Source organism: Lynx canadensis, chromosome A2 (assembly GCF_007474595.2).
Source record: "Lynx canadensis isolate LIC74 chromosome A2, mLynCan4.pri.v2, whole genome shotgun sequence".
NCBI classification, from domain to species: domain Eukaryota; kingdom Metazoa; phylum Chordata; class Mammalia; order Carnivora; family Felidae; genus Lynx; species Lynx canadensis.
This window is the reverse complement of record NC_044304.2, coordinates 76,600,789-77,096,053: the sequence shown is the minus strand read 5'-3', so window position 1 is coordinate 77,096,053 and position 495,265 is coordinate 76,600,789. Positions and strand designations below refer to the sequence as shown.

Sequence of the window (495,265 nt, the reverse complement as noted above, 5' to 3'; positions counted from 1 at the left end):
ATTCATTCATTCATTCATTCATTTCCATAAATAGATATTAATCTTGTTTTCTGGCAATAAATCAGAAAACAAGATCGACCTTGCTTAGAGCCCAGCAACAAACAATGAAACAAGCAATTATAAATTACAATAAACTGAGATAGATGCCAACATGGGTAAGTGCACATGGCAGGCCCTCCCAGGGTACCTTCATTTTCATGCAGGGTGTTTCCCCAATCTCTGGGCTTTGTAGGTACAGAAACATGATCTGCTCCAATGCCTAATTCCATCTCTTGGGGATGGACACTCCCTAGCCAGGCTGACTGAAGTGATGACATAGGAAAAAATATAAGCACCAGAAGGTCAATTTATTGACTTACAGTAATAAAAATAAATAGAAATGATTTGAATATTTGTACTCTCTGAAGTGTATATTCTTTCATAATAGACAGATTACCATCACAAGATTACTCGAAGAGAATGGATCACAGCAAAGGGTGGGGGGGGGGTGGTAAACTGGATGATCTTAATGCCCAGTGTCACCAGGCAGTGGCTACCCCATGTGGTCACCTACACTCTTCAGTCAAGACCTGCCTCACAGTAGATATTGGTGTTCATGGGTCAGGGCACCATCCCTCTGGCCACTGCTAGAGGATCTGCCCTATTCTATCTTTCTCAATATCCCTTTTATAGACTCCCTTACTTTTATGTACACATTCATTCTCCAGACATGGGATAATATAATTAACTAACTGTAATCTTTCTTACATATAATCAACAATCAAGTCTTGCCCCCACTCCCATGGTGATATGCAGATTATCCAGATTAATATCTGGGCATTAAAATCTGTTGGGATTTTCCTATGTAGGTCTGATTTTACCAACAATGTTTGTTTTTTTTTTTTTTTTTTTCAACGTTTATTTATTTTTGGGACAGAGAGAGACAGAGCATGAACGGGGGAGGGGCAGAGAGAGAGGGAGACACAGAATCGGAAACAGGCTCCAGGCTCTGAGCCATCAGCCCAGAGCCCGACGCGGGGCTCGAACTCACGGACCGTGAGATCGTGACCTGGCTGAAGTCGGGCGCTTAACCGACTGCGCCACCCAGGCGCCCCTACCAACAATGTTTTAATTATTCCTATTTTCATGTTCAAAGTGTAATTTTAACTTTCTTTTGGGAATGTTCTGCCTATTTTCCATTTGTTAGATCTACTCTTAGCCAGTTAAGGTTGGGTTTGGCCAATGAATGGGACATCAGAGATCAGAGGGGAGGAGGAAAATGAGGGTCAGGTATTTGATCCCCCAGCTCTCTCCTTATGGGGTCACTGCAAATAGGCTACTTCTCTAGACCAATGATCACAGGTCTTGTTAGGAAGGTCCTCTCCATTCCTGAGTTTTGGTAACAGCTCTCATCCTTTTCCCCTTTTGGGCCTTGGGATGGAAACAGTTCCCCAGCATTGCTAGTCCCAAGATAATTCACTGTGCCTTGTTGGTCTCCCTAAATCCTGCCCACACCATTGTAACAATCTCTTTATTAAACTTTCCTAATTTTCTCCTTTGGACATGCCATCTCTTTCCTGTTGGGACCCTGACATATATTGGGGTTGACTGGAAACCCATATATTACCAATGGGAGTTAAAGGCTGGAGCACAAATATGTAGCCAACTAATTACGTAGTGATAGAGACCCAAAGAACTACAAATTTAATCTTTGGGGTTGTGAAAGAACAAATGTTAGGTATTACTTTCCTGAAAAATAAATGAATGAAGTAAATGAGCTTAAAAGAATGAACTTAAATGAGCTTAAAAAGAACCTTAAAGAGTGTCAAGCTTCTAAACAATGCATAAAATTGAGGCAAGTAAGGTTCAGTGGCTCACCCATAATCAAAGTCCCTTACCTACAGAATTGAGAGTAAATTTGGCTTTCTGGTTCCCAGTCCTCCGCTACTCGGTTTCCCCTGGGGATATTATTTCGATTCCTTGAAGAAGAAAGCAACATGGATGTCCTACAGTTTTATTTAATCAAACAAAAATTCCAAGGAAGAGAGAAAGAAGGAGGTAGGTGTGGTGATTTCAAAATATGTCCACAATCTCTTTGATAATTCTCCATTCAAGAGGTAAAACTAGATTCCTCTCCTCTTGAGTACACATTGGATTTACTGACTTGCTTCTAACCAACAAACTACAATGGAAGAAGAGATGGTGTATCATTTCCAAGACTAGGTCATAAAAGGAAATGTGACTTCCTCCTTGCTCTCTCCCTTGGACACTTGCTCTGGGGGAAGCCAGCTGCCATGTTTTATAGCAACTCAAGCAATCCTATGGAGAGGAACTAAGACCAACTGTCAATAGCCCTTCAAGTACACCACCTTGCAAGCAGATTGTCCAGCCCCGGCCCAGCCTTAACATGATTATAGCCCCTAGATAACAGTTTGACTTCAATCCAGATGCAGAACCACCCCTCTAAGCTTCTCCTGAATTCCTAACCTAGAGAAACTATGAAATAATAAATTTTTGTTGTTTTAAACTGCTAAGCTTGAAGGTAATTTGTTATACAGCAATAGTTTACTAATAAAAAAAGGAAGAGGAAGGAAGGCAGAAAAAGAGAAAGAAGGGAGAAAGAATAGGCAGAAAAAAATGCTGCTTGTAAAATATTCTCACATACCACAGCCAAAAATTGTTCAGAGAACAACTACATAAAACATAGAAGGCTGATGAGTTGGGGAGTTGCCAAATCAACATATTTGAAGCATAGCATATCATGGTTTCTAAATGAATACAAAAAAATTTCATAGTTTAAAATCTTATAATGTGCCACTCAGGTCAGATCATGGTCTGCATAAGCCCAATATTCTATTTACAATGGTGGAACAAGATTTTGTGGGAGAATATGAGTACTTTTTATGGCATTGATCTCTGAAACCAAGAGAGTGTATCCAACTAATATCAAATAAACATATATGTATGTATATAGAAAGACCTTTTCTTCATTATTGTTTTCTATCATCTTCTTTTTCCTCTAAAACTGCCTCCAAGCACTGAGAGTCAATCCTTCTATCTAAAATTCATGTGACAGTCTTTGTAGGAAGATCTAGGAGCCTGGAGGCCAACAGAAATTCTGCTAGTTCAATTTTAATATTTGGGGAGGGAATGGCTATCAGAGACTAGTAAGGCCCCATAAAATAACCAAAGTTACAGTCATAACCCATCTCAACAAGCTTTAATCTCATTGAAGATTGGTTGTCTATCTTGTCAATTCTATGGTTTGGGCCTTCACAAAAGACACAAGTTAGGTAGTTATTTAAGTAACCTCTACACCCAACCTGGGGCTCATACTCCTGACCTGTGAGATCAAGAATCTCATGCTCTTCCAACAGATCCAGCCAGGTGCCCCCTACACAAGCTCTCCTTGCTACGCGTAAATGCTTCCCTGTGAACCTCTGTTTCGGTGGCTTTATGTTACATCTAATATAGAATGAGCGGTTTTCTAACCCTTCTGCTGAAAGGCCCCTAACTGCTGCTTCTGATACATGGTGGATGTCATTCATCCTAAATGTGGATTATTTCTTTTGTAATCCTTGATTCCTTTTCCATTCAGCTTTCATCTTCTCAGGTTCAACAACAGACAAACATTAAAGGAGGAAAGCAAAACTAAACACGCATGGATATCATGAAAAGTAAAACTGAACACTGCAGTGAGCATAGCACAAGGCCGAGGTGTCCATCACCATCAATGAATGTAACATTGTGTGCCATCTCTACTTTGATAAAAGAAAAAAAAAAGAAGTTGAATTTTTTTGAATGGTGTAGTATAAAAGGGAATAATTTGCTTCCAAAAAACAAGGATGTATGGTAAGAGAGTAGCTGTGCTTCATGCTTGGAATCAGAAGAGCAGGGGAGTGAAATGCCTGAACCAGCATATGTAAGATTGAGGAACGACATCGGATCTTGATACAGAATGGCAAGGAGGAGGCCGGCAGACTAGGGCCGGGCAGGGTTGTGGGGGGGGAATCTGTGTGTGACACCAAGGAGGCAGCCAACAGAGTGGGAATCAATCGAGGAGGAGAAGAAATCACTGAAATTAAAGACATGTTGGGGCACCTGGTGGCTCAGTCGGTTAAGCAACCGAGTCTGATTTCGGCTCAGGTCATGATCTTGAGGTTTGTGAGCTCAAGCCCCTCCTTGGAATCTGCACTGACGGTGTGGAGCCTGTTTGGGATTCTGTGTCTCCCTTTCTCTCTGCCCCTCCCCCCCCAAATAAATAAACATTAAAAAATCTTTAATAAAAAAAAAAAGACATGAGCAAGCAAGTGGATGAAAGGTGAAGGAGGCACTGACTCAGGCAAGTTTCATGGTGAGACATTCTAACCCACATAAGTCAGATAAGGGTCCATGGTTGGATAGACAGCTGCATAGCTAGCTAGCAAAGTGAGAAAGTAAATAAGCAAGTAAGCAAATAAACAAGTGTCTGTAAAAAGAAAAGAGGAAACGAGTAGCAGAGTTTACCTCATGCTGTTTGTTTTCCCCAGAGAAGGAAGTCTGCAATATCTTGTGAGTGACACTGAGACTCCTAGGGGTGACCATCCACATGGTCCAGCTCTGAAAAGAGAGCCTCTTATGATTATGCAAGTCTTAGGGGGTGAAACAGGACTCTGTCTAATGCTCTGGGATTGCACGGTTTATTTTCCTAATGGGAGACTGGATTTTACGTGGCACAGGCAACCGTCTGAGAGCTGGAAAGCATAATAAAGTTCAGGAGGGAAAAGAGAGTTCCTGGAACAGACTGGCTTACCATTACATTTGCAAATAATTCCCCTACTGTCAAAATCAGCCTTTGGCAGATATATTTGGTTTGATTCTGGAGAAAAGGGAAATAATAAAATCCATGACACCAGTGCTTTTGACTATCTCATTTAAGGAAGCTAGCAAAAGAATAGCAGTAATTGGAGGTCCTCAACACTTTTGGATTCAGATTAAAATTTTTTCATAATTTCATTGCAAAGGCTATAGTGGTAGCAAGTGACAGAATCATAACTCTGGTCTAAAATTATGCTACACATAAGAAGATGATAGACTTGACTTTCCAGTATGTTCAAACCAGTAACAGGGTGACCAAAAAGGGCCTGAAGAGCTGCCTTTGTCTCAGGAGACAGTCGTCAATACAATGAGGCATAAATCACTTAAAAATAGAGCCAGCATATGGGTTGCCTTCTAACCGTGTGAAATATATAAAAACGCTAGGAAAATGTGATTAGAATTCCAATACATTATGGATAAAGCTTGAAATAAGGCAAGAATATTCATGCAACCCTCTGCAATATGCATAACAATAGAAACTGAAAATACACCGCATGGTAAAATGCCAATGAAACATTAATAAGCAAAAATTTCTGTGCATAATCAGTGAAAGTAGAGGGTTACTAAAGATTGGAAATCTACTGTTTAGGGAAAAGTAAAGCTGTATAAATAAAGAGGGCAGAATTAGAAATGGCGGAGGCAATCTGTTTTGTGCATCGAAGGATCAAGAGAAAATAATATATAAAATGTGATGCCAAATTTCTTCAAAAAAATAACAGCTGCTATCTCTGAATATTGGGAGTGTGGGGCAATTCTAATTTTTTCTTTATGCGTTCTTGTTTTCCAAATAATCTCGTGTATTATTATTTAAAATATTATTTTTAAAAACTGTGCAGCAGATTTAAGTCCACATATTATTGTAATGATGACAAGACCAGATGGATTCTGTTTTCATTTTGTAACAAACATGCAGGTCTAGATTCAGGGTAAACAACTACAGAGCAATGGAGACAGAGAAGAAGAAAAAATACAAAAAGAGTGACAAAGGAAGAAGTATCTTCATTAGAATTTTAAGAGTTATGTGTTTAAAAGGAGAAAGGACGAAAGACAATAACTGGAAGAGATATTAAATAAAAAGAATATTAGACAGAGTTGCTTTCCTATAGAGTTTAAAACTTTAACAAGTATGTACAGCGTATAGCATGTGAGGTGTTTCTATGGAGAAATCTATAGAATCACAGAACTCTAGACTTAAAAGAGAACCTTCGACATTATCTAGTATCAGTTCCATCATTTTATAGAAAAAGCTGGGATCCACAAAGGCAAAGTGACTCAAACCTAGTTAGAGAGAGTTTGGGATTTGAACACAGGGTTAAGCATTTGGGGCTCCTTTTGTCTGGTTTTATTGTAGTTCATGCTGCATGTGAACACTGTAATCTTCCTCCTACAACTTCCAAAAAAGAGAAGGAACATTCATTAGGGGTAGGACATGAAATGATAAATGCATATTTTAAAGGGATATGTTCAACTTTTCTGCAACTGAAAAGGATTGGGTAACTAACCAGTTACTGGAAGAAAGAGAAATTGCTTCTAGACGGAATGGAGAAAATGGGGGTGGGGGCAAAAAGGGATGTCCGTGAACTCAAACTTAGAAAGTATGAGGAAAAGATGGGGCACCTGGCTGGCTTGGTCAGTAGAGCATGCAACTCTTGATCTCAGGGTTGTGAGTTCAAGTCCCATGCTGGGCATGGAGACTACTTAAAAAAAAAAAAAAAAAAAGACAAGACAAGACAGTATGAGTGAAAGAGACTAACCAATCAAGTGAGACTGGCCTTGAATCAAAGGAATATGGGGTAGCTCTCTATAGAAATTTGATGGCTGATGAAAATAATGATGAAATCCTAGGTGCTTGGGTGTCTATGACTGTAGACAGATGGATAATCAGAAGTAATTTTTTATGAAGAGCCGAAGAACAAAGTTTTCTGAAAGTCATAAGTGGAGAACAGAAGGTTAACAGAATTCTTTTGTTCAGAGAAATATTGCTTAAATACAAAGTAGGAAGTAGAAAGCGGGTAGAGCAATCAGGAGGTTATGACCGAGGATACTGAACACAAGACACATAAATAAGTTCGATTTTCAAGGAATGATTTGACATAAAATAGTGAGTCCAAGGGGCAACTGGGTGGCTCAGTCAGTTGAGCATCCGACTTCGGCTTAGGTCATGATCTCACGGTTCGTGGGTTCGAGCCCCACATCAGGCTCTGTGCTGACAGCTCAGAGCCTGGAGCCTGCTTTGGATTCTGTGTCTCCCTCTCTCTCTCTCTGCCCCTCCCTGTTCACGTTTTGTCTCTCTCTCTCTCTCTCTTTCTCTCCTTCAAAAATAAATAAACATTCGGGGCGCCTGGGTGGCGCAGTCGGTTAAGCGTCCGACTTCAGCCAGGTCACGATCTCGCGGTCCGTGAGTTCGAGCCCCGCGTCGGGCTCTGGGCTGATGGCTCAGAGCCTGGAGCCTGTTTCCGATTCTATGTCTCCCTCTCTCTCTGCCCCTCCCCCGTTCATGCTCTGTCTCTCTCTGTCCCAAAAATAAATAAACGTTGAAAAAAAAAAATAAATAAATAAATAAATAAATAAACATTAAAAAAAGAAATAGTGCATCCAAGCCTTGGGGAAAAAGTCCTCTCTAAATGAGTAGAAATAAAAATGCACAACAACAAAAATGCATGAAGAGTTGAGGATATTTAAATTCAGGTTTCTGTTATATTGACAATAAATCTGAACCATACAAATGAATAGAAATTCATTAACATATAAATATAAAATGTAAATCATGAAAGGAGAAAAGATTGTCTTTTGATAAATGTTATTATGATTGTGAATGTTTCAAGTTTTCTCTCGTTTTATATCAGCTGGAAAAATTGTTTTCAGTTAAAAATATTTATGAAGTTTTATGACTAAATCATTGGCAGCTTCAAAGTTAAAAAAAAAAAAAGAAAAAATAGATTGTCAAGTGTTTTTATTATGACTAGTGCTAACCTGTCTGTCCCACTTTCCATGAGAATCAGAGGCTCTGGCAGTTAGATAGTAAAGCTGGCTGGGGAGGACCCCGCACTGCACACTGTGGAGAAACTGTGTTTTAAAGGAGGTAGTCCTATGGAAAAGGGCTACATTTTGCCAACTGCTGTCTCTGGAGCTTTGGCTCTGAGCCAGGGATCTGCATAATGGTATCAGCTGCTCTTGCTCTGGCGGCCCAGCATCTAACATTCTCTAGCTCTATTTAGTAGCAAAAGATGGGGTGTCTATACCCAATATAAGTAACCGGCAGTAAACAAAGAGGATGCATTTCCATTCACCTTCAATTTAATTAGGTCTCCTAGTTTATACTTTCTCTGACCATCCTATATTTCTTCACAATTGCGTAATTTATTTTCTATTTATTTGTTTAACGTCGGTCTCCCCAACCAGAATATAAAGATGGGAACATTTTACTTCTATCCTAATTGTCCCTTTGTGTAACTGTGACTCCAAGCACGGTGCCTTTGCCCAGAATAGGTGCTATAAATAATGTCGACTCCATGGGAGAATTTACTCTCAGATAGCCACCCCCAGTAACTAAAGGAAATATGTTCCTTAATCTACGGCAAACAGGTAACTTTCCATATTTTTTAATCCTGGAAGATGGTTGCATTTCAAATATCTTTCAAGGCTTATTCTTATTCATTTTGCTTAGTGCAACTCTCAGCATTAATATTTTTGATTCATTGGGATGTGCTCCAAAAATAGGAAATCAAATCTAAACACATAAATTGGCTCAGGAAGTAGCATCCGGAACATATTATTATTCTTATTGATGATGAACTCTCTTGCCAATAGTTTTCCATCCTCCCTGGATTATCGCATGCCAAAAAAGGCATGCTTCACACAGCCCTTAGTTCTTTAAGTGGCAGGTTCTATTTAAATACATAGATAAGACTTGTCAGTCTGTGCTGCTATTAAGCTGTAAAGTCACATTGCAGTAAAAACAATACTTTTGGTAGCTTTCCATGTTCCTTTTAATCCTTTCCCATTTTTTGGAAAGCTTCTGAATTTAGGGCCTGGTTTAAAAGAAATGTCAATGAAAAAAAAAATCAATAACTAAGGAATAGCTAGAAATGACATTACAACATTTACATTATCATACATGCAAGCCTAGAGAAGCAGTGCATTTGATATTCTAATGATGGCATGATCTACTTATACATAGTCCCTGAGAAATCATGGGGAATACCATATGCCCAAATCTTTGCTTAATACTTACATTTTGTAGAGTTTATGTGATTTGTAGCTTGTGTCCAACTTTTTAAGACAACTGGTTTATTCTACTAGCTCCATGGTGAACAACACATTTCCTGAGAAGACAAAATCTTTCATAGTCTTGAAGTACCAAACAGTGCCTGGAAGAAATGATTTTACAAGATTTAACCTTAAGTGCCCTCACTGAGTTACTGTGATTCATTTCAGATGTTATCTTGATTTTCCCATCAGCAGGGTAATGTCGTAAAAGACTAGGTCGCTAAGCTGCTCTACAAATACATCTTTCCAACTGATACAGTTTATATATATCTTGCTGACTCTGTTTCTGCTACTAAATAGTTGGGAAACCTTGGGAATGTCATTTTTTTAAATCTCCATCTGGCCTCATTTTTCTCATTTACAAAATGAAGGAGTTGAATAAGATCAATGGTTTAAAGTATTTGGCAACAAAACCCTTTCTTCAAATAAAAATATTTTGTCAAAGCCTGAGGTATGGAATAGAATATGGCTCCATTTAGCATAGCTTGAAAATCACTCATCTAAATACTATCTCATGTCAATTTGACTACGAAATATTAGAATTCCCTATAATAGTTTCACGGTTCATATTAAAAAATATTCACTGAATGTCTGCAGGTGTTAGTTTCGGCCAGCATTCTGCTGTACTCTATGCAAGCCAGGCCCTTACCCTTTTTTTCCAGCAGGTTATTTTCCAGAGGGGGAACCACAAAATTCCACAAATAAAATAAAAAAGTTATAAGTACAAAATGACGCACAAAATAGGGAGTGATTACTTCTGGCCAAGGGATCAAAGAAGTGTTCATTAGAAGGTGGCAGCATTTGACCAAGAGTAGGACTTTTGACTGGGGAAAATGAGTGTTTCCAAGTGGGGCAAACATAGTAAGCGAAGGTTTGGGAGCAGGGAATTGAAATACATGCTAAGAGAAAGGCAAAGTGTGGGGCACCTGGGTGGCTCAGTTGGTTAAGTGTCCAACTTTGGCTCAGGTCATGGTATCACATTTGTGAGTTTGAGCCCCACATCAGGCTCTCTGTCAGCACAGAGCCTGCTTCAGATCCTCTAACCACCCCCTCTGCCCCTGACCCACTCATACTCTCTGTCTCTTAAAAATAAATAAGTAAATAAACAAACAAATAAATACAAAGGCAAAGGGTTTCAGCTTGGTTGTGGTATTAATGGTAAGATGGGGACTTTGAATTAGAGCTGGGAAATTCGGCTGGAATTAGATTATCAACATCCTTGAATTTCATGATAATGAGGTTTGTCTTTATTCTTTAGGAAACAAAAGCTATTGGAAGTTTTTTTGTTTTGTTTTGTTTTGTTTGGGGTTTTCATTTGTTTGTTCATTTTTAGCAGAAACTGACATACAGTTAAGCATCTGACTTGCACTCAGGTCATAATCTCACAGTGCTCAGGTTCGAGCCCTGGTTCAGGCTCTGCGCTGACAGCTTGGACCCTGGAGCCTGCTTTGAATTCTGTGCCTCCCTCTCTCTCTGCCCCTCCCCTGCTCACTTTCTCTCTCTCTCTCCCTTAAAAAAACTGAACATTTTAAAAAATTTTTAAAAAGAAAGTGACATAAACAGCAACGTACCTAGAAAAGATTTCTCAAAATAATGTGTTAACTACAAGTGGAAAGATTGGAGACAAGGGGGTTAATTAGAAGAGAAACGTCCAGCAAGAAGTGATGAAAACCCAGCCTCATACAGTGTTATGGACTGAAATGTCTCACCCCAAAATTTGTATGTTGAAGCCCAAATACCTGGTGTGACTGCACTTGGAGATAGAGTTTTGGGTAGGATACTAAGGTTAGATGAGGTCATAAGGGTGGGGTCCTAATCCAATAGGATTGGTGGTCTTATAAGAAAAAGGAGAGGGGCACCTGGTGGCTCAGTTGGTTAAGCATCCGACTTCAGGTCCTGATCTCACAGTTCATGAATTTGAGCCCCATATTGGGCTCTCTGCTATCAGCACAGAGCTCACTTCAGATCCTCTTTCCCTCTCTCTGCCCCTCCCTCATTGGTTCTCTCTCTCTAAATAAATAAATAAACTTGAAAGAAAGAAAGAAAGAAAGAAAGAAAGAAAGAAAGAAAGAAAGAGGAAAAGGAGGGGCATCAGTCTTTCCAAGTGTACAGGTTGAGGAAAGGCCAGCCACATGAGACTTGGTGAGAAGGGAGCCGTCTACAAGCCAGGAAGAGAGCCCTCGGCAGAACTGGAACATGCTGGTATCCTGATCTGACTTCCAGCCTTCAGAACTGTGAGGAGCTAGACTTCTATTGTTCAAGCCACGCAGTCCATGCTATTTTGTTATGGTGGCCTGAGCAGACTAAGACAGACAGTGACATTAGGAATGGCAGGGAGAGGACAAATGTCAGCAAGTCACCATGGAAATAGAATCAACAGGATTTGACAAGAATCCACTTGGGAATGTGAGAGGCAGAGGTCAGCAGTGGCTCTGCGTCTAAGTCAGTGACTAGAAGGTGTTATGATGCCATTTGCAGAACCCGAGAACAGAGTGGGAAGAACAACACTGAGGGGAAAGAGCTTAATTTCTGTTTCTGAGAAGTTTGGTGATTGAATTTGAGGTGTTGGCAACATCACCAGGCAGAATCTTTGAGCAGCAGGCAAATGAAGCTGTGGGTTTGGCGGTGAAGAGAGATGACTGAACTGAAAATATAAATCATTTTGGAATCATCTGCAGGGGGACAACACCAAGGGCTGGTCATGAACAAAAACATTTGTGCACAACAAGATCTACATGACCCCAAGTCTACTAAGAATGATGCCTATCTCTATGTTTGCTACCTGGGCCTGACTTACATGCGATTTTTACAAATTCTAGAACCTGTGCTGTAAAAGAGAGTTGGAAATGTAGACACTCTACCTTTAAAATGGTAAATAAAATGTAGTTTAAACACCCCAATACCCCTTTCTGCTTTGATACATGTGCAATTTGTTTCTGTTGGCAAGAAGTCCAAACAGAATTTACTCAGCCATACAGTTCAACAAACATGATACAATGACCCTGACGCAGGGTAAAGGGTAAACTGTTCTTCAAAGAAAGCACCCATTAGCTCTATTAGCTCTAAAAGGATTGAAGGCAAAAATGGGACATTCTATTCCATTGGGATGAAGATTAGCAAGAGAATTCTACACCTGGGAACCTTGGTTCTTGAATTTCACAAGTGACAATGGAGTAACTACATTGGACAGAGACAACAAGGAGAAGCGGAAAATAACTGAAGGAGAACAAGATTATTATAAAAGAAAGTTTCATAAACATCCCACTAAGTGGGACAACAAATAGGATGTTTAGCAAACGAATACTGTGAGGGTCCTTCCTGTAAAAAGTAGCCAACTGTCATAAGCACAACTGATTTCTAAAATTCATAGAACTTGAAGATGCAGGCTTGGGACTCCCCACTAGACAGCCATTAAAAAAGGACTAGAAAATCTTAGCCATGGGTTTATTTCTGAAGCCAGAAATAAAGGAAGAGTTGCATGAAACACGGGGACTCTGATAACTTAATACCTGTTGTAGAAATTCAGAGTCTTTAACAAATATGTGTATGTATCATTTCCATTAACTGGAAGCAATGACTTTCGATTATTTAAGCGATTTCTTTCGCTATTTAGTAACATATTTCTAAGTTTTATATATACGTTACTATTTCTGGATTCTCTGATTTCGACATTTCTGTTGACTTCCTGTTATGGAATGTCAGGATTTAGTCCGTGCTCCCACAACACAGATGCAGACACAGACACACATTGTTCCCTTGCTCTTTTTCTGCCCAATTTGTTCAGGCCACACTTTATGGTTGTATCAGTTCTCATTGTTTTCATTGTTATGACTACATAAATCCTGCTCATGGCTGAGCCACTTGGTGTTCTTTGATTTTATTTCCTTTCTTGTTCAACCTTCTGTTATCCCTGGAGTGATTTGTGCTGTTTTCTTTGTCTGGTTTTCTCTGAAACTATTGTGTATTCATTTCCCAAACTCTCTGCCAGAGGTGGTGTTTTCCTCAATATAATCAAACACATGAGATAATTGATCAGTGCCTTTCTCTTACCTTGGGGACTTCCTTCTGCATGTCTTTGATTTTCTGCTTCATTTGGACCCAGCTCATCTCCAGACCTGCTGGATAGCTGCTCCCCCAGGTCCTTGTTCACGACAATCCTAAGAATTCCCTTAGTCTTTCCTCCGCATGCATTGCTCTCCCGCCACAACTTCTTTCTTTTCCCCCTCCTTCCTTCTTTTGACGCCATAAATACTGACTGCCCACTATGTTCTAGGCATTGTTCTCGGTGCTGTTGACAGAGCAGAACTAGTAATAAGGATGTCAGCATTGGATACGCTGAGCTGGGGTACCTTTCCTTTATTTTTATTTTTTCAGGTTTATTTATTTTGAGAGAGAGAGAGAGAGAGAGAGAGAGCAAGTGCAGGGGAGGGGCAGAAAGAGAGAGAGAGAGAATCCCAAGCAGCCTCCACACTGTCAGCGCAGAGCCTGACACAGGGCTCAAGCTCACAAACCAGTGAGTTCATGACCTGAGCTGGAATCCAAACCCAGAGTTGGACGCTTACCCAGCTGAGCCACTCAGACACCCCAGGTATCTTTTAAACCCCTCAAGGCAGTTGGACATAGAAGTATTGAGTTCAGAGACAGGTTAGGCTAGAATGATTCATTTGAGAATCATGCACATATAAATGGTATTTAAAGCCAATGGGCTTGATGAGGTCACCTGTGGAGTCAGGGTGGAGAAGGGAGATATTGGGAGGTTTCAACATTTAGAAACAGGAGGGATGAGGCATATCCAGTAAAAAAGAATGAGTAGATGTGGTCAGGGAGGTAAGAGAAGCAGCAGGAAACAATGGTAAACTGAAGAAAACATCTCCCATGGGCTTCCTCAGCATGGCTGTTTACTTCCTGAACTTCCTCAAGCCAGCAAGGAAACTCTCTGCCCTCAGGGAGGCCCCACTCTCTCTCTCTCTCTACAGGGTCTTTGGCTGATTACATCAAGCCCTGGATAAACTTCTTGACTAACTCAAAATCAACTGCTTTGGGACCTTAATTCATCTGCAAAATCCCTTCACTCTTGCCATATTTTACTGGCTAGAAGGAACAAGGAACAAGGACCACTCACACTCAAGGGAGGGGATTCTACAGGGCTTGACTAACAGGGGTGGGAGAGTCAGGGGTCTCCTAGAGTCTGTTTGCCACTAAGAGGCTCAGTTGAAAGGGAAACATTGATGATTCAGGAGAGTGGTGGCAATTGTAGAAGCAATTTCCTTGCGTTGGTCACAGGGAACAGGATGGAGCACAGGTAAACAGAGCGTGGACGTCTGAGTCAATAGGCAGAAGGTAGAGTATGTGAGTATAGGTGCAAGCAGGCTGGCTGATGTGGAGTTGGGGGCTTATGTTGGTTCCCTTCCCCTTACTGGATCCTCTATATCCCTATTCATCAGGCTATTTCCTTGTTTTCATAAAACTTATTTGAATTCTTGATCAAGGGTAATGGGAGTCTGTATTACATAAAACTTGACATGTCTGAAAATATCCTTATTCTATCTTTAATTTGCTGGATACAGAATTCTGGGTTGGAAATAACTCCTTCAGCACTTGGAAGGTATTGTTCCATTGTGTTCTAGCCTTCAGTGTTGCTGTTAAGAAGTTGGATGATATTCTGAGCTTTTATACTCTTCTGTTTATGTATAACTGTTCTGAAATACCTAAATTTCAGTACTATAGGCCTGGTGAGAGTGTTTTTATTTATTGTCCTATGGGCCTGCTCATGGGCCCCTCCGGTCTAGAAATTCACATCCTTCAATTCTGGGAAAAATTCCTGTATGATTTAACGATTTTCTCCATTTATCATTGATTTCTTTCTTGAACTATTATTGGATGTTGAACTTCCTGAGTCAATTCTCTAATTTTCTTATTTTTCTCTTTCATCTTCTAGATTTTTCTTTTATTTTCTGATAAATCCCCTCACTTTAATTTTGAACATATTATCTTGATTGCATTTTTGCTCTCACGGTTTTAATTTCTAGGAGTTCTTATTCCTTTCAAATATAGAATATTGGCTATGGAGCCCGACTGCCTGGGGTCCTATCCCAGTACCATCTGTAAGTTGGGTGCTCTTGAACAAATTACTTAGTCTCTCTGTGTCTTGGTTTATTCATCTGCAATGTAATAATATACACACATCATAGGGTTCTCCTGAACACTGAATGAGTTGACAGATACAAAGTGTTCTGAATAGTATCTGACAAATAAATGTTAACAATTATTATTGTTTTTACTGTATATCTGAGGATATTACAATGGTTTTAGGATTCTTCTTCTGTTTACCACAGTCTTTACTTCTCTGAGCTTATTTTTTAGTTCATTTATTTTGGTTATAGTCTTTCATACTGAAAAGTTTTTTTTTGGAAACCTGATGATCCCTACCTGAATTCACGTTTATGAGGTCTGGGGGGTGGTGGTGGGTATTGACTGGTGAACCTCAAAATGGGGTGAAAAGACAGAGAGTTGGGCCCACAAATGTCAGCATCTGTAGGTCTTGCTTCCTGAGCTGGCCAGTCGCCTAAAGAGGAATCCTCCGATTTCCTGCCTGTTAGCAGGTACATTTAGTTCTCAGAATTTTGGGAGTCCAGTGGGGGAAAGAGGCCACTGATCAAAATCAGAATCACCAAATTAGAATCAGTCCCCTTCTTGGTACAGCATCTTATCCCCACAGTCAGCTGTGCAGACCTCAAGTCACGCCCTCTACCTCCTGCTGGAATGAAGGAGCACAGTTGATGGTCTACATAGGGCAGGGGAGGGCCAGAGGGTGGACAGTGTTATCAGCTCCTTCTACAAACATTTCATGAGTCCTCACTCCTTATTCCCTTTCAAAGGCACCCAGTGTCTCCAGCTTCTGTGCTCTGTGATACGAATGTTGTCTCGCTTCTCACTGGCTTCCTCTCCCTGAGCCCTCGCCCAAGCTTGTGTTCCAGTATTCTCCAGTTTGCTAAGTTAGTTCCAAAATTTCAGTAGACAACTCTCATCTGCTCTTGTTTCTTTTCCCATTCCTTTCTTAAAAATTAAACAATTAAAACAATTTTAATTTCTAAAATGCATGTAACCAAATTTCCCATCTTAACCATTTTTTAGTCTATAGTTCAGTAGTGTGACGTCTACTCACATTCTTGTGCAACCAACCTCAGACGTTTTTCATCTTGCAAAACTGAAACTCTTCACCCATTAAACAGCTTCCCACTTCCCCCTCCCCTCAGCTCCCAGCAGCCACCATTCCACTTTCTGTTTCTATGGATCTGACTACACTAGGGACTTAGCATCTAAGTGGATTTATACAGGTTTTGTCTTTTTTTTTTTTTTTTTTTTTTGGTTTTGTCTTTTTTGACTGGTTTAATTCACTTAGCACACGGTCCTCAAGGTTCATCTATGTGATAGTATAGGTCAAAATCCCCTAACTTTTTAAGTCTACATAATTTAAAATTGTTTAGTATTATTTTTAATTTTTATTATATTTCTCTTGTTCTTTTGTCCTTATGAGTTTATAATTTTGTTTTTATCTTCCCCATTCCTTTGGCCATGGTTTCAGTGGGGCTTCAGGAAGCAGAGATAAACTTGTGAGCCTGACCTAGCCCTTAATAGGAAATCCATATTCTATTTATGACATGTAACATTTAAGGACATATTCTCTGTTGCTTTTGAGAATCTCTTTAACTGCATAAAGACTCCTTCAAGGAGAGCACAATAATAAAGTTGCATTAAGTCCTCATTTAACCAAAGAAAAACTTATGCTTTGATGTTAAGCAAAAAAGTTTCTCCAGGGAATTGTCTTCTCCGTATGAGCATAAACTCTCTGCTGGGGAATCTAGCATAGTGGATCTCCAAGTGTGGTCCCCAGACCTGCAGCATATGCATCACCTGGGACTTTGACAGAAATACAAACTCTCAGGCCCCACTTCAGACCTACTGAATCTGACAATCTGGGAGTACAAAGCTGCATGTAGAGATCAATCCTTTTATTTAGCCTTATAAGATTTCCAGGCTATGAGGTGGCCATCTGGTAGTAGGTAAATTGTGATGGTTGCCTATTGTACTGTCAGTGCCTATGTTTGGGACTTTTTGTTTCTGAAGAGTCAGGTCTCACCATGTATTTATACTCCCCGACCCCTTTCTTATCCTGCACCCCACTGGCCATACTGACTGAATCAGGAGAGAACCTCTCACTCAAGGCCAGCCAATCCACTGGATGGTCAAGACCAAACCAAGTGGTTCAGCCAGTGCTGAACTGCTAAAGGTATACAAAACTGAGAGTGATGGCTACTGCGAGCTCTGTGTAAGCACAGCCCCTGTGTCCCCCAGTTGGTCTTTTTGTCTTGAGTGGGTATATATTTCTTGCACCAATGAGGCATGATCAGAGACATATTAACTGTGGGTAAGAAATGCTGTCTGATTGGTCATAATTATGATTATCCATTGCAAAGCTTGCCCAAACTATGGCTTGTCTAGGCTGTTGTCTTGTGTTGGCAGCTCCATATAAAAAAATTGATGTCTCTGTCCGGTATCTATTTAATTTTCCATGTGTGAAAACAAATTTGGTAGCATTCTCATTTCATTTCGATGCTGAACTCTCAGAGTTCTTTGGCAATTGCTTTTGCTGCTCTTAGAAACTAGTGAAAATTGCTTTGTAAATCAACCACCAAAGAATCAATTTCAGTGATGTTCTTTTAAAGAATTCAAAGATAAATAGTTCCCATAAGCCACCATCACTGCACTCCAAGGTTCAGAAGGAAATATTCTGAAAATGAAAGCAAAGGAAATCACAGAATATTACCCGAACGGTTATGTGGTAGGGAATAAAAGCCAGAATAAGAGTTTAGAAGTGAACGTTTGTTCTGAGAACAAAATTAACATAATAGGACTACCAGGATCAAGCTTTAATTTTTCAGGTCATGGTTTCTGGTTTAAAAATTGATGCAAATAAAAATGATCAGAGAGCTGTTTGCAAAGACGTTTTAAATCCAACATGTCTTCTTTTAATATTATACTATTGTAGAACATCCCAGAATGGGAGAGACCATATAGGTCATCTAATCCAATTATGCATTTCATGCCTGGATCATTTCTATACCCCTAAAGAAATGACAGCCACATGACCCTGGCATTGTGGTTGATGACAGAGGCATCTACCAAGCCTCATATAGTAAATCTACAAAAACCAAACCAAAACCAACATAACAAAAACTACTTTGAAACACAAAATGTAGGATGCTACTTTGAAATAGGGTTCTTTTTTTTTTTTTTTTTTTTTTTTAATAAATTTTTTTTTCGACGTTTTTATTTATTTTTGGGACAGAGAGAGACAGAGCATGAACGGGTGAGGGGCAGAGGGAGAGGGAGACACAGAATCGGAAACAGGCTCCAGGCTCTGAGCCATCAGTCCAGAGCCCGACGCGGGGCTCGAACTCACGGACCGCGAGATCGTGACCTGGCTGAAGTCGGATGCTTAACCGACTGCGCCACCCAGGCGCCCCTGAAATAGGGTTCTTGTAAATGGATAAGGAGTGCTCTTTCCTTCTGTCATTCCTGGGGGAAAGAGTGTTATCCACAGTGGCAGCCGCTGGTTATTGTCCCCAGAACTGGTTCTCAGTTTCCAAATGTTTGCTTGGCACATGACTGCTCAAAATAAAGCTCACATTCCCAAGCTTTCCATATAGCTACGTGTTTCAGTCCTATTACTGTGCTACAAAGTCTCCCAAAACTTAGAGGTTTAAGCCTTTTTATAATAACAACCTTTTTATTCTACTCCCAGATTCTGTGGCTCGGGAATTTGGGCAGGGCGTCTGTCTACTTCTGGCTACTTCTGTTATGCTGGGATGACTTCTTTCAAAGCAGTAAAAACCCCATCCAGATTCAAGAAGAGCCGAATTAAGACTTCAACTCTTTTTTTTTTTTTTTTTAATTTTTTTTTCAACGTTTATTTATTTTTTGGGACAGAGAGAGACAGAGCATGAACGGGGGAGGGGCAGAGAGAGAGAGAGAGACACAGAATCGGAAACAGGCTCCAGGCTCTGAGCCATCAGCCCAGAGCCTGACGCGGGGCTCGAACTCACGGACCGCGAGAACGTGACCTGGCTGAAGTCGGACGCTTAACCGACTGCGCCACCCAGGCGCCCCAAGACTTCAACTCTTGATGGGGCAGTGGCAAGGTCACACTGTAGAAGAGCACAGGGACTGGAGATATTTTTGGAGTCACCTTTGGAAAATGCATTCCATCATGCCATGGGTGTAGCCATCTTGACTAAGCTCTGGCCAAGAGGGTATAAGAGGAATTGGTGTATTCAACTTACTGGAAGCGTTTGTAGAGGGGTATGCGTGTATCTGTGTGTGTGTGTGTGTGTGTGTGTGTGTGTGTCTAGGTGGGGGAGGGAGTGAAATGCCTTTTCTTTCAAATATGAATGAGATGACTGGAGATACAGCATTAATTTTAGACCAGAAACTGAGGATTACAGAGCAATGAGCTAGAAGGAGCCTGGGTACCTGAAGTTCATGGAACCACCATACCAGCCCTGAACTGCTTACATTTACATTATAGAGAAATAAGCTTCTATATTGCTTAAGCTACTGTATTTTGCATTTTCTGCCACTTGCAAGCAATGCTAATCTTAATAAAAACATCATAAGTGAAGGCAGATGATGCAAATTCATCTTAATTACTGGATCTAGGAAGATAACGCATATATGGCTTATATAATGCTTACATGGTTAAGAGTTTGATTAATATTGTCCTCTATGAGGATCATGGTATTTTATAAAAGCTTACCACTTAAAATGCTCAACACAATTAGAAGTACTTTACTATGTTTAAAAACAACATGCTATTATGAGGTAGATAAGGAACAGAAAGAGAGAAATACATTCACTCATGAATGCTTACAAGTTGGTTTATAAACAAAGGGTTCATATCAAGGTGAATTTTTGTAAAAGGAACTAGTTTGCTATATCTTGATTTCTAGACTTCGAATTTTCTGAGTCATGTATTTACTCTTTTTTTGTGAGTGGAAAGATAAATCAGAATAACTGAATTTGCCCTTGAAATATTTTATTTACAATATGATGGCCATTGTAGAAAATGAAGTATGCTTTTTAAAAAAACCATTTAATTGGCAAAAAGCATTTTTATAATTCAAAATTGTAAACATTTGCAGAATTAAGCCTCATTTCAGAGTCAAGGACTTCTACTTTAAATGTACACGCTTCTAGTTCTATTTCTCTTTATATCAAGTAGCCTATTTTGGAGATATAATTAAAATCACTCAAAGTTAAGGGAAAGGTTTAAAATAAACAATAGGAGCCTCATCAAGCAAAGCTTTTTTTTTTTTTTCTTTAGGACTATCTGCCCTGACCATGACATTTTACTCATAATGTTTCACTATCCTGTTTGAAGGGCATCGACTAACTTTCACAAGGGCCTCATAATGAATGGTGCATTTGTCTTCATAAATAGTAGTAAATGCATCTAGTGGACAATTTACTACTGTCAGTAAAACAAAACATAAACAGGATGTATGGAGGAAGGCTGGATAAAATGCAGCAAAAGAGAAAGAAAGGTGTCACAAGGATGGGGTATTATTTCTTCGTCCAAAAGACAACCAGTAGCACATATGACTTTAAAGCAAAAGACACTGCCAACACTTATTAATGCAACTAGATTCCCGGAGGAAAATAAAATGCCGCTACCGAGGTGGAGGCTGAAGTTTCGGGGCAATTCGCGTGGCAGCAGCTCTGCGCGGTTCCTGGTGCTGAAGGACTTGTGGAATTCGGCCGAGAGGCCCGTCCGCACCGGAGAGAGGACAGGTGGACGGCGAGGTACACCCCGGGGGCCACCTGCGGCCGTGCTGACAGGAGTCCGCGCCCAGCGCGCGCCCAGCAGCGTCGTCCCACCAACTCGCCGCCGCCAGCCGGCGTCTTCCGCACCGCAACCTTCCCAGCGGCGGTGCGCTGCACCCGCCGGCGGAGGTTGCCATGGTTTCCGGGGGTCACGTGGGCGCGCTCCGACGCCCCCTCCCGCGCGCGCGGCGCGGCGCGGCGCGGCGCGGCGCGGCGCGGCGCGGGCGCGGGCGCGGCGCGGGCGCGGGGCGCGGCGCGGGCGCGGGCGCGGCGCGGGCGCGGGCGCGGCGCGGGCGCGGGCGCGGCGCGGGCGCGGGCGCGGCGCGGGCGCGGGCGCGGGCGCGGGCGCGGGCGCGGCGGGGGCGGGGCGGCCCCGGTGGGGGGGAGAGGAGCAGCGGCGGCGGGAGCGGGAGGAGCCGGAGATGCTGCCAGCCCTCCCGGGGCCGCGCTCGCTCAGCCGCCGCCGCCGGACGGAGCAACCGCGCGCCGGGAGCCGCGGGCCGGGCCAGCCGGGCCGCCGGGGCCCAGAGCGCCGCGCTCGCAGCGGGTAGCGCCGCTAGTGCTGTCCGCGCTCTCTCGGCGGCCGCGGGGCCGCAGGCCGGTCCGGGGAGGCGGCGAGGGCGGCGCCCAGGCGCCCGCCGCCCGGCAGGCAGGATGAGCATCGAGATCCCCGCGGGACTGACGGAGCTGCTGCAAGGCTTCACGGTGGAGGTGCTGAGGCACCAGCCCGCGGACCTGCTGGAGTTCGCGCTGCAGCACTTCACGCGCCTGCAGCAGGAGAACGAGCGCAAAGGCGCCGGGCGCTTCGGCCATGAGGGCAGGACCTGGGGGGACGCGGGCGCCGCCGCCGGGGGCGGTACCCCCAGCAAGGGGGTCAACTTCGCGGAGGAGCCCATGCACACCGACTCCGAGAACGGGGAGGAGGAGGAGGAGGAGGAGGCCGCGGACACCGGGGCGTTCAACGGTGAGGACCCGACCCCCTGCGCGCCCCCGCTCGCCCGCGCCGTTCCCCGACTCTGCTCTAGAATCCCGCAGCTCTGCCCACCCGCCTCTCCCCGCGTTCTCCACCTAACCTACCTTCCATTTCGCCCACCCCCTCAGCATCCATTTCTGTCTCTCCCACTCGCCCACCTTCCTACTCTGCTTTCGTGTCGTGCCCTCCCCCTCGTGGGGAGGGTGGGGAGGTGGGGAGCTGAAAGGTGACGGCTCTCTGCCCAGCTGCCCCCTCTCGTCCTGGGCTCTCTGGCACTGGACGGCCGGTGTGGGGTGGGCATCTGAAAGACAACTTTCACTGTGGTTGGAGAGATTTCGCTGTACGGATACCATTGTGCGTAGAGGAAACCGGCCCACTTGGCATCCTCTTGCAGCCCTTATATTTATTAACGGGGTGTCCAAAGAGAAAAGGCGAGGGGTATTCAATTGGATTGGCTTTGCTGCCTTTGGGACCGCATGTTCCCTGAAAGGAGCATGGAATTGGACTCACTGGGGCAGATCGAAATTTATGGTAATAACTTTGACATTCTTGGAAACGGAGTGATCTGTTGTTTCCCAATTTACCAATACCGCGTTGTGTTATTTTTGGACACACAACAAAGGATCCTGTTTAGCCGGCAACTCATGGGGTCTTTGGAATGAGGAACCGGGCTAATGGTTTACTTTTTATTTAAAACAAATATTCAATGATTTGGTGCCTTTTAAAAAAACAAAGTATGTGAAAAACACTGTAGGAAGTTCTGAAAGCTTGTTGGTTGTCTTTAGAATGAAAAGCCAGTGAGTAATTGTAAGGACTGTGCCAGACACAAGCTGGAAAGAATGAATGGGAAAGAAAAAGGAATTTTCTCAAATAGCTGCTCCTGACAAGTCCCACCCCTTCTGCTTACAACCCTCTTTCCCTAACACACACAGACACACACACACACATTTACAGCCTCCTGTATTTACACTGCATGCCTAAATCCCGTCTTTATGGCATCCCAAGCTGAAATACCGTGGTGTGGAAGGGTTTTCTCTTTGTGGTGTAAGACATACGTGCATTTCAGCATTGCACCAGTGTGTATTTATTTACACTGCTTGTGGTTTGTGTGTCTGCAGTGTATTCTGTAGAATGAAAACCTTTTAAAGTGTTATTTCCTGGAGTATGTTCCTAGGAAGGTGTTTCTTTCCTTTGCAAATTTGTCCAAATGTGTTATAAAATTAATGTATTTTTAGCTGGCCTGAAACAATCACAAATACCCTGGAAATTCGTGTCCTATGAAGAGAAGAAGAAAAATTGTTACCTTAACAATTTTAATTTTGGACTTTGTAGTATTGCTAGGGATAAGATGATCATAGTCTTTATTGTTCTTTTTGCATAAGAATTTAATCAAGTGCTTTTCTTGCTAGAAACAAGAGAAAGGTAAAAGAAAGCATATTTTAAATTGAGAAGAAGCCAATAATGGATGACACAGAAAGGGCAGAAGCATTTTCTTTTATTCTCCTGACACATGCATGCAAACACATACATAACACATGCACACACACAAAGGAAAAAAAAAAAAAGACTCGTTTCCCAGATTGGAGGAAACTAGGAATTAAGGAGGTGGTAAGAAAAAAACCTGCATATGTTTGAGATGATATATTAATATAACTAAAATATTTTCTAGTATGATACTTTTGAAATACTTTGCATTGATGATTCCATTTTCTCCTTATAACAGTGTATATGGTACACAAAACCGATTTTATTACCATTTTGTAATGAATAAGCCATTAACTTCTAAGCAGCAGGGATCATTTTATATGATTTTTTATGTTCTCCAAGGCACCTTTATTGTAAAAATTACTCTGAGTTTTAATGAATGCTCGTTAGCCAATTGCACTATTTATTTCCCACCCCTGCCCTCAAGGACTTTAAAATTACTTTTTGACTACAGCCAAATTCAATTTGATCATTATCTGATAAACACACGCATACGTGTATAACAAAAACTTTGGCAGTGGTACTTGCCTCTATTAGGTGCACTAGAATATATCTACTAGAATATCTTCTATTTTAATTAATTCTCCCTTATTGTTACTATTTTTTAAGCATGTAAATTGTGTGAGATCTGCAGTTAAAAGAAATATATATAGACTACCAGGGGTTCACAAACCTTTTTGTAAAGGGCTAGACGGTAAATATTTTAGACGCCCTGAGCAACACAATGTCTCCATTGAATATGTTTTTCTTTCTTTCTTTCTTTCTTTCTTTCTTTCTTTCTTTCTTTCTTTCTTTCTTTCTCTTTCTTTCTTTCTTTCAACAACATTTTAAACACACATCTGCTCTGGTTGTTGGGGTTGTAGAAAATTGGCCACAGACCAAGGCCATAGTTTGCCTTCCCCTGGCTGGAGTGGGGGAAAAAGTCAAAATAGTACCATTGGGGGGAAGAAAAAATAACAGGAATGAGCCTATCAGTTTAATGTTTAGTTCCAAAGAATTTCCAAAATATAAAACATCAGGTACCGGGCAATTCTCCTAGCATAGTAAAGAATAAGTACTAGCTGGCGAGTCTTAATTTACTGTGACCCAGCACAAGACCAACTGGGTCGCTCATTCTTAAATTTTAGTATACATCTCAAGGAAGTTTGATTCAGAAATGAATATTACCTGGCACTACTCTAGGAGAGCTTTTGAATAGGTTGGTATCTTTTTTTTTTTTTTTTTTTAAACAGACCGTCTGGGTCATTCTTATATCCATAGTTCCCTGACCACACTGTGAGAAACACTGATCGACAGATAGCGATGATAATAATGTCTTTGTCTGACTAACATTTACAGAAGTAGCTACCGCTTATTGGCATTTGCTGTGTGCCAGGCATTATCTGAATACTTTGATTCATTATCCCAGCTTTATGAGAAAGATGAGGCCGCCACTTGCCCAGTGTTTCACAGCTAATGTGTTGCAGAACCAGGATTGAAACACTGGTGGACCTGGCTCCATCCTTCTCTTAACTCCCAGGTTAAAAGTTAAGAGGAGCTGGGGCCAACATCACGTGAACATCCCTTTTGTGTCAGATTCTACTTGAGACCCTTGATGTGTTTTATCTATAAGCCTCTGATAAATGAACGTGTCCAAGATTACACATGGAACTAGTTAAGTGGCAGAGCCTGGTTTCTTACTCAACATCTATCTGCCCCAAGACCATCAGAGAGTTCTTCCTAAATGAAATTTGTACAATGGACTGACTCACGGATCAGGTTTTCCTGGTTATTTTTCCAGTAATGGTGATGAATTTGCATGGATTGGTTCATACCCACTCTCATGAATCCCTTTAGGACAAGTGATGATATTTATGAGAGGTTGGACACATTTTTGACAGTGAGGTGGCTTCCCATTTGGCTCAGGTAGGGATCAAACATAGACTTTGATCTCAGTGTGGTGGTGGAAACAAAGAAGTGAGTCAGAGTCTGGTAGCCTGGTCATTGATAGCAGTAGGCCAAATGGTCAGATGGGTGAAGGTGGTCTTCTTTCCTGGGGATCTGAAGGATCCCTTTCTCTGCTGGTAGCTCTCCCATTCCCATCCTGTTTTTTTAATTTTATTACTTGTGTTACTTTCATTTTGCTTTCAATTCTGGATAAAAGGGCAACCTTCAGGTGTTAGAATGATAATGGCATATGGCAATAACCCTTCCAGGGAAGTCTTAAGTCCTTAAAGAAGCTATGATGGAGACTGCCTCCCTCTTCCCCATGCTACAGAAAGCACCTCAAGCATGACATGTTGCTTCTGAAAGGGTAGTATCCCCAGGCTTAGAATATATTAAAAGGGTTTACAGTAGGCCAAAGAGTTGGATCAGTACCAGCTTGGAGTAGAATCTATGATAATCAATGGTTTCACGTAGGCATCACTGTGAGGTCTTATGTTGCTCAATAATTTCTTCAGTGAAGTTGCTGAAATTATAAAATGAAGTAAATAAAATTCCACATTATCCCTATAAATTGACAAGTGGTCAGAAGAAAATTAAATTACTTATGGGTACATGAAGATCAAGCTGGAAAAAAAATAAACTGTATACAAAATATAGAGGACTAATTTTCCATATTTTAGAAGAAAAATCTAGAGTTCAAAGTGGGTACACAAGCCAAAAATATAGAATATCTTATAAAGCAAGCATGTCAAGATATATAAATAGAAATTCACCATGTAAAAACTATGACTTAATCCTCTTAACTCTGCCCTATGTCAAATCTTTATTGGAGAATCGTATCTACCTATGATTTTTTTTTACAATTTAGGGGGAATATGGGGAATTTATTAGAGATCCTTAAAATCACAGAAAATATTGGAGCTCGTAGTGGTGGGATGAGATTAAGAGAACAAATTTATACATACATGTATGGGCTTCCTAAGAACCTTCTGTGAAAGTGTTCTTCACCATGCTCATCCTGGGAGTAAAAAAAAACACTTCCACCTATTGACTTCTTGGCCTAATTGACAGTGGGAACATGTAGAGAGTAATCATAGGTTTAATGAATTGTTGCTTTGGCTGATGTATTAGGCTCACTTTTATCTCTGTGTCCTTATTTAGAGCTTGCTCTCTGTGGCCGCTAGAGATGATTATGAGACAAAGCAGCCAATTGTTAGTTCTTCATCAACCTCTTCAATACATTTAATTCGTTTGAAAATGTTCATGAAAGTCAGACAACACTTACTTTCTTTCACATCTGAAGCCCTGTGCTAAGCATACTGACGTATAATCACAGTAGTAGTACTCACCTCATAAGGTTGTTAGAGGATAAATGGATTAATATTTATAAGGGTCCCTCAGGACAGTGCACATAGCAAGCATTGTTTTCCATGTAAGACAAATGACCTCACTAACATGAAATCTTACAGGAGTGTAAACTTCTTGCAGAATAGCAATTTCATTGTATTTTGTGGAAACGAATCTAGTGTTTACACTTTTTAGAGAAATGAAGTAGGAAATGAGCTTACGTGGCAGTTCCACTTGGGATTTAATGTGAAGTTATGTTGCGCAGTAATAAAACCCACATCCTTTCAACTCATCATTTGTAGCTAAGAGCTCCAGACTTTTAAATTAATGAGACTTTATTGCCTTTGGCTATTAGAAATTTACATGGTAAGTTTTAAATTTATATGGTAGCTTTAAATCCTCCTGAAATGGAAATTACATCATTCATGACAATGGCTAAAATATTTATGCCATTATTTTAGTTATGAGCATAAAACAATAATAGAGAAGATTTAAAATTTAAAAATATTTTGAGTTTAGATGGTGATTTTTAGAGTAGAACAGGTAAAACATTATTCATTTTAATAGTAGTAATAAGGGAATGCTTTGGGGATTGAAATTGGGAAATCAAAGTACTTGAAATAGTGTCTTTTCTCAAACTCTTACCCATCTGTTACTTTAGGCTCAGGGAAAAGGGAGGGTGGGAGGGAGGGAGAAAGAGCAGAGTAAAATCAGTTGGGATTTGTGTAAGGTTCTTTGACTAATTTGTACTTTGTCTGAAGAGAGCACAAAAGGAAAACACCAGAACAAAAATTGAAGAATACTTTAATTTGTCTGCATGTCTTAAAAATCCAACTGGTCAACCATTATTTAACATAAGAGAGTTCTAAGCTTTCCCATTTGAGGTTGCACATAGGGATGTGCTGGGTCTTGGTAGGATGGAGTAAATATTAAATGGTTATTATTATTGAAATATAGTTGCAAATCCCTTGAAATATAGTTGCAAATCCCAGCCCTGTGGGTTCCAGTAAATTTCCAGCTGTCAAGATTTTGTTCCTGGCTGCCTCAAGAAAACCAAATGTGTTTCTTTTTCAACTGTGTAAATACTGACAAGAGACCTTTGAATTCCTCAGTGGGAGGCTTCTTTGTGATCCATTTAGAAAGTCATGTAATGGGAGTACTAGCAGTTAAAGAAGGCCTTTGGTAGAGGTTGGGGTTCAGTGAAGGAGATTGAGTGACTGACCACAGAGCCTGAGTGGTGTCCACAGTCATTTGATACCAGAAAGGGGCTGGGACCTGGGGTGACCTGTTAGGAGAAGGAACGTATGCAAATTGGAAGGTAGGATGCTGTACTCATTCTCTCATTTACTCACTGTAGAAATATCGATTGAGTGCCAACTCCTTCCTTTTTTTTTTTTTTTTTTTTTGTCTTAAAAAAGAAATGATTATTCTCTTAAGTTGACCATCTCTGGACTTCTGAAGAAACAATCCATTTGTGGGGGCTCATGGGTGGCTCAGTCAGTTAAGCATCCTACTTTGGTTCAGGTCATCAAGTCACAGTTCAGGAGTTTGAGCCCCGCGTCAGGCTCTGCACTGACAGCGTAATAATTTCCTTAACCCCAGTTTGATTGATTTTGGTCTTCTTTTTCATAGAACTATTCCTTACATTTTATGTGCTATTTATATTAACTTACATGTTATAAATTCTTTCTTCCATCAAGGTGATAGATAAGGTTTAACAGGCAGGGCTAAAGAGAAGTATTTTTGTACTTTTGTCTTCAGAATTACCAAATTTTTTGTTCTTTGATTTTTTTTTTCACTGCAGCGAAATTACTTTTAGACTTTATTTTTATGTCAGTTGCTTAAGGATAGGCAATGGGAAATAAAAAAGAGTGCAGTGATTTTTCTCAGTTGGATGAATTCTAATCACCATGTTCTTATAGTCCTTCCAGTCTTATCAATACCTTTTAGTTATGGTAGAGTTAGTCATAAAAACCCCACTATGATACTCATCACTGTCTTTATCTTATGGGAGCGAGTTTTGTGTTTCGGAAATTCAAAATGACTCAGACTGTTCCATTATGTAATTATTTTGTGGAAAGAATTTGAGCTAAATTTTTCAGGTCATGGCTTATATGAAAACAAAACAATCTAAAAAAAATCGGAACTGTAAACACAGTTGGTGTAACATTTATAAATGTTTCAGCAATAGGCATTGCCATGTGTAACTTAATATGTTTGGAAACTTAAAAAAAAAATCATTCCAGTTGCTGATGTTTAAAAATGGTTCTGCATTAAAAAAAAAAAAAAAAGACAAAAGGTCAAAATATAAACACATGTTCCACATAAAAATGAAGCCAAGAAGATATACTGTATACAGTTATTCCCATATCTGTTTGGCTAGGGACTGACATTGTTTAACTTATATTAGCTGTTCCAAGACAAAATAGCTCATGGGAGTGATATTGAGGTTTTTTGTTTTTGTTTTTGTTTTTTGATAAAAAAGAAGGCAAAAGCTTCCATTTGTTTAGATACATTTCAGTTGAGCCCAAAAAACATCTTTCCAAAAAGTTATGCTGAATTAAAAAGTGACTCAGCTGTTTCATTTCAGTTACTAAAGCTAATGTTTGTTAAATGATGCTCTTTTTGTTTAATTATAATTGTTAACATTTTTGGCTGCTGAAGTGCCAGACAGCAAGGCCATTTATCCATGTGCCATTTAGGCCTCTCCAAAGTAAGTGATGGAGTCAGGATTTGAACTTGACATTGTGAGTTCAGAGCCCATCTCCTTAACCATGGTACACCTAATTTTCAATAACTCTGATAGCAGGAATATGGTTGAAAAGAACCACATACCAAAAAATAAGCTATCTACTTTTAACTCTAGAAATATATAGTCTGGCCAAGTGTTGATCTGTCCCTTTTACAGTTGTTTTCTCTGTGTATCCCATTAAAATTAGCACTTCATATACTTTTACAAACTTGACAAAATATTTACTTTTAGAAATGAACACCTAATATACTGAGCTATTTAATTCTCAAAACTATTTATTTTTTTATTAATGTTTTTTATTCATTTTTGAGAGAGCAAGAGACAGAGTGCAAGCAGGGGAGGAGCAGAGAGAGAGGGGACACAGGATCTGAAGCAGGCTCCAGGCTTCGAGCTGTCAGCACAGAGCCCAATGTGGGTCTCCAACCCAAGAACCGTGAGATCGTGACCTGAGCCCAAGTTGGACACCCAACCGGCTAAGCCACCCAGGCGCCCCCTAATTCTTAAAACTTCTTTATTATATACCATCACTAGGAGAATGTATTTGAGTATGAACTCCCAACATATGCCTTTATAAATGCTATGCAGATACCAACATATTAACTTATTTTATACATGACAACTCACCCTACGATATAAACTTTGAAAGGGAGAAGTAAAAACTAATTGTAAACAAGTCCTAATTTTTTTTCTTTAAGCTGAAGGATTGCCTTATGTTCTTCTTGGTGTGCGTGAACCATTTTGGAGACCAAAACTTAACTTGATATAGTCTGTTAATGTATAAGGTGGCTGTGATGAACTTTGCTTTCCTGATTTAAGCTCCTACATTATAAAGGACCTGTAGGTAGTAGGGGCTTGTGTGTGTGTGTGTTTGTGTGTTTGTGTGTGTGTGTATTTTAATAGACATTCATTAGGTAAGTTAATTGTTTGACTCAACGGAAGTGTGGTAAAATAGAGAAGAAAATCCTATCTTATGAGAAAGAAATAAGATCCAGGCTTTTTTTTTTTTTTTCTTCTAACTTGTAGTCCTGTCTGCCTCTTGAAGTCCAACATAGATTGTAGAGTACTTGCATTCTTTGTGCAAATTTTGGGGATGTGACAAAGAGAAGCATTCTATTATAGGTCTTTAGTTCAGCATCACTAAATCATGGACGTGTCAGAACTAAAAGAAAATCAAAGTTTAAACAGTTTAAAGAAATGCAGTTTCAAAGAGTATCTCAGGAGGGAAATCTCTGGAGATGACAGTTGGTCAGGAGAGAGACTTTTCAATATCTCCTTTTTTGTAACTGAAAAAATGTTTATGATATACTTATATTACCTATTAAATAAATTTTAACTGTAAAAAGACATGAAAGAAAGGAAATTCTTTTGTGTCTATCCAGTAAGTAGTAAATAAAACACAGCCTTTAAAAGCAAAACACCAGGGTGCCTGGGTGGCTGTCTGTCATTAAGCATCTTACTTTGGCTCAGGTCATGATCTCATGGTTTGGAGTTCAAGCCCCGCTTCAGATAAAAAGAAAAAAAAAAACGTGAGCCCTGCTTCAGGTGAAGCCCGCTTCTCTCTCTCTCTCTCTCTCTCTCTCTCTCTGCCCCTTGTGAGATTCTCTTTCTCTCTGCCCCTTGCTCACTTGCACCTCCACTCCCAAAATAAATAAAGAAAAGAAAAACACCACCACAACCTTTAGAGGCATACGATACAGCACAAAACTGATATAGTCAAGTATTCTATGAGTTATTTTCTTGGTTCTTAGTGCCCAGTCCTCTTTCCTTAACTTTCTGCCAAATCCCACCCTTTCTCCAGAGGTTAACTTACATTTCACCCCACAAATAATCTTTGCAAGTGTAAGATTCCCTGGTTGACATTAATGCTATCGGAATGGCAGATGAATATGCCTTGCATCTCAGTAAGCTTTGCAGTTGTGAGCTGCCCTTGCCACAGGCAGGCAGGAATATGTAGAAATATGCTCTCTCTCCCCAAAGCTCTCCTGCCCATAGTAGGTGCTCCAGTGTATCTTAAATTAACCTCACTTGAATAGTAAATGTCCATAAATGTGTACTTCTTATGTGATTGAAACTTTCTTAAGGCATGTAAACATTTAAAATCGTCTTCTTTTGGAGCACCTGGGTGGCTCTGTTGGTTGGTTAAGCGTCCGACTTTAGCTCAGGTCATGATCTTGCGGTCCTTGAGTTCGAGCCCCGTGCCGGCTCTGTGCTGACAGCTTAGAGCCTGGAGCCTGTTTCGGATTCTTTGTCTCCTTCTCTCTGCACCTCCCCCACTCGCTCTCTCTCTCTCAAAAGTAAATAAACATTAAAAAAAATATTTTTTTAAATAGCCTTCTTTATTTTTTTTTAAAGTTTATTTGGGGGAGGGGGGAGGGCAGAGAGAGAGGGAAAGAGGCTCCCAACTCAAGCAGGCCCAATGTAAGGCTCAAACTCAGTAACTGTGAGATCATGACCTGAACCAAAACTAAGAGTTGGAGGCTTAACAGACTAAACCACTCAGGCACCCCTAAGATAGTCTCCTAATAATCCTTTACATTAATGCACTTTAAAATGTTTTCATTTCATAGCCTGTCTGCAGCTATGAAGGTTTCGACTTCATTTAAAGATGAGGCCATATTCTTTCAGGCTGATATTTGGTCACTCTGCAAAATGCAGAGAGCACACGCATACAGGCTTTTCTTGCCGGTAAGGATTTCTAATAGCTTTCTAATTGAGGATACATTCGGACCCACCCAGACTTCTGTGTCACTGCTTCTGCTTACAGGAGCTCCATGCCAAATCCGAAACTAGTCTGTGGCCCTGAACCTGCTTTGTCCTTTTCTTATCTCTCCCCCCTTCCTCATCATTCCTCCTTCAAGCCTGAATCTTGCCTACCTCCAAAGCTCCTTTGCCCTCCAGCTTTTCCTCAGGCAGCACCAGCACACCCATTCCCTTTCTTTGAGATTCAGATTGACGTGTCTGCCAGCCTGCTTACCAGCCACCTCCACTTACTTGTTCTTTAGGCGCCTCCAAATAATTTTGTCTTAAAATGTTTATTTTCTGCCTCAGTTATTGCCTGCACTACCTTGTCACTTTTCCCCCTCCACTAATGTAATAAACATGGTCAGGAGAGCCCCCTTTGCTTTGCCTCACATTTCTTTTCTTTTTTTTTTAATGTTTATTTTTGAAAGAGAAACACAGAGACCGAGCACCAGTGGAGGAGGGGTAGAGAGAGAGGGAGACACAGAATCCGAAGCAGGCTCCAGGCTCTGAGCTGTCAGCACAGAGCCCGACGCAGGGCTCCAACCCACGAACTGCGAGATCATGACTTGAGCCTGAGCTGTCAGATGCTTAACCAACTGAGCCACCCAGGCACCTCTCACATTTCTTAAATCCAGTAGTTTATGGAAAACAGATTGCTTTTAGTTGCTGAAAACTTAGTGACATGAAAAATCAGAAACAACGGAAATTAAACAAAAAACATGACTTACTTTGTCATGGGGTTTGGATTTGAATCCAAATGGCTGGCTCTGCCATTAATAACTTTTGGCACCTTGAGCAAGTTCCTTTGCCATCTGTGACTCAGTTTTCTCATCTATGAAATGGGAGTAACGATAGTACTCACCAGAGAGGGTTGTTGTAAGAACCGAATGAGTTAACAGTGTTTGGCATACAGTAAAGTATTATATGCACGTTTGTTGGAGGGAGAGTGACAGAAAGAACAGGCGACATTTAGAAGTCGGTGAGAACAGGACAGTTTTAAAAATGAAGTTTGATTGGAAATGTGAGAAACTAGAGATTGCTTTCAAAGCAGTATAGTAATAGTACTTTTAGAAAAAAGTTATTAGTGAAAAATATAAAAGTAAAGGCTTTAGATCGTTTAGCTAAGTGTTTCAGACTTTAAAAACCCCATGCTCCTTTAAATCTCAAGCACTTTAATTCTATTTGACATGTAAGGTAAATAGTCCGATCTAAAAAAAAAAAAAAAAAAAAAAAGCAATGGCATAAAGCTTTGCTTTATTTTCACACCATCTCCTCCCTTGAGAATCCGTGTTTAACTGGTAGAATAAATAAATTTGTGTAAACTTCTCCCAAGTTTATAGTTTCATTTAAGTTTTCACAAGTCATTTTAAAACATCTTAGGAAAATGTAGGTAAAAGTATTGAAAATAGTCAGTTGATTTAAATGAGGCAGATGCCTGTAGTAAAAATATGAATATGTGCCTAAAATATAAATTAATTGGGAAAAAATAGTTACATTAAATTGACAGCTTGTTGCCATTTCCTCATGTCATAATATTTATGAAAGTAAGCTCACGGTGGGACAAATTTCTGCCTTCCTAAGTTTTCCATTAAAATGCAGTTTTATTCTGAAAACCCATAATTCTATACTTGCTCCATTGCACATTGTTAGCTTAATATATTTTTAGGAGAAAAAAAAAGACCGTCTTTTTGGATACGTGGCATTGTTCACAGGTCTTTGATTTCCTAGTAGACTGTCACTAATGACAGTTTATCGATAAGGCAATATTAGGACTTTTGATTCATAATAAGTCCTTAAAATAATTTCCTTGTAATCCCTTAAAAAGAATCCCAAAGGCATTTCAGTGTTTGAATTCTAACAAAAACTCATTTGTAAAAAGAGGATTTTATGTAAAATATTTTAAGAGAATGTTTAGCATTAAAAGGGTATGAAGTTTCAGTTAATGAAAGATGAATGAGTTCTGGAGATCAGCTGTGCAGCAGTGATGATAAATACTGTACCGTATTGTATGCTTGAAATTTGCTGAGAGTATAGATGTTAGGTTAAATTTTGACACACACACGGTGGTAAATAACTATGTAGAGGTGATTGAGAAGTTATTTAGCTTGATTGTGGTGATCTTTTCACAATGTATACATACATCAAAACATCAAGTTGTACACCTTAAATATATACAGTTTTTGTAAGTCAGAGATAATAACGTTAAAAAAAATACAACATGAACTAATCTGGTTGCTCTGATAATGTCAGAACATATTTGAGAGATTTTTTTCTGCCAAAATTAAGTAGAGCGAACATTTTTTCCTTTTTTCAAATTGTGAGAGATTTCCAATGTACCGAAAAGAACAGAGACTAAGTAAGGAACACTCACCTAAGTCATCTTCTAGCTTCAACAAATTTTAACAATTATACACGTGAGGCTTTTTTTTTTTTCCTGAGGCTTTTTCTTTTAAGAAAACACGTGTGATAGAAGTTCCTTGTGTACTCCTTTCTTACCCCGTTTTCTTAACTATAGATCCCCATAGATCTCCACCACTGTGATAAATTTAGCATTTATATTTTCTATGCATGTTTTTGCACTGTTACTACATAGGCATTTATTCATAGCTTAGATATAGTGCTATTTTGCATATTTTCAAAGTCTGTATAAATTGCGCCACTTATAAAAGTTTCATTTATGTAAATTATAATTTTCCACTGTACTTTTGAGAATAATTTTTGAGATGTTATATTGATTTATGTAGCTTTAGTTCATTTTTTTAAAAAAAATTCTTTTTAACATTTATTTTTGAGAGACAAAGAGGCAGAGCATGAGCGGGGAAGGTGCAGAGAGAGAGGGACACACAGAATCCGCAACAGGCTCTGAGCTGCCAGCACAGAGCCCAACTCTGGGTTCCAACTCAAGAACGATGAGATCATGACCTGAGGCCAAAGTCAGATGCTTAACGACTGAGTCACCCAGGTGCCCCAAGTTCATTATTTTTTTAATTTTACTTTTACTTTTACTTTTTATTTAGACTGCTATGTAGTATACCTTTGTGTAAATAGATGCTTTATCTAGTCTTTGATAAATAACTTTGGGTGTTTCTAATTTGTTGTCATTACAGTGTTGTAGTGAACATTGTATGTGTGTATGTGTGTTATGCACATATACTAGAGTTTTTAAAGGTGGTTTTCAAAGTGTGTTCTGGGACCCCTTGAAGAATCATTCCCCTCCCAATTCTAGACCTTTTCAGGGAGTCTGTGGGGTGAAAACTATAATAATAACAGTGTTCTTTGCTTTTTACCCCCCCCTCATTCTGTCGTAAGTGTATAGTAGAGTTTTTCAAAGGGTACATGATGTGTGATATTATAAAACATCTGAAGGTAGAAGCTGATATGAGAACCTAATTGTCCTCTGTTAGATTTGCAAAATTGTAAAACAGAGTCATTCTTTTTACTGAATTTTGTTTTGTTTTGGAAAATAGTTATTTTCCATAAAAATACGTTATTTATAATAACATGTAATTGTTTTGTTGTTGGTAGTTTTAAATATTTTTTAAATTTATCAATTTTAATTTCTAATACAACAATTATCAGTGGATATAACCTATTAAAGCAAATAATTTTTAAGAGTGGAAAGAGGTTTTGAGACCAAAAGGTTTGAGGACTGCTGCTGTAGGTAGATACTTAAGTGTGGCAAGGCTGGTTGTACTGCACAGCTTTAACCACACCTCAGACTGTTGTGTTTACACCACTTTATTTTTCAGTAGAGGGGAAGAGTTCCTGGTCCTCCACATTCAAGGTAACATATGTTATCAGATTTGAACAAGCTTTGCCAGCAGGATGGATGTTAAAATCTCATTGTGAATTAAATTTGCTTTTTCCTGATTACTAGTAACACTGGGCATCTTTTTATTATGTTCATGGACCATGTTTGTAGTTTCTCTTCTGTGGAAAATTTTTTTATTCTGTGCCATTTTTCTCATGCTGCTAATTGTATTTTTCTTCCTGATTTATAGGAAGATTTCTTTCCTTCTTCCTTCTTTTCCTTCCATTCTTCCTCTTCCTCTTCTCCCTCCTCCTCCTCCTCCTCTTCCTCCTCCTCCTCCTCCTCCTCCTCCTCCTCCTCTTCCTCCTCCTCCTCCTCCTCTTCCTCCTCCTCCTCCTCCTCCTCCTCCTCCTCCTCTTCCTCCTTCTCCTCCTCCTCCTCCTCCTCCTCCTCCTCCTCCTCCTCCTCCTCCCCGTCCTCATCCTCCTCTTTCTCCTCGTTCTGGTTACTAATCCTTTGTTGGGTAACATGCATTAGAAAAATCTCACAGTCTTGAGCCTGTCTTTTCATGTTGTTTATGGTAATTTTGGTTGAGCACTTTCTTGATTTTAAGCTTCTTAATTCCTAAATTTTAAGTTGAGTTTCATACCTAAGGATTTAATACAGTGATAATTTATTTCTCTGTATGGTTTGAGATGGGAATTTCATTGCATTTTTTAAAATACACAGCATAGGGGCGCCTGGGTGGCGCAGTCAGTTAAGCGTCCGACTTCAGCCAGGTCACGATCTCGCGGTCCGTGAGTTCAAGCCCCGCGTCAGGCTCTGGGCTGATGGCTCAGAGCCTGGAGCCTGTTTCAGATTCTGTGTCTCCCTCTCTCTCTGCCCCTCCCCCATTCATGCTCTGTCTCTCTCTGTCCCAAAAATAAATAAACGTTGAAAAAAAAAAATAAAATAAAAAAATAAAATAAAATACACATCATAGGGGCACCTACCTGGCTTGGTCAGAGCGACATGTGGCTCTTAATCTTGGGGTTGTGGGTTCAAGCCCCATATTGGGTGTAGACATTACCTAAAAATAAAATAAAATAAAAAAACATGCATCATTTATTGACTTTTTTCCCCACTGATTTTTGAATATCAATTTTCTATGTATGTGTGAATGGGGGCTCCTGGGTGGCTCAGTAGGTTAAGCATCTGACTTTGGCTTAGGTCATGATCTCATGGGTCGTGAGTTCAAGTTCCACATCAGGTGAATTCGAGCTCCGCTTTGGGTGAGCTTGAGCCCCTCATAGTGTGAGCACAAGCCCCGCATCTGGTGAACACCCTTGCTTAGGGTAAGCATGAGCCCTGCTTTGGGTGAACCCCACTTCTCTCCCTCTCCCTCCCCCTTCCCCTTGTGGGATTCTCTCTCTCTCTCTCTCTCCCTTTCTCTCTCTCTGCCCCTCACTCACTTGCACCCTCTCTCTCTCTTAAAAAAATAATAAATAAAAGAAACATATAAACGTGAATGTACTTAGCATCTTTATTCTTTTCTGATGGTTTTTCTATTTGTTCATCAATATCTCTGAGTTAATATGACTTTCCATGGTCTTGATGTATGGTAAGTAACTTCCACCTTATCTTTCTTCAGAATTGTTTATTCATAGGTTTTTATTATTCCATATGTCTTTTAGGAGAAGCTTTTTAAATTTTGTGAAAAACTTCATTTGGGAGTTTTATTGGAATTGTACTTGATTTATAAAAAATTTTGGAGAGAAAAGACATTTTAATGATATTGAGTCTTACTCTACACGAACATGATACATCTCCATTTATTCAGTTTTCTCCAAAAAGGATTTTCCTATCTCTTCTTAGTTTTATTTCTAAGTAACTTATCAGTTTTGTTCTTATAACTAGGAATTTTTGTCTAGTACATATTCTGTCATTACTGAAAATATATAAAAGGAACTGTAAAACTCAATAATGAGAAGCCCCTAATCAAACCGAGTTAAAAGACTTGGCCAGTTTAATAAAGAAGACATCGGGATGACCAATAAGCACATAGGATGGTGCTTGGGATTTTTAGTTATTAAGGATATGAAAGTTAAAACCACAACACAACGCTGGGGCGCCTGCGTGGCTAGGCATCCAACTCTTGGTTTCAGCTCAGGTCATGATCTTGCAGTTTGTGGGTTTGAGCTCCATGTTGGCTCTGTCCTGGCTGCACGGAGCCTGCTTGAGATTCTCTCTCCCTTTCTCTCTCCCTCTCTCTGCTCCTGCCCATGTGCTCACATTCGCACGCACTCTCAAAATAAATAAACATTAAAAAAAAGCCACAATACACAGAAGAATGGCTAAAATAAGTAGACATACCCTACATTGGTGAAGATGTGGAGTAACTAGAACTCTCTTATATTGCCTGTGAGAATGTAAAATGGTACACCTAGGAAAAATGTGGGTTTTTATAAAGTTAAACATTTCCCACCTATAACCCAGCAATCCACACTATGCATTTACTCAAGAGAAATAAACACATATGTTCACGAAAAGGATTGTATATAAATATTTATAGACACTATTCAGAATAACCCAAACTGGAAACAACCCAAATGCCCATCAACAAGAGAATGGGTAAACAAATTATGATGTATTTATACAGTGGAATACCATCAGCAGTAAAAAAAAGAACAAACTATTGACCCTTTCAACAGCTAGAATGACTCTCAGGTTTTTGGTTTTTTTTGTTTTGTTGTGTGTGTTTTTGTTTTTTTGTTTTTTGTTTTGTTTTGTTTTTAGAGAGACTGTGTGTGCAAGCAGGGGAGAGGGAGAGAGAGAATCTCAAGCAGGCTCCACCCATGCTTCGCATGAGCCTACCACAGGGCTCCATCTCACAACAGAGAGATCACGACCTGAGCCCAAATCAAGAGTCAGCCACTAGGGGCGCCTGGGTGGCTCAGTCGGTTAAGCGTCCGACTTTGGCTTGGGTCATGATCTCACAGTTCGTGAGTTCGAGCCCCGTGTCAGGCTCTGTGCTGACAGCTCAGAGCCTGGAGCCTGTTTTGGATTCTGTGTTTCCCTCTCTCTCTGCTCCTCCCCTGCTCATGCTCTGTCTCTCTCTCTCTCCTTCAATAATAAATACAAAACATTAAAAAAATTAAAAAAAAAAAAGTCAGCCACTTAACTGACTGAGCCACCCAGGCGCCCCCTGAACCTCACGTTTATATGAAACAGATGAAATTCAAAGCCAGGCAAAGCTAAACTGTGGTGATAGAAATTCTAATAGTAGCTCCCTATGGGGTAATGAGGATTGACTGTGTAAAGGGGCTCATGGTGCCTGGAAATGTTTATCTTTTTTTTTTTTTTTAAGATTTTATTTTTAAGTACTCTCTACACCCAGTGTGTGGCTCAAACTTACAGTTCCGAGTTAAAGAATTGCACATTATCGACTGAACCAGCTAGGCGAAATGTTTGTATCTTGATTGGAGTAGTGTTGGGTACATACATGTATACATTTGTCAAAATTCATCAAATTGTGCATTTCACCGTATGTCAGTTTCATCTTGATTTTTTTTTTTAATTGGAAACATGGATGCTCTTGAAGTCGTTTTCCACATTTTAATTAAAAAGTGCCAGTGTTTTCTACACTGATTATCTTGTGAATTTTTTCATTATTTCTGTCGGACACTAACATCTGGGTTATGTTTTCATAATTATGAGGCATAAATGGGATTGCTTTTTGCTCCTTGTACAAAAAGCCAAAGGTTAGTTAAGCTCTATTGTTTTTAAGTCTATTTTGTATTTTCAGCCAATCCTGTATTTTCACTTACAGGTTTCACAATTTTTTTTCAGTTTATTTTTTTATTTTTGAGAAAGAGAGAGAGCAGAGGAGGGGCAGAGAAAGAGGAAGACTAGAGAATCCCAAGCAGGCTCAGCACTGTCAGCACAGAGCCCAATGTGGGGCTCAAACTCATGAACTGTGAGATGATATCCTGAGCCAAAATGAGGAGTCAGACACCTAACCAACTGAGCCACCCAGGCGCCCCCAGGTTTTACACGTTTAATACTTATATGAATATCACTTAAATTTGTCTATATAATGGTTAGGTGTCAGGAAGCCCACCTGTTATGTTAACTTCCATTGTCACTATTCATTTGGTATTTGTTGAACCTAATTTATTTCCAACGGTGTTTTAGACATTGGGGATACAGTAGTGAAGCAGACACACAAGGAAGGACCCTCTGCTCACAGAGCTTGCAGACTACTGGGGGAGGAAGCTGACAATAAACACAATACACTCGATGCCTTGAGATAGCACTTTGAGCGCTGGGAGGAGCTCTAGAAAGGAACTGGAGGGGCTGCTTTCCACTGGGTGTTCACCGAGAGGCTTCGGTGGTGACCTCCGAGCCAAATACAGGAATAGCAGGGCCATGTTCACTCTGTGAAGTCATGGGGGAGGGTTTGAATGTAGCTTTTTGTACCTTTATTATTAGACAGCCTTGATCATAATCCCTGATTATTTTCTCGGTTGGTCTTCGTTGTATTTTTCTTAATCACCCCTTTCTGAGTCTGGTTTGTGTGTGTGTGTGTGTGTGTGTGTGTGTGTGTGTGTGTGTGACTTTATGGTTGTGTGACACTTTGAACTCTTGTAGCTTTGGGTTTTTCCTGGTAACTAGTCTGGATTGTTCACTTTTTAAAAAAATTTTTTTAAAAAGTTTATTTATTTTTAGAGAGAGAGCAAGAGAGAGAAAGAGCATGCATGAGCAAGGGAGGAGCAGAGAGAGAGAGGGAGAGAGAGAATCCCAAGCAGGCTCTGCACTCTCAGTGAAGAGCCCAACACAAGGCTCAAACTCATGAACTGTGAGATCATGACCTGAGCTGAAACCAAGAGCTGGGTGCTTAACCGACTAAGCTACCCTGGTGCCCCTAGATTGTTCACTCTTACCAACAGACCATTAGTCTCCACAAAAATCCCCTTTGCATGTATTTAATCAAGTACATTTAGAAGAGACAGTTTCAGTACACACAGAAGTGGAGATTAAATTTATGTAGTTTTGACAATGGCCTTTCCCTATATCTTCTCTTCTGAGCCCACATTTCAGAATCCTAAAGGTGTTTGGGAACCTTTCTCTCGGCATTGTCGGTGTCTCAGTTCTGTGTGTAAATTTATGAGCTTAGCAGCCTTAGGACTCTGCTAAGGTTATTTTCTGCTCCTAAGAGGACATTTTGGGTAAAGTTGTCATGAATTAAAAAGTTGAGAATCAAGTTCATTCATAAGCAAAAGTAAGTAGGAGTGGTTTCTTTTCCTGGTGTAATAGTTATAGTTTATCATCTTGGTGTTTAAAAATATCAGTTATATTTTGAGGAGTTTGGTGTATGAATAGAAAGAACAAAAATGTACATCTTTTTAGTGGTCCTTCAAGCTGGCACTTTCTAAAAGCTCAAGTGTCTGTCTTTCATCCTCCTCTGTCCTGCCTCCAGCCAAGCTCCATATGTCCAGGTGAGTTGGACACCTGATCTCACGTTGTGTAATCAGAAAGGAAGAAGAAAATTGGTTCCCCAAATGCCTGCCCCTCCAACAGTTCCCATCATGTCTGATCACAAGTACTTGGAGGGCACATGGCTCATAATCTTTGTCTCCTGGAGACCCAAGACTGGGAAGCTTTGGAGAGTACCCTCCAAGTGTACCCAGGAGCCCCTCTAAAGGCCTAATCCCAGTGGGTTCGTGGGCACTGGTGTGTTTGGAAACCAACTCAGGCTCACAGGACAGCAGCAAGTAAGAGTATCTCTGAGGATTTGCAAATGTGACCGGGGGCTCATCTCATCATCCTTTGACAAAATATAGAAAATAAGTGGTCCTTCTCAGTGTCAGGAATTAAACATGTGTAAGAAAGTTTGAAATTGTGTCTGTTAGGTTAATTCGCAAAATATTCAGGTTTTGTTGTTTATTTGCTTTTTTGCTGCCAGTCTTAAAAAAGTTAATTCTTGCTCGGTTCAAGGGTAAGGCTGACTTCACTTTTAATTTTTGAAACACAAGCATAAGATAAATTAATTCATTTTGAGCTAAGTGTTTACTGTGTCAAAAATAATTAGCTTACATGGTCTCAATTTACATAATTTCCAGAATCTTTTATTTAGACAGTTAACAGATTCAGAAAGTGTGTATTGCTAGAAAAGGCAGCTAATAGGAGAATAGGGATGCTAATTATTTGGTTGATTCCGAGACTACTGTGTATATCTCATTTCAGGGTATATGAACACTTTTCTGCAAAAGCTCCATTTTGCTAATGTGGCTCCAATATAGACAGTGTGATTTTGTGTGTGTGTGTATTTAATGACCATAGACACAACTGAGGGCTCTTTCTTCTTCTTTTTTTTTTTTTTAATGTTTATTTTCATGTGAGAGAGAGAGAACATGCCAGTGCCCGAGTTGGGAAGGGGCAGAGAGAAAGGGAGACACAGAATCTGAAGCAGGCTCCAGGCTCTGTGCTGTCATCACAGAGCCCGACACGGGGCTTGAACCCACAAACTGTGAAATCATGACCTGAGCCGAAGTCGGATGTTTAACCTACTGAGCCACCTAGGTGCCCCAACAATAAATTATTTAAATTGCTACAATGTGTTCCATTACATTGTTTGAACCCATCACCATTAGTGAACCACCCAGGCGCCCCAAGAGCTCTTATTTCTTTAACTTGGCGCCTCCTTCACAGTCGTATGCTCAGAGATGTAAACTATGCACTTCTGTCAATCTGGCTTTCTGTTTTTGAAGACCAAACTCATTGGATCATACTTAAAAACTTAAAGAATTTAAGTTTATTTAAAAATCTTCTGTGGAATTTACCTGAATTTTTTGGTTGGGTAGCTGCTTGGCATGGTGTAAATCCTTCAGTCATTTTATTTGAAAATACGACTGGACTTGGTCAAGCTCTTCAGGGACAGGGGCTTTTGTATGTCCAGTGCCCTGCATCCACATTCTGTAAAGCAGTAAAATGAGTGGGACAAGGAGACTTGTTCTGTTTACTTCACAGAGTTTATTGATTCCTGCCCTGTGGGTGTTTACTTAGCGCCTTTTGTCTCAAAGCTTTGGCTTTGACCAAGGGCCTTGAAGAGGTGAGGAGATAAGCAGCTGCTGCTGGCACTAGTTGAGCTTGAGTCACAGGTGTGGGAAGCTGTTTTCACTGCCAGGAATAGAGAGACTCATTCAGGTTACCTCAAATAATAGAGCAATTTTCTTGTAAGGACACTCTGAGTTTAAAGAAGGCTCGAATCAGTTATACTTCTGGGTCTCCTGAGAGCAGAGGAATTAAGACTAATCCAGTGGAATATAGTCTGGGAATGGAGGAGATCACTGGTTAGACAAGCTTGTAGATACAGGAACATAGGACTCTTCAGTATTCCACTGGAATGGCAGTTGGGAGAAAGTCAAACCTATATGAATATTGCCATATTTTTCCTTGAGCATTCACTAAGATCGTAGAGAATATCCCTTAGAAGTGTTAGGAGTTGGTGATGCGTGGGTAGCTCAGTTGGTTGAGTATCTGACTCTTGATTTTGGCTCAGGTCATGATCCTGCAGTCATGGGATCGAGCCCTGTGTCAGACTGTGCGCTGAGCCTGTTTGGGATTCTCTCTCTATGGAATTCTCCCCCATTCACATGCACTTGCTCTCTCTCAAAAAAAAAAAAAAAAATGCTAGGAGTTTTGTAAATCATATTTGCTTGCTTTTTCAGACAGATGATACATTTCCTATTTTTTTCCTTTTGTATTCTTCTAGTCTGCAGTAGTGTGTGTGTGTGTGTGTGTGTGTGTGTGTAAGTAAATGCACACAGAGCATCCACAGACTAGGAAAATCTGAAGATGGAAACCAAGAGTCTGGGAAAACTTAATTTGACTTGTCATATTTGAAAACATCATCTGTTAACCTTTTCTTTTGTGAGTTTATACTGCTGTCTACTTACTATGTTTTGAAAAATGGTAATATTAAAATTGGTCATAGTAACTCACAGTAAATAAACATCAGTTTCTTATATTTGAATAGGAATTTAGAATTTACAGGCATTTTCAAAGATGTTTTCTTTTTTTAAGTTCTTTAGTTTGTTTTAGTTTTTTTTAATTCTTTTCTGAAGTTCTTAAAAAAATTTTTTTTTAGTGTTTATTCATTTTTGAGAGACAGAGACAGAGTGCGAGTGGGGAAGGGGCAGACAGACAGGGAAGGAGTTACAGAATTCGAAGCAGGCTCCAGGCCCTGGGCTGTCAGCACAGTGCCCAATACGGGGCTCGAACCCACAAACCATGAGATCATGGCCTGAACCGAAGTCGGGCGCTTATCTGACTGAGCCACCCAGGCACCCCTCTGAAGTTCTTTTAAAATTCTTTCTTAAAACCCCCTGTGAAAGGAAGCAGGCAGGTCTTATTTTTCATATTTTAGAAGTTGAGAATTGAAGTCAAAGTTACACTATCCATCCCAGGTGTCATGGAAGGTGTTGGGGCGTGGCCCCAGTTAGGGCAGGCCTCCTGACATCCAGTTGGTTACCCTGCCCTTGTGTGGCAGCCCTCGTTGACAGAGTTAACCGGATATTGGCAGTGTCCTTCCTCACCTCCCTCCTACTCCCCTTCTCTGTACCTAGTTCCTGAGAGAGAACACAGGCACAATGGGCGCAGATGTACATACATTGCTTTCTTCACAGCAAGACTCCCATTCTGAATCACAACCTTCTTCCTCATTTTGGTAGCTAGACTAAAAAAATCTAGAGAGATTGTGGAGATTATTATTAGTTTTTTTTTCTTAATGTTTATTTTTGAGAGAGCACGCATGAGTGGGGAAGAGGCAGAGAAAGAGGGGGACAGAGGATCCAGAGTCTGATGTGGAGCTTGAACTCACAAACCACAAGATCATGACCTGAGCTCCTGAAGTTGGATGCTCAACCCACGGAGCTACCCATGCGCCCTGAGGTTGCGATCAGTTTGCCAAAACTGTGCAAGAAACACTTGTGCTTCGTCCCTGCAAACGGGTATGGAAGGATATGGATATAAGGGATTGAGTTCTTGGTAATTGTTGTCAGAACCCAGTGTTTACCTTGACTACTACATATCACTTGCCTGGTGCTCTCATCTCCTTAATTGCCTTGATACCATGTCCCATTCACTATTGGGAGGTAGAAATGATAGTCCTATAACTTGTCTACTCACAATTTAAAAATTGATACAATTTCTAGCAGAAATTTATAAAGGAGAAATAAGGGAAAGTAATCCATAGTAAGTAAAATGTATACCAGCAGGTGTGGACTTCAGTATGTACGTGCTCATTTAGTACTGGTGACTCAGATACCTGAAGTGGCATTGCTACAATGACATGATTTTTTTTTAAATGTTTATTTCTTTATCTTGAGAGAGAGAGTGTGTGTGAGCAGGGGAAAGAGAGAGAGAGAGAGAGAGAGAGAGAGTCCCAAGCAGGCTCCATGCAGTCCGTGTAGAGCCCGATGCAGGGCTGAATCTCACAAACCATGAGTTCATGACCTGAGCCAAAATCAAGAGTCTGATGACGCTTAACAGACTGAGCCACGCAGGCATCCCAATGACATGATTTTTTGAAATGATGAATGTCTATTAGTAAAATTCAAAAAAAAAAACAAAAACAAAATACAAAAAAAATCCTACAAAATCTTTTTGATTTATGGGGTAGTTGTGGCAAATGTAATGTATATTAAAACTGTGTAGGGGCGCCTGGGTGGCGCAGTCGGTTAAGCGTCCGACTTCAGCCAGGTCACGATCTCACAGTCCGTGAGTTCGAGCCCCGCGTCAGGCTCCGGGCTGATGGCCCGGAGCCTGGAGCCTGTTTCCGATTCTGTGTCTCCCTCTCTCTCTGCCCCTCCCCCGTTCATGCTCTGTCTCTCTCTGTCCCAAAAATAAATAAACGTTGAAAAAAAAAAAAAATTTAAAAAAAAAAAAAAACTGTGTAAAATAATGGTGTTTATATATAAACATTGGAATGATTGAGGTTCTGATGGTTATAAGTTGACTTTTTTTGCCAATCTGAATGTCCAGTGGGATACTTGAAAGCAGTGCAGGACAGAATGGTGAGATTCAGGACAGTTGTTGGTTGTGCATTGTCCACCATATGCCAAGGACGTCCTCTGAATTACTTTGACAATTAGAAAAAAATGCCTCCACAAAATTAGAATACACTTTCTAGATGGTGATGGCACTTGCGTTGCAAATCTCTGCCTTAAACACTTCAGAAAGATGTAGAAACCTAAGGGATCCCAAGAGAACAAAGACTTCCCAACATTTCAGATCAGAAACTACTAGTGCTGTGATTTCATTGTCTCAAGAGCCTGGAGAGAGCAAGAGGGGAATGTCTACTCTATTTTTGCTGCAAGGCTGAGATAGGTTTTTTTGCCTTCCTCATGTCTTTGTTTGCCTGCACTATCTCTTCTCAGCATTCCTGGGGTGGAAATGTTTTGCACTCTCTCTGTTCTCTGTCCTTGGAGTTTGCCGGGGAGGCTTTCGAAATCTAGACTAGGTTCTGAAGGTGATGTGAAAAAGGGGTTTGAAAGTGTCTAAGAAAACTTTTTCCTTTATGTGGTAAATATACATAACATTCACTTTACCCGATGAAAGGTTTTTTAATAGAAGTAATTTGTCACTTTGCAAATATATGGTTAAATTATTGTGGTATATACGTAATGGTAACTATCTCCCTTGATCAGCTGGAAAGATAGAATTTTCTGTTAACTGTAGTATTTTAATCATAGGGCTTGTGAATTGTTTCACAGAATTAATCCTGGGACGCCTGGGTGGCTCAGTCAGTTAAGCGCCCGACTTCGGCTCAGGTTATGATCTCATGGTTTGTGGGTTCAAGACCTGTGTCGGGCTCTGTGCTGACAGCTCAGAGCCTGGAGCCTGTTTCCAATTCTGTATCTCCTTGTCTCTCTGTCTGTCCCTCCCCTGCTCATGCTCGGTCTCTCCCTCTCAAAAATAAACAAACATTTAAAAAATTTAAACTTTGAAAAAAAATTAATCCTTGGTAACAGTGGCAATCCACATGGAAGGAAATATTTACCTATTATTGTGTGATTTCAGGAGTTAGCAATTTTGCTTTCTCTTTTCTCTGAGGCAGCATTTTGGTGCTAGATGTGCCTCGGTTCACATTCTCCAGCTCTGCCACAGAGTGGCTTTGTGATCTAAAGCAAATGAGTATCTCTGAGCTTTACTGTAAAAATGTCCTCATCAGTAATATGGCCACGCTGATATTTAATACAGTTGTTGCAAGGGTTCCTGTAATACATTTGACACAGTTTTGTTCTAGTACAAGTTCCTACGCATCCACATTTTTCATGGAGTATAACCACGGTGCAGATAAAATTTTTGTCTTTTTAACGAATTTTTTTTGAGTTTATTTATTTATTTTGAGAGCACGAGTGAGTGGGGGAGGGGCAGAGAGAGAGAGAATGGGTGCTGCAGCCCAGAGAGATCATGACCTGAGCTGAAACCAAGGGTCGGACTCTTAACTGACTGAGCCCCTTTGGGTACCCCTTTCTTTGTCTTCTTTTTTAACCTGACCTATTTCCATAGTGTGAACAATTTTTATAATTATTGTTTTGAAGTATTAAAAAGTATTATAGCATATAATGACATTTTGCCACGAAATATACTGTGGACATGATGTCCTTTCTGTGTATAATATGAACCTTAACCTTACCTGCTTATCTCAAGAAATAAAGCTCTTGAAAACCTCACTTCTTGCCATAACTGTTAGCAAAAGCAGGAGGAAACAACAGGCCTGAGTTGAGTCTGGGCAGTGGGCCCATCGTAGGCTTCCCAGGTGAGAGATGCACGTCCACAGACCACCCTTTAGTATGCCGTTTTGGAGGCCATGACCTCCGGGCTGCACAGAAATGATCAGAACTATAAATATTAAATCTGAGAATACCAAAGATATACTGTGCTTCACTTCATAATGATTTCAGTGTAAATGAGCATTTTTCATTTTGTCTTCTCTTTTTTTTTTTCATTGTGAAAGTGATGCTGCTACATAGAAGTCTCCTGTCGACCAAGAAAGAATCCACTGAAGGTTTAAGCAGACAGACATTTATTTGGGCTAATTAGAATTGCAATTCAGGAAGCACAGATTCAGGGAGAAACCCGAATCCTAGGTTGTTGCTGGATCCAAGGAGGTCAAAGGACAGGGTAGAGTTATCAGTCAGAGGGCCAAGGGTATAGTTCTCGTTCAGGTCCTCTGTGCAGCACAGGGATTGAAACTAAATTACCTGGGATTGGTTGGGTTAATATGCAGATAAGGGGTTGAGTTTGTTCAACTGCATTGGCTCCTTTTGAAGTGCAGAGTGAGGTGAATTCTGGTGTCCCCTTGAGGAGGAAGTTCACACCCAGCTGAGGGCTTGCAGCTGGCCGAAAGGGTTTTTTTCCTTAAAGGTCATGGTTTTTCTGATGAGGTCGTGCATAGATTCCTCCTCCTCTGTGGCCCCCCAGCTCTGTTTTAAAAAGAGACTCTGTTAGCTAGGCTTGTTTCCTGTATTTTGAAATCTCCTTTTATAAGACATATTGATTTTTCTTTCCCTAGTAGTATTTCTGTTAGATAAATCTCTAAAAGTGGAGACACACACAAACCCTGCATGGTCCTTGATGTGATTGCCAAGTTGTTTCCAAAGATATTATGTAGATTTACATAGAGATCCCTAGTCAAGAAGTTTCAGCCATCCAAAACTTGGGATTTTTTAAAATTTAAAGTGTTTTGTGGGAGACTAATTTAACAGGTGAAATTTTAATTTTAATTTCTTGGCTACTAGTGAATTTAAACATTTAATTTTCATATATTTGTGACACTTCCTTTTGCATTATTTATTCTTATTTTTCCTGTATTAACTTATGTAATAATATGTATAATAATATGTAATCATATTGTTTTGTTTTTTTCTTTTAGCTCCGGTAATAAACCGATTCACAAGGCGCGCCTCAGGTAAGCCAGCCTGTATTGTGATTTTACTTATTAATGGTGACATTTCTTAACTAATGATAGTGGTATTGGACAAGAATGTATGGTGAGAATAATTACTATGGAGTAATGATTTATTTGTCGGTTATTTTCCCTGAAAACAACCATGTGATGTAATCAAGAACTAGGAAATAATTGGAAATGTCCTCTCAGTGTTTAAACTTATAATCAGACGGTGCATTGGAGCTAATGCACCTTTTTTTTTTTTAAAGGAAATCCCAGTTTCTTTATTATTGAAAACCATCAACTGGTTGTTGGAAGTAGGAGACTAAGTGAAGCCTCATACCTGCCCAAGAGCTTTCTCCTGAGCCCCACCATACAAAGGAACGTCTCAAACCTATGCCCTTTCCTCCCAAACTCCAAAAATTAGGGGGATTATTCAAAACTATCTCCAATGAGTAAACTCAGTGGTTAAAGGTTTCTTCTGGGGACCAGTGACAAAGTTAGCCTTATTAATGAAGGCCACAGACCAAGCCAGAAATGCCTAAAGAAGTAAGGGTCCTTGAGGGAAAAATCCTAGTACAGACTCCATACCTAGGCATTTTCTGATAGGTTTAATATAATCTAGGCAGACTGTGCAGGTCCACTAAGAGGAAGGATGAAAACACTGCCCGGTGGAGACATGTGAGTGGTGGACAGCAGCTGATACTCTGACCCAAGCTTGGAAGGCAAGCATTTCCTCCTCCATCATCAGAGATCTCTCCCTTCTTCCAGTGAAAGTTGGCGACAGCAGTGGAGGCCTTCCCAGAGGGTTCCTGTCAATTCCCTGAAAGCCTCCTTAAAATCAGAAGCAGCACCCTGCCTAACTGAGGCAGAGCCAGAGGGAAAACATAAATAAAAGGCCCAGGCCTCAGGCAGGGCCTGTGGTTAAGGAAGGGGCAGGACCTCAAAGGTGAGGAAGCACTGACAAGGCAGGGATTCTATTTGTCCTTCTTGCTTTCCCGTCTGGCGCTTCGGTGGTGGTTGGGGCTACAGGCTGCTCCTCAGGGATGTGATCTCCAGCCTTTGATAGCTTCTTGGCCCTTTGATACAGCTCATTCAAGTTGAATTCTCGTATCACATTCTCCTCAGAAGGTGCAAGAGACAGCTCATCCTTTTTTGTCGATCTGTGGCCGCCGCATGACCTCCTTGCCACCTTGGAACAGGATCAGAGTAGGGAGCTGCTTGGCGAGGGGCGACCTGCTCACTTTGTACCGTGTACTAACATCAGTGTAGCATCCAATGTCCACCTTCCCCAAATTTAGCCCTGTACAGTTGTACTTGAGGGGGAGGTAAGTATAGATAGGAGCAAACGACTGGCAGTCATTAGACCAATTGGCAAAGAACTCCACAATCTAGGTGACCCTCCTTTTCCACTCCAGCTCTTCATCAATGGTTTTGTCATTGAAGTACTTGATATACTCAGGGCCCATATCCGGCTGGGGGGGGGGGGGGCTTGCATGTCATCAGGAACACTATGCAAAGTGTGATGTAAAGCAGGCCCATACGAAAATCCAGATGGAAGAAAAGAATTGCATTGGCCACTTTACTAAACATGAAGTTGTTGCCTGTATGTTGCTCCACAGCGATAGATCTGTGGTTCTTCGTCATCCTGGTGGCACTGAGGAACATCAGGACCTCTCCTTCTTTCCAGTCAGAGTCACACAGGTTGCCGTCTTCGCATTGCGTGGGGAGACTCCCAGTGCACCTTTTTAAATGGAGACCCTCACCCCAGTTTTATTCCTGTTCTTGATCAGTTATTGTCTGCATGGTTAGCTGATGTACCAGCCACAGTTCAGAAGCAGTGATTTAGAAGATGGGTAAAGGACACCCTAGAAACAGTGGTGGATGAGAGTTTTTAGGAAGGGACAGGATAACTGAAAATACTGTGGGAGAACTTGTCGTCCTGTGGCCATTTGGAATAGGAGCTAATTGCTTTACATTTGTTAATGCCCCTGAGGCTCTTGCTGTCTTAGAGATATCATAGGAACCGAATGCCTAGTCACAGTGATAGACCTTCGCCACTCACGAGTGCTTGAATTAGATTCTTGGTACGGTGCACTACCTGCATTGGTAGGGAATACTGGACACAGTTGAGAACATTTCTGTCCAAAATGGTTTAAGTAAAGTGAGTTTGGGCATTGAAGTGGATCAACTATTTGGAAAAGTTACTTCCGTGGAGTGCCTTCTTCTCTGAAGACAAATGACACTGCTAGGTTTGATTTGAGAAAATTACTCTTTCTTTTAAATATGACTAGAATTTTTTTGTTGTTGAAAAACATAAGGTAGATGTTTCAGACACGTCATTTTTGACATTTACATAACACAGATGAGTAATTTATTTCATAAAATCACCTCATTTCCATCTGGGCTGTATTATTAAAGGTGTTTTAAGGTTAAGTTTTATTTTTTATCTGCTGGCAATTACTGGTACAATTTATTCTTATTCTGTAGTGACCAAATCTGTGAGGAAAGAGGCAGGGATTAAGTAGATGTGCTGTGTGGGGATAGTATCTACTTCATCCTCCTGAGCTTTTTGTATGCTGAAGACATACTTATTTTATTTTATTTTTTTTAATTAAAAAAATTTTTTTTTAAGTTTATTTATTTTTGAGACAGAGTGAGAGACAGAGCATGAACGGGAGAGGGGCAGAGAGAGAGGGAGACACAGAATCGGAAACAGGCTCCAGGCTCTGAGCCATCAGCCGAGAGCCCGACATGGGGCTCGAACTCACGGACCGCGAGATCGTGACCTGAGCTGAAGTTGGATGCTTAACCACCCAAGCCACCCAGGCGCCCCAAAGACATACTTATTTTAAATGTTGCAAACAAAGAGCGGATTGTAATGGCTTTTGTGGGATGAGGAATTATGCTTTATGTCAGCAAGGCATCGGACGTTACCCAGAGTAGAGCCATCAAGTGTGAAGGTGCTCCAGTGCAGGGATGTAGTCTTTTATGAGCAGTGGTGGCAAAAGAGAGGAGCAATAAGATGGAATCTGTAGTGTGGTACCTTTTCTTCTTGTAAAATTCTTTCCACAGCCACATAGTTTAGGAGTTTTAGATTAAATTGTCTCCTTTTCTGTATCAAACTGTGTGATATGAGACATTTATATCTGGGCAAGATGCATTAGTGTTTGTTGTACAGTATACTTATCATCAACTGATAAATCAGGGGCTCCAGCATGTAGGTAAATTTTGAAGCACCATTATTTTCGTATCTCTACCACCACTAAGTCTGTGTCTGGTGTATCTTGGGAAGACTTGGTTGGAAATGTAGAGAAGGTGGAATGCCAGCAAAGAAACACTCATTAAAGTCAAACGTTGTGCTTATTCCTAGAATCACGGGCAATAGGAAATGTCAGGAAACAATCTGACTTAAAGAAAAACAAACAGGATGATGTCAAGCTTAAGGGTTGCACTATGTACAGCAATAAGCCTCAAAAGGAGTAAAAATTGTTACCCTAGTAATATAACATGCTGAAACTCATTATGAGAATGAATCTTGACATGGAAGGAAAAGACGACCAGCTTTTGGAGACCCCCTGTGCTAAGCATTTTATGTACATCTTCAGTCTTTCAGGCAAGGAAAATAAAATTATATTTACTACCTTAGATAAAAAGAGCAGTGCTATAAGAAGGAAAAAAAGGAATGGGACCTGTTAATCATCTACATGTCTGTAATTTATTTGACTTTCTAATTTTTTTATAGAAGTTTGTCTAAAACTATTCCAGGAAAGAAGAATATTCGAACAGTCTTAAGCCATCCCGAGGAGGAAATTCTGTAGTTCTCTTTGTTAATTTAGTGGCTGAAAGTAACTTAATTTAGTAGTAGAGATATATGTCAGTTTGTTTTAAAGTATCATTTCCTGAAAATAATAAATGTCTACTTAAAATGTAGAACTTCATACTTGGTCATTAACAATAATTCTTAGGATATCTTTTTCTGATGGAGTTTTATTTCAGAAATAAATTTTCTTTTCAGAAATAAACTATAAAACTTATGTAAGACCTTGAATTTCGAAAAAAAAATAAGTCAGGTAAAATCAACCAGAAGCTTATGTGATATGAGTTTTTTTCTTATTCACTATTTTTAAATAATAATTACAACAGTAACTCTTGTGTAACATGATATAACATGCTATGGGTATTGCTAGGTAATCAGTTGCTGTTTATTGAGTGAAAACAGAGAATATGTTACAATATATTTCTCAACTTGTGGCTGAGTTCTCTAAATCTTTTAGGTTTTGGCTTTTACTATTCATACTCCATCTTTCAAAAATGAATATTTCAACCTGAGTAATTGGAATAGAACATTTCTCCTTTTTGTGTCTTTTTCATTTATTATAGTTCATGAGGATGAGGCAATGCTTATGTTAAAAAAGTATTTAACAAATACATCATTTAGGATCATTTTGGAGTGCCTGGGTGGCTCAATCAGTTGAGTGTCCAGCTTCAGCTCAGGTCATGATCTCGTGGTTCATGAGTATTGAGCTCTGTGTTGGGCTCTGTGCTGACAGCTCAGAGCCTGGAGCCTGCTTCGGATTCTGTGTCTCCCTCTCTCTCTGCTCCTCCCCCGCTCGTGCTCTGTCTCTCTCTATCTCTCAAAAATAAATAAACATTAAAAAAATTATTTAGGATCGTTTTTGTACCTTAAACAACACTGTTTCTGCTCAACTCTCTTCATATGTTTTTAGTGCCTGCCTACAAACCTGTCAGTTTTTATTTCTATACGTAGAAGGAATCTGTATCACCTAGCAATTTTCTAACAAAATTCCTAGAGTCTTTAAGAGCATGTAGAGGTTTCACGGCTTCATAAGCTGGTTTTCCACTAGGTACGGGAATGAAAGGAGTACAGTATGGGATGATTAGTGGAAACCCAGATGGGTGTTCGATTGGTTCAGTTCTGCAAAACATGACTGGAACTGTCAGGTGTCTTCCAAAATCCAAATGAAACATATCTTTGATATCTTCCTGACAAGCACCCCATAACCTTAATTTTATCATTTTTAAAAATTTTTATTTTTATTGAGATACAGTCGACATATGACGTGTGTGTATTTAAGGTGTACAGTGTGTTGTGGCACATGGGTGGCTCAGTTGGTTGAGTGTCTGGCTCTTGATTTTGGCTCAGGTCATGATCTCAGGAATTGAGTCCACGTCAGGCTGTGCACTGACAGTGTGGAGCTTGCTTGGGATTCTCTCTCGCTGTCTCTATGCTCCTCCCCCACTTGTACTTGTGCTCTCTCAAAATAAACCAAAACAAAAAAATTAAGGTGTAAGATGTGTTGATTTGATATATTTGTATGATGTAACATGATTACCCATAGCCTTATTTTTAAGCAGTACCCTGTGATCCTAGTTTCGAGCAAAAGAAATCCTACTTTTGTTCTTTTTTTTTAACCCATTTCTGCTCTTCATCATCACTTCTTTTTTTTTTTTTTTTTTTTTCAACGTTTATTTATCTTTGGGACAGAGAGAGACAGAGCATGAACGGGGGAGGGGCAGAGAGAGAGGGAGACACAGAATCCGAAACAGGCTCCAGGCTCTGAGCCGTCAGCCCAGAGCCTGACGCGGGGCTCGAACTCACGGACCGCGAGATCGTGACCTGGCTGAAGTCGGACGCTTAACCGACTGCGCCACCCAGGCGCCCCATCTTCATCATCACTTCTTATCGGGACATCTTTTTTTAAGTACACAGAAGTCATACATAATCTATTTTATAATAACATGAGCTATTTATTATGCGATTATATGTAACACACATAAAATTAACATAAAATACACATAATCTATTTTAGAATTTTGATGGCATTAACATTGACTGTTTGGAGTATTTTGGAAGATTTTTCTTCTTGGTGGAAAAATGGCAATATACCGTTTATTCTCATTATTAAAAATTAATGGTAGCAGTAGACACAGTCATTTGAAGAGTAAAACTTTACACAGACAGCAGCAGTCCTGTTGCATTGTTGTTCATCTAGTATATTATATGAGAAAGACTCTAGAGTGTGGGATTTCACAGACTTGAGTTCAGATCACCTGTTTACTGTTTGAATTTGCATGTAAATTATTTACCACCTTGAGTTTTACTTTTTTCTTTTCATTTTCTTTCAGTTTGGGATAACAGCTATAGTCAGTCTTGTTACGATGGTTAAGCTAGATGATTTTTATAAAGCGGAGTGTCTAGGCTGTCAAAAATGTTAGCGGTCAACTGTCTTTTCTGCACATAGTTTAAAACAAAACAAAACAAAACAATAAAACCCTCAGTGCTGTGCCCTAGCCTGTCATAAATAAGCCTTGGGGCGTCACAGCACTATTGGATATCATTCCTTAATATGGGTCATCTCTTTTTACTGTTTTCACATTATGGCTTTTAAAAAGATTATAATGGTTTTCCTCTGTGGGTTTGTCTCTGAATTGAAGAAAAAAGAAAAAAAAGAAATTTCTCTTTACTCTTGAGATAGTGCCTTGCAGTATGAAGTCAGACCTCTCTCTGATTTTGTTTAACCCCAGGATTTTACTTTGAAAAAAGTCAAGCCTATAGAAGAGTTTGAAGAATAGTTCAGTGAACACTTTTCTCTAGATTTCCCACTTGTTCCTATTTGACCCTTCTCCTTGCTTTCGTACACACGCTCATACCCACACTGTGTTTTTTTACTGAACCTTTTAGGAATTATGAATACTTCATGTGTATCTGCTAAGAACAAGGTCATTGTTCTGCATAATACTACACTCAAGGAATTTAACCTTGGTACAATGCTGTTATCTAATATATACAGTCCAGTGTCCTCAGTTGTCTTGGTATTTCCTCTCTTCCTGTATAAAGGATAGCCAAGCTTATTCAAGGATTTTATGTTGCTTTTAACTGTCATGACTCCGTTTTTCTGATCTTTTACAAACTGACTCCCTAAAATTTTTGAAAGCTGCTTGCTTGCTTGCTTTCTTTCTTTCTTTCTTTCTTTCTTTCTTTTTTTCTTTCTTTTTGCAGTTCTGGAGGTTATCCATATCAATGAAACTGTTCCCTGTATCACCAGTTGTGAAGTCTTAGCTCACATGGGCATGTCCACTGTCTGGTCACAGTGCCCCGTTGGTGACCGTGAAGCGTTTGCATCAAGTACTGCTTTATTTAGTACCGCTTTCACGGATACTGTTGAGCATTACTTGCTCTAATACATAATTATTTCTTATAACAGAAGTGAAAATGGAACTCCAAATTATGAATTTGGTAATTTTCTTTTCTCATGTAGATAATTAGCCACTTTTCAATTTTTAACCATCATAAGAGCATTGAATTTTGTAGTGTATTTTTAACAGAGCTAAAGTTTTATAATTTTCTCTATGTTGACATTTAGAGTAATTCAGAGGTGAAATTAAAGTCTTTAAATTTCACACACCCACTGTGTAAAATGATATATTAAAAACTCAGTAAAATCACCAAAAACAGAAAATGATTAGTCCTCAGGAAAGTAGTGAAATAGCTAAAGTTCGGATCTTTTATTGAATCCAATTCAGGGGACATATGTTTCCTTGATTTAGGGAACATATGCTTCCTTTTGTTTTGTTGTAGAAATACTGTGTGGCTTTGGTGTTCATTGTTTTCTTTCTTTCAAGTTCTGTGATGAGAGCTTTTTAACCCCTGTATTTTTTTTCCAGAGGTCATTCTCATGTTGTCCAACTAATTTGCTGGAGTGGATATATCTACGTTAATACTTTATTTTTGAACTGAATTTTGGAAGCTCGTTTCAAGCTTGCTAATCACGAACACTACATAATGCATACAAGGAGGATGCTGCTTTAATTAATTCACTAATTCATTCTGCAGACATCTGCTGCGTCCCTCCTGTGTGCCAGGCATAGTGCTAGGGATGCCAGAAGATATGATGCGGCCCTTCGGAAGTTCACAGCCTAGCAGGGAAGCTGGCTGTGACTGTGGGTGGGGAATACCGTAAGAGCCACAAAGGGAAAGGGAGAAAACATACAGTTCTTCCAGCACAGCTCACAGAAAGGATGCTGGTCGCTAGAGCTTGTAACATGAGTTTCAACAGGAGAACAAGGGGAGTATCTGTGCATTGTCACTAAGAGCTACCTGTTTTTATCATAAAGTCCTTTCTCCTCGGATGGTGCTCTCTTCTTACCTGGCAGCAAGTACCTTGTGGCGTGGAGTAAACAGCTGCCTAAGGCTGTGGACAGCAGGGGCTTAAGGCCAGGATTTATTTCTGTGTTTAACTCACCATTCCTTCAAAATTTAGTGTCTCTCTTATCAGAAGAGACAGGATAGGCTCTGGATTCAGGGGGACCTGGGTTGAAATACCAGCTTTGCTACTCACATATCCACTTATTAAAAGTGTGTGTGTGGTGGTGGGGGTGGGGGGTGCCTGGGTAGCTCAGTCGGTTAATCATCCAACTTCTACTCAGGTCATGATATCACGGTTTGTGGGTTCCAGCCCGGCATCGGGCTCTGTGCTGACAGCTCGGAGCCTGATGCCTGCTTTGAATTCTGTGTCTCCTTCTCTCTCTAACCCTCCCCTACTTGCGCTCTGTCTCTCTCTCAAAAATAAATAATAAACATTTTTTTAAAAAGTGTGGCGGGGGGAGGAGGGGCGGGGGGCTTCATCCCCTTATTAAGGCTTAGTTTCTCCAGGTATAAAATGGGATAATACACATCTCATAAGATTATCTTAGTGATGAAACAGTAGATAATCCGTGAAAAACACAACACAGTATTCTCTCCAGTTTGGTTTCACAGTATGAGCCTATGGTCCAGATGTGTCTTCTGGATAGACAGGGCTTCCCGGAGTCTGGACTGGATGTGAAGGTAGGTCAGAATAGCTTGTGGACTGCAAAGCTTGACATGGAGAATTCGTTGGAAAGATGACATCTAGGGGCAAGGCTGAAATCAAGAGGCAGACGGTTTAACTGAGGCAGCGGGATGAAACCAGAGGGGCCAGCAGTGGGCAAGGGGGAGTGAAATGAGGGGATGGAAAGTGGACCTAGAGAGTTCTCTGAGATGCCAGAGCACAGCACCCCCAGACCTCCCCCACCCCCAAACACACACACACCTGGGCTCTTTGTCTAGGCTTCTCCCTCTGATGGGGTGGAAGTGGTTTTAAGCCACTTTATGCCCTTGTTACTTTCCTGTGCCCAGACCAATGTTGAAATGGATTCTTGCCTGTGATGCGTTACGAATAAAACCAAGTGAGCAGTGGAAGTACTGCTCCTGTCTCTTCACGGCCTCTCCCCTGTCCTCCTCCCTGCTCCAACAGTACTGATTTACTGACACTTTTTAAGCATGCCATGTGCTCGCATACCTTAGCATGCTGTGGTAAAGAGAGCCCGGTGGGATCCATGGGCAGTGTTGAGTCTCTGGTTCTTTTTGGTTAGGCCCAGGCATGCCGATAGACATCTCAAGGCCAATGAGAAAGTCTGTGTCTCTTGAACTTAATTGCATTTTCTTCAAAATCCTCCTTGCACCCTCCAGGGAAGGGAGAAAGAAAGGCAGTAGTAAGAAGCATGATCTGCAGTTCAGGGCAGGGGGGCGGGGGCAGGGCAGGGTTTCTTTCTGCTCCCAGGGTGGTCTGTCTTCACACCAGCAGATATAGAGGGACTTGGCAGATGGCTTGGGAAGCCTTTGTAGCCCATTGGGTCTCTCGTGTGTCCTGGTTCACTGCCAGCTGCCTTGTAGACCAGACATGAGTAGCTAGAATGCAAAGCATTCTCTGATTGTGATCAGAGGTTAGGTCACTGCTCCCCAAACTCTGTGTGTGGAGGGAGGATGAGTCTCCCTGCCCCCAGTCCATTGCAGGCCAGTACTTTTGTAAAGTAGGGTAAGCTTGCCACTGCAGCATCAAATGCCATAATAGACCCTAAACACCCCACTCTGTGTTCCTTTCCCTGTGGACTGCTGGCTTCGGGGGCCATGACCTCGGTGAGCTCTGTAGGAGATAGGCGTGTTCTCCCAAAATGTTTTTATGAAGGAAAAGTGTACATTTACTCAAAAATCACTGATTATCAAAACCAAAAACCTTTTTTTTACTCCTTTGGCATTTTGTGAGAACTGCCTGAGTGTGAACGGTGCTCTTTGGAGTGGTGGAATGGTGGGGCCCTGCCCCAGGCCACGGGGACACATGTCGCTGCCTGTACCTGGCACCCGCCTGTTCACCTGTTCATCTTAAACTCCAGAGGCTCCCCTTCTCTGGCTTTCCTATAACTCCTCCCCCAACTATGTTCCCTACCCCTCAGCATTATTTCTTTCTTTCTGGATGTCACCTGTAGGTAGGGTAGGTACTCAATGCTCCTGTTACACGTGTTTACACACGTCATTTGTGTTTATGCACCATTTGATGCTGTGGTTTGTTGTTCACAATTAATGAATTGAGAGGAGAGGGCATTTGTAGATGAAGTCAAAGAAAAAGCAGGGTGAGATGTGAGGAAGCGGGAGCCATATGTAGCAGGATGGAAAGATTTGGCCAGACGTGCACAATGAAGTTTAAGATTCCTAAGGGAAGGACCAATATAGGTGTGGTTATGGTTGAGACTGAAGCTCAAAACACTTGAGGATGGGCAAAACTCGAGTAGAAAAAGCATGGAGCCAGATACCAATCAGGAGGGGCGCCTGAACCCGTGAATCTCAGAAGAGCCCCCCACGTTGGCCTGGGAGTACCAGTTAGCCGTGTGGATGCCCACTTGGGGGGGGGGCATGAGAGTCCCTTACTGTCTGTTGGGGTTCTGCTGTGTGCAGGGAGTGGGGCTTTCTAAGTGAGGTGGTGTTCTTGGGGGAAGAGCCTGGTTTCAGCTGAGGGGGGATATGTTGGGAATGCTTTGTAAAAGCACTTGAGGGTGTGAGGACAGTGTTGGAAAGGAGGGTGGGAATGGATGGGAGAAATCCCCAGGTCAGCAGTTACTATTGCCAGGCACTGTACAGTTACCATTGCTAGACATCGGTTACAGCAGCAAATGCTCCCGGACCCGAAGATGGTACAGTCCAATGGGGGAGGCTTAAAGGAGTGTAGAGATGAAACTGGGGAGAAGGTGGTTGTCTGGAGTCTCGCACATTGTGGGTGACCAAGGTAACAGAGCAAAGAGGGCGTGGTTGGATCAAGGATCTTCAGGTCGTAATTTATTCGTTATGGATGCTTGTTTAACTAAAGTTTCTTTAAGGCTGTCTCCATCAGGTTCCCAATGAGAGCACTTTCACTGTCTGATATTTACCTTAATTACAACAGGTAATATGGTATAGAAGTGAAGACTTGGATTTGAGGTCATTCTGTAATTTCTCTCTCTCTCTCTCTCTCTCTCTCTCTCTTTTTTTTAAGTAGGCTTCATGCCTAGCACAGAGCCCAACATGGGTATTGAACTCACAACCCTGAGATCAAGACCTGAGCTGAGATCAAGAGTCAGACGCTTAACAGATTGAGCCATCCAGGTGCCCCCGTTCTGTCATTTCTTGGTCAGATATTCAAAGAGGGCCTAGGATGTGTTTGGCACTGGGCCTGAGGTAGACAGACATAGTTTAGGACCTTGGTTGCACCACTTACTAGCAGTGTGACCTTGGGCAACGTAAAACACCTTCGTTAAAACTGGGTTGTAATACATGAAGAGAATGCAGGCAAAGCTCTTTCATTTTTTTTTTTTTTTTTTAAAGCACAATGCCTGACTCCTAGTGAGTGCTAAATAAACCTTTAGGTATCATTAGGCTCAATTTATCAAATTTTACTCTAGCAAAAATACTGTAATACTAGTATCCCTGTTGTTTTCTCCTATAATTTATCCCACTTCATTTTAATTGGCCAGAGTACATAATTCTGTGACTCTTCTACAGCCAAATCTCCTACCACAACCTTAGATTGATATAACATTGTATCAATATTTGGGGGAGATGGGAAAGATTTCTCTCAGATGCAACATTCTTTAGCTTTTTAGTTAAAATCAGAAAAACAACTTTAGTCACCCCTAGATTCTAAGCTGTATTCTTAGACTGTTATTTTGAAAATAAATTGATCTGCCTTTTGAATTTTAACTTTTAATTTTAATCAGCTGTATATAAATGCAGGTTCCCCCACCCCCATCATCAGAAGGGACCAGCTGATTTGAGGAGCTGATTGCTAGAAAGTATTACTGTGAAGTGTGGAGACTGACTCTCTCGGTGCCAGCCGTGTATTTTATATTAGCTAATCATTTGATCATGTTTTCTGATATTTCAAAAATTAATGACACAACCTAAAACCGGAAAGTGAATCCGGATCTTCTCTTTCTTTTATCATCTTTGGCCTTGAATTGCTAAAACCAGAGAACATTGATTTCATAGTTGTTGTTTTACTAAGACAATGTAGCTACTAAACTGCCAAAAGATTAAAATACAGATTGAAGATACATTGTTTTTAGAATGGTAGAAAAGAGGGGCGCCTGCATGTCTCAGTCGGTTAAGCATCCAACTTTGGCTCAGGTCATGATCTCATGATTGGTGTGTTCAAGCCCTGCATCAGGCTCTGTGCTGACAGCACGGAGCCTGGAGCCTGCTTCAGATTCTGTGCCTCCCTCTCTCTCTCTGTCTCAAAAATAAACATTAAAAATTTTTTAAAAATGATACACAGGAGGAGCCTTCCGTATGAACAACCAAATAGTTTAAATAACTGTTGTTAGACCTGTTTCAAGGAATTGCCAATATTATCTTTATTGACCTCCATCAGAAAAGGTAGAACTGTCCCTCTCCTTAGGTGTTTTAAAACAGAATTCCAAGTTGTAGATCCCATTCGAAAACAGATGTAGATAGGGGTGCCCGGGTGGTTCAATCTGTTAAGTGCCAACTTTGGCTTAGGTCGTGATCTCGCAGGTTGTGGGTTCGAGCCCCATGTCAGGCTCTCTCTCTCAAAAATAAAATAAACATTAAAAAAAATTTAAAAACAGATGTAGATAGTTTAATATGCTTATTGTGTAACATAAAGTAACGGTACAGTCGCAAGGTTTTCCAGAAAAGGCATGTGGCTTTATGCTGCGAGGTCTTTTTCAGAGCTGAGTTTCCATCAGCTGCTGGGTGGTGATCTACAGTAAGTACTCTGGTGGCTTTCTAAAAACCACCTGCTACTTTTGGGGCACCTACCTGGCTCAGTCAGAGGAGCATGCTGAGGGTCGTGAGTTTGAACCCCATGTTGGGGGTAAAGATTACTAAGGAAAATAAACTTTAAAAAAAGTAAATAGGGACGCCTGGGTGGCTCAGTCAGTTGAGCGTCCGACTTCGGCTCAGGTCATGATCTCGCGGTTTGTGAATTTGAGCCCCTTGTTGGGCTCTGTGCTGACAGCTCAGAGCCTGGAGCCTGCTTCAGATTCCGTGTCTCCGTTTCTCTCTGTCCCTCCCCCACTCATGCGCGCGCTCTCTCTCTCTCTCTCTCTCTCTCTCAAAAATAAACATAAAAAAAATTTAAAGCGGCGCCTGGGTGGCTCAGTCGGTTAAGCGTCCGACTTTGGCTCAGGTCATGATCTCACAGTCTGTGAGTTCAAGCCCCGCATCGGGTCCTGTACTGACAACTCAGAGCCTGGAGCTGCTTTGGATTCTGTGTCTCCCTCTCTCTCTGCCCCTCCCCTGCTCATGCGCTGTCTCTCTCACTCTCAAAAATGAATAAATGTTAAAAAATTTTTTAAAGACTAAAAACTAAATAAATAAAAATAAACTGCTACTTTCACATTACCTTTTTATGTGATCGTTTCACTTTATTCAAATTTTTTGGCCCTTTTAGAGTGTTGATTTTCTTTCTTCAGTACATTTACATGAAAGGGGCAGTTTATATTTCTTAGACTGATGGGTATTCTTGGAATTAGAGTGATGGGAATGCTTACAATCCAGAATTACATTTTTACTGATTAAAAAGTAAACCTTAGTATTGTATCACATAGGCAATTAAGTTCAAAGTTAAATGAAAGTAAAATTTTTCTGTAGTAAAATCATCTCTTTAGAAGGGAGTCTGGTTGGTGGGACTAAAGTCTCTTGGATGGTTGTTACATAGCTGTAGGAGAGGCACACTGTCTGTCCCACCCTGGACAGGGTCACATCTACCACATCCCACCCTGGATGGAGTCACACACTGTACAACGTCCCACCCTGGACAGAGTCACAATGTATGTCCCATTCTGGACAGATTCTGAGGCCACGATCCTTATATGTTTTTTGTTTTTTTTCTAATGTTTATTTTTGAGAGAGAGAGAGAGACAGAGCATGAGCGGGGGAGGGGCAGAGAGAGAGGGAGACACAGAATCCAAAGCAGGCTCCAGGCTCTGAGCTGTCAGCACAGAGCCCGACGCAGGGCTCGAACCCACGAACTGCAAGATCATGACCTGAGCTGAAGTCGGACGCTCAACCGACTGAGCCACCCAGGCGCCCGAATGATCATTATATGTTTTGAAGGCAGCCTGTGAGTCCTGTTAAAAGCTAAACTGAGGCATATTAAAAATTTTAAGAATTTATTTGAGCAAAAATCGGTTCAAATTGGGCAGCATCCAGTCTAGCAGATAGAAAGGAGCTCTGAGGAGCTGTACAAAATTAAATACTTATAGGCAGAAGTGGAAAAAGGAAGTTATGTGAGGCAAAAAAGTGGGTTATTCCAAGATTACTTTCTTTCAGGGAATGGTGGGGTTTGCCTCACTAGTGCTGATTACAGGTGACTTCTGATTGGTTTAAGACTCATTTCTGGGAGAGCTTGGAACTGAATCAAGTCTCAGTTTGGTGACATGGGGCTTAGCATATGTGACTCCATTCTGGGCCTGTTGTCTTGTTTTTCACAGTCCCAAATGTTTTTCATGAAGTTTCATAATTCCCGGAGCTTTCTTCCCCTCATTTTTGTCCAGGAGTGAATTCCTCTAACAAGGCAAGTGGCTCAAAAGTGTGAATAAGGATCAGTGATTCTGGTTATGAACCTTGGTCGTCTCCTTTGTGAAAGTAGAGGATGATGGTGATGCCAAAAATGTGCGCAGGGTCTGCGTGTGCCAGTCTCTGTTGCTCAACGTGGCTTTCCCTGCGGTAACCTACGAGAATCACTACCACCAGCTTCAAAAAGTTTTCTTACTGTTTCCTTTTTACACGTGTGGAAACCGAGTCACAAAGCGTTCAACATGCCCAAGGTCATGCTCTTTTTTTTTTTTTTAAATGATACTACTTTATTGTTTAAAGTGGAATCACCTAGGGGCGCCTGGGTGGCTCAGTCAGTTGAGTGTCTGACTTTGGCTCAGGTCATGATCTAGCGGTTCTTGGGTTCCAGAGCTGCCATTGGGCTCTGTGCTGATAGCTCAGAGCCTGGAGACTGCTTCGGATTCTGTGTCTCCCTCTCTCATTGCCCCTCTCCCGCTCACGCTCTGTCTCTCTTTCTCTCTCTCAAAAATAAACATTAAAAAACAAAAAAATTTTTAAAAAGTGGAATCACCTCGTTTTTAATTCTTTTGTTAAATGGGAGTTCTAGCTATGTTTTCCTGGTCTAATTTTCATCCTGAATTTTGAAATTGTATTAAATATTTTATACACTAATTCCAACAAAGTAGAGAAAAAGTAATTTTTTAGAGCACCTTCTTTTTTAAAAAAATTTATTTATTTACTTAGAGCCACACATGTACATGAGCAGGGGAATAACAGAGAGAGAGAGAGGGAGACAGAGAATTCCAAGCAGGATCCACACTGTCAGCACAAACCTGAGCCAAAATCAAGAGATGCTTAACCGACTGAGCCACCCAGGTGCTCCTGTTAATTTCTAGTGCCAGCATTGTTTTTCTACGCATACTCTTACAGATGAAACATTTAAATCATTATTGTTTAATATCCCAGATAGTCCTACATTTTAATCGTTCATCATTCAAATTTCCTGTGACTAAAATTACAAAATAATTTACATTCTCATGCTTGTAGCTGTCAATTTGAGCGATTGAGATTTCTTTTCTTTTTTTTAAGTATCGGAAAAGTTTTATTAGAAAATTCTCACCCTGAACCAGTGTGGCATGTGATGTGGTAGTACCTACCATTTATTAAAACCGACTGCAGGAAATAACACTCTTTTCTGAAGGGATCCTTGTGCAAAATGTATAATAAGCAATTTCTGGTATGACTTGTGCTCTGCCTCTGCCCCCTGACATTCCAATTCAGATTAATTCTGATCTAAATCTATTATCCCTTTTCCATTTCTAGTGGAAATCCGAAAATACTACGTTGCCACCCAAATTAATGGATAAGTACCTAAAAATACTGTAAGCCATAATACTATTTGTGTATATGTGGAGCTAAGTGCATTTCTACAAGTGACTTGCTTGCCATTTAGTCATGTTTATTATTTGCTTTGTTTCTTCCTGGAGAAAGGGAGAAAACCTTTACTATTGGGAAAAATCATTTAATTTATACTGTAATGACTACCATCTACATATCTTTCAGATGACCAGGAATCAGACAAAAGGGCAAGGAAGGAAGGTGTTTCCCTAAGGAAGATGTTATGAACTGGATAAGTCATGTTTGCTTGGTTTGCAGAATTGGGTTAAATACTATGCTCCTTTGCAATTATGGATCCTGTCAACAATAAAAAGATCTAGTTATATCTTTTTGTACACGCTGGAAACCTGTGAGACCAGTGCACCATAAAAGCAGAATGTGAGATGTGGTGATTTGTGAGATGTGACTTGGAAGGGAGAAGGTAGACACGGATGGAGGGTCGGGGCAAGAGGTCCTGTTTTGCTAATTTTCTCCATTTTTGTTGGAAATAATTTCTAGCTCTCCTGTATCTTTAGCAACAGAAGTCAGGATCTTTTTTTTTTTTTTTTTTTGGCCTTTATTAATGATAAGGTTATATTTCCTAGTATACGTTGATAAGTTCAACTATTAAAATTTTTCTAAAACACACTCTTTGTGAATCAGTATCTGCGTTTTTATAGCCATGATCAGTGTGTACATATACTTCTTACATCATTTAAAGATTTTTTTATGATAAAATGGTTGCATGCTCATGGTAGAAGTCAAATAGTTACAAAAGCGTATAAAATGAAAGTATTTTGCGCTTTTTTTTCTCCCATTTTTCCAGTCCTCACCCTGGTCATCACCGTAGTTAAGAGTTTTACTTTCCTGGATGTTTTTATGCACAAGCATATTTAATTGGAATTACAATGATATCCAACTTTCCATGTGGTCTTTTTCACCCAACAGTATATTTTGGACTACTTTTCATGTCCTTACATCTAGAGGTGCCTCATTCTTTTTTTTTTTAAAACGTTTATTTATTATTGAGAGGCAGTGAGAGAGCATGAGCATGGGAGGGGCAGAGAGAGGAGACACGGAATCTGAAGCAGGCTCCAGGCTCTAGGCTCCGAGCTGTCAGCACAGAGCCCGACATGGGGCTGGAACCCACGAACTGCTAGACCATGACCTGATTCGAAGTCAAGTCGGATGCTTAACCGACTGAGACATCCAGGCGCCCCGCCTCATTCTTATTTTAATGCCTGAATGGTATTCCATTATATGGATGCATTATAAGGCATATAACAAGGGAGTTTAAATTTCAGGTACTTGTAGTTTTGTATAATTGTGCCAGTAAATCTATAGGATGTCTTTCTTTTTTTATGTTTATTTATTTTTGAGAGAGAGCGCGCGCACGCGCGCGCACACACGTGGGCCCGCACACGTGTGCCAGTGGGGGAGGGGCAGAGAGAGAAGGAGACAGAAACCCAAGCAGGTTGCGTGCCGTCCTCGCAGAACCCAACACGGAGAGCCTGACCTAGAGATACCGACACAGGGCTCGAGCCCCTGAACCATGAAATCCTGACCTGAGCCGAAACCAAGAGTCCGTCACTCAACCGAGCCACCCAGGTGCTCCCATAGGAGGTATTTCTAAAAGTGAAATTGCTTAGTCAACAGTATGAGCATGTGAAATTTGTAGAGGCATTGTCAAATTGTGCTCTGAAATAGCATACTAATTTATACTCTCATCTTAGGTGTAACATAGAGTGAGAACACTTAGTATTACAGAGTTTTTCAATGTTTATCAACTTCATAGGTCAGTTACGTTTTAGTTGGCAATTTTTTAAATTTATGAGTGAGGCTTAGCATCTTTTCATTACTGTTGACCATTTGTATTTTTTGTAGTGAAGTGCCTGTTCACTTTTTTCCCCCTTACTGATTTGAGAAGTGTTTGAGCTCAGAGGTCAGATGGCTTTGTATTCAAATTTGGTCTTTGCCACTCACTAGTTGTTTAACCTTGAGAGGGTTATTTCATGTCTTTTAACTTCATTATCTGTAAAATGTGCTGGTAAGTGTACTTAACTCATAGGGTATTGTTAAGTGATTAATGAAATAGATTATCAGTGTAAAATGCTTAACACATTTCCCTAAAGTATAGTAAGAATATAGTATGTTTGCTAGCAGCATTATTGCCAAATGCCTTCATAGCACTCCTATAATTATTTGGTTTTTCTCTTTTAACATAATGATATGCTGGTATGTTAATAGATTGTCTGATATTGATTTATTCGTATATTCCTAGGATGAACTCTGCTTCATCCTAACATTATTTTGTTCTTGAGATATAATTAACACATACCAACTATTATTTTAGTACAAGTCACAACATATTTTGTAACACAGAATCAAACTCTGAATTTTAGGTGTATTTCAGAGAACATTGTTGAAAGTGCTTTTCCTGATTTTGGTGAATAATTAGGAATCAGATCTAGGAATGGTCTACTTAGGAACTGTTGGTTAAAGCGGCTGCTAATCCCAACCAGAGACGTTTACCATGATTCAGATGTATCTTCCATGTCTTGGCTCTGATGTCACCTGGGAGAGGCCTTCTTCCCCAGGTAAACAGGTCTCATGTGTCTACTCATGGGAGAACGAAGTCACGTGATAGATTCTCATTCAGGATGACACCCCACTCGTGGAGCATTAACCCCTAAGAGAGTCTGTGCTGAAAAGCATGCAGCCAGCGGGAAACTTGCCGGGTTCACACTTGGACTGCACTCCAGAGGGGCTGAGGGATCTCGGTTTCCTTGTATGTAAAATGGGTAATAACAGTACCTTACTCAAAGAGTTGGTGAGAGGATTACATGACATATTTTAAATCAGAGAATGTTAAGTATACAGTAGGCAGCCAGAGTTTGGTTGAATGGGAAGGTTTGTATGAGGGCTAGTAGAAAATAGTTACAGACCTAGGAAGAACAGGGTGGCAGGGCTTAGAGGGGGATCTGTGTGCAGAGACCTGGAGTTTATTCTCATTCATAGGCAAGTTTGAATGTTTATTCTACTTCATCCTGATGTTCTTTTGATAGCCTAAGCCAAATATATCAATGTATCGTTCAAGGTTTTCTCTTCTTGTAACTCCTATACAGGTGGCTTTTATTTATTTAATCACAGCAATTCTATGAGGTAGGACCTAACACACATTTTACAGATGAGAAAAATTGCATTGAATAATACTTAGTGATATACAAGGGTCAAGCAGTTAATAAGTGGCAGGAAAAAAATGGTAGAGCTGGGATGTGCTTTGGTCTGTCTGAATCCTGTGCTCTTTCCCTACCCTGTAAATCAGTTACTTATGCATAATCACACATAATAATTTATATTTCTGCCTAAAGAGATGAAGTAATCTCCCTAACCAGGCTATAGAGTGCAGGGACCCTACTTCATGCTTACAGCATCATGAATACCATGCACAGCTTTACAAATGAATAGTCAATAAGTAAGAATGATGTTGTGTGTATTAGTTTTGCTCAAGCTGAAGGCATCTTGTATATGGTAAAACAAAAGTTTAATAGTTAAAAAATGGGCTCTTTGTAGGGTGCATATATCATTTTCATAAAAACGCTAAGGCCATTTAAAAAAATACCAACCTGTGCTTCTGAAATCTATGCAACTTACAACTGAATTAAAGACCTAAGGCCAGCTTTGTTCTGCCATGACAGCAAAATTTGGTGGAAGACAATAATTTCAGTTTTGCAGACTGCCTTTATTATTTATATTCTCTGATTAGTATCCTAGATCAACAAGCATGGGTCTTTCTGTTAGAGCCACATATGGTCCCTCCCTGACTTAGATTATCATTTCCTTTTGTGAGAATTTCATTGAATAGTCTCTAGAATTTGAACTTGGTATTTTGCAAAAGCTACTTTCTTATCAATGACTGCTCTATGGTATTACTCTTAGTTTTGGCAATTGGTTGGACCTTTGTTATCTTGTTTTCTTTGTCCTGATCTTTTTAAACTGGGCTTCTTAATTTCTGATGTTTCCTTGCTTGTCACAAACTGAAAAGCACATGGAATTCAACCGAGTGAAAATGGAAAGTTTACTGAAATAGTGGTGGGGGTGGGGTGCTCACAAAATCATTAAGCCTCCAGGGAGGGCAAGAAGGTAGCTGGGCCTTAAGGGGAGCCAGAACTGTTAGGAATCTGTCCATCTGTATGCTGTGATTCTCTCTTGCTGTAGGCCACTTTCTCCATGTGGTGGGGACAGGAAACACACCTCCACACTTTACAGCAACAGGCACCAGGAAAGAGACTGACCTGGCATTCTTTGTGATTCAACCCCACATCCTAGGAGAAGGTTCTAATTAATTAGCCCACCCATCTTGGCTTGATCTAGAAGTTGTCCCATTTGCCCCACTGGGATCTGCTATGACACAGGGCTAAGAAGACCTGACCTCACTTGGGACTAATTTCAGCTGACCCATTTTGGATTATTAGAATCCTGTCTGGTAGCTGATTATTAGGTCAGACCGGCTGCCCTGAAGAAGCTGGTGTCTTTCTTGGTCCAAGGCAGCTTCTCTGTTGGCCCCCTGAGCTTCCCCTCCAGCCTGAGGGGACATCTGCAGCAGAACTCTGCATATTTGCAAATCAGAGGTAGTTGCCAATCCCTGAGCCCTGTGTGAGGGAAGCTCAAGTGACTTGTTTCACCACCTGCCTGTGAGACTGCAGGTGACCCACTTGGATGTGTCTTTTTCTGTTGAAAAACATTACCATTTTACCATAGCATGATACTTTACACGTAGAATGACAATAACTAACAATACCAGACAAACGTCGCTTCTTTTCAAAAGAATGGAACTATTATCTTGCATATCAGTTCATCTAGCTACTAAAGGAAAAAAGCCCCAAAGAAGAAATAATACCCTACATTTATGCCACAAGTTTTTCAAAGAGATAATGTGGGAGGCTAAAGGTCACTGTAATTTTCTTCTTATAAATGCTTTTTGATGTTATTTTTCTTCAGAACAGTAGAATAGCCAACCACCTGGTTCCCTCCAATTATGCAAAATTACTGAATTTAAAAATCAGGTGTTTTTTTTTTTTCTCCTAGACCTACAAGGGTTTTTAATTTGTGAGGGGACAGCTTTTTTTTGTGCAAAAACATTTGTTTTTGAAATGTTTACACTCTGGTAACTTTGGAAGGGATTGGCTTCGTATCTCGTTAGTTGTGCTGTCACTTTGCTTAAATTAAAATGCATTTATTGTTCACTGTTTGCAAGGCAGTGTTCTGTGCATACTGTGAGGTTGCTAGAGGTGAAGATTTACTTTTGTAAACCTAGCCCTTGGAGGACCTGGCCACATACCCATGACCTTGGACCCATTGATGTGGGGTCCAGAGCCAATGATCAAGAAAGAATTCCTGAGACCTTTTCAAAAGCAAACAGGTGCTTTCATTATACTACGGAGACAGGGCCTGTGGCCAGAAAGAACTTCCCTTTTGCTGCTGTATGAAGCTAGTGGTTATATGTTTAGTGCTCAAGGGGGTATGGGAGTATCAGATCATAAATGTTTCTTTGAATTTATACTCATAAAACTACTTTGGCGAGATTTCTCTGGTGGTTATCACTCAGCTTGATATTAAGTATCGGTGAGATGTACAGGCAATCATACGACGACCCTTTAAGAATGTAGCAACCAGTATGTATTTGAACCTTATCAGTACTATGCAGGCTGTAGGTCTGCCTTCCTAGGCTAAAGGTGAACATTTTTCTGCTTCTGTCCCTCATCGCAATGAGCCAGTTGGAGGCCAGCACAGTGGAGTTGGGTCATGGTGAATTCCACTCTGATTCCACTATACACATTCTGCAGAGCATGAGCTCAAAGGAGCATGTAGACATTCCACTGGAGTTTGTGCCATCAGTGGGTGAGGGGGAGATGTGAATCTCAGTTCCTGCATGCCTCTGGGTATAAGCATTTCTAGGGTTTAAAGGTATCAATTTTCCATACAATGGCTTCTGAATGTCAGCCAGCAACAACTTGCAGTGTTCAGAAGAAAAAGCAGTTTTAATGCTAGAGGGAAAGCCCACTGTTGTGGACTTACTGTGGGACAGTATGACCATCTTCAGCAGTGGCCTCATGTCGGATTTTCAAGAATAATATTGACTGTTGGGAGATTTTTGTGTCTTACGTTGTATTTAGAATTTAGCCCCAATGAGGTTTTGGGGTGATGATGGGGTTCATGGGGTTTGGAGCTGACGGCCAAGAAAGAATTCTTTTTTTTTTAATTTTTTTTTAACTTTTATTTATTTTTGAGACAGAGAGAGATAGAGCATGAACGGGGTGGGTCAGAGAGAGAGGGAGACACAGAATCTGAAACAGGCTCCAGGCTCTGAGCTGTCAGTACAGAGCCTGACGCGGGGCTCGAACCCATGAACTGCGAGATCGTGACCTGAGCTGAAGTTGGACGCTTAGCTGACTGAGCCACCCAGGCGCCCCAAGAATTCTTGAAGACATCTTCAGTTCAAAAAAGTGATTTTATTAAAGCATGGGCACAGGACCTGTGGGTAGGAAGAGCTACACCAGCTTTGTGAAGAATGACTGGTTTTATTCCGTGGAACTGGGGAGGTAAAGTCAAATGGGAGGACTTTGATATGCTAAAGAGGACTCCTAAGGCACCTGAGACCTTGCTATTATCATTTTAAGATAGTTTTTCCCTCTGGAAAAGCATTAACATTAAGACAGTAGGGAGTTCCTGGAGAAATGTTTTACTTTGCCTGCCTCAAGCATCTGTCAGTGGGCTGCAGGTTATAAGGAAATTTAATTTTACCTGCCTTTTCCTTCTTGCTTTTGTTCCTCATATCTCAGTGGAAGGATGATGTTGGGGCTCCAGGAAACTGAGTCTATAGGTTTCTGGAGATTAGGCTATTGATAAAATTGCCTGTTTCTTGTAATTCACTAAGATATTTGTAAACTGATAGAAACTCACATCCTGCATGACTGTGAGTTCTATCAGTTAACCATTTGTTTTGTTTACTTTGGTTTGGGGGAGCCAGGAGTGTCTGAGAAATATAACACATATCCCACCTGGGGGGAGGGAGTGTGCTAGCTTGTACTTTGCTCCTAGCCTGCCTTATGCTCCCTCATCAGCCCCCACACAATGTGTGATTCCACTGAAATTAAGACATAAATAAAGGTGTGTTCCGTTTTCTTATACAGAAGGGAGCATTTAATCCTAACTTGTGTGTTTAGGGAAAGTGGCAGGGAGGAGGTGGCATTTGTGGAGAGTTTTGAGGGAAGAGTAGGCTTATAGAGAGGTGGGCATGGAAGAAATGAATTTCTAGTTGAGCAAACCACATGAAATGATAGTAGGTTGAAATAATAGTGAATATTCTAATAAGGTTAGAATTTATGGGCTTTGGTAAGAGTTTGGGCTTTATATGTTGTGGGAAACAGATACATCATGCCCAGGAATGGTCAGGTTGGGATCCTGAAGTTTCAAAATGGCTCTATATTATCCTCCTTACCTCTTTCACCTTGGTCATTACCCAGGAACATACTGAGGAGAGGTGGTCTCTTTCTGGGGATAGCCACATGTAATCATCAGATGGCCTTACCAAGATACATGAACTAGGAGGAAGTAGTTAGACCATCAGCCCATTGTGCTGTTATTTTTTTTTCCTACTGATTGATTGATTGATACTTTAACTTAAATACAAGTTAACATATAGTGTCATAATGGTTTCAGGAGTAGAATTTAGGGATTCATCACTTACATATAACACCCAGTGCTCATGCCAACAAGTGCCCTCCTTAATGCCCATCACCCACTTAGCCCATCCCCCACCCAACACCCTCCAGCAACCTTCAGTTTGTTCTCTGTATTTAAGAGTCTCTTACGGTTTGCCACTATTGTGCTGTTATTGACATATGCATTGTGTATGTTAGAAATCCAGTAATGCAGTTTTATAGTTATTGGTTTATGCCATCTTGTCTTTTAAAGTAAAAATTAAGAGAAAAAACAGCAAAAGTGTGTTTATACAGTCTTGTATATTTACTCACATATTAACCATTTCCAACCCTCTTCATTTCTTCCTGCCAATTTGAGTTAGCATCTGATGACGTATCCTTTTAGCCTGAAGGACTTCCTTTAGTATTTCTTATAGGGCACATCTGCTAGCAACAAATATTCTCAGTCTTTGTTTACCTGAGAATGAATTCATGTTATCTTCATTTTTAAAGGATAGTTTTGCTGGGTATGGAATTCTTCGTGAAACAAATTCTTCGTGAAACAATCAATGCCTTCTGATCTTTATTGTTTCTGATGAGAGGTTAACTATTATTTTATTATTCCCTGGTATATGATAAATTTTTTTGGCAGTTTTGAGGATTTTCTTTGTTTTTGATTTTTAAACACTTTACTAAAATGTGTCTAGCTATAGATTTTTTGGTGTGTGTTTATTCTAGGCTAAGTTTCATTGAGATTCTTGGGTAGTTAATGTTTTTCATAAAATTTAGGAATTGGGGGGCTATTATTTCTTCCTATTTTTTTTCTGCCCCTTTCTCTCTTATTTTGGACCTGCCATTATGTGTAGGTTAGCATGCTTGATGTTGTCTCCTAGGTCTCTGAGGCTGTCTTTTATTTATTCATTTTTTAAGTCTGTTTTACAGATTGAGTAATTTCTGTTGCTCTGTCTTCCAAGTTTCTTGGTTCTTTCTCTTGCCAAGTCAAACTTGGTGAGCCCATCTAGTGAATTTTCTGTCTCAGTTATTAGGTTTTCAACTCGAGAATTTCATTTGGTTCTTTTTTTTTTTTAATGTTTATTTATTTTGGAGAGACAGAGCACAAGTCAGGGAGGGGCAGAGGGAGAGGGAGACACAGAATCCAAAGCAGGTTCCACGCTCGATCTGTCAGCACAAAGCCCCACGCAGGGCTTGAACTCACAAACTGAGAGATCATGCCTGAGCCAAAGTTGAACGCTTAACCAACCGAACCACCCAGTGCCCCAAACTGTGTACCGGTCTTGAAGCTTACTTAAAAAAAATTTTTTTTACATTTATTCATTTTTTGATAGCACAAGCGGAGGAGGGGTAGAGAGAGAGAGAGGGAGACACAAAATCTGAAGCAGGCTCCAGGCTCCAAGCTATCAGCACAGAGCCCGACGCGGGGCTCAAACTCACAAACCGCGAGATCATGACCTGAGCCGATTGCTCAACCTACGCCGGATGCTTAACCAACTGACCTAAGCCGGACGCTTAACCGACTGAGCCGCTCAGGCGCCCCTTGAAGCTTACTTTAAAAATAAATGAATAAATAAAACTACTAAGATTTAGTGATCATTTCTTGTATCATTATATACCCCTATAAAATTTAATTTTTAAATGGACTCGTAGTATATCAGTAGTATATATATATATATATATATAGATAGATAGATAGATATCATTAATTTATTGTTTATTGTTGAAGTTCAGATTTCTTCTATTTTGATCTGTCATCTCTTCAGATTACTTGAAGAGCACTTGTTGAAGTCGATATGAGCATTTTCAAGACCTACTATTTTCAAACTGACTCTTCCATCCAGCCCTACCCCCAGTTTAGAGTTTCACCAGCAGAATATAAAAGAGCTCATTCTAAAATAGGCATCGTCTCTAAAACTGGATTTTATTAAAAAAAAAACAAGTAACTTTGCTAATTTTAGATTTTAAATGTGTAATTGCTATTTTATCTTATTTTTGTATTTCTCATTTTGTCTTTGTGTAATTTTTCTTTTTAATTAAAAATTAATTTAAATTCATTGTCATTTATCACCTCACAGATCTTGACAGTTTTTTAAAGCTTCCCTTAATAAAATAGAAATGGAAATTTTCTTTTCTTCAGGAGGAAAGTTCTATTAAGCTATTGTAAGGATTTATTTCTTTTGGCTTTAAATAATGAATAAGCTAGACTGAATTGCATTTACTTGTGAATATATATCATAATATATTTTAAGTCTTTGGATATTGATATGTACTGTTTTGTTACAATTTGGTCATATTTTTCTAAAATAACGTTGAAATTCTTATTATACTTCTGATAATCACATAGGCTTGAATTGAAAGGTGTTCCCCTAATGCTTACATTTGGTAGTTTTATTACTAAACCTGGAAGCTGGAAATTGACCAAACTCTTTTCCCATAATTCTGGCTATATTTAATCCCAAATTCACATCCTAGAGCCATCTGATCAAATGATTCTGGTCCTGAAAATTTATTAATTATGAGAAGAATCCCTGTAGTGTTTCTATTCCTATAATTTTTTCATAGGTACATGTTAAGCAGCATTAGTCTCAAAAACAGTAAACAAATTAAATTATTCAGAAGCTCTAAGTTGCCCCAGCTCTACTACATCTGAAGGACAGAATTGTGTTTTGGTAAATAGGAGTATATCATTCATTATCAGCTAGCATTTATATTCATGTTACTTTACTGTGATCCAGGGTCTCAGACCAAAACAAAATTCCAAGAACTGAGCTTTTGTGCTCTTGGGAAGCTGTTTGTTGACTTTTAATCAAAGTATGAAAATTCTTTTTTGATTTCTCCTTGGCTGTTAATTTCTGAAAACCCATAATATTTATCAAATATAATGCTCAAATCCTCCTTAGACTATTTCAGCAAAACACAAATATAATTTCTATTATAGTACTCTCCTCTACAACAAATGGACCTACTTGTCTGCTACTCGGTAGTTCTGGAGCATATCATTGAAGAATTATGGTGATTAACAGTAAACACACTCAGGGGCGCCTGGCTGGCTCAGTTGGTTAAGCATCTGACTCTTGATTTCAGCTTAGGTCACGATCTCATGGTTTGTGGGTTCGAGCCCTGTGTCTGGCTCTGTGCTGACCGTGTGGAGCCTGCTTGGGATTCTCTCTCTCCCTCTCTCTCTGCTCTCCCCCGCTTGTGCATGTATGCTGTCTCTCAAAAAACAAACAAACAAAAAAACCAAAAAACTAACTTAAAAGTAGTAAACACATACATGGGCTTTAAAATGTTGATGGATATCAAAATATTCTCAAAATTATTCTTCAGGCCCTTTTTGTGGTATCTCTTCACCTTATTCTTGGTCATTTATAAGTTTTTATTCTGTCTGTTAAAGAAAATTTACTTGGAATGTATTATTTGGAAAATACCCACATATTGGGCCCTTTGATTACATACCCTTGCCATTTCTTGGATCTTGCACATTGTTAAGTTTTCTTATATCCTTAACTGATGAATGGAGCATTAGTAACTATAGGGGGACCACTGTTTCACGTGAGAGGGAGTGGGAGCTCATGTGGTACTCCTCTATTCTCTGAGCTTAGTGTATGAATAGTGGTACTGTGTACAATGTTTAGAAACCTACCATCTTGATGTGATTCTTTTTATAAACCTATTGAATGCCTTGTCCTCTTGTGTCCTACTCCTTATAAACAAGTTAATTATCAAAAGAGGTGATGGTTTCAGGGACTGAACGCATATGTGAAGAGCATGTGGTGAAAAGGAAATGGGCTGGGGGTAGATCCAATGATTGAATCCACATACTTGATAACTAAAGTTTTAAGATACTTTGGAGCCCATCTCTAGAATAAAAATTCACTTAGCGTATGTACGTGAGTTCTGACAGGACTTTGTTTTTGCTTAGGAGGCAGTTTTGAAAAAAAATGCATACATTTTTTTGGGATTAAAGGAGGTTTTGGTTTCCATAGCTTTAATAATAGGAAAATAGCAAATGATGAGCAAATTCTAATTTGTTTGAAGCTCTCTATTGCTGGTCATTTCTGTATCTCAGTGACACTGAGCATGATGGTTTATTTGCAAGGTGAGACTTGTTCCTGATTTACAGTCACTTAAAGTAGGTGGTATACAGATGGGGGAGAATAGTTTTTAGAAACAAAAACATAGAAATGAATTTGTAAGTTATGAAGTTCTACTCTAAATATCTCCCTTGTTGAAAGGGCAGCAAAAACAATGAATCAGGGCAATTGAATGAAATGTGTGGTAGCTAAAATCTTATTTATGTGACAGTAGACTGTTGTATAGTGGAAATAAGAGGAAAAAATTTATAGACATTTTTTAGGATTGGTAATTGTATGTGGGAGATGATTTAGGAACCTATTTGAATGAAGGTTTATGACAGAATTTTACAGAGAACCTGAAGGTGGTCTGGGAAGGGTTGATTCTTAAAGCCATATCCATAACCTTGGGGAGAGGTAAAACAACTGGATTAGGTAGAAACTGTTTCTCTCCAGACACCGTATGTTTTCACTCTTACGTGGATCCTGAGAAACTTAACAGAAGACCGTGGGGGAGGGGAAGGAAAAAAAAAGTTAGGGAGGGAGCCAAACCATAAGAGACTCTTAAAAACTGAGAATAAACTGAGGGTTGATGGGGGGTAGGAGGGAGGGGAGGATGGGTGATGGGCATTGAGGAGGGCACCTGTTGGGATGAGCACTGGGTGTTGTATGGAAACCAATTTGACAATAAATTTCATATTAAAAAAAAACTGTTTCTCTCACTTCAACAAGACAGGGTTATACAGTTATACATCTTGGCTAAAAGTTCTATAGTAAGATTTTGCCGACATGAACATAGCTGATCTGGGAATTAAATACTCACTGGTGTACTACTTAATGAAGCCTGCCAACATTTCTGGAAGATAGGTGCAACAATATTTATATTGCTGTCTTTGTAGCTGAAATTTAGGCAGTAATGGTAGATTATAATAACTTTTAAGATTTTGATGCAAGAAATACTGAAATATTAAGTTGTATGTTAAATGACTATTCAGTTAATACTTGGAAGGCAGTTTTAAGGAAATCGTAATGATTCTGTTCAGAGTTTATGAGCCTTAGTGTGTAGATTTTTTTTTAATGTTTATTTATTTATTTTTGAGAAAGAGAGAACACAAGCAGGGGTGGGGCAGAGAGAGGGGGAGACACAGAATCCAAAACAGGCTCCAGGCTCTGAGCTGTCAGCACAGCCCCTGACTCAGGGCTCAAACTCATGAACCATGAGATCGTGACTTGAGCTGAAGTCAGACACTTAGCTGACTGAGCCACCCAGGTACCCCTAGTCTGTAGATCTTTAAACTAAGAACTTTTAACCTTGTTTTTAAATAAACTGTGAAGTTGATTTCAGTACTCTCACCGTTCCCCTTTTAAGCAATAGGACGAGAGAGGAAACCTTGGGCTTAAGGCCAGTAGCTGGTTTCTCTGCTCATTAGGGCTCTTCATAATATTCTGGTTTTCTCTCCTCTGAGCATGTGGTGGATGCAGGTCCCTTTCTCCTGAACTTAGGAATGTCCATGTCACTTGCCCTGTGAACTGTGATTATGTATTCCTTCTTGGCAGAAGTGACATGTATCACTTCAGGCAGAAGCTTTAGGAGTGTAGGGGAAGAAAAATTCTCCTGTACCCTCTTTGGGGCTCTGGCTGGGCCTAAGAAACTGACATAGGATTAATAGGAGAACTTACATACATTTCATTGAATGTCTACATATATGTGGGATCCTTCACAAGAAAACGAAGACCCAAGCAAGTGACTAGAGCAGGAAGCTTTTCTATCTTTGAGGCGACAGTAAGTTTGTAAAGTATTGACAAGACAGAAAGGGGTTTGGGCTCTGAGTAGTAAATGGTCAAGAGGTAGCAAGGGTTTTTTTTATTTAAAAAAAAATTTTTAAGTACTTATTTTTGAGAGAGAGAGAGAGTGAGAGAGAGCAAGCATGCAAACAGGGGAGGAGCAGACAGAGAGGGAGACACAGAATCTGAAGCAGGCTCCAGGCCCTGAGCTGTCAGCACAGAGCCCATCGCGGGGCTGAACTCAAAAACCCAGAGATCATGATCTGAGCCAAAGTCAGTCTATTAACTGACTGAGCCACCCTAGTGTCCCAACAAGGGTTGTTTATACAGCCTTCTTGGCCCTAACTTCCTTGTCTTTCATAAGGATGGGTGTCTCCCTTCCTCCTGGTACAGGAAAGGTATTTTTCACCTGGGAGATTTCAGGGGAAAAGGGCGATGTGGGGGAGGTCAGAGTGACCTTCTTGCTCATGCCGTTTTGTCAGACTTTTTCGGCTTAACGCAGTCCAAATAAGGTGCCATGTTTTGGGGTGCTGGGTCTTGAACCAGGAGCCAGTGAGCAGTTTGCCACTGCCTTGGGGACCGGTGACATTCCAAATGGTGGAGGCTCTGTCGGCCTGCAGCCTTCAACAAAGACGACAGGGAGCAAAGTACCCACGGGACATGGATATGGCCATATCCATGGACATATCCTGTGAGCAAGAAGGAAACTTTTTTTTCAGTCACTCCGTTTTGGGAATGCTTGTTATTGTAGTATAAGCCAGCCTACCCTGGCAGATGCAGTTTCACTAGGTCTAAGATCAAAAGAAAACCATACTTTTCTCACCACTAAAATGCCTATTCATTTCCTCACTCATCTTTGTTCCCATTGACTGTGTGCCAGCTACTGTTTTAAGTGCTAGAAATGCCACACCGAACCAGTTTCCTCTTTTCTCCCACTTCTTCCCACTGCCTGTTGACTGCCAGGGGGCTTCTTTCTCTGTGAAGCCTCCTCTGTCCTCCAAGCAGCTGCTCACTCGTTTTCCCCTGTGCTTCTACAGCATTCTTTTCCTCTGCATCATCTCTCAAATTCCACAATTAAAATTTTTTTTAATTTTTTAAAATGTTTATTTATTTTTGAGGCAGAGACAGAGCATGAGCAGGGGAGGGGCAGAGAGAGAGGGAGACACAATTCGAAGCAGGCTCCAGGCTCTGAGCTGTCAGTGCAGAGCCCGATGCAGGGCTTGAACTCAAGCTGGGAGATCATGACCTGAGCTGAAGTCCGACGCTTAACCAACGGAGCCACCCAGGCGCCCCCAAAATATTTTTTAATGATAAATAAGAATTCCAATGGAGGGGCGCCTGGGTGGCTCAAGTTGGTTAAGCGTCCGACTCATGAGCTCACGGTTCATGGGTTTGAGCCCTGCATCCAGCTTTGTGCTGACAGTGTGGAGCTGGCTTGGAATTCTCTCTCTCTCCCTCTCTCTCTGCCCCTCCCATGTGCTCACTCGCTCACTCTCTTGCTCTCTCTCAAAATAAGTAAAAAATGAACTTAAAAAATTAAAAAAAAAAAATTCTGATGGGTTCTTTTGCTTGAACGTGATTTGGGATCAAAATGTGAGCTTCTCCATTGTTAGATGTGTCCAAATGCCTTTGCTCCGTGAATTCAAAGTTAGGATCTTCACTGATGTGTCAGAGCAGATGGACACCACCCCTACCAGGGTAGAAATGTGGGTGGGGGAGGGGGAGAGTCCGTTGACTGTCACTGTGCCTTTATTTGGCTGGAAATAGTGCATCTTATCCAGGTGCTTTTTTATTATTTTTGTCTCTCCCCCAAAGTCTTTTTAGGCTCCTTTCCCTCATCACTACCACCTCCATAATGAAATTTTAATACCACTCATGTACTGTATATCTGTTTGTGTATTGTGTATATATATGTGCTTTACCCCCACACACACAAAAAAAGGAGTTTTTTTGTGCTCTCCCCCAACTAATCTTGCTTTTTACTAGTATTTGTAAGGGTAATTTTTTTCCCTTTGTAGGAGGGCATTTCCACTTCAATAAGCTAAGTTTAACCGTATTGCAGCAGAACTCTGTTGTCTAATGCACCTGTGCTTTTTATCAGAGCTTTATTTTAAGCTGATTATCATTTAAATACATATGCTAAAATCTTACTGTACTGAGAACACTGGAAAAGTGAACGTTAATGTATTTTACAGGAATCGATTTTTTTCTAGGTTAAATGCCTTTAAACCATGCAGTTTCTCTGTACAGGCCACATTTGCTTTTTCCTCCTTTGACAAATATCTATTGAAGATGTACTGTGCGCAGGGCTCTGTGCCAGGTGCTGAGGCCCAGTGTAGTGGCTCACGGAGTTCAGGCTGCTATATGCTTTGTTAGGCAGCAAGCTAGCACGGGTTATATAAACTAGTCCGATGCAGAGCTGTTTGAACAAATTTTTATACGTTTCCAACAAAGTACAGTGGACACTGGGTGAAAACCCCTGGGAGGTGCTGTAATCCCTTGTGCAGTAGAATAAGAAGGGTACTTGGTCTTTGTCCTGAGTCCCTGGCACAGAGCTCCTCAAACCCTTAGAATCTCCTGAGTGATAGGAATTTATTTGCTACGCAGTGACTCTTGGCTGAGGGGCTTCTCGATAGCTTGAGAATGGGGGCTGGTTGCCAGAAAGAACAAACTTTGATTAGAAGCTTGGAACTTTTCTGCCCTAACCCCAACCTTTGGGAAGTGGAAGGAGACTGGAGATGGAGTTAATCACTGGCGGCCAGTGATTTAATTAATTGTGCCTGTGTAGTAAAACCCTAGATGACAAGGAGCACCTGGGTGGCTTCGTTGGTTAAGCATCCAACTCTTGGTTTTGGCTCAGGTCATGATCTCACAGTTTGTGGGATCAAGCCCCACGTTGGGCTCTGTGCTTACAGTAGGGAGCCTGCTTGGGATTCTCTCTCTCTCTCTCTCTCTCTCTCTCTCTCTCTCTCTCTCTCTGTGTGTGTGTGTCTCTGTCTCTCAAAATAAACATTAAAGGGGAAAAAAAAAAAAAGAAGAAACTGTAGATGACAGGGTTGAGAGCTTCCAGATTGGTGAACACATCAGAGTGCTGGGAGGGTGGCATACCCAGAGAGCACTTGGAGATTCTGCCCCTCCCCCATACCTTGCCCTGTGAATCTCTCCCATTGGCTGTTCTTGAGTTGTTCCCTTTATAATAAACCAGTAAGAGTAAGGAAGGCACTTTCCTGAGTTCTGTGATTCATTCTAGTGAATTATGGAACCAGAGTGGTCATGAGAACCCTCAATTTATAACTGGTTAGTGGCCTGGGAATCGAGATCAGCATCTGAAGTGGGGTTGGTCCTGCAAGACTGAGCCCTTTGACTTGTGGCATCTGACACTAACTTCAGGTAGAAAGTATCAATTAAATTGGATTGGTAGACAATCCAGTTGGTATCAGAGAGTCAGAGCAGTGCTGTTGGGAGAAACAACATGTATTTGGTGTCATGATGGGAAAAAAAAATCCCTTAACCTTGGCTGTCACTGCAGTTGATCCTTGAATAACACAGGTGTGAACTGTTCAGAATCACTTATACATGGATTTTTTTCAGTAAGCCTGGTACAGCATCACAGTACTGTAAATGTATTTTCTGTTCCTTAAGATGTTCTTAATAACATTTTCTTCTGTCTAGCCTTCTTTGTTATAAGAATACAGTTTCTAACACATATAACATACAAATGTGGGTTAATCAACTGTGTATGTTATCAGTAAGGCTTCCAATCAACTGTAGGCTACTTGTAAAGTTTTCAGAGAGTCAAAGTTATATGTGGATTTTTTAGGGGCGCTTGGGTGGCTCAGTTGGTTGAGCATCCAACTCTTGATCTTGGTCTCAGGGTTGTGAGTTCAAGTCCTATGTTGGGCTCCGTGCTGGGCATGAAGTCTACTTTAAAAAAAGGTTATATGTGGATTTTCAACAGCATGGGGGTTGTCTTCCCTAACCCCTTCATTGTTCACAGGTTAACTGTGTGCAGGTGTGTGTGTGTGTGTGTGTGTGTGTGTCTTACATGAGAAGATTGAGGGCCAAGCCCCAGAAGGTACAGAGTCAATATTGTTCCCACTTACCTATTCTGTCCTGCGAACTATGACAGGTGACTGGCTATGTAATACATGCATATCACAGTACAATGTGGGAATCAACTTAAATTCTTAGATCATTCTAGATGTCCAAATAGATAATGTGAATATAGCAGGAAAGCCTCAATATAGGGTTCACTTAAAGAATAAGGCTCTGGCCCTTCCTACTGTGTAATGGCCACACAAAGAAGAGAATATATAGTTTCAGGCTCAATTTCAGATTTCCCAGGAGGGATAAGGTAAATACATTTTCCAAAGAATACAAAACAGCTCATAGTAGCTGGAGGCTTTGGTTTGAGGGTCCTTCAGGTACAGAGCCTTCATCCATTCATTCCTTGTACATATATTTCCTGAGCTTCTAATCTCTGTGCCAGGCCCCTTGGTGAACAGATAAAAGTTCTCATTTCTTTCTGTTTCCATTTCTTGGACAAATGGTGTTAGACATTTTAGCAAAGAAGGACAACTTTTTTTAAACATTTATTGTTGAGAGACAGAGAAAGACAGAGTGTGAGCAGGGGAGGGGCAGAGAGAGAGGGAGACACAGAATCCAAAGCAAGTTCCAGGCTCTGAGCTGTCAGCACAGAGCTCAACGGGGGGCTTGAACTCACAAACTGTGAGGTCATGACCTGAACTGAAGTCAGACGCTTAACCAACTGAGCCACCCAGGCGCCCCATGAAGGACAACTTTTTATTCATTCATTTATTCTACTTGTGTTGGAGAGTCTATAATGCAGGTAGAATATTAGGAGATACTTAAACAAGGTATCATCTCTGCCCTCAAAGACCTTGCAAGCTTGTTTGTTCATTAATCAGTCATTCATTCAAAAAAGTATGCCTTGAGCCAGGTGGCATGCCAGGTCCATGCTAGGGAACTAGAGAGGGAACAGGAGCGCACAGTTAGCTCCTGATGGGCTGTAAGTCCCAGCCTCAAGGGGGAGCAGAGGGTAACACCTTTGGGAGAGTACAGAGTGTTAAGTGAAAACTGTGATCTCTGCCCATGGTATTGGGTCAGGGCAAAGGGAGTGCACAATGGGTTTTCCTAAACTAGCTCTAAGGAGGGTGCCTCTTGTCTAACTTTTTAGTTGGGGCTGGAGAGAAAGGATGGCTTGGAAAGGAGTTCCAGTCCCAGGAAACAGCATAAGTAAAGATTTGGGGGATGGAAAACACCATGGCAGCGTACAAGACTGCATGTGCTGTGTTTTGATTTGGCTGTAGGAGGAGGGAGATGAACTGTAATGTAGTGAAACAGTTGCACATAAATGCCAAGAACTAAATCCTTGTAATATTGGCACAGTAAATGGTTCAAGGAAATGGGCAGCCAAGAAACAAATAAGCAATGCTGTAGATATCACAAATTAGAAGGGTGTTAAATAACAAATAATACTGGGACAGTTAATAAGCTATTTAGAAATATAGTAGATTCTTACTCATAATTTTTGTCAGAGGTTAGGGGATTGGAATTTAGAGATTTTAGAGAATTAAGATTGCCCTCTATGCATTAAAATTTAAGATCAACACTAAAGGATTTACCTACTATACCAGCTCATTGAATATGTGATCCCATTAGCAGTGCTGACCACATGGGCCCCATATTTACAAGGGCCCCGAGTTTGGTCTAATGTTCTGTTGTTGCCCTCCTGAAATTCTTAATTTTGGAAAACAGGTCTGTGTTTTCATTTTGCACTGAGTCCTGCTTATTATGTAGCAGTCCTGCTTGTGGGATTGGTCATCTATGAAAACAAGTTTACAGAGCCAAGCTTTAGAAGTAGATGTCCTCATGCTTTTGGAAGAGTTGCAGCCAACAGGATTAAAGTGTGTAGGCCACAAGAGCAGGACCATCTGTATGGTGTCTGTGGAAGCCTCAAGCTGTCCCAGACTGATGCCACTAAACATTCATTTTATTAGACACACTCTCTGCCTCTAGCTCTTTCTCATCGAGCAGCCTTTTAATTGTGATTTGGCTTCTTCCATGGTCTTCCTGCAGGGAGAGAGCTGGTCATGCTGACTCCATACTTGATTCAGGGGTGAGTTACTAAATTGGTGTTCTGGCGATACGCATCAGTGAGGTGTTTTAATGGGAGCTTGCCCCTGAGAGACAGGCCCCCGCTTCTGTTCAGTTTCTGAGATAGAAGGTTGAAGTCCATGCATTAGGCTGGTGAGTTCACCAGAGTCAAGTGCAGAGCAGAACATTAGTTAAGAACAAGGGCTCTGGGGTCAGCCAGACAATGAATGCTGTGATCAGGTATTGGTCCTGTTGAACTAAAATGTGTGATCTGGGCCAAGATACATAAACTCTTAGTGCCCTAGCCTTTCATCTGTCGATTGGTGATAGAAAACCTACCTTAGGGTTGTTGTGAGATTGAATGAGAAAATATACACTAAGTCAGGGTTCCTCACCCACAGCTTGTTGACAGCTTGAGCCAGGTGATTGTGGGTTGTGGGGAAGGGGAGCTGCCCCATGCGTTGTGGCTTGTTTATTGGTATCTTTGGCGTCCCTCAGTAGCCTGCAGCTTCCCCCTAAGCACCCCCCAGTTGTGACAATCAGAGTATCTCCAGACATTGCCAGATGTCCTCTGGGTACAGAATTGGTCCTGGTTACAAATCATTCACTCACTGGCCAAGGTGTATATAGAGTAATGCCTGGAGAAAAGAAAGCACATGTTAGGTTTTATAATAATAAGGGTGGTTGGGGTGCCTGGGTGGCTCAGTCGGTTAAGCATCAGACTTAGGCTCAGGTTATGATCTCACAGTTAGTGGATTCGAGCCCTGCATCGAGCTCTGTGCTGACAACTCGGAGCCTGGAGCCTGCTTCGGATTCGGTGTCTCCCTCTCTGTCAGTCCTTCCCCTACTGTCTCTCTCTCTCTCTCTCTCTCTCTCTCTCTCTCTCTCTCTCTCAAAAATAAATAAACATTGGGAAAAAAATTTTTTTAATAATAAGGGCAGTAGTAGTACTAATGATGATAGACTCCTGAGGCCTCTGGAAAGACATTTGTCAGCTGCTCACTGAACCTCTGTTCTTTAAATTTCTCCCGTCTGCAGCAGAATAAAGGTCCACATGAATTAAAGGGCAAATGTAAAAAGATCTACTTTTAAAAAAGTGCAAGAGAGGTAAATCTTTAGATTTGTAAATAAAGAAGGAGTTTCTAAGCTCAAAACCAGTGGTATTTTGGGGATGTTTAATGTTGAGTTTAAATCATATAGAGGAATTTTCTTCCTTGATCTCACTACATTAAAAATAAATAAATATGCCTAGCTTGTGAAAACTTTGTAATTGTAGTTTAAAAAGCACACTGGATAAAATGACTGTGAGAAATAGGTCAGTGGTGTTAAGAAACTGGTGTAAATCAAAAAGAAAACCAAATGCATACAGAAATTCCTCATATATAAAGACAAAGGTAGAAATATAGTCAGCTTATTAACATTTGAACATAGTTTAAAATGCAAAATAATATTTATTTACTTATAAATTTTTATTTATTTATTTTGAGAGAGGAGGAGGGGGCCGAGGGAGAGGAGAGAGAGAATCCCAAGCAGGCTCCATGCTGTCGGTGCAGAGCCCAACACGGTGCTGTATCTCACAAACTGAGATCATGACCTGAGCCAAAATCCAGAGTCAGATGCTTAACTGACTGAACCACACAGGTGCTCCTAAAATTCAGAATAATTTTTGAAATTTTAAATAAATTTTTCATAGGCAGGATTTTAAGCAGTAACGTCCAATTCTGTTGTATAGTTTAGAGAAGTCTTACACCTTCTTTGTGGGACAGCAGATGGGTACAGTCCCTCTGGAAGGAAGCTTGGTAATAAGTATGCCTTAAAAAATTGTCATACCTGTTAGCCCCCAAAAATTACGTTTGGGAATAATTCCCATAGCATAATCTGAAATGTAGACAAATATTTATGCATGAAGAGGTTTATTGCAAGCTTCTTTTAATAGAAGCCAGCTAAGTGTCTAGCATTATGGGAGTGGTTAATGTTAGTTTATGATAATTAATCAGCAGTCTTTAAAACAATTTTTGCAAAATGTTCCTAGTGGCATATGCAATTCTTACAGTGTTAAATGAAAAAAGCAAGCTATTAACTGAATATACAGTATGAACTCAACTCAGAATAAAAACTAGAAAGGAATATGAGCACGTTAATCATATTTGCCCTTGGAAGACTGGGTTATGAGTAATTTAGGGTAGGTACTCGTAACTCTACAATTAAGTTGATCATCTCATAGCAGACTTAGACTTTTTTTGGTGTCTCTTTGAGGAATTTTTAAATATTGTGCATTTCTAGAGCTTGGAAATGAAGGTGGAACAGGTGAAGCTATGTTTCTTTGAGTAACAGAAAGTAGAAAGCAATTGTCATTGTCTTAAAGTACTGTTTTACTGGTTCGTGGGTTCGAGCTCCACGTTGGGCTCTGTGCTGACAGTGCTGAGCCTGGAGCCTGCTTCAGAGTCTGTGTCTCCCTCTCTCTCTGCCCCTCCCCTGCTCACGCTCTGTCTCTCTCTCAAAAAAAAAAAAATAAATAAATAAACATTAAAAAAATTAAAAAATTTAAAAAATAAAGTACTGTTTTATATTTTAATCAATTTTTTATAAATTGAAATAAGAAATTGGTTTTGGGGTGTAGACTGCTTGCCCTGGCTGAAATGAATTAATGTTGTTTTATACCATGGTTCTCTTTTTGTTCATTTATTTTTTTAAGGTATATTTATTGTAGCATGTTTCTTGATAAAAACATCAAATGTCCATTTTTATTTTTATAGTATGTGCCGAAGCTTATAATCCTGATGAAGAAGAAGATGATGCAGAGTCCAGGGTATGTAATTAATAAGTTAATTTTAAATTATACTCCTGTATTGGATCAGGAATATAATAATAAAAGATGTTAACAGGCATATAGATGAACAGAAGGCATAATGGAAGTATTTTGACTGTTTGTTTTTCCTGGTTTTCTCTTGGATGCTTTACTTCTACTTCAAGTTCTATAGAATTACTTTTTTCCAAAAAGAGTCTTTTTGTTTGGGTAAAAGGAAAGAAGAACATAAACACCAGTTGTGGTTTCATTTCTTTTTGCACAAATACGGCCTGGTGATGAAAAATGTTTTTTAGCTATCTTTCTCATAGTGTTAATGCTGTTTTTTCTGATAGTATTTCTAGTAAAGAAAAATACCGGGGAAAGCCTTTTGTTCCTACTAGTTTATAACAACAGAAGCTTATTCTGAAACAAACAAAATCACAGTAAAATTACATCTAATGTGTCAGTTTAAAAGTTCTTTTAAAAATCTATTATGAGTCTTAATAGATTGCTCAGAAACTGATTTCTTGAAGGCTGTAATGTTATTTGTAAGAATTTGTCCAGTTTTGTTTGAAGCAGTTTTTAAGCTATGTCCCTTCACTCCCTTCACCTTTTATTTATTTAGTAAAAAGTAAGCTAAATATAAGAGATTGCTCTGCCTGAAAAATGGAAAGTAATGATTTTCTTTTTTTTCTTTCCTTCCTTCCTTCCTTCCTTCCTTCCTTCCTTCCTTCCTTCCTTCCTTCCTTCCTTCCTTTCTGTCTTTGTTTCATACTTACTTGGCAAAAGCTCCATTTGTTGTTTGGCCTCAAAAAATAAAAATTTATTTCTGTAGCTCTGACAATACTTAAATAAGATTGAGTTTTAATATGGAAAAGCAAATAGTATATCCCTAAGTCATTACATCATTAAGCTCCCTGAAATATATGTAAAATCCAGGGGTAGAAAGATCAAGGAGCCTCTGTTACACAGAAGGTCTTGAAGAAAATCCCATCTCATTCTTGTACCTGTGGGGATTCCCAGCACCAGCATGGGGGGAGCTCACGGTTTGCTACCAGAACTCAAATTAATTTGATAATGTCTATAAATTCTGGCCTGAAATTATGTTTTCTTAGGATTAAGGTATCATTACTAATGTGTGGCATATTGTTAGCATTTCGTGTAGGTGGAAAAACCAGGCCTTGCCCGTCGTGTACTTGATTTATGTATCTAGCAGAAACAATAACGGGTGACTTTGAAGAGGACACACATCTTTACACTTGTTCATAGCTACCATTTGATCCGTGATAGGTAAAGTGGTTGGCTGGGTCACACTCCACTTAATTCCTAACAGTCTTATTTGGGAGGGGTGGTACCAGTTAAGACTCATTTGGCTACATTAAAAAACCCAATCACATTGAGATAAAAATTAAAAAAAAAATATATATATATATATATATATTGGGGAAATTTACTGGATATATTCTTGGAAATCTCATAGAATTCCAGAAAGAATTAAAAAACCCAAAAAACCGAAGCCGTAGCTGGTAGACAGGAGCCAGGCCACCTCTGGGGTCTCTCCATAGCAGTGATTCAGGACTTAAGACTACTGCTCTGGAAAGGGACTTGGCTACCAATTGCTTTTATGCTGTGTCTCTCAGTTTAAAGACCCAGTTTCCCTGGGAGAGTTTCTCACGGACCCAGCTAGGGGGCCAGGGACAAGAGGTGCAGACTTAGCTACTGGCCACCACTTTTAAGTGAAGGCAGTTCCTAGAGAAGGAGGAATCTCGATGGGTGGGGATTTACCGCTAGAGTTATCCCCTGTAACACCCTTCATATTACTTTTAACAGTGTGTTTGTAATTAACTTGTTATAATTATAAGGCGCTTCAGATTCTCTCCATTAGGAGAGAATGACTGTTCTTTAAACATGTTACTAAAAACTGCACTGTTTTTCCAGTCTTAGATACTACAAGGCAAACTGCACCATAGCACTTGGAAATGATTATGACAGATTTCAAAATTAATTGGCTCTAAGCAGGTATTGGAAAATGTAAAGAAAATATATAGTATATTTTGATAAGGTACCATTTCATTTGAACGTTTTGTATTATTTCACAGACTATGCAGCAGATCCTTAAATCTCAGATTAGTATAAATGAGTATTTATTCTGATATGAATTCAAAAAAAATTTAAACAATTGATGTTGCAAAATCACAAATTAGATTTTACCTTTAATGAATGAAAACACAGGGGTGCCTGGCTGGCTGAGTAGGTAGAGCGTGTGTCTCTTGATCTTGGTTGTGAGTTTGAGCCCCACATTGGGTATAGAGATTACTTTAAAAAAATGAAAATATTGGGGTGCCTGGGTGGCTCAGTCGGTTAAGCTTCCGACTTCGGCTCAGGTCATGATCTCAGAGTTCGTGGGTTTGAGCCCCGCGTCGGGCTCTGTGGTGACACCTCAGAACCTGGAGCCTGCCTCAGATTCTATGTCTCCCTCTCTCTCTCTTCTCTTCCCCTCCCCTGCTTGCACTCTGTCTGTCTCTGTCTCTCTGTCTCTCTCTCTCAAAGTAAATAAACATTAAAAAAATTTTTTTAAATACTTAAAAAAAAATGAAAATATACAAGTTTTATTTACATCTAACATGTAGCCCTTCTGGTAGAGAAGAGCTGGTAAGTTTAAGAGTAGATCATTTCTAGCAGAGCATGCAACTCTTGATTTTGGGGTCACAAGTTCAAACTCCACATTGGGTACAGAGATTACTTAAATAAAAATTTTTAAAAAACAGTGGAACATTTCTTTGTTGTGTTACTCCACAGAATTTGGAGGGTGGGGGGGTGCCTTCTGTATATCTGGTGGGGTGCTAGGATGTTCCTTGCTGAGCACCATGGACAAATCCCTGCCATCTTGGGGCTTAGAGTCTCCTTAGCAGAATTAGACAACAAGCCAGTAAATTAATGAACAGTTGCAAAGTGTGAGCACTAAAAGGATAGTGAAGCAGGGTCTAGTAATGAAAACAAAACCAACCCCACATGACAAGGTCCCTAATTAAATGGAGTGGTTGCAGAAGGCCTCCTTGATGTGAGACTGGGGAGAGTCTTGCTCGAAAGCCCTGAAGCCCCTTTTGGGTTGATCTCAGTCTCAGCAGGGAGCAGGTGATAGTTCCCAGCCAAGGCAGGTGTGGCCACAGTGGTTCAGGTGAGGCTGGGGGAGGAGGGAGGGAGATTTAATACCCAGTAAATGTGATGGAATCCATCTACGTGTTCAGATTTAAATTTTTTAAACGTTACCTTCAGCTCTGTGTGAAGAATGGACTGGACAAATAAAAAAATATCTTGTACAGATATCTCTTGCTTTACCAAAATAGATTTGTAGTGTTTTCTTTAAAGAAAACATCTACATAATTTTTTTTATGAATTGTTTTTCTGATTATTTAGTTGAAAGACACCCAAGATTTAGATAAGTTGACAAACTTTTTCTGTAAACCTTTTTTTTTCCTGAAAAATTTACTGTTTTCAGATAATAAATATTTTAGGCTTTGGGGGCCATACAGTTTCTGTCAAAGCTACTTGCTCTGCTCTTGTAGCTTGAAAACAGCCATAGACACTACATAAATGGATGAATGTGGCTGTGTTCCGTTAAAACTTTATCTATGGGGGTGCCTGCCTGGCTCAGTCGGTAGAGCACGTGACTCTTGATCTTGGGGTCATGAGTTTGAGCCCCATGTTAGGTGTAGAGCTTATTTAAAGAAAAAACCAAAAAACCGTATTTATGAACACTTGAATTTGAATTGTATCTAATTTTGATGTATCAGGAAGTATAAATTCTTTTGATTTTTATTAATCCCAATCATTCTTAGCTTAGGGGCCATGTAAAATGAATTTGGCCTTCAGGCCATAGTTTGCTGACCCTGGTTTAGAGAATAAATTTTGTAGCCAGCCTTCCTGGGATGAATCATAGCTCTGCAGCTCCGAACTTTCTGACATTGAAGAAATTACTTGGGACAAGTTCATTTTAAATTTTTTTTTTTTTCAACGTTTATTTATTTTTGGGACAGAGAGAGACAGAGCATGAACGGGGGAGGGGCAGAGAGAGAGGGAGACACAGAATCGGAAACAGGCTCCAGGCTCCGAGCCATCAGCCCAGAGCCTGACGCGGGGCTCGAACTCCCGGACCGCGAGATCATGAGGGACAAGTTCATTTTAATATAGGAGATCATACAGTAGTTTTCTTCTTCTGTCGGCTTATTTTACCCAGCATGAATTGCTACCTGCTTCATGGGGTCAGTTACTGGGATAAAATGAGTTATTATTTTTAAAGCCCTGAAACCAGTGCCTGGCACATAATAAATGCTGTATAATTATTTGGTTTTTTGTTTTACAATTATTTGTTTAAAAAATAAGATTTTTATCCGGAAATCAGAAATAAATTTTAATTAAAAAATAAAGTGGCTGCTAGTAAGAAGAAGTCACAGTTGGGTGTATTGCTGAAGCCTTAGTTTTCCATATGCAGATCTTACATGTAGGATCACACCAAACCCAACAGAAAAAGAGTCTTTAGAAGCGGGAGAACATCTTTTGAGCAGTTGGTTACAGGGTGGAGGCACCCAAAGTCTCAAAGATTCACCAGATTTCTGACTGCTTTCCAGAGCATAGAGCAGGATTTTAATATAGGGTCTGTTGTAAAAGATAAAAAAGACTCTGAGTACAGAGGAGTGATGGTGGGGAGAAGGGACAGAGGGAGAACGGAAAGCAGTAGTCAGTAGCTGTGGTGGCAGGATTAAGAACCAAGATTTAAAAGTGTTAGTTCTTGGGGCATCTGGGTGGCTCAATCTGGTAAGCATCTGACTTTGGCTTAGGTCACGATCTTGTAGTTCGTGGGTTCGAGCCCCAGATAGGGCTCTGTGCTGACAGCTCAGAGCCTGGAGTCTGCTTCTAATTCTGTGTCTCCCTCTCTCTCTGCCCCTCCCCTGCTCTCTCTCTCTCTCTCTCTCTCTCTCTCAGTATAAATAAACATTAAAAAAAATTAGAAGTGTTAATTCATAACAATGGAGGTAGTAGGAGAGAGAGAAAAGGAAACTGCTGTTGTGTGAGGGGTTCCGTACAGAGTGAATGGTGGGGGCAAAAGACTTAAATTCATTACAAGAGTAAATCAAGTGCAAGGTGGTGCTAAGAAAGATTAAAGAAGACAATTTGGGTAATACAGTCACACCTCAGCACTTCATGAAGGAGGTGGTCTCCATTCCCAAGGGTCCAGGGAACTTCAAGATGGGGTGGAAGGCAGGAAGCTTTTGTAGAACAAGGAATAAGGAACAAGGAAACAAGTATAGAGCCCGGGGTGGCATGGCTTTTGGCCATGCTATGTTTCTGGTGCAGCAGAGTATTTACGGGAACACGAAAGCTATTTAAATTGTGGTTTGCTGACGTTGCTCCCTGGGCAGGAATCCCTCCATCTTGGGCCTAGAAAGTTATTTCAGCAAGGGTGCCATGGTATCCCTGACTTTTTCTCTCTGAGGACAGAGCTTCTCAGCAGGCAGACATTTTATGATTGTTTCAGTGTTGAAGATCTAGTTGGATTTTGTGAAGTGAGAGGTGACTGTTTTATTGTGTTAGCCTTCCTCATTTGAAGTAGGGAGATAGGAATTTTGGTTGGCATGAATTTTTTTAATGCCCAGATTTAAAAAATCTCTTGTGTTGTAAGTAGTGAGTTAGTTGGCACCAGGGTCTGCTTTTTCTGTGTCCATATGTCATCTTAGAATCTAGTTTGAGGTGAAGTTTGCTTATATCTTACCCATATGGGAAAAAATGCAATGACTTCCTCTCCCACTGGCTAATACTCTTTTGAGGAGTATATAAATGCTACACAGACAGGCATACCTTGGAGATACTGTGAGTTCAGTTTCAGACTACCGAAATAAAGCATGTATTACAGCAAAGCCACTCAAATGAACTTTTTGGTTTCCCAGCGCAGAAAGAAGTTATGTTTACACTCTGTTGCAGTCTGTTAAATGTACAGTAGCATTGTGTCTAAAACAACAACATCCATGTCTTATTTAATTATGTACTTTCTTGCAAAAAAAAATGCTAACCATCATCTGAGCTTTCAGCACATCCTAATAACTGATCTCAGATCACCGCAACACATACAGTAATAATGAAAAGGTTTGAAGTATTCCAAGAATTACCAAAATGTAATCCAAAGAGACAAAGTGAGCAAATGCTGTTGGAAAAATGGTGTCAACAGACTTGCTCAACACAGGGTCACCACACACCTTCAATTTGTAAACACACCTGTGAAGCGCAGTAAGGTGAAAATAAAACGAGGAAGGCCTGAATAACTGTAAATATCCTTTATTCCTCTTGGGCCTATGATTTTCATCAATTTTTAGCCACCTGAGATTGGCCTGAAGCACTGATTCTGATTTCCCATTGTGAGTTTTGGTATATTCATGGGCACAGAACTCACCCCTGCCTGGTTGTGGCTGTGCTGATGGCAGGGCCAGTGGCAGAAGGGCTGGGATACCTGCTCATCAGCTGCCATAGCCACTCTTTGAGCATTAGAATAGGAAAAGGTGGTGTGTCGGGGTCCAGGATGACACCATGCCTGCTGTGTTTAGGACTGTCTCTTGCCTCTCTACTCATTTTATAGTTACAAACTACCGGTGTTCACAAAAGAGTGGGCCTTTTGGTTCAAGTTGGTTGAGGCTTTTGCTAGTCAAAAGGGACTCTGGAGAGTTGACAGGCCACACTTCCAGAGGGCATTCTGTTGGTCTTCCCCCTTCTGGAATGACAGTTTAGGAAGAATATACCTCACTTGTTTTCTTTGAGCTCATTCTAAACTGAGCACACCAGGACTGTTGGATTCATTTTTCCTCAAATCCACACTCCCTAGGCATGGCGGCATGCATTGACTTGGTCCCTTGGGAAAATTACTCTTTGGTCCAGGTAGTTAGGTACATTGTGCATAAAAATGTATCTAACATCTAATGCAATATACTTGTAAGAATTAATTAGCTTCTAGAGGCAATCAAGTTTCAAAGGGAAGATCAACATCCTGAAAGACTATTGCACTCAGTGGTAGAGTGTGAAACAGTATTGAAGGCTATTGAGAGAATATTAAAACAGAACGAAGGCAGCCTGCAGATCTTCAACGTAGCTGTTTTGACCTGCTGCCCTTTTGTGTGTTCCTACTGGCTGGGAGCTTTGGGGTCTTTAGTGATGAGCCAATCACAGACTTTTACCAAATGAATATGCTAATCTGGGGGAAACACTCTTGAAAACCATTGCAGTGCTGAATTGATGAATGTGCACCACTTCCCAGATATCAGCTCTGTTACTTGACCTTTCTTAGTGAGCTGCTAGCTGAGGTCTGGCCACCTAAAGTGAACCTCAGCACTGACCATTCTTCCCTCCAACATCCTGCTAGGAAATTTCACCCCTTACGAGTAGGATGAGTAGACTAATTGTTTGTTAATTTGGTATCCTTTTAGATTATACATCCCAAAACTGATGATCAAAGGAATCGATTGCAAGAGGCTTGCAAAGACATTCTGCTGTTTAAGAACCTGGATCCGGTAAGACAAATCTCACTAACCAGAAATGTTTTTTTTTTTTTTTCCTGTGTCAGAGTGAAGAACTGGGTAGGGTCTTAGATTTTACCCTCTTTACAAGCTAACATCACCCAGGATGATGTAAAGGCCCCACCGTGGATGCCTGAGTGTATAGTGGGGTTGTGTTCTAGGAGAGCAACCCCAGGCTTCAGAGGTGCTCTGTTGTCACAGCTAGGAGTTCACAGGCCTGCCTGCACCTTGTCTGGGGAAGACATTATGTCATCCCTCGAGGTTACTTGTTACAAACATTGTCCTGAGAAATGGCCCAGATGAAGAGAAGGTAGGACCTTGCATTCTTTGTACAGCCAGTAGGAACGTGCAGGATGGTGCAGAGCCCGTGGTGGATTGCCTCTCTTACCAGCTAGTAATAGTAATTACATTTTAATGTGTGACTTGTCTGTTATACGTATTTTAAACGTAACATTTTACTTGGCCTCAAAGGAGGGGGATTTCTTTCTTTCTTTCTTTCTTTCTTTCTTTCTTTCTTTCTTTCTTTCTGGTAAGGATTTCGAAATCTCTGGTCTTTGGTTCTGGGTGATTTTCTAGAATACCCTCTTTCAGTGTTTTGCCCTGAATTCTGACTTAATTGTTCTTTTCCTTCATCACAGATTATGCCTCTTCACTGCTCTGTGGTCCTTTGGGTTGCCATGATCCTGCTGCCATGATCCAAATGTGGGAAATGAGTCAACTCTTGTAGCTTACCTCAACTTTTCTTTGTTGGTCAAACGCAGCATTTTATAGTTTTCAGATTGATGTCCTGGAGAAGAAAGCATTAAATTAACACCTATTCTTTTAAAGATAAGGTCTTCTAAAGGCCATTTTTATAAAGAGGAAGGGACTGCATTATACCAAATCTTCTATACTGGGTCATATGACACCTGCAACATTTTTTAAAAATCCTTTGTTTTGCGGTACCTGGGTGGCTAGGTCGCTTACATGTCTGCCTTTGACTCAAGTCATGATCTCATGGTTCGTGGGTTCGAGCCCCACATCGGGCTCTCTGCTGTCAGCACGGAGCCCACTTCAGATCCTCTGTCTCCCTCTTTCTCTGCCCCTCCTCCACTTGCACTTGCTGTCTCTCTCTCTCTCTCTCAAAAATAAATAAACATTTAAAAAAAAGATTCTTTTTTTCTAGTACCACATATGTGTCTTCACATCCTCCAGGAACACAGATTTTACTTTGTGACTTTGGAGATATTGTTTTAGGACCACACATTACATACAAGTTCTTGTCCAATTTGACTCAAGTCCTCTAGAATTCTGAGTTTGCAAAACTGTGAGCTCTAAAGAATGGGGGTGTTGGTTGTTTAATAATGAAAAATTAAGAAATGAAATTAAGATAGAAAAATATAGGAATTCAGTTTAGAAATGGAAACATTTTCTTGTAGTATTAAATTACAGATAGAATAAGTGACTAATGGGAATTTGTGAAATTTTGATGGGCTTCCAAATAATCACATATTTCATTTATCTAGAATGATAATGATTCTGTGAAATAAAAGATACTTAAACTATGTAATTTCTTTCTTTATTTTTTTTAATGTTTAATTTTGAGAGAAAGAGTGCAAGCGGGGGAGAGGCAGAGAGAGGGAGACACAGAATCTGAAACAGGCTCCAGGCTCTGAGCTGTCAGCACATCGCCTGACATGGGGCTCGAATCCACAAACCATGAGATAGGTCATGACCTGAGCCGAAGTCGGATGCTCAACCGACTGAGCCACCCAGTCACCCCTAAACTATGTGATTTCTATTGATCGTCCACCAGTGCGAGTCCAAATAATTACCAGTGGAAAGATACAACTTTGTGTGTGTATGGGGGTGGGCATTGGAATTAAACTGATTTAGTATTTAACTCTTGCCCTTCAGGTACATGTGGAAGACAGCTGTAAAGTCAATCCTCAGTTTTTCCCTTCAGCTAAACAGATTCTTTATTTTTCAACTAGAACTTTACATGGTAGGATTTCAGAGCTCACCGAAAACGGTGCTTCTCACGCTCTGCTGCGCCTGTAAATCATCAGAGGATCTGGTGAAAAATGCAGGGTCTCTCGTTCAGTAGGTCTGTCATGGAGCCTGAGAGACTGCATTTCTCACCAGCTCCCAGGTGAGGCTGATGGTCCTGGCCCACAGCCATGCTTCCAGGAGCAGGCACTAGGGCCAGATGTAAAAATGCTCTAGTTCAGGTTTTTGGCACTCCCGCCTGTTATTTTGTTTGCATACTTTCCTATTGAATTGAACCCACATTTTAATGCATCAGCAATGACTAGACATTGCTATTCAGGTGCCTGTACACGAAGTGATAAACAGATGGGAGTGAAATAGCTGTTAGGCATGTTTTCCGGGAATGCTTCCTATTCTGTTCTGTCCTCTAAATTGATTTTTCTTGCCATTTCAGCTTTAACTCTTTTAAAGCCCTGTAAAAAGTGCATTTAAAATAATTAAATTTGGGGTACCTGGGTGGCTCAGTCGGTTAAGCGTCTGACTCCAGGTCATGATCCCATGGTTTGTGGGTTCGAGCCCCATGTCGGGCTCTGTTCTGACAGCTCAGAGCCTAGAGCCCACTTCAGATTCTGTGTCTCCTTCTCTCTCTGCTCCTCCCCCGCTCATGCTCTGTCTCTCTTTCTCTCCCAAAAATAAATAAACATTAAAAAAAACTTTAAATACGGGCACCTGGGTGGCTCGGTCGGTTAAGCGTCCAACTTTGGCCTAGGTCATGATCTTGAGATTCGTGAGTTCGAGCCCCGTGTCGGGCTTGGTGCTGACAGCTCGGAGCCTGAAGCCTGCTTCCATATTCTGTGTCTCGCTCTCTCTCTGCCCCTCCCCTGCTCATGCTCTGTCTCTCAAGAATAAATAAATGTTTAAAAAAAAATTTTAAAAATTTTTTTAATAAATAAAATAATTAAATTGCATTTAAAATAATTTTTTAAAAGCTATTACTAGTAGATTCTGGCAAGGAGCATCTTTATTTAATTAAAGTGATTATTTTTATAAACAGTAATTTTTTGTAGCCTTCTTTTGCTTCTTTGATGAAGGTCTTCAATATGTATATATTTTTCAAAGGCCAGTTCATAGGGGAGGGAAAAAAACAAGAAAAAGCCGCTTCACAAAATTAGCAAATTCATGAATTACCATTATTGAATATTTTATAGGGAAGAAGCAAATGTATTTACATAGTTGCTTCCAAAAGATTTTTTTTTTTAATTTGAGCCTGAACTGTCTTGATTTATTTCCCTACTATCTCAGATCTTTCTGGGAATGATGCAAAATATAGATGAGTAAAAATGTATGTTTCTCAACAAATTACCACCTGGAATTAAAAAAAACCTCCCCAAACATGACAGTTTGAAGATTTTAGGTTAAGCTTATGGTCTTGAACAGTGTTCTGGTTTCTCATGATACACATTTTTTTTACAGTAACCCAAATGCATTTACATTGAATGACATATTTGGCTCCTATAACCTGCTTACAAAACAGCGCCCTTCAGTTTGATGCCGTGCCCGCATACTGTGCTCCAAAACCTGTATAAAGTGTTGGATGCCACAGAAATGCATGGTTCTTGTCCTCTTGGAACTTAAGATTTGATGGGGGATCCAAATACCCACACCAAGCAATTTGGTAAAACATGGGAAATGCTGTAATGTAGTCAGGACACTGTGAGAGGGTGAGGGTCTCTCAGCCCCCCTGAGGTTTCAGGAAGGTGGGAGGCCACCTGAGCTGAGCCTCAGAAAATGAGTAGAATAGGAACTTGGCAGGGGAAGAAAAGGGAGTGTTCTCACTGGAGCCTGGAGCAGAGGACACCCAGTGGAGGGAGCATAGGGTGTATGTGTGTGTGTGTGTGCGTGCACGGTGTGTCATAAGGGAGTGTTCTTGACCTCCACCCTGCAGCGTTGGCTGCCTATTGAAGGCAGTGGGAAGTCACACTTGAAATACTTTCAGCAAAAGTAGTAATCGAGTGTGTGTGACGTCACTGTGGTGGCAGGGTAGAGGGTAGAAAAGTGGGAAAAGGGACTTAGGGAAGAGGGGTGGTTTCATAAAATATTCAGGATTAGCAGAAGCTGGCACTTTTTAGGGACTGGATGATTTGTGACCTGATGCACAGGGTCTAGGACGTCTTCCTCCCAGTGTCTCCGCTGGAATGACCATGAGCTGGTACCTTTTTCTGAAATGGGAAAATTTGGAGGAGGAAAGGGGGGACAGTAATTACTCACTTATAAGAAGAATGATCTAGGCTTTGTATCTAGCATCTCATCTCAATTCCCTGAAGTCATTGTGTAGCTTGGAAATCTTGCACCTCCTTGGCCTCCGAACGTTTTTTTCCTGGGAGTGCTGTGTATGCATACATTGAGCACAGCATTTGTAATTATGAATCTCTTTGAAGATATCCTTTTCATGAATATTTCAGTGCTCGACTCAGTAGGCCATTTTTCTTCTGCAATATTTCTAATTTGAGACAAACTGAAATAATTTTCCTAGGCTCTCTGATAGGTTCTTTCATTAATGGAGAGTAAATTGTTATTTTTGAAGTGAGTCAGAGACCTTTCACCAAGCACAGTCATGGGTCTGCGTTCCAAAGAATAAGCTGTGGATTTCCTACTGTGGTTGTCAGTCACTGGGAAAACCTCTGCATATTAAATATTTCCTAAGTTCTTTTCACTCTGCATAATGATGGGGAAAGTGCATTTTGATTGATTAGAACAGACACCTGTCACATTGAGAAGTTCTAGAAGAAATGATTGTTCTGTATTTTACCAGGAATTACTTTTCTATCGGTATGTGAATTCCTAAGCTTTATAATGTTCTAACATGCAGCTCATTCCAAGATGACCAAAAACAAATAATGTATTTCATTTTTCTCTCCCATTTGACATTTAGAGAAAGAGCTAATCAATAAGGCTGATATTCCCTCTCCATCGGGCCTAAAAGACTTGGAATATAAATAGTAAGCAAAACAAAATATTAGTAAACCATTTAGTCAAACTTCGTAACTTTGATAGGTGACCATATGTTGCCTGGTTGATGAACTCATTTGGATAAAATGGTCCCTGTGAGGCCAATTAGCACCACATCAAGACAGCACTGTTTTACTGTCACATTGGCTTCATCTTCCACAGGGGCTGCTCTTTCCCACGTAGGTGCCAGCGCTCACACAGGAACTAGGGGGTGGGGAGATGAAAACCATTTCCTGCAGACCACCTCTATCATTCCTCCAGAAGCTTTTCTTAGCCCACATGAAGATGCAGTAGTGTGTTCTCTGTTTCAATGGAGAATTTGGCTTTTTTATTAATTAAAATTTTTAGGCGCACCTGGATGGCTTAGTCTGTTGAGCTTCTGACTTGGGCTCAGGCCATGATCTCACAGTCTGTGGGTTCGAGCCCCGTGCCAGGCTCTGTGCTCACAGCTCAGAGCCTGGAGCCTGCTTCAGATTCTGTGTCTCCCTCTCTCCACCCTTCCCCTGCTCTCTCTCTGTCTCTCAAAAGTAAACATTAAAAAAATTAAAAAAAAATTTTAAGTCCACATGCATATTCAATTTATAAAAATTCAAAAAGAACAAAAGAGGAGGGGTGCCTACATGGCTCAGTCAGTTGGAGCTTCTGGGTCTTGGTTTCAGCTCAGGTCTGGATCTTGCGGTTCCTGAGATTGAACTGCACATTGGTTTCTGCACTGACGGAACAGAGCCTGCTTGGGGTTCTCTCTCTCTGCCCCTCCCTCACACACTTGCACATATGTACCTCTCTTCCTCTCTCTCTCTCTCTCTCTCAAAATAAATAATAACGTTTATTTAAAAAAAGAATAAAAGAATAGTCAAGGGAAGGAAATCCCCCTTCTACCCCTGCCTTCCAGCAGCCCAGCTTCTCAGGAGCCATGTTCTTTTAGTGTTCTCATGGTATTTCTTTAGGGTTATACTATGTATAGATCAGTACATTGTTTTGTTTTGTTTTTGTATTTTTCAAGTTTTAATTTAAATTTTAGTTAGTTAATATGGAAAAATTGGTTTCAGGAATAGAATTTAGTAATTCATTACTTACATATGACACTCAGTGCTCATCACAAGTGCCTGCCTTAATGCCCATCAACCATTTAGCCCATCCCCCCCAACCCCCGCCAACTTCCCTCCAGCAACCCTTAGTTTGTTCTCTATATTTAAGAGTCTCTTATGGTTTGTTTCCCTGCTCCCCGCTCTTTTTTTCCTTCTGTTATTAATATTATTATTATAAGTTTATTTATTTTGAGAGAGAGAGAGAGAGTAGAAGAGGGACAGAGAGAGAGGGAGACAGAAAATCCCAAGCAGGCTCTACACTGTCAGCACAGAGCCCAGTGTGGGGCTTGAACTCATGAGCTATAGGATCATGACTGAGCCAAAACCAAGAGTTGGATGCTTAACTGACTGAGCCACCCAGGCGCCCCTGTTTTGTTTCTTAAATTCCACATGTGAGTGAAATCATATGGTATTTGTCTTTCTCTGACTGACTTTTTTCACTTAGCGTAATACTAGCTCCATCCACATCATTGCAAATGGTATGATTTCATTCTTTTTGATGGTGAAGTAATATTCCATTGTGTGTGTGTGTATACACACACACACACACACACATACATACTTACCACATCTTCTTTATCCATTCATTAGTTGATGGACACTTGGGTTCCTTCCATAATTTAGCTATTGTTGATAATGCTGCTGCTATAAACATTGGGTTGCATGTGCTCCTTCAAATTTGTATTTTTGTATCCTTTGGGTAATACCTAGTAGTGCAATTATTGGGTCTTAGGGTAGTTCTATCTTTAACTTTTTGAGGAACCTCCATACTGTTTTCCACAATGGCTGCACCAGATTGCATTCCCACCAACAGTGTAAGAAGGTTCCTCTTTCTCCACATCCTTGGCAACATTTGTTAATTTTAGCCTTTCTGACAGGTGTCAGGTCGTATCTCATTGTGTTTTGATTTTGTATTTCCCTGATGATGAGTGATGTTGAACATCTTTCTTTGTGTCTGTTAGCCATCTGGATGTCTTCTTTGAAAAACTGTCAGTTCATATCTTATGCCCATTTTTTAACCGTATTATTTGTTTTTTGGGTGTTGAGTTTAATAAGTTCTTTATAGATTTTAGATACTAACTCTTTATCTGATATGCCATTTGCAAATATCTTCTCCCATTCCATAGGCTGCCTTTTAGTTTTGTTGATTGCTTCCTTTGCTGTGCAGAAGCTTTTTATATTGATCAAGTCCCAGTAGATAATTTTTGCTTTTGTTTTCCTTGCCTCTGGCAATGTGTCTAGAAAGAAGTTGCTATGGCCAAGGTCAAAGAGATTGCTGCCTGTGTTCTCTAGGATTTTGATGCAAATATTAAAGACCCACAGCTAATATCATCCTCAATGGGGAAAAACTGAGAGCTTTTCCTCTGTGGTCAAGAACAAGACAGGAATGTTCACTCTCACCATTGTTATTTAACAATGGAAGTCCTAGCCTTGGCATTCAGACAACAAAAAGAAATAAAAGGCATTTAAATCAGCAAGAAAGAGGTCAAACTTTGACTACTCTCAGACACCATGATCCTTTAGGTAGAAAACCCCGAAGACTCCACCAAAAATTACTAGAACTGATATATGAATTCATCAAAGTTGTAGGATATAAAATCAATGTACAGAAATATGTTGCATTTCATTATGCCAATACTGAAGCAGCAGAAAGAGAAATCAAGGAATTGATCCCATTTATAGTTGCACCAAAAACCCTAAGATACCTAGGAATAAACCTAAGCAAAGAGGTAAAAGATCAGTGTATTATTTTTAAATTTTGTTGGCAGCAAACTTCCCACAGCGTTCTGCCCAGTTCTTTTTTTTTACTGAACAATAATCTGTATTTATGGAAGTTCCATATTCTTTTAAAAAATTATTTGTATCACTATTTATAAAAGTTTAAATTGGAAACATTTATATATTATAAAGCCATATCAAGAAAACACATTAACATTTTGCTGTTGTCTGATTTATTAAAATTGTATAACAAAGGAGGACCCGCATCATCAAAATAACATTGAAAAAGAAGAACAAAGTTCAGGACTCACACTTGCCAGTTTCAAAAATTTTACTACAGAGCTCCAATAATAAAAATAATGTGCTACCAGCGTGGGCAGACACATAGAACCAAGGAGTAGAATTGAGAGTCTACAAACAAACCCTATAGTTTTGATTGATACATTTGATCTGATGTCCATTTGATTTTGACAAGAGTGCCAAGACCATTCAATGGGGAAAAGAACAGTCTCTTCAGCAAATGGTGCTGAGACAACTGGACATCCACACACAGAAGAACCAGGTTGGACCCCTCCTTTACACTGTACACAAAGATTAACTCAAAGTGGATCCAAGACCTTAAATGTAAGCTCCCAAACTATAAAAACTCTTCGAAGAAAACACAAGGGTAAGTGTTCATGACCTTGGATTTAGGGAGACACCAAAAACAGGAATATGAAAGAAAGAAATTGGACTTCATAAAAAATAAAAATTTTGTGCATCAAAGGACATTATCAAAAAAAATGAAAGACATTTTGCTAAATAGAAAATATTTGCAAATCATATATATAAGGGCATGATCTCCAAAATCTATAAAAAACTCTTAAAATCCAACAACCAAACAACAACCTAACTTAAAACTGGGCAAAATACTTGAATAGACATTTCTCCAAAAAAGATTTACAAGTGACCAATAAGCACGTGAAAAAATCCTCAACATGGCCAGTCATTGGGGAAATGTCAGTCAAAACCTCAATGAAATACCAGCGCAGCCTCACTAGGGTGGGTAATTTTTTTTTTAAAGGAAAATAACAAGTGTTGGTGAGGATGTGGAGAAACAGAAACCCTAGTACATTGCTGGTGGGAAAGAAACTGGTTTAGGCACTGTGGAAAACAGCTTGGCAGTTTCTTAAAAAGTTAAACATAGAATTACCATAGAATTCAGCAGCTCCGCTCCTGGGTATAACCCAGAAGAATCAACATAGATATTCAAACAAATACTTGAATATGAATGTTCAGTATTCATGCCCAACGTGTCAACAATCCAAGTGTTCATTGACGGATGAGTGGATAAACATTATGGTATATTTACAGTGGGGTATCATCCATCCATAAGGAGGAATGAAGTATGATAGACCTAGAACAAGGACAGACCTTGAAAACCTTACTTACGTACACTAAGTGAAATAGTTGATGGGTAAGGTCATATGTTGTATGATTGCATTATATGAAATATCCAGATTAGGTGAATCCATGGAGACAGAAAACAAGTAGGTGTTGCCAGGAGCTAGTGGGAGGGGAGAATAGCAAGTGACTGCTTGGTGGGCACAGGGTTTTGGGGCGCAATGAAAATGTTTTGGAACTAAGAAGTGACGGTTGCACAACTTCTTGTGGCCACTGAATTGTTCACTTAACCATGGATAATTTTATGGGAAATTTTACCTCATAAAAACATTTTGTATATATAATTCATCTGAACATTTTGATTGCCATTAGTTTTAATATTTAATGGCTAAAATACACTTTAAGGATGCAATTAAATCAACTCTTTACAGACTCAATCACTGAAGTGTCTTCACTAAATCCCTGGGTACCACAGAACATAGTTTGAGAAACACTGAGCTCTTTTGTGTATTCTAGGGTCTTCAAATTATTCCTGTATTCTGAGGAAAGATTTCTTCACCTAGTTTATTCTCACTAGCTGAAGTTTATCTTTAAGCCTTGTCAACCATGCTTTAGCAGAATAAAAATTTTATATAGTTTTAATAGTTGTTGAAGAATAGTTTGAGGTTTCTGGCTTCCGTTTTAATAAATCTGTCCTAGCGAGGCGAAAGGTTGCTTCTTGAGGAGAACCTTAGTGACAAAGAAGAGTGATAAAAAATTTGCCACAGTCATTTTTGGTTTTGCTTTTGTTGTTTTTCTGTTCCGTTCTATTTTGGTTTTGGTGCTAAACCAAAAAGGATTGGAGTTAGAATTTGAATTCAGTAAGTTATTTAGGTAATCTCTATATAAATTCTAGTGATGACTAATATAGGGAAGTTTTAAAAACAAGGATCTTGGAAAGACATTTGCAATAGTTCTTTACTAACCTAGGTATTTTAATTGCCCAGATTATATTTCACATTTAAGATATATGGTGGTTTGGTGTTTCATTTTTCAGTATATTAGTGATCTTTGCACTGAAATATTCTGAGGTAGCCAATTATAATTACTTTCATTCAGGCACTGAATATAAGAGGAAATATATAATCTTATTTGTATGTGGTAAGGAGGACTGTATGTGTGTGTGTGTGTGTGTGTGTGTGTGTGTTATAACACTTATTGGCAGTGATGGCATTTCGATTTCTTTGAGCTTGTTCACAGAAATATAAAGCTGATTATGGTTAGCCAAGAGAACATATTACAGATAAACATAAGGATTGTATCTTTTCTTTAAAAAAAAATAGGAGCAGATGTCTCAAGTGTTAGATGCCATGTTTGAAAAATTGGTCAAAGAAGGGGAGCATGTAATAGATCAAGGCGATGATGGTGACAACTTCTACGTGATCGATCGGTAAGTCTCGCGTAACTTCACTGATGCAATGTAATGAACCTCTCGTGTAAAATCTCAGCGGTTCTCCTAATGACTGGCAAATTAATATTTGATCGTTGCTGTTACCTCTTTATTCTTAGTACTACATAACAGGCACCAGAAACCTGCTGTGAATACGTGTGGTGAAATCACCTTAGAGCACGGAAGAAGGCATAGTTTATAGAAGAACTGATGATACTGGTTTGTGAAATCTATAAATCCCAGTCATTTCCTGCGAGCTACCTCATTTATTAACTTCTGCTGGAGAGGACACCTGTTATAGTTAGGACGGAAGCAGAGCACGGCCTTGGGGGTGTCGAATCCTATAACTCAACCTCTGTTATGTTTTTTAAAAGGTTCTTTTTTTTTTTTAATGAACTCTAAAGTAAAACATGCCCATGGTAGGAGAGAGTAGTTTATGCTCTTTCCAGAAATTGTTCTGCATTCTTGTGCATTAAAAGCATTATAGAGAAGTGATTTTAAAGCACTGTAGAGAAATTATTTTATTTCAGTGAGAAGGCATGTGTTCGTACTGAAAATGTAATTTCAGAAAACTTAAGTGGTGCTTTACTTGATCAGCGAACCATATGCTTTAAGTGACAATTAGGTAAGAGCCCTACACTGTTAATGGCGGAGCAGTCTGAACTGAGTCTTTAGGTCTTCGCTTTTGGAAAGCGATGATAAAGTGTTTATGAGACCATTGGCATCCCCTGCCCTTCCCATTCCAGGTGCAACACAGGACTTCTCCCTGCCGGTTCATTGGGTTATATTTGTTGCTCTGAGTAGAGTTGTGTTCAACTCAGAACCTTGCAGAAAATCGCAGCCATGTGTCTGCACAGGCCTCGTTTCTTGACTCGGCCCTCCTACATCAGTGATCGAGCATGCTCTCCGCATCGAGGGTGCTCGCTGACTCCTCCATTCCCTCATCCCTAATGCCTCAGTGACCTGTAGAGCTGTTGGCAAGATGGTAGCCAGGGCTAGGGTGAGCTCTCCGATTTTAGAACAGACCCATTTATCCCATACGTAAATTAAAATCTTGATCTTCGTGTCATTAACAGCCGTCATCAGTGAAACACCTCAGAAATTCCCTCAGCTTTTAAAATGTATTTAACTGTAGGGGTATATGAGAAACCCAAATGTGGTTAAAAACTCCCTTACATTTCCCTTTTCGGTTAGCTCCTCATCACCCATTTGTCAGGTGAAAACTCCCAGGCACAGGGAAGTGACGGTAGTCAGTTAAAGTCAGCCAGCCCAGCATCCAGGTCTCTTGGCCACTGTTTGCGGTCTTTCCACGGCTTCACACTGCCTGACCCCTCATGTTATCAGGGAAGAAATCTATATGAAAAGGCAGTACAGATTATAGACTGACGTGATCGCAGGTGACTGATAGTTATTTTACTTCTCATCAGCACATTTGTTGTGTATTTTATTCTGTTCAAAGGAGGAAATGTAGAGAACGTGTTTAGTGCAAGTGTAGATAGTGCCAAGAGAAGAAGTAATCTGTACTTGAAAAACAGTCACGAGGGGCGCCTGGGTGGCGCAGTCGGTTGGGCGTCCGACTTCAGCCAGGTCACGATCTCGTGGTCTGTGAGTTCGAGCCCCGAGTCGGGCTCTGGGCTGATGGCTCAGAGCCTGGAGCCTGTTTCCGATTCTGTGTCTCCCTCTCTCTCTGCCCCTCCCCCGTTCATGCTCTGTCTCTCTCTGTCCCAAAAATAAATACACGTTGAAAAAAAAAATTTTAAAAAAAGAAAAAAACAGTCATGAAACAAATTTTAGAAGGTATCCTTGAAAAGCCATTCTGTCCATGAATATACAAGCCAGTTATTCTCTTATTAGTATCTTTGTCTAGTTTCTAACGTTTTTTTGTTTTTGCTTTTGTTGTATCCTTATCATTCATAATCCTTTTCTAATCTTCAAAGCTCTCTCTTTTTTGTTTTTGTTAAGGGTTTAACCAACACGATAAAGGCAAAGAACTTCTGCCAGCTGCCCTCCTGGTGTTTCGGCCAGCCTTGAAGCCATGTTCTCTGATAAAATACAGTGTGTGGAAAGACAGTCCTCCACAAGAAGAATGCAGTTATATAGAGAGAGGATCTGTCAAATACGTAGCACAGTGCCATGCAGACTGAGTGTTACTTGCCTAGAATAAGAACCCAAATAAAAGATAAGCACAGAATAAAAAGACCTACAGAAAGACCAGAATCAGATAGTCTGAATTTCTACCACTTTTTGCTTTAGATTGGGGTGTCAGTCTACAATAAAGGGCCAAGTGATGTAAAGAGCTCTGGTAAATTTTTTAGGCTTTGTAGGCCATGTGGTCTCCGTCACAACTACTCAGCTCTGTTGTGGCAGTACATATCAGCGATCAGTAAGCCATAAACAAACCCGTGCATCTGTGTTCCAGTAAAACTTGATTCATGAAAGCAGGCAGCCAGTCTGTGGGCCATGCCTTGCTGGCCCCCCCTTAGATTATAAAGGACCTTTGTAAGTGTTGTACAATGGTGCTGACCAAATTGTTAGAGCTGTATGTTTTTTTTTTAAAGTTATTTTCTTCTGGGCCGCATGGGTGGCTCAGTTGGTTGAGTGTCTGATTCTTGATTTCAGCTCAGGTCGTGATCTCACGGTTTGTGAGTTCGAGCCCGGCGTCGGGCTCCATGCTGACAGTGCAGAGCCTGCTTGGGAGTTTCTCTCTGCCCACCACCCCCTGCCTGCCCCCCTCAAAATAAATCAGCATTTTAAAAAAGAAAAGTATTTTCCTCTCATTTCAGAAGTAATACATGTTCATGTGGGAGACAGAACCTCTTTAATTAGGTAGTGAACATTCTAGAATCTTTCACTATTCTTAATGCTCAGAGATAAATACAGACAGCTTTGTTTCATATACATTCCTTCAGAAGGATGCTTACACATACACTATTTGGTTGTAGTCTTCTATTTTCATCATTTATTTTATTATTGTAAACTTTTATTGTTTAGTCTCTTTTTCCACCACAGACCCATGTATGGTCCTTACCCTCATCTAGGTGATGGTGTCTTCCTGCTTGTCTGGCACAGATATTGTCTCTGGCACATACTGATGCCCTTTTATTCCTTGTCAACCAACAGAGGAGAAAGGGAAGCTGGAAATGGGATTTTTCTTGCACAGGGCTCTTCTCTGAAATTATGTTTGATAGTGATGAGATTTTGCTTGAATTATTTTTACCTCTTACTTTTCATATGTCCAACAGAGGAACGTTTGATATTTATGTGAAATGCGATGGTGTCGGAAGGTGTGTTGGTAACTACGACAATCGTGGGAGTTTCGGTGAACTGGCCTTAATGTACAATACGCCCAGAGCAGCTACGATCACTGCTACCTCTCCGGGTGCTCTGTGGGGTTTGGTGAGTGAAATATTTACGTGACCACGATGTTATTTGTCAATGTTGTTATGACGGAAGCCAGGTAGATGGAATTATTTTAGTTCTAATAGCTGGATTTCTTTGCCATCCTCATCAGCCATCAGGGTATTTGTTATATAGTGGATGCTGAACTGTTGGGTCTGTGCTGAGACTGTGCTGAGTTAAATCTTCACGTTCTTTCCCTGATCAAGTCAGGAGCATAGCCTCCTGGCCCTGGGAAGGATACTCAGATCCAAAATGCTCTTAAAAACCAGCCACCCAGGCAAATGCACAGAGCCTTCAGTGTTGTGTTCTCAGATAGCTTTCCGTGGTGTTATATTATCTGTGCTTCCCAAAGTGTGGCCCCCCCCACCCAGTAGCATCTGTATCACTTGGGTACTTGCTAGAAATGCAAATTTTGGGGGGGTCCCACTTACCAATTCGGGCCCACTGACCCAGAAGCTCTGGAGATGGGGCCCAGTGATCCATGCTTGAGCAAACCCACCATGTGACTCTGGTGCCTGAGAGCATTTGAGAATCCTCCATAAACAGATTCTCTTGGTGTGCTATAAATTGGTAACAACTTGGCATTGAAAAGCAGCTGGGTAGAGAGAGAGTACTTGATGTCAGTGCTTCTCACACACATGAGAATTACTTTGCAGGAGGTGGGGCGCAGGGGGTTGTTAAGACAAATCCTTGCTGAGGCCCCACCATAGTCTAATTTAATCAGACTCTGTAGAGTTGGGTCCTGGGCTTTTAAAATGAATTTGTTAATAGTGATATTTGTATAAGGCTTAAAAGTCAGTTTAAAGACACTTGGGTGAGGTGGGAAGGGAGGGTCTTTTCATACGTGGTATCAGGGTGCAGAGTAGCCGATTCTAGAAGACTGTTTAAGATGGTGCTTCTCAGACTCCAGTGTGCTTACCTGGGAACATAGTTAAAATGTAGATTCTGGTTCACTAGGTCTGGAATGAGGCCTGTGATTTTGTGTTACTCATAAGCTCCCAGGACACCCCAGTGCTGCTGTGCCCAGAACACACTATTTAAGTAGCGCTGATTTAAGGGCATGTTTGTGATACTTGTATTTTCTTTTTAAATTGTTGAAAACAGCCCACCCTGTAGTTTCAACACAGATATATTCGCTCAGGAATCCTTTTGTGGAAGGAAGAGAGGTTGAGAAATTGGAAGTCTGTTAGGATCTGGTTCCCAAGGACTATAGTTTTACAGAAGTAGCACATTACTCGGTGACGTCTCAGCATTTAACTGTGAAGCAAATTCAGCTGATAAAAATCTCTTGCTCAAAGAAACAATACATACTGTATTTCCTCTTATGAGAATCAGGCAATTATTGTTTACATAGTAAAGATGTGATGGATCTCATTTTCAGATGTACAAGAAAAATGGGAATTGTTTCACACAGGAGGAAACTCATTGTCATCTGAAGTGTTTCAGGGACTATTAAAGATTTGAACACCCAAAGCCAGCTAAGTAGAAACTCCTGACCAGACCAGGCTAGGTCCATAGGAAGTATTTGCCTGTCATCAGAATGGTGGGCTGAACCCACAGTCTGCTGTGAGCTGTTTCATTAAGGAAGGCACCAGTTAAAAATGTATTTATTCCAGGGGCACCTGGGAGGCTCCGTCGGTTAAGTGTCCTGGTGCACCTTAAACTACGTATGGAGGTCCAGCATTTCCCAGTGTGTGATACTCAGGCCATCAAGAAGGATCAAGCATTTTCAGAGATTTTTACTCATCTATAGATGTTATTAAAGTGGGCAGTTTGTGATGGTCACCTTTGGGTATGTGCATGACCACAGTGACTTTTTAAAGATTAGGATAGTGAACATATCACTTAATGTTTCAAACCTGGTTTTTGAAGAGCAACTTATCAAACTAGCCCCTTTTCAGAGAAAGTCGAGTAGAAAAGATACTTTTCTTTTAAGGCCAACGGATTGGAGCTCTGCCATATATGTGCAGGTATAAAGATAAGCACATCCCAAGAGAAAAGTCCTTTGTGGACTCGTCTGACTTTGTAAATAGGACTCTTCGCCTTAGGGGATTAACTGATGTGCATGACCCTGCCCATGTTTCGGGAGGCCATGATTGATGTGGCTAGGGTGAAAACTTTTGAAGTGGGCATTTCTGGATTTTAATTATATGTCACGGTGGGTGTGAAGAGGTGGGCCACTAATAAAATTTTTCCCGAGATGTACACTACTTTGTGGTTCATCTCTAAATCACTAAACTATTTCTAGTCTTCTCTGTTTTGCAATTAACTCTGTCCATTAAACAGTGTTGCAGTCGGTTCCCAAACTGATTATGTATCAGAATCACTTGGGGAGCTTTTATGAACTATAGATTATTGAGCCCTACATGCAGACACTGTTTGAGTCATTCAAGTCTGGGATCTGAGAAACCTTTGTTGTTGTTGTTGTTGTTGTTGTTGTTGTTGTTAACGCTAGAGCTGATTCTCATGCAGACCCAAGCTTGGAAATTATTTTAGTAAATTTACTAATTACCTTGCAAATTTTTCTCTTTTAAAAAAAGTTATTAGGATTGCAGCTCCAAATTACAGCTCTTGTAAAATTGTAATAAACTAAATGGGGGAACAGGATGTTTGCTTTGCTTTCCTAGAGACTTATGCCCTCCACACTTGCATTTTTTCCCATCCTGCCAGTTCAATTAAATTCAGCCTTACTATGTCAGTGCAGTAATTTAATAATTAATGAACATAACTCCATTTTATTTTATATTAAAATGGTGTAATTGATTATCAGTGAATGACTAATTATGGGGACTCTTTACTATGAACTATTATGAATAATGTTTTGTAGAAATTTTTCAAAGTAGTTTGTAGGAAAACCATTTTTTGAGCTGTTTATCATCTTTGAAATTTTCCCTAGTTCCTTAATTGAGTTCTGTATCTTTGAGGTTAAGTAGTGTAAACAGAGGAACGTTTTAGGGCCCTGAGAATGATAAACACTGGCATTCAGCTCTGACAGTCAAGAAAGTCATAGTTTCTCTGTGCACATTTTTTTAAAAAAGAAAAACTCTGACACACTGTGGATATGACAACCTAGCATACATGATTTTTTTTTTTTTAATTTTTTTTTTTCAAAGTTTATTTATTTTTGGGACAGAGAGAGACAGAGCATGAACGGGCGAGGGGCAGAGAGAGAGGGAGACACAGAATCAGAAACAGGCTCCAGGCTCCGAGCCATCAGCCCAGAGCCTGACGCGGGGCTCGAACTCACGGACCGCGAGATCGTGACCTGGCTGAAGTCGGACGCTTAACCGACTGCGCCACCCAGGCGCCCCTAGCATACATGATTTTTTAAGGTCTCATAGTTGCCTTATGATTAAAAAAATTTTGGGGGTGCCTGGATGGCTCAGTTGGTTAAGTGTCTGACTCTCATGATCTCACAGGTCATGATCTCACAGTTTGTTGGTTCAGGCCCGTGTCGGGCTCTGTGCTGACAGCTCAGAGCCTGGATCCTGCTTCAGATTCTGTGTCTCCCTCTCTCTCTGCCCCTCTTCCTGTCTCTCTCTCTCTCTCTCTCAAAAATAAACAAACATTAAAAAAAAATTTCTAATAGTGTTTTTCATGTATTTTTTTTTCTGCAGCCCACATCAAGAAACACATTAGGAAATCTCACAACCAGTGCATGTGTATGTGTGTCTTTGTGTATAACTGAAATAAATCCCTAAATAACACTTTACTAAAACATGTGCATGCTGAGATTTTCTATTCTTTATTTTTTATAAAAATGCTGGTCATGGATGAAGGGGGTCAAAAGGTACAAACTTCCAGTTATAAAATTCATACAACCTGGGATGTCCTGTACACCATGGCCACTGTAGTTCATAATACTGCATTGTATATTTGAAAGTTGCTAAGAGGGTAGATCTTAAAAGTTCTCTACTGGAAAAAAAGAATTTGTAACTATGTATGGTGATGAAAGTTAACTAGACTTACTGTGATCATTTCTCAATATATATGAATACCAATCATTGTATTGTACTCCCTAAACAAATTCAGTTTTATAGGTCACTTATACCTCAATTTAAAAAAATGCTGGTATGTTCCACTGAAACGATTTTGTGACACTCTTGGGCTGTCATCCACAGTAAAAGAACTTGTGCTATCCTGAACTCAGAGACACACAGTGGTGGCTTCTAGAGACGGGGAGGGGGGGGGGGGGATGTTGGTCAAAGGGTACAGATTTGCAGTTACAAGGTGAATGAGTTCTGGGGATTGAATGAACAGCATGATAATTATGGTTAACAACATTGTATTGTTGCTAAGAGAAGTCTTAAATGTGCTCCTTACAAAAAAAGAAAAGGGTAATTATTATTTGAGGTGGTATTAACTAACTCTCTGTGGTAATCATTTCACAAGGTATATAAGTGTATCAAATCAACAAGTTATATACCTTAAACTTACGCAGTATTATAGATCGTTTGGATCTCAATAAAGCTTGGAGGAAAACCAAGATGGGCCTATTGCCTTTTTTTAAATGGTGCAATAGCGCCACCTTGTGGGTTGTCCCAATTACACGTTGACCAGATCTGTTCTGAATTAAAGGAAACTTATGTTTCCTTTAAAAAAATGAAAGTAATATTTTATATGGGTGTATATTTTATGGTTGAAGAAATAAAAAATCTGCAAAGGATAATAATGGTAACCTTTTATTTCAAGGTCTTCAGTTATTGTTTGTTCCTTATAGGGAATAGAATGAAACTACCTCTTCAAACTTTTCTCCTAATAAAATCTGTCTTGTAACTGTATTTGTATCTGCTGTTCTGCCTTTAGGACAGGGTAACCTTCAGGAGAATAATTGTAAAAAATAATGCCAAAAAGAGAAAAATGTATGAAAGCTTTATTGAGTCACTGCCATTCCTTAAATCTTTGGAAGTAAGTATATGTATATGCTTTTGTTTTATTTTGCTTTAAAATGTTTGGAATATTTTGTTCCATAGAAAAGGTTCTTTAAATAAAAATGTATCCACATTTTTAGTTGAAAAAATTAAATTGTGGTGTTGGTATAACTTGGTATTTCTTTTACTACCTATGACTGCATTTGTTTTATTTTGCTTAGTTTTACAAGTAATAGACTTCTGTGAGTATCTATAACATATTTATATGTGGGTTTTATCTAAAAGCAGACCTAATAAGTATTTACCCAAAGAAAACAAAAATACTTATTCAAAGGGTTACATACATCCCAGTGTTTAAAGCAGCTTTATCTACAATAGCCAAATTATGGAAACAGCCCATGTGTCCATCCACTGATGAATGGATATAGAAGATGTGGGACATATACAATGGAATATTATTCAGCCACAAAAAAGAATGAAATCTTGCCATTTGCAACGATGTGGATGGAGCTAGAGAGAGTATAATGCTAAGTGAAATAAATCAGAGAAAGACAAATAGCATATGATTTCTCTCATGTGGAATTTAAGAAACAAAACAAATGAGCAGTGGGGGGAAGTAAAGAGAGAGAGAAACCAAGAAACATACTCTTAACTATATAGTTGAGAACAAGCCGATAGTTACCAGAGGGTGGGGGTATGGGTAAAAATAGGTGACAGGGGTTAAGGAGGACACTTGTGATGAGCACCGAGTGTTGTCTGGAAGTGTTGAGTCACTGTATTGTGCACCTGAAACAAATATTACGCTACATGTTAACTAACTGGAATTTCAATAAAAACTAAAAAAAATAAATAAAAGCAGACTGAAAATAATATATAAATGTAGGCAGTAGCACTAGTTGTGCCTTTACAGGGACAGCTTGTCAAAACGGTGTGTCCTCCCTGGCCTCTCCTTCCCAGTCAACTCTGCTGTTTACTCCTCCTTCCTCTTCACATTGGCATTCTAGGGTCTCTTCTGTTTTCCGGCTACACGTACGCGCTTAGTGAGCTTGTCGTATCCCCTGGCTGTAAATACTGCCTATATGTTGATGCCTCCTGAAATTGACATCACTAGGCAAGGTCCCTCCCTCAAATGGGCAATATATTTAACCTATGCCCTAAGGTGTCTAATAGATATCTCAAACCTAGTGCGTCCTCGACCTCCTCCCCCATGCCTTCCCCATCTTACTGCACCTTGGCCAGAAGCCTTGGGATTCATACTGACTCTTGTACTGAAATCTCCTTCGGCTGGGTTGTCAATACATGCCTGGTAGAGGTTCTGGCCGCATGACAGAATGCATATGAGGCAGCTGTTAATATGTAGCAGCATCTCTTTTAAATGAAAGGAGATCAGGGGCTGGAAATCCAAATGCCTTCAGATTTGGGCAAGTAACATAAAGGAGAAAACGAAGCCAGGATGGGATTTGGGTCAAGCTGGACGACAAGTGCTCCAGCTAAAGATCAGCAGCTAGTCTCCCACAGCTTGTAGCTGGTGCCATGTGCAAATGTGGGCCGGGTGTTGTGAGTCTCCTTCCTGATTTTTCAAGAGAAGCTGAAAATTAAGATTTTTATGAGAAATCTATTTTAAAATGCTGGCAGTTCATTAACCCAACACACACACACACACACACACACACTGCTGGGTTTATTTGGCTTAAAGGCTACCAGTTTTTAACTTCTGAAATAGGATTACCCAGATCATCTGTGTGATGTTATCTTTTTTTTTTTTTTAAGGTTTCTGAACGCCTCAAAGTGGTAGATGTCATAGGCACCAAAGTATACAACGATGGAGAACAAATCATTGCTCAGGTATAGTCCTTTTTAGGTAATTCACCTTAGGGTTATATTCCGAAAGGTTCTTAACATGTGGCAGATCTTGACCAATTTTTCATATGTGTCTATAATTAGTATGCAGTGATGGATTAAATGATTATTAGTTCCACCAAATGACCTGTTAAAAGTGGTTTAATTTATAGCCATTAAGCTATCTGAATATTTTTATTTATATAATTAAGTCCCAATGAACATGTATTAAATCATCACATGGATTTCTGGATAATTTTATTATTTGTACGTGACATGAAATTCAAATATATCTAAACAATAAGATGTTGTTAATGATCAGAAAAAACAGGTGGGTATTCCTTGAGATAGTAAGGACCCAGTAGGTGCACCGGGAGTTATTGCAGAGTTTTGCACGATGCGTTCATGATGAGACCTCCTGGGGCTGCTCCCTGATAAAATTAATCAAGAAGGGAACACACTGCACCCTGTACTTTTTAGGTTTCCAGGCACTAAATGGGGGCCAACGTGCTGTTTAACCCCTAAAGCTTTTCTAAGATCCCAGTTGTAACCTTGGTTACAATAGAGCTGTGGAGAAGTAGGATTTATGAAAACAGTTGAAGTTCACAGACACAGCTACAGATCTTGTATTAACTTGTATTTCCTAGTTACAGTTTTGAAGTATTGAGTGAATGATTTAAACAGATTTTAAAAGATTCTGTAATATTTGTATCCAGATATTGATACCATATTATAATCTTTATCTAAAATACTGTCTTTTCTGGGGTTCCTGGCTGGCTCAGTCAGTAGAGCATGGGACTCTTGATCTCAGGGTCGTGAATTTGGGCCCCACGTTGGGCACGGAGTCTACTTTAAAAAAATAAAAAATAAAGAATACTGTCTCTTGATATATCTGAAACAAGATTCAAGGTCTGTGAGACTTGAGGAAAGTATAATTTTTTAGAAGGAAAATAAGTAAATCGCTCTCTCCCTCCTATCACACATATGCATGTATACACAGATTAGTCAGGGATTGGAGAGAAGTGGAGTCAAATTAGAGAACAAGGCTAAGGTTCTACAGAAGTTGAAAAATAACAAAGTACAGAGCACTTTTGAAATGACTTTTTTAGCCTTTTATTTTGTAATAATTACAGATTTGTGGTAAGTTGCAAAAGTCAGAGAGGTCTCATGCCCTTCTGCCCCACTTTCTGACGGTGTGTCTTGCATCACTACAGTTCAATGTCACACCTAAGGAACTGACAGTGGTATGATCCATAGACCCTGTTTCACCACTTTTACATCATTTTGAGCACAGTTTTCTTTTCTTTTCTTTTCTTTTCCTTTTCTTTTTTATTTTAGAGAGAGTGCGCACAAGTTGGGGAGTGGCTCAGAGGGGGAGAGAGAGAAAGAGAGAGAGAGAGAGAGAGAGAGAGAGAGAATCCCAAGCAGGCCCAATGTGGGGCTCGATCCCACCCGAGATCATGAACCGAGCCGAAATCAAGAGTTGGAGGCTCAACCAACAGAACCACCCAGGTGCCCCTAGAGCACGTTTTTTTAAAAAAATGCCTAGGGGCACCTGGGTGGCTCCGTCAGTTGAGCGTCTGACTTTGGCTCAGGTCATGATCTCATGGTTTGTAGGTTCGAGCCCTGCGTTGGGTTCTGTGCTGACGGTTGGGGCCTGGAGCCTGCTTTGGAGGCTGCTGTGTCTCCCTCTCTCTCTGCCCCTCCCTCGCTCACACTCTGTCTCTCAAAAAATGAATAAACGTTAAAAAAAATTAAAAATGCCTGGCTGGCTCAGTCGGTAGAGTGTGCGATTCTTGATCTTGGGGGTTGTGAGTTCGAGTCCCATACTGAGTGTAGAGATTAGTTAAAAATAAAATGTTAAAAAAAAGTAACACAGTAGTCTATAGACCTATTTTTATTTAAAATACTTGAAAATTTAACATGAAGCTCTGATGAGAGATTATGTATTATACTTAGGGTTTACTAAAGATCTTTGTAGATATTCGTTGTCTTTTAAGTATTTATAAAACATTTATGTCTATATTACATAAACCTAGACAAAAATGTGTAAGCTGATACTGTATTTCTTACATTTTATATACTAAGGAGTTTTGAAAAACCAAAGTTTCTCTAGAATCACTTTGAGAGGCTCAGAAAAGTCAGGATCTGTTATTTTCTGTATTACACTATTTAAATAGGAAGGCATCATCAGAAATCAACACCGAGTTCACTCAAAAACCAAAAGCAGGAAAAAGCAGGTGTGTAGTTAGAAATGGCAACACTTTCAGAAGCCTTTTTTAGGCCCCCCCGAGGTGGTGTGGAATGTGGCTAAAGACGACAGGGCCCACATGGATTCCTGATGAGCCTGGGCCCTGATGAGCCCACGTGGATTCCTGATGAGCTTCCTGATGAGCCTGGTTGCTTTCTCCTCTTTGAGAGTTTCTCCCCTTTGGGCCACTGGTGCTAATTGCTTGTTATCAGAGGGTGATGCAGGGTGTGCATCTAAGCGCTTCTCCAGGAGCGGTAGGAGTGGCCGGCAGAGTGGGAGGTGCTACTAGGAAACGGTGCTGCCATTTCTTTCGCTCTCTCTCTTTTTTTTTTTTATGTTTATTTATTTATTTTGAGAGGGTGGGGGAGGGGCATAGAGGGAGGGAGAGAATCCCAAGCAGGATCCACATGGTCAGCACAGAGCCTCACAGGAGACTCGATCCCACAAACTGTGAGATTATGATCTGAGCCAGAACCAAGTTGGGCGCACGCTTAAGTGACTGAGCCACCCAGGCGCCCCCAGCGCTGCCATTTCTGACTGTGGACGTGGTCATCCAGGCTGGAGTTGGGGCCAAATTCTTACTTCAGTATTTGCCATGGTTTTTTTTTTTTGTTGTTGTTTTGTTTTGTTTTTTGGCTAGTTTTAGCAAGAAAGGCTGTGGTAGGAAGTTTGTTAATTTTACAAATGAGCTCATTACTTGTGATTGTCGAGCGCAGCCTTTCAATTTAGACAGAGTCTGTTCCTATGGAGCTTCACTTGTCCGGCACAATCATCTTCACTTTTCGGGGCTTGAGAGGCAAGGGGATTGTTGTCACCCGAATTTGCATTTTCACCCTCGGTGCTTGTTTCCTTCTTACAGGGAGATCTGGCAGATTCTTTTTTCATTGTAGAATCTGGTGAAGTGAAAATCACTATGAAAAGGAAGGTAAGTGTTGGCAAGTCCCAAACACCCATGGGGAGCAAGGAACACCATAGGTTTCCTTTCTGATGCTTTAGACTAAGGTTAGCTCGGTTTTCATAAGCTGAGTCAAAGCGCATGCTCTTACTTCCCTTGTCAGGGCAAATCCGAGGTGGAAGAGAATGGCGCAGTAGAAATTGCTCGGTGTTCCCGGGGACAGTACTTTGGAGAACTTGCTCTGGTCACTAACAAACCCCGAGCAGCTTCGGCGCACGCCATCGGGACCGTCAAATGTTTAGGTAGGAGTCACAGCACTGTACGTGCTCCTCCGGGTGGAAGCTGTTCGGTCTGCCTTTTATGTATTCGTGTTGCTGTACTGATGGTCTTACTGGGTTCACACGTTTCACAGTCCCCACTAGAGAGAACAAGGTAAGGACTCATTGCATTATGAAATCGATTTGTGGGAGGCCCTTGGTTTTTTTTTTTAATTAAAATATTAAAAAAAATTTTTTTGATGTTTATTTTTGAGAGAGAGAGAGAGAGTGTGGGGGAGGGATAGAGAGAGAGGAGACACAGAATCCGAAGCAGGCTCCAGGGGCCTCAAACCCACGAACCCTAAGATCGTGACCTGAGCTGAAGTTTGGTGCTGAGCCACACAGGCACCCCTAAAATATTTTTTAAAAAATGGTTTAATTTTGAGAGAGAGAGAGCATGCACCCACGGGGTGGGGGAAATGGGGGAGAGGGAGGGGAGAGAGAATCCCAAGCAGGTTTCACACTGTCAACTCAGAGCCTGTTGGGGGGCTCGATCTCACAAACTGAGATCATGACCTGAGCCGAAGTCACGAGTCAGATGCTTAACTGACTGAGCCACCCAGGCACCCCGCCCTTAGTTTTTTCTTTAAAATTTTTCACATACCTATTTTCTCCTGTTTTCTTCTTTCATGTAGGCGTGAAATGGCATCTTGTTTTAGTAAAGAATTCTGAGTATGGAGTTTTATGTCTAGTTTTTCAAATAAAGTTTGTGTTCCTCAAAAAAAAGCCAGAGTAGTATTTTTATAGCATACATTAAGGTCTCTGGGCAAAGCTGGAAGCTCTTTGGGAGTACTTCCTCATCCTGGTCCCAGGAAACCATGGTTTCAGGTTTGTCAGAATGCAGCAAAATCTCTGTTGTTCAACTTCTTATTTCCTAGCAGCAGAGATGCTGTCCTCAAATGGAAGACATCTATCTGTATCTGAGATCCATATATGAGAAAGCGCTTACTTTAATGGTGAAAAATAGAATTCAGAAGGAGTCCATGTAGTTGACATTTTAAGAAAAATTGATTCAACAGTAATTAGCCACTCTGTGTTCTTATTCACGGTTCAGTAGAATAAACTTGGCTTCAGTGTTCTTTTTTTTACGTTTATTTTGAGAGAGAGAGACAGAGACAGAGACAGAGTGTGAGTTGGGGGAGGGGCAGAGAGAGAGGGAGACACAGGATCTGAAGCAGGCTCCAGGCTCTGAGCTGTCAGCACAGAGCCCAACGCAGGGCTCGAACTTAACAAACCACGAGTTCATGACCTCAGCCGAAGTCAGATGCTTAACCGACTGAGCCACCCAGGCACCCCAGCTTTAGTGTTCTTAAGATCTGAGGGTCCCTTCAGAATCAACTTCCTAGAGGAGCCCCTTTTTAAAGGGCTCAAGTGTTACACCTGGATGAAAAAGAAGGTAGTGAGAAACTGACAGGTAATTTTCCTGAGTATAGACATTAGTGAGAAAGAGTAAAGGTGAAGTGAAGTGAGTGAAATCCCATTATTTTTTTCCTATAACAGATTTATTCACATTAAGGAAAATTTGAGAAATACAGAGAAGGTAGGAAAATTCCTTACCACCACTACCAACCCCCAGTGATTTCCACATCCTCTTATAATTCCTCATCTTTTTTATTTGCATGGGTTTTCTGTTTTTAAAGTGTTGTAAACCGCTGTTTTTCATTTACTGTACCTTAGGCTCTTATTTTATTTCTCATTTTATCAAATTGTAACATTCTGTTAGGTAAACATCCACATTATGAGTTAATTGGTCTCCACTGGCGATTTTGGGGGTTTGGGCTCCATATTTTTTCGGTGGGGGGGAGCAGGTTTTGTGTCTGTGCGCACAGACTACTTTTCCATGTATAGGATTTTTCCTTAGAAATGGTTCTCGGGAGTAGCCTTTCTTTTTACGGAGTTCACTGTATACTCCCAGCCCTCTTGACCTGTGCTGATGTACGTGCTACTGGCAGTGCAAGAGTGTCCACTCCCTCCGCTCTTGTGAACAATGTCCCTTGTACCTTTGCAAATTTGAAAGGCAAAAAAAAAAAAAAGTTTTAATAAAAATTTGCACTTCTACAGTAGAGAGTGTGATCATAGTTTCTACGAGTATATTATAAATTGAGTTTTTAAAAATGCATGAGACAGACCAGGAAAGTGACATACAGCATATACTTACAAGTGGAGAAGAGCATTCTGGCTCCTATTTTGAATTGGCTAGGCGATAGTATAAGAGAGTAAACGTTACACAAGGTAACATCAGGTCTTTACAGCATAGCGTCGTAAGTAAGCCCCGAGAAGGAAGAACAGTAGAGGAAAGAAAGGCCTTGCCACCTTTGAGGAGAGTTCATGTTACTGAGGTGGTGAACTATTTTTTAGGGGGGCCTGGGTGGCTCAGTCGGTTAAGTGTCTGACTCTTAATTTCATCTCAGGTCAAGATCTCACAGTTTGTCAGTGTGAGCCCCACATCGGGCTCTGCACTGACAGCATGGAGCCTTTTGGGATTCTCGGTCTGCCTCTCTCTCTGCCCCTTGCTCTCACTCACTCTCTCAAAAATAAACTTTAAAAAACAACAACAACAGGTTTTTAGAATTACCAGGCTTTGCCATTATAGTCCCTTGTTTTTTTCTTACCCGAGACCAGGAGCCTCCCAGCAACCTAGCATTGCACAATCCCATTGTCAAGGGAACACTGGCTGTTTATTTTCTGAAGTGGAACATTTTTATCCTTGTGCCCTTTTCTTATATTTGATATTTATCTAAAAATACCATTGCAGCGTCACCTGGGTGGCTAAGTCGGTTAAGAGTCTGACTTTGACTTGGGTCATATCTTACAGTTCATGGGTTCAAGCCCTGCTGACAGCTCAGAGCCTGGAGCCTGCTTCGGATTGTGTGTCTCCCTCTCCCTCTGCCCTTCGCCTGCTCATGCTCCATCTCTCTCCCTCCCTCTTTCTCTCTCCCTCTCCCTCTCTCTCTCTCTCAAAATAAAACATTAAAAAAAATAAAAATAACCATTGCATTCCTGACACATGCAGAATGGGTATCCTAAATGACTTTGCAATTTTTCAGATTTGCAAAGAATGTTACGTTTCTTTTTCTTCTCTCCTCTCCTTCTCTTAGCCATGGATGTGCAAGCATTTGAAAGGCTTTTGGGACCTTGCATGGAAATTATGAAAAGGAACATTGCCACTTATGAAGAACAATTAGTTGCCCTGTTTGGAACTAACATGGATATTGTTGAACCCACTGCATGAAGCAAAAGTATGGAACAAGACCTATAGTGACAAAATTACACAGTAGTGGTTAGTCCACTGAGAATGTGTTTGTGTAGATGCCAAGCATTTTCTGTGATTTCAGGTTTTTTCCTTTTTTTACATTTACGACGTATCAGTAAGCGGAGTAGTGATTTAATACTTTATAGGCTTTAACATCACTTTCTAAAGAATAGATCAAAACAATATTGACATACTGATGAAATGACTTTGTACTCCACAAAATTATGATCTCAGTGAGAGGTTTATTCAAATGATTGTAATATATTGAAAGTATCTGTGTGCAAGAAGATAATTGAAGGGTGTTACCATGGGCAACATGTGTTCATGTGGACTCCCTCGGATTGCTGTGTTAGTGACTCTGCCCATGTAAAAGGGAACTTGGCAGTGAACCATGCTCTGCAGCATGGCATCACATTCTTTTTACAACTCGCTATATATATAGTCAGTACAATTTTAATCATTTTTGTTTTCAAGTTTTTCTGGCTTGATAAGTTATGTGCTGGCCTTGGACTATGGCATAAAACATCATATGCAATTTTAAAACCTTTTATATTTTTGCAATAAAGTATGTTTTGACTTCTTTGGCCTAACGTCAGTAACCTACATGTTCCAGTGGTTTTAAGGACGGGCAATGTAGTCATTATGATAATAGGGAAGAGTCTTTTTTAGAGGAGAGATCATTAACACAGTTTCCTCATAAAACATATATCTACTTCCTTTTTTCATTGTATAGTTCTCTGTACTCTTAAAAAATTTGAGTTCGACATTTAATGTCACAGTTTTTTTTAATGCTATTTAAACTTGTCTTATAGAAGCTGAAGATACTACATATGCTAAGGGGGGGAAAAAACTGTCCTATACCAAAAATATTTTGGAGTCCTTATCTACACGCCCATAGGATATTTCTTGGTTCTTCACTAGGCATACATAACACAGTCCTCTGCAGACATCTGTTCCCTTGGGTTTCCTTTATGGTGGTAGAAATAAATTTTTATAAACCATACATAAAGATAAAAGGAATTTCTGCCCAATCCAGAATACCATTAGACCTTGCAATTTGCATTAACATAGACTCAAATGTGCAGGATGAACTCAGTTGTATAAATTTTCATTGATAATTGATATGCTTATTATTCTGCTATATAAGATGAATTAAATTCCACTCAACCAAAGCAGTATTATTCTTAACGTTATTTCTAGGCCCACGTGACCACAGTGTTTGGAGAGGTTAATTCTAACCAGTTGTTCACTTTTAAATGAGCAATTTCATTTTGGGGAAACAGGTTTTAAAAAAACATATACCTGGGTAAAAATATTCTGTGGCTGTTATAGTGTGGTGTTATTAGAGAATGTTTATGGTCTGAGTATAATGAAAATATGGCTAAAATAGGTTCATCGGGTCATGTATATGTAAACAATATGTAAAGTATAACTTCAACCCCATTTTAGAACACTGTTTAATGATTTTGCAAACCTTCATGTAGGAAGAGAGCTTACTACATGAAGATGACTTCTTTTCTACTTCAGATTTTATTTTAAAAGTCATGTCTGTTAGACAAGAAAAAAAAAAAACCGCAAGGAACCCACCCAAATTCCTGGTTCATCATTCTGTATTCTTTATCCACTTTTTCAAGATACCTTGTTGCATAAGCTGATTGTTAATTGTTCATGGAATAGCAAACAAATGCCTGTTTAATAGAGAATTCTGACCAAGGCTGTAAATGCCAGTTACATTATTTTCAGTATTGTTGGTTATATTTAAATTTACCTTATAATAAAGCACACTTTTATAATAAAATGTTTTTAATGAAGTTTTTTTTTTGTTCTGTTTGTTTGTTTTTCGCTAATTTCTTTACTGGTACTTCTGTCGTGCATACTGCACTATGTGAAAGCCTGACTGAGATGTGGCCAATGGGAAAACCGCCCCCCTCTCCCCCCGCCCCGGGCGTAATGCAACCAGGAAACATGGCTCTTTATAGCAATAGGTTTTTCACAAATTTTAACTATCAGTCATATGCGATATAAACATATAAACAATTATGGTCTGCTGCAGACTCATTGGGCCATTTTGGTTAACAAAATAAACCTGGCTAATAGGGAATTTATATGTCAAAGTGTCTAAAATACCTTAAGTTTCACTTGTGGATGTGGATGTCATTATTCAGTCACCAGCCAAGATATTTTACTACTTGGAAATTCTCTGTTGAAGTTTCATTCAAGGATCCAGCATGTGCAGCTAAGAAATACTCTGGAAGAACATTCTGTTAACACAAGTGCTTCTCCCTGTTTGTTTTATAGTGTGTGTTTTCTGCATGTCATGATGAACTAGGGCTTGGTGCATATATTTTCGCAAACGCTACCTGTGATACACGTTGGGTGAATGTATTTGGCTTACTGTTAGAAAGGAGTGGACCATTTAAGGTGTGTAGAAATGTGCAGGGGAGCCACAGGACACGAAGTGAAGGACTCTGGACTTTATTGAAATATGTAAGATTAAGTGCTGAGTCCTTTCTAAAGCATCTTGAAGATACTGATCTAGTTTTCCTAATTTTCTCAAGAAATGTTATATTTTCGGGGCGCCTGGGTGGCGCAGTCGGTTAAGCATCCAACTTCAGCCAGGTCACGATCTCGTGGTCCGTGAGTTCGAGCCCCGCGTCGGGCTCTGGGCTGATGGCTCAGAGCCTGGAGCCTGTTTCCGATTCTGTGTCTCCCTCTCTCTCTGCCCCTCCCCCGTTCATGCTCTGTCTCTCTCTGTCCCCAAAATAAATAAACGTTGAAAAAAAAAATTAAAAAAAAAAATGTTATATTTTCTTTTAATTTTTTTTAATGTTTATTTTTGAGAGAGAGACAGAGCACGAGGGAGACACACAATCCGAAGCAGGCTCCAGGCTCTGAGCTGTCAGCACAGAGCCATACTCGGGGCTCGAACTCACCAGCTGTGAGATCATGACCTGAGTCCACCCACGTCGGACACTTAACCGGCTGAGCCACCCGGGCACCCCAAGAAATGTTATACTTATAACAAGGACTAGATGACCTTTGGCACTTAAAGTTAATCATGTGTAATCCCAGAGGGGTAAGTAATACATCTGGATAAGCCATGGCTTTGTTAAATGACTGAAGAGGGAATTCTGAAATCTAAATAAAATGTTAGTACCTAAGGGAGAAATGGAATTCTTAACACATAAGGGAGAAATAGAATAATCAAGAATGCTGGCTTCTGAAATTAAGAGAGTATGAAGTACATACAGCCTGATGTTGAATATCAGAAAGAATTTTGACCCAAACAGATTGGAATAGGAGACCACCTTACCTCTTCCAGGATGTTTTGAAAGGCAGCAAAACTGGTTGGGCAACTGAAACTCTATGGTTGTTAGTCTTTTTTTTTTTTTTTTTTTTTTTTTTTAATCTTTTTTTTTTCAACGTTTATTTATTTTTGGGACAGAGAGAGACAGAGCATGAATGGGGGAGGGGTAGAGAGAGAGGGAGACACAGAATCGGAAACAGGCTCCAGGCTCTGAGCCATCAGCCCAGAGCCCGACGCGGGGCTTGAACTCACGGACCGCGAGATCGTGACCTGGCTGAAGTCGGACGCTTAACCGACTGCGCCACCCAGGCGCCCCTATGGTTGTTAGTCTTAACAGGTACTTAAAAAAAAAAAAACCTTAGGGGCGCCTGGGTGGCTCAGTCGGTTAAGCGTCCGACTTCAGCTCAGGTCACGATCTCGCGGTCCGCGAGTTCGAGCCCCGCGTCGGGCTCTGGGCTGATGGCTCAGAGCCTGAAGCCTGCTTCTGATTCTGTGTCTCCCTCTCTCTCTGCCCCTCCCCCGTTCATGCTGTGTCTCTCTCTGTCTCAAAAATAAATAAACGTTAAAAAAAAATTAAAAAAAAATCCTTAAAAGTATAACGAGTTATGGAAGCATAAACAGTAAAGTATACCAGGTATTTGCAGAAGTCTTGTGTGCCCAACAATAACTATGGGAGCTTAGATCAATTCAGTCTGTGTAAGTGAGGAGAATCAGTGACTTTGCCCAAATCAGTTACCTGGTGAGTCCATAGCGGAACTCCCAGACAGCTGACATCTCTTGGTTTCCTGTGCAATTCTTGGTCTCCTAGGCTTTCCTATATTGAACCTATGGAGAAATTTGCATCAAATTTGCAGCACAGGTGTAGTACGATGCTTGAGAGGAAAACTTTATTTGACCAACAGATCTGGGTTTTTCTGTTCTTTTTTTATGCTGTAACTATATAAAGCCTAAAATTGCTAGGAAATCCTGAAGATGCATGTAACATTTACATTTAGGAAAACATGATGTATGCTGTGGAAGGAACTGTCTGCACCATCAAAAAGTATCCAAAAAAGGACACTTATTAGGTAGGTGGCTTCTCTACATTGTGGTTTAACCACAACCTGAGCATTGCCATCACACCCCCCTCCCCAAACCCCCCAAGACATACTGCAAAATGTATATACGTGAAATGTGTTAGTATCAATTAGAACTGAGTTGTTATAGTAAGTAAATAAAATTTTACTCTTAACTGCAAAAACGGAAAATGAGTTTTTTTTCCAGAGGCCAGCAAAAGTTTAAAGTGTGAGCTGGAAATGGACTCAGATGACAAAAGCAATAACCTAGAAGTGAAACTCTTTAAGTGTTTTCTGTTCAACATCCAAAAAAAAAAAAAAAAAGTTCAAGTAGAACCCTTGAGTTTATGAGCAGTAACTATGGTCAAAAATCTTGGATAAAGTTGCTTCTGATTGCTGGTTTTCCATCTTTGTCCTAATTGGAAACCCACCTAGATCCCGCTGAGGAGCGAGAGGAGAAATATGTCTCCCCAGAACGCCACAGCCTCTGTTAGGCCTCTCCTTTCCAGATGCCTCTATTCTTGAAATGTATACAAATGTCATGTTTTAAAGCCAAGCAATTATTTTAGGAGAGATGCTCACTACAGAGACCTCTTTGGCAAATCTTTTTCTTGTAATTGCTCCTTAAATTAGCTGAACTTAAATAGCTTCCACATGTTTATTACTACAGCATGTTGTGATAGGCTGCGTAACTTGAAGGAACGGAAGTAGATAAGACAAATTTTGTATGCCTACGTGTGACTGGCACAGAGGGAGACGGAATGAGTGGGAATTGCACTTATCTTGTAAGCAGATGAGACCTGCCCTCTTATAATAACGATGCATGTGTAGAGGAAGGACACAGCACACGGAAGCTTGCTCAGTCAGTGTTCAAAACCACCCAGGGCATACAGTGTAACACATAATCTGCTATACTAAGATTTGTGTTACTTGTTTCCTCCTAACTTCTCATTCCCTGGTTCAGCAGGCATCTACTGATTGAGAGCTCAGACAGCAAGATGCATATGAGATAGTGGCGGGGGAAGGAGGAGGTGATGTACATGTTGGAGGGTGACCAATGGAAGCAAAAATATGAAGTGTGGCACAGTGTGATAAGACTTGTGGTTTTAATCGCTTCTTATCAGGCTTGCCTCTAAAACGAGGTTCTTACGACTGGCAACAAAAAGAAAACACATAGATGAGGGCCCAGGGTAACAGACATGAGGAGAAAATACATGGGAGTTTTGTGTTAGTTCAGATAACAAGAATGATCTCAAACACATGAGAAGTCATTTGAAAGACGAAAACCTTCATATTTCTGCTTCTAAATTTTATAAATAGGAAGTAGGATTAAGTTGAAATTGTTGTTGCCTTCTCTAAATGTTCACATTCTCATTAAAACCAAATTGGACAACTTAACAAGAACTGAGGGCAACTGAGGCCACAAAGGGTAGTCTCCTGTGTCCTGAAGACACTCAAGTTTATTTTTCTTGACTTAGATCTCCTGAACCCCACACAGGTTCAGCAGTTTTACCTAAATTTCTTGCCTGTATGGCAGCTCATTATCTAAAGTTGAATCCATTCTTTTCTCCTCCCAGTTCCCAAGTCCATTCTTTCCAACATTCCCCACCTCAGCAATAGCACTGACATACCATCAATACTCACCCACAAGTCCTATCCAGCCTAGAAACTCAACAATCATTTTTTTAGGAAGATTTTAGGTAATCTCTACACCCAACCTGGGGCTTAAACCCACAACGCTGAGATCAAGAATCGCATGCTCTACCGACTGAGCCAAGTTGTCTCCTCCCAACCAACCTCCCCCCACCCCCCCCCCCAGTCCCAGCCAACAATCATTCTTTAGTTCTCCTTTTCTCCTTAGTTCTTCCTCCTAAAGGCGATAGTGTTAAGACACTCACTTGCACTGAAGAAAGGTCTTGCTTTATGGTCATCTGAGTATAATTTAAACTCATAGTTGAATCAAGAATTACAAGCACAACAGACATACTACTCCTTTCTAAAATGGCACTCATAGGCTCCCAGGCATTTCCTTACAATTTGAGTGTACCTGAGTACTTGGAATTATAAAATTATTATTCTTTTTTTTTTTTTGAGAGAAAGCAAGCTCACACATTGGGGGAGGAGGAAAGAATCTTAAGCAGGCTCCACACTCAGCATAGAGCCCAGCGTGGAACTTGATCCCATGACCCTGGGATCATGACATGAGCCGAAATCAAGAGTTAGATGCTCAACCGACTGAGCTACCCAGGCACCCCTAAAATTAATTTGTTTTAGTGTATAGTGGATATGGAAGGCTATTTCTAAGAGTTTAAATAATCTACCAAGAGAGAAACTATCTGAAAATTTGGGGCACTATTTTAGATCATACATGTGTTCCACTTCCTAGTTTTAGTACAGATGGTCCCATGTGGTTTGACTCACAATTTTTTGACTATATGATGGTGCAAAAGCAATGTGCACTCAGTAGAAACTGTACTTTGAATTCTGATCTTTTCGCAGGCTAGCAGTGTGCAGGGAGATCCTCTCTCATGACCCTGGGTAGGGCAGCCAGCCACAGCTCCCAGTCACCCACATCTGGTTATGAGGGTCCACAAACCATACAGTAACAGCCATTCTATTTCTCACTTTCAGGACAGTATTCAATAAAATGCATGAGATAGTCAACACTTGATTATAAAATAGCCTTGGTGGGAGGTGATTTTGCTCAACTGTCGATTCATGTAAGTGTTTTGAGCCTTCTAAATGTTCATTTCCTTTTTAACAATTTGAACAACGATATTCTCAATATGTAAACAATGCCCTGTACTTGAACTTAATCTTTCTTAGTCCAGCAAAGTAGTCATTGGTGTGCCAAATGTAGTGGAATTGAGGCAAATACATTGTTAAATTCTTAAATTAGGTAGTAAAGTAGTACTACTACCTTATAATACTACTTTAGGTAGTAAAGTTATGGTTAAAGGTAGTAAAAAAAAAAAAAAGATAAATCTTCTTAACAAATCAGCACTTCATGTTTTTTTTAATGAAAACAAGTATTTTACAAACTGCTGGAAAGACATTTTGATTTAAAAAAATTTTTTTTTTCAACGTTTATTTATTTTTGGGACAGAGAGAGACAGAGCATGAACGGGGAAGGGGCAGAGAGAGAGGGAGACACAGAATCGGAAACAGGCTCCAGGCTCTGAGCCATCAGCCCAGAGCCTGACGCGGGGCTCGAACTCAGGGACCGCGAGAACGTGACCTGGCTGAAGTCGGACGCTTAACCGACTGCGCCACCCAGGCGCCCCAAGACATTTTGATTTTAAATGACAACTTCTTGGCATAGTTTATTATGTGTTTTTTAATTGTATCTGTTTTAGTGAAAGAGTAGAATTTACATATATTTTCAAGATCTTACTAGTTTTTTTACTTTGATCTTTGTTCTGGGTTATGAGTTGGTTGGTTTTATTAGTCACCAAGAATTAATGATGATGTTCCTGTTAAATATATATGAGGTACTACTGTGGTCATTTAGCTTCCCAGGAAAGTCAAAAGACAGAACTAATTATTCACCTTAAAAGTGTAGAGATTTTTTTTTAAGTAGGCTTCATGCTCAGTGGAGAGCCCAACACTGGGCTTGAACTCATGACCCTGAGATCAAGACCTGAGCTGAGAGATCCAGAGTTGGACATTTAACTGACTGACCCCTGTAGGTGCCCCAGAGGTGTAGAGATTCTAATACTGATGCTTAATCAGTTGTGACTGAAATGTCAGAATTTCAGTCCCCAGTGACTTAGACAAAAATGAAAGTATGTGAAAATATTTCCTATCTTTGTAGGCTCATCAACTGGCAAAGTGGTCAGCAAATAATAGGAACTAAATATTTCTGAATGAGTGAATGAAAAAAAAATTTACAGGACTATTAAAAGGTAATTATTTATAATAATGTAAAAAATCTTGATCTGAAGTTGAAATTATTCTTCCCATCACTGTGTTCACCGATAAAAACATCTCCAGTAAAGCTTTTGGTAAGAACTTTCAGATAGAAAACTGTTTATTTATTTAATTTATTTTGAGAGAGAGAGACAGAAAGCACGAGCAGGGGAGGGGCAGAGAGAATCCCAAGCAAGCTCAGTTCTGAGCACTGAGCAAAATGCTAGGCTCAGTCTCACAAACCACAAGATCATGACCTGAGCTGAAATCAACAGTCTTAACCAACTGAGCCACTTAACCAACTGAGCCACCCAGGTGCCCCATTGGGTAGAAAACCTTTTAAAATAAGGTAAGGTTCAGCTAAAAACAGACCTCATGGTTTATGCAACAAATAGGGGTAAGGAGTGGCTCAGGCTTTTCAAAGCTCGTTTTTGGGGGAAGGAAAGCTGATTTTCAGTTTCCTTGTGGGAGTAAGACATAAATACTTCAAATTTTAATTTTAAACGATTAGGTAAATTCTACGATTTCTCTTTTTGTCAAAAAATGAAACACTGCAGAGATACAGCAACCCTCCACTGCAAGGAGAAAAAAAGGAAGAAAAAAGAAAAAGGCAGGGTCGCAGTCTAGTCCTTTTTTGGATCCCTCTATAATCTCTGAAAGATAATAAGTTCAAACCCTGTCCTTTCTTCTCAGTGAAAAATTTAGGTGTTTTGCTGGCCCTCAATTATTTTTAGGAAAAAAAGTTACCATTTGTGAATACAAGAACATAAATCTTTGATCATAGGGTAGACAGAACTATTTTAAAATAATTTCATTTCAAGGCTTCCAACAGGGAACCCCTAAAAGAACTGTAAAATTTTTTTCACCATGAGAGTTATTTGGGATTTCTTGATTCATTGTGGCTTTCAGGCAGATTTAAAAATTCGAGAAATGCAGGGTGCCTGGGTGGCTCAGTTGGTTAAACTTCTGACTTCATTCAGATCAGGTCATGATCTTGTGGTTTGTGACTTTGAGCCCCATATTGGGCTTTGTGCTGAGAGCTCTGAGTCTGGAGCCTGCTCTGGACTCTGTGTCTCCCTCTCTCTGCCCCACCCCCTCCCCTCTTCTTTCTCTCAAGAATAAACATTAAAAAATTAAAAAAAAAAAAAAACTTCAAGAAATGTAGGGGGGGTAGTGTTTAAAGGAATAATCAGTTACGGTTAAGGACTCTTTTCAGTGGTTTGACTTTATAGATTTCTAACTAATGTAAGTTTTCCTCTTAATTCTAAGCATGCATACAGTGATCTAAAGATATAAAACCTGAAGCATAGCTTAAATGATTAAACACTAAAAGTTCAAAGAAAAAAAACCTTAATAATGCCTTTTGAATGTTAATGGTAAAAACAATTATAGACTCCGTGGACTGTGATGGCCAGCCATGTTTAAAGTGAAGTTAACTATAAAGCCAGGGAAGCCATCCTCCTCTGGTGAGTCAGAGTAACTTAAGGAGGAACTCCTAGTGGCAACGAAGTGGAAAGACATTTTTCTTTCATCAATGGGAAGTCGTCTGGAGGAAAACACTGGTTAACAAAAACTTACCAGGGAAACTTGGATGATTCACAAATTCAGTTTAGGTCACACGTTACGCCTCTATTACCTTAACGAGCAAGCTGGTCAACATGGAAAATACCGCTTTGGGTTGCCTCAATTTCTAAGTCAATAGTAATCATCCACCCCCTTACAGCTTTATAAATTCTCCAGACCCTGAACTTTTCTCTGTTAGTCCCCAAGCCTTTCAGTGCCTGGCATACAGCCAGCATTCAACAAATCTTGGGTGAACTGATCAGAGCTGGCAAAGAAACCCTCTCAAGTTGCTGTCCGGGGGGTGGCCAGGAAAGGGTCGTGATAAAGAAATTCTAGTTCTTCCCACTGGAGCCCGATACCACCTTTATTATCCCCATAATGCCTGGGGCTGTGATTTGTGGGTGGCTTGGTCCCTCGCGAGGCTGCACTGCTTCCGCCTGTGCAGTCATCTCCTTCCCCTCGCACTAAAACAATACCTTGGCCTCCTGCCAAACTTTGAGCAGCGAGCGACTCTGCCTGTTTATGGCCCGAAATGGGTGCTGCGAGAGACTGGGGCTCTCCGAGTGCTAGGAGAGGCCCAGAGGAAGAGAAGAGGCCAAAGCTTTAAAACACTCGCTTCCTCCGCCCCCTCCCTTTTGTCCCAGACACCAAAACAAACGAGCTGATACACGTGTCCCTATGACTCTTGTTTACTATCAAGACAGCGCTGTGCACGCCCTTCTGGGATACGTAGTCCAACTAGTTTCTCTCTCCTCCAGTTTCCCAGAAGAACAGAGCAAGGCTGAGACTACGAATCCCACAATCCATTTCGGGGGCAAAGTTTGGCTTAGGTCCCCGAAGTCTCGGCAGCAATCCAATCCGAAGCGCTCACTCTAGTGATTGACATGCCGTCTTCTCCAGTAAACACAACACAAAAGTCAATACAAGCCCGCCTCCCGAGACGGACCACGGTATCACCCAATGGGAAAGGGGAATGATCGAATGGCAGTTCCGTGGACCAATAAGAGGGCGAAAGAGCCGGGCGAAGGCTCAGCCCCCGGGGGGTTGAGGGAGGGGGAAGACGAAGCTTGAAAGACTTGGTAATGGCGACGGGTTTGGTAAGTAGGAAAGTTTCGGTGGAGGAATGAGAGAGGCGACGGGAGTACTAAGGCGCGCCAGGGAGACCGGTGTCAGTCGGAGAGGGGATATACAAGCGGCTGGTGGTGTTGTCGTGTCCAGGGCGGCCCGCGCCGGGGCTGCCCTCACTCCGCGGCTGGTTTGTTGTCTTTCAGTTCGGGAAGGGGTGGGGGTGGGGAAGGGAGGGGCAGGATCCCGAGGGGACCGGGCGGCCGGGCGAGCTCTGGTCCGCGCTCCTCTTGTGCGAAGGGCTGCCCTCACAGTGGAAGCAATCGACCGTCCGGTAACTGCCCGCGGCGAACCCACCGGACCGGCACCTCCCGCGAGCTCACCTGGGCTTCGCGGCGGCGCGGCCCGAGGGGGGTCTCTGGGGCGGGGGCTGGGAGGAGTCGGCGAGGTCGGCGCTCTGGGCCGGGTTGCGCGGTGGGTGGCCCGGTCGGGTGCGGAGATGGGGCGGGCCTGGGCGGGGGAAGGGGCCGACGCGGCGCCGGGGCTGCCCAGGAAAGTTTGACTTCAACTCCGCGAGTGTGGGCGGAGGGTCGGAGGTTGGTCCCGAGTGGGTGGCCGGCCGGGGGTGGGGGACCCCAATGAGGCGCCGCCTCCACTGGGGGCCGAGAGGGGCTCGGGCCGAGCTGGGAAGCTCGCGGAGCCGCTGGGCCCCGGGGCTCATTGTTACGCATTTCGAATGAATGGGCTCCGAGGCGCCTGCGCGGTGCGGCTGAGCTGAGGGGAAAAACAAGCCTGGAGTCCAGGCTGCGGTCACATGATGGGGGGAGGGGAGGGGAAGGCCATGAATGGCGAAAGAAGGTGGGGGATGGACTTGGCGTGAACCGGGAGGCGCTGCCTCTGTGACCGAGAGCCCAGGCTTGGCAGGCGATTCCAGTCTCCGCCTTCCAACCTATGCTGCTGCCCCAGGCAGATTAAAACAAAACAAAAAAGAATCCGGGCGAAATCGACATTGGGAGCCCGGTTTTTGTAGCTTCCTTAAGCCCTGCACTCTGTCTAGGGGATTTCACTCAAGCTGTGCGTTCTACACTCCCTAAGAGTTCGTTCTTCAGGAGTTTTCACCTAGAATCGTTTTTAAAAGCAGCACTGACGACAGGGCAGTACTCCAGTCTTTAGCTCAGGCTGTCACTTAGGCTAAGACGGGAGGAGGGTGGTAGGGAGTTGGGTCTGCTAGGAAGTGTTGGGAGTCCTACCATCAATTCCCGACGAAGTGCCGTAGATTTATTTCCCACTAATGAGCAGTAACGGATGACTCCCAACAGTGGTTTTGAATTAAAATTGCCTTTTAAGAATTAGAATAATTTTAATATTTGTAAATACTTTTCTGTTTAACTATTGATAATGATCTACACTTGTAATGTATTCCTAGTACTTTCATTCCCCCTCCCGTTTTTGTTTTTGTTTCTTTCTTTCTTTTTTTTTTTTTTTTTGCTATTGTCTTTTGTTTTAGCTAGCTAACAAGGATGCTGGGGTAGTCTGTTCGGTGTCCTAGACTAAACTACAGTAGCTTATCCCTCGGTACTTGTGGGTGTGTGGGAGGGTATGTTCCCAGACCCCCTGTGGATGCCTGAAACGACGGATAGCACTGAACCCTATACATGCTGTTTTTTCTTATGAGGGCTTATAAATTAGTGAGGTATTAATACTAGCTAATAAGAGAACAAATATAACAATACACTGTAATAAAAGTTGTGTGAATGTGGTCTTTCTCAAAATACCTTATTGTCCTGTACTCACTCTTCTTGTGATGATGTGAGCTGATAAAATGCCTGTGTGGTGAGATGATGTGAGGTGCATGACCTAGGCATTGTGACTTAGTTTGGCTGCTATTGACCTTCTGACTGTAGGTCAGAAGGAAGATTATTTGTTTCCAGACTCAGTTGACCTTGGGTAACTGAAATCACAAGAGTGAAACCTCGAATAGGGGGAAACTACTGTAATCCATTTTAAATACCTCAGTTCTTCACTTTAGGATATAAGTTAATTGCAATTACCTTCTCTTCATCCCCGCCCACCTTAGAATTTAAGCTTGGTATGGAAGTCCTTTCCGATTAGGGAAGGACATACAGAAACGCATTCTGCGATATCCTTGCAGGTGGAAAGGATAAAGATTCAGGGAAGAATAGGCATTTGAAAGTAGGAGTCTAATCTCTGTTGGGTCAGTGCCTTTTCTCTCTTTTCTCAGTTCTTTTCAAAAAGGTAGTCACATTCAGTCGTCAGAGTGCTGTTTTCCTCATCCTTAAGAATAACTTTGTTCACAGAGCTGTTTTGAGGTTTTTATGAAGTCAGAGGAAGTATGTCAAATGCTCTGTACATAGTAGATTGGCATTTGTAAAACCTAATTTCCTTTTTGTCCATTCACGGAGATTTAGCTATTTCTGGTCCTTTCCACCTGTCCTGTTTCTAAGATTTTGTGGATATTTATTTACCAAAGGTTACAAAACAAAGGCAATGAGACCCTTCCCATCCCCACCCGATAAAAATTTGTAATATTGGACATGACATTTCAAAGCACAGCTGCTGGAGAATTTTACTCTTCCCTTTTGAGAATCTCTGGTCCAGTTGCCGAGTTAAGTCAAAATACAAGGCAAGCTATGTCAAATCCTATAATACCAGAGCAGTATGCAAAAGCATGAATGAACAATAGGGTTAGCTCTACCAGGAGATATTTGAAAGAGGAGCTTGTTTATCAAAATGAATGTCTAATTGGTGTAATTTATGTGGGGGAGAATTTTTGAGTATGGAGTCTTCTGGTATTCTTTTACTGTATCAGGGGCCTTGCTTCCCCCAAATAGTTTGACGGAGAAAAGTCTGAGACAAAAATTTACATTGGTATAGGGATTTGAATTTTGTTTTCATGTATTTTATTCTTAAAGTTTATTTATTTTTTGAGAGAGCGCGTGTGTGTTCAATCAGGAGAGGGAGCAGAGAGAGAATCCCAAGCAGGCGCCCTACTGTTGGCACAGAGCCTGACGTGGGGCTTGATCCCATGAACCATGAGGTTATGACCTGAGCTGAAACCAGGAGTCTGACGCTTTAACTGACTTAGCCACCCAGGCACCTGTTGTCATGTACATTGTTTAATTCTCCCAGTAGCCCAATGAGATCAGTGTAGGGGCTGGGAGGCCGCATTTAAGCGGCCAGCCTCACAGTACATGGCAAGCAAGAGGGAACCTGCAGTTTGTTGACTTAGCTCTAGATTCCCATTTACCATGCAGTAGACTTTCAGAAGCACCACTTCCATTATCTCAAGACCAAACTTTCTCTTTTTTAATGTTTATTTTAGAGAGGGGGGAGTGGGGAGGGGCAGAGAGAAAGAGGATCGGAAACAGGCTCTGAGCTGACAGCAGACAGCCTGATGTGGGACTGGAACTCAGGAACCGTGACATGACCTGACCTAAGTCAGTTGACTGAACTTTTGATAGCCTTGAGTCATGAAAGGTGCAAACGCAGGGAATGCAAATTCAGTAATTAATTGGTCCCTTTTGTTATTGATGAGTAGCTCTGTTTTGAAATTGAAATATCCTTTCCCAGCTTCCTGTAAGGAATATTGTGAGGGGATTGTTGTTAGAGAGCTAGGACTAGCGGCTGGAGAAATGGTAGAGGTTGCAGAAGGTGTTAGTGTGCTGCACACGGTGAGTGGGGACAGTGCAGGGCCCGCTGATGGGGAGGAGAAAATCTATCCTGGAAGGAGGAGAAAGCCAGAAAGCTGTGCAAAGGGAAGGGGAGCACAAGACGGATGCTCCCTGGGGCCCAGAGCAGCTCTGCTGCACACACTGGAGATGGCTCTGAGGAGATACACGTGTGTAGTGTGACCTCTGAACTTCCTGATCAAGGTAAAATGAGAAAATGTTCAAGTCGAAGACTGCAGCTCGGGCTGGCCTGCAGATCACATCCTCATGTGAAGCATAGTACAGCAGCTGTTCGTAAGGAGTTTGAGTCATCATAAGATAGGTTTAGTTGTGCCGTGTACACTTAGGAAGTTGGAAAAGTTTCTATGAGAAGACTTCAGATCTGCCATCCAAACTTAATATTCGCTGTCCAGAGAACTCAGAATGACTAGTTCCTCTCATGTCTTGGGCATTACTCAGTAAGGAATCTGCACGGATACTACCAGATTTCTGAGAACTCTTGCAAAGGAAGCTGGGAGCAGGTGGCTGACAGACAAATTAAAAATGTGAATACACTGTTTTTAATACATTTTCCTTTCAGTATTTGTTACGGATGTTTCTGCATACTCGTATCATGTTTAAGTATCATTTTTTTTTTTATTACTTAAAAAATTTTTTATTTTTGTGAGAGAGAGAGAGAGAGACAGCGAATGGGAGAGGGGTAGAGAGAGAGGGAGACAGAGAATCCCAAGCAGGCTCTGTGCTGCCAGCGCAGAGCCCGACGTTGGGCTGGAACCCACGGAACCATGAGATTGTGACCTGAACTGAAACCAGGAGTCAGACACTTAACCGACTGAGCCACCCAGGCGCCCCCAGAATGATTTTTTTTTCACAGACTCAGTTTATAGTTCTGATCATGTCAGATCTCTGTTCAAAAATCTTTAGTGGTTCTCCAGTGTCTGATAATCGCTTATAATAATTACTAGCCACTGTGCATTGAGAGTTTGCTCTGTGTTAGGAACTTCTGTAAGCTTTTTACATTTGTTAGCTCACTGAGTTTTTACAGTAACCTATGTAGGTGTTCTTATTATTTCCATTTTACAAATAGGGCATAAAGATTTTAAATAGATTGCCCAGGACACATAGCCAATAAATAGTAAATTTGATACATAAACTCAGGTAGCCTAATTTCAGAGCCCTTATTACTCTGATGTACAAAAACCAAAGAAACTAATTTTCCTAAACTAGGATTGAAGATTCTGACTCAGTCTACCTTTGCAGCCTTAGTATCCATGGCCACAAGACACACAAGGCCGTCCTACCTTCTGGTGATCCTGGATTCTGTGTTGTTTTGATTTCATCCATTACTTGCACCTTCTGCAAGTTTGCTCATGTGAGTTTCTCTCATTGGAAGATTTTCCTTCTTTCCATTTTACCCATTCATAGCCAAGCCCTGCTCTGTAGAACTGTGGTCATTTGCTTATTTTTTTCCACTAAAGCACAGATTATTGAGATTCAAGATAAATTATTCATCATTGAGGTCCAACATTGCAACTCGTGTAGTGCCTTGTACATAGTGTGTATTAAATGAATAAATATGTATATTTAAATAAAAAGGAATTTGGCAATCATTTTTAGTCCACTGGTTTTCACAGTGCACCTGATGTTTGGAAAGAAAACAAAAAGCAGCGCACAGGGTTACCCCAGATCAAATAAATCATATTCTCTGGAGGTGGATCCTGGTCATCATTTTGTTTGAAGGACACATAATCATGTGATTGAGAATCACTGATCAAGCTTAAAGTGTGCTTGATTTTTTCAGTGAGAAGTGGAGGTTCAGAATAATGATTTGGCCAGTTATGCCTGAGAAATCAAATGGTGTTACTAACTGCATCTCTTGTGTAGCCACTAATTTTGTAGGAGATTTTTTGTTGTACCTCAGCAGTTTTGCTGTTAACTATATAATAAGACTGTGATTAATTAGTACATAATAGATTATACTGAGCTGAAAAAGTGTTCATTTCTTGCAAATGTTTTGGGCATCTTATGTTTTTTTAATGAAAAAAAATTTTTTTGATGTTTATTCATTTTTGAGAGGAAGAGACAGAGTGCGAGCAGGGGAGGGGCAGAGAGAGAGGGAGACATAGAAATGTAAGCAGGCTCCAGACTTGCTGAAGCTGAATAACTAGCTGTCTGGTCTCATGTCGTTATACCGTTTTCAGTAACTGTTCTTTTTTTTCTTTCTTTCTTTTTTTTTAAACTTTTTAATGTTTATGTTTGAGAGAGAGAGAGAGAGACAGCGTGAGTGGGGGAGGGGCAGAGAAAGAGGGAGACCGGGAATCCTAAGCAGGCTCCAGGCTCTGAGCTGTCTGCATAGAGCCTGATGCGACGCTTGAACCCATAAACCGTGACTTCATGACCTGAGCCGAAGTCAGATGTTTGACTGAGCCACCCAGGCATCCCAGTAACTGTTCTGTTTAAGACATAAGTGCCCGGAGTATGTATAGTGTTGCCTGTGTCGGTCTAGGGATAAAACATTTTGTGAAGAAGTCATTTTACATTTCTTCTACTCACTTTGTTTTAGCTCATCCTCACAATTGCTCTAGCAGGAAGGTTGAGCAGCTAGCATTAGTTCTGTTTTACAGATGAAGATACCAAACTAGTGAGAAGCTCAGTCACTTGGGTCATGTATTTAGTAAGGGTTCAAGCTGGAATCGAAACCCATGATTCTTTACATCTAACCTAGTGCCCTTTTCACTACTCTGTAGAACATCTTAGTGTTGAGTAAGGCTCTAGAGCAGTGCCCAGGATCTGGGTCATCTTTGAGGAGTTCAGGCAGAAAGCACCTGAAGTAGAATGTTAGAAATAAAGTACAGCAACAGGCAGTTTGGCTGCGTGTCAGGAACCTTAAGATGTTTAATTGCCATTCACCTACTAATGTGTCTCTGGAAATCTAAAGTAATCTGATACAAGCAGATATTTTTTTAAAAAAAGAATGTAAACTGTTACTTAAGAATGAAGAAACTGGGAACAGCATGTTCAGCAGTAGGAGGGATAAGGAAATTTTGGTGTATCCTTGTGATGTATATTGTATAACTATTTAAAATAGATGTGTAAGAAAAATTGGTGACACAAGAAAATGCTTATAAACTTATGCTAAAGGAAAAGGCGTCAATTATAAATAATACAGAGTATGAAGGAAAATAAAATCTATGATGATAGGTGTATGCATGAAAAATATTAGCAGTATCTAAATCTGGTTGGTGGGATTAGAAGTCACTGTTCCTTTTTTTTTTTTAATGCCTTGTTTCATTTCTCCCTCTCCCCGCACCCCCCCCCCCTTAGTGTATTTTATAGTTAGGAAAATTTACTTTGTAGTAAAAAGATTATGAAAAAGCCTTTGTAGAAAAAAGTTTGCCAGTGTTACTAGTGTTTCTTGGTGAGTATGTTATGGTTTAGAAAGCTCTGGTATAAATACTAAGCAGTTAACATGTTTTCACAGCATTTTTGATCAGCCTAGGCTGGGGTACCAGATTTTTAGTGACTTTAAATTGCAGTATATTTTATTGTCTTATTGTGAGGAAAAACTTACATCCTGTTAGATTTTTGTGTGTGTGTATTTCGTCTTAGCACATTAGAGCTTTTTTTTTTTTTTTTTTTTTAATGAGATTTGGAGTAAATCTTTGAAAAATCGGGAAATCTTCCTGCTGCTGTCACCCCTGTTAAATAACAAATTTGATCACTGTCCAAATGCAGAGTGTCAAAGGTATAACCACATTTTACTTTCATAACAAAATTTAGTCGGTGGAAATTATTTAGGTATATTAGCCTGTGTTGTTTTCTTCCTTGTGATCACTTTGTGGGCTTAAGATGTAGATTTACTATTTGCTTAAACTTACCATGATTATTATTCATCTTTCTAGAAATACGTGATTCGGAAGGATAGGTATCTTTATTATGACTAGGTACCACATTTTCATAAAGAAAACATAGTATTTTGGGGTGCCTGAGTGGCTCAGTTGGTTAAGCGTCTGACTCTTGATTCTGGTTTAGGCCATCCATGATCTCACAGTTTCATGAGTTCGAGCCCCACATTGGGTTCTGTGCACTGACTGTGTGGAGGCTGCTTGGGATTCTTCTTCTCCCTCCCTTCTTCTGCCCCTCCCCCGCTTGCATGCTCTTTGGCTCTCTCAAACAAACAAAAGAAAACAAAACATAGCATTTTCATTTTTTTGAGAAGTATAACATATGGGCATTTTAAGAAATTGTTTCTTAAAGGTCCTTCAGAGAATGCCGTTTTAAGTGTATTAAACCTGTTTATTTTCAGAGATGAGGAAACCACACAGTTGGCAAATAGAAAAATTGAAATAGAATTTTCAGAAAATGAAAAGGAAATAGAATATTTCTTCAGTCTTTTTCAATTTAATTGAGGAAAGTGTGTTAATTTTCTTTTAAATTTGAAGATACAAGTTGAAAAAGTGGTTTTGTTAGTCTCTCTGTGGGTCTCAGAGTTACCAGATTAAACAAGTAAAAGTATGTATAATGGTGATAGTATTCTTTTTTAAAGAAAAGACTTTTATAAATTCAGATCCTTTGGGATCTGGGTGTAATTTAGTGCTGACTACATGGTCGTAACCCAAGAAATCCGGGAGTCTGCCTGGTGTGAGGGACTTGAGGGGGATACAGAATGCAATGTATGATTAAGTGAAAGATGCAACATTAGGCGTCTCTGATGGATTTTATCCTTCCACAATCTCCAGATCACACGATGTGACATTTTTTTCTATGTTATTTTTATTTGAAGTCGGAGCACCATAACATGGTGTGGGAAGTGAAGACAAATCAGATGCCTAATGCAGTACAGAAACTCCTGCTGGTGATGGACAAGAGACCTTCAGGAATGAATGACTCACTGGAGTTGCTTCAGTGTACTGAGAACTTGCCATCCTCGCCTGGATACAACTCCTGTGATGAGCACATGGAGCTTGGTAAACAAAATTCAAAGCATTGTAGGAATCTGAGATTCATACTTTTATGGTTAGCCAGCTTCTCCACCTGCCTTCAACTGCTTACAAGTCCCTGAAGTTTTTGTACCTTAGGAGTTTTCAGTGTACTCTTGTTATTGCTCGTAAGATATTATTTAAGACCAACGTAACTTTGGGCTGTTTATGGTTATCATAGAGCCTCACTTACAAATTACCAAACGAAACTGCTTTGGTGGGTAAAAGTGGGGCAGATCTGCTGCGGTGGGTAAAAGGTGGGTGTTAAACACCTCCGGGAAATCCTGCATGTGGCTCGTGTTCCTTTTGAAACGTCCCTGTCAGCTGGTTGATTTGTTGCTCTGGTGGGGACATCACGGCAGACCCTTGGAACTCAAAGGTCTGACCCTCGCGCTTATCACTGCTGTCAAGCTACACCCGAGAGGTGCGGCCTGCAGAAGTGCACGGGTTTGGTGAGGTAGGATTTGGGATGGTGGTGCTGTGAGGCTGGTGTTGACGAGTAAACAGCTAGTGAGTGACCTGGGCCTGCTGCCCTGTCGTCGTTCTGCGTGGCTTCGGCTGCGTTCAATACGCGGTTTTCTTCTGTGTTCACAAAACCCTTGAGAAACTGTAACTGTGTCACGTGCTGAGCCAGAGGAGATGCTCTTTGGGAATTGGGAGATCCTCAAGGTCTTGGGACATAAACTGCTTGAACGCCAAGGGGTTGCCGGTGCTGGTGAGCGAGGAACACCAGTTTATTCAGCGGTTGATGCTTCACTGTTACAGTTTAGTGTCGGGAGGAAGTCAGAAGTCAGGGCCCAGGGTTGTCAAAAACTCGTACCACTCCTCATTACTTCAGTTTGAAAGTAGTTAATTTCCTGAACTGGAAAGACAGATGAGCTCGTGACACACCACAAATAAAGAAGTGATGGTCAAGAACGTTGTCGGCTGCAAGGGAAGGGACATCGCTACATCACTGAGAGAGTTACAGGGGGGTTTCTTTTTTTAAAATTTTTTTTTTTTTTAACGTTTATTTATTTTTGAGACAGAGAGAGACACAGCATGAACGGGGGAGGGGCAGGGAGAGAGGGAGACACAGAATCGGAAGCAGGCTCCAGGCTCTGAGCCATCAGCCCAGAGCCCGACGCGGGGCTCGAACTCGCGGACCGCGAGATCGCGACCTGAGCTGAAGTCGGACGCTTAACCGACTGAGCCACCCAGGCGCCCCACAGGGGGGTTTCTTAAGTTGCTGCGATCTTTTCCGGCTGCTCAGCGAAAGGGGGAGGGCTTCAAGTCGGTTTTCTGAGTGGATATCCTGAATCAGTACTTCTAAGTAAGACATCTCAGCTTTAGTAGGCTGTTCTGAGTCGTCTGCCTGAATAGGAATTGTATGCACATATGTTCTTCGTAACAGTTTAGAAGGACTCCCAAGACTAGAAGAGTTTCCTGGCTGATATATTGAAGGGACCCCGGGACCTGTAGTTTGTTGTAGGTGTGTGTTTCATAAAGAATTTTTTAAGGCCTGCAAGATGCTTTTTCTCCCCTCCTTTTTCTTTTTTTTTAATACAATTTTTTTAGAATTCAGTCTTGGTGTTCACAGCTGTGGCATGTACATGGGCATGTACATGGGCCTTGGGAACACACTTTTAGGAAAAAATAACCAACGGATATTATTGAGTTTAGAACTCCTCAGTCAAAACAAATAATTTAGCATAAAGTTGAATAAGTAGTACCTAAACCTTATGATGTTAATCTCATCTCTGAAAATTGTTCTCAATATTGCAGTAATTTTCTATAACTGGGTAATGAAGTATATGAAAAAGTATATATATGTACACATAAAATGCCTTTTTCCTCCTTAAACATGTTAACATAAAAATGTCTTGGGGGTATATAGATTAATTCCAGGTAAGTTGTAAAAAAAAAAAAATCAAAACACATACCTCGTTTTTATGGTCTGTGAACAGTTGTGGTAATTACAAGTCATTAATACGTTTATATTCATTAAGTCTATTTTTCCATCAGGCTGTGTTGACCCTTGAATGTATAAGGTGTCATTTTTCAATGACATTTTTTAATGAAACTTGTTTCATTCAAGAAAACATTTCAAATTTATACTTCTCACGAAATTTATTAGCCACATTTAAGGACTTCTTCTAGCTGTAATTACAATATTGTTCCCTGTGTTAGTAATGTCTTTTTTATAACTTTGAGTGTGTTTATTTGCAGATGACCTTCCTGAACTTCAGGCAGTTCAAAGTGATCCTACCCAATCTGCCATATACCAGCTAAGTTCAGATGTTTCACATCAAGAGTATCCAAGACCATCTTGGAACCAGAATACCTCAGACATATCAGAAAACACTTACGGTGAAAATGAGGTGGATTGGCTAACAGAATTAGCAAATATCGCTACCAGTCCGCAAAGTCCACTTATGCAGTGCTCATTCTACAACAGGTGGGAGTGCTATATTTTTATCGAAAACTTGTATCATTGCAAAGAGTTACTTATTTTTTTTCTAGTTTTAAAAGTAATAATGCTATTAACCATCTGATGAATGGTTTACTGAAATTAGAATTTAAGTAAAGTCCTTAGAGTTGAGCTCATTGTTTTATAATGATTGCAGAGATATTTCACCTAATACCATGGTTTCATATTTTGAGAAGTAGATAAAAGTACTATGAGAAGCACCTGGGTGGCTCAGTCGGTTTAGCACCTGACTTCTGTTCAGGTCATGATCAGGCTTATGAGTTCACGCCCCTTGTTGGGCTCTGCACTGACAGTGTGCAGCTTGCTTTGTATCCTCTCTCTCCCTTTCTTTCTGTCTCTCGTTCTCTCTCTCTCAAAAATAAATAAACATTAAAAAAAAAAAGTGATATGAGTTAAAAAGTTTTAGTAAATGTTTTAAAGTCCTCAAAAAGTAAACTACACCAAGAAATACTTTTATTATATATTTATGCTTAGAGAAATGAAAATTATACTTGTCTAAAGGACCATAATTATAATAAACATTAAAAACAATTTTTTTATGTTTGTTTATTTTTAAGAGAGAGAGAGCACAAGCAGGGAAGGAGCAGAGAGAGAGACGGGGAGTGGGGGAATCCATAAGCAGGCTCCAGGCTCTGAGCTGTCAGCATAGAGCCTGACTTGGGGCTTGAACTCAGGAACAGTAAGATCATGACCTGAGCCAAAGTTGGACACTTAACTGAGTTGACCCACCCAGGTGCCCCTATAATAAACATTCTATTTAAAAATTTTATCAACCTTGAATTTGGTTCCATTTGATCTAGGTTTATTTTCTTCCACAGTATATGTGAGCTTACGTTATTTACTGGTTTGTGGAAACTAAAATTGCTAATATTAAAATCTTGAATTTAATAAAAGTGGACTCCCATTGGTAAAAACCACTGTTTCGTATACCCAGACCAGAGAACTAGAGTTTCCACAAATGAGTTGCTGTACTATGAAATTATGGAAGCTTTGAACTAAAATTCCTAGAGAGACCTAAGTGGATAATATTTCACTAGTTATCCCTAAAGTTATGAAGTTATCTATGTAAAATGACCTAGATAAACAAAATAGTTTGCAGGGGAGAGAAGTGCCCAGATTTGTACTCACATGGGTAGACAGACCATAGTCTATACAAGGTGATGTAGGAATAACTGAATTTTGGTAATGCTTCTGACTTACTGTAATTCTTTGCTAAGACATAAACTTTTCATGTGTGAAATTCTGGCTTTCTTGTAACCCATTAAATTTTGCTGTGTTTTCTTTTCCCCCCTGTTTGGCAGGATATTGGTCTTGATTAGGGCAATTTCAATGTAGTTAACTAAATTTTTCAGTTTAATTCCATGAAAATTTCCTAGAAAGAAAAAAATAGTCAAAAAGCTAAAAATTTGTTGGCAGTTATAAAAACAGATCCTGATCTTCCCATTGGGCTTTTTCTAGTTTAGAGATAACACTTCTTTTTTTAATAGCAAACTTAGAATTAATATAGTTCATGGAAAGTTGAGCAAACCCTTAAGGTAGGTAATCGATAAAAACATAAGTAAAGAAGGAATATTTTCCTTAAGATATAAATTTATTCTCTGTAGCACTTTCTTTCTTTCTCTTTCTTTCTTTCTTCTTCAATGTTTATTTATTTTTGAGAGAGAGAAAGAGAGAGAGACAGAGACAAACAGGGTAGAGCAGGGGAGGGGCAGAGAGAGAGGGAGACACAGAATCCGAAGCAGGCTCCAGGCTCCGAGCTGTCAGCACAGAGCCTGACACAGAGCTCGAGCTAACAAGCCAAGAGATCATGACCTGAGCTGAAGTCGGATGTTTAACTGACTGAGCCACCCAGGCACTCCTCTCTGCAGCATTTTCTATGCTTCCCTGCCTCCTAGGGAACAAGACCAAGAGGCTCTCACTGCTGTCTCTCCTGCCTTCTAACACTGTCAGTGGCTGTTCATGCTCCTTCTTGTAGCGTGTTAAACCGTGTTAGTTGTTGAGCTTTGGATGTCTGAAGTTGTCACTGTACAGTACCAAGGGGTTGAGGACAGGTAAAGTTTACATTACCCCTGCATAGATAGAGGGATGGAGAGATGCTGTTGGTATTTTAGACACGTGTGGCATGTTAATTTTTACAGAACATTTAGGCCATATACATTTCAGAACATTGCATTGTTACTTCTCTTTAAATGGTTCAACAGAAGAACTGATAAACCCATTTTCTTTTATTAGTCATGAAGGCAGGATATACTTAAGGAATTTTTAGCAGTTTGGCCATTCTTTAATACTCCATCAAGATATAAATGTTTTAATAAAAGGAAGAACTGGAGCAAAGATGAATCATTAAGTATTTGTCGTTTGAAATCCAAAATTGACTGGAGAATGTGCTAAAACACCTAGAAATTTGAGGGGTTTTTAAGAAGTGATAGGAACATGAAGGCAAAGTATAGTTTTACGGACTCTTATTCCAGAGTAACTTCTGCAAAGATATAATGAAAAAGTGTTAATAAGGGTAAAATAAAAATTGAGGGGCTAACAGAGTTTCTCAGGGAGTAAGGGAAGAATCGGAAAGGAAGATATTTCTCCCCCTTTTTAAAAGAGGGTTAGTCCAGATATGCGTATACTTTTTTCTGTTAAGCACCAGATTCCTATTTTGCATCTCTGAGAACTGTCCTGATTGGGGACCATTGGGCTGGTTGGTCTCCTAGACCTGCAGTCTTCCTCTCTGCTGCTTTCCAGAGTGCAGTGCACATGCTGGGCGCCCTGACTGGGAGTGCTGCTTTTAGTGTTACCCCTCCTGGGAACAGTTGACTCTTATCAAAGGTGATCCTGTGGGAAGATAACTAGCCTTATGAGGAGACAGTTTTTGACAAGCCTGTATTAGGAAATAGGAAGTAGTGTCCAGTTACAGGAAGTTCCATTTAGGCTGCTTCCTGTTAGAATAAGTTTAAGCATTGTAGCTTCAGGTAGTTCATTGTATCTGCACAGTGACAGGTGGTTGGTAGACGGAGGCTTCGGTGTTGGTCACGTTAGGCTGAGATGCCGTGTTCATACTGACTGCAGCAAAGTAGAAGAGAGAAGTGGACAGGGAGCCTGCACATTATTCGTTACGTTTGTATGTACTTGCTGATACAAAAATGGGTGAATAAGTGAAAGTAACTTGGAATTTAAAATACATGGATAAATATGAAAAAAGAACAGTATTTGAAATGTGTGAAGAGGGCTTGGGTAAGAAGCTAAGGAACTGCAAACTACAAATGAAATCTTGATGTCTTTAGTGTTTTCCGTAGGTGTCTTCTATGTGATAACATTGGTATTATGAATATGAAGTTCTTTTCATCAAAAGGAAAGATCTGCTTTAAGGACCTATGCTTTATGGTTAAAACTGCTTCCTTATTTTAGATCATCTCCTGTACACATCATAGCTACTAGCAAAAGTTTACATTCCTATGCGCGCCCTCCACCGGTGTCCTCTTCTAAGAGTGAGCCAGCCTTCCCTCATCATCACTGGAAGGAGGAAACCCCAGTCAGACATGAAAGGGTGAGTTTATTCATGAGATGAAACTGTTACGAAGTTTGCACAGCACTGAAATATGTTAAGTTTCCTTTTCTGTGAAGTCCTTTTGAAGCATGTGCAGATGGGAAATTGTCTCATCGCTCTGCTGGTGATCTGGATTAGATTTTACATACAGCTCTGTTCACTGTTAGCAAAGTTTGTTACCAGTGGGAACATGCATTTAACTAAAACTTCCAGAAACTTCAGTTTTCAGAGGCATAGTTTTTCCTGTTTACAGGTGTTTTAAGTTATCCACTAATGAGGAGAGAGAGCCTGAAGCCTTGGGATAAAGACAGATATTAACAAAATATGTTACAAAATAAAAAAGTTTCTGATATTTTTCTCCATAGGCAAATAGTGAGTCAGAATCTGGCATTTTCTGCATGTCCTCCCTCTCAGATGATGATGATTTGGGATGGTGCAATTCCTGGCCTTCAACTGCTTGGCACTGTTTTTTGAAAGGTAAAAAAACAACTTGAATTTTTGCAGCTTACTTATGTAGCATGCTAGTCAGATAGCTAATATTTGCTTTTCTACTCAAACTTTAGGCACACGACTGTGCTTTCATAAGGGAAGCAAAAAGGAATGGCAGGATGTTGAAGATTTTGCTAGAACTGAAGGCTGCGTTAATGAGGAAGATCTCCAAGTGGGCACTCACAAGGTTGATTTAAAATTTGTAAAACTTTTCCCAAGTCTTTCGTGAGAAAACATAGGCTTATTATTAATCTTTAGGAGTATCCTCCATTTATTTTCGTATTTAAGTGACACCTTACGTTTTAGGTGGAAGTTTTGTGACTGTGTTATTGCTTAGCTGGATGGAGGGCAGCAGTGTCTTTAGGTTCACCTTTGTAATTATGCTTTCTGAGATGGGAAAATAATGTATTCCTTAGTTCTTTTTATACATTTTACGTTGGGAGAAATGAAATGAACAGGGGTGCCTGGGTGGCTCAGTCAGTTAAGTGTCCAATTTCAGCTCAGGTCATGATCTCACAGTTTGTGCGTTCGAGTCCTGTGTCAGGCTCTGTGCTGATAGCTTGCTCAGAGCCTGGAGCCTGCTTTAGATTCTGTGATTCCCTCTCTTCCTGCCCCTCTCCCCTGTCACACTGTACTCTGTCTCTCTCTCTCTCTCTCTCTCTCAAAAATAAACATTAAAAAAAATTACAATGAACAAATGAACCAAGGCTTTTATCTTATGTAATGTACAAAGTGGTTAATTCCCAAATGGATAATTGAGAGTTGATTATATGAAGTTACTTTTTAAATGATCCCATAAAACATTGGCATTTTTAAGTTGATAAGCAGAAGCAGTAGTTAGGATAAATGTCCGTTAGTGCCTTTAAAATCTTAATCTTTGCAATCTTTTAATTTTTCCATCTCCACTGTAGGCAGAGGAATTGGGCATGTGAAGTGTGCTTGTTTAAAATTCCTGTTTTGATCCTGCTGTTGTTACTAACTGTTGAGTCTCTGGTCTTGGAGTCAGAAAACCTGGATTGTCTTTCTGGTTCTTCTAGCAATTGTCTGTGTGACTGATGTTGGGCAGATTGTTGACCCCACTGTGAGTGGGCTCCCTGATCTGAAAATAGATTGGATCAGTTTTGACACCTTGTAGCTCTAGGAATGAGAAGATCCCGTAATGTAGTTACAGATAACATGGCTGTGGCCTCCACCTGCATGTTGGACACCTGCATGAGTCACAGTCAGTTCTTCCTACTCAGCTTATTAGTATAACCAAGCCTGGACTCACCTTTTCTTCCCCTTCCTGGCCTACTTCTCCCTTCTTTTAAAGGTATTGTTAGCCTTCTTGATTGACAGATTGAAAACCAAGAAGTTGAGTGTTCCCCTCCCCGCCTTCATACTCAGTGGATCACTTCTCTTTTCTTAGAGGTGTTGTGCAGTCCTCCTTCTCTCTCACTACCTCTTTCATGCACTAGTGTCATAAGGATCAGACACAATAGCTAGCTGGTGGCATGTCGGTCTCCTTGTTTTTTCTGTGACTTTAAGGGTAGGGATCATGGTTGTTAATGTGTTTTCAGAACCTAGCACCTGGTGTGTACCAACTGCTCAATAAATCAGTTGGATTAAAATTTAGCCCTTTTCTACCACCATGGCACTTGTCCGTTTAAGACTGTGATGGGTTTCTCTCATCATATCTTCAAATACATTGAATACTAGAGGCACCTTTTATTCTGCAGACTTTAATCATCTTAAAGTTGACAGTGGTTAGTGAAAATACTTGCATTGACTTCCAGTGCCCTCTCAAAGGAAAGTTTAAGCACTTCACCTGTCCTTTAGACTCCTTTGCTTACTAACTGGCCCTCGTTTTCAGTCTTCTTTGCCGCACCTCTGAACCCCCTGGTATTTTTAGCAAATACTCAGCACTCTCCAGAGAAGGCTGGTTTCGCCTGTTCCTGGCATGAGGCATGTTCTTCTACCTTCTGGGTTTCATTCTTTTAAATCCCCGTTCCAGTGGGAACTGAACCCTGCCTCCTCTCTCTGAGTTAACACCTCCCTGTATCAAGTGCGTTAGCATTGTTACATTTCAGTGAAAGTGCTTGTGCCAGTCTGTTTGGCATTGCAGTGATTTATATACGTGCCTTTCTTCACTACTGGGTGGAAAGCAAGGACCCTAAAGACAGGGATCCTGTCTTGTTTATTTTACTTTTTCTACAGACTCTTACACATAATAGGAACTTCATTATGTGTTGAATTAAATATTGTTTGTTCACTCTGTGCATGTATTTTCAGGGCTATGGTTCTGATGGTCTAAAGTTGTTATCACATGAAGAAAGTGTATCATTTGGCGAGTCTGTACTGAAGTTGACTTTTGATCCTGGTACAGTAGAAGATGGCTTACTTACTGTAGAGTGTAAGCTGGACCACCCTTTCTATGTTAAAAATAAAGGTAGGGTGTCAATTTGAATTTATAGTAACTTTTTAAAGAAAACTTCTTAAATCTGGAAAGATGTCTTGTGGTATAATTCTTTGATGATTAAGAAAAAAACTTGAAGGGCAAACTTCTTTCAAACTACACAGAACTACCATAGAAGGGGTTTATAAGAACACCTAATGGTGCTTTAGGGTCTTAGCAGTCGTTAGGCGGGGCTGCACTTCTCTGGGTATGAACTCGTACATTCAGGTAGCTTACTATATAAGCAGCTCTCTGTTATCTTGGTATCATTTGGGGGAATGTGATATTCTGGTAATTGCACTGAAATCACTTTTCAGAGATTTATTACACTAACACCATGTTAAAAATAATTCAGAGGCTGTTTTGTGGTCTTGGTCATTGTCACCTATTATTACTATCTTGTAAATTGATGGAAGTGTTGATTGATAGAATCTGTGTATTAATAAAACGCCGAATCCAACAAGTTTTGGAGAGCTTCGCACTGCTTAAAGGAAATACTTGGGACTTATTTTCTGGCAAAGATACAGGACATGTTAAAAATCTGCTGAGACTTAAGTAGTAACCTATTTCAAGGTTCAGAAGTGAAAGTTCTATTGTAGAATAAATAATTAGGGTCCCTTCTGTCAATCCCTATCCTTTATGTAACTGCTGTTTGATTTGATTTTAGGTTGGTCATCGTTTTATCCAAGCCTGACTGTGGTACAGCATGGCATTCCATGTTGTGAGATCCATATTGGTGATGTATGTCTACCTCCCGGACACCCCGATGCCATTAATTTTGATGATTCAGGTGTTTTTGATACATTTAAAAGGTATTATTGGATTCTTTTCCTGTTGTTAACGTTTACCTTTAACCTCTCTAATGGTTGCGAAGTCAGATATTTAGGAGGCTAAATCTCAAAGGTTTGAAGATTATAAAAGGACTACTTAGAGCAATATGATTAAATGAAAACATATTTGGTAATTGAACTAACAAAGTAATAGTTCCAGGGGAGCTTTACACATAGTCATCACGCAGGAAAACCATGAGTTCATAAACATTTGGTATTAGATTAGGAAAAATACTACATGTTACGTGACCAGGAACTAAACGGATCAACTTTGATAGTTATTCTATATATATAGAAAACTGCTGTATCTGGCCAGCTGTTTTAACCAGTCCTTAAGTCTCTTAGTAGTGTTTTTTTGTACTTACCTGTCCTTTTCTTTCCATAACTGTATCTGTAATAATTCATTTCGACCAAGGGCATTAGTAGCACGAATTAACAAATAGTAAAAATAGCAAAAACACTTGACATTTGGAAAATCTTAAAGAGGCAAGTGAGTTTTTTGGACATCCTCTTGCTAGTACGTGGTAGAACAGAACAAGTACCCCTGTGTCCTGATGCTCGAGGGGGTTGATGAGCTGTCTCAGTTTGTTCTGGTCTCAGCACTGAGAGGCCCGCATTCCTGGAAACCCCGCAGGCCTGGCTCAACCAGGGCAGTTATTCCCCTACTCCCAGAAGGTATCCAGAGAAAGTCTGTTTATAGGTATCTGGAATTTTAAAACTCATTTTTTCTTTAAGATAATTGCTAATGTTTATTTTTAAGAGAGAGAGAGAGAGCAAGTGGGGCAGGGGCAGAGAGAGACAGAGACACAGAATCTGAAGCAGGCTCCAAGCTCCCGAGCTGTCAGCACAGAGCCTGACTTGGGTCTCTAACTCACCAGCTGTGAGGTCATGACCTGAGCCGAAGTCAGATGCCCAACCCACTGAGCCACCCCAGAGTCCCTCTTTAAGATAATTATTAAGTTCATAGGCATTAAGAGAATCCAGAATACCTGCTGGCCTATAGGTTTTATTTATTTCATTAATTTAATGTAATAAAACGTAAGGTTAATATATTTTTATTTTGAAAGGATATGTGAGGCTGTTATTTTAAAAAAGCACCTAGCACAGGCCCTGGCACAGGCTTTATGCTCAGTAAACATCTGCAGATTGCAATCTAAATGCTATTTGGTTACATCCCTCACACACTCTGTTCTTTTTAAAAATTCAAGAGAAATGAGGTGGTTTTGAGGTCTGATACTCTTAAGTATTCTTAGGATGTAGGTCAGTGATACCTCGTATGTTTTGGTGAGAATATTCTAAAGATAGAAAAACTTTGGAAGATAATTTGATCTTTTTTTTTTTTTTCTTATTGAGAGAGAGAGAGAGGAACAGAGAGAATCCCAAGCAGGCTCTGTGCTGTCAGTTCAGAGACCGACCAAGAGCTCAATCCCATGAACTGTGAGATCATGACCTGAGCTGATACCAAGATATCAAGGGTCAGACACCTGACCGACCAAACAACCCAGGCGCCCCTAATATGGCTTTATCTTAGAACACTGAGTATCAACAATTCCATTCCTGTGTGTGTGTGCCCTAGAGAAGTAAATCCTTACAGACACGCAGAAGGAGATGTGTAAGTTAGGTCATCGTGGCTGTGTTGCTCAGGATCGCACAACGTGGAAACGATACAACATTAAGTGGAAAATGAATGAGCCACAGCCATATATTTTGAAACATGGATCAATTTTAGAAATAATGTTAAGTAAAATTAGTCTCAGAAATACATGGTAGAATTCCATTTTTTATGTGTGGAATCAGATATTCTTTGGAAATAGATCTAATAAAATTACAAATCTAATTACATTTATATAATTTTTACTTAATGTATATAACATACATTACACAGTTATGCTGGGGATCCCCAAGACAACCCCTGGGTTCAGTGACATACCAGGAGGACTCATAGGATTCAGTATGTAGTCACACTCCTGCCTAGGATTTCTTCTAGCGAAAGGATATGAAGCAAAATCCTGAAAAGGAAAGGCACGTGGGGTGAAGTGTGGAGGAAGCCGGGCCTCCAGGACTCCTCCCAGCGCAATCGCACAGCACCCTTATTTCTCTCAGCAGTGAGTTGTAACAATAGGGATGAACTGGCATCTGCCGGGGAAGCTGTTACACACTCAGCACTAGAGTTTTTACTGGGAGCTGGTCGCACAGGCTGCCTCTGCCTTGCGTGTACTCAAATTCCAGACTTCCAAAAGGAAAGCAGGTGTTTGGGGCTAACCATGTTGTTTGTACACACAATTGAGGCACAGTGAGCTACTCTTACCAGGGTGGGAATAAAGAACCTTCCTAAAATCGCAATTCCAGATGCTAGTCCAGGGCCAGCCTTTTAAGGATACCCTCAGGATAGCAGTCCGGCCCGCTGTGTTACAGGTGCCACATAACAAAATGTTTACATATTACATGTTGATACAATGGATATATTAACCTAATTAATGCTACTATAGATTAATAGAATGCTATTATATTAACACTATAGTGTTTATATGTTCTCTTTATGAATAATGCATTATTTTTATAATAAAATATTGAAAAAAGTAAGGGGATGATAAACCATTCAGGAGAGTGGTTATCTCTGGGGGTGGCAAATGTGGAACTATTTAGTGAGAGTAGAAATAGTCTATTTCTTAATTAGGTTGTGGGTTCACTCCTTTGTATACTTTATAACATAAAAGTTAAATACATTTTTTACATACTAAGTTTTGCATAGTAAAAAACCTTTTTTAAGCAAAAACAACACTAACCTACCTAATTTTTTTTCCAAGACGGTAGGTTCTCATTAGTTGGTCATACTGAATAGCAGTCACCCCTAAGATGACCTTGGACATTGGTCTCATTTTCCTGTGGAATGACTTTCTGCTCCCCATTAAGGAGTGGAAAATGGGCAGTTTCATCCAGGAGAAAAGAGCATGACAGAGTTGAAAAGCATGAAATTGACTGAATTTTCATTGTGGATTAGATTGTGACTTGGCAGGTTAAGGGAAGTGCTGTCTGTTATAAGGAGGGCCAGAAAGGGAAGGAAGGCAGGAAGAAACACTTGTCCAAAAGGGAACCCCAGAATCGGTTCCCAGGGACAGTCTGGGGATTTGGGGGCAGCTCCTGGGTCCTGCTGTACAGGGAAGGACATCTGATTAGATTTTACCTTGGTAAGGACCTGAAGTCAGCCATAGATGAGCTTTTAAACACAATTTATAGTTCGTTGGTAGAAAGGAAGCTTTTAAGTGAGAGTATGATTTGAAGAAGCCCATTCCAGACACAATTGAGGCCAGTCTTCTGGGCATCAGGCAGGTTTCAGACTGTCACTTCTGACTTTGTGAATTTAGCATTTCTGTTCAAGTGATAGAATTTAACTCCTGAGTGTCCAGTGTGTACCAGGTGCTGTACATGTGTTAACGTACTTAATCTTCACAATCCTATGAGATTATAGCCTCACTTTACCGGCGGTGGGGGAGGGGACGGTGCTTAAGGAACCAGAAACAGCCATTTGTATCAGAACCAAGATTCAAGTCTGTATCCTTTCGAGACTCCAAATTTTGTGTTCTATCAATCAATCTCGGCTGTTTCTACAGTAATAATAATATATACCCCAATGAATACTTGCTATGTGCCAGCCTCTGCCCTGAGTTTTGTAGACACTGTTCTGTCAGCTCAGCCACACTACATGGCATGTGTTCAGTTCATTTTAGAAATAAGTATACTGAGGCTAGATGTTTATTTACTCTGTCCAAGTCATACTACTAGTAGGTGGAAGAGGTGGGGACTGAACCCAATTAAAATTTTACATTATTATGTTCTGCAGAACTTTTTTCACCTCTTCATTAGTCATCAGATATTTGAATTTGAGAGCCTAGTGTATGTGTTGGGCGTGGGGATTTAGAATCTGTTAAGACATGGGCCTGCTTCTTTGCTTCCAGTCTAGAGAAGGAAATGGATTAGTAAATGTGTACGGTGTGGTGTGTGCTGATTGAGAGATGTGGCCTGGTAGGTGCTCTGGAGCTAGGATGCGGGGATTCAGATCCTAGCTTTGGCGATTTGTTGTGGAAGCTGGGATAAATCAATGAACTTTTCCATGGCTCTGTTAAAAAAAAAAAAAAAAAAAACTGTACAAGGATAATGTTGAAGGGAGGATTAAAGTGAGTGTGACTATGGTTAATAGACACAACACTACTGTGGAGTTTTTCTTTTAAGAATAGAAATTAGGGGGCGCCTGGGTGGCTTGGTCGGTTAAACGTCCGACTTCGGCTAAGATCATGATCTCATGGTCCGTGAGTTCGAGCCCCGCGTCGGGCTCTGTGCTGACAGCTCAGAGCCTGGAGCCTGTTTCAGATTCTGTGTCTCCCTCTCTCTCTGCTCCTCCCTGTTCATGCTCTGTCTCTCTCTGTCTCAAAAATAACGTTAAAAAAAAATAAAAAAAAAAAAAAAGAATAGAAATTAGGGGGGCACCTGGATGGCTTGGTCGGTTAAGCCTCCAACTCTTGATCTTGACTCAGGTCATGATCTCAGTTTGTGGGATCGAGCCCTGCACGGGGCTCTGCACTGACATCTCAGAGCCTGCTTGGGATTCTCTGTCTCTTTTCTCTCTGCCCCTTCCTTCCTCTCCACCCCCCCCCACTTCAAAAATAAATATACTTTAAAAAAATAGAAAAAAGAATAAACATTAGTGAATGTGGGAAAGGGTATTTGAGCTTAAGGAATGGCAGGGAGAAAAAGTGGAGGCATGAAACAAGGCACGTTTCAGAAACTACTGGTAGAGAACTTTAAAAAAATTTTTTAAAGTGTATTATTTTGAGAGAGAGAGAGAGTGTGTGAGTGGGGCAGAGAGAGGGAGAAAGAGGATCTCAAACAGGCTCTGTGTTGTCAGCGTGGAACCTGACATAGGGCTTGAACTTAGCCAAAACCAAAAGTCAGATGCTCAACTAAGTCACTTGGGCACCCCAAGGAGAAAGAATTGAGTGTGGTAAAGGTAAAGCTTTGTTTTAGACATTCTGTGTAATATTTTAATGCTATAGTCATATCAAAATCTGAATTCTGTGATTGAATATTTCAAACTACTTTTACGTTGTATCCATAATGGAAGTAGAAGAGTTACATTTGTACCACTAGATGGTAGAGTTTTCAAATTTCAGTAATTAGCTTGCTTCTATTTAAATCTTTTGGTATTTCAAGTTGTAAATGAATACTTCAGTGGAGATTAATAATTTTGTGTTAGTTTCAATTATAATGTTTTAGTTTTGTTTTTCTAAATTATATATGGGAGGGGATCGAGATAGCAAAAATTGTTTCTTTGACATAATCCTGACTGCTGAGTATTGATTAGATGATTTTGGCATCATATTTATTTCATGTAATACCTTTAAAAAAAAAAACCCACATGTTGTGTGGTTGATAATTGGTAGAAGTCATTTTTATTGTGTGTGGTGACTGGCATGGGCTTCATGCACTTAGTTCTCTCCATCTGTTTCTGGAATAATTCATAATCTCCTATTGCTTTACCTTTAGGTAGATACTGTTTCTGTAGTTAGTATCAACCTGTTTTCATGTATTATCAGAATTTCTGTTTCAGGGAGAGAAGTAGGGGTTGGATTTAGAATAAAAGGCTTTCTGTTAAGATAAAAAGTAGAAGCAGTAGGCATGAACACAGTTGGAACAAAAGAAATCTTTTGACCGGTGTAATCTTTAGGCTGTTGTCTACACCAGCTCTACTTCTCAGGTAATATTTTCAGTTAATCTATTGTGTGTTCACCCTGACGTTAGCCAGTGGCAAGGTGGAGGACCATGGTTTTGGTGAGGAAACCTAGGGCTTTGGAGGTGGACGAATCTGGGTCTGGATCTAGTAGCTGCATGGCCTTGGCTGAATAATACTTTTTCTTTCTTAGCTTGTTTCTTTATACAGAGAGAGGATAATGAAGCTTGTTGGGAAGATAAGGTAATATGGATGGCTTATTTCCGTGCCTGTGTAAACTGAACATATACTGAATAGGGCTTTGCCTGATCAATGTGAGGTTTTACTCTTAAGTTACTAAGCTGTGTTATAATAGATGGATGGCCTTCAGGGGAGATTGATGTATGTTTGACTGTTTTGACCTAAACAAACAAAAAATTTTAAGTTCTTTTAGTTGTATTCAGTCACTCTGGACTGTCCTTCCCCAACACTCGGTCTTGCATAGCAACTAGTCCTAGGCCTTGTTTACGCCTGCCACTCCAATTTAGTTTTCTAGCTTTAGGCTTCTGTAGGCCAAGAAATCAGATTATCAAATTTTTCAAAAAGTGAATCTGAAGTAGTAATTAAGTGGGTTGTGGGGGATCTGGAGGAGGTACTTGCTATAAATAAAGTGCGTGGATTTTCTTTTGGGGGGCTTGAAATCTTTTATACTCTGTGCAGATTAAAAAAAAATTATTAGTGCATATATAAGCTTTCATCTTATAAGCAACTGTCAGTGGTGAAGGTGGTTAAACATCGTACAGGGGAAAAAAAAGTGTTTTCAGTTTTTATAAATCAGATAATCAAATCGAATTAAAACCATGTTAATTTTTTTTTTTTTAAGCTATGACTTCACACCTATGGATTCTTCTGCAGTCTACGTGTTAAGCAGTATGGCTCGTCAGCGTCGTGCATCTTTGTCTTGTGGGGGGCCTGGAGGCCAGGACTTTGCAAGATCTGGACTTAGTAAGACCTGTGGCTCATCGGGGTCATCACAGCTCTCTCCCAGTTCTTTGTATGCTAAAGCCGACAAAAACCACAGCTCAGGGACTGCAAGTGCCACTTCTCCTAACAAGTGCAAAAGACCAATGAATGCCTTCATGCTTTTTGCCAAAAAATACAGAGTTGAATATACTCAGATGTATCCAGGGAAAGATAACAGGTAAAAATTCTATTTGTGAATCTAATAGTGAACTCTTCTGTGCAGTTCACAGGAACTGGGAGTTAAGTAAACTTCTCGCTCAGTAGCTTTTTTGATCGAATTCTGGTTTTCTTAGGTTGACTTTCAAAAGTTAGCCTCATGGGTAACTATTTTATGATACCTAGAGGGATAATTCGGTCACCTGGGTGGGTAAGGGTCTGCCTTCTAAAATAACATTGTCATTTGCCTGTTGGAAGACACAGTTCTGACTGTCCTATCTTTATAGAAAAAGTTTCTCGTGTCAGATCGCAAGTGTCCCTCCTCTACGCCTGTGTCGTACTGTGGAAGATGCAGGCATTGGCGGTTTGTAGTCTTTTTGACACTCATAGTAGTTACTACAAACTGCCAGAGACTAAACATACAGGTGGCATCAGTGATAGCCCACGGATGAAATCCACACTGGTCCTTTCTGCCCTGCTTGTTTGTACTCCTCGATCATCTGAGTCCTTTAGCGCTCACTTCCTCTCAAAGCATTGAAATGACTTCTTCCAATCTCCTTAGTTTCCTGACCATCAAAACTGCTGTCTCCCATTACCCTTGATAGCATGAGCAAAGTCATGTGATTATCCACATAAAATAATTGAGTTTTTGAATTCGAGTCTGAATGTCTCATGAGCACAAGATAGAGGGAGAGGGAATTTGACAGTTTCAGGTCAACATAATGTGATATTTGTAGATTCCGTAAAATCCTCTCCACACAACATCTACTTAACATCTATCACCACACCGTTACAGATTTTTCACATAAAGAGAACTTTTAAGAGCTACTCTTCACAACTTTCGAAAGTACCATACAGTACACCTGTGCACTTTACCTCGTCCCCAGGGCCTTCCTTGTTTTATAACCGGAAGTTTGTACCTTTTGACTCCCTTCTCCCATTTCGTCCAGCCCCCACCCCTAGCCTCTGGCAACCACTAAACTGTTCCTATGAGCTTATTCATTTTTAAGTATTTACATTTTAAAAACAGAAACTTCTCCAACCAAATGCACTTGTGATTTGGGAATTGATACCTAAATATTTTTTTACCAGTTTAACTGGTAAATGTGTTGACCATTATGTGGTACCTTTAACCCAAAGACTGTAAAAACTGGTTTTTATTCTAAAGGAAGATAATAGTATTTAATTGCATGGACTTACTGGAAAATGTACATACGTATCTAGTACGTATTTAATTTCTTGTTAAGTAGTGGAGCTGTGGTTACTATTCTTCTGAGGTTCAGATGCCTGCCTCTAGCTTCCCCATCAGTCACTAAAATCCCTCGTATATACTTCACACAGCATGTACCGCCTTTTGTGTCATGAAATTAATGGTTAAAAGCTCTTCACAGAAGGAAAATGGTTTCTGTCTGCATGTTCTGGATGAGACTATTTTCTGCTAGGTTTGGGAGCAGATTAACAAATATAAATAGGAAACAGCTTCAGATTTGTCATGATGTGTTTTATCCAGTTTGACTTCTTTCCCTTTGAGTTAATCCGATTTTCTCAAGTACGAGTATCACCTAGGATTTATGTGGTGTTGTCTTAGGAGGGTAAATGGTAAGCTGTGCAGAGTTAATGCCCACCACATTTTTACTATGGTTGCATGAACGAATGGGACTTTGGTCATAACTATTTGATGGGTTACGGGTACAAACAGAAAGCAAGAATAGCTTATAATAGTTCATGCTGCTGATACTGAACACTGCCTTAATACCTTAGCATCTTTAAGGAACCAATATACTAGGATAGTTCCAATGGTAATTTAAACCATTTCTTTGAAATACTTAACTTTCTCTTTAAGCTCTGTAGGACACTGAATATTTAGCCATTTTAGATGCCTCTGGACAATTGGAAAATACTGGCAGTATTCCAGGAGGCTTTATAACTGCCAAGATTATGATGAATGGGCCCATAGGACTTGAGATTTTACTGGAAATGACTACCGTAGTCTTGGCCTTTTCCCTTCTCTCTGTTGGACAAGATTTTTGCCTTTTAACTTTCTATATCTTCCTGAAGTAGCAGCACTTGACATACATGCGTCTTACAAGAAATTCTTGCCTTCAGCATTGTGTCAATATTTATTTTACAGAGCCATAAGTGTGATCCTTGGTGACAGGTGGAAGAAAATGAAGAATGAAGAGAGAAGGATGTATACATTAGAAGCAAAGGCTTTGGCTGAAGAACAAAAACGTTTAAATCCTGACTGTTGGAAAAGGAAAAGAACCAATTCAGTATGTTTCAACAACTAGTTGCTCAAAAAGATCTTGACTTCTCCCCATAACTATACTGGCATGTTGCAGCAGTTGTTATAACCTTTAAAAGGTGGTGTTGAGGCTGTTTTTCAGCCTTTTTACACTTCACAACCTAATAATGTGTTTATACCATCATGTAAGGCAGGCTGTTTTTAATCACTAAGTGCCATCTACTCTTTTAGTATGGAAAGTAGAACTCTCAGACATGCTTAAGAAGTGTGTTTAGGCAGAAATATTAAGGTGGAAAAATAACTTTGGAATGGTAGTATTTCTAGTTGGGTTGAAAGATGGGTGTTACTAACTCAGTATCACACTATTAGAAATCTCTCTGATCTTGGGGTGGCATGTCTCCACAGCCTTTCTTGATTGGGCAGGGGCTAAGGAGCGTGGGGCACATTAACCTTCATGGGGCCTTCTGACGTTTGCACAGAATTTCTAGATTAAAAACCTCAAGAAGGAGAAGAAATAGAAAAGCCTAGGAAGACTCTTGTAAATGAGTTCATACCATAATCAACCTCAGATGGACTTGATTCTTAGAACATTTCCTTGACTAGACTAGCATCTTTTAAGTTGTATTTAAAAAATTTTTTTTTTTTAACATTTATTTATTTTTGAGACAGAGAGAGACAGAGCATGAACAGGGGAGGGGCAGAGAGAGAGGGAGACACAGAATCGGAAACAGGCTCCAGGCTCTGAGCCATCAGCCCAGAGCCCGACGCGGGGCTCGAACTCACGGACCGCGAGATCATGACCTGGCTGAAGTCGGACGCTTAACCGACTGTGCCACCCAGGCACCCCTTAAGTTGTATTTTTAGATCAGTGGGTTAAGCGCCCGACTGTTGATTTCGGCACAGGTCATGATCTCACGATGTGTGAGATCGAGCCCCACGTCGGGCTCCATGCTGTCAGTGCATACTCTGTCTCTCCCCTGCTCGTACTCTCGCTCTCAAATAAAGTTTAAAAAATAACAAAAACAAAGGGAAGATAGTCCTTTGCAGCAGGAGGGCTGGTCGAGGAGGTCTTCAGTTCATTCTGCCTAGGTCTTTTAATAGTAACATGTAGTTCACACTCACACGTTTTTCAAGAATCTCTTGTAAACAAGTAGATGGTAGTCAGACTCCAGCACAAGAGGGTGGCTGAACTGGGTTTGTGAAGTTCTTCATTACCTTAGACTTCCGTGTGGTAGGACTTAGCCTGGATCCCCTTTCTTTTCTGCTCCTCCTAATCCGTCTCTTCTTGCCGTTGTCATACATTTTCTAGATGCTTAGTCATCGGGTATTAGCAAACTTAAAAAAATCATCCCCTTTGAGAAAGTGATCTTTTTTAAACAGGAAGCTTATAAACATTCTGTTCTCTTAGTTCTCATTTGTAGAATTACTAGATATCGATTTATACACATTCACCGAGTTCTAAATTTTCTCTCCACAGGGCTCACAACAGCATTAAGCCACGACGCTCGTTCTGAAGTCTGTAGTTACATAAACACTGACTGTCCGTGGAAGGGCTTAAGAAGATCAAGGTGTCACCATTCGTCCTGAATTCGTGTGACCATAAGATAACGATAGCAATGAGTCTTGAAATGATTTAATAATATGAGTGAGGATTTGCTTTCTCCATTAGAGCATTAAGCTAAAACTATCAACATTGTAAACCAAATTGCCTTATTTTTCTTCCAAACTTCGTATATGTCTATCAGGTAATATAGGCTTGAAAATTGATATCCTGTGGTGCTAAAGTACAGTAGAAAGAGAGGAGAGTGTATACATGTTTTATTTTAAATTGTACAAAAGGGGAATTTAAAAATATGTAACTGCTGTTTATACATTGGCTCCTTACTGCTTATTAATCTGTATTGTATACATAACGGGATGAAACAGAGCTGGGAACAGGCCTCTCCCTGAGCAGCCACCACACGCTGGGCCGTGCCAAACACGGGAGCTCTAGTCCGGCCAGTGCCAAGCGGCTGCCGGCACGTGTGGTGGGTGGATGGCGTCAGTGTCCCAACGTGAGAGCCGCCTGCTGCCGCTACCCCGGGCGTGCGGAGTCTTGCACCAGGTGGCAGCACCCATCCGTCATTTCCAGCGGAGGCCAAGCCCGGGCCAAGGTCAAGTTAGTTAATAGCATTGGGATATAGTCACTGTAATGGTGCTATTAACAGTTGACATCGTTGTATTTTTTAACTTTGTGTTCTGTATCTCCTCAGCCACGTATCTTAAATATCTTCTTTGTCATCGTATCTTTATGGTGGGGGCAGACTTTGCACTTACTGCAGTGCAACACGTGCACTTTACTTTTCCTCCAGCTGTCTGAGGTGAGAGCAAGTCCCTGGGCGAGACGCTGCTTTTGCTCTGAGCTACAATCATGGCTTTTCACGTTACTTACCAAGTGGTGTTTCTGGTTAGGAATCACAGCTGTAAAATCGATTTCAGTTCATTACACTTCTTCATGATGTTGCCCCTAAATTTTGCACACTATATTCTTGTATATTATTTCAAATAAAATGGAAAAAAATTGTTTATCTCTGACTTCTGCTGATTGAACTTGACTGAATTTGAGTGGTCACAATAACAGGTTCAGGGCATGGAAGATCTATTCAGAAGTTGCTGATGGGGTTTTTAAGCATTAAAAACAAAATGTTAGTAATAGAGCAAGGACAATAGAAAAACAAGGACCTACATGACCTATTTGTAAGAATCTTTGTAGACTAAAGATTATTTTTAACTCAACATCTTACAAAGTGAAACAGGCCCCACAGTCTTTTAATAAAATAACACACGGAGTATAAAGACAGCATGGCTCTGTCTTTATTAAAGATACACTAGAACATACCTAAACAACAGTTAACCCTACGTCTTCGCTTTGGGGTATGCCTGTGGTTCCCAGACTTCGTTGCATGTTGGAAACCACTGGGCATGTTTTTAAAAAATACTCATGCCTGGCTCCTACCCTCAGATGTGTTCCATCTGGGGTACAAATCGGGCATCAGGATTTTCTAAAGCTTCCACCGTGATTCTAGGGCCACACATTGATCTAGTGAGGACGAAGGTAAGTGGGGAGTGGCAGGGTACTTATGTAACTTGATCAGAGCCCTTAAAAAGCAGTGGGGACTTAGGATGTGTGTACACATGCAGGGGGAGTCTTATGTAATGGGAAAGAAATTTCAGCTGGTCTCATAGAAAAAGCCTGGAAGGAGGGGGGTGGAAAAAAGAGTTGGATGTCTTTCTGGAAAAATCAAGCCCATGGAGTTCGAAGGTTGGTGATGACAAACCTATTTTGACATTTTATGCTACTTAAGGTAGAAGGGCTAACGAGGTAAGGCAGAAGATCAATAGGAAATATGGAGAGGTCAATTACATTCTTAAAACAGTGGATGGGAGCTGTTCTCTAGAACATGTTACTTAGGTTAGCTGCCAACCTTGAATCGGGTCAGCACACGACGAAGAGTAAGAAATACTTCAAGTTATTCATGAAGAGCAGACATAGCTTTTTGAAGCAGCTGAACCATTATGGGATAAACTGGTGCAAATTCTTTGCCTTCTCTACTTCTTACTGACTGAACGTAGGCTTCCAAAGCTCCCCTGAAAACAAAAATGAAAACAATGTCAAAAAATGATATAAAAGATAAAACCACTTAGAGGGTACCAATATTTAAAACAAGCCCTTTTCTGGAATTGCTATGCCCAGCTCCACAGGCTAGGTGGCCAACAGCCTTCAAAAATTTACTCTTACTATGGTGAATGTGGAAATCTAGGAACATTTCTGGGTCTGCATTGTGCTCAGTGGTCATGGGCTCTCTGGTCGCCAATGTTCTCAGTTTCCCTTCTCTTCCCTTCCCTGTTAGACTTGGGAAGAGCCTCCTGCAGCTTGCTTGCACTTGTTCACGGAGCTCACAAGGGGGAGCCCCACACCGTGGAAAGGCCCACTGGGGATCGCTGGGGTCCGGGGCTCTTCCCCACACAGGGAACCCTGGAAGGCAGGTTATATTCCTGTATTTGAGGAGAGTATGAACCCACGGGTTGTATAGCTCTTGGGCTCGGATTTTTTGGCAAATTGGGTGATGAGGAGTATGTGGTCCCCGCCGGTTAAAATTTATGATGTTCTCCTGAATTCGATCTGGGAGTCCACAATTGGATCTGGGAGTCCAGAGGCCAAGTGCAGTGCTCTGCTTGCTCATCTACTCTCTGGTGGCTTTCACACCACAATGGCTGACAGGACTTGTCAAGGCAGAGGCCATATGGCCTGCAAAGCCTAAAATATCTACTATCTGGACCTTTATGGAGAAAGTTTTCCAATCTCTGAGCCAGATGGTTTAAGTGTTGGATGTTTAATTGGAGCTAAAGAAAATGGTTAAAAATTTTTTCATTATTAGTCTATTTACAAGTATAATAATTTTGTCATAATCGTACTGTTTTCTTGAAGTTTCACATGGAGGTTAGAGTGTTTCTATGAAGATATAAGTTAATAATACCATTACTCAGCCCACATACTCAGTCTCAAGTCCCACCTACTCTGTGATTCTTAACTGGTTTTTTTGCTCCCAAACACTGAGCAGACTGCCTCTTGCTCAGATGTATTGATTAGCGCTGGTTCTATAGAGCCCTCCACCCCGCCAGCCACGTCACAGCCCTTGCCGCAATGCATAACCCAGTCTCTTATTTCCACCGTGACCTCCCTCCTGACTTGTTTCCATCTGTGTTTTGGGCAGCATGATCTGCTTTCTTTCAGGTACCCTTCAAACTTGCCTATCACACAGGCAGTCCCCCAGAATGTACAACGCCGAGAGAGAACCCTAATGGAAACTAGGGGCTCTGGGTGACGATGATGTGTTAAGGTGGGTTCATCGACTAGAACAACGGACCACCCATGGGGGACGATGTTAACGGGGGAGGCTGAGGGTGGATGGGAACTCTCTGAACCCCCTCTACTGTTGCTGGGAGCCTAAACCTGCTATCAAAAACGAAGTCTACCAAAAAAGAAAAGAGACTTGGGTGATAAAACTCCCTTAGGGTAGTGTTGTGCTCACCTTCCCCTATTTCAACAAAGGGCCCCATCATCTCCAAAGGTCTCTATCTAAAGTCCTCCTTTAATCCACCTTACAGATTTCCACACCCAAGTCCCTCCTCTCCCCTTTGCTTCTGTTTTGAATCCTGCCAGGTGGGCACCAATTACTGCTGTCGCCTCAGAGGCGGGGTCTCAGCCCCTGCTGGTGGCTCTGATGCACGGTGCCTGTCACGCGATGAATTCACAACCCACTGAGCACCAGCTTCATCATCCACCTCCCCCGACCCTGCCTGTGCTACTACTGGGTTCTAGATAGTTTGCTGTGGCCTAAAAAGACCTTCAAATCATCAGTTTCCATTGTTTGTGTTACCTACACACGTACAGAGCAGTTTCACCCCATTCATGACTCTCACCCCAACCCTGATGCCGACCCGGAGAGAGCTGGGACGTCTGTGCGTATCACTGAAAAAAACGGTCTCTGCCTAACAAGGCAAGGCTGCAAAAGGGATGGTTTCTCTCCGACCACGCTGACTCTCTCCTTCCTGAGACACCTTTCTCCGTCATCTTCTGAATGCTTGGAATGTCCTTCTGTGCTGTCCCTGCAGAGCCCTTTCCTAGGGGCCAGTACTCAGGCCTTCTTTTTGATACAGCCTAACTCCTGGCAGCACAGAAGAAACCACTTGGGAGTCACGAGAATTTGTGGAAAGGTCCAGGACTTCTGCATCAACGGTTGTGGCTTCGTGGGAGCCCGCATCGCAGGCTCTGTTCGGGGTGTGGCCACCGTAGATCAGCTATGCGGAGGGAGCGGCAGGCCCTTCCTTAGGAAGCACAGCTGGTTTATCAGGCTCGGCCCCACTGCCTCACAGTGTGTGCCCACCTTTCGAGCCTGTCTGCTCGTCTGCCAACTGGGAAGGACACCTACACCATGCAGCTATGGGAATGGGAAGACAGTGCTGGGAAGCACCTGGCGCTCTTCCAGGAACACGGAGGGACCTTTCTAACAGTGCTCACTGTTCTCCCCGCCTGGCTTCCAGACAGCCTGAGGGTCTCCACGTAACCCAGCAGGTTCACACTTCCGTCAGGGCGTCATCACTTTGTACTTGAGTATCTATTACGCTGCAAGTATCTGTTCTGTGGTGAGTTTCCTCTAAAGATCGTAACTTAGTTTGGAGTGTTGGGGCTGTTTTGTTCCTTTGTGCAGCCCCAGGACCTAGTGCTTGACAAATGCATGATCAATGAATTTAAAAAAAATGAATTAGAAATACAGGAAGATAATCCGTAATGAAAAGTAATGACAAGTGTGCAGAAGAAAGTGAATAAAGGAGAAACGTGATTGTAAGATCCTCAAAAGCAGCACAGAATTGAAAAATGGAATTTAATGCTCTTAGAAAATAATGTTTTGTGAGATGCCTTAGTTCACGTCAGAGCTGAACCTTAATGAAACTATTTCCTTATGAAAAAACTTACTGCTTTTAGTAATACTTTTCAAGTTGCTATGGCATCCTGGGCAATCACCCCACTCCCAAAATGTAGCCCCTGCAGATTCATACATAGAAGAGAAATCCCCCAAGGGCTCCAACTGTCTTTGAGACATGGTGTATAAGTATCAGTCTAACAAATTAATGCACTGAAATGTGCAGAGACTGCAATCAGTCTGTAGTGAATGAATTAGATCCATTTTATCTAATAAATGAACCAAAAATCCACTTAGCAGTTCCATTTGCATCAAAAGGATAAGACCTTATGTAAACTACACAATATGTAGGAGAAAGTTCAGAAATGAGTTTGTTTTTTTGGTATTCATGAAAAACACCATCAGAACTACGGGGAGAAAAACAGATTCAAGCTACCCTCCCACGTAAAATCAGCACAAGATTTTCAAGCAATTATTAAATAACTTCATTCGCTTGAGCACAACCTCAGCTTTCTTGGAAGTCAGGCCAGGCATTATGTAAGAGTTAGTCTCAACTCGCGTTTGTAATCAAAATAAGCAGATGGTTAAAGTTACCCTTATTGAAAGAAAAAAGTCGTTCAGGAATTGCACAATTAGTAGAGGAATGGTTTGTGGTAACATGGCAACACTGCTCAAGTAGAGGTCTTTATGGAACACAAAATTCGTTTCTGTCAGGCATGAATTATCAGTGTGCTTCATACGGAAATACATACACGGCTCCCAGATCTACCATGTGCCTTCCCAGGCAGGGAAGTCCCTGCCTCCCCTGGGCTCCATCCTCCCTCTTGGTCCCATCTCGGGCACCCAATCCCCAGAAATGAAGGTGCCTAGAGCCGCAGGGATACCGGGAGGAGAGACTGAACGTAACTCTCATCAACAGGGACCCCGCCGTTCTGCAGAAGTGCACAGGAGTCAGAACGGTTCTCAGCCTGCAGGCCCTGAGAGGCAGGAGGGCAAAGGGTTCAGGACGCATCTGGCACCGACAACTGTGTCATAGATGCACAGATAAAAGGTCTGACAGGCAAATAGGGCTCGTAAATGTTTCCGACACTGTAAAACAGGTGTTCAACGCAGACAGACAGAGGAAGAGCAGAGGAGGGCAGGGCTACGAGCGGAAGAGGTGCTGCTGGGCTGCAGGAATCCAGAGTTCTGCAGCACTGAGGAGCCAGTCCTCACTCAACACCCAAAGAGCCACAGGTGCTCCCCCGCGGCTGTCACCTATGTCCCTGGGGGCGCACATGTCCGCGGCACCTGCCTGGTGGGGGCAGAGGACGAACAGTTTTCTCCCGCTTACACCGCTTGGCCCCAGGAGTCAGTGATTAGTCTGATTTTAAAATGAATGTGACCAATATCCACTCATGCTCTAGAGAAAGCTCTGGTGTCAAAAGGAAGCAGAAAGGAAGGCGGAAGAGAGTTCATTATTTGCCACTTACTGAGCAGCAGTAACTCTCCTCGACTTGGCCTATTTATGACAACTTAACACAGTGTGCCAGGGGGAGTGCAGGGGCACGCGGCAAGGTCTGCCCCAAAAGTCAGAACGAATCTACTGACACTTAAAGAGCAATACTCACCCTGGGTTTATCCAAAGGGGAAAGGAGTTCACCCAGTGGTGCTTCAGTATGCAGGCACAAAATTAGTTTTGCAGTAACAGATAAGAGAGAACATTCTCTAGGACAAAGCTTCCCTCCTTGCCAGTAGCAGGAGCATGGTGTTTTGGAATCCCCCAAGGAGGGCTCGGTTTTCTGCCTGGGGCTTGAAGGTTCTGATATCAGACATGTGCAGAGTGATGGATGGGCCTTATTTAAAAAGCATGACAGTATTTCTGAGCATGATTTTCAGTTGCTAAATATAGGCTTAGCAACAGCACTACCGATGAAATCACTCAGGAGACATTTTAAAGAGAAGCAAAACAAAACAGATTTGTGATGTACCCACAGCAGGACAACTGTCATGGATGAACTCATTCCAACTTGCTAAGAAGACAAAAATGGGCCCTGTTCAATTAACTGAATCCTGGATCCTCCGTTACCCTGTGTGCCACGGCTGAGCGAGTCTTTGAGACTCGGGGGTTAAAATCCACAAAGATGCAGCAAATCTGAGTTAGGCCCAGGTCAAGTCTCTTCCACTCTAGAGTCCCGACCGAGGGCAGCTCTGACGGGCCACAGGAACCCACAGGAGACTTATGTGGCATCCTCACGGGTGAGGAGAGTCACAGACGAGCAAGGAAGAGCGGGGGCCCAGGATAATCTGCTCCTTATTCACATAGGCTCTGGAGGGTCAGGGGCTCCCCGCCCCTGGCTCTGAGCCCCAAATGCCCCTCCCAGAATCCAAGGGGCTCATGTTTCTCATCAGCCCCTCACAGCTGCCTGCCTGGCAGCGTCTCTCACCAGGACGGTGGGTCCCAGCGTCAGCTGTGCTGTGGAACTGCCTTTCCCAGGCCCCAGCCCTGCAGATTTGGAGGTAGCTGAGGGTGTGGCCTGGTCACCAGGCTTTTCCAGTACTCTGTAAAGGGATCTGCCACGCGAGTGTGGTTGAGAACCACCTTACCGCATTAGCCCCACTCTGGCTCTGGGGAACCCGGCTCCTTACTCTGCACTGAGGCTCAAGCTTGCTCGGTGTGGTGGTCCCCAGACTGACAGTGTTAGGACGCCCCAGGAGAGAGGAGAATGTTTCCAGAGCTATTTAAAAAGTACGACTGACTGAGATTTGGAGAATGAGGGTGACAGAGGAGCTGAATGATGTTGCAAAGGTTTTCTAGAGTGGCCAGTAGGTAATGGTGACACCCCAACCGAAACGGAGAGTCTGGGAGAAATGAGCAGATTTGAGAAGAGGATTTATTTTTAACACTTTGGGCTTGAGAACTGTGTGGGACTGTGAGTGACATGATGGCCAGGCTGCTGGCCTGAGGTCCCAGACAATCAAGGTGAGTCACAGGCCTGGGAGCCATGAGGACAGAGGAGATCACTAGACTCGGGGTCTAGGTGAGCTCACCTGGGGACCAAAGCACACACGGAACGTGAAAGAAAAAGAGCCAGGCACAAGTTGGGGGAGATGATGCCATTTGAAGAGTGGACAGAAGACAATTCTGCAAATGAAACCGAGGGAGAAAAAAAACCAAAAACGACCAGACAGATTAGAACAGAAGCAGATGACAGAGGTGTCACAGAAACTCTGGAGGGAAGGGCTTCTCTTGGTCTGCTTTGTGTCCTCAGGGCCTGGCACATAGTGAACTGTTCAGTCAGTGTGGCATTTCCAGAAGGAAGTGGCGTTGACTCAACTCTAAAGCTACAGAGCGAGAAGGCAAGCGCAGCACCGTTTGGACTTGGTGACTGGAAGGCCTGTGACTTGGGAGAGAGCACTTTCAGGGCAGAACGCTGAGGGAGAGCCACCTGATGTGTGCGGTTCCTGCGGCCGCCCCACACCTGGGCGTCTGGGCCGAGACTGACCGGAGGGCCGCTGGGTTTGTCCTTGTTTTCTGCTAATAACTGGATCGCGTTCGGTTACTTTTAAAAGTTTACTCATATCTCTGCTCCACCGATTCAGTGACCGCAACACATGACAATGAAGCAGAAAATGGGGCTCTAGGGCTTTTCACTGGGGACACGGGTTTTCAAAACCAGGGCGACAGCTCTTAGGGCTATACCGGTCAGGGGACAGCGCAACAGGCGACGTGAAGATGTGGAAGTGAAAGACACAGACAGCAAAGCACGTTGTGCCCAACAGCTGCAACCGCAGGGTGTCCCACACACAAGCGCCTCTGCTCGCAGGCGGCCTGCCGCAAGGCGGTGCCACTGAGTGCCCCAAGCACTGCCTGGCCTCCTTCCCCTCTGCAACCCTGCCCTCCCCCCCACCGTGCTGGAACAGGCAGGTGTCCCAGGGGCACATGGACTTACCTGATAAGGAGGAGCCTGTCCTTTTCAGATGGATGGTCATCCAGCCACTGGGAGAAGCGTGCATGGGACCATTCTGCCCTCTGCAGGGTGGGAACACAGGCAGACACAGGGTGTTCACACAGTGTCCGTCAAGGACAGCAAGTGCTGCTCAAGGATTCCCAATGTGAAATTACCCGAACACCTGCCCGCAGGAAGGCGGCAAGCCTTTGGTGCACCTTCCTGACCTCCAAGGAACCTTTTCGATTTGTCAGTTGAAGGTGGGTCAGCAGAGGAAATGGTGCCTCCATCAAAAAAGCTTTATGAATCAATTACTTGTGTCATTATATTTAAAGGGTGAACCCTGGCTTCCCCAGGGTAATTTCTCCATTGCTGAGAGTGGGCGCTGAGCAGTGGGCAATCTGTCACTGCTCAGGCAGAGATCCATGACTGAGGAATGCAAGAGAAGGCCAGGAACCCATTCAGTGACTGGGGCTCTGTATTTATAGACTTAGGAGGGAGAACTCACAAGAGAGTTCTGGCTTTACTTTATTACCTGAAAAGGGGATTTCAGCTCAGGGGGTGCTCTGGTGAACAAAAACTGAATAATGATGCTGAATGGAATAACATCCCCCAATGCAGGACTAGTGGCCACATGTTCATTCTTCTGGAAGATCAGGGGTCTAAGAGAAGAAAAAGCAAAAGTTATTTCAACTTGTTCAATAGTGAAAGAGGTGATTTGGTAGAAGAATCTTAAAAGCACGTTAGTAGAATAGCATAGTAGTTATAATAGCTAAGAGCGGGAGAATGAATAATAGCATTAGTCCTAAACTGGCTAATTCTTAGCCATTTCTTAACCACTACCCCCAATTCAGCCTGGAGAGAGAGAGAGAGAGAGAGAGAGAGAGAGAGAGAGAGAGAGAGACACACACACACACCACCCCCGCCCCCCCCAACCTACACTCTGGCAGGCTGGCCTCCCCTGGCCTATGGGTATAACTTGACTTCAAGGTGGTTCAGCAAATTCCCCTTTTAGAGCTCATCTGATTAATAGTCTGAAATCAAAGCAGCAGTAAAGCCTTCAAACAGTTATAACCAACAGATACTTATCTTGATCAAAACTTCCAGCTTTCACTTTAAATAAAAATCCCTCTTTGGGCTATAACCTAGCATGGGTAAATGCAAACATGGTCTACACAGCTCTCAAAGGGCAATGATACCCCACATGTACTAAATTATTACCTTCTGAACATCCCGTCAAGATTTATGCCAGCTCCCTTCCAAAACACCACACGAACGCACAGGCAAATCTCCCCCCCCCCCCCCCACCAATCACCACCAATCAAAAGGCTGGCAAGAGTAATCAGAAACTTTTATTGACCTCTCCTTGGCCGTGGACTCTGACGGACAGGAGGTGGACAGGCCCCTCTGTAGGGGCCGAATCTCAAGAGGGAAGAGGGCAGTGGCACCTCCCGGCAGAGCAGAAATGATTGCAAAGTGTGTGAAACAGCTCTGTGTCCTGGGCTCTTGCCTCACCCCATCCTAATTACCCCCAATCCACACGGGAGGCCCGCAGGACCCAGAAGACCGGCTTCTTCCTCACATCCATGTCCAGGTTTGATGTCAGAGTCACAAGTGCTCTCAACAGGCAGCCGGTTCTCAATGGATCCAGATTATTATTGGAATGTCTTTGTATTAACTATTCTGAAAATGAAATCTATCTCGGGTAGGGAGTTTTCTAATCTCAAGCATTTTATCAAGTAACGTTCTCCTATAATTTCTTTTCCATAGTCATTGTGGAAACGTTTCAGTCCGCTTGTGCTGACCATCACCAACAATCCATAAAGTTCCAGCCCAGGCCCTCCGGGGGCCACACTGAGCCCACAGCACACCTGCCGTGAACATCCTCCAGGCCCAAATGCTCTCACGGGGCCCCACGCCGCAGAACTGCACGCAGAGCCAAGCTCCTGAGAAGGTATGAAACGGTCACCGAGGGAAGTTTGGTTTTGTCTGGAGGCATTCCTTGTGTGAATGTCTCCATCTGGGAGGGAGCTCCCAGGTTTGAACACTACCACAGCAACACCTACCACACGCGGCATTCACAGTGTGCCAGGCTTCAATATTCCAGCACTTCAAACATTCCGGCAAACAACCCTATGAGGGAGGTACTGCTCTACCCCCATTCTACAGGTAGGGAAAACTGAGGGGTGGAGAGACCATGTAAAAGCTAGGAAAGGGAAGACTAAGGATTCAAATACAGATATCCTGGCTCTTAGTTTTGCCATGCAGACTCTTTTAGGATATCAACTACAACAACTACTCAACATGTTTTTAGAGCAGGCAGACTTAGCGGGGAACAGAGAGCCCTGGTAAAAGCACAATTTCAATTGTCAACAACTTCTACAGAAAACCCTGAGAAAACCAATGTTTACAGGACACCATTTGAAGGACACACCATTATTTCTTAAGGGCCCCCACATTCTCTCTGGGTCAAAGCGGACCTCCAGTCACCTGTGTACTTCAGCCGTTATCACACAGTCTCTCACAGCAATATTTTCACTCGGCTTGACCTTATGTTGCTGCAGGGCAATGAGGGGACACTGACTCTGGGCCGGCACGGGGATGAGGCTGTGCCCAGTCCCGCTTCCCGCAGGCTGGAGCCCTACTGTCCCAGCAGCAAAGACAGCTCCCAGCCAAAGTCCCCAGGAGTGGCCGACATTCCCAGAAAGCTCTCTGCAACTCCAAAACCAGCTGGTGGCCACGCGGTCTGCTTTGCTGTGCCAGTGGCAAGGCCGCTCCTGTGTGAGCTGTGGGGAGGGGTCCTTGCACTGGGTCATAGGCTCATCCTGCAGGTCTGGCATGCCTGACAGCTGCTGTGAGGGACGCAGGGAGACAGGAGAACGCACGCCTTCCCCTCACTGCCTGCCTCTCTGGTCCTATGAGGCTCTCCCCTTGCCCCGGGAAAGCTCACTCTGCCCGTGCCATCTGATTTTGGCAGGATTCACCTTGAACCCAGGTTCGTGACAGAAGGAGACCCTGGGGGACCAGTCCTGTGTGACAGGCCTTGACATAGGGATGAGCAGCCATACAGAATCCTTTCTGCCTCTATTACAGGACGACGACCGATAATTTCGGTCCCTGTGTCTCTCAGTGCTCCATATATGTCCCAGGTATAGGTGATTTACAATTCTGTACCAATGAGCACAGAGAATTCTCTTAAAATTCATGTATTTCCTTCCTCCCGAAAATGACAATTACATAGCTGAATGGGATTCTCTTTTACCCCAGGGGGTTTAAAGTCAAATATGAAACATAGCTACAGCAATTAAATTGCTTTCATGGTTTGAATACTGTTTTTTAATTTCTTCAATCTATTTTTTATTTTTTTTAATGTTTATTTATTTTTGAGAGACAGAGAGACAGAGTTGGGTGGGGGAGGGGCAGAGAGAGAGAGGGAGACACAAAATCTGAAGCAGGCTCCAGGCTCTGAGCTGTCAGCACAGAGGCCGACGCGGGGCTTGAACCCAGGAACTGTGAGATCATGACCTGAGCTGAAGTCGGGCGTGCAACCGACTGAGCCGCCCAGGTGCCCCCCCTTCAATCTGTTCTTGATGCACACTGAGGACGATACCGGGGTGGAAGGGCATGAGGACAGCACGGAGGGAGGCTTGCAGGTGACCCACTCGGTGGTTGCCGGCTGATGTACCTTTGTAACCAGGCATGGTGAGAACCGGCTCGCACGAGCCCGTCTGTTCATCACCTGTCCCTCTGTGGCTGTGAGTCTCAGCAGTTATTTTTCTGCCAAGACCCAATCTCCCACTCTAGCCACTACAAGGACTGCCACACTGGATCTGATTCCACACTATGCATCACTGACATAATTACCTGTACACATCAAAGGCAGACATTTTACTCATGGTGCTTGTTTTAAGAGTCTGAAAGAACACAGCATGAGAACTTCCCTTCTCCCTGACTCCAGGTGGAATCTGAAACACTGGCAAGTTAAAAAATAAATCACCATCTGAGGTGACATGAGGAACAAAAGGAAATTAATTAAGGTGTTATAAAACGCAGTTACCCCAAATGCCACAGCATCATTCTTAGAGAACACGCTAAACAGAGCAGCACTTTCAAGGTTAAACTTTACAGACAGCAGGCAGTCCTCATTAATCAGAAGTATTAGGTCCCATTAGAAGAAGCAGTCTTTCCAGTAGGGGGTCTCCACCCCGAAAGGACTTCCAGCTGGGGGGCTGCTGGTCGTCCGTGGAGGCCAGTGATGAAGTGAAGGGACACTGCTGTTCCCGCATCCACATGCAACATCGGCAGCAGCCCATGCTACCTGCCACCCCTCACTGCAAACTTCCTTTTGCTCAGGGGCCTGGGAAGGTGGCAAGACCACCGAGAACACGCAATGACATCTGGAAACAGCAGAGAAATGAGAGTGGAGGGGAGGGAACACTCTTCCCCCTGCACAGGGCACACGAGGGTCTGGCCTTCTGGAGAGGGGAAGAGAATGGTGGAGGCTTGCAGGAGGGGTCAGGGTGCTGTGGCAGAAGGGGCCATGGGGGTCCCAGGAGAGAACAAAGCAGGAGGCTGAGGGTTGCAGGTGGGTCAAGACTCAAAGTAAAGAGGTTAGAGAACTCTTAGCTTCCTTTCTTAGGATCTAGATGTCATGAACCCCAGCAGCCTAGGCGGGAGAGGAGGCAGGGTTTCAGGAAGACACCCTCCAGAAATAAAAGTGTACATTTGGCTCAACGTTCTTCGGGCATGTCCTAGAAGCCTGTACACAGCAGACGACAGTGAGATGCAGCGTTCATAACAAGAGGTCACCACTAAAGCGAGGAGTTTAGATTCACCTGAAACTGACATTTTCCTGGATGATGTATATACGCATATGGATGCTATTCTAGAATCAGAGTGAAAACAAATGGGAACTTCTGGAATAAGCTCTGGGGTGTAGCAGTTACAAGCACAGTTGGGGATCAGGCAGCCCTGGGTCTGGAAGGCAGATCTGGAATTCCCACAGGACTTTCAGACGAGCAGCCCCAGCAACAAGACGTCTTGGGAGTCACTCCTGACTTGTGCCATTGTGAAGGTCAAATGGTGGAGTATCAGTGAAACACTTAGCACACAGCTTGAACACGCAGTCAGTGGTCAAATACGGACTGCAATAAAAACGATAATCAGCGAAATACCCATCCCTCCACATTTACCAGCGTGCTCCCAGCACTGCCAAAGTATTGGCAAACAGCAAACCAAATCCAGCCCAGGATGTGGCTGCCTTCTGGCTACAATGTTGAAATCTGAAACTCGGAGAAAAGAATCCAGAAACCCTGGGGAAGTAGTTACTTCATGGGATGGATTAAGAACCCCAGATTCACAAGTGAAAAGAAAAGAACACATTTGGGGGTCCTGGTGCTAAAAATGGAAGCTTTCATTCTACAAACATGCGGGCATGGAGGGGAGAATTCCAAGCAGCAGGACAAACTGTGGACACAGCAAACTCTCACCACGCCTACAGGTGAAACCAGCTGACGGGAATTCTATACTCCAAGGTTACTGATGGTTTCCTTCTTCTCCAGCCCCTCAGGCCAACAGGTCCCTCATGGCAGCCTGTCTCCTGGTGGCTTCTGGCGGAGCACGACGTGGACATAATCCAGGGGCGACACTGTGCCCTCCAAAGCAAAGGTGTTGGGGCCTGGGTCTGTGTCCCTGAGCTGGTAAAAGCACGAGGTCCCTGTTCCGTCCCTTGCCTCACTAAGGTCTGCACTGAGAGTGCTTCCAGGCCCCTGGCCAAGTGGAGCTAGGGTAACCACCCTTGTAAACCCCACTTAGGGGACAATGCCCTGCTGCAGAGGGATGGACAAGGATGTGTCTCGAGTGGAAACACAAATCACCCAAGGGCAAATCCCTAATGTCAGCAGCTTCCTGAGGTGTCATTCTGTCCTGGGGAAGAAAAAAATCCCGCTGCCTGGGAAACTCTAAAGGAGACAGTAAAATGTAAATGTATGCAAGAAGTTTGCTGGCTTAATTCAACAGTCCACTACTATTACTGTCAAGAAGCAAGCACCCTGCAGCAGATGGCATCCATCACGGGGGAAAATCCATAAGGGCGCGCGTGTGTGTGTGCGGGTGTGTGTGTGTGTTGGGTGAGGGATGCTGCACTGGGGGTCTGGCTGGCACTGTCACTCTCCCTCGCAAAAAGGCCAATGCACGGGGCCTGCCGCCCTCTCCTGTAGCCACCACCTCTGATTCAGATGTAGGCCAACCTGGCTTTTCGTTGCAAGGCCACCTATTTTTCTCACCCCGCTCTCCTCCTTACATGATGTTTTACAGTATTTTATATCATTTTTTTAGCTTCTTTGTTATTTTTAAGTGGGAATAACACTACAAGAGGGACTTTAAAATATATTTACTGGCTTTTCTAACTACAAATATAGAACCACCAAGGCAAAAACCATGAAAAATATAGAAAACCTCTAAAGGGAAACTCACCAGTGACAATCCATCAAAAAAATGTTGTTTATCCTTCTTGACTTTTCCTCTCCATACATACACTTATTATTTTAAAAATAGCAGGGATTATATCATATATACTGTTTACTAGCCTGTTTTTTTTTTTCATTTTGTGATGCATTACAAAGTTTTTTCTCATATTATTAGGTACTAACCAACACTATGAGTTGTTAATGGCGGCATATATTTGATCCTATTAGTGTGGCAGATTATTTGGCCAACCTCCACTGACTGCCACTGAACTGGTTCTGACTGAACTGGTGGCTCATGGGAGGAGACCCATGAATGAGAGTCAAGGTCAGTCATGTGCATGGCCCCTCATCACAACTCCCAGCACAGATGACAGAATTAACAGGAGCGGGCCCTTCCATTCCAATTGCTCAGGACTAATTGTGGAGAAAAGACAGACATCTAACACATGTTTTCAGAGAGGCAAGTAGAGGGCTGACATTAGGGATACTGGAACAAAGATTACTCGGTACTGAATCTCTCCTCTCTAGGGAAAGACTGTGTAGGACCCTCCACACAGGTAAGCTTTACTTAAGTCAGTCTCTTCCTATGACAACAGTAAAGAAACCAGGGCTTTCCCAACAATGTTTACAGTCAGAGGTAAATGGCATGTACTGGTGTCTCTCTTCCCAAAGGATGGGCCCTAAAACATTCTTTGCAGACTAGAGCTAGATTTGAACCCCAGAATATACCATGCTTTCATTTTTTTTTTAATTTTTTTTTAATGTTTTTTATTTATTTTTGAGACAGAGAGAGACAGAGCATGAACGGGGGAGGGGCAGAGAGAGAGGGAGACACAGAATCGGAAGCAGGCTCCAGGCTCTGAGCCATCAGCCCAGAGCCCGACGCGGGGCTCGAACTCACGGACCGTGAGACCGTGACCTGAGCCAAAGTCGGACTCTTAACCGACTGAGCCACCCAGGCGCCCCCATGCTTTCATTTTTATTTCCTGATCCAGTTCATCCTAAAATCTTTCTCAAATGGTCATCCAAGTCCTATCAAACAACTGAGAAAGTGCTAAATTCAAGTCAACAGATTTCGTAGATTCAATGTAACTGCAGGAATAAATTGGTATATAAAAATCTGTGTTAGAAGTTTTCACTAAATTCAAGTTACAGAGCATGCTCCATAGGCAATGGATATATATGTGTGTGTGTATATATACATACAGTAATTGTTCTCTTAACATTATGTGCCAAGGCCTTGGTGCTAAGGAGTCCTCTGCAAGAGGAAGCTCAGGGGCAGGAGAACTCCAGGAGAGAAGGACACAGATCTTCCCAAGTGCAGAGAGGAACAATTCTGCCCCTGCCACTAGCAGCTAAAATTCAAGAGTTGAGGCCCTGTGAGGAAGGTGAGAGACTGCTGATGCAAACTATTAGCAGGTCATGAAGCCAATGTAGTGGGATAAAATAACCAAACTAGAAATGTCAGAGAATGAGAAGAGTAATTATTGTTTCACCACACCTATGTGGGTGTGCATGTGTGTGTATGGGTCTGAGTGTGTTTGCGTGCAAGTGTATGCCAGATTGCAATATAAAATACCTCTTACTATGAGTCATGGTCAAAGTTTGATGCCCATCCCGACTGACCATTGCCCCATCAGAGAAGCTAGCTATAAAAAACATTTTTTTAAATTATACGTTGATCAATATCAATTTTTTAATCCATAAATTGGTACTAGACGGTGTCACCACTCTAACTTTAAATGCTCCTTTAGAGGTTCGTTTTCTCATGAGAGAATTGGGAGAGTTGCCAGAAAATTCCCATCTTACATGACTGACAACAGAATTGGTTTCATGCGAAACCCTCAGAACTTGTATCCCACACTGTGATACAATTTAAAAGCACATGGGTAAAAGCTATCTTGCCTCAGCCCATAGAAAGATAAACACTATTTTAATTCATACACATGCAATAAACATGTGGCCGGGACTACCAAAAATAATAGCCTCATCTTAATATGGCAAATCCCAAATGACAGCTTTCCCACACTTTTGTCAATAGCTAGGTGGTTAATGACCTCCCGCATACTAGTTGATTCTGTAACTTGGGGCAGTGTCTTATCACCCCTGGAATTGCTGGGTTACCAAATAACTCAGTGACTTCACAGGAGTCTTCACATATTATTTTTATGATACAGGCAGATGACTGGTGGATCAGTGACCTCAGGACCCCTTCATCTTTCGACCTGTCCATGTTTGGTAATGTCAAACCCTAAGACTTCAACAAAATATTTAAATACTTTTTAAAAGGTCTGAGCAGATCCAAAGAAGGTATCTGAAAACACCTGTGATCCCACTTTAAGTTTTTTTAAAACCCAACACTGTAAAAGGCACATTTGAGGAAAATAACTCAGGTTCTTGTTTTGGCATTAAAAAGACATCTTGGCCAATTACAAATAGGCAAGAAAAAGCACAGGGCTCTCAATCAACAACCTTGAATTCTTACATTTCAAGTGACATCACGCCTGAATTTTCTACTATCAAAAGCGTGGATGGCATAAGACAGTGAAGAAATCATTTAAAGGCCATACTTCTTATTGATTACCCTGGTTTCTACTTCTGACTCAGTTTTTAGCAAACTGCATGCCTGGAATCTCTTCACTTACCTTTATAAAGAAACGTTCAAAGACCATTATGGTCTTGGATATTCCAGACAGTTTTATCAGGTTTCCCCTCTAGAATGCTGTGGTCACAAAATGGGTATTTATGTTTGGTCCCCTCGGCCCACAGGGTTGGTCATCTTTTTGAACGTATACATTTTCTATGTGTGCTACGATGTTATTCAGCTTATTGAATAAACAGCCATAGCTGTTAAGCTATTCGGTGTTCCTTACAGTCTGAAGTGGTGGAAGGCCTAGCTCAGCATCCAGCACTGCAAAGGATTTTCCCATAAATTAGTATATTCTTAGGTAGTGGATTTGAAGTAACTGTTTTTCTTTTTGAACTGGTCTCTAGGAAGTTCAATCATAAATTTGTGCTCAACTGCATTAGCCCATCTTTCTAGTTACTCCCTACATCTTACCACTAAACTCTTTTAATATTCTATTTAATAGTTTTGCTATGGAGTCTAACCTCTGACCTTTTCAGAGGTAGGTTAGATTGAAAATGATATATGAACAAATGAAAACTTCAGAAAAAGATGCCTATATAATTATTAACCGCCTGGTATTACTACTCAATCTATTTCTGTAAGAATGAGGAGTAAAAAAAAAAAAAAAAAAAATCCTCCCTAGAAAGAACATAATAAAATTTATCAGCTCGGTCTTATGAATTTTAACTAAAAAGTCACACACATGCATGCACACACACACAATCACTGCACATAATTCTCTATGGGTTTCTGGTTTGAATAATAACTTTTAAGATAAACCATATGAAATTGCCATTGCTGTAGGTCATAAAATGGTTGAATATTGGCAATTCCGTATTTTTCAACATGAACAGCGGGAAAGGATTTATCTGTTAATAGAATCTGGATATATTAACAGCAATAAAAGAACTAGGTCTCACCTGAATGACCTCAGCATCCGATAGGACTTTCCTAAATCAGATACTCTTCTGCAGAATGGACTCACAGCCAACTCCATCTGAAACATTAAAAGATACTCCATAGTTTTGCCAGAATATGTCAGAATCCTATTTTGAACTGGGGACACACACACCTGGATCACAGAAAGTTGTAGTTTGCAGTAAACTTAATTTTACCTGGACTGTGAGGAAAAATTTGAAATTCAATAAAATTTAATAAAAGGCAAGAACTTAGATAACTTTTGCATTTACTAAAGGAATGTAACATGACACAATTCCTTCAAGAAAATAGAAGAACATTTTTTTGGTTATGTAAAAGGAGGAGGTTTAGATCTTTTCTCCACTGAAAAATTGGAGAAGGGAAGGTTTTTAGGACTGCATGTCTTACTTTAAGTAGGCATCACAAGCGTTTCTGTATTAAGTATAAATAATGACACTTCTCACCAAGCTGGCCCACGTGATTAAAAGCCCTAACTCTGGAGGAAGCACAACTACGACAAATTCCAAATCTACAATGACTACCATGTGGCCCCGGACTTCACTTCTTTTTCCAGGTTCCCATCTGTCAAATGGAGACAGCACTAATGCACAGAAGTATACAAATAAAATAGAGAATTCCACAAAGCAATATGAGTGATCATGCAGTAGGTGCTTGTTCAATGGCAGCAATTATTACTGGCATTTTTCTTAAACTTTCCCCCTTTTACATTATTAGCAAGTTAATTTGCTTCCTGACTCAAGAACTACTGGTTTCACTTTATTTTCCTCCTTTGACAAGACATTTTACTTGTCATTAAAGGGAGATGTAGGCTATTTGTTCTTTATCTAGCAAGTGCAAAGTTTTCGCATATGTGGATCTCAGATAGTAAACCGTTTTTCCTCTCTAGCTATCAACAGAACCCTGGTAAAGAATAGGTTAGAAAATGTCTGAAAAATATTATGGAGCATCTTCCTTCAAGAAAAACACAGGAATGGAAAGTAGAGCTTCTGTCCTGCTGGTCATCCTTCTAAAATATTGCTCAAATCTTCCCTACTACAAGACCATGGAGACCTAAACAATCACTCATCTGAGAAACATTTTTGATTCCCTATTAATTGACAGGCACCAAGTTAGACATTGGAATGAGAAGATAAATTAGACTATCTTGCCTTCAGGGACCTTTTTCAAATTTAGTGAAGATTATCTATCTATCATAAAGGACTGGTGTATACTTTTATTTTAAGAGAGACAAAGTGAATGAATGGAGGAGGGGCAGAGAGAGAAGAAGAGAGAGAACCCCAAGCAGGCTCTGCACAGTGAGCGTAGAGCCCAACACGGGGCTCGATCTCACCAACTGTGAGATCATGACCTTAGCTGAAGTCAAGAGTCGGATGCTTAACCAATTGAGCCACCTAAGCGCCCCATCTTTAAACAATATAATTATTACTCATCAAAATCATAAAAAGCTGTATGTGCATATACATACACATACATATACTGCATATACATATATACATACACATGATTATTACTAAGCAAAATAACAAGTGTGATACCAAATGTATGAACTGACTGTCATGGGGGAAGTGGAGGGCAGCTTCCTGGAGATGGTTCTGAGGGGAACTAGTGGAATTTCTAGGTGGAGCAGGTGAAATTTCTCTCCTAACATATAGAAGACACAGAATATGCCCCCTATGTCCTAGAGGGAAACCTTAACATGGTTAGAAAACTCTCTAAAATACAGAAAATTAAGTAAATGAAAAGGGAGAAGCTCATGGTTTAAGAAAGTCAGGATTCTTGCCAACAAAGCAAAACAGAGCAGGTTGAAGCCAGTGTTCTCAAACAAGACAGTGGGTCCTTGGGACCTGTTTAGTTTCTTCGCTTGAGGGAATTACTGGTTTCCTTCAGGATGTGGCATTTATTTTACACTGAGCACAAAGTAAAAGTGCTATTATCATGGATCTATGATTTGGTAATTCCAATCATATACGTGTGTGTGTGTGTGTGTATGTGTGTGTGTGTGTGTGTGTGATGGTTTTTACACACTGAGATTACATGAAGTATTTTTCATGAAACATTTTTGTCATTTTTTTCAATTACCCTACTGGGCTTCACCATCTTCAAAGATTAAACCAAAAAACCTTTGCCTTAGCACTTGAGCAGGATGGAATGTTAAAGCAAATTTAAGTAGCTAGGGAAAAATTACAATATAAGAGAATAAGACCTTGAGTTGCTGTGTAATCTATGATGATACAGGAGATTTCTATGCCATGGGACAATTTCAAAATGTTAAATGTTTAAAATAAACAAAGGACCTCTAGGCTACTGAAAACCATTTTCTTCTGCCAGAATTCCATTAAACAATAAAGGCCATGTTTCTAAAGGGCAGGAGTGTTCCTTTTAGAGGAGGTGACTCTGCAATTAGCTGTGGATGCACAAATGGCATGTTCAAACGCCTCTCTCTCCCCCCTCCCTGGTTCAGAGGAGGTGAGCGGTCAGCTGCAGGCACGGTGAACTAATTACAGGGCCGCTCCATACCCACTGCAGACATTTGGTTAACCACAGGGCATCTGTGGATATTCCTACCGCTCTCCTGCCTGACACTGCTCAGGGGAAAAGGCAACTGGAATGGAAATCTTGATAATTTTGTTTTCTTTTCTAAATTTATATTTTCAGGCCAAAAAACTATATATACATCTATATCTATATCTATATCTATATCTATATCTATATCTATATCTATATCTATATATCTATCTATATATATATACACACACACACGTATATATATGTATATATATATATGTGTATATGTATATGTGTATGTGTATGTATATGTATATTTAAAAGGCACCAGAAGACCTATAAATAGAAACTGCTAGGAGGACCACTGAGTAAATAATTTAATGCCAATTCCACTAGCCATCCCCTCCCTCAGGGTAGAAAGGATATTGAGGGGCAGAGGGAAGTGTGTGTTTCAAAGGGCAGTGTAGACAAATCCCTGGAGAGATTCTGAGTCAGCAGACCCCAATGGCCTTGAACAAGCTTAGTGTTTTAGAACTGCTGTGTGATTATTGTAGACACAGAGAGCATGTGGTCACAGCAGGGAATTAATTACCTGTAGGAAACCACCTCATGCCCATGACCTGATTCCTAAGGAGGCTGCATGTCGGGTACTTCCCTCACCACGAACCCTCCAGATGGCACTGGGCAACTACTCCCCCTCTCACCTGTGCAACGGTGCCAGAGGGGACAGGTTAGGATTCCTAAAGAAATCTTTAAGACATACCATCATCTGTCTTTGCAAGCAGACTGAATGACAGCTAGGCAGCAGTCCCTAACCTACTCCTATGGGTCTCTTCCTGAGTTTTTTTTTTTTTTTTTTTTTTATGCCAGAAGAGTGGGCACTTTTATCACAAGAACACTTTTAAAACCCAGAGAGGATCTGTGCGTTCTTGATTCCAGTGGCCTCGATGGCTTTGTTTCATTTTGAATACAAACTGATAGAACTTTCAATAACGAGGCAGTCAAAAGGCTTTCCAGTCCCCAGCTGATGCCAGTCATGAATACAAATGTCAGGGTAATGCCTTCTAAGTGTTTTGACTCTCTGAGGAAGACACGTCCGATCAAACATGATCCAGAAAGCTGAGGCGCAGCACCGTACAACTGCAGGCGTGGCAAGAAACCAGGTCAAATTAAACCCCCCAACTCGCTGTAATTTTTGTAAATGGGGGTGTAGCTGGATATCACTAGCCAAAGCTACTAGGCACAACGTGATGAACTCTGATAGGGCTTCCTCCCGTCTCTCCTGTGCCCACAGCCCACAGGGTGGGGACTGTATGCAAGCTGGGTGGCAGGATGCTCTGAAGTGGGGACACATGCACAGTCCGGGAGGGAACAAAGGAGTCAGGGAAACAGACCTCACGCTGAGTAGATGCTGCTGCTTCTATATTTAAGAAATGGAAAAGAGAGGCTGTCCTGGAGCCTTAGTTAGTAATGAGGACTAATGAGTTTCACTGATCTTAAGGGAAGGGAGCTGAGAAAAGGTTTGGTTTACTGGGCGACATGTCTTAAGGAAGAAGAAATGCCAATTAAAATTGTGAATGATGTGGTTTCTGGAAGGTGGGAGTCAACCCACCCCCGGCTGCCTTGCATTTGGAGCAGGTGCTGGGTGTGGCAGCAAGGGTCACAGGACAATGCTCTCCATCTTTCAAGACTCATAAGGGAACATCACATAAAAATCAGCAACGAAAAGCCTGCGGCGCAGCCGCCCTCATCCTGGCGGTCTCTGCTGTCTCTCTCTGCTCCTGGCCACTCTGATTGCAGTGCTGCCTCCAGGAAAGTGACTCAAGGACCAGCTGGAGCAGAATGCAAATAAACCGGTGGGGGAGGGAGCCCCAGGGAGCCAAGAGGACAGGAACAGAAAAAACAAAATTCTGGAGGAAAGGGGGAAAGAGAACAGACACCCGTTTGAGTAGAGCTCAGGGTGTTTCTAACAAGAGCAGGACTTGGTGCACGGCTGTGCCCTCAGTCCAGCCAGCGGCCTGGAGCCAGTAAGGGACAAGTAACACACTGCTTATGTATGATCCTTAAGATGGAGTGTTAACCTGTAACAACAAAACAAAGTGTGCAAGGGCATGAGACCGAAGCTGATGAAAGTGGAAAAAGGTCAAAGGAGCAACACGAATGGTAACATTTAACTTCTGTTTCTATGCCTACGCCACTAAAGGCCTATTCCCCAAAGAAGGTTCTTTACTATGGTCTGGTGGTCTCCAAATCATGTGGAGATGAAAATGACTAATCCTGGCCCAATTCGTATGCAAAGAGTCTGGCTCTTGAAATGTGAGATAATGTACCTGGTCCCTTTTGTGCCTCTATCAGGTACAAGGGAGTGTCTGACAATCACCCCCGTACAAGTAGTGCACATCTTCTCAGCAAGGGAATAGTGAACCCAGACTTGTCCCCAGATACACACAGGGATAAATAAGGACATTAAAATTTGACTATCTTTATAAGCAGGGGGGATCTGGCAAACTATGAACAACCCATCTGAATAACTATTTAGACTAGTAAAGTTAACAGCTTGGAGAGGCTTGAAAGATGAGTTTGCCTTTGGGGTGCCTGGGTGGCTCAGTCGGTGGGGCGTCCGACTTCGGCTCAGGTCATGATCTCACGGTTCGTGGGTTCAAGCCCCGTGTCGGGCTCTGTGCTGACAGCTCAGAGCCTGGAGCCTGCTTCGGATTCTGTGTCTCCCTCTCTCTGTGCCCCATCCCCGCTCATGCTCTGTCTCTCTCTCCCTCAAGAATAAATAAAACATTAAAAAAAATTAAAAAAAAAAAAAAGAAAAAAAATGAGTTCACGTTTGACATACTATGTAAATATGAATGATCTGTTTCTGAATCTTTTAACTCAACTATATGTTTGAGGGGTTTCTTCTCTGCCTCTGATATTGTTGAAAGGCTTCCAAAAAATCTGTCTAAAGGAAAAAACCCTTTCTATAAGAGGTGATCATGGTTCAAGAGCCTGGAATGATTTCAAACCTGGCCATACACAAGAAAGGTACTCTGTTCAACAGAAAGAGACCAAATAGTCAGACCCTTTATCTAGATGGTCCAGTGTGCATCTAAGTGAATTAGAACATTGTCTTGGAATACTGAGCTGGCCACTAGAGGATTACAGACATGCTGGGAGCTTTTTCTCTTTACGTGCCAACAGGCAGCACCTTTACAGTTCGTTGCCTATATTATTTTCCAGCAAAATTAATTAATTACTCTTATCAACATTGATCTCATGGGATAATAATAAGAAAGCCCTACATTACAGAAAAATGGGACATGTTTCTGTAATGTGGAATGAACCACTTCACCGTAACTTTGAAATCTCAAATACGAGTGGTGACTCTTTTATTAAATAAAGAAAAAATATCTGGCATGAAAGTATGTCTAAACTCTTCTCTCTCTCTCTCTTTTTTTTTTTTTTTTACCAATTCAGTTTAAATGAATTTATTTTTCTTTATTAAAACTTCAACTCTTTAAAGCAGTAAAAGAACACATACTCAGTCTTTCAATAAATAGGTAATATAGAGGCTGAAACATTTCCCCCTTTGTAGCTATGCATCAATTTACCTGAGCAAAATCAGCCGCAAGTCGTACCTTCCCACCTTCGCCAAGAAGTCTTATGAGACTGGCATTGCGAATAAAAAGTTCAATTGCTCTTTGTGCAATAGCTTCCGTGTTGTCAAAGACAAAATCCAAGCATTCAAAGTGGTTAAAGTAGTCACTCATAACTCTAGCAATGAAACCTTGAAGCTCCTTCATGTACAGAGAACAAGGAACATCAGGCTTTCCTGAGCTGGATAATGACCTGCAAAAGGGAGAAAACAGGCAATGCACTAACAGTCAGTATTTAACTTTTGCCTGCCGCTCCCCACCCCTGCCCCGCCAACCCATCACCTGCTATTTCAGTCCTATGGAATTTTTTCCCTCAATGGTAAAAATGGTATTGTTTATTTTTCCTAAGAGTTAAAGAGCATAAAACAACGTTTAAATTATAAAAGCCGTTTTGAGATGCTAGGAAGATTACTGAAGAAATCTTAGAATTCATTTACCTAGAGATTATTAAGAATGAAACGGACAACCATCTGTCTTGGATGATTCACACAGTGCCTTATGCACTCTCTGACCTCTCAAGGTCCTTCGCAGCTTTACAAATCTCCATCCACTCATAGTTTTGCCTGGTTAGTGAATAAATCAATAATGAAGCCTGAAATAGCATTTTACACTTTGTAAGGGCAGAAAACACTGCCTGCCCCAAACAAACTCTTGGCAAAGATATTTCTGCTCCTGTGCTATTTAGTCTGATCAGCCGAATAGTAGATTTCTGACTGTGAAGCTGGTTATGTAACAATACACATGGTATGCAATTTTTTCCTCCCAGATGATGAGGTTTGCAAAGGCTTTAATTTGGATCAACAGATGATGCCAGCTGATGCTCCATGAAATACTATTTATAATTTATAAATGTTTATAATTGCTCTTTAAGGAATATATTAAAAGAATGTGAAATATTTATAGGAAAGAAATTATACCCAAATTAGAAATCACCTGATATTAATTAGCTAACCAATGAGATCATTGGCTACAAAGTGCTGAATCTTCTTCAAAAAATGAGTGTTCCCATATTCTGAGAATGACGTAGAAAGAGTGGCAACGGTCTAGAGAACAACAGATATGACTCAAGTGCCCAGAGCAAGAGAATAAGGTGAACTTCATTATCTTCAAAGACAGCAATGAATGGTTATTATCAGAGGATACTAACCAAAGGTCTTCTATTTCTAGAAGTAGACAGAAATAGAGAAACCAGTCTTAAGTTCTGGCAGGAAGAGATTTTGTTTGGTTATAAGACAGAACGTCCTGAGGCGAGGCCACTGGGGGGCACGGTGGAATGCTGCCGCGTGCAGTGTCACACGGTGGAGGGCTGCTTGGGTACGAGTGCAGAGACGGCCTCAGTAAGTGAGGGCAATCTTCACGTGGGGTATGGGTTTGCCAGATTCAGACACTGCATGGCCTATCTGCATTCAGTTCAAAAGTCAAGGTTGGAAAAAAACAAGGACACCAATCTCTTTCATAGTTTCTTGTGCTTTATCAAAAGCACTGTTGTTATCTTAGTACTCCTCCAGAGGAGTATTTCAAGAATTTTAATCTGGTTAATTGAAATTATTTCCATGAGGATTAGAAAATAAAATACTAAAACAAGTTCCTTAGGCACGTGTCAATGTAAGTAAAATGATCCAGTGGACAAAATTTTGAAATAGGTATTATCAGTTCTCAGTGTGGATTAGAAGCCTGACTGAAATTTACTAGAATGCAAAACTGGCTTGGCCATCACTAAAGCTTAGTTTTCCCAATTACCCCAAAGCTTTTGGTAAGAGATTTTCAACTGATAGAGTGCAGAAGTTGAAGGGCCTTCACAGTGAGAGCTGCACGCACGAGTCGAGGGTAGACCGAATGCACGCCTGAGAAGTGGCAGACGTTCATCCTCATGTCACCAAGACTTTTGGTGTGCGTGTGTGCTCTGTGCCCGTCAGAGGTGCACATCCATCACTTCAGGATCTAGAGTCTTACTACTTTTAACTGCCTTCCTTCCCCATGCAAAGCTATAACTGGACAGGAGCCATTTTATACTAAATAAAAGAATTTCGGTCAATGTACTATGTCAATCAGACATTTATGTTTCAAGCTTTATCTAATTTGGAAAGAAAGACACTGGTCCTATTAAATACATTTCAAATACCAGGAAACCAGGTTGAGCATTACTTTTTAAATAGCAGAGGGATTCTGTAACCCACCACACTCCACATAAGGCTGGCTGACAAGGTTAACCTGCTTTATTCCTCGTACCTAAAATAGGTATAGAGGGCTTCAAAGGGCAGATGGTCACTATTATTTTTCCAACTGTGACTCCTGGGGGCTGGCCCTACAATAAAAGTGAATTTTCCTTCTTGAACAATTTAATCTAACCTTACCTTATGTTTCATATAAGCCAAACATTTCATATATGGAATGACATGACAGAATTACTAATAACAAAGTTCTAGAAAGTGAGAAAATTACTGTCATGGCACAACAATTTTAAACGCACCATGAAACAGTGTTCCACACTCCTACAAGGACACATGTGGAAAACGACTATCAGTGGACTCTCAAATGTCTGCCATATATAGAGAGAGGGCTTAAATGGAACCATCAAAAGCCATTTGAGAAAACAAATTAAGGACAGGGTCATACACATTAAAATAATGCTTCGTACTCATGGCAACCTATCAGTGGTAATCTGGCTCCCTAGCATTTAAGCAAACTAGTAAGGATGTAGCTATTGGGAGAGCCAGCTTTTAATGTCTAATCCGTTATCTACAGGCACTAGCTGTGGCTCGCCAACACAGCTGCTGAAGTATTATCTGATTGCTCTTACAGAATGAGCCTTCATTTTTGTTTCCTTTTCAGAGGCATTGATAATCAGTCTAACTGGAACATTTCAGATCACCTTTGAACAAAATTCATTTCTTTCCAAATACTGCTAAATCAACAGTTTTGTGCTATCTCCAAATATTATAGTCTTTTGCCTATAATCCACTTCACCCTTCTGTGCTTCATGTCATTATTAAAAACAGAGATTGACCTTTTCACCCTTCAAAAGATACTGTGTAGGGGCACCTGGGTGGCTTGGTCACTTCAGCGTCTGACTTCAGCTCAGGTCATGATCCCATGGTTCGTGAGTTCGAGCCCCGCATCAGGCTGTGTGCTGACAGCTTAGAGCCTGGAGCCTGCTTTCGATTCTGTGTCTCCCTCCCTCCCTCTCTTTCTCTCTCTGCCCCTCCCCCGCTCACTCTCTGTGTCTCTCAAAAATTAATAAACATTTAAAAAATTTTTAAAAAATACTCTCCAAATGAAAGAAGTGATTTGAAAAATTAAAGGACAGTGTAGAACTCATACAATTTTCTATAAACAGCTAGACTAGTGGCTGAACATTTAATAAAGTAGATATTTAAACAACATGGATATAAATAGAAATAGGAAAATTCAAAAATAGTAACTATGAACTAGGAATATAAAACACATATCTACATATTAATATTTGAATATTTAGGTCTAGAGCGGTTAAGTTTAAAAAAAAAAAAATCATGGGGCACCTGGGTGGCTCAGTCGGCTAAACGTCCCACTTCGGCTCAGGTCATGATCTCACAGTTTGTGAGTTCGAGCTCCGTGTCGGGCTCTGTGGTGTCAGTTCAGAGCCTGGAGCTGCTTCGGATTCTGTGCCTCTTTCTCTCTCCGCCCCTCCCCCACTCACGCTCTCGCTGTCTCTCAAAAAATGAATAAACGTTAAAAAATCACTCTAAGCATGTGCAAATAACTATTCCAAACTCTCTATAAATAATGTCCTGGCCATTTTACTCTCCTTAAAACAATTTCAGTGAACACTGGGTTAGGACCTATGATTCTTATTCTCAAGACAACTATGACATAGATAAGAAGTACTCTTGTGAAACAGCTGTGGAATACTACCCAAGCGTTGATGGCCAGGTGTGATGTGACCAGATTGAATTGCCACAAAACTCTGAGAAAGGAGAATCATTCTTGCAGGGAGCTGAGATGCAGTGTGCCTTCAAAGCCAGAGCAGGACTCAGACCAGTGTAGTGGCAGAGGAGGGACATTTTATACAAGAAATAACATGCCTATGCCACAGTTCAAGTACAGGGTGCTTGCGAGAAGTAAGGATAAAGATGAACTTGGAAAGAGAAGATGTACCAACTGCCAGAAGTCCTGAATCATGCTGAGTCCCATAGATGTTAATGATTCTATGTTTCAAAGGCAGGAGAGCAATGATGCAAACAAAAATTGAAAAATTTTAATCAGCTAATGGCACTCACAATGGATAAAACAGTGTGAGGTTGGAGGCCACGCCCGCCATGAGAGGAACAAGCCCTGTGTGGAAAGAGACTTCGGGAAGAAGGGTGGAGGTGGGTCAATGAAAGACAAATGTAGCAAAGGTTACTGAAATTGTGGTTGGAAGTGCTTACCCAGAAAAATCTTCCTGATGCATGGTGATGATTATGGCCTCTATAGCATCTCCCACGGAAGTCAGTAAGGGGTGCACAGCACTTCCCATAAGAACATGGATCGTCTAAAAACAAAAAGGAAGGACAGGCAAAATTAAAGACCAACACACAGAAATCTGAGATGGGAGAAGCACTTTGACTCAAAGGTTTTATAGCGAATTCCGACTATATACAGTTTAACTGCAATACCTCAACAGAAGTCTGTTCCTCTCCCAACTGCTGTTGCAAATGATCTTTAAAGCTGAAAATATGTGGAACATGGCACCGAACATTTCAACTCCCCAACTCCTCTCAAATGTTCAAGAAGTTTCATGGTCACATGAGCCCTGAGGAGTGGCCCTTATAAAGATCAAACAAACACACTGTGCCAAGTTTCTGAAAAGAGTGAGGTAAGACCCAGAGGGACTCTTGTCAGTGCAGACACAACCAGAACAACATGGCATGCTCTCCAGCAGAGTGAGCATAATAAATATGTGGTATTTCTTGTAGGGCAGGACAGTTAGGCCTTTCTGGGACTAGGTTCCTGTTTGGCAGGAGTGCTTTTGGTACTGGGTATCATCTCCCTTCCCAATCTTTATCCTTACTTCTCACAAACATCCTGTACTTGGGCCTCTGGCCTGGGTGTGTTACTTCTTATTTCTGTTGTCACAACTGGGCCGGGCAAGGTGTTTGCCACTGGCATCTAGTGGGTGGAAGACAGAGACACTGTTCAACAGCCTCCACTGCACAGGACAATCTCCCACAACAAAGAACTACCTGGCGTAAAATGTCAATAATGCTCACGTTGAAAACTGTTCTACACTGAGGTATAATCACTGGTTACATTATGGAAGACCCTTGGCCTTAGTTATGGGTTTTTAGTGTGAAAATATTAACTGGGCCTCAGTACACACTTAAAATCTAAAATGTAAGTATATTATGTATGCCTCACTGGTGACTACACACAATGAAGATGGATGGCTTTGGCTCATACAAACAATAGAAATAAATCGGAAAAGGTTAAACAGGACCCGTATCCATTAAATTCCTAAATATCATCTCTAGCCCTTAATCTCTGGTAAAAGTAAACATACAGTACATGGGGATTGAGAGAGACGGGAGGCAAGGAGAGACAGAGCAAATGCCTGAGCAAGAGCATACAGCTTGCCCTCAAGGAGTTCACAATCTAGTGACAGCAGATAATTTCTAGCCATAGTAATGCTCTATAGGGTGCTATGGGATCATGGGAGAAACCTCACTTAAGCTGACATGATCTGAAAGACAGAAGGTACTGCCTACACCAAATTTCAGAGGTGGGCTGAGAGAGTACACGTTAAAGGTATGGTTGCCTGGGAAAGATGATGCACTCAACTGCACAGCGTTCAATACAGACACGGTGTGAGGTGCCTGCCTGTGTGGAAATAGACTCAGCAGATATACTCTGTAGGCTGCTAAGGAGTTGGGAATTTGCCCTGAAGGGAATGGGAGACCAATGATGGGTTTTAAGCAATGAGAAAATGTGGTTTAAAGATCTGAATGTGGGAAAAATCACACTGGATGGCAGACTGGGTAAATAGACTAAAGGTAGTAGTAGTCTTGATGCAAAATGGTGAGTGTCCAAACAAAATCAGAGGCAACAGGAATAGATACGAGGAGACAGGCTGGAGATACTTTGGTGATATTATTAACTGAATGTGTGAGTGCAGAAGCAGCAGGTTGATTTGGGGATGGAGAGAAGAAATGATGAGTTCAGATTTGGACATGAGTTTGAAGAACTTATAGGAAATTCACATGGGCTATCAGAAAGAACTGAAATATTTACATTTGTAGTTCTTGACACATTTGACTAGATTTGGTAGTCTTTGGCTTCTAAGAGGGAAGACGAAGCCAAAAGAGTCAATGAGATACCAGAGGATGGTTTGTAGAGTAAGGCTAAATGCCATTTTGAGGTCTTTCAGAAGAAGAGTCCTTGAAGGACTAAAAGGGGTAAGATTATTTATTTAGTATATATTATGTGCGGAGAACTATGGTATATGCCCCACATATTATAGTTCTACTTTAAATTCAATTATTCCTTCCTTTAAGAATATTAAAATCTCTAACTCATAGGTGATGAATCTAAAGTAATTTATAGATGGGGAAACTAAAGTGAAGTTAAGGAGACAGTCCTTAAGTGAGCAAGTAGAAGAGCTGGGATTTCCTACACACAGGTGACTCCACTGAGCTTTTGGTTACGCTTTGCCCACTTAGGGCAGAGAAGTAAGAAGAGATTTTAGAGTATGGTAGAAATGACTGAACAAGAGCTCAAGAAAGAAGACTCTGGTATGAGAGAGTGAAGTGTCTAACTACAGATCCTCCTACAAACAATTATGGAAAACAAACCAACAAAAAACCTACTGTAGAGTCGTAGAGATGGGAAAAAAGCAGGCATTTTTAGAAGGGTGTGGAAATCTAGAGCAAGCAATCAGAGGAGAGTGAGTTTTCCATTTTCTGTGACTTGGCTCAAAGAGTGTCTATCGTCATGACAGTGGCAAGGCTGGGTCGCTAAAACTCTGAAAGTAAAAAAAAAAAGAAAACAAATCCTGCAGTCTTTTAGGCCAAAAGAGCAATGGAAAGGGGCCCTGGTTCAACCAGGGCGATTGGAAAGTGAGAGAGGAACCTCAGATGGGAGAGAGCCAGAGAAGAATGGCTAATTCTATATTTAAACTCAGCACTAGTCTTCAGCTGACTCATCAATCGTGCCTGTGCAAAGCAAACAAAAAATGGCTGCCAACAAGGCTTCACTGGACTGAGGTCTAAGGCATGGCCAGCTGCAGGTACGACAGTGTACAGTTAGAGCCCAGTCAAGCTGATTAATCGCTAAAGTAACATCAACACTCAGGAGCAATGTAAAAAAAAAATACTGAGTCTACACAACATTAACATTCACAATATCCAGAATATATTAAAAAATCACTACATATACAAAAAGCTAGAAAATGTTATCAATTTTCAAGGTAAAAGATAATTCACAGCTGCCATCCCTGAGATGATCCAGATTCTACAATTATTAGGCAAGAACCTCGGTGAGATAAAGAAAGAAGTGCTCACAATAAATATTAGGAAACCTCAGCAGAGTGACTGAATGTGTAAAAAAAGAACCAAATGGATATTTTATTATTTATTTTTAAAAAATGTTTATTTATTTATTTTGAGAGAGAGAGAAAGTGCAAGCAGCAGAGGGGCACAGAGAGAGGGAGACAGACAGTCTCAAGCAGGCTCCATGCTCAGCATGGAGCCCGATGTGGGGCTCAATCCCATGACCTGAGCCAAAATCAAGAGTTGGACGCTTAACCAATAGAGTCATCCAGGCGCCCCACAAAAATGGATATTGTAAACTAAAAACAAATTGCACTACATGCATATAGATGTAAATGTACTTCCATAAATAAGAGGTTTCTATATTTTACATAACATGGTGCAAAATTACCTCTATGAAGACTATGAAAACTTAAGGATTTATAGGGTAATCCCCAGAAGAACCACTAAAAAAAAAAAATCGCATGAAGAGGTATATATAAAAATCTAATAAATTAATTAAAATGGAATTCAAAAAATTTTTCAAAGAATCCAAAAGAAAAAACAATAGGAGGAAAAGAAAAAAGCAAAAAAAGGCCAAACAAATGGGATAAAAAACAAAACTATATATATCAAAATAAAAACTTGTTAATGATTATATAATGTTAATGGACTACACACTCCCATTAAAAGACAGAGATTACCAGAACAGACAAAAAGACAACTATATACTGTTTATAGGAGATGTATTTTAAAAATAAAGACACACAGGAATTGAAAATAAGTGGACAGAAGATATACCATGTAAACATTAAGCATAAAAAGGTTGGAGTAGCCAAATTAATATCACATAAAACAAACTGCATGACAGTAAGTATTAACAAAGCTAAAGAGGGCTATTTCACAATGATGAAAACATCAGTTCATCAGGAAGGCATAACAATTGTAAATATGGATGAGACACAGCTTCAGCAGAAGTAGTAAATAGCTTCAAAATTGAGGTGTCAAGAATTGACAGAATTAAAAGGTCCACAATCATAGTAGAAAACTAACTTCTGTCTTTCGGCAGTTGATAGAACCATTATATAAAATATCAGTAGAGACACAGAATATCTGAACACATCACTAAATATATTCCCACTACCTTGACTTAAGTGATATTTATAGAACAATATAGTCAACAACTGCAGAGTAGACTTTTTTGTCAAACCACATGGTTCATTTACCAAGACAGACCACAACACATGCTAGGCCATAAAACAAGACTCAAACCTTTAAAGAACTGGAATCATACACAGTATGGTTTCTGATGATAACAGAATTGTATGAAAAAATGAGATATCTAGGAAAACCACAAATAATTGGAATTTAAAAAAAAACCCACTTTTAAATAACTCATGAATCAAAGAAGAAACTGCAAAGGAAATCTGAAAATATTTCAAACTTAATGAGGATAAAAGCACAACATGTCAAAACCAAAGTTACTTAGAGGGAAATTTACAACTTGTTAAATTTATTTGGGAAGGGAAAAGGTCTAAAAATCAATGGTATAGGCATATTTTTTTTAAAAAGGCAAAGAAAATCCCAAGTGGAAGTAAATAAAAAAGGCAAAAGCAGAAATCAATGAAAGAGAGAAAATCAAGAAAGTCAACAGTTGGCTCCCTGAAAAGATCAATAAAACTGACAAACCCATAGCTAAACTGATGAAGAAGAAAAGAGAACACAAATATTAATAAAAAAAATTTTTAAAAAGGTTATCACTAGAGGCCCCAAAGACATTAAAAGGACAGTAAGAGAATATCATGTACAGCATTATTCTGACAAATCAGGTAACTTAGATGAATAGACAAATACCTTGAAAATCACAAAGTATCAAAGCTCATTCAAGAAGAAACGGGTAACTCAAATAGCCTTTTCCCTACTAAACAAATCAAATGTGTAGTTCTAAACTTCCTCAAAGAAAACTACAGGCCCAGATGGCTTCACTGGTGAATTCTATTAAGCATATGAGAAGAAAATAACACAAATTCTTTCAGATGACAGAATAGGAGGAAATAGTTCCAAACCTAATTAATGAGGCCAGTTTTGATACCAAAATCAGACAAAGAATTACAAGAAAACTATATACCAATATCTCTTATGATTATAGATGCAAACATTGTTAACAAAAATTAAGCATATCAAATTCAGGAATATATAAAAAGGGTAATACATCATAACTAAGGTGGGTTTGACATTTGAAAATCAACTTCTGTATTTTATTAACAGAATAAAGGTGTAAAACAATATGATTATTTCAATAGATAGAGAAAAAACTATTTGATGAAATGCCATTTATATTTTCTAAAAGTTTCAGTAAACTAGGAATAGAAAGGAACTTGCTTAACCTGATAAAGGCCATCTAACACCATACTTAAAACACTAGAATACAGATGGAGTGCTTTCCCCCAAGTCAGGAAAATGCTCACCAAGGTCCACTCTCACCAGTTGTAGTCAACCCTGTACCAGAGTTCCTAGCCAGTGAAACAAGGCATGGAAAACAGGCATCTACCTGTATACAATATGATGGTTTACAAAGAAAATGTTCATTCTGGCTACATGAGGCTTCCCACTTATGGGAAATACAAAACAGGAACAGTAGAGGATTAACGACTATCAGAGCAAATGGAGAAAGGAGAATAGATTATATCTCACAAATTCTTTACAAAGCAGGGAAGTGTGTCATACATTTTTCAAAGATTTACCTAAAATAGCTAAGATTACAAAAATATAGAAGTCTCAGCAATCTGGATTATTCTCTCATACAGAACATAAACCCACACAATAAGGGAGAAATGAAAAACTACTATGTTTAAACTTAGCAATACAATCACTATCTATATGAAACAATCCCAGTAATAAATGGATCAGAATTATTGAGCCAAGGTATTTAAATACTTAACAGCTGAGGTGAGTATAATAAAATGACTCTCATTAATTTTAATTATGCCATCCATGGCAAAGTAGATAATTATCAGATGTTAAACCTCAAGCCTAAAATAACATTTAATTTCAGATAAAATCTCAACAAGGTAGAGAAGAAAAAACTGTTATGTACCTTTATGTGTAATTTTAGCAAGTGAAACATATATTTACTATTTTCTCTATAAAATAATAAAAGCATATAGGTTTTTGGTTCTTGGGATACAATTATTTATACCTCCTACCATTCTACCCCTAACTCAAAGTAAATTTGTACTAAAGCCCCTACAATTTTAGGAAATTCAAGGTTCTCTTTTTTTTTTTCCTTAAGTGAGAGGGTTTTGTTTTTTACTTAATATGTCATAACAGTTTTTATGATTTAATTTAAAAAGCAACGTCAAAATGGTTTCATTGAGTTCTGTTAACATATGCAATTAAGTCTTTAATTGGCAGGGCCACTTGAACCACCTGCCAGTCTTCTTACCCAATTCTCAAGGACCACACTGGTGAGTCGTCACCAAACTGCCCAGCTACGTGAGCTGTTGGCTCTGGTGAGCAAGCCTCAGAGCAAGGGCTGTAGCCGGAGGTCAGGGCAATCTTGCCTGCGCTCGCCTCAACTCTCAGCCTACAGTGACTAACAACAGGAACTACCTTTGTTATATGTTAAAAATGCAGATTCAGAGTACATCCGACACTGAATTACAATCTGAAGAATTTCTAGTTTGAATCTGTCGGGAGACTTTTATGATCAGGCAAAGTGTAGGCACTCTGTCTTAACCTACAGAGTGGACTTTCTCTAACCATGAGTTGTGATCATTAGGGGTCAAAAAATCACTATCAGAATGTTTTAAAAAGTAATAGATGAGGGGTGCCTGGGTGGCTCAGCTGGTTAAGTGTCTAACTCTTGATATCAGCTCGGGCTGTGAGATCAAGCCCTGCATCAGGCTCCACACTGAGCGTGGAGCCTGCTTGGGATTGTCTTTCTCTCTCTCTCTCTCTCTCTCTCTCTCTCTCTCTCTCTCCATTCCCTTCCCCTACATGTGCTTTCTCTCTCTCAAAATAAATAAATAAATATTAAAAAAAAAAGTAATAGAGGAGCATAGAAAACAAAAGCATGTATCACCCAAAATAAGGAAAATATTGTTCTGTGAAACTTTTGTTTCAATTACAGAAATACAGATGTATATCTTACATACATGCAATTATACAGGCATGTACATATTTATAAATGCTTATATATTGTGTATGGGGTCACAAATTAAAATCGATTTCCTATCTTGGGTAGCAATCAAAATATGTTTGATAGCTACTTCTAGAAGACAAAGAAAAAATGTGGAACCACAGAAAAGGAGACTGTGAATTCCCTGCCTGGAAGCAAGAATGTTAAGACCTTTTGGGTTTTCCTATTGGTTTGATTTTATGATATTTTTATGACCATCAGTAACTTGGACAATTCTTTTCTTGGACAACTCTTTTTTTTTTTTTTTTACATTTTTTTAAGTTTTATTTATTTTGAGTGTGTGTGTGAGAGAGAGTGGGGGAGGGGCAGAGACAGAGAGTGGGGGAGAGAGAGAATCCCAAGTAGACTCTGCACTGTTAGCACAGAACCCGATGTGGGACTCAAACTCACAAACTGTGAGATCATGACCTGAGCCGAAATCAGAAGCTTAACTGACTGACCCATCCAGGTACCCCTTTTTGGACAACTCTTAATAAAAACAATTATTTTAGGATGGTGGCTCTAATAATACTTCATCATAATGAGATGGGCACATTGGGGGAACAGAAAGAATACAGAGAAACATCCAAGTGTGCTTTCACTGTGCTGGGAGAAAAGACTGTCTTCTCCTACCCACATATATGAATTTAGTGTCCTCAAGTTTTGGGGCCTGTAAAATCCCCATCCATGTCACCTGTGGACAGCATTTTGACCTCAGAAATTACCTTCTCCCTTAGGATTTGTGACAACATCCTCTAAATCTCTTCCTCAGCAAACTGAAGTTTGCTGTTGAACTGTTGTTCAACAGTGTTGTTTCTTTGTAGCTTCTTACTCCCTAAATAAAAGTATTTGTCCTTGGAATTCACTGGTAGTGCCTGTCTCTGTCTCTCTCTCTCTTTTATCTCTATCTAAGCAACCTAAATCTAACCTGACAGTTGACATCTATTACCTTTGTGCAGTTATATTGTACACCTTACAGATGCAGAAACTAAGGCAAGAGTAAACTTATTAACTTGTCTGAGGTCATACAGCTAGTTAAATAGCTGAGATAGGATTCATGCACTAGTAGTTTGGCTCCTGAGTCTTTGCTACACAGTGTTACTTAGTAAATACCAAAAACATATTTAGTAAACAAATGAATGATGATGGCAAGCAAACACAACTCTCTGGGTCAGTGAGGTCTGGATTTACCAGCATTAGGACTTTGAGCAAGCTATTCCAAGTTGTATAAAATAGGGACAATAATATATAACTTGAACAGTTGCGATCATATTTCAATATATTGCATGTGACTGGCAAGGAGCAGGTACTAAATACAGGGTATCTATTACTATCATAAAAATGAATGATTTCCTTGTTTAAAGAGTTACCTAGTGTCAGCTACATATGGCTCTGAATCTTGTACGACCATTATTTTTTATTAAACTTCCTGGGTATATTTATGTTAGTATGTTAAAAATGGGAATTTACCCTGATTTCACACCTTTCACATACACATTAGAGTCTCTCAACCTTGGCACTATTGACATTTTGGGCCCAGTAACTCCTTGTTGTCAGGGCTCTCTTATGCACACTGCAAGATGTTGAACAGCATCCCTGGCACTAGATGCCAAGAGCACTCCACTCCCAGTCATGACAATCAAAAATGTCTCTAAACATGATTAAATGTTCCCTAGAGGACAAAATCACCCTAGTAGGGACTCTGCTTTACTGGGATAATACTAGGCTGTACTGCCCTGAGATATAGTGAGTACTTGAAGACTCTTGCTTCTCTTGCTTATGATAAAATTATCATAAGTAGAACACAATCTGTAGACACCAACAGGGTCTATTTTTAAGATCTAGAAAATATAAACACACATGTATGCCTTCTCTTTAGGATAATTATCAGCAGCTACTTTTGGTAGAGAATTCTGAATTATTTTTAAAATGTGACAATCTCCCACTCATCCAAACAAATCCTAAAACCCACTGTGATCTGTAGAGTCAAAGATTAAATTCTTTTACCTTTAGGGCTGAGATTATAGTTTGTTCGGCTGCTGGTGGAAATGAGCTCTGACTGGAAACCACCTAGAACAAGGTTTTGATCCAGTTATAGTTGTGCTTAAGTCATTTATTTTTATAAATATTAATTTTGATCATTAACATAAAAAAGCTGTTTCTACAGACACATAAAACAGTATCATAACTTCACATTATATCTCCTACATGTTTTAAAAACTTCTTAGTGGGGCGCCTGGGTGGCGCAGTCGGTTAAGCATCCGACTTCAGCCAGGTCACGATCTCGCGGTCCGTGAGTTCGAGCCCCGCGTCGGGCTCTGGGCTGATGGCTCAGAGCCTGGAGCCTATTTCCGATTCTGTGTCTCCCTCTCTCTCTGCCCCTCCCCCGTTCATGCTCTGTCTCTCTCTGTCCCAAAAATAAATAAACGTTGAAAAAAAAATTAAAAAAAAAAACAAAAAACTTCTTAGTATTTACTAGTTAAGGCAGACTGAACAATACTTTCCTGTATAAAGCAAACGTACTGTATACTTCAAATAATCAAAAGATTAAGAATGTTAAGAGTTGGCTTTCCTTTATTCACTTTAGACAGGCTTTAGTTATAATACTGTAACTTGAAAAGGTCAGTCTAAAGCCGTATTTACATACTTCTTTAAAAAAATCACTTTTCTCCAGGCTAACTATAATTTTCAACAAGTCTTTCAAATACAAATGTCAGGGGCGCCTGGGTGGCTCAGTTGGTTAAGCGTCCTACTTCAGCTCAGGTCATGATCTCACAGTTCGTGAGTTCAAGCCCCGTGTCTGGCTCTGTGCTGATAGCACGGAGCCTGGAGCCCATCGAGTTCTGTGTGTCTCCCTCTCTCTCTGCCCCTCTCCTGCCCCTGCTCACACTCTGTCTTTCTTCCTCTCAAAAATAAATAAGCATTAAAAAAATAAAAATAATATAAAATACAAATATCAAACAATTTCTTTTTAGAAATCAATACAAATATTATGAACATTCTGAAAGTATCAAGAAAGGCATTTACATCAGCCTAAATAAATAGCATTCTTTCATTGATTGCAGTCTAATTAGAGTAATAATAAAGGGAATGGAAAATACATGATTTATATTTTTTATTTACTTTTGTTTTTTACTTACTCTTCTGAGGTTTGTTAATAAACCTTTAAAATATATTCTGCTTAATGTGTCACATACACTTTTTTGTAAACTCCTAATTGATAAAAGGACTTGTTAAAATTCTAAGTAACTGAACAGTCACTGATAATTATTCTAAAATACAATTTAGCATATTAAAGCTCAAATTAAAGGTCATGTTTTCAAGAATGTCATCTAATCTTTAGCCTTCTTCAGGTCCTCTATTTCTCTACTTGCTAAATATTTTGGAAATGGTTTATAGAGAATAAACACAAGCTACTCAAAAGTCAAAGATTGGGTTGAAAGTGTAGCTTTCCTGGTAATTATAAATACAATTCATCTTAGAAATAATATATGGTCACCAACAAATTAAAGTTCATCATTAAAAATTACATCAGCAACACAACAGCAAAAAAAAAAAATCCATCTTCTATTTTCAAGTAGCCATCAGTTATTATACCATAAAAATGCACTGTTTAGGCAGCTCCTTCCCCCTATTTTGGGGCAAAGATAGAACCTTTCCAACATGTTGGAGGGATTAAGAGTTCTCATTTTGTCATTAGCTTTGCTATAATTTACTACCACCCACATGATATCAAATTATGCTTTTTAATAGGTATGAAATAGTATGATTTACCCTTAAATCATTTGCTCAATAAACTTGATTATACCAACCAAGCCTGATGATCTAGACTTCTTAGGCTTTAAATCAAGTATATAAACAAAAAGTCACACAAATGATAAAGGTCAGAGTCAATAACTGTTTAAAAAGAGTTCATTCCACAGCTTATTTCACACTCACCACGTTTTCATTGCTTTCTTTTGCAAAAAATTAAATAATAATTCATTGTCTATTTGAGGCAAACAGAAAGAAGTTGAAATTAAAAGAACTTAATTAAAATAAAATAAAGGTTACCTTTGTTACTGATTGGTGTAACTTATACAGTGAATTCACTACTGCCACATTTCTTCTCTGCCCTTCTGTAAGAGGCCCAATCACCTGACTTGCATCTCCTTGTGTGGACAGCTGTAAGAATTCAACACAAATAGAAATTACCAAAATGGCAGTTCATTTATAACTGGGAAGAAGCTCATGTCCCCTGACCAAAACAAAAAACAAAAAAATGTTAACTGGTAACTTCAGATCGAACATTGGAGACTTTATGCACAACCAGGAACCTCTATAGAGAGGAAACCCAATCATCGTGCCCAAGAAGAACACCCTCCATCACTTCAGAGCTGATGGACCCCGGAGGCACATGTGACCTAAAAGCCCAGTGTGTGCTGTTATTTTCATACATCAGCATAGCACTCCTAGGACATACCTTCTGGCAGCTGTCAATAGTCTTTCTACTCAAAAACTCAGAAATAAGCCATCAAAAGGAAAAAAAAAAAGTAAATGAAGGGAGGGAAGGAAGAACGAATAAAAATAAACCTACATCCGGGGCGCCTGGGTGGCGCAGTCGGTTAAGCGTCCGACTTCAGCCAGGTCACGATCTCGCGGTCTGTGAGTTCGAGCCCCGCGTCAGGCTCTGGGCTGATGGCTCAGAGCCTGGAGCCTGTTTCCGATTCTGTGTCTCCCTCTCTCTCTGCCCCTCCCCCGTTCATGCTCTGTCTCTCTCTGTCCCAAAAATAAATAAACGTTGAAAAAAAAAATTTAAAAAAAAAATAAATAAATAAACCTACATCCTATGTACATCTGGCAGCCATCATAATATGCTCTGAAATGGGTGGTGAAGAGAGGGTTTTACTTCCATTTTTATAGATTAAATTCTTTCAAAAAAAAGATAGTTAAGATTATATTATACTGTATATGGACAGTCAGTACAAGTGGTATTAAGAACTTTTTACTCCTCACCTTTTAAAAATAATTTTTTAATGTTTATATTTATTTTTGAGAGAGAGAGATAGAGCATGAGCAGGGGAGGGGCAGAGAGAGAGGGAGACACAGAATCTAAAGGAGGCTCCATGCTTGGAGCTATCAGCACAGAGCCCTACACGGGGCTCAAACCCACGAGCCATGAGGTCATCAACTGAGCCAAAGTCAGTTACTCAACAGACTGAGCCACTCAGGCGCCCCTTCACTCCTCTCCCCTTTAATTTACTTCTGAATATATGAGTTTTAGGACATGTAATGCTTTACAGAGTTAATCTAGACTTCTTACAGCTTGATCTAAGAAAATAATCTACATATAAACTATTTTCATATTGATCAGATTTTAATCCAGTCCTCTGTAATGATGGTTTCTTAAAGGTGAATTAAATCTGAGTAGGACAAATAAAAAATGATCTAAGTAAACTCTGTAAATGTGTATGCAGATCTCAACATACGAAAAACTGGCCTTTTAGGAGAGCTGAAACTAAGAGTATCTTCTGTTAGAATGAGTCAAATAAAATCTGGGAGAAAGAAATACTATTTTGCTTTCTACTTTCCTATGACGAACACACACACACAAACATTTAAAAAAATTAAACTCAATGCCCATTTTATCAATTCCTACTTATGATAATAAAATATTTAAAAATATGAAAATTTGCAATTAAAATGAAGGGAATATTCCTTTGTTAATGTTACAACCCATGACAATGGCTACTAAGTCAACATGGGGCTTTTTGACATCAAGTTAAAGAGCTCCAATTTCTTTTGCCTTTCCTCATGGACCTGGTCACCAACTTCCAATCAAGTTGAACTCTAAAATTGGACAATAAAGTGGCAGTGGTTAGTGGCATCAGTGGTTATGGCAGACTCAGGGTGTCAGATGCTAAATATATATCCATCTGCAAAGGGCATTTAAAAGTTATGAGTTCCAGCTATACAATTTTTTTAAAGATTTTATCTTTAAGCAATCTCTAAACCCAACATGGGGCTCAAACTCACATCCCAGAGATCAAGAGTTACATGCTCTTCCGACTGAGCTATCCAAGAGCCCCTAGCTATACAATTTTTAAAAATCCAATCTTGGGGTGCCTTGGTGGCTCAGTCAGTTGGGCGTCCAAAACAAAAACACATGTTCATATAAAAACATGTATACAAATGTTCATAGCAACATTGTTCCATAGTGTAATAGACCAAAAATGAAAACAACCCAAACGTCAACTAATAAATGGATAAATAAGACGTAGTATATTCATACAAGGAACATTACTAAGCAAAAAAAAAAAAAAAAAAAGAATGAAGCTCTGATACCTGCTAAAACGTGGATGAACTGCAAACATTTGAAATAAAAGAAGCCAGTCACAAAAGGCCACATATGGAATGATTACATTTACATGAAATACCCAGAGATAAAAAGTAGATTAGTAATAAGGGGATGAGGAAAGAAGGGTAAACATGAAATGACTGCTGATGGGTAGGAGGTTTCTTGTTGGGGTAAGAAAATGTTCTAAATTTGATTGTGAATATACTAAAAACCACTGAATCGTACACTTTAAATGGGTGAATTATATTGTAATAAAACTTTTTTAAAAAGTATAGAAAGAAAAATCCCCAACTTTAAGAGTTATGTGCTAGATGCCCTGAGCCTTGTAAAAATGAAGACTAAGACAAGACAGCTAAGTTAGAGACCTACAAAGTTCTGCAAAGAAAACATTATATTTGGAAGAGCGAAACACTAATGATATAAAAGAACTAAAGATGAAATATCACTGTGCCAAAAACAAGGAACAAAATTCAAATATCAAAGTGAAAATAGAACACTAGAAGATTGGAAATTTAAGATAATCCACTGCTTATCTTGGTCTCACAGCACAAAATACAGTGAGCCCAACACCTGAGCTCGGTATATCACTTCGTCCCTCTCGAACACCACTCCTGTCATAATTGTTTTGGGGAAATAATTTCAAATTTACAAAATGTTACAAATATAAGGAGTACTCTTAGACACTTTACCCAGATTTACTTATTAACATTTCATCCCATTTGATTTATTGTTTGTATTTTCTCTCTCTTACATACAACGTATAATTCTTTTCCTGAATCATACATACATTATATTATAGCCCTTTGCCCCTAAATATTTCAGTGGGTACTTCATAAGAAGACGGCCACTTCACTACAAAATCTGAGTTATAAACTTCATAAATTTATGTCAATCCAATACTTCTATGTGGAATGTGCTATGTCTCCAAGGAGATGTGGTTCATTTTAGTGAAGGTGGTGTTAGAGACCAAGATCTGGGTAGTAGGGGTACTTATTCCTGTAGTAACTCTTGATTAATCCAATATTTATACAGATGATCCTTCCAATATGCTGGGTTCTTAGTTCCTTCTCTTCCATTTAAGGTTAAAAGAACTATACAGTGAACACTCATATACAGATAACCTATTAACATTCTTTAATTTGCTTTATATCACATATCTATCCTTCAACACATTTGATATTTTTCATTCATTTCAAATAATTTTCAGACATCAACACTCAACCATGTGGATAATTAGCTAGAATTCAGTATTCACTTACAGCTTTTTTTTTTCCTCTTGAGGAAAAACTTATGTATAATGAAATGCGGACCTTAAGTGCACAATTCAATGAGATGTGGTAAATGGTTTTACTTGTGTGATACTATCACTCTAGAAGTTTCCTTCATTCCACTTCCCAGTCAACTCCCACCCTACCCTGGAGAGACATCCACTATTGTGATTCAATTAGCCTTGGCTTTAAGGAGGACTGCATTCAGAGACCATACGGGAAGGTATTTTTAATGAGCTCCAAAGACAATGTTTCACAGATTATTCAGTCTTTTGTGAGCCCCTGCTGCCACTGTGCTGTTCTTCTTGGGATAAAGAATGTACTTTTGCTTACACATACTGTTTTCAAAAACGCTAAAAGTCATACACAATTAAATTTTCCTGACATTTTATTATGGACACTTGAAAGACTTGTACACTGAATACCCATATACTGCCTAGATTCCATAATTAACATTTTATAATACTTGCTTATGCTATCCGTACATAGATCCATTTTGTATTTTTTTAAGTTTATTTATTTATAGAGACACACACACAGTGGGAGTGGGGGAGGGACTGAGACACTTCCAAGCAGGCTCTGCACTGTCAGTGTAGGGCCTGATCCCACAAACCATGAGATCGTGACCTGAGCCAAAATCAAGAGTTGGACGTTTAATAGTTTTGTATTTTTGATGTATCTCAAAATAACTTGTAGACATTAGTATACTTATTACCCCTGACTTTACTGCAATAATTAGTTTTGCCTATTCTGTATCTTTATATAAAGTTTTTTGTGCATGTATGTGTGTGCAAAGTTTCTTTCACTCAGATAATGTTTCTGGTTTTCACTTGTGTTTGTTCCTTTTTATTGTTGTGTAGTATTCCACTGCGTGAACTGATCAGAGTTTGTTTTATCCATTCTCTTATTGCTCCCAGAATGTCTGGAACAATATAATCCTTGACTCAAATCTAAGCAGACTTGCCTCGAAACACTTGCTAGCTGAGTAACTAACTTGTGCCTTTAGCTTCTCCATACGTAACACAGAACAGATACTACAGCTGATAGCAAAGTATGCTCCATTTTTATCTCCAATTTTATGTCTTGTTCTAATTTTCTTCTCACATGTCTTTGCTTGGTCCTTTCTCCTGCCATCAAGCCTCCAAGCTCTACCCTATGTCTGCACTGGCTAGGGATGAAAGGCACAGATTAGGACTGAGGAATCCAAACGAAAAGCCAATGAAGCTGCCTGGAGTTACAGAGTAAATATTGGCTCCTTTTGGTTTGTGGAAAACATGCATTTTACATAGAGAAGGCATTCTCTATTTCTAAATTTTCTACCCATCTTGAGCCATTTTGACTTTCGCTGTTTTAAGCTACTTCCTTCACTTCAACTCCTTAAAACTGACTTTTCACTAATTCAAGTACATGTTCAGCAAGGCCTCTTAATGCAGAAGGTGTTCATTAGGTATCTGCTGAATGACTGAAGGGCCAGAGTAATGGTTTCTTGTTGCCTTTTCAAAGTCTACCTTATTTGAGATGAATACAACTTGTATGGAGGTGCAGAAACACAGCTTTTGGCTGTAAAGCGTAAGGAACTAGGGGACCAGAAAGGTGGGAACCATAAGAGAACCACATTCTTAACTATGAGAAGCATACATACTGGTGAATCATGTTACACTATCTAATACAGTCTGGAAAGATGTCAGAAATCGAGAGTTGCATTTGAGTTTTAAAAATCTCTCTCTCACACACACATGCACGCACACATGGAATCCGAAGGCTAAACAAATCTTTAATAACCAAATAGTTCCTAGGCACAAATGAGAGGATATATTATTCATTTTTAATTATCTGAAGAAAAAAATTTTCAGAAATTATAATTCGTACATCTGCTCACTAGGAACATTGTGTGAATTCAGTGCACAAGACACAATGATAAACTATACAGTTAACATGAAGAATGTTTCTATGTATTCGTTAGCTTACAGAAAAAATGACCAAGATTTCCCTAACATCACAGCTGAGGGGTAGAAGTAAAAGAAGTAAAACTGATACTTCATGAGGTGAACTGGATAACAGCTTTAAATTTCTATTCATTGAATCTACTGAAAATTACTGTTGGGGAATTATCAAGTTGGTGACTCAGAAGAATGTCTAAAAAGAATAATAAGATACATTAATGATTTGTTATGAATTATGAAAGGTAAAGTTACTTTCCAGATGTTATGGAAATACCACTTGTACTTTATTTATCTATAATTTCCATTACTGCTAAAGTAATGTCAAGACTACAGGATAACTCCTTTTTATGTATATTTGTTCATAATTCTTCTAAATATTTCTTGGCAAGCATACATAAAACAAATGAGAAAAAGGTATGTATTAGAATTCTGTAAGTTTAGAGAACAGTGTAAAATGTGTGTACTAATCTAAAATGCTTCCCCAAATGAAAATAAGTCAAAACATTTTTATACTTATATATATACTTATGTACTTATGGCAGATATTTTTAACAAAACCTTTGAAAGGTTCTGAGGCACCTGGGTGACTCAGTCGGCTGAACGTCTGACTCTTGGTTTTGGCTCAGATCATGATCTCCTGATTCATGGGATTGAGCCTTGCATCAGGCTCTGTGCTAACAGCATGGAGCCTGCTTTGGATTCTCTCTGTCCCTTTCTCTGCCCCTGCCCTGCTTGCACTTGCATGTGCATGCTCTTGCTCTCAAAATAAATAAATAAACTTAGAAAAAAAAGCTTTGACAGGTTCTGATAAACCATGATGTCTATACAGTAAAACCTTGGTTTGCAAACATAATTCATTCTGGAAACATGCTTGTAATCCAAAGCACTCATATATCAAAGTGCATTTCAAGCAAGAACCATTGGCTCAGGTGTGATCATGTGACATTCAGCATCATATACTATTCATACTGCAAGACATCGCTCATTTTTCAAGTTAAAACTTGTTAGAAACGTTTGCCTGTCTTGCAGAACAAGTTACTTGCAATCCAAGGTTTTAACTGTACTTATTTTTCTGAAAGTGGTGACCATGACTGCATTATAATAACCAAATTAATTTTTAATAAGAAGTCTATATTAACTTAAGATCTTCTAATACATGCTTTCTATCCAATTTGGGGGTACACAGCAAAGAGTACATACAAAAAGGCAAATATTATCACTGTTATTATTTTAATGAAAAGTATAAAGAGCAAATATCTGGCTCTCAGACTGTCTCTTCCCCTCCCACACATATAGAAGACATCAGTAATCAAGGGGCCCTGTTATGGTCTAACAACACAGTGCTCCAGGCAGCAACTACCAATCTCTTTAGACCTGGGGGAGAAACTGATTTGTAATCCCTGATCTATGTAACAGTAGTTGTTTTGGACATATGGTCCAATGATTCTAAGTGTATTCATCCAAATGTTTTCTAGGTCAAGAGATGCTAATGAGCAATATATTCCAACAGCCTTAAAGCTGCTATATCCTTACTTATCCCACTATCAGAAATGTATCTTAAGAAAATAATAAAATTATATGCACAAAGATAATGTTATTTATTAGTCCGAAGCTGTGTTGTAAGGTGTATCATAATTCTTATACCTTCCAGGTAAATTGTTCTTTTTCTCATTTTATGACACGCCCCCCCCCCCCCCAATCTCTAATAATGGTGTTTTGCTTCAGAATATATTTTGTCTGATGTGGTTATAGTTATTTTCGTCAGTTCTTATCTAATTTGTATTGGCCTGAAATATTTTTTCTCCATTCCTTTACTTTCATCCTTTACATGTTCTTATCGATGAGGGACAGAAATAGGAAAATGTTCACCTTTAGCCCAGAAGGCTGACCTATGGCCTGCGTAGTACTGATAAGGATCAAACATGTACTGGTTGCTACATTCTTTTCATTTTATTTTTTTAACATTTAATTATTTTTGAGAAAGAGAGAGAGAGAAAGAGCACAAGCAGGGAAATGGCAGAGAGAGGAGGAGGAGACACAGAATCCGAAGCAGCTCCAGGCTCTGAGCTGTCAGCACACAGCACGACACGGGGCTGGAACTCACAGACCAGGAGATCATGACCTGAGTTGAAGTAGGATGCTCAACCAACTGGGCCACCCAGGCACCCCTGGTTGCTACATTCTTTTTTGCTGTGTGTGTGGTCATGATCTCCTGGTCTGTGAGTTCCAGCCCCGTGTCGGGCTGTGTGCTGACAGCTCAGAGCCTGGAGCTGCTTCAGATTCTGTGTCTCCTCCTCCTCTCTCTGCCATTTCCCTGCTTGTGCTCTATACACACACACACACACACACACACACACACACACACACACATACACGCGCGTGCGCGCACACGAGCAGGGGAGGAGCAGAGAGATGGAGACAGAATCTGAAGCAGGCTCCAGGCTCCAAGCTGTTGGCACAGAGCCCGACATGGGGCTCAAACTCATGAACCATGAGATCATGACCTGAGCTGAAGTCGGACACCTGACCAACTGAGCCACCCAGGCAACCCTGGTTGCTACATTCTTAAAGGATCTCATGACTGCCTATACATCCTACTGAGAGTTAATATTGAGCTGAATGATAAGCACCAGAGAAATCTTGCTAAAGTAGTTTTATCAGTAAAAATTCAAAAACAACATTTATGATCTAATACTGTACATCCCCTCCCCCTTGAGCACTAAGCATATAAGCACAGCTTCATAGAGCACTCCTAGGTCCTGTCCCGGTGCTATAATAAAAGCACCTTTTTCCACCACAAACGTCTCAAGAATTCTTTCTTGACAATTCACTCCTTGGACCCACATTGCGTATGTTTTTACATGGGTCACACAAAAGCTAAATTTAGTTATCGATTCCACCCAAATTGAGAAATGTCAGTGGCCAGTTTAGTTACATTTATTGTGATCAATGATTGAAATTCATCTTACTATGTACTTCTCATAGGATTTTTTGCTTCTTTTTATTCTGTTCATTTCTGAGCCTTTTATTGAACTAACACTTTTCTCTTTTATCAATTTTTCCATCAGTTCACTTAGAAGTTATATATTCTATTTCTACTCTTTCAGTGGTCATAATTAAATTGTTAAAATTCATATTCAATGTAACTCAAAATATCTCCAGTTTTATAATCTTCCTGAATAATAAAAGCATTTTAGAATGCTTTAAAATTCATTACCCCTTCTCATTTCAAACTTTAATGTGGACTAATATTTTCATTCTATCTAGTTATATATGTCCCAAATTAGTCACTATTACTTCTTGTTTTATGCAATTAAGGCTTGAGTTTACCTACACGTTTACCAATTGCTCCTGCTATTACTTCTTGCATTTCAATCCTTCCTTTTGAGTTAGATTTCCTCCTTTTGTGTACAACCACGAAATGGCTGGCTTCTGTCTCACTCACAGTGAAGGCCAAACTTCCTACTATATTCTTCAAGGGCTGGAATCATCTAGAGTTAAGGTCACAGACTTCCAAGGATATTAGATTGGGTCACAGGAATTCCAGGAGAATAAGTCTCTAGGTCTCTCAGTATTCTGGAATACAGGCACAGAAGCCAGGCTGAAGAAGCAGGGTCCTTTAGAACTAGAGGCTCTGGGTTGAAGGTGCCACTTTATGTAGAACAGAGTCCAGAACACAAACTCCTTCAACAGCTACAAGACTTCTGTTGGCTTTTAAGCCACTTGTACCTGCCTCCTCAAACCCACTCAGTGTGATCAGTCCCTCTGGGTGCTAATTAAATGATTTCTACAAGTTAAAAACCTGCATATGGTAAAAACTGAAACAGAACTAACTTAGAAATATAAACTGAAGACCAAATGTTCTCTCTCCACATCTTTAGTCCCACTCTTCAGTTATACACTAACAGTTTCTTGTGGTGACCTTCCAGGAAAGAAAGAAAAGAGAGAAAGAAAAAAGAAAAAGCTTAAAACGACATTTATTTTTATTGTCTGTTTTACTTACAGGTGGGACTACTAAATGTTCTATTTTCACCTTCTTTTTCCAGCCTAATATCATGTCTTAGGGAGTTTTCCAAATTAGCACATAGAAGTCTTCAAAGCACTACCAATTATTTCCCTCATTACTTTCCTCACTAATTTGGAACCAACCTCTCAAACTATCAATATTTTCTTGAAGCATTTTCTATAGATTCTTGAGAGAAAAAGGAAAGGGGTTTGAATTCCCCAGAGCTCAATATTCCTTGTCATTACTGTCAATCTTTGAAGGCTATCAGAATGATTAGTTAGAAATTCAATCTCCCAACTAAACAGGGTTCTCAGCAAAGAGAGTAGTCACATATGTTTTCTTTTACAAAAGTAAAAATACGACATCTACACCCAAGATGTCTTTTACACACACACACACACACACACACACACACACACACACACACCCTTTATTTTCTCCAAACTTCCAATGTACAGCATATTAGATTTAGTTTTGGTTAGTTTATTTTAGGAAGTTCTTAAATGTTTAAACTGGGGAGAGATGGGTGGTTGGTGAACTAGGGAAGAAAAACAAGCACTTCTACTTTTCCTGATCCCAGTCCTTTTTCACTTTTTTCCTAAGATTCATTTATTAAATATTTAGAGGTTCACTATAACTTATAAAAGCCTCCATATTCTTTCAAGTCCTAGACTGAACGATTAATCTCCTATAAAGCTAGGATACACCCATGTGCCACCTATACACCTACCTTTACAGTACTTTATAAGTATTTTTAATTGAAATGTAAAATCAAGATAGAAATGTTTAAAAACAATCAGTATGCATTTTTGCTTTTAATTCCTTTGCCTTTGGAAATGTGTCAAGGAAAACATTGCTGCGGCTGAGGTCAGAGAGGTTTTTTCCTGCTTTCTCCTCTAGGATTTTGGTGGTTTCCTGTCTCACATTCAGGTCCTTTATCCATTTTGAGTTTATTTTTGTGAATGCTGTAAGAAAGTGGTCTAGTTTCATTCGTCTGCATGTTGCTATCCAGTTCTTCCAGCACCATTTGTTAAATAGACTGTCTTTTTTCCATTGGATATTCTTTCCTGCTTTGTCAAAGATTAGTTGGCCATACTTTTGTGGGTCCAATTCTGGAGTCTCTATTCTATTCCATTGGTCTATGTGTCTTTTTGTGCCAATACCATGCTGTCTTGGTGATTACAGCTTTGTAGTAGAGGCTAAAGTCTGGGATTGTGATGCCTCCCGCTTTGGTCGTCTTCTTCAATATTACTTTGGCTGTTTGGGGTCTTTTGTGGTTCCATACAAATTTTAGGATTGCTTGTTCTAGCTTCGAGAAGAAAGCTGGTGCAATTTTGATTGGGACTGCACTGCATGTGTTGATTGCTTTGGGTAGTATTGATATTTTAACACTATTTATTCTTCCAATCCATGAGCACAGAATGTTTTTCCATCTTTGTATCTTCTTCAATTTCCTTCATAAGCTTTCTATAGTTTTCAGCATACAGATCTTTTACATCTTTGGTTAGATTTATTCCTGGGTATTTTATGATTCTTGGTGCAGTTGTGAATGGAATCAGTTTCTTTGTCTTTCTGTTGCATCATTGTTAGTGTATAAGAATGCAACTGATTTCTGTACATTGATTTTGTATCCTGCGATCTCATGAAGATAAAAAGCTTCTGCACTGCAAAGGAAACAATCAACAAAACTAAAAGGCAACCAACGGAATGGGCAAAAATATCTGCAAATGACATATCGGACAAAGGGCTAGTATCCAAAATCTATAAAGAGTTCACCAAACTCCACACCCAAAAAACAAATAATCCAGTGAAGAAATGGGAAGTAAACATGAATAGACACTTCTCTGAAGAAGACATCCAGATGGCCAACAGGCATATGAAAAGATGCTCAACGTCGCTCCTCATCAGGGAAATACAAATCAAAACCACACTGAGATACCACCTCATGCCAGCCAGAGTGGCTAAAATGAACAAATCAGGAGACTATAGATGCTGGTGAGGATGTGGAGAAACGGGAACCCTCTTGCACCGTTGGTGGGAATGCAAACTGGTGCAGCCGCTCTGGAAAACAGTGTGGAGGTTCCTCAAAAAATTAGAAATAGATCTACCCTATGACCCAGCAATAGCACTGCTAGGAATTTACCCAAGGATACAGGAGTGCTGATGCATAGGGGCACTTGTACCCCAAAGTTTATAGCAGCACTGTCAACAATAGCCAAATTATGGAGAGCTGAAATGTCCATCAACTGATGAATGGATAAAGAAATTGTGGTTTATATACACAATAGAATGCTATGTGGCAATGAGAAAGAATGAAATATGGCCTTTTGTAGCAACTTGGATGGAACTGGAGAGTGTGATGCTAAGTGAAATAAGTCACACAGAGAAAGACAGATACCATATGTTTTCACTCTTATGTGGATCCTGAGAAACTTAACAGAAGACCATGGGGGAGGAGAAGGAAAAAAAAAAAGTTAGACAGGGAGGGAGTCAAACCGTAAGAGGCTCTTGAAAATGAGAACAACCTGAGGGTTGATGGGGCGTGCAAGGGAAGGGAGGGTGGGTGATAGTTATTGAGGAGGGCACCTGTTGGGATGAGCACTGAGTGTTGTATGGAAACCAATTTGACAATAAATTTCATATTAAATAAGTAGGTAAATAAATAAAACCAGTGTACAGATAAATGAACGATTACAAATCAAAAACTCTCTTAAACACAGACAAAAAGTTTGAACATTATCAGCACTCCAAAAACTCAATCATCTCCTTCCTCCTATAAAGTGACTTCTTTATATAATCATTTGGGACATATTATTTCATATATAATAAATATATATATATTTGTATTTTGTTCAACATTATGTTTGTGAGATTCATCCATGTAGGACTGTATGTAAGCTGTATTCTCCTTCTTTTTCAATACTGTACAGCATTCCACTGATGAATATCTCAGAATTTATGTAGCTGTTCTCTTGATGGGCATTTGGGTTGTTTCCATTTTGAGGCTCTGACAAAAAATGCTGCTAAACACATCTCATGGTGTACATGTGTAGGTATTTCTATTAGGTTTCCCTTTCATATTTAGATCTAAATTCTACCTAAAATTGATTTCTGTCTTTGGTGAGGGCCAACTTTTTTTTTTTCCACAAGACTATCAAAATAACTCATCATCACTTACCAAAAAGACCACCCTTTCCCCACTGCTGTCCACTGTCATCTCTGTCGCACAAGAAGTGACAGTATACTTGTGGGGCTGTTTCTCTAACCTTGTGCTAATACATCATCATCACCATTACTACAGGTTTCTAATGGATCTTGCTATCAGTAGAACAAATATGTCTGCATTGGTAAAAAGCATACTGTTACACTGAACCTACAGATCAATTTTGGAAGAACTGACATGTTTACGACACTGAGTCGTCCAATCTATGAATAGAGTATGTGCCGTCATTTATTTCTTTAATTTCTCTCAATATGACTTACAGTTTTCAGTGTAGTCTTGCCCATGTTTTCTCAAACTATTCATAGAAACATGTTATTTTCTGATGCCATTATAAATAGTGTTTTTAAAAAATTCTATTTTCTGTTTGTAGCTGGCAAACATAAATAGTTGATTTTTGTATAACTTGAGTATGAAGGAGTTTGGGACATGCCACTCCAAAATATGCTGCTCTTGTATATTATTTCAGGTTGAAGTCACTGAAAAATAGCAAATACAAGCAGACTGGCTTTCTCTGAACTCGCTGTCATCTGCCCAAAAGCACGTCCTCCAAAAGGAACTCAACCATCATAAAGTCCTCTGCCTAAAAGTTTTATCAACCAGGGAAGATTGACTCTTATCACAAACAGGAAGTAGCCATCACACCTATACAAACTTTGTCATAAACTATCATTTCTGCTGCCTATTCTTGTAAGGTCCTCATCATCTTTTCTAGAAATCATTCATTCTACCCTAAGTAGCCTATATCCATCCCTCTTTCTTTCCCCCTATTAAGACATTATATAGTTTGTGACAAACAAATACTTAGGAGATTTTCTAGATACTTTTCAGTTATTTCAGAAGGAGGGATTATAGACTTTTTTGAAATATGTGAAATTTTCCTCAAAAAAATTCACATGTCATAATAATATTTGATAATTTCCTGAGATTCACAGATGTCCTGTAATTTCTTCACAGACCTCCTAGATTAACAATTCCTATCCTAAGATACCGAAAAGTGATATAAAGATAAGTGTCCAAGAAGGACAAAAAAGATTTTCTTAATTTCTAACACAGAACGCTTTCCAAATACACCTTTTTAGGTATGTCTTAGAAAATATTCTAAACTGGCACAACTTCCTACTAACGAGTTGAGTAAAAAAGCTGCCCAAAAGTGTGCTATGTGCTTGATAAATTAAAGGATAATTTAAAAAAACATCAATTTTTCTAAGATGTAAATGAGTTCTTTTGTATTCAAATGCAGCAAACTTCAGTTTGCATCCTAATTTTTAAAGGGACTGTTTATGTGTCTTTTCCCCTTCCTCTCTCTGATTGTCCCAAGTGTTTGGGGTTTAGAGTTGTCCTTTCAACCATGCCTCCCTCTCCGCCATAGTCACCACATCTCTCCATTTCACAATCAGACCTGGGCTCGTGGCTCAGAAATCCCATCGCATTGGAATACTGCAGATCTCATTCCTGTGTTTTGACCTTAGTTCCATTTACCAGTCAATCTTGCCTCGTATCCCCCTAGCTGGTACCTATAGCAGCCTTAAGAGGTTAATGTAGGTTTTCTTTGTATCTTATTTGTGAGTAAGGCTATCTTTACTCTATGTGTATCTGTATGTCTGAGTGTGCTGGGTAGGAAGGAGGGTGCACTGAGTGAATGAATCAAAGCCTTACCTTGACTAAATGCTGACAACTTTCTCTCCCAGAAACATATTTTCAAAAAGAATAATTTTGAAGTGTACATTAGGGAATTAAAATACACTCAAATACCCTGGAACAGGGATAAGAATAAAAGCTCTTTTTGATCATTAATATGCTTGAAAAGATGTAAAAGCTCTACAGTGCTAAAACTTCTAATTTGAGTAAAAATGGACGGGGTAATTCAGACTAATCCTGTCAGCAAGAACACCTTGAAAAAGTGAATAATATGTTCTAAAAATCTTCATGGTATCGAAGTGCTAACAGGGCAGTGAAAAATTATGAAGCAAGATTCAATTGCCTAATTTCTTTTCAAGTCTCTACTACTTCTATTTCCTGTAGTATGGAAAAGTCTATTGTTCAGAGACTGAAGACACACCACATTTTGAAATTAAGGAAAAAATAAATATATTTTGTAACAAAAGAAAGAAAAAACACAAGAGGAAAAATATTTATTTGGATATTATATACTGTAGTAATGAAAAAATGTTTAGGGCAATAAAGACTAGAAAATTTGATAAGGGGTCAAAATATATATCATCAAATGAAATACACAGAGAAAGGCTCATGAGTTTTTAAAGTAATAGTAACATTAGTTAAAATCATTAAGTTCATTATGATAGTGATAAATTTCTATTTTCTGGCTAAGAAACTGATATTGGATGCCATAAAAATTTAATATACACATAGGAGAAAATATTTGCCAATCATGTATCATAAGAGGTTATTATCCTAAATATATAAAGAATTCATACAACCCAACAGCAAAAAAGAAAAAATCTGATTAGAGATTAGATCTGAAGAGACATTTTTCTGAGGACGGCACTTAGATAGTCAACAGGACATTAAAAGGTGCTCAACATCACTAATCATCGTAGAAATACACATCAAAACCACAATGAGATATCATACCTCATACCTGTTAGAGTGGCTGGTATCAAAAAGACAAAGAATAACAAGGTGAGGATGTGGAAGAAAAGGCAACCTTTGGACACTGTGGTGGCAATATAAATTATGGAAAACTTTCTGGAAGTTTCTCAAAAAATTAAAAATAGAACTATCATATGGATCCTGCAATTCTACTTCTTGGAGTATTTACTCCAAGAAAATAAAATCATTATCTTGAAAAGATATCTGCACTCCTATGTTCATCGTAGCATGATTTACACTAGCCAAGACATAGAAACAACCTAAGTATCCATTCATGAATGGATAAAGAACATGTGAGAGAGAGAAAGAGAGAGAGAGAGAGAGAGAGAGATCACATATATATGCAATGCAATACTATTCAGCCATTAAAAAGGAAGGAAATCCTGTCATTTGTGACAACATGGATAGACCTTATGAGCATTATGCTAATAAGTAAAATAAACAAGACAGAGAATCAATACTGTGTTATCATAGATACAAAGAACAGATTGGTGATTACTAGAGGCAGGGGTGGGGACAAAATGGGTGAAAATAGTCCAAAGAATACAAAATTCCTATTATAAGATAAATAAGTCCTAGAAATATAACATAAAGTAGGGGGACTATAGTTAACAATACTGTATTGTACATTTGAAAGCTGTTAAGAGAATAAATCTTAAAAGTTCTAACCACAGGAGAGGCAAGTGGCTGTGCACCTAAAACTGATATAGTTTACCCTAGAATGGTATGGGTTTGAACTGTGCGGGTCCACTTACACATATATTTTTTTTCTGATAAATACAGTACTGTAAGTGTATCTTCTCTTCCTTATGATTTTCTTAACAACATTTCATTTTCTCTAGTTTACTTTATTCTTAAAGAATATAGTATATGTATATATAACATTCAAAATGTGTTAATTGATTATGTTATTTATTTATATGTTTACGTTTAACATAACATAAACATTGACTTATGTTGTATGACTAAGGATCTGGTCAACAGTAGGTTATTAGTAGTTAAGTTTTTTAAAGTTTTTAGGGAGTGAAAAGTTATATGCAGATTTTCAACTCCATTTTTTATAGCTCAAAATAAATACATATGTAAATAAGTACTTGTATATTCTGCTTTAAACATTTTTTTAATGTTTATTTATTTTTGAGAGACAGTGAGAGAGATAGAACATGAGCAGTGGAGGGCCAGAGAGAGAGGGAAACACAGAATCCCAAGCAGGCTCCAGGCTGTGAGCTGTCAGCACAGAGCCAACATGGGGCTCAGACACACGAACCGTAAGATCATGACCTGAGCCGAAGTCGGACACTTAACTGATTGAGCCGCCCAGGTGCCCCTATTTTCTGCTTTTTTTAAAAGTTTATATTTATTTTGAGAGAGAAAGACAGCATGAGTGGGGAGGGGCAGAGAAAGAGGTAGAGAGAATCCAAAGCCGTGCAGAGCCCAATGCAGGGCTCGATCTCCTGATTCATGAGACCATGACCTGAACCAAGATCATGACCTGAGCTGAGATCAAGAGTCGGACCCTTTAACCGTCTGAGCCACCCAGGTACCCCTAGATATTTTTAAAAATTTAAAGCACACTGACAAGATTCAAAAAGAAAATTTCATGAGCTTTTTTTTGTTGTTGCTATTGCCATGTTCCTAATTTGACTTTGTGACAGATGGCATGATTAGTCCCAATCCTTCATCCCTCTTTCCATCCACAACCTTTGCAATTTCATATTGCACTGTGGTTGGGTGGTTTTGGTAAGCCAGACCTTGGGGAATAATTTCTCTCTTGTACTTCTGCCTTCCTCATGGGATCAAGCCCAGGAGAGCCTGCTGCAGGCACAGAGACATGCAGAACAGAGTATTTAACTATAGTTGAAGGCAGCCTCGATCAGCTGCCAGCCGGCTGTGAGCAAACCCAACCAAGGTAAAGCCACCTAGCTGCCGCTCAAGTATGAGCAATAAATGCTTACTGAATGCCATTCAGGTGTTGTGGTTGTCTATTATGCAATGTTCTCATTACAACAGATAATAAAGACTTTGCAGACTTTAACCAACAGATTTGCACTTCTCACTTTCTTCTGAAAATACTTCCTAACGATAATAACCATTTCTGACCTTTTCCTAAGTCTTCACTATGGCCTACTGAATCTTTTTTTTAATTAATTAATTAATTTTTAAATTTACATCCAAGTTAGTTAGCATATGGTGCAACGATTTCAGGAGTAGATTCCTAAATGTCCCTTACCCATTTAGCCCATCCCCCTCCCACAACCCCTCCCACCAGCAACCCTGTGTTTGTTCTCTATATTTAAGATTCTCTTATGTTTTGTCCCCCTCCCTGTTTTTATATTATTTTTGCTTCCCTTCCCTTAGGTTCATCCGTTTTGTGTCTCAAAGTCCTCAGATGAGTGAAGTCATATGATATTTGTCTTTCTCTGACTAATTTCACTTAGCATAATACCCTCTGGTTTCATCCATGTAATTGCAAATGGCAAGATTTCATTCTTTTTGATTGCTGACTAATACTCCATTGTGTGTGTGTGTGTGTGTGTATACACACACACACACACACACACACACACACACACATACATACACACCTCACATCTTAATCCATTCAGCCATTGGTGGATATTTGGGCTCTTTCCCTACTTTGGCTATTGTCGATAGTGCTGCTATAAACATTGGGGTGCATGTGCCCCTTTGAAACAGCACACCTGTATCCCTTGGATAAATACCTAGTACTGCAATTGCTTGGTTGTGCCTACTGAAATTTTTTTTTAATTTTTTTAACATTTATTTATTTTTGAGAGACAGAGCACAAGCGGGGGAGGGGCAGAGAGAGGAGGAGACACAGGATGAAGCAGGCTCCAGGCTCTGAGCAAGCTGTCAGCACACCACCTGACACATGGCTCAAACCCACGAACTGTGAGATCATGACCTGAGCCAAAGTCGGACGCTTAACTGAGTCACCCAGGTGTCCCCCTGAATTCTAAACCAGCATGACCATTTACTACAGACCTGGCACAGCCTGCAGAAAATCAAGCTCTCACAAGTCTGGGAAGCAAGTCAGAAAGTGATCTCAAGGGAAAGAAGGAGTGATCCTAAAATAGTTAAATGCAAGAATGGAAGTAAGAAAGAGTAGAAGGCTGTCTATGAATCGAGAGGGTAGGTAACCTAAAGGGCTCAGTGTGTTTGTATTATAGCTAAAGTGCATTTGGGCCAAAAGAATCTACTGATATGTTTTGTCTATTTGTACATAATATAAAAATTCTCCCAAGTGATTACATATTTTTAAAACTTTTTATTATTTTAATGTTAATAATATAGATTATCATATGATATTATATGGAGCAGTATCCAGGTAGATGACATTTAAATCTGCATTAAATAATCCTTTTAAAACTAAAAAAGTTGAACTCATGTTTCTGTATCATCGTTTAAATATCACACATGTAGGTTTTCTTCCACTATAGGAATGTCAAGTCTCCAAATTGCTTATGAAATCACACAAAGAATAAAGGGTATATTTACAAAGCGTTTTTTAAAAAAAAAAAAAAAAAACAAAAAAAAAAACAAAATCCTACTGCCATCTAAAACTACTGACCTCATACACAGCTACTGACCTGCATTAAAGTTGAAACCTCCCCTTAAATGTCATTCCTATTACTGTTTCCATTTAAATGGTCTGCAACCTAATTAAATGCCAATCTACTTTCTCACAGTTTACAACACTTGACATTTACCCCAAGATTCTAGATGTCATTCCCTGAAACCATCAGATAATGGTTACTGTTGGAAAATGTCCTTACAGCTTACCTTTTAAAAGGACTACATTTTAGTATATCTGCCTCTAATTTTGACATCACAAGTTTACAAGCCTATAAACGTTTATAAAGGCACAATAACTTCTTTATAGTAATATTTTAATTTCACTTTAATATGTAGAGGACAAGGAAAACATTGATTCAAACTTGCGAGGTCTAATGACATTTTCTTCTAAAGGTCACATTTCAGAACCATATAAATTACCGATACATAACCATTAAATAATCAATTTGTTCAGTTCAATCTTAAAATGTGATATATACATCTATAGGTATGTATTTTGAACATAAATTCTACTCAGTAATTTTTTTTTCTGCTTAGTAAATTACTTATAACTTTACAACTACTGTCAGTCAAGACAAATGAATAAGAACTTTTAAATAAAGACAGTCTAAAAAACCAGTGATCTCCTTTTTACAAAAGGGTACCCATGAAGCTGATATTCACATTACATACTAAATTAAATACATACTAGAGGAAGTAAACCCTTCTTGGTTATAACTCACATGTGAGAATTCAAGGTTAAATCCCTGTTTTTTCTAAACTAAATTACTAAACCATCTAAATATCTGCTATGCTCTGAATGTTTATATCCTTCCCACTCACCCCATTCCTGACTTATATGTTGAAATCTAACACGCAAGGAAGGGGGGCCTTTGGGAGGTGATTATGTCACAAGAGGGATTAGTGCCCTTATAAAAAAGGCTTTAAAAAGCCCCGTGCCCTCTTCCCTGTGAGGTTACAATGAAAAGACAGCCATCAGTGAGCTAGCAAAGGTGTCTCACCAGACACCAAATCGGCTAGTGCCTTGATCGTGGACTTTCCAGGCCTCAGAATTGTGAGAAATAAATGAATGTTGTTTATAATTGACATTATTTAAAAAAAAATTTTTTTTTAAGTTTATTTATTTTTGACAACATGTGCATGCACACTAGCAGGGGAGGGGCACAGAGAAGGAGAGAGAGACACAGATTCTCAAGCAGGCTCCAGGCTCTGAGCTGTCAGCATAGAGCCTGATGCAGGGCTTGAATTCACGAGCTGTGAGATCATGACCTGAGCCAAAGTCAGACGCTTAACAGACTGAGCCACTCAGGGGCCTCTTTAATTGACATTATTTATATTGGTTATAAGTCACCCAGTTTGTATCATTTTGCTAGGGATCAAAACACTATCCACTAAGAACACAAGTTAAATAAACTATAGTATATAAATAATATATATCATGCATATATTAGATTTAGATCTCTATGTCATATTGTAAAGTAATTAAGTGAATAAGTAAATAAGTAAATCACAAAAACAATTTCACATTTCTTAAATAAAAAAGAAAGATATATTTGTGTTGAGATACAATGCAGTTTGAAAGCTTGGTCTAGAGTCAAATCTGAATTTAAATGCTAGTTTCAACACTTGTTGGCCGGCATTCTACTTTTACCAGTCTGTATCAGGCATGCTATTAACTTTTCTCAGTCTTAATTTCCACATTTTGTAGTGGCAGGTATCGCTACTTCCATTACATAGGATTACTGTGAAGTAAATAAGATAATACATATAAATGGCTTGGCATAATCCAAGCCACTATAAATGTTTAGTAACTGTAGTTATTTTTATGGCCTTTCTCTAACCTCAAGAAATGAATTCTCTGGTACCATGTAAGAGTCATAAAAACAAATCTAAGAATTAGTCCCTACAGAGGTTTAGGTTTATATGACACATAACATTGGTGATTAATAACAGAAAACCTTAGAAAAAATAACACATGTGTAATGATAAAACAATTCCAGATTATTATATGCACATATATGTACCATATATGTAGTATATACATACAATTTATTATGCTATACTCTACTGTGTCCTAGAATATTAAAATAAAGAGGTTGAAAACAAATAACATAGCTGTTAAGCATGTGGAAGAATTTATCTAACTACACAGAATGACTGAGATGACCACAAAGATGGTCCACATTAAGGATCAACTTGAGAAATCCTTTTATGAGCTTTCCTCCTGATAGGAATTCAAGCTGTAGTTAAGTATACTAAAACATTCTGATAGCCAACAAACTTGCACAACTGACCTTTAGGGAAATAAATTTAGGATTCAGGAAAGCAGCTCATTCTACATTTTAAATTGTATATTTTCAAGTCCCCCTTTTTGAAAGCATGTTTGTCTCAAAAATTCTAGCTTTCCTTCATCTCACTACTTGAACATTCCATTAAGGATCTGATTTCTGTCACTTTTCAACCTTGTGGACTTAAATTTTTCATCTATAAAAAGAATCCTCCATTTACAGAAATATCATGCCATATTTCAAGCCAACATTTCCATTTACAGATAAAGTAGATATTCTAATTCAAATTCTGTTTCAAGTCTTTCTCCCACTGAAGACTTAATACTGGCTATTTTCCTCTAAATGTTTTCAGAGAAATAATTCTAAAAGAATAGGAATATGGCAAGATCAAAGAATAAAAAACATCAAACTTAAGATAAAGAAGTAACAGAAATAGTACTACTAGCCAAAAATAAGAGATATATACTAAAATGTTACCTAAGTCCTTAATTAATATTTTAAAAATAAAGCATATGATGCTTTTTGTACTCTTATTAATGTTTAGGTTTTCTTTCTGCACTAAAATCAAAGTTGAAAAGGACTTTCTGGTTAGCCTTCAGCATTGTAGGTTTGGTAGGCCTGAGTAATCAGGGTCACAGACTATCTGACCAACAGTATCACAGTCAAATGTCTGTTGATGTATTTTAATTTTGTCAAAGCCTTTACCGTTATCACCTTAACTGAAGTCACATGTTACAATACCACTGCTCCCTGCTGCAGCAGAAATGAAAAGTATTTTCTTTTTTTTTTTTTTTTTTTTTTTAAGGAATGACATCTTTTTTTTTTTTTTTAATTTTTTTTTTCAACGTTTATTTATTTTTGGGACAGAGAGAGACAGAGCTGAACGGGGGAGGGGCAGAGAGAGAGGGAGACACAGAATCGGAAACAGGCTCCAGGCTCTGAGCCATCAGCCCAGAGCCCGACGCGGGGCTCGAACTCACGGACCGCAAGATCGTGACCTGGCTGAAGTCGGACGCTTAACCGACTGCGCCACCCAGGCGCCCCTGAAAAGTATTTTCTATACATATGCTGGCTCTTCCTTATCATGCTGTCCTCAGGTGGGACCATTGAATGATTTTTTTTCCTGACATTTTCAGTAACTATAATGAACTCTATTGGATGTAACACTGAATTTCATTTATAGCAACAAATGTTTTTTAAAGCAATGAATATCATAATAAAACTTCTATTTAAAAAGTTTGAGAGAAAAGTCAGTCAACTAATTACCTATAAAGAGCTTCCATGGTCTCTGTAGGACCAGTTTTCAATAAAGTTTTAAAAAGATGCTTCTAAATTGCTTATCAAGGCTATAAGAACAACTGAATGGAAAATAGCACATTAATATGCAAACAAAATCTGGCCATCCGTTGGAACTGAAAGAAGCCTTATGATCGTTACCACCAACGATCATTTTATGCAAATTTTTCAGTTCAATTTGCTACCAATGTACCCGAAATATCATTCCAGAACCAACTAGAACTACAAGCATATAGGTAAAATCAGATTACTTCATTTTATGATGTATGGTTTGGGAGCAATCAGAGGCTAAACTGAAAACATGGTTGGTCACCTCTGTAAAGACCGGAGAGATTCTGGCACATTCCTTAAAATTAATCAACACAGATGAAAATATATTAAAGCCTTCATATTTGGATTTCAGTTAGCATACATATATACTAGTTAAATATGTGTACTTAACTTTAAAACATTAATGCACAGAATTAGGATCATGATTCAGTTATTTAGCTATTATTTTAAATACAAACAAAATAATCTTTCAAACAAAATTATTTTAGGGTTAAACTTCCGCGCTCTATGGTTAAAACTTTTCAAAAGTAAATCAACATTTTTTATTACAGTTTTAAGCAGTTCACTTCCTCTAATCATTTTTTTTAACAGTTCAAGTCACTTTCACAATAGGTAACTGCAAGAATGGTATCTGGGTGAGCAGTCACACCAGAGGGGAATTTTGATCAATCTGAGGTAATTATATTAAATATATATATATATATATATATATATATATACACACACACACACATATATATATGTATATATATATATACACACACACACATATATATATGTATATATATATAATTAGACTATAAGGTAGTACAGGCATTTTTAAAAAATGTTTCAGAGAAAGACCGAGAGACAGTGTGAGTGGGGGAGGGGCAGAGAGAGAGAGAATCCCAAGCAGGCTCCATGCTGTCAGCACAGAGCCCAACACGGGGCTCGATCCCACGGACTGTGAGATCATGACCTGGGCTGAAACCAAGACTCTGATGCTTAACTGACTGAGCCACCCAGGCACCCCAGTACAGGCATTTGTTTTGTTTCGTTTTGTTTTTAAAACCTTATAAAACTTTCTTGCATTGTAAAAGTAGAACAATGGTAGGAGGATCACTTTTTACTAGATCCAACTTTTTTTTGGTTCAAATTCATCAGAAAGTTTCAAAATTTCACTAAAGTAAAAACACCAGTAAATCAATATTCAGCCAATTCAGTATTTATACTTAGGCAAGTATAATTAGCAATTTTAAGCAAAATCATTAAAGTTTCCAGAAGGGATATCACTTACAAGCTGCTCCGATTTTACACCGTATAACTGGATGGTCTTTGCCACGTTTTTAGACACAGCTATTGTGAGGTCTGCGTCTACAGCAGCTACATTTAGTTCACTGGAGAAAACAAAAACAGTCTTTAATTATTAGCAACATAGTTCATCAACAAAGTAAAGGACAACATATAAACTTAAACCCAATAAGCAATGTGGTGATTCTTTTTATAGACTTCACTGACTGTTTCCAAGAACTGGTTGCATTGTTCATTTTTCTTCCTAAATTCAGCATTAAGAAAAAGTGCTTTGAGATGGCTTGGTTAATGACCAGTTTCTCATTAATAAAAGCACATCATGTGTGGGTTCAGGCTGTGATTAAAAGAGTAAATTGTGTACAGATTTTTAAAGTAGCACTCTTGTTAATACTGATAAGTGCAATTAGAGACACTGCATATCACAGACATCTGCAAGGAAATGACAGCTTTTGAATGGAAATGATGACCTTGGAAGGACAGAGGCTAAAAATATAAATTACACATGATACATAAAGATGCTCAGTTTCTGTAGAAATTATGCCAATTCATGCTATTTTGTAGAGTAGCTTTTTAAATATATTAAAAGCATAACAAAGACAGAATGTGAAATTTTATTTATTTATCTTTTATTTGAGAGAGAGAGAGAGAGAGAGAGCGAGCGAGCGAGCGAGAGTGAGCCCTGGGGAAAGGGGCAGGAGGGAGAGAGAAAGAGAATCCTAAACAGGCTCCATGCTCAGTGTGGAGCCCAATGCAGGGCTCAACCCCACAACCCTGGGATTTTGAGCCAAAATCAAGAGTCACACACTCAATTGACTTAGTCCCCAGGCACCACCTAATTTGAAAATTTAAAATTTGGATCCTTGAAGTGTTTCCTTGTCATACTTATTTTCAACTTTAACAATGGATTGAGATGTTTGAGCTGAATGCCAAAAAAAAAAAAAAAAAAAAAAAAAAAGTATTTACCAAGACCATGGAAAAATACTAGGAGTTCAAAACTGCATAAAACCCCATATATAGGTAGAAAGCAGGAAAAGATAATTATTGTGTCTGAAGTAGCAAACAAATCTTGGCACTTAACAGATTCTCTTTATGAAGAAAGTGAAAGACTTTGAAGCAACACTAGTGTATATTGTGTGCCATAAAAATGTACTTTCATAAATAGGGAGACATAACTTTATTAATGGTGACTTTTAAGTTCTACTGAATACTGGGCATAACCATGCTTCTTCGAGCTCCATGTTGTATTTGATTACAGCATTGCCAAACTGTCCAGAGGAATGGGAGAGATGCCCCTTTAATATTTTCATAAATAGGTCAAAAGATCAGGTTGAATCCAAGACTACTGTTGTCACTACCAAACCAAACAGATTAACAGAGACCTAACAGAGACCTGAGGGTAAAAACAATCTAGAATTAGGACTTTGGAAAAGTCATGATAATTGTGAAAAGATTTAAGATCAAGATGCAGAGCAATTTAGACACTGCGTAGGTAAGGTACACTTGCAGCTGGATACATGCTTGTGGACATTATACCTGTGGCTTCTTAGTCTTCCTCTCACATGCCTCAGAATCGCCACCTTCAAATGTGTAGTCTAAAACCATCTAGACAGTTCTATACTTTGATCCTATATTGCCTGAACTACTATTTTATTTCTCAAAATGTTCATCTACAAATGTACAGACCTCCTGTTAGGACAACTTGTTAGCTATGATAGGAGCTGGGACAGTCTTAACTGCAGATGAATCTGGGTAACTGTAAATGTCTAAGGCACCAGTATAATTATATCGTCTGCAAGCATTCAGGTAGCACCTCTACCAGGATACCTCACCTTTTGAGCATTTTAAAAGCTGTCATATTTACTTAGGAAGCTCAAAATAGCCACACACACAGGTAGGCTAATCAAGATCATAATATCCTGTGCATGAAGTACTTTATGGACTTAAGATAAAAAAACATTAAGCTCTATACTTTAGTTTCTCAATTTGTAAAATTATTTTTATGCTATTTTACTGTGTAACACTGGATATTTACTATGGCATAAAAATTAGGTTTACTTTTCATCCTTGACAAGACACAGAATAATTATAAGCTATTTTTAGACTGTATTTAAAGGGTTTTATTAATTGGAATCTTAAGTACTTTCTGTATGTGCACTGATTCACTGCAAACCCCTTGATTTAATTGCAGGACTAATTACTTGAATAATTTGAAGTAAATTAAAACATCACTAACAAATGTGGCAGGCATTTTATAGCATGTCATTACATAAAAATCCGTACCTTGCTATAGTTTTAATGATACCTTCAAGTTCATCTGCAGAAGGAGGATTGCGGCCACCAGGGGGAAAAACCAAGTTGATAGGATCAAAGAGTCGAGATAAAGATTTTGATAAATAAGCAGCTTCATAGGGTTGCAGTGAGTCTTTCAAAGCCTTTTCGGGGCTGTGGGAACAAAATGTATTAAAAATGAATTCAGATTATATAAAACTAAATGCTACTGTATTGGAGTGTGAATGCCTTTCTTAAAAATCTATCCTCTATATAAAATGTAACTCTCTATGAACAAAAAGGAAAAAGTTTGTTTAAAAATTTATATATTTACAAATACATTTCATGACTAAACATGTATTAAGAACTAAACATCTTAACCTATACATAAGTCCTACATATAAATGTAATACAATTTATATTGGTATCTACTGTAGTAAGTCTGTCATTTGAAACTAAGAGAATAACAATGTAAAATCTTTTTAATTCTAATGGGGCTATGCCTTTGTGGAGGAAATCCAGATTCTAGAGAGTCAGAAAGCCTCAAGAGAGAGCCAGGTGTGTAGAAACCTGCTCCACTCACTTGACCCTTTGTGCCACAGCTGCCATTTCCCAGGGAGCTCGCTGAGAGGGAAGTTCACAGGGTCTAGGCTTTTATCAGCCTTCCCATGCCAAACTAACAGAATGAGGACAAAATAAAAAGTGTTTGTCAAAGTCCTACAGTCACATAAATACTCCCAATTGGGGTTCTAAGCTAATTTGTTTTATAATATTTCTCACAAACCAGAACGTCCTTCTTTCCTCTTTCATCTTCCCATGTCTTAAATTATTTGCATTTTCATTTAGCAGTCCAACTATTGGGTCTTATATTTTTCCTTTGACAATTATTATCAAATGTCAATAACCATTATTTCCATTTGCTTTCTTATTCCTATAATTAACTCTGCATCTCCTTACATGGCCCTTGTTTATAATCCTTCTACCAGTCCTTCCATTGTCTTTATTTATTTATTTTTTTAAACAAATCTCCCTTCATTCTAAGTGTTAACCTTGAAAACATCTGACCTGCTCCTTCATGTAATTTAGGAAAACTGGCTTTCTCCCTTCCCACCCTTTCTGGCCAACTAACAAGCCCTAGAGGTCACAATGCTCTTGGCTCGTACATCGTAATTCCATAGTTATCTCTTAACATTTCTCATTCAACAAGTATTTCCCTCAGCACATATTTGCTGAGAATACCATGTCCCAGGCCCTTGTTAAGTGCTGGGAAGATGTAGATTAAAAGCACTTTACAAGGCAGTGAAGAAATGTGCAGGTAGAGTGCTAACTATAGTGTTTTCTGTAATAGGTGAAGATAGAACACAATGGAACAGGGAGGAACTAGTGTCTAAATCTGCCAGAGGCAATCCTCTATTGAAGTCCACACCATCTACTTAAATGTGTTCTGGTTTTGCTCTTGTCATTTACTGACCTTAAGAAGCCTCTTTCCTCTTCTGCAGACATTTCAGTTCTGAATTATAAGTACTAACACTCTTCCTGGTCTCCGAATTGCAGTGAAGATCCTTAGTGACTACAATGTCGAAACTGATAACTTTCCTGAAACCTATCTTGTATTAGAAGTCTACTTTTATTTTAGCTTTACTATGAAGCTTCCATATTTGAGTCATCATTTTGAACTGCTCTACTTCTTGCTCTCCAACCTTGAAGACAACTTTTCACACCCTCTACTTACCCCATTTCCTTCCCTCTATACTATTAAGTCTCTCCGATTTGCCAGATACTTCCTAGATGTGGGAAATATAGTAGTAAAGTCAATTAAAATTCCCTATCCTCTTACCGCTCACTAAATGAGAAGCTTAATGTTGCTAATAAGATACTCAGAAAAATAAATACAAATTTTTAAATGATTTAAATATGGAATATGAGTCATAAGTTTTAAGAGAAAAATGAAGTAAGCCAGAAACAATGTGTTTAGATGACTTTCTCATTTTTTTTCATCCTATATTGTACAGGATAAGGCAAAAGAAGGTTTGCTGAGCACATCTGAAGGAAAAGAGCGAGCAAAGCGATGAAGATTTCCATGCAAAGAAAACAGGAAGTGCAAAGGCCCTGAGGAGGGGCCACACCTGGCTTTGTTGGCTAAAAACTTAGAGAAGCAAGCACCTCAGTGATAGGAGAGTGGTACAAGATGAAGTCAAACAGAAAATAGATGGAAAATATCATGCCAGGCTTTTTATGTCAATAAAGGAGCGAGATTTTACTCAAAAGAACTTGCTCTTAGACCTTACTGCGATCAATGCTATGGAACCTTTTCTGATTCTCCTACCTCATCATGATATTCACCAGTCTATCCTCTATCCGCAGCCAACCATTTCAAGGTACTCTCATTAGCATCTTGATTTTTCTAATTCATCTTCCTTTCAAAGCTCTAAGAATATCTTATTTAGATGATTTCTGTACCTGCTGCTACGCTACCCACATTTTGCAGAGAAAAAGAAAATTGTATCTATTATACATTTATGCTAACCCCTTACTTTCAAGAGACCTAAAGCGCAAGGTATTAACTCGAAATTCCGCACTAGCAGCCCCTGCTCTCTATAGGTGACCATTTGCTGCTACTTTACTCTAAGACCAAACCACTGGCAATAGCCTTCATCACCTTGGACTTCCCTAGCTTTTTTCTTTCTTTGTAACTGTATCTATCCTCTGTGATTTTCCTATTATGTCAAAGAAAAAAGTAGCTTTACTCCTTTTTTCCATCTAAACTTCTTTGAAGAACTGCATCTACTTCCTCCTTTCCCATTCTTTAAAAAACTGCTTTTTAAAAAACTGAAAGATAATTCACATTTGGAATTCATATTCAACCGTTTTTAAAAAATTTTTTTAAATGTGTATTTATTCTTGAGCGAGAAAGAGAGCACGAGCAGGGGAAGGGCAGAGAGAGAGGGAGACACAGAATCTGAAGCAGGCTCCAGGCTCTGAGGTGTTGGCACAGAGCCCGACACGGGGCTTGAACTCACAAACCGTGAGGTCATGACCTGAGCCAAAGTCGGACGCCTAACTGAGCCACACAGGTGCCCCCACATTCAACCATTTTTAAAGTGTACAATTCAAACCAATTTTAAAGTGTACAATTTTTCGGATAGCCACAGATAGGCGCAACCATCACCATACTCAGTTTTAGAACATTTTCATCACCTCAAAAAGAAACTATACTCTTCAATTGTAACCCCTTTAACCCCTTACTCCAACCCCACTCCTAACCAACTACTAATACTAGTTTTTATCTCCATAATTTGCTATTCTAGACTTTCATATGAATGGGATCATACAGTATATGATTTTTGTGACTGGCTTCTTTCACTCAGCAGAATGTCTTCGAGTTTCATCCATGTTGTAGCAGGTATTAGTACTTCGTTCCTTTTTATGGCTGAATAGTATTCCATTATATGGCTATACCACTGTTTGTTTACCCACTACTCTGCTGAAGGACACTTTTGGCTATTATGAATAATACTGCTATAAACATTTATTACAAATCTGTGTAAACATTTAAAAAATCTGCTTAATGTTCCATTTTGTGGTAAAATATACATAACAAAGTTTACCATTGTAGCCATTTTTGAGTGTACAGTTCAGTGGCATTAAGTACATTCCTACTTGGTCATGCAACCATCACCACCATCCATTCTGGAACTTTTTCATGATCCCATACAGAAACTATACCCATTAAACAATAATTCCTCATTCCACCCTCCCCCAAACATGTTTTTATTTGTCTTAGGTACGTATCTAGGAGTAGAATTGCTGGTATCTGTGTTTAGTAACTACCAAACTGCTTTCCAAAGCCCTGTGCCATTTTAGATTTCCACCAGCAACCTCTGAGGGTTCTAATTTTTTCACATCCTTGCCAACACTTGTTAATACCTTTTTGATAAAGGCATATTGGTGGTGTAAAGGGCTAACTCACTGTGGTTCTGATTTGTATTTTCCTGATGTTAAGCATATTTTCACGTGTTTTTGGGCCACTTGTCTACTTTGGGGCCATTTGTCATACTTCTTTGGAAGTATGTCTACTCAGATCCTTGCCCATTTTTCAATTGGGGAAGTTGTCTTTTATTGTTGAATTCAAAGTCTCTTACATATTCTATTGAATATGTCCATTGACAGATATTTGAGTTGCAAATATTTTCTCCCACTCTTGATGGTGTCCTTTGAAGTACAAATAGTCCAATATATGTATTTTCTCTTTTGTTGCTCATGCCTTTGGTGTCATAGCTAAGAATTCTTTGTCAAACCCTAAGTCATGAAGACTTACCTTTATATTTTCTTCTGTTTTATATTTTTGACCTTACATTTCATTTTTTGATCCATTCTGAGTTAATTTTTGTATATGGTGTGAGGTAAGTTTCCTTTACCACTAATCATCATTCTTTCTCCACTGAATGATCTTGACAAGCTTTTGAAAATCAGCTGACCATGGATGCATGGTTATTTATTTTTTTTTCTGGATTCTCAATTCTATTCCATTGATCAATATGTCTCTCCTTGTGCCAGTACCATATCATCTTGATTACCATTACTTTGTAGTAAGTTTTGCAACTGGGAAGCATGACTTCTACTTCACTTTTTTTTTTTTTTCAATATTGATTTGGTCATTCCAGATACCCTGCAATTTCACAGCATGACTCCTACTTTACTCTTTCTTTTCAATATTGATTTGATCATTCCAGGTACCCTGCAATTTCATATGAACTTTAGAATCAACTTGTTTCTTTCTACAAATACTTTCTACAGATTCTGATAGCAACTGAGGTGAATCTGTAGATCCATTTGGGAAGTACTGCTATCTTAATGCTGTTAGGTCTTGTGATTCGTGAACATGAAATGTTTCTCATTTCTTTAGATCTTTAATTTCTTTCAGCAATATTTTGTCATTCCCAGAGTGTAAGCTTTATACTTCTTTTGTTACATTTCTTCCTAAGTATTTTATCTTTGTGGTAATACTACTATACATATTATGTGTACTAATGTTACAAATCCAGCAATAAGTTGTTATGATTATCACTCTACCATCTGTCATCGTTTCCATAGTACATTATGGCTCTGCTCCCACCTACCTCCTTTATGTTCTTATTGGCAAATGTATACACATGTATTACATTTCTATATGTTGTAAGCCCAACAACACATTCTATATGTATTTTATACAACTGCATTTTAAATCACTTAAGAGAAGAAATGAGAAAATATGCATTTATAGTATCTTTTATAATTTCATAACTATCATTATTAGGGGCTCTTCATTTGTGTGTACTTGAATTACCAAGAGGTAACCTGGCATTGGGCCTGAAGAACTTCCTTTAGTATTTCTTGTAAGTTAGGTCAGCTAGGAAGAAAGTCTCTCAGTTTTTGTTTGTCTAGGTAAGTTTTCTCTTCTTTATGAACAACAGCTTTACTGGATATAGGATTGTTGGTTCAGTTTCTTCCTTTGAGCATGTTGAGCCCACTACCTTCTGGCCTCCTTTGTTTCTTCTAAGAAGTCAGCTCTCAATCTTTTGGGGTTCCCTTATAAGTGACAAGTAGGTTTTCTTTGCCTGCTATCAAGATTTTCTACTTGTCTTTAACTTTCAACACTTTTACTATGATGTGCCTGTTTTGGTCTGTGTGAGTTAATCCTATTAGCTTCCTGAGTATGTATGTTGTTTTTCAATAAATTTGGTAAGTTTTCAGCCATTAGTTCTTTGAGTATTTTTTCTTCTCCTTTCTCTCTCTCCTCATATTGTGGTACTACTGCATATATATTGGTGTGTTTACACGTTTCTTTGAGGCTCTATTCATTTTTCTTCATTTTTTCCTATCTGTTCCTAGGCTTACATAAATCTAGTTTCCAATTTTGCTCATTTTTAAAATATCTATGTATGGATTGTATTGTATTGTATTGTATTGATGTCTCCCTCCCTCCCTCTTCCTTCCTTCCTCCCTCCCTCCCTCTCTTTCTTCCCTCTCCTTCCTTCCTTCCTTCCTTCCTTCCTTCCTTCCTTCCTTCCTCCCTTCCCTTCCCTTCCCTTCCTTCCCTTCCTTCCTTTCCTTCCTTTCCTTTCCTTCCTTCCTTCCTTCCTTTCAAGATGGGGAGGGGCCAAGAGAGAAAGGGAGAGAGAGAGAATCCCAAGCAGTGCAGAACCCCACATGGGGCTTGATCTCATGACTGTGAGATCATGACCTGAGCTGAAGTCAAGAGTCAGATGCTTACCCAACTGAGCCACCCAGTCACCCCCTGGCTAGTTCTTTTTAATGTCAATTCAAATCTATTGCTGAATCCTCTAGTGATTTTTTAAATTTCAATTACCAAACTATTCAATTCCAGCCCTTCTTTTTGATTTTTTTTATAATTTTCATCTTTTTGTGGATATTCTCTATTCTCTATGGCAACATTGCCATCATATAGTCCTTTACTTAATCATATTTTCCTTTAGTTCTGTCAACAATTTTCTATGGCTAATGTGAAGTCTTATTATATTAAATCTAATGTTTGGTCACTCTCACAGGCAGTCTCTGGGTCACGCTGTTATATTCCTTTGTATGCCTCATAATTTTTGTTACAAACTGCACATTTCTGATAATATATTATTGCCACTCTGGGTACTAGATCGCTACACCTCTGAGGCTTGTTATTGTTATTTGCATGTTTAGTGACTGGCTGGATTATTTTTGTGAAGTCTCTTTCTCTCTTACAGTGCAAAACCTTTGATGTTGCACCACAGAGGGGCAGAGCTTTGAGGATGCGCATAGTCACCCAGGGGTAACAGTGGTCTTAACAGGGTTCTGTTTCCTCTCTTTCCCTGACCACACTCAGTGGCCACAGATTGCTCTACTGTTTTTAACAATGCTGTGGACCATAAACTCCTTTCCAAACGAATCCCATCTAATTGTAGCTCCTTTGATAGAATAATTTCTGAGGTCATGTTTGATAATCTGACCTCCAAGAGTTCTTCCCAGTCTTCTTATTCCACAGATCTCTCTTATGAGCTAGCTGGCCTATAGTATAATCTGCATCTTCATTAGAGCCATGAATATCCTCCCCCTGCCCCTCACCACAACCTCCACTGTTTTTGAAAATGTCCTCAAGTTGCAAATAATGTCAGTTACTTTGGAAGGAGATTAGGAGCTAGCTTTTTAGCTGCTTGTTTCTTCCCCCAGGAGAATTTTTGTGCCAGAGTTCTGGAGCTAGAGATGGAGAAAATGGTGAGCTTCTAAGTGACACCTCACTGGAGGAACTTGGCAGGGGTTAGGGGTAAGTCGGCAGCAGCCTGAGGGCCTCTCAGTTTGCCTTTCCTGACACGGAACCACTATTTTAAAAGCCAGGGGAAGATTTATTGGGGCCCTAGTATTTTCAGGGAGTCCAACAAGATAGAGACTGCACTCCTTCAGTGAGGGTAGTTCACTATAAGGAAGCACCCACCTACTCATCTCATCTGCTTGAGACTTAGCCTCAGTTACAGAGAGCTGAGGGAAGAATGAGAAACACTGAGGTTCTGCTCCTCCCAGGAATAAAGCTCTCCTGTTGGAAGCTGTGGGGAGAGAGAGCCCTTTGCTCTTGGCTGCTGCAGTCTGGAGAGGAGTCTATGCCTTGCTGAGCAGGGAGGAGGGAGGATGAAGGGAGGAAACATTCTTGGTTCAAACATCACACGCTCTTACAGAATTCTCACTGAATGTTCACAGAATTTTGGGGGGGAGAGGGAGGCAGAGAGGGAGACAGAGAGAATCATAAGCAGGCTCTGCACTGAGAACAGAGCCCAACCTGGGGCTCAAACCTGCAAATGTGGATCGCAACCTGAACCAAAATCAAGAGTGGGACACTTAACCAACTAAGCCACTCAGGCACTCCCATAGATTTTCTTGAGTAGTTGATTTTTCTTTAGTACCCTTTTCCAGAGAATTAAAAGAAACAAACAAACAAAAAAAAACTGTTTGCAGTTTTCACCAGTTTCACTGGGGGTAGGTCGGTGGAGTAGATGGTGCTGTCGCCCCAGAAGTCAATCTTCTCCCATTTTGTCTCATCAATTCTAACAATACTTTTGTACCCACCATTCCATACCTAGACCTCAAACAGTCTTACTTTGCCATATCAAGAGGTCAACTTCTCAATAGTGTGTGACAGAGTGAACTAGTCCTCCTCCAACTTAAATGAACTCATTCCTTGGGGTTCCTGTCATCTCACCATTTTTCTCTTAGTGTCCCCTTTGCAGGTTGCCACTCTTCTGCTCAACTCTGGAGTGCCTATCTTGGGCCAGGGTTCTTTTTTCTCCTTATATACATCTTTTCCTATAGAATCTCCTCTAATCCCTTGATCTTAAAAATCTACAAAATGATGACTCCCAAATATGATTCACATTCAGCTACCTTTTTAACAACTCCTAACAACTTTATCACTTCAGACTTACTTATCCAAGTATCCTTGATTCTTCTTTCTTCTCAGATCCAATCTACCAGCAAGTTCTATTGGCCTGCCCTCGAATATCTTGAATCAATCTGACCAATTCTCCCCATCTCTTCCTCTCATCCCAATCCAAGCCATTTTCATTCCTTGTCCAGTCAAACAAAATAGCTCCCATTTTCTACTTTTCCTTCTCTGTAGCAACACCTCCCCTCCAAGCTGTACACATAGGAGCCAGAGTGGTAATTTTAAAAGGTTTATCAATTCACATTATTCCTCTTTTAAAAGCAATGATTTCCACTGTATTTGAATCCATACCATAGTCTATGGTCCTACATGGTCTTACACTTCCCTTCCTCTCTAAACCCATGTTGTACCCATCTCCTTCTTGCTCACTGTGTTCTAGCTTTCTACTCCTCAATCTCTCCACCTTGATTCTCAAGGACTCTAAATTTGCTGTTCTCTCTGCCTGCAAATATCTTACTCCAAATCTTCCATGGCTGATTCCTTCACATTATGCAGATCTCAGGTCAAATGTCACCTACTCATAGAGCTCGTCCCTGATCACCCTATATATGGCACTCTATCGCATCATCTTATTCTATTTTCTTCACAGCAAATTACTACTACCCAAAATTGAGCATGAATAGTGAATGATAAAAATGCTAACCTGGCTATTTGTGTCCTTACTCTAATTTTTTAGGCCCCTGTCCCATTCATTACCTCTCTCCATTCTTGCATCTCCTATCTCTTTCCCTCTCCACTGGCTACTTCTATTTAGAAACACGGTCAACACTCCCTCTATCATTATTAAAAAGAAAACACAAGAACTTTCCTTTAGCTCAGTTAACATGGTCAAATTCATGTTTTCTTCTCTACCTTACTTCTCAAAAGAATATTTATAACCCAATGCATCTGTTTCCTTATTACCCTCATGATTTTTTGGCTTTTTAGTATATGGATCATACCTCCTCCCCCGCACCAACTACTTTATTGAATTTGACCTCCAAAGGGTGACAGTGCGACCCCATTAGTCAAAACACAGAATGTTTTTCCTCTCTGATTTTTTTCTCTCCTTTGAATTTACAGCCTTACTTCCATCCCTTTTTAATTTTAAAGAAAAGCACAAAATACAAAACAAAAATTCTACCTCCTGGAGATAAACCACTATCACCATTTGTTGTATATACTTTCAGGTCTTTTTTGGTACACGAATAAAGACTTAAAAATAAAACTAAGACAAAAATAGCATAATACTATATATTCTATTTTTTATACTTAAAAAAACTTATTTTATATCTTTGTAGATCAACAGATATGAGGTCAGTTTTCTTGTCTCCTCTTCCTTTAGTTCTTATCTAGTCTCCATGTTTAGCATAAATGAATTACTGAAGAAAAGAGTATAGTCTCATTCTATCTTTCCAGCCTAGAGTCCTGCCATTTGTCTTGCTAATGAAAACTTCTACATCCTATATTTCCTCAGTCAGAACTTCTTACTACAGTGGACACAATTTAAGTATTTAGAAAAATAAAAATTGAAAGAGAAACATTTAAATCTACCCAACTTTTTTTTTTACAAGGTGGGTGATAAGAATTTGCTGTTACCTGAGTCAGCCTTGTCAAAATAAATGATTCTAGTGTTTGAAGAAAATGTACAAGCCAGTTTGCCGTTCAAATAGAAATCTGAAAATAATATTCTAATTCAATTTAGGAGAAAATCTGGCTGGTTTAAACTTACTGAGATGGTATACTGTTTTCCAAAGTGGTGCCTAAATATGATGCCTAAATATACTGTACTTTATGAGTGGAGCTAAGAGATTTCAAGTGTAAATGTGACTATACTCAGTTTTTTCCTACCAGACTGAGAAGCTATCTCAGCATACGATTTATTTCCCTCCTGAACATACCAGTTCCTTTTAGATCATGTTGATGCCACTGGTGCATCAATAATGATACTATCTGATGCAATTAGAGGTATATTATCATTTAAAAGACAGTGACCACATCTGCTCGTCTCCTAGCTTCTACCCACCCTACTGGGTGCTATACTTTACATCAGATTCCAGTTAGGAACCAGGCTGCTCAATTAAGGATGAAGCCTGACTTCTCACTGAAGAGTTGCAAAGTCTTCTAAAGTATACACATAAATAATGATCATTACAAATATTTAGAAGATTAGCACATCCTCAATTTCCAGTTTATAATAAAAACAGTAGATAAAATCCTTATCATGACAACAAACAGGTTTGATCAAATAAACGTACTCATAATTTGGCTTCTTTGCTATGAATATGTCTTGTGCATCATCTCCAATGTGTTGTAGGTCAACGCAGACGTCTGCAGTTCCACCTGCATTAAACTTTCCTTGAATATTTTGGCTGTATTGTTGGAGACGCTTCCATAAGTCATTATAAAGACGTAACAATTTAGGGTATTCTCCTTCAAATGCCTGTTTCAAAAACATAGACGCTGCCAAGCAAAACAAGAACATGGATAAGATAAACAATAAAATGTAGCAAATAAATTTTCTTTTGTATATAGTAATGCTACAAACAGCCTATACCATAGGACAAACCAAAGATATATTCTAATGAGGCTTTTCAAAATAAGGCTAGTAAAATTTACTTAACAAGTAATTTTAATTAATGCTAGTAAAAATTATTTAAAGAATAATTTTCCTCCTAAACTGTTCACTGCATTTGATATATGAAGCATATATTTTGAAATCTAATCTATAAGAAAACAGACCAATCAACAATTATAATTGAAGATTTCAATTTCTTCTCTCTGAAGAATTGAAAAAACCAAGTACCCAGAAAATCAATAAGCATACAGAAAACTCAAACATCCAAAGTTTACTTAGTTGACACTTACAGAATACCTCACCCAAAAGAGCAAAGCACACATTATGCCGTGCACATCAGTCATTTACCAAGTCAACAATATCTGATGCCATAAAAGTCTGAATAAATGTAAAAAGTTTCCAGTTATACAAAGTATGTTCTAGATTAGAAATTAGTAACCAAAAGATATCTTTAAAAATCCTAGATAAATACCCAGAAGTAGAATTGCCAGATCATATGACAGTTCTATTTTTAGTTTTTTTGAGGAACCTAAGATTTTCCACAGTGGCTGCACCAATTTACATTCCCAACAGTGTTACAAAGGTTCCTTTTTCTCCACATCCTAATCACTTGTTATTTCTTGCCTTTTTGATTCTAGCCATTCTGACAGATGTGAGGTGATAGCTCACTGTGGAAATGCATCAGTGCATTTCCCTGATGATTAGTGATGCTGAGCATCTTTTCATGTACCAGTTGGTATGCCTTCTATAGAAAAATGTCTATCCAGGTCCTCTGCCCACGTTTAATCAGATTATTTGTTTTTGGTTTGGGTTTTTTTGTTTGTTTGTTTTTTGGTGCTGAGTTGTATGAGTTCTTTTTAAATATTGGATAGTAACTCCTTACTAGATATATAATTTGTAAATATTCTCTCCTATTCAGACTTTTATAAAACTCAGAGAAACTCTCTTTGAGATAAACAGATATTAAAATGCAAGCTTTGGATGGAAAATCTGACCAAAGCCTAAAACATTAAGTTTTGGAGAATCAGACTTAAAAAAACAAAAACAACCACCTGAGGTTATCCCCTTGTACAAACTATATATCCATATAATTAGGGTAGAATAATTGTCTGGCTATATCTGGCTATGGTCCCTAGGAGGTTTCTTAGTTGTTTGCTTTTGGTTTTTTTTTTTTTTTTTTTTTTTTTTACATAATAACAGCAACACAAAGTTATAGAATCTATCAACGGGGTATGCGTTCTATCCCCCAACCATCCCTTTTAGCAGGAATATAAAGCATACATATTCTCCTCCAACCTAACTAGCTAATCTTGAATCCACTTACAATATGAAGATGACTGCCCCCATTATCTCACAGAAAAAAATAAAGGTCACCAAGAAAAAAAAAAAAAACTCCTTTCAACTTCTTATCCTCCATTTCCCTATAAACGTTTCCAGTTTTCAGCTTTCTTCACAGCAACCAAGTATCCATTCCACTGAGCACACACAACAGTCTGAGAATAATGGTAATAATACCATCAGTAACCGTGATTAATAATTAATCATTAATAAACTATCAGTAACATGATTACTGAAAAGAGTTCATGGGTTTTGGGGGGACGTTCTTGCTGTCCTTTAAATATATCCCAATAAGGCTAAAAAACAAATTACTACAAAGCTGTCAAAAGAATAAAGTAAAAAGTCAAATGAAAGAGTGCCTCTCCATGTCCTGGACAAACATTTGCATTAAGATTTTCCATTTTACTTTTGATTTTTAGTAATTTCTCCTTTCACTTTCATTCCATTTTAGAACTACATAAAATATTCATATGACTTCAAAGTTAAATCTACACAACCAAGTATATTCAAAGAAGTCTAGCTTTTATCCTTGGTCTCTCCAATGCATTCTTCACACATCCCCTCCCCTACTACTGGTAATCATTTTTCTGGATTTTATGACTTATCCTTCCATTTCTTAAAAAATAAGCAAAACAGTATATTTACACCACTCCCTTTCTTAGGTAAACAATAGCACACTGCACACGTATCTTTTCACTTTTTTTAACTTAATGTATTCTTCAGTCTTTTTTTTTTTTTTTTTTTGCCTCTTCCTCTTCCTTTTTCAAAAGCTACATGGCATTCCAATCTATGGATGCACCACACTTTGTTTAATCCCCTTGTGAGGAACATTTGGGCTATTCCAGTTTTTTTCTATTCCAAATAATGATTCAATGAACAGTCTTGTGAACATCTTTTCATAGTTTTGCTAGTGTATCTATGGAATAGGTCCTTAGAAGTAGAACTGCGGGGTAAAAAAGCAAAGGTTTATCTGTTGTTAGACACTCACGAACTCTCCTCCATAAGGTTTGTATTTGAAGTCACACTGTGTGAGGAATGACTGTTGCCCCCCAGTCTTGTCAACAGAATGTGGTTTTAAACTTTTTTGACTTTTTGCTAACTTGACAGATGAGAAATGACATCTCTATGTACTTTTACTTTGCATTTCTCAATTCATGGGGGACACTGAGCATCTTTTCCAAATAAGAGGTATCTACATTTTTTTTTTCTTGAGGGTTATTGGCCTCTGACTTCTCATTTTAGCAGCTTTTTATATTACTATATATTATACATATATTATTTTATATTATTATATTTTCTTTTTGTAAGTTATAAAATGTTTCTCAAGTTTGTCATCTGTCTTTTTATTTTGTGTAAGGTTTTTTCCGTCATGTAAAAACTTTAATATAATCAAACTTTCAATCATTTCATAATTGCTTCTGAATGTTCAATCAGTTAGAAGCTTTCCTTATTCCTAGCTTACTCACTTATGTTTTCTTCCATCCCTTGAGTGATTTCACATTTTATATTTAATTCTTTGATCCATTTGGAATTTACCCAGATATGTGAGGTAAACTGGGGATTTTTTTTCTCTGAGCTCCTTTTATCTCACTCTACCCTTCAATTCTGAGCACTTGATTCATTTCAGTAACTAGTGGGTCACATTTATTCAACCAACAAATCCTTATGGAGGATTTAATTAAATATCTTAGTCTCATGTTTTTTTCCTCCTCTTACCTCAATGAAAACTGCTTCCTATTTTATAACTGATGATACGCTCGTTGCAAAGGACCAAATATATAAGGTATAAGGAAAAAAGTAAAAGTTAATTTGATATTCTATGATAAATCATCCCAACATTTTTATGTCATCCTCTCAGGTCCCTGTTTCTCATACATACATATTGTTGCTTGTTTTCTAAAAGTACTTGATATTTGGATCTCATTTAACTTTTAAGCACTTACTGTTTTTAATAAAAGGTACTTTTATTTTTAGTTTTTGTCTTCACATTTCCTCCTATCTCTCAACGCATTTAAATATTAATTTAACACTTTGGGCATCCATTTCAACAGAATGGCAATTATGTAATGAGCATTGTGCTCTGTGACAGGAATGTAATATGGAACAGAGGTACACAGATAAGCTTTTTCTAGAGCCTGGTGGAAGATACTGACAAACAAGGAGGTGAGCCATTATAATACAGTGGGATAAGTACTAAAGGGGACCTAAAAAGTGCTTTACAGGAGCAGACAGAGGGTGTCATACTCATATCTGAACAAGTGTATGGGGAGGGAGACATCAAGGAACACTTCATCTCTAAACTGAGATTGGAACGATGAATGTGAGTTATCCAGGTGAAGGGAAGGATATACACATGTGTTTCAGGTATTTGTAAATACTGAGAAGAAAGAGGGTGATTCCTTCACAAATTAAAGCTCCAGTACAGAGATAAAATACTACAAAGGAAAAAAAATGAGTGAAGAGATAAGAAGGGACCAGAAAAGTCATGTTGGGAATGTACCCTGGGAGTAAAGGGGAAAGAAGAGTGGAGGCAGACCAAGGTTCCATTAAAGAAGCCATATATATTTTAATAAACTCAAGCCTGGCCCAAGCAGAGAAGCTCTGCTGGAGAACAAACTAGCAGAGTTTTTAGTGGTTCATGGGACTGGAGTAAAAATTTTGAAACTTAAGGACCCTCAACCCTAGTGTCCCACAGAAAATTTACTGAGTTTTGGAGTTGCAAGGGGAGCTGAGGAACTAGGTCTAAAACTTCAGAGAGTAGGGGTAAAATATCCTTCATATTTGTGGAAACATACCGTAGGAAACCAAGACCAGCTGAGGGGAGAGAACATGCCACATAGGTAGTTCTTCCTTCCCAGGAAGACATTCACCAGATTCTGAAGTTTCATGAGGTGAAAGGTTAGAGATTTGTCTGGAAACATCCAAATGGCAGTGCTAGATTAGACTCAATATTTCAGGGCTGAGGAGACAAAGAGCCTCTAACCTCTCAATTAAAAGCCTGGGAGAAGCAAGCTCAAGAAAAAGGAAGAATTAGGGACTGAGTATTATTAAAACTGCAATTACCCCAATCCAACCCAATCCTAGAATGAATTGAAATGATTAGCCTACATATGTGCAACTAGACTGCCAAAGGGGGAGAAAAGAAACTAATAAAAATAATTCAGAATATGTAAATAAAATCTTGTGAATCAGTATGAAAGAATTCTATAGAAATGAATAGAAACTTTGCAAAAGAGCATATCTACATGGCATATAAATACATGGAAAAAATGAGTATCATTTATCACTAAAGAAATAAAATTAAAACTGCAACATGATTTGACTAAATGTCCACCAGAATGGTTAAAGGGGAAAAAAAAAAACAAAACAGACAATCCAAACGTCAAGGATATGGGGAAAAGCAGAAGCACGGAAGTGTTGCCAGTGAGAGGTTAATTTGGTACAACATCTGAAAACTCTTTGGCAGTAACTCTTAAAGCTGACCATGTGTAAATTCTATTATGTCCTGTATTCGTTTCCATAGCTGTTGTAACATATTAACACAGATTTGGGGGCTTAAAACAACATAAATGTATTATCCTGCAGACCTGGAGGTCAGAAGTACAAATTCGGTCTAAGCCAAGATCAAGTTCTCTAGCACCTTCTGACTGTTCCTTCTGACTATGCTCGTTCTGACTGTTCTAAAGTTGTTTTTCCCGGACTTTCCCACCTGCCTGTAACTGCTTGGCCTGAGGTCCCCAGTTGTGTCACTTCGACTTCTGTTTCAATGATCACACCTCCTCCTCTGACTCTCCTGCCCGCCCCCCCCCCCCCGCCCTTACCCTTTTGAGCCTCTGTGAATATCGTGGGCCCACCTGGATGATCCAGGACAGTCTTTCCAACTCAAGATTCTTAAATCACATCTGCAAAATCTCTTTTGCCATGTAAGATAAAACATGCAAATCTCTATGAGGCCTGGTATTCTGTCTACTCCACCTAGCTATTTTCCGTTCCCAGGTTTATTCCCAATAAAAAAAAGGACAGCATTGTAATAGTAGCATTACTTAAAATAGCTCAAAAATGGGAAACCACCCAAATGCCCACCAATAATATGGTGGATACATTTTTTATAATATATTCACAGAATGGAACATTTGACGACATTGAGAACAACCTACAGGTGCATGCAACAAGATAGAGGACCTTAGCAACATGCTGAGCAAGAGACATCAGACAGCAAACACTAGAATACAAACCAGCTAATTTTACCTGTATAAAATAATAATTTTTAAAAAATCTATGTCATTAGAAATGAATACTGTTAGGAGAAGGGCAGGCAGAAACTAGGAGACGGTGAGGGGACCTTCTGGTTTAGGTAATACCCTGTTTCTTGATCTGGATGCTATATTAAGATATGACAAATTCATTTAGGTGTACAATTATGATACTCACACTTTTTCTTTATGAGTGTTATATGATAATAAACGATTTTTTTAAAAAAATAACGGGAACCAATGAAAATTTTTTAATCTTCTTAAATTTATTTTTTTTCAGTTTGAGATGTAACTAACTTACAACGTTGTGTTAGTTCAAGGTATACAATATAATGATTTGATATATATATACCAATAAAATATTTTTATTAGAGAATTACATGATCAAACTTGTCCTTGCAAAGGAAGTCTCCAAAAACTTATTTGATGGCTAAGATTCACCTCCCCCCAGGTTATATAAACTTTTAGAACTTCCTCCTCTCAAACTCTCAACAACGAACTATTCCTCTTTTTGGGCAAACTCCAAGTTTTTGTCTTTATGTACTAAACACAAGGTGTTTAGGATGGTCCCTTGCATTAGCTCATTAGAACTCTACAGTGAAAGCATGCTTCAGTCGTAGGGCTCAAAATTCTACAAGGTACTGGGGCACCTGGGTGGCTCAGTTGGATATATGTCCAACTTCGGCTCAGGTCATCATCTCACAGTTCATGGGTTCAAGCCCTGTGTCGGGCTCTGTACTGACAGCTCAGAGACTGGATCCTGCTTCTGATTCTGTGTCTCTCTCTCTCTCTCTCTCTTTCTTTCTGCCCCTCTCCCACTCATACTCTCTCTCAAAAATAAACAAACATTAAAAAAATTTTTTTTTATTCTACAAGGTACTTTACATGAGGGTGTGAGATGTATCTCCTCAGTGTGTGTGTGTGTATAAAGTTATACATTAACTTTTAAGAAATCTATCACAATAAAGATCTCATTTAATATTCACATCATTCTAACATTTAAAAAATCTACGATAAAGAAAAGTACTCATAATTCATACAGGTTGCTTATCTCCCTATTTCTCAGGACACCTAGATTCCTGATTTATCACTGTATTTTTAAAAAGGTGAAGAAAATGAATTTTAGCATACATTTCAAGTATTCAAGCTTCTAAATCTTAAAATATAGATATCTCCTCAGTGTTACTCTTACTCACACTTTGTTTTCCAAAGCACTACAGATATATACCATGTAGCGCTCTTAATTGTATGAATCATCTCCCGGAGTTGCTTAAGAGTTTTGAGGGAATAATACTGCACAAAGGGTTTAAATGTTTTTAAAAAGTCACTTCCCAGAATATTTCAAACATATTTCAAAAAATAGTTTTTGTTACGTTCTTAAGCTTTTTAAAGAGGACACTGGCATTTATTCTTCCTTGATTCCTTCCTCTTTTCCTGTCCTCCTTCCAGTCAACAAGGATTTACTGATGTCCTACTGTGTGCCAGGTACTTTTTTGGCCATTGAAAATACTGCCATGATCAAAACAGTATTTTGCATCTTATGGAGATTACATTCTAATGGGGGGAAGGAGATCCAGACATGATAAATAAATAGTATGTGTATATTAGCAAGGGATAAGAACTATGAAGAAAAATAAAGCAAAGGGAAATGAGACATTCTGGGAAAATCATCAGATAACAAAGAAGAATTATGTTTTAATTTCGAAGAGTTTAAAATGGTAATCTTTATTTTGCTTGTTTCTACTGAGACTTAAAAAAAACATATATATCATAACCCAACAGGTTGGTGAACAACTATTACCTAGAAACTACAACGGAAAAGTAACAGACATAAAGTTTAGAAGTTATTTTGGAAATAACTTTCACCCATAGATAATTAAAGCAGCAGATTTCCTACAGAAGCTATTTTGAATTTTCAAGGTGACAAGTTCAAGCCCCTTTCCTTTTTAATAAAGTAAATTCACTGTCTTGGATTATATTTTATTATACCTATAACTTCTTCTTACTAAGCATGAACAACATTTATAAATCAGAAAGAACATGTTGCTAACTAGGAAAATTTCCCTTTAGATATTTTCTGCCAAAATATTACTTACTTAGACAATCTGTTACATTGTGTATAAGCTTCAACTCTGCAGATGGTTGCATTCCTTAATACTGCCTGTCTGTAATGTTAAGAATTACTACAGTGCACTTTAGGGACTGTATGTGCGATATAAATGGAAGGTGCTTTACAAACAACTTTTGAGTTCTCCCAAAGGAAGTTATTAAAGGAATAATGCTATCAGAAGTAACAAACTATTCTGAATGTGAAGTATTAATGGACTTTTCTGCCTAAAAATATTATACTTCCTTTCAGTAGCTCCTTCGACTGCACAAGCTAGATAGGTCCCATAATGTAAGAACTGAAAACACGTCTCCTGGATTTGGTAATTAAGAGGGTAGATCACTGCTTACTTTAATGAGAACAATTTCAATAGGATGGTGGAGGACAGCCATAGTACACCTAGTTGAGAAGTCAACGGTATGAAAATGAAGAGAAAACAATGCAAACTACTCTTTTGAGAAGTCTGAATAAAAAAGAGGAGAAATGAAATAGTAACTAAAGAGGAACTCTCTACTTTTGTTTTCGTTTATACTAAATTAGAGCAACTTAGATAGGTTTCCCATCTGAGGGGTAGAAGTCAAAAGAAAGGGAGAAATGGAAGACAGAACCAAGACACCTATGAATGGTGTTGCTGAGAGGAAAGGGTAAACGGAGCAGGCAGGTGGCCATCAGTAAACAGGACAGTTTCCTCACACTCAGAGACCCCCAGGGAGAAAATAAGGTTTTTCTTTGGAGAGAAGGTACAGGATATTAAAAGAGTTTCCTAATGACATGAGATGTTTTGATGACCCAGGAGACAAGGCCAGTCACTGAGAGGGAGCAGCATGGGAAAAAGGAGAGCACGTAAAGAACACCAGGGGCTTATTTTAAAAAATAAAAGAGGAAAAAAAAAAAAAAAAAAGAACACCAGGGGCTTGTAATGCTTAGTTAAGGGCAATGAGAAAGCAGATGACCAAAGAGAAGTAAATGACAGAACCATTAAACACACACATAACATATAATATTTTGAAATCTACTTTTAATCACTGCTCTCAGAACTAGATGAGGTACTTCTATTTCTGGTCAAGGTAGAGTAACCGTGACCAGAATTAACTTCCTGTCTGAAACCACCAAGAAAACAACAGACAAAATATATGAAATAGTGGTTTTTAAAACACCATGCGTTAAAAGACATCATGCAATAAAATACAGCAATCCTTGAGAGACAGGAAATAAAAGAGGTGAACTCTATGACCATCCCGGTCATCCCCATCACTGGGGACTCGCTAACAAGTCACAGTAACTCAGTTTTCTAGCCCTGCTCACAGGTGCTGCTTGCCACCAGAAGCTAAGGCCAAATGCCAGAAGCCACAAGCTCCAAACAAGCCCTTGAGGGGCTTCTTTTCTTTTTTTTTTATTATATGAAATTTTTTGTCAAATTAGTTTCCATACAACACCCAGTGCTCATCCCAAAAGAAGCCCTCTTCAATACCCATCACCCACACTCCCCTCCCTCCCACCCCCCATCAACCCTCTGTTCTCAGTTTTTAAGAGTCTCTTATGCTTTGGCTAGACTCTCCCACTCTAACCTTTTTTTTTTTCTTCCCCTCCCCCATGGGTTTCTGTTAAGTTTCTCAGGATCCACATAAGAGTGAAAACATATGATATCTGTGTTTCTCTGTATGGCTTATTTCACTTAGCATAACACTCTCCAGTTCCATCCACATTGCTACAAAGGGCCATATGTCATTCTTTCTCATTGCCATGTAGTACTCCATTGTGTATATAAACCACAATTTCTTTATCCATTCATCGGTTGATGGATATTTAGGCTTTTTCCACAATTCGGCTATTGTTGAGAGTGCTGCTATAAACACTGGGGTACAAGTGCCCCTATGCATCAGTACTCCTGTATCCCTTGGGTAAATTCCTAGCAGTGCTACTGCTGGGTCATAGGGTAGGTCTATTTTTAATTTTTTGAGGAACTTCCACACTGTTTTCCAGAGCGGCTGCACCAGTTTGCATTCCCACCAAAAGTGCAAGAGGGTTCCCATTTCTCCATCCTCGCCAGCATCTATAGTCTCCTGATGTGTTCATTTTGGCCACTCTGACTGGCGTGAGGTGATGTCTGAGTGTGGCTTTGATTTGTATTTCCCTGATGAGGAGCGATGTTGAGCATCTTTTCATGTGCCTGTTGGCCATCTGGATGTCTTCTTTAGAAAAGTGTCTATTCATGTTTTCTGCCCATTTCTTCACTGGATTATTTGTTTTTTTGGGTGTGGAGTTTGGTGAGCTCTGTACAGATTTTGGATACTAGCCCTTTGTCTGATATGTCATTTGCAAACATCTTTTCCCATTCCATTGGTTGCCTTTTAGTTTTGTTGATTGTTTCCTTTGCAGTGCAGAAGCTTTTTATGTTCATGAGGTCCCAATAGTTCATGTTTGCTTTTAATTCCCTTGTCAAGGCCAGTTTTCAACTGGTCTGATGTGCTAGCTAACCCTCCAGATGATCTCGGGATCATCATCATACAACTGTAATAACAAAAACACACCTAACAGCCCATCACAGATCCAACTGTGTCCAGTTAGGGGAAGAAAAGAGGTGGTACTCTTGATTCCGAAGGCTCCTCTCCCTTCCCAGGAAAAACCCCTCTGTCAACTTTACCAGCCCCTTAATTATCCTAACTCCATAAAACCCTGACCTTGAGACCAAACTGGGGAAAAGGTGCCTTTAGAGCATGAGCCCCCCTTCTCCATTCTCTGGCCACTGAATAAATTATGTGCTTGCCATCAAATACTGTTTTGTTATTTGGCTATTTGGCAAAAGGTACTGAGTAGGAAAAGAACCTATCACTTTGGCAACAACAGCTTATTTCCTACCAGGGGCTTCTAGACTATGGCACCAGAAAGGGAAAGAGACTCCTCTACCCCTGCCTTCCCCAAGACCAGGAAAACTAAAGCAACTAGAATTCATGGGACAGAATACCAGAGAGAAGACAGGTGCACAAAAAGATTAACTACAGAGATCTGCAAATGGTCCATGCTGAGTACTCAGCAAAACACTACTCAGCATATGTGTGTGAGAAAAGTTCCAGAGTCTGGGGGGAAGAAACCATGCAGGATTAGAAAGAATATACCTGTTACTCACACAAGACTGGGAAGAATGCCTGTTCTTGACAGCCAGTCTGGAAAACCTTGTAATTCAGAGTACTAGGTAGAGTACTAAGAAAAGTATTACCTCAGTAGTGGAAAATAATTAGGTCTAGATTAAACACTGCTCAGGTTTTTCTAATAAATCTTAAAAGCAAGATTCAAAAAAACCAAATTGTTTCTAAGTAACTTGACGGTATCTAAGAACAAGAATATTTAAGGAAGACAAAGTATCCAGTACCAAACAATGTAAAATTCATATCTGGAACCCAATCAAATACTACATAATATGCAGAAAAGTAGGAAAAAACTATCCACAAGAAAATTCAATCAGATCCAGAAGCAAAAGAGATGAATGAATGAACAGATAAGAACATTTCCTTTGTAGCTCAACCTCTACTCTTAATATCTAATGTGATTTATTGGAATAAAGTTTACCTTATACCATTTCTACCAAAAATACGCTAAATCAACCAATAATAAACAATATTGGAAGGTTCAATTGGTTGAAGGTTTGAAATCTGTCAAGTATGCTAAAGGCTATTTTCTTTGATAAATTCCAGTCACTGAGAGAAGAAATATTCAAAATAGAAACTGAATTTATGCACTACAGAAATAAAATACTGACTATAACAACGCTAAGACTTCAAAACATTTTTAGGTGACTAAGTACACTTTTAATAAATGCCAAAAAACATACCTTGCAACAGCTTTTTACATTTTTTTTCTTTGATTTTACCTAAAAACTGAGGTTTTCATGAATTTTGTAATTATGCTTACCTATTTTGTAGGTATATTTATACCTTTGCATTTTCTTACTGCTATATAAGTAAATGTATTCCATTAAACATAAGCAGCTTATAATGTGAAAAGTTAAATATTAAAGAAAACTTCATGGTGATAATTGTTTTCATAAAAACCCACTACTTTCATACATGGTATGAGAAACTATTGAAAGGCTACATTTAGATAATAATACATCTGATTATTTGAAAAAACCACCTCCTAAAATAATTCATAAATTTTAAAGTTCAAACAAACATGTCAGCCTCAAAATGCTCATTTAGTGGGTAAACTGTTAACAATTACTGAATCAAAGGTATAGATATATAGATGCTTCTTCACTACTCTTAACTTTTCTGTGTTTGGAAAGATAATAAGGTGGCAGGCAGCTAAAATACTGCTTATGGAGAAATATGCAGCATAAACACTCAAATTAGAAAAGGAAGGTTTGAATCAATATCTAAACTTAACCTTAATAAACAAGAAAATGAGAAAATCAAATCCAAAGCAAAGCAAATATAAATAGTAAAAACAAGAGCAGAAATCAGTGAAAGTGAAAATAGAAAACAGAAAAATCAATGAAACCGAATGTTGGTTTCTGAGAAGATAAATAAAATCAATAAACCTCTAGATGTAATTATTAGGAAAAAAAGAAGAAACTAATAGTATCAGGGATGAGGTACTGAACATCACATCAGATTGCACATACATTCAAAGGGTAATAAAGAAGCATTATATGCAACTTTATGCCAATAAATTAGAAAACTTCAATGAACTGGAAAGTTCTCTGAAAAGACATAAACTACCAAAGCTTACTCAAGAAGAAATAAATGGAATAATCCCTTATCTAAGAAAGAAGTTGAATTTGTACTTAAAACCTTCCTACAAAGAAAATTCCAGACCCAGATGACTTCCTTGGTAAATTCTACCAAACATTTAAAGAAGAAATAATGCCAATTTTACATAAACTGCTTGAGAAAACTCAAGAGGATGAAATACTTCTTAACTTATTCTCTGAGGTTAGCATTACCCTGATACCCACACTAGAAAAAGACATTAAGAAAACTAAGGATCAATATTAAACACACCCAAATACTTACACTTATTTTTATCAAATTGTATTTCTATATTCTAATAATCAACAGTTAAAGGTAAGCTTTTAAAAACACAATTTACAATAGCATCAAAATGTATGAAATAGTGATACGTTTAAGAAAAGATGTGCTAGACAAGCACACTAAAAACTATATAGCATTGATAAAGAGAAAATATAAAAGACCTAGATCAATGGGAAGATATATCACACTCATGGATCAAAAGACATGAATTCATCACAAAATGATCTGTAGATTCATTATGTAATCCTACTCAAAATCTCAGGAAACATTTTTAGAGGAACAACAGCTTGATTCTGAAATATATATAAAAATGCAAAGGGCCTAGAGTAACAAAAATTACTTTGATAAATTAGATAAAATAGAAAAAATTACACATTAGTGATTACAAACACAGATATACCAAAAAAAAAAAAAAAAAGGAAAAACCAGACTCCAGAAATAGTCTTACACATATATAACCACGTGATTTTTCTGCAAGAGTGCCAGGTCAGTCAGTAGGCAGAATATGATCTTCCCGATCTATATTCAAAGAAATACCCTTTACCCTTATCTCATACCATATGCAAAAAATTAACTTCAAAAGAACTTAGTAAACTTTCCAGACAAAAATACAGGGGCAAGTACTTCTGGTCTTGGGTTAGACAAAGATTTCTTAAGTCAAGAAATAAAACAAAACAAAACAAAAACCCCAGAAATTATAAAAGAAAAATGGATAACTTGGACTTTATCAAAATTAACTTTTATCATGTGGAAGACACTGTTAAGAAAATGAAAAGGCAAATCACAAAGGAAATATATTTGCAAAACATACATCTGAGAAAGGACTTTGAATCTAGAATATATAAAGCTCTCTTAACACTTAATAAGAGAATAAGCAATAACTAAAAAATAAAAATCCAACAATTTTTCTAAAAGCCAATAATTTTGACAAACACGTGAGCAAAGAAGCTATACAGATACCTAATGAGCATGTGAAAATATGGTCATCATTAAGTCTTTAAGCTAGTGGAAGTTAAAACCACAATGAAAATCCACTATGCATTCACAAGGATGACCAATATAAAAAATGACTGATAATATCATGGATTGATAAGGATATAGAGCAACTGGAATTACCAAACATTGTTGATGGGAATGTAAAATGGTACATCCATACTGGAAAATAGCTTAGCAGTCATTTACAAAGTTAAACATATACTTATAAAATGATCAGACAATTACACTCATATATTTACCCAAGAATGAAGACATAGGTCTACAAAAACCTTCTACGTGAACAATAGCAGTAGCTTTATTCATAATAACCCCAAACTGCAACAATCTAGTTGTCTCCCAATTGGGGAATGGATAAACAAATAGTTCTATAATATATATACTGTAATATTAATTAGCAATAAAAACGAACTATTGATATGTGCAACATGGATGAATCTTACAATAATTATGTTGATATGAAAGAACATAGCCTATATGATACTAGTTTTACAAAAGTTTAGGAAAAGCTTTTACTGACAGACAGCTGATCATCAGTTGCCAGGAGCCAAGAGGTGGGAGTTAGGTGATTACAAAAGTACATGAGGGAAACTTGGGGGGTGATGGAAGTGTTTCGTATCTTAATTGTCGTGGTGGGTAAAAGGATAGAAACGACTGTCAAAATGCATAGAATTTTCTTACAATTGGTGACTTTTACTGTATATAAATTATATCTCAAAAAAGTTGACCAAAATAGATACCTAACACAGGGAGACACACAGCATTCTCTGAATAGTGTAATTTGTAAAAGTAAATGGAGTCAATCAGTCCTAAATACACGCTTTGCGTTAAGTTCTATTTGGGCACACACGAATGAAGACCTCCCCTGTGGTGACTGCCTTGCCACATAGTTCCTCAGAAACAGAAGTAGAGAACCAAAGTAGTGTGGTTTATTCAACTCTGGCTTGCCGGTGACTAAACAATGTTAACATCTACTAGGTACTTTCATAACATTTGTAAATAAAAATTTACACAGAAACTCCAAAACCCTTTTTACATTCAGTGATTAGGCAGTGCCATTATTTCATGATCAAAAAATATAAATAAATAAATAATAAACAAATTTTGGGGATCATGTTTGAATAACCAACTTTAAATTCATGATGAAGGTATTTCATCTGTTCACTCATCAAATCCTCATTTTTAATAATAAAATAACTATGAAGTCTTAGCATTTTGGTATCTTTTAGTTAGAAAATAATTCTATAAGCATCAAATAAATTCTTCAACATTAATTGCTTTATACCCTTTATACAGGAAAACTTCAGAGTTCCTCTTTGTTGGAATTATGGAGAATTCACTCATTCTTCTGGAGAATTTTAATCCACATACTAATTATAAAAATATTAAGAAATTAACTTATTGCTTATAAATCTGAATATATGGCTAGCATAAGAAATGACAATTAGTCAATGAGTTTTACAAACATGTGTTTTATAAACCAATAAAGCAAAACTTCTAGACATTAAATTTTGAAGTGGAAAATGCTGAAATGAAATTGTACAATAAATAGCATACTTACAATCTGTTGCCACGCGAAACTGAGAAGAAAGTGCTTGAGTAACTGAATTCCAAAAAGTGTACAAAATTTCAGATTGTCCATCCTGTGACCCAAAAAAAGGGATGTATTCATTAATTATTAAAAATTGTAATGGAGCGGGGCCTGGGTGGTTCAGTCAGTTAAGCATCTGACTCTTGGTTTCACTCAGGTCATGATCTCACGGTCCGTGAGTTCGAGCCCCACATGGGGCTCTGTGCTGACAGCATGGAGCCTGCCTGGGATTCTCTCTCTCCCTCTCTCTCTGCCCCTCCTCTGCTCTCTCTGTCTCTCAAAATAAATAAACTTAAAAAATATTGTAATGGATAAGAAGATATGACATTAAACATTTATTCCAAATGTATTTTTTATTCCAAATGTATTTAAGTGGAATTTTCTAAACCATCTAACTATCAAACAATGGCATTAGTAGGTAACTAAACAGGAACATATATCTGACTCAAATCATGTCTCATGTTCAAGTAGTGAGCCATCATCCTTCTCTGCTACTTACCGGCTATATGAGCCTGGGCAAGTTTCATCATTCTGAGCCTCCTTCTATCTGCTGCCAAACGGTGATGACAACAGTACCTACATTTCATTGCAGTATTATTATAATAAGGGTTAAAAAAGTTTATAAAAGTAAAGTGCTGGGACAGTCCCTGACATATAATAAGCCCACAATGAATTTAGTTATTATTACAATTATATTACCATCTTCCTTATAGATATAGAAGATAACTGTGTGACCATAACAAAATGATGAAGAAAGCAAGCTTAGACCAGGAATGACCCCCCCTCCCAGAAAAGGATTCACCAATTACAAGAGAGTACTGCCTAACGTATAGATAGATAGTTAAAAAAAGTTTTTTTAAGTCACAGGAATTACTACTACTCAGCACAATACTTCACTCAACTTTGAATAAATGTTTTAGAAAATAATTACTAAAAAGAGAAACATTAGTTCAAGTATAATTTGTTAAAATGAGACAAAATACTTTAATACTCTTAAAACAGATCACACTTCTAGAAATTTCGCCAAGTACTTTTAAGGTATTTCTATAGATGTGGTGTATATCAAGTTGCCAATATTCTAATTCCGAAGTACAAAAATGCAATTCATATGGTTAGCCCTAATAACAAAAATAAAATATACCTAATATTCAAATATGTCCTACAAAATGAGAAAACTCTTTAATTCTATTTTAGTTTTGTACTTGCAACAAAATTCCAGTTTGCAAAGATATAAACTTAAAAAAAGTTACCAAATGAAAAGTACTGATTTCTCACTTTTGTACCTACATACATTTCGGTGTTCAATATTGGTTTCTTTTTTAATGTGAATTTGCTTTGAATTCAACTGTGTACTGTGTATCATAAAAAAAGCAAATCAACTAATTGTTCATTTCTTACATAATGATCAGAAAATATATTCAGATTCCCAAGATTTTATGTAATATGTATATTATGTAGTATGTGTATTGTATATTATGCACTTTAAAGTAAATGTTTTTATATGAAAAAAACTTTTATAACACAAGACATAAACAGAATGAAGGACATAGGCATGTGATCATCTCAACTGATGCACACTAAAACATGTGACAAAATTCAATAGTCTTTCATGATAAAAATCACTAAAAAACCTAGGAACAGAAAATTACCTCAACATAATAAAGGCCAAATATGAAAAGCCCAGACAGAATAGCAAAATGGTGAAAAACTGAAAGCTTTTCCTCTAAAGAAAATCTGATGATTATAGATCTACTTCTACACACATATACATACCCCCAGGAAAGAAAATTTAGGTCAATCTTACTTAAGAATACAAATACAAGGGGTGCCTGGGTGGGTCAGTCAGTTAAGTATCCGACTTCGGCTCAGGTCATGATTTCACAGTTTATGAGTTCGAGCCCCGTTTTGGGCTCTGTGCTGACAGCTCAGAGCCAGGAGCCTCCTTTGGATTCTGTGTCTCCCTCTCTCTCTGCTCCTCCCTTACTCATACTCTGCCTCTCTCTCAAATAAACATTAAAAAAATTTCTTTTAAATACAAATATGAAATTCTCAGATACGAAAGCAAATTGATTTCAATATATTAAAACAATTATTTGAATTATCTAAATAAGTGGATTGAGGTCTGCAATGCACCATTTAATATTAGGAAATCTATTAATAGCTCAATGTCTCTAATAAGGAAATCTACAGAATAATTTAGCTAAGTGAATTCAAGGCAATTAATACCCTTTAATTTGTTAAAATACTTAATTCCCAGTCCTCATTTTTTAAAAATTCATAGAAAACAATACATAAAATTGTGGTAAAAAACAGATTTATTCTTAACTATTTTTAAGTGTAGAGCAGTAATAACTGCATCTAGAACTTTTTCATCTTGCCAAACTGAAATGCTATACCGATTGAATTCCCCTTTCCTCTCTACCCCCAGCCCCTAGCAACCAACAATCGACTTTAATTTTCTAAGCATATAACTACTTTAATACACCTCATATTAAGTGGAATGATGGGTCTTTTATGATTGTTTTATTTACATAATGTCCTCAAGTTTTATCCATGTTGTAGCATGTGACAGGGCTTCCTTCTTTTTTAAGGCTGAATAATATTCGTGTGAGTGTGTGTGAGTGTGTGTGTGTGTGTGTGTGTGTGTGTGTGTGTGACAGAGATTCTCTTTATTCATCCGTGGATGGACACTAAGATTGCTTCTATCACTTGGCTATTATGAATAAGGCTGCAATGAACACAGGTGAGCAGATACCTCTTCAAGATCCTGTTTTCAGTTTTTCTGGATATACATTTTTCAGAAGTCAGATTGCTAGATCATATGGTAATTCTATTTTTAAATTTCTGAGGAACTTTCCGTACTATTTTTCTCAGCAGCTGTACCATTTTACATTTCCATCAATGGTGCACAGGGGTTCCAGTTTCTCCACATCCTCATTAATACTGTTTTCTAATGAGTACAATATGATATCTCATTATTTTGATTTGCATTTCCTGATGATCAGTGATGCAGAACATCTTTTTATATGCTTGTTGGCTATTTGTATGCAATCTTTGGAGAATGTCTATTCAAGTCCTTTACACATTTTTTAAACAGAGTTTTGTTGTTGTGCAGTTGTGGGAATTCTTTATATATTCTGGACATCAATCCCTTATCTGATATATGGCTTACAAGTATTTTCTCCTATTCTGGATGTTGCATTTTCACTCTGTTGATTGTTTCCTTTGTCACACAAGTTTTGAAGTGTGATATAGTCCCACTGGTCTATTTTTGCTTTTGCTGCCTGTGATTTGGGTGTCTTATGCACAAAATCATTGCCAAATCCAATTTGACGAAGCTTCCCCCCTATGTTTTCTTTCAGGGGTTTTATTTAGGTTTTACATTTAGGACTTTAATTCATTTTGAATTGATTTTTGTATATGGTCAAAGGTCAAGGTCCCATTTTTTTTCTTTTGCACATGGATATCCAGTTTTTCTCCGCACGGTTTGTTGAAGAGACTAGTAATGGAAAATTTGTGTGACCCTTTTATTCTGTATTCCACTGTTTGTTTTGTTTTACCTGAAGTTAATACTGTCACTATTGCTTTCACTTGAGAAATATTTCTCAATTTGTTTTTATTCTATGCTGTTAGCTTTTGATGTGGCTCTTATAAATAACATGTATTTTAATTGTTAAATATAATTTTTGTTTTTTAGTAAGAAAATATAAACCAAGTATGTTTCCCTAATAGGTTGTTCTTGCTTTTATCATTTCATTTTATGCTTTCTTTGTATTTCCTTTGTTTTCTGTATTTGTTCTGTGGATTATTTTTGCTTGCTTTTATCTCCCCTAGACTTCTCTTGTATTTCTTTCAGATATGTTGTCATTGCTACAATTAACCATAAATTCCTTTGAGGGAAATAATCTTAGAATTATTGAAACCGATTTCTAGAAAGAGCAGAACATTTTCAAGGCCTTAGAGAATTGTAAAATAAACAAGAAAATTCTAACTCCTTGACACAGCCTTTTTGTCTGTTTTACCATTACAATTTCGGCACTGAGAATGTCACCCAGACATAAAAGACACACAATAAATATTTACTCAAAGAGTGATATTGAAATATTTATTGAAAGTCTCATAAGAAGGCTATCTTAGTCCCTTTCCCGAGAGAAAACAAAAGCTCAAAAAGATATGGTGACCTGCTTACAATGAAACAGAAAGTAGCAGAACCGAGATTTGATCTAAGGTCTGTTTGATACATTAAAAGTATTATTCTCCCTTAACTTGACTTACAAAGCCATTATGACTTGGGTTTTCTCAGCCTATTTGTTTCACACCACTGAGGTCAAAGATTCAACCATACTCAAATTCTTTCAGGTTCTTGAAGGCTCTTTTTCAGTCTCTCTTAGTTATCACCTTTTAAAACCTGCACCTTCTTCAGAGTTCAGTTTAGGTATCTCATCTCTTGGTTCCCCTAGGTTTGACACACTCTGTTATAAACTTCTATAGCATCCCATATTCCCCATCATAAGAGATTTCACTATGTAAGTAAAGGAACAGAGTAGTGATTAAGAAGAGGAACTCTGGAGCCAGAATAATGAGGTTAAAATCGTGACTCTAACACTGACTGTGACTGTGGATAAGTTACTTAATTTCTCTATACGTCAGTATCCTCATCGACAAAATGGAAACTCATTTCATACATTTATCATGAAGATTAAATGGGTTAATTACGATGAAGTGCTTAAAATAGTCCCTGGCATAGTAGGCATTATATGAATACCTGTAAATATTGCTAACTCTATTTGTAACACATAATCAAAATAACTAATATGTCTCTTTAGTATCTCCAGTGACTGCCACATAATAGTATCTACTATTGTTGTGGTGGTTAATTTTATGAGTCACCTTGACTGGCTACTGGGTACCCTAGGTACTTGGTCAACATAATTCTGGTTGTCTTTCAGGGTGTTTCTGGATGAATTTAACAGTTGAATGCGTAGACTCAGTGAATGCCCTCTCTAATGTGGGTGGGCCTCATCCAAACAGTTGGAAGGCCTGAGGAGATGAGAAAAGGCTAAGACAGAATTCCTTCTGTCTTTCTTCAAGGTGGAATATCAGGGTTTTTTTTTTCTTTTTTCTTTTTTCCTGCTTTATGACTCAAACTGAAAGAGTGGCTCTTCCTGGGTCTTGAGCCTGCAGACCTTTGGGCCAGAACTATACTATTGGCTCTCCTCAGTCTTAAGCCTTTGGATTCAGAGTGGACCTACACCATCAGTTCTCCTGGGTCAGCTTACTGACTGAGATGTTAGGACTTACCAGCCTCCAAAATGGTGTTAGTCATGTCTTTATAATGAATCTTTCTCTTTCTGTGTGTGTTTGAGTGTGTCAGTGTGAGAGTGTGTGTGTGTGTGTGTGTGTGTGTGTGTGTGTGTGTGTGTGTATCTCTTATTGATTCTGTTTCCCTGGACAACACTTATATGACTGTTGGGGAAAAAAAAAATCAATCAATTAATCAGTCAATTCTTAGGACTTGTCATACTAAAACCTAGAGTCAGTTACCAAAGATGTATACTAAAAAGCATTAGCAATTGTTGGAACAATAAAGGACAAGAAAAGTGCTTAAAAAAGATGAAAGAAGATGAGGTGGATTCAGAAGGATGGGAAAATTGTAGGAGATAATAATGAAAATGTAGGTTTGAGGATAGGATATTACAACAAAGAGATTTGTAGATATGTGTATATATACTTCTGTATATGTATATGATGTACATATATACACATATATTATACAATTCTGCCAAAACATAAAGAGATGTTAATTTTATTTATCAAAGAATTATCAACAATTTTATTGTCAAAGCCACAATATATTAAAAATATAACTACCTGCAAAAAATAGGAAAATATAAAGATACATAAAAAATCATTTTATTGGGGAGTCTGGGTGGCTCAGTCAGTTAAACGTCTGACTTGGGCTCAGGTCATGATCTCACGGTTCGTGGGTTCAAGCCCTGTTCTGGGCTCTGTGCTGACAGCTCAGAGACTGGAACCTGCTTCCAATTCTGTCTCTCCCTCTCTCTCTGCCCCTCCCCCACTTGTAGTCTGCCTCTCTCTCTTTCAAAAATAAACATTAAAAAAAAAACTTTAAATCATTTTATTTACACTTTCAAATCGAATTAGCATGTTACATAATTGCTCGTAAGTATGTTGAAACAAAATTAATTCTACTAGACTGCCACTGAAAGGTATTTGATATTAATCTATTTACAACCTACATCCAATACCATCTTACTTTTTTCATCCATTTGGGCTGCTGTAACAAAAATACCATAAATGGGGTGACTTACAAACACCACAAATGTTTTTCTCACAGTTCTAGAGGCGGGAAGTCCAAGACCAAAGTCCTGGCAGATTTGGTGTCAAAGTGAAGACCTTGTTCCTTACAAATGGCTATGTTTTCACTGTAACCTGACATGGTAGAAGAGAGGAGCTAACTCTCTGGGGTTTCTTTTACTATGAAGGCTCTATCTACCCTCATGACCTAATCACCCCCTAAAGGCACCCCCTGCTAAGAGAATCACCAGAGGGGTAGGATTTCAAATATGACTTTTAGGGGTACACAAACATTCAGACCATAGCACTTTCATTAATTTTAATGAATCATGTTATCAGATCAATTTTGGGAAATGTTTGCAACTTAAAACAACTCTTGGCCTATTTCTTAGTTATAAATAGAAATAATATTACAATTCTCAAATTTCAAAAAGAATGACAGATCTTTGGCTGAGACCAATAAGCTGAAAATAAAACAAAATTCAGATGGATTTTAAAAACATAAATAATAAAAGGGTGCCTGGCCATCTCAGTCAATGATGCATGTGACTCTTAATCTCAGGTTCATGAGTTCAAGCCCCATGATGGGCATGGAATCTACTTTAAAAAAAATTAAATATATATATATACACACACACACACACACACACACACACACACACATATAATATACAGGAATTCTAAAATATTTTATGCTTGGATGAATCTGTTATTTATAATTACAGCTTGGTCTTTGACTGCTTTTGTCATTAATTTTGACCTCATTAAGTAAATATACAGAGAGAAACTTAGAATGACAATACTTGAACAAAACTGATTTCAAAGCAGATATTATTCACTTTATCTTTATAACATGGAACCTACCATGGATTTTCTTGCTAAAATGTATTTGATAGAATCTTATTGCACACAGTTATAAGGTCTAAACCTTCAAACAAATGTTCTCGCATTAGTTGTAGTAAAAGGGTATGGGCTCTGAAATACGATAACCTTGATTTATACCAAGGTATGCCATTTATTGGCTCTGTAACCTTGGGCAGGTCCTTCATCTTTCTGAGCTTATAAGCTATGTAAGCAACAGGCAAAATAACTATTTATAGAATTTACTTTAATGAAGAGTCAGGATATCTTGGACTAGACTCCAAGGAAGATTGGAATTCACCATATAGATGGCAAGAAGAGATGAGAAGAGAGCATTCCAGAAAGAAGGATGCACAGAGCATAAAGATGTGAAAAGAATTTTTTTTGAAGATTTAAAAATTTTTAAGTAATCTCTATACCCAGGATGGGGCTCAAACTCACAACCGCGAGATCAAGAGTCCCATGCTCTTCCAACTGAGCCAGTCAGGCACCCCATGAAAAGCATTCTCCATTCTCTGAATGCATTTTGAGCATTCAGGATAAATGGAAGTGGTAAGGATAGAAAGTAAGATAAGAATCAGATCAAGAAGTGTCTTAACTTATCATATAGATACCAGTGAAATATTTAAGGATTTTAATGAAAGCATACCATGATTAAACTTGTGTTTTAGGTAAATCACTCTGATAATAATGAACAGTATGTGGGATGGTGGCAAGCCTGCAGGGAAGATCAGTTATGAATTTGCTGAAAAAATACGGGTGAAAGGGAGTTTACCATGGCAGCAGGAAAAGTGATGGGGCTTGATGAGCAATCAAATATGTTTATGAAGGACTAGAACTAGATATATTTCTAGAGGACTAGGAAGATGGGAGATTGATCAAACAAAATGGAATTTTAGAAGGGGCAGCAGGTGGGCAAAGAAAGATTAGCTCATTTAGATTTCTGCTTCTAGAACCTGTGGAGCATCCACAGGAAGACTATGTAAGCTAGTAAAGAATCTCTTGCTTAAGAACAAGATCTAAGCTGAGGAAATAGATTTAGGTGTTATCCGCATTTGGAGGTTGTAGAAACTGTTAGCATGTGTGAGCTTTTCTACTGATTGCAGGTAGCATAGAAGGAAAAAATGTTGAGGACAGGACCCAGAAGAACAATATTATTTGAAGGCTGGCAGAACAAATAATCCAGAATGGAGAGAAAAGAGTAGGTGCATACAGTTACCAAAAAAAAAAAAAAAAAAAAAAAAAAAAAAAAAAAAAAAAAAGACTGGTCACAAGTTAGTAATTGCTGAAGCTGGATGATTTGCCAGTCACTGTCCTGTACTTTGGTCTCTACTTTGGTGTATGCTTGAAATTTTACAAATAAAACATTTCAAAAGGAGGGGTAGGTGCAGGAAGAAGAGTCAGTGAAGGATTCTGAAGAGATACAGTATCTGTGAAGGAGGAAAGCATTAAGCAGAAGAAGCAGTTATTACCTTGGAGGAGTGAACTGAGAAGAAGGACTTAGTAGTTGGGTCACCAGAATGAATTTAGGAAGAACTGTTTGAATGCAGAAGCTTGATTTCAGTGTTTGTTTGCTTTATTTTTATTAAAAAAAATTTTTATGTTTATTTATTTTTGGGAGAGAGACAGAGCAGGGGGAGGGGCAGAGAAAGAGGGAGACACAGAATCAGAAATAGGTTCCAGGCTCTGAGCTGGTAGCACAGAGCCCAATGAGGGGCTCGAACTCACGAACCAGAAGATCATGACCTGAGCTGAAGTCGGAAGCTTAACCAACTGAGCCACCCAGGTGCCCCTTGATTTCAGTGGGTTTGAGCGAAACGGAAATAAGAAAGTAGACACACAAAGTAGCTTACTAAACCCAGGCATGAAAGGAAAAAAAAATACTTAGATGGAGATACAGAACGAAGGATTTCATTTTAATTTTGGTTTTAAATGATAGGGCCTTGAAGAAGTAGCCAAGAAAGGCTGCCATGGGAGAAGTCAGAGAATGTTCTAGAAGAGGGTAAGATGTAGAATATAAAACAAAAGTTGAGAGATAAGTCTGAGGAAAAAAAAGATACAATCCAACTCAATCTTTGAGACAAAAACAGAGTGATGATCAGTGCACATGCAGAGTTCACAAGTTGGTGTGCTTACTGAGAGAAGGTCAGAAGGAAGCAGAGGGCATTAAGATCAAAAAAGAAGAGAAAGTAAAAGATTTAGCAAAAATTCTGAGCCAGAGATCTCTGTAGAGTGATCATGTTGTGAATAAGAAAACCTACAGACTTGATCAAAGAAACCAAATATATATGAAGTTTAAATTAGTTCTTAATCATCTTCTGGATTCAAAGCAGAGGGATTGTGGTGAAGCAAATACAAGGCAAAGAAAAAAAAATTCTTCTACTGGAAAATAGCCTTCAGGGAGAAATATTTACTGCGTCGATTACGAAAGACAGACACAAATTCAACAGGGACTTCAAGATGAACACCACACAGCAAAATGAGAAAGCCTACACAAACAAAACAATTTCAGTTGAAGTCAAAATGTTGGCTTTTATACGCACATTGTTCAGAGAAAAATAACAATATTCTTGGTACAATCTTTTTGTTTTTACAAATAGGGGATTAGACTAAAGTAGTAGTGGGAGACAGTGAAAAGTAGTCAGATTTCAGATACCTTTTGAAGATGAACAGATAGGACCTGACATAAAATATACAGTTAAACAGAAAGACTATATACAAAACGTTAACAGAGATGATCTCTGGGTGAAAGGATTAAATATGGTGACTTCTTCATTCTTTTTAATGTTTTGGAGGGGTAATTAGATAATCTGACTCATTCTCGACAGAAGAATAAATTCTTGGTGTAAAATATTCAATACTGAAATACATACAGCAAAAAATTGCAAGTTCCTCTTCAAACTCAAATCCCACACTCTGCCCTAGAGAGTATCACCAAACTACAGTGAAAAAGGGTTTTAAAAGCCTGTTCTATACAGTTTATTGCAGTGTTTCTCAACTTTTTTTCTTTATCATCCTCCAAGGAGAAAGCTAAATAACTGTATACAAATATATAATGCATATATTATGCTTATATAAGTATAATGTACTTATTAAATTAAATTTAATTTAGTTACTCACTAATAAGAGAAATTAAATACTAAGGAATAAGATTTTGTAGGGCAGGGTTGAACTCTAGAGGCCATTATGGTATCTAAGGTTTTTTTGTGCCTCCCCATTCCCCATAAAACAAAACAAAACAAAACAAAACAAAACAAAACAGAACTATTTCTTCCTCTTGGGATCAATATTGCCCTCATTGAGAATGCATAGTTTACTAGCATTTAAAATTTCAAATATATCTACTATGAATCGTCCTTTCCTTAAAACTGGTCCCTTGGTTTCTGCTGCCATATTCTCTTTGGTTTCATCTAAGATACTCCTTATTGCCTCCTCTGTTACTGTGTTTCCCAAATTCACTGAATGGAAAATATTTTTTGATACGCGCTGGAAAATATGTTTCCTTATTTAAAATTACACCAGTACTACAGTATTAAGATATATATGATATAAAATATATGAAACCGTTTAAAGGATAAGATCTTTTAAACGCATGGGTAGAAATTATAACTATCTTTTTCCATGTTGCACTGCTTATACCACTTAGGAAAATAGGGTTCTATATGAATTTTATAAGGTGAATTTTCTGTGGACTCTGGTCTAGGTACAGGTCTTTTCTCTCTGTAGCCATTTTCATCCATTACCATGGCTTTGATTGCCATGTATGAGCTGATGTCTCTCAAATTTATGTCTCTAGCCCAGGTCTCTCTTCTGAGCTTCAGTTTCACATATAAATTGCCTACCTGACATCTTCATTTGGATATCACATGAACACCTGAATACAGAGCTCATCATCTTTCCTCTTAAATATGCTTCTCAGTTTATGCTCCTAAATGAAATCACTCCTATCTCTCAGAACCCTTGTCAAACCAGAACATTTGGTGTCATCTTACCATTTCTAATCTATTACTAAGATGTACCAGTTTTATCACCTAAATAATTCTCAAGTCAGCCCATTTCTCTCCATCTTCACCACCATCAACGTTAATCATTGTTACAGGCTGAATTATTTCTCCATCAAATTCTTATGCTGGAGTCCTAAGCATCCCATACCTCAGAATGTGACCATACTGGGAGATAATGCATTTAAAGAATTAAGTTAAATGGGGTCATTAGGATGGACCCTCATCCAATACAACTGGTATCTTTATAAGAAGAGGATATCTGAACACAGGAAGACACAGATGGAAGATGATCTGAAGACACAGGAAGAGGACGGCCATTTATATGCCAAAATGAGAGGCCTGGAACAAAAAGAGGTCCTTCCCCAACAGCTCTCAGATGGAACCAACTCTGCCAAACATCACGATACCAGACTTCTAGCCCCCAGGTGTGAGAAAACCAATTTTTGTTGTTGTTGTTGTTGTTGTTAAGCCATTCAGTTTGTGGAACTTTATTACAGCGGTCCTAGGAAACTAATACAACCCTCATTATATCCTTCTGAATTCAGGCAACAGGCCACCTTTCACTAGAGTTGGCTCCCTCTAATCTATACCCCACGGTGCAATTAAGATCAAAATTAAAAACCATATATGAGGGGCACCTGGGTGACCCAGTTGGATAAGCAACCGATTTTGGCTCAAGTTATGACCTCATGGTTCATGAGTTTGAGGCCCATGTCAGGCTCTGCACTGACCCTGCATAACCTGCTTGGGATTCCCTCCCCCTCCTTCCCTCCCTCTCTCTCCCTCCCTCCCCCCCGCCATTCCCTGCTCGCACTCTCTCTTTCAAAATAAATAAATTTCTAAAAATCTGTAAAAAAATTTAAAAACCTCCAAGTATGAATCATGTCACTTGGGCTTAAAATAAAAGTTTAAAATCTGTAAAATAGCACATAAATCTCTTCTAGGCACTCTAACCACATTATGAAATGCTCTTCCCCCTCCAGCTATACTGGACTTCTATGGATCCTGAAAACTATGTTTCATTCTTTTTGCATACTTCTCCCTTTCACTGAGCCAACTTACCAGTAACACCTAAGCTTTTTAAAATTCATTTAATGAGATCACATTACGTATTTTCATAGACCCTGAAAGTCTTTTTGTAAGCTATCACAAAACCATAAATGATCATTTATACAATTGTTTGCTTAATGTGTATTTCGCTAACTAGTACCTGATTCTGTTCTGTTCATTCTAATAAACAGAATCCTATCCGATCCCTAACACAGTACCTGGAATATGGAATATGGCAAGTATTCAGTAACAATTTAATAAAGAACTTAGACATACTCCATTTTCTTAATATTCTGAAATATTTTACTATAATCTTAACAAAAAGTAATTGTTTGCTAATAAATGTATGCTGTGCTGACACAACTATTTAAAGAGCTACTAAAAACTTCCATTTCATTTCTTCTTCACTTTGAGGAAATAATGAGATTCCATAAAAGATATATATGTTCCTATAGTTAAAGGGCTCCTCTCAATGCAAAAATTTGTTTTCACAGAAATATAATCTAAAATAAATAACTGAAAACTTTTCAGACTCTACCAAAAAACAATTTCATTAGATCTTTTAAAATCAGGTCTCTTTAAAAGTTTTATTATAAAGTTTATTATGTCTTAGATAAATTATACTGTAAGAAAATATATATTTTACTATGGACTTCAGTTGTGGTGTTATTTATGTATCCTTCCCTCCCCCAAAATGTAAACAAATGCCTAAATTCTCTTATAGTCACTTAAATTAGTACCAATATGACTATGAATATCCAAACATTCATATTCATTATTCATTTTTTTCTCACAGACATGTACATATACACAAAAGCATGCATCTTAACAATATACTTAAACACCGATTAATACTGAAATTCAGATCCTTGAAGATCTTTAGTGTCTGTTGTTAAATAAAAGAGAGAAATATAAATTAAAGTGAAATAATATAATGCTTGCCTTAAAATATCAGATTAACATGCCATGGTTAAATCCTCTCTAGTCAACAGAAATAGTAAATTAAGTAATGTACTATATGAAATTACTTTTCAAGTATCTAGCTCTTATTTTGTATTTCTTACCCATCTTTGTATCTACTAAAGATTAAGGCAAATATTTGCCTATTTCCTTCTTCCAAAAGCAGAAAAGCAAGAATAGAAAAACTCATGCCAGTGTTATTTTTAAAAACCAAGAGATTCAGTGACATCAGATGGTAGAATAGGAAGACTCATCTCTTCCTCACCCACAAAAACACTGACTTAATAGCAATATATGGTCCAAAAGCCCTCTACTAGTTAAGAAGTACAGTACCAGAAACCAGTTAAGAAGTCACAGTACCACACATGAGATCAAAGCCAAGAACAGAAGCCTTGAAATGGCACAAAAAGTCATTTCGTTTCAATCATGCCAGTTCTTCTCTGAAGCTAACACAGCTCAGAACTGGGAGGAAAATTCCAACTTGCAGCTTCTCCCTTGAGAGGCAAGAGAAAAGTGGAATGTACATGACCCTGTATGTATAACACCCTGAAGAGTCCATTAAAAAAAAAAAAACCCAACTATTAATGGTTCAATATCCATAAATCAATCATTATGATACATCACAATAATAAAAGAAAGGATAAGAACCACATGATCCTCTCAGTAGATGCAAAGAAAGCATCTGACAAAATACAGCATCCTTTCTTGATGAAAACCCTCAAGAAAGTAGGGATAGAAGGATCATACCTCAAGATCATAAAAGCCATATATGAAAGACCCACTGCCAAGATCATCCTCAATGGGGAAAATCTGAGAGCTTTCCCCCTAAGGTCAAGAACAAAACAAGGATGTCCACTCTCACCACTATTATTTAACACAGTGTTGGAAGTCCTAGCCTCAGCAACCAGACAATACAAAGAAATAAAACACATGCAAATTGGCATGGAAGTCAAACTCTCACTCTTCACAGATGACATGATACTCTATGTGGAAAACCCAAAAAAATGCCACCAAAAAACTACTAGAACTGATACATGAATTCAGCAAAGTTGCAGGATATAAAATCAATTGGTTACATTTCTTTACACCAGTAATGAAGCAGCAGAAAGAGAAATCAAAGAACTGATCCCATTTACAGCTGCACCCAAAACTATAAAATACCTAGGAATAAACCTAACCAAAGAAGTGAAAAATCTATACACTGAAAACTATAGAAAGCTTATGAAAGACATTGAAGAAGACACAGAAAAGAAGGAAAAACATTCCATGCTCATGGATTGGAAGAATATTGTTAAAACGTCAATACTGCCCAAAGCAATCTACATATTCAATGCAATCCTTATCAAAAAACACCAGCATTCTTCACAGAGCTAGAATAAACATTCCTAAAATGTGAATGAAACCAGAAAAGACCCTGAACAGTCAAAGCAATCCTGAAAAAGAAAACCAAAGCTGGAGGCATCACAATTCTGGACGTCAAGCTGTATTACAAAGCCGTAATCAAGACAGTATGGTACTGGCACAAGAACAGTCACATAGATAAATGGGACAGAACAGAGAACCCAGAAATGGACCCACAAACATATGGTCAACTAATCTTTGACAAAGCAGGAAAGAATATCTAACAGAAAAAAGTCTCTTCAGCAAATGGTGCTGGGAAAACTGGACAGTGACATGCAGAAAAGTGAAACTGGACCACTTTCTTAGACCATACACAAAAATACACTAAAAATGGATGAAAGACCTAAATGTGAGAAAGGAAGCCATCAAAATCCTAGAGGAGAAAACAGGCAACAACCTCTTTAACCTGGGCCAGGTCAAAGAGGCAAGGGAAACAAAAGTAAAAATCAACTACTGGGACCTCATCAAGATAAAAAGCTTCTGCAATGCAAAGGAATCACCAACAAAACTAAAAGGCAACCGACAGAATAAGAGAAGATACTTGCAAGTGACCTACGGGATAAAGGGTTAGTATCCAAAATCTATAAAGAACTTATCAAATTAAACACCCAAAAAACAAATAATCCACTGAAGAAATGGGCAAAAGACATGAAAAGACACTTTTCCAAAGAAGACATCCACATGGCTAACAGACACCATGGAAAGATGCTCAACATCACCCATCATCAGGAAAATACAAATCAAAACTACAATGAGAGACCACCTCACACCTGTCAGAATGGCTAAAATTAACAGCTCGGGCAACAACAGATATTGGCGAGGATATGGAGAAAGAGGAACTCTTTTGCACTGCTGGTGGGAATGCAAACTGGTGCAGGCCCTACAGAAAACAGTATGGAGATTCCTCAAAAAAATTAAAAATAGAACTACCCTATGACCCAGCAACTGTACTAGTAGGTATTTATCCAAAAGATAAATATTGAAGGGTCACAGGCATCATAATGTTTATACCAGCGCTTTAACAATAGCCCAAGTATGGAAAGAGCCCAAATGTCCAACACACACACACACACACACACACACACACACACACACACACACACACACAACAGAATATTGCTTGGCAATGAAAAAAATGAAATTTTGCTATTTGCAACAACATGGATAGAACTAACGTCTATTACACTAAGCGAAATAAGTCAGTCAGAGAAAGACAAGTACCATACAACCTCACTCATACGTGGAATTTAAGATACAAAACAGATGAACATAAAGCAAGGGAAGCAAAAATAATATAAAAAGAGGGAGGGAGACAAACCATAAGAAACTCTTAAATACAGAGAACAAACTGAGGGTTGCTGGAGGGGTTCTGGGTGGGGGGAAGGGCTAAATGGGCAAGGAGCATCAAGGAGGCCACTTGCTGGGATGAGCACTGGGTGTTATATGTAAGTCATAAATCACTAAATTCTATTCCTGAAATCATTATTACCCTATATGTTAACTTAGATATAAATTAAATGTATATATATATAGTAATTTTTTTAAAAAGGTAATAACAAAACCTGCCAAAAGAAATCATCAAAGTTGCAGAATACAGAACCAACACACAAATACCAGGTACATTTCTACACACTAACAATAAACAACCTGAAGAGGAGATCATGATGATAATCCCACTTAAAATAGCACCAAAAAAAGAGTAAAATACTTAGGACAAACTTAACCATGGAGGGGAAACAGTGCTGAAAGAAATTAAAGATGACACAAATAAGCAGAAAGTTATCTGGTGTTCCTGGATTAGAAGACTTAATACTGTTAAAATGTCCATACTACCCAAGCAACCTACAGCTTCAATGCAATCACTATCAAAATCCCAAAGAAATTTTTTGCAGAAATGGAAAAAAAAAACATTTAAAATTCATAAGGAATCTCAAGGGATCCTAAATAGCCCAAACAATCTTTAGAAAGAGAAACAGAACTGGAGGTCTCAGACTTCTTGACTTCAAAACATATTACAAAGCTAGAGCAATCAAAACCAATATGGTACTAGCACAAAGACAAACATATAAATAAGTGGAACAGAATAGACAGCCCAGAAATACATTTTCATCTACACAGTTGTATGATCTCTGACAAGGGAGATCAATGGGGAAAGGATGGTTTCTTAAACCAATGATGTTGAAAAAACTGGATATCCATATGCAAAAGAAAGAAACTGGACCGTTTCCTTACACCATATATAAAAATTCAAAACGAAGTAAAGCCCTAAATATAAGACCTAAAGTTACAAAACTTGTAAAAGAAAACATAGGGGGAAAGCTTCATATTATTGGATTTGGTAGACATAACATCAAAATTACAGTCATCAGCAGCAAAACTATGCAGATGGAACTACGTTAAACTTCCAAACTTCTGTGTGACAAAGCAAATAATCAACAGAAAGAAAAGGCAACATACAGAATGGAGAAAATACTTTCTAGCCATATTATCTAATAAGAGATTAAAAACCAACTGGTTCAGTTGGTAAAGCAAGCAACCCTAGATCTTGGGGTTGAGATGTGAAGCTCCACATTAGGCACAGTTTACTTAAAAAAACCAAAACACTCCTACAACAACAAAAAACAAATAACTCTATTAAAACAAAATGTGTAAAGAACTTGACTAGACATTTCTACAAAGAAGATAATACAGTCAACAAGCATGTCAAAAGATCAATATCACTAATCATTAGGAAATGGGAAGTGCAAATCAAACATAATGAGTTATTACCTCATACCTGTTAGGATGGCCATGATCAAAACAAAGAAAATAGGGGCACTTGGGTGGCTCAGTTGGTTAAGTGTCCAACTTCAGCTCAAGTCATGACCTTGAGTTTGTGAGTTCAAGCCCTGCATGGAGTTGTGTGCTGACAGCTCAGAGCCTGAAGCCTGCTTTGGATTCTGTGTCTCCCTCTCTCTCTGCCTCTCCCCCACTCTCATTCTATCTCAAAAATAAATTAATTAAATAATAAATAAAAATAAATAAAAAACCAAAGAAGATAATAACTGTTGATGAGGGTGTGGAGGAACTGGAGCCCTCATGCACTATTGATGGGAATGTAAGATGGACCAGTCACTATGAAAAATACTATGGACTTTCCTTAAAAAATTAAAAATTATTGTATGTCACATCTTAACTAATTGGATTGCTAAAAAGAAAATAACTACATTTCATTTCAGCATCAGACTGCTATTTGAACAAGGTGCCTGATACATTCAGGCATTTAGCATTTCTTTTTGTAAAAGAATACAGGAGTATACATTATGCATAACTAAAGTAGTCCTGCATAGTTACTTGAGAGAACTGTTAACGTCATTCATTTGTACTTAAGTAGTTTTAGTACCTAAAAATCCCTAATGCAAACTAATATTGCTGTACAGAGTTGTGAGGAAGTAAAAGGAAAAAACAAATTGGTTGCTGGTTAGTGAAGCCTATTACTCTGACAGAAAGTTCAGTTCTTCTATAGGAATCTCAATATCAATTTTGCTCACCAAAAACAAATTATTGATGTCTTTCCTTGGATGGGAAGACATTATTATGGATGTCTTTCCTTGGATGGGAAGAATCAGTACTGTCAAAATGTCAATACTACCCAAAGCAATCTACACATTCAGTGCAATCCCAATCAAAATTGCACCAGCATTCTTCTCAAAGTTAGAACAAACAATCCTAAAATTTCTACGGAATTACAAAAGACCCTGAATAGCTCAAGTAATATTGAAAAAGAAAACCAAAGTGGGAAGCATCACAATCCCAGACTTTAGCTTCCATTACAAAGCTGTAGTCATCAAGACAGTATAATTTTGGCACAAAAACAGACACATGAACCAATGGAATAGAATACAGAACCCAGAATTGGACCCACAAACGTATGGCCAACTAATCTCTGACAAAGCAGGAAAAAGCATCCAATGGAAAAAAGACAGTCTCTATAAGCAAATGGTGCTGGGACAGCAACATGCAGAAGTTTGAAACTAGACCACTTTCTTATACCATACACAAAAATAAACTCAAAATGAATGAAAGACCTAAATGTGAGACAGGAAACCATCAAAACCCTAGAGGAGAAAACCGACAACAACCTCTTTGACCTCAGCCACAGCAATTTCTTCCTTGACACATCTCCAAAGGCAAGGGAATTAAAAGCAAAAATGAACTATTGGGACCTCATCAAGATAAAAAGCTTCTGCACTGCAAAGGAAACAATCAACAAAACTAAAAGGCAACTGATGGAATGGGCAAAGATATTTGCAAATGACATATTGGATAAAGGGCTAGTATCCAAAATCGATAAAGAACTTAACCAAACTCAACACCCCAAAAACAAATAATCCAGTGAAGCAATGGGCAGAAGACATGAATAGATACTTTTCCAAAGAAGACGTCCACATGGCTAACAGACACATGAAAAGATGCTCAAGGTCACTCATCATCAGGGAAATACAAATCAAAACCACACTGAGATATCACCTCACACCAGTCAGAGTGGCTACAATGAACAACTCAGGAAACTACGGATGCTGGTGAGGATGTGGAGAAACGGAAACCCTCTTGCACTGCTGATGGGAATGCAAACTGGTGCAGCTGCTCTGGAAAACAGTATGGAGGTTCCTCAAAAATTTAAAAATAGAACTACCCTACAACCCAGTAATAACACTACTAGCAATTTATCTAAGGGATACAGGAGTGCTGATGCATAGGGGCACATGCACCCCAATGTTTATAGCAGTGCTTTCAACAATAGCCAAATTATAGAAAGAGCTTAAATGTCCATCAATTGATGAATAAAGAAGACGTGGTTTATATATACAATGGAATACTACTTGGCAATGAGAAAGAATGAAATCATGCCATTTGCAGCAATGTGAAAGGAACTGGAAGGTATTATGCTGAATGAAGTAAGTCGGTCAGAGAAGGACAGATACCATATGTTTTCACTCATATGTGGATCTTGAGAAACTTAACAGAAGACCAGGGAGGAAGGGAAGGGGAAAAAATAGTTACAAACAAAGAGGGAGGAAGGCAAACCGTAAGAGACTCTTAAATACAAACTGAGGGTGGATGGGGGGTGGGGGAGAGGGGAAAATAGGTGATGGGCATTGAGATGGGTACTTGTTGGGATGAGCACTGGGTGTTGTATGTAACGATGAACCACGAGAATCTACCCCAAAACCAAGAGCACACTTTACACACTGTATGTTAGCCAATTTGACCATAAATTAAAAAAAAAAAAAAAAAAAAAAGAATTCTTCTTTAGGTCTTCCTACAATAAGCTTTCCTTCTTCAGATACTTTAATACTGTACCACTATAAACTATTAAAGGATATTTTCTGTTAGTATTTCTACAGAATATCATAACAAATAAGTCCCTTGAACAGAACAACTATGACTAGAAAGCAAAACCAGTGAGGAAAGAAGTCATCTAAAGGCAAGGACTATGTTACTTTACTGAACTTTTTATCCCAGTGCCCAGCAAAGCATTCAGTTACATTTTGTAAATATGCTCATTTCAGTATCAGATAGTATCTCCTTTCATAGGTCAAACGTGAATTAGAAATTTTATTTAAGCATTCCACAGGAAATGGAGAGCAAAATTTAAAAGAAAAGAGCTAGAGTGACTTTAAGGGTGTTTAAGCACTTTCAAAGCATTCTCATTTTTACTTGACTTCTACTCACATATATCTATTCACTACAGCTTCTATCAACTGCACGAACAGGATTCTAACCCATCTGCATGAAAGGTGAAAACAATTTAAATACTCAGCAATGTTCTAATTGTTTAACATAGAAAAAGGGTCTAGCATTACCACTTTGGCCAAAAATGATTAGTGTGCCGCACAGAACTTACACATTTTGGGTATTTTAACATTTATTATTATACAAACAAGTAATAATTACATCAGAGAGAGGATAGAAATATAGTTTATTCACTCAAATTAGGAAAAAAGTTTGGAGAGAACTTCCCCCCCACCCCGACATTGTTAAATGTGGTTGACAAGAGGTATTACAGATGACCCTAATCAGTACAAAATACAGAGTTGTGTTCATGTCCAGGACTCTTGAAGACAAGCATCTGATACACAGTACGAAACAGTTTATAAGGAAATAGTACAGAGGGAAAGACAAAAGAAGAGAGAGAGGGAAAGAACAGCCTAAAAGTTGGAACCACAATGAAGGTATCAATCTTAAACTATAGGCAGTCATAGACTAGTTCAATTCTCCAGAGATAGTCATGCAGCTTTCTGATGATTCGGATAGGTCTAATATTTGTTTAAATGTGCAGAAAAGCAATAGGAATGAATTCCTCTGGTATATTTGAACTCTTATTTTCTTTCTTTCTTTCTTTCTTTCTTTCTTTCTTTCTTTCTTTCTTTCTTTCTTTCTTTCTCCCCCTCCCCCCATCTCTCTCTCTTCTTCCTTCCTTTCTTTCTCTTTTCTTTTTCTTTCTTTTCTCTTATTATGTTAGGTCGGCCCCTCCAGGACAATGTTGAGGAGAAGCAAGGATAGTGGGCATCTGGCCTTTTCCATGACTGTAAAGGTAATGCTTTTCACATTTTATCAATGAGAACGATGACTGTTAACAGTTTTATTAGATATCCTTTATCAATTTAAGAAACTTCCTTTCTCTTAGTTGGCTGGCACTTTTTATCATCATTAATTCTTTCTGTACTTCTGAGATAATTGTATCTTTTTTACTTACTGCTGTGCTTGGTGTGCTAATATTTTAAGATTCTTTAATATTACATGCCTCAGCATGATTGGACTGTAATTTTCCTTTCCTGTAATCCTGAACTGGTTTTGGTATAAAGGTCATTTTAGTCTCATAATGAGTGAGGGAGTTTTCTTTGTCTCTAAGAAAACAACAACAACAGCAAAACGATCTGTTCCTTGAACTTTTGGTAGAAGTTGCTTGACAAACCATGAGACTACTGGTTTCTTGGTAGAAAGACTTTGAACTAGCAATTCAATTTCTTTGAAGGTTAAAGGACTATGCATAGTGTCTAATCTTTCTTTAACAATTTTGGAAAAGTTCTATTTTTCTAGAAATGTGTCCGTTTCACCTGCCTTTTAAAATTAGTTGGCATATGGGGCGCCTGGGTGGCGCAGTCGGTTAAGCGTCCGACTTCAGCCAGGTCACGATCTCGCGGTCCGTGAGTTCGAGCCCCGCGTCAGGCTCTGGGCTGATGGCTCAGAGCCTGGAGCCTGTTTCCTATTCTGTGTCTCCCTCTCTCTCTGCCCCTCCCCCGTTCATGCTCTGTCTCTCTCTGTCCCCAAAATAAATAAACGTTGAAAAAAAAAATAAATAAATAAAATAAAATAAAATTAGTTGGCATATAATTTTTTATGGTATCTTTTTTCCCTTAAACTTTAATTATGAACGTATAGAAAAATTTTACACTTAGAGGAAAAGTTGCAGGAATAACCCCCGCCCCCATTTCTACAGTTCACTCCAATTCACCACTTGATTACCAACATTGAGCCACATTTGCTTTATCACCATCACGCTCTGTACAACTAAATAATTAAGTGACTTCCAGATATAAAAACATTCTTCTAGATAACCATAATACAGTTATCAAACTTGGGATTTTTAACCTTGTTACATATATATCTAATACACCTTTCATATTCCAATTTCATGAACTGTCCAATGTTTTTTATAGCACTGTTTTTTTTCTGGAACAGGAATTAGACCAGCATTATATATTTTACAGTTAGCTGTCATATGTCTTCACATAAAGTCTTTCATACTATGGAACTACTCTTCAATCTTTGTCTTTTATATCACTGATATTTTTAAGCAGTGAAGACTAGTTATCTTACAGAATGTCCCAAATTTGGATTTATCTTGTTTCCACATAATTAGACTCAGGTTAGGCATTTTTGTCTTGAATACAACATGAATAATCTGTTCTCAGCATATCATGTATATCTGCAAGGTAATGGGGGTTTTAATTTTGATTATGCAGTTAAAGTGCTGTTTGATTTTTCTACTGTATAGTTACTACCTTTCCTTTTGGAATTAGTAATTACTGGGAGACAGTTTAATATCATGTAAATATATTGCTCCTTATCAAAGTCCCCTTCTCCTAGATTTAGCATCCACTGATGATTATTGTCTGAATCAAATTTGACTATAATAGCTGCAAAACAGTTATCTTTTGGGGACACCTAGGTGGCTCAGTTGGCTAAGCATCTGACTTTTGTGAGGTTGAGCCCCACTGCACTGGTGGTATGGAACCTGCTTGGGATTCTCTCTCTCTCTCTTTCCCCCTTCCCCACTTGCTCTCTCTCTCACTCTCTCTCTCTCTCTCTCAAAATAAGTAAAAAAAATACCAGTTACCTTTTAAATTTCATTGTTCTATCTTCCTTAACTGGCAGTCCATCGTAAGGAAGAGCTTTCCCTTTTCATTTGTCAGTCCATCATCTGTCTGTCTAGCCTGATATATGGACCTCTGAATTTTTATTTTACTCAATAGGTTAAAATCCACTACTGACCTTACTTGTTTTGATGATCAGTTTTGGAGCATTTCTTTACTTTCTAGCACAAGATATTCCATGTTCACCTTAGCGCTAGGCCCAGAACCAGCAATTTCTTCAAATAACCCTGATGTTATTTTGTTCCCTTGTTTTGAGTTGGTGCAATACAAAACACATATTGTATCCTATACAATGTATATATGCTGAATACCAGCCCTTAATCAGATACATGACTTTCAGTGAATTTACAGTTGTGAACCATCAACATAATTCAGTTTTAGAAGAATCCTGTCATCACAGAAGCTCCCTCTTTATCATGCACACACCAAACCCTGCTCTAGCACCCAGTGACTATCATTTATCTGCCTTCTATCTATAGTTTTGCTTTTACAGAAATTTCATATAAACAAAATCCCACATTTTGAGTTTGACCGCTTTCACTTATGTTTTGAAGGTTTATCCACGTAGTTTGATATATAAGTATTTTGTTTCCTCTTACTGTGGGATAGTTCTGCATTGTATAAATATACTACATTTTGTTCATCCATTGACCAGGTGATGGATATTTAGATTTTTTCCAGTATTTGGTTACTGTGAATAAGGCTGCCAGAAACATTTGTGTATAGACCCTCTTTGTGGACACAGGTTTTCATTTCTCTTGGTAAGTATCTAGGAATGGAACTGTTGAATCATACGGTGAGTGTATACTGAGGAACGGACAAAATGCTTTCCAAAGGCACAACACTATCTGACATTTCCACCAGCAATACATGAGTGTTACAGTTTCTCCACATCTTCACCAACACTTGTTAATATAGTCATTTTGATTCCACTGGTTGTGCAGTGGAATCTCACTGTAGTTTGGATTTGCATTTTCCTTAAGACTTATCTTGAGGTTTTATGTACATCATTATTATCCACTTGCATATCTTCTTAGTTAACAGTCTATTAACTTTTGCCCCCTTATAATTTCTCCCTTTTATGGCTCCCCAACCTCCTCCACCGTACCTCTTCCTTATATAACCACCAATGGGTTTCCATCACAATAGAATAGTTGTATTTTCCAGAATTTTATATTCCCAGAAGTCCTTGTTTTGCATGGTACAGTGTTAACAAAAACTCATGCACATACAAAGCAAGGACATAGGTCGAACATGCATACATTTTAGTAAATATAATCCCATGTAAAGCAAAGACTGCCTTTACACAGAATTGTAGAATATATCCTTTTCTCTTTGGGGTCATCCATTCAACATAAATTTGAGATTAATTCATGTTTTCACATGTATCAGTAGTTCATTTCTTTTTGTTGCTGATTATATTCCGTTATGTGGCTTTACCACTTGGGTTATTCAAGGTTATCAGCTATTAAATAAAAAGCTGCTAGCAAACATTGGTATGCAAGTCTTTCGTGGATATACTCTTTCATGTCTCTAGGATTAATACATGGGGGTACACTGAGGAGTCACGTACCAAGTGTATGTTTAACTTTTCAAGAACCTGCCAAACTGCCTTCCAAAGTGGTTGTACAAGTTTACGTTTCCCATCAGCAGCATATAAGAATTCCAGTCAATCTATAACCTCACCAGCACCAACACTTGGCACTGCCAGCCTTTAAAATTTTAGGTATGTGCTTATTTGACATCTATCTACCAAGTGTCTGTTTGAACCTTTTGTCCCAGTCTAAAAACTGACAAGTTGCTTTGTGAGTTCTGAGAGTTCTTTTTAGACATAAATCCTTTATTCGATATATGATTTGCAAATATTTTCTCCCAGTCTATACCTTGTCTTGTACTCTCTTAATGAAGTCATTTGCAGAGCAGGAATTCTTCATCTTGATTAAGTCTCAAATACCAGGGTTGGAAAAAATAAAAAATAAACAAAAATAAAAATGAAATAAAATATCAGCGTTGCGGGTTTTTTTTTTCTTTTATGGATCAAGCTTGTGGTGTTGCATTGAAGAAATCTTTGCCAATCCCAAGGTCACAAAGTTTTATTTTCTTCCTCCAATCAGTTTTAGAATTTTAAGTCTTACATTTGGGCACCCAAATGTTCCAGTGTTATTTGTTAAAAAGACTACTGTGTCACCACTGAATTGTCTCTGAAACTTGTTTTGAAAATCAGTTCTGAATATACATGTGAGTGTATTTGTGGACTTTCTATTCTGCATCAGTGATCTAGGGTCTCTGACTTTACAACAACACCACACTTTCTTGAATAAGGTAGTTTTCTAAGTCCTGAAATCAGATAATGCTAAGCCTTTCAATTCGGCTTTTCGTTTTCAAAGCTGTGTTGGGTATCCCATGGCCTTTGTACTTCTATTTGAATTTTAGATTCAGCCTGTCAATTTCTCCAAAACATCTGTTGGGATTATAGATCTATTTGGCAAGAATGGACATCTTAACAACAGTGAATCTACCAACCCATAAATAAGGTATCTCTCTTCATTTAATTAGGTTTTCTTTAATTTCAGCAATTTTTACAGTTTTCAGTATACAGATGATATTCATCTTTTAACAGATTTATTCCGAAGTATTTCATATTCTTTGATGCAACTACATATGGAATTATTTTCAGTTCTCAATTGTACATTGCCAATATATAGAAATACAACTGACTTTTTTGTATTGATCTATATTCTGTAATCTTGTACTAAGTGACTTACTAGTTCTGGTAGCTTTTTATTATTTATTTAAAGATCCCATCAAATTTTCTACATAGATGATTATGTCATCTGTAAACAGAGACCATTTTACTTTTTCCTTTCCAAACTGGAAATCTTTTATTTCTTCTTCTATTCCACTAGCTAGGACAACATTAAATAGAAGCAGTGAGAACAGAAAGAAAACCTTGCCTTCTCCCTGATTTTAAGAGAGAAGCATTCAGTCCTCATGATTAAGTACGATTTTACCTGTTCCTTGTTCCTAAATGCCTTTTTTCAGGTTGAGAAAGCTCTTTTCTATTCCTAGTTTGCTAAGAGTTCTTATCAGGAACAGATGTTGGATTCTGTCAAATGCTTTTCCTTCATGTACTGAGATAATCATATGGTTTTTCTTTTTTAGTTTGCCAGCTTTCCTTTTCCAATTACAACCTTATATTAAAACCTCATTTAATCCTCCATAATTTTTAACCTCTCACATTTCCCATATTTTTAATTTATGCTGCATTCTGGATAAATTCATCAATTCTGTCATCCTCCAATTTATTCTTTGACTATGCAATATCTGTTTAATCTATCTGCATTTTTATTTCAATGATTTTATTTTAAATTCCTAAATGTTCTGTTTGGTTCTTTTTAAAGAACTGGTCATTTTTAAAGAGTCTTTTGTTTCTCATTTTTTTATTCTACTCCGTATTCTTTAAATATATCATAAACAGGTATTTTAGATTCTTTTTCAGATAATTCTAACTTATGAAGTGCATAGTGTCCTTCAGAAGTCTGATAGGAGTCTACGATCTGTTTTTCATTGCCTTCATTTTTTCCTACTGACTGTCCTTCAATCATAGATTCTTGTTTATTTATACGGTTGGTGCCTTTTTTACTATGAGCTCTTACTTGGCTCACGTTACTATGTGCTCAATTCTGATGGCTAAAACGAAAAATGCTCTTCTCTACAGAGGATGTACATTTGTTTCTTGTGGGAGTGAGATACTGTTACCAACAGAGAACCATGTTAGTCACCCACACAGGTCTTAGATTAATGCAACTCTGATAGGTTCATTTTAGAGCCCCAGAGCCTACTGGACTGATCCCGTCACTGACATGGGCATCTGACTTGAGGTCAACTCTGGCTTTTCCAATGACTTATAGCTCACAAATCCCCATTAAGTTTCAACTATTTTATCTGCTTCTGTATATGCATAAGTGTATCTGTATATGCATCTTTGCCCCTCAGAGATTCTCTTATCTTTTGCAGGCCCAAAAGTGCATTGCATGGTATACCTCTCCAATTTACCTAGAATTTATTTCTATTGTAGTGAGAGGACTCTTCAGAAAATTTGGTCCCCAAAATAGTAAAAGCAAAAACCTTCTACCCTTTATGGATGAGAGTATTTACTGATGATATCTGACTTAGACTCTGGCTTATTGCTACTTACTTTTTTAATCAAATTAAGATGTCACAGACAGATGAGTTAAGTAAGCATTTTTCTCAAAACATTAAAATATTTCATGTTTGAATGTCCTAAAATTTTTGAATCTTTAATCTTATCACCAAATCATTTGATATTTCTAAAAGAATAAAACACATTCTTTTTCACAGTTAAAATTCTCATTAGTACTATAGCTGCTCAAAGCTCTGAACACATTCCAAATTTAGCCTAATACATCCTACACACATGATTACAAGACTTTGTTCGATGATAAAAATTCCTGGCTTAGAAAATGAAAGTATCCTATCTACATACAAATAAACTGGCTTCATTCTGCAGATGAGAATCTACAACCTGTTTTCCACTGTGTGGATTCTGAATAATCTGTCAATAATTTGCTACACTCACTTTATCAGAATGTTATATACAGTGTTGATGATTATATAGTGACACTAGAACTCTTCACTGGTGTTAAAAGATACCAAAATTGATAGGTATGAATATGCCTTTCAAATTATACAATAGACTGAAAATAAGTTTGTCTTAATAAATTAAGCAGCAGCAGAATTAGTTATCTTATCAAGGAATAGCTTTCAAAAAGCCTCTACATTTAAATTATATTCCTAAGATTGTTATACCTAATATAAGTGGTCCAGTTTTATTTTAAACTCATGATATAAAAATACATCAAAAAGATGTAAAGGTGATATAAGTGGGCTGAGTATAGTATGAACTATTCCATATTATAAACCAAAGAGAAACTATCAATTTAACCTTCAATAAATTTCAAAATATAGACTATTACTTATAAATATTTGAACACAAAAATTTTTAAAAAGTGTTCTAGGTAGATTCCAACTTAACTTTGCTAGAAATAATCTTCCTGAGGAAAAAAGCATTAATTTCCAAACAGATACTGTAGAATGCATATGGCATAATTCTAATACTGTTTCATCTTGAATTATTTACAAATTTTGTTTTTAATACATATATTCACAGGTTAGAAAGGCTAAAACCATTAAATTAGAAAGAACTTTCAATACCAAGACACATTCTTCTTAAAAATCTTGGAATTACAAAAACTAGTAGTGTTAAAAAGAACTGTCTGTTCATAACCTTGTCCTCAAAAAGAGATTACACAAAGGTTTAGAGATTTGGGTCCAGATATCATTCTTCAATGACCCAAAACACCAGATATATATCATTACCTACTCAAAAGTTTAAACTTCTCTGAAGATTTAAAGGGTCATTATTTGGGGACTCCAATTATCCTAGAAATCCTACACTTTCTACAAAGATTCTGTTGCCAACAATAATTATTTTCATTAGAATAATTATGTCCTTACGTGGTATTATGTAATTAGCAAAAATATTTGTCCATAGCTTTGCAATGAAGAAAAAGACTAAACAAACTATGGTAAATATAGTGATAGTTATGTGCTTTATCTGCAATATGTGATGGATATTTTTGAGGATTTTGTTCTGTTTTGTTACTTTTCTCTGGCTCTGGAAATCCCAAGTATTTAAGATCAAGTTATTTTGGGCTTTGCACAAAAGACCGATCTGTTTTGAATATACATGAGTACACTGAATTCCAAGAAGGACTTAAATTTTTTTCATAAACATTGCCGTAAAACAACAAAGATCAACTAAACTGGAAATTTACATCAAAATTTATATATAAATATGTGTGTTGTATAGAACTACATTTTTAAATAGCCTAAGAAAGAAAGATCAATCTTTACTGGTTTTTATTTTTAATTCAGTGAAAAATTTCATGAGTTAATATAATAATTGAATAAGATGAATGGTAACACTGCATGTGCATTTGCTTGCCTGTAAACATTAAGGCCTGATATTAGTTATCCATTCCACCAGTAAATGTAAAGACTTAATAGCTATACAAGAGAGGGGAAGCTGGTGACAGAGTAGGACGACCCTAGGCTCTCCTAGTCCCATGAATACAAATAGATAAGTATCAAATCATCCTAAATATCTGAGAAATTGACCTGTAGACTGGCAAAACAAACTCTACAACTAAAGAAGAGAAGAGGCCACTTGAAGAAAGTAGGAAGTGTGGAGACACAGTTTGGGAGAAAAACCAATCGTGGCCACTAAGGTGGAAAGGGAGCCACCACTGTAGAGAAGGGTGAGAGACACTAGCACACAGGAGGAGCGTAGAGGGAAAATGAATCCCCAATAACAATTGGTTTGGAAAGTGAGAGGGGCTGAATTTCATGAGTTTTGCGACCAGCAGGACTTAACCTGGAGTACTAAAGATCAGCAGGTATGGCTTGGGGACAGCACAGAGGCACTGGGGCTGCTCTTGGAAAGAAGGCAGGCAAACAACTTGTGAACATACAGCATGGAAACAGCGATCTGAAGAGCACCAGGGGTACAGAGTAGGGAGATTATCTGTTCATCTCAAAGCATGTCCTAGAAAGGCAGCATTCAGGGAGAGAACCCATCAGGAACAAAGGCAACAGCTGGGACCATTTCCCTCCAGCAACCTCAGCATAAGCACAGAGCCACCTAGGGGAAGCAGCACAATACCCACACTCCCTACCTAACTTGCTTGCACCAAGCCCTGCCCCCATCATGCGCCAGTGGAACTGCTCCTCCCAGTCACACTTGCCTCAGTCCCAGCAGGCCCTCTCCCCCAGAAGACCAGTCCAAACCCCTTAAACACCATGTCTCCCAACCTGGGAATTTTGCAGGGCCTTGCTTCCAGCAGCAGTGCCAACAGGTCTCATTTCAAAAGCAGACCAGAACACAGTTAAAATGCGCCACATTCAGGCCAGGGGCCAAACACAGCCCATAACACACAAAGACAGCCTCTGCAGATGACTGGCCTGAAAGAAAAGGCAGCTAGGACACAATAGCTGATCACACAGAGTACACACTGGACACAGTCCCAGAAGTACCAAGCCCTAGGGAACAAGAACGCTACACAGCAGGGCACTGTTGGACTTCTTCTTCATGAGGCCATTACCTTCAAGGACAGGAGACACAAGTGACTTTCCTAACACAGAGAAATAGGCACAGAGACTTAAGACAAAAGGAGAAGACAGGGAAATTGAACCCAAATGAAAAATCCAGGACAAGACAATGGCCAGAGATCTAGGAAAAACAGATATAAGTAACATGCCTGATAGAGAATTTAAAGTAAGTATCATAAGGATACTTACTAGACTTGAGACAAGAGTGGAAGACATAAGTGAGACCCTAAACACAGAGATACGGAATACCATAGCAAAGATAAAGGGCTCAATAAATGCAGTGAGAAACACACATGATGGAATGAACTGCATGCTAGAAGAAGCAGAGGAACAAATCAATGACCTAGAAGACAGAGTAATGGAAAGTAATCAAGCTGAACACAGAAAAAAGAATAATGGAAAATAAGAGTAGACTTAGGGAACTCAGTGACTCCAAGATAGTAACATTCACATTATAAGGAGTCCTAGAAGACAACAACAAAGAAAACGAGGCATTAAGTTTATTTGAAGAGACAATAGCTGAAAACTACCCTAATCTAGGGAAGCAAACAAATATCCAGAACCAGTAGGCATAGAGAACCTCCAACAAAGTCAACAAAAAGATTCACACCAAGACATATTACAGTTAAAATGGCAAAATATAGTAAAGAAAAAATTTTTAAAGGAAAAGAACAGTTACATAAAAGGGAAACTCCCTAAAGCTACCAGGGGCTTTTCAGCACAAACTTTCCAAGCCAGAAGGGAATGGTGTGATATAGTCAATGTACTGAATGGATAAAACCTGCAGCCAAGAATATTCTATCCAGCAAGGCTATCATTCAGAATACAAAGAGAGATAAAGATTTTGTCAGACAAACAAAAACTCACAGAGTCCATAACTGCTAAACCAGCAAAGCAAAGCAGAAATATTAAAAGGGACTCTAGGGGCACCTGAGTGGCTCAGTTGGTTAGGTATCTGACTATTGATTTTGGCTCAGGTCATGATCTCATCGTTCATGGGATCAAGCTCTGTGCTGGGCTCTGCCCTGACAGAGTGGAGCCTGCTTGGAATTCTCTCTCTCCCTCTCTGCCCCTACTCTACTTCAGTGCTCTCTCTCTCTCTCAAATAAAAAAAAAATGCAAAAAATAATAAAGGAGGTTCTATCAGTAAAAAGGAGAGACCAAAGTGACAGTATGAAGATAGAAAACACAAAAATAAAAATAAATAAATAAACACAAAAGTAAAAATAAATTTGTCAAGTATCAGTCAAGGAGCTCACAAAATACAAGAATGTGAAATACGACAACATATACCTAAAATGTGGGGAGAAGTAAAAGAAGGGTTCAAACTTAAATAACCATCAACTTAATATAGACTGCTATATACAGAATATGTTACATACAAACCCAATGGTAACCACTAATCAAAAAACCACAAATAAATATGCAAAGACTAAAGAGAAAGAAATCCAAAAAATCACTAAAGAAAATAATCAAATTATGAAAGACAAGAAAGGATCAGAGGAAAGTCTCCACAAACAACCACAAAACAGGTAAAAAAGGTAATACATACATATGTATCAATAATTACTTTGAATGTAAATGGACTGAATGCTCTCATCAAGACAGAGTGACAGAATGGATAAAAAAAACAAGACTCATCTATATGCTACCTACAAGAAACTCCTTTAGACAGAAAGACGCCTGCAGATTTAAAGGGAGAGGATGGATAAACATCAAGCATGCAAACGGATGCCAAAAAAAAGATGGAGTAGCAATACCTATGTCAGACAACATAGACTTTAAAATGAAGACTGTAACAAGAGACAAAGACAGTAGATAATCATAAAGCAGGCAATCCCACAAGAAGATAAAACACTGTACATATTTATGTATCCAAATACATAAAACAGTTAATAACATAATTTATAATAATATAATAATAGTAGGGGACTTAAAATTTTTTGTTAATGTTTATTTTTGAGGGAGAGAGAAAGAGACAGAATGCAAGCAGGGGAGGGGCAGAGAGAGGGGGAGACACAGAATCCGAAGAAGGCTCCAGGTGCTGAGCTGTTGGCACAGAGCCCATCACGGGGCTTGAACTCACAAACTGTGAGGTCATGACCTGAGCTAAAGTCAGACGCTCATCTGACTGAGCCACCCAGGTGCCCCATAACAGTAGGGGACTTTAACACTCCCCTTACATCAACAGATTACTTAAACAAAATCAACAAATAAACAATGGCTTTAAATGACAAACTGGACCAGATGGATTTAACAGACATATTCAGAGCATTCCATCCTCAAGCAGAATACAGATTCTTTTCAAGAGCCCATGGAACCTTCTCCAGAATTGATCACCTATCAGCCCACAAAACTAGCCTCAACAAATTCACAAACAGTCAAGTCATACGAGGCAACTTTTCTGACCACAAAAATAGGAAACTAGAAATCAACCACAAAAAAAAATCTGGAAAGTACACAAATACATTGAGGTTAAATAACAGATTACTACAGAATAAATGGGTCAGCCAGAAAATAAAAGAATAAAAAGGTACATGGAAACAAATGAAAAAGAAAATACAATGATACAAAACCTCTGAGATGTAGCAAAAGCAGTTCTAAGAGCTAAGTATAAAGCAATGCAGGCCTAACTAAGAAGCAAGAAAAATCTCAAACAGTCTGACCTTACACCTAAAGGAGCTAGGAAAAGAACAACAAACAAAATCTAACACCAGTGAAAGGAAGGAAATAATAAAGATTAGAGCAGAAATAAATGATATAGAAACTAAAAAAACAAAAACAAAAACAAAAAAAAGATCAATGAAAGCAGGAGCTGGTTCTTTGAAAAATATCAGTAAAATTGATAAACCTCTAGTCAAACTTATCAAGAAAAAAAGATAAATAATTCAAATTTTAAAAATCGTAAATGAGATGGGAGCCTGGGTGGCTCAGTGTGGTAAGCATCCAACTTCTCCAGATTTCGGCTCAGGTCATGATCTCACAGTATGTGGGATTGAGCCATGCATTGGGCTATGTGCTGACAGCGTGGAGCCTGCTTGGAATTCTCTCTCTCCCGCACTCTCTGCCCCTCTCCCATTCACACTCTTTCTCAAAATTAATAAATAGGGGCGCCTGGGTGGCGCAGTCGGTTAAGTGTACGACTTCAGCCAGGTCACGATCTCGCGGTCCGTGAGTTCGAGCCCCGCGTCGGGCTCTGGGCTGATGGCTCAGAGCCTGGAGCCTGTTTCCGATTCTGTGTCTCCCTCTCTCTCTGCCCCTCCCCCGTTCATGCTCTGTCTCTCTCTGTCCCAAAATAAATAAACGTTGAAAAAAAATATTTTAAAAAAAATTAATAAATAAACTTAAAAAAAAATCACAAATGAAGGAGGAGAAATAACAACCAACACCATAGAAATACAAACAATTAGAAGAAAATATTATGAAAAACTATATGCCACCAAGGTGGGCAACCTAGAAGAAATGGATAAATTCCTAGAAACATATAAACTACCAAAACTGAAACTGGAAGAAATAGAAAACTTGAACAGACCAATAACCTGCAAAGAAACTGACTCAATAATCCAAAAATCCCCAACAAACAAAGTCCAGGAACAGAAGGCTTCACAGGCAAATTCTACCAAGTATTTAAAGAAAAGTTAATACTTATTTTTCTCAAAGTACTCGAAAAAAAACAGAAAGGAAGGGGGCACCTGGCTGGCTCAGTTGGTTAAGTGTCGAACTCTTGGTTTCGGCTCAGGTCACGATCTCAGTTTCAGGAGTTGGGGCCCCACATTGGAATTGGCGCTGGCAGTGTGAAGCCTGCTTGGGATATTCATTCATTCATTCATTCATTCTCTCTCTCTCTCTCTCTCTCTCTCTCTCTCTCCCCCCCCCTTGCTCTCTGCCCCTCCCCTACTCATGCTGTCTTTCTCTCTCTCTCTCTCAAAATAAATAAATAAACTTTAAAAATATATATGGTTTAAAAAAATAGAACAAAAGGAAAACTTCCAAATTCATTCTGAGGCCAACATTACCGTGATCTCAGAACCAGATAAAGACACCACTAAAAAAGAAAACTATAGGCCAATATCTCTGATGAACATAGATGCAAAAATCCTCAGCAAAATACTAACACACTGAATCCAACAATACATTAAAAAAATCATTCACCACAATCAAGTGTGATTTATTCCTAGGTTGCCAGAATGGTTCAATATTCATAAATCAATGTGACACATCACATCAATAAAATAAAGTATAAGAATGATATTATCATTTAAATAGATGCAGAAAAAGCACTTGACAAAGTACAACATCCATTCATGATAAAAACCCTTAACAAAGTAGGTTTAGAAGGAACACACCTCAACATAATAAAGGCCATCTATGAAAAACCCACTGCTAACATCGTCCTCAATGGTAAAAAACTGAGAGCCTTTCCCTGAAGGTCAGGAATATGACAAGGATGTCCACTCTTGTCACTTTTATTCAACACAGTACTGGAAGTCCTACCCATAGTAATCAGACAATGAAAAGATATAAATGGCATCCAAATTGGTAAGGAAGAAGTCAAACTTTCACTATTTTCAGACAACATGATACTATATATATATAGGTAACGTAAATACTACCCCACAAAACTGCTAGAACTGATAAATAAACTCTGTAAATTTGAAGGATACAAAATCAATGTACATAAATTTATTGCATTTCTATATACCAATAATGAATCAGCAGAAAGAGAAATTAAGAAAACAATCCCACTTACAATTGCGCCCAAAAGCATAAGAAACCTAGGAATAAATCTAACCAAAGAAGTGAAAGACCTATACTCTGAAAACTATAAAACACTGATGAAAGGAACTGAAGAGGACACAAAGAAATGGAAAGATATTCCATGCTCATGGAAGAACAGATATTGTTAAAATACCTATACTACCACAACAATCTATACATTTAATGCAATCCCTATCAAAATACCAACAGCATTTTTCACAGAATGAGAACATTCCTAAAATTTGTATAGAACCATAGAAGACCCCAAATAGTCAAAGCAATCTTGAAAAAGACAAACAAAGCTGGAAGCATCACAATTTTGGACTTCAGGTTATATAACAAAGCTGCAGCAATCAAAACAGTATGGTAGTGGCACAAAAACAGATACACAGATCAATAGAAAACAATACAAAACCCAGAAATAAACACACAATTATATGGTCAATCTTCAACAAAGTAGGAAAGAAAATGCAGAGAGAAAAAACAGTCTCTTCAATAAATCTTGCTGGGAAAACTAGACAGCTACATGTAAAAGAATGAAAGCAGACAACTTTCTTACCCCATACGCAAAAATAAATTCAAAATGGATTAAAGACCTAAATGTGAGACCTGAAACCACAAAAATCCTACAAGAGACATAAACAATAACTTCTCTGACATTGGCTGTAGCAACTTTTTCTAGATAGGTTCCCTGAGGCCAGGGAAACAAAAGCAAAAATAAACTATTGGGGACTACATCAAAATAAAAAGCTTCTACACAGGGAAGGAAATATTAAAACTAAAAGGCAACCTAAGAAAGGGAAAAGATATTTGCAAATGACACATCTGGTTGGTATCCAAAATTTACAAAGAACTTATAAAACTCAATACCCAAAAATCAAATAATCCAATTTAAAAACGTGCAGAAGATATGAACAGACATTTCTCTAAAGAAGTCATACAAATGGCGAACAGACACATCAAAAGATGCTCATCGTCCTTTACCATCAGGGAAATGCAAATCAAAACTACAATGCACTATCACCTCACACCTGTCAGAAGGGCTAAAACCAACAATGAGAAATATCAGGTGTTGGTGAGGATATGGACAAAAAGGAACCTCGTGCCCTGTTAAAGGGAATACAAACTGATGCAGTCACTCGGGAAAATGTATGGAGGTTCCTAAAAAAGTTAAAAATTGAATTATCCTACAATCCGGCAATCACACTACTGGGTATTTACCCAAGAAAACAAAAAAACACTAATTCAAAGGGATACATGCACCCATCTGTTTACAGCAACATTATTTACAATAGCCAAATTATGGAAGCAGCCCAAGTGTCCACTGACTGATGAATGGATAAACAAAATGTGGAGTGTATGGATACACATATAATGTATATACATATAATATATATGTGTGTGTATACATATATGTGTATATACATACACATATAATGAAATATTATTCAGCCATAAAAAATAATGAAATCTTGCCATTTGCAATGACATGAATGGACCTAGGGAGTATAATGGTAAGCAAAATAACACAGTGAAAGACAAATACCGCATGGTTTCATTCACGTGTTTAAAAAACAAAACAAAGAAGCAAAGGGGAAAGAGAGAGAGAGAGAGAGAGAGAGAGAGAGAGAGAGAAACCAACAGACTCTCAACTCTAGAGAGCAAATTGATGGTTACTACAGATGAGGCGGGTGGGAGGAGGGGATGGGTTAAATAGGTGAAGGGGATTAACGAGTGTACTTGTTGATGAGCACCACATGATGTATGGAACTGCTGACACACTGTATGTTCACTAAGTGGAATTTTAAAAATTGTAAAAAATTAATTACTATGCAAATTGACAAAAGCATCTTATTATTTCTTTCATACAATTAAAAGCCAAATATGAAGCAGAATAATGTAAGGAGGTATATACCAACATAAGTATACATATACGCAAAAATGAGTTTATACAGCGGGTCTGAGATTGCTATAGGTAAAAATGCCTAATTGCAAGGCTGGTCCTTGGCTGGTACTTGGGACTTGGATTTTAAGAGGGTCCTCATGGTTGTCAGTTAAGAATGCTCGCTATACCTAAACTGTTTGTACCAATAATGTGGTCTACACCAAACAGCTGCTTTTCTTTCAGGAGTCTGGAATTTTGGTACATGCTAGGCTAACTGACTCTTGATGAGAACCCTGAACTCCTACGTTCAAGATGAACTTCCCCAGAGGACATTTTATGCATGCTGTTGCTAGATGAATTAAAGGTGTCCTCTCTCTCCTGTAAAAGAAGACCCTTGGAAGCTTTCAGTTGGTTACCTCTGGACTTCATCCTATATGCCTTTTTCCTATTGCTGATTTTCCTTTCTTGAAGTTGATTTTGGTTCCTATCCTTTTGCTGTAATAAATCATAGCCAGAAGCACAACTATATGCTGAATGCTGTGAATTCTCTAACAAATAACCAAACTTGGGGGTGGTCTTAGAGATCCATAACATAATATACAAATGCCTAAATTTTGAACTTACAAAGGACACTATACAATAACACTGGAAATTTAGAGAATTTTTTTCTTTGGAACACTTATGTGTCAAGATTAAATGATAAAAAGAATAATCCCTCTGTATTATTCCTTATCAAAAACCTATCAAGATGAATAAATAAAATGTAGAGTCAGAGATTTCTATGCATGGAAGGAATTCTTATAGCCCAGGAGGCCAGTGTATTGGTGGATAACAGAAGGGAGAATTTCAGAATATGAAAAATGAATACAGCAATGTGCTTTACAGGAAAAATTAACAACCAAATGGATCTTACCATTCCATTTTCAGTAAAGACTATAAGACATTATAATAACCACCAATTAAACCTCTTATTTACCCAAAATTTTCATCTTATTCTCTAGTGCAACTTTTAAAAACATTTACAATAAATCATTTATATGATGGAAAATTAGAAATTAGTTTATGCATTTCAGAAATTAGCCTATAAAATGCATTACTGGTAGTATTTACTCAATAAATAAATGTGCTTATACATATACTAAAAAGAAAGTTTGTTGTTGTCGAGAAATCAATTCCTATGGCTATTTGACATGTAGCCAGTCTGTAAGGTAGGAACACAAACAATGCTGGCTCATTTCTCCCTGCATTCTTCAATAAAGAGATAAAAAATATTTTCATCTAAACATACCTTAACTACTTCTTCAATGAACCAAATATGAGAAACAGGATCTCTCTTCTTGGCTAATATTTTTTGTAGATGTTGTACCTAAAAAAGGCAGAGAGGGGGAGATTGTATACAATTGGGTATTTTCAAATGAAACAAATGTAAAGCTTAGGTACTAGAAATAGCAAGGGAAGGAAAGAGGCATTTTGCTAGAGTTATTCTATCAATATTATAATCAGCTAACGTAGGTATTTTGAATGCTCAGGGATTTTAAGATAGCTGACCAATGTCACACAACTTGGCGCAACAAGGCATTAATCATTAATCCATAATTAATGTTCTTTCCACTCTCTAAAATTCTTACCTGCCCACAAACAGTACAAATATGATCCACAAGTTTCTCCATATTAGTCCAGAGAGAAGCACGAAAAGCTGCAGTGTTTCCTGGGGTTGGCATAGTTGAGCGTCCCGGTCCCCCTGTTTATGAGTGACAAAGAAGTATGAAAAATAAAACTTTTCAAATAAAAGAAAATATGTTAATACAAAAAGCATATCCAAGCTTAAAAAAAAGTAAGAAGCTCCTACTTTAAGAAATAATTTCTTATGAGGAATATAAAAAAGCATCCTAATCTTTAATGTTTAAGAAAGGAAGGAAAATAAGATCACACACTTGGGCACACCACACACATACACACACACATGAGATAAAACACAAAACAGAAAATAGTTTTCTACAAGTGGTGGTGGGAGTGGTAGGAGACAAGGTGAAAGAAACAGGGATAGAAGTAGGGAGTCTTTATGAGGCATATAAATGTTTTACCTATTTCAAAATAAATTTAAGTTTAAATAGAAAGAAAAAAGCAAACTCTAAAACAAAATGCAAATAAATACAGAAACAAATGAAACCAACTATACATCAAACTCATAATACAACCACAGAGGGGAAAACAATTAATTCAAGTAATGTTTAATTATGGAACCCTAACTTTAGTGAGAGAGATTTTAGAGGCAAAAAGAATTGTAAAGAATTTACAGTACTTAGTGGATTTGTTGCTGGATGTGATACTGGTGTAGCCATCCTGAAATTACTTGAAGTTCATTTTGCAAAGTGTAAATGAAGGTTCTCCCCATTAACAGAATAAAGATACAAATATGTAATGAGGATTAGAGGTATTTCTTGACTCTGTCCACTGAAAGGGCAAGGAGACAGTGATTCCTAAACAGAAATGAGTATACCAAGTGCCCAAATTATGACTTGTATGCACCATTCCCCTTCCCCAGTAAAAGAAACCAGGGCTCACTGAAGAAAAGGGTGATTCCACATTTGGAGCAGTGAAAACAGAAGATATGTGTGGTACAACTGTGCCAGAGAGCAAAGAAGTGTTCAAAGACAAATGGAGATCTGTCAAAGGACATAGGACCTTGACTGGAAGGGGTTTCCCCAAAATGAATTAGGGAACTTTTGACCATCCAAAATAATAGGGATGAAAATGGATCATACAATACTGATTGAAAACAATTTGTGAATTCATAGTGAAAACTGAAATGTTTAAAAAGGACGCACTTACTGTGATGAGCACCAGGTACCGTATGGCAGTCCATTATGAAACTAATATTACATTCTATGTTAACTAAATGGAATTTAAATAGAAACTTAAAAAAAAACAAAAAGGATGGAAATTTCTCTTTACAGAAGAATGTCACTTAATAAATGCAGTGGAGTAATAGAAAAAAAATCATCATTTGGCAACTACTAGTAAAATAATTAATTGAGGGAAAGATAATCATTGTATACTAAAACCCTGCAGGAAATGTTAATGAAAAACAGGATATTCACATGGTCTCAAAGTATGCACCACAAATTACTAATCACAAAGAAAAGAAAGCAATCTTATAAGGAGCTATCTGGCATACACCACAGTAATGAGATGATTTCATTTAGCATCAGCAGTAATGAGACAGACATAATTTTGGTGGTTACAGATACGATGTTAATGGTAAATACACAACATTACCTTACTAGCTTGTTTATTCTGAATATACCCATAAAGAGACAATCAGATAAATCCAGATAAATTCAAATTATGGGGATCTCCAAACATGTTAATGCCATAAAAGACAAAAAAGGCAATGGGGTTGTTTTGATTAAAGGAGAGTAAAGACATAAGATAACTAACAGAAAAGCATAATCCTTGATTGGTTCAAGCTGGGGGAAAAACTATTATAAAGAATATTTTGGGGAACAAGTGAAAAATGTTGAATATGGATTAAACATTAAATAATATTAATGTATCAATGTTAAATTTCTTGAAAGTGATGTCTAAGAATGTTCTTGTATGTAATACATATACACAGCTATTTGTGCAGATTTAAAATGTTTCAACATAAAAAAAAAAAAAAGGAATCTTAGTCTCAAATTGAAAAGTATAAATTCCAATCCAAATTAAGCTTGAAAGCCATGCAGAAGAGCCCATGAGTGAATAGTTTATCCTGTTTTAAAGAGGGCAAGATGGACGCCTGGGTGGCTCAGTCAGTTAAGCATGGACTCCTGATTTAAACTCCGGTCATGATCTCAAGATTGGGTCATAATTTCACTGTTGAGTCACAATCATCACAGTTGTGTGAGTGAGCCCTACTGTCAGGGTTGGTGCTGGGTGTGGAGTCTGCTTAGGATTCTCTCTCTCCCGCTCTCTCTGCCCCTCCCCAACACATGCTCTCTCTCCTCTCTTTCTCTCTCTCTCTCTCTCAAAAAAAAAAAGGGGGGGGCAAGAAATCAAGAAAACCAGAGGCTGTGTTTATAAGCTGCTTCCTTACAGTTTTTCAACAACTCTAGGTTTATTTTTTTATTTTTATTTTTTTTTAAGGTTGGTTTATTTTTGAGAGACAGAGGGCAAGTAGGGGAGGGGCAGAGAGAGAGAGGGAGACACAGAATCCGAAGCAGGCTCCAGGCTCTGAGCTGTCAGCACAGAGCCCGATGCAGGGCTCGAACTCACTGTGAGATCACAACCCTCTGAGCCCAAGTTGGTTGCTTAACTGGCTGAGCCACCCAGGTGCCCCAATAATTCTAAGTTTAGAAAAGAGTTACATGTACCCTTAGCGAAGAGATGCTATTACTTTTTAGTGTGAGAATATTAGGAAGCAATAAAAGAGAAAAATACCTATGACAGAGATACTGGCTTTAAAAATATGAGTAATTCCTGTTTGAAATCTAAGTCTAACTAATTTTTAAAATTATTTGCAGTGTTGTCCTCACTACTAAGGAGAAGTGTACAGAGAATAGAGAGGAAATAAGTTAACAATGTGCAATTATCTCACAAGTCATATAAAGAACAAACTCCTCACAATGAAGAAAGGGTATAGAGTACCTTTGTGAACACTGGAAAATACTGATCGAATTCCTGGAATATGCATAGTTCAGTTTTGTTATAATGAATTATGGGACACATCAACCCACTACTTTCTTAAAGTAAATATAGCCAGATATTGGTTCAACTAGTTCCAGAGGCCTCATGTTCCTTACTTACTTAAAGGTAAATAAGGTAGAGAATGACTTATTTAAAATTTTTATCCTCATAAGCTAAATATTTATTGAAGATATCAAAGTGATAAAAGTAATCAACTGAACATAGAAAAGCTATATAAAGAGGAGAAAGAATAATTAAAACAGAAAAATTGATGCCATTATCAGTTAGCTTTAGGAGAATCAAGAACAAAACAGTGTCATAAACTAGGTTTTATTAAAGTGATAGAAAAAACCAAGAGTTACTTAAAAATACTTAAGAGTGATTTCTAGTTACTGATGGCAGAGTAAAATCATTTTCCTACTCTTTTTCCTGGAAAGCCAATGAAAATAAGAACAACAACAAAAAAATACACTTAAACAACAACAATACCACCACCACCAACAAAAACCCACCCCAAACAAGGAATCAACTAAAACTTCAAACTTGAGATTATGTATGCCACATGATGTGGATAAATCAAAATGAAAAAGGAACCAGATAGCTCTCATCTTGGACCATTAGCAAAAACCAAACTGCCCTTAAAATCAATTATAAAAATTTAGACGGACTATTCAATGATTCTTTGCTTAGAGCTGCAATGGAGAGACATGAATGAGCCAGGGAAGAAGCTAATAAAATGTTTAATGTTGCAGAATGGCAACAAAGAAAAATGGAAGAAGAAACCATAATAAAATGATATTTACACTTTATAATAGTTAGTCCTCTAGTTGGGGGAGATTATCAAAGGTAACATGAGGTGAAAGAGGAAAGAAAAGCAGAGAATATGAGGTTTCCACACAAAAATTGCTTAAATGGCTTTACCACGATTCACACTAAGCTCTCTATAATGATTCAAAATTTGAGAAAAATGTATCCCAAAGATAGAAAAAGTAACAAATTGGTGAATACTTACTCTAGACAACAAACTTCATCCAAGTTGTAGACTGTCCTAGTTTCTCCCTACAACCACCCCTATACTATTCTTCAACAAACAGCTGGTATCTTTCAAAGATGAGTAAGAATGAGAAACAGACAATATAGGACCTAACACAAATTGAGAGGGAGGGAAGACGGGGAAAGGAAAGGAACACATGTTGCCAAAGAAATTCCCAAAGGAAACAACAGGAAGGGTTACTTGATCTTCTACTGTCTCAAAGCAATTATAGGGAACATTCTCATTGTAAATATATAACAGACATTAAGACCACATTAGAAATAACAATATAATGATCAAGGGTGAAAACACAATCAGAAATGGGAAAATGAACAAATGGACATGATACAAAATGGAATAAAGTACAAAGATATAAAATATAATAATTATGGACAATATATTAGAAATGGAAAACAAAGAAGATGTGATATGTATATAAAGTTCCTGAAAAGAACAAATGGAAAAGAAAAATATTCAAATGTACAATTAAAGTAAACCTATAAAAGAAAACATATTCTAACTCAAAAAAAAAAAAAGATACAGAGCATTCAATGCCAAGATACATCCTAAAGAAATTACTAAACTTCAAAGATAAATAAAGACCCATATGGACATTGTTAAAAAATAAAATTCAACTGAGTAAAATTTAAACATCTTACTGGCTTTATTCAACAATTCATCAATCAGGCAGCAGGCAATCTAGCAGATAGAAAGGAACTCTGAGGAGCTATTCAAAATGAGAGACTTTTATAGGCAGAAGGGAACAGGAACAAAGAAGTTATACTAGATAAAAAAGGCAAACTGGTTATGGCAAGGTCACTTTCCTTTAGAGGACAGTAGGACAGATTACCTCACTAGTACTGATTAGGTGATTCCTGACTGACTGACTGACTGACTGACTGACTGACTTAGGATTCAATTTCTGGGAAAGGCTGAAAGGCTGAAAGTGTAATTAAGTTACGTCTCAGTTTGGTGGCATGGGGTTTAGCGTAAGTGACTCCATTTTGGGCCAGCTGTCTTACTTTTAACAACATCAAACTAAAAACAAGTAAGTTACAGGGGGTAAAAATCTGAGTTAACAACTTCCATTTCTTGGTTCAACTGTAAGAAGCTTGTACGTTGCCACTCTGTCCTAACAACAAATGAAAAGCCTAAAAGAATGAAAAATTCTTCTTGGACCTGTAAGAGAGGGGAGGACACATGGCAAACCACTTGCCCCCAAGATCAGAGAGACAGGCGAATACGGGAAGTCTCCATGTATCAGAACAGAGCCTTGCTAGCAGAAAACAGTAGGAGCCAGTGCTAGGGAAGGAAAACGTGAAGTGTAACTGATGAATTGCTACAGACTCAAAGTGGTCAATTGTGAAAATTAAAAGCTCCAGGGGTAGTCAGTCAGGGAGGCCCACAATATTGTGAGATTTGCATCCAGGAACCCAAATAGTTTCCCACAGTAAATGTGGGAGAAAAATCACCCAGTGCCTCCAGCAGGAGGAGGAAAAAGGAAACCATCTTGAAATACACCAGAGGACTCTATTCTTAACAAGGCCTGCCCTGAGGGGAAGCTGGTTAACCAGAACCTAAACTTCTGGAGTGTTATCAGAACCTAACTGACCAGGGAAGGGAAATATCCAACTCCAGTCCCTCTGTGGTCATTCTCTCCCACCCAAGGGAGGAGAAAAAAAAATTAGTACGCTTGTACAGTTCAAGGTACAAAGGCACAGGCTCACTAAAAAACAGAGACCCAATGATAGCCCTTTATTTCCACTGAAGGAAAGACTGTTTTCACTTTTTCACTACTACAAGTAATAGCACAATAAAAAATTCTTATATCTACGTGACAGGTTCTCTAGGGTATATTCTTATAAGAGAAATTATAAGATCACAAGGTACATACGGTTTTAACCTCAGAGAACAATTTGATGAAACTGAGTCGAGTGGCTGAACCATTTCATTCTCCTACAATCAGTGTTAACGAGAGTTTCTGCACTCGCCCAACACTTAATTCTTGGGTTTTACCAGTCTCATGGTTGAGAAACAGTATCCTTGTTTTATCTGTACTTCCCTAATAATTAGTTCGGTCACCCTCTAGAAAGACGCTTAACATATTTTCCCGTTTATTAGATGTGTTCTATGAACTGCCTAATCATATTCTTATTTTTTAAGTTCTCTTTTTCTTATTGAATTGTAAACCTTTCCAACACACATAATAGGTAACATTTTTCCTTAAGATTATTGAACTTTATATATTTGAGAGGAAAAATCTTAAACATATAGAAAATTTGAAAGCATACTAAAAAAAAATTTCCCTGAATTGTTAGTAAGTTATTGACATGATGCCCTATCACCCTTGAATGCTTTAATGTGTACTTCCAAAAAATAAGGACATTCTACTCCATAATCTTAATATGATCAACAAGATCAGCAAATTAATATGAATATTGTCAATGTCACATTTAAAAAACTAAAAATAATAGTGATTATTCTTTAAAAAAAATTAATAAAGAAATTGATGCTTAAGGTTTGTACGTTAAACCACTGTATCTACTTCTCAACAGATTATAATAAGGCTTTAAAACTCTTTATTCTTTCAACAAAAAGGGTGTACATTAGGAATGACAGCATGTGAATAATTGCTTTAATTTTTTTTTTCTTTTTCTTGACAACACAAGAGGGAATGAGATTAAACTGCTCCTGGAAATTTAAACATGAGATCAAACTTTCTGAGAATAATTGCTGGGAAAAGCTGAGAGTGAAATCTCCTTTGGCAATTTCTTTTCAAAGCTCCCCTTCTGGGATAGTTTTAATACAGGCCTATTCAGAGGCTAGGGCTAACCTTTAAAAATCCCTTTAAGATCCAAGATTCTTTTATCTCTTTTTATCTAGTGCAACTTATTTATGAGTGACATATATTGTGCGTTATTTAAGGCTATGTTTATACAGCAAATATAAAAACCATAATTACTGACTGTAAATATTTTAGTATTAGCCTTGTATGAGGAACTCTGTTATTAGTTCTATATGCATTATTCCATTTATTCTTTAGGACAACTCTGTGATGGTAGAATAGCTTCTCCGACAGAAAAATGGAAAGAGAGAAGCTGGAAACAGTAAGTCTGACAACAACTTTGGGGGATTTTCTGTAGTCTGAAGAAATAAAATGAGGGAAGAAAAAAGAAATGCAGTCAAGATAGAGGTGTCTGTCTTTAAGCAGAAGGTACACTAGCATGACTGTACATGACAGGAAAGAGACTTAAAGAAGGAAAAGTAACTGCATGGCAGACAGAGGGGATCTGCTAAAGCAATGCCCTTGAGAGATGGGATCTAACACAAAAGCAGAGTACTCGGTTTCTGCCAGGAGCAAGGACGGCTCCTCCTTATTAACAGGAGAGAAGAAAGAAGGAAAGAAATGCAGACATGTGTTGGTTAGGTAAGTGAAAGCCACACACAATGTGTACTCTTTCCTATCCCACCTTTGAGGGGTGTGTTAGATCTGAATGCCATCGGCAGGTACATCTCGGCAGGAAAAAGGTCACAAACTGCTATTGTAGGGCTACTCCTCTCTCATACCTTTGTTTAGTAGTTTTCTTTACATTTTGCCGTCATTGTAATGTTCCCAAAGGTTTTATCAGTTTCTACCTCCACAGTTAACCTTTTTGGCTCCTGAATACCAGAATTATTAAAAGGAAAAGCCCAAAAAGCTAAGGAAGAAATTGCATTTCCTTAAAAAATATTTTCTGTCTCAAGAAGTACATGTGAGGATAAGGATTTCAGAAAGAAAAATGTTCCTTTTTTTTTTTTTTCTTGCATCTGTTTCCTCTGAACTAAGTGAAGCCACAGTTTATAGATTTTTTTTTCTAGAAGTTCTGAATATACCAATTGGCCAATTCAACTCACTGATTAGACAAAAAAAGTTATAAATAAATTCTGAAACATAATTTCTTCTCTCATTTTCTGTCTACTAAAATATGAGTCATTAGACTGCTTTGAAACTTAAGTGTTTCACATACTATTCAAAGGACTTCTTGGTTATAAATAAATAAAGCAGCTAAATATAAACCATAGCCATACCTCTCACAGCTGACTGCGAAGGCTGAGTCAGAACTTTGATGTCTAATGCACTGTTGATATGTTCTTCTAAAGCAGCACAATATCCATCCACAACGCTGGTAATAGTTTCCTTCAAAGTTCCAAGATTATGGAAAACCTGAAGCGCTGTTCCAACTTGAGTTGGATTCTTTAAAAAGGTGGGCATGGGGGGTGGGAATAGGTATAAAAGGAAAACAAACAAAATCAATATAAATCTACAACTTTAAGTGGTACTTGAGTAGTAACTATTATATTTTTAAATTATCACAGGCAGGAACAAAGGGAGTCCATTTAGAACAAATATTATTTTTAGTCATGATTTCTTCCATAAAAGACAAAATTAAATACTATGTATATTATTTTCCCCTTTTCCCTTTTTCTCATCCTTTAAAGGATAATAACAAGATCAGAAATCTGTTATATTATTAGAGCTTATTTAAAATTTACCACCAATCCCTATCAAGAGAGCCATGCTGGAAATAACAACAACCCTACATCTGTTTGAAGAATATCTGCAGAGTTAACTGAGGGCAGATCCATGCAGACTGACACTATTCATTATATTTCATTCATTCAATTCATTCTAACCAGAAATATTTATACAGTGCTTACTATGTAGGTCTTGGTTCCAGGTGCTAGAAATATAGTTGTAAACAAAACCAATTAAGTCCCTACCATCATGGAACTTCTATTGACCAAGAAATATAAATTTTTTTAATTTTTAAAAAATGTTTATTTTTGAAAGAGAGAGAGAGAGAGAGAACATGCACACACAAAAGGGGGGTAGGGGTTATATATGCAAAGAAATATATATTTAAAATTTTTTTTAAATGTTTATTTTTGAGAGAGAGAAAGAGAGAAAGAGAGAAAGAGAGAGAGAGAGAGAGAGAGAGAGAGAGAATCCAAAGCAGGATCCAGGCTCTGAGCTCTCAGCACAGACCGAACCACAAGATCATGACCTGAGCCAAAGTTGGAAGCTTAACCGAATGAGCCACCCAGGAGCCCCTATACCAAGAAATATATTAATAATATATCTGTAACAGAGTATCAAGTAGTGATAACTGCTACAAAAAAAAATCAATCAGGGAATAAGAATAGAGAATGATGGGGAAATTACAGACAGAAGAAGTCAGAGAAGCCAGTTATAAGTCAGAGGAGTCAATTTTCACTACCTGATACTCTGTTACATGCATCTCTGAGGTGATTTTCAAACCGAGACCTGAATATGATGAGGGAGGGAGTCTGAGGAGGATATGGGGTAAAACAGATCTAAACAGGTATCAACGAAAGCGCTGAGCTAAAATATGCTTGGCAGCTAATCAATCAAACAGCAAGAAGGCCCTGACAGTGGCTAGAGCAGGGTGACTATAGCAGAGAGGAGTAGGCAGTCAAAATACTGTGAGCAGATTGAGTCCATAGTATTATTAACAGGTTGCTGGCTTTGTCACTAAGTACATGAATCATCAAGCCAGAATATGGTTCACATCAACATATATCTCCAGATCCAAATAGCTGAAAGTCCACTTTCATTTATGATTCACTGCCTGTTATTAGAGGCACTTATTTTAAGAGTTAAATTATTTTATTAACTTAATTTCTAAACTGTTAACTTTAGAAATAAGACAAAAGGTTACTCCTGAAATACACTGGTGTTAATAATAGAACATGCTGTAATAACACACGCACAAACGGAGGCAAAGTAGAATCAGCTTAAAGAAAATAGCAAGAAACAAGGTTGGTGAATAGCAATACCCATTGTAGACTCCCCCCCCCAAGAAAAAGAAGCAAATGTACATCATTTCAAATATTTTAGTGGAAAAAGCTTAATTTAATCTGTTCATATAGTTATAATAGAATTTAATTCTTTTATACACTGTCAATTCTCTATCAGTGAACTACCAAAGAAAATGGGAGAAAATAAGCTATTCACATAAAATTATTAACTGAAAACATGAGGTATAGCTATGTTTTGGTTATTGTTAGTTCCATTTATTCCATTCTCCCCAGAGTGGTAATATATATATATTTTTTATTTTTTAGTAGAGATCAAGATCAAGGGGTACCTGAGTGGCTCAGTCAGTTAAGCATCCAGCTCTTGATTTCGGCTCAGGTCATGATCTCATGCTTTTTGAGTTCAAGCCCTGCATTGGCTCTGCATTGACAGCGTGGAGCCTGCTTGGAATTCTTTTTCTCCCTCTCTCTCTGCCCCTCTCCTGCTTGTGCTAGCGCTCTCTCTTTCTCATCACATAAACAAATGTTTTAAAACAAGATAAAAATTATGCAGCTGCAAAGAAATTTCCTCTAGCATTATACGAGTGTCTGTATAATACAAAAACACGCATTACCTGAGCGACCTCTAAGGAAATTTTCACTTTATAAAGGTAGAATATATATTGTAAAATCGTATTTATTGCCTTTATTATCCTCAAAGAGTCTGAAGAGCATAGCTTCTCAATATATGGTAGGGTGTCAGTGTTATCAGCTGAATGTACATTTTAAGATACACTGTATAGCAACTGAAACACATTTAAAGTTGTATTTCACTTGAACGATCTGGCTAATAACATGGACCAGTCTTCATCATTTCCCACTCCAAAAATTATTAACCCCCCAAAACTTTTCAAAACAGAAACATATATAGCTTGCTATTAAAGAAGCATCTGATGTGGTATTATTTGTAATAATTATAATTTATACTACTTACAATCATTCTAGTTGTAATTTTAAGCCTTCCAATTAATGTGACCACTTTTTCAATTAATGCCAGTTATTCACATTCATAGCTTAATGTAAACATATTGTTTGTTAGTTGGGGCACTACAAAATAATAATTAAAATTCTTTAACATATATACAAAGGAGTGTGCAAATTATATAAACACAGCTCTAAGAATTATCACAAAGTGAACACATCTTTGTAACTACCACCTGGACCATAAAACCGAGTATCAGCACTTTTGAATCTTTTGTACTGTTCCAAATGCACATCTCCAAATATCATCATTATCATAACTTCTAACACTATTGATTAGTTTTGCCTATTTCTGAATTTTACATAAATGGAACCATAAAAAAGCTATTATTTTGTGTCTGCCTTTTGGTCAAAATTTTACTTGTAAAATGCATCCGTGTGGTTGCATGTAGCAGTAGTTACCTTGTTTTCACTGCTGTTGATTAGAAATTTACCTTTCTCTATCCAACTAATATCCAACTGGATTACATTTGAGTTATTCCATTTTTTAGGTATTTTAAACAATGCTGCCATCAAACATTCTGGTGCACAGCTTTTAGTGAACATACATGCATATGCATTTCTGCTGGGTAAGAGTAGAAATGCTGAATCACTAGGTATTTGTATGCCTAGCATTTGCAGATTCTGCCTATTTCCCAAAGTCATTGTACCAATTTACACTCCAGCAGCAATAAATGAGTTGTGGGTGCTTCACCATCTTACCAAAATTTAGAATTATCATCTTTTAAAGCTATTCTCTGGAATGTTCATGGTGGTTTTAATTTACATTTCTGTGATGACTAAGAAGTTATCCTTTCTTGCATGTAAATTATCCATTTGGACAGCTGCTTTTGTGAAGTACATATTCATCTCTTTTGCCCATTTTTCTCACTGGTTATTTTCATCTTTTACATATTTGTAAAAGTTGTTTACATATTTGGATGTAATCACTTTCATGATTATATGTATTGCAAAGATGTTCTCCCACTCTTAAGAAGTCTTATAAGGAAAAGAAGTTCCTCATTTAAATACAGTCCATTTTATCAACCTATAGTTAGCACTTTTAGTATCCTAAAAATTTTCCATCCCACATTTATGAAGATGTCTTTCATTCATGATTTATCCTCCAGAAACCCTACTGCTTTACCTTTAATATTTAGATATATAATCCACCTGGAATTACTTCCTGTATAAGAGCCAAGATTAATATTTTTCTATATGAATACCCAACTGACCCAGCACAATTTGTTTTTAAATGTTTATTTTTGAGAGAGAAAGAGAGGAGCAGAGAGAGAGGGAGACACAGAATACAAAGCAGGCTCCAGGCTCTGAGCTGTCAGTACAGAGCCTGATGCAGGGCTCGAACTCATGATCCCCAAGATCATGACCTGAGCAGAAGTCGGACGCCCAACTGACTGAGCCACCCAGGCGTTCCTGACCCAGCACAATTTATTTGAAAGAACAAACAAGGATAAGACAATCTTTGCCTCCTTGCTCTCAAAGCCTACCTTTGCAGTAAATAAACTTTCCATCTATGTGTGTTTGTTTCTGGACCTTCAATTCTGTGCCATTTGTCTATCTGTATGTCAGTTCACCTATGGAAATTATCGTAGCTCTAGAATAAGTCTGGTAGTCCTCCGTCCCTGTTCTTCAGTTTGGTGTACGGGCTATTCTTGCTTCAGGATGCTTCCGCATAAATCTTATAATGGCACATCGTTTCCATCAAAGAGAAAAACTCCTGAAATTTTGAGACTACAATAAATCTATACGTAAAATCAGAAAGAACGGAAATCTTTGTAAGTATGAACTCTCCAATCCATGAATAAGGGTAGTTCTCTTCATTTACTCAGGTTTTCTTTAATTTCTCTTAATAATGTTACAGTTTCTTGAAGAGCTATTATATATCTTTCATTTGAATCATTCCTACACGTTTAATATTTTTTGGATACTTAAGTGGTAATTTAAAAATCTTTTTGTTTCTCTGTTGCTGGTATACTGAAAATACAACAGGTTTTTATACATTGAAATTTACCAAAGTTCAGTTATTAATTCTAATAGTTTTTCTGGAGATTGTTTTCAATTTTCTATATACATAATCATGTTATCTCTGAGTATTTTTTATTTCTTCATTTCCCAATCCTTCTACATTTTATTGTTCTCTCTCATTACCCTGGTTAGGATCTTCAGTATGTTACTACATACAAGTGGTACGAGTAATATCTTTGTATCATTCCTAATCTCAAGTAGAAAGCCTTAAATATTTCAATACTGTGATTTTTGCAGATATCATTTACTAAAAAAAATTCTTTGCTAGGTCTGCTAGGAGTTTTTAAGTCACAGATTGATGTTGAGTTTTATTAAATTCTTGTTCTGCATATATAGAGATGATCAATTTTTCCCTTTATTGATAACATTACACTGCACTTCTAGACTAAAGTCATCGTGGTAATAATAAATTATCCTTTTTACCTGTCTCTGAATTACATTTGCTAATAGTTTCTTAAGTATTTTTGCACTGATTGTCAAGACAGTTAATATCCTTCCTCATAATATCCTTGATATCAAGTTTATACTGGCCTCATGAAATAATCAAGTAAGTGTTCCTTCTTTCCTTTTTTCTCAATTCTTAGAGTTTGTGCAACACTGGTTGATTTATTAAATGTTTGGATGAATTAACTAGTGAACCTATCTGTGGGGTTTTCTTTGAGGGAAGGTGTATAATGATAAATTCAATCTTGTCAATAGAACTATTCAGATTCTAATTTTCCTAGTGTTATTTTCAATAAGTTGTTTCTCCAGAAATTTCTCCATTTTATCTAAATTTTCAAATCTACTATTATAAAGTTATATTTAGTGTCCTCTTACAAACATGTTAGTTTCTGTTAAGTGTATAATTAGGTCAACTTTTTTTATTCTTAATACTGGTAATGTGTGTCTTAAATTCCCCCCCCCCCACCCTCTCATCAGTCTTTTTCAGTATTTACCAATTTAAAGTATTAATCTTGTCAAATAACCAACTATCGGATTTGTTGATTCTATTCTGAGATTCTGTCATTCCTGTTTCACAGGTCTTTGGAGTCAGACCTAGATCAGAAACCACACATGTGCAGTTAGTAGACAAAACCTTAGCAAATTACTTTTCTGAGACTTAGCTTACTCATCTGCACCACCTGCGCCAACCTTACAGGTAAATGAAATTATCCTTGTAACCCATCTAGCACTAAAGATAGAATAAAGAGCTCAACAAGAATTAGTTGCCTTAGGGGCGCCTGGGTGGCGCAGTCGGTTAAGCGTCCGACTTCAGCCAGGTCACGATCTCGCGGTCCGTGAGTTCGAGCCCCGCGTCGGGCTCTGGGCTGATGGCTCAGAGCCTGGAGCCTGTTTCCGATTCTGTGTCTCCCTCTCTCTCTCTGCCCCTCCCCCGTTCATGCTCTGTCTCTCTCTGTCTCAAAAAAAAATAAATAAACGTTGAAAAAAAATTTTTCAAAAAAAAAAAAGAATTAGTTGCCTTTACCTTGATCTGTTGGAATCATAGTTAATGTGGAAAGAACGTGGGCTGTTATATGCAGATAGTCTTGGGATAAAAACCCAACGTTGCTATATATGTAACTGTGTGACACTGGGCAAATTATCACTCATCAAACCTTATTTTACTTATATAATTAATATTTCCTTCCTCATCAGATTTTAAGATCTCTAAGGGAACACACCAAGTTTGTTTTATTCACTGCAATATTAGTTACATCTATCACAGGTGTTAGGTGTTTAAGAATTATCAGTTGAATAAATAAAATTTTTATCATTTGGGGGCACTTGGGCAGCTCAGTCAGTTGAGTGTCCAACTTCGGCTCAGGTCACGATCTCACAGTTCGTGGGTTTGAGCCCCGTGTCGGGCTCTGTGCTGACAGCTCAGAGCCTGGAGCTTGCTTCAGATTCTGTGTCTCCCTCTCTCTCTCTGCCCTCCCCTACTCGAGCTCTGTCTCTCAAAAAATAAATTAAAAACATTAAAAAATTTTTTTTTATCATTTGGCTTGCTAATCTTTGTATGACAAATGAAAAGACTATTGAAATAACACATTTAAAATACCTAGGACTCAGTGTATGAGTAGTACAAAATGCTGGTTCTCAGATCATTCAATATTCCAAAAGTTAAAAGAATGCTAACAATAGTCTTTGTTTCAGTTCCCAAGAAATTCTTACTGCTCCATATTTAGTCATCATTTAAATGAGTAGTTACCCAATAAATATGAGTAATCCTGAGGAACTCCTTTCTCTCCTGTGTATCTCAACTTCATAAATTTAAAAATTATGAGGATAGATGAATAGGAATTCCCAAAATTATCTGAAGATCTTTTTTATAAAAATGTAGCCAACAAGACCTTAACTCCAAAAACTGTGGTTCAATTGGATCAGAATGACACCTGGTTATTGTATTTTTCAAAGCTCTTTAGATTGTTCTGATATAGTTAGCCTGGCAGCCATCTAGGAACCAACATCTGAGAACCACTGGAATAGATGACTGCCAGACTTCAAAGGATGAGAACCATATATTCATTTGAAGATAGTTGTTTTTTTTATTTTATTTTATTTTTAAGAACAACATAATACACAAAGAAATGACAGAGGAAAACTACAGACTATGTTCAAGGAGCAGTACACAGATTCTACTACTGTGAATGTGATGTACATAAAAAAAGACAGTAAAAGATAATGTTGAGCTGACAAAAAAGGATCTGGTCACTAGCAACACTGAGTGGCATTCTGTAAAAAATTTATCTTACTTTGATTGTAGTAAAAAAATTATTGATGTCTTCTAGATAATCACAATCTAAGTTGTTTGAGGAAATGAAATAATCAGCTTTGATGATAGTTGAAAAAAGAGCTTGAACTAGAGAGGTGCAGTGAGAATATAAAGAACAAGACAGATAAAAGAGATTCTGAAACACTGGAAACAAACTGGATGCTGACTGACTACAATGGACAAGAGTTAGGGAGGAGCCTAGTCTCTTCAAAGGCTCAAGTTTGGAAGACTGAGAAGATGGGAAAAGAAAAAAAGGACAATCAGAAGAAGGAGACCATTTGGGTGAGCGGATGAGCAGGAGAGAGGTGGGCATGGGAGGATCAGAGGCTGTTGCTAAAAAAGCACTTAGCTGTTAGTCATACTGAGTCTAAAGTGCCAAACATCTTTGGTGGGAAATGAGAACATTTTTGAAATGGATCATCACAGCAACCTTGTCTGAGTGGCAAACTAACCTGAATAAAAAAATGAAAACAGTAGTGTTGGAAACTATAAATCACAAAGGAAGTAAATCAAGAATAGAATCAGTGAGAGTGAGAGAACAGACATGGAATGATACAATACTCCAGCCAGGAATGAAATTGGAACACTAGGAAAATTGAAAATGCAATCATTTTGTGTAGCTATGATTCAAATGAAGAACATTTCCTAAAGATATTGAACATTAATGTCCTTTCTCTACCATCCGCTCTCGTCACAGACAAATACTATGTATTTTGACCACAGGCTTTTTCCAAGCCCTTACTAACAATAAATTTCAGGCTTGTAGTTCCTTCATCTGTCAAATGAGGGGGCTGGACTAGATGAACTGTTAGAACACTTTGCACTACTAAAACATAGTAATTTTGTTATCATTCAATGTGTATCATCCACTATACACCAACCATGTGCAAGATACAGGGGATAAAAAAAAAATGAAGCAAGTACTGCACTCTGACTTTTCGTTATTCACGGTCTGATGGGAGACAGAGACAAGTAAAGCAGCAATTAGAATGCACTATGATAAGTGAGAGGAGAAATGGAAAGTTTAATGAAAACACATAAGAGGGGTGATTAACTCAACTGGGGAGGGAAGAAGAATGGAGGAGTCAGAAATGATCCTGAAAGGAAGGAATCTCAGCTAAGACCTGAAATGAAGCTGTCATGGGAAGGTGTCCAGCGGCATGGAGGTAAGGACGTGTGAAAAGATTTCCAGGAGGAGGGGGAAAGCAAAAAGAAAACTCCTCCAAGCAAAGGAACAGCACGTACAAAAGCCTGTGAATAAGAGCATATGATGGAAACTAAGTCCACTAATATGACATCTGATAGGTAAGAGATCTACATAAACACCTGCTACAAATCCAGGTGCCTACAGAAACAGCTCTCAAATTTTAGGGAGATATAAAAGAATTACCTGGGGGAATTTATCAGCCAAATAAGGGGCATATGGGAAGTTTGTGGAATGCTGGTAATGGTTTTAGCTTTTTTTAATTTTAATCCCAATGTTTAGTTATATGTTTGTTCACTTTGTGAAAAAATCATTGAGCTGCACTCTTATAATTTATGCACTTTGCTGTTAGTTGTATTTTAATTTAAAAGTCTATGGTAAATAATAGGAAATGAAAATGATAACAAATTAGGAGAAAAAATGTAAATCAGATACCTTACATACCTAAAACAGTTTATTTGGGGGCAAAGATATTAAATTGAATAAAATAATACACGAATGTTCATATTATTAAATAAACACAAATCTTGTTTAATTTTTTCCCAAGACAATAAAAACAAGTTTATGTCTGAATACAAACAATCACAATTGGCTTTTAAAAATAATTAGCTTCTAAGATATTGGCTAATATAAAATACATATTTCAGTTTTGCATGTTGCCATCGACTGGAACGCCTGTGTCCCCTCGCCCAAATTCAGATGAAGCCCTAACACCCAAGGTGGTGGTATTCAGAGATGGGGCTATTGGGTGCTAATTAGAGTTAGATGAGGTCCTGGGGGTAGGACCCTGGTCTGATGGCATTAGTGCTCTTATAAAAGATACCAGAGAGCTTGTACGCTCTGTCTCTGTGCCACGTGAGAGGATTCAGGAAGAAGGCAGCTGTCTGCAAGCCAGGAAGAGACTCCTCACCGGAAACTGAACACTGCTCAACCCTGATCTTGGACTTTCCAACATCCAGAACTGTGAGAAAATAAATTTCTGTTATTTAAGCTACCTACCCGGCCTATAGCTTTTGTTGTGGCAGCTTGAGCAGCCAAATGTTTATGTTTTACAAATAGATTAAATTTTAGACAGTGTCATGTCTAAAATTAGTGCCCCTTTGCCCCCAACGAATTCATGTCCCCCTGAAACGTCAGACTGTGACCTTATCTGGAGACAGGATCTTTGCTGATGTAATTAGTTACACTGAGATGAAGTCATACTAGATGGCAATGGGCTCTGAATCCAATGACTGATGTCACACAGAGACACACACAGTGAAAGAGGCCTTGTGACAACAGAGGCAGAGATCAGAGTGATGCCATTACAAGCCACGGAAATTCAGGGATGGACTAGAGCCAGGAGAAGTTAAGAAGAGGCAGGGGAGGATTCTTCCCCAGAGCCTCCAGAGGGAGCATGGCCCTGCCAACACCTTGATTTGGATTCATAACCATCAGAATTATGAGAAAATAAATTTCTGTTCCTTTAAGCTATGTAGTATGTGGTAATTTGTTACAGCAGCCTTAGGAAATCAATACAAACAGTTAAGGGCAACAGAAAACCATTCAAATGCACAAAAGATATTCCATGGTCATGGAGTGAGAGAAGACTGTTCAACTGTCCATACTATCCAAAGCAATCTAAACATTCAGTACAATCCCCATCAAAATGCCAAACAGCATTTTTCACAGAACTGGAATAAACAATACTAAAATTTGTACAGAACCACAAAAGACCCCGAATAGCCAAAACAATCTTGAAAAAGAAGATCACAATCTCAGATTTCAAGCTATACTACAAAGCTGTAGTAACCAAAACAGTATGGTACTGGCACAAAAATAGACACAAAGATCAACAGAACAGAGAACCCTGAAATAAACCCACGATTATTCAGTCAATTCACCTATGATGAAGGAACCAAAAATATGCAATGGAAAAAAAAAAACAGTCTTTTCAAGAAACAGTGCTGGGAATACTATACAGCAACATGAAAGAAAATGAAATTGGATCACTTTCTTACACCATACACAAAAATAAGCTCAAAATGGATTTTTATTTTTTTTTTTAAATTTTTTTTCAACGTTTTTTATTTATTTTGGGGACAGAGAAAGACAGAGCATGAACGGGGGAGGGGCAGAGAGAGAGGGAGACACAGAATCGGAAACAGGCTCCAGGCTCTGAGCCATCAGCCCAGAGCCTGACGCGGGGCTCGAACTCACGGACCGCGAGATCGTGACCTGGCTGAAGTCGGACGCTTAACCGACTGCGCCACCCAGGCGCCCCTCAAAATGGATTTTTAAATGTGAGACCTGAAACCATAAAAATCCTCTAAGAGAGCGCACACAGTAATTTCTTTGACATTCGCTATAACAACATTTTTCCAGATCCTCTCCTAAGGCAACAGAAACAAAAGCAAAAATAAACTACTGGGACTATATCAAAATAAAAAGATTCTGGGGGCACCTGGGTGGCTCAGTCAGTTAAGCGTCTGACTTCAGTTCAGGTCATGATCTCAGGGTTTGTGAGTTCAAGCCCCGTGTCAGGCTCTGTGCTGACAGCTCAAAGCCTGGAGCCTGTCTTCAGATTCTGTGTCTCCCTCTCTCTCTGCCCCTCCCCTGCTCATGCTGTCTCCCTTCCCCTCCCTCTCTCTCTCAAAAATAAATAAATAAAACATTAAAAAAGTTAAAAAAAAAAAAAAACCTTCTGCACAGGGAAGGAAACAATCAACAAAACCAAAAGACAGCCTACTAAATGGGAGAATATATTTGCAAATGATACATCCAATAAGGGGCTAGTATCCAAAATATATAAAGATCTTATACTCAATATACACATACAAAAACAAATAATCCAATTAAACAATGGGCAGAAGACATGAACACATTTCTCCAAAATTGACATACAGATGGCAACAGATACATGAAAGGATACTCAACACCACTCATCTTCAGGGAAACACAAATCAAAACTACAATGAGATATCAACTCACACCTGTCAGAATGGCTAAAAGCAAAAATACAAGCAACAAAAAGTGTTGGTAAGGATGTGGGGATAAAGGGAACCCTTGTGCACTGTTGGTGGGACTGCAACTGCAAACTGGTGCAGTCACTTGGGTTGCTTCCATATATTATCTATTGTAAATAATGTTGCAATAGACAGAGGGGTGCCTTTATCTTTTCAAATTATGTTAAGTAAATACCCAGTAATAGAATTACTGGGTCATACGGTTATACTATTTTAATTTTTTTTATTTAATATATAGTGTGTGTGTGTGTGGTGAGTGGGGGAAGGAGGAAGAGGAAGACAGAGAAAGAGAGACAGAGAAAGAGAGACAGAGACAGAGTGAGAGTGAGAGAGAGTGAGAGAGTGAGAGAGCGAGAGAGCGAGAGAGCGAGAGAGAGAGAGAGAGAGAGAATCTTAAGCAGGCTCCACGCTGTGCATGGTGCCCAACTCAGGGCTTGATCCCAAGACCCGGGGATCATGGCCTAAACCAAAATCAAAAGTCAGACACTCAACTAAGACACCCAGGCGCCCCTGTATTTTTAATTTTTTGAGGAATCTCCATACTATTTTCCACATTTACAAGAGCCTTCACATTCACTAATTTTATTTTGCCATCAAAACATAGGTAGAACAGGGGTGCCTGGGTGGCTCAGTTGGTTAAGTGTCCAACTTCGGCTCAAGTCGTGATCTCACAGTTTGTGGGTTCGAGCCCCGCGTCGGGTTCTGTGCTGACAGCTCAGAGCCTGGAGCCTGCTTCGGATTCTGTGTCTCTGTTTCTCTCTGTACCTCTCCCGCTCATGCTCTGTGTCTCTCTGTCTCCCAATAATAAATAAATGTTAAAAAAAAAATTAAAAAATCTTTTGCATTGTTGGTGGAAATGCAAGCTGGTGCAGCTACTCTGGAAAACAGTATGGAGGTTTCTCAAAAAACTAAAAATAGAACTACCCTACGACCAAGCAATCGCACTACTAGGCATTTATCCAAGGGATACAGGTGTGCTGTTTCAAAGGGACACATGCACCCCCATGTTTATAGAAGCACTATCAACAATAGCCAAAGTATGGAAAGAGCCCAAAGGTCCATCGATGGATGAATGGATAAAGAAAATGTGGTATGTGTACACACACACACACACACACACACACACACACACACACACACACACAATGGAGTATTACTTGGCAATCAAAAAGAATGAAATCTTGCCATTTGCAACTATGTGGATGGAACTGGAGGGTATTATGCTAAGTGAAATTAGAGAAAGACAAAAATCATATGACTTCACTCATATGAGGACTTTAAGAGACAAAACAGATGAACACAAGGGAAGGGAAACAAAAATAATATAAAAACAGGGAGGGGGACAAAACAAAAGAGACTCACAAATATGGAGAACAAACTGAGGGTTGCTAGAGGGGTTGTGGGAGGGGGGGATGGGCTAAATGGGTAAGGGGCATTAAGGAATCTACTCCTGAAATCATTGCTTCACTATATACTAACTAATTTGGATGTAATTTTAAAAAATAAAAAATAAAGTTAAATTAAAAAATTAAAATTAAAAAAAACACAGGTAGAACAAATATTAATATCTTCATTTTATAGGTAAAGAAACGGAGGCACCAAGAGGGCAACCCCACAGTGGGCCAGTTTTAGGTCTCAGGCTCTTTCATGCCTATTCTAAACTCTGCCATGGGTCATCCTGTCGCCACTTGACTTCAGAAGGTCTCCAGATATAGCAATTTTGCAGGTGAGAAATACTCTCTGGTAAATTTTAAGAGCTCTCAAATACAGACTTAATTTAAGCACATTTGAAAAATACCATGCTAGTAAGAGATAAGCTTCTGCTGAAAAGGTAGCAACGTCTTCTAGACAGTATCTTTTCTCTAAATGAGACAGTCAATTCTAAGAATAATTTTTCTACAAACTGTCACTGTGACCTTCAAGAAATCACTTAACCCTGTATAAAATTTCCCCAACTTCATAGACTGTGATGTAAAATCAGATGAAAGACCATGTAATAGAGAAGAAAGGATAATTTCACAAATAGATCAAGATGAATTTCTACCTCTTCAAAAGCACTTAAGAAGATGGCACAACCATTTCCTTTATTAAACTAAAATTATTTCTCCTACTTTAGAAACAAATAAACACGATGTGACTTTTTCTTTCTTTTCCAACACCTCAGTAGCATTATATGGGAGGAAAATAAAATCTCACAAGAACAGTCAGAAAAGAAGCATAGTTGTTTAAGATCCCTGAAAAACTTGCCCAAACAGGAACACTGTAACCAAAGCAACAGCTGGCACTGAGCTAACGGAAGGGAGATACAGCAGGACTGCTGTAAAGAATGTTCCATGAAGGAGCAAGAAGTATTTCAGCACTCACTAAGCTATAAGCTAATATGAGATGATCTTTGTGAGCACAAATACAGCACTAAGTCAAAAGTTTAACATGACTTTAAAAGCTTAGTATAACTGGAATCAGAAAAGAGTGACAGAATTTAACTGGAAACAAAATGTAAAAATGACATACATGCACAAAGACCAGAATTCCACTGTGGATGATGGCCTTATATATTTAAAGTCTGAAAGGATCAAATAATCCTTGCATCACAAAGCCAATCACATTTCACTCTTTCCCCTAATAAAGTAACTCTTCAGCAGGTAAATTTTTCTTTAGATTTGATGTAAGCAATGAGCTGAGAAAAGAAAAGGACAAATAGAGAATACAAATTCCGTACACCATTCCACAAAGTGACTCTGTTCATAAGGCCTCAAGTTCTATGATAAAGTCTTAGTTGTTTCCAACTGATTTTAACTAGAAAGACAAGCATGAGATCCAGAAATTATACTTTTACTTAGTGAAGAGGTTTAGGATTATACGGCTTCCTTAAAGTTTAACTAGGAAGCCATTTCATACACAAAACAAAAACTAAGGAATCCCAGAAACACATTCAAAGACGTGGGGAGGGAAAGGGAGATATGAACTTGGCTTCCTCAAAGACACGGAAATTACAGTGAGTAAGATGCAAAGTCGGTTCAAGCAGAACTTCAAAGGACGAGTTTTTCACTATGCAGCTAGTCCTTACTGCTGAATAAAAACAGAAATAGAAATGAAAATAAAAAGCTTTCTGGAGTTTTATTTTACAGCATAGAAAGGATACAGATTTAAGAATCTTTACCATAAAGCAGGTAATTCTTTAAACCACTCCCTCAGTAGAAGATATATTTATTAAAATAGGGCCGACTTTCAGGTAAATTTAAGACAAACTCAGTACCTTAATCATACATGGTAACTTAGGATTTAAAAAATCCAAATACCTTGTTTTTCAAGAAAAGTATTGATAAACTCACAAACACCCTATACATAACAAGTATATATTGCCAAAATACTGAAGGCAATTTATAATCTGTGTCCATATGCCCAATGGGATATATACACTGACACTTTTTCTGGAGCTACAACATGCCTAAAACGCTGAAAGCTTAATGGAGCTCCATGGGAGATTACATGTACTAAAGGAAGAGAGAATCACATTAAATACGTAATTTAAGGGCAAGAATTATATTAGCTACCTTGGTTGTGATTTAGAGCCTACCAGTGGCTTTTCTGATTCAGTAACATGCAGCCCATTAATGCTGGTTATGTACTTCTTGGATAAGCTAATATGATTATTTCAGAACCTGTTAACAATCAACAGTCAACAGTGCATAACCTAAATGAAATTAAAAAACTAAGAAGGACATTTAATACCACAATATGATCTTACCAACCAGAAATCAACTTTATTCTACCCTCTTCTGAAGAAAAGCAGAAAATAAAAGAGCTGTAGAAAGATAAGGAAAAAGGAGAGAAAAAAAAAAAGAAGAATGAAAGTGAACATAGGTTGGAAGAGCAAGGTTCTTAACAAAATGAAGTGATAACACAGAGACAACGGAGAAATGCCAAAGGATAACTGATATAGAGTAAAAAGGTTATTTAACTTCCAAATTTCGTTACAGAACAAGTCTAAAGAATACATGAATTCATACTTTGGCATTAAAAATTTAAAAATTATTTAAATGATGTCAGCATTTAGAATAACATTCTCTTTATTTTTTTAAGTAATCTCTACCCACAACATGGGGCTCAAACTCATGACCCTGAAATCAAGAGGTGCGTGCTCCACTGAATGAGCCAGCAGAGTGCCCCAGAATAACATTCTCATTGTATTAAATAACAGTAGGTAATATGTCAAGGACACTAAAACATGTTCAATAATAAAATGAAATTTATAAGACAATGAAAGGAATCATGAGACATTAATATGGCAAGCCCAAATGTTATTCTTTTAATTACATTTTTAAGTTAAATGTATAAATATGGCTTATTTTTTAGAGTAATACAACATAATAATTCTAGTCATTCTGTGCTTTATCAAGGATATTATGGTAGGCATTACTAGCTATTCCCCCTAATTCCTTCCCTTTTTCTTTAACGTAATGTCTCCGATGTTTCTAATGTAAAAACCTAATTTTCTCCCGGGTTGGCAATGTGCACTGCCCCAGGCAATGGCTCATGAGCAGCCGAAGCCAATGTTGACAGTTCTGTTTATCTGCCAGATACTTGCTTTCATAGTCCTCTTGACAGCTGGAGTGACCATGCGACCCAGATCTGGCCAATGAGTCACAAAGACAGGTCTACAGGGGCAATTCTGACAAGGATTTGTACTGCTTTTTGGCTGGCAGCTGACAGTGCCCCATATCCACACATTAAACATGGGCATAATGCTGAGGGGTGGGAGACCATGATGTGACAAGCAAGAGGACACAAGGATGACAGAATGGGTGAGCTGAATCCTTACTGAACAGCTGAAACAATGTTAGTACCACCCACATCCAGACAAATCCCTATTTTTAAGCCACTGTTAGTCTGGCTTGGTGTCACAGCTCTAGCGGTCTCACTCAGCACCACAATTTATAAAAATACATGAGTCCGTAAGAGTACTTTAAAAAAATGAAGGAGAACAAACTCATGCCATATTTGCTACCATTGGAGGTGGCTATTATAGCAACTCATTACTTTGTAAATTGATAACGAAAGCATAAAATTTAAATATTTATCCATCATTATAAAAAGAAACTGCAGTTAAGGGTAACCAAATATCCTTAGTTGATGAGTGCAAGTTCTTCTTTACAAATGAATCACAGCTAATAGATACAGAGGAATAACAAAATAGAAAATCACTCTTTCACAATCTCCAATGAAAAATATAAAATCATGTAGACAAAAATCATCAAGAGATGTTAAAACCATTAGGACAAAGATTGACAGGGAACTAAATATTCTCAAGGTGCCAAAATATCTACAAATTTACCATGAAGTAATTCAATCAAGGGAGAAAATAGATCTCTTTCAACAAAAGGTGCTCAAACAACTGAATATCTCTATGGAAAAAAATGAACCTTATACTATATGTAAAACAAAGATAAAATCATAAACTCCTAAAAAAAAAACACAGGAAGAAAGCTTTCCAACTCTAGGGTAGATAGAAATTTCTTATATAATACACAAACAAAAATATGGATAAACCGGTCTTCATCAAAATTTTAAAAATTGTGCTGTTCAAAAGATGATATCAATGGGGGACAAAGGCAGCATGAATCTTAATAGCTAAAACACGTAACCAATCCAACCTACAGATAGGTTAACAGAGACCACCATATCCACAGAATGGAATACTATTCAGCATTTAAAGGGCCACTCATGCATGCAAGAACAAAGATGAACCTAAAAATAACACTATGCTAGATGAAAGAAGGTACTGCATGAGACTACATGCTGTATTGTTCCATTTGTATGAAATCTTAGAAAAAGTGAAATCTGTAGACACAGAAAGAAGATCAGGGATTGCCTGGATTTGGGGAGGGAGAAGAAGACACTGACTGCAAACAGGCATGAGGGAACGGTTTGTGGTGGTAACAGTTTGCTAAAAAACTGAGTTATGAGATGGTTGCACAACTGTATACAATTTACTGAAACCCATCAAACTGTAGGCTTAAATGCATGAATGTTATAGTACGTTAACTTACACGTCAGTAACAATGCTAAAAGAAAAAAGGAAAGCCTTAGAATGGGAGAAAATATTTACAATACACATATACAGCAAAAGACTTGTATCCAGAATACATTAAGAATTCTCACACAACAGTGAGAAGAAGAAAGTAAACTTTAAATACCAAGCCAAGACCCTATGTATTAGGTATTTGAAAAGCAGGTCACATCAGCAATTAGGAAAAGGCAAAACAAAACTACAATGAGAATGCTACCCCCACCTATTGAAATGGCTAAAATTAAAAAGACTGCCAACTTCGAATTTTGGTGAGGACCTGGAAGAATTCTAAGCTAATATGGGAAGGTAAAACGACGAACCACTTTGGAAACTCGCTAGTCTCTTTAAAAAGTAAACATTATTCTTTCCAAAACCCCAAAATTCTTTGCATTTGGTATTCACCCAAGAGAAATGAAAACCTACACTGACACAAAGACTTGTACTTGACCCATGGCAGCTTTATTAACCCTAACCTGAAAATGGAAATAACCCAAATGGTCATCAATAAGTGAACAAATAAATGTCCTTCAATAAACTGGACTACTAATCAGCAAAAAAAAAAAAAAAAGGACCAAACCATCAATGCATATAACATGGATCAATCTCAAAATAATTATGGTGAACAACAGAACCAGACATGAGAAAGCACAGGTATGACTTCAAACTAGAAGTTGAGAAGATGCAAACTAATCTTATAGTGACCCAAAGTGGTTGCCTGGGTCTTTTCTTCTGAATTACAAAATAAAAATTTCAGTGTTTACTACTATAATAAAAAGCCAGTATTAAATTGTTTAAATTAGATAAAGCCATACAAAGAAGAATTGCCCAAATAAAAAGTTCTGTGTTTTTGAGAAACATAAAACAATTACACAAATTTTAACCAAAGAACAGTGACAGATTCTGTATGAAGAACAATGAAAATTTAGTCAGATGCTAAATCACAGGGGAGAATGAAAATGAAATGCCATTCAGTGAACTGGAAAACTATGGAAAGTTATAATGCCAAAGACCCTAAGGCTGGAAGCAGACAGTTAATTAGACTGAATTAGAGTGAATCTACACTACAAGAGAGCAATAGAATTAAATTTCAAAACAAAGCAACCAATGTTACCGTAGGTTGTTCATGACAAGAGAATATATGAAAGGATAAGAAAATACCATCACTGTATAATATAGAAACAAAAAGAACAATGCTACTTTACATTCAGCATAAAACAAGAACATAGAGCAGTACCATATAACGATTGAAATACTGCAAAAGAGAAAAGGGTGGTGGGTGGGAGATATTAATGCATCCACCGTAAAGAAATTAAAACTAAAGCAGCAATCAGCATACTTTTTCTTTAAAGGGCTCAACAGTAAATATTTCAGGCTTTCCAGGCCATATAAGGTCTCAACAGTATGTTCTTCTTTGTTTTTTTCCAACCATATAAAAATAATTCTTAGTACCTAAGCCATACAAAAAACATACTACCATACTACCAACCCCTGATTTAGAGTGTTTAATTAAGAGCTCAAATTAATTTTCATTCAAATTTAAGGATAAAACAGTAAGCACAAGCTAAATAAGACTAAGCTTTGGGAAAACATTTAGTTGATCAGTTTAAAATATCTTTTTAAGTTCTAAAATACCACATCAGTCCAAATTAATAACATTGCTATTATTAACAGTATATCTTTAAAGAGAAACTGTAAGAGTAACTTTTGAAATTATTATTTATACATGTCATTAGCTTATTTAATTAAGTGTAAATATACCCATGCCAGGTTTCCACTAAATTTAAGGAAAGCTAACAGTGATAGGAGCAAACAAACAAATATTTGGAGGGGACATATGGCAAATTATTTATCGAGGCCACCGGTAAAGGAAATACCTGAAACCTTTAGCTCTGTGTAACCTGAAGAGCTCATATTATAATCATCCCTTCAAATCGTTTCTTTCCTAATTGAGGTATCATTGACTTGTTGTTTTTTTTTTTTTTAACATTTATTTATTTTCTGAGACAGAGGGAGACGGAGTGTAAGCAGGGGAGGGGCAGAGAGAGAGAGGGAGTCAGAGAATCAAAAGCCACTCCAGGCTCTGAGCTGTCAGCACAGAACCTGACATGATGCTTGAACTCACAAACCACGAGATCATGACCTGAGCTGAAGCTGGATGCTTAACCAACTGAGCTACCGAGGCGCCCCAAGGTATCATTGACTTATTATATTAATTTCACGTATACAACATAATGATTGATATTTGTGCACACTGCAGAATGATCACAACAGTAAGTCTTAACGCCATCACCACAGTTGGGAGAATTTTTTCTTGTGATAAGCACTATTAAGATCTACTTACTCTCTCAGCAACTTTCAAACACACAATACAGTGATAATAACTGTAGTTACCATGCTGTACATTACATATGCAGGCTCATTTATTTTTTTTTAAATATGAAATTTATTTTCAAATTGGTTTCCATACAACACCCAGTGCTCATCCCAAAAGGTGCCCTCCTCAACACACATCACCCACCCTCTCCTCCCTCCCACCCTCCATCAACCCTCAATTTGTTCTCAGTTTTAAGAGTCTCTTATGCTTGGCTCTCTCCCTCACTAACCTTTTTTTTTTTTTTTTAAGACTCATTTATTTTATAAAGTGAAGTTTAAACCTTTGATTCCCTTCACTCATATCACCTACCTCCCTGAAGTTATTTATTTTGTGTCAAGAAAAATGGTTTGGGAGTACAGTAAGGAAGTTCCTCAACAAGTTAAAAATAGAACTACTATATGATCTAGCAGTTCTACTTCTGGGTATTTATCCGAAGAAAATAAAAACACAAATTTGTCTTTTTTTAAGCTTTTGATTTTATTTTTTGGTTGCTGTGATTGGTTTCTTTTTCTTATATTCAGTTTTTTAATATAGAATCCAGTGATTCATTACTTACATACAACACCCAGTGCTCATCACAACAAGTGCACTCCTTAATTCCCATCACCATCTAGCCCAGCTGCCACCCACCTCCCTCTGTCACTAAGAGTCTCTTGTGGGTTTTTTTTCCTCTCTCCTTTTTCCCCTCTTCTTCCCATATGTTCATCTGTTTTGCTTCAATTCCACACATGTGAAACAAAATGGTACTTGTCTTTCTCCAATTGACTTATTTCACTTAGCATAATACACTCTAGTTCCATCCACATCATTGCAAATGACAAGATTGCATTATTTTTGATGGCTGAATAATATTCCACCGTGTGCGCGCACGCGTGCGCGCACACACACACACCACATCTTCTTTATCCATTCATCAGTCAATGGACATTTGGGTTCTCTCCACAGTGTGGCTACTGTTGATAGTGCTGCTATAAACATTGGGGTGCATGTACCCCTTTTATTCTGTATTTTTATATCCTTTGGGTAAATACCTAAGAGTGCAATTGCTGGATCACAGCATAGTTCTATTTTTAGTTTCTTGAGGAACCTCCATACTGTTCTCCATAGTAGCTGCACCAGTTTGCATTCCCACCAAAAGTACAAGAGAGTTCCCCTTTCTTGGCATCCTTACCAACACCTGTTGTTTCTTGTGTTGTTGTTAATTTTAGCCATTCTGACAGGTGTCAGGTGGTATCTCAGTGTGGTTTTGACTTGTATTTTCCTGATGATGACTGATGTTGAGCATCTTTCCATGTTTATGTTAGCCAACTGGATGTCTTCTTTGGAAAACGGTCTATTCATGTTTTCTTCCCATTTTTTAACTGGGCTATTTGCTTTTTGGCTGTTGAGTTTGATAAGTTATTTATAGATTTTGATACTAACCCTTTATCTGTCATTTGCAAATGTCTTTGCCCATTCCGTCGGTTGCCTTTTAGTTTTGCTGATTGTTTCCTTTGCTGTGCAGAAGCTTTTTACCTTGATGAGGTCCCAAGAGTTCACTTTTTATTTTGTTTCCCTGGCTTCTGGAGACATGTCAGGTAAGAAGTTGCTGCCGCCAAGGTCAAAGAGGTTGTTGCCTGTTTTCTCCTCTAGGATTTTGATGGCTTCCTATTTACATTTAAGTCTTTCATCCATTTTGAGTTTATTTTTGTGTATGGTGTAACAAGTAGTCCAGGTTCATTCTTCTGCATGTCACCATCCAATTTTCCCAGCACCATTTGTTGAAGAGACTGCCCTTTTTCTATGGGATGTCCTTTTCTGCTTTGTCAAAGATGAGCAGACCATACAGTTGTGGGTCTATTTCTGGGTTTTCTGTTATGTCCACCCATCTATGTGTCTGTCTTTGTGCCAGAACCATATTGTCGTGATGACTACAGCTTTGTAATACAGCTTGAAATGCAGAATAATCAGGACTTCAGTTTTTTCTTTTGCAGGATTGCTTTGGCTATTTGGGGTCTTTTGTGTTTCCATACAAATTTTAGGATTGTTTGTGCTAGCTCTGTGAAAAAGGTGGTGGTATTTTGATAGGGATTACACTAAATGTGTAGATTACTTTGGACAGTATAGACATTTTAATAATGTTTGTTCATCCAATCCACAAGCATGGAATACTTTTCCATTTCTTTGTGTCCTCTTCAATTTCTTTCATAAGTGTTCTATAGTTCATAGTTTTCTATAGTTTCAGTTTATAGATCTTCAATTAGCTTTATTCCTAGGTATCTTACTGGTTTTAATGCAATTGCAAATGGGACTGATTCCTTCATTTCTTTTTCTGCTGCTTTATTAGTGTATAGAAATGCAACAGATTTCTGCATGTTGATTTTATATGCTGTGACTTTGCTGAACTCATGTATTAGTTCTATCAATTTTTTTGATGGAGTCTTTCAGGTTTTCTACCTAAAGTATCATGTCATCTGCAAATAGTGAAAGTTTGACTTTTTCCTTGACAATATGGATGCCTTTTATTTCTTTTTGTTGCCTAATGACTGAGTCTAAAGACTTCTAGTACTATGCTAAATAGTAACGGTGAGAGAGGACGTCCTTGTCTTGTTCCTGACCATAGGGAAAGGCTCTCAGATTTTCCTCATTGAAGATATTAGCTGTGGCTCTTTTGTATATGGTCTTTATGATGTTGAGGTATGTTCAATCCATGCCTACTTTATTGAGAGTTTTTATCAAGAATGGATGCTGTATTTTGTCGAATGTTTTTTCTGCATCTATGGAAAGTATCAAATGGTTCTTATCTTTTATTAATGTAGTGTATTCATCTTGATTGATTTGTGAATATTGAACCAGTTCTGCAGCCCAGGAATAAATCCCACTTGATCATGGTGAATAATTCTTTTAATGTACTGTTGAATTTGATTTGCTAATATCTTGATAATTTCTGCATCCATGTTCATCAGGGACACTGGCTTGTAATTTTGTTTACTAGGCTCTCTGGTTTTGGAATCAAGGTAATGCTGGCTTCATAGAATGAGTTTGGAAGTCTTCCTTCTACTCCTATTTTTTGGAACAGCTTGAGAAGAATAGGTATTAACTCTTCTTTAAATGTCTGAGGAAATTCCCTTGGGAAGCCATCTAGCCCAGGACTCTTGTTTGTTGGGAGATTTTTAATTACTGATTCAATTTCGTTGCTGGTTATTGGTCTGTTCGAATATTCTATTTCTTCCCATTTGAGTTTTGGTAGTATGGAAGTATCTAGGAATTTGTCCATTTCTTCCAGATTGCCCAGTTTGCTGGCATATAATTCTTCACGGTATTCTCTTATAATTGTCTGTTTTTGTGGTACTGGTTATAATGTCTCCTTTATCATTCATGATTTTTGTCTATTTAGGTCCTTCCTCTTTTCTTTTTGGTAAGTCTGGCTAGGGATTCATCCATTTTGCTAATTCTTTCAAAGAATCAGCTCTTAGTTTTGTTGATCTGTTCTACTGGGTTTTGATCGTTTCTATATCATTTTTGCTCTTATCTTTATTATTTCCCTTCTTCTGCTGGCTTTAGGGTGTATTTGCTATTCCTTTCCTAGCTCCTTTAGGTGTAAGGTTAGGCTGTGTATTGGGAACCTTTCTTAGTTCTTTATATCAGCCTAAATTGCAATATACTTCCCTCTTAGGACTAACCTTGCTGCATCCCAAAAGGTTTGGACTGTCATGTTTTCATTTTCATTTGCTTCCGTATATTTTTTTATTTCTTCTTTAATTTCCTGGCTAACCCATTAATTCTTTAGTACAATATTCTTTTACCTCCATGTATTTGAGGGCTTTCCAATTTTTTTTTTCTTGCAGTTGACTTCAATCGTTGTGATGTGAAAATATGTATGGCATGATCTTGATCTTTTTGTACCACCTGAGGGATGATTTGTGACCTAGTAATATGATCTATTCTGGAGAATGTTCCATGTGCACCTGGGAATGTGTATTCTGTGTATTCTGCTTTAGGATGAAATGTTCTGAAAATAACTGTTAAGTCCATCTGGTCTAGTGTGTCATTCAAAGGTGTTGTTTCCTTGTTGATTTTCAGCTTAAGTGATCTGTCCATTGTTTTAAGTGAGGTGTTAAATCCCCTACTATTGTATTATTATCAATGAATTTCCTTACATTTGTTATTAATTGATATATATATTTGGGCACTTCCAAGTTGGAGCATAAACATTTACAATTTTTAGATCTTCTTGATGGAGAGAACCCTCAATTATGATATAATGCCCTTCTTCATCTCTTATTACAGATTCTGTTTTCAAATCTAGTTTGTCTGATATAAGTATGGCTGGCTACTCCAGCTTTCCTTTGATGTCCCTGAGCATGATAAATGGTTCTCCATCCCCTCAATTTTAATCTGTAGGTGTCTTTAGGTCAAAAATGAGTCTCTTTTAGGCAGCATATAGGTAGATCTTATTTTTTTCATCCATTCTGATACCCCATGTCTTTTGATTGGAGCATTTAGTCCATTCACATTCAGAGTGATTACTGAAAGATACGAATTTAGTGCCACTGTTACCTGTAGAGTTGGTGTTTCTGGTTATGGTCTCTTGTCCTTTCTAGTCTTTGTTGCTTGTGGGTTTTTTTTCCCTCCTCTCAAAGAATACCCCTTAAAATTTCTTGTAGGGCTGGTTTAGTGGCCAGAAACTTCTTTAGTTTTTGTTTGCCTGGGAAGCTCTTTCTCTCTCCTTCTATTTCGAATGACAGCCTTGCTGGATACAGTAATCTTGGCTGCATATTTTTCCCATTCAGCACGATGAATATATCTCGGTACTCCTTTCTGGTCTGCCAAGTTTCTGTGGACAAACTGGGTGCAAACTTGATGTGTCTTCCCTTGTAGAAAACAACTTTTTCCCTTGCTTTCAGGACTTTTTCCTTGCCTGTGTATTTTGTGAGTTAGACTATGATATGTCTTGGTGATGGCTAGCTTTTGTTGAATTTAATGGGAGTTCTCTGTGCTTTCCAGATTTTGATGTCTATGTCTTCCCCATATTAAGGAAGTTTTCAGCTATAATTTGCTCACATAAACCTTCTGCCCCTTTTTCTCTATCTTCATCTTCTGGGACTCCTATGATACAAATGTTATTATGTTTTAATAAATCTCTGACTTTCCTAAGTCCGCCTTCCTGATCCCTGAATTTTGCTTCCCTCCTTTTCAGCTTCATTATTCTCCATAATTGTATCTTCTATATTGCTAATTTCTTCCTCTGCCTCATCCATCCTTGTGTTTATGGCCTCCATTTGGGTTTGAATTTCAATTAGAGCATTTTTAATTTCAGCCTGACTAGATTTTTGTCCTTTTATCTCTACAGAAAGGGATTCTCTGGTGTCTTCTAAACTTTTTTCAAGCCCAGCTAGTATTCTTATAATCACTGTTTTCAAGTCTAGTTCAGACATCTCACTTTTATCTGCATTGATTAAATCCTTGGTCATCATTTGTTCCTTTTCTTTCCTTTGAGGTGAATTCCTCCATCTTGTCATTTTAAGTGAAAAAGAAAAAGCAGTAACAATAATAATAGAATGAAATAAAAATTAAAATTAAAAAAAAAAACTGAGGCACCTGGGTGGCTCAGTGGGGTAAGCATCTGACTTCAGCTCATGTCATGATTTCATGGTTCATCAGTTCAAGCCCTGCATCAGGCTCTCTGCTGTCAGCAACAAAAACTGCTTTGGATTCTCTGTCCCCATCTCTCTCTGCTCCTCCCCTACTGCGCTCTCTCTCAAAATAAATAAACTTAAAAAAAATATGTTTTTATTCAATTAAAGGAAGGTGGATCCTAGGTGTGTTTTGGCCTGCTTGTCAAGAGAAGCTCGATAGAAAAAAGCGAAAAGAGAAAAAGAAGAGAGAAAAAAACTTTTTAAAAATAAAATAATTTGCTTTTTCTGTATCTAAGAACAAAAGAAAGAACAACAACAAAAACAGAAGCCAACACCAAAAATGAACAAATGAACAACAACAACAACAAAAAAACAACCCAAATGAAGTTAGATCCAGTTTCCCCTAGAGCTGAAAGTTTGCAGCAGTCTGTGGCCAGTGGACTAAACTCCTGGAAGTGATTCCGGCTGGTCTTCTGGGGGAGGGGCCTGCTGCTCTGATTCTAAGACAGACTTGCCCTAGTGGAGATGTGCCTGGAGGGTATGGTGGGGGGGGGGGGCTGGTGTAACAGCTCCATTCTCCACTTGGTGGTGCTGTTTAGCCTAGTGGGGGTCGATCAGTGTTGGTGGGCTAATGGTGAAAATGGCTTCACCCTGCTCTCCAGAGCAGGAAGTTCACGCCCTCACAGACATGCAATAAGTCACCCCACCGGTGTCTCCTGTTTCTGACAGCTCCCTGCCTTCTCTGTCTGTGTCCAAGCTGTCTGTCTACCAGGTGGCACCTCTCTCTGGGGTTTTATCTCAGGTCTGGCTATTTTTCAAAACCCCACAGTTCAGACCCCTGCAGTTCAGACCCACAGTGATCTTCTGGGCATCTATATAGACCCACAGTCTCGCAGCACTGTGGCCAGGGCCTGCTTGTCCCAGGAAACACTCATGCTGCCAGCAAAGCAGCAGTGGTTCAGAGTTTATGGTGAATTGCAACATACAACCAACACCAGGGTTTGCTGCACTTAGCAGGTGTCTTTGTTCCCATACTGGTGAATGTGGTAGCTTGATGGTGCTCACCAGGTCTTTTGCCCACAGAGAGCTGTACCACCTCTACCAAATGCACTCCAAGCAGGGGAAATGCTTCTCCTGTGCAACCCAAGGGATCCTCAGGCCTCAAGGTCCACTCCCAGGTCTCTGCCCTGCTTACTTGCAAGAGGACCACCACGTGCTGACCTCAAACTTCAGACTCCGTTCTCCACTGTAAAAATACTTTGAAGAGGGGCGCCTGGGTGGCGCAGTCGGTTAAGCGTCCGACTTCAGCCAGGTCACGATCTCGCGGTCCGTGAGTTCGAGCCCCGCGTCGGGCTCTGGGCTGATGGCTCAGAGCCTGGAGCCTGTTTCCGATTCTGTATCTCCCTCTCTCTCTGCCCCTCCCCCGTTCATGCTCTGTCTCTCTCTGTCCCAAAAATAAATAAACGTTGAAAAAAAAAAATACTTTGAAGAGAAATACGCACCCTTACGTTCACTGTAGCGTTATTTGCAACAGCCAAGATACGACAGCAATCTAAGTGTCCACTGAGAGGAACACATTAAAAAGATATGGTGTGGTATATATATATGATGGAATGGCCATAAAAAAGAATGAAATCTGAGGTGCCTGACTGGCTTAGTCAGAACAGCACTTTGGGGTCAGGAGTTCCACCTCCACATTGGGCATAGAGCTTACTTTAACAAAATAAATAAAATAAAAAGCTAAAAAAAAAATTCTTGCCATTTTTTACAACATGGATGGATCTTATGTGAAATGTCAGAAACAGAAAAACAAATACCACATGGTTTCACTTATATGTGGAACCTAAAAAAACAAAACAAAACAGCAACAGTTTTACAGATGCAGGAAACAAACTGTTGGTTACCAGATGAGAGAGGGATTGAGGGGCAGGCAAAGTAGGTGAAGGAGATCAAGAAGTATAAACTCCCAGTTATAAAATAATGAAGTCATGGGGATGTAATGTACAGCATAGGAAATATAGTAACACTGTAATAACTTTGTATGGTCACAATTACTACACTTACGGTGACCATTTCATAACATTTAAAAATACTGAATCACTATGATGTACAGATGAAATTAATAGGATATGGTATGTCAATTCAATTTTAAAAATAAATAAAAAGAAAAATGCTTCAACAAGAGTTGAAAAATTATTGACACTCTATACTTAGCAAATGGAAAAATAACAAAAACTACATTGGGACAAAACATGCAAAAGGTGAGATCTGTCCTACAATTCATGGGACCAGCCAGGAAAACTTCCAGCAGCCAAGGAAAGAAAAGTACACCTCTGAAAGCACATATCAGCTTGACAAATTAACTGACACTGAGTCTACTATTGGTGTTTGCCAGGCTCATAAAGAAGAAAAAGATCACAAAAGAAGTGTTGCATACTAAACTACCATAATTAGCTACAAAAAGAGTCACGTTTTCATTGTTCAACTTTGCCAGTGTTTTTGAAGCTTAGGAAATGTTTAACTTCTATAGATCTTGAACACAATGCACTTGAATTGGTACCCTCTCTATGCTAGAAGCACAGAGAATTTTACAAAATTCTTTTTACAAAAGCACAAAGTTCACAATATAAGCACATACTGTGTGCTATGTAGACATTTATCTACTCAACTTTAATTCTACACTGTCATCTTAGAAAATCTGTCAAGATCATGCTGTTGTGATCTACTTTTAGCTGTCAACTGGTAAGCACCAGAATCCTGGGCTTGATCAAGGATCAAGGAGGTTTTCTGCCCCAGGGAAAAGGTAGGTTCACAGACATTTTCTTCCTAGCACTGACAACAATTACCATAGGGAGATTATAGCCGAGTACCGAGCTGTGAAAGAACAGATCACAGAGACCCTCTCCCTGATGACTTTTAAAGACAAGTAAGTACAACATCTTCCCCCATCCTAGACCCTCAGAAAGTCCTGCACTTGTTTACTGAGAAAGCTTCTAATTCACAAGTTAAAGCCGTCTTTCTAATTAAAATGTCATCATTTCACTGTGGAGGCCTGGTATCTATGGTGATGCAGGAACTCGTCCAGATCAAAATCTCTGTCACCTATTTTTGAAAGCTAGTTACAGCTTGAGGTAATGAATCTGTTGCAATCCTGAAAATATCATAAGGTTCTCTTTCTTTGTCTGGCTTCTGTCAGTGAAAGATTCTAAGGATCAGTAGCAAAGAGAGAGAAATAGGAGTCAACGAAGAGCTGTAGATGGAGGCTATGTGTAGCCCCACGCTTGTGACAAAGATGGCCACGTGAAGTAAAGAATATTTTTTTGTATTGTGCTGATATGGTATGCTTCCCCAGAGGATGCAGTCCAAGTCATCAATCCTTCCAAACCTTTAGTGAAGAAAATGGTAGTGATACCACTATGCATCTTTTCCATATAGAAATAATACGGCTTTCGTGAGAGCAGTCTACTTCCGTATTTTTCATGTAGGAAGACACAACAGTTTCTCAGTATTATCTAAGTAGCCATTTAGTTTAAGCTCCAAAAACAGAAACTTTTTGGGGCGCCTGGGTGGCTCAGTCGGTTAAGCGTCCGACTTCAGCTCAGGTCACGATCTCACGGTCCGTGAGTTCAAGCCCTGCGTCGGGCTCTGGGCTGATGGCTCAGAGCCTGGAGCCTGCTTCCGATTCTGTGTCTCCCTCTCTCTCTGCCCCTCCCCCATTCATGCTCTGTCTCTCTCTGTCTCAAAAATAAATAAAGGTTAAAAAAAAGAAAATTAAAAAAAAAAAAAAAACCAGAAACTTTTAACTACTGTAGTAGAGACTTTATGATACTACAAAGCTATTTAAAATCTACAAATGAAGGGGCACCTGGGTGGCGCAGTCGGTTAAGCGTCCGACTTCAGCCAGGTCACGATCTCGCGGTCCGTGAGTTCGAGCCCCGCGTCAGGCTCTGGGCTGATGGCTCAGAGCCTGGAGCCTGTTTCCGATTCTGTGTCTCCCACTCTCTCTGCCCCTCCCCCGTTCATGCTCTGTCTCTCTGTGTCCCAAAAAAAAAATAAAAAAAGTTGAAAAAAAAAAATCTACAAATGAAAACAGCACATTTAAGCATTAACTAGAAAAAACAGTAATGATCAAAGCAAAATTATCTATCTTTATGAACATTTTGGTTTTGGAAAAGAAAATGCACTAACTTTCTTTTAATAAAGTTAAGTTTTACAATTAACTTAGACTGAAAATGGTAGCCATCAACTACACACTCAAAAAAATGTCACCAACATTTTTGAGAAACCCAATGTCAGAAGTGGATTATTAAATGCGATCGATGACATGTAATTTTTCAAGTTCCTTATTTATTGAAAATCTGTTTATGTTATAAGCTTATAAACCAGTAAGTGAGCAATATTTCATGAATGCAATAGTACTTCAAATTAAAATGCTGCCATTCTTTTAGTCTTTATTTACAATAAATATTAATGGTATGTTTAACTATTTCAATGATGTCTGACAAATGGGAGAATAAGATTTGAGAATAAAATAGATATAAGCTGCAGCATCTTTTGTAATGGGAAGTGGAAGGAGTATTCCAGGCATAAAAGGAACATGAAAGCCCTAAAGAAGGCAGGCAGGCAGGCAAGCACGTGAAGGATTAAAAGCAAGTGTGTGACCCTCAAGAGCAGAGAACACAGGGGACACTGGCAGCAAGCATTCGTGTTGAAATGCTGATGACAAGGAAAAGAGCACAAGGGAGAGGATAAAAACAGAAAGGAGAGCTGGAAATACGAGGAGATAAGGTTCCTAAGAAACAGTACCCACACCACAGGTGGTGCAAAAGGTGCCTGCACAAAGTAGAAATTAAGGGCATCTGCTCAAGGTAAACTGTAGAATGGGGTGAGGTGGGGAAGACTGATGGCCTGAAACACTAACGTCAGATAATAGGAAAATAAAGTTGGCCAGAGAAACATAAAAATTCTGAAGAATACAGAAGAACTGGTTTAATTAGTCATCACATGGAGACTTCCCAAAGAAATTTTTAGGCTATAAAAATTCCTTTTTCAATGTAAACTGCTTCACAAATTGTCAAATAATTTAAAATACGATTAACAAAATTAGAATAAACTGCTTGCTCTTAATAAAGCAAGGTGGAAAGCAGGCATTCCAGACTATGTCTCTATCACTTGCTAGCTGTGTAATCTTCAGCTAATTTCCTAACCTTTCCAGAGCTTTGTTGCCTTAACTATCAAAAGTGGATAATTGTATCTTCCTCGCATATTTGTTACCGTGACTGAAATAACAAATGTAAAGTGACTAACACAAATCCCGGCAAAGAATATGCATTCAGTTAAGGTTAGTTTCTTTCTGAATTCCTGAACTGCCTGCTGACACAGCTGGATGATACCTCTGTCATGTTGCTTTCTAAAAGGAAAGGAGGGGGGGCTCCAAACAGACTCCTTCCACTGAGACACCCTGCTTCCCAAGAAACATTATCTCAGTAGCATCATTATTGATGAGGGTTTAATCTTCTGAGCTCTGCCAAGCCAGAAAGCTAACACTGTAAAAATAACCCAGAGGACTCAGGTCCGAGAGAGAGACACACACACACGACTGAATTCAAAAATAAATGAGGTTATAAACACCAGTGTCAATTTACACATGAGAAATATTGTATAAATTGCAAAATGAACCAGAATGTTACTACTGGCAGATCAGTACATTTTCTCCCTTTATGAAAATTATGTACGAAGCCTAATTATATTCAGGTTAGTTACTTTATACTTACGGAATCTAAACAAGACAAACAAGTTGGATGATACCAGCAAACAACAAACTCTGCTAACATAATACATACAGCCTAACAGGGAGACGATATTCCCATCCATTGAGCAGAATCTGCCCCCCTCCAAACCACACTGAGACATACAAAATTATAGCCCCCTGGTCCCTGTTCTCCTCAGATCCACGCAGATCGTTCCACATCTACTTGTGTAGACACACAGTATTTTTATGTATTTTTTTCTTCCTTATCTTTCTAACTTAATCTTATTGATTAGACATAGGCCATTAGCTAAGTAACAAGTTATCTATCTACTTTAATCATCTTTTGACTAACTGCATACAATCCAAATACATAACACTGTTAACATTTAAGGATATTAATTTCCTAAAATCTTATCACTTCTACTTTAATTTTAATATGATTTAAAAACTGATGGAAAGTCAAATTCAACAACTGCACAATGTACACAAAATAACATATCTAAAATCGAGTTTAATTAGGAACAATTATCCTAGAAAAGACTTTCCTGCCTTTAAAATATATGAGCCTATGGTAAAAAATAAACCTTTAAAAGTAGCCATTCCTTTAATTTTGTTTGTTTGTTTTTTAAGTAGCCATTCCTTTGTAACATGTTAAAATCACCCACCCCTACTGCAAAATATTTTTGTTCAACACACTTTAGTAATGCTTCTTTTCAACCATTTTTGCTTTCATTCCCACAACTCTGAAATATAATAAAATATTAAGGGTTGCATAAATTAAAGATATAAGCATATACACACACATAGATATATGGCAATAGAACTTCACAGGAAAAATTTTAAACAGTAGTTATATATAAAACTTGAAATCTCTGAGGTAGTGACAATATGGACATTAGATGAATACAAAAGGCTTGTGATACTGCACTTTCTGAAAAGTTAATTGCTACCTTTCTCACAACTAAATGAGCCAGGCGACATCAATTTTCTATACAAATAGTCGCCTTAAATCAAAGTTGACTTGGAATTCCCTGAATATTTCTTTGAAAAGGTATCTTCTCTAATTTGATGTACACAAGTACCTTATTTTTTAACAGTAGAACTGTGTTATCTTCATAGATCTGAAGTTAGAACAACTGACAGGAGGTAAAACCAAGCTCCAGTATTAGAAGCTGCAATCATGGTGGCTTCCGGGAAAGGAGAGCAGTGACCAGGAGCACAGGGAATTTCCTATTTCTTGCCCTGGGTCTGTATTGCATAGATGTGTTCACACTGTGCTACTTCACTCCTTATGTGTATGTGGCATTTCATTCTGTATGTACAGATCATTTGTTCACTTTTCATTATGCAGATAACAAAAAATTTATTTAAAACGGTAACAGACATTCAGTTACGCTTTTTGAATTATAAATGAAGAATCAGAAGTCAAATAAGTACCTTTCTGACTTAGAGACTACTTAAAGAATCTTTATAAGATTATTTTTGTACAATATAAATGCACAAAACGAATTCCTGGTTTAAAAGATGTGAATAAAAAACAGACACTAATAATTGTATTTGGATCCAATACAAATGGAGAAAACGTCTGGGTGCAATGCAATACAAATGTAGAACGAATGAGATTTACATCTAATTTGCTGATTCAACTACATCAATACCTTTGGGTTTCAGAACATTAAGCATCAGGAAAATGACACCTTCGGAGAAATCTCAAGTCAAAGTACTTTTTTTTTTCTTAACTATAGCACATTGATTATTAATGGTGCAAGGTTTTGGGGTTAGAGTGGTCTATGTTCCAAACAATACCATGTGTTAGCTGTGTGATCTTGGACAAATTATTTAAGCTCTCAGTTTCCTCATTTGTAAAATGGAAATAATAATACCTACCTTACTGGGTTGCTGAAAGGCTTAATTAAGTAACAGTTCCTCAGACAAAATAAGCATATTCAACAGGTATTAACTCTCTATCTACATATATACATTACAGAAACTATATCTCATATATATTACATACCAGAAATCTTAGTCTATTTTTAGAATGAAATAAATAGGTATTAATAAATACATTTTCCCTGTTCCTCAGGGATGAGAACACAGATTAGTTTTTTAACCTCAAAATCAAATCTTCATCAATTCTATGACATATTTTTCACATTAAAAAAGTGGTATTACTTTTATTACCTGTGTCTCCACACCCTGTTCCAGTAGGCGCTTAGCTTGATTTTCCACTTCAAGCCGAGCTCTTGCAATAAAAAGTAGATCATTTTCTATTACTTCTATTCCAGAAAGATCAATTCCTTGAGAAAGGTAATCTATTAAAAACACACACACACATCTAAGTATTTCAATATTGAATATCAAGGTATTGAAATATCATGTCTCACTTCTTCAAAATATTATAGATTTGCTGAACACTATTCACTTTCAAAATCTCTATTTAAAAAAAAATACAGTTACCCAAACATTTTCTATTTTTTAAATAAAAAAACTTTACTCTGAAGCAAAATGTTCTAAGTTAAGAATGAGTTGGTAAAGCAAGAGTAGAAATTATGATTATAGTTAATTCTAAATAATGTCAACACATTACATAAAAATTAATGTCAAATTTAATTATAAAGAAACATCCTGATAATCTTAGAAATTTCTCAAGTTGTAAGACAGTTTTAAAAGTTTTTCTATAGTAACAAAATATTTGAAACAAATATCCACCATTTGAAAAATTAATAAATCATAAAAATAATTTAGCAAACCAGCACTTACAATGCTGCAGGTTTACATGATTACGCAGACCTAATAGCAACTTACATTGAAGTATTTTCCTATCACTGAATAAAAAAATTTACACAATTAACTCTTTATAGAATCAGACATATTATATTTATAAAATTATATTCTACTTATAGAATTACATATACAGAGCAAGAAGCATGAAAAGATCTCTACCAAGATGTTAATAATAGTTGTCTCTGCATACTTAGAATTTGAGAAAATTATTTATATATTTTAAAAATTTTTTTAATGTTTATTTATTTTTGAGAGACAGCATGAGCACGAGTGGGGGAGGGGCAGAGAGAGAGGGGGGCCAAAGAATCTGAAGCAGGCTCCAGGCTCCAAGCTGTCAGCACAGTGCCCGACTTGGGGTTCAAACTCGTAAACCATGAGATCATGACCTGTGCTGAAGTCAGACGCTTAACCGACTGAGCCACCCAGGCGCCCTTTATTTTTTGACTCAATCTTGGACATATCTAAGGTAACTAAAGTGCTAAAATTTAAGGTCAAGATTTCATTAAGGAGCTTAGACACAGTTCTAAAACTCTATTTTCAATTTTTTTAAGTTTATTTTTGAGAGTGTGCACATGTGCGTGCATGGGGGAGAGAAGAGAGAGGGGGAGAGAATCTCAAGCAGGCTGTGCGCTATCAGCGTGGAGGCAGATGTGCCAGTCTCAAGAACAGTGAGATCATGACCTGAGCTGACGTCAAGAGTCGGACACTTAACTGACTGAGCCACCCAGGCACCCCATAAAACTCTATTTTCTATTGTAACAAAATAAATTATTTCTAAAAAATTGAATTGCTTTAGATAGAGTATTACTTTGTTTTCTAGTTACTCAACAGAATATCAAATGTGTTTTTCACTAAATACTCTTAATTGGAACTGAATTTTAAAGTCTTATTAAAATATATTCCTAGCACCTACAAACTATCATTTTTCACTTAGAGTCATATGTACTACCTAGGACAAATTACATTAAAGCATCCAGTACAATGCTAACTAACCACTTAGCAGCACTCAAATATCTACTGATTGAACATGGTATATATAGTTAGTTCTACACAAGATGACAAAAGGAAATGAAATAAAAGGACAGCTGAATAGTGGTTATTGCTAATCAGACCTCAACCATGAGCATTTTTTTAATGTGTATATCTAAAGAAACTTTGGCTTACCACAGTGTATAGGGTCTTAAAAACCTTTAAACATTTATGGGCTTAGGAATCTGCCTCCTAATTTACTCACTAGGTGATCACAGTCACACGACATAGCTTCATTGAGCCTCAATTTTTTCATCTGTAAAATGCCAACAATATATAAGTCATGCCCTACATAACTTTTAAGACTATCATCAGAATCAAAATAAGCTAATAAATGCCAAAGTACTTTATATATCAATCTAAGGTGTAAATGTAGGTGGATTATAATTATAAAATGTTTCTACTCTGATTTTTTATTTTTAAAAATTTTCAGAGAATTTTGAGGAAACTCTATTTGACCCCAGTCATGATAATGATCAACGAGGAAATGCTATGTTTACCCTAAAAATTCTTACTAGACAATACACAATCAAACTACAGACATAGAGGGGCACCTAAGCGGCTCAGTCTGTTTAATGTCTAACTCAAGGTCATGAGTTTGGCTCAGGTCATGATCTCGCTCAGGTCATGATCTTACAGTTGATAGGATCAAGCCTCATGTCTGTGTTTTAAGCACAGAGCCTACTTGGGATTCTCTCTCTCCCTCTCTGCCCCTCCCCACTCAAGCTCGCTGTCTCATATTCTCTCTCTCTCTCTCAAAAATAAATAAACATTAAAAACATTAAAAAATCAATTAAAAATCTACAGACATACAAACAATAGAAAATAAGTATTATTTTCTTTTCAAGCTGGTTATCAGTGTGCTTCTTTTTTTCTGTTATCTAGGGAAGAAAAATATCATAATTAAGTTTTAAAAAAAAAAAGGAAAGGACACTATGAGTAAGAGATATAGCTGGATTGGTTTTGAATCTAAGTCTTGCATTCTTTGGTACCAGTTACTTTATTTGAAAAATGAAAAGCTAGACTACATAAACCCTAAGGTTCCTTCCAGTTACATGTCTCTAGAGACAAAACCAAACGGTGCTTTATTCTTGTGAATGCTGATCTGTCACTCTGGAGACAATTCAAATCATTCATTCAAACCATTTATTTGGGTATCAAACATTATTAGTCACAAACACCACAGAAATGAATCAGACCTAAATTCTGACCCAAAGTATCAAACTCTATGACAGAAAGAAAAAGCACAAAGTTATAACCACTGAAAGATAAAGATAAAATGTATTATGCCAGGTGTGGTGGGAACAAAAAGAAAAAGTAAATACACTGTATATCTTTGCAAAGTCTACCATCTACTAGGGGATAAAGAACATAAATTATTAATTCCAACACCTTTTTAAGGTAAACAACACATTATCTAACCACCTCCCTCTCCCACTGCCCCATCCCCTGCTTATCCACACTACATTTAGAGCTGTTCTAAAAAGTAACCAAAATACATGCTACATTTTGTAATACAAAGGATTCTATTGGCTGGGAGGGAGCAAAAGCCCTATTATTTTCCTGACCGATTACTCCACAAAAGAGGTAAGTGTACAAATGGCGGGGGTTGGGGTGGAGACAACAGGTTAAAAAATGTAGCAACACCCCCCCATCCACCTACCCAGGAGAATAGAGAGATTACACTAAATTCTCCCCTCCTGATTAACTGTTGCACACAATCACAATCAGTGTTTCAAACCTTTTTACATCTGCTCTTTGTAAAGCACATCTAAGGACTGGAGCCAAGGACAAAAAGATGAAGATGATTCCAATAAAAATAACTATAATTTTTGAACACATAATATGTAGGGGGCATTAAATTGGACACAAAATGTCTTATTATTTTAATGTATGCATACATTTTTTGTGACATTCTAAACAACCTTGCTAGAATTATTAAATTATTAAGAAATTCCGGGGCGCCTGGGTGGCGCAGTCGGTTAAGAGTCCGACTTCAGCCAGGTCACGATCTCGCGGTCCGGGAGTTCGAGCCCCGCGTCGGGCTCTGGGCTGATGGCTCAGAGCCTGGAGCCTGTTTCCGATTCTGTGTCTCCCTCTCTCTCTGCCCTTCCCCCGTTCATGCTCTGTCTCTCTCTGTCCCAAAAATAAATAAACGTTGAAAAAAAAAAATTAAAAAAAAAAAAAAAGAAATTCAGCTGGCTACTAGGCAGCAAAGAACAATTCAAATCTAGGTGTGACTTGAATCTTTTCACTAGATCAATCCAGGACAATCCCAGAAGCCTCAGAATGAAAACCTTACATTCAAAGGATATATAGTATTCCTACTACAGTCTTCGAATTTGCTCGTTGAAAGGATAAAGATGTAAAAATCACATCAGAATTAACTGTTCATGGAATTAAGTTAAGCCAGATTATAACAATGACAGCATTAAAAAAAAAAAAAAAAAAAAAAAAAAAAACCTCACATTCTGGTTTAATAAAAAGAGGAAAATTTTAAAAATATATAAAAGGTGCTAAAATGCCAAATTTTGAAATATGCCAGCATTAAACACAGTTTAACAAGTGAACCTTAATAAATGTGGACTACACAGCCAGAATTCTCTTTCTAGCCACTTAATACTGATACCTATTGGAATTCATGCATGAAAATACGTATGAGGAAACTAAAGTGATCATTTGGATTTAACATATTTATCATCCCTTCACATGTGAGGAAACAATGAGACTAATTTTGACAGAAAAGAAATGATAATGCTCATCCTTTGTTTAATTAAACTGAGATAAATTTAGCCTAATATTAGAGAAAAAGGAATTCAACCAAAACACCTGACACATAGCAAGAGGATGGGTAATATGAACATAAACAATTTTTTGTCAAATGTACACAACTCTTTGATATTTAAAAAATAAATTCTAGTTTCCCCTACTATCATTGTCCTGGTCTAAAATACTAAAACTTAAGAACAACCTTCATATGCTTTGACCCCAGGCAGTCACTTGATTTCAGTGATTAATTCATATATTATTTCCTGGGACTGCCCATTTCTTTTTATTTCTTTGGTTTTAAGATTAACCCAATATCTCAGTGGCATAAAAATTATTTGTTACTAAGTTATATGCTTCTCATTTTAACAGGCTTTCAGTGTTCTAATCGGTACTACACATGGCTGGCAGAATAAATGTTCTCATGTTCCTCTCCCACTCACGGAATCTATGGCTTCCTGTTAGCTAACAATTTCTCTTTCTATTTTGCAACACAAATCCTCCTTATTGATTCCAAAATCCTTACTGCCTCTTCCTCTACCATCATCCTCCTTTGTTTAAAAGAAACAAAAAGAAGGGTAATTATAGTTTGGTACATGATTCGGTTCTGCATTTACTATTCATAACAATGTTAGCACTAAATTATTGATTTGGAAAAAAAGAGATGAGGGAAGAGTTCATGTGTAAAGCTGGGATGGTGCTCAAAATCAGGAGAAATGAAAGAGGCTAAATCTTCATGCTTCTTTGTAGGAAGCCAAAGAAGCTTTTAACAAATTAACCAGTAAAAATATGGGCAGATTAGTTAGAGATATGGATGTAAATACCAAAGGAATCAGCAAAAATGTTAGAATGGCTGCCTCTGGGGAAAAGTAAATGGGGCAGAGGATTGCTGCATTTTAATAACAAATCTTGTACAACTATTTGAGTATGTTATGCACGTATAATTTTCATAACAAATAAAACTAAATTAAAGAGTAAATGGGAAATAAAGAAAAATAATTTAAAGAATTAAAATAAGGTGGCTAGCCTAAGAGAATAACAGAATTCTTATCCTTTAAATCAATGATTCTGCTTATGGGATAATCTAATAAGATTCCATACAAATACTGTATGACCAAAATATATAGTTTGTAGGCACATAACCCAGAGAAATTCTTATGTATGTACAAATGGAAGACCTGTACAACGTTCCTAACAGCACTGTTAAAAAGAAAACAAAGATGACAACAACCAAAATGACCATCAACGGGAGAAGAGATAAGTATAACATAGCATTCACTCAAAATACTACTGTAGAGGAGTAAAAATAAATAATGATGGGTATACACATCAATATTGATGTGTACATCAGTACATATTAATCAGGAAGAAGAAGTTTTAGAAAAATACACACAGCAAGAGGTGATTTATATGAAGACATGCAAGATTATGCAATATATGATTTAGGAACACATACAAACATTAACAATATTTAGAAAAGTTAGGAAAGACAGGGAATACAACATGCTTATAATATTCTAATTCTTAAACTTGGTGGGAAGTATTGGTAGCCTACACAGATTAAAACTGTGGTTTTGCCTTTTGTATTTTTCCATCAAATATTAAATAACTATGAAGCACTGGCACAGATTACAGTATTTAAACAAGGACATTACAACAGTTATAACTGTATTTCATATGTTCAAAAGGAGAAAAGAATGAACATGTTAGTAAAGACATGGATCAGGTAATAAAAAAACTGAAGTTCTAGAGATAAAAAGGACAAAGTCTGGATGGGATTAACAGAAGATGTGACACTGTAAGAAAAACAAAAGATACTGTATGTGAAGAGTTTAATGCTTGGATTAGTAACTGGTAACTGGATAAAGTCTTGTATTTTCCTTTTAAAAATATGCTCATGAAAGATTTTTTGGAAACTGGAAAAACATTTCAAAAGGTGGGTAATTATATAACCTCACAACATAGAGGCCACAAGAGCCAAGTGGATCATTGGAATATACATGATCATGTATGAGAAATTTAAGAATCTTCAAATTCTCAAGTAGCACCAAAATAGCATACATCCTCCCCCTGGATGTTTATCTGAGAAACAGCAAAAAAAGCAAAAACTGACATACAGGAACTGGGCAGCTGGCTATAGTCACTTACCAATGAAAGTGACTCCCTCCTACACACCAACTTTGCAAAGAGCACAATTCAGATATGTGCCTCCGAGAAATTTCAAGCAACCTTCAGATGTTCCTAAAATACTTAAAATCCTGGTTGGGCTTAAAATTGAAAATTAAAGTCTACTATATTCCTTTAAAATCTTATCCTTTTTAATATACCCATGAGTTGTTTCGTTCTTATTTTTATTTGTAATTAACACTTGTTTACCATGTGTTCTTTATTAACTTAATGTTATAAGCATTCACCCCATCCTATTATAGTCCTTATAAATAGCAATTTTTGATACCTGACCAATATTTCACCAAATAAATGAACCAAAAATTATTTAACCATTTACCTAGGATGGAGTAATTATTTATCATAAATACATATAAAATATGTAATATCTAGAATTATTCCCTTGGGAAATAAAGAAAGAATTGACTCAAAGTTATACTTTTAAGATTATTGATACAAATTATCAAACTAGTTTACAAAATGACTCTACCACTTTGTACATTTTTTTTTCAGTAACCTACAAGAGTCACTTAACCATAGATAGCACTGGATATTATCTCTGTTTTGAACATTTTATATGCTGCTAGAAGAAGTATGTTCTTATGGATGGTTTGATAGGATTTTTAAATGATGAAGCTAAATAACTATTTTACTAGCTGTATTTCTTTTGAGAATCTCTAAATAATTTTACTCCCTTATCTTTTTCTTATATTGCCCTGTATTAATTATATATTAGTATTCACTGTTTATCCATCATATTTGCTATGAGTATCTTCCTGGTTTAATTATTTCATTTTTAGTTATTTATATATTACTTCTTAAGGCTATTTTCAGAATACAATCATACAATTATACGATCTAAAAAGTTCTACTTTTGATTCTTCTACATAGCCCTGATTATTTATAAACTTCAGACTAAAGTGTGTCTTTTACAAAAAGCAAAGCAGTGATACATAAAGGATTATCTGGCAAACTGGTGAGTAATAATCTGAAGAGGAAAGCTGTCATTTTAAAATCCGTTGTATAAAAACTGTATCTTTAAATCAAATTAAGTCATATTTTATTTTTAAATCAAGGTAAGGGTTTATCACAAAGGCTCACTTTCATTCATTATGGAACATCAATCTTCTTTGCTACCATATTTTATGTTACATAAAGAACACCATTACTAGAGAATACTGAGCTAAACAAATTTAAATTAAAACCATGCAAACAACAGCCATAAAACACCACCAAACAACATGGATGCAGCAGGGTTACAGTACTGATAGAATTAATCTACCCAATCAACAATTAGATCTGGACTTCTAATTACTGAAGGTACTCAAATCAATAATGATAATATTATCACAGGATCTTTATTTGCTATTTGCAACCAATCTGAGATAGTCCAGACACACAGACTCTCTCACCCCTATTTCTGTTCATTTTGTTTGGTTGACTGGGTTTTTTTTTTTTTTTTTTTCCTTTTTTCTCTTTTGGTGGTGGTTTTTTTCTAAGTAAGTTCTATGTAGAACATGGGGCTTGAACTAACAACCCTGAGATCAAGAGTTACATGCTCTAGGGGGCGCCTGGGTTGGCTCAGTCGGTTAAGTGTCAGGCTTTGGCTCAGGCCATGATCTCACGGTTTGTGGGTTCCAGCCCTGTGTCAGGCTCTGTCCTGACAGCTCGGAGCCTGGAGCCTGCTTGGGATTCTGTGTCTCACTTTCTTTCTGCCCCTCTCTCACTCGAGCGCGTGTGCACACACTCTTTCTCTCTCTCTCTCTCACTCAAAAATAAATAAAACATTAAAAAAAAAAAAGTCACATGCTCTATAGACTGAGCCAGCCAAGTGCCTCCTATCTGTTCATTTAAAAAAAATTTTTTTTTCACTAAAGAAACATTACCAAACACAAAAAGCTAGAGAGAAAGTAGAAATCAAAAATTCCAACGAAACTCCAGCAAAGACAACTACATACAAATTTTGATTTTCATGTTCTTACTCTATACATAAAAAGTGTTTTATTTTTCTATACAACAGATTTTAATCATATTTAAGTAGCTATGTTGAATCTGAGGGCAAAACATGCCTTTAGGAAAAATATTTTAAAGAAAAATGTTTTTGTATAATTGCAGAGTAATTTTGGTAATGTATAATATAAATGAAAACATAATAAAATTATAAAGCAAAATTAGAACAAAGTAATGTGTATTTGTACAAAAGTAGAAATGATGACATAAGGAATAAAGGGGCTCCTGGGTGGCTCAGTCTGTTAAGCATCCAGCTCTTGATTTCAGCTCAGGTCATGATCTCACAGTTCATGAGTTCATCTCCCAAATTAGGCTCTGCACTGACAGAGCAGAATCTGCTTGGGATTCTCTTGCTCCCTCTCACTCTGCCCCTCCCCCACTCGTTCTCTCCCTCTAAATAAATAAATAAATAAATAAATAAATAAATAAATAAATACTTAAAAAGAGAATACAGAAATAACATGGGTAAAATGTAAAAAATTTTAGTGTATGACAACCGTAACATAATAGGAAAAACTAATAAAATCTTCTCACAATATTATAAACTCATCATAGAAAAAAAATTTTAAATGAAATATAATACTTATTTCAACGATGGGGGAAACTAGCCAAATGAATCACTAAAGAAATTTCACAACTATTAATATATACAATTTCCAATTTTTCTAATAAAAAACAATAAAATCAAAAGAAAAAGAGAATGGAGAAAAATTTGAAATCAAACACATAAAAGTTACCATTAAAAATATAAAGAATTTAGGGGCGCCTGGGTGGCTCAGTCGGTTAAGCGTCCGACTTCAGCTCAGGTCACGATCTCACAGTCCGTGAGTTCGAGCCCCGCGTCGGGCTCTGGGCTGATGGCTCAGAGCCTGGAGCCTGCTTCCGATTCTGTGTCTCCCTCTCTCTCTGCCCCTCCACCGTTAATGCTCTGTCTCTCTCTGTCTCAAAAATAAATAAATGTTGAAAAAAAAAAAAGAAAAATATAAAGAATTTATAGTTCTCAATTGGTAAATAATCAAAGGATATTAAAAGACAAGTTTATATGAGAATATTAATAATTAAGCCATTGTTTGAAAATTAGACCCTGTTACTTTTAAATTTATCTTTACGTAAAATGAAATAATCCATGATCATGGGAACACTTATAAAGTCAAATGAAAATCTTTTAATTAAAGTCAATATTCTACTAGTATTAGAGATAGCAGGCACATCCTTTCAATTTTTCTTTTTAATCTTTATTTATTTTGAGAGAGAGACAGAGTGTGAGCAGGGGAGGAGCAGAGAGAGAGGGAGACACAGAATCCAAAGCAGGCTCCAGGCCCCGAGCCATCAGCACAGAGCCTGACGCAGGGCTCAAACTCAAGAACCATGAAATCATGACCTGAGCCAAAGTCGGACACTCAACTGACTGAGCCACGCAGGCACCCCAGCAGGCACATCCTTTCAAAGGAAGAGTATGATAGGAAACAATCAACTAGGAATGAGAACACCTGAACTTTATTCAATTCTATGACCTGAGAAAAATCACTTAACCTCTCTAAGACTCCTAGAGTAAAGATGAAAAATCCTGTGTTACAAATCTTGCAGGCTTGTATGGATCAAATGAGATAATATGCATGAACAATATTTTGTAAAAAATCAAGAACTACACGCAACTAAGTTACTATTTTTATAAATAGGGTATTAACTGCTAACCTTTTTTTTTTCCATGGAGGGAGAGAGAAGGGCCTTAAAAAACAAATACTCTTAAGTTCAGTATTACAAATAATAAAAATAATGTTAAAATTTGTACTTTTCTAACCAAGCCTTAATTGATCTTATTGCTAATATTATGCACAGACTATCATCAGGTTTAAGTGAGCTCTTTGGGCTGAATCTTTGTATTTCCAGTCCAAAGCAGTTCTCAGGGTATGTTGATCTTTCTTGTTCCTCAAAGCTTTATGAAAATTTAGCATCAAAGTTTTCCTTTTCCCTCCCCCGCCCCCAGCTCTCATTGTAAGATTGGGAAAAACCTCATTTAAAAAAAAGGATTAGGGGCGCCTGGGTGGCGCAGTTGGTTAAGCGTCCGACGTCAGCCAGGTCACGATCTCGCGGTCCGGGAGTTCGAGCCCCGCGTCAGGCTCTGGGCTGATGGCTCAGAGCCTGGAGCCTGTTTCCGATCCTGTGTCTCCCTCTCTCTCTGCCCCTCCCCTGTTCATGCTCTGTCTCTCTCTGTCCCAAAAATAAATAAACGTTGAAAAAAAAAATTTTTTTTTAAAAAAAAAAAGGATTAGTTTTTCTTTCCTAAGGGTTACTCATCTGTTTCAGCTAGCACAAAAACTTGCCTAGTGCCAAAAAAAACCCCAACAGTGTATTTTCTATCTTTCCTCTGGGCACAGTTGTTGTTTCCCCCCTCCTCCCCCCAAATTTCTAAAACATGGATTTATACAAAACCTCCTTTGTTGCCCTGCAGGAAGATAGGTCAGATGTTTTAGTTAGTGACTACCTTCCATTAGGTACCTAAGCAGAAGTGTCACTATCCCTCCCTTAACAAATGAAGAAGCACTAAATAAAATAAGCAAGGATATTAAAAACAAACCAAAAACAACAACAAAACAACCACCACCAAAAACCAAGGGGGATCTAATTGACATCTACAGAGCACTCTTCACAACAAAAAGAGAACACATATTCTATTCAACTACATGTGGAATGTTAACTAAGAGCATGTCCTGGGTCATAAAACAAACTGAAATCACACAAAGTATGCTCTTTGATCATAATGGTATCAAACTAAGAATAATAGAAAAACTGTAAATTTTCCAAACATTTGTAAATTAACACATTTCTAAAGGTTGTTTTTTTTGTTTGTTTTTTTTTTAAGTTATCTCCACACCCTACATGGGGCTTGAATTCACAACCCCAAGAACAAGAGTCACATGGTCTACCGACTAAGCCAGCCAAGTGCCCCTAAAGAACACATTTCTAAATGATAACTAGCTCAAAGGATCTCAAAGGAGGTTTTTTTCACAATATATTCAAATGAATGATAATGAAAATACAACAGCAAAATCTTTGGGATTCAACTAAGGCAGCAGTTAATAACACTAAATGTGTGGGTTTAAAAATTTTTTTTTATTTTTTATTTTTTTTAAATATGAAATTTATTGTCAAATTGGTTTCCATACAACACCCAGTGCTCATCCCAAAAGGTGCCCTCCTCAATGCCCATCACTCACCCTCCCCTCCCTCGCACGCCCCATCAACCCTCAGGTTGTTCTCAGTTTTCAAGAGTCTCTTATGATTTGGTTCCCTCCCTAACTTTTTTCTTTTCCCTTTCCCCTCCCCCATGGTATTCTGTTAAGTTTCTCAGGATCCACATAAGAGTGAAAACATACGGTATCTGTCTTTCTCTATATGACTTATTTCACTTAGCATCACACTCTCCAGTTCCATCCAAGTTGCTACAAAAGGCCATATTTCATTCTTTCTCATTGCCAAGTAGTATTCCACTGTGTATATAAACCACAATTCCTTTATCCATTCATCAGTTGATGGACATTTAGGCTCTTTCCATAATTTGGCTATTGTTGAGAGTGCTGCTATAAACATTGGGGTACAAGTGCCCCTATGCATCAGCACTCCTGTATCCCTTGGGTAAATTCCTAGCAGTGCTATTGCTGGGTCATAGGGTAGGTCTATTTTTAATTTTTTGGAACCTCCACACTGTTTTCCAGAGTGGCTGCACCAATTTGCATTCCCACCAACAGTGCAAGAGGGTTCCCGTTTCTCCACATCCTCACCAGCACCTATAGTCTCATGGAGGGAGAGAGAAGGGCCTTAAAAAACAAATACTCTTAAGTTCAATGTGCTGTATGCTGTATGCTGATTTGTTTATTCCAGCCACTCTGACCAGCGTGAGGTGGTATCAGTGTGGTTTTGATTTGTATTTCCCTGATGAGGAGTGACACTGAGCATCTTTTCATGTGCCTGTTGGCCATCCGGATGTCTTCTTTAGAGAAGTGTCTATTCATGTTTTCTGCCCATTTCTTCACTGTTTTCACTTCATTTGTTTTTCAGGTGTGGAGTTTGATGAGTTCTTTATACGTTTTGGATACTAGCCCTTTGTCTGATATGTCATTTGCAAATATCTTTTCCCATTCCTTCAGTTGCCTTTTAGTTTTGCTGATTGTTTCCTTTGCTGTGCAGAAGCTTACTTTCTTCATGAGGTCCCAATAGTTCATTTTTGCTTCTAATTCCCTTGCCTTTGGGGATGTGTCAAGTAAGAAATTGCCGCGGCTGAGGTCAGAGGGGTTTTTTCCTGCTTTCTCTTCTAGGGTTTTGACGCAACCAATCCCTCAGAAATACAAGCAATTAACAGGGAATACTATAAAAAATTATGTGCCAACAAACTGGACAACCTGAAAGAAATGGACAAATTCCTAAGCACCCACACACTTCCAAAACTCTAACAGGAAGAAACAGAAAATTTGAACAGACCCATAACCAGCGAAGAAATTGAATCAGTTATCAAAAATCTCCCAACAAATAAGAGTCCAGGACCAGATGGGTTCCCTGGGGAATTCTACCAGACATTTAAAGCATAATACCTATGCTTCTCAAGCTGTTCCAAAAATTAGAAAGGGAAGGAAAACTTCCAGACTCATTCTATGAAGCCAGCATTACTTTGATTCCCAAACCAGACATAGACCCAGCAAAAAAAGAGAACTACAGGCTGCTATCCCTGATGAATATGGATGCAGAAATTCTCAACAAGATACTAGCAAATCAAATTCAACAGCATATAAAAAGAATTATTCACCATGATCAAGTGGGATTCATTCCTGGGCTCCAGGGCTGGTTCAACATTCACAAATATATGTGATACATCGCATTAATAAAAGAAAAGATAAGACCCATATGATCCTGTCGATCGGTGCAGAAAAGGCATTTGACAAAATTCAGCATCCTTTCTTAATAAAAACCCTCGAGAAAGTCGGGATAGAAGGAACATACTTAAACATCATAAAAGCCATTTATGAAAAGCCCACAGCTAATATCATCCTCAATGGGGAAAAACTGAGAGCTTTCTCCCTGAGATCAGGAACACGACAGGGATGTCCACTCTCACCACTGTTGTTTAACATACTGTTGGAAGTTCTAGCATCAGCAATCAGACAACAAAAGGAAATCAAAGGCATCAAAATTGGCAAAGATGAAGTCAAGCTTTCGCTTTCTGCAGATGACATGATATTATACATGGAAAACCCGACAGACTCCACCAAAAGTCTGCGAGAACTGATACATGAATTCAGCAAAGTCTCAGGATACAAAATCAATGTACAGAAATCAGTTGCATTCTTATACCCTAACAATGAAGCAACAGAAAGACAAATAAAACTGATCCCATTCACAATTGCACCAAGAAGCATAAAATACCTAGGAATAAATCTAACCGAAGATGTAAAAGATCTGTATGCTGAAAACTATAGAAAGCTTATGAAGGAAATTGAAGAAGATACCAAGAAATGGAAAAACATTCTGTGTTCATGGATTGGAAGAACAGTGTTAAAATATCAATACTACCCAAAGCAATCGACACATTCAATGCAATCCCAATCAAAATTGCACCAGCATTCTTCTTGAAGCTAGAACAAGCAATCCTAAAATTTGTATGGAGCCACAAAAGACCTCGAATAGCCAAAGTAATATTGAAGAAGACCAAAACGGGAGGCATCACAATCCCAGACTTTAGCCTCTACTACAAAGCTGTAATCACCAAGACAGCATGGTATTGGCACAAAAACAGACACATAGACCAATGGAATAGAATAGAGACTCCAGAATTGGACCCACAAAAGTATGGTTAACTAATCTTTGACAAAGCAGGAAAGAATAACCAGTGGAAAAAAGACAGTCTCTTTAACAAATGGTGCTGGGAGAACTGGACAGCAACATGCAGAAGAATGAAACTAGACCACTTTCTTACACCATTCACAAAAATAAATTCAAAATGTTTTTTTTTAAATGTGTAATTAGAAAAAAAGAAAGGTCTCAAATCAGTAATGCAAGCTATTGCCACAAGAAACCAGGAAAAAAAGCAAAATAAACAAAAAAGGAGAACAGAATAAACAAGAGAAAATCAATGAAATTGAAAACAAAAATAACAGAATTCAATCAAACCAAAAGTTAATTCTTTTCAAGTGTCAATAAAATTAACACAGCCCTAGTAAGACCAACAAAGAAAAAAGGAGAACAAATTACCAGTAATGGGAGTGGAAAAGAAGAACCCACTACAGACCTCACAGCATTGAAAGGGTACTGGAATACTATGAGTAACACTACAACTTAGAACAAACTATCAGAACTCTTAGAAGATGATGTGAACAGATCTCTGCTTAAAAAACTGAATTTGGGCACGCCTAGGTGGCTCAGTCGGTTAAGTGTCTGACTCTTGATTTTGGCTCAGGTCAGATCTCATGGTTTGTGGGATCGACCCCCGCACTGGGCTCTGCACTGACAATGCAAACTTGATTGGGATTCTCTCTCTCCCGCTCTCTGCCCCTTCCCCGTGCTTGCATTTTCTCTCTCTCTAGAAATAAATGCATAAACTTAAAAAAAACTGAATTTGTATTCAGCACATTTTAAATTAGACATCTATAAGCCCAAGTGTTTCACTGTCATTGAAAAAAGAAATAATCCAATTCTACACAAGAATACTTTCTAAAAGAAGACAAAAAAAAAAAAAGGACAGTAAGTACTTCTCCCCTAAGAGCACAGACACAAAAATTCTCAAAATATTAGCAAATCTGATTATCCTGATACAAAAGTCAACGACATTTTAAAAATAATAAAACTGCAGAACAATCTATCTCAAAAGCATAGATGCAAAATCTTTAAAATATTAGCAAACAGAATATATGAATACATAAAAAGAAGAACACATCATGATCAAGCAGTTTCTTCTTAGAATACAAGGAAAATAAATTTTGATAATTTAAAGTTGCTTACTAGAAAACCTAAAGCAACAAATAACACACAGACTTTATAGCAAATAAGCCAACAAAATAAAATGTCTCATAAAAAAATACTCCAAAACAAAGCAGAAAAAAAAGGGAAGCAATGCAATGAACAGACGATACATAAACAAAACTGATACAAAACAGATGATACAAAACTGAAAACAATTAGCAAGATGGTAGCATTAAACCGAATCACACCAATAATGAAATGAAATCTAAATTGTGTAAACATTCCAATTATAATGCAGAAATGATAAAACTACATTTAAAAAAAATATCAAACTATATACAGCCTAAAAAAACCCACTGAAAACATGAAGACACAGTAAGTTCAAAGTAATGACAGAAAAAGATATGTAAAGCTAATACTAATCAAAAATTCCTGGATTGATTACAATAATTTTTAAAGGAGATTTCAAACCAAAAAAAAAAAAAAGAAGGTATCGTTTTATTCTCATTTCATGGTAGTAAAAAGGCTACATCATCAAAATCATCATATTCCTAAACATTTATGCCCCTAATAAAAGAGATTCAAAATACACAGTGAAGAAACTGATAGAATTGCAAGGAGAAATGATCCATTTGGAAAATACAGTGAGAGATTATACCATTTCTCATTCAAGAGTTGATAGAACAAGAATGATGGATAAATCAAAGCCCTAAGACCTGAACAAGATTATCAGCCAACTTGACCCAACTGATATTTAGAGAACATTCCACACAACATCAGAAAACACATTCCTTTCAAGTGTACAGGGATTATTTACCAAATAAGACAACATTCTGGGCCTAAATCAAGTTTCAATAAATTTTAAAAGGACTCAGTTCATACTGCGTATGTGTCTTGAACAGAATGAAATAGTTAGAAGTCAATAACATAATGATGCCTAAAAATTCTAAATATTCAAACTCTAAATTCTAAATATTCAAAACAAAGTAACTTCTTTAAAAAAAAATCATCAAAGAGGAAATTAAAAAGAGAAAACATTTTATACTAAATAAAAATGAAACACCAGCACAGCATTGCAGGATACAGCCAAAGCAATACTTAGATGGAAATTTATGACACTAATGACCTATATCAGAAAAAAAGAAAGTTTTCAAATAGATAAACTTTGCTTCCACCTTAAAAAACTAGGAAAGAACCAACAAAACCCAAAACAAGCAGAATAAGTGAAATAATGAACAAAGCAGAAATCTAAAACTGTAGAGAATATCTAGGAAACCAAGAGCAGATTCTTTTAGAAGATATTAAATAAGATTGAAAACCTTTAGCTGTATTGAGTAAGAAAAACAGAAAAGAACACACACAAATTACCAATATCAGGACTGCGAGATGATATCACTAAAGAAACCAAAGATATTAAAAGGTTTAAAAGGAATCTGATGAATAACTTTACACCACAAACAATATAGATGACTTTTAAATATTCATGCTGTCTGAAAGAAGCCAGACCAAAAAAAAAAAAAAAAGAGCACATATTGTAGGATTCTATTTATAAAATTTTAGAAAGTGCAAACTAGAATGGAGGTCAGTAGTTCCCTGGGGATGAGAGGGCATTTCACGGAGAGTAGGAGGGAGTCCTGACATGGGAACTTTTGGAGATGAAGAATATGTTTGTTATCTTGATTGTGTTGATGGTTTCTCAGCATATAAACATGTCAAAATTTATCAAAATGTACATTTTTTAATTTCTATTTATTTATTTTAAAAGAGAGAGAGGGAAAGCATGAGCCGAGGAGAGGGGTGGAGGGAGAGAGAGAGAGAGAGAAAGAATCTCAAGCAGGCTCTATGCTCAGCACAGAGCCCAATGCGGGGCTCAATCCCACAATGCTGGGATCATGACCTGAACCGAAATCTAGTGTTAGAAGCTCACTCTGGAAAACAGTACGGAGGTTCCTCAAAAAATTAAAAATAGAACTACTCTATGACCCAGCAATTGTACTACTAAGTAGTCATCCAAAGGATACTGTTTCGAAGGGGCACATGCACCCCAATGTTTATAGCAGTGCTATTGACAACAGCCAAAGTATGGAAAGAGCCCAAATGTCCAATAACAGATAAATTAATAAAGAAGATGTGGTATACACACACACGCACACACGCGCGCGCGCGCGCGCACACACACACACACACACACACACACACAATGAAGTATTACCAATAAAAAAGACTGAAATCTTGCCATATGCAACAACGTGGATGGAACTAGAGTTTATTATGCTAGGCAAAATTAGTCTGAGAAAAACAAGTATCATATGACTTCACTCACATGTAGAATTTAAGATACAAAACAAATGAACATAAGTGAAGGGAAGCAAAAATAATATAAAAAGAGGGAGGAAGATAAAACTTAAGAGACTCTTAAATACAGAGAACAGAGGGTTGCTGGAGGAGGTTTTTTTTGGGGGGGAGGGCTAAATGGGCAAGGGGCATTAAGGAAGACACTTGCTGGGATGAGCACGGGTGTTATGCATAGGGGATGAATCCCTGGATTCTACTCCTGAAATCATTATTGTACTATATGCTAACTAACTTCGATGTAAATTTTAAAAAGTAAATTAAAAAAAAAAAAAAGAGTCGGGTGCTCAACTGACTGAGCCGCTGAGACACCCCATCAAATTGCACAATTTAAACATGTGCATGTTACTGTATAGCAGTTAGACCTCAATAAAGCTGTGGGGTTTTTTTCATGAAGATTACAATAGAAATGCATCAAACAGAACTACAGAGCCTATTCAACAACATAATCATTGTCCCTCTTCATATTACTTACGAAATATGTTAAGAAGGATCTGTACAACTTTGATTTTCTCTTTCAGCCACTTAAATGCCTCCTATGTGCTAGTACTGTCCATTTATAGACAACAGACAACAATCCCACATTCAAAAACAATTACATTGACAAACTAGAAAACAACTATAATCCAGGCAGTCCCTGAACCAAAAGGTTCAACAATAAGCTTATACATTAAAAGATTTTATTCTCAGATACCTAAAAACAATTAAATAATTCCTAGTTATAGATGCTAGAGAGACTGTTTCTCTCAAAAAGATTAAGTGTGTAGTAAATACTAACTGCACTATTTTAACAGGTGTTGTGATACACAAATTTAGGAAATGCCAAGTTGAACACAAAATAAAATAGGTTTCTTTACTATAGTACTCCTCAAAACCACAAATAGGCAGTAGAAAAATCCAAAAGAGGCATATAATACGTAATACTTCCCAAATCTCTTTATCCCCTGTTTTTGTTCCCTCAAATTGCATAAAATATAGTAAGAACCAGCACTCATGGAACACACTTAAGAAAATACAGTAATTACACCATACTGTTTAGATGCAGTACTTAAAAGAAACAAAATCCATGTAAATCCACTGATAGAGGTCCTTTGTTTACCCCTCTAAATATCCGGTCAATAAAGAATCTTACTTTTATAGTATAAAGCACTAAGATGTAGTAATATACAAGATGAGGAAGCTCCAGAGCCATGTATCTTGCTCTTGTATGAACAGTATCTAGAGTAGGTAAACATCTGTGATCACAGAATCAATCTCTCTCTCCTCTCCAATCTATGAGATATAGTAACTTTCTGCCATTATTAATTTTTATTCTCTATCTGAATTCTACTAACACAAGAAATACATGGCTATAGGAAAATCATACACCCACAGGATAAAGAGTCCTTACTGTGAAAAAACAACATGGGGGTTATTAATGGTAATTACTAAGGTTTACAAAATTAAAGTTAACTCTAATAATATTTATTCTGTAATCCATACAGATGCAACACACTGAAGAAAAAAGATTACAATCATAATACAACTAGTTATCAGAATAACAACAATTAACATCCATCTCCCTCTCTCTCTTCCCCTCCCCCTCTTGCGCTCTCTTTCTCTCTCAAAAATAAAAACATTAAAAAACCAGCAAGCAAACAAACATCCATATAGCACTTACTATGTGTTATGGGTTGAAATGTGTCCCCCCCGCCCCCGCCTCCAAATTCATATGTTGAAGCCTTAACTCCCAGCACCTCAGAATGTGGCCTTACGGAGAAATACAGTAGTTTCATATGTAATTATTTAAAATGGGGCCCCTAATCCAATATGACTGGTGTCCTTATAAAAAGGGGAAATTTGGACACAGTCACCCACCCACACAGAGAGAATGCCATGTGAGGACAGAGAGATTGGGGAGATGCTTCTACAAGCCAAGGAACCACAAAGATTACCAGCAAAACACCAGAACTTATTAAAGGAGGCGTAAAGAACAGATTCTTCCCTCACAGCCCTAAGAAGAAACCAACCTCACTGGCATCTTGGACTTCCAGGCCCCATTACTGTGATAATAGATTTCTATTGTTTAAACCACCCCGTTTGTAGTGCTTTGTTACAGCAAATCAATACACTATGTGTCCAGTGTTACTAAAAACCTGTACATTAATCATTTTAATGGATATTAATGTTTATTTATTTTTGACAGGGAGAGAGACAGACAAAGCATGAGACGGGGAGGGACAGAGAGAAAGAGAGGGAGACACAGAATCAGAAGCAGGCTCTGAGCTGTCAGCACAGAGCCCGACACAGGGCTCGAACTCACGAGCTGTGAGATCATGACCTGAGGCGAAGTCAAGACGCTTAACTGACTGAGCCACCCAGGTGCCCCAGAAACCTGTGCATTAATCATTTAATACAACAAACCTTTAGTCATCCATTCTACTTTACAGACAACAAAACTGATACACAGAGCAGTTAATTATCTTATCCAATTTCACAATTAAGTTGTAAAGACAGGATTTGGGAAATGACACAAACAAGGTTAACAGAACAGTCCTATAAGTGTGGCTGAATATTTCAACTGTCTGGAGGTTCAACATCAAAGTTTGATTCTCTGGCCTTCTAAAGCTTTGTTCTTCTCATGCACTCTCTAAAATCTCATTATTCTTTTCTGCTTGAACTAGCTAAAGTAGATTTAGTTGGCCTCAACTAGGAACCCTGACTGACAGATAAGGAGAGCTCCAGTTAGGAACTGGAGAGCTGGGGAAAGCTGAAGGACTTAGAGAATCTGACAGTGGTCAGAACCCAGAAAAATATCCCAACCATCTCTAACTATTACTTGGTAAATGGGTGTTGAGTTTTGTACTGAGGTAGTGAAGGGCCTACCTGACAAGCCAGGTCATAAAAGGTAATTCCTCTCATCTCAAAGTAACTACATCCATTCTGACCATCAACACCTTAAAACCTCTCTTCAAAAGCAAGACTATATGTACATAGATCACACTGGAGTCAAACTGCAGGGCTGAGGGTAGAGAGCTCAGAGAATAGTGGAGGGGTCCAAGGGAATTCGAGATCAGAGACTATAAATCAAAGTTGACAATGGCCCAAGCTTGATAATTCCTGCCCCTTCTTAGTTTTCATTGCTCCTAATTCACTGCATGTTAACTCTCTGTGAAAACAGAGCACTCACAAATTATTTCACAACTTGATAGTTAAATATACTTTGAAACAACACATATATGGATTGATGTGTGTCCCATAAAACAATATAGTAAAGCCTTAACCCCTAGTGCCTGTAAATGTTACCTTATTTGGAAAAAGGTTCTTTGCAGACATAATCAAGTTAAAAACAAGTTGTATTAAGTTAAGGTGGGCCTTAATCCAATGACTGGGGTCCTTATGAAATGAAGGAAACTGGGACACACAGAAAGGAGAATGTCATATAGAGACACAGAGACCCACAGGGAAGAGGCCATATAAAGAAAGAGGCAAAGATGCATCCATAAACCAAGGAACACCAAAGATTTCCAGCAACCACCAAAAGCTGGAAGAGGCAAGAAAAGATTCTTTCCCCTGGAGCCTTCAGAGACAGCATTGGCCTGCCAATACCTTGATTTCAGACGTCTGGCCTCAGAACTGTGAGAGAACAAATCTCTGTTGTTTTAAACCACTCAGTTTGTGGTAATTTGTTACAGTAGTCCTAGGAAACTGATACGTCCTCTCTCTGATACAGTCATTTTTCCCTATCTTCAATCAACCCCTGATTTAGGCCTGAAGCTATAGACCAAATGAGTTAATTGGGAATTAAAGTCAATCAAGGTTGCACATGCACAGCAGCTGCAGGATGAGCCATTTAGTCCATACAACATGTGCCGGCCCATTACCAGCAAGTTCTGTATTCTCTTTGCTTAAGAGCTCTTGAGCTACTGAATACAATCTTCACCAGGAAGGAATTATACTTGTAAAGAGGAGTCAGGAAAGCGGAACCAAAAACTATTTGAGCTTAAAGCAGAGGAATCAGATATTTTGCTAATAAAATTAAAATCATGATGTTGATTCCACATTAGCATTTCTTGCCTACCTGCTCTGTATTACAAAAAAAAATGCAAGAATTATGCATAACAAACCAATTGTACAATGAAAGATACTAAGTACTAGAATACTCCTAAAGGTACTATTCAAAATTTTAACCTAAATTTATTGACTATATATATAGAAACATAAATAAAAATTACACAATACAGAATCCTTATGGAACAATCATATTTTAGTTAAACTTTCAGTTCCTCAAAGTGTTAAAGTTACCACACACCCCATCAATTCCACCCTCAATACCAAAGAGGAATGAAAACATAGTCCACACAAAAACTTATGCATGAGGGTTCATAGCTGCATTCTCAGAGCCCAAAAGTAGAAACAACCTACATGTCCATCAACTGATGAGTGGATAAATAAACACAGTACATCTATAGACGGAATATTATTTGGCAATAAAAAGGAATGAAGTATTGACACGTGATGCATCAGGGATGAACTCTGAAAACATTATGCTAAGTGAAAGAAGCAAGTCACAAACTGTGTTGTGCTATTTATATTAAATATCCAGAATAGGTACGTCCTTAGAGACAGAAAGTACATTAATGGCTGCCTGGGGCTGGGGCCCAGCGGGTTTGTGGGGGAGAAGCAGACATAGGAAGTGACTGTTAATGGGCACGGAGTTCTTTCTGAAGTAGTGGTAAGGTCCAAATGGTGTCAAGTGGCATTTTGTTGTAGCTCTGATCTGCATTTCTCTAACGACTGATAATGTTGATCATCTTTTCGTATGCTTATTGACCACTTGTGTATCTTCCTTCAAAAAATGAAGGAATGAAATTTGAAAAATTTGAAACCTTCCTTTGAATTCAAGCTATTTGTCCATTTTTAGTCGGGTTGTCTTTTTTTTTTTTTTTTTAATGGTAGGCATTCTTTATAGATTCTGTATACAAGCATCTTGTCAAATACATGACTTACAAATATTATCTCCCATTCTATGGATTGTCTTTTTACTTTCTCGATGATGTCTTAGCTTTTCACTTTCCTAAAGGTGTCCTTTGACAGACAAAAGTTTTTAATTTTCATGAAATACAACTTATTTTTTCTTTTGTCACTTATCCTCCTGGTGCCCTAAGAAATCAAAGTTACAAAAATTTACTCCTATGTTTTCTTCTAGGAGTTTTTGGGTTAGCTCTTATATTTAGGTCTATGATACATTTTGAGTGCCTTTTTTGCATGGTTTAAGGAAGAGATGCAAATTCATTTGTTTGCATATGGATATCCACTTGTCCCAGCACCATTTGTTAAAAAAGACTATTCATTCCCCATTGAATGGTCTTCACACCTTAGTAAAAAGTCAATTCACTGTGAGTATGAAAGCTTATTTCTGGACTTTAAATTGTACTCCATTGATCTATATGCCTTATGCCACTAACAGACTATCTTAATTACTGTAACCCTGTAGTAGGTTTTGAAATCAGGAAGTTTCCCCAATTTTGTCCTTTTTCAAGTTTATTTTGATTGTCCTTTTTCAAACTTATTTCAGTTATTCTGGGTTACTTGATTTCAAAATGAATTTTAGGATCATCTTGTCAACTTCTGCAAAAATACCAGTTGGGATTTTGAAAGGATAGCACTGAATCCTTAGATTAGTTTGGGGAGTTTTGTCATCTACAATGCTCCAAAGATATCCATATCCTGATCTTCAATCTGTAAATATGCTACTTTGCATGGTAAAAGGGGCTGTGCAAATGTGTTAAATAAAGCATCTTAAAATGGGGAGATTACCCTGGATTATCTGGATGAGCCCAATGTAATCACAAATGCCTTTAAAGGAGGGAGCCAGAGGTAGTCAGATGTCACATCTACAGGAGAAGGCAATGTGAGAATGGTACCACCAGGAGGAAAAGGTGATGGGCTGCACCGCCATGACCCAAGGAATAAGGAGAGCCTCTAGAAACTGTAAAAGGCAAGGAAACGGAATCTCCTTTTTAGCTTGCAGAAGGAACTAGTCCTGCTAACACTGTGATTTTAGTTCCATAACAGGCATTTCAGACTTCTCACCTCCAGAATTGTTAAATAAATTGGTGTTAGGCCGCCAAATTTGTGGGAATTTGTTATAACAGCCATAGTAAACCAACACACCTAATACATCCTAAGTGGGTTTGCACATAGTAACAGAGCTCAATACTTGTGTAGCAAAGACTAATAAAAATGAAAGAAACAGGAAAATCTGTATAGTTAGATATTTTTATGTCTTTTTCTCAATAATTGATAGACCAGGCAGACAGAAAATCAGTAAGAGCATCCATACAAAAAACACAAACATAGCCAAATTTTCCAACTGATAAATGTAGGTTATACATAAAAGGGTATTCACTTCACTATTCTTTCCAGTTTTCCCTAGTTTGAAACTTTTCAAAATAATAAAGTAGAAAAATTTACTTAAGTACAGAGTATACAGTATATGAAAGACTATTTTTATTTGAGGCATTATCAAATCTGATGATCTTACCATCAAGGTACTGTTAATTATAAGTAATGTCCTCCCATTATGCCATATTTTAAATAAATGGCCTCCAAACAAAGCCTGAAAATTTATTATTTTGGACAGTAATTTTATGTGGTCTTTTTTTTTTTTAACATTTTATTATAAAAATGTCATTAGAAAACAGAGAATGGTATAATGGGCCCCCTGACTCCTCTGAGTTTCAACAACTCTCTTTACTTTACTAATCTTATTTTGTCTATACCCCCACTCCACTGTTTGCTTGTTTTGCTGAAGCACTTCACAGCGAGACTCAGAAATCAAGTTATTTCTCCCATAATATACTTCAGCCTAAGCATTAGATTTTAAGTACAAAAAGAATCATCAAGGAAATATGTCAGTGAAGAGACCAAAATGTGCTATAAAAATAGCTGCTTTTTAGTTAACTGCAGTTGAAAAATTAAGCCCAAGGAGATTAGACAAAGCACAGCTAGGATAAGATAAAATGCAAGCTGATAAAACATGCCAAGCTGTAAAACATTTTGGCAATTCAAAAGTAAATGACATAACAAACACACAATACACACACACACACACACACACACACACACACACACACACACACACAGAATTAACAAATTGGAAGTACCTAATCTACTGAGGATACAATCTTAGGGCACTGAAACAAGAATATGAGTACAGTCCAGAGGAGAGTACTTTAATACATTTACTAAAAGGCAATAGTTTCATTTTAACCAAGGATTAACTTCAAAAAAGGTATCAAAACAGGCTTGTAAGAAAGCCACCTCTTGGAAATAAGTCTTTTCTCCTTAAGTAACAACTCAAACAAATCAAAAGAAAAGTAAGGATTTCTAAAGTCCAATTACATTTATATTACATATACTCTGCCTTGTACTATAAAAAGACATAAGGATGCATCATTTTTTTTGCAGTGAAAAAATTCTGCAAAAAAAAAAAAAACTTTCTATTTTTTTCTATTCCACATAGTACTGGCAGTCCTAGCTAAGACAATTAGGCAAGAAAAAAGAATAAAAGGCATCTAAATTAGAAAGGAAGAAGTAAAATTATCTCTGCTCACAAACAATATGATCTTATATGTAAAAAAACTAAAGATTACACACACACACACACACACACACACACACACACACTGTAGAATAAACTAATTCAGCCAAGTTGCAAGGATTACAAAACTAACACCAAAAAATCACTGCATTTCTGTACATTAACAATGAACAATCTGAAAATAATTTTTTAAATCCCACTTCTAATAGCTTCAAACAAGAATAAAATACTTAGAAATTAGCTTAACCAAGGATATGAAAGACTTATATTCTGAAAACAACAAAACACTGATGAAAGAAATTAAAAATGACATAAATAAATGGAAAAACATCCAGTGTTCATTGATTGGAAGAATTAGTATTGCGAAGATATAAATACTACTCTCAGGAATTTACAAATTTAATGCAATCTCTTTCAAAATCCCAATGTCACATTTGCAGAAATAAAAAAAGTCATCCTAAAATTCATAGGGAATCTTAAGGGACCCTGAATAGCTAAAGCAATCTTGAAAAAGAACAGAGTTGGAGGTCTCACACTTCCTAATTTCAAAACTTATTACAGGGGCACCTGAATGGCTCAGTCAGTTAAGCGTCCAACTTCGGCTCAAGTCCTGATCTCACAGTCTGTGAGTTCAAGCCCTGCGTCAGACTCTGTGCTGACAACTCAGAGCCTGGAGCCCACTTTGGATTCTGTGTCTCCCTCTCTCTTCTCTCCCCCACTCATTCTCTGTCTCTGCCTCTCTCTCTCTCTCAAAAATAAATAAACATTAAAAAAAAAAAAAAAGCTTATTACAAAGTTACGCTATTCAAAACAGTGTAGTACTGGCATAAAGACAGACATACAGGCCAGTGGAATAAAACGGAGAGCCCAAAATAAATCTTTGCATATATCGTCAGATGTTTTTTTGACAAGGGTGGAGTGCCAAGAGCATTTAATGGAGAAAGAATATGTCTTTTCAATAAATGGAACTTGAAACACCGAATAGCTACATGCAGGAGAATGAAGTTGAGCTCTTACCTTATACCATATACAAAAAAGTTATCTCAAAATGGATTAAAAACCTAAGTGTAACTCTTGGAAGAAAACTAAGAACAAAGCTTCTTGACATTGGATGTGACAATGATTTCTTGGACATGGCACCAGAAGTAAAAATAGGTAAAACTGGACTACCTCAAAATTAAAAACTTCTGTGCAACAAAGGACACAGTCAACAAACTGAAAAGGCAATCTACAGAATGGGAGAAGGTATTTGCAAATCATATAGCTGAAAACGGGTTACTCTTCAAAATATATAAAGAACTCCTATATCTCAACAACAAAAAAAACAAATAACTCAATCTAAAAATAGGCAAAAGACGAGTAGACATTTCTCCAAAGACAGTATACAAATGGCCAGCTAGCATATGAAACAATGTTCAACATTATTAATCATTAGAGAAGTGCAATGAGATTATCACCTCACTCACACCTGTCTGGATGGCCACTATCAAAAAATAGTACTATATATTTATTTCATTTATCGAACTGTTCCATAAAATATTCTCATTATCTCCATGAAAGCAGAAATTTGGTTGTTGAATCCCTTGTGCTTAGGGCACTATCTAGGACATAGAGAAACTTCAATAAATACTTTCTTTTTTTAATTAAAAAAAAATTTTTTAACATTTATTTTTGAGAGACAGAGAGAGACAGAGCATGAGCAGGGGAGGGACAGAGAGAGAGGGACACACAGAATCCGAAGTAGGCTCCAGGCTCCAAGCTATCAGCACAGAGCCTGATGTGAGGCTCAAACTCACAAACCACAAAATCATGACCTCAGCCGAAGTCAGATGCTTAACTGACTGAGCCACCCAGGCGTCCCAGTAAATACTTTCTTGAATGAATTAATTACCAGAAGATTTATTCTGATAAGTCTTAATTGTGAACTCTTTGCAGAAATCAGTAAAAGAGTTAAAATTTCCAGCAGCTATAAGAAGAAAAGTAGGAGTATGCATGTATGCATATACTCAATATGGAACAGAGAGGAAAATATGGTAGAAAAGTAGAAAGAAGAGTAATTTCCCTTATTAATTAGATACACACACACACATAATCATACACACACAAAAAGTGAACAAAATATATCTGAGGCCATTATGATGGATGATCCTAGAACTGCCTTAACAAGTGCACAGTCTCGCAACACACAATTAGAGACTAGACTCACCATGCAAATACTTCATTCAAAGCAGATTTGGACAAGCAAAAGAGAAAACCCAGAGCTAAAATTGAGAAGGCTTTGCCACTAAGGAGGAGAAAAGATTCTACCCACAGGGAACAGAGGAGTATGAAAATGCTACCTTATTTTCTATCTTCCCCAGACTTAGTGAAACCACCTATTTCACAATTTTCCCTGCTCTGTCCTGTTAACCTTCAATTGACCAACTGAATGGATCTTAAGAGGTGTTTTATACTTAATAAACAGAGTACTGCCAGTCAACACTCCTATTTTCCAAACAAAACTGCTTCCCTCAGAGTTCTAAGTGATAGCTTATAAGAAATTCAACATTATCTCCTTCCTTTTAGTTCTATTCCCTACCCCATCTTCAAGAGCCTATAATGCTTCGGGGCACCTGGGTGGCACAGTCAGTTAAGCGTCCAACTTCAGCCAGGTCACGATCTCGCGGTCCGTGAGTTTGAGCCCCGCGTTGGGCTCTGGGCTGATGGCTCAGAGCCTGGAGCCTGTTTCCGATTCTGTGTCTCCCTCTCTCTCTGCCCCTCCCCCGTTCATGCTCTGTCTCTCTCTCTGCAGGTCTTTATGTCTCCACTTTCTACACTTTAATAAATCAATCATCTTAGGGCACCTGGGTGACTCAGTTGGTTAAATGTCCAACTTCAGCTCAGATCATGATCTCGCAGTTCTTGAGTTCAAGCCCTTCATGGGTATCTCAGCTGTCAGCGTGGAGCCCGCTTCACATCCTTTCTCCACCACCAACCCCCGCACCCCCCCTCCCCCCCCCGCCCTTTCCCTGCTCACATGTTCTCTCTCTCAAAAATAAACATTAAAAAATATCAATAGCCTTTCATCTATTTGCTTTCCATATGCAAAATTCTGTAATTTCTCTCATGTGCTGTATCTCTTTTTGCACTCTTTGTCCTTGTCAGTTTATATCTTTTTAGCCCTTTATTGTCATTTTAATGAATTTTAAAGAAGAAGTACAAATAAAAGCATGCATTCAACTACTGTATTTAACCAGTAATCCAAAGCTTACCTTTTGGTCAAACTAAAATACTAAATATCCCCCTCTAACCCTAAATTTATGCACCTTCCCAACTTCTAAACTTCCCAAACAAATCCTATCTCTAATGCTAACTACACATAATATTTCATCTACTCTCCTAAACTGTAAATAATTTATCTATCTTGTGAATTTTCACAGCATATTACTTGTATTTCTTCTGGCATTTACTTAGACCATATGTGCTAAATTTTAATGACTAATGCTCAAAAATCTCTCCCACTGCCCAAAGTTATTCACTTAACTAAAACACTTTAAATTCCATCAATCAGGGATTTATTTAGTAAACTAAGTGAACTTTTACAATATAAAATATTCCTCAAAATAAGCTCATATTATATGTTAGTTAAATAAAATCTTTTCTCCTATACCGAACTATGACCCATGAGCTGAGTAAATGTGGTATCTGATAAATAAGGAAAGGAAATCTTGCACAATTTCAAGGACTAGGTATCAGGCCTCCAGAAAAGGAGTAAGTAGAAAGGATATGGATCCAAGTGCTATGAATAACCCTCAGGTAACCCCCCCCCCCCCAAATCCTAAGTTTCTAATACTTTTATACATGGACTCAAGATAAACATCAGGCCAAAAGCACATCAACAGTGCTCTCCCCTTCCTTTAACATATATGCCTCAGGCTGAATGTTACCTTCACAAATATGGTCTCACTTATTTAAATTAAATTCACTGGCCCCCACCCTGCAAATGGCAATAAGGAAAGAGAAAACTATAACATATAATCCATCATCAAGACAGAGATGATTTAGAATTACAGACCATTTGGGTAGATGGGAAGCCCAATAATATGCTCTAACAAAGGTGCTTCAGGGAACACAAATATAGTGAGATTTTGAAAGCTGGAGAAAGGAAAACCAGAAACAGAGAAGACAATCCAAACACAAGGTTTGGAGAACGTAATAAAATTGCTGACCTTACAATTATACCTTTTCAGTTCCTCAATTCATACTTTCTAATCTCTCTCCAATTTTGAGAGTAGTTCTAGTATCTTTAAAAGATGCAATATCAACGGTTTTCCTTTGTTGCAAGTCCATGAAAAGGGGTTAAGTTATATTTCTCATATTGTACTATCTTTAAATTAAAACAAAAACAAAAACAAAAAATCTCAGACAACCAACACAGTAAGAGAAAATATTTGCCCAAATAATTCCAATGTCCATCAGATGATGAATAAATTAAATTTGGTATTCATACATGAAATATTACTGGGCAATAAAAAAGAATGAAATATTGGTGCACCTGGGTGACTCAGCCAGTTAAGCCTCCAACTCTTGACTTCAGCTCAGGTCATGCATGATCTCATGGTTCGTAAGTTCAAGCCCCACATCAGGCTCTGCACTGACCATGTGGAGACTGCCTGGGATTCTCTCTCTCTCCCTTTCTGCCCCTCCCCTGCTGGCTCTCTCTCTCTCTCTCTCTCAAATAAACATTAAAAAAAAAAAAAAAGAATGAAATACCGATACATGTTACCATATTGCTGAACCCTGAAAGAATACAGTAAGTGAAAGAGTCAGTCACAAAAGATCACATACTATATTATTCTATTTACGTGAAAAAGAAAGTAGAATAGTGGTTGCATAGGGTGGATGGTTGGGGTGGGGAAATGGGGAGTGACTGCTAATGGGTACAGAGTTCTAAAATTAAACTGTGGCTACAACTGCACAACTCTGAACATAAATGAGAAATAGTGAACTGTGCCCTTTAAATGGGCAAATTACATGGTATGTTAATTACAGCTTAATAAAGCTGTTAAAAAAATTACCTCTGGACAAAATGGTATGTCTAATAAAATAAAGTGCTACCAGAAAGGAGAGGTCTAAAATGTATCTTGCTAGTAAAAACTGAAAATGTGATTGCCTTTGCTGATAGTTCAAAATCAATTTTTTTGTTGAAGAGACTAGTCTTAGATTCAAGATGGTTTAGAATTTCCTGTCATGTCCATTGGACTTGAAGAACTTTTACCAGTTGGCATAATTATGTTCCTATCCATCCCATTCACTATCTGACATTATGTGTCTCATGTGTGCTTTGCCATCTTCTATCTGTGAACTATAAAAGAGATCTCTGAGGGAGGCAGGAAGCAGGGGGAATATTAGACTGATAGGTCTGTAAGAGTCTGCAGATTACATACAAATTAAATATTTCAGATTCAGTAACCTTAACAAAAATGAATCAGGGGACTGCTGCAAATAGTCCTAATGGACTAAATATTACAAGACATGGCTCTATAGAGTACCAACTCCATCACTGTAAATGTAGAAAAAAAGGCAATTCATTTATCTCTCTGCTCTTGGTTCTTACTCTTGAAAATGAAGATGACTGATCTTCATTGCCCCTTCCAGTTCTATAAGTCTGTAAATCCTATGCCACCCTTAGTCCGGCCAATGCTACCACAGTCCTCCTATTCTCGGTAAACTGGCTGGTTGCATGCTAGTACAGTTAAATTAATCATAACTTTTGTATTTAAAATAGAGACTAAATTATTCAGGTTTATTTTTAATAGAACTTAAATTATTCCAGCCCATCTTATCACCACTTTCAGTGATAATAATTAAAAGTAAAAAGTCAGTATGTAAAGCAGCACGGGACAAATAGTTCAGGATTTTAAAGTTACAAGCTCAAAAATAAAATCCATTAGATACCTGGATTTTCACCACTCACTCCAACTCTACTTTTCAGAATTATTCATACAGCTCCACCCTATTTCATGAAACCTGTTCAGATTCTTCAAACCAGATGGTTTCTTTTTAACCTTCATAGCACATTATTAATACCTTTTTTAGAATCATCAGCATATTAAAGTTATTTTTATACTTTTTTTTTAGATTCACTCACCCCAAATATTCAAATACTCTACTCTAAACTCTGAATGCCTCCCCTGTAATATTGGAGTTAGCAGCTTCACTTAATAGAACTGAATAGAATTGAACAACTAAAAGTAAATTAAAAATAATAAGAATCAGCAAAAGTACTTCTTTTCAGCTTGTGACATTCATAACCTAAAAATTACTTACAAATCTTACACTAATAACTAGAAATACAGCTAATAAATATTTGTGGATGAAAAATAAACAGCTAGTAGATCTGCAATTGTTATCTTTGTGCTCAAAACCATATATAGTATATTTCCAAAAATTTAACTGAGACAATAGCATGACCCCTCAAGATCCAGTTTTACACGGTAACCATAAAATACCCAGGATTATTAAACTTTTTATACTTAGGGTGAGATTACATAAATTGTATGCAACTCTCCAGTGCACAACTGCTGTTTGCAAATAGGTTTACTAATACTTCCATATGGATTTAGCTGTTCAAACATGAGTTGAAAAACCACCTTAATAAATCAGAGATCAGCCAGCCAGTAATTATACCTTCACTTATTCCATTATTTTAAAATTGCTCTAGTTCACTCTTTAGTACAAACAGAAGCTTCTTGGTATCACAAAATAAGTACTAAATCAACATTAATTATGAAGACTAAAAAGAATGATATGCAGCAGAAGAGTATTTAAATATTTGAATAATGGTCATATTGCCACAACAATCACTGGCTCCTTCATCCATTCAATAAATATTTATTGAGTAATTATGTGCTAGGCACCATGCTACGAGACACATCAATAGACAAAAGAGACATACCTGTGGAAATGAGTCCTAAAACTCTCAAGAATAAAAAACAGAGCCACTGTGTATAGCTACACCAACTGCACACTGTATAACAATTGCCACTCATCACACTAGACAAAGAACGGTGCCCATTGAAGCTGTGGCAACCCTTCTAGGAACCTTCCCTCACGTCCATGTAATTGGCAGAGGGAGACGTCATGTTCCTATGATGTGGCCAAATTTGACTCGTTCAAGAACTGTCTTCTAAACCAAGATATACCAGTCATTGTCTCTACCTTCAACCATTCTTGAATTTCTCAAAAACTACCTTAGCGGGGCGCCTGGGTGGCTCAGTCGGTTAAGCAGCCGACTTCGGCTCAGGTCATGATCTCGCGGTCCGTGAGTTCGAGCCCCGCGTCAGGCTCTGTGCTGACAGCTCAGAGCCTGGGGGCCTGCTTCAGGTTCTGTGTCTCCCCCTCTCTCTGACCCTCCCCCATTCATGCTCTGTCTCTCTCTGTCTCAAAAATAAATGAACGTTAAAAAGAATTAAAAAAAAAATACCTTAGCATCCTTAATCTTAAAACAGCACATTCTAAAATATTAAGTGCCAGGACTTTTAAGAAATACCTCGTTTGCCTAAGCTAGCTTAAGCTGATTTCTAGTACTGACATATGAAATCAATTTCAACTAATTTCAATTCTGAAGGAATAACCTCAGTTTTAGAGAGGCTAAATAACCTGTATAAAGTTACACTGCAGGGATACCTGGGTGGCTCCGTGGGTTAAACGCCCACTTCGGCTCAGGTCATGATCTCACGGTCCATGAGTTCAAGCCCTGCATGGGGCTCTGTGCTGACAGCTCAGAGCCTGCAGCCTGCTTTGGATTCTGTCTCCTTCTCTCTCTCTGCCCCACCCCTGCTCATGCTCTCTCAAAAATAAATAAATAAATAAACATTAAAAAGATAATAATAATAATAATAATAATAATAAAACTACCCTGCAGACCTGGGACTATATATGCCTAATGAGGTCATCTAGAACTGGAAGTTGGTCATCTTGGGCACATAAGTACTATGATAGCCCACCTCCCCTAATGATCTCTGTCTGCCAACTGATAATCACACTCTTCTGCAGTGTAATTTACTATTATATCAAGATTTGTCTGTTTGAACAACAGAATATGGCAGACACAATGATATGCACATCTAAGACTTGATTTTTAAAAGACACTGGCTTCTACTTTGCATATTGCATGCTCTCATATTTGTTCATTCTCTCCCTCTTACCAATTACTCTGGAAGAAGTCACCTGTCATGTTGTAAACAGCCCTATGAAGAAGCTCTCATGGTGAGGAACTGAAGCCAACCGCTTGAGTGAGCTCTGAAGTATCCTTCAGCCCCAGTCAAGCCTCCAGGTGACTACAGTTTCTGGACAGCTTCTCTGTAATCTCATGAGAGACCCTGAATCAAAATCTCCCCAGCTAACCTGCCTCTAGTTCTGTAATCTTTACAATAGTTTACTATTGCTACCATAAATTACAAAATTAGTGGCTCTATACAATAAAACTTACTATCTCACAATTCTGTAGGTGAGAAATACATTGGATGCAGCTGGTATTTTCTGCTCTGGGTGTCACAAGTTTGAAATTGAGGTGTTGGCTACCTGTATTACTTTGGAGGCTCTGGGAAATAATCTGCTTCCAGAGTCATTCAGGTCTCTGGAAAAACTCAGTTCCCTGCAGTTGTAGGATTGAGGTCCGTTTCCTTGCTGGCTGTCAGCTACCAGAGGCTGCCCACATTCCTTGGCTTATAGCCCCTACCTCCATCTCACACTCTGAACCTCTGTGAACCCCTGACTGCCGCATTTCCAACACATCTCCTCTGATTTCAGCTGGGAGATGCTCTCCACTTTTAAGGGCTCATTTACTAGGCTGAGCCTAGCCAGATAATCCAGGATAATCTCCTATCTCATGGTTCACAATCTTAATCATATTTGCCAAGTTTCTTTTGCTACATAATGTAATATATTCACAGGTTTTGGGAAATAGAACACGAACAACTTTATGGACTATTATTCTTCCTATCATACTGTCAGAAACAGTGTGATTTAATAAATGTCTATTGTTTTAAACTTTTACCTTCCAGGTGTAATTTATTACACAACAGGTAACAAAGATACCAAAAGAAAAGCTACTCTGAAATTATTAACCAGTATAATTATATATAAGGCGTTCAACATTTTATATACACACATGCACACCTGTAAGGCATTATGCTAAACATTTTTTCATACATTATCTCATTAAATTCTGTCAATAACGATTTATCATTATCTACAAAACGGAAGTCCTAGTAATTAGTAGAGTTTAGATTAAATGCCAGTTATTTCAAATCCAAGCCATACTTATGAAACCTATTTCCCTTACTCCTTTGTAATCTAAAGTTTCAAGTTATAAAATTTCAAATATCAGATTATTCTAATCATAGTCTTTTTTTAAATTTTTAAACATTTATTTGTTTTTGAGAGACAGAGAGACAGACAGCACGCGAGCATGGGAGGTGCAGAGAGAGGAGGAGACACAGAATCCGAAGCAGGGTCCAGGCTCTACCTGTCAGCACAGAGCCCGACATGGGGCTCAAACTCATGAACCGTGAGATCATGACCTGAACCGAAGTCAGAGGCTTAACCAGCTGAGCCACCTAGGCGCCGCTCTAATCATAGTCTTTAAAAATTGGGGCGCCTGGGTGGCTCAGTCGGTTAAGCGTCCGACTTTGGCTCAGGTCATGATCTCGCGCTCCGTGAGTTCGAACCCCACATTGGGCTCTGTGCTGACAGCTCAGAGCCTGGAGCCTGCTTCGGATTCTGTGTCTCCCTCTCTCTGGCCCTCCCCCCGTTCATGCTCTGTCTCTCTCTGTCTCAAAAATAAATAAACATTAAAAATTTTTTTTAAATAATTTTCCACAATTGGTTTTATTCTGACTCCCCTCCCCCACAAAACATAAAATGCTTTATAACTGTACTTGACACTTGAAATTGCTTCGTGAAGTAAATGTGCTTACACTGGTGTTCGCTTGATCTCAGTGCCTGTGCTTGCTGAGGTCACCACCTACTTTTCTGGGGGGGAAAGGGGAGCATATCCTAAGACCACTTTTCAATCTTATCTTACCTAAAGTCTCAGCAGCATGTAACACTGCTGACTACTCCAGCCCTGACACACTCTCTATTCCCTGCTACCATCACACCCTCCCACCTCTCTAGTCATTGCCTCTCAGTCATGTCTGTGCTCTTCTCTTCCTATGTCCATCCCTGACATATCACAGTTTCTCAGGGGTCCAACTGATTTCCACTCCCTTTGGGGGACCCAAATCCACAGCTCTCCATATTCAATTGCCAAGGCAACTTTCAGATCTGCATCTTATGCCCCTTTTTTCTCCTCAATTTCAAACACACATACACAGTTTTGCATACCTACACTTGTGTCCAATAAGTATCTCTAATTCAACATGTCCCCCCACATACCTACAATCATCCTTCATAGTTCCTAAGAGCTATAACTCAGGGAGCATCCCTACTATCCACTTGTCAAGATAGCCCTGCTCCTCTCACCAAATCTGTTTCTATCTCCCCTTCATAATGATCCTATGACTTTGTTCTAATCCTCAATACCCCAATAATTCTAGGGGCGCCTGGGTGGCTCAGTCGATTGGGCGTCCGACTTCAGCTCAGGTCACGATCTCACAGTCTGTGAGTTCGAGCCCCGTGTCGGGCTCTGGGCTGATGGCCCAGAGCCTGGAGCCTGGTTCCGATTCTGTGTCTCCCTCTCTCTCTGCTCCTCCCCCGTTCATGCTCTGTCTCTCTCTGTCTCAAAAATAAATAAACGTTAAAAAAAAAATTTAATAAAAAAAAAATACCCCAATAATTCTAAACCACCATCAACTCTTGTCTAACAAACTAAGTTTCCCTGCATCTCATTAAACTCCCAACTTTCCAGCTCATATGACATTGTAGTTAGTATGATCTTTCTAAAATGTAAGTTTGATCATGTTACTTACAGGCCTTTTTGGAGTCATCATTGACCTCCTGTAAAACTTAATCCTCTAACATGGCTTGCATCACCATTTACTATCTGGCTCCATCAGCCAACACTTCTCTGTCCTCCTCCTTTGTCTTCCCTACCTCAAACTTCTAGGAAAAGCTGTCTCTTTTATCTGGTACTCTGGCACCGATCTGAACAAACACCACCCATCCTAATCAATCTGGCCAATACCTAAATATCATTTACATCTCAGTTCATTTACTTCCTCTAGAAAGTGTTCCCTGATCATCTCCATCCAGATTACTGCCCTTCTTAGTACCTCATACTCAACCCTTAGTACTATACTTTGTCTATACCACCATGGGGTATTTATTTGTCTGTTTTCCTTACCAAACTACAAACTCGTTATTTATCATCGTTTCCCTAGCACCTTACGTACCATCAGACACATAGAATGTACTATGACTAACCAAGTGATGAGGCTTTCTCTATGGTGATTTTGATTTTATTTAAAATAATCTCTTGAACAGGGGCACCTGGGTGGCTCAGTTGGTTAAATGTACGACTCTTCATTTCGCCTCAGGTCATGATCTCTGGGTTTGTGGGTTTGAGCTGGTGCAGGGCTCCAACACTGGTAGTGAGGAACTTGCTTGGAATTCTCTCTCTCACTTCCTCTCTCTCTCTCTGCCCCTCTCCTGCTCTCGCTCATGCACTCTCTCCCTCTCTCAAAAAAATAAACTTAAAAAAAATAAACTTAAAAAAAAAAACTTTTAAAAAAATCTCCTGAACAACAGTCATGTCTCCACAACATAAAAGTAAGAATTATAGCTGAAAATATAAGAGTCAAATCTCTCATACTAATGTGGTACATTCAAAAAATATACATAAGGAATTTTAAGAATTTCCTGGTTTTTAAAATGACTCTTAGGAGTTATTCTACATGGTACCATTAATGAACATCTGGAAAATATAGAGAACTAATCAAGATAAGACTGGGAAAGTGGGCAGGGCCAGGCTCACACATAGCTAACTGACTCCCTGAACATCAGCAACGCCAACATGTGTTTATACTGTTGTCCCTGCAAACGAACAAATCACTACAAATCAAGTTATTTTTTATTAAAATTTTTTTTAATGTTTATTTTTGAGAGAGAGCATGAGCAGGGGAGGGACAGAGAGAGAAGAATACACAGAATCCGAAGCAGGCTCTAGGCTCTGAGCATGCTTAACAGACTCAGTCACCCAGGTGCCCCTTTAATTTTTTTTTTTTAATGTTTATTTTTGAGAGAGAGAGAGAAACAGAGTGTGAGCAAGGGAGGGGCAGAGAGAGAGGGAAACACAGAATCCAAAGCAGGCTCCAGGATCTGAGCTATCAGCACAGAGCCCGATGAGGGCTCAAACCCACCAACTGCAAGATCATGACCTGCACCAAAGTCGGATGCTGAATTGACTGAGCCACCCAGGTGCCCCATCAAGTTATCTTCTAAGACAAATAAAAAACAGTCAAAACCGAAAATGTTAAATCATCTCATGTTTTCAGGGAGCAATTTCCCCAGGTAATGCAAATCACTGTGAAAACACTTTTACTGGTCTCCTTTCCAAAGCTAGTGAAAACAAATGTATTTTTAACTTAATTGAAATATCTTCATTATATCCCATGTTTAAAAAAAGAGAATAGCACAGCACAATTTTGATTCTACTAGTATAAGAAGAGTTCATCTACGATGCAATGGATTTAAATGTTTGACAGTTATTATGATACCAATAAAGTTCTTTTATCATAGGCTCAAATACCCTCAAATGTAAGCATAAAGTCAAACATGCATTTAAGAACATTAAATTATTATATGAAAACTCCCAGGTCATTCAGAGCACCTTTCTTCAACTTTGAATAATTGTGAGTTATATTTACATATCTAAAACATCCAATTCAAAACTAATTTTAGAGATTTACTTAAATAGATAAAACACTCATTAATGATGCCATTGTATGTCCAACAAGAAGAGGGAGGGAGAAGAAAATTCAAGAGTAAAAGACCATTACAAAACTAATCAAATAAGACAAAAGCAGGCAATTGAAATTCAAGACACAAAGCACTGCCAAATTGTAGTATATACGACTGCAAAAGAATAATCAAAGGGTAACCACCTAACAAAATATCTACTTAACACAGAGCATCAATAACTGCTCTATGATGTAGCCACTTCTCTTATAAGAGAACAATCTAACATAAATACAGTCCTTGAAAGCTTAAAATGATTTCAAATTTTAATTTAACTCAAAAAATACATAAAATCTAAAAAGTAAAATCTACAGATGGAAGTCTAGTACTGTGTGTTTTACCTCTGGGAATTGCAGGCTGCACCATGATTCTATTCTTACATTACAAATCTGTTGTGTGGGGAGCGGGGGAGGAATAGCTATGTTACAAAAAAAAAAAAAAAAAAAAAGAATAGAACAAGTTGTTGTAAGAACATGTAGTTTTTTTAATGTGTCTTTACTCTTTACAAGTAACCTTATTCCTTAAAGTCCATTTTTTATATAAATGGATTCATCTATATTTAAAACACCTAATGCCCTTCATATTTCTTAGTATGAGAATGATCTAGAAGTCACTGATACTTATATTATTGTTTTTAAAACCCATAATATCATAAGAAAAATGAGGAAGGGATTCTTTTGTATTTTTTCCTTCCCCATCATAAACCAAAACACTAATGCAAACCACTATCAAAGAGAAGAAAGACTGGTTGGGACAGCAGCTGTGTTGAAGCTCAGAAAGGACATGCGTTGGCAGATTTGTGAGGTGATGCCTGCAACACAATGTGCCTAGATTTAGTCTGATTCCTGAAAGAAGAAAAAAAAAAAAAAAAACCTTGTACTTGATGTTTTGCCTTTTAGAGAACTGTTATCACTCCCCAACACAGAACATTTTTCCTTGAGATGTTCAAATTCATTAGTCTTATTATGTTGTCACTGGGGGGAAATGAAGGAAAAAAACACGGCCAAGATCAACTAACTCTTAAGTATGTATCACAAAAACACCTTTACCTATATATTTTTACTATAGCTTAAAAAAGCAATCTTCTTCCACTTCCAATTGAAATGCAACTGAAAGTACTTAAGATCGACTGTTTTGGTGATTTGATTTTTCCTTTCCTTAAAAATCAACATTTTGAGAGGTCATAAGCCAAACTTAAAATGGCAGAACAGCAAATAAGCACACACTGGTATAGTACAGTTGAAAGAATGAAGAAAAATAATACAGCAAAATGGAAAAAGTTGTAAATGAACTTGGAAGAGGACAAAAACAGGAATCCACATAGTAGGCTTAGGCTTAAAATAAAGGCGATGTACATATATACATATATGTACATATATCCTCTCTTGACACACAGTGAAAGGAAGACAAATAATGGAAAGTCTAGACAGGCTTTTAGAAGGACCACATAGGAAGCAAGAAGATGACAAAAGTTCTAAACTCCATTTCATCAGTAAAGTAAAAATTAAGGGCTTCTGGTATAAACTGGAGAGAAGGGAAGGCTGCTTGAACAAAGTTGTGGTGGCCTATGTCAAGGGTGATTAAACTAAGGTCTATAGACCCAAGATGAAAGCTAAGACTGGTTTTTACATTTTTAGAGTCAGAAAAGAAGACACAGAAGAATATGCAATACGGACTCTATGTGGCACACAAAGCCCAAAATATTGACTCCCTGGCTCCTTACAGAAAATGTTTCCCACTCCCTGGTCAATATAACAACACCTGTGACAGAAGGGAAATGACTAGAAATTAGAAGACATAAATTTGCAAAGGCATTAATCTGCATAGCTGTGTGATCTTTCTTCCAGCACTGTTATCTTTTTCTCCAACAGGGCGAAAAAAAAGTAATAGAGGTACTTATGAAAGAAAATTGTCCAGGGCAAATATTTTAAATGCAAAGAATGTGAATTCCAGGACACAAAATATCACTAGCCTATTATTAGACTGTAACATAATAAGGCATAAAAAGTAAAACAAAGATTTTAATCACTTTAAAACAGCAGTAAAAAGAACACCAAGATTTAGCGCATAATTAATTACTACAAGGAATTATAGGATAATTAGTTTTTAAAACAAATTTGGAACTTCTGCTTCCAAATTACTCTAGGGTGCAGGACTTACCCTAGCAACTAGAAAAGTGGACAAAACTTATAATACTATTTTCAGATCCTGGACAGCAGGAGAGCAAGGCTGTGACTCCCTAGAAAACAAACGAAGTGAGCTCTAGGATTATTGAGGCTCTCTGCCTAAATACGTGTTCCCTGACAACATAAGGGAAAACCCTAGCAAGTCATAAATAATGGTCTAGATGAGGTTAAAGGACAAATCTGAGTTAAAGAAGGCTGAGTAAATGGAAGGGAAGGTAGGTCAAAATAACATTAAAGAACAACCTAAGAACAGAAACACTTCCAAAATTTGTATTTAGGGTTTCTCGAATCTTCAAAAAAATATTGTTACGAAAGCATATGAAACTCAAGGAGGCCAAGCAAAGAACAACCAGAAAGCCTGCAAACTGATCAATTCTGAGTTCACAACGAGAGCACCGCAAGGTGCTCCAGCTTGAAGGCCAACATGAAGAGACACCATTGAGCACAGGAGCACTTGGTACATACCCATGAAGGATCATGCCTTAATGGTAGGGCTGAACTAATCTTACAGTAAGTTTCCTCTGAAGATGCCCCTGTATAGCTTAAAAACAAACCTCAAAGGGATCAAGTTGATCCACAAGTAACTTGACTGCCTGACAGAACAAAGTGCAACATTCTTTAAAGGAAGACAACAATATCCAATACAATGGCTGGTATCCAGTCAAAAATTATTAGAGCAGCGCCTGGCTGGCTCAGTCAGTGAAGCATGCGACTCTTGATCTCGGGGTTGTAAATTCCAGTACCATGTTGGGTGTAGGAATTACTTAAAAAAAAATCTTCAAAAAAATTATTAGAACTACCAAGATGCAAAAAGATAACGGAATTAAGAGACAAAGACCTTAAAATATCTATTATAACTATGAGCACAGACTTAAAGAAAACATGAACACAATGAGAAGAGAAATGGAAACTCTAAAAATTGATCATATAAAATGTTTAGAGGTGAAAAACAAAATATTTGAACTGAAAAATTCAGTGGAAGGGCTCCAGGTAGATCAGACACCACAAAAGAAAAGACTGCAGAACCTGAAACCAGAGCAAACCAAAACTACTCAAGCTATAACTACAAAAATAAATGAACTGAGCATCAGTGGAATGTGTGTCAATACGAGGAGTCTAAAATGTATGTTATCGGAGTCCCAGGAGGAGAGGGAAGATGTGAGAAAGAAGAAATATTTGAAGAATGAATTTTTTTTTTCAAATTTGATAAGAAAACCAAACCAACAAGTAACAGCAGCAGCACAGCAGCAACAAAGATCCAAGAATATCTGTGAACCCCAAGCAAAGAAGGGAAACAACACAAAGAAAACACACCAAAGCACATCATAATGAAACTATGGATAGAATAAATAAAAAGAATATCCTAAAAAGGGACAGAGAAAAAAGACACATTACATAGCAAAGAACAAAGAATGATCCAGACTTCTCACCAGAAATACACATGCCAGAAAACAACAAAATAGCTTCTAAATGATAGCATAATTCTAAACAAAGCATAATTTGTTGCCAGACAGGCTAAACTACAAAAAAAGTCAGAGTTCTTCAAACTGAAGGAAAATACCAGAATCTCCAATGTAAATACGTAAATAAGTAAAATAAGTTAAAAAAAATAAGTAAATAAATAAATAAATAAATAATAAATTTAAAGTGTGAGACACTGTAAATACAGTTGATCCTTGAACAACACAGGTTTGAACTGGGTTGGGTCCACTTCTGCCAGACTTTTTTTTAATTTTTTTTTTTCAACATTTATTTATTTTTGGGACAGAGAGAGACAGAGCATGAACGGGGGAGGGGCAGAGAGAGAGGGAGACACAGAATCGGAAACAGGCTCCAGGCTCTGAGCCATCAGCCCAGAGCCCGACGCGGGGCTCGAACTCACGGACCGCGAGATCGTGACCTGGCTGAAGTCGGACGCTTAACCGACTGTGCCACCCAGGCGCCCCTGCCAGATTTTTTTTAAAATACAGGACAGTACTACAAATGTATTTTCTCTCCCTTACAATTTCCTTAATTTTCTCTTGCTTACTTTAAGAGTACAGTATATATTGGGACATCTGGCTGGCTCAGTCGGTAGAGCTTGCAACTCTTAAATCTGAGGGTTGTGAGTTCAAGCCCCACACTGGGCATGGAGCCTACATAAAAAGAAATAAAAATTTAAGAATACAGTGTATAACATATAGCATCCAAAATATGTGTCAATTGACTGTGTATGTTATCACTAAGGCTTCCAGTCAACAATAGGCTATTAGTAGTTAGGTTTTGGGGGGAGTTAAAAGTTATACACAGATTTTCAATTGCATGGGGTCAGCACTGTGAACTACTGTTCACAGTCAACTGTAAATGCATAAATTATTATTCTTAAATTTTTATTTAAAAGATGATTGGCTGCTTAAAACAAAAAGTAACAATTATTATGAGGTTTATAAAGCAGAACTAAACTTCAAAAAAGAAACAGTACAGAAGATGGAAAAAGGACAAAGGAAGTGATAGGATAATAAGGATCTACCATCATAAATGATGTGATCAGGGCACTTGGATGGCTCAGTTGGTGAAGTGTTCAACTCCTAATTTAGGCTCAGGTCACGATCTCACAGTTTGTGAGACAGAGCCCCAAGTTGTTCTCTGTGCTGATAGCGTGGAGCCTGCTTTGGATTCTCTCTCTACCCACCCCCCATCTCTGCTCTCTCCCGCTCATGCACATGCTTTCTCTCTCTCAAAAGAAATATTTTTAAAACTATTTTTTAAAATAAATGATGTGATCTATAATTTATAAATAGACTATGTAGGTTAAACATGTATATCATAAAACCTAAAACCATCAATAAAATAAGAAACCTAAAAAATAGAGGTAATCAGTCAGTAGACTAAGTACTACTCCGTTTTGTTATTATTCTATTTTATCTATTCATTAATTACTAAAAATCCAAACAAAATGGAACGGTAAAAATCCCAAACAAGTTAGAAAAGGAAAAAAAATGAGCTCATAATACATGGAGCAAACAAAACAAATGCCAAGTGGAGGGTGTAAGCCTAATGATATGGAAAACTATATTGAACGGAAATGCTCTGTACTCCAAATAAAAGACAGATATCAGAATGGAAAAAAAGCAAAACCAAATTATCACAATCTACAGAAACCAAACCTCTAAAACAAAGATACAGAAGAGTTAAAAATAAAAGATTAAGAAAGTATGTATGATATAAGCCACAAAACAAACCTGTAGTAGCTACACTGAAATCAGACAATGGAGACATCAAAACAAGATTATCAGGAATAAAAACATACATAATACTCTTAAATGTGCATATATCCAATAAATATACATGATGTAAAAACTGGAAAAAAAATCAAAGAAGAAACAGACCAATCCAGAATTATATCTGGGAACTTTACAAGTCCTCTTTCAATAAAAAGTTACTTTCGGGACAAAGCTAACAGAACAAACATAAAATCAGTATGGCGAGAGAAAACGTGACCAATATTATCAGTCAACTTGACCTGTTTGAAATTTATAAAACGCTATGCCCAATAATGGGAGAAAACACATTATTTTCAAAGGTACACAGAACATTCACCAAGATAGACTGTATTTTGTGCCATTAAAGATACCTAAACAAATTTTTTTAAACTGTAATTTTACAATGTATATTCTCTTAATGAAATTAAATGTGAATGAAATCAGTAACAAAAAAAATTAGAAAACTTACCAAATATTTAGAAATTGAAAAAAATAATTTTAAATTTTTAAATGTTTTTATTTACTTTTGTGTGTGTGTGTGTGAGACAGAGAGAGAGAGAGAGAGAGAGAGAGAGAGAGACCGCGCCAACAGGGGAGGGGCAGAGAAAGAGGAAGAGAGAGAACCCCAAGCAGGCTCCACACTGTCAGTGCAGAGCCCGATGCAGGGCTCAAACCCACGAACCGTAAGATCATGACCTGAGCTGAAATTGAGTCAGTGGCTTCACCGACTGAGCTACCCAAGTGCTCCGAAAAAAATTTTTAATGACCCATGTTTCAGCAAAGAAATACAAGGGAAATTAGAGAACATACTAAACTGAGTGATATAAAACATAATCATATTTGTGGGATTCAAGTAAAACTGTACTGGGCCCATATTAGATAAAAAGCATTTAAATACATTAAAGATACTTTCAACAAAGTAGTAGATGGAAGGAAATACTAAAGGTAAAAGCAGAAATCAGTAAAATAGAAATAATAAGAACATTGTTCACTAAGAACAATGAAACCAAATACTGGTTATCTGAAGACTAATAAAATTAATATACTTTTAGGCAAACTGATCAAGAAAAAAAGATATAAATATCCAACATCAGTAATGAAAGGGAGATACAGTATCAATCCTACATATATTAAAATATAATGAGAAAATGTTAAAAACAAATCAAAGCTAATAAATGTGGCAAAATAAATGATATAAACAAATTATTCAAGCTATACTTATCATCAAAACAGACACGATAAAATAGAAAATCTGAAGCTATCATCTATTAAGTTATTTGAATTTACAAATAAAAGGTTTAAATAACATAAAACCTCCTGGGCTCAAATATTTTCTCTTTGGAATTTACCAAACATTTGAGGAAAGACTAGTCTTGATCTTACACAAATTTGTTTTTAACCAAAAAAAGAGAAAACATTTTTCAATTCACTTTACAAATCCGACACTGTCATGATTCCAAAACCAGACAAAAACATTACAATAAAACAAAATGGCAGATCAACATCTCTCATGAACATGCAAAGACTTTACTAAAATACTTGCAAATAAAATCAAGCAACAGTTTACAGGGTATTCTACCATAACCAACTAGGGTCATGAAATTAAGCTATTATCATGGTAAATAGCGGTCAGGAGAGATGAGGTTATAGGCAACCAACCAACTCAAGCTCTAAGGAAAAACAGGTGCCTTGAAGGACACACGGGACACGAGCTCCCTGGGAAAACAATACTAGACACTAATAAAAATAATTCAGCTAAAATTGTTAATGAAGTGCTAGAGGCTGAGTGTGTGCTAGCAAGAGATACAGAACCACAAACAAAAAAAGGGAAGGCATACCTATCCACTGGTTCTTCGCAAATCTCAGCAGGTATGCACACAGAAAAAGGAGAAGGTGCAGAGTAAGAGGCCCAGAAAAGCACCCCTCTTGGTCCAAGTATGGCAAGAGGAACAGCCACTGACAGCAAGACATAAAGCCCAACCTGGATCCTTTCGACCCTCTCTCATACAAGGAAGGAGAAAAGGCCTAAAACCATTCATGGCAGTGCAACAAACCCTATCACCCTCTGGTCACTGTTGAAAACCCATTAGAGATAGGGGAAGGAAACAGCAAAAAAACACAAAAAACAAAAACAAAGCTTTACCCCTGGGGGAAGAAAAAGAATTAGTCCTACAGTTGCTGGGTTGTAGGGTAGTTCTACTTTTAATTTTTTGAGGAGGCTCCACACTGTTTTCCAGAGCGGCTGCACCACAGTTTGCATTCCTATCAGCAGTGCAACAGGGTTCCCTTTTCTCCACACCCTTACCGACATCTGTTGTTTCCTGAGTTCTTAATTTTAGCCATTCTGACCAGTGTCCGGTCGTATCTCATTGTGGTTTTGATCTGTATTTCCCTGATGATGAGTGATGTTAAGCATCTTTTCATGTGTCTGTTTGCCATCTGGATGTCTTCTTTGGAAACTACTAGGAATTTATCCAAAGGATACAAAAATGCTGATTCGAAGGGGCACAGGCACCCCAATGTTTATAGGAGCAGTATCAACAATAGCCAAAGTATGGAAAGAGCCCAAATGCCCAAATTCTATCAACTGATGAATGGATAAAGAATATGTGGGGTGTGTACGTATATATGTATACACACACACATACACATACGATGGAATATTACTCAGTGATGAAAAAGAATGAAATCTTGCCATTCACAACAACGTGGAGGGTGTTATGCTAAGTGAAATAAGTCAGTCAGAGAAAGACATAATCATATGATTTCACTCATATGTGGAATCTGAGAAACTTAACAGATGAACATAAGAAAAAGGAAGGAAAAATAAGATAAAAACAGAAAGGGAGGCAAACCATAATAGACTCTTAAACACAGAGAACAAACCCAGGGGGTTGGGTTAAATGGGTGATGGGCATTAAGGAGGGCACTCTTCCGGATGAGCACTGGGTGTTATACATAAGTGATGAATCACTGGGTTCTACTCCTGAAGCCAAAAGTACACTACATGTTAACTAACTTGAGAATAAAAAATAAATAAAAAAAGAATTAGTCCTACAAGTGGAAGTGGGGCAAGGAACACTGAGAAATCCCCTTTCCCCAAACCCAGGACACAGTGGTTGTCCAGTCTATTATGATGGATATGCTGCTACATTCAAAACAATTTTGAATGCAGAATGCCATTTCTGAGTAGAAATGGCAGCAATCCAGGAGGTACAGGCTTGACTAACCCAAACTGACTGGCAACCACAATTTGTTTCCATAGTTTGCAGCCACAGAGAGAGATGTTTTTGATCTGCTAATCTCTCAAGTGGCACGTCTGGAGGCTGGGCTACCAGTAAGAGCCCAAGAAACCCAAGATTTAGTAAAAACACTCTAACGTTCATCAAGTGGTGTACTGGTCAGAGCTCTGAGAATGGAGTCGAGCGATCACATCCACTCTCAGTGTTCTGTAGCTGGCACTGGTTGAAAAGCTGCAGCAGTACAATGGATACCATCAGCTTGTATCTGGGCTGAACCATCAGTGAACCAGGCCAACCTATTTATAGGAACTTCTGTGAATCACGGGTCCCACTGAGGCCAGGAACTTTGCTTCAAGTAGTGAGAGATATTTCAGGAGTAACATGAAAGTTTTTCCCAAAAGGGATCACTTCCACCCCTTCATTCAAAACCAAGACGACCCAAAGGCCAGGCTGCCTGCATCTCTAAACAATCCATTTTCATTTGCTCAGTTCAGTCTCTTGGGTCCTTCCCTTGTTAACCGTCAAGTCTGAGATAACATACCCCCAAGACGGCAATATCATGCCAGAGAGTCACAAGGAGTGCACGGGTCAGGTGTTTAGTTTTAAGAAGACCTCAGCAGTAGGCCCTTCCAAAAGAGGTGCACTTGGTAGTTGGGTCAGGCAGGTGGCACTGCTGTACTAAGAAAAGGCCTGCATACCTTAGCCACAAAGTCTTCAACCAAAGCTGTGATTTTCTTTTCTTTCCTCTAGGGATAATCCATTGTTTGTGATGGATCAATCAGGGAGGGGACATGCAGCAGCCCACAAATGGGAAAATCTCCTGTGAACTTACAAGCATTCACAGTGTAAGCATGTAGAAGTAAAAACGGCAATACCAAATATACACTTGGCAGAGGAAGCCAGAACAAGAGTATATTGAACAGGCCCAGAGACTGCACCCACACTCTAGCTTTTCTTGAATTTGACTGCTTTCCCCCCTGTAAGAACATAGACCAAGGGATCTGACATACACACAAAAGGGATTACAGCCATAGCTGCCAGGAGAAGACATTATTTTCTGACCAGGAGCAGGGGCAGGAGAGGGCAGTGGGGTAGTGGAGGAAGCTAGCCTGCAGAGGAGGGCTGATGTGGTAGGAGGCTCTTTTGTTTGGGTCCTCACTCCAGGGTCAGTGCCACTTCCTCCCTCATCCCTCCCAGCTCCTGCAAGAGCCTGGGTGTCCTTATTGTGCCCTGTGCCCCCTGCCATTTCCCCCCCCCCCCACCCGCCCCTCGCCAGCTAGCGTGCTTTCTCTCCACAGAACCAGGTAGGATGGTGCATGGGCACTCTATCCAACACAGCTATTAAAGTTTGAATTTCCCCCATCCTTGAGGTTCCCAACCACACCAAGCTTCGATCTGAAGCAGCTGAGATTAAAGGGTAAGAGATGAATCAGAGGGCAGAAAACAAGAGGAACTCTGCACCAATAAGCGAGACTTGCATTTATGTTCAAGCTGCCTACTTGGCCTCAACCAATAAAGTTAGAATGTATTCAGTCTACCCATGCTCAGTGCTGACACCTTTCATTTTCGTTCTGAGGACCCCCTGATTCAGCAGCTACTGCCTTTTGCCTTGGGCCTAGCGGTGTACTGCCTTAGTGACGTAATAACAATCGTTCCTCCTCCAGCCTAGAGAGTGAGCACCAACCAAAGCACCATTCAGGCAGCTCCATTCAACTTCTCACTACTTAGCCTCTAAATATTCATTAACAGGTAGGTCAGCAGAGGATCTACTAGTTTACTGTTTCAACAGGAGCATTTGCTGCTGGATCTCCTATCACCTAAACCGGCCCACAGGGACACTCGTCTCTTCCTGCAGGAAGCCATGTTTCTGTCAACATCACATCCTTGTTGCCAGAATTGTCAAAAATTGTGAAGGGTTTAGGATTTTACTCTACTTGCAAGCTATATAGTTAGTCTGCTCTTGTCATGGATGCTGGCAAAAGACATTAGATGCCTGGGTTACCAGCTAAGGACTTTATCACATATGACGTAAGTATGAGGATGGTGTCAGTGACAGTTCACTGTCCCATCCAAGTCCCTTGGCAGAGGGGCCTAGGTGAGTACTCTGTACACAGTGGGTTTGCATCACAGCCAAACAACACTGAGTGTAAAAATTTACCGTTTTTATAACAAGCAGAAGCAAGTCTGCTCTTTGCCTGGGGACTTATTACTGCATCCTTCAAGGTTGCTAGCTTCAAACACAAACGGACCCGATAAAGAAGAGTCAGGTCTTTGCATTCTTGGTAGAGCCAGCAATGCCCAGCATATCCTAGGACCTTCAGCAATGCCAAAGCCCTTGGCAGAGTGCCTTTCCCAACACATTCATATCAAATCTAATACCAGAAGTTCTAAGCAGTAAGGCAAGAAGTAAAAGTCATACATGGTTCAAAAATAAGTAAATTGTCTCTATTTGTAGATGATATTAATTGCCTGCACAGAAAACACCATCAACTTCATTAAAAAAGTCCCCAACAGAAGTTTAGTAAAGTTGCAGGATACAAATTCAATATCCAAAAAAAATCCTATTTCTATATACCAAATTTAAAAATTGGAATTTTGTTTCAAAAAGTTAGGTGCTACTTCAATAGCACTAAGAAAGTGAAATAATTAGTGACAAATCTAAGAAAATATGTGTAAGATCTATAAACTAAATACGATAAAACACTGATAAATTAAATCAAAGATGAATCTAAAAACAGACACCATATCCATAAATTGGAAGACTCAACATTATTAAGATGTCAATTCTCCCCCAGATTGATCCATATATCCTCTGAAGTTTCAATCAAAACCACAGCAGAACTTTTTATAGATAGTATATCCCTAAATGAGAACTACAAGTAGGAATAACAGAAGATATATTGCTTTATTTTAATAGCACAAAGTCACCAGTGAGCATAGCCTTTACCTATTATTAGTAAACTCTGAAAATGCATTCATTTTCCCAAATGGATACCCCAAGCAGTACCACTGAAATTACTGAATCTACAGTGGAACTCTACCATTCTCTGGCTTTACGCATAAACAAAACCATTATGTGTCCAACCAATTCAAGAACAGACCACCAGTTCATAGATGATCATTCCACATCTCCCACTCGATCACAGGACTAATTAACAGCACAGACAAGGGGACTTGCCATAACTTTGTTAAATATATAATCTAGTTCATCACCTGACTTGGTTTCAGGACACAGAAATGAATATACTGCATAACCAACTACAAAGGAGAATTATACAAAGAAAATGAAACAACAGAAGAGAAGCCAATGAGGAAAAAAAAAGCACAAACATGACTGTATAATTCTTTGATGTAAATATAAGAGAAAAACATCAACAAAAATTATCCATAACATTTAAGAATGTAAAGCGGAATATAAGGCAGCGAAAACAGAAAGTCAAAAAACTGAGGGCAGGAGTGGTAATAACTTGGACCAGGCCCCCAAAACAACAAGCCAACATTAGGACAACAAACAGAGATCAAAAAGTAGTAATAGGGGCACCTGGGTGGCTCAGTTGGTTGAGCATCCGACTTTTGATTTAGGCTCAGGTCATGATCCCAGGGTCGTGGGATGGAACCCTGCATCAGGCTCCGCACTGAGTGTGGAGCCTAGTTGGGATTCTCTCTCTCTCTCCCTCTCCCTGTGACCTTCCCCCTCTTGTCCACGTGTGCACATACGCTCTCTCAAAAAAATAAGAAAATTAAGTCCATTAAAATATTTTTTAAGAAGGGTAGTTAATAGTCACAGGATCCAAAATCTAGGTTTGGATGATAAAATGGAAACAAAAACCATGTATTTATTTTGATAATATATGTGATGCTGACAGTTGACTTACAAAATACATAGTGTAAAAAATAAAAATGAAAAAATTTAAATGTCCAACTTAGGTGAAGTAGGGAAGGTTGGGGAAGAACATTTCATGGAGTTTTTCTGTTAGAGTATACAATTCTGATGCATGTACTTCATCTAATCATTACCATCAGTTTTCAATTATTCTCATACCAATAATGAATCACCAATGTTTTTGACTCTCTACTACCTTGGCTACTCCCCACTTGATGGAGGTTTCAGCAGATGGTCCATTTCTATTTTTCTGGTAAAACATTTGTTGTGAAAGAAATTTAAAGTTGAGGAGCCAAATGAAATTTCTGAATTGGCTTTAAACTGAAATAATTAATCCTTTCTTCATTGGGCTTTAGTATCAGAGTGAGCTGAGAGCTCTGTTAAGTATTCATTGAAAAAATACTCTTGAAGCAATACAATTTAAAATGTGATTTTCCAGCCATTAGATACTGCTTTTGTATATACACTTTGCAAACAAGTTTCAAAGCGCTTTTCAGTTGTGGTTAATTTCAATATTTCACCCAGTTATTTTTTTTATTTTTTTTTATTTTTATTTATTTTTTTTTACTTACAAACTCAGAATCATCAAAAATGTAGCATGAGAACCGGACACAAGCTGGGTAAGAGTGAGCGGACATGAATAGTGCAGTGTAAATGTGGATAACAAACTACTCTCTCACATTCACAGTTGTTCAAACTTAAGGGAACAAATGTATACAATTAAAAATCAAAGATTCCCATATCGAAAATTTTAGGAATTAAAATTCCTAGGCAATCAAAATACTTATAACAAAAAACAAAAACAGAACTTGGGGAAAGAAATTTAATGGAGACATTTGGGGGTTTGATGCATATATATTGCTTAGTTATCATTTGCAAGGTAAAACTGTTTTTCCAGGTTATTAATTAGCTAATAATTAATCTATGAAATTATTTTATAATATAAAATCTGGTTTTAAATCACCAATTTTTCAAAATTAGTATCCAATATAAATACAAAATGTACAAGTATAAAACGTACAAGTATAAAAATTTGTTACTATGTAAATAAGAATCTTTATAAATTCTGACATGTAATTTGACACTAATTTTTTCATGAAAATAACATAATCTAATTCTGAATCCAATGGTTTAGATATTTTCATCTTTGTTAAAAACAAAACAAAGGAAGTGAAGATTATCCAGCTAACAAATCAGAGAACCTTGTAATCACCAATTTGTGGTTTTTAAAAGAAAAACTATACTAAGCATTGTGTGCAATAAAAGTAATTGTTGTGATATCTTGTGTATCCTTATTCACAAGTCACTTGCACAGGGAATAAAGAGCAATGTCCAAATCTGAGCTTTTTTGCTGCCATTATTTCTTACAGAGATACCAGAATTTTTTCTACAAAATAGTTTGAGTATAACATGGAAATACTATATTACAGAGAATTACACAAAACACAGATATAAACTTCAACAGAAAGAATCAAAGCTATATTGTGTCCCAAAGAATGCTTGACTTGCCAAAAGTCATACAGCTAATAAGCAGTGACTGAACCCAGATCATCCAATTCTAAGTCCCAAGTATCTTCAGAATTTTCCAGAGAGAGGGCCAACTATTTGGGGGGTTGGGGGACGGAGGTAGCAGAGTTCTAACACTGGCACTGCTACTACCTTACCTAGACTTTTTCAAGTCATTAAACTTCTTTGTGCCTTGGTTTCCTCTACTCCATAGGGATATCTTGATGATAAACACAAGCATACTTGAACTCTTTGGCAGAAAAGCACTCTGTGTATTTCACTACGTTAATGATTTCTTTTCCCCACCGCAAGTTTCAATTGATGCTAATATCTTTTCTCTGATTATAGTTTGAAGCTGTGATATTTGAAGCTTGAAGTAGTATTGTGTGTGTGTGTGTGTGTGTGTGTGCACGCGCGTGTGCACACATGTGCATGCTATCTTTGAACATGGCTGGCATTCTAGTGACATCGTTTTTGGCAACTTTCAAAATGCATGAAAAGTTAAGTAGCACAACATTTTAATACTTCGCATTACCAAAGCCTTGTCTCCCCAAATTGTGCATAAAATTTTAAAATTCACAACAAAATTTTCCACTCTCAACTTCTATAAAAATACAATTAAAATTCATATACCACTCAGCCAGCCCCCCGTGAAATTTAAACAGTACAAGAAGATTACAAAAATGTATAATGCTTTTTAAATAAGGGAATAATTCCAGTTACAAATTAGAAATTTGGCATACATTTTAAAAAGTGAACATAACTAATATTCCTAAAATAATGGAAATAAGTGATTATCAATATTCTAATAATTCAGTCATTTGTAAGGTCTTCTATTTTGTCAACAGATATAGAATCCACTCACTTAATATATTCAAATCTAAAAAAAAACCAAACATTTTTTCTCAATACTGAGAATAGGTAACCAAAAATAAATCTAATTTTAAAGTAATATTTTAAGTTAATTACTTACACCAATGTTTTTATTCTTTTGACAACATATCCATTTTAAAATAATTTAGTTTTTCAACTTATGAAGACATAAGACAAGGAAGACAAGTTAGGAAGACAAACTAACTTCCTTTTTCCTTTACTGAAATGTTTACCCAGTAACACTAGCATATGGCTACATGTAATATTTAAGGAATAGCAATCCATTAAAAGTGCTCAGGTTAAAAACAGAAATAGCCAGTTGAACTAAAATATTGCAGCGAATGATTAGTATGTATCTACTAAATAAAAGGGTTACCGATGGTAAAGACTGAGTAGTAATCTGAAAAGAACCTCACATCACTAAGTCTTTATACAATGAGACTATGGTAATATCAATAGAATTTTTAAAAAATAATTTAAAGTAGAACCACCTTGGACTAATCTCGTTAATATTTTGAATGAATGAATGAGTGAATGAATACCTGAATGAATACTGCAGTCGTAACAATGTTTATTTAACACCTTGAGATGTTCACAACAATTCGAAATACAGAGAAGATGGACTTGAATACAAACAAACTAGTTGAAATTCAATGTGGTTCACAGTAAAGATGCAGTGGCTTTCTATTTGTAGAACAAAGAATCTCAACCAAAAACATATATACGACTCAAATATTCTCCAGAGCAATCATTTAGGCTTCAAAAAGAATATACCCTAAAACCACTTTCTCTCCCCCCTCCACCTCCCTGCATTTTTTTTTTTTTTAATGTTTGGTTATAAGTGAACAACAAACCAGAATAGAATACACATTTTTAAAAGACTAATTTACTCATAGTCTATTTAAGATCAGCATACAACCACTTATAAATATAGCCTTTTAAAAAAGCATCCTTATATAAAATGGGGGGGGGGAGAGAAATCCCTGCTATCCATATGAAGCACAGTTTAAGCCCAATACAACTGACCAATCAAAATTAGTGAATGCACTGCATCTCTCTGCAGTGGAGAGAGGCGACAAGGTAGGCTGTCACTCTGCAAAAGCTGCCCCGAACAGGCTTTCCTCTGAAAAGCAGTGCCATTCCTTTTTAAAAGACTGAATCCAAATGTTGTCTCTGGAGACAAGAAGCCTTCAGTATGTTCAATTACTTCATTACGTTTTTCAGATGCTTATTGATTCCACAGTAGGAAGAGTGAGAGACTGCAGCAGCCTCTAGGCAGCACTCCACGTTCCATACATTAGCAGGACTGCTGAGACAATGGCACAGTACAGACACATATTTTCATTAAGGTCTTTTCTGAAGAGATGTTTATGACCCTCTTCCCCAAGTCCTCTGCTAACAAGTGAACAAAATGAATCAATCAAAACTGGAAACGCTTCAACTCCATCAGGAATTTATCAAACCTTTAGCGGAGGTAAGATGTGTTCCCTTATTACAGTATACGGCTGCTTTTGAACTGGCACAGTGGGGTAAAATTACTTTGAAAATTGTCAACCTAAATTTTAAGAGTTTATTTGCTTAATTCTATTTATTGCTAAACATGTCTTTTCTAGATCTTTTTCTTTTAGGACATAACATTTTAAATGTAATTTTTTTAGGATGCAATGTTAAATACCAAAAATATTCTTTGTTGATTCACTATGAAGACATCAGCTTTTAAGTCACTTCAGACCTACTAAAATATTCTTAATGTCATCGGTACAGTTTTTGCCAAGTGTTCAAAAATGCTTCTATTTCTTAAAAGAACCAGGTTTACTACTTAGCTATTACTTATTATTCAGTTTTAGGTTAAGATTATTGAGCATGTTCATTGAAAATTATTTGATTTGCAGTTACATTTTGCATTACCTTTTACATTACAACTACATGGACAATTCATCAGTGGAAATGTCTACTATCTTATCATGGAATCTGTTTTAATCAGTTAAAATTCATACCAGGTGCTAATAATTAAACAAGCTATAATGTTTTCCAGTAGGAAATAGTGTTGAATTTATTGTAAAGACATGAGAGAATAACAGTATGTTTAGTGTATGCTAATTGCTCATAATCTCCTAAAACACAGGTTAGCTTCTAAAATGAGGGCAGAAATTAGTTTTAAAAATGCAGCTTTTCTTTCATGGTTGTATTTATAATGTTACCTCTGTTATCAAATAACGTAGTATTTGCAATCTCTGTTAGGAAAAGAAAAAATTTCGTTTAAAGAAACCCTTAAATTTATTTATGAGTTGTGGCTCTAATAATACAGTTTGCTTACTTTGATAACAAATACTGGGTACAGTGCTAAAGTAAACAAAACTAAAGTAACTTTGAGTTAATTGGAAATTATTAGGAACCCTATTTCTTAACCACTTTCTTTTTCTTTTTCACAAGGGCCCACGGCAGCTAATTCAGTATTTACAAGTGACAATATGAAGAATGCATCTGATCAAGCACCTCCCTAGCCGACTGAACCATAAACTGCAGGATATTCTTCTAACATATGCATTTAAGACAGTAAGGAGTTAAAACCAGAAAAGACAGGTCCACATTACTGCCGGGATACAAGACATCGACAGTAATCATCCTAAGAAGAAGCTCTATAAAATAGACATAAAAAGAAAAACAATTTGACTGCAAAAGCCTAAAAACAAAATGGTGAGCTTTTTTAAAGGGGGAGTTTATACTTTAACATACCAGGATTGTGGAGCTGATTCCTGAAGAAACAATGAGACACGGATTGCCAAAAAGAGAATGCCACACATGAGCAGCAAGCTAAATGAAGCTTTATCCAAGTCTTTTCTGCACTAAATATTCAGATATTCACAGCAGCTGATATTACTACTAAAGGATTTCCCCATCTAAGTTTTATGACTATGTATCCTCTTCTAATGAAAGCAAATCAAATTAAATAGCAGATGGTTTTTATCAAAAGAACATGGACTGGATTTAGAATATAAAGCAAGTTATGTGATCAAGAAATCATTTCAAAATAATGAGGACTGCTATAGAAACAGATTCACATTTATAACAAAAGGATGTCTAAATACATTTTAGAAGCTAGAAACCGTATGTTTCCTTTTTTGTTTTCACATATTCTGGAAAATAAAGAGACACTATCACATATTCCCTCAAAGGGAAATATAATTCCTACCATTTGAGGAAATTTCTCTTGGTCGTGACTTTCTAAGGCAAAACAAATACAAATGTTTGTACTGGTCTTTAGAAATCCATCAGCCAACTAAATGTCACAATTCATGCAGTTTGAAGTATTGGAGAGAAAATGAAAGAATTTCTACAAGACATGAAATAAAACACAGCTACTTCACTGTTGTCAGGTAAAAATTCATGTCAAAATCTGTCAATGACATCATGTATCACTTTGTGAAAACCTGCCGTGGTGAGCCAAAGGGCCCATACGGCCACAGCAAACAGGTAGGTCAGAAGATGCATGCACCACGCTGTTTACCGTTTACCAAAGACAACAACCTCGCTCTAGAGGAGATGCACCATAGCTAATTACCGTCTAACTTGGCATGTCTGCTTTATTTAATTCTAAATGTCACTGAGGTGACAAAGATGTTTCATCTGTCAGTTCCAAAAATTTGGCACACTTAGAAGTCTCCATTTTTATAGGATTTCAGTGCTAGCTAAGACTTTCACTTACTGGAGTATATGCCTCTAAGTAATACTTCATACCAAGTTCAAGGCTAATTAATAATGTTATCATTCGTGATTCTGAAACATCACCCCTAAAATAATATGCATAAATAAAACTGTATTCTAAAACTTGTCAGAGGTTACATCACGTGAAAGGTTAACATGAATGTGGAAAATTATTATATAGCCTTTATAATTTATGTTCAATTATGATTTTGTAGTCAAAATGCTGTACTTGAAATGTGAAATATAGTTGGTTGATTTTATATTTTAACTGAATATACTCACTCCTGACCTATTAGCCCAGAAAATCAGATATTATTTTTATAAATTACTCTAAACCTCTATACATTAAAATACAGATTTAAATGAATTAGCAAAAGAGTTGTTTTTCTAATTTTCCTCAAGATTATACACACTGGGTGATTTATACAAAAGGTTTCACAGGGATGTGTGACTTTAAAAGATTCCTCAGAAAATGGGCTTCAGATACTCCCTTTTCCCTAAAATTTCATATTTTACTTTAAAAATCCTGTTTGAACAAATAAAATCAAGAGATATATTCTTTTAAACCACTCCAAAAATGGTTATTTCTTATTAAGATATTAAATTTCAATTCCTCCTTCCACAACATGAGAGGGTGTGGTCACAAAATAAATCATTCACTGGAGTGATTTACAGCTCTTTTACCAAGTTTTGTGGTGTTATATTTTAACATAATGTCCTTTTTCATCCAATTTGTATAACATTAAGTTTGTCCATTATAAAGTTTGGTGAGCATTTTCACTATGAAATATGTAATATTTATCATTTGCCTGCTTCTGTGGGAAATAACCCCAAATATCCCCAAGCACACTGTTGACTCATGAATATGAATTTCAACCAAGAACATGGACAAAATGGTTTTAAACAACTAGTGCTCTGTGCCATTAATCATTTTAAATGAACACTCGTCCTGTTCATTTGAAACCTCACGAGAATAATTACACCTACACTAATTATGCCAGAACATATTAAAATAGCGTTTATTACCCACCTACTCACAACATTTTAAGATGAAATCTAAAAACACCGGGCTAAAATTAGTTTTGCATAGTGGGTAGCTTTATTGTACAAAAATATACTGTATCTCAATAAGCTTGAAAAACCCAAATGAGGACTATCTTTTTAGAATATTAAGAAATTCTGAACAATATAGGAGTATTCCCCACACAGTCATCTTCAAAGGGAGAAGCCAACTTCCTATTACATCGAAACAATGCAACCTTGATGTCTCCTAACTCTACCTTTGCCATTAACAGTTTAGAAAGTTTAAAGTTAAACCAAGTACACAATAAAAAGATTTTTTTTTAACAAGGAACACATGTTTTATACGTCATTTAAATTGCGAAATATCAAAGAGTTTATTCTATTTCACTTTCTAGGGAAAACACCAACTGCTCCAAAAGAATGTGTTTTTCTCCCGTTCTGGAAATCAACATGCAGTCTGAATCTAACATTACAGTGCGAGATGACACTGATGACATCAACACCAATATGTACCAACCACTTTCCTATCCATTAAGCTTTCAAGTGTCTCTCACCGGATTTCTTATGTTAGAAATTGTGTTGGGACTTGGCAGCAACCTCACCGTGTTGGTCCTTTACTGCATGAAATCCAACTTAATCAACTCGGTCAGTAACATTATTACAATGAATCTTCATGTACTTGATGTCATCATTTGTGTGGGATGTATCCCTCTAACTATAGTCATCCTTCTGCTTTCACTGGAGAGTAACACTGCTCTCATCTGCTGTTTCCATGAGGCCTGCGTATCTTTTGCAAGTGTCTCAACAGCAATCAACGTTTTTGCTATCACTCTGGACAGGTATGACATCTCTGTAAAACCTGCAAACCGGATTCTGACAATGGGCAGAGCTGCAATGCTGATGATATCCATTTGGATTTTTTCATTTTTCTCTTTCCTGATTCCCTTTATTGAGGTAAATTTTTTCAGTCTTCAAAGTGGAAATACGTGGGAAAACAAGACACTTTTGTGTGTCAGTACAAATGAATACTACACTGAACTGGGAATGTATTATCACCTGCTAGTACAGATCCCAATATTCTTTTTCACTGTCATAGTGATGTTAATCACATACACCAAAATCCTTCAGGCTCTTAACATTCGAATAGGCACAAGATTTTCAACAGGGCAGAAGAAGAAAGCAAGAAAGAAAAAGACAATTTCTCTAACCACGCAACATGAGACTACAGACATGTCACAAAGCAGTGGTGGGAGAAACATAGTCTTTGGTGTAAGAACTTCGGTCTCTGTAATAATTGCCCTCCGGCGAGCTGTGAAACGACACCGCGAACGACGAGAAAGGCAAAAAAGAGTCTTCAGGATGTCTTTATTGATTATTTCTACATTTCTTCTCTGCTGGACACCAATTTCTGTCTTAAATACCACCATTTTATGTTTAGGCCCAAGTGACCTTTTAGTAAAATTAAGGTTATGTTTTCTAGTCATGGCTTATGGAACAACTATATTCCACCCATTATTATATGCATTCACTAGACAAAAATTTCAAAAGGTCTTGAAAAGTAAAATGAAAAAGAGAGTTGTTTCCATAGTGGAAGCTGATCCTATGCCTAACAATGCTGTAATACACAATTCTTGGATAGATCCTAAGAGAAACAAAAAACTTACCTTTGAAGATAGTGAAATAAGAGAAAAATGTTTAGTACCTCAGGTTGTCACAGACTAGGGAAATATCTAAGTTTCACTAAGCCCACATTCAGAAGTTTTAAATTTAAATTGTAAAAAAATGAAATTACTGCCAAATATAAGAAAAAAAACATTTTAAGTATTGGTTATGTTGTAAATTTTCAATGTAAATGTCAATATTAGATTAGGTCATATATATTCAATTTCTTCATTACAATGTATTTGTTGCATGGCAGTTTGTTAAAGTAATATCATGTGTATATTTTGTCAATATTATGTCCATCAGAAGATATTCATGTAAGTCATATTTTCTAAATAATAAATACATAGCCTTAAAACAGTGTATAACTTTAAAACGTAACTGACACAGGTATCTTTGCTTTTCTTTTCTTTTATAAAGTGTATTTGTTTCTAAGCCACAAACTATAGATAGATTTATATAATGATGAGTGAAATAGCACTTTAACATAAGAACAAAAATTATGGGCTCCAAGCAATCAAAATAATTCAGGATTTTCTGTATCACTCTATTAAGTTTTCTGCTATAGTCTACCTGGTGTAATATTTGATGAATCAAAAATAATGAACTGTATGTGAAACTTCATCCTTTTTCTTGCTTTTTGAATGCAGGAAATTGTAGGACTTATCAGGATTTTAAAATCTGACAACCAAGAAACAACCCTGTACATACACTCTGAGATAGAGAAACTTATTTTCTAAGATCAAGGACACGATGCCTATAATATACAAATAAAGGGACAATAAAGGGAAGGAAGAAAACTAAAGCACCAGCCTCTCTCTTCCTTCCTCACTTTGCTGGAGTCTAAGCCAAATGGTCTGGATTCATACAACTGTAAACAGAACTATTAAAATCTGAATAAAAGGGGGAAAAAAAACTTTGTATCATTGTAGAGAAGATTCACAAAGCCAACTATTTTTAACTGTAGATACATGGCAACTTTAGAGTAATATGATTTACACAACATTCCTATACTAGTTCCTATACTATATATAGTAGCTTCCTAATGTTTCAAAATACAATAGTTCTATTTCCACCCTTAAAATCATTAAAGCAACAATAAACCTTGTCAATTTTTTACTCTACACCACTTAATTTAACTTTAATCTTTATTCTGCCCTCTTCAATTCATGCTGGAAAATATAAAATTACTAAAACAGGTTTGGGAATCTCATATCAAATAAATATCTTCCAACTGTTATAATCCAATAATCTGTCAATGAGTGCTAATCATCACCGACTGTATCAGGAAAATAGCAATAAATTATTTAAAAATAGGCTAATATAGTAGTTGCTACCTTATAAGTAATTAACTGGACAGTTTTTTATTCTATTTTTTTTAACACTGTATCCATTAAATCAAGCAGCACCTCATTTTTAAATAAAATTTTACATCAAACAATTCAATAATATATAACTTTTATTAAATTAAATGAGATTGAGATTGATCCAATGAAGTTTATGGAATACTTTAACCCTTGGGAAGTGAGCACCATGCAATAGCTTGAATTCAATGAGGTTACATGGGAAATTTAATAAGAGATTTCTTTCTGATAATAATGTTAACATGTCAAATCATGGCAAAGGTACAGTGTCCTTCTGCCTTGTTTTCTACTTTTATGAAATTAAAGAAATGCTTCAATTTAACAAAATGTACCATAAGAAAGTAAGACATTTTGGGGACCCTAGAGAAATTCTTCATTGTTAAGATATTAAAAAATTTTTCATTCAGTAAACGTATTTGACACAGAATATCTCCTAATATAGCCATTAAAAATTTTTAAACTAATTTTATACTTAAACTTCCAAGCATAAATTATAATTGTTTTCAATTTTATAATCTTAATAAAAATTAGACTATTTTTAGAGTTTTCATATTAAGAGAAACCCTTTGTGTTTTAAATATTTTTAATCTTCAAGTCTATAAGCATGCCAAAGAACACGGTTAAAAGATATTTTTAAATATATTTGTCTAAACTGCTTTCATGCCCTCTTGTTGTCTGTAATAAGAAACCTAACAAAATAAGTAATAAATGGCAAATATTATAATGTTGCCTTCTAAACTGTTATTATTTCTACACTTGACACTAGAGCAGACAATTAACAAGCATTTTTTGTCCTCCTGTAATGAACTTCCAGGTATACGAAAGTACATCCACTGATTTACAACAAAGAAAATTCAGACTTACCAAACAACTTCTAAAAGCTTTCTAATGTTAAATAGTATGTAGTATGTAAACCAAAATAATATTTATGTTAAAGGTTCAGCTTTTGAAAACAAGTCGCAAATACGCTTACAACTACTGACCTTAGCTTAAATGAGAAAATGAGAAGCTTAGACAATTTTTTTCATCAGGTGTTTGTTCTATGAAAAGGTAAAATACTTTTATTTTTCTCATGATGGACCTCATCAAAATGTGTATGTGTTTCACTGTATTTCTAATAATTTTATGGAAAAAAGCATTAATGCCAATTTTTCATGTTAGAATGAAAATTGTAAATGCCAAAGCAATAGAGGTAACAGTGGACTCAACATGGGACCCTTCATAAAATATTTTTCAACCCATATGCCAAAAATCACAGACACTGGCATCAATTTATATATAGTTAACTGGGTTAATTCTTCAAAACTATCTAAATAAAAACTATTCTTTTAAAAACTAACCAACTATGAGCTCAGTAAGATATGGAACTCTTTTGCTTGCTAGTTTCAGGAGGTTATTATTCTAGCATTAGTCCCAAAAGATGTTCAAACCTATTGTGAAAATTTAAGAATTTACTATTATGTTTTTTAAAAAATGCCATTCATAGTATTTCTGTACTTTTCACCATGGTAAGTCAAATTTTAGGTACGTGGTCTATTTTTGAAGCCCTCCCCACCCCACCCCCACCGTGAAATGATAGCAAAATCTAAGTTCCCTGGGCATTAAAAACCAAACTCCTCATTTACCTAAGGTGAGACTGAAAAGTGAAAACCTAAAAGAAAAAAAGGTGTTTTTCAGGCTTTATTCAACACAGTAATTTGAAAACTATTTTCCAAAGTCAATAAAATGTTGAGTTTCATTACATTTTGATGATACAGTTAAGTAAGCTTTGTAATTTTGTAATTCAATTAAACTTGGATCCTTACAATGTAGAGGGCATTAGGACAGATACACATACTCATATAAAATAAAGCTATTACCCTGGAAGTTTAATATAGAATCAAGGTAGTTAAAAGTCTGGCAATACCTACAAAAAGGCAGAATGCAGTAAATGTTATTTAGAAAAAAGTAAAGTTCTTAACAGACTTAACAAGAAAGGAAATGTGTGGGATTTAAGAACAATACAAATAAAAGCACTGTTGAGGAAAGCTATTGAAGCATATCTGGAAAGACTAAATTGTTCTCTTTACAAGAAAAGTCATACAGTAGTGAGAAGTTAATCTGATAAGTTAAACTGGAGCCAAAAGCCAGAAAGAGGGCTTTAAATGCCAGCAGAGATATCTGAGCAGGGGAATAATACAATGATAAATGGGCTACAAATCAATCAATCAATCAATCAATCAATCAGCAATATGTAGATATGGGTGATTGGTAAGACACAAAATAGGAAGCTAAGAAAACAAACTGTTGGCTGGAAAAGACACAGAAGATGGGAAGCCACAGCCATCGCAGGGGCAGGTAACAAAAGGCCTGGCAAAAAGTGCTGGCAGTGGCTGTGGAAAGAAAGGAGCACGCAGATGTGACAGGCAATTTCACATTTCACAGAATCAATAGGGTATGGTATGTCACTGGTTAATAAAACAACTGGCGTAAGAAACTAAAGAATTAAAAATGAAGGCCAAAAAAGGACCATAAGAAACTAGACTCTCCTCAATGATCTAAGAACTTTTAAATTATGTTATGCATAAAGTACATGGGTAATGAGGAAAAAAAACAAAAACATTTCTGGCAGGACAAAAAAATTCAATTAAGTAAAATAAGTAACATTCAAGAATGTTCTAGTTATGGGGCTCCTGGGTGGCTCAATAGGTTAAGCACCCGACTCTTGATTTTGGCTCACGTCATGATCTCACGTTTGTGGGATCAAGCCCTGCACTGGGCTCTGTGCTAGGCGTGGAGACTGCTTGAGAGTCTCTCTCCCCCTCTGCCCCTCCCCCGCCCACATGTGCACATGTGCTCTCTCAAATAAATAAATAAAGGCTTTTTAAAAAAGTTCTGGTTATAACTATCAAAATAAAAATTTCTAACTAATGTTTTAAAATATCCACTTTATATTTTGCATATTGGTTTATTCATTTTTCCAATGAATGCATATTTTCTTCTTCAGTAACTTTTTAATTATAAAAAGTTATAAACAATGGGACAATGCCAAGGTACATAAAGTAGAAAATACAAAAATCATCCTTTGCTCTTTTATTCCTAATTATGAATATCTATCGAAGTCATTATATACATGTCTCCTTCATTCTTTGTTAATGGCTGCACAAAAATAATTTTTTTAATTAAAAAAACACTTAGCAGTATTTCTAAAATGTGACAATGATAAATATCAAATACATAAACCCTTTTCTTTTTTTTTTTTTTTTTAAATTTTTTTTTTTTCAACATTTATTTATTTTTTTGGGACAGAGAGAGACAGAGCATGAACGGGGGAGGGGCAGAGAGAGAGGGAGACACAGAATCGGAAGCAGGCTCCAGGCTCCGAGCCATCAGCCCAGAGCCTGACGCGGGGCTCGAACTCACGGACCGCGAGATCGTGACCTGGCTGAAGTCGGACGCTTAACCGACTGCGCCACCCAGGCGCCCCTACATAAACCCTTTTCTATAATAATTTCAAGCTACATTTTTCAAGATTATCTTGAAAAAGGAAGGAAAGGTAACCTGTCAAATTTTGAGACACGTTTTCTAAATGGAGAGAAGAAGCAAGAAAAAAACATAAAATAATGTATTTTTTCTCCCTTTTCACTAAGTAAGAGGAGAAATTAAAAAAAAAAAAACTAAAGAAAACTTCTGGAACTTATTTTCTTTACATCTCAGGAAAGTGTCCTTGTACGTACTCCCATAAGCCTCCTATGGGACAGCAGTGAACTCAAGAAAGCTGAGCGTGAGATGACTAATAATAAATGTTAGGGGAAAATGGAGCTCAGACCATATTATAAAAGGTGGGGGGGGGGAGATAATTAAACCTAGACAAGGCAGGAAAAAGATCTAAAATACTCGGAGATGCTCAGCTCTTCGAGAAGTGAAATGTGAATACACAATTGTGGGTTAGAGTTCACAGAAGAAAACTAATTTGAAGACTGACCTTTTGTAAAAAGCATTCAGAACAATGAAAGGAATTTTTTTAAAAAAAGAAACCCTAGTTAACAGACTAGACAGATTAGTAACATAACAACATATTGCATGAGAAAAAGCAGAATATCAGGACATTACAACTCACAAGTGTTTGGAAAAGAGTGGTACTAAGATGGAGAAATAAATGGAAAACTGGGTTCATCTTAATGTAAAAGCTATCACCTCTTATTAAAGAATATTCACTTTTTGCAGGAGAAAAAGAGCTGAGCAAACTTAAAACACAATTATTTCTCCCCCTGCTCATGATAAAATAATGTGTGGCAATAATCCTAAGTATCCCTACCCTTCTATTCACACATTTTTTTTAAAACAGACCTCTATAAGCTGTATCCATGGCTTTCAAGCATGACAGCTTTGTACTTCCACCAGCAGGTGGTAAAAAGTGCTGTCATTCCTGTCACTGCCACCAATATCAACTCCTACCACTATCAAACCCTGAAGCATCAGGTAAGATAAAGGAGGAGAGCAGAGTGTAGCTGGAATTGAGGTCATTTTCCTCACCCTGCTTACATGAAAGCAGTATGTCATATATTTCTGAGAGGCATTAAGCAAGGTAGACTACCAAAGCACATCCAGCAATTTTTCACGGTGGAAAGTAAAAGGGACAAGGGAACCTTGTTAAGCTTATTGTTAAGATTACAGATAATTGCTTTCCACTCAGACAACTATGGACATACAATACTAGTAATAGATGCAAAACAAACATTTTTTAATTTAACATAAAATTTTTAAAATGTTAATGCTAACAAATAAGAGTCTTGTCCACATTAGACACAGACTGTAAGAGTAAGAAATACTAAGATTTATATATACGGGAGCCATTAATATAGTATTACATACAATCCCATTGTCATATGCTGTATATTGCACATATTGTATATTGATCGGGTAACGAAGAACCAATGATATATGTTTCACCCCAATATTGTTAATATCTTAAAACAGGTTAAAATGTAACAAATCAAATTTACATAGTGTACACTTTAACCGTTTTCCCAATTCTGGAGTCTTTCTTTTGCTATTACATTTTTTCCAACTATCACTTCTTACAAGCAACAAAATGCTAGCAAACTGTAGCTACCTAACTGTATAAAACTGTCTTTGGACACCTGGGTGGCTCAGTCAGTTAAATGTCCAACTTTGCCTCAGGTCATGATCTCATGGTTCGTGAGTTCGAGCCCCACATCGGGCTCTCTGCTATCAGCACAGAGCCTACTTGGGATCCTCTCTCTCCTTCTCTCTCTCTCCCTTCCCCACTCACACGTGTGCACTCTTCCCTCAAAAATAAACATTAAAAAAATTATTTTAAAAACCTGTCTTTAATCCACATGATACATGTGGATACATGATATAATAATGGTCTATAAACTACTGTAACCTTTAATAACACTTCCCCAATAAGTGCCTGATACATACTAACTGATCAGTAAATATTAGTGAAACTGAAATTAACAATTTTTAAATTTCTGACCCCATGTATCTTGTTTAGGAGAGTATTTTTCAAAATGTATCTCACCTATACCAGAATCTTTTACGGTGTTTGTTTGAAATTCCAATTTCTGGGCTCCACCTTAGACTTTATGAATCAGAATATCTGTGGTTGCAGTTCTCACTGTAAATTTTAATAGGTACTCTCAGGTGATTTGTGTGCTAAAACTTAAGAATGACTACTTTAAACACTTGAAGATGGACTATGTATCAAAGTGACAGATAGTCAAGTAACTGATCAATGAAAATATAGAAGCAGCTCAGAACTCAGACCATAATGCCTTCCTGAAGTAAAAAATTTTAAGCTTACTTCATTTAATAATAAAATTATATTTGAATTCTATATATTATAATCTAGCAGGACATTCACTTCCTAAGAAATAAAATTTTATTGATTGATTGATTCGTTCATTCATTCACTCACTCATTCCAGAAGTATTTATTGAGCATTTACTATGTACTAGCTATAGGGATAAGAATCGATGGAGCTGGGCTTTCAGTGAACTTACAGATGATGGTAAGTGCTAAGGGAAAGTCAAGCATGGTAAGGGAGTGAGAGATGAGGGTTTATTTGTGCAGCATGGTCAAGAAAGTGCACTGTTGGCACTCAGTAAATGCTGTTGCTTAAGTGAATGAGCACGGCTGTCCACAATCCTACATTCATTCAGTTAGCTGGCCCTTCAAGAATTGATGATCTGATGACTTAACTGGTCCCCTCTTCCCCAGGCATTTCCTTTTTACTGTATTTAGTTGTTAATCAACCCGTATACTATTTTCATGTTAGGAGCAAATTCATTATGGAAATATGACTATCAATGGCTTAGAAAAGTGTCTAGCACAATGTTTTGGCGTATACTAGGTATATTGTTACAAGCTTGATGACCTATAGCACTGAAAAACCGAAATAGGACTGAAATTTATTCTCCCTCCAGAAGTCCACATACTATCCCAGTCCTCAGTGTTCAGTTTCCTCTTTGAGAAACCTTTCAGTAATAATCATAATCATAACCAAACTTACTGAATGCTTAATGTGTTAAATAATGAGCTGTTGTGTTAATTCTTTAGATTCTCCTCTTATAAATCCTCACACCCAATACAATGAGAGAAGTCCTGCTGACACTTTGCTAGAGATAAGGAAAACATGCTCAGAGAAGTTAGGTGGCCTGCTCTCCTCCACACTGCTTGTAGGAGGTAAGACAGGGTTGGAGCCAAGGGCTATCTTCCTTGTTTACTTCCTTAAAAGAACTATCTAGGGAAAACATTTCCTTTAAAAATCATCCACTCAGAAGATAAAATGGTACCAAATATGAAACAGGACACTATAAAGTGCTACTTACTTTTACTTCATTCATAAAAATACCCAGTTAAGTATAAAACTACACAGCTACTGTCTGTTATAACGTTACCTTATTTGACTTAAAGGCAATACTATACTTGCATATTTTTCTCATTTCAAAATAAAACTTCTATTAAAATGTAACACTATACATATGGATTAGAATTACTTTTAAGAGGCACGTGGCTGGCTCAGTGATAAGCATGAAACCCCTAACCTAAGGTCATGAGTTCAAGCCCCATATTGGGCATGAAGCCTACTTTTTAAAAAATGGCAATAAGTTTAATTAATTAAAAATTTAAATACTTTTAAAATAATTGCAGTGAAATACTAAAAACTATATTTGGTGCATCTTTTGAACAGATGTCACTCAAGTTAGATGGTTTCAGTCAAACATTTTTCCTTTGTTATTATAATTTCCTTTGTGCCATCAACACAATTTAGGGAACATTCAGCTACTGTTTGATAATTTATGACAACTTTAATTTCCTATTCTGTTATAAAAATAAAGTGACATTGATAATAAATACTTCAAATGGTATTGCAAGAAACTCAACCCTAGGAACATTTCTATTAACCTTTTCACTAAGAATTCTTTCCAACACGTTGATATTATCTTCTGTTATCACTCTTCCTTTCAGCATTTTCACTGACTCACAGAACTAATCATAACATGTTATTGTTAATGAAAACGGACTGCTATGAATACAATTTAAATATATAAAGACAACAGTACAGGTGATCAGATATAGTCACCTACAGAAAAACATTTGCCAAATAATATATTCCAGATAAACAATGACTGCAGTTTAGAAAATTAATGAATATATGAAATTCACAGGTATATTCATGGGTACAAGAATGTGTGTTTTTTCATTGGAGCAAAGAGCTACAAATTCATTAAGATCCTCAAAAAAGTATATAACCCAAAACTAAAAATCTACTAAGAAGGTAGGAAAGCAAAATTGGTAATGCTACCTTACATCCTGCCTTATTTGAGGAAGACTGTAAGACAACTTTTAAAAACATACAATTTTAGACACAATTAAATGAAAAAATAATAAAATCAGAGCAATATAGATTAAAAGAATGGAAAAAAATTAAATTAGCTCTGGTATGAAACATACAATGCAAAATGCTTATCATTTAGGTCCTGCATTCTTGCAAGAGATGAGTCAAAACTGTCCCTATATTTTCTCTAAGATCGTATAAAGAGAGAAAAGGGATTGATTACATGACTCTTAGCATCAATTAAATAAAAATCCTCTTGCTGTTCAGTGGAAGTCATAAGTATTCCTAATATTGAGACCAAATTGCATTGCCTTTCGTGGATCTTCTCAGAAAGTACATAATGTTTAAACAATGTTTTTACAACTTTTTTTTAAGGTTATCTATTTTTTAGTAACCTCTACACCCAACGTGGGGCTCGAATCCACCACGTTGAGATCAAGAGTCACACGCTCCTCCAACTGAGCCAGCCAGGCACCCCTTTACAACTTTAAAGACAACTGAAGTGGGGCGCCTGGGGGTCTCAGCCGGTTAAACCTCCAACTCTTGGTTTCGGCTCAAGTCACAATTTCACTGTTCGTGAGGTTCGAGCTCCACATTGGACTCTGTCCTAACAGTGCAGAGCTTGCTTTGGGATTTTTCTCTGCCCCTCCCGTGCTCACTCAGTGTCTCCCTCTCTCTCTCAAAAATAAGTAAAACTTAAAAAAAAAAAAAAAAAAAAAAAACTCATTAAAAAAAAAAAAAAGGGCAACCAAAGTCTCATACAGTCATTGATGCCCTTCAATGCACAATAATGGCCACAATGATCTTATGGAAAACGCAAAGAAGTCTAATAAGGCTGATTATAATTTTCCTCATAGTACAATAAGGCATCAACTACAAGGAAATTCTGTAAAAAGAACTATATAGGAAACAATAATATAATGCAGTAATTTAATTCTGGCTTAATCTAAGGATGGATTCTAGAAAATTCAAGCAGTGAATATCAAGCACTTCGCACACATCTAAGGGGTCAAGCAGACTGGCTGAAGAAAGAGGTGGCACTTCAAATGAAAATAAGACAGATGTTCTTAAAAACCAAAAAGGTCTCCTCTCCTCCCCCTAATCCCCAACTTTCAGAGATTCTCTAATCAAGAGAAATGGATAGACTAATTAGCCTTCAGAAACTGTCTTGAAATATTCTTTCATCAAATTTCTAGAAAAAAAATAACTGGCAGAAAAAAGGTTAAGTGCAAAGACATAAACATGAATAACCATCTGGGCTGAGGGAAAGACCACATGACAACACTCACACTCTTGCACAGAGGTGGCTGTTGACAAATCTGAAAAGATAAGTTAAAGAACTGAATTTTCATCAACTGAAGATAAACCTACTTTGCCTGAAATATCTCATCCTCATTAAAACATCTTCTTCCTACCCATGATTCAAAGGTACAGTAAGAACAGATACAATAAAAGCCACAAGAGCTGAGTTTTCACCTACATGATAAAAGACATCATATAAATATTTCATCACTATTATTAAATACAAAAAATAAGGTATGAGTAGCTTCTACTTTTAAATGCCGTATTCTTCTATCAATACCATTCATATGAAATTCCAACTAACTTCTCCACTTACATAAATGTTTCTAAAAACTTGGTAACATATGTCACAGGATCTAGCAAGCAGATTCACAAAGTGCCTGAACGAAATCGCCAAGCAGCAAGAACTATAAAATCCTATTACTATCATAAGCAGTCTGTTATCTTGGAAGCATTAAAAAAATCATTAAAGCACTTTTAAATGGCCCATTTAATAGCACTTAACCCTCATCTGCCCAAATTTGAACATTTCATAAAAGGTTTAGGTTGTATAAACTTACAAAAGTGGTGGCGATAAGACAAGTTTGTCAACATCAATATCACAAGCAAAATTTAAGTACAATTAAGAGTACAAAGAGCAATGGGGCGCAAAGGAAAGGGAGCACGTGTAGAGTAATACCCCCTTATCTGTAGTTGTGCTTTCCGTGTTTTCAGTCGCTACAGTCAACTGTAGTCCAGAAGCAGATGATCCTCATTTTCCCCTACTGCCAGAAGGCCAGTAGTAGCCTAACACCACATTACAATGCCCATGTCATTCACCTCACCACATAGGCATTTTTATCATCTCTCATCATCACAGGAAGAAGACTGGGTACAGGACAACAAAGTATTTTGAGAGAGACCACATTCACATGATTTTTATTACCATATGTTGTTACAACTGTTCCCTTTTCAAATTATTGTTGTTAACCTCTTACTGTGCCTAATTTATAAATTAAACTTTATCATAGGTATGTATGTAGAGGAAAAGGCACGGTGCATATAGGGTTCAGTACTATCTGTGGTGTCGGGCATCCACTGGGGGTCTTGGAATGTATCCCCCTACAGAAAAGGGAGGGGGAGACTACTGTACCTGGAAAAACTACAGAAAGGAAACAGCAATTGAAATGAACTTTGACAGCCTCTGGGCAACAACAGTATATCAGGCAGAGATGCAAGCATGAGCAATTACAGAGAAACAAGAAAACAGAGTCTCCAGACAGGGAACAATTCAATTGGGCTGGCGCACCAGACTATGAATATGTAAGCAGGGAGAGATAAAGCTGGAAAAAAAAGGCTATAATCATGTTTTATCAGGCAAAAAAAATTTTAATTTAAACCCAAAGCTCAGTGAAAATCTTTCTAGATTTGACAGTGTGTGATGGCATCTAAATATACACATACTTACACTTTTCAATCATCATAGTGTAAGCCCTCAATACTCAGACCACCATGTCAGCCTTTGACCTGATCTCTCTACCTCAAGCTCTCCACAATTCCATTTTCCACTTCCTAAAACACAATTCTGTTCATTTTCATCCCCTGATCACAGAATATCTTCCATCAGATACCAGATACTCTTCACAGAGACTTACAATACAACATAGTATTTAGAAGAAAATAACTAAAACCCAGAGGAGAGATGGGGGTGATGGGTAAAATAGGAGATGGGGATTAAGGAGTGCACATGTGATGAGCACTGGGTATTGTATGGAAGTGTTGAGTTACTGTATTATATACCTGAAACTAATATAATACTGTATGTTAACTAGCTAGAATTAAAATAACTTAAAATAAAAATTTAAAAAAATGTTTAAAGAAATACTAAAATCCAAATAGTAGTAGTAACCACTCAGTATTGTTAAATGTAGAATTAGAGATATCCCACAAAGTTATACAAACACACAGCCTTGAAAATGTCAGCAGAAAATGCAATATGCCCAATTCAATTTTTTTTAATTTGAGAGAGAGACAGAACGAGCACAGAGGAGAGGGGCAGAGGGAAGGAGAGTAGGTGGGGGGGGAGTGGTTAGGGGGTGGGTAGAGAGAATCTTAGCAGACTCTGTGCTCAGCATGGAGCCCAAGTCAGGGCTCAGTCCCACAACCCTGGGATCATGACCTGAACCAAAATCAAGAGTCAGATGCTCAACCTACTGAGCTACCCAGCACCCATTCTTAAATGTTTTTTATTCTCCTCCAGTACTGATCTCTAAATTGAAAACCTTTACAGTAATATTTAAATATCTTGTTATCAGAAAAAATGCACAATAAATGTACATTGTATGATGTGATTTTTGAAAAGAAAAAAGAGTGTTTTTGTATGTTACAACATAACACAACCACAAATGAAGATGTGTACCCCAATGTGACCTTTAAAACACCATGCCAAATTTGCTCTTTACTTCCATTTCTAAAGAAAGAAAAATAAGAAGAAAGCAATATTTGGGGATCTATTATATGCTAAGCAAGGTGAAAGGCAATCTAAAAACTCTGACTCATTAAATCTACCCTACAGTCCTTTGAAACCTAACAGTGAAGTTCACTTGTTGAAATTCACACAGTTATCATGACAGATAGAAATGGGATTTAAACCAATGTCTAGATGGTTTCAAAGCCTAAGTTCTTTTAATTTTATTAGCAGGAACAGTTAAGATATTTATGGTATAATTTTATGAGGTTTTAAAAATCTCTCAAGTGGTTAGTAAAGTGAGTATTACTTTGATGAAGGAAAACTTGATGAATATTTTGTTATTCTGGTTATTACATTACATTCCGTAGCCTCGTATACCCATTTAACAAGACTTATTCATAAGTCATTTACCCTCAGTAGAAATCTTCTAAACTAATCCTTTTAGTTTTTATTTTTTGCTGAACAATTAACTCACTCTAAAATATCAATTGCATTATTTAGTTGTAGTGGAAAGTCCTCTATTAGGTGACTATTCTTAAGTATCCGCAAACACTGTTTAAAAGAAAGCAACAAGGGACGCCTGGGTGACTCAGTCAATTAAGCGTCTAACTCTTGATTTAGGCTCAGGTCATGATCTCACAGATCAGTGAGATGAGCCCTGCGCTGACAGCACAGAGCCTACTTGGGATATTCTCTTCTCTTCTTCTCTCTCTCTCTCATCTCTCTCTCTCTCTCTCTCTCTCTCTCTCTCTCCCTCCTCCCTCCCTCCCTCCCTCTCTTCCCTCTCAAATAATAACAAACATTAACACAAAGAACAAGCAAAATACATTCTCTCGAGCTAACCCTCTGTCAAGCAATTATCACAGCTGGAGAACCCAGAGAGGTTACTTCTCTCCTCTATTTCCAAGGAAGAGATCTCATCGTAGATAGCCATCCTCCCCAAAAAGTACTGGATCAAGCTGGAAGATGCAGGTTATCATACAGCACATCCAAAAAACACCATTTTATTACTCTTGAAACTGTACGTATGTGTTTTAACCATTTATGCTCTCCACCATCCGGTCCAAGATATAACTCTTCCTCAAGTCTCTGCCCAGCAAAGATTGGATTCTGTAGATCACTCAATCAATGATCTAATACATCTCCCAAGAAATAGCATGACTTCAATTTTCAAACTTCTTTTAGCAATTTAACTTTTTCAAACAAATTATTTTACCAAACCCAATTTATAAATAAAAGCAGACTACTCTCAATAAAGTTAAATTAAGGGATCAGTCAAGAAACTCAACAATCCCTACATCCAAATACCTAGGACTCCTCAGAACATAGTTTAAAATAAACATGATTTGGAACCACTAACCGTAATAGGACACTTTATAGAAAACACTCTGCTCATGCGTTGAGATCCTATTATTCTTACATCTGTTAGAAATTAAGATGACTGGTTACCCATGACTCATAACCAGACTCCACCACACATCTGTAATCAGATCTGGGAAAAACAACCTATGTATGTCCCAAAGACCAAGAATGGACTTTATCAATCTGCATAACTCTAAAACAGTCTTAAAGATAAGCACAAAGTAGGGTTTAAAACATATGCACCAGCATAGAGCTAAATATATAAATCTAGTTAGAATAAAAAGTTTTCTTTAATTCCCAAATTATCTGACTGTAAGAATCTTTAATAGGACTTGAGGCCATTACTTGTTTTTTAAGAGCAACAGGGGGACAAAATGTATCACTAGCCATGATATCAGGAGAGTAGGCGGCATATTTTACAAGCAGGATCCCACTGCAGCTGCCTACTTTAAAACCACCTTAACATTGTGTACCTGCATATAAGAAAGTTGTCTGTTCCCTACCAATAAAAAAAATCATATAACTCTGGCACTTTCTTCTTCCATGAGGAAAGACATGATTCATTAAAACACTACGGGTGGGTGGGTGAGTGAGTGGGGGCATATTTTACTTTGTTTTGACTCTAATGTCTTCCTAGAGCAGACTTTTAAAGATCAGTCATTCTCTTTCCTACAGAACAAGTAACTTTCCTTTCAGATAATTGATTTGGTACAGATGCTATATGTATTAATTTCTTATTTGCTGCATAACAATTACTACAAACTTAGAGGCTTGAAAACTACTAATTTATTATCTTACAGTTCTGGAGGTTAGAAATCCAAAGTGGAGGACACCTGGGTGGCTCAGTTGGTTAAGCATCTGACTTTTTTTTTTTTTAATGTTTATTTTCAAGAGAGAGAGTGTGTGTGGAAGGGGCAGAGAGAAAGGGAGACAGAGGATCCAAAGTGGGCTCTGCAATGACAGTGGAGAGCCCAATGTGGGGCTCGAACCCACAAACCACAAAATCATGACTTGAGATGAAGTCGGACGCTTAACCAATTGAGCCACCCAGGCGCCCCAAGCATCTGATGCTTGACTTCAGCTCAGGTCATGATCTCATGGTTCATGGGATCAAGACCCACGCTAGGCTCTGTGCTGACTAACATGAAGACTGCTTGAGATTCTCTCTCCCTCTCTCTCTACCTCTCCCCCCACTTGCACACTTACTCTCTCTTTCTCTCTCTCTCAAAATAAATATTAGAAGAAAACAAACAAACAAAAAAGAAATCCAAAGTGGGTCCCAGTGGACTAATAAAATCAAGGTGTTGGCATAGCTGCATCCCTTTCTTGAGGCTCTAGGGGACAATGAGTTTCTTTGCTCATTCAAGTTGTTGGCAGAATTTAGTTCCTTCTGGTTGTAGGACTGAGATCGTCCTCACTTCCTTGTTGGCTGTCAACTAAGGACAGTTCCTAGCTTCTAGAAGACATTTCCATGTCTTGCCACATGGCCCCCTTCCTTTATTTTCAAAGCCATTGACTCTGGTTAAGTACTTGCATACTTCAAATCTCTGCTGCCTCTTCTGCCATTACTGCATTACTCTGACCACTCTTAGGCCTTCCTGCTCTACTTTTAAGAACTCATGTATTTAGAATGGATCCACCTAGATAATCCAGAATAATCTTCCAATCTCAAGGTCCATAACCTTAATCACATTTGCAAAGTCCCTTTGCCATGTAAAGTGATACATTCATAGGTTCCAGGGACTAGGAAGTGAACGTCTTTGGAAGCCCATTAAATCTGTGCCTACCACATCATACTTATTAAGCTACTCTGACTTGAAGTCAGGAACCAAACCACAGAGTGTGTCACTATCCTTTGACTAAACTGTATAAGTTATTAGGCTCAAACACATTAGAATTCCAAATGCTGAGCAACCTTCATTAAACATGACGACTATCAGGGAATCCATCTATTTAAATAGTTATTATCACTAAATCCTTACTTATTTTTAAATGGATAAATCTAAATATCTGGACAGAACTTAATCAAGGCTGAATAAACTAAATTTCTCACTGTAAAATAGCACTTATTTCAACCTTTGGGCTCTCCTCTTTGTTCACTTCCTCAATGTCCCACAAATCCTTATCTAGAAGTAAGCCCCTTCTTCTAGAAGACACATAGACTTAGATGAGATTTTCTAGAAAGCATGATGCTTTTTTATATCACAGAAACAAGAACAAATTTGTCAAAATAGTATTAAGACCCATGAGTGCAAGGCACAACATCCAGGATCTTGGAATCCCCATATCAAATATATTCAAAGACTAAAGAAATGGTATTGCTACTTTAAACTAGTTTAGGCAAAGACAAAGAATAATTTCTATCTGCTCTTTTTTTTTTTTTTTTGAGAGTGCGAATGAGCATGAGCAGGGGGAGGGGCAGAGGAAGAGAGAGACTCTTAAGCAGGATCCACGCCAAGCACAGAGCCCAATGCAGGTCTCGATCTCATACCGTGCCAAAAATCAAAAGTCGGATGCTTACTGACTGAGCCAGTCCAGACATCCTTCTACGTGCTCTTCTAAGTAAACATTTACCTTAGAAACAATTGTAGATAATGAGCCTATGAACCTGACTTCAGGCTTTAAGTAAAGATTTCCACATACAGGGTCCGATCTTTTCAAAACAAAGTAGTAACTTTTAATAATACTCCAAAAGGCAAAGTAATGATAAAATGACTGGCCAAAATTTATTGTTCTAAGTTTGGGGGTTACTTAGACTTTCTTAAACATTCTTGCATCCATTCATTATTTGGAATACCCAAGATTTCATATACATAATATTTAGGTCCTGCATTTATCATTACCCCTAATTATACCTAAAAACTAAAAGCAACTAAAAGAATTCTCAACCTACACAGTTTTCTCAAGGTAATTCAAATTTAAATGCTTGTTCAATTTTATGGACTTTGCGTATGAGACACAGGCAAATACTTATTAGTCTAGCTTCCATTAACGGCAGAATGAGTTGGTCAGGCATGGTTTCCTGAAGATAATTTCTAAATCTAGATAAACTAGATTTCAAAACACACTATCTGAGGGCAATGAAAAGTGACCATAGACAGGAACAGACTAGAGAAGGTTTACCTTTGAAATACAGAAATGCAATGGTTAAGAATTACAACTTTGGGCTTTTTTGCCTCAGGGCACTCAGCACCATTACTCCCACCAACACCCCTAATTCCTGTATCCACAGCTCCTGGGGCAGAAAAATACAGGCTTACAGTCTGGAGGTTGCAGAGGACAGGAATCAGGGCAGACATTTTCACCACAAGTTTCAGGAGAGACATTCTAAAAGCAACAGAGCCACAGAAGGAGCAAGACCCACATCCCTGGCGCACCACTGAAATACATATGCAGAGGCAAGATCCAAAGGGATGCCGAGTAAGACACGCAAATATCAGAGGGGAGTCTGCCCTAAAAGACTGGTAAGATATGTACGTTTACTGCCCTTTTTGGCACCCCCCAAATAGCACACAGCTCAAGCAGCAGAAAGTGTGGCCTTATTAGATTGAAGTGTCAGTGGACAGAGCTTACAGCTGAGAGAGCAGCTGTAAATTTAGGGAAAAAACTCTGAAAGAAAAAAAATGCATAGAGGTGAGGCCCACAATCTTAATATCAACTCTGCCAAAATTCTTCATAACAGCTAACTACAGAGGTACAGGGGATATCCATCAAGCACCAGCATACAAACACAAGAGCCATAAGCTAAAAGACTAAGTAGAGACAAAGACAACCAAGTATGAGGGGAAAGAATCTATAGCTTGAGACAAGTTATCTGCCAGCTAAAACAACAACAAAAAAGCAAACCTCAAAGAACATAACAAAATCTAGAATGACTATAATGTATTATCCACAATATCCACTTTTTCAAGAATTAGTTCACATGCAAAGAAATGAGTGTATGACCCATACTCATGGGAGAAAAGAAGGCAGTCAATAAAAGTGGACTCAATGAGTGAGCTCATATGTGGGATTTAGCAGTGACTTCAAAGAAGCTAATATTTCACCCGAAATAATTTAACGCATGGTAGACTGTGCTTAGTTCAAGAGGCATGTTGTAATCCCTAGTGGAAGTCCTACAAAAATAATGTAAAACATCCACAGACAAAATAAAATGGAATACAGCCAAGTATTTGATTAACACAAAATAAAGTAGTAAATTACAATAAAGAAAAGCCCAGGATGAAATGGCTTCAGTGGTGAATTCTAGCAACTATTAAAGAATACCAAAACTTCTCAAACTCTTCCAAAACACTGAGGAAGAAGGAACACTGCCTAATTCATTCTATATGTTAGCATTACCCTGATGCCAAAGCCAGACAAAGACAGTACAAGAAAACTATAGGCCGACATCCCTTATAAATATAGATGCAAAAAATCTTCACAATATGCTAGCAAACCAGATTCAGCAGCACATTAAAAGGATTATATACTCTGACTATGGGATTTAACTTTGTAATGCAAAGATAGTTCAACATACAAAAATCAATCAATATTTGACAAAATACAGCAATCAGTCTTGATAAAAACCTTCAACAAGGTAGGGGTAAACAGAACATACCTCAACATCATAAAGGTCATATATGAAAGACCCACAGCTTAATACCATCCTCAATGGGAAAAACTGAGAGCCTTTCCCCTATGTTCAGGAACAAGACAAGGATGTCCACTCTCACCATTATATTTACGTAGTACTGGAAGTCTTAGCCTCCGCAATCAGACAACAAATAAAAGGCAATCCAATTTGGCAAGGAAGAAGTCAAACTTTCACTATTTGCAGACGACATGATTCTCTATGTAGAAACCCGATAGACTCCACCAAAAAATTGCTAGAATTAATACATGAATTCAGCAAAGGCACTGGATATAAAATCAACATGCAGAGGCTCCGGGTGGCTCAGTCAGTTAAGCATGTGACTTTGTTTCAGGTCATGATCTTGCAATTCGTGGGTTCGAGCCCCACATCAGGCTCTGTGCTGACAGCTCAGGCCTGGAGCCTGCCTTGGGATTCTGTGTCTCCCGCTCTCTCTTCCCCTCCCTGCTCACACTTTTTCTGTCTCTCAAAATAAATAACATTAAAAAAAAATTTTAAATTAACATGCAGAAATCTGTTGCATTTTTATACACTAATGAAGTCTCAGAAAAAGAGATCAAGGAATCAATCCCACTTGCAACTACACCAAAAACAGTAAGATACCTAGGAATGAAGCTAACTAAGAGGTAAAGATCTATACTCTGAAAACTATAGAACACTTAGAAAAGAAAATCAAGTGGATACCAAGAAATGGAAAAAACATTCCATGCTCATGGATAAGAAGAACAAACATTATTTTAAAATGTCTATATTACCCAAAGCAATCTACACAATTAATGCAATCCCTACCAAAACACCACCAGCATTTTCACAGAGCTACAAACAAACAATCCTAAATTTGTGGAGAACCACAAAAGACCATGAATAGCCAAAGCAATCCTGAAAAATAAAAAACTGAAAGCACCACAATTCCAGAATTCAGCTTAGTATTACAAAGCTCTAGTCATCAAGACAGTCTGGTAATGGCACAAAAACAGACACACAGAACAATGGAACAGAAGAGAAAAACCCAGAAATGTACCCACAGCTATATGGTTAACTCATCTTCAAAAAAGCAGAAAAGAATATCCAATGGAAAAAAAGACAAGCCTCTTCAACAAATAGTGCTGGATAACTGGATGGCGACATGCAGAAGAATAAACTGGACCACTTTCCACACCATACACAAAATAAATTCAAAATGGGATGAAAGACCTGAATGTTAAACAGGAAACCATCAAAATCCTAGAGGAGAACACGGGCAGGAACATCTTGATCTTGGCCAAGGCAACTCTTACCAGACATGTCGCCAAAGGCACGGGAAACAAAAGCAACATGAACTCTTGGGACTTCATCAAGATAAAAAGCTTCTGCACAGCAAGGGAAACAATCACGAAACTAAAATCTTTAAATCAAACTCAACACTCAAAAAAACAAATAATCCAGTTAAGAAATGGGAAGAAGAGGGCACCTGGGTGGCTCAGGCTGGTTAAGTGTCTGACTTTGGCTCAGATCATAATCTCATGGTTCAGTTCGTGGATTTGAGCCCCATGTTGGGCTCTGCATTCACAGCTCTGAGCCTGAAGCCTGCTTTGGATTCTCTGTCTCCCTGTCTCTTTGCCCCTTCCCCATTGGCATGCACGCATGCTCTCTCTCTCAAAATAAACACTTAAAAAATATACATATGGGAAGAAGGCAGAATAGACCACTTTTCCGAAGAAGACATCCAGATGGCTAACGGACACGTGAAAAGATGCTCAATATCACTCATCCTCAGGGAAATACAAATCAAAAGCATGATAGATACCACCTCACAACCTATTAGAAATGACTAAAATTAACTACACATGAAACGATAGGTGTTGGCCAGGATGCTAAGGAAAAGGGAACCCGCTTGTACTACTCGTGGGAATGCCATCTGGTGCAGCCACTCTGGAGAATAGTATACAGATTCCTCAAGAAAGTAAAAACAGAAACTACCCTAAGATCCAGAAATTGCACTATTATTTACCCGAAGGATACAAAAATACTGTTTATAGCAGCATTATCAACAATAGCCACACTATTGAGAGAGCCCAAATGTCCCTCAAATGCTGAATGTATAAAGAAGATATGGTATATACATGTACAATGGAATATTAGCCATCAAAAAGAATGAAATCTTGCCACTTGCAAGGATGTGGATGGAGCTAGAATGTATATGCTAAGCGAAATAAGTCAATCAGAGAAAGACAATATCATGTGATTTCATTCATATGTGAATTCAAGAAACAAAACAGATAATCATTAAGGGAAGGCGGCGAGGGGTGGGTGGTAAAAGAAAGACAGTGAAACAAACCACAAGAGACACTTAATGACAGAGAGCAAACTATGGGTTAACAGAGGAAGGTGGGTGGAAGATGAGGTGGATGGTTCATGGGTACTAATGAGGGTACTGTTGCAATGAGTGCTGAGTGTTGTACGTAAGTGATGAATCAATGAATTCTATTCCTGAAACCAATATTGCACATCACGTTAACTAAAATTTAAATTAAATTTAAATTTAAAATAAACACTTAAAATAATAAATTATAAGTAAAAATTTAAAAATTAAAAAATCAAAAATAATTAATACACTATATTACATAATGGAGGCAAGAAATCACATTATCATCTCAGTTTGCATAAAAAAGTATTTGACAAATTCAACATCTTTTTGTGATAAAAACACTTAATTAAGAAGAAATTTAAAAAAAATCCTTAGCATATTAAGGCCACATAAGAAAAACCCACAGCCAACATCATACTCAATGATGAAAGACTGACCATTTTTCCCTAAGATCCAGAAAAAAAAAAAAAATGCCTGCTTTCCTCCACTCTAGTCAACATTGTACAGGAAGTTCTGGCCTGTGCAATTAGACAAGAAAAAGAAATAAGAGGAATTCAAACTGGAAAGGAAGATGTAATATCATTCTGTTCTTTTATACAGAAAATCCTGAAGAAGACACATGCAGAGAGCTAAAAAATGAACTCAGTAAGGTTGCATGACACAAAATCAGCACACAAAAAGCAGCTTGTATTTCTATATACTAGCAATGAACCAATTCAAAAAGAAAATTAGAAAATAATTCCATTTATATTGTATCAAAATGAATAAAATACTTAGAACAAATTTAAGGAGGTTAAAGCTTCATACACAGAAAACTGCAAAAGATTTCCAACAGAAATTAAAAGCCTAAATAAATGGAAAGAGTTTTGTCTTCATAAATCAGAAAACTTAGTGTTTTAATATGACAACCCTACCCAAAGTAATCTAAGATCTAATGTCATCCCCATCAAAATCCCAATAGTACCTTTTTACAGAAATAGAAAAAACAGTCCTAAAGTTCGCACAGAATTGAAGGGATCGTGAATAACCAAAACAATTTTCAAAAATAACAAGCGAATTCAATCTTCTCATTCAAAACTTCTACAAGGCTAAAGTAATCAAAAGAATATGGTATTAGCAAAATGACAGACAGATACACCAGTGGAATAGAAAAGATGGCCCAGAAATAAACCTTCACATAAGTGGCTGATTAAATTTCAACAAGGATGCCAAGTCCATCCAAAGGAGAAAGGAGAGTGTTTTGGACAAGGGATGCAGGAAAACTGAACACCACATACAAAAGCACGAAACTAGATCCTACCTTGCACCACATATAAAAATTAACTCAAAATGGATCAAAGATCTAAACTGAAGAATCTAAACATTAAACTCAGAATTTTTAGGGTGAAATCATGTCCTAGATTTGGCAATGATTCTTCTTTTAATTCAAGTATAACTGACATATAACATTACATTAGTGTCATGTAGTAATTTGACAATCGTATATGTTACAGGAATGCTTATCACAACTATAGTTATTATAATATTGTTGACTATATTCCCTATGCTGTACTTTCATCCCTGTGAATTATTTATTTTTTAACTGGAATTTTGTACCTCTTATCCTCTTCACTTATTTGCCTATCCCTTCATCCTTCTCCCTCTGGTAACTACTTGTTGTTCAGTTTCTCTTGTTTTTGTTTGTTGGTTTGTTTTGTTTTTTTAGATTCCACGTGTATATCATACCACAGAGCAACAGTTTCGTAAGTATCACATCAAAAGCACAGGGAACAAAGAAAAAAAGATAAGTTGGACTTCATCAAAACAAAACCCTCTGCATCAATGATACTATCAACAGAGTGGAAAGACATCCCATAGAATGGGACAAAATATTTGTTAACCAACTATCTAATCAAGACTAGTTTCCAAAATATTTAGAACTCAAGAACACCCAAACAAACAAAAAAACCACCCAATCTAAAAACTGGGCAAAGACTTGAAAAGACATTTTTCCGAATATGATATACAAATGGCCAATAAGCCATAAAACATGCTCAACATCATTAGTCGTTAGACAAATACAAATCAAACCATGAGATACTACTTCACCCACTAGGTGCAATTATTTAAGAGAAAGAAGAAAGAAAGAAAGAACGAAAGAAAGACAGAAAGAAGAGAGAGGAGAGAGAGAAAAAAATAGAAGAAAAAAGAAGAAAAAGAAAGAACTAAGAGAAGAAAGAAGAAAGAAAGAAAGGGAGTAGATGGGGGGCAGAAGTGTTACATTGTTTCTGAGGTTAGGTCCTGAGCAACTTTTGGCCCCACTCTTTTCCTTGTGATACCTGCACAGGCCAGATGGTGAGGGTCCTTGTGGAGAGGACCCTAGGTTACTGGGCCTCAGCCCTGGCTTAAATTCACAGCTGGTTCACCAGCATCAGCCTTGTGAGTGAGCCATCTGCAGAAGCACAGCTTCCTGCCCCATCCAAGCTACCCCGCTGATGTTGCTGCAGCAGAGATAAGACCTCCCCAAGCCCCTTCCCAGCCTGCCCAGATTGCAGACATGTGACTGAAGTAAAATGATCTTTACGGTTTCCAAAAAATAAAGAAAAAGAAAATAATAGGTGCTGATAAGTAGTGAAGAAATTGTAACCCTAGTACAACTGTTGGTGAGAATGGAAGTGGACAGCCATTGTGGAATATAGTTGACAGATCCTCAAAATGTTAAACAGAGAATTAGCATATGACCCAGCAATTCAACACCTAGGTATATACCCCAAAAAAAAACCCACAAACAGGAACTCAAATAGACACTAGTATACCAATGTTCACAGCAGCATTATTTACAACATTATTTCCACAAAGGTGGAAACAACCCAAGTATCCATCAACAGATGAATAACAAAACATGGAAATACATAAAATGCAACATTATTCAACCATAAAGATGAAATGAAGCTCTGATATGTGGCTAGAACATAGATGACCCTTGAAAACATTGTGCTACATCAAGGAAGACAGACTCCAAGGACAAATATTGTATGGTTCCATCTATATGAACTATCTAGACTATGTAGACTCATAGAGACAGAAAATAGAAAAGATGTTACAAGGAGCAGAGGAAAAGGAAAGTGGGGAGTTATTGCTTTGATGACTGTAGAGTTTTTAAGATGATGAAAAGGCTCTAGAAATAGTGCTGAAGGTGACACAACACTGTGAATGTACTTAACTCTAAATTGTACACGTGAGAATGGCTTTTTTAAAAAAGGACAAAAAGCATGAAAGAAAACAGGAACAAAAGAAAGATGAAAAATGGAATACATTAGCAATATGCAAACTTATCCAACCATATCACAATTAATGAAAATATAAATGAACTAAACACTCCAAACAAAAGGAGACTGGAATTATGAGAATTCAAAAAACCAGACCCACAATATTCCTTTATATGAAATACACTTTAAATACAAATTCAAAAATAGCTATAGTAATCAAATATAAATCTATTGGCATAAAGAAATACACAAAGATGGATGGAACAGAATAGATCTAAAATGCACCTACATATATGGGGTCAACTGATCTTCTACACAAGCCCAAAGTAATTTAGTAGAAACAGGGAGGTCTTTCAATAAATGGTACTGGAACAGCTATTTATCTTTAGGGGAAAAAATGAGCTTCAAACGTTTTTCTTAAATCATATCAAAATTATCTTGACATGGATCACAGACATTAATGCAAAACTAAAACTATAAAACTTCCAGAAGAAAATGTAGGCAAAACTCTTTGCCATCATAGGATAAGAAAAGACCGTCTTAGATAGGGCTCCAAAAAGTACAAACTACAAAACAAGATACACTGGGCTTCATCAAGATTAAAATTTTCTGCTAAAATACCACCAGGAATTTAAGAATATTTAAAGAAAATCATATATTGGAAGAAAACACACATTATGTGTGTGTGTGTATATACACACATACACACACACACATATATATATGTATGTATATATCTGACATAAGACTTGTATCCAAAATATATAAAGACTTCTTACAACTCATTAAGACAACAGATACACACTCTAAAACAAAGGTAACAAATGTCCATCAACTGACAATAAATAAAGAAGATGTGGTGTAAATATACACAATAGAATATTACTCAGCCATCAAAAAGAATGAAGTCTTGCCATTTGCAATGACAAGGATGGAGCTAGAGTGTATTATGCTAAGTGAAATAAGTCAGTCAGAGAAAGACAAATACCACATGATTTTACTCATGTAGAATTCAAGAAACAAAACAGATGAACATATGGGGGGCGGGGAAGAGAGGAAACAAACCATGAGAGCTCTTAGAGATCTGAGGGTTGATGAAGGGAGGTGGGTGGGTTGATGGGTATTAAGGAGGCACTTGTTATGATGAGCACTGCAATGTTGAATGTTAAGTGATGAATCACTGAATTCTACTCCCGAAATCAATATTGCACTGTGTATTAACTAGAATTTAAATAAAAATTTGAAAAAGAAAAAAAATACAAATAAAACAGGGCAAGAGATCTAGACAGACACTTCAAAGATAAGATAGGGGCAGCCTGGGTGGCTCAGTTGGTGGAGCATCAGACTTCATCTCAGGTCATGATCTCATGGTTCACAAGTTCAAGTGCCACATCGGGCTTGCTGCTGTCCACACAGAGCGCACTTTGGATCCTCTGTCTCCCTCTCTCTGTCCCTCCCCCACTTGCACACATGCACTCTCTCTCTCAAAAATAAATAAAACATTAAAAATTCTAAAAATTAAGGTAAACAAATGGGAAATAAACACAAAAACACTCAAAATCATTAGTAATCACATAAATGCAAATTCAAATCACAAAGAGATACCACTACAAATCTATTAGACTGTCTAAAATTAAATGATTCATAATGACATCATTGAAGGATGTAAAGCAAATGGGACTCTCATGCACTGCTAGTGAAAATGCACACTGTACAACCATTCTGGAAAATAGTGTAGCAAATCTTAAGAAGTTAATCATAATACTGATAAGTCAGGAATTCCACTCAAGTATGTACCCAAGAGCCTTGAAAATAAACGTTCATAAGACTTTATTCACAATAGTCAAAAGACGAAAACCAGCCAAATACGCATCAAAAGGTGAATGGATAAACATATTGGGGCATATCCATGCAGTGGAATACTACTCATCAAAGGAGTATATATATGACTACAAGTATATGAAATTCAAGAAAGGGCAAAATGAAATCTCTAGTAACCAAAAGTTGTGTCGGAAGTGGGCAGACTGACTTAAAGAGGCACCAGACAACTTTTCAGGGTGATGAAATGTTGTGTATCTTGACTGCAGTGTGATGGTACCATACATGTCACACCCCATCATAGTGTACAGTTCAAATGGTGCATTTTATTGCATATAAATCATATATAAAAAGAGTTTATTTTTTATAAATGAATTTAAATCCATCCATTTCTTGATATTTCCCAAATTAGGAATACCCACCCCACTCTCAATTTAATAACTCTGGTGCCCAAGTTCCTCTAGTTCTTCAATTCAAATCCATCATTAGTCCAGCTCCACTTGGAAAGTAAGGGATTATGCTTAAGGCACAACAAAAATGTACTTTAAAAAAAAAAAAAGGAGGAAGAGGACAGAAGGGTTGCGAAGATTAGAAAGAGGGAAAAATGGAAAATGGAGGACATGAAGGGAGAAATAATGAGAGAAGAAGAGAAATGAAAAAAAGGAGATAATCTGATGAGATTATATGATGAACATACAGGTTATAAAAACCATACCAATATAAGTGTATTAAAATCCAGGAAAGTTAAAAAAAAAAAAAAAAAAAGAAAGAAAGAAAGAAAGAAGTGTGTGAAATGAGAAAACTAGATGAAATGGTAAAGAGATCAGTGTCTGTTTATTTGTTGCAAATAGGCAAGTAGTAGGTCTCAAAGTCAAAGTTTAGATAAAGGGATAGTATCTAGGTCACCACCTATTCTTTTTGTCAGCATTATTTGCAAAGAAAACCTTTTCAAAGAGTTTGGGAACTTCCCAGTTCACTTCCCGTCAAATCCCTTAGCCCAGGGAGATCATATTCTAAACAATTACAGGAAGATGAAACTAACCATGACCAACTTCCCTGAACCCAGAGTTACTAACAGGAAAACACAAAACTTAGAATGCTGCCAGGAAGGAGAGAGGGGGAGAAAGGATTTGGGAAGACAATCAATAATGAGTAGACACTCATTACACTGAGTATAGATCCTATGTTTTTGGAAACCAAAGTAAAATGTAAGAGTTAGCATACTTTTTTGAAAAATAAAGATCCTATCCAATCATTCTTTCTGAAACAGATGAAGGAGGTGTTTCAGGAATAGTTGTTGACAAATTCAGCATTTTCCTCAAACAGCAGTTCTGGATAACCTAGAAGTTAAAAAACCGGATCTCCAGATACGTAAGACCATATAATTTAGACATGGAGATTTTTCAAAACAGATGTTACCAATCCCTCTAAGTGCTATAGAAAAACTTCATGAATCTCCATATACAACCTCATTCTGAGGAGCATGTCATTGTACCTACCAGAATAAATTAGCCATAAGATATATCCCTAGCTAACTAACTCTGCCATTGTGAGATATTATATGGAATAAACAAACTGGATTTTAGAGAATGGTTTGCCAGATAGAACGATATCAGGATTTTTTCCCAAAGTGGAATTATTTTAATATATTGATACATTAATTTTAAGTATTATATGTAAACACAGATCACCACTGACCACTGAACATACTCCTACTTGTGATATAAAACTGTATTATCAGCATTATCTTCCATTTAGATACGGTAGAAAACCTATGTCTGATTCACTGCAACAGATTTTGAGTCTGTAACACAGAAACTATAAACAAATGAATGAAACTGCATCCTGTTTTACTGAACAGGTCTCTCAGAGTATCATTCCTGCCTCCCTGCCCTGTTGTTTACATAGTATTAAAATGCAAAACTCTGGAAGTATACCTACAACGAAATTTACATCAAACCCTTTTAACTTAGCCTACAGATAATGTTAATTTACCAAACCAAACACTGATAAAAAGATGTTTCATACAGCTCTAGGATTTTTTCTAGATAAAGTAATGAAATACAATGGTGATAAAAAGAAGAAACATCCCACCTAATCTTCCCATCAAATATCAGACTTTAAGGCTCAAATACAATTCACTAGGAAGTAGGCTAATACCATTTTTAAGAAACAGTCAATGAAAATAATCAGTAAAAAAAGTTAATAAAATAATAAACTTGTATTTCTGAGGCACTATTCATATTCATTTAAAATCTATTTTGATTTTTTTTTTAATTTTTTTTCAAACGTTTATTTATTTTGGGACAGAGAGAGACAGAGCATGAACGGGGGAGGGGCAGAGAGAGAGGGAGACACAGAATCAGAAACAGGCTCCAGGCTCCGAGTCATCAGCCCAGAGCCCGACGCGGGGCTCGAACTCACGGACCGCGAGATCGTGACCTGGCTGAAGTCGGACGTTTAAAACCGACTGCTGCCACCCAGGCGCCCCTATTTGAATTTTAAAACAAATTAATTAATGATATACATACTGGAACAGAAAAGAGGTTGAGAACTATTGGGCTAAGCATCCAAATGGAAAAAAAAAAAAAAAAACAAAAAAACCTTAGAACCAAGAAATTCAAAAATTGACACATTACCAGTCCGAAACCATCTACCTAAATAAATCATTCTCAAACACGTCATAAATGTTACAGCAAGAGATGACAAATAGTAAGGTATAATACAGAGCTTCCATAGCAGTACTGACCATATAGAATAAAACATACACCTAGAAATGCTACTGTAACTTTGAAATGTATGAAAATACTCTGAAGTTTACAAAAAGTAAGTTGCTTATTTTGTCTGTATATAATCCACTTCCTTGATACTTTGTGATAAAAGATAAAACCAATAAAATAGGATCACAGATGCTGTGTGGTATCACTGTCAAATAAAAACTTTGGTACATTAAATTCCCTTAGTTAACAAAAAGAGGGATTATGTATAATTTTAAGATGCCATCTCTTCAAACAGGCAAACCCATACCTAAGCAGAAGTCCATTATTCTGACATTTGGTTTTGAGCACAGCATCACCGCCGACCTGGTGGTAGCTGAATCCAGCCAGTCATGTATGTAAGTAATTTAGAGACCATCTAAATCTAACTTCTGAAAATGTTTATCATCACAGGTGATTACAACTAAGGTGAAAAATGTATACTGATTCTCCATGTTGAAAGTTGTCACAAAAAACCTATACATGTATGAAATGCATTTAAGGGAGTCACCTGAGACCTAATTTAATAGTTAAGTTATATGGCAGATGTACAAATTTTCCTACCATAAGATAAGTTTAATAAGCTTGAAATAATAAAATTTTCCAAAGTTGTCACCAACTACATCATCTTGTAGATACCTCAAGAAACATTCACCAGTTCAGTATTTATTGGTCACCTATTATGTGGCAAAGGTTATATAAATCATACTTGTCTCACCTGTGCATAATCAGAAATGGTGTACCTGTAAGTACAGTCTTACTATATTGGGAAAATATCACAGTTACAATAAGAACAGTACTGGATGAAACAAATTTCTATAATCTTTTCCTTCTACATTAAATATTTCACAAAATGGGGCGCCTGGGCAGCTCAGTCAGTTGGGCATCCGACTTCGGCTCAGATCACCTCACAGCCTGAGGGTTCGAGCCCCGCGTCGGGCTCTGTGCTGACAGCTTGGAGCCTGGAGCCTACTTTGGATTCTGTGTCTCCCTCTCTCTCTGCCCCTGCTCAGCTCATGCTCTGTCTCTGTCTCTCTCTCTCAAAAGAAACATTAAAAAAAATTTTTTTGGTATTAATGTTTCAACAGCTTGTGTAGTATTAATGTACCACACAATGTGGTATTAATTTATCACAGCTTAGCCACAAAATTATAAACTCAGAAAACAGACCATAAGCAATAAAAATTAATTTCTACCATACCCAACTGTTTAATTACAACTTAATGCTTCTAATACTTTTTAAAAAATCTTTAAAAAGATAACTCAATAAGCTTTAATACAGATGTCACTAACATGAGTTAACCAACAATCACAACATAAAATACATTCATTATATAAACACGGCATTTATTTATTTATTTATTTATTTTTTATCTTTTAGAGATTGAGAGAGTGAGCGTGCAATAGAGAGGAGCAGAGGGAGGAAGACAGAATCCTACACAGGCTCCACACTCAGGGCATGGAGCCCTAAGCAGGACCAGATCCCACAACCTTGGAATCATGACTTGAGCCATAATCAAGAGTTGGACACTCAACCCACTGAGCCACCCAGACGCCCTAAACACGGTGTATCTTAATATGTTGTATCCTTTTTTTTTTTCTTTTTAAAGGACCCTGAGAGACCTACCAATGGCAGCAATGCCTTTCGTAAAGTAATTAAATGCTGCTATAGAGTTTGAGGAAAGGAGTAGAGCACTAATGAGTAAGGCTTTGGAATCAGATTTTTACAGATATAACAGTGTGGGACCTTAGGAACCACTCAAATATAAATTCTTATAAAAGGCAGAGGAGTTTATGTTTTGTTCATTGATGTATGTTTAATATCAAGAATAACCATGGTACACTTAGTAGGCATTCAATAAATACTGGCTTAATGAATTAATGAATTTATCTAGTCTTATATTGAGAGATTAACTGGAGCTTTTATCTGATTATTTCATGGAAGATGCAGATGAGCCAAAATGAGAAGGCTGTAAAGAGAAAAGACTGGTTTCTTCCATGGATGATGAAAACAATAATAACAATATCATCATCATCATAATCATCATGTTTTATGCTTAGTTTCATATAAGTGCATAAATTAAACTTCCCAAACAGAAAAACGATATTTACTCATTTTTTTACCAGGTTCCTAACAAGCTACAGGGTTTATGTGTATTGAAACCTAATTGATAAATAAATAAATTATAAGCCATGATTTCACAAAAAAAGACTAGAGAGGATCCATGAAATTCTAGTCTGGTTTTTTCATTTGTTTTTTGAGAGAGACAGAGACAGAGACAGAGAGTAGGAAAGGGGCAGAGAGAGAGGGAGAGAAAGAGAATCCCAATCAGGCTCCTCATTGGCAGCGCAGAGCCTGACACAGGGCTTGAACTCACGAACCACGAGATCATGACCTAAGCCGAAATCAAGAGCTGGACACTGAACTGAATGAGCCACCCAGGAGCCCCTGCTTACTTTCTTATGTAAATTTTTTCCCCTTCAATCCCTTTATGTAGGATAAGTAAAAAACAATTAGGTAGTAAAAAAAATATAACTACCTAGAAAGAGTTATCATAAGACACAATATATAGGGTGTACATATATCATTTTAAAACTAAAAAACTTTGAAAATATAGACTGGAACAAATGAGGAGACATTATATTTCTGTTTAGAGAGCATTGATACTATAAAAAGATACAAAGTTTATATTAACCTATAATCTGAAGTATCTAAATACTAACAAGTTCATTTAGTAAGTGGGATTAGTACAAAATCATTCTAAAATTCAAGAGACCAAATGCATGACTGAGTTTTAGGCAACCTCAAACTCCCATTCTTATCTGGAATATAACTGTACTCAGCATTGAGACAGAGTTTTAATTGGAAACAAAAACCTAATCAATTTTATGGTGTCCTACTTGGATAAACTGTATAAATAAATAGGGAAAGTCAACAACATGAAGCATAAAAGAAGAAATAAAAACAAGAGTCAAGAGATTGGCAGTGACCAAACAGAGGGTTCCCCATGACCCAAGACTTATTCAGCACTCCAGGTAAAGTAAAGCACATTATTAATGTGAAGATGTAATAAGCATCAGGCTTATCACACTTTGTGATAAATATCTTAATATCTTAACCATACAACCAGCTTCCCTTGACCTAACTCCAATTCTACCAACAAGTTTGTGATTACAAATTTGTTTTTCCATTTAATCTGTCCAGGGAGAAAATTATATGTGTTCAGCCCAAAGAATAGCACATATCTCATTGTTAATTAATGAAGAGTGTTCTGGATCATAAACCAGTGTATTGTGAACTTGGTTACTTTGAAGGGAAAGATGAGTTTTAATCGGGATTTGCAGAATCAAGAACATTTTAAAAAGACAAGTTTTCTTTACAGTTTGTGAGAGCTCCAATCACTCCTACCCATGTATGAATCCCATGTTCCATTTCTTCCCAAAAGCTGTGAAAAGAATGCCTATCGATGGGAGGAGGAGCAGGAGAAATCATGAATCGTCTCTGCCTCAAACGAAGACTCACAAAAACTGGGCTATTATTGGAACCCCTAAGGACCATCCCTTTTTATTGTTTCTGATCTGTTGTTTGTTCTTCTTATGTATTTTTGTAAGTCAAATTAATACCTTCTTTAAAACAAGTCAGACAATAAAATATCCATAACAATCATTAATTCAACTCTCACTGTTGGCAAAATAGTTTCTAAGCCAGAAAAAGTGAGAAAGAAATAAACCCTGAATGGTGGTAACTTCACAAGGTAAGTATTGGCTCTTGGTAGTCATGACTCTCAAAAACGTGCAGTAAATCTTAAGATAATAAAGAGATTCATTTTTTTTTAACTTTCAAAAGCAAGGATCGAATACAAATAAGGAGAAATAAAATGTAAGGAATCAAAATGAAAACACAAGTAGAGAGGAACTAGGTTCAAACTTTCTCAACAAGTCCAAGTAAACTAGTATACAAGAAAAGAACCATTTACTTAAATTCAAAATAATATAGATTACATCTTCCATGTTCTCTCTACATTTAAATATTCTAATCCAATAATATCCAGCAGAATTTTAACATTTGATAACACTAAAGGGAAGAGTACACTAGATTCCTCACCAATGACCTTATAATTGATAGGTCAAGATGTCTATATCATGGGTAGATGACCTCATTAATATTCCCAAGGAGAAACTAGAAAGTGCTAATGTTGAGCACTTTCCGGTTTCACCACTATAGCTTCAATTCAACATTGAAAAAGTACAAATGCATTCCACAGAATAAGGAAACCTGTTATTCAACCTGATCTCACTGTACTGATATTACAAGAACCTTTTCAATAGTTCTAAACGTAAGTGATTTCAAACACTAATTTTTAAAAAGGTGCCTTCCTCTGCCTCACAATGATAGCTTCCCAAACTGCTCAAAAAATTCTGAAAAGGGCTGCTTGGGTGGCTCAGTCAGTTAGGCCTACGACTTCAGCTCAGGTCATGATCTCAAGATCATGGGATCAAGCTCCACATCAGGCTCTGTGCTGACAGTGCAGAGCCTGCTTGGGATTCTCTCTCTCCCTCTCTGTCTCTCCCCTGCTAGCTCACTCTCTCAAAATAAACACCTTTTTTAAATTCTGAAAAGATATCAAGCTTATGAATTATGTAGAGACCCTGCTTTGATGGGCTAACAACAATTTTAAAAAAGTTGGTAACAGTATCAAAAATATGCTTTTAAGTATCTTATTTCACTCATGTTCCAAAAAATGTTACGAATTTGTAGTAAGGCCCATCTAAATCTGCATCTAGTCCAAAGACTCTTCTTGAAGAGAAGCCATAATTCAATATGATACAATTTAATCCTGAAACCTATATTAAGTAGTTTTTAAAACCATTAGATAATAGTCTGCATGAAAAGTTACAAGTATATCTGCACTAAAATCATTCTGCTTATTCTCTGTCAGCAAGACACTAACATAATTTCAATTTCCCTAATGCCTAATGATATTGAGAACCTTATACGCCTAGCTGCCATCCACGTATCTTTTTTGGTGAAGTGTCTGTACAAATCTTTTGCCTATTTTTAATCACATTGTCTGTGTTCCTACCATCGTTCAAGAGTTTGCTATATATTCTGGACATGAGTCCTTGATCAAGTACATATTTGCATGTATTTTCTCCTTGTCAATGGCTTGCCTTTCCATTTTTCAAACAGTATCCTCAAAGAACAAAAGTTGTAAATTTTGATAAAATCTAACTTATCAGTTTTGTGTGTGTGAATTGTGCTTTGAGTGATATATCTAAGAAATCATTTCTAATTCAAAGTCACAAAAATGTCCTCTTGCGTTTCCTTCTAAATTTTCTATAGCTTACGTTTTACATTTAGGGCTGTGATCCATCTTCAGTTAATTTGTTTGATATGAAGTGAGGTAGGAATACAAGTTCACTGTTTTGCATACAGATATCCATCGTGCCAACACCATCTATTGAAAAGATTACCTCTTCTGTTGTTCATAGGAGTTGGGTCTATTTCTGGCTCAACTATGTTGTTCCACTGATCTATTTGTCTATTGTTTTGTCTTGTTTACTATAAATTTTTGTAAGAAGTATTCAAATCAGGTAGGATTTATTCTCCAACTTTGTTGTCTTTTAAAAACTTTGTCTATCTGGATCCTTTGCATTTCCATATGATTTTTAAAATCAGCTTGTCAATTTCTAAATAAAAGCTTGCTGGAATTCAGATGATAATCATACTGGATTCATGTAGATCAATTTAGGGAAAATGGACATCTTAATAAACAGTATTAAGTCTTTCATTGCACGGACAGGGTTACTTTATTAATTTAGGTCTTCTTTTAATGTTCACAACATTTTCTAGTTCTCAGTCTATATAGATCATAGGAATCTTTTGTCAAATTCAACCTAAGTGTTTCATACTTTTGATGCTATTATAAGTGCCATTTTTTGAATTTCAATTTCTAATTGCTTGTTAACAGTAAATTATATGGAAATAAAACTAATTTTTATAATAATCTTGTATCCTGAGATCTTGCTAAACTCCTTTAATAGTTCTAGCAAACTTTTTGTAAACTCAAAACAAGGTACCACTACATACCAATCAGAATGGCTAAAAATAACAAGACTTACTGTAACAAGTGTTGGCATGTGGAGGAAGCAGAATTTTCACACACTACTTGTAGGAATGTAAAATTTTACAACTACTTTGAAAAATTTCTTAAACAGTTAAACACACGTCTGCCATATGATCTAGCCATTCCGCTCCTACGTATGTATCAAAGAGAACTGAAAGCATATGTCCATACAAAGATTTCTATATATGAATGTTTATGGCAGCTTGATTTCTAATAGCCAAAAACTAGAAACAACCCAAATTTCCCATCACCAGGTGAATGGATAAACCAACTGTGGGATAGCTATACGATGCAATTCTACTCAGAAATAAAAAGGAATGAGCTATTGATATATACAACAACATATATAAATCTCAAAGTTAAGCTCACTAAAAGAAGCCACAAAAACACAAGCTATGATTTCATTTATATAAAATTCTCTGAAGTGCCAAGTAATCTATAGTGACAGAAGAAGTTCAATAAATGCCTGAGGAACAACTGCCAAGGGGCATGAGGAAACTTTTGACAGTGATAGTTATGTTCATTACCTTGATCCTGGTGATGTTTCCTATCAAAACTTACCAAATTGCACATTTTCAATGCGTGCAGTTGATTGTATGTCACTTAGACTTCAATTTAGAAAAAGAAGAGGTACTAGTATAACTGTCCCCAGGTTCCAGAATATACTTTTAAATTGATACGTAATTCACAAACCATAAAAATCCAGCCTTTTAAAGTCCACAATTCAGAGGCTTTTCTGCATATTGATGAGGTTGTGCAACAACCAGTGTTTAATTCCAGGACACTTTCATCACCACAAAGAGAAATCTGTATCCATTAGCAGTCACTCCACATTCCCTCTAGTCCCTCAAAATACAAAGAATTTCCAGATGACAATGAATTTCATCTGGTCTCTGCACTTCAACCCCCAAGACCTTTTAAGAGATTAGTTTTAAGTTAATTTCAATGGCCTGTAAACACTGCTACTCTTCATCATTTTATTCTTTCTAATGAGAATCAGAACCATACTGATACAGACAATAATTTCAGAGATGTTCCAATCATAAAATATCACTTAGTATATATGCGTAATTGTAATACTGATTGCCAAGTTATTACTTTCATTAAAATACTAATTCCAAATGTAGAAACTTTATCTCCCTCTTGGCTTCTCCTTATTATCAATGCCAGGGTTGGCCAAGACTGAGCTACAGTGGTGAATCATGAAAAGATGATGCCTTTGCAAATTCTGAATGGTACATAATCAGCAAAGCTTTAAAAAAAATTTAAATTAACACAACCCATTTTGAGAGAATTCCACCATGAACAATACTTTCTCAACAAATGCTCATCATTTAATATTTATAAAACTTTGGGTAAAGCCAATGCCTCATTGGAAGGATAATGGGTTTATGCTCTACATCGAACCAACTCAGAACATTATGATTGATACTCATGTCTATTTTTTTAAAAAAGAATCCATCACCATTTGTATTATAGCATCTGTTGTTTCTAGAAAAAATGATAATCATAATCAAAATCTAGCAATTTTTTATAATGGAACAGTGTCAGTGATGACAAATATACATAATAACCTTGAACTAATTTGTGCCTGTTTTTAATGATTCTATTATCCTACAGATTATTTTTGGAACAAAAAAATTAAATGTGATAAAGCAAAAATAAAAGCTGATACTAGAATTTTTACACTCCTACATTTGGCACATACTGTGGAAAAAAAATACCCAAGCGTTACTAATTGCTTAAAAATTAACTTTTTAATAGACTCTTAACTATTGAGAACAAACTGATGGTTATCAGAGGAGAAGTGGGGGAGGCAGGAAGAGGTAATAGGTGATGGGGATTAAGGAGCACTTGTCATCATGAGCACCAAGTGATATACGGATGTTAAATCACTGTACCTTATACCCGAAACTAATTTAACACTATGTTAACTGGAATTTAAAAACTTAAAAAAAAAATTTAATTTTAATAAACATTAACTTTTTAAACAATGTATTCCAAGCATATTAAATCACCACAAGTTAACTATATTTCTAATGATTCAGGCATTGAATTCAGGCATTCAGGCATTGAAAATTGAAATGTTGAAGTATGAAGAATGTTATATTTCTTTTGTGAAAAATATGGAATAAGCATTACAACATGACTATGCAATTGAAATATCAAAGATAGAAGATTTCAAAAATAACATGTAATGCCTATCTTTCTGATATTATTTTCAAAGCACACCACCAACAGTAAGTAGACTCTTGATATCTGAATTGGGTATCATCAAAGACCTCTGAACCTACAAAGGTAGAAAATCACTAAACACATCCACTTCAGAAAAATTACTGGGTGCCCAATGAAAAGAAGAAAATGACAAAGCTTCATTAAAATGCAGGTGTGAGTTCTACATATACTCAGTACCTATTCAAAAATTTGCCTAAAATATTATGAACTATATCATCATGGACCTTGCAGCTTGTTAACAGTCCAAACCATGAATGTTAAACCCTTGAATGTCAAGAGTCTGTTCTAAATGCCTGAGAAAAGAATGAGCATATGAAGAAATGAATTCAATAATTTTTCTAGGCATAATGCCAACACAGGATCTGTCACCTAAAAAACAGCATTTATTCTACAGAAATGAAAATTAAGTTCACATGAAAACCTGTACACAAATGTTTATAGTAGCTTTATTCATCATTACCAAAAACTAGAAACAACATAAATTTCCTTCAATCTGTCAATCAAACAACTGTGGTACAACCACACAGTGATATTCCAACAAACACCAAGTTACAAACTATGGTATATACAAAACCTTGGATGAATCTCAGGGGTATTATGCTGAGTACAAACACTAGCCTCAAAATGTCACATACTTTACTGTTTTTTTTTATTTTTTTTAATATTTATTCATTTTTTGACAGAAAGTGAGTGGGGGAGGGGCAGAGACAGAGGGAGACACAGAATGTGAAGTAGGCTCCAGGCTCTGAACTGACAGCACAGAGCTCGATGCAGGGCTTGAACTCACGGACCATGAGATCATGACATGAGCCGAAGTAGGACGCCCAACCGACTGAGCCACCCAGGCGCCCCTAAAATGTCACATACTTTATAATCCCATTTATTTAACATTCTCCTAAAAAGAAAACTAAACTGATGGAAAACTAATCAATGGTTGCCAAAGGGAGAGGGGGCAGGTGTGACTGTAAGGGATAGCATGAGGGAATTTTGGGGGTGATGGAATTTATTCTATATCATGACTGTGCTGGCGGTTACATGAATCTATACATGTATTAAAATTCACATGCCTGTATACCAAAAAAAAAAAAAAAAAAAGGCCAATTTTACCATACAAGAATTAAAAAACTAAGCCGCATTTCTAAGAAATCAACTAATTTTACTTACTCATTTTGAAAAGTGTGACAAAGTTGTATATGGATAATTATTAAATTTGTTCGATAATATTTGTTACAGGTGATAACACTAGTCAACAAATCAAGTGACTGAAAAATCTTAAAAACTCTACTAACTTTTTAATCAAAAAAGAACTTACCAAGTTCATTAAGACTCTGAGCAGCTTTTGTTATCTCTCTGCTTCCCCCTTGCAGTTGTCCTTGGAGTCTCTTAGTGAGATACAGGATGCGAACTATTCTCCGAAGCAAATCACAGGCAACCTGCACAAATATCACAATGTTGAGTAAGTATAGTCAATCCATTAAGTTTTATTACTATCATCATGTGAATTTCTCCATTCTTTCCATATGCTAAAGATTCATTCATGTCTTTTGTTTCCTATCCAGCAGAAACCTAAAAACTCACAAGGCTTAGAAAGCATCATTTTAAAATAAAACTCCCAATTTACCCCATAAGAAGAGAATGGGGAATGAGGTGCTATAAAACTCGGGAACTCTTTTCTGGATCCTTGAGTAGTTTTATTCTCCAGGCCAGTGGTTCTCAGTCTTCATATTAAATTCAAATTCAAAAAATTCCAAAGCCAAGGCCATAGCCCTGGCCAATTAAATCAGAATCTCTAGAGGTGCATACTGAGCACCTGTATTTTTTTTAATTTTTTTTTTAATGTTTATTTTTGAGAGAAGGAGAGACAGACCATGAGCTGGGGAGAAACGGGGTGGGGGGAGGGGAGAGACACAGAATTTGAAGCAGGCTCCAGGCTCCAAGCTGTCAGCACAGAGCCCAATGCAGGGCTCGAACTCACGAACTGTGAGATCATGACCTGAGCTGAAGTCAGACGCTTAACCAACTGAGCCACCCAGGTGCACCACCTGTATTTTTTTTTAAGTTTATTTATTTGAAGAGAGTGAGTGAGCATGAGTGGGTAAGGGGCAGAGAGAGAGAATCCAAGCAGGCTCATGCTGTCAGCGAGGACGTGGGGCTCCATTCCAAGAACCATGAGATCAGGACCCCAGCCTAAATCAAAAGTCAGACACCTAACAGACTGAGCCACCCAGGCACCCTTCAGTATTTTTTTTAATATCCAATGTGCAACCAAGGTTGATAGCCACTGTGCTAGGACTGCTTAGCTTCCTACTACTGCCTCTTATTGTTTTCATCCTGGTTTCTCTTTTCTAGGTCCATAGGGGAACAAACATAACTTTTCCCAATTTCACCAGATCTTAAAGAATAAATATGCCCTACTTGAATTTTCTAATGTTTTTTAAATCACTAATAACAAATTATAAAAGAGAGTTATTAAAACAAAACAAAACAAAAAACTATCATATACATATACATTCACTTACTATTTCTTTTTCATTACCAGACCTAATGCTGGGTCTTTACATAACCAAAAGACTAAGACATGAAATGAAGACCCAAGTATTTCAGGACACTTTATTACAGAAGCTGGCTCCAGAGCAATTGCCCGAGGGAGAGACAGGAGAGGGAAGACTGATGGAATAGTAGATATGTAGTGACCTTTAGCATCAGCAGCGATAATGAAGAGAGACAGTCGATGCTGCCGCATCACCACCATCTTTATGACCCTCAAGCTGGTTGAGAAGAACATCTCCCATCTAAGGAGGAAAATCTTAACTGGAGGCAATAAGAATTAAAAGCACTAGGAAAACAGCTGAGACTCCAGCTATAAACACTGTTTTCTGAATGAAACACACACACCCCAGAACCACACACATACCCACACAACATACAGAGACACACAAACACATAATCAAAAGCATAATGCTTATTGGGGCGCCTGGGTGGCGCAGTCGGTTAAGCATCAGACTTCAGCCAGGTCACGATCTCGCGGTCCGTGAGTTCGAGCCCCGCGTCAGGCTCTGGGCTGATGGCTCAGAGCCTGGAGCCTGTTTCCGATTCTGTGTCTCCCTCTCTCTCTGCCCCTCCCCCGTTCATGCTCTGTCTCTCTCTGTCCCAAAAAAAATAAATAAACATTGAAAAAAAAAAATTTTTTAAAAAACAAAAACAAAAGCATAATGCTTACAAACATGTAAGTCAAAGGCAACCAATTATTAAACCTGTTTACCTGAATGCTTTTCTCAGTAACTTTAGTCTAAAGTAATTATAATGATAAAAGAATGCCAAATAAGAATGTCCCTGGGGGCCCCTGGGTAGCTCAGTAAGCCTCCAACATCAGGTCAGGATCTCACCTTTCCTTAGTTCGAGCCCTGTGTTGGGCTCTGTGCTGACAGCACAGAGCCTGCTTGGGATCCTCTGTGCCCACATCTCTCTCAGCCCCTCCCGCACTCACTTCTGTGCATGCATACAGGCACACCTTCTCCCTCAAAGATAAACATTAAAAAAATAAAATGTGTCCCTAGAAACTGGAAGATTTGCCCATCTTTATCTTTTAATTAAATTTTATTTATATTCTGAATAAGTAATATAAGCACATAATTCAAGATGCAAAAGAAAATTTAAAAAGTCACCTTCTTATCTCTATGTCCCAAATATGCACTTACCAAAAACAACCACTTATCAGTTTTTTCTTGCTTGTCAGAAGAGCATTTTTAAATGAACCATCTGGAATGCAGTATCCCTAATAATCATTCCTCTGGGATTCCAAATACTACATGAAGAGAAATACCAGATCTTACTTTGGTCTAATCACCTAGAATCCCCCAGTACCTATCCCATAAAGGATATGCCCTCACACATGAAATCTTTAAGCTTATTTCTAATGCTTTTATTTTTAACCATACTTAATCTGTCACCAACTCTTATTGACCATTCTTCTGTTGCATAACCCAAAAGTTACATTACCTCTGGTCCTACAAGCATCACCTAATCCAAATCTTTACCACCTTCACCTTCACAATGTGGTCTACCAACTAGCTTTCCAGTCTCTTAACTGAAATCCATCCTGCTAGATTTAGCTTCTTAGAAACAGTTTTCAGCACTCCAGTCCCCTTTTTAATAAACTTCAATGGCTCTCTACTAACAGATTATGTTGAATCTTCTCACAACAGCATTTAATAAAATCCTCAGTCAAGAAGTCTTAGATAATCTATAAGGCATCAACTGTCAGCATTTCCTAATATAGTTGCCTCCACTCCAGACAATTTCCCTTCCTTATTTTTTATGTGGGACTTTTATAATCAAATACAATACCAACATATTATCAGCACTAAAAAGAACTGAGATATCAAGCCATGAAAAGACATAGAGTAATGTCATATCAGTTAAGTGAAAGAAGCTAATCTAAAAAGGCTATAAGTATTAGTATCATTTCAACTACCTAAAATTCTGTAAAAGACAAAACTATGGAGAAAAGAAAAAGATCAGTGGCTGCCAAAGTTTAGAAGACTGACTACACAGAGTACACAAGATTTTTAGGGCACTGAAAATGCTCTGTATAAACACTATAATGATGGATATATGTCACTATACATTTATTCAAACCCACTGAATGTACACCAAGAGTGAACCCAGATGTAAATTATGGACTCTGGGAGATAATGATATGTCACTATAGGTTCAACAATTTTAACAAATGTACCACTCTGGTGGGGGATGGTGGTTAAGGGGGAGGCATGCATGTTTAGGGGCAGGGGATATAGGAGATACCTCTATCTTCCTCTTACTTTTTTTTTTTTTAACAGTATTTATTTGAGAGAGTGAGAAAGCGTACCCAAGCAGAGGAGGGGCAGTGAGAGAGGGAAACCAGGCAGGTTCCGGGCTGTCAGCACAGAGCCTGACACGGGGCTCGATCTCACCAACTGTGAGATCACAACCTGAGCTGAAATCAAGAGTCGGACACTTAACCAAATGAGCCACCCAGGAGCCCTGTTCCTCTTGCTTTTGCTGTGAACCTGCAACTGCTCTATAAAATAGTGCTTAAAATAAATACAGATATTACAAACACAGAAAACCATACACAGAAATTACAGCTAAATGAACCTGGAACCACCATGCAGATCAGAAGACAGGACCATGGAAATGACTACAGAAGCCCTCTAGGTACCCTATCCCAATCATGACGCCTTCGATCCATTGCCCTCTACTCTCCCATCCCAGCCAAGAGAAATCACTACTCTGGCTTTTGGGATAATCACTTCCTTGCTTTTCTTTGTGCTTTTATTACTGAAGTATATTTATCTATACACTAGCTTATATGCTATAGTTTAAACTTGCCCTTTTTTAAAATCTATATAGGTTCCCTCACCATCTTATTTTTTTCTTTGCAATCTGCTAAATATATTCAATCATCTGTCCTATACATTTTCCCACAGACTGGGTTTTGTTGAGAGCATTCCCACAGTGCAGTTTAACACATTCTTCTGTCTTCCATATTTCCCGTACATCAGTAGTTGGATGTAGGTAGCTTCATCAAACTCAACCGTAATATCTTAGGCAAAATCATCCCTTACGTAGTGGTGCATGTGCAACACGTGTATGATTTTTCTCTGTGTTGTTAGCAGTCAGTGATATTCAATGTGAAAATCCATTAAAACATAGAGATTATTCCAAATCCATCATTTTGCCTTTATTTATTAGCATATAAAATTTCTAACTTTATCCCACCTACTATTTGTTTACCTGGTGGTACTGTTCATACAAAAAAAATAAAAATAAATACTTGATTCTTTCTCGTGCTTTATCAGTTTTCAAAATTAGACTGCTTCCCTGCTCTGTGAGGAGGACAGGGTCACAACTCCAGGGGAGCTCTGGAGGCCCCACTCCTGCTCCTGCCTCACTGCTGTTCATTCTCACCAAGGAACAAGTAGGTCAGGAAGCCACGCCACAGCCATGACTTTTAAAGACACCAGGAAGATGCCCGGGGAACCAGAGGTGGCAATTTGCCCAATTAGAATTACACTAGGGGTATCTGAGTGGCTCAGTCAGTTGAGAGTCAGACTTCAGCTCAGGTCATGATCTTGCAGTTTGTGAGTTCAAGCCCCTCATCAGGCTCCGTGCTGACAGCTTGGAGCCTGGAGCCTGCTAACCAGGCACAATATGCAATCTTTGGAGAAGTTATGTGCTGACTTCGTCAGAGGCACAAAGGAAAAGAATCTCAAAGTGAAAGGATAGTTTGGATACCTACCAAGACTCAAAATCACTGCAAGAAAAACTCCCCGTGGTAAAGATTCTAAGACTTGGGATCATTTTCTGATGACGATCATTGAAATAATGAGGCAAGTCATTGATTTGCACAGTCCTTCTGAGATTGTTAAACAGATTACTTCCATCAGTATTGAGCCAGGAGTTGAGGCTGAAGTCACTATTGCAGATGCTTAAATCAACTTTTTAATAAATTATCAATTGTTTAAAAAAAAAAAAAGATTACTTTCCTTATACCCACCAAAGATGAACAATTAGTGAGGTGTTTGTTTGTTTGTTTCAGCTATCAATATGAACACAGAGATTTAACCATAATAAAGGATACCAATCCACTGTAGCTTTTATCCTTGCAGAGGCTCGCTTTGTCCCTCTGTGGCCACTGCAAGCCTCTCAGGCTGACCAATTGTACCAATTTGCCTGAGACAGTAGTTTCCCAGAACCCTGGATTTTCTGTGCTAAAACTAGTATACTTGGTCACCCCAGAGGCTTTGCAAAATCCTTTCATTATGATTCATGTTAGCAGTGGTTGATAGCTTTTTAAAAAAATTTTTTTAATGTTTATTTATTTTTGAGAGGGAGACAGAGTGTGAGTGGAGGAGGAGCAGAGAGACAGGGAGACAGAATCTGAAGCAGGCTCCAGGCTCTGAGCTGTCAGCACAGAGCCTGATGTGGGGCTCGAACTCACGAACCATGAGATCATGACCTGAGCTGAAGTCAGACGCTTACCGACTGAGCCACCCAGGAGCCCTGGTTGATAGCTTCTTTGATATACAGTACAAAAATATTCCAGCATCATTTTATGTATTTCAACCCCACCTGGAATCAAAGATTTATCAAGGAAGCCCTGGTTTCCTTTAGAGGTCAACAGCTTTTCAAGAACACATTCTGGAAACTAAACTTGCTCATTTCTGTGACTTTTCAGCAGACATAGATAGGAAATGTCACAATCAAAACATCACATATTCATTGCTTTATTCCATAATATACATAAAACATTCTCAGATCAATATTATACGTATCTATGTACAAAAATATGTACATACGTAACGTATATATAAAAATAAAATTAAAATCCCTCATGAATTTATACTGATAATTCCAATTAATGGGGCACCTGGGTGGTTCAGTCAGTTAAACGTCTGACTTCGGCTCAGGTCATGATCTCAGTTTGTGGGTTTGAGCACTGCATCAGGCTCTCTGCTGACAGCTCAGAACCTGGAGCCTGCTTCAGATTCTGTGTCTCCCTCTCTCTCTGCCCCTCCCCTGCTCGTGCTCTCTCAAAAAAATAAACAGTAAAAAAAAAATTTTTTTTTTAAATCAGGAGCACAGGGCGTTTGCTTAATCTTCTTACATCTGTACATTATTTCTTCCACACGGATACTTCTAGCTCTCAAAGATGTAAGACATAACAGAATTAGAATAATTTAACATTATCCATTTGCTTTGCTGCACAACATACAGAAAACATTATCTCAATACACAACCAACGACACAAATATGACAGCTGAAGACAGTTCTTAAAACCTGTTTTGCACATGCGCTCCCTACATTTTTTCTTACAATTTTTATTTATCAAAACATACAGCCATGACATACTATACTCCCATTAATAGCCTTCATTTAATATTAGCTCCTATGCTCATCACCTGTCTTACGTTGGTATTTCTCTAGTCATTCTGATTGTCTCAAACACACTATCAGATTCCTAAGGAAAGAGAGGAACAATCTTCCCTGCATTCGTATGTGGATGGCTATCTCTATACTTGAAAATCAGTTTGGCAGGTCTACCAATTACCTATCACTGCACCAAAAACCAGTTCAAAACTTAGTGGTTTAAAATGATTTCTTATGTCTCACAATTCTGTGGGTCAGGAATTTAGGCAGGGTTCAAATGCTGCATGTGGTATCAGCTGGGATTACTCAGTCGCTGCACCCAGCTAGCAATGAGGCTGGTTTGGAGAGTACTAGAAGGCTTCACTCAAATGTCTGACGTCTTAGGCTTCTGTACCTATCGTCTCTGCATGTTTGCCTCCAGCTGCCTCTCAGCACAGTGGTCTCCTGTAGTGGGATGTCTTACTGGCTTTCCCCAAGCAGAAACAGAAGCTGCTGCGCCCCCTGGAGGCTAGATCTAGAACTAACACAAAAACACTCCCACAGCACACGTTTTTTAGTTTTGCTCTAGTAGCTGCTGTTTTTACAGTATTTGGGGACACTGGCATTTTATGTTGTTGTTATCTTCCCTCTTCCTTCCTTCCTGGAATATTCACTTTTTTGGCAGATAATTACACAGCCAGTTAAACAAGTCATCATCTATACAAGTAGATCAAATTTTTAACAGGACCCTACTGAAGTATATGAAAACCATGTACCGATAAAACATAAGCACACAGAGAAAATGTTTGTCAGATGATTTCTTCCTTCTTAGTTTGAACATTTTCTTAAGCTTTCTTACTTATATAATTTCAAAGTTAAAAATTTTAATTAAAAACTTTCCAGTGAAAAGCTAATATATGTGTATGACTTAAAAAATTAAAAAGTAAAACGATAAAAAGTTAAAAAAATAAATTGAAAAGATAAAAATGTTATATAATAGGTATGTGAATTATATCTCAACAAAGCTGTCATACTGAAAGTTAAAAAAAACTCATTTTCTTATATAATTTTAAAATTTTAAAAATTTAAATACTCTATGTAAGAGATAATAAGCTCTTCAAAATTTCTGAAAAACTCTGAAGCAGTTCATAAGCTAACAATGTTACTAAAACGAGCTAAGATGGATGATTCTTGGGGTGATAATTAAATTCAACTCATGTATTCATGTATACAGATGAAGTCAGAAGGCTCTGTTTGGAGAAAGAAAAGGCTTCTGTAAAGAGTGAAATGGGGATAAAAAGCAAAGGGAATTAAATGTAAGTAAAAGTACTTTCTCCTAATTGACAGAACAATCATAGTGATTTTATGTTCAAGGCAGAAACAACTTTGTAGCTCTTTCTTTGTTGCTTTCTTATACCACATGCATTTAAATGAATTAGGAGCTCAAGGAATAAAAAGATTAAACAGGAACATTAAAGTTTCCCCAATGTTCAAAACAGAAATGACCAAAGTGAACAGAAAATGGTTAAAACATAATAAGCTTCCAAAGAGGGCTTACATTTCAAAATAGTATTTATTTATTTTTTATTTTAGAGAGAGAGTGCACAAGGTAGGGGAAGGGGGGAGAAAGATGGGAGGGGGAGACAGAGAGAGAGAGAGAGAGGGAGGGAGGGAGAATCCCAAGCAGGCTCCATGTCCACTGCAGAGCCTGACCTGGGCCCAATCCTATGACCCTGGGATCATGACCAGAGCCAAATTTAAGAGTCATATGCTCAACTGAGCCACCCAGGCGCCCCAGACTTCAAAATAGTTCTAAAGACAACAAATTTCTAAGATGAATTTCCTTCCTAAGGTAAGCCTGCATATGAGTTAATCCCAGAAAAATTAAATACTGGAAATAAAGATACCAAAATGTACATAGCATATTTTTCTTTACTTTCCCTTCCTTTCTTCCTTTGTAATATTTTGGCCAAAGGTATTCAACTTAGTTGTCCCTCTTGTATAGTATTTTTTACAGTAAGGGTGCAGAAAATTAGGGCTAATATTTAATAACAATAAAAATAAAGTGTTTATCTTATTTTTTTTAATTTTTTATGTTTATTTTTGAGAGAGACAGAGGGCGAGTGGAGGAAGGGCAGAGAGAGAGAGGAGACACAGGATCAGAAGCAGGCTCCAGGCTCTGAGCTGTCTGCACAGAGCCGACGCAGGGCTTGAACTCACGAACTGTTCAGATCATGACTTGAGCCCAAGTCAGCACTTAACCGAATGAGCCACCCAGGCACCCCTAAAGTGTTTATCTCAAACACAAAAATCCTGACCTCTCATGCTTCTGTAACCATAAAAAATAAAAACATTCAGGGTGCCTGGGTGGCTCAGTCGGTTAAGCATCCAACTTTGGCTCAGGTCATGATCTCACGGTTCGTGGGTTTGAGGCCTGCATCCGGCTCTGTGCTGACAGCTCAGAGCCTGGAGCCTGTTTCGGATTCTGTGTCTCCCTCTCTCTCTCTGCCCTTCCCCTGCTCACACTCTGTCTCTCTCTCAAAATATAAACATTAAAAAAAAAAATCTAGATTAAAAGAAATAAAATAAAAAATAAAAACATTATGAAAGAGTTCTGTATTTTAGAGCTGGAAGAGAATGTACAGATCCACTCTAAACTTTCATCATAAAAAAAATGCACCACCATTACCACCACAACAAAAATGGTAATCACCTGAGGTAAAGGATGGGTTAGCCAAGCTTATTGTGGTAATCATCTCACAACATATGCATGTTATCAAATCATCACGTTATACACTTTAAACTTACACAGTGTTATTATGTCAATTATATCTCACTAAAACGGGGGTCAAAAGACACTAAAGGTCACTTACTATCATGTGGCTGGGTGATGAAGACTAGCAGTCAGGCCTCCTAACTCCTAGTCCACTACACTTCATCTGTACTTACAAAGCCGAGTTTGTTCTTGATTTTTACCTCCAGCTAGCTTCTGGAACACAGGAACTAGATTATCTAGCTTTTTTATATATTCTACAGAATCAAAAGCAAAGAATACTAAATTTAGAGAAAGAAATCTTCTTTCACAGTATTAACACTGCTGCACACTGGCTGCAGCAAGTAACTTTCAGAACCTCGGTTTATTTGTCCATAAAATGATGAGATACACAACTTTTTTTTAAATTTTTTAATGTTTATTTATCTTTGAGAGAGAGACAGAGACAGACAGAGAGAGAGCAAGGGACAGAGAGAAAGGGAGACACAGAATCTGAAGCAGGCTCCAGGCTCTGAACTATCAGCACAGAGCCCGACGCAGGCCCCTAACTCACCAACTCACCAACTCACCTGAGCGGAAGTTGGGCATTTAACCAACTGAGCCACCCATGCACCCTGAGATATGTAACTTCTAAACACAATTATTGTAACAGTCAAATGATTCAGAATACTTTAAAGTTTTCATTCATTATAAAATCCTGCATAAACATGAAATTTTCTTTATCACTTATAGCTAGCTAAGAGGCAAACATAAATAGGTTCTTAAAACTTACTGCCCAAAGAGTGTATTAACCACAGGGGAAAAAAAGAAATGCATGATTCTGACAGGTTTAAGATCTGGAGTCAAAAGCAAGGATTTTAATAGAAAAATTAAATTTTAATTCATTGCCTAAAATTACACGTAAATCTACCATCCTTACATGTTAGTCTTTTCCTTCATAAGAAAAAAAATTTCCCTAAACATGCCATGATTTTGAGTCCAAAATGAGAAAGTTATCCTAAAAAGTGATATTTAAATTCCAACTTAAGGGGCGCCTGGGTGGCTCAGTCGGTTAAGCATCCGACTTCAGCTCAGGTCATGATCTCGCGGTCTGTGAGTTCGAGCCCCGCGTCGGGCTCTGGGCTGATGGCTCAGAGCCTGGAGACTGCTTCTGATTCTGTGTCTCCCTCTCTCTCTGCCCCTCCCCCGTTCATGCTCTGTCTCTCTCTGTCCCAAAAATAAAATAAAACGTTAAAAAAAATTTAAAAAAAAAATTCCAACTTAACTATGAGGAAGTATTGTTCTAACGTATATTTTAACATTCAAGTAAAACATGAACTCACAGGAGAGAACTCTTAAGAGTGCTCGGGGTACTGGTAGTACCCCTACTCCTTCAGGAAAGTAGCTTGGGCAGGTCCTTACACAACGTTCACCAAATTTCAGGTCACATGACCTTGTGACTTTAGCCGTAACTGATTAGATTCAGGGAAACAGTGTTAGGTCAATAGAAACCACATCAGGTCTGTCACTAGTGGCATTGTTGTGAACGAGAACTACCCAAAATTATTATTGGCAGTCACCGTTCACTTTAGGAAAGTGGCAATAAGCAGAAACCCTGAGACAAAAGCAGCTAGAGTGAGAAGAAACAATGAGCCAGTGAAAAGGAGGATGAGAGTTAACCCACAGTGGCAGCCAGAAAAAAGTAGCAGACAGAGAGCTGCAAACGCACAGAGCCTGAGTCACAGAAATGTGTAAATGTTAGCATGCTATTATAGGCGAAGCCATATCTCACTGTGCACGCAGGCCCCACCATGCCAGGATTCCTCTTTGGCTGTTAGGACAGGTTCCCATGCATCCTCACTGCCCCACATGCTCTAAGTAGCTATCACTGAAATAAGCTTAAAGTATCTCTTCTCTATATGAAAAAGACTAACACATCCAAACTCTTCTCACATGCTCTATTTTTTAAGTTGTTACAGGACAGATGTAGCAGTACATTAAAAAGAATTTTTTTAGTACCATACATGTTTTGTTCAGTAACATATGCTATGTACTTAGAAAAAATATTACAGCTGGAGCACAGACTAAGGAAAAAATCATTTTACTCATTTCTTAAATATTTAAATGTCTGGTATATAAATAACACTATGCTAAGGCTAGAGATTCAAATATTAACACATATATCACAGCCCTTAAGGAGCTCAGTCTTACAGAAGAGTATGAGGAAAGTAAAAGGTATGCAGAAAAAAACTATAATGGAAGTATGCATAGGATACTAAAGGAACAAAAAAATGAGAAAGAAATATTCTGCCTTGCCAGAAGAAAGGCAGGAGAGGTCTCACAAAAGAATGACACATCAGTGAGAATGTAGTGAATGACAAGAATATTCTGAGTTAGAGAAGAAAGAAAATGTGCAAAGGAATGAATGAAAAATTCTAGCAAAAGGCAAAATTGATGAAGGCAAGCATGAAGGGGCTTACATGCCATATTAAGGATTGACACTTCATTCTATTTCTTGTTAAGAAACCAGTGAATAATTTTATCAGGAGAATAAAATAATCTGATATTTGTTTGTTTCTTTCTTTCTTAAAGTTTACTTATTTATTTTTAAAGAATGCGAGCGGGGGGGCGCGAGGGGGGGCGCGAGGGGGGGCGCGAGGGGGGGGAGCGAGGGGGGGCGCGAGGGGGGGGCGCGAGGGGGGGGCGCGAGGGGGGGGGCGCGAGGGGGGGGCGCGAGGGGGGGGCGCGAGGGGGGGCGCGAGGGGGGGGCGCGAGGGGGGGGGCGCGAGGGGGGGGCGCGAGGGGGGGGGCGCGAGGGGGGGGCGCACCAACTGAGCCACCCAGGTTCCCCTGATGTTTGCTTTATTAAAAAAGATGAGGAGCACCTGGGGGGCTCAGTGGGTTAAACATCCAACTTCAGCTCCGGTCATGATCTCATGGTTCATGAGTTCAAGCCTCACATCAGGCTCTGTGCTGAAAGTGCAGAGCCTGCTTGGGATTCACGCATGCGTGCTCGCTCTCTCGCTCGCTCTCTCTCTCTCTCTCTCTCTCTGCCCCTTCCCTGTTCTTTCTCTCTCTCAAAATAAATTAAAAAAAAAAAAAAAGATGAAAGATGGGAGTTTTCTATTTTCAGTATGGCAGACCAAGTTGTTAGCTTATCACTGAAAACAACTAAAAATGTTATATGCCATGTAAAAATGTCTGAAAAGCATCTTAAAATGAGACTACAAATAGGAATACCAAGTTAAAGTGAAGCACAGGAGAATCCAGAGAGAAAAGAAGCAAATCTGCTTTTAATCTGAGAACATTTGCTAATCTTAGAAAACTACAACCTACAAGTGGTAGAGGGGCAGAGAGAGAGGGAGACAGAGACAGAATGTGAAGCAGGCTCCAGGCCCTGAGCTGTCATCACAGAGCCCGACGCAGGGCTCCGACTCACAAATTATGAGATCATGACCTGAGCCAAAGTCGGATGCTTAACCAACTGAGCCACCCAGGCACCCCCATATCTCCTTTATATATTCACCAATTGATGGACATTTTCAGGATACGGACAGCCATACCCTGGCTATCGCAAATAATGTTACTAAAAACACAGGAGTGCAGGTATCCCTCTGAATTAACATTTTTGTATTCTTTGGGTAAATACCCAGTAGTGCAATTGCTGAATTATAGGGTTAATTCTATTTTTAATTTCTTAAGAACTCTCCATACTGTTTTCAACAGTGGCTGTACCCGTTTGCATTCCCACCAACACTGATGGTTACCAGAGGGGGTGGGGGTGGGAGGTGGGGTTAAACAGGCCATGGGGATTAAGGAGTGCACTTGTTGTGATGAGCACCAGTTAATGTATGGAGTTGTTCAATCACTATAATGTATACCTGAAACTAATAAAACACTGTATAAAAATGAATAAGATGATTTAAAAAATGGCCAATAGGCACAATAAAAGATGCTCAATATCTTTAGTCAGTAGGGAAATTCAAATCAAAACAACAAGGTACCACTCCATACCCAATCAGATGGTTATATTAAAAAGAAAAGAAGTATTGGCAAGAAATAAAGAAATTGAAACTTTCATACATTGCTGGTAAGAATGGAAAATGGTACAGCTGCTTTGGAAAACAGTCTGGCATTCTTCAAAAAAAGTTTCTTTTTCCAGAGACTGAGATATAATTGACATATATTACTGTATAAGTTTGAGTTTGTACCATATTAATTTCATACATCAAAATGTTAAACAGAATTAGCATATGACCTTAACATAAATATTCTCAAGTAAACACCCAAGATAATTGAAAAATTTCCACACAAAAACTTGTACAAAAATATTCATAACAGCTGTTACTCATCATAGTCAAAAAGTGGAAATAACCCAAATATTCATCAAGCAACAGGAAAACAAATTGAATGGATAAACAAAAATGCGGTATATCCATACAATGTAGTATTATTTGGTCATAAAATGGAAAGAAGTATTGAAACATACTACAAGAGGAACCTTGAAAGCATTATGCTGAATGAAAGAAGCCAGACAAAAAAAATGCCACACAATGTATGATACATTTGTATGAAATGTCCACCACAGGCAACTCCATAGAGACATACGGCATATTAGAAAGTTGGTGGGGTGAATAAGTAAGACGGAGTGACTACTAATGGGCATCAAGTTTTTCTTTGGGGTAATGAAAATCTTTTGACGTTAGATGTGCTGGTTGCACAACCCTGTGACTACAGTAAAAACTACTCATTTTACACTTAAAAACACAGTTTAAAATGGTAAATTTTATAGCATATGACCTACAACTCAGTTTTTAAAACTGAAAGTAACTTCTAACATGATGGGATGACAGGCTGGATTTACACTCCCATGGTGAACAACTAGAAAGCTGAACAAAATACATGAAATCATTTTCAGACACTGAACAGACAGCACAGAACTATCATCCCCAGGATTAACAAAATGAATGAACTTGGGACACTTGGCTGGCTCAGTCGGTGCAGCATGTGACTCTTGATCCAGAGGTTGTGGGTTTGAACCCCATGTTGGATACAGAAATTACTTAAAAATAAAATCTTTTAGGGGTACCTTGGTGGTTCAGTCAGTTGAGTGTCTGACTTCAGGTCATGATCTCATGGTTCATGAGTTGGAGCCCCACATCGGGATTGCTGCTGTCAGCCTGTCAGTACAGAGCCCGCTTTGGAGCCTCTGTCCTCCTCCCCACCCCACCCCCACCACCCTTTCCCTGCTCACCCTCTCTCTCAAAAAAAGAAAAAAGAAAATGGTTTAGAAAAAGAAAAAAAAGAAGAAAATGAACTTAACTACCCTAGTTTACTGCTGGGAGACAATTTTCAGGCCCCAGCAAAGGGAAAGGAAAGAGAAACAGAACATGATGGTCTCTCTACAATGAGAAAACAGAGATGTGACTTCAGGAGAACCAAAAAGGCTAGAGTTTATGGACAGAAACTGGACAGGAAGGAGAGGTTGTGGATATCTGCAGAAGGACGGACTCAAGCACCAACATGTACATATGTAGGAGGAAACTCAGGGAAAGAATTACTGAAACACTTCACAGAGCCCACAGCATTAAGACCTAGCAGTGAATAATTAGGGCTAACATATAAACTAGTCCCGGACTAAAGGCTGCTCTGGACCTGCTCTAACAAAGAATTAAAACCAGTTCTCACTTACCAGGCACGTGAATAAGTGAAAAAATAAAACCCATAACAAGAAGAAAGGTCAATCAATAATGATTGATGAGGAAATAATGAAGACTGAAATACTAAAATACCTATTCTAAATATACCTATATGTTCAGGGCACCTTGGTGGCTGAGTCCTGATTTCAGCTCAGGTCATGATTTCATGGTCCTGAGATCAAGCCCCATGTCAGGCTCTGCGCTGGGTGAGAAGCCTGCTTAAGATTCTCTCTCCCCCACTATCTCTCAGAATGAATAAACATTAAAAAAAAATATTTTAATATACTCTGTATGTTCAAAAGAAAACAAACTTCATTATAGAAAGGAAAGATATAAAAAGACAAAAACATTAGAGATTAAAAAATACATTATGTAAAATAGAAAACACAGAATGGAAGTAACAACAGATTAGACATTTCAGAAAAACGTAAACTTAGAAATAATTTCAGGTATATTAAATACCAAAACATATCACACAGAGCAATATAGAAGATCTTCGTGACCCCAGGGTAGGGAATGTTCTCTTAATCAAGACAGAAAAACACTAACCCTAAAAGAAAAAAATGGTAAATTTTACTTCTATCCATCCAGATATTATCAATAAAGAAAAAAAAACACAAAGGGATATTTGAAACATACAATAGAGGACACATCTCAGGTATTCAGCCTCTTTAGTAATTAATTCCCTGAAAAATGCACCGAAATATTGGCAAAAATTAGCAAGTCTGACAACAATAAATGTTGGCAATGATACAAACTAATACCAACTCTACACTGTCAGTGTGCAGGACAGAATTATGTGGGAAAATAGTTGGACTTTACATAATAAAGCTAAAGATCAAAAATCCTATAACCCTAGCAATCCCATTCCTAGGATATACGTAGGCCAACAAGCATATGGAAAGATGCTCAACATCACTCATCATAGGAGAAATACAAATCAAAACCACTAAGAGATATCACCTCTTACCCACTAGCATGGCTGATATCAAAAGAACAGAAAATAACAAGCACTGACAAAGATGCAGAAAAGTTGGAAACCTTGGGCACTACTGGTGGGAATGCAGAATGGTTTCAGCCACTAATGAAAACAGTATGGAGGATCCACAAAAATTTAAAAATAGAATTACCCATATGATCTGGTATCTCCCAAGCAACTCAAAGCAGGATGGATCTCAAGAGATATTTGCACACCCATGTTCACTGCAGCATTCTTCATAACAGCCAAGAGGGGAAGCAACCCTAATGTCGCTTCAATGGATTCATGAAAAAAGAAAATGTGGTATATCCATACAATAGAATATTATGCAGTCTTAAAGAAGGAAATCCCTCTTTAGTACGTGTACTCAAATACAGGTGAACCTCAAGGATATTATGCTAAATGAAATAAACCAAAAGGACAAATACTATATGCTCTGCTTATATGAAATAGCTAAATAGTCAAAATCATAGAGACAGAAAGCAGAAAGGTAGGTGCCAATGAGGAAGACAGGAGGGAGAAAGAGAAATTCACACTTAGGGCATAAAGAGTTTCAGTTTTGTAAGATGAGAAAGTTCTGGAGGTCTGTTACACAACAATATGAATATGGTTAGCAGTACACTTAAAAATGATTAAGATGGGGTGCCTGGGTGGCTTGGCCAATTAAGCGTCCAACTCTTGATTTCGGCTCAGGTCATGATCACCCGGTCGTGAGATGGGGTCCCGTGTCGGGCTCTGTGCTGACAGCATGGAGCCTGCTTGGCATTCTTTCTCTCCCCCTCTCTCTGCCCCTCCCCTGCTCGCACTTTCTCTATCAAAATAAATGAACTTAAAGAAAAAATGTTTCCTGGACAGCAACTCTAACTTACCTGCAAAAGTTAAAGATAATTTCAGACAAAAAAAAAAAAAAAAAAAGTAACTATAGTTTATATATAGCTTAATGAAAAGCTTGAGTAAGATTTAGATAGAAAGAAGCAATATTAGGAAGACAAAGAAATGTACAGTTACACATCAAATTTGGAGAGTTAGGGGGTAGAAAGCGGAGAAAATTTAGTTCCACACTTAGGTGAATTATAGCTCAATAAAGCTATAAAAAACTATGAGTCTGGGGTAAGGTACTGAGAAAGCTGGAAAATCAGGGGAGGTGTAAAACATAAAATGGAATTTAAGAGTTTAAGATTTCAGAGGTCAACTGTACAGTCACGGGAGTCGATGAAGATCATAACTGGAGTTAAGAAAGTCAAAGAAGAGTGAGGACAGGATGATGGATGGATGGGTGCATTACTATGGGTACTAAAGCCAGAAACTATCATGTAAAGGCTTTCACTGAAAAGCTAACTGAGCCAGGTCTGTCTTTAGTGAAGGAGGCTGACAGATATAAGTAATATGTAACAAGGACAAGGGGAAATGGCTTGAGTTAATCCTTTTAATGCACACTTTCATTGCCATTCTCTGGATATGCCCTGCATGCCTCCACCTCCCATGCATTTGTTATATTCTTCTTTCTGACTATAATTCCTTACTCTCATCTTAGCCTACTCAAATCCTATCCTTTAAAACTCTTATCAATCCATTCATTCTTAAAGATTTACTTCAAATATGTCAACAACCTACTGCTCCTAAGCCCATCTCAAATACCATTTCTTAAGCATTAAACACATCATAAAGCAATCCAACTGCATATAATTTCTTTACACTCTAAATACTTGTTTCTTTATTTCGGCATTTGTGTAATTAGTATTTTATTAGGTCATTGTGTAGAGTTATCTTATTTCCTTTAACCATGATGTAAACTTTTTGAAAAGTACTTCCTCACCCTTTTTTGTATTCTCTGCCATAACTAACACAATATCTCTCACATGAGATGTTCCCATGGCTTACTAGAAGATCAGGGCTCCTCAGTTATCAATCCCTCATTATCTTATCTATGTTCTTTCAAACAATATTGCCATTAAGTCATACTATGTCTACTAACAATATAAAAAGAACATATTTTTTTAAAAAAAACCTTCTTTATGCAATTTTCAAACACCTGTTCTGTATAAAATGGCAATGAACAGAAAAACAGAATTTATAAAAAATATCATTTAGTATAGTAACAAAACCAAATGTTTTTTTAATGTTTGTTTTTGAGAGAGACAGAGAGGCAGAGACAGAGCATGAGTGGGGGAGGGGCAGAGAGAGAGGGAGACACAGAATCCAAAGCAGGCTCCAGGCTGTGACCTGCCAGCACAGAACCCAATACAGGGCTCAAACCTATGAACTGTGAGATCATGACCTGAGCCAAAGTCGAACACTTAACTGACTGAGCCACACAGGTGCCCCTGTTTTTCTTTTTTTTTTTTATGTCTGTCTATTTTTGAGAACAAGAAAGAGAGTGCAGGGGAAGGGCAGAGAGAGGAGACACAGGATCTGAAGAAGGCTCTACACCGACAGCAGACAGCCCGATGTGGGGCTTGAACTCACGGAAATACGACATCATGACCTGAGCCAAACCCAGATGCTTAACCGACTGAGCCACCCAGGCTCCCCACAAAAACAAATATTTAAAGATAAGTTTAACAAAACTGAAACCAAAATGTGAGGCTGAAATTAAACAAGACCTACGTACATGTAGATATACCATATTCATGACATGGAAGATGCAATATTGTTAATACATCAATTTTCCCCAAACTGACCTACAGATGTAATACATTTCCAGTCAAAATCCTAACCATCTTTTTAGGGGCACTTGGGTGGTTCAGTTGGTTAAGTGTCAGAGTCTTGACATCAGCTCAAGTCATGATCTCATGGTTCATGAGATGAGCCCCATATTGGGGACTCACTGACAGCATGGAGCTTGCTTGGGATTCTGTGTCTCCCTTTCTCTCTGCCCTTCCCCTGTTCTTGCTCTCTCTCTCTCTCTCAAAAATAAATAAACTTAAAAAAATATATTTAAAAATATCCTAAACAGGGGAGCCTGGGCAGCTCAGTTGGTTAAGCATTCGACTTCGGCTGAGGTCATGATCTCATAGTCTGCAGGTTCGAGCCCCATGTTGGGCTCTGTGCTGACAGCCCAGAGCCTGGAGCCTGCTTCAAACTCTGTGTCTCCCTCTCTCTCTCTGCCCCTCCTCCACTCTCACTCTGTCTCTCAAAAATAAACATTAAAAAGAACTTAAAAATTTTAAAAATCATAAACAGCTTTTTAGCAGAAATTGATGAGCTGATTCTAAAGTTCAGATGGGATTGCAGATACTAAAATGGTATCCTTTTTTCAAGATCATTTGGCTGATAGAAGACTTACTAAAAAGCTTCAGTGATCAAGATAGTGTACAATTAATATAAAGGCAAAAAACTAGTTCAACTGAGGAGAGTAAAGAGTCCAGAAATAATCCCGCACATACAAAGTCAATTAAGTATTATGAAGGCAACAAAAAAACTGAACAGGGAAAGAAAAGCTGTTTTCAAGAAATGGTGCCAGCAATCCATAAAAGAAAATTTGATAATTTGGACCTGATCAAAATTTATAATTTTCTGTTTCAAAAGACAACACTTAAAAATAAAAGTCAAGTCATAGACTGGTAGAAATATTTATAAGTCATACACTGGGAAAAAAAAAATACTGGCAAATCACGTATTGTATCACAATATATAAAAGAAAAGCTCCTAACTGGGTATTTTTCCGAAGAAAACAAAACACTACTTCAAATATATTCACCCCATGTTCACTGGAGCATCATTTTCAATAGCCAAGTGTCCATTGACAGATGAATAAAGAAGAGGTAGTGTGCATACATACACACACAGATATTATGCAGCCATAAAAAGGAATGAGATCCTGACATTGGTAACAAGTTGGATAGACCTAGAGGGTAGTATGTTAAGTGAAATAATTCAAACAGAGAAAGACAAGTATCATATGATTTCAATTATATGTGGAATCTAAAAAAACAAATGAAGAAACAGAAAAATCAGAAAGAGACCCATAAATACAGAGAAAAAACTGATGGTTGCCAGAGAAGAGAGGGCTGGGGGTATGGGCAAAATGGGTACATGGGAGTGGGAGGTACAGGCTTCCTGTAATGGACTAAGTCACAGGGATGAAAGGTACAGCAAAGAGAATACAGTTAGTGGTACTGTAATAGCATTGTATTGTGACAGATGGCAGCTGCCCTTGTAGTGAGCACAGCATAACGTATATAGTTGTTGAATCACTATGTAGTACACCTGAAAGTAATGAAACAGTGTGTATCAACTATTCAACAACAAAAAAAAGCTATAACTTAACAATAAGATAAACAATCCAATTTTAAAATGCCTAAAAGATATTATAGACTGAATAAATTAAAGATATACTAATGACTAATAAGCACATGAAAAGATACCCAAATCATCATTTAAGAAATGTAAACTAAAATTATAATGAAATACCACTGTATTCGTGGGCTACTAGAATGCCCATAATCAAAGAAGAGAAAATAACAAGTGTTGGTAAGGATGTGTAGACACTGGAGGATGCCTGGGTGGCTCAGTTAGTTAAGCGCCTGACTTGGACTCAAGTCATGATCTTATGGTTCCTAAGTTCGATGCCCACATGGGACTCCCTGCTGTCAGCACAGAGCCTACTTTGGATCCTCTGTCCCCTTGTCTCTCTGCTCCTCACCCACTCACACGTGCTCTCACTCTCCAAAAAGAAACAAACAGTAAAAAAAATAATTTAAAAAAACGATGTGTCGACACTGGAACCCTCATATATTACTGATGGGAATATAAAATAGTATAGGCACTTTGGAAAACAACATGGCAGTTCTTTAAAAAATTAAACTTACCATACAACCCATCAATTCCATTTTTAGAAATCTACCTAAGAGAAATGAAAGCACAGGTCCACACAAATACATGTAAGCAAATGTTCATAGTAGCATTATTCAAAAGCCAGTAATGAGAAACAATCCAAATATCCATCAACTGGTGAGTGGATAAACAAAATGTGCTAGCTCCATAAAACAGAACAGAATTCGGCAATTAAAAAAAAAGAAAGGAGGGGCGCCTGGGTGGCTCAGTCGGTTAAGCGGCCGACTTCAGCTCAGGTCATGATCTTGCTGTCCGTGAGTTCGAGCCCCACGTCGGGCTCTGTGCTGACAGCTCAGAGCCTGGAGCCTGTTTCAGATTCTGTGTCTCCCTCTCTCTGACCCTCCCCTGTTCATGCTCTGTCTCTCCCTGTCTCAAAAATAAATAAAACGTTAAAAAAAAAAAAAAAAAAGAATGGGGACACCTGAGTGGCTCAGTCGGTGGGGCATCCGACTTTGGCTCAGGTCATGATCTCACGGTTCATGAGTTTGAGCCCCGCATTGGGCTCTGTGCTGACAGCTTGGAGCCTAGAGCCTACTTCGGATTGTGTCTCTCTCTCTCTCTCTCTCTGCCCCTCCCAGCTTATGCTCTCTCTCTGAAAAATAAACATTAAAAAAAATTAAAAAAAAAAAAAAAAAAAAGAATGAACTACTAATGACATTCTATGACACAGATGTACCTCAAAGGCATTATGCAAAGTGAATGAAGCCAGACACAAAAGACTATATCTTGTATAATTCCATTTAGATGAAATGACCAGAAAAGGCAAATCAATAGAGACAGAAAATAGATCAGCAACACCGTAGAACTGGGGGGTGGGAATAAGTACTGACAGCTGCAATAGACTTAAAATCTCATCTTTTACAAAAACATGGATGGAGCTAGAGTATAATGTTTAGAGAACTAAGTCAGAGAAAGACAAATGCCATGTGATTTCACTCATATGTGGAATATAAGAAACAAACAAGCAAAGGGGAAAAAAAGAGAGAGGCAAACCAAGAACTAACTATAACTGTTAACTATAGAGAACAAACTGATGGCTACCAGAGGGGAGGAGGGTGGGGGGATGGGAGAAATAGGTGATGGGGATTAAAGAGTACACTTAACATGATGGGAGGGAAAAAAAACAAAATGATAAAAAAAAAAAAAAAATTCATGTGTTGAAATCCTAACCCCTCGGTGTGATAATATTAGCAAGTGAGGCCTTTGAGAGGTGATTAGGTCATGAAAGTGAACCCCTCATGAATGGGATTAGTGTCCTTATAAAAGGGACCCCAGAGATCTCTCTAGCCTTGTCCGCCATTTGAGGATACAATAGAAAATGACTATGTAATCATGATGAGTAACATATTTAATTGTTGAATCACTCAACTGTACACCTGAAACTAATAGAACACTGTATGTTAGCTATACTAAAATTAAAATTAAAGACTTAATTTAAAAAATTGAAAAAGATCAAAATGTCAATACTACCCAAAGCTATCTACACATTCAATGCAATCCCAATCAAAATTGCACGAGCATTCTTCTCGAAATTAGAACAAGCAATCCTAAAATTCATATGGAACCACAAAAGGCCCCGAATAGCCAAAGGAATTTTGAAGAAGAAGACCAAAGCAGGAGGCATCACAATCCCAGACTTTAGCCTCTACTACAAAGCTGTCATCATCAAGACAGCATGGTATTGGCACAAAAACAGACACACAGACCAATGGAATAGAATAGAAACCCCAGAACTAGACCCACAAACGTATGGCCAACTCATCTTTGACAAAGCAGGAAAGAACATCCAATGGAAAAAAGACAGCCTCTTTAACAAATGGTGCTGGGAGAACTGGACAGCAACATGCAGAAGGTTGAAACTAGACCACTTTCTCACACCATTTACAAAAATAAACTCAAAATGGATAAAGGACCTAAATGTGAGACAGGAAACCATCAGAACCTTAGAGGAGAAAGCAGGAAAAGACCTCTCTGACCTCAGCCGTAGCAATCTCTTACTCGACACATCCCCAAAGGCAAGGGAATTAAAAGCAAAAGTGAATTACTGGGACCTTATGAAGATAAAAAGCTTCTGCACAGCAAAGGAAACAACCAACAAAACTAAAAGGCAACCAACGGAATGGGAAAAGATATTTGCAAATGACATATCGGACAAAGGGCTAGTATCTAAAATCTATAAAGAGCTCACCAAACTCCACACCCGAAAAACAAATAACCCAGTGAAGAAATGGGCAGAAAACATGAATAGACACTTCTCTAAAGAAGACATCCAGATGGCCAACAGGCACATGAAAAGATGTTCAGCGTCGCTCCTTATCAGGGAAATATAAATCAAAACCACACTCAGGTATCACCTCACGCCAGTCAGAGTGGCCAAAATGAACCAATCAGGAGACTATAGATGCTGGAGAGGATGTGGAGAAACGGGAACCCTCTTGCACTGTTGGTGGGAATGCAAATTGGTGCAGCCGCTCTGGAAAGCAGTGTGGAGGTTCCTCAGAAAATTAAAAATAGACCTACCCTATGACCCAGCAATAGCACTGCTAGGAATTTATCCAAGGGATACAGGAGTACTGATGCATAGGGGCACTTGTACCCCAATGTTCATAGCAGCACTCTCAACAATAGCCAAATTATGGAAAGAGCCTAAATGTCCATCCACTGATGAATGGATAAAGAAATTGTGGTATATATACACAATGGAATACTACGTGGCAATGAGAAAAAATGAAATATGGCCTTTTGTAGCAACGTGGATGGAACTGGAGAGTGTGATGCTAAGTGAAATAAGCCATACAGAGAAAGACAGATACCATATGGTTTCACTCTTATGTGGATCCTGAGAAACTTAACAGGAACCCATGGGGGAGGGGAAGGAAAAAAAAAAAAAAAAGAGGTTAGAGTGGGAGAGAGCCAAAGCATAAGAGACTGTTAAAAACTGAGAACAAATTGAGGGTTGATGGGGGGTGGGAGGGAGGGGAGGGTGGGTGATGGGTATTGAGGAGGACACCTTTTGGGATGAGCACTGGGTGTTGTATGGAAACCAATTTGTCAATAAATTTCATATATATAAAAAAAAATAAAAAAAAATAAAAGTTCTAGACATAAAAAAATAAATAAATAAATAAATAAATAAATAAATAAATAAATTGAAAAAGAAAAGAAAAGGACTATCTGCAGCCCAAAAGAGGGCCCTGTCCAGGACATGAGCAGCCTCGTACCCTGGTTCAGACGTCCAGCCTCTAGAACTGTGAGAAAGAAATTTCTATAGTTCATAAACCACCCAGTCTATGATATTCCATTACAGTAGTCCAAATGAAAGAAGACAATGGCAAACAGGAGGGATCTTTCTGTGGTGGTGGAAATCTTCTAAAACAGCACTGTGGTATGACTGGCACATTCTATAAATTAGCAGACATTAAAACAGTTATTTTAACAGTATTCCATATATCCAAAAGGTTAAGCAGATTAATGGAAAGTATAGAAAAGATCCAAATCAAACTTCTTGAGATTAAAACAAAAATGTCTGAAATCAAAAATACACTGAATGAGATTAGGGGTCGATCAAACAGTACAGAAGAAACGATCAGTGAACGTGAAGACAAAGCAATAGAAATTATCCAAAACAAAACACATGGGGTAAACATGACTGGAAAAAAATGAACAGAGAATCCAGTTGTCTGTGAGACATCCCAAAGATACCTAATACATTCGTAATTGTAATCCCAGAAGGAAAGGGGAGGAATAGAAAAAATATCTGGTGGGGACGCCTGGGTGGCTCATTCAATTAAGCAGCCGACTTCAGCTCAGGTCATGATCTCGTGGTCCGTGAGTTCGAGCCCCGCGTCAGGCTCTGTGCTGACAGCTCAGAGCCTGGAGCCTGTTTCAGATTCTGTGTCTCCCTCTCTCTGACCCTCCCCTGTTCATGCTCTGTCTCTCCCTGTCTCAAAAATAAATAAATGTTAAAAAAACATTAAAAAAAAAAAAAAGAAAAAATATCTGGAACAATAATGGCCATAAAAATAACAAAATTCTGGTCCAAAACTGAATTTCTCCTATAATACATAAGCACTCCTATTAGAACAATTTATAGGTATGGGTTCCTTCATTTGGCATAAATGCTGGGTTTATTTCTGCTCTCTACTGAAAAAATAGTTGTGAATATTAATAAATTAGTAAATGATTATACACTGTAGTATTAAGAATGAAAATAATTCACTTGAACAGTTTTTTATTTTTTAAATTGCCTATCTTATTTTAAAGCTCTTTAGTATTTCTCCTTTTCTCTCATATTCCCCTATTTCCTCAGAATTTGTTCTCTTGAAATGTGTTCACTTATAAAAACAAAATGAATAATACAAAGTATTAAAAACTGAAAAGTGACAACCCACCTGAAGTCTTGCAAGTTGTGCAGTGCGGGCTACTATTTTATTGTACGGCTCCACAATTTTTGCTTTCATCCTAAAGGAAAAATAAAGAGAGGAGTAACAATAAAATCATCTTCAAATATCAATGGTTAAACTTCTCTCCCTTCCACTTATTTACAAAATGAGCAACAGTACCTATCAACAGCTCCCTGTAAAGCGCCAATTCTTGTCTGCATCATCTGAAGAACGCCTAGGAAAACACAATAATTTCCATTACTTTACAAAGTTCCAAGGGCTCCAATAGGGCAAAAGAATTATATTAAAAGAAAAAAATTCATACATACATACAGAAAAATTTCAATTTTTCCTGCCACCATCATAACCTAAGCAACCAATCAATATCTTTTACCTGTACTATTGTTAAAGCCTCTAACTATTCCCCCCTTCCAATCCTTGTTCCACTAACTAAGTGTGACAAGGAATGCAGAGTGACTGTTTAAGGAGCATAGGGTTTTCCACTTGGGGTGATGAAAAAGTTCTGAAACTACACAGTAATGGCTGCACAACATCGTAAATGTAATTAATGCTGCTAAATTACATACTTTAAAATGCTGAAGTTTTGTGTGAATGTGCATTTTATCTATAACTACAAAAGAAGACTAAGTGATCTTGAAAGGTGCAAATTGTATACAATATTCCCTGTTAAAACTCTTCCTTGGTCTCCCCTTTTCTCCCATGTCAAAACTGAAGTCCACAGCTTGGTTTACAAAGCCCTGTACTATCTGGAAATGGTGTACTTTCTCTCCAACATCCAACCCCACCCTCAAGTTCCTACTGGATAAACACCTACTGTTTGTCAAACCTCGCCCTAACAGGCACAAATACTAAAAGATCCCCCATCTAACTTAGATTCTCTCGCTATTTTCTTCTACAGCATACATTTCCTTCATGGCACTAATCACATTAGGTAATTATATATCTGGCTGTTTATCTGTTTAATGTTTTACTCTCTAACTATAAATTCCTGGGCATTAGGGAAAGTATACTTTTCATTCAGTACTGCATGACCTGAGCCTAATGCAGACTACTTCCGATGGCAATATTTGTTAAATTACAAACTAGATAAATAATACACATGGACAGCAAGGACAGCATTGCCTTTAACTCTCAATATACACAAAGTAATAAAGAACTTTTTAACATAACTGTAGAAATATTTTCATGAAGAAGGATCTTAAATTTTACTATTTTATGGACCTAAAAATAAGCTTTTCAATATTACAGTTTTAATTATTTTGAACTCCATTCTTTAAAACTCAGTTTCTACATTTAGTTTTAAAACATAATATTCTAAATAAACTTAGGTACAGAATGCTGTCATGTATTAGATGAAGTAATACTAGAATAAGCATTACCAGCATACAAATATGCTTTAATATGGCTCGGTCCAACAGAATCCCCTCTGGACCCAAGGATTCTCATTTTTCTGCTGGTTTTATGTCTTACTGATCTTAAACCTCCAGGAATAAGCTGCCCTTGTTATCAACACTTCCTTATTCTCTCCACCACCCACTCTCCAACAGACTTTCATAATACTCGACCAAAACACATCTTATCAAGGCCACCAGAAATCTCCAACATGCCAAATTCTATTGTCAGTTCTGTCTTTATCTTGTTCCAATTCTCAGAAATTCACAACAGTTTTTTTTTTAATGTTTTATTTATTGTAGAGAGAGACAGAGCATGAGCAAGGGAGGGGCAGAGGGAGAGCGGGACACAGAATCCGAAGCAGGTTCCAGGCTCTGAGCTGTCAGCACAGAGCCCAACGCGGGGCTCGAACTCACAAGCAGAGAGATCATGACCTGAGCCGAAGTCGGATGCTTAACCGACTGAGCCACCCAGGCGCCCCAGAAATTCACAACACAGTTAAACCACTCCCTCCCTAAAACATTTCTTTTCTCTAGGCTTCCAAGTCATCACACTCCCTAGGTTTCTTCTTATTAGCTGCTCCTACTCCTCCTCTGTTTGAGTTCTACTCCGAGATTTAATCCTCATTTTCTCTTCTCTATCTACGTATCTCTTAGGGAATTCACCCAACCCCAATGTTTTAAATACTATCTATTCAATAAAATACCGATTTTATACACACATATCCATACATATGTACAAATGTCTACAGAGATTTTCTATCTGCGTGTGTGCACACATATATATGTATACAGATATATACATGCATATACATACACACATACACAAATATATATATGCAAATATACACACACACATATATATATACACAGATCTGTGTATATACACACACACACACACACACACCTGGCCCCTCAACTTTCTTATGTCAAATTTAAGACGCCCAAGATAACTTCTGCCCTCCCCACCCTATCAAAGTCACAATCTTCTCCATTCTAACCCAGCTCAGTTACCCATACCATCATCTATCCAATTTTTCAGACTAAAAAATAAGGAATCAAACTTGGTGACTTCTTTCCCTCAGCCCTTTCATCTCCCATCAATAAATTCTATCAGCTCTGCCCCCATTTTATCCCACCCACTTCCCTGTCTTTCCATCTACCACTCTAATCCAATGCGCCATCAACTCTACTCTTCTAGCATCTTCTAAATTGGTACCCCTGATTTTACTGTTACTTTCCTATAGAGCCACCAGAGAAAACTTTTATAGCATTAATCTCATTACATCATGTCCCTAATAAAAACCCTCCAATGGTTTACTACTGCACTTAAAACGAAAATCAAAATTCCTTTCTAAGAACCTCACGTACGATTCTCTTCCCCACTCATTAAACTCCACTCATACGGGCCTTCTCTCTGCCCCTCGTACATCCCAAGCTCATTCCTACCTTCCCATTTATTCCTCTCTCAACTTTCAACACTCTTCTCCCAAGATTTTTATGTGGTGGTTGTTTCTACCATTCAATGCTCGGTTCAAACATCATCTTCTCAAAAGGGCCTTCCCTGACCATCCTAATAAGGGACTCCCCTTCCTCCATACCGTCATCCATTTATTTTCTTTGTAGGACTTACAATTATCTGAATTTGTCTATTTTCTTTGTCTGCTTCTCCACATTAGAACCTAAGTCCCATAAGAACAGTGACTTTGTCTGTTGTTCACAGGTGCCTGGTACCTAAACAAGTTCTAAATTACTGTTTGAGTGGACAAATGAATGAGGGAATGAGGATATCTCTTTTTAATAAAATAGGGTTAATTAAATATACTTCTAAATTCCATTAGAACAAAGACTCTGTCAGAGCTGTCTGGAACCTAGCAAATTCTCAACTAATATTTCAATGAATAAATGAGGGGCACCTGGGTGGCTCAGCTGGTTAAGCAGCCGACTTCAGCTCAGGTCATCATCTCATGGTTTGTGAGTTCAAGCCCCGCATCAGGTTCTGAGCTGTCAAGCTCAGAGCCTAGTGCCTGCTTCAGATTCTATGTCTCCCTCTGTCTCTGCCCCTCCCCTGCTCGTGCTTTGTCTTGGTCTCTCAAAAAAATGAATAAATGTTAAAAAAAAAAAAAAAGTTTAATATAAAAATATATGATTAAATGAATGAAAAATGAATAAGAGGGGACTTTTAAAAAAATAGGTTCAATAAATGTAATTCCAAACTACTTAGGTGGCAAAAATCTTCAATATTTGGGGGAAAAATTAGATGAAGTAGAAGTTGGTATAACACTTGTTTTCCAAAACATATCACACTTTTCAGCATCTCAACTTTCTAATAAGTGTTTAGAAATACACATCATGCCAAAATGAACACTAATTCAGACTTTGACGTTTTATGTTCAAATAATCTGGAGAAGATTCTTAGATTATCACAGGAACTCCGAGAAGGCTGCCTTTGTACTTCAAACACTCATCTAATAGACAGTCATTCTAACTCAGTCTAACAGTATATTTTAAATGCTATAATCACTGAAAAGCTTTTTGGGGAAAACAAGCACATTATGGACCAAAATGCATATAAGAATATAAGAAAAAGAAGTACTTCTGCTGCGAGGATTCATCTACACCTATATAGACTCACAATCAATGTACTACCATGCCATCCTTACGGGTTTTACAAATGAAAAAAATCATTTACCACTTATTTTTAAAAAATCACCATTAATACAGGATATTATTTACTTGCTTCCAGAAACACCTAAAATGAGATTAAAAATAATTTCTAATAGTAAGTGGTCAGTACTTAGAGCTTCTTAGCTTTCCCAAGAACATAGTCTGATATCTATCTTAAATATTCAAACAACAAACTATTATTCCCCCAAATACTAAGTTCTTCATCATGACGTCTGGGAAACAACGTACCTACTGACAGTAAGTAATACCTCTGAGTTCATAAGCAGCACTGGGGGAAGCATTAAATATTGTATCACAAAAAAACATATCCTTCCTCCTCAAGAGTTCAATCAACATAGGGAAAATCACCTAGTTTTCTTTTGATGTGCAATGATTAATAATACTAATCACAAGTGACAATGTAAAACGTGATTATTAACATTCCATACTTTGTGCACCTGGGACTCTTGATCTTGGGATCGTGAGTTTGAGTTTTATGCTAAATGTGGAGATTACTTAAATAAACAAATTTAAGGAAAATTCCATATTTATAAGATGTAGTTTAATTCAATCAAGAGAGGAGGAAAATTCACAAAAGACTTAGCCAATCAAAAATAGTAAGACTTACAAAAATAAAGATTCCCTGTTATTATTATTCTATTATGCTTGAACTGAAAAGAGTTTCAAAGAAAGCCAAATATAAGGACAGCATTCAAGCCTACTTCTACTATTACTTACTCTGGTGGTATTGATGTTTTTGTTAATTAACAATTTTCTAACTGTTAATTTTATGAGAGGCACTAAATATGTGCCAGGCATTGTTCTAAGCATTTTTCTAACTCACTTCACCCTCAAAATAACACCATGTAGGTACATATTAATACTCCTCCTTTATGGATAAAAGTGAAGCACACAAAGGTGAAATAACTTGTCCATGGTCACACATTTATTAAGTGCCAAAGCAAGGTTTTGAACTCAGTTTAGCTCCGAGGTCAGCAAAGTTTTATTAAAGTTTTGTTGGAACACGCCACATTCATTTTCATATTATCTGGCTGCTCTCACTCCGGAAGAGCAGAGTTCAGTAGCTGCAACAGAGGTGGTATGGCCTGCAAAGTCTCAAACATTTACTATCCGACCCTTAACAATAAAAGTTTGCTAACCCCTGGTCTAGCTCAATCTAATTTATAGTACTTAATGGAAACATACCTTCCAAAGACTCAATCCCAGTTGCTTGTGCTAATAAATCTTCATGTCTTGCAACAACCTGAAAATCAAGAATTTGCTCTAAGTATTAGGTATTTTTCTTTGTAACCACAATGTAGAATTAAAGGTCTCCCTTCATATAGGAAGGCCCAAACACTAACACAAAAGAATAAAATACAGATTAAAAGGAGTGTTTGAAAGCAGTTATTAGCAGACACACAAACATGCTTATAGTTTGATATAAAGCCAAAAAGGCACAACCTTTTCACCACTCCTTTTCTTTCCTAATGGGAAGTACAAACAGAGCTGTGCCAAAATTGAAAAACAAAACAAAACAAAACCTATTCTTGCCATGCTTTTATATGCTTTCCCTGTAAAGAATGTTTTTAAACATTAGGTTCTCTTAGTTTCAGTTGTTTTTTTTAAGGTTCTCTTAATTCTTGAACTTACTTCAGCATCATCAAGACCACATTCTTTTTTTAATTTAAAAAAAAATTTTTTTTAATGTTTATTCACTTTTCAAGAGACAGAGAAAGACATAGTGCGAGCCAGGAAGGGGCAGAAAGAGAGAGGGAGACACAGAATCTGAATCTGAGCTGTCAGCACAGAGCCTGACACAGGGCTTGAACTCACAGACTGCAAGATCATGACCTGAGCTAAAGTCGGACGCTTAACCGACTGAGCCACCCAGGTGCCCCAAGACCACATTCTAATCGGAAAAGATAATGCGGAGTCACTACCCACCTATCCCTGAACATCTCTCTGCTTTCAGTTTCCGAAGGTCACAGAAAATCCTCTTCCTTGCACATGACTGATATTTTTATGAAATTTAAGGCAGTGTGAACCATCACATGTAAAAACCAAAAAGGTTAAGAGTTAAAAGCCACATGCAAGAGATTCCTAGAAACATTAAGAAATCCTTCATCTCTAGAATAATGCAAGAATCCTTACCATTTTGTACCTTTTCAATTCCAATGAATAAGAAGTTCCATAAGAGGGCTGTAAACTGAAGCTCCTAGTCAGCAAAAATTCATTCACTGGAACCCCTATATTGTCCTCCATTTTGTCCTGCTTCAGTTATCACTGTTTTCTATCATGTCCCTTTCTATCACATGCCTCTGAAATTACTTTCGGTCTCCTACATCTCTTCAACGTTTATTTATTTTTCGGACAGAGAGAGACAGAGCATGAACGGGGGAGGGGCAGAGAGAGAGGGAGACACAGAATCGGAAACAGGCTCCAGGCTCTGAGCCGTCAGCCCAGAGCCTGACGCGGGGCTCGAACTCCCGGACCGCGAGATCGTGACCTGGCTGAAGTCGGACGCTTAACCGACTGCGCCACCCAGGCGCCCCTCCTACATCTCTTAAGATTGCCAGAATATGTCTGAATTTTCTCTAGTCCACTAATAGGGCCATCAATGTGTCGTCCATCCTAACAAGACTAATTTTAATTCTCTGCTCTTCTTTTTCCTGTGTGAAAAATACTATACTTTCAGAAACTCCTCTGCCATCAGCTGGATGAATTTCCAAGAGAGCTGGGAGACAGAAAAGAAAGGAAAGCTACTTTCCTGTTACTGTTTCAGCTAGTAATAAGCAAGGTCCTGAGACCTGAGAATTTAGAGACATTTGGAATAGCCACATCAATCATTCCAAAATTTCATCACCAGATACCTACAGGTGGAATTTTAGCACTGGCATGGGAGTGCCAGGCCTTTGCATTGCATCTATGAAGGTAGATCCTTCAACTCAGTCCACCGGCTGATTTCATAATCATCTAATTCTCCGTATTAAACATTTTCCTGCTTTACATAACTAGAATGGTTTCTGTGTCCTATCCTAAGCCCCAACGAGTACGTACTTCACCACATCTACTGTTAGTTTAATCATCTCAGTGGTATTTTAAATTTTTTTATGGGTTTAGTTAGAATTATCCCAATTTTGCTTCCGCAGAAAAACAATTACAGCAGGTTCAGATGTCATACTAGTATTCTACTTCATATCCCAAACTACTATCAGTGTAACCTGCCCCCTCTAAGAGATGTTAAATACATTTTTAGTTTTTTGTTGATTCCTGCAGAGAAGGTACTACATGCAAGGAACAAAGAAAATACCAACCATATTACTCAGCCACAAGAAGAATAAAATCTTGCCATTTGCAACTATGTGGATGGAGCCAGAGAGTATTATGCCAAGCGAACCAAGTCAGTCAGAGAAAGACAAATACCATATGATGTCCCTCATATGTGGAATTTAAGAAACAAAACAGATGAACATGGGGGGAGAGGGGGAAGAGAGGCAAACCAGGAAACAGACTCTTAACTAGAGAGAAAAAACTGAGACTTCCTGGAAGGGAAGAGGGTGGGGGGATGGGCTAAACAGGTGATGGGTATTAATGAGTGTACCTGTGATGAGCACTGGGTGTTGTATGTAACTGATGAATCACTAAATTCTACACCTGAAACTAATATTACACTGTATGTTAACTAATTGGAATTTAAATAAAAATTTGGGAAAAAAAGAAAGTACCAACCACAAAAAAGAAGAATTTCAGGCGCTCTTACAAAAAGCCATCCCTGAGAACTCTAGGCGGAGTTAAGTGCATTCTCCCCTGCTTTTATGAAAGCTTTGTACTACTCGAAACAAAACAGGCATCATTTGCCTGTTATTGTTTCTGTCTGTATCTGCTACTGGTCTGTGAGTCTTTGGAGAGCTGAGAAATATGTTCACTTTTCTGTCTCCACAGCCTAATGCAAATCCTGACAATTTAAAGTGTTTTATAGGGGCGCCTGGGTGGCTCAGTTGGTTAAGTGGCCGACTTTGGCTCAGGTCATGATCTCGCGGTCTGTGAGTTTGAGCCCCGAATCAGGCTCTGTGCTGATAGCTCAGAGCCTGGAGCCTGCTTCTGTTTCTGTGTCTCCCTCCCTCCCTCCCTCCCTCCCTCCCTCTCTCTCTCTCTCTCTCTCTCTCTGCCCCTCCCCCATTTGCACTCTGTCTCTTTCTGCCTTTCAAAAATGAATAAATGTTTAAAAAAAGTGTTTTATAAATATTTGTCAATAAATTTTGAACTCCAATTATATAATCGAAGTTAAAATGACCTTAAAAGTCATCTCAGTCCTGAGTAGTCCTAACTACTCTTAATTGATGAAGTACAACACAAAAAATTTAAGTGAACGTGTTTCATGCTACACGAGATCTAAGTTTCCTGGTAAACAGTCCATTTATTCATGTACTTGTTCATTCATTTAAATATTAAGAGCCTACTCAACAAACAAAAACCAACAACTAGGCAGTATACCATAAACCCCCTATAAAAATTACAGAATTATAAAAGAGAAAGGAACCTTCAAGATCTACTAGAATCTCTTCCTCCTTATTCATTCCAACCCATTTAATAGATTTTCTTTTTAAAAGCAAAACTCATGGGGCACCTTGGCAGCTCAGTCGGCTGAGCATCTGACTCCAGCTCAGGTCATGATCTCTCATGGGGTTAGAGCCCTGTGTCAGGCTCTGTGCTGAGAGCTCAGAGCCTGGAGCCTGCTTCAGATTCTGCGTCTCTCTCTCTCTCTCTCTCTCTCTCTCTCTCTCTCTGCGCCCCTCCCCAACTCACGCTCTGTGTCTCTCTCTCAAAAATAAACATTTAAAAAAAAAATTTTTAAAGCAAAACTCAAAGACATTAAGTGATCTAAAAGGGAACCTATCAAAAAAAATTAAAAAATTAAAAAATAATAAACTAAAAGGGAACCTATCTCCTGAGATTAGAACCTATCTCCTAATTCCCCATTTTGTGTTTTATCTACCAGAAATTTATCACCTTTCTGTAATTTCAGCATAATGGTACACTTTGTGTTCATAAAGTGGGAACTGTCAATGTGAACACCCAATTTTTCCTACTCACACTGTTCTACTCCCATAATTCCATTTTCTATTATTTTTATCAAATGCTTCCTATTTTTGCCCACCTATATTCATTGCACATCAGTTCAGGTGGTGAAAACAAAGTAGGAACAAAAGCTTTTGGAGAGGGGGATATGTTGGTTTTTCAACTAACAAAAAGTAGTTTACAGAAAACTTTTCAAACACATGCTTCAAAAAAGAAGCCACACTGGTTACGTTATACATCTGTTCATTTAAATATGCAGTTAGATTAAATAATAAAAAGATTACAGAATGGTAAATTATCACTTTTGGCTGAATGATCCAGAAGATTGGAAATACCTGTAAGTGTAGTTCTTTATCCAACTGACTGATTCCTTGGGCAAGTTTTGCTAGTTGTTCTGCAATTACAGCTTGATGAATAGACTGGGAAGTATAAGTCTTCACATCAAAGTCTTCATTTAAAAAATCACTGTAACACTCTAGGGGAAAAAATAAGGAAAAGTCTTTATTAATTACACCGCACTAAAGCACAGATATTAGACAACAGAACAATTACACCCACAGATAACATACACCAAGAACTGGTGTAAACACTTCTGTTGTAAATGAGGAGGGGGAAGCAACAACAAAAGAGAGTGGAAATACTGGTGGAGAGCATACTGTGCCATACAATGACCTCAGCACTTTAAACATGTTAACTCATTCAATCCTCACACAACCCTGTTGGAACCATCATTTCCCTCATTTCACAGACGAAGAGACAGGTAAAGAAGGGGCATGCAACTTGTCCAACTTGTCTCAGATTTGTATCCGGGCAGTCTAGTTGCACAGCCCACACTCTGAACCACTACATTACACTGCTAAAAGTTAACTTTTATCAGGGAGTTGGAAGGAAAATATGAAGTAGAAGATTAAAAATTAACTACTAACTACAGCCTTTAATGCAAGAAAACAAGGTCACCAACAACAACAGGAAAATTTACCACATTTGATATTTATGGCCTCCGATATCTCTAAATCGATGCACAAATATTATCATAATAAAGTGGATCTGGAATTTTAATAGAAATTGGCAAATACAAACTTACAGGTATCACCGAAATTAAGGATTTATGAGCAAAATAAGTAAATGGAAAAAGAGACTATATTCAAAACAAACCCTTCATCAACAGGAAAAAGAAGTGATACTAGATGTTAAGAAGATATCTTTCTGTAGTGAAACTCAAAAATGGAAATAATTAGGAGTTAAAAATAATTATGTAGAAGCTCAGTGTAGATATAAAACTGCTGTCTTCCACTCATATAGTGGATATAAGACTACCCTGACAGAGATTATAAAATTAGCCAAAAGAACAGAGTCCATACAAGAAAGCTTCAATTGTCTATTTCCACTCTAACGTATGCTCCATGAGGGCAAGGGCTTTGTTTTGTTTACTACCGCATCCTTAGAGTCTGAACAATGCGTGATACGTGGTTGGATTCTGGTAGAAGGAATGACTTTATATTTCAGTTGGAAGTATTATTCTGCAAAAAGCAAAGACTCTTTCTTGACTACTCTCAAAGAAAACCTGCTACTTTTGCCTTAATTCTGGGAACCCCATTTCCTTCCAGTTTGCCAAGGAGTTTTCAGAATTAAGGATCCTGCTAGGCAGCAAAGTGGAGAAAGCTACTCCGATAAAGAGTGACGGTTTAGAGTCAGCAAATGCCACAGCATATTGAGAAATAAGGGGAATGCTGACTTCAGTGTGTCTCGAGCACACGGTGGGAAAGAATGAGAGAGTTAAGGTTCCAAAGGAAGGTTGGGGGCGGTTAAAAAAGACTGGTAACATCTCTAAAATGTTCAGACTATATCCCATTGAGGTAAAAGATAAGAAAGAGCACTGTCAGCTCTGTTTTAGTTTCCAGCAGCAGTATGGAAGGTGATTGAAAAGGGATTAGTCACACAGCAGTGTACTGGAGCTGGCTCAGACTGGCTCCTTTAAGAGCCAATTATTAAATTTTCAGGAATTGTGTGAGCCAGCAGACATCACAGGTATCTGAAAACTGACCATGGTGAGAGTATTTATACCATGGAAATTGGCATACACTACAAAACCAGGGCTTCCCCTCTTTTACCAGAAAGCTGGTTTACCAGCTCACTCATGTATTACATGAGTAACACATGCTCTATTAGAGTTACAGAGGCCAGTAAGATGCTGTGTTAACAGCCCAAGAGACATGATGAAGGCCTAAGACAATGGCAATAAAAACGTCAATAAAGTGACTAATTTGACAAATATTCAGACACTATAATGTGTGAGACTTAGTGACAAGCTGAAGACGGGTGATTAGGTAGAGCAAGAAGTAAAAGGATGATTCCCAAGATTCTCGGCCAAGTAACTGACATACGGAATTCAGCTGTGCATTAAGCTGGACCACTAGCCATCTTTGTGTAAAGATAAAAATGAACATATTACTGCCTTCAAGGAACTCACAATCTATATGGGAAACAAGCACAAATCTAACTAACCACATACAATTAATGTGAAGATTAAAGGGATAAAAAAAAGTACTTTCACTTTTTCACATATAGCACCTGTTCATATTTAACTTTTTGTATATAAAACTAGTCATGCCTGTTCACCATCAAGATAGAAATGTCCAGTAGACAATAATTCTATAGCTGAGAAATAAGAATCATGTGTATTTGTATGCATCCATATTAATTCTGAAACCATGAAAAAAAAAAAAAACCCAGATGGTTTAGAATAAATTTTAGAATGCACAAAAAAAGGGAAATGGAGAAGACTGAGTTAGAAGCCAGGAAAACACCAAAAATTTGGAAGTAGATGGAGAAAATGAAAGCAATCAAAGGGACTAAGGAGCAAAGAGAAAGAAAAACAAGGAAGAATGGCAAAGGATGGTTTAGAGAGAGTGGAAAGTGGTGTCAAAGACCTTAAAAAGATAAAATACAGCAAAAGCTGAGTAGTGGCTACTGGACTTGTCCTTCAGGAGAAAAGTCATATAATGCTTCTCTTTTATAGCTATCTCATTCCTACAGGAAGCACATCAGAAACACCCCAGAAATTATTCAAACTATGCATCTGCTCACCAATCCTATCAATCTTATCCTCTACCACTGGCAGATTCTTTACATAATGAAGCACTGTTATGGACAGAAAATGTTTAATTTTTTAGTAATGTTGAAGAGAATGGGTGGAGTGAACCACTGAATTAGGAGCACATTGAAGAAGACAAGCAACTAAATGAACCTGGAAAAAAGAACCCTTAAAGAATTAGGAATTTTTTTTTAAAGCATAGAACTCACAAGTCACATGACAAGTATTTAAAGAAAAGAGTCAAACCCTTTTTAAAAGTTTAAGTAAGATAGGACCAAAGTGTCCATTTAATTTATTCACAAGGAGGTAATCAGAGACCTTGGCAAAGAGACTTCAATAGCATAGAATGAGGGTGACTGGGTCTTTGAAGAGACAGGAAAAAAAATCCAGGGCACAGGAGGAAGGACTGTCCTCAGAAGCAGAAATTCCACTTGTACTGTAATTGGAAATACAAGGGGAAAAGAAAGGACAGTTACAAGGTTAGGTTTAATGGCAAGAAATGGAGGAAGCTCACAACTGATGGATGATCTTTCGTTCAGGGAAGTTTAAAGACATTTGTTGAACTTGAAAGAAGAGGTTTGAAGGGTAAGATTTAAAATAATCACTGTGGAAGATAGAAAAAAGAACTAAATAGGACAATACAGAAGGCAAAATTAAGGACTATTTGCCCTTTAAAAACTGATTACAATTCCAGAATGCATCCTACTGAAATATATACCTATGCCTGATATGTGTTGTTTCTTCCACTTCTTCACCTGGGGAAGTTCTATTTATACTTCACAACCAATTCCATCTAGAAAGCCTTTCCTGACACTCCCCTAACCACTCCCAGTTATCCTCCTCTTCTGCACTGTTTGACTTTATACACAATTCTGCTACCCTAAAAACACTACATTATAATGCTTAACTTTATAGCTTTACAAGACTATTTCCCCTACTAAAATGGTAAGCTGCTTGAGGGGGGGAATTGCACATATGTTAGAAGTTCAAAACATGGTTGAACGGAATTTAAGATACAATGATGTATTGGACAGAGATCCTAACCTAGAGAATCTAACACATCCTAATTCAGAAAACCACCTCCTTAGTAAGTTTTGACAAAAGTATATAAATTTTCAGAAGACAAGTAATTAAGGACAATAATAAAATATACAACACGCAGAGAAAATAATTTAGGCTGTTCATTCGTTTATAACCTACTTTAGCTTATTGTGATGTTCAATTAAAAAAACTTATTTTGCACCTACTGTATGAAAGGTACTGTTTCTAACACCGTGGAATATAAAAAGTGGTTCTACAATGCTGTAGAAGAGGGTAAGTATACAAATTATTTTAATACAGGGTAGAACGTGAAGGCCATTAGGGAAGAAAATTAAGAACAGATGAGAAGGGTCTTAGACATTTGAATTTTATTCTAAAGAGTAAGAAACTTGCGGCGTGTTAACTGAATTAAAACAATTTAATGTGCCTCTCAAACGCACTATATTTCCCGGGGTTTTCTTCTGTCCAAAACTATCAATGAATTTCTATATTCAATACATATGGTTAATCCCAGCCTTAACTAATGATCTGAACTCTCCCCCGTGTATGGTTATGGACAAATGCCTTGTAAAAAACAAACAAGCCTGCAAGTGAGCCACCTGTGTCATCCAAGAATTTGTTAAAGGATGCTTCCGACACTACTTAAAAAGGAGGCCCTCTTACATTAAAGCTGTCCTGTATCTGTTCTAGGTCTTTCACTTTTCCTGGGATCCAACGCTTCCTCCTTTCATCCAGAATTGCGGCAGCAGCCAGTAGCTATCAACCTGGGTCACCGGAGTACGGCAGGGTCCCAGGACTTCAGGGAAACCTCGGGCTCATGAAGGGTAGAGTTGAAATGAGAAGCAACCAGAAACCAGGAGTCCCCTGGACACCCGGAAAGGAAGGGGACAGCAAGTCTGTGGAAACACAGGTTTGCGAGGCTATACCACCCAGACGCCAGGGGGCCGGGCGGGGGGGAGTGGTCACGTCGAGACCGGAAAACTTTCTGCAAAGCGACGGGTTGAGTCCACCACCCGGGCCCAGGTGCGGAGCAGGACAGTCCCCTAGCCCCAACACCCAGCGAGACCCAGACTCCTTACCGTCCTGCAAAAGCTCCCGGACTGTCGCTGCCGCCGCCCCAGAGCTCAGAACCCCTTGGCCAGCCACAGCGACGCCGCCGTCACCACCTTCCATGTTGGCAGGTGCCGGGGTGATGGCGTCAGCTGCCGGCCCGCCCCGCCCAGGTGATGACGCACAACGTCTGCGCCGCCCGCTCCGCCCGGCCCGCGGCTCTTGGCTGGCTTGGAGAATCAGCTAAGCGGCCGCAGCTGGACGAACACCGGCTGCGAGCAGCGTGGGTCACGGAGCTGGCGGGCACCCAAGGCCCGGCGCGCGAGGGAAGCCGAGGCCACGGGGTTGGCGCCGCGCGCCTTCTCTCGTCGCACTCCTGGGGCTGGCATCGTTCCCCCGATTGAAGAAAAGGTGGGCTCCGGAACCTTGCTGTAGCGTATGCAAGTATTTAACCTAACAACCGGGGCCTCTCGGTGGAGGCTGGACAGAAGAGCGGAGGTTTCTGGGAGTTTCTCTTGCACTCCACAAGCACAGCTGGGGGAGTTAGTAACTCCCAGCCTTATGTGTCACACGGCTTGGCGCGCTGTCCTGGGGTAAAGGCTGGAGGGAAAGCTTAGGAAGGAAGCTTGCCTGAAATGAGTAGTGAGGAGTTAGGAAGAGCCAAAGGTCGGTGAAGAAGGAAGACTGAGCCAAGAAAAGACAGACTCCGTTTCTGCCCTCCCGTGAACTTAAGCTTTTTCTTCCTCTTCCTCTCCGTTTCAGCCACATGCTATGAGTGATACCAAACTTTTTCCTGTTGCAGACTGATGGGTTTTCCAAATCTTAACTATCAGTATTGAAGTTGTCAGATTAAGTTAATTACCGTTATCTTCTCTGCTAATATATCTGCATTATTCATTTAGATTTCTCCCAAGATGAATACTGATAATAGGCTAACCACACTTGTGCAAGAAGGTTATGCATTTCTACATAAAAAGACTAATATAACTTTCTCTGTACACAGGGAACCAGTTTTTCCTTATTCCAGAGCTACATGATTCTCTCGATTCTAACAGTATTTCAAAAAGGTGCTATAACAATACTTTGTGCATTTAATACTCATAACCACTCAGGTGAGCAAGTCTCTTAATATACTGCCTTATGTTTTCTCTTTGTCTCAGGTTTTTCTCTGATGTTTTTCGTCTCAGTCACGGTCTGACTAGAATTGTTGGTTCTGAATGGAGGTCACATGAATTGTCAAGGGCGGGGTGCTCAGACTCACATTAAATTTCATTATCCATAATACACAAAATTTTTAAGTATTCTTTAATGTTGATGAATAAGTATTCTCTTTGAATTATGAGTTCTTTTTCTTTCCTTGGCTTTTACGTTGGAAGATTCTAGAAAAGTTACATAATACTCGTTCATTAAGGGAAGAGTTTTGAGTCCCACCTATACACACCTGCATGAGTTTTCAAACAAGACCCAATTCCTATCCTGTCCCAAAGGAGCTCATAAGTAAAGCAGAAACCCCTGTGAACAATTGTACCGGGTGCTTTGTAGTTTATGGATTTGTTTATTGAGCTAACTACACATTGAAATCACCTGGAGAGCTTTAAAAACCCACTTGTACCTGCATCCTAAGCCCAGAGATTCACATCTAATTGATCTGGGGTATGGTATGAGCATCCTGATTCTTAAAAGCTCCACAGATAGGAGCATCTGGGTGGCTCACTTGGTTAAGCTTCTAACTTCAGGTCTGGTCATGACCTTACAGTTCATGAGTTCAAGCCCTACTCCGGCTTTGTGCTGACAGCTCAGTGCCTGGAGCCTGCTTCGGATTCTGTGTCTCTCCCTCTGCCCCTCCCCTGCTTGTGCCCTCTCTCTCCCTCTCTCTCTCTCTTTCTCAAAAATAAATAAACATTAAAGAAATTTTTTAAAAACCTCCCCAGATTACTCTAATGTACAACCAAGGTTGAAAACTACTGGTTTATTCATTCAGCAAGTAGTGAAGGAGGTCTTTGTGCCATGTGCTGGAACTACCAAGTATGAGTGAGAATGAAATTGTTCTTGCTAAAGTCACTAATGACTTTAGCTCCTATTAGATGGTTTTTAGGCTTTACTTTTCTGTGATGTTTAAGATGCTTATCCCCACCCTCCTTAATACTCTCCCCTCTCTTCAGTTTTTGAATATCACTCTTCAGGTTTATTCTTGCCAGCTCCAGAATTCATCTCTCTGTCTCCTTTTGCATTATTCTTTTTCTCTTTTACTTAAATGTTGGTGCTTCTAAGGATTTCTTGCAAGATACGACACCCTCAAGTATTTTGTCTATGTTTTTAGTTTTAACTTATCACCTAAAGGTTTACGACCCTCAGTCTATATCCCTAGCTTTTTCCTGAGCTATATCTGTATAAAGTTTTGAGGCATCACCATCTGGAAATCCCATGAGCACCTCAAGTTCAGTGTGCCCAAATATGAACTCGTGTTTCCCTGCTAAAACCTATTCCTCCTTCTGGTTTTCTGTCTCATTAATTGGAATTGCCATCCATCTAGCCTCAAAAGCCAAATTGTACACATCATCCTAGAATTCTCTCATACTATGTAACATTCACTGTCCTGAAGTGATTTCCACCTCCTAACTATCTTGCCAGTTTATTTTTATTTCTAAATAGCTCCTGAGTGTGTTCTCTTTTCTTATTCCTAGAGTCCCAGGTCAGACATTCATTATGCATTTGGCCTGGCTTACTACAATAGCCTCCTTTCTCATATTTTGCCAAAAGCCCTACCCCATCCAGTGAAATCTTTCTAAATCAGAAATCATGTCATTTTCCTGTTAAAATGTTTCATTGACAAATAATACAAGGAGAGACGTACAGCCTGTAAAAAAATAATTGCTGTGTATGGAAGTATCTCATGCACATATTAACATGTTGAGCACGTACGAAAAATCACCCGTGGAGGTGGAAAAATGGTTTAGAAACAAGACCCTACAGTATAAAATCTAAAAAAATATTAATATAAGGGAATATAAGGCCCATGATTATCTAAACCTCACTTCCTCTCTAGTCTGATCAAATAACACGACTACTAATGGTTCACTGAAAACATCAAGCATTTTCAAGCCTCTGTGGTTCTATGTGTGTTGCTCTCTATAACAGGACAATCCCCCATCTCCCACATATGTCAGCTCAAGTTTTCCCTCTGCCACTGTTGGTGACTCCCCTGCTTTCTCTAGACAATTATTCCCACAACAGTTAAATTGTGTCTAAGCATATGTATCAGAACTGTTATTTTGTGTAAGTATGTCATACATTTTTAAGGACACGGGAAATGTATTTTCATTTATTTTCCCAGCATGTAGCAGGAGCTTAATACTTGTTAAATGAATCAATACATGTCCATGCCCTCAAAAACTGGAGAAGAAACTGACGTGTTAATACTATGCTCTATAAAAGTAATTACAAGTGCTGGGGCCCCTGGGTGGCTCAGTTGGTTAAGGATCCAACTCTTGATTTTGGCTCAGGTCATGGTCTCACAGTTCATGAAATGAATCCCAGGTCAGACTCTGCACTGACAGCATAGTGCCTGCTTGAGATTCTCTCTCTCCATCTCACTCTGCCCCTCGCTCACGCTCTCTCTCTCTCTCTCTCTCTCTCTTTCAAAATAAATAAAAAGTAATTACAAGTGCCTATGATAACAGGAGAGCCTAGGGTGCAGTGGGTAAGTAAGATCAACTCTATCTGGGATTCAGAGGAGATTATCAGAGTTATCAAGATGGGAGACTATAAGTACACAGACTGGGCAGTGAAGATATGCTCAAGATTTAATTGAAAGTACTACTTGGTTGACACACTTGTGGGAGATGAAGAAGCAAAGGATGATAAGCCCCAGGTTTCTGACTTGAATGAGCAGGGGTGGCATAACCTGGATATGAAATGCAAGAGAGAAGATGTTCATAAAAAGGAACTGCCTTTTTGTTGCTTATGTTTTACCTGTGTGTGTGGGCCTACATTGTTCTAATCGTAATTTTTATTTTTAAAAAAGAGATAAGCTAGTAACTTTGTTAAGTCAGACTGAGCAGTGATCAGTAAGTTTATTTTAACTATACATTCTACCTCAAGAAATTGAGGGGCACCTCGGTGGCTCAGTCAGTTGAGCATCTGACTTTGGTTCAGATCATGATCTCACAGTTTGTGGGTTCAAGCCCTGCATTGGACTCTGTGCTGACAGCTCAGAGCCTGGAGCCTGCTTCAGATTCAGTGTCTCCCTTGCTCTCTGCCCTTCCCCCCCACCTCCTGCTCTCTCTCTCTCTCTCTCTCTCTCTCACAAAAATAAATACACATTCGGGGCGCCTGGGTGGCGCAGTCGGTTAAGCGTACGACTTCAGCCAGGTCACGATCTCGCGGTCTGGGAGTTCGAGCCCCGCGTCAGGCTCTGGGCTGATGGCTCAGAGCCTGGAGCCTGCTTCCATTCTGTGTCTCCCCCTCTCTCTGCCCCTCCCCCGTTCATGCTCTGTCTCTCTCTGTCTCAAAAATAAATAAAACGTTAAAAAAAATTTAAAAGAAAAAAAAAATAACACATTAAAAAAAACTGAAATTATTTAGATTATAACAGTATTTTCTGGATTAGCTATATTTTCTGGTTGAACAGTTAGACCTTCCTAAAGTTTGCCCATATCTGTTGCTAAGTAATTAAGGCCAGAAACTGAAATATGGAAAGCAGCCAACACTATATAATGATAGGATTTTAGATATAACAACTTTAGAAACACTTATGAACTACCTAATTTAATCACTTGTACCTCTTTGGGTATAAAAGTGATTTACTATGGAATTATCTGATTATAATTGAAATTTTGGCTAGATGATACCACATTTAATTTTTTTTTAGTAAAGGTTGGTTTGCCTTCTGATTCAGAATAGGATTTGTGAATAAGAATAAACCTCAAACAGACCAGTAAATCTTTTGAAACACTACTTAAAGTTGTTCAGTTAATGCCATTTAGCTTTCCCGTATAAAACAAGGTATTCCAAAGTCCCAGGCATATACATATGAAATTATTCAAATTAAATTTTTTTCTGGTTTGTAATACCAAACAAAGCAACATGGGAAATTTAAAATGGTACATGAAAAACCATGGTATTTTTCCACATCTTGAGCATTTATTAATTTGAGCAGAAAATGTTACTTTAGTGTGTTAAGTATAGAACTTGAAATTGTTAGTGTTTGACACGAACAAGCATAATTTGTACTGAATATATAAACGTGATGATTTCATAGTGTACTAAAAACTGTCAGTGACTTACAGAGACAGGATTCTGTAGTATCCTATTTGATAGTGTGAAAAGAAGCTAAAAAGATTCCTGAGCCCACAAGCCTGACGAAAAATATGTATTCTTGGCAATTGAAATTGTTAAAATGATGGGAATTCATCTAATGAAAGTAATTTTTCTCTATGCAAACTGTCTTTCAGATTTGAGACAGATCTATATTCATGAAGAGTGACTGCATACGAAACACAATATGTCAAGAAAGAAAAAGAGATCCAATAGAAATGTTTCATTCTGGGCAGCTGGTGAAAGTCTGTGCTCCAATGGTTCGGTATTCAAAGTAAGTATTATTAAATGGTTAAAGAACTAAGATTTGATTTCCTTCTTATGCTCTGACTTTTAAAGTTAAGACCACCCCACCACATTAGGATCATCAAACACCTAGCTTTGAAATCATGATCTAGGCTTGGGTGCTGGTGTTATCGTTTACCTGTTATGTGTGGGGCCCCAAGTAAACAATTAACCCCTTCAAACCTCACTTTTTATATCTATAGATAAAGATAGTGCTTGTAACTCCCACCTATAAACATATAGTGAATATTAGATAAAAGAATATTAAGTAAATATAAACATTCATACAGAGGTTTTTGTTTGAATATAAGACTTTATGTCTGAGACAAATCCCTACAACTACATTGCTGGGGGTCATGGGGTAACTATATGTTTAGTTTTTTAAGAAACTGCCAAATTTTCCAGAGTGTCTATCCTGTTTCACACTTCCATCAACAGCGTATGAGGGATCTAGTTTTTCCTCATCCTCACCAACTTTTAATAATCCTCACCATACTTTTTATTTTAGCCATATGATAGGTGTGTAGTGATATCTCACTATGGTTTTAATATCCATTTCCCTTACAGGTAGTGATGTTGAAAATGTTTTCCTGTGTCAACTTACCATCTGTATATTGCTAAAGAAATGTTTCTTTATGTCTTTGGCCAATAGTCTAATAGGATTGTTTGCTTTTTTACTACTGAGTCAGTCTTTAAAATTTTTTTCAATTGTGGTAAATTCAACTTAAAATTTACCATTTTAAACATTTATAAGTTTACAATTCAGTGATATTAAATGCATACACATTGTCATAAAACTCTTCATTTAAAAAAACTGAAACTCTACATCCAGTAAACAATAGCTCTTTATTTCCCCCACCCGCCCCCCCATCCCCTGGCAACCATCATTCTACTTTATCTCTCTTTGAATTTGACTACTCTAGGTACCTCATATAAGTGGAATCATACAATAGTTCTTTTTCTGAGACTGCCTTATCTCACTTAGCATAATATCCTAAAGGTTCATCCATGTTGGCATATATCAGAATTTCATTCTTTTTTTAAGGATGAATACAATTCCATTGTATGCATATACTACATTTTATATATGCATTGATGCATGCTTGGGTTGCTTCCATCTTTTGGCTATTGCAAATAATATTGCTGTGAACATGGATGTATAAATATGTCTTTCAGGTCTTTTGGGTATATGCCCAGAAGAGAGTGCTGGATCATATGACAATTCTATTTTCAGTTTTTTAAGGAACTGCTGTATTGTTTTTCATTTTTACATTCCCACCAGCAGTATATAAGAATTCTGATTCCTCAACATCCTCACCAATTCTTCTATCATTTATTTATTTTTACTGTAGCCATCCTAATGGATCTGAAGTATCCTACCGTAGTTTTATATTTCCCTAATGATGTTTAGCACTTTTTCACGTGATTATTGGCCATATATATATATATATATATATATATATCTTCTTCAGAGAAATGTCTACTCAAGCCTTTTGTCCATTTTTATATCAGGTTTTTGTTGTTGAGTTTTTGTTTACTACTGAGGTTTGAGAGTTATCTATATATTCTAGATATATTCTAGATACTGTTACTGTGTCAGATATGTGATTTGCAAATATTTTCTTCCAGTATGTAGCTTGTCTTTTCATCCTCTTAACAGAGTCTTTTGCAGAGCAAAAGTTTTTTTTTTAATAATTTAGTCTAATTTATCAGTTTTTCCTTTTGAAAATTGTGCTTTTGATGTCAAATGTAAGAAAACTTTGTGTAGCTCTTGATCCTAAAGATTTTCTCCTAGTTTTTTTCCCCAGAGTCTTGTTTTTTTGTTTTACATTTAAGTCCATAATCGATTTTTACTTAATTTTTTATAAGTGTGAGGCTTAGGTTTAGGGTTGTTTTGTTGAGTTTTTTGGGGTATTTTTTGTTTTGTTTCTTTACCTGTGGATGTCTAATTGCTTCAGCAACATTTGGTGAAAGGCTTTCTTTCCAGTATTAAATTTTTTTTGCATCTTTATCAAAAATCATTTGGGCAGGAGCATCTGGGTGGCTCAGTCATTTGAGCCTCCTTCTCTTGATTTTGGCTCAGGTCATCATCCCAGGGTTGTGAAATCAAGCCCCATGTCCGCTTCCACGCTGAGCATGACATACAGCCTGCTTAGGATTCTCTCTCTCTCTCTCTCCTCTCTTGCTCTCTCAAATTTGAAAAAAAAAAAAGTCATGTGTTTTTTATCTGCATTCCCTATTCTATTCTATGATCTATGTGTCTGTTTCTCCACCAATACTACACAATCTTGATTACTGTAGCCATTTAATTAATAAAAGTTGGGTAGACTGATTCCTCCCATTTATATGTCTTCCTCAATATTGTTTTAGCTATTCTAGTTCCTTTGCCTTTCCAAATAAATTTCAATATGATCTTGTCTTTATCTAAAAAATATCTTGCTGGAATTCCCAGAAGAATTTTTTTAAATTTTTTTTCTTGTTTATTTATTTTTGAGAGAAAGACCGAGCATGAGCAGGGGAGGGGCAGAGAGAGAGAGAGAGAGAGGGAGACACAGAATCCAAAGCAGGCTCCAGGCTCTGAGCTGTCAGCACAGAGCCCAATACGGGACTTGAACTCACAAACTGCGAAATTACGACCTGAGCCAAAGTCAGATGCTTAATCGACTGAGCCACCCAGGTGCCCCTGCCTTGTTCTTGATCAAGAGGATATTTGTTCTATTTTTCACCTTTAAGTATGCTAGCAGTAGGAGGTTTTGTGGATGCTCTTTATCAAGTTGAGAAAGTGCCTTTCTATTCCTGTTTTCCTGAGGGTTTTTATTTAATCATGAATATTATTTTGTCAAATGCTTTTTCTGCATTGATTGATATAATCATGTGATTTTTCTTTTAGCCTTTTTTTTTTTTTAATTTTTTTTTCAACGTTTTTTTATTTATTTTTTTTGGGACAGAGAGAAACAGAGCATGAACGGGGGAGGGGCAGAGAGAGAGGGAGACACAGCATCGGAAACAGGCTCCAGGCTCCGAGCAATCAGCCCAGAGCCTGACGCGGGGCTCGAACTCACAGACCGCGAGATCGTGACCTGGCTGAAGTCGGACGCTTAACCGACTGCGCCACCCAGGCGCCCCTCTTTTAGCCTTTTAATGTGGTAGATTATATAGATTGATTCTGAATATCGAACCTTCTGTTTTAACTTTTTTTTTTCCCCAACATCACTATAGCAGGAAAGGAATAAGAAAGCACTACCTCATTACTGTGGTATGAAAGTAGAAGTCCAGATTCCCTATTTGGTCTCCTTTGACACTCTGGGGACAAAGTGTCATTATTGCTGAGGTTGAGGGGTGGTGTCAGAGTTCCAGCTCACCGTGAAGAGGGGAGCTTGATAACTGCTCTGCTACGTTGAAAGGCATAGCCCCTTCACTTAGCATCCTTTGATACTACTTGAGACTGGGAAGGGAGAAAGTTAAAGTTACCTGCCAGAAAGTATTGAAGTCCAGCTCCCTACCTGGCCTTCTCTGACACACTATGGAAGGAGGGGTGTTGGAGCATCTTACTGCACAGCCTTGGAGAGGTAAAAGTCTAAGCTCTCCGCTCAACCTTTGCTTCTAGAGGTGGGGCCACGGCTTTGTCTCTGGTGTTTGGCTGGAGTAGAGCCATCATTCTCTAAAATTGTTCTGTCTTGCTAGGCTTCCCCATTTCCTAGTCCTTTGGTTAGAGAGAGCCGACTTTTGTGGGGCTCTTTTTGTCTGCACTCGTTGGTATTTCCAGGTTGCCAGCTTCTTCAAGTCCAAATCTGGGATATTTGAGGCCAAAAGGAAACCCAGAGAACTTACCACTGTTTTCCTCAGGTCCCATGGTTATTAGCCTGTCTGCTGTCTTCTCTCCACCTTTCGGAGTTTTCTAATATTTGTTTTATATATAATATACTGAGCAGTGTTAAAAAAATTTCAACTGAGTAAATTTGAAGCTCTCACTGGCTTTATTAAGCAGTTCATGAATCAGACAGCATCCCGCTTAACAAGTAGGAGGTGCTCCGTGGAGTTGTACCAAATGGGAGGTTTTTACGGGAAGGAGGGTGGAACAAGAAGTTATTAGCAAAAGAAGAGAAAGGATTGGTTCAGGCCAATCTTTGGGGAAGGGAACAACAGCATTGTTTGTTTGTTTGTTTGTTTATCATAGAGATTACCTTACTATTGCTGATCAAGCAATTTCAGGTTAACTTTTAAAAGGTCACATTCCTGGGATAGGTTGAAACTGTAAGTTTTGGTTTGCTGTCATGGGGGGCAAATGACTCCAACTTCGGCTTTCTTTTTCACAGCAAGAATGGGGAAAAGTATATCTATTCTATCCTTTAAAGGCAGAACTTTCTTCTAATAAATATTTAATAATTAAATTAAATTTGGGCGTACATATGATTATGGTGTTTTCAAAATGCCTAATTATAGTCTTGTATGCTCACAGGTTGGCTTTTAGAACACTAGTAAGAAGATACAGTTGTGATCTGTGTTATACACCAATGATAGTTGCTGCTGATTTTGTCAAATCTATAAAAGCCAGAGACAGCGAATTTACTACAAACCAAGGTATGTGGGGGCGCCTGGGTGGTTCAGTCGGTTAAGCGTCCGACTTCAGTTTAGGTCACAATCTCGCGGTCTGTGAGTTTGAGCCCCCGCGTCGGGCTCTGGGCTGATGGCTCAGAGCCTGGAGCCTGCTTCTGGTTCTGTGTCTCCCTCTCTCTCTGCCCCTCCCCTGTTCATACTCTGTCTCTCTCTGTCTCAAAAATAAATAAACGTTAAAAAAAAAAAATTAAAAAAAAAAAAAAAAAACAAGGTATGTGAAACCCAGAGTTTGCTGACTTTATAAGACTTAAAAAGTAAAAAATCTTGTCTAATCAGAAACAACACAATTCAGAGATTTTATTTTTAAATCTTTTAGTTTTTTAAGTATGTTTTTATTCAGTGTCTTGTAAACTATGGACAATATATCTAAGTGTGAGGTCAACCTTCCTTAGGGCCCCATTCTCTCAGTTGAGCTATTAGGTTCCTATTTCACTGCCTCCAGTCTTGCCCCATTCCAAACCAACCTCCAAATAGCCCAAAGTGACCTTTGTAGAATGTAAATTTGATCACATCTCTATCCTGCTTCAAATCCTTCTTAGACCTCTCAGTGGCCTAAAGCAGTGGTTCTCAAAGAGTAATGGCCCACACCAGCAGCATCAGCATCATTTGGAAACTTGTTAGAAATAGAAATTTCCGGGGTACCTGGGTGGTTCAGTCTACTGAGCTTTCAGCTCTTGGTGTCAGCTCAGGTCTTGATCTCAGGGTCATGAGTTCAAGCTCCAGCATGGAGCCTACTTAAAGAAAGAGAGAGAGAGAAGAAAAGAAAAAAGAAAAGAAAAGAAAAGGAAGGAAAGAAAGAAGAATAAAGAAAGAAAGAAAAGAAAAGCCCCAGGCCCACTGAATCAGAAATTCTGGGTATGTGGTCCAGCAATCTTTTTTAAAAAGCCCTCCAGGTGATCCTGAGTAAAGATTAACAACCAGTGGCCTAAAGAGTAAAATTCCAGTGCCTGTCAGGGTGTTTGGCTGGCCCTATTGGTAGAGTATGGACTCCTGATCTCAGGGTGGTGAGTCTGAGCCCCAGGTTAGGTGGGTAGAGATTACTTTAAAAAAAAATCCTGACACCTGTGAATAATGTATAACATTCCACATGATCCAGCCTCTGAATACACCTTTGCAGCTTTATGTTCCATTAGTTTCTCTCCACATCCCACCAACTTTATTCTTTAAAAATACTAACTTAAGTCCCTGAATATGCCCCATCCTCTCATACTTCTCTACCTAGAATATCCTTTTCTCAGCCATGCCTGTCCCCCAGATCCAGAGCTGTCTGGCAAACGACACTACATGCTTCTTAATCCAGCTCTCAAATTTTTGGCCAAGCAGCTTGCCTGATCACCCTCCACTCTTGTCCTCTGTTAAATACAGACTTTGTGTTGTACTTAATCCTACTGTATTACAATTTCCTCTTTGTAGGCCTGTATCTCATCCACTAGACTATGGGCTCCATGAAGTCTGAAATTATCTCTCATTGATTTGTATCCTTAGCTTCTAGCCCTGTGTTGAAAATATATTAGACCAATAAACAATTATTAAATTGAAATTCTATAACTCTCTCTGAGTTATAAAAAGAAAAACATCCTATATCCTCAGGGAAAAGCAAATTCTCCTATCTTGTAATAGTCCTGTAAATCAGTGAATTGCCATAGAAATTCCAAATCAGTGGGCGGCGCCTGCGTGGATCAGTCAGTTAGGTCCCTACTCATGCTCTGTCTCTCTCTGTATCTCAAAAATAAATGTTAAAAAAAAAAAATTCCAAATCAGTGGAACAAGGGTGACACTCAGAAATCTGCATTTTGTCAAACACTCAGTGAATCTCATATAGGTAGTCCTCAAAAGAACTTTAGAAAAATTAAAATACATTAATGCAGAGTTTATAACACTAACCCAAAAAAAGATGATAAAAATATGTCCTTTAAAACCTAGGAAAAGATCTAACACATTTGCTATATTAAAACGTAAACTTTTATATGTAAGAAAGGAGCATGCACGTACTCAGACAAACCAAAACCTGGGGAAGATATTTATAATTTTTACAATAGATACTCATAATTTTAGAGCTGATTTCTTTTGTTTTATAAAAGAATAATTGAAAAATGAGGAACAAAAGGGGCTCCTTGGTGGCTCAGTCAGTTCAGTTAAGCATCCAACTTCAGCTCAGGTCATGATCTCATGGTTTCTGAGTTCGAGCCCTGCATCGGACTTGTGCTGACAGCTCAGAGCCTGGAGCCTCCTTTGGATTCTGTGTCTCCCTCTCTCTGTGCCCCTCCCCCACTCATGATGTCTCTCTCTCATAAATAAATAAACCAAAAAAAAATTTTTAAAGAAAATGCGGAACAATGAAAAGAAAAATTACACGTAGAAAAATAGACAAAGACTATGTAGAAAGAATCTACAAAAAAAAATACACACTGTTGTTTATACAATGTAGACTATGTTTGTAAGGAAACAAGAACTTTCATCCATAGCATTGTGCATCTATATTGTTAAACTCTTTTGAAAGAAAACTTTGTAATGTCTATCAAAATGTTAGATGCCTATCCAGCAGTTACATTCATGGGAATTTACCCAATGAATATACTCAGAGTAGCATGTATGTAATAGGTTCTCATCATAGCATTGTTTGCAAAAGCCACAAATGAAAAACAATATAGAAGAACACTGTATGGTTCATCCATACAGAAGAATATGCTACTAAAAAGAAAATAGGTCTAAGTACAGCTCCCAGATACATTAGGGGATTAAAAAAAAGTAGGCATAGAAATGTGTATAGCATGTTCACGTTTGTTTAAATTTTACAGGTATACGTAAAATTGTTCTGGAATACAATTAACTAATCCTCACCTTTGGAAATGGGATGTTTGTCAAGAGTGTTATAGTTTTCATTTTATCAAATTTTATACTGTTTGAATTTGTACTAAATGTAAATTACTTTTAATTTAAAATGTTTAAAATTAGTTTAATGCTATCTTGTTTCAACAAATGCTTTTTAGGCTAAATGTAGTTATGTTATTCCGTACAAACATGAAGAGTTTGGTGGTGTGTGTGTGTGTGCATGCGCGTGCACATTTCTGTGAATTTTGATGTTGAGCTATTTGTTTTATCAGGTGATTGCCCATTGATTGTTCAGTTTGCTGCTAATGATGCAAGACTTTTATCTGATGCTGCTCGTATAGTCTGCCCTTACGCGAATGGAATAGACATTAACTGTGGTTGCCCTCAGAGGTAAAGCTCAAAGAAGTTTGAAGAATTTTCAAAAAAAATTAGAAAAAAACTATGTGAACATGGTAAACTATGTCTCCAATTTTCCAAGAATTAGAAAGTAAAGAAAATAGAGTTAAAGCACTTGAGCTCCAAATAAGAAGAAAAAATAAAGGAAGATAATTTAGGAACATATATATGCAAAGGTATTTTCTGATGCCTTAAACAATATATAGACCTTTGATAAGTTTTGTCTCACCTCACACTAGAATTTTTTCTATGTGTAGGTCTGCCTCGAACATCATCCATAAGTAGTTATATAAGACTTGAACATTTATGGTCCTCCCTAACATGAATTTTTACTGCCACGTCAAACAAGAAACTATGATTCTATGATTTGAGAGATGGCCACTTGTTTTCTCCTAATTAATTTGCTCTATAAGAATACCTTCTTATAATTACCTTTCCTTTCTATACCATAGTTATTTGGTTGAGTCTAACTGGGTATTGATGCGATGCTTAATTTGACAACAATATCCCTGTGTTCTTGGCACTGTATTAGACTATCTGTCAATAATTCAAAATGTGTCCAAAGAATAAAATCAAGGTTTTAAGTACATCATAATCCAAACCAGATTAGACATATTTGTATACTCATTAGGAGAGTTAAATAAGCTGTTTAGTGGTACTGGAATGCTGTCAGCCAAAAATATCTTTCTATTATTAAGATTAATAAAATGTCTTGTTATGTATAATAAACATCAAATTTGGAATTTTAAAAATCTAAAGTAATTGCAATTAATTACAAATACCTAAGTCTGTTTTGGTTGAATGAATTTTAATTTAATTTTCTCACTTGCCAATGAAAACCATTTTTCCTAAGTACTTTTTGATCTGGGAACATGCTTTCCTTATCTCATATTGATCCACTTTAAAATGTTGGATCTATGAATTATAAAAATCTGATTCCATTCCAGGTTGCTAAGGTAGAGAAATAGATGCATTTACAGTGCTTTTAGAATTCTGTCTTCTCTTCCAGCTATTTACAGTTCATTTGATATGTCTGCTTTATAAAGGTGGGCAATGGCAGAAGGTTATGGAGCTTGCTTAATAAACAAGCCAGAGGTTGTTCGAGATATGGTGAAACAAGTAAGAAATCAAGTGGAAAATCCCAGATTTTCAGTATCTATTAAAATAAGGTAAAGACAATATTTCAAACTATTAACAAGATAGTCCATTACTTAGAAAATAAAAATATATTCCTTTTGTCTAAGAGTATAGGGGTATCCATCCTTAATAAATTGGTAGTTTATGTATGAAAGTGTTGAAACAGGACATTTAGTAAATGAATGTGTACCATAATTTTTATTTATAAAGAGAACAACTTCCTTTTTGTATTTTTTAATAGAAAATAAAACTTCCCTTTATTATTAAAAACTTTCCCTTAGAAGAAACTGTCAATTTTTTTCACATACTGCTTAATTAATAATGCTAAGAAACATTCCTGGTACCAAGAATAGAAAAAACAGTAATAATATTTGCACGAAAATTTCACAATGAAAAGAAAATAAGGCAGGAATCAGTCTTTTGGTGAAAAGTTAAGAACATTTCATAATAATGTATTCTATTCTCCCACTTGTGGTTTGGAGCATACACAGCAGATATTAGGGTACCATCTTCCAATTCCTCCATGACAGTCTTGGATGACTTTTTCAGTTATCAAAGCTAAAAGGGGGAAGGAGTAGGTAAGGTAAAATTTATTTGTCATCCTATTGTTGCCAATAGTGAAATAGCTAAATTTGAGGTCTAAAGTGGGAACTGATCTCTGAACAAAGCCTTTCTAATAGTAGCAGGTAGTGATAATATAACAAAGCTAACTAAATAATGTATCAGATGAAATCTTTTATCTAGCGTATTAGTTTTAGCATTAAGATTTGTGTTCTGTCAATAGACTGATTTAATTTTGAAATTATAGGATCCATGATGACCTTACAAGAACTGTAGATCTTTGTCGAAAGGCTGAGGCAACAGGAGTTTCTTGGATTACAGTCCATGGAAGAACTGTTGAAGAAAGACATCAGCCAGTTCACTATGAGGCCATTAAAATAATTAAGGAAAATATGTCTATACCTGTAATTGCTAATGGAGATATCAGAAGCTTAAAAGAAGCAGAAAATGTGTGGCATATTACTGGGACAGATGGTAAGAAACAAGTACCTGAGCTTTTTGTCTTTTAATTACCAAAAAAAAAAAAAAAAAAGTAGGCATAGGAGAGTAATGTTAATGTGAGTTTTCATTATTTGTCTTTAAAATGGAGCCGTAATAGCAGAATCGCACAGCAGAAGCATGCTAGGCCCATAAAATGGAGCCATATTTTCCTGTTGTACTGATTTAAGCTAAATCACTTATTAACTCTTCTACTTAGAAACAGTAGATTGTTTTAACTGGGGTAAATTAAGTCAGTTACTTTTCTGCCACCATCGTATCCAATGAGTGACCAGTTAAGGCTATCTGGAAGATAGCCTTTTAATAAAATAGAACATCTGGAATCGAAATGAGAATTAGTGAACACCAAGTTGTTATAGGAGCCAAAGGCACATACAACGACATAGTTTTATTACCCCCTTAAATTATTGGCATACCAAGGCCTGTGATAACTATTGCTAGATGGGAGAATGCAGATAAACCTAACTTTAAGCATACCCAATTTATGACAATCCGGATTAACCACCCCCCCAAAAAAAACCCTAGAGACTAATCGTTTAATATAAAAGTCTTAAAAAAGATTTTTTTTATTTCTTATAAGCACGTTCAAACGTTCTTGACTTACAAACATATAAAATTGTTTTATAATTTAATTAGACTAATATATGGGTATTGAGAAACCTTGTAATAATACTTTATTTTTCAGTATTCTCAGTTTGTTTCATTAGGTTTGACCTCATAACCATGAGTTCTTCATGTGTGGACAAATGTGATGTGCTTTAATTCATAGGTGTGATGGTTGCAAGAGGACTCTTAGCAAACCCGGCCATGTTTGCTGGATATGAAGAAACCCCACTGAAATGCATCTGGGACTGGGTTGACATTGCTCTTGAACTTGGAACTCCTTATATGTGTTTCCATCAACATTTAATGTACATGATGGAAAAGATAACCTCAAGGCAGGAAAAAAGAGTATTTAACGCTTTGTCAAGCACATCAGCAGTCTTAGATTACCTTACAGACCATTATGGGATTTGATTGGACTTCCTAAATTGAAATAATTTATATATATTAAAATAATATATACTAAGTCAGTCTTAGACCCCATCCTACGAGAGTGTGATTCAATAGATCTATAGGGTGGAACCAAAACTTAATTTTAAAGAAGACCCCAGGTTCAGACATACTAGTCACCCTTTCAACCACTGACAAATAATTGCTCTGAATCCTATCATGAATTAAAAAAAAAACTCAGAATTTTTTTCCTACAGGAATTGTGTTTTTAACATTTTTAAATAAATAAAACTTTTTATTTTAATACTAAAAGTATGACTCCTATAGTGTCTATAAATTAACGTGAAGTATATTTTAGTGGAAATAATAAGTGCAAAGAAGTGACAGAACAAATACCAACTTCTATATAAAATGAAAAGAAGTAATAAATTCAGTATAGAATTACTTTCAAATTGGAGGGGCATCTGGGTGGCTCAGTCGATCAAGCGTCCGGCTTCGGCTCAGGTCATGATCTCACAGCTCTTGAGTTTGAGCCCTGCGTAGGGCTCTGTGTTGACAGCTCAGAGCCTGGAGCCTGCTTGGGATTCTGTGTCTCTCTCTTTCTGTCCTCCCTCACTCATGTTCTCTCTCTTTCTCAATAAATAAATATGAAAAAACAATTCAAATTGGAAAATCAAACTGGAACTTCCTAATTCATGAGTGACACACTGGTATTGTTTTTAAATTGTGTAATTGAGTTCAATTACATGTGATGTTTTCTATAATTTAAAACTAAGGTCCATGAAACTCTTTAAATGACATTAACTTTGTTACATTTCAAGTCTTCTAGATCCTTAGAAGATAGAGAGCTTGGTAAATACACCTGCACTTAACATGATAAAATTAGTTTTAGTCCCCCACATCTTATGTATAAAAAATTTGGTAACCAATCTGGAAATGATTATATATTTGAAATATTTCTTAGAGAATTTAAAAGTTTTTTAAGTTTATTTGAGAGCATGTGTGTGCACACCCATGGGGGAGGACAGAGAGAGGGAGGGAGAAAATTCCAAGCAGGCTCCTTGTTCTCAGCACAGAGCCCCACACGGGACTCAGTCTCACCAACCCTGACATCAAGACCTGAGCTGAAATCAAGAGTCAACTCTTAACCAACTGAGCCAACCAGATGCCCCAAGAATTTAATTTTTAGTTTAAAAACCTAATTTTCATACGGTTTGGGGGGGGTACTTATTTCTTTATGATGTTATTTTTATACCCCCAGCAGATGATAATTTTTTTTGTAATAATTTAAAAATTTTTTAATGTTTATTTATTGGGGGCTGGGGGGGCAGAGAGAGGGAGACACAGAATCCAAAGTAGGTTCCAGGCTCTGAGCTGTCAGCACAGAGCCCATACCCGGCTGGAACCCACTAACTGGGAGATCATGACCTGAGCCGACGTTTTAGGATTAACAAACTGAGCCACCCAGGCACCCCTGTAATAGTTTTAATTTTTAAGTTCCATTGTGTGGTAGTGTTACTAATAGAATTTTGTTATTGGTGAATGTGCTACTGTAAGAATTAAGTATCTCAGGTTAAAATAAAATAGTTCCATAATTCAGATATTGGTCTATACAAAAACATGAAAATTTGGTAACTGTGTCTATCTAAGACTGCTTAGTTCAAGACTTTGAGAATATTAAATGAATCCATTTTAAATTTTTTTTTTTCAACGTTTATTTATTTTTGGGACAGAGAGAGACAGAGCATGAATGGGCGAGGGGCAGAGAGAGAGGGAGACACAGAATCGGAAACAGGCTCCAGGCTCTGAGCCATCAGCCCAGAGCCCGACGCGGGGCTCGAACTCACAGACCGCGAGATCGTGACCTGGCTGAAGTCGGACGCTTAACCGACTGCGCCACCCAGGCGCCCCAAAATGAATCCATTTTAAAATAAGCACTGTGTTGCCATATTTTGGGGGGCACATTCTATGCTTTCCTTTTTTCAGTTAACATCTTAAGATAATTGGCTTTTTTATTTGATGTAAGTAGTATATAAGGAAATAGGGAGCTATAGTCTAAGTTAGTAATTTTTATGTTTACAAATTAAAGTTAGTTATACTAGTGGTGTGAGCACAGGAGCATAGAATAAGGTGCACAGGCTTTCAAAGGAACCAGTGTGGAAGAGCATCGAGTTCTAAACACGATTGATGTAAAAAAACAAAACAAAACCCTTCCCTATAGTTAATTTACTGTTCAGTCTTTTTCTTTTCCGTGTGATCAGGTATATTTGTGATAAGAAAAAGCACCCACTTAAATGTATTTTTAGGGGCGCCTGGGTGGCCCAGTCGTTGGCTTCCAAGGACTCTCAACTCTCCTCCCCTCCCCACCAAGGTGTGGGCAGTGTGGAGCCTGCTTGGGATTCTCTCTTTGCCCCTCCTCCGCTAGTGTGTGCAGCCCTCCCTCAAAATAAACAAACATTTAAAAATTTTAAAAAGTGTATTTTTATATTCTGTAATTATCTATTTACATCATTTAATAGTCCCAAAATAATTCTGTCCGGAAGGATAATACTGTCAATTCCTGATGTCAATAATGAAAACGGTTAATAATTGTTATTCACGGAATTTGGAAACCTGGAAAATAGTAACTGAAGGAATGCACCCACACACTGTTTTCTATTCCTATCAGTCCCAAATATCTCCCTGGAGTCTCTTCCCAGCCTATGGACAAGAGCAGGAAAATATGTTTCGAAGCTGCATTTTCTTCCACGTTCTCAGAAAAAAATACTGCACAACCACCCAATCCTGGCCCTCCCATTTAACTAGAGCTTAATTCCGGACAATAAAACTGTTTCTACCCCAAAAGAGACAGAACAGGAAAGGAATGCCTTTCAAACACGTTCACTGAATTGCATCACTCCATCAAACCCTGCCGCCCCGAAGCCATTCCTTCGTGGACCCCACGAAGCCCTTTCAGAAAACGTCGATTAACCGCAACCCCTCCCAACCAAACCACACTTTATTAGAAATTTAAGGTCGGCTCTCAAGAAGTTGACTCGGGAACCCCAAGCATGCGCCCGAAAAGTGTGAGTCACCCTCCAACTCCACCATCAATTACAAAACAATTATTGCTAATCGTCGTCCTCGCGCCGCCGGCGACGCCGGGGGGTGCGGGCCCCCAGGTTCAGGGCTGGGGGGCTGGGCTCCGGAGCCGGCCGAGCGGGGGCGGGGGCAGACGAGGAGGGGGTGGGGCGCTCTCCCCGGCCCCGCTCCCCTCCCCCCCAACCTCCGCCTCGCCGCGGCGTCTGACGTCCCGCGCGTCGGTGGCGCGGAGCAGCGCGGGGAGCCAGGCGGGCCGCAGGCGGGGTAAGGCCGGACGGGCTCCCGGGGGGCCGCGGTCCCCGCGGCGGGGAGGAGCGCCAGGCCGCGCGGGGTCGCGCAGCTCCCTCCGCGGTTGGACCACGGGAGCAGGCCGTGCCCGCGGCGCGTTCGCGGAGAAGGAGGGCGCCTAGGCGCGGGCGTTAGTGGAGGGTGGCGTTAGGCTTCTGTCGCTGCGGGGGTGGCGGGCCAGCACGTCCCCTGTCCGTGCAGGCCGGTTCCGCACAGCTCGCAGGGGAAGTGGAGACGCGGACCTCTGGGTCCACTCTTGACCCCTGCCCTGCCCCTCCCACTGGGGGGTTAAGGCCAGGTGCCACGGGTTGGAGGAGGGACCGGCCCCGTCTGCCCCCCTGGACGAAAACATTACGCCCCAGGGCTTTAATCAAGTTTTTCTCTAAAAGGCAGTAAAGTAAAGTAAGTGTTTCTCTATTTAGGTGTGAAGAGGAAAAAAAATGACACTCCAGTGGGTGGCAGTTGCAACCTTTCTTTATGCTGAAATAGGACTTATTTTAATCTTCTGTCTTCCTTTTATTCCTCCTCAGAGGTAGGAAACCTGCAAATTGTTGCGATAAGTTACAATAAGTACGATAAGCATATGATTAGCTACTTTAGACTGTTACGAGTGATATGAGAAAAGTTTCCTAAGGATTAAAAAGTTTTGAACGCTGATTATATTCAAGGTGCTCTTTAAACTCACAAATTTTAGGTAATATCTAATGATGTTAAAATATCACGTTATATAAATATTATTATGTGTACAAACGAATTAACTTTGTCTCCCCTTGCTTCTAAAAGGAAAAGGGCCCAGTCCTCTTGACTCTCTTGGTTACAGATATAATATAGCAGTGGTTGTGCTTTTAATACCTGTCATCAGACTTAACCTTTTTTTATTGCCCTGACTTGGAACAGTGAACTCAAAAAAGGGAAATGGATAAATGTTTACAGCACCAAATGGGTGCAGAAATGTTTCATTCGGGCAGTGGAACG

General features: G+C 38.3%; 6 protein-coding genes and 2 pseudogenes across 10 annotated transcripts in view; 6 read left to right on the top strand and 2 right to left on the bottom strand.

The window, feature by feature from the left end:
* Positions 1-21,549: 21,549 nt before the first annotated feature.
* PRKAR2B (protein kinase cAMP-dependent type II regulatory subunit beta) lies at positions 21,550-124,419 on the top strand. 2 transcript variants are annotated; one of them, XM_030307774.1, is made up of 11 exons: positions 21,556-21,952; positions 48,884-48,919; positions 87,597-87,649; positions 95,098-95,181; positions 105,677-105,783; positions 109,026-109,179; positions 113,989-114,090; positions 115,824-115,898; positions 119,003-119,068; positions 119,202-119,340; positions 122,454-124,419. In XM_030307774.1, the coding sequence occupies exons 1-11, from the start codon at positions 21,643-21,645 to the stop codon at positions 122,585-122,587; spliced, it is 1,260 nt and encodes a 419-aa protein (XP_030163634.1). In that variant the 5' UTR covers positions 21,556-21,642; the 3' UTR covers positions 122,588-124,419. The 2 variants fall into 2 exon arrangements, with proteins under 2 accessions (XP_030163635.1, XP_030163634.1); XM_030307775.1 differs by lacking the exon at positions 113,989-114,090 and having other exon boundaries at positions 21,550-21,952.
* LOC115527294 lies at positions 49,842-50,581 on the bottom strand (annotated as a pseudogene).
* A 9,052-nt stretch (positions 124,420-133,471) lies between the features above and the next one.
* On the top strand, positions 133,472-163,634 carry HBP1 (HMG-box transcription factor 1). 2 transcript variants are annotated; one of them, XM_030307768.2, is made up of 11 exons: positions 133,472-133,539; positions 141,980-142,163; positions 144,384-144,612; positions 148,048-148,186; positions 148,552-148,663; positions 148,750-148,862; positions 150,947-151,103; positions 151,777-151,921; positions 158,527-158,844; positions 160,954-161,095; positions 162,545-163,634. In XM_030307768.2, the coding sequence occupies exons 1-11, from the start codon at positions 133,525-133,527 to the stop codon at positions 162,560-162,562; spliced, it is 1,572 nt and encodes a 523-aa protein (XP_030163628.1). In that variant the 5' UTR covers positions 133,472-133,524; the 3' UTR covers positions 162,563-163,634. The 2 variants fall into 2 exon arrangements, with proteins under 2 accessions (XP_030163628.1, XP_030163627.1); XM_030307767.2 differs by lacking the exon at positions 133,472-133,539 and adding an exon at positions 133,546-133,697.
* COG5 (component of oligomeric golgi complex 5) lies at positions 163,289-474,427 on the bottom strand. Its single transcript, XM_032592382.1, has 22 exons — positions 474,316-474,427; positions 469,437-469,576; positions 465,226-465,283; positions 460,121-460,175; positions 459,950-460,019; positions 434,715-434,835; positions 336,186-336,316; positions 302,433-302,598; positions 294,292-294,404; positions 293,952-294,029; positions 255,786-255,867; positions 240,184-240,388; positions 229,495-229,656; positions 227,201-227,300; positions 203,359-203,469; positions 201,313-201,375; positions 192,051-192,154; positions 187,600-187,837; positions 181,477-181,553; positions 171,996-172,122; positions 171,464-171,543; positions 163,289-164,694 (listed from the first exon to the last, which is right to left on the bottom strand). The coding sequence occupies exons 1-22, from the start codon at positions 474,407-474,409 to the stop codon at positions 164,577-164,579; spliced, it is 2,493 nt and encodes an 830-aa protein (XP_032448273.1). The 5' UTR covers positions 474,410-474,427; the 3' UTR covers positions 163,289-164,576.
* GPR22 (G protein-coupled receptor 22) lies at positions 392,111-396,292 on the top strand. 3 transcript variants are annotated; one of them, XM_030307771.1, is made up of 2 exons: positions 392,111-392,218; positions 394,645-396,292. In XM_030307771.1, the coding sequence occupies exon 2, from the start codon at positions 394,670-394,672 to the stop codon at positions 395,969-395,971; it is 1,302 nt and encodes a 433-aa protein (XP_030163631.1). In that variant the 5' UTR covers positions 392,111-392,218; positions 394,645-394,669; the 3' UTR covers positions 395,972-396,292. The 3 variants fall into 3 exon arrangements, with proteins under 3 accessions (XP_030163631.1, XP_030163629.1, XP_030163630.1); XM_030307769.1 differs by lacking the exon at positions 392,111-392,218 and adding an exon at positions 392,292-392,898; XM_030307770.1 differs by lacking the exon at positions 392,111-392,218 and adding an exon at positions 392,936-392,995.
* LOC115508775 lies at positions 439,388-439,876 on the top strand (annotated as a pseudogene).
* A 106-nt stretch (positions 474,428-474,533) lies between the features above and the next one.
* Positions 474,534-491,434, top strand: DUS4L (dihydrouridine synthase 4 like). Its single transcript, XM_030307772.1, has 7 exons — positions 474,534-474,697; positions 479,740-479,876; positions 484,347-484,468; positions 487,609-487,726; positions 488,779-488,901; positions 489,678-489,904; positions 490,698-491,434. Exons 2-7 carry the CDS (start codon positions 479,761-479,763, stop codon positions 490,943-490,945), a joined length of 954 nt encoding a protein of 317 aa, XP_030163632.1. The 5' UTR covers positions 474,534-474,697; positions 479,740-479,760; the 3' UTR covers positions 490,946-491,434.
* A 2,771-nt stretch (positions 491,435-494,205) lies between these two features.
* LOC115508774 (B-cell receptor-associated protein 29) overlaps positions 494,206-495,265 on the top strand; it is a 57,075-nt gene continuing 56,015 nt past the window's right edge. Inside the window, exons 1-2 of the mRNA XM_030307773.1 lie at positions 494,206-494,266; positions 494,713-494,822. Coding sequence (XP_030163633.1) covers positions 494,731-494,822 — 92 coding nt within the window. The 5' untranslated portion in view covers positions 494,206-494,266; positions 494,713-494,730. The remainder of the gene's footprint in view (positions 494,267-494,712; positions 494,823-495,265) is intronic.

Coding starts and splice junctions, on each gene's coding strand:
- PRKAR2B (XM_030307774.1), top strand. CDS start 21,643: ATGAGCATCGAGATCCCCGCGGGACTGACGGAGCTGCTGCAAGGCTTC. Junction 21,953..48,883: donor GGACACCGGGGCGTTCAACG/GTGAGGACCCGA, acceptor TTTTTCTTTTAG/CTCCGGTAATAAACCGATTC. Junction 87,650..95,097: donor AAGATGATGCAGAGTCCAGG/GTATGTAATTAA, acceptor GTATCCTTTTAG/ATTATACATCCCAAAACTGA.
- HBP1 (XM_030307767.2), top strand. CDS start 133,566: ATGAGAGAGGCGACGGGAGTACTAAGGCGCGCCAGGGAGACCGGTGTC. Junction 142,164..144,383: donor TGATGAGCACATGGAGCTTG/GTAAACAAAATT, acceptor GTTTATTTGCAG/ATGACCTTCCTGAACTTCAG. Junction 148,863..150,946: donor TCCAAGTGGGCACTCACAAG/GTTGATTTAAAA, acceptor ATGTATTTTCAG/GGCTATGGTTCTGATGGTCT.
- GPR22 (XM_030307771.1), top strand. CDS start 394,670: ATGTGTTTTTCTCCCGTTCTGGAAATCAACATGCAGTCTGAATCTAAC.
- COG5 (XM_032592382.1), bottom strand. CDS start 474,409: ATGGAAGGTGGTGACGGCGGCGTCGCTGTGGCTGGCCAAGGGGTTCTG. Junction 469,577..474,315: donor CCGGGAGCTTTTGCAGGACG/GTAAGGAGTCTG, acceptor TTTTTCCCCTAG/AGTGTTACAGTGATTTTTTA. Junction 460,020..460,120: donor TTACAGGGAGCTGTTGATAG/GTACTGTTGCTC, acceptor TTTTTCCTTTAG/GATGAAAGCAAAAATTGTGG.
- DUS4L (XM_030307772.1), top strand. CDS start 479,761: ATGAAGAGTGACTGCATACGAAACACAATATGTCAAGAAAGAAAAAGA. Junction 479,877..484,346: donor CCAATGGTTCGGTATTCAAA/GTAAGTATTATT, acceptor GTATGCTCACAG/GTTGGCTTTTAGAACACTAG. Junction 484,469..487,608: donor CGAATTTACTACAAACCAAG/GTATGTGGGGGC, acceptor TTGTTTTATCAG/GTGATTGCCCATTGATTGTT.